General features: G+C 35.3%; 1 protein-coding gene across 3 annotated transcripts; it reads left to right on the top strand.

Moving 5' to 3' along the window:
* The first annotated feature begins 117,086 nt into the window (after window positions 1-117,086).
* LOC129037901 (protein eyes shut homolog) lies at window positions 117,087-476,637 on the top strand. 3 transcript variants are annotated; one of them, XM_063666298.1, is made up of 9 exons: window positions 117,087-117,310; window positions 223,856-223,980; window positions 232,591-232,706; window positions 259,156-259,348; window positions 260,626-262,239; window positions 428,315-428,505; window positions 433,929-434,020; window positions 475,311-475,461; window positions 476,535-476,637. In XM_063666298.1, the coding sequence occupies exons 3-9, from the start codon at window positions 232,659-232,661 to the stop codon at window positions 476,598-476,600; spliced, it is 2,355 nt and encodes a 784-aa protein (XP_063522368.1). In that variant the 5' UTR covers window positions 117,087-117,310; window positions 223,856-223,980; window positions 232,591-232,658; the 3' UTR covers window positions 476,601-476,637. The 3 variants fall into 3 exon arrangements, with proteins under 3 accessions (XP_063522368.1, XP_063522369.1, XP_063522370.1); XM_063666299.1 differs by lacking the exons at window positions 428,315-428,505; window positions 433,929-434,020; window positions 475,311-475,461; window positions 476,535-476,637 and adding exons at window positions 137,085-137,130; window positions 335,181-335,613 and having other exon boundaries at window positions 117,198-117,310; XM_063666300.1 differs by lacking the exons at window positions 428,315-428,505; window positions 433,929-434,020; window positions 475,311-475,461; window positions 476,535-476,637 and adding an exon at window positions 335,181-335,613 and having other exon boundaries at window positions 117,198-117,310.
* Window positions 476,638-576,716: the final 100,079 nt, after the last annotated feature.

Genomic DNA, 576,716 nt, shown 5'->3' with positions numbered 1-576,716 from the left:
GTATGTGTCCAATGTGTTCTCATCATTTAGCTCCCACTTACAAGTGAGAACATGCAATATTTGGTTTTCTGTTTCTGTGTTACTTTTCTAAAGTTAATGTCCTCCACTTCTATCCATGTCCCAGAAAAGGACATGATCTCATTCTTTTTTATGGCTGCATAGTATTCCATGGTGTATCCTTTATCCAGTTTATTATTCATGGACATTTAGGCTGAAGTTTAATCCATTTTAGCACCAACTCTAAGTCTACAATTTAATCTAAATAACATCAAATCAATAAGTCCCAAGTATTACCTAAGTCATCTAAATCAGGTATGAATGAAGCTCTGAGTATTTCATCTTGGGCAAAATTTCTCTCCATGTGTGAATCTTTGACTCTAGAACATAAGTTATTTTCTTCTGACATTTTATGGTGGGATAGGCATGGATGTCCTTATTTTCTTTAAAAAAATCATGAAACAAAGGAGCCACTGGCCTTCAACAAGCCCAGATGTCATCAAGGAAAACTCTATTGCCTCAAGTCATAGGAATAATTCTTTCTGGCTTGATGTTCAGAACTCTGAACCCTCTTTGGTGACTTCTGAGTCAGGTTCTTCACCTTCCCCATGCATGGCGGCAGCTCCATTTCATCTATGTGCAGTCGCTTCCATGTTATTTTCTCAAGTTTCTGCTCCACTCTAAATGCCAGACCTTGTTAAATAGGCTAATTGATATCTCATTTTAAATACTGCCAAACCACCACAATGTACACAAGTTTAAACTGCTGGGCTTTGAACTTAAAACAATTAATGATACACAAATTATCAACATATGCCAACTAGGAATCTTGAAGAAATTCCTAATATCCCTTGCATCTTCCCTACTGTATTAAATTTACAATAAAATTATGTTGGTTGTCATCTAGCTATTTCAAAATAAATCATGTCTATCTCTATACAGACTAGTTTTGTCTATCACAAAACTAGTCTAATATTCTATCTGATTGGTCTTCTTAATTACTTTTGAACTAATTTACCTTCATCTACATAGTAAATAGAATAATTTTATTCTCACAATTAATGTCTATTATGTTACCTTCATGCTTAAAAAACTTTAGTGACTTTTAATTGCTGTCTTTTCTCTCTCTCATCTACCTGTAACAAGTTCTGCCTACCTTTCCTATCTAATACTGTAACACTTTTTGAATAATTTTGAGTCTTCTAGCTGTTTAATTCCTCCTGCTGTCTTACTTCTCTTTCTAATATGTCTATGCTTATTTCTGAAAAGCTCCTTCTTTCCCTATCCACCTAATTAACTTCTCCTATATCTCATTTCAAGTTACTTCTTCAGGGAGGACCCTCTGAGATTATGGGGGTCATGTATTTTGGTTCACTGATCCCCAGCACTGAGTGCCTTACATGAAATGGAGTTTCTACAAATGCTGGACCAATGCCACAGAGTGAATAAACATGGATGAGAGATTACATATTATCTGTTTGACTTCAAAGGCTGGGGGAAATTATAAGGAAATAGATTTATAGTTAATATAGAAAGAACGTTCTAACATACACTCTTGTTTATAAATAAAATATGCATCCATAAGGGTCAAATATTTATCAGAACAATTAGTAATTTTTCTGTTTATGATGTGGCAAGTGAGTCTAAACATTAGCTCTTCTACTACTACCAACAATTGTTCATAGAAGACATAATTAATCTCAATTTTTTCAGATAAAATATCGGCTCCTGTAATAAGCAAAATTGTAGGAATGACTTCCATAAATATTGCCTTTGTGTAATCTTCTCCCTGTGAGTGTGAGTGAAACCTACTAATATGATGAGATATAACTCCCATGATTATATTAAATTATTATATAAAAAAGGGGCTCCTATGGCTGGGCCTAATCTAATCACATACCTTTTTTTTTTTTTAGCAGAAAATTTTGTCCAGCTGGTGAACATAAGGGGAAGTCTTTCTTTGATGGTATTAAAGATGGGGGGCACTACATGAGAAGGTGCACAGGTTGCCTCTAGCAACAAAGGGTGGCCTGTGATTAACACCCAACAAGGAAATGTGCATGTTCAATCTACCTGTAAGGAACTGGATTCTACCCACAATTTGAATGAGCTTGTAACAAATTCCTCCCCAGAGCCTCCAGACAAGATCTGTCTGGCCAACAACTAATTTTGGTCTGGTAAGACCCTAAGGAGAAAAAGAGTCAAGCCCACTTACATTTCTAATATATAAAACTGCGAGCTAATAAACTGATGGTGTTTAAGCTGCTAAATCTGCTTAGATATGCAGAAATAGAAATCTACTGAAGGATAAGTGACTCCCCGAATATTTTTTATCTAAAATATGACAACAGAAAGACTAAAGCCCAAGACATTTCTAGTTTCAAATATCATTTTTTTCACTCCATTACCTCTGACTATAATTCTAATAAAATCTACTTTTATTTATTTTAGTAGAATTGTCTTATATAACCAACTGGATATTTGTAAGAATCTCAGAGATTTTTAAAATTATATTAATTAAATTATAAATATAAAAACATAAGGTAAGTAAACATGAACATTCTGTAAAGCAGGCTAGTATTGTATTGGCTACATGAATGCTAATATATTTTCTCTTTAACATGTTTTTAAATGTATTGTGACCCAAGCTTGATGTCAAAATGCATTCAAATTGTATATATATTGCACTAGATGTGAACAACCATTGTTTTTTGATGGTAAATGAAAATAGAATAGTGTGGAGGGATTATTTAGGGATTATTTTAAAAGCTTCACTATCTTTATGCTCATCAATATGATTTGCAGTTCTGCCAGCATAAAAATATTAGGGTATTCAAACTGCATAATTCAAGTTGTTCAAAGATTTCATATGGGACTGATAACAGAAATTTCTCATCTGATAAATAACATTGAATAAATTGCCTAGGCACAGTCTGTGAGTTTTCATCTTCCTTTGGAACATTAAATATTAGTTATTGCCATAGGAAGAATTTAACATTAGATGGACTCATATTCTGATCCATGGTGGCAATCTCTAAATTTATCATTCTCTCCTACACTTGTTCTGTGTACTATTACTCAGACCATGCTATTTACACCAGCTGCATTCTCTTGTTCAGTACAACTAAGACATTTATCCTTCAGCTCATCCACCTGATCTGCTATATTGCCCTTCCCATTCTCATTGGAAACAAACTGTATGTCATAATTTTGTCTCCTGTGTGAGTTGATTGTTTGAAAACATCACCCATTCATTATCAATCTCTCTGTTCAATCCCTTAGCAATGCAGTTAACTGAAAACTTCCCCAGAAGTGCCTCTTGCTTTTCACTAGCTTTACTATAAAAGCAGTTTTAACTCCTATGCCTTTTTTCAAATTTCTGCATGATTGCTGTTTACCTACTCTGCAATTCAAGAGGAACTATTGAAATATATATAAACATTTGATTTTTAAATGACCAAAGCATAATCTTGTTATTAGAAATTATAAAAAAACATAATATTATTCTTAAAGACTGAAAAAAGAAAAAATTTGAAGGAAAGAGGAAAAGTTACATGAGTCAATCACTCAATTATCTATTGAAAGCTGTCGTAATCAAAATCATTTTCTCCACATGTATTAAAGAGAAAGAGATCAGCATTTGTTCAGGAACTAGGGCAGTAGACAGAGGGTTGTAATGAGCTCAGAATCTTATAAATAAATAATTCGACCCAATGTGGTAGCTATACAAACATATTTATAGGCAAATAAACTATCTATACTACTGTATTAGAAAAATATGCAAAAACAGAATGGCATACATATTCAGATTCAAAGGAAAATACATTGTCACAATTGGAGAAGGTAGGAAAGAAGCGCCCAAGATATTTCAAGTGTGGCATTTCCAATCAGCATTGATAGATGTAATTAGGGTTCCACTCTACAAATTGTTCACAGTGAGGGTAAGAAGGTAAACAAGAATCAAAGGGCCTTGCCTGTGATGAAGATTCATTTTTCCCTTGGGAAAAGGGAAAATAACTGGAATTTCTTTGGCAAAAAAACTATGTTTTTTTGTTTGTTTGTTTTAGAAAATAAATAAATGTGGTAGGGGTTAGTGTAAATCCAAAAAGGATATTGCTGACATGATGAGTCTTTTAAAAACACTGTTGGGTTGTAGTGAAATGGTGAGCTCAGGCAGTTGCCAGGGAAACTGAGATGGACTTACAAGACATTATTTTAGGAAAATTGGATATAGCATGTAAGAATTCATAGATTACTCAGACTTTTCTAAACTGTGCTGCTGAAAAGATAATTAAAGATGAGGATATGAGATATAAAATAATTATTATTAACTACTTAAGAGAATATTTGCTTACCATTATAGTCATTTAAGTGTAGTAACTATATTCACTAGGATTTTTATAAATTCATTTTTGATTGGCATTAACATTTATTCTGTATTAGTCAGGGTTCTTCAGAGAAATAGAACCCATAGGATACACACACACATACACATAATATACATATACATATACACAGAGAGGGAGAGAATGAGAGGAGAGAGAAGAGAGAGAGGGGAATTTTGTATTGCAGGGAATTATCTCCTGCAATTACAGAGGATGAGAAGCCTAGACCAGAACAGCAAGTGGCATAACTTGCAATCCAAGTCCAAGTCTCAAGGCAGGAGAAAATCAATGTTCCAGCTTTCAGACAGGCAGGTAGAATTCTCTTTGCCTTTTTGTTCTGTTCAGGCCTTCAATGTATTGGATGATGGGCATTCACATTGGGGAGGATAATATGCTTTACTCAGTTTACGGATTTGAATGATAGTCTCACCCAGAAACACCTTCACATACACACCCAGAAATAGTTGTTAACCAGATATTTAAACAGCCTGAGGTCCAGTCAAGTGAACACGTGCAATGATTAATTATGTGGCATTATTTTACTTTTTGAGTAAACTAATAAAAAACAATAATTTATTTCATAATAGTTGCATATAGATAATGAAATACTTCCCCTAAATTCACTGCATTACCACATCAAGCAATTCTTAATATAATGTATTTACCTTAATATTAAAATCAATGAGATTTTATATTGGGAAAATTATTCTTACTGAAATGTTAATTAACAATTGCTTTGAGAATATATAACAGATGGCTGAAAGTAAAGCTAAGAAATGGCTTTGTATGTCTTTTGAGAATAATATTATATTATCTATTCTATATCAACTATGATTTCAAACTATCACAGCTCCAATAAAACTAAATTTTTTCTTCTTATACTTGAGATAATTTAGACCCCATTTGTTTCTCTCCACCCCTTTTGCTAAACTCAAATTATCTAACCAAAAGCTACTAATGTGCCACCTCAATCTGGCTGCCTTTTATTTCTATTCTGTAACTAATAGAGCCTCAGTTTCCCATTACTCTTGAGAAGGTGAACAGTATTCAATTCTAGGAACAACCTGAACTATGATTGACCTTCACCAATCTGTAATCTCCCTGCAGAACATGCATTTTAAAGCTGTTCTTTCACATTGCAATGTTTTAATGAAAGGCTTGACATAATTATTTTGTTTTATGTTTTCCTTCCACAAAGCCCATTATTGGTAGGACAAGTTTTGACTTACTTTTCCAGTATTAATCAGAAATAAGAAATGTGGATTCTACTTTACTTTGGATAAACAGAGAGTTATTGAAAGTCTCTGAGCACGGAAATCGATTTACAGGAACTGCCTCTACAAGATGATTGATTTGAAAAATTTGGAAACATATGTTAAGTTGAAGAAAACAAAAGAAGAGTTTCTTAGATGATTTTAAATATAAATGAAGGCCTGGTCTGGACCTATGCCAGTGAAAACAGAAAGGAAAAAAGTTAGCTAAAGCAGCAGACTTATAAAAGTATTAGAAATTGAATTTACCTCTACAGTTTTGAGGCTGGGTAATTTACATAGGGAGGAAAGTTTAGAAAAGGAAGAGGGAAGTTTACTTTTTGAGTCAGGAGAATGAGATGTTGGTTAGAATGAGTCATGGAGAAAAACTTAAACTTAAAAGTAATAAAATCATATGGGATTTCAAGTAAGTCATCAAAAAGAGGATCTGACGCTTAGAAGAGAGAAATGACTTCAAATGAATTTTCGTGAGTTATCCGTATAGACAGGATGTGGAGTCAAGAAATTCCTGAAGCTGGGAGCAAAACAGGGAGAGAGAAAAGGCCTAGGAGTAGGCTAAAATGACAGAGAGAGAGAGAGAGATTTTTTTTTTGTTGGAAGAAACTTGAATAAAATCAATTACATTTCAACAAATCTAATGTGCTATCAATGATAGGATTCACCATTATTTTATGCACCATGGAAGATGAATAAAGATTCTAAGACTAAGATGTGTATATTAGAATCAAGGAATCTTAGTATGTTTAGGATACACAAAGGGGAAGATCCAAGAATGGATTCTAATTATATTTTTTTAATTTTATTTTTTAATTTTTTTTTAGATAAGCGCTTTCTCTGTCACCCAGGCAGGAGTGTAGTGGCACTATGTTGGCTCATTACAACCTCGGCCTCCCAGGCTCAAATGATCCTCACACCTCAGCTTCCTGAGTAGCTGGAACCACAGGTGCATACCACCATAATCGTCCAATTTTTAAATTTGTTTTGTAGGGACCAGGTCTTAATATATTGCCCAGGCTGGTCTCCAACTCATGGGCTCAGGCAATCCTCCCGCCTCTGCCTCCCAAAGTGCTGGGATTATAGGTGTGAGCCACCACACTAAAAGTTATTTGATTAGGTGTTTTATAAAGAACAATTTACAATGCTGAGTTGCATAGGGTAGGTGTCTGTGTGTAATGGCTAATGAGTAGATGGCTATAATATCAGTCATCTAAAAATTAATTGAGGTGGATGAGGCTGCAACTTTGATCTGAACATCACACCCAAATAATGGTTTTTGAAATTACCATGAAATAAAGTTGAGAGAAGGAAATATATTTAAATGCATTAATTTCCAAAGTGAAAATAATGTTAAATGATTATGTTAGTATAAAAGTCCAAAGTTGGAACAGGAACTCTACTCATCCATTTCCACTATTTGAATTTGTCCAAACGAAATAAATATCAGCTTCCCCTAAAGAGGGTTTCAAAAAGCTTGGTATCATTAGGAGAAAACCAAGAAACCTTATAATTCACTTAGAACTAGTAGGTGAAAGAAGGGTCTACAAAAATTTAAATATTGAAGAAATATGTTACCCATGGATAAGAGACAGATTTACTTGCTCAGAAAATCCTTAAAATATAATATTACCAGAAAAATGTTTCTGGAAGCAATATCTCATGATTGGTATACTTGGAAAATATTTTGAGAAATAATTCATTATTGAGTATCAAGCACTGAAACTATGCTTCTACTAAAAAACAAAAAACAAAAACAAAAAAACCCAACGGCATAAAAACTCTAAATTACATGGTTTTAGTCTCACTCATTTATCATAGTGCTGGGTGAGAAAGGCTATTTTGAGAAAAAAAGAAATTTAGAGAAACAATGATGATATACACAAAATTGCTTTATACTAATTTAAAATACTCACTTAATACAGACAGACCAAGTAACACCAGTGTATTAGTCCATTTTCATGCTGCTGATAAAGATATACCAGAGACTTGGGAGAAAAAGAGGTTTAATTGGACTTACAGTTCCACATGGTTGGGAAGGCCTCAGAATCATGGTGGGAGGTGAAAGGCACCTCTTACATGGCAGCAGCAAGAGAAAATGAGAAAGATGAAAAAGCAGAAACCCCTGAGAAAACCATCAAACCTTGTGAGATGTATTCACTACCACAAGAATAGTATGGCAGAAACCATCCCCATGATTCAATTATCTCCTACCGGGTCCCTCCCACAACATATGGGAATTATGGGAATTCAATTCAAGATGAGATTTGGGTGGGGACACACAGCCAAACAATATCATTCCACCCTGGACCCCTCCAAATCTCATGTCCTCACATTTCAAAATCAATCATGCCTTCCCAACAGTCTCCCAAAGTCGTAACTCATTTCAGCATTAACCAAAAAGTCCACAGTCCAAAGTCTCATCTGAAACAAGGCAAGTCCCTTCCACCTATGAGTCTGTAAAGTCAAAAGGAAGCTAGCTACTTCCTAGATACAATGAGGTTACAGGCATTGGGTAAAGACAGCTGTTCCAAATGGGAGAAATTGGCCAAAACAAAGGAGTTACATGGCCCATGCAAGTCCAAAATCCAGCGGGGCAGTAAAATTCTAAAGCTATAAAATGATCTCCTTTGACTCCATGTCTCACATCCAGGTCATGTGGATGCAAGAGATAGGTTCCCTTAGTCTTGGGCAGTTCTGTCCCTGTGGCTTTGTGGGGTATATCCCGCCTCTGGGCTGCTTTCACAGGCTGGCATTGAGTGTCTGAGGCTTTTCCAGGTGTACTGTGCAAGCTGTCAGTGGATCTACCATTCTGGGGTCTGGAGGACAGTGGCCTTCTTCTCACAGCTCTACTAGGTGGTGCCCCAGTATGGACTCAGTGTGGGGGGTCCAACCCCACATTTCCCTTCCACAATGCCCTAGCAGAGGTTCTCTCTGAGGGCCCTGTCACTGCAACAAGCTTTTCCCTGGGCATCCAGGCATTTCCATACATCTGCTGGACCAGATGCAACAGAGGGCACCAAGTCCCTAGGCTTCACACAGCATGGAGACCCTGGGCCCAGCCCATGAAAGCATTTTTTCCTTCTAGCATTCTGGGTCTGTGATGAGAGGGGCGGCCATGAGACCTATGACATGCCCTGGAGACAATTTCCCCATTGTCTTGGGGACTAACATTCTGCTCCTTGTTACTTATGCAAATTTTTTGCAGCCAGCTTGAATTTCTCCTCAAAAAATGGGGTTTTCTCTCTGCATCATCAGGCTGCAGATTTCCTGAACTTTTATACTCTGTTTCCCTTTTAAAACAGAGTGCTTTTAACAGCACCCAAGTCACTGCTTGAACGTTTTGCTGCTTAGAATTTTCTTCCATCAGATACTCTTAATCATCTCTCTCAAGTTCAAAGTTCCACAAATCTCTAGGGCAGGTCCAAAGTACCACCAGTCTCTTTGCTAAAATGTAACAAGAGTCACCTTTGCTGCAGTTGCCAACAAGTTCCTCATCTCCATCTGAGACCACCTCAGCCTGGACCTTAGCATTCATATTGCTATCACCATTTTTGTCAAAGCCATTCAACAAGTCTCTAGAAGATTCCAAACTTTCCTACATTTTTCTGTCTTCTCCTGAGCTCTCCAAATTGTTCCAACCTCTGCCTGAAAGCCAGTTCCAAAGTCGCTTCCACATTTTTGGGTATCTTTTCAGCAGTGCCCCACTCTACTGTTACCTCCCACAACATGTAGGAATTATGGGAGTACAATTCAAGATGAGATTTGGGTGGGGACTCAGAGACAAACAATATCAACCAGTATTATCAGCGATAACCTTACTGGAAATTTGGTTTAGCAGAAAAAAGAAAATAATGGCATACCAGATCAATCTCTTGTTTTTCTGTCACTTTGCTGGCCTAGACCAGGAAAAGTTGTTCCAGACCTTATGTAAATTATGTGCTCCTGACAAATTTATCTTCATGTAGTTCACTGTTAATTGTAAAACCAACACTATTAGCATTAATGCCCTGTATGTTAGTTTTACTGATAGAGAATAATAGGTAGTGCAAACACTGATGATATTTGGTGCCAAACATCATTAAAATCTCACTGAAGGTGAATTTTCAGTAGGTTTTCTAGTAGACGAAGCCATCTAATCCTGGAATTTATGAAGAAATTGGGCTCATTGACATTTCCATCACTTGCTTGATTTCCATGGTTTTAATAAAGGGCTGTGGAATTAGGATAATTGGGTATGAGAAGTTAATCTTGTTCTTTTGTAAAAGGTGTTTGACAGTGATGTGTTGGCGAATGATTAACAATCATTTATCTGACAGCAAACTAAAATCCCTGATTCATAGTTTTCTTTCTCACGTCCAAGGTGCACATATTTTGACTATAGCTGATATTAAACTACCAATGTGATAGTGCCAATTGTCTCCCAAAACCTTTGAACATTTTACAGTTGGCCATTGAGGCTGAGTGTTAACTGGACCCAGCATATCACTTCCTGTTGATGCATCAAAGCAATATAATTTAGTAGAAAAAGTTCTGGATTTTGGATTGGGAAAATTAGATACTTACCTTATCTTTACAATAGTCTTTTAAAATTTGTTGACCAAGAACTATTCTATTTCCTTTAGTCTTCCCAGCATCAACGACATTTCCTGGCACCTGAGATATTCACAAGAAGATGGTAGAAAGATAAATAACACAGATCTTATCTTCCTATTTTATATTCGGCATGAAAAATATTTCATGGTAATTTCACTTGCATATTAATAAAATAATACAGTAATAGAGTTAAATATTCTCTTAAATTTACCTTAACATTTATTGTAATTACATTTATTTGCATATTTAGGAAGCTAAAATTTAATAAGTGGTTCATAGATGTTTTGAACATGAACACGTGATTAAGTGTTGTTCTGCCCTTCATAGTGTTTATCTATGGACTGATTCTTTTCTCTTTCTATAGGTCTACATCATGCATTCTCAAAAGGTTTCTGGGATCTTACTATTTTTATGTATTAGACACAGGTACATAAAACATATATCTTTGGCTGTAAAATTTGATGATGAGGAGTGATTAGAAAAAAATATTTAAAAAGCTATGTACAGGGGCAATAAGAAAAAAATAAAGGTTGAAGAGCAGTGTCTTGATCAATGCTGTCTAATACAACTTTCTGTTATGATGGGTATAGTCTGCTGTGTGCTGTGTAGTTCTTTGTCTATTGAGCATTTGAAATGGCTAGTCTGACTAAATAACTGAATTTTAAATTCAATTTACTTTTAATTAAATTTAAGTATGTGTGTGCTGAAAACTGTAGTAGTGGACAACACGGTTCTAAATTCTAGTCATAAAGATCATATTTAATGGGGTAAGGTCAATTATAAAAAAGAAATCATTTAAGCAATCAGTTAACACTTGTTACCATCTACATTCTTTTTTCTTATAGTAAAATATTTGATACCAGTGGCTTTATGATTCTATACCCCATGGATTTACCTTTAGTTCTCAACGAACAATGAGGGTTCGGTGTTATCTACAACAAACGAATCATAAATTTGAGGGCTATCTATTAGTTTGGAAGTCCTCTGCCATCTTTCCCTTGGAATTTGAAAACATGTGGATGTGAAGGAATCTAAAATGTTCTCCTTCCATCACTTGGCCTGTTAGCTGGGAATCAACCCATTAATTCAAATGTAGAGAAGAAGAAATTCTCAAATCATATCTTTTATTATTAATTTTCATAACAAACTCTATTAGAATTGCAGAGCACTCAGAAATCATAGACTGCAAGTTACATTTTTATTATTTCACTTTTTATGGATTAATTTTATTGCACATGTTACAAATTGGGGCACCAGTTATCTTTACTTACCTCATTCCTAGATAATAATAATAGTGTGTGACCATTTTAAACACCATGACAATCTTATAGCAATAATATGTAAAGTAGATATGACTGCTTTATGGATGTGTTGTAGCAAAATTAAGTTCACATTAACTAATAAGTAGCAAAAGCAGAGTTCTTAATCAGGTTTATTTGACTCCATATTTGAGTTCATAACCACAACTATGTAGTGCTACACATCACGTGAGTAAAATTAAAGTGCCCTACTTAGAATGATCTTACATGTATGCATATGTCCATATGCACATGCTATAATCTGAATGTCCCCCAAAATTCATGTGTTAAAACTTAATCTCCATTTTGGTGATATTAAGAGGTGGGGATTTTGGGGGAAGTGATTAAATCATGAGGTCTCTGCCCTCATGAATGGATTAGTGCCTTATGAAAAGGCTGGAAGGTAGACCCTTCCTATTTGTCCTTCCATCCCTTCTATTATGTGAGAACACAGGGTTCCTCCCCTCTCTAGGATCCAGCAACAAGGCATCATCTTGAAAACAGAGCAGCATTTACCAGGCACCAAACCTGTCAGCACCTTGATCTTGGGCTTTATAGCCTCCAGAATTGGGATAAATAAATTTACTTTATGTAAAAATCAACTAGGCTCAAGTATATCGTTATAGCAGTACAAACAGGCTAAGACAGTATATATTAGGAGAAAAAAAAGGGAAAACTTGCCTCATAGTCTAAAATTTTAAACAAATTAAGTACAACTCTCTATGTTAAAAACTATTTCGTATCAGTGTCTTACTGCCAGCAACTTTTTAATAAGCTTATTTTCCCTGTAAATTTGTACTATAAAGGAACACTGCTATATAGAAGTAAAATGTATTAGAGTCACAGTACACAAAATCTGAAAGACCATGTAATGAAATTTTGGGTATTTTTGTTATAGTAAATTTTTAATAAAATTATTATGTAACTGGTTGGCTCTATAAAAATTATATGTGGAATTGATAATTATCTAATGACTAATGAAATTTATGTATCCAATCTAGCTTTTCAAAATGAAGTGATTGATTTTCATTGTATTTATAGTGAACTGCTCAAGCAAAAATTAATTCAATATGATTGCTTTGGATCAATGCAGCAGAAATAAGGGCAGATCTCAAAAGTATAGCAAAATGTTTTTAATTACAAGATGTTAATCATCAAGAATAATGACAGTATTTGTGTTATGAATAGAATATATAATTGGTAAGGCTTGAGAAGTAGGTAAAATTAAGCCTGCACCTTAAATTCTATATGTCATATATTTTTCTAAACTGTTTCTTAATATTGAACTCTCAATACAGATTACAATTTACCATGGAGCTGTAGCTCCTCCTAGTTGCTTAGGGCTCATATTTAAAATGCAAAAAATTGTATCATAGGTATTGAATCAACACTAACCAAGTCAAGCATTAAACAGAAATGTTGTAAGTGGAGCATGAGGAAACAAAGTGAATGAATTTCAGTTCTACAACTCCACAGGAAATTTATGGAAAGATAACGTCTACCAATTCTGATAGCATTTATTTAATGAAATAAAATCACATAAGCAGTAATTTGTTATACATTATCAAATAACAGCTCTGTGTGTGTATGCGTGCATGCGTGTGTGTGTGTGTGTGTGTGTGTGTAGAGAAACAGAAAGAGAGGAAGACTCAGTATATTATAGCCATATTGTTACATATCATTTAGTCTAACAAAACATCAAATTTCCAAATGAAAATGTTTAATGACAGAAATTTCAATCAGATCAGCAAAGCTGCAAATGCTGTGTGGACTGTTTTACTCTCATTTAACCAGCATCCCTAGGCAAAAGAATAGATAGAGAACCAGATGCCACTTGAAATGCTGGCCTTAGAAACTTCTGGTCCTGGGTTTTCAGACACAAGGAATTAATGTAAAAATGTACATCAGCATTAAGTTTGGCAAATATATCTTATCTTCTTGATCTGGTAAGTCAGTTCTCAATCTTTAGGTTCATCAGTTTAAATGTTATTTTAAAAAGAGAGTGGATGAGAAGGGGGAACCTATTATATCATCAGCTTGCTCAGAATTTCTTTTGACTGGAACCATTTCAGAAGAGTTAAAATCACAATGTCTTTATGTTTTCTCCTCTTTTTCAACCATTGATTTAACAGTGATGTGGGAATCACTTAATTCACGGTGTCAAAAAGACAGGATCCAAACTGTCATATTCTGAGAAAGCCGCATAAAGGTATTCTCAGATTTATGGTCTCAGAGGACACATTAGCTAAGAGCCTTTCTTTCCTGCAAAATAAAACCCATGAAATATGATAGAACACTACCAGCCTAAAAAAGAAAGGGAATACTTCAGTTTGAATGTTATAGTTAAAAAAAAAACCCTGCTAGGTTAAGCCTTAGTGCAGTTATTGATACAAGTAAATAGATTAGTAAATAAAAAATCACTAGTATTGTGGGTGAAAATTTAATTATTTCCATATTTGTTAAATAGTACAGGGTAAAGTAATATTTTTAGAAAATGGCATGAGTTGCAGACAAAAATTTAAGTGATATATGGATGGATAAAATGAAACAACAGTGCTTAATATAAAGTTTATATTTGATTTCTATGTTTATAAAATTATAATTTAAATTATATCAATATTCAATGGTTTCATGTGAATTTAAGTAAAGTATAAGATAATTCTGGTGACAGAATTGATAGTTAGCTATTTGAATTCTAAGCTATAGAATTATTTATTCATTCAGAAATTATAAAGTGTTTTGTACATGTGTTTGGCACAAAGATAAAGGATGAAGTCCTTACCTTCAAGGAGTGCCCACATTAGTGAAAGAATTGAACAGAAAAAAAAATGAGAGAGCAAAAGTGAGAAAGAGAAAGAATGTGGAGGGGGGAGGGTGAAAGAGATAAATTGTTTTAAAAAATTAAAGAAAATCTGTCTGATGCAGGGCCAGACATAATAAATCCCAAACATGCATAAATGTCTTTAAATTGCTCTCTAAAAGTCCAAGTCTACTGGAACAGATTCAGAGTCAAATCCCAAACTATGCTATATTTATGAAATACATATAAAACTAAATGGCACAGGAACACTAAAAATAAAAGACTAAGCAATAATACATCAATATAGTTGAACAAAAGAAGCAGAAATAGTAACATTACTGTAAGAATCACTGTGATTCTTTTAAAACAAATTGGTTATATATAAAGGACACAAAAATATTCGTTTTTTTTTAAAGTTTGTATAAGTTTAAGAGATATAAGTGCAGTTTTGTTATATGCATATATTGCAAGGTGGTGAAGTCTAGACTTTTAGTGTGGTCATCACTTGAATAGTGTATATTGTTCTCATTGCATAATTTCTTATCCCTCACTCTCCTCTCACTCTGCCACCCTTCCTAGTCTTCAATGTCTATTCTTTTTCAGATAGTTTGCTATTAGCATATAGAAATGCTACTGATTTTTTGTAAGTTGATTTTGTATCCTGCAGTATACTAAACTCATATGTTGGTTCCAAAAGTTTTTTGGTGGACTCTTTAGGATATATATATATCACATATATATATATGATATGTCATCTGAAAACAGGGGCAATTTGACTTACTCTTTTTTCATTTTGATGCTTTTTATTTCTTTGTCTTACCAAACTGCTCTGACCAGAACTGTCAGTACTATTTTGAATAGGAGTGGTGAAAGTGGACATCCTCATCTTGTTTCAGTTCTTAGGGGAAAGGATTTCAATTTTCCCCCCTTTCATATGTTGTTAACTATGGCTTTGTCATATATGGCCTTTATTTTGCTGAAGTGTGTTTCTTCTATGCCTAGCTTATTGAGGATTTTTATTAAGAAGAGATGTCAAATATCAATAAGTGCTTTTTAAGCATCTAGAGTCTAACCCATTAAAATATAATTTTCTCGTTAAAAACAATACATGTACAAGATAGAAAAATGGATATTGCAGATAAAACATAAAAAGTAAAGATTACAAAATGCCTACCACAAAAAGTGAACAATAACAATTTTATAGTGCTATAACATATTAAAGATGGATTTATTATTAGTTTTATGCAGTTCATAAGATTTGATCACATGAATTCTTATTTAGTAACAATATATTCTGGAAATCCCCCATGCCATTCATTAAATTTCCACAGCATTTTTATAATAACTGTCAAACTTTTCATCATAAGGATATACTATAATTAATGTGTCTCTAGTTTATACATTTATATATTTTCCAATTTCTCACTTTTTTTCAAACCACTGAAATAATCATCTTCCTAGGCACATTTCAAAAGTGGAATTTCACAGAAATGTGTGAAATTTATATTATATTTGTCTTTTATCACATTTGAAGAGATTATTTACAGCATTTCACTAAAATTGCTCTCTAAATTATGCCATTTTCTACATTTTGGCAAGTTTTTACAAATTGCAGACCAATCGAGATTGTAACCATGTGCTCATTTGACTGCATGCTCATTGCTACTGGATATTGCTATTTTCAATAGAAAATTTTTATCTTTTTTATGAAAAAAAATTTTGGTAAAAATTATGCTTCACTGTTTTAATATGCCTGTTACTGCCTGCTAGTGAGGTAAACAGTAGTGAGCTAAAATGCTCATTTGACATGAAAATTTTGCCTAGAAAAATATTTCCCTGCATAAATTGTCTACAGAGATAACCCCCAAAAATATATGTGTGTGTATGCATAAAGATCTTCATTAGTTATTTATATTGGTCAAATGTTGAAATAACCATTATTTTGAAAATAAATTATTGTATATATCTATTGGCTATATACAATATATATACAATATATATACATGGAAGAATACATTACCATATATTTATAGTGTGTGTATATATATATAAAATAAATTATAACATATTTATGATATATATTCCTCATAGAAGAATTTATATATTTTGCAATCATTAAAATGGTATGACTGAAGACCATGTCACCAAATGAAAAAAAATCATGACATGTTATAATTGTTTAAGTAATTATTTTTTTACATTGAGAAAGTGCCAATGTATGTATGTATGGAGGCATGTGGAAAAAATTAAAACATAAGTAATATATAAAATATTACGATTATGAGATTTGAGCGATTATTTTTGTTTGCTTTTATTCACTCAACTTAAAATATTTTAATATGTTTTTACAATAAAAATGGAGGAAGGGGAGGCATTTGACCATTAGCCCAAAAGAAGTAGAGATGTCTTTTATACATCACTTATTTTTTGTTGCTAATATCATCATCTTAATTTAGGCCTTACTGATTCACAACTGTACTGATAATACTACCACGTTACTGCACTCATTGTCTCTAGCCTTGGCACCTAGTTTTCAATGTTGTTTCATTCTATTTTTATAGAATAAAGTTTAAATTTGTTATAATATATGCACAGTTGATTCAAATGTTTAGCAGTGAATATTCTCATAATTGACTCCATGTGTTGAAACCCAGATCTATTAACCCAGTTTACAACAGCCTGATCTTCAAGAGGTTGTATATTATCCTGTGGCTATGTTTGCTATGTAAAATAAGGACACAACTGGTACCTAAGTCTGGTGTCATGCTTTTATCACCAGTGCTTACCCAGTACATAGGATTCAGTGAGTGTTGATAATAAAATAATTGTATTGTCATCTTGGTATTAAAATCTTGCCCCAAGTTTTTTTTAATTCTCAGCCATATTATGCTAATTAGTGACTGTATTATTCTATAACATTGTGAGGAATTGTCTGCTACACACACATATGCAGACACACACCACATACTTTCTCCTATCGTTTCAACATCTCCCTCAACGACAACCTCTATTGCCCTTCCTCATCCTTATTATGCACATGTTTCTAGTTCTCTAACACTCTGCTCAACCCCAAATTAATACTTAGGAAATACCTATCCAGTGCTGTGATGGAGAAAGCTAATAGTGCTCACGAGAGCTGAATATTAATTTTTATAAACTTTGTTAGTTTGTAGACATAATTTCCGGACATTGAAATAAAAAACATGGGAGTACTGCATCAGGGGAATTAAACTATGTTATAAATAAGCCCTTGCTTCCTGATTTTTTTTTCTTCCAAGAGCCAGTTAAACATTTACTAGTACAAAACTATAACTTAACATCTTTAAACTCCTTTTATTTCTGCATAACACACATTGGGCCACTCATTTTAAATCAGAAGTTGTTACTTCAAAACTTATTTTCGCTATTACTTGATATTGGACTGTCTCTCAATAGTACAACCGTCAGTTAGCCTTATCTATTTCCTGTGGTTAACATCAACTTAACAGGTTGGTTTATGCATAAATCAAATTAACAACTAAGAATTGTGTTTGTTAATCAAAACATACAATATAGAAAGTCCTGGAATTATCACTTAACATTTTATTTCATCTGGTCTTTAAAATTAAACATTATAGAGACTTAGTATTTTAAAAATGCCACTCTAGAAACAATACTCTTTTATCAAACTATGAATTAGGTGCAGCTTATAAGCCATTGCCTATACCTTTGAATAAATGAAATGTTATGCTATTGATTTAAGGATTAACGCAAGCACCTCCAATACGATGTTTTCTTAATTTTGGAAAATTAAATCTCAAATTAACTAGGTCACTGGATATTTTTAATCATGGATTTTTACTTCTATGACAAAATTGACTTAGTCTTTAAAGTGTGCTTCCTACTTAAGTAAACTATGGAATTAGCCATGTGGAGAACAGTAGACATTATATTAATTTCAAATTTTTCCATTTTTTCATGCAGCTCTGTATTAAAAATTGTAGCAACTAGAAATGAATTTACTATGAAGCTAATATGTTTAAACCTTAACCTCTTTACATAGAAGGGGTTGTTCTAACATATTGTGCCTTATTTTATATTTGTAATCATGAGCGTTTTTTAAATTAAAGAATACCTCCAAAATTTTGTAAGTTTCAGATCGCTTTTTGGTTCCGATAAAGAACATTTATTTTCCACTCTGAGTGTTCTGGCTCACAGCATGGTCTTAGTGACTGCTGGGTCTGCTTTGTTTTCCCAAAGGGTTTTTCTTGAATGCGTTCGATTGACTCATTGAACCTAAATCAATCTTTATGTCAGAATATGTCTGTGCCTAACCTGGAGGGGTTAAACAAAATCCTTAAATTTCATCAAGGCCCTGGTTTGGGGCCCATTCAAATGGAGAATTAAAATTAGAGTTTTTCATTGATCTCCAGTTACTTGGTAGAGTTGTCAGAAATAAGAGAAACATACATTGTAAAATGTCCCAAATTTTGTTCAAAGCCCCAGGATTCTGTAAAAGTGATTCCATTTGTCATCTTCTAATAACATAATTTTCGGCCATTCAATCTTACATTTTTTTAATTATAAAAGAAAGATTTCAGTGCTTATCATGTATTTTCCTTATATAGAAATATAATTTTAACTAATAATGGCAATTAAAGGCAGATTCATTCATTTCGAATTGTTACAAAATACAAAAAATTACAAGCTACTTTGATTCAAAAAATTTAAACATGAGCTCCCTGGTATGAGACACATTTTTATTCTTATATTTATCTTCAGAGGTAATAATACAATTATGTAATGATTGTTTTGACCTATGTATAACCTCATGTTCCTATGCCTCACTTGATCGCTCATGAAATCTGCATAGTCACAGGAGAAATGTTGGGGCTGCTAAGAAGGGTGAGCAACAGCAACACCCAATGGCTAGTTACTTAACATTTCACTACTTTTACACTAGTCATGCTGGTACATCCCACTGATTATCAGCCTTGTTTATCTGAAGCAAAATTGTCCTATAATTCACATTTTAAGCATAATTAAAATGTTTTCCTAGCTACACACAGGTTACCTAAAACCAAATGTTTTCACAAAATCATTATTCATTTAAAGAATTGTTTTCATGGCAAGCTGGTTTTCAATCCTACTCAGTGTAGTCCTACTGAAATACTTTACCATGTAAAGATTGTGATGTACATATAAGTGAAATAGTATTGTGGTATTGAAGTACAAGAAATAAGGTATGCATAATCAGAAACAGAGTTGTATGCATTAATGTTTATATGTAATAAGCCATAAAATTAGTCCTAATGATCTCAATTCTCATTCTTATGAGTTGGAATGGGGAATGTGGCAGGGTCTAATGGTTGGAGCTCAATGATGCACATAAGAATATTTGAGGCACTCATTTAGACAAGCTTAGAGCAATCATTTCTAAAGAATGTCCTTTGAACTAAAGAATGTCCTTTGAAATACTTAGATTGCAGTAACTTTGTGTAGACACATTTAATACTCACATTAGCCCTATGAGGTAGAAATCGTTATTGTATATGTGGTTAATAAGACTTCATTTGTAGCTTCATGAGATATAATGGATATCCAAAAACACTACATACATTCAATATATGCATCTTGACTAATTTTGACATATGCATATATCCATGATACTATCACCAAAATCAAGATAATAAACATATTCATCACCTCCCAAAATTTTCTCATATTCTTTTTTGTGTGTATGTGTTATTTATTTATTTTTTTGTGGTAAGAATATTTAACACGCAACCTATCCTAATACTCTAAAGTGAACAATACTATATTGGTAACTATAGGTACTATAGTTAATAGCTTATCTCTAGAAATTATTCATCTTGCATAAGTGAAATTTTATGCCATTGAACAACTACCCATTTTCTCCCACCCCCAGCCTCTAGAAACCACCATTCTACTATCTGTGTCTATAAGTTTGGTGACTAGATACCTCATACAGATAGAATCATGCAGTGTTTATTTTAATCATAACAGAACCTAGGAACTAAACAGTACTTAAAATAATGAGCTATTTTCTGCATTATATTAGCAAGGGTTAGAATCATTTGTTTGAAATAAAAGTTCCTGATTATATTAGTATTAATGTTAGTCGATAAATTATAGCCATGTACATGCATATGAATGTGTGAAGTTTATAAGTTTTGACAATATTTTAACATGTTAATCAGAGTTAATACACAGGGCCCTCAAATAATAAGTAATTATGTATTCATTAGAACAGAAGTCTGACTCATCTATAAACTGTTACTTCTATTGTCTAATATCTTTCATTTTTAATCAATCCTCATATGCCTGTTTGTACGTAGAGATATTCTGCATCTCTTCACCTCGAACAACTTCTCACTTTCCAAAGCTCTCAACATAGTTGCCTAATTAAACACATGCCTCATTTCACATACCTTTCTTGACTCACTCATTTAGAGTGATCTAAAAACAATGAATAACTAATATGAATCAGAATATTGTTTTTGCCTGTCTTAGCAATTTTGTGAAGGATATTTTGAATGTCTTCTTTAAAATTTTTTACAATGACATAGTAATTGTTTTTATAACTTTTACAATAAACTGTGAAGTCCTCTAACATCTGGCCTCATTCCTGTGGTAACAGAGTCTAAGAGAGAGAAGACTTCATTTAATTGTGGCCTGATATTGAAAAATTGCCCCCATTCTTTTCATAAAAGAGGTAGGAAAATATAAGGAGAAATAAGATTTAAATGAACATCATTATCATCATCATTTTCATCATCAAATATTTATTGATACTTGTCCTTTTCCAAACCTCTAAGGACTACTGTTATGAATTTTAAAAGCCTCTGTCCAAAGCTGGGATATTTATAGACAGGAAAATAAAGCATCAGTAAAAGTTCCTTGGAGAGCTTCTGAAAACAGATACAATATTCTAATAAATTCTTTCCAAACAATGAAAATATTAGCAAATGATTGTTAATCAAATGCTAAATCTATGCTGGTTTAATCCAGTATTTGATATATACTGCCAATATTTTTATTAATGATATATATTTTCCTAGTAACTACTTCATACACTTTCAACATTTTTTCTTAAGTTTTTTGACAAATAAATTTAAAAGTATTCCTATGGAAAAGATTACTTTCCAGGAAACTTTTTCATAGGTTAGGCTTCCCAAGAAAGAGACTGAAATTTACATGTAGGTGAGTTATCAGTGACTACTTTCAACAGCAATGCCTGTGATGGGAAAGAGAAGTAGGACTGGGAAAGGAAGATGTTGAGCTAAGATGTAGTTATAATAGAAGCTTCAGTTGATCCTTCCAGGAACTATGAAGTGGGGATGGCCCCTTCATAGTTGACCCATACTGAGTCGCCTTCACTCATTGCACAACAGAAGGGAAGCCAAAACTTGGGCAAGGCAGACCCCTTTGGCCAAGCAAAATTCAATTCCTGGGGAAGAATTGCACTTTGAACTTGGTAGGAAACTCCTCTATTTGTGGAATTGAGTGTTGCTGTTCTGAATGGGGACCTGGAATGCTCATTACTTTATCTATTATAGTCAACCCTTTGTGCTGCTCAGATATACCTGCTTTCTAAAATAAGTACACCTAATCTGGAAACAGACACCGAAAATTATAATTTGTCTCTTCCTGGGTAAATAGACAAGATCAATTTCAGGGATTACTGGGAAGAACTCCAATTTCTTTCACCAAAGTTGATCTTGGTACTGCATCTGATACATCTCTTCCTCCTCTCCTGTGCAACTTATATTACCCTCATCCTTGGCTAGAAAATATGCTGGCCTACTGGATTACCTGGTGAATTAATCTAGAAACTCATGCCTGAGAGTTAATCTCCTAGTAAGGCTATGACTTTTTTGTTTGTTCATGAATGACAGTGAAGACCCTGCTCAGCAGTTCACCTTAATGTCACATATTTTTATCCTTGTCCCTACTTTATAACAGCGTCCTACTTCCCCCCTCCCCATTATCAGCATCACTTACCCCTGTGTCTTAGTCCATTTGAGCTTCTATCACAAAATCCTGTAGACTGGGTAGCTTATAAATAACAGAAATGTATTTCTTATAGGTCTAGAGGCTGAGAAGTCCGAGATCAAGGTGGCAGCAGATTTGATGTCCAGTGAAAGTCATTTTCTGGTACATAGATTGTGCCTTCTAGCCATGTCCTCACATGGTGGAAGCTTCCCTTGGGCCTGTTTTAGAAGGGCACTAATTCCATTGATGAGGCCTCTGCCCTTATGACCTAATCACTTTAGGGGTTAGGATTTCAACATGTGAATTTGGGGGGAACACAAACGTTTCAGTCCATATCACAATAAGGAACTTCTTTCCTTGACTGATAGTTTCTTAGCACAAAGAGCCTACAACAACCATACATTTCAAAAAGGATTCTAGTGGTATTCTCTAGCACAAGGATCCCTCCCCTGGTAATCAGTGCCTCTAGATTCCTGAAGCCTATATTTTCAGGAATGCAAAGCACAAATTTCCCAATTGTTCACCAAGAAGGATGGCACATGGGTTCACTCACTTTTACCCCCTGGTTCCCAATTCCATATATTATACCTATTGGGAACAAAGCATCATATAATGATTATTGATATAGAGTGCATACTGCATTCTATAATATGGTGTTCCATATCCAAAAGCTCTCATCTCCGAACTGGCACCTCAGTTATACCTAGTAGTTTTTGGATGGTGTGCTACATCATGAAACCAACAGATCCATCGTTATCTGATTGCTACTATGCTTTGTTGTAAAGTAGCTTCCTTGGTCCAATGAGATGTTATGAGAGCTCTCATATTGATGGATCAACACTATATAAGCCCTTGAGTAGTAATGCTGGCCAAACATCTATTGGCAGGAGAAGCAAGAAAGGCTGACCATTAAGTGTGTAGCGGCTATGGTCTCTGTTCCTGGAAGATTGGATATCTGAGGGAAGCAGTACTTAACTAATTCTTGGGACATAGGAGCCCATACATTGGGTCCATGCACAGGCCCCCATATTTGCCACTCTAGCTACTCTATTCATGCCTATTGTACCACTATTGTGGTGGCTGATGCCAGAGAAGGACAGATGTTAAATGGCTGAGTTATTTCTGTATGGTTATTTAATGCCTCTTCTGCATTAACATGCATTGCAGAGAACTTCACACTTCATGCCCACTCCTATCAGTCCAATATATGCTTCTTTCTCATATTTCTCTGACCCAGATAGTCTCATATTTTACCTTCCAGTCCAGCCATGTCATTTGCCACTACCTATAACTCCATGCATATTCTTATCTTAGGCTATTTTCACCCAACGATTATGACCACATCATGGGACTGAAGATCTGCCCATCAGAAGAATTTCCCTTTTGCTTTATCTTCTTGGGTAACCTCTTAATAAGGCTTTAAGGAAGCAGCAGTCCGTTTCCAGTTTATACCCATATACCAAGTCAACCCATCCATGAACCAAGCTCAGACTTTTTTATTTTTCCTTCAGATGGCCACCAGGGAGGGCCCATACAGAAACAGTATGAACTTAGGATGAGCTTCTGTTGCGAAAGAAGTGCATAACTTAGGAGTGCAACTATCTGTGATCTCTGTCATACTCATACACAATTCCCGATGTACTACCTACTGTAGTTTGCTACTGGTCTTGCCAAATGCATTGGCAGTTCTGTCCACATGGATACTTGATGTTCCATGGTCAGGTGTTTCATCTCTACCACTACCCAGACATGCCAGATGCCATTTCTCAATTTCAGGATAATTCTCTGCTACATATGTTTTAGTTTTGGTCCAGAGCCTTAGTCTATGATTCTTCCTCTGGCACTACTATAAATTCTATGCATCATATTTTCCACTACATATATCTTTAATACCATAGAGGCTTCTAAGATATATGGCCCAAACAGCAAAATAGTTTGTACACTGCCTGAAACTGCTACAGAATTCCATTAATTTAGTCAAATCCATGTCTGTTATCTCTTTACATATTTCTCCTATCATATTATCTCTCCCTTTTACTTTAGGGATTCCAGTTGCAAGTCAGTTAGAACCTTTGATATTATTCTATATGTCTTAGAAGCTCTGTTCTGTTTTCTTACTCTTTTTACCTCCAGGTGTTTCCTTTTGATTAATTTATACTTGCTTCTCTTCAAGTTCATTGGTTCTTTCCTATGTCCAGTCCACTGATAAGCTCATTAAATTAATTCTTCATCTTGTATTATTTTCCTAGCATTGAAATTTGAATATTTTTATAGTTTCCATCTCTTTTGATATTCCTCATAGATTCAGTCATCTGTCCACCTTTTACGATATATTTTGAACTTATCAGTCATGTTTTAAATCATTATTTTAAATTCCTTCTCTGATAATTTCAACCTCTCTGTCAACTTTATTCTTATTCCATCCTTTTTTTGTTGTCTCTGGATTTTTTTGTACATCTCATAATTTTTGATTGACATACCTTTAAACACCATGGCTGCATGTTTGCCTAGATTATTCCTCATAGAATAGCATTTGCTGGACTGTGTATCTGGAAATCTTTTATATGATAGTTAAAATTGTTTTTAATTTAAATATTGTTCATAATAAGAAACCTTTACAAAACTCTCATTTTGCTTTTGGAGCTCTTATGATTTTTTAATTTTGTACTTCAAAATGGTTAGAAATATGAATTTGAATTTTTAAGATCACTGATTCTTAAGTCCATAAATTATGCAATTATTGTATGCCTGTATTAACTTGATTATGTCCTTTGTAAATATCATGCTATTATGTAAATTTTAGTCATTTTCAAAATTTTATCACAATTTAGATGTATTCAGTAGTAGTTAAGCCGACTATTTTGATCATTTACTACATGAAAAGTTTTGTATTTGGAATTTTCATGAAGTAAAAGTAAATAGGTATGATCCCTGTGCTCAAATAACTAGTAATAAAGTTGGAAGATAAGACAATAATTCAAATAAATAAACTCTAAGGAGACTCTGATAAATGATATTAGCTGATATGCATTGGGAGATATCAAAAAGAATATTTAAAATTAACTAGAATTTTGTAAGACCTCAAATAAAAAAACAGGTTGCTAACAGAGATGTGGAAATGACATTTCAGGCAGAACTATCAGGAGCTAACATGGATATGAGAAAATATAGAGAATGTTTAATTTTAAGCCAGTTTGATAAAAAGCAGCAGTCCTCAGCTATGATTTACCATCATCTAGAGAGATTTTTTAAAATATAGCTTTTCAGTCCTATTTCTCAGAGATTCAGATTTGGGATTTTGTATTTTTAAAAACTCCACAGTTGATTGTATTATTCAATCAGGTTTATAAACCAGGAGATGAGAGTATTTGATAATATCAGAGCAGCGACAAGAAAGGAAAGATTGGAACAGAGAATTTGGTTTTAGTCTAGGGAGACTACATTTATTTCTGGGGACAATGGAGAGTTCATAAAGTATGTTTTGAGGTTCTCATATGTGAAATGAAAAAAATTAAGAATCAGGAAAGTGATTCTGAAAAACTTGTCAAAACATGTAACGCTGACAGATGGGAAGAAGTTGGGTAAAAAGGGAATGAAGAGAAAGTAAGAAAAAAAAACACAGTCTGAAAAAAGACAGCTGATTGACATACATATACATAAAATCATATATTTATATAATAGGAACATATATAATTTCTATTATAATATTGTTGATGCACGAAAATGTTTTGCTAATGAAACCTCTCAGTTTATGAACTTTAATGGCTTGATTCTAAAAGGATTGTGTAATTTCCAATGTGAAAATATTCAATCTGGAGGCAGATGCTAAGTCAGACTAGTAAAGAGGATTTTTAAATAAGTGGGATCATAGGAAAAAACCTCAAATATCAGAGGTAACCTTCCAATCTGCTTAAAAAAGGAATTGCCTGCATTATGAATGAAATAAAAAACTTTAGAACCACAAACTGAAAATTATTTCCAACATAATCTATTGCTGTAGCTCCAAAGCAGGTAGGAGGGTAGGTGGAAAGAACAATATGTTAGACATAACAAAAAGAATGAAAAAAATTTATGATGGCTCTTCTTTTGTCAAATGAAGTCCATAATGAAATCATTAGATTTTGTGGAAATCATTAGATTTTGTGAAAATCATCTGCTATGCTGTGATTGAGGTGGCAGTGATGCATGCCAGGTCAAGGGAACTATGCAAGGAGTCTAGAACTCTGATTGACACATAAATATGCATTAGATAAATTAATGACCAGTAAGAAATATCTGGTATATAAGGCAACGTAGGCAAAAAACTGAGACTGAGACTTTAGCCAAGGCTTTGATCATGTCTAATAAATACTATTATTTCTTTTAGATGTGCTATGTCAAAGCATTGTTATCCTACGAAGATAAACAATCTTGTTGTTATAATAATCAGGTAGCATATGTATTGTTTTGTATGTATATATATATATGCACTTTATGAACATCTCTCTACTATGCTACAGTAGAGATATTTTGATTCATAGTTTACAGATGAATAACTTAGAGTTTGAATAGGTTGGTAATTATTTGTGGGAGATCATTGTGAACCAAAGTCCAAGACCCTCCACAACTGTGTGTCTTTTTTCACACATGAACATGTCTTTGCTTGAAGGTGGGAAGAAGCAGAGGTCCCATTAAATATTTCCCCTTGGCTGCACAGACAACTCTTTTAGTTATGCACCTCAGAGGCATCACCATCGCCTCATTGGATTCTGACTCTCACCTTTGCAAGGACTAACAGTTTTCCCCAGATTCTCAAGAACGGCTTTGTTCGTGGTTGGGAAGAGGCTGGGATTTCTGAGAAAATAACAGAAATCTGTAAAACAAAATACAAAAACATGCACACATAAACCCACACACATGTATATGACAAGGATTTATTTTTTAACAAATATTTGAATGTATGCAGTTTGAATGAGACAGACAAAATCTATGCCTTTATGAAGCTAAGCTTGTCATGGAGAAATACAGACAAAAAGAAAAAAGAGATGAATAAATCTTATGGAATGCTAGAAGGAGATTACTTGTTATAGGAAGGAAACATAAAACAGGATAATGGCAATTGTGGATTAAGACGAGAATGCGATTTTGTATTGTGTGGTTGAATAGTCCTCATTGAGATAGTGACATTTGAGTAAAAACCTGAAGAAGATGTAAACTGAAATATTTGGAAGAGATTTTTTGGAAAGGGAATAAAAGTACAAAGGTCTTTTAGGAACAGCATGCCTAAAACTTTTGAGAAAACATAATAAGGTCAATGTAAGTAAAGCAGACTAGTCAAGGGTGAGATTAAAATAAGATGAAGTTGGAAAGGTAAAAGGGACTTTGATATGTATGAATCTGAAGGACTGTAATGTTAAAAATGAGAATGGTTTATAGAGACCAAAATGTTCACATTGGCTAGTTATTCCATTCTTATCCTCTTTGGAGGCTACTTAGAAAGTCAAATTATAACCACAATTTTAATTAATGAATAAAACATTAGGAAAAAAGATCCTAAGATAATCTTGATAATGCTATCTCTAGCTAAACTGAGACATGTTTACCTTTTATGGAGAGAACATTTCAAAAACAGAGTGGAGTGTCTTTTGTCAAATCTCCTCATCTCCCAACATTGCTGGATGCATCCTGTCCCAAACTCTTTTAACACTTTCTGTCCCTGCCCCCACACTTTTGTTATAAATTGACCATCTATCTTTTTTTAACTGAAAATTTCAGCACTGACTCTGCCAGCATTCTACATAGTGATACAGAGACTTTTCATTTATCTTCCTAATTAGAATGGTGGTGTCTTTGGAACCACCCAAATCACTAATTAAATATAATGTGTTTGTGATATTTTTATCAAGAACCTGAAAGTAATAAAATGTTAAACATTTGCTAGGTTAAACCTTGGCTAGGTTGTTTTTGATGCATGCCTATACTCTATCATCCCAATAAACCTATGATGTACCAATAAGTAACCCTCATTTACAAGTGAGACGCTTGACTGATTATGCTTGTACTCAATTTTATTGTTACAAATATCTGCCCTTTCCTGGGGGAGAAACATTCTTTCCCATTCCATTTCTGTTGGACTTAGTCGTATAACTTGATTTGTAGGTGAAAGACTTAAGAGCCACCTGTATTTTATGTCATATGACCAAGCCCAACATGAAAGGGAAGTGTCTTTTTTCCTCTTAAACACAGATGTCAGTGTCCCAGATAGTGTATGCTTCATTAACATTGGTCTCAGAGTGAAGATAATGTAAAGAGGATCTGTAACTCACTCTAGTCATGGAGAGTGAGTGGGAAATAAAACTGTGTCATGAACCTCTGAAATTGAGTGTACCTGGCACATAGTAAGAGCCTCACATGTCAGCTATTTTCATTATTGTCTTCTTCATTGTAATAAGCTTATTACTTATCTTTATTCATAACTAGGTATTATGTATTGGCTACAAGAACCATGTTTTCCAATTGGTATCTACAGTATTACTCAGCATAGCAACTTATGCACATATTAGAGTAGCTGCAAGGTAGGTAATTTAAAGTAATGATCAGAAGCACAAGTCAGAGGAAACATGATTTAAATTCTTGTTTGCTGTTATGTCCTGTGTGACCTGGAAGTTTTACTTACACTCTGAATACTCACCAGTGAGTTAAGGTTAATGAGATCTGCCTGTCGGTTTGATGAGCATTAGCTAAGATAATGTGCAGGAAGCCTTAAGGGCGGGGCACACCTATAAGTGCTTAATCAATGCTAGTTTTTATTAGTAGTTGCTTGCTAGTAATGGATATAATGGGCAAAGAAATTATTCTAACAATTCTACAATGGTTCTGTGCTCTTTTCAGATATTTCAAACATACGAAACACAATCTTTCTTTCCATTAAGCTCTGCTTATTTTATTATCTAGGTGTTTTCTATCTGTAAATTATTACCTCCCTAACAACGTTTTTGGGTTAACAGGAAGTTTATTTTTTGGCTTGGTACCTCTAGTTGAGCATAGAGGTGGTTCCTGGTAGGTGCTTAAAAAATATTCGCTACTTGGCCTTTGAAAATCCCAGGAATTTAGCCAAAGTTAAATTTCATTTAGAAATCTCAGATAGCCCATTAATAGACTCACTAAAGCCAAATTTAGAAAACTTCAAACTCATTCTTAATTCTTGTAGGTAATAAGTGTTTCACTCTCAAAGACCATTACAAAAAAATTGTGAATTAGTATTCACAGTGACAACTTGATATAATTCATTACTTCACTAATATTCTCAACAAACATCACACTAAAAACAATCTCCTCAGTAGATTAAGCTTGTGCTTTGTTTTCATCATTCACATTAAATTAGTAATCTGAACATTCATAGACCTAAATATATTTAACCTTGAAATATATTTTCTTTTGCTACCAAATACCAAGTTATCATTATGAAGAGAGGTCTTCATTTCTTGGTGATGTTTACCATAATGAACAAACTTTTAAGAGTTTTGTATTTAAATGGTTTCATGTTTTGCCTTGTCTGTTCCAACACAGGCATCAATTGTGAAATAAATCTAGATGAATGCCTATCAGCACCCTGTCTCCATGACGGAGTTTGTATCGATGGCATCAATCATTATACCTGTGACTGCAAGAGTGGGTTTTTTGGAACACACTGTGAAACAAATGCAAATGATTGCCTTTCAAATCCTTGTCTACATGGAAGGTAGCTATTTTTATTTTTTTATTATTAGCTTTATGAAAGTATATTTAACTCACAATATTTAAGACTTAATGTCAAGGGAAAGTTGATAAAGATAATTTTAATTATGCTCTTTCATAAAACAAGAGCTAAGTACCTTTAAGATGACAGATGCTGCCAGTTTTAGCTAATGCAATGTACTGATACATTATCTCTGCCTTTCTTTTATTTCTGTTCATTAGCATAAAGTAATTTTCTATAAATGTGGATTAATTAGACTTTAATATACTTAAAGGTAACTGCTCATGGTAATAGAACGAGCAGGTAAGATGATGAGACATTCTATTATTTGCTCTATGGAGAGATAATACCACACAGTATTTAAAATGTTCCTAAGTAAACTGGTTCTTTCAGCCCTATGTGTATGAAAAGTATTTTATGACTCTATGAATCTGTATAATAACTGCTCTGATCATGGATAAAATATTGGTTAATACACATCTAGAGTGAACGTATTTCTAGGAGATGCAGGTGGCAAAGAAGAATGTATCACAGATGCATCATGCTGCTTGCTTCCGCGATAGTTTTCTTTTCTAATCCTGCCACCTACTTTGTAAGCAGGGAAGGGAGAAAGAAAGTTGGCAGCTCATTGCAATGCAGCCTGGCCATAGCTAACTTCAGTTTCTCACATAAGCCCTAGACATACTTTTTATCTTTTAAAACTGTTCATTCTTTTCATTGCCATGGGGAAAATGGCAAAAATGAAAATTGATCCGTTTTTTCAGTCCAGTCACCTTCAAGGATAAGAAACCCAGGAATAAACTCTGCTTTGTATTGCTCTTGGGAGTGCTTTTTTCACCTGAACTAGGAAAGAAAAGTTTAAATGGTGAAACTCCCTTGAAGTTATGCTTTAACATCTACTTATTTGAAAATGTAATTCTAATTCTGTGTTTCAGGTGCACAGAACTTATTAATGAATATCCATGTTCATGTGATGCAGATGGGACTAGCACACAATGTAAGATCAAAATTAATGTAAGTCTTATAATTTTATTAAAGTTATATGACAAAAATTTAATTTAAAAGAAAAATCAAATTGCTTGCTGTAGGTTTCAGAGTCATTTCTTCCACAGTTGTTGATGATTTAACTGTTCTCTCATCTTTCCTCTGTGTAATTCTTTGGCTGCTCCAAACAAAACTACAAATCATGGCTTTTTTTTCCCCACCTTTTCCTTCTTTGTCTCTTGTTGTTACAAAATTCCACGATTCCCCTCCCTCCCGCCGACCACCCCACCAAACTAAATCCTGGAAGTATCCATTATCAACAGTTGCTCAGATGGCTTAAATTTTACCATCTGTCTTGTCCTCCCTGGTCTTAGGAGACAGAGGTATCTGTGGATCTGTAGGGATGACATAGGATTCAATTAATTCATATATCACAAGGAGAATATAAATACTGGATGTATATATCAAGATGTGGGCAACACCTTTAATATTCTCAGGATATGTCTTTCAATCTTCAGGAGTCTCATGTGGTGTGATTTCCATATGGTGTTTTATATGGGATGCCTCATTTGTTGAAAAATGTTGGTTGACTGAGAATTGTGACTGTTCTTGGTGGATGAGAATCTTGTGAGCCTTTTGGAATACCGGGGAGTTCTTCCAAATCATTTTTGATTGACAATAACATGGTAAAGGGAGGAAGCATACAAACTAAAAGCCTTTGTCATTGTGAAACCATCGGTATTTTATTACATTCTTTGTGTCTCTCTCCCTCGTCAGTAAAACATAGCTATACCAGTTCTGACATCACAGGGTCATGTGTGAGAATGCACATGAAACACAGTAGCTATTCAGTAAGTGGCCCTTCCAGAGAGGGGTGATGGAGTAGTTAAATGCATTCATGGAGAACCAAGATTGAAACTCTATATTGCTACTTACCTACTGTGTGTTCTCAATTTACATTTATTTTGAAATTATGTTTTGACTATTCAATAAAAATAATCACAGTAACTACCTCAGGTTATTGCAAGAATTAAATGAGATAATGCATGTAAAACAATTAGCACATTTTCTGACACACAGTTTTAAAAAGCATAATTATCTGTTGATATTGTGTTTATTTTGTTCTGGATAGTGAAAGCTATTCTTGAGGTGGAAAAGGAAATGTAATAAATACATTCCCTGGCAGAGAATGAATGAACCATACGTCTTGTTTGCATTACCACAAATATTGCCTGAAGTAATCTCTAAAACCATATTTCTTGATAGTACAAATATCATATTCTTAGTTTTGAATTAAAATATCAGTAAATAGACATTTTTTGACATATGTATGTATATATGCATGCATACATATACACATACACAGCCAATATTATGAGAGCAATTCTTAAAATTCTACCTACGTGATTCTAGATTTTTTCCTAATATTGTTATTTTAACATAAGAGCAAACTCATTATACTCAGCGACTTTTTTTGTCTTAGAAGTATATCTTAGGAATCATTCCATTAAAATGCAAAGAGTCCTGATTCATTCTTTTTAATAGCTATAAAGTATTCCAAATAAACACTGAAGACCACACTTACCTGATGAGAGTATGAGCACACCGCTTACCTAGATCCTATTAAATGAAATCACTTTTTACAAAGTGTTGACTAATTTCATGAGGAAAATGTAATTTGTCATTATTTTAATTTATATTTTCCTAGGTTACTATCAAGATTGAACACCTTTCCATACTATTATTTGCCATTTGTAGTTCTTTGTGCCTTGCCTACTTATAGCCCTTTTACTTCTTGATTGCTTGCCCTTTACTTTTTGATTTGTATATCTTATTTTAAATTATAGATACAATCTACTAGGTTCTGAAAAAATGCAAATCTTTTATAGAGTCTGGACACTCTATGAATTGTGAGATTTTCCTATTTTTCTTTACCTTTTTCTTCCTAACTGGGCTTTGCTGCTCTCCAAAGAAATCCTTCCCACTGTAATATTTTAAATATATTTTTATATTCTCATATATAATTATAGAATTCATAATACTTTTAGTGCTTTAACTCATAATGAATATATTATGATTGATAAAAGCTAGGAATCTAACTTAATGGTTTCTTTTAAGTATAATCATTTTTTCCAAGAAATTTTATCAAAGGGTCTGTTAATTCTTTCTTGATTTGGAATGCTCCACTTTTCATATAATAGATTTCTATATATGGGTTAGTTTTTGGACTATTCTGTTTCCTTACTTTTTATCTCATTTGCACCAGTACTATCTAGAATAATTACAGTTTAATACATTTTTAAAAATTTCGTCATGTTTCACTAATACATTAAGTGTACTCTATATGTAATTTTGCTCATTCATTCTGTAAATATTAGATATTGAATGTCTATAAGAAATTGAGATATAATAATCATTAGATATATTTCCTACCTTACCAGCTCCTCATGGAAAGTGATCTACATCTCTCACTATCTTACTTACTAGCTGACCTATTTATTTTAACTCTCTCTATGGTGCAATGCTTAGATAACACACCCTGCAGGAGATTCATGAACTGTTTTTCAAGGCTAAAGAGGCAAGAGAAATGGAGAAAGATAGGCAGTACTAACTGAAAAGAGCACTCGGGTCAATATAGGGCAAGGTGTTACATGTGAACCTCCTTAGGAGTGGAAATAATATAGTTTATGTTAGGGCTGGATGGGCAACAACACAAGCAAAATTGCTGATTGTTAATATTGAGTGTCAACTTCATTGGACTGAAGGATGCAAAGTATTATTCCTGGGTGTGTCTGTGAGAGTATTGCCAAAGGAGATTAATATTTGAGTCAGTGAACTGGGAAAGACAGACCCACTCTCAATTTGAGTGGGCACAATCTAATCAGCTGCCAGCTCAGCTAGAATAAAGCAGCCAGAAGAACGTGGAAGAACTAGACTGGCTGAGTCTTCCGGCCTCCATTTTTCTCCCATGCCAGATGCTTCCTGCCCTCAAACATTTGACTCCAAGTTCTTCAGCTTTTGGACTCTCGGACCTTCCACCAGTGGTTTGTCAGGGGCTTTCGGGCCTTCAGCTGCAGACGGAAGGCTGCACTGTTGGCTTTCCTACTTTTAAGGTTTTGGGACTCGGACTGGCTTCCTTGATCCTCACCTTGCAGACGGCCTATTGTGGGACTTCACCTTGTGATAGTGTGAGTCAGTACTCCTTAATAAACTCCCTTTCATATATACTTCTATCCTATTCGTCTTGTTTCTCTAGAGAAACCTAATACACTTTGTTTTGTTTTTTGTCCAAGTGACAATTAGAAGGAAGCTTTAAAAAATAGAATTAGTGCTGGAGAAAAGCAAATGCATGCCTGGGGATAGAACATATGCCATGACTAGTGAAAAAAAATGTAATTTAAGTTCTGGATGTGCACACACAAACAGAAAAGAAAAGTGAGTAGGGCAGCATAGAAAGCAGATATTTTTCTTTCAAGTTTGATAAGACTTAGGAGGATGGCATGTATCCTTCTCATGCACCGTGTGTATGTACATGGAAGCAATATTATTTTTAAGATATCAAATTATAAATATATGTTATGTACTGAAATGGAAAAAACTAATTACAGAATTAAAAAATCATGACTTTCTCAGATGAAGTAGAAATAAGAGAATTTGTGCTTTAACTCATAGTGAATATATTGCTGTGAGCAGACTGAATATAAAGCAAGGACTCGTGTAAGTTCTCTAAATAAAAAGGAAAGAATTAAAGAACTGTGTATAAATAGCAAAGACATGGAATCAACATAGGTGACCATCAGTGGTGGATTGGATAAAGAAAATATGGTACATATACACCATGGAAAACTACAGAGTGATAAAAATGAGTCATGTCCTTCACAGCAACATGGATGCAGCTGGAGGCCATAAAACTAAGGTAATTAATGCAGGAACAGAAAAACAAATACCATATGTTCTCACTTATAAGTGGGAGCTAAACATTTAACACCTATGGAGATAAACATGGGAATAATAGACACTGTGGACTAGAAGAGAGTGGAGGAAGGGAGAGGAGAATGGTTAAAAAAACTGACCTATTGTATGCTATGCTCACTACCCAAGTGCAATACACCCATGTAACAAGGCTGCACACGTATCCCCCTGCATGTAAAAAACTGAGTACGCATACACAAGTGCATGTATTTGTGTTTCTCTGAGTGTGGACCATAATTTATGAGCTTTTTATTTAATATAATTTACATTTTGTCTGCCATGTATATCATGTATATTTTTCTATTTTTTGTTATTCTTTCATTAGTACATAGTGGATTCTGGCATTCAGAAAATTATTTTCATGTATCCAAATTTACTTGATTACAGAACTCTAAAGGTTCTGTGATTTTTGACAGGTTTAAAAGGGACTTATTTAACAAGTTCTTCTCATTCTTTTTATTTGAAATTAAATGATTGAACCATCAGAATGCTTTCCAGGAGAGGGTTTGAGTTGGAGTCCATTTCCCTCAACAAATTGTCAGCTTTTTCCTACAAATTATTTTAGAAAATATCGATATCCTTTAATTAGAAATGAATCTTTAAAATAAACAAGATCTTGCAAAATGGGAACATTCATTACACACACACAGAGTACCTTGCTTTTTCACTTAATCAATCATAGAAGATTATTCTACTTTATATATACTTTCTTCGTATTAATATTCTATTGGATGGAAATAACATATTTATTTTATTAGTATCCTTTTTTGGATATTTAAGATTTTTTAAGTCTATTGCTCTTTAAAATTCTTTCTGTGTTTTAGGTACAGAAGTTTGAGTTCATTCTAGCTATTTCATAGCAGAAAATAATCGGCACTACTTTTAAGACCTAAGACCCCCTCTTGCTCATTTCTTTGTGTGTGCCCTACCATACTTGTGTGTTTATTAGAAATATTTTCCTAAGTATTTCTTCTGGCAAAATGTGATTATTACTTATTGGTATATGTATTTTTTGTTTAAATAAATGCCATTATGTTTTCTAGGTATTTGTTCTCTAGCTATTCCACTATTTGCCCTCCTCCGTAAATCTTGAATCCCTAAGTTAGGGAAAGCCTATCACGACTCATGCAAAAGGGAGCCCAAACCTAGATCAGAAGAGCAAAACAAATAGGGATAAGAGAAGTTGCATTTCCTTTTCCAGACTCTTTTTACTACCAACAGCAACCACATGTCACTTACAATGCTACAGATTCCGTAGTTACCGCTAATCAAAGTTCTCAGGCTTTTGGATTGCCCAGTCCTGCAGCTTGCAAAGTAAAAGCCCATAGAATTAATGAGATTTTGAATATACACATTTAAAAACTCTGGACTACACTAGCAGTTTTTATTCAGAACTGGACAAAGTTAACGGAATTCTGTGAAGGTTAATAGGCCTTTGCAGAGGGAATGGTAGGGACTTAGTAGGTACCTTGTTCTGTTTCCACTCTTCAAATAGTAGTTCTCTCTGTATCTGTTTCCCTTTCTCCAAGATCTTAATTGAGGAAAGTATTCCACTACCCAAAACACCAATGCTAAAAAATAAAACGTGATGCCAAGAGAGAAATGTTATGGTAAAGATGACATTGGGTAACTTCCTTTTCTAGGCAGTTAAGAGATCATAGGACAACCCTGTGGATCTAAACCACATCCCTCAGAGAGAACACAACTAACTGAGTCAGTGAGATAACTGTCACATTTACTAGCCCAGTTAGTACTTTGCCCTGTCTAAGAATTTCACAATGAATATATCACTGCCCTGTTCCTTTCGTGCTCCTGTACATTTCCTGGCATAATATTTTCAGTACAAGTTGAATGAATATATCACTGGGGTCAAGCTCTCTTGTCTAGATTGCCCTGGTTTGCAGGATTCCTCTCAGCTTCCATCTCTTTCTCTAAATACTCAACCTTTTATATCTTTTATTTTCTGAAATTACTTTAGTGAACTCTTTGGGAAAGCACTTTATTATATTAAATAGAATATAGCAAAGCAATATAAGTGATGATGAACAAAAGGAAAGGCATCCTTTTAAATTTTTAAACCAGGAAAGATCAAGAACTTTAAATGACAATTTAATTTCCTCTAAAAAGAAATTGCCTTTGTATTTCCCATTAAGCTTTCTAATTAATTTAGTAAAAGATTCTTGAAACCCTGGAGACAGAACTTTTGGCAGTCTAAAAACTATCCCTATCTTCCCATGGGAGATACAATTCAATTAGTTTATGTAATGTTTTCTAATAAATCATTCTATACATATCTAGAAACAGAGCTAAGGGAGAAACATGTTTCCATGCCACTCCCTGTGGAATTCTGCATTTCTATTCCATAAATAAAACTACAATACCTACAGGATAGTCTACTATGTGCCCTTGGTTTTCTTAACAAGTTCACATTTTCAGCAAAGGTGGAACAAATATCATAGCATTTGTTTATAAAAACATACTTAGTTCTATCACTTGTGGGGGATGGGGGTGTACAAGATTACTATCTAAGTTCCAGGCATGACTGCAATATTATACTGAAGTGCACAATTCATTTCTAATTGAGGATGATGCTAATTAATCTCTCCGATAATTTTTAACATCATCTAATTTTCCAGTGGATACATGATATTAATGCAATGGCTTCCACAATAGTCTTGTCAGTATGAGTTTTTGTTTTTAACACTTTTTTAAAAAGTCACTAAATATTTATAAGCATAGGTGTCAATTAATGAATAATAATTCTAGAAAATTATCACTTTTCAAGGTAAAACGCTGAAGAAGTATTTTATGTTTGCATATGCAATTATCCTTGAGAATGTAAGAACTCAAGACCTAGAGTACAAAATGATTCAAGTTGGTTTAGGTTCATTAAGATATTATTTTTAGGTAAAACTCATTGAAAATAAACAGTTTTACTAATGATGTCATAACTTTCCATAAATTATTTCTCAGAATTGTGGGTGCAAATCTTTTCAGTTTACATTATGAAAAATAATGTCATACCATGTTTGTGGTACTATGACATGTGTTTTCCACAATGTAAGTATATATATAAACCCTAAACTGTAAACTTAAAAGCATATGGTATGATATGGTAGAAGCTAAATATACAGAGAAACATATTTCTTGTTCAAATTAAGTGCCAAAAGATTGAAATAGAGGCTGACTGAGCCCTTGGCCTTCAGAGTGGAGAAGAAAGAAAGATAATATTTACTGATCACATATGATGTTTAAGACACAGTGCCATTATTTTATTTAACTCTCTTAGCACACCATATGAGGTGGGTGATATTATCACCATTTTGCACATCCATGTAGTTACAATAAATAAAATACCATTTGTTGAATAAGTAAAATTATGAGAAATTTTAAAATATTTTTAAGCTTAAAAAGTAATACATATTATCCAGATTCCTCTAACTCTACAAGACATCTGCACTTCTGCAGCTATAGGTGTCAGAAATGCTGGACATACATTTGGACAAATGCATGGGAAAAAGTAGGTAATTAGAAGATTATGACTGGATTCAAACTTCAGCTATTACAGATGTTTTAGCTATTTTACATGTATATAAATGCATTGTGAAATGTTTGTTCTAAGTATGTGATTAAACCCAGAAATCCTTTGAAATTTAATGGAAGTACTATTAATCATTACCCTAGGAGAGCAGAGTTGAACTGGGGCTGTTTCCGGAAAACTGAGAGGTATGTTAGACACTAAGGGCCAGTGAATTCTGTTATCTGCGGAGGAAATTTGCTTTAGCACCATTATTGGGGGCAGGGGCAGTTCTCTGACATGGTACATGTTTTTATAAAGATTAATAATGATTTTATTTCTTGGTAAATCAGCAATAGAATATTTGACAGAGTCTTTCTGGTAATAAAAGGCAAAATACCACTTACTATCATAAACATATATTTCAATTAACAGAGGAACAAAATGTCAAACAAGTTTGCACATCAGTTTTTTAGATTATGTTTAAATAAAAATATAATTTTATTAAAATGGTCAGCCTTATACTAATAATCAAATTTGATTCTCTATTTCTTAATCTAGGACTGCACATCAATCCCTTGTATGAATGAAGGCTTCTGTCAGAAGTCAGCACATGGATTTACTTGCATTTGCCCACGTGGATACACTGGTGCATACTGTGAAAAAAGCATTGATAATTGTGCTGAGCCTGAATTTAATTCAGTCATCTGTCTTAATGGAGGGATTTGTGTTGATGGGCCTGGACACACTTTTGACTGCCGGTCAGTATTTATTTACCCACAAGTAAGTAAATATATATTTAGGAGAGCTTATAAACATCCCACTAGTAATGCACTCTGCAATGTAAATACTAAGTTTTCAAGTAAGATTTTATCTTTTATATATATATATATATATATATAAGCACAACTTAGAAAATAACAGTTACAAAATGGCATTGTTTCTATTTTCCAAATATCATATATTCACATAACTCCCATATTTTGCTTTCCCAGTTAAATCATCCGTCATTTTATAATTGTTTTATATCTCTTCTCCTTTCTCCAAGTGGGTTTTTATTCTTTTTCTCGAATATTTTATACCAAATGAATGATTTGTTAATATTTCACATTTATAGAATAATTCCTAGCCAGAGATTCATTTCTGTTACTACTATGCCTATCTCCTGAGATCTTAATAGGTTATAAAAATTTTATTTGAGTTATAAAAGCAAATTATTCTATCACTATATTTTTGAACCACTTCTTAAGGGTACAGTTTTTAACTTTTTAGGAGATGAATTTTTTTTCCTTTGTTATTTCTGATTATATAATATATCCAATGGATTGGTCATTTGAGAATTTAGTCACTATCTGTTCAACTTGTAAAATGATAACCGAACCCAGGTATTAAAAAATATACACACATACTTTACCTCCTTTCAGTCTCATTTGTGCTAGGCTGATGTTAAGTTAAAATTTGTGAACTGTATTTCTGTCATATATTTTAAATTACTGACAGGTTTATCATGTATATCTTGATATATAGTTATTTACTAGTAAAGTATACTTATCATTTCTATATTTTATTGTTTCTTTTTAAGACACTAATATATTCTGCCTTCTATACAATACTGTCACTTCCTTATTTTCTGTGTTCAATATCTAGGGCATGTTTTGCCTATTTATATATTTTGATATCTACTGTATTTTTTTATTTGGTGTATATCTCTAGTAAGACACACATAGATGCTAATTTCATATAAGTTCAAGAATATTAACTTACATTTAGCATAGGCAAACAATGTTTATTTATTATTATGACATAGATATTAATTACACATTGCCTAACATGACATTTTTGTTTGATATACACATGCATCAGACATGTGTGTGTACCTGTGTGTGTGTGTGTGTATTTTAAATCCTTCTTTCTCGTATCTTGTGTTTTGAACATACTTTCTGTTTATTGTACTTTTGTAGATTGATAAAATATAGTAAACATGTTTTTTATACAAATGGAAATTATATAAAACAAAATTATTAAAATGACCGCTACAAGGATTCTCAGGGTTATAACCTAATAATTGCCTGGACTAAGTCATTAATCATAAATTGGACATATATTTCAGATGGATACAGTGTTAAAAATCAGGATTCAATTCATGGAAATACATTTTGTTCAATAAAAAAATTGATTATCAAAATAAGTAAACATAAACCTAAAATGTGTATTTTTATAATCTGTTAGTATTTGTTAAATCAAGCATTGTAAGAGCTCTTAGTCCATTTAGTGTTGCTATAACAGAATAACAGAGATTAGAAAAGAGGTTTATTTGGCTTATGCTTCAAGTGGCTGAAAAGCCCAAGAGCATGGCATGGGCATCTGTTTGGCTTCTGATGAGGGTTTCATGCTGCACCATAGGATGGCAGAGATGTGAATGTGGAAGCTGGAATGCAAAAAGGACCAAATAGGAGAGGCACCCTTGCTTTCTGACACCCACTGTACCCAGAACTAATCTTTTCTTGAGAGAACAAATCCAGTCTCATGAGAAAGACTTTTATCTATTTTAAAGGTCTATTCACTGTGTACAGGCACCACCTCCCAACATTGCTGCACTAGGAATTAAGGTTCCAACATGAGTTTTGGTATGGACACCTAAACCATAGCAAGCTCCTTTATAAATATTCCTTTTAGGGAAAAGTTATCCACGGGCTAGCTAGGCTGATTTTTTTTTTTTTTAACGGCATGAAGCCTGTGGAATTCAGGCTGAAGATGCCTGCTTCTTTTCCTGGCATATTTCCCAGGGATAAGCATAGGCATTCATTATTGCTATAAAGTTATTCAAATTGTATTTAAATAGGAGTCATCTGTCTCCAAAATTATCATTGCTGATTCAATGTGTTTAAAAGCCCCTGAAGATCTGTCAATGGTAATGCCTTGGGATGTGCAGTTTCTATTGGGACTCCAGGCTACACTATGAGAAGTCAGAGCTGGTGCCAAGTCAACACAGTCCTTAGATAGTTTACTTACAAAAGAAAATTCATATTCTAGGATAGGAGGTAGTGCTTTTCAAGTTAAATTGTCAGATTTATTCATGGGTTAAGGGTTAATCCATAATATGTTTATGTAAAATCATAATAAAATTATTATTTGATATTTAAAGAAGAAAATTGAACTTATTGTTCTGAGTTCTATTTTGTGTTCTCTAAATTTAATCAAAAAGAATCATGTCACTCTTAAAAACCTGGTAGAATATTTTGTTGTTGTTATCTTTATACTACTTTTGCTTCAAAGTTTATGCCAATCAGAGTAAAAGTTAATGTCTTCATTCTTGTTGCTGGTTTGTTAATGCTAAGGTTTGTTTGACTTTAATTGGGAAAATTACTCAACTTTATAACTTTGCACCTTAAGGGTATTTATCCTGAGGTCTTACTTGCAAAGAAAACTATTTTATTAAATATTTCAGCCTTTAATGACCTGCAGAATATTCCATAGGCTTGCTCTTATAATTATTTTAGAATTATTTTTTCCAATTGAAATTTAATGCTGAATGACATTACACAAATAAACAAAAAAGATAAAGACTGTGCTACCCTTTAAAATTTCCTGTAATTTTTAAAATTGCCAACCTAAAATATTTTGTTGTGTTGTAAGATTCACATATTAATTTTAACTTGGTGAAATGTAAATTTCTTAGATCTTATCTTTGACTGAGGATGATATAGTAAGTGCTGTCAAGTTTGCTTTCATCTCCATCATTGCCAAAATTAAACCAAGGAATGGTCTATTTTCATGAATGCTATATGTTATAAATTCAGTTGATTCATTTCTTTCACAGAAGTTAACATGACTTTTATTTAATTAAAAACCATGTAGAAAAGATTTATTCCAATGACTGACATATAGAGAACTTATAATTTAATTCCCTTCTGTTTTTATTTCTGGAGTTTTAAGTGTTTATTCAAAATATGTGGTGTCATATGTTTCTGTTATTTATTTCTTCAAGTCAGGAGAATTTTTAAAATTATTCTATTTGTCTTATGCAGATTGATACTGAGTCACTCATTCTGCATTCTACTTTGGGTAGCAATATTGCTTACATATTGTATATTACACTTCTTAAAAATTTTCTTTGATGAAATTTTTTGCTTCCTTTTTTAAAATTTTCAACATTTTCACATTTATTATAGATTAAAGGACACATACACAGGTATGTTATAGGGGTAAATTACTTGATGCTGAGGCTTGAGATCCCAAAAATCCCATCACCCAGGCCATGAGTATAGCACCCAATAAGAGGTTCTTCAGCCCCTTTTCTCCCTTCTGCATCTAGTGATCCCCATTGTCTGTTGTTCCCACCTTTATGATCATGTGTATTCAATGTTTAGCTCCCACTTATATGGAGAACGTAGGGTGTTTGGTTTTCTGTTCTTGTGTTCGGTCATTTAGGATCATGGCTTCCAGCTCCACTCATGTTTCTGCAAAGGGCATAATTTCATTATTTTTTGTGGCTGCATAGTACTCTATGGTGTGGTGTATATGTACCACATTTTCTTTTTTCGATCCGCTGTTGATGGGCACGTAGGTTGATTCTATATCCTTGCTATTGTAACACCACTTAAAACTCTGTCCTTCATGTATTTCACTTTTTTCAGTTTTTATATTTTTGTTCCTTCTCACATTTTTATTTACTTCTCAAACTTTTATCCAGCTTTTCTGAAATTTTCGTATTTTATTCTCTTTTACTTTTCAATGAGCCTTAGTTTTTCATTATTTTCTTTCATCGTAAATGTAACGCCCACTTAAAAAGCCATATTATTATCTTCTGTTTACAGAGTAGTTTATTCCAAGAGTTTGATTTTTTTCAAAGTTCATATAGCTGAACTCATCTTTTTATTGTTACAAAATTAAGTTGACTCAGTGTGTCAGTTTCTAGCATTTTGTATCCCGGCTTTATTGATCTTCGTGGTTGTTACCTAGATATAGCAGAAGACCACTTTCATATCCTAACTCTATTTGCCAGACTCTTGTTTATTGAATTATTTCTGTATCTTTAAGACTATTTTAAATAAGGCGGAACCATTAAATGTCTGGGGAGAGGCAAGCATTAATGCACAGGAACACCCATGAAAGACTATTTTTACTGCATGTGTTGTGGTTGCCAGGGTCTAAGGGTCAAATTACTACACAAGTATGAGTCTATTTAAATATCTTCCTCTACTATTAAATTTTGAGTATTGGACCTCTCCAGGTCAGAGGCGTATCAGATTTATACTTTGTTCATTGCCGATTTTTCTCATATAAACATTTTATTATTTTAAATTATTTTAGAACTAAGACAATAGTACATAATTAAGATAGCTAGTATTCATTTAAAAAAATCTTCCTGATGCAGTAACTAAATTTTGAAAGATAGGTAGATTCTTTGTTTTCTGGCAAGGATAAATTTGTTATGGTAGTTAGCACAGATATCCACACAGAAGAGTTGTATTTTGATGAAGAAAGAAAAAAAATTACCAAGAAACCCAGATTAGATATAATTTTTTACACTTTGAGTTCAATGGTCTTGTCTAATGTTCTCAGGCACATTTAGAGACACTGAACCTGTTAGGAATTTATTTTCTATGCAACAGATTTGTAAATTTATAAGTTGATTTATATATGGACTCCTTTCAAAGCAAAATAAATCTCATGTTGTCTCAGTTAAATTATATATTTGATATATACAAATATAAAGCTAGTTATAAACCCATTATGTTTATTGCTGTTATATAACTATAAAAATGTTTTAAAGTTCAATGAAAACTATAAGCCTAATTGAATTGTTACCATAAAATGCTAATTTAATGTGATAAACTCTGATGTTGCTACCGTATGACATTGTCTATATCAGTGTCCGCTTGCTTCAGTGTGCCAGTTGAAAATATAATTCTTGAAAATATATAATTCTTCCAAAGCATGTTTTATACTGTAAATCCTTAGTGTGCTATATCGTAATCATAGGTAAGATTATTTAAACAGGAAGGGAAGGGAAGGAAAGGGAAGAAGGGAAGGGAAGGGAAGACGGGAAGGGAGGAAGGGAAGGGAAAGGAAGGGAAGAAGGGAAGAAGGGAAAGCAGGAAGGAAGGAGGGAGGGAGGAAGGAAGTAAGGGAAGGAGGGAGGGAGAAGGAAGGGAAGGAAGGACTTAAGCCTGACTGGAATGTGACTCTGGATAGTAAAATGAATGAACCACTGACATATAGTTAGTCTCCTTATTACTGTGAACAAATACATAGGCAGTATTGCTTTGCATACTGAAATAAAATAAAAGTTAACTATTTCGAGCAAAATAAGTTAGTATTTCTTTTAGATAAACAGTTACTTAGATGTTAGGTGTGTAGTAACATATCATTCTATAACCATACTTCAGGTGATTTATAGAGAAGTGAATGGACATTTTAAACACCTAAACTTATTTTTAGTAATGTATGTTTTAGGCAATCCAAACATTTAAGTGATTGACTTTATATTACTTAATGAAGAAATGCCAGTTTAATAATATGCACATCTGAAGTAGAGAAAAGTTACATGACAAATAATAGATAAGATTTTCAAAGTCTTTGCCATTCCCAAACTATATATGTTATTTAAAATAATTGAAAATATTTTTGTTCAGAAAATATAATACCTGATGATTTCATTTCTAGCTGTAAACTCAGTTGAGTTTTAGGGCTGAGGGAGATTATAGAGATTGCCTTAATCCTAGTTATTATACAGATGACAAGGCAAAGGCCTAAGGAGGTTTGTACTCTGTCAATCATCAAAGCTGAAGTCACAATCAGTGGGAAGGTCAATACCAGAATCCAATGCATTGCTCATTTATTTTTATTACAATATATTTTATTTGAAATATGAAATAATACAAAAGAAAAAAATATATATGGTAAAAAGAGAAGAAATATTTATAGTCAGATATCATGACTATTCTCCTTGCAGTTAGACATCTATTTTGTATTTTATTTCCTGATGCAAAGTTTAAAGACATTAATGACTTTGTTCACTGTAATAATGGCTGCTTTCAGAAATCCATAAGTATTTATTATTAACCATGTGTAACACTTTAATAGCATTTTAATGCATGTAAGTTTTATTAAACTATAAAAGCTATGTTGAAATTATACTAAAATTCAAATTAGACTCACACAGCAGAGGACTACAGAAATAAGCAAAAACATTATACATAACTTTTTAAATCTGTAGATTACACAGAATTTAGGAAATGATTTATGAAACAAAGCACTGAGACACAAAGATAGTTGGTTTGTTTTTAATATGTGAAACCCCGTTCCAGGCATTTTTTTTCTCCATAGTGCTCTCTGCCTTTGCCTTACCGAGTCCTCATCCATCCCCACAACTTTCCCACCCTCCAGCTCCAAATTTCCCTTTAATCTTATATAATTTTTTTTTCCCACACTTGATTCTCCTTGGTCATTATCTCCATATTTTTGAAGTGTTTCATATTCTTGCCCTTATTATTTACTTAAAGTTTATTACTCTTTCTACCTTGAACTGAGCATAATTAATTCACACTAATTATATGTTAAAAGATTAGTAAGCTTTAATATTTGATTTCTGACATTTTCAAGTTTCTTTTTAAAAAGATTGCAGGAAAATCAGTAAAAGTGAATTATTTTAAATTATATATTCTTAGGGACCACAATATCCTATAATATTGTTAAATAAAATATTTGAGATAAGTAATCCATACTGGTATCATATTGAGGAAGGACAGAAGCTATTTTCTTATATGCTTAGATAAAAAACTCCAAAATAAAGACTAAGAGAAGTTACGTAACTTATGATGGTTACAGGGTAGTGATATTGATTGTACAATAACCATTTTCAACTATCATTAATCAACTTAGCTTTAATTTAATTAGTTTTACAGCTTGGAAAACGATGTTGGTATTTTAACAGCTGTAGTTTAGGTGACATTTTATTAAATAGAGATTATATTTTCAAAAATAAAAGATGGAACATGTAATACTCTAAATTTGTGACTGTTACTTCACAACATGGAGAGATTCAAATTTAAAACATCAACCTATTTTGATTTTTTAATGTAAAGTATTCTTATCAGTAATTATGTCATAATTTTAAAATTATATTTTATCCATCAAATTAGTAGGCCTTTTCCTATATTCACATGTTAAGATTTTTTTTACAATTTCATCTGATAATAATGAAATCTTTTTCTGATGACCTCCTAAACTATCACAACCCTTATAATTGCTTACTACATATTTTTCTTTGTTCATGTTTTAAATAAAATTACTAGAATTTCGAATTTCCTTGGGATTTTTTTAAATTATGTATTTTTGTACTTTAGTTCTCCAAATCAGAATTTTTGCAATACTTACAGATATTTCAAATATTATTAACAAATTGAATCAATCTAAAATATAATTTTACTAAATAAATATTATTAAATAATAAATTAGAAATTATTAAAATTTTCATATTTCCAGCTTTTGCATAACTTTTGGAACTGATTTTGAATATAATACCTTACACACCTTTTCCTGTTTAGTCCTGTTATGATTTCTACTTTTCTTTGTCATTCCATAGATAAATAAATAAAAATATATTTTGAGTAGTGAGAATTTATTATAGTTTGCCTTTCAAAATACCTAGCAATAATTTATGATCAAATTATTATTTTTGAAAGGTAAATCTAGACTATTTTCTATATAAAATCAATGTCAGCTATACTAAATGTGATGGTAAACCACAGTTAGTGATCACATGTTCAATCAAAAATTTAAACGAGTAACAGAAAAAGCCTATGCATTCAATATAATAGATTTTATTCTATCAAACACAAATAGTGTTTGCTCAACAGCATCAAGTTCAATTTTAAAAATACATCTGTTTATTCCATTTGGGGATACAATTAAGGTTACTTTATTACCATATGTAGAAAATAAAATGAGACTACTCGTTTAATTCACCAAGTGAATTTACATTAGAGTATTTGATTTACACATAAAACTTACACTGAAAATTGGCAGTTGCTGTATTTTTTAGGCAACTAATTGATTTCAAAATAAGATTAAAATTTTAAAAATTTAATTTCATGGTTCATCTAATTATTTATTATATAACTTAATTCAGCAAATATTTCTTGGAAAACTATGTACAAAAAAAAAATTGCAGCTGGAATTTGAAAATTGAGAAATCATAGCTGTACCTATATTTCCTTCAGAAGTTCTTATAAATAGATTTTAGCAGAAGAAAATATGTATGTGATAAATTTTAATAGGATGATTGTGTCCATTCAAAATTACAAATTAGTTTTAGTCTCCAATCACAAATATGTGAATTTTTTATGTATATTAAAATATATTTGTGACTATTTCACAGAAAATATAAATACACAGATACATTCAAGTTCCTTTCCTTTGATGAAGTAGAAATAATTTTCTATGGTTTAAAACACCTTTATCAAACATACGTTGCTTTAGTATGTCATCAGATTCCAAAAGCCAAAGAGGAGCGTATACGATCCATAGGATCAAACATGACTAATTAATTACAATTCTGTATTTCTTGAAACCAAAAGGAAAAATGAAGGAAAAAAAAGTAGACAGTTTAACCATATTAAAGAGAGTTGTGGCACTAACAATTATGGATTTATGATAGTTTGTTTGGCATAATTACCAGATAGTTAATGAGTTTGGTGGTTTTCTGTGGCAAGACAAACAGTAAGAAATGGTTCACCATTTAAATTTTGGTAAGAATAAAAGTGAATTGTTATATGTCACACTTCTTTTAATTTACTAAACAGAGTGTGAAAAGAAGTAAATATTGATGTCCAGTTCTACTATCTTTACTATTAATTCCTATCAAAGTTAATCTTTAATAATACTAAACAAGTTATACCAAGTATACTGAATTTTCTAGAGAAAGAGTTCAAACTATTTTAACTGATAAATATCAAATGGCTGTCTCAATGCAAAATTTGATGCCTTTAATAAATAACAAGTTTATTGTAATAACTTACATACCTCCAGATAATTTTGATTGTAGGTGTGGCCCATCTGGACCAGCCACTGCAAAGACACTGGCTGCAGTAGGTGAGGCACAGCCAGGGTTACACTCCATGGAGCAGGCAGGAACCACGCCCCCTTCCAAGTTGGTTGGGTGAGAGCCCTACCCTCCCGGGCGCAGCTGCAGCCACCCAGCCATGGCTGTGAACCCAGGCATCCCTGTGCTCTGGGGGCCCTGGAAAGCCCACCCCATGGCCCCACAGTCTTGGAAGTGCCTGCTCTTGCTGCCTGGACTCTTCCCCACTCCTGGCACCTGCTCCAATTTTGGAGCAAGGTTGAGGCCAAGCCCAGGCACTGTCAGGACCGGCCAGGTGTGCCCATGCTTGGGGTGATGCTGACATGCCAGCCCTCTGCCGCCCTGGCCCCCTCCAGACTTTGGGCACTGACAAACGCAAGAAGGAGGCCAAGGGGATGCTGAGGGTAACTCCCTGTGGACCCGCAGACGCCCCTCCACAAGAACAGCCTGAGTGCCTTGGACAACATGATTGATGATGGTGGGAGGCAGACAGGCTCCTGGGCAGAAAGGGGTGAGTCCCCACTGATGCCTCACCTTCAAGCCAGGGAAGGCGTGAAGCATGGGGCCAGGCTGTCAGTTCTAGGTGGAGTCTACTGTGGGATTTAGAACTCATGGTGCTTTTTCCAGACCCAACCATGGCCAATCAGCACACATTTCCTCCCTTCTAAACCCATAAACCATCCACCCGCCACACACACCTTCAGTCCCCCTACTCAGCCAGACTCAGAGAGACATCTGGATGACCAGTTGTGGAAAGGAGCTACCCAGTTTGAGTCTCCTTGACTTGTAGGGTCAACCTGCCTATGAAAAGGAGCTACCCACTCCAGATTTCCTCTCTGCAGAGAGCTGGAAAGGAGCTACCCACTCTGGGTCTCCTGGGATAACCTGCCTGCAGAAAGCAACTACCCACTTCGGGCCTCCTAAGAGCTGTTCTACTGATCAATGAAGCTCCTTTCCAAGCTTCTGAGGACCACATGGCATCTCCAAGCTTCTGGGAACCACTGCATTCCCCTCGTCCAGATGTGGGTGCCTGCAGTGGGAGCTACGTGCAGTACCTCTGGTCCAGTTGTAGCCTTGCATGGAGCCGGCACCTGTGCCAGCACCTGGAGCTGCCCGTCTCACCACAGCAGCTGGTGTCTTCACAGCAGCCACTTCAGAGGGCTTGTGGCTGCCATCAGTTTAGCCAAATAATTGTGGCAAATCAGTCTAGTCTCAGCAGATTTTCACTAAGAGATAGATGATAAATGATAGATGATTAGACACATAGATAGATGATACATAAAATCTCTTTACATGAAGCAAATTGGCAAATAACTGATTTTAACCAGGGAACTCACTGGTAACCTTCATCTTGAGATAGTTGGTTATTAATTAATAGAGAATAAACAGAGAAGGGATGAGTTAAAAATAACTTATCTGCATATTTTAATTTTGCACTAACACTTTAGGTAAATTAGTAGTGTGAAAAGATGAAATATGAATGAAGAAGTATCAATTTAAAAGAATTTTATAAATTAGGATAATATAAAATTAAGTTTATTTTGTTTTTATTTTGGAGGCAGTTTGTTAGCCATCTTACAGTATTTATTTATAGGTCTGCTTCATTTGATAAGAGAAGATTAACAGGAAAGAGCAAAGGTACTGGAACATAAAGAATTACACACTCAAAAACCTTGTTTAGTTACCGTTTATGAAACTCAGAAATTTGTTATAACTCGGCCGGACGCGATGGCTCACTCCTGTAATCCCAGCACTTTAGGGAAGCCGAGGCGGATGGATCATGAGGTCAGGAGTTAGAGACCATCCTGGCTAACACAGAGGTGTTAGTCACAGAGGTGAAACCTCATCTCTACTAAAAATAAAAAAAATTAGCCAGGCATGGTGGTGGGCACCTGTAGTCCCAGCTACTCAGGAGGCTGAGGCAGGAGAACGGCGTGAACCCGGGAGGAGGAGCTTGCAGTGAGCCAAGATCGCGCTACTGCACTCCAGGCTGGGCGACAGATTGAGACTCCGTTTCAAAAAAAAAAAAAAAGAAATTTGTTATAACTCTCATAACAAATTAGTCTCCTCATTTATTCAATAGCATGGTCTACAGCCAACCTAATCAGAGTGTGGCAGGGGACTTCATGAGATAGGCAAAGATAAATTGGCAAAGATTAACTTGTTTGGAGAATCTCTCCTCAGCAACTAGTTAAGACGGGTATGGTACATTTCTTTCTACCATTTCCACTTCCTTCTTTCTCCTCATGAAGCCTGGCTTGCCAATTTATGTCATAGGTGATTATGAAATAATTAGAATAAAATTATCATATCATTTTGTCTTTTCTTTGTACTCTATTATCTCTTTGATATAATTCTGACACATCTATTAGTCTTTCACTTTAAATAAAAGAATTTTAATAAAATACATTAAAAAGGATTTAAAAACACATAATGGCCAAATAGCTATAGAATGTTCAATTAATCAACAAAGGTAGAAATTTACAGAGTCAGTTATCATCAACTCAGAGTATATAACAATTTCAACAGCTTTTTCTTCTTTTAAAAAATTACTGGGTATATACCCAAAGGTCTATAAATCATGCTGCTATAAAGACACATGCACACGTATGTTTATTGCGGCACTATTCACAATAGCAAAGACTTGGAACCAACCCAAATGTCCAACAATGATAGACTGGATTAAGAAAATGTGGCACATATACACCATGGAATACTATGCAGCCATAAAAAATGATGAGTTCATGTCCTTTGCAGGGACAGGGATGAAATTGGAAATCATCATTCTCAGTAAACTATCGCAAGGACAAAAAACCAAACACCGCATGTTCTCACTCATAGGTGGGAATTGAACAATGAGAACACATGGACACAGGAAGGGGAACATCACACTCTGGGGACTGTTGTGGGGTCGGGGGATGGGGGAGGGATAGCATTAGGAGATATACCTAATGCTAAATGACGAGTTGATGGGTGCAGCACACCAGCATGGCACAAGTATACATATGTAACTAACCTGCACATTGTGCACATGTACCCTAAAACTTAAAGTATAAGAATAATAAAATTTAAAAAAAAGTTGATACAAAAAATGTTAAATTATATGTAACTTTGGATGTGAAACATTCCACACCTTTTATAATCTGTACAGTAAATTATTTGAATGAATTGATAAGAATACATTTTTTCTGTGTATATAGTTTAGCAATTCTTCTTAGAATGATATGGTTTTTAATCTGTATTTGAGTTATCAGTGGTGAGAAAAATATAAACACTTATTTTTTCTTCAAAAGTGTATCTTTGTTAAATTAATTTTAGTGCTTAATGCTTGTCCTATATAAAAAAATTACATTTGCCTTCTGCAAATTTACATGTGCTATTTTTCAACTTATGACTGGCCCTAAAATGATGATTTTTTTAAAACATTCAGATGTTTTCTGTGTGTTGCCCTTTTGAAAGTAAGGATGTATTTCCCAGAACTATAAAGTTATAAAAATTGAAGTAGAATTAGTTAAAAGAAACAATTAAACTTCTCATTATTTAGAAAGACAGTTTATTCAGATGAGAGGGGCGTAAAAAATAGTAATTTTGAACACTAATAAGTACTTTATTGTGCTTAATGTGTGTTTCTATTATAGCAGATTAATCTGACTTGTGCAATTGTAGAAAAAATATTCAAAATTCGGATCCTTTTGTTCATTATTTTCAAAAATGTAACCCATGCTTGCAGCTAGGTTTTCAAATTTTAGCTACACTTCATAAGTCATATTCACACTGAAAACAAAAAAACTTTCTATCAGTATGATTATTTTTATTTTTTAAGTAAAAAAGTAAAAAAGCTAATGTCAGTGTATGGAATTATATGGTACTTTACTTTTCTGCTGTTAATGTTTTAATTTATAGGAAAGCCTGCTTATACAACTGTGTTAATGCAAAAACAGGACAGGAATCTAAAGAGTTAAATAAGCAGCAAGACTAAACTTTAAAAAAAAAAAGTTTCCTCTGGAAAAAAACATGGATTAAACTCTCTGATTATACTTTCCTCATGTAGGTGTGGAGATATTTGAATATGTGAAAAAAACTGCATATGTTTTCTTTTGGCTCTTATAACATTTTTGGTCGCTTCAATGATTTAAAAGAGATTTTCAGAAAGTTCTAACTCTTCCACAATAAAAGCCAGTGTCAGAATTTGATCTCTGCCTACCTGATTGAAGAGAATTAAACTTTAATGCCACATTCTGTAGTCTAGGTTGATAGTACTTTTTCATCAAAGACATTGGGCAGTAAAGAAATAAAAAAAATTGCTCATGCTTCTTATTGTCAGTGGAATTACTGTATCTCCACAGGTCAGGGCATCTGTACATTTGCAGCATACTTTAGTTCTTTAGTAATACCTTTTGTAGACCAATTTATATAGCTGAAAACTCTTCTTGCCTTCCAATTTTAAAAGCATGATTTTGATTTCTCTTTATCCATAAAAGTTTTCTAAGCTTCTCCCAAAATTTTTCAGTTCAGCAGAACTATAAACCTGATAGTGATATTTTGGAAGTTAAAAAGGATTATATTGTGAGTTGTGAGTTTTTTAACTTGAAAGATCAATGTATTTGTGTATTTGTGTGTGAGCATGTATATTATAGAGAGAAAAAGAAAGACAGTCAGAGAATATTATTAGTATTTCCCATTTCTGTAGAAATAGAAAGACATTCACTTTGCTTACTCTAAAGAAACTGCAGATTAATCTGTCCAATTCTACTTTATTTATATAGGTATTCAGATACTTAAATACGTGAAGAATTTTAAAACTATAAATGTTTTCTTTTGCCTCCTGTAACATTTTTTATTTGAGATAGGCAGATACAGACATAGGTATAAATGTGTTACTTATATATGTACTTATATGTATTATAGATAGACATAATATATATCATATATTCAGAATAGCACAGGTATAGATTGCATCATATATGGCCTACTCACTCTACATAGATCAATTTTTTAAATTAACTATTTACTTAATGAATATTTGTTAGATGCTTTCAACCTAACATATGCTAAAGGCATATTAATAAATTAGATAAATGTCTTAAATGAATAAGCTTACAATATTTTAATGAAGCCTGTAAACAAATGTAATAGAGTATATAAGAACAACACACTACAAATACATAAAGTATCAGTGAAAAAATAAAGATTAAACCTACTCTATTTTGAGAGATTGTGTAAGGCTTCAACAGGAGGTATGCTTTGACCTCAATCTCAAAGGATGAGCTTATCACATTGATATATTTGGTATCAAAGCATAAGAAAAAAATGGAAGTAAAGAAAGATGAGATTTGATGGATTACAAGGAACCATCATTTAAATTAAAAAAAGTAGTAGAGGTAAAACAAAATAGTATTTGTGGGGTACGATGGAGCCAGACCTTATAGAAACTTGTAAAAAATGCTTACTGAACTGATGAAATTGATTCTATAAACAATGAGAGAGGGTCCTTTCAAAGTCTGTAACTTTCAAAGTTTGTAAGTAAGGGAGTTAAATGGTCAAATTTGTATTTTAGAAAAATAATTTTTGGGAGAGATTTATCTGGTTAAAGAGACAAAGTGCCAAGTACTGCAATGATCACGGTGAGGGGAATGTGAGTCCAGCTAAAGCAGTATAATGGGAGAAGACAGGGTAGGATCCAGAGAATTTGGAAGGTAAAAATAAAATATTCTGCTATTGATTAAATGTGGGAGTAGAATGAAAAGTCTATTATGAATGCTTTATTTAGGCTGGGGTAATTATGTGGGTTCAAATGCAAAAATATCCTGAGCATTTATGCAATAATCATCATCTCCAGTTCAAGTGGGAAGAGAGTTACGGAAGGAAGGAGACTAAGGATCTCTTCCACTTGGACTGGAGACGATGAGTTCAACTCACCAGGAGTTATTAACTCAATGTTTTTTAAGCTAATGATGCAAAAACAAAACAAAACAAAACAAAACAAAGAAACAGGCAGAATGAATCTTCAAACCAGGTCTGTAGACCTAGGAACATAGTCAATTTTAGAATTAATATGCACAGAACTGCATGGATAACATGGCATCCGTCACATATGCTTGCTTTCTTTTTATCTTTATTTAGATTGATCTAATCACATTTCAAGAATTAAAAGCTTAATGTAACTTAAAACATATGGGAAGGACTCTGTAGATCCATAAATAGCTTATTTTTAAACATATTTTTTGGTATCTCCTAAGCTTCTTATATCCCTATGGATTAAAATTATTCACCAAGCCATTAATTATGTTTTAACATCTTTATGAAAAAGAAGATAAGGAACCTTGAAAATCTTGAGGGAGATATGAGTATGTAATTTTAGAATTTGTAAAATTAATAGTGGAATTGATGAATTAAAGACTTTTGTATCATTCCAAGTTAAACACTATGCAGGCATATGTAGGTGTGACAAAATTTCTCTCTGATTCCTTTAGAAAAAAAGTGATCTGCTTCTGAAAATGTTACTTAATATTTATTTGTTACTTTATATCAATACGATTATAAAGAATATAATGAAGAAAATAATGGTTTTAATATATGTATATATACCTTGGTTTATCCATAAAATTTATATAATATATGAGATATTAAATATCATCCTTAGTGTTTCATTTGAAAATCTAATAATTGGAGCAAGCAGGTGTTTCATGGGTATTGAGGAAGCTCTGAATGCCATCTGGCTTGTTGGCAACATAAATAGACAATTTGCATTTGTGGATTTAGAGATCTCACGAGTATATTGCTTATTTAAGATTTACATGGAGGATTAGGAGATTCAAGCACTTTTATCCAGGCACTGTAGTTTTAACCTATTTTAAATGTCTTATCAAAAGTATTTATGGGAAATAAAAACATATTTTTACATTGTGCACATGTACCCTAAAACTTAAAGTATAATTTAAAAAACCATATTTTTATAGCAACCTTTATTTTATAAGTATAATCCTAAACTCAGAAAAAATGGAGATAAGCTTTATTTGGCAATTGGTCAATCAGGTGAGATATAATATATGAGGTGTTAAATATACCCTTTTAATCATTTATTTTAAAACATAATCATAATATGCTTTGGGAAGACATCAATACTGGGAAAACTAAGGATTTCTCTGAAAATTCACCCATTTAATTTCAAACCTATAGGTCCATGGAAATGTATTTAGATAACAAACTGTTCAGGCATAAAGTGTCTGTGAACAATAATCTCACATCTCTGAACTGGGCACCTTCCCTGAAGGTCAATTTTTTTTTTCTTTGTCAATCCCTGCTGTGCCTTAAATGTTTAATTCTTCTGCCTTACCTCTTAAAGAGTACGGATATTCTTGCTATCATACTTATTTTTCTTTCTTTCCTCACATCTGATCCCATTACTTCTTTTCTTGGCCAATTATTTGCCGCCAAACTCTGCATAGCATATGTCACAACATTTGGTACTTTGAAGGTAGAACTGGCTGATATTGATTGACCCAATTAGAATTTGCTAGGCAGGAGCTGAACTTCATCAGATTTTTCTCCTTGTTTGAAATTCCACAGCATATTGGAGAAATGGATGTGTTTGTGACTACCATGGGAAGCACTCACAATGAAAATATAACTGATGTGAGTTTCCCTTCACCACCCCCCGGAGAAAAATATTCTACATTGCTTAATTTCTCTAAATTATCCCTAAGCCCCAAATTACAAGAATGGTGTAAAATTGACCTTCAGTAATATGTTTTGGCATCTCTCACACATCTTTGTGTCACACAAAAATACCTGAGGCTTAAATGGTGTCTAGGATATGCAAAAGAACAACTCTTCATTTTAATAGAAATGTTCATATTCAACTCCACATCATTAATTTGGGGAAAGTCAGTTCTGCTCTTTCTGGCTCAACGTACAGTACTTGACCAAATATGGAAGTTTGGATACCTCAGAATACAGCCTCTGTGTGTATCGGTCTGATATTTCTCCCTGTGGTTCTGCTATTTCTCCAGAAAAATTGGCAGAATTAGAAGCAGGTGTCCATTATTTTCAGAGCCTTAAACTCAACTATGTATCAAATAACTTGGGATTCACGCTAAAAATTTTTAAGTGGTTGATTGCCCTACTAAATCTCTAACTCCTGTCTCCTACTCCTGCAGGACTGTCTTATAGCCTCTCTCCTTAATGGGTTTTTAAAACACACTGCTAGTCTTTTCTTCCTGGAAGTAGTAGTAGAAAAGCAATTGGTCAGCTGTTTCTCTCCTTGCTATTTATTCTACAACCCCTTTCATCAGTAAACCTGTAAGTCTCTTAAACAATGGCCCATCCCAGTAGCTACATATAAATTTGGGGCACTAAAGGATTCCAGAGATAGTTTGCTTCCATGTAAAAAGCATAATCTTCTTTTGCGGGGCAAGTATCAATAAATTATTATGTGAGTTGGATATAGGCTGGATTTTCAGAAGCATTGTCTTCTTTCAGTACTGCCTCAATAACATCCAGATGTATGATTTTTATTTTGTTTCATGCGTAAGCAGTTTTTAATCAACTTAGTTTCAGCATAGGTTAGTGCTGTACTCCAAATCAGTAGTTACTTCTCAGCGTAGACTCATCCATGTACGCAAGTCCTGCAACTAGGTCAACACTCTTGTCTCAAAAGCATCTCGCTCCATTTCTGTAGATTGCTATCATTCTACAATGCATAAACCCTCAGTACACAACTGGATGAGGTCCTCACATATAGCAGATCTGAGCATGTGTGTGTTTGAAAAAAGTACCGCTCTGTTTATTTTTCTCCAAATCAAATTGAATCTAATCTAAAATTCTGTCACAGCTCACTAGCGGATACTAAATTCCAGCCACTGAGTTTACCTGCCCACTGAAGTTCATTAGAAGTGTCAAAAATTGTATTAAATCAAGAACAATTAGGAAACAATGTTCTGGTCATTCCAGATATTTCACCTATGTTTACATGGTCCCTTGAGAGTGAAACGTCATAAAGTTTGATGCCAATCCTGGGTGCAGAAATTAATCATGAAGAAGTTCATGACTTTGGTCCTCAGAATTCAATTCCGTGAAGTACCCAATAGCAGTCCTCAAAATTTGATGCTGCATAAAAATGTGGCATGATATGTAGAAACATAAAATAATCCTACTAAAAACAATTATAGGTATCTTCTCCGACCAAGAATGGTGTTCCTTCTCTTATACTCGGGATATCTACTTCCTCTCTATTTTCAACCACTCACTTCATCTTGCTTTTCTTCAATGATATTTTCTTGCTTTATCTACTTCTAGGAAACACAAATATCATGTATAATTTCAAAATAAAAGGCAATGTCTACTTCTTTTTTTTTCCTTTTTGAGACGGAGTTTCGCTCTTGTTACCCATGCTGGAGTGCAATGACGTGATCTCAGCTCACTGCAACCTCCACCTCCCTGGTTCTAGCGATTCTTCTGCCTCAGCCTTATGAGTAGCTGGGATTACAAACATCTGCCACCATGCCCAGCTAATTTTTGAAATTTTGGTAGAGACAGGGTTTCACCATATTGGACAGGGTGGTCTCGAACTCCTGACCTCAGGTAATCCACCTGCCTCGGCCTCCCAAAGTGCTGGGATTACAGGCGTGAGCCACTGCACCTGGCTGGCAATGTCTATTTCTATCTCTGTAGTATAAATGTCCAAGATACAGAAAAGAATAAATGCTTAGCATTGGGCAGTGTGCCTGTGTGTGGGTGGTTGGTGGGGTATAATAGAAGTCTGTATCTCAATTATGTATCCTGTGATTTTTTTTTTCAGAAAATCATAGTAATGGGAATTGATTATTTGAATTGTCCCATTTCAAGGAATAAAAACAATGACCACATATGGCAGGATTTTCTCCTTTTTAAAACCTGAATATGTACGTATATGCCACATTTTTAAATTCATTTGTTGATGAACACTGTATTAGTCCATTCTCATACTACTATAAAGACATACCAGAGACTGGGGAATTTATAAAGACAAGAAGTTTAATTGGCTCTGGTCAGGCTTCTGCTTCTGGGGAGCCCACAGGAAACTTACAATCATGGCAGAAGGCAAAGGAGAAGTAGGCACATCTTCACATGGTGGGCAGAAGAGAGAGTGAGAGAAGGGGGAGGTGCTCCACGCTTTCAAACAACCAGATCTTGTGAAAATTCTATCATGACAGCAAGAGAGAAGTCTGCCCCCATGATTCAGTCACCTCCCACCAAGCCCCTCCACCAACGTTGGGAATTACAATTCAATATGAGATTTTAGTGAGGACATAGAGCCAAACCATATCAGACATTTAGATTGTTTCCACAGCTTGGCTATTATGAATAATGCTGCAATGGACACGAAGGTAAAAAATTCTCTTTGAGATCCTAATTTCATTTCCTTTGTATAAATAGCCTGAAGTGGGATAGCTGCCATATGTTACAAGATGGATGAACTTTTGAGGACATTATGCTAAGTGAAATAAGCAAATCACAGAACAACAAATATTTTATGATTTCACTTATATTAGGTATCCAAAATAGTCAAACTTGTAGAAACAGAGAGTAGAATGGTTGATTAACCAGGGCCTGGGGCAAGGAAAAAATGGGGAGCTGCTGTTCAATGGGAATAAAGTTTTTGTTATGCAAAATAAATAAGTTCTAGAGATCCTGAAACATTGTACTTAGGGTTAAAAATATTGTGTTGTGTGCTTTAAAATCCTGGGCTGTATGCTTAAAAATTTGCTAAGAGAGTATATCTCATGTTAAATATTCTTACCACAAAACAAACAAAAAAAAACAGATGGAAAAATAATTGTTCATAAAGACATTTGTAAAACATTTTCTTAAAATTTCAACTTATGTAATAAAACAGATGAAGAAGAGGAAATTTAGTATAGTCCTTGGACATCAACTATGAACAATGATATTCACTGGAATATTTATTCCTGAAACTCAAGCCATTGAATTTGAAACCATAAATAAAAAAAAGTAGCTACGACATTTAATGTATTTTGATCAGGTCTAGCATGTGATCTAGTTACATCTGCAATAACAAATTTACAACCATGTATTAAAGCCACATTTAGGCAAAATTATCCAATATGCATTTGAGCATTTTTTTCATCTACTAACGGAACTCAATGTTTTTACATTCCCTACTATTACTTAAGATCCTCGACATTAGGGCATTCCTAAAGACTGCACAGTATTCTTCCTCCCAGGTCATACTTAATTTTTTACATTTTGTGAGACTTTAGCTATCAAATTCTTACATTTTTTATTTTCAACTATTTTATAGCATATAATTTACCCAAAACATGTAGTAGAAAATAGCTAAATTAGCTACAATTGGAATTAATTCATTTACACCAATAAATACAAAGCTTAAGCTATTTACATAGTTATTGAAAATATCCAGTAGAGAATCATTTCTTTTTGGACTCTTCATATTCCATCTGTTCTCATAACTAGTACTAGGAGGTGGCTTTATTTCTAAAGTCATACAGTGACAAGTAACAATGCAAATGTAGGAAGAGATTCTGACTCATTAATTAGCTAAATGACTTTCATACATTAGTTTTGAAATATGCATAAAAATTATGTTTCCATATAATTATGAATTTCTATATATGTTGGATATTTGGAAATATTCTTATAAAAAATCAGCCATAACAATTAAAGTCATAATTACTAAAGGTCTTCCCTTAATGTTACATCTAACACACACACATACACACACACACACATACACACACACACACGTGTCAAGATTGTATGCAATTAAAACAATTATGACTTTGACATTGTCAGAGACAGAAACAGAGAGACAGAAAGGGATCCTCCCTTATTTTTAAAGACCTCATTCTCTTCTTTCTGTTATATTTTTGCAGTCTTTTTGGTGACTATAAACATACAGCCTATTCTTTTCCTTTCACTTGTTTTTACTTACAAAAGCAAAGCAAAAAAGATTCCTGTTAGTTTCTTCCAGCAAATAAACTTTTTCTTAAAAAACAAATCTAGTGAGAAAATCAATGTGATGATAAATGATTTATTGGCTGTTTTTATAAGAATTTATTTGTTGTATCTTCCTCGTAAAAAAAAAGAACAAATCTAATGATATATTGCTTCCCACCACAAACTAGTTATAATGAATATTATTCATATTTCCCTAGCTTTTTGACATTTATATATATATCATACAACTTTAGAATCCCATCGCTTTCCTTGTAGTAGTCATTGGATGCTGGCTTGTTAGATACTTACTGAGCATCTGCTGTGCCATGTAGTATATCAGAAATTAAAATTAAATACAGGAAAAGACACAAGGATTATTTAAAGAGCTTGCAGTCTTAAAAAAAAAGAAAGGCTTACAGTCTTGAGGTTAGAGCACAGGAAGTGATGTACAGGGGAAGGAGAAAGAGAATTCAATACAACGTGATAATGATAACTTTGGGTAAATGGAAAGTATTATGTGAACATATTGTCTAACACAGAATCAGGAAGGGCACCTTGGTATGGGTTACAGCTAAACTATGATATTAAAAATATAAAGAAAGACATTATTTTAGTGGACGATTTGGTGGTTGGTAGTCCAGTATAAAAAAATTCTTGCATGTTTATAGACTTGTAAGTACATTAATTTTGATGGAGCATGTTAGCATGTGTGTGTATGACAGAAACGCTATGTGCATGCTTCACCCCATGTTCATGTTCCTCTGGTTAAGAAAGGCAGAAGGATGTATCATAAATTGAATGTAATCTAAGCACAAAGAGAGATGGCTGAGAATCAGGGTCTCAAGTGATTTGTGTGCATTACGAAGCAGTTTAGAAAATATTTCTAGGAATTAGAAAAATTGTTAAAAATCTTGTAAGGAGGAAAATAACAGTCATCTTTGTATTTTAGGAAGATAAATACATTTGTTTCAGTTGAAAATAGAAGTGGATAAGACTGGAATTGTGACTTAGGTCAAATACTATAGTGGCTTGACATTGTATAGTAGCATAGGGAATGGAGATGATTATTGGGCTGACTGGAGATATATTCCAGTGTTTGAATTGAATAAGTTGTTGAATAACTGGATGAGGGTGCTGAATGAGAGGTTGAAAATTGCAATCACTTTATTGAGGTGACTTACGGGTTTTGGGTTACAAGTAGCAGATTAAACACATCTTTACCACTACAAACTCCACAAACACTACAAAATAACTATTAAAATATTTATTAAAAACATAATTCCATATAGCAAAGAAGAGAAAAGGACAGGAAGTCACAAGAGAAAAGATGTTAATTAAGTGATTAAAAATGCACATTTGTAATTTAGTTTGCAGACAAGAGAAGTAAGCGACAATAGGGAAAGAAATTAAGAAGCAATGAAACTGCCATTGAATAATTCTTTAAAAGATGGAGAATTGGAGACGCTTGCTGCCTGTGAAGGCCAGGTTGTAGATGGAGCTGAAACGGGAAGTCACCTGAATATCAGTGTTAGAAGCATTTAGACCCCTGTATACACTCTCCATTCCAAGCACTGTTATCCCCTCTACCACGTCTCATGCAACAAACATACACATGAACACCTAAAAAGAATTTCAAAAAGTTTTTCTGGAAATGTTAAAATGGAAGGAATTTGCAATTTTGAACAATAGGCATCACCAGAGGTGGGAGTGCCATGTGGAAATTGGGGTTAATGGAGGTCTACGCACTGAGTGTTGAAGGTCCACACCTCTCTTCCTACTCAGCTGCCAGATCACAGTCACTCAAGCTTCTAATTTCCAGGCCGTAGGTAGGACAAGCTCCCCCACCTCAGGGAAAGAAAAATTAACAGTTGGAGGCATTACTGAAACAGCCGGATCCCTCCTTAGTCAACTTAATCTGTACCAGATCCTTAAAACTCTGTAAATGCCTAAATAACTTCCAATCTGATATTTAGTTCCTCATTCTTAAGTATGAGCAGACAGATAGGGATTGTTAGATCGCTGGATAAATCTCCTAACACTTAAAACAAACAAACAACCCCAGAAACATTGAAGAGGGAGAAATTGTAAGCAATGTAGGAAACAGAAAAAAAAAGCTTCAAAAATATAATTACTATACTCAGATAGACAAGCAGCATATTCACCCATTTAAAAACAACAGTTACAAAGGGGCGTGATGTAAAAAGGAAACCCAGATAACAGAAAAAGAGCTTCTCTAAACTGAGAAAATAGGAAAAACTAAAAATTAAAGAGAAAGCTTGAAATATAAAATTAAGCAGATTTCCCAGAAAGCAAATTCTCCCTCAAAGAAAAGCCACACAGAAGTAAAATGAGAAGATGAGACAATTAATAAAATATTTATACTTTTTATATATATTATAAAATGTTATATATGTATTATTATCTATAAATAATATATAGACATATTATTAGTTTACATCTGATTCTTAATATTTCAGAAAGAGATAACAGGAAAAAGGAAGTAAAAAGGAATAATTCATTATTGTTTCCTGAAACTAAAGTTCATTCATTTTTAGATTGTTAAGGGCTCAACAAAGCCCTGGAAAAAATCAGAGTAATGAGACCATTTCAAATTTTCAGAAAATATTTTCTGAGCATCTCAAGATAGAGAAAAAAACAAAGTTTTTAAAAACAATATGCAAAGGATAAGTAAAAATTCTCAAGTATAGTATCAAAAGTCATAAGTCAAGGGAACAATGCCTGCAAAACTTTAGGAAAAATGTCTTTCCAATTTTATACCACCCGAACAATCAATCATGTATAGGAATCAAATAATGAATCCAAAATATGGTAACTTATGTCAGGAGTTTTCTGAAAATGCAAGTGATAAAACTACTCTTTGAGCTAGACCTCTTATTGCCTAGCTGGCAATGAGGAATGCACTACTGAGCACACAGACTCTAGATTCTACCGGCACGAGGAAGTCATAAAATCATGCAACTTTCACTGGTGGTGAATTGGGATATATCAGTGAAAGAGGAATCCACTAACTGGTTTGATGTTGAAAAGTGTGAGGGAAATAGTAGCTTCAAGAGCAATTGGATTGCATGCTATTGCCAAACTCTATCGACCTCTAGAAAAAGGATAACAAAATACTAAGGGTGGTTAACAAGTAATTGAAAGCCAAGAGTGAAACTCAGCAAACTATCTTGGCAGCATATGAAAAGGGCCTCATCTCCTCAGAGTGAGGTCAGAGAAAGCTGAGTGCCAGCCCCAGGATTTATCACTAGAGTAGCTCCAAAGAAGGTTAAAATTCTAACCAAGGCACAGTCTGCTATGCCAAGGTCAGGTCCCCTGGGGAAGGAATAATTTTTTTAAAAACTCATGTTGAGAGACATTTAAGTTTTGAAGAAGGGTGTAAGATTTACAGATAACACCTGGACCAGATGCTCTGAGAGGTAAACCTGGACTGAGAATCAACATCAGTAATTAGAAATTACCTAATATGACCCAGTGGGGATCCCAGTATGGTGTCAAGAGAGATAGAATGAATGACATGAGAAAAAAGTAGAACCAGTGCCCTTGCCCTACATGTTGCTGGCAACATGACTGCCCCCGCATATCCCCACGTGTGTAGAACATCATGGTGCCCTGCATTTGCATATTAAAAGACTAGGGTGGGAGGGCCAGCTTTTTCGTGGGCTAGCTGAAGGACATGCCTGGTCAAACCAATCCCCTGAGCCCTATGCAAATCAGACACTGCCTCTTCCAACGTCTATATATACACCTGGCTGGTTTCCGCCACACTTGGGGTTCTGTCTCTCGGCTTTGGAGCGCCCACGCCTCTGTGTCTGTACAGGAGAGTTTCTTCCTTCTCCCTTCCTTCTTGCCCCTTTTTGCCTATTAAACCCTCTGCTTCTTAAAACCAAAAAAAAAAAAAAAAAAAAAAAAAAAGTAGAACCAGTAAAGACTACCAAGTCTAAAGGTCAAAGCTCAGTCTAGCTAAGCTACATGGGCTCATTGTAAAACCTGGGTTATATTCTGCTAGAATTTCTAAAACACTCCATTTTTCTCTCAGCCCATACTTTGCACAGTTACAATTATTTACTTAATTCTTTGCAGGATTTAGTGCCTTTATTCCCTACTTGACTATAAGATACACACAATAGGAATTCTTACTTTGTTGGTCATTGCCACACTGGCACATAGGAGGAAATTTAGAAGTATTTACTGACATTTTGAAAGATTCAGTTGGGTCTGGGTTAACCTGGATTTGCTATTCTTGACAGTTTTCCCTATCAGAAAATAAGATCTATGATGACAAGGACTTTATCTACTTTATTTAAATTTATACCACCAGCAACTAGCACAGTACATCATAAAAAATAGTGCTTGACAAATAATCAAAGTGCAACAAATATTTGTTGAATAAATAAGCTTGGTTTTGGCTATACTGGTAGCTATCAGGTTATGATACTATTACATGATGTTTATTGTCGAGATTGCAAATATGTTTCAGAAGGTGAAATGTGTTTATTTTGGGATCCTAAGAACAATCTCTTTGGATAAAGACAGAGTGTTTTCATGAGAATAAGGAAGCATGTGTTTAAGATGAGAAATTCTGACCTGGTGGTGCTCAATCTTTTTGTCTAACAAAGAGCTGTAGGAATTCTGAAATAAGAAAATTATGGCTGCTTTCAGAAAATGACCTTTTAATTTGTTCACATTTTCTCAAAGAAATGAAAAAGTTTTAGGGCAGCAAGATTTGGCTATTTTCATTTCAAATCAAGACTTAAAGACTGTGAGATTTAAACAAGATTGATTAGTACATACACATAAAAATGCTAGATAAAACATGTAAGGAAAATTTTAACACCTAACTAAGCTGGAAAGAAAGAAAGAAATCCCTAGGGCTAGAAATAAAAAGGAAATTAAAGATAGATTGTATATTTTAGCTGAAATGCTGGCAACTGAAGTAGTGACAGGCTTAAATATGCATTAGAACATTTTCTAGAAATTGCAGTTCAGGATTTATTTTTATTTGATTTTTTAGAAATGGAGGTGTTATGTTGCCCAGGTTGGCCTCATACTCCTGGGTTCAGGAGTTCCTCTCAGCTCAGTCTCCCAAGTAACTGAAACGGTAGGCACAAACCACCATGTCCAGCTTAGGACAGGATTTTAATGACTGTTACAGAAACAGAAGACATCTTGTGTTCTCCCAAGTCAGAGGGCAGAAAAGGGGCCCCGAATACAACTGATCTAAGGGTTGTAGAATCTGTGAACTGGAGACCTAGAGCCACTTTTCACGTCAGAACAAAGCAATACTAATATTAAGAGAACTTTCTATCCAACACAAGCAATAAGTGGAGGGGAAAAGAAACCCCGAGAATTTGAAAATGCCAGTCTGTGTGAAAAGTGGTTGATGGCTTGAATTTACACAGTCATTTGTTACAGAAATGCAAGCAAAAAACAAACAAACTACGACAACAACAAGCAGTAATATAAAAACTGATCTAAGACAGCTGAAACCTCTAGAATGAAATAATTTACTCAACAAGTAATTACTGAGGTTTATGATGTGCCAGGCTCTCTTCTGGTTCAGAGGACATTAACAATGAGTAAAGAAGTCAAAAAATCCTGCCCTCAGAGATCTTAAATTCCAGTAAAGGGGGAAGATAATAAGCAAGATAGCTAGCAAACCATATTACCTATTCACAGTGCAACAAAGTTTGTGTTTGTGACCAAATAAAAAGGTTTAAAAAATCTTAATAAAGCTTAACAAAATAAAAATCAAATTATACGGAATGGATCTTATATCATGGACATATATATAAAGTATATACAACTACTACACTAATAATCTAATTTAAAAATTAGGAAAAACAATTACTTTAAAGATAGTAGAAGGAAGGAAATTTAAAAAATAATGAATACAAATTTACTAGAAACAAAAAAAGAAAAGAAAGATAATTCAATAAAAATAGGTAAAACTCAAAAATATTGATTAGAAAGATATCACAAATAATATTAAGAATTATAAAAATAACTTAAGTGTTGGGATAGTTGATGTTAAACACATATAGTAATTATCACCAATTAAAAGCAAAGTTTATGGTAAGCTTCAAAATACGTACATAAACTCTGTAAGGTAATGAACATACCATATTATCCCCTCCAGATAATATTTAAAAGTAATATTTTGATTAAAGTTTTGTTAAATTTATCTCAAAGAAGACTTTCTGCCTCTAAAATAATTTTCAGTTTTGAGAATCATTGACTGAACTTGGGTTCCTAAAGCAGAATTGGGGTAAAGAAAGTTCGAATCTACTTTTGGAATATTTAATACTTTGGAATGTTAAAAAAATCTTTGGATGATTAAAGACTTTGAAATTTGCTGACAGTCTTTAAGTTCTCAAATGAAAGATAAAAGCTTTGGCTAAAAAATTATAGCCTTTTAAAAATTGTATTCATTGACTATACATGTGTATTTTTAAATGGTATAGCCATTGAAATATTGTTGAATTCTGATTTCCATCTTTATTTACATAGGACACATTTTACAATTTGTATTTATGTATCAGCACAATATGCATAATAATTTTAGATATGAAAAGCCACATAAGAGAACGTGAATATAGTTTTACATGACATTTCTTAAAATTAATTTCCCTTTAGCACATAATGAAGATATAAATTGAATACAGTAGAGTAGTTCCGCCTTCTCCATGGCAGTAAGACCGCTAGCAGATGACTGAATCCATGGATAGTACTGAAACCTAATTATATTATGTTTTTCTCCTATATGTATGTAGGATAAGGTTTAGTTCATAAATTAAGCACAGTAAGAGAATAACAATAATAGCTAGTAATGAAATAGGGCAATCATAATAATATTCTGTAATAAAGGTAAAATAAGGGTTACTTGGACACAAGCACTGTGATACCATGACAGTCAATCTGATGACCAAGATGGCTGCTATGTGACTAATAGGTGGGTAGTGCCTACGGTGTGGATACTGGACAAAAGGATGATTCACGTCCCAGACAGGACTAAACAGGGCAGTGCACGATTTCATCACACTACTAAGCATGGCATGCAACTTAAAAGTTATGAATTGTTTATTTCTGGATTTTTATTTAATATTTTGAGAAGATGGCTGACCATGGGTAATTTAAACTATGGAAAGCCAAGCTCCAGATAAGAAAGGACTACTGCAATGTACTTGAATTGTAAATACTAAAAATACAAGTGCCCTAAAATGAACCAGTGATAAATTACTTAATGGTGAACAGAAAATATATGTAATTGAGAACTGGCCTATTTTCATAACTTTACAACTGTTCTTTTACATATGGACTTTAATGGCACATTTATTTCATCTTGAGATTAATATAATCAGATGCATTGGTTAAAACATACTTATAAACTAGGAGATAGACCCAATAAACTTGAAATGAAGAAAAGTAATCATCCATCACCATCATATGCAGTTAAGTTTTTTAAAGAGAACAGTTTTTTAATGTGGAATGCACTTATCCTAGCTTAAAAATTAGAAGGAAAGAGTATATTGGTCTATTAAATATTATTTAAAGGAAAGCCTTACTTTAGTGTCAGTCCTTAAAAGATGGGCAGTATCTGAGAGATATTTCTGTGTTCATTTTGCAAGCTAAATCTCAATTAATATTCATGAAAATTTCATTGTTCCTGCTTCATGACCCTAAATAGGGTATTGATTATTTCTGCAAGTAAGCCTAAAGCAAGACACATTTGTTTCCTCTAAAATAGAGTTTCAATATTCTGGAAGGTTCACAGTGTGATTATCAATTGTAGACTGCAAATCTGCAATCTACATTGAATTGCATTTAAGAATTCTCTCAGATGACAAGTATGGGGCATAAACACAGATGATAATCTATTTTGTTTCTACAACATTCTTATTAAAACATATGATCTGCTAATAACTTATGAATACCAACCTTAGTGTTTCCAAGAGACATTGTAAACACTAAATCTTACAGACATTTAAAAGTGGGCAGTCAACAAGACAAAGCATCAGTTTTACTGGTGAAGAAATTGAGACCCAAAGAAGTTAAATGGCATAGCCAGGAAACAGATGACTAGATTTCCTGATATAATCAATTTCCTATCCACTGTGCCATATTTAGCATCTTCAACCATTTCATGTTTTATGAGATGAAACATAATATGCATTATGTTGGAAATTCAATTTTTCACACAGTAGTTAAACAGTTTTATAGGAGGCATTATTTTTATTTTTGCACACATTCCCTGATGACTTTGAAAATGAGGAAATTATTGGGGTAGTGGGGCTTGTAGCTTGTTCTCCAATGTATGAAAAAGAAAACCAGGATAAAATTGAAAACTTGATAGCAGTCATCAACCAACACAGAATATCGTAGTCAACATGATGCCCATGGGCTGAGGGTTATCCATATCTGGATTTGTTGTGTGGTCATGACCTCGTAAGTGTCATTTCTTTTCTTTTCTTTTTTTTTTTTTTTGAGACGGAGTCATGCTCTGTCGCCCAGGCTGGAGTGCAGTAGCGCAATCTGGGCTCACTGCAAGCTCCGCCTCCCGGGTTCACGCCATTCTCCTGCCTCAGCCTCCCAAAGTGCCGGGATTACAGGCGTGAGCCACCGCGCCCGGCCGTAAGTGTCATTTCATATATCTTATGGGAGGTTTGATTGATAAATAATCGTTAAACACAGTGAGCCTCAACCTTGTCTGCCTATTAGAATTACTGACGAATTTTCATACAAACTAGATACCTTAGTTCCTGTCCCCACAAATTCTGATTCAATAGGTCTGTGGTGGGGCTAACTTATCAGTATGAAAGACACATGCAATATTTGGGAAAGACCTATTCTAAAAAAAAGTTCATTATTTACCTGAAATTCACATTTAACTGGGTATCCTCTATTTTTATTTGCTAAATCTGGCAACTCTACCCTGCAGGCACTTCCTATCCTCTCCTGGTAAGAATTTGTCCCTGTGACAGAAAAGGATTCTAATACCTTGAGTCTTGAGTACCACCTCTGTCCCAGAATCAATAGAATTGATGAATATAAAACATATTAATTTTACAAATCAACTGTGGTGTAAAGAAATATAAACCTTATCCCCTTATTTTTATTTCTTAATTTCCCACATTAGACTGTTATTTGAGAAGCTTATATACACATTCATTCCTTTGCCTGTGAATTTATTCTTAGAAAATAATTCCAAGACACTGGTGAAAGGAAATAAAAAATGGTGAATTCCTCTATAGAATCATTTTTTTAAAGAATATTTTTGGCAAGAATTAATAATTATTTTATAAATTTCATGGTCTTCACTTGGGTCACAGGATTCCAGCTATCCCAGATGAATTCATTTATTTTTTGCCTTTCATTGCAGGTTTATTTTATTATTATTATGGATTAGGGGATATGTGTTCAAGTTTGTTACGTGGATATATTGCATGCATAATGGTGAGGTTTGGCTTCTAATGCATCCATTGCCCAGTAATGAATATTGTACCCAATAGATAATTGTTCAACCCTCAACCCCCTCCTTCCTTCTCCCCTTCTGGAGTCCCCAGTGTCTGTTATTTCCCCATCTTTAAGCCCATGTGTGCCCATTGTTTAGCTCTCACTTATAAGTGAGAACATGTAGTATTTGATTTTCTGTTTCTGAGTTATTTCGTTTAGATTAATGGCTCCATCCATAATTCTTTCTTCAGTAGTAATAATCCTGATGTTTAAAAATTCCATCTACCATTTTCTTTTCTTCAACCATTATATTTTTCATATGTCAAAAATCCACATTTAAATAAAATCTGATTTCAGCCTCTTATTACTAGTGTCTTCCTTTAGATACATAAGGCTAAATAACATGGTTATTTTTAATCCTTTGATTTAAAATCTGCTTCATTTAGTATATGTCATTTTTCCTTTATATTGGTGATCTCTCCCAGATATCTACTTATTTAGCTCATGTTCACATGGAGATATTAATCTCTAGTCTCTATGTTCAAAAATCACCAAAAACCAAGCCCTGGATTGTGTTCATTCTTGAGTTTAAGAAGAGATTAAGATGTTGTTATTTCATATCTTTTTGTAGTTAAGTATTGCATAAATCTAGAGAGCATCATTTATATAAGTTAGCATTTATGGTGGCCCTTGGAGAGAGGTGATCCCCAGGCAGGAGAGCACTAGTAATAACTAAACCAGTTCCAGCCTCTCCATTTTATCACTAATCTATCAAACAGCATTTTAAAATAATGTTTAATTTATAGATCTTATGTTTTTGAGCAGTTTTAGGTTTACAGAAATATTGAGTGAGAAGTGGGAAGAGTTTCTATAAACATACCTCTCCTTCTACCCCAGTTTCCTCTTTTATCAACATCTTGCATTCATGGGACACATTATAATTGATAAGCTAATTTTGGTATATTATTGTTAACTAAAGTCCATGTTTTACATTAGAGTTCATTTGCTGTGTTGTACGTTCAATAGGTGTAACTAATGTATAATGGCATGTATCCACCATTACAGAATTATACAGAATATTTTAACTGCCCTATAAATCTTATGCTTCCTCTATTCTTCCCTTCCCCTTACCCAACTCCTGGCAAATGCTGATCTTTTTATAGTCTCCATGGTGTTTTCTTTTCCAGAATGTCATATAATAAGAATCATACAGTATATAGACTTTTCAGATTGGCTTCCTCACTTAGCCATATGGGTCTAAGTGTCCTCCATGTCATTTTTGTGGTTAGGTAGCTCATTTTTCCATCCCTGAAACATATTCTATTGTATGGATATACTTCAGTTCATTTATTCATTCACCTACTGAAAAATATTTTAAATACTTCCAAGTTTTGGCAATTAGAAACAAACCTGCTATACATACTTGTGGCAGGTTTTTGAGTGTACACAAATTTTCAATTTACTTTGGTAAATTCCAAAGAGTGGATTATGTGGTAAGAATATGTTTAGTTTTGTAAGAAACTGCCAAACTGTCTTTCAAAGTGGTTGTATCATTTTTGCAATTTCACCAGAAATGATTGGGAGTTCCTGTTGCTCTGCATACTTGCCAGTATTTGGTGTTGTCAGTGTTTTGTGTTTTACCCATTCTAATAGGTGATGTAGTGATGTTTTAATTTGCAATTCTCTGATGACAAATAGCTTGGATAGCTACATATGCTTATTTGCCATCTGTACATCTTATTTGGTGAAGCATCTATTAGGATCTTTTGCACATAATGTAATTTTGTTGTTATTGTTGGGTTTTAAGAAATCGTGTGGATAGCTACATATGCTTATTTGCCATCTGTATATCTTATTTGGTGAAACATTTATTAGGATGTTTTGCTTGTGATGTAGTTTTATTGTTGTTGGTGGTGGTTTTTAAGAGTTTTTGTATATTTTGAATACCAGTTCATTATCACTTAATGTGTTTTGAAAATATGTTATCCCAGTTGCTGGCTTATCTGTCATTCTCTTGACCAAGCCACATTTTTTAGTGAGAGATTCATGTTTAAATTCTCAGAGAAAAGCAGCCAACGAACAAGAAGCTCACTTAGTTGTGTTCCATTATAGCTGGGTAGACCTGTGTGACCAAAGAAGAGAAGAAAATGCCCAAGGGCAGATTGTCTTCCCCTATTGTCTGCATAACCCTGATTGATATCTTGGGTTATTTTCATTTTAGACCACTAGTGCTTGGAGCCTAAGATTTTGCAGATTTTGTAGATTTCTTTGGATGCTGGACAAGCAACATTTTATTTAATACCTTGAAGCTCAATTCAAATGTGTCTCCTCTCCTTTTCTTTTCATGAGTATTCATATTCTCAACTTCAAAACAAGAGGTAAGATCACTACCAGAAGATTCAGACAATACCAGTCAAGGCAAGAAAAATTCTTCACCAATCATGAAGGCATTCGCTCCTAAGTTCTTCTGGCATCTGAGAGATATGTAAACACATGCTGGATTCTTGGCAGTAATGAAACCTTGGGTTATTTATCACTATCATATTACTTCTAACAATCCTTTTCTAAAAGCAATAGATTAAGTCAACTAGATAATTTAAAAGGGAAACATATCTTTGTTGTTTAATTGGGTTGGAATCTTATTGAAACTTAAGAATTATCCTTAAACATTCATATTCTTAATTAATATATCTATGATACTTTAATATTGTCTACTGGAATTGAATACGTACGCAACTCTTTGTTTTTATTAATTCCTTCAAAATGTTGAGATTATTTTCAAATTCGTGGCAATTTCCTCAGATTAAAATAGTGTGTTGTTGTTAGCATTTAGGATTACTGGAAAAAGTATAAAATAAATTCATGAAGGTTTTTATTTCTCCAGAATACCTTATATATGAACCAAAGATGACTATTTGCAAACATTTTATTACACACAGTTTATAGTGTTCATTACTTGCAACCTTTGTGGCAAAGCTTTTATTTAGAAGTAACAACTTTGCTGTGATCTCATTAGGAAACTAATCAATATATTAGCAATAAGGCAAGTATAAAACACATTAAGAAAAGCCCCAAACCCGTTCATTACTTCTTGGTCAGAGGGTGATATTTAAGGTACTATAAACACAGAAAAATAGGTGGACAGCCTTAAGTACCTTATGTTTTTTATCCTTTTAGATGCCATTTCTTTCTTTTGTTTATTTAACTTTATTGGATTCAACATTCCAACAGCATGTTCACCACCAAATTAGGGTCATTATTTATCAAGTGCTTTGAGAATCTAAGGTATAAAGAATAATACCTAAAATCATGTTAATATCTATAAACTAGAGTTCCCACTTAATACAGCAGTCTGCCTTGTCTATTTTATATCCCAATCTACTACATAATTAGATAACATCTGATATGGTTTAGCTGTGCCCCACCCAAATCTCATTTTGAATTGTAGTTCTTGAATGTAATTGAATCACGGGGGTTCCCCCCATCTTGTTCTCATGATAGTGAGTTAGTTATCATAAGATGTGATGGTTTAAAAAGGGGCTTTCCCCTTCACTGGGTTCTCGTTCTCTCTCCTGCTGTCCTGTGAAGAGGTGCCTTCTGCCATGATTGTAAGTTTCCTGAGGCCTCCACAGCCATGCCGAACTGCGAGTCAATTGAACCTCTTTCCTTTATAAATTTCCTAGTCTCAGGTATGTCCTTATAGCAGCGTGAGAATAGACTAATATAACATCAGAAATCTAGCAAAGATCCCAATGACAGGAATGTTCCTGTCTGACTTAGTAAGCTAATGAAGCATAGGAAAAACTTTCAGCAAGTGTCAACTATTTTAGTCTAAGATACCAACTGGACAGTGTGGCAAGTGTTATTCATTCCCTAAGCACCAAAAGCATTATTACTAATATAATTACATTTTTATTTGAAATATATGTGAAAGGCTAATGATGAGACATGTGATGTGCTCAGAAGAGTCCCACTTTAAATATAGTACACATAGATAGCCTTAATATTTCTGATAATTTCATATAACTACACACAAAGAGCAACAGTCAGCAAAAAAAAGGGAATAGAATTTTTCAAAGAATAGAAAGCCTTTCAGATAGCCAGAGAATATATTTAAATAGCATATAAAGGATTATATTTTTCCTATATATGTTTTTAAATGTGTCCTTATAAAATCTGCATTACAGTGAAAAATCTTTGTGTGGTGTTATAGATTGGCATAAACCCTGCAGTTCTGTCAGTATATCTTTTATGATGTAAATAGGATACCCTATAGCTATTTCCTGAGTAATTTAAAACTTATCCTGTGAAACTTCATAAGCCAGGGAAATAGGGAAAGCATATCTGGCCAGAAAAACAGGTTTGTTCGATCTCCTCAAGCAATGAATTTTTAAAAGATTTGCTTAAAACAACCGAGTATGTCGATTGGCAATATCAGTCCACATATGAGCTTTCAAATGTTCTCTTTCTAAGCCCAGGCAGCTGAGTGATTTGTATGATATTTGATTTTTAGTTTCTCTGCATCCTGTTTTGATTTAGTGCTTTCTGCATTTTTATAGACATCACCAATCCTGCAGCAGGTCCTGTTTGTCTGATACATTTTACAAGTTGATAATAGTAAAGGGTGTGTAGAGATAGAACCTGATATAGATGTGTTCTTTTGAAGCATCATCATTACTGAGAGATAAGTCTAAAGAGAAACAAAACACAAAACAACAAGCAGCTATATTTTAAAATTTTGATTCAACCAAAATTAGATATATTGTACTACCTTGATGTTTATCCCCTTTTCTACATATTTGTGATGTTTTGAATATTGAATAGGAATTCATGAAGATATTTCCAAATAAAAACAAAAATGATGTTGGAAATTTTTATAATAGATTGTAAATATTTGTCTTTCAAAAATACTGTGGTCCTGACTTCCAACTGCTACAGGTAGGATTACTCTGAAGAAGATTTTATGGCCTAGAGAAAAACATCAATATTTGGAGAACATGTATGACAGAAAAGAGGATTAACATGAAATATTTGATTTTTTTCCTGTAATCTCTTTCTTAGATTATATTTAACCTTCCCAACAATAATTTATTACATACATTTTTATGCCCATTTTATAAAAGAGAACACTGAAGCTCCTAAAATTTAATAACTTGCCCTGCGGTGGTTCAGTTTTAAGTGCCAAAGTTGGGGTTTGAACCAAGGTTTATCTTCTATCCTATTGCCTCAGGATAATTTTATTGAGGTAAAAGCATGTCAAAAATTAACTATATGAACAGCCTTTATGGGAGGCAAACAAGAAGTTACCTAATGGCTGGATGTGGCCTTGCAAGGATAAGCTGAAATCTATTTGGTTTAGAGGAGTTACTCAAGGTAGCAATGCAGACCACACTTGTTTTGTTTGTCTGTTTGTTGACTCACATTTTACTGATTTTTAGAAATAATTTGATTTGGAATGTCTTTAGACAGTCGTAAGGTTTTCAGCAGTTACCACCTCCTGCTGTTTTATCCCAGGAGAGTTTCACTTGTTTACATTATCTGTCATGGACATCTCTAGGCATTCGAGTTTGCACTCCCTATTTACAGGCTATTTACTTATCTGATAGGCACTAGAAATACCTTTCCCTAGTGACAAAAATGAGTCTGTAAGATAAACATGAAATAGTTGCAAATACAAATATTTTATAGCACTCTAATTTAGTGCCAGAAGAAAGAATTACATTTAAGCATGCCAAATATCAGAAAAAGGCAAGGTGTCAGATAAGGGGTCATAAATTTAGGAAAGGAGATAGTTACAGGGAAAGATGGGCCCAAAATTTAGTCTGAGAAAAGTAAATTTTACAGTGGGAAGTTTCAAACCAAGGTGGGGAATTTGGAGTCTATCTGATTGGCCAGATTAGGGCTGACTGAGACTTAAGAAGCAGGCACATGTTATCAGGAGATTCAATTTTAGGAACTGTAATTTATACATAACAGACTGAGGTTCAAGGACAGAAAATGAAGTCCTTGTACTGGCTATTAACTAACTTAAGCCAAAGATCCGCATGGGACCCATTACTGAATTGAGAAACTGGTGTATGGAGGTAAATGGTGAGCTAATGGTAAAATATACTCCACACTAAGCAGATGCATGGTGATAGCAGGTACCTTTATGCTTTTCCTTTTCTATGCAGGTCTAGGTGTGCTCCCAGATTGAGTGGAGATAAATCTGCAAGTCAGCGTTAAATAATACCAATCACAAGCCTTTGCAGTTACAACTATGGGCTTATCTTAACATTTTCCTGCTGTTTCCCCTTCTTTATTCCATAAAAGAAGAGGGATTATAAGGAAGGATAAGAGGAGACATCTTGAAAAATTATCTTCAGTTTCCCCAATCTCTCCCCAAAAATTAACCCTGGGAAAACTTCAGAAGTGCAACCAGGATCATGTGGGTAGAGTCTAGAGTTTTTGTGTATTTGGTGTTCTGTATTTTTATAAAACAAAATGCACAAATATGTGTAATAATGAAAGGTAATTCATAAGGGGTTTGACAGAAGTAAACAAAAATGCTCCAGTCTTACAGTAAAGACCTCATTATCTGGACATAGGATCTGGCAAAGTCTTCATGATGAAGATGCCAAAAGCAATTTCAACAAAAACAAAAGTTGACAAATGGGACCTAATTAAACTAAAGAGCTTCTGCACAGCAAAAGAAACAATCAACAGAGGAAACAGACAACCTACAGAATGGGAGAAAATATTTGAAAACTCGAAATGTGCAAGCAAAAAACAAACAACTGCATTACAAAGTGGGCAAAGGACATGAACAGACACTTTTCAAAAGATGACATACAGGTGCCCAACATACATATGAAAAAATACTCAACATCTCTAATCATTAGAGAAATGCAAATCAAAACCACAATGAGATACCATCTCACAACAGTCAGAAAGACTATTATTAAGGAGTCCAAAATAACAGGTTCTGGTGAGATTGTAGAGAAAATTTAATGCTTATACACCACTGGTGGGAATGTAATTTAGTTCACCCATTGTAGAATGCAGTCTGGCAATTTCTCAGAGAGCTTAAAACAGAATTAACATTCGATCCAGCAATCCCATTATTGGGTATATATCCAAAAGACTATAAATCATTCTACCATAAAGACACATGCACATGTATATTCATTGCAGCAATATTCACAGTAGCAAAAACATGGAACCAACCTGAGTGCTCATCACTGGTAGACTGAATTGAGAAAATGTACATATATACCATGGAATATTATGAAGCCATAAAAAAGAATGAGATCATGCACTTTGCAGCAACATGGATGGAGCTAGAAGCCATTATCCTAAGCAAACCAACTTAGGAACAGAAAACCAAATACCACATGTTCTCACTTATAAGTGGGGATTAAACATTGAGTACATATGAAAACAAAGAAGGAACCAACAGGCACCAGGGACTACTTGAGGGTGGAAAGTGTGAGTAGGGTGAGGATTGAAAAACTACCTATTGAGTACTATTCTGAAAACGTGGGTGAAGAAATAATCCGTACACCAAATCTTTGTGACATGCAAATTATCCATGTAACAAACCTGTCCAAATCCCCCTGAATTTAAAAGTGGAAAAGAAAAGTTGAGAAAGGATATGTCACTCTTCCTCTTTCTGTATCCACATAACCTAATGAACTATGCCATATCCATGTAGAAGAAGTTTGAGGAAACCTTCCTAGTTAGGACACAGGTATCCTGAGAAGAACTACATACCAACAGAGCAAAGATATATTTGCAACAACGTGGATGAAACTAAAAGACATAATGTTAAGTGAAATAACCCAGGCAAAGAAAGACAAATTTCACATGTTCTCACTTATTTGTGGGAGATAAAAATTAAAACAATTGAACTCATGGAGAGAGACAGTAGAACAATGATTGCCAAAGACTGGGAAGGGTAGTGGAGGAGGCAGAGTATGTAGGGATAGTTAATGGATACAAAAATATAGTTAGATAAAAGTAATAAGTTCTAGTATTGGATAGCACAACAGCATGGCTACAGTCAACAGTAGTTTATTGTAGATTTTAAAATAACTAAAAGACTATAATTGAATTGTCTGTAACACAAAGAAAGGATAAATACTTGAGGTGATGGATATCCCATTCACCCTGATGTGATTATTATGCATTGTATGCCTGTATTAAAATATCCCATGTACCCCATAAATGTATACAAAAACTATGTAACTACAAAAATTCAAAAGAAAAGCTGATACAGCTACTTACACAAATCAACAGATACTCATACTCAAAACTAATTAGACAACCATGTTCACAAACTTTTGAAAAACAACCAATATGGAAGATGAAGACCATGCTAAACAGGACAGCTGATATAGGAGAGAATGTATGAAAGTCTACCCCAAAATGGATTTCCTAAAAACAGATTAGTTATACCGGAAAACACCAACCATGTATTATTCTCAAAAAGATGAATAAAGATATATTTTTATAAAATTAATTGTTGGTCAAAAATAACAAGAAAATGCCAAAAAATAAAAAGAAAGAAGGATTCCATGTGAAAAACTACTAAATGAAACAGGATATTTCTTCTTATATTAACATTTTGAAAAACAATAAAGCAGTTTTTCAAACTGCTCTCTCTCATCTACACGAGAGATGAAAAAATGTTTAAAATACAATCAAATAGGAACTTCTCTCTGAATACAAAAGATAGATTAAAAACAATAAGAACACAGAATATTTGCATAATGCAGTGAGATGACTAGTTCTTACATTTAGAATATTTCATACAGCAGACAAAAAGGGAGCCTTCTTTTGAGACATGAATGAACTCAGAGCAAAATGACCATGTATGAAAGCACAACATAATCAATAAATTCTGTAAGGCAGAAGTCTTTTGGACCATATTTATTGAACACAAAACAATTTAAAAATGGAATTAACAACAAACTAAAATGAAAGCAGCTGACAGAATTCCTAAGATGAAAATGAAATCAAAACAGAAGTTATAAGCTCTTTAGGAATGAATTGCAATGAAGCCCTACATACTAAAAACTGTATGCAAAGTAGTACAAAGAAAAATGTGTAATGTGAAATGTATGCAGTAAACTTAATAGCAATTTATAATGGATAAATTAAAGCAAGTAAGCTAAAGAAAAATAAGAACAACAAATTAATTCCGAAATAAGTAGAGAGAGCATTCCTAAGTAAAATAGAAATCAAAATTAATATGAAATAATACAGAAACATCAACATATAAAGTAATGACAAAAGTGTAGATTTTATCAACAAAAACACAAGATAGTTATTTGAAAAGTCTCATAGGCAAATATTTGGCAATTCAGAAAGAGGAGAATCACAAATACTAGGAATAAGAAAGGGGATCTAGCTATAGATACATAAGAAATTTGAGACTAGAAATTAATACTATATACAAGAATATAGCAAAAGTTTGAGAAATTATATATATAGCATAGAAGGAAAAGTGAAGAATTTGAATAGTTGTTAAAGAGAATGAGATTATGGAATGAGAGACATCCTGGAATCAAAGGAATAGCAAGTTTCAGAAGAGGAATTGGCGCTTATCAGTGTTAAATATCAAGGAAATTTCAAACAGACAAGGGCTCAGTTAAAACAATTGTATTTGGCAATTTGGACTTGTTTGAATTGCAATATATTATATCCCTCTTGATCAAAAAAGTATTTATTCCTCATAATTATGAGTTTCTAAGAATGTACGAACTTCTGCTGTGCTGTAGAAGGAAGTAACCTACAAAGATGGGCTCTAATGTTACAGACTTCAATATTTTTAAAATGCTTTGTACAAACGAAACCTTCTGTTTGTAAATGCAAAAGCTCATTTGAGGTTCCTTTATGAATACTACTACTAATAATAATAATTCACCTAGAAATATGATGCATTTTAAAGAGCACTTTGACTGTGATTGTGATGTTGCATACCTTCAAAGTCTTTCTATACTCACCTACTGTAAAGCTGCACCTAGTTTTGACGATTGAGTTTAAAGGAAATTTAGTGAAACAGTGAACCTCAGAAGCACTGGCAACCATTATGGGTCAATATGTCTACAATTTCTATTAAAGTACACTGGTGAGTTAACCCATTTTCATATGGGATAAATCCTTTTGGAATTGTTTTTGAAACAATTAGTGATCACCACCACTACTCTGAGAATAGCTTTTTGTCTTTTCTGAATACAATTGTTTGAAATAATCATACCTATATAGCTTTCCATGTTCTTTTTATCCGCGGACAAAAAACAAATAGTATTTGATATAATTTCTTTAAAACAATAACTTTTCATTTCTTTACAAACTGTTTCTATTCCTGTTTGTATATACATATCCTTTCCACCTGAAATATGCTTGTATAATTCTTTTAAGGGGTAGTCAAAAGAAAGTATTAATAGGGACTGGTTTCAAAACAATCTCTCAAACTTCAGTGGTATGCTTTCCTACTTCTTGATAATAAGAAAACATTTCTAGAATTTACTAAGCAGTAAAACAAAGATTGAGAGACAAGCAATTTCTGTTGTTGAAGTCATTGTCAAACTTATGTAAAGGAATATAAGGATAGAAGTAAGAAAAATTATTTCTACCAACAATAATAAATGAATATTTATATTTATATATATTTACATCTATATGTGTGTGTGTGTATATATATATATATCTGAAGCAGAAACATATTTGAAAAGTGCATATAGTCTTGACAAAATCACTTTAGCTCTTCTTTAATACTTTTAGTTCCTTAAACTTGCTTTGCTCTCTCTTGATCTCCTTAACCTCCACCAATGCTAGTCCTTTAGCTTGACACCTTATTCTCATGTTCAGCTGGATACCTTCTTTCCATCTTTCCTACCTCAGTTTTTCATCTCCTTCAGGAAGAATTTCGTGGTTCTGTAAGATCAAGCTGGATACATTTTTTAGGTGATCCAATCATATCCTGCCCTTTTTAATCTTAGCATTTATAAAACAATGTTTAAATCACCTGGTTATTTATTTACTACATGTGTCTGTATTCACTAAACTGGCTATTACACAGGTGGGAACTATGTAGGCCAAATCCATCTGGACACCCATTTTTGTACTGCCCGTGAGCTAACAATAGTTATTACATAGCGTAATGGGAAAGCAATTTTAAATTTATGATTTAAAATTTTTAAACAAATAAGAATAATATTTAGTAATGTGAAAATTATATAAAATTATATAAAATTTAAACTTCAGTGTCTATAAATAAAGTTGTATTCAAATACAGCTGTGCTCATTTATTTCTGTCTTTCTGTGGCTGCTTTTGAGCTAGGACAACAGAGTTAGGCATTCTTTAGAGCAAAAATAATACTAAATACTCATTTACATAAGAACACACAGTTCAGCTGGTATCTGCAGAACATCTACAAACCTAAAAAGAAATGATTTAGGCCTGTAATAATAGAGTAAGACACACCTTCTTTAGTTGCTGTCCCATTACGCTATGTAGTTTTCATATAAGTATGATAAAAAAGTAATGTAGGTTCTTATTTTCTACCTGCAGAATTAGATCTATTTTTGTCTTAATATGAAAGTGACTAGCTGGCATTGGCTTGGAGTGTAGTAAACAAGCCACATGGTGACTCAAGGAAGCAACAGGATCTAGCTCCATTCATACACAATTGCCAACACTTTTCCTGCCAGCATCATCAATGTAAGATATGTAGGCTCTTCCTTGCCATGGCCCTACAAGTGTCTCATGATCTCCTGCTGCCTTCACAGACATGAATAATGGAAGGGTAGAAGATATGATTATAAACAGCCTGCCCTTTTTGTGATAAGGGATGATCTAGCAGTCAAGGCTTTGCTCATTGAGGTGGTTCATGGAAAACTGATTTTCCTTAAACTCCAAAACACATCATAAGAAAGCTTTGCTTCTGTACCTTTATCACCAAAGGGCTCATATTATGGTTGCAAATTCAGTTAAATATGTCTTTATCAATTTATCAGAGAGCTACCCTGAAGTGATAATAAAACTTTCTGATATGACCAGGGACACATTTAAGGGAAATGGTTCATCCTTTTATAGGGTGACCCCTATATAAAGAATTCCTTGCCAATAATTTTCTTTAAAGACCAAAAAAGTAATAGACTTTTCAGAAGGACTAAAGCATACCATCAGATTCTGATTCAACCATTTTAAATTTCTCATAAAATAGAATTCAATTTCATCACCCCTGTCCATCTTGTGTGAGTATTCCTCTTGCTAAATATATACATGAAGGCAATATTAAAAATCATTTTTATTATCATGGTTTTTATATTTTCTATTTCAAAAAAAGGAAATTTCTCAGTGTTCTATTTTATTTTTAATAAATACTTTGCAGAATTTTAATATGAATTTACAGTAGAATACTTTTAAGTATCTCTTATGATTATTCCGAAATATTCATATTGAAATACATGAATCAAACAGAATAGTTTAATACATTGCTATTTTGTTATTTTTCATTCTTCTATGTTAATTTAAATTTTATTTCACGTTAATATTTGGAATATTAGAATGCTCCAACTGATAATTTATTCATCAAATAATGCAATTTATCATACAAGAAATGCCAATCAAAATCACAATAAGGTATTATCTCACCCCAGTTAGGGTGGCTACTATCAAAAACACAAAAAAATACCAAATGATGCCAAGGATGCAAAAACGGGGAGCTCATACACCGCTTGTGGAAATGTAAACTAGTGTAGTCACTATGTAGAAAAATATGGAGGTTCCTCAAAAACTACGACTAGAACTAACATATGATCCAGCAATCCCACTATTGGGCATTTACCAAAAGGAAAAAAATCAGTATATCAAAGAGATTACCTGTACCCCATGTTTATTGCAGCACTATCCACAACAGCCAAGATATGAAATCAACCTAGGTGTCCAACAACAGATGAATGAATAAAGACAATGTGATATATATAAACAATTAAATACTATTTAGCCATACAAAAGAATGAAATTTTGTTATTTGTGTCAATATGGAAAGAACTGGAGGACATTATGTTAAGTGTAATAAGCCAGAAACAGAAAGTTCTCTATCTCATGTTCTCATTCATATATGAATGCAAAAAAAAAACTCATAAAAGTAAAAAATAGAAAAAGAAAAATAGAACAAAGAATACTAGAGGCTGGAAAGAGTATGGGGAAAGGGAAGATGGGGAGAGATTTGGTAAACGATACAAAATTACAGCTAGAAAAGAGGAATAAGTTTTAGCATTCTATAGCACTGCAGGGTGAATATAATTAGCAGTAATATCTTATATACTTTCAACTAGCTAGAGGAGGATTTAAAAGATTCCAATACAAAGACATAATAAATGTATGGGATGATGAATATGCTAATTATCCTGATGTGATCACTATATATTATATACATCAAAACATCACTGGTACACAATAAATATGTACGATGAGTACATGCCAATTGAAAATTAAATTCACTCATAAAAACTTATGTAAAAAGGAAAAAATACAATTTTACCTTTATTTGATTGTAGAGCAAAAAAATATATAGCTCATGTGAATATAAAGTGAGGATAACCCCAGTGATATCATCACAGATAAAATTTCAAACTGTTTGATTTGTCTTCAGAACTTTGAATGATCTGTAGACTTAAAATAATTGACTTCTTTTCAGTTTTTCTTTTACTGTACTGAACCTATGCTTTTTCACTATAAACAAATTATTCTTTTGCTCTCCTTAGCATTCTTTAAGGTAAGAAGTAACAAATTATCATCACAAAATAATAAAATACTCAAATTCTGTTCAAATGATTAAGTGTTAAGTATATATTAGACTTAGAAAATAATGAATACATTTCACTTTAAGTTTATCTGTGAAATCATCTTGTATTCGTTTCTCAGTGGAAGGGCACAGTGAACAAATATATATATATATATATTTTTTCTTTTTGAGATGGAGTTTCGCTCTGTCACCCAGGCTGGAGTGCAACGGCATGATCTTGGCTCACTGCAACCTCCGCCTCTCAGGTTCAAGTGATTCTCCTGCCTCAGCCTCCTGAGTACCTGGGATTATAGGAGCCCACCACCATGCCCATCTAATTTTTGTATTATTAGTAGAGACAGAGTTTCACCATATTGGTCAGGCTGGTCTCGAACTCCTGACCTCGTGATCTGCCCACCTCAGCCTCCCAAAGTGCTGGGATTACAGGTGTGAGCCACTGCATTTGGCCTTGTTGGATATATTTTCATAAAAATATAAATAAAGAAAGAATAAAGGAGAGAGAAAGAAAAAAGGAAAGGAGAGGAGAGGAGAAGGGCAGATCAGGGAAGGGAAGGGAGGGGGAGGCACCAGTGCAGTGGCTCATGCCTGTAATCTCAGCACTTTGGGAGGCTGAGGCAGGCGGATCTCCTGAGGTCAGGAGTTTAAGACCATCCTGGCCAATATGGTGAAACCCCACCTCTACTAAAAATACAAAGAGTTAGCTGGGCGTGATGGCATGATTTTAAAAAATATTATTTTACCAAAAAAAAGGGGGATTTCATTTTTTCCCATAGCCTAGCTAATATATTTGACCCTAATTACTTGAAAATAATGCCAACAGCTCAATGAAGAAAAGCTGAAGGTATGGTACTAAATATTTTCAGAATTTGTTAAATCTGAAATATACCTATTGATATGGTTTTTTGGCTCGGTATCCCTACCAGAATCTCATCTCATCCTTCCTTAGTATTGGAAGAGGGGCCAGGTGGGAGGTGACTGCATCATGGGGGCAGATTTCCTCCATGCTGTTCTCATGATAGTGAGTTCTCATGAGATCTGATAGTTTAAAGTGTGTGGCATTTCCTCCCTTGCTCTTTCTTTCTCTCCTGCCACCATGTGAAGAAGGTGCTTGCTTCACCTTTGCCTTGTAGCATGATTGTAAGTTTTCTGAGTCCTCCCAATCATGCTTCCTGTTATGCCTGAGGAACTGCGATTCCATGAAACTCTTTTCTTCATAAATTACCCAGCCTAGGTAGTTCTTTATTGTAGTGTGAAAATAGACTAATACAGAAAATTGGTACCAAAAGAATAGGGCACTGCTATAAAGATACCTGAAAATGTGGAAGTGACTTTGGAACTGGGGAACAGGCAGAGGCTGGAACAGTTTGGAGGGCTCAGAAGGAGACAGAAAGATGCAGGTAAGCTTGTAACTTCCTAGAGACTTGTGGCATGGCTTTGACCAAAATGGTGATAGTGATATGGACAATGAAGTCCAGACTGAGGTGTTCTCAGATGGAGATGAGGAACTTATTGGGAACTGGAGCAAAAGTCATTCTTGCTATGCTTTAGGAAAGAGACTGATGCCATTTTTCCCCTGCCTTAGAGATCTGTGGAACTTTGAACCTGAGAGAGATGATTCAGGGTATCTGGCAGAAGAAATTTCTAAGCAGCAAACCATTTAAGATTTGACTTGGCTGTTTCTAAGAGTATATGCTCATATGTGTGAACAAAGAGATTATCTGAAATTGGAACTTATATTTAAAAAGAAGGAAGGGCCAGGTGTGGTGGCTGACACCTATAATCCCAGCACTTTGGGAGGCCGAGGTAGGCGGTACACCTGAGGTCAGGAGTTCAAGACCAGCCTGACCAACATGGAGATACCATGTCTCTATTAAAATATAAAATTAGCTGGGCATGGTGGCACATGCCTGTAATCTCAGCTACTTGGGAGGCTGAGGCAGGAGAAACACTTGAACCCAGGAGGCAGAGGTTGCAGTGAGCCAAGATCATACCACTGCACTCCAGCCAGGGTGACAAGTGCAAAACTACGTCTAAACAAACAAACAAACAAACAAACAAAAAGGAAACAGTGCATAAAAGTTTGGAAAATATGCAGCCTGACAATGGAGTAGAAAAGAAAACCCCATTTCCTGGGGAGAAATTTAAGCCTGCTGTATAAATTTGCATAAGTAAAGATGGGCAAAATGTTAATAACCAACACAATAGGGAGAATGCCTCCAGGGCATTTCAGAGACATTCATGGCAGCCCCTCCCATCACAGGCCTGGAGGCCTAGGAGGGAAAATTGGTTTTGTGGGCTGGGCCCAGGGCCCCATTGCCCTGTGCTGCCATGAGACATGGCACCCTGCAGCACAGTTGCTTCAGCTTCAGCCACAGCTAAAAAGGGCCAACATACATCTCAGGCTGTGGCTTCAAAGGGTGCAAGCCCCAAGCCTTGGCAGCTTCCACTTGGTGATGGGCCTGCAGATACACAGAAGCTAAGAATTGAGGTTTTGGAACTCCTGCCTAGATTTCAGAAGATGTTTGGAAATGCCTGGATTTCTAGGCAGAAGTCAGCTGCAAAGCAGAGCCCTCAGGGAGAACATCTACTAGGGCAGTGCAGAAGAGAAATGTGTGCTTGGAGCCCCCACATAGTGTCCCCACTGAGCCATTGCCTAGTGGAGCTGTGAGAACAGGGCCACCATCCTCCGCACCCCAGAATGGTAGATCCACCAACAGCTTGCACAGTGTGCCTGGAAAAGCCTCAGGCCCTCAATGCCAGACCATGAAAGCAGTCAAGTGGAGCTGTACCCTGCAGAGCCACAGGGGAGGAGCTTCTCAAGGCCTTGGGAGACTACCTCTTGCATCGATGTGCCCTGGATGTGAGACATAGAGTCAGAGGGCATTATTTTGGTCCTTTAATATTTAATGATTGCCCAACTGGGTTTTGGACTTGCATGGGCCTGTAGCTCCTTTGTTTTGGCCAGTTTCTCCCTTTCAGATTGGGAGGATTTATCCAATTCATGTACCCTCACTGTATCTTGGAAGTAACTAACTTGTTTTTGATTTTATAGGCTCATAGGTGGAAGGGATTTGTCTTGTCTCAGATGAGACTTCGGATTTGGACTTTTGAGTTAATACTGGAATAAGTTAAGATTGGGGGACTGTTGGGATGGCTTGATTGTATTTTGAAATGTCAGGACATGAGATTTGGGAGGGGCCAGGGTTGGAATAATGTGTTTGGCTCTGTGTCCCCACCAAAATCTCAACTCCAATTTGGATTTTTAGTGTTGGGGAAAGGACTTGGTGGGAGGTGATTGGATCGTGAGGATTTGCCTCATGCTGTTTTTATGATAGTGAGTGAGTTCTCATGAGATCTCATGATTTAAAAGTGTGTGGCACATCTCCCCTTGCTCTGTCTCTCTCTCCAGCCACCATATGAAGAAGGAGCTTGCTTCCCTTTTGCCCTCTGCCATGATTGTAAGTTTCCTTAGTCCTCCCAGTCATGCTTCCTGTTAAGCCTGTAGAACAGTGAGTGAATTAAACTTCTTTTCTTCATGAAATACCCACTCTCAGTTAGTTCTTTTATAGCACAGCGAAAACAGACTGATACCCCCATAAAGATAGTTCCTTAAAATTTAACTTTATTGCTTTTGCATTTATTCCTGTGGTAATATTTAACATTATATCAAATATTTATATTTTTCCAAAATAAAAGAAGCACTGAAGGTTTGTTAAAGATGACCATGGCAAGCAATCCAGTACCCTGTTTTATATTGTGTTCATAATTCCCATTCAGAAAGTTTGGTTTTACAGCAAGTTACTTTCAATAACTTTATTAATATACTTGCACAGGGAATGTATTTCTACAGTGCCATTCCACAGAGTATTTTATGAAATAAATTCCATTTCAAAACTAGAGCAATCAAACCTAAAGTAAACTAGAGATAGATTTGCTAAAATCAATACACTATAAATGCCTGTTTTCTTTCAAGACAATAACATAGTGGTGTATAAAACAGTATAATCACTATTGCAAAGAAAAAGACCCAAATACCAAATACATTTTAAACACTTTCCTATTGATGAGGGGTGAGCACCATGGTTGTGAGTGTGTGTATGTGTGTTTGTGCATGTGTGTGTGTGTTTACATTCTCCAACATGATGTAAAAATACATCATAAATAGTTTTGGAACCATCTGCATATATGTGCTCTTCTCTGTGTGGAGAAAGCAAGAAATACAACAGAAAAAAAGAAAAGATGAATTTTTTGCAGAAATTAATCATTTCTTACTGTCAACAGAGGCAGAGGAATAAGACCTAATTTCCTATTACATCACTCTCATGTTGCTCTTCAGAGAAACATAACAAGCAACTGATATTAGCTCCAAGTTGGGTTTTCAGGGACTCCATGATTTGAGATCATACTCTAGCAGACGGCTGTGCAGGTAATCAGTGAATAGAATCCCTAATGAGTGAATAGTGCAGAAAAATATAGTAGTTAGCTTTTGCCTTCTGCAACTTGTTAAGTGAGGTTGTTCATTATTTTTTTTAGCAGTCAATCATGACAACCATTACAAAGTCATTTTTTAAATTATATTTTAATTTTTAATTGGCTATTAATTTTATATGGTCTATGGAGTACAATATGTTTAGTTACATGTATAAATTGTGGAATGATCAAATCAGCTAATTAACATGTATAACACCTCACATACTTATCATTTCTTTGTGGTAAGAACATTTAAAATCCACTGTTTTAACAATTTTGAAATATACAATACTATCATTCATTCATTATTATTAAATATAGTCACTTGGCTGTGCAGATCACCAAAAATATTTTCTCCTATCGAATTGAAACTTTATACCCTCAACCAATATTTCTCCTTTTCTCCCCCAAAAGGCAATTTTTATGTGTTCATATGTTATCTATAAATCATATTATACATGGGGAAAGTGATATTTTATACATCTATATATTATGTCCTATCTGTGCTTACCTTTTCTATTTGTTCTTTAGCCCTTGAAGAATTTAAAATAATACTAATCGGCCAGGTGTGGTGGCTCATGCCTGTAATCCCAGCACTTTGGGAGGCCGAGGTGGGCAGATCATGAGGTCAATAGATAGAAACCATCCTGGCCAACATGGTGAAACCCCATCTCTACTAAAAATACAAAAACTAGCTGGGCATGGTGGCATGTGCCAGTAGTCTCAGCTACTCAGGAGGCTGAGGGAGGAGAATTGCTTAAACCCGGGAGGCAGAGGTTGCACTCCAGCCTGGCCACAGAGTGAGACTCCATCTCACAAAAAAATAAGTAAAATAATACTAATCATAACAACATTAATACCATTTTTGCTGAGCACTTAATGTATACTTCAAATATACATTTTCTCTGGTCATCTTCACAAAAAGCTTGTGAGGACATAGGTCTTATCCATTGTTTACAGATGGCGAATCAAATGCAGAGAAACTGACTCAGTTTCTCAGGGAAGGAAAAGTTATAAGTAAATTCTAAGTGATAATCAGGATTCAGGATTGATCTTCAAACAGTCTGATTCTCTAAACTTGATTGAGAAAGTAAGTGTCTTTTAATCCCTCACTGCTCCACATAAATCTCTCCTGAGCCTTGAGTTTCCAATTTCCTGGAGAATATTGCAATGTCTTTAAGTTGTTAGGTCTCAATCCACTTGTGCAGATAGTTCTAACTGAATTCAAGTAGAGTTACGAAACCGCCAAATCCACTGATTGTAGAAAAATGTGACAGAAAAATGTTCAGTCACTTATTTGTTATTTAAAGCAATTTTTTAGTAAAAGTTATCAAAAAACATGCTTCTCCTACTTCCTTCCTGCTCCTTCTCCCAGAAAGTTACATCAAAGAGTTGGAGACAATGGCTAGGTTCTAAAGTGTCCTCAGTTCCTCACTGGTACCACCAGCCTCTTTCAGTATGTCTCATCTTACCAGTTCTCTGAGTCAGCCTCTGACTTTATAGGGTTCCCACCAAAGCATCCGTGCCCGGCTGAATGTCAACCCTCTCTCTTGGTCTTATGAATGCACTTTGCACTGGACCTGCTCATCACTTCCAAATGACAAGCTGCAATGAAAGACAGTGTTGATCCACTGATGAATATTCAAGACTGTCCTGCACAACAGCTTGTGTTTATAGGTCTTCTGGGAGGGCACACTGGCCTTCAGTTCTCAGCTTTCTTTGCCATGGCCATGATAAATATCTTGGCTCATGTAATTCCTCATAGCAACCTAAAGAAAAGGGGACTGGGTAGAAGCAGACCTCCTCGGACTCACTCTCTCTCTTTCTGCCTTAACCTAACTTGATGCCATTTCTACTCTATGGCAGCGTTACATCAGAAGCTATGATGTAGAAAGTATCAGCAGGATGACCAACCCTCCTGGAGTGTCTAGGACTGAGGGGTTTCTGGGACACAGAACTTACAGAGCTAAAACCAGGAACATATTAGTCAAACCTGGATAGCTGGTCACTCTATATACAAGATAATATCTGAAAATCCTCACCAGCCTAGAGTGTCAAAGAGAGGAGAAGATTTATGGCATGCAGAAGTTGTAAAGGAGAGTGGAAAAAGGAGAGTGGAAAAGTACAGATGCTGATAGGGGAAAGGTCAAAAAACTATAGAACCATTTGGGGTGAGAAGACAGAGGGCACTGTGGCCTGTATCAAACTATCCTTGTTTAGAAAGTTTGTACTCAGCATTCCAACAAGTGTAAAATATATTTTAAAAACATAATTGGCACCTTTAATGACAGTACACAAATGTAGGATTAGTATAGCAAAGGTAAATCCAGCAAAATGTATAGTGCATTTCTGTGCTGAAAACATTTTTTTTGCCTCAAATATTGTACAAAGGTGTAAATATTGTAATGAGACATTTTTGACCATTTTTATAGCATTAATACATATGGGTGTTATCCATGGTAGTAATAAGCAGTAATATGTTGTCTTGTTAGACACTATTCATTTTATAAAGTGAACTGTTAGTTTTTATTTTCAAAAATTTTTTGAAGGTTTTACTCTTTGCTAATTGTTAATATTTTCTCTTGATTGTTCTTAAAAATAATTCAAAAAGAGTGAATTCCTGCAATCATTTGTGGATTATTAGGTGATTAAATCCTCCTTTATTTTGATTTTAAATATATTTTTATCTGTATCTATGAAATATATGTAGAACTTCTAGTTCATTTTTAACCTCTCAATGTTAATTCTGCGTTTACAGTACAACTGATTACATGTTGAACTAAGAGCATAAGTGTAATTAAATTACTAGTTATATTTGCCTAAAAATTGGATAATTTTGCTTATACAGTTTGTTTTATATAGACACATTATTTTCATTAGAACAGTAGGCAAATTTACTACAGAATTACTTTCAAGTAAAATTATGTAAATAAAATTATATTTACAAATGCCTAAAAATAAGTTATTAATTGGACTTTGTACAAATAGACTAAGAGAAGTGGTGAGAAGTAGTGTATCATGTCACTAAATCCATGAGCTGATTAGTGATGAGTCTACAGTAATTAGTGATGATACTACAATAATTAGTGATGAGTCAAAAGGAATCTCTCGCTTGAAACAAGTATCACCTAGCCCCAAATCCTGTATCTCCCCGTCGTCTCATTACAGCTTAAGACTAATTTTCTTTTCTTTTCTTTTCTTTTTTTTTTTTTTTTTTGAGACGGAGTCCGGCTCTGTCGCCCAGGTTGGAGTGCAGTGGCGTGATCTCTGCTCACTGCAAGCTCCGCCTCCCGGGTTCACGCCATTCTCCTGCCTCAGCCTCCGGAGTAGCTGGGACTACAGGCGCCCACCATCACGTCTGGTTAATTTTTTTGCATTTTTAGTAGAGGCCGGGTTTCACCGCGTTAGCCAGGATGGTCTCTATCTCCTGACCTAGTGATCCGCCCACCTCGGCCTCCCAAGGTGCTGCGATTACAGGCATGAGCCACCGCGCCCAGCCAAGACTAATTTTCTACTATCATTGGTGATAGAGTTTTATCTTTTCTCCCTATCCAAATTGATTACTCTTTGCCCAAAGGGTAGACTCCTTATTTAATAAAACAAAAATAGACTTTAGCTCCATCTCCCATTATTCTTCTAGCTGGATGTTGATGAAAGAAAAGAAATCTGTTGTCAATAGAGACGTGGTGTGTACTGACTTTTTCTCATTCCAAACTGCAGTGGAGGGAATGATAAAACTGGGTTTGTGTCTTTAATTAGACGGAGAAGAGTAATTCCACTGGTGGATTTCTATAGGCACAATAATTGTAGCATGGACTGGATGCAAGTTCTGTTTCCTCAGTTTGCCACTGAGAGAGGATTGTTGTAAACTCTTTCCTTTGTAGAGTTGAGTCTAGTCATGTCTCTAATCAAAAAAAACCAAACACTCAAGTTCCAGGCTATCCAAGCAGTAGTAACCCAGTAGTGATAAATTTCAATTTTATTGACAAAATCCAATAATCCTCTTATATTTTGATATTGTCATTTGCCCCTACATTGTAATCAAGTTGTATTAGTCTGCTTTTAATCCAAGACACAGAAGTTTTAACTTATTTAGAGGAGAATATAGTGGCTAGTGAGGTAAATGGGAGAATGTCCAGGCTTCCAAAGGGGTTTTTCCCAGGATCCCTATCAATAAACTGTTGGAGCAAAGAACAAAGCACAAGACTGATACTCAACAAATAACTTGTGTATACTAGATGAGACATATCTGTGTTTGACGTGTTAAGAAATTAATCTTTTGGGCCGGGCACAGTGGCTCACGCCTGTAATCCCAGCACTTTGGGAGGCCGAGGCGGGCAGATCACGAGGTCACGCGATCAAGACCATCCTGACTAACACGGTGAAACCCCGTCTCTACTAAAAATACAAACAAAATTAGGCGGGCGCCTGTAGTCCCAGCTACTTGGGAGGCTGAGGCAGGAGAATGGCGTGAACCCGGAAGGCGAAGCTTGCAGTGAGCCGAGATCGCGCCACCGCACTCCAGCCTGGGCGACACAGCGAGACTCCGTCTCAAACAAACAAACAAGCAAAACACACACAGACACAAAAAAAACAAAAAAAATTAATCTTTTGTAGATGTAGCTGTGCAGTAAAAGAAAGAACAGAACAGGTGGAGTGAGAAGACATAAAACCCACTTATTTACTGATTGATAGAGTGGTATGATATTCATTCTGTCAGTTAGGGTATTGGGATAAAACCATTGGTTAAGAGGATGCACACATTTTAAATAATACAAATTAAGACGTGATAGCATAGTTTTTCTACCAAAATGTGTATTCTACTATTCACTCACACAGTCAAAACATACTTACGTATTTAATGTGGCACTCCTCAATATGCTGGAAATAAAAAAAAATGCATATCTTTTGCCACAAAATATTTAGTCTTTTGATAAAGAAAGTTATGGTAAGAGATAATTCCAAGGCAGTGCACTAAGTGTTATAATAGAAGTCTGAACAAGACGTGTGGGAGCAGTGAAGAAAATTAGTCAATTTTCCTGAGACAGTCAGGGAGAAATCAACAGGGCTAACTTTTCAGGTTGGAGAAGGACTCCTCTATGGGGAGATGATAAGGAAGCACATTTCTTACAGACAAAAAACATCAGGTCATAACAGAGTATGTCTTCCTTAGAAAACCGAATTTCAGCTATGTTTGAAATCTGAATAAGAAGAGGTAAGGATAGAAAAATATATTGAAGACAGGTAATAGAGCGCCTTCAATGTCACCCTAAGAATTTTTTATTTTATAAATCAGATATTAGTTTGGGGTCTGTATGTATATGTGAAGATCCATCTACCAAGTCTCAAAGAAGGGATATAAATGAGCCTAAGGCCAAAGTGACTCTATTACAATTGTCTTTCTCCCTAGAAAACTTCATCAGGGAGTATCACATCTGTTAAAAAAAAAAAAAAAAAAAAAAAAAAAAAAAAGCACTGATGCTTTGTATTTTTAAATTCAGAAAATTTTTTGACTTTGATTTGTTATTGTTATTTCAAAATTATCTGTTTCATGAGAAAATGTTCAGGGCTTTATTTCTACACTTATATATGATTCGTAACACGACAAAAGTTCATGTAAGAATATTTTATTGTGAACTTCATCTAAGATGTATTCTGTGCGAGTAAAAGGACACTCTGTAGTGGTTTTACATGTATAATGCTCCAATTTTAATAAGGTTCTGTTTTCAACTAAAATTAAAGACAAGTTGGAGATATATAATTGTCCTTGTCCTTTAAAACATGAAAGGTTATTTAAAACTTATAGATGTGATTATAAAAATGTCATAAATGTGCTAGATAAATCAGCACACTTTAAATTTGAGGAAATAATCTTATATATAAGGTATCTGAAACCAGGCTATAAGGCATTATGGCTTGAATTCTGCCACGGTCCCATTTCCATTCATATTCTATGTGCATCTAATGCTTAAAAAAGCAAGATCCTTATTCAAATAAAAGTCTCAGACTGAAAATGAGTAGATGCCTACAAACTTACGTTAAATGGAAAGTTAATGTTTTAATCATTTGGAGTTCAGTTTTTCTACTGCTGCAGGCTTTAAATATTGCCATAAAGTAAATATAAAATCCAAAAAGTTTCAAAATAACTATATGGAATTGGACTTTAAAACAAATTGTGAAACAAAATTTTCATATAAAATAACAAATATGAAATGTTGAATACCTAAAGAATTTTTGGGGTCAGTGTATACATGTATTATGATAGAATACACTCTTATATCTGTTTGGAGTAGAAAAATATTTAATAATTTGCTAATGATTTGCTAGAGAAGAATTTCAAATAGAACAAGTCTCAATGTAAGTGATTATTTTGATATGGGTTTGAATGTACTTTTATAAAATTTGTATTAACTTATAGATTCACAAAATGCATTTTACATAAATGAACTATAAATTTATTTTTCATTTTTTATAGATTTAAGGGTTACAAGTGCAGCTTTATTACACGGACATATTATACAGTAATGAAGTCTGGGCCTTGAGTGTAATAATCACCTGAATAGTGTATATTGTGCCCATTAGGCAATTTCTCATCCCTCACCTGCCTCACCCTCCCACTGTTGTGAGTTCCCAGTGTCTATTATTCCACTGTCTATGCCCCCGTGTACACATTATTTAGCTCCAACTTACAAGTGAGAACATGTAGTATTTGACATTCTGTTTATTAATTATGTTGCTTAGGATAATGCTCTCCCGTTCCATCCATGCTGCTGCAAAAGACATGATTTCTTTATTTTTCTGGCTGGATAGTATTCCGTGTGTGTGTGTGTGTGTGTGTATGTATGTTCTCAAGATTTCTTATTTTTGTCTACAATAGCTTTTGCTATTTAGGCTCTGTTTTGGTTCCATAAGAATTTCAGGACTTTCAATTCCATGAAAATAAATGATGGTATTTTGATAGGAATTACACTGAATCTATAGATTGCTTTGGGGTTTCTTCCAATCCATGAGCATGAGGTATTTTTCAATTTGCTTGTGTCACCTATAATTCCTTTCATCAGTGTTTTGTACTTTGTCTTGTAGAGATCTCTCACCTCCTTGGTTAAATGTATTCATAGAACATTTTCCATAGGTTTTTATAGGTATTATGAATGGAACTGAGATCTTGATTTGGTTCTCAACTTGTTTGTTATTGATGTATAGAAATGCTACTGACTTTTGTACGTTGATTTTTTATCCTGAAACTTTACTGATATCATTTATCAAATCTAGGAGTCTTCGGGAGTAATCTTTAGGGTTTCCTAGGTATAAGATCAGCTGTCAGTAAACAGAGCTAATTTGACTTCCTCGGTTCCAGTTTGGATATCTTTTATTTCTTTCTCTTGCCTGATTGATCTGGCAAAGACTTCCATTATTATGTTGAACAGTACTGATGAAAGTGGGAATCCTTGTCTTGCTCCAGTATCTTAGGGGGAATGTTTTTAACTTTTCTCCATTCAGTATGATGTTGGCTTTGCGATACATGGCTTTTATACTGTTGAGATAGCTTACTTCAAGCTTAGTTGTTGAGGGTTTTTAATCATAAAGGGATTCTGAATTTCATCAGATGCTTTTTATCAAATGTTAATGTATCGAATCACATTTATTGATTTGCATATGTTGAAGCATCTTTCCATAACTGGAATGAAACCCACTTGATTTTGGTGTATTCTTTATAATGTGCTATTGAAATTGGTTTACTAGCATTTTATTGAAGATTTTTGTATCTATATTCATCAGTGATATTGGTTTGTAGTTTTCTTTTTTTGTTGTGTACTTGTCTGGCAACAGTATCAGGCTGATACTTGCTTCATAGAACCAGTTGGGAGGAATCCCTCCTATTCAAATTTTTGGAACAGTTTCAGTAGGATCAGTCCAAATTCTCCTTGTATGTCTGGTGGCATTCAGTTGTGAATCTGACTGGTCCTGGGTTTTTCAGAGAGATGTTTAAATAACTAATTCTATTTCACTCCTTTTTATTGGTCTGTTTAAGATTTCTGTTTCTTCCTGGTTCAACATTGGGAAGTTGCATGTTTTCAGGAAATTATTCATTTCCTTTAGATTTTCTAGGTTGTGAATGTATAGCCATTTACAGTAGTCTCATGTATAGAAGTGTGATGATATGTTGTTAATTTTTGAACTTTGTATCTTTTTGATGTAAGCATGTAACACAATAAAAATACCCTCTTGGCACTGTTTTTGCTGTATCCAAGAAGTCTGAGTATGTTATGTTTCCATTTTCATTTTTTCAAGAAGAGTTTTAATTTCCAAATTAATTTCATCATGTACCCAAAGATCATTCAGGAATAGATGGTTTAATTTCCTTGTATTTGTATAGCTTTCAGAGTTCCTTTTGGAATTGATTTCTAGTTTTATTCCACTGAGGTTAAAAAAGATATTTGATGTGATTTTAATTTTTCCAAATTCATTGAGACTTATTTTGTGGCCTAAAATATGGTGTCTCTTGGGGAATGTTTTATGCACTCATAAGAAGATATATATTCTGTGATTGTTGGGTAGCATGTTCTGTAGACATCTGTTAGGTTCATTGGAATGGAGTGCATTTTGAGTTTAGTGTCTGTTTTATTTCAATGATCTATCTAGTGCTGTTAGTGGTGCTGAAGTACTTCAGTAGTATTGTATTGCTGACTATCTCTTTTATCTAGTAGGATTTGTTGTGTGAATCCGGGTGCTCTGGTGATGGGTGGATATATATTTAGAATTGTTTTACTTTTTATTAAATTGAACCCTGTATCATTATCTGATGACCTCTTTTGTCTTTTTTTTTTTTTTTTTTACTGTTTTTTGATATAAAGCCTATTCTATCTGATGTAAGTATAGCTACTCTTGTTCTCTTTTGGTTTCCATTGGCATATCTTTTTCCACCCCTTTACCTTGAGTCTGAAAATGTCTTTATCAGCTAAGTGTGTTTCTTGAAAGCAGCATTTGGCTGAACCCTGTTTTTGTTTTTTGGGTTTGTTGTTGTTGTTGCTGTTTTCCATTACACAAATCTCTATCTTTTAAGTGAACACTTGGTACATGTTCAAGGTTAATATTGATATGTGAGTCTGTTCCTGTCATAGTGTTAATTGTTACCTAGTTGCTTTGCAGTCTCAATTGTATACTTGTTTTATAAGACCTGTAAGTTATATACTTCTGTGTGTTTTTCTGATGGCAAGCATCACCCTTTTATCTCCATGTTTGAACTCCTTTGAGGATTTCTTGTAGGACCAGTCTAGTAGTGATGAATTTCCTTAGCATTTGTTTGTCTGAAAAAGACTATTTCTCCTTCATGTATTAAGCCTTGTTTAGCAGTATACAAAATGCATGTCTGATAGTTTTTTTTCTTTTAAGAGTGAACATAGGGCCACAGTCTCTTCTGGTTTATAGGGTTGTATGTTTCCAGGAATGTATCCATTTTCTCTAGGTTTTTAAGTTTGTGAGCATGCAGCTGTTCTAGTAGTCTTCGATGACCTCTGTATTCTGAGGTATCAATTGAGAAATCCACTTCATCTGATGAGATGTCCTTTAGAGGTGATTAGACACTTTTCTCTTGCTGCTTTTAGTATTTTTTTTCCTTCATGTTGACTTTGGATTGTCTAATAACTATATGTCTTGGTGAAATCCATCTTGCAATGTGTCTTCCTGGAGTTCTCTGAGCTTCTTGTATCTGGATATTTAAATATTTAGCAAGATGAAGGTAGTTTTCCTCAATAATTCCCTCAAATAGATAGTCCAACCTTTTTACTCTTCTTCTCCCTCAGGAATACCTGTGACTCATAAGATTGGACACTTTACATAATCACATATTTTTTGAATGCAGTGTTTATATTTTAATATTCTTCTTTATTTTTGTCTAACTGGTTTAATTCAAAAGATCTGTCTTCAAGCTCTGAAATTCTTTCTTCTGCTTGGTCTAGTCTGTTGTTAAGGCTTTCAACTATATTTTGTAATTCCTTCAATAATTTTTTCCTCTAAAAGTTATGTTTGTTTATTTTTTAAAAAGCTGTCTTTTCAGTGGATTTTTAATTCATATCCTGAGCCATTCTTTTTCTGATTTATTTGTGTTAGTTTTAACTTTCTCTTGGATCTCACTGAGTTTCTTTAAAATCATTATTTTGAATTCTTTATCCGGTATTTCAAAAATTTAATTTTGGTTAGGATCCATTGCTGAAGAGTTAGAGTAACCTTTGAGGGCTTGTAACATTGTTTGTTTGGTTGGTTGGTTGGTTGTTTTCATAGTTCCAGAATTGTTTATCTGTTTCTTCTCATCTGGAGAAACTCTCTCTTCTTATTTTTAATTTTTTTCTTAATGAGTTACATCCTTGAAGATGTGATTCTAATGTATGTTGTGCAGGGTTCTTTGGCTTTGGTTCTGGGTGCTTTAAATGGCAAAGATTCAGTATAAGTTCATTGGTTACAGATATCCTTGTGTGGTGGCTTTCTCAAATCCTGGTTGTAGTAGTGATGTCCTGGGAGAGTGAGCAGACTTGCTGCCACATATGGGGCTGTGATGGCAGAGGTCTTGGCAAGTTTATGTTGTTCCTCAAGTCTGAGCAGTCTTGTCAGCAGATTTTCTATTAGGTTGTGCAGTTCCACCTCCAGGCAAATAGGTGGTGTTTACAGATAGGAGCCAACAGTGGCTGAAAGAGATGGGTATACGAATGATCTTTGTTAACCATGAGAAACTCAGGTTCCTCAGGCAATGGGCTGGTCTGTGCTATGCCCTGTGGCCTTGTCTCTATGCTCAGCCCCAGAGTGGAGGACAAAGCTGCCTGGAGCTGGACCAGGCAGGTCCACCTACAGGTATCTCAAAGGCAGGTGCAAGCACAAGCTACAATGAGGAGTCCGGGGGCAGCCATTCAGCACCCAGAATTGTGCCCGGGCATGGAGTAGAGAAACCTCCACTCCTCCAAGTTCTCTGCATTGGAAGAAAGGGGTGACCTGGACTCCTAACCTAGAAGTGTAGTTGCTTCAAATGCCTGGAGATGTATCTAAGCGTGGAGTGGAAAGAGCACTGCTTCACCAACTCCTCTGCATGGGAGGGGTGGGGCAGCTTAAGTTCCAAAACCAGTGGAGTGAATGTGCCATATGCCTGGAAAAACTCCGCCCAGGCAAGGAGTGGAGAAACTACTGCTGCAACAAGGTCTTTGCATGGGAAGGGAGGGGCAACTCAAGCTCCTAATCCAGGTTAGCAGGTGTACCAAAAGCCAGGAGATATGCCGAGGCTTGTAGCATGAAAACTGCCACTGCATCAAGTTCTCTACACAGCAAAGGAGGGGCCTAAACTCCTAATCTAGAAGAATAGGTGCTCCAAGTGCCTCGAAATTTGTCAGTGTGGAGCAGAGACAGTGCTGCTGCACCAAGTTCTCCGCATGGGAAGGGAGGGGCAGCTCAGGGGGACTCCGCCCCCTCATGTACTGGGGCTCCTACTTTTCTCAGCCGAATGTCTCCATGCATGCTGATTGCCCACCTTCTCTTGTTTAAAATCTGAAGTGTCCTTTGCTTTTCAGTGAATTCCCATATAACTTCTATATACTCTCACAGTGTTAGTCTCTATGCATTATCTTGCTATTTCCAAGTGGATGAGATGCTCTAAAAGCCTCCAATCCAACATTGTAGAAGAAAAAAACCCTAAAATGTAAATTTAAATAACCTAGAAATTCTTCTTATGCTGCTATGCCTTATTTAAAACTGTAATTTTAAGCTGATCCACCCAGCTTTATGCAGATCACATTCAAATGTATAACCTTAGCTCGTATCTTTTCTTTTTTTTCTAAAGTAGTTTTCTTTGGATGACATATTATAGTAAAAAAAAATTATTTACCATTTAGCTTTTCTGTAATATTTCAGAAAAAGAAAGCTTTTTTTTTTTTTTTTTTTTACTTTTCCTCTTATTTGCTATAAAATTACTACTCTCAGTGCTCTAAACTCAAAGCCATGGTTTTATCTTTTTTCATTTATTCTTTATTCTCAGTCTAACTAATCCTATTACTTGTTAGATCTATGTCCAATAGAAGAATCTAGGAATTTATCATTTGACACCTGGGTAACAGAGAAGCTGACCTAAAGTACTTCTTTTGCTCTCTATTTTATTATAATTTTAGCTTTCAGCAAAATAGTCCCAAAATATAGCTTTAAAAATAACTAGATAATAAAGTATTAAATTACTTTGGAACCTTTTTCTAAGAGATATTATGTTCACACAAAAAGTGGAGTTTTCCAAAATAAACCAAGCAAAGATGAATTGCTTATATTCTGTAGTCAAATTAATCCCAAATGACAAAATAAAATATAATTTTATAATGAAACACATCTCTAATAAACTATTAGAAATTATGATACTTCTAATAATATTAGAAGATATAAGTAACGAATTACTATAAGGCATTCTATTGTTAGCAATATTAAAATATTTGCTATGATATATTACGTACTAGCCTCTAACTTCCTAAATGCCAGAGTTGTTACTCAAATATTAAAAATCAAAATGTGTATGGAAAAAATACACAATGGCACAGTGATTGTGACTGTGGACTCCAGAGTAGACAACCTGGGCTATCAATTCCTATTCATAGTTTCTAGTCCAGGTTGTTCAAATCTGCTTTAGTTTTTGATGGTATCTGTTCAACAGAATCAAATTTCTGCAGTCTGTTTTAAAGATTTCTATTTTCTAATTTAGCAAGACTTGCTAAACTGTTTTCTTTTAGAATAGTCGTTGAATTATTCAACCTGTAGAAGCAGCAGAACAAGTTCATATGGTTTTATGAATACTAAGAACCCAAGTATGTGACCTATACTTTGCAGTGTTTGTTTGACATGTGGTAAATTTTCAAATGTAACTAATTAACCACTTTTTGCTTATTTATGCCTTAAACAAGTGGGCCCTAATCCGACTCAACAAAAAAATCTAAGTAGTTCTAAAGTCCATGTTCTTTGATATTAGGAAGGCATAGGCTTTAAAAAAATTCTGAGTGTTGTAACAAGGTCTTAAATAAATCAGATATTATAGAAAGCATAGAGCTAGGTGATCAAATGGTGTACAAAATGTATAATCTACATCAGTAGTCTGTTATAATTTTTATTAATGTAATTGTATATCTCATTTTCATTTTGATAAGAACTAGGGTTTAATATACTTGCTCATAAAATCTCTTGTAAACCATATTTTTTAAATTATGAAATTACAATTTTCTAAATGCTTCCAAACCTGAATCTTTGGAGCAAAGTTAAATATGTGGCATTAGGCCAGGCATGGTGGCTCATGCCTGTCATCCCAGCACTTTGGGAGGCCAAGGCGGGTGGATCACCTGAGGTCAGGAGTTCGAGACCAGCCTGGCCAACATGGTGAAACCCCGTTTCTACTAAAAATACAAAAATTAGCTGGGCCTTGTGGTGTACCCCTGTAATCCCAGCTACTCAGGAGGCTGGGGCAAGGGAATTGCTTGAACCTGGGAGGTGGAGGTTGCAGTGAGCCGAGATCATGCCACTGCACTCCAGCCTGGGCAACAGAGTGAGACTCTGTCTCATAAAAAAAATAAAAAATTATTAAAAATTTTAAACAGTATGTGACATTATACATGCTATCATTCTTTTGCTCTTTTAGACTTTGATCTCCTCTTCCCAAGCCCACTTGGTTAATTACAATATATAGAAGCTTCAGATTCCACTGTGTTTTCTCAATCACTGTCTTCTCTAGCTCCATAGCATCCACAGATACCCTTCCTTCTGGGAACACAATGATAAATGAATTATTTTGAAAAAGCAAATTGAACTTTCTTTAGGTTAAGTGTCTGGAATGTAGATGATATTGAGCTATAAATGCCAATTAATGCTAATGCCTTAGATTCTCACAGGAGTACAAACCCTATTGTGAACTGTGCATGCAAAAGATGTAGGTTGCAGCTCCTTATGAGAATCTAATGCCCGCTCTGAGGTGTAATGAAACCGTTCCTGCTCACCCTGTCTGTGGAAAAATTGTATTCCATGAAACTGGTTGCTGGTGCCAAAAAAGGTTGGGGAGTGCTGCTCTATAACTTTCCAACTTGGAGTAGCTGGAATGCCAGCATCTTTGAAATGTGTTGATGTGTGTTTATTATTATGTTTATTGTATTTCCTGGTGAATCACATGTCTTTAAATATGTAGCACAAGAACAAAAGTTACCCTGAATAATGTTCTTGGCTTTGTAGGTATTACACAGTGCAATTTCACTGCTAATCCAATAGTTAGTGTGTAGAAATCTCTGTTCTCCACACCCTTAACTGTACTGTATTCTTGATGACATTTATTTGGGACTACCTTAGTTGGTATAAATGACAGATATTGGAAATAAATATGTGAAAAACATCAAAGAGAAATAACCAACAACTGACAAAGTGTATGTTCATCAGCAGGCGTAAAAACAGAATTTTAATTTAAGTGACAAATCCAATTATCCCACTCCCAATCATGTATTCCTTTTTTGAGAGACTTTGTAAAAGATAAAGAAGATCATTCTAATTCTGTGCACAAATCCTAAAGCAGAAGTATAAAGAACCAGAATTTTCAATGTAAATCCCTGAATGTGCTATGTCTTTCCCCTAGGTACACTAATGGCTCAGACAGATCAGAGAGAGAAATGAAGGAGCTATTAAGTGATTCTAGGGCTGGGCATGGTGGCTCATGCCTATAATCACAGCACTTTGGGAGGCTGAGGCGGGCAGATCTTGAGGTCAGGAGTTCAAGACCAGCTTGGCCAAAATGGTGAAACCTGGTCTCCACTAAAATACAAAAATTAGCTGGGCATGGTGGTGCGTGCCTGTAATCCCAGCTACTCTGGAGGCTGAGGCAAGAGAATTGCTTGAACCAGGACCTGGGAGGCGGAGGTTGCAGTGAATGGAGATCGCGCCACTGCATTCCAGCCTGGGCTACAGAGTGAGACTCTGTCTCAAAACAAAAACAAACAAACAAAAAAGATTCTGGGATTACAGAACTACAAGGTCAAAAATGATGCCAACATAAGGGTCACCAGAAAGAAAAATGCAGAGAAAAGATTTCAAATAAGCATTGGACTAATGGAATGACTATGGGAAAGCCTTCTCTGGAAATTAACGGTAGTTAAAAATTACTCTAGACCTAGATTATATAACCCATTGATCCTTACCAAAAATTACAAAGTAGTTTTACTTGCTTTTCATCATCCAGTTATAAGTTTACACTCACAAAAACTAACCTAAAAGTATGTTACTCTAATTGTTGTTCTACCCAGAGAATGGTTACAGATGGGTGGCCTGTAGAGTGGTTGTAGTGGTAGAAAATTTGTATTCCCCGAGCTGTTACTTTGAGGAAGACAGCTCCAGGCAGGAAAGCTTTTAGCAGCCAGAAATCTTCTGAGTACTCTTCTGTTTCCAATACCGTAGACCATAGCAGAATTAATCAGCCATAGCAAATTGAAATGATTATATTTTCCAAATTCTTATAATCATAAAATTGCATGTATATTTATGACTATGCCAAAGGGCATTGGACAACCTACAGGAGGATTTTGAGTATCAGGATTATTAGTGATGGATGAACTGACAAAGTTGCTTTATCCTTCACAAAAGCACATCAACCTATATAAAGTCTGTATGGAAATTGCTAAAAATAGACCTTGTGGTGGAGCCGATTCAAAATGCTTAAGAGGTATCAACATGAAATAACATGATGGATACTAGACATCCAGTGATTCCTAAATTCTTTATTCATGTTCTCCTATGACTTGTTTTGGTTTAAAAACCACATAAATGTATTACTCTAGTGTTATATTGTAAATGTTTAAAAATCATACTTTAGTCTATTTATGATGCTGTAACCGACTACCACAGATGTGTTTTTTTTTTTTTTTAATGAACATAAATGTATTGGCTAATGGTTCTGGAGGCTAGGAAGTCCAATATCAAGGGGCTAGCATCTGGCAAGGGTCTTCTTGCTACATTATCTCATGGCGAAGGGCAAAGAGAAGGCAAAGTAGGGGTGACAAACTCTTCTTTTCATAAGGAACTCATTCTTGAGATAATGAACCTTGACAATAGTATTAATTAATCCACTTATGAGGATGGAACCCTTATGGCCTAAACATCACTTAATAGTCCCACCTCTTAATATTGTTACAAGGGCAATTAAATTTCAACACAAGTTTTGGTTGAAACTCATGTTGAAATTTAATTGCCCTTGTAACAATATTCAACTTTTATTTCTCATACTTCTAAATTTTTATTTGGGGTATTTCTAGTCAAACCACAGCAATACTTCAAATAAAAATTTTAAAGTATGAGAAATAAAAGTTTCAATGTTTTCTTCTTATATCCCAGCAGCGCATGTTCTGCATTCCCTAAGGTACACTCTATCCTCTTTGGAGGCTACTATTCAAGGACTTCCTAAGGATATGTGTGATGCTTGCAATGAAATGGAATGAGATCAAACGTATAATATATATCCCTCTAATTTATTCAAGGGAATCAGATTTGATTCTTCTCTCCACTTAGAGCTGCTTTCAAATTTTATTCCAGATAAACAAAACAAAACAAAAGCTATAATGCTTGCCAATGGAGAACCTTTATAAGATTTCAAAAACCATATGAAATTTTCCCCTTCTGGATTTTTGGACATAGGGGTACCATTTTTCTGGATTACAGTGGCTAATAAGTTTTAAAATATTATTGCTTAAGTAACTGCTTATTTTTGTACATAGTGGTACCATTTTTCTGGATTACAGTGGCTAACAAGTTTTAAAATATTTTCGCTTAAGTAACTGTTTAATGAGTAAAGTATATTTTTGGAAGGTTATGAAAATATTTTGGAACCTTGATAGAGATGATGGTTATACAATATTGTGAAATACCAAATGCCACCGAATTTTACACTTCAAAATGGCTAAATTTTGTTAGATAAATTTCACTTTAATAAAATGGTTAAATATTCATTAACCAAATAAACTGCATTTTTTATTTCGCACATTTTAAATCACTATTCACCTACTAAGCCCATAAATGACTGCTGTTTTGTATATTGATATTTATATACTGACTTTTAAAATCCTGGTTTTTTAACATCTTATTAATAACATGTACTTTTATTACACATATCTCAGAGCAGTCATTGTGATGCTTAGAGAATTTTTTCAGAATTTTTTAGGAAAACTAAATTGAAGTATTTTTAGAAATGTTTCAAAGAAAAAAATGAAACAGTTTTCTTTTTGAAATTGTGTGAAAATGTTATCAAATATGATGAGTGCACTCTGTCTTCCCATTAGGACAAACAAGGGCCGTAGGGTGCATGACACACTGTTTCCACTCATGCTGCTTATGAGAGTTTTAGAGAAGTAAGAAAATATACATAGAAATTTTTTCATAACTGTTCCAGAAGTTTTAATAACAAACATCTATTTCAAATAATTTGGCAATACTGAGAAGAAAAATCTTTCCAGTATATCTGGAAATAATGTTTAAGGGCTTTTAGTGTGCAATTTTTGTTAATTTTTTTTTTTAGCAATTCACATAATTAAAGTGATTCTTTCTCTACTTTTTAAATTTAAAATAAATGTGCCTGAGATAAAAATTTCTCAATCATATTTTATTTCTTCTTAAAAGGGAATTGTTTTTTCAGTGTGTACACTCTAAAACTAGCATTACTTTTTATCTGCATGTATAATGTGCATGCATTTTGGTACACATACATGTTTTTAGTTCAAGTTTTACTAAATTAAAGTTTTAATAACTAATTTTGTTAACATAAATGCCAGATTGTTTAACTTTTAGTCTACTTCCATAAATTCTGATACTGGCTGCGTATAGACATTGAAACTGTACTATAGTTACCATATTGGCTGGGAACATGTGAGAGGAGTCTTAGAAAATGTCTAGAATAACCCAATATTGGGCAGGTGATAAGATGCCTTGATTGGGTCTCTTGAATATAGCCTCCAGAGATTCCATATTGGCTTAGAAGCACAAAACAAGCAGCATCTGCTTCTCACTCCAAGTCTTACCCAATTTGGGATTTAAGTCTCTTTTAACTGGAAAATTGAATTTATAGATTAGTGGTGTGGAGCCCCAGTGGTTTACGACTCATTTTCTGATTTCTTTACCAACCGGAATTGATTGAATAATGCTACTAGGTGATTTGCTTAAAAACTGTGTTGTTTCTAAAGCTCATTGAATGGCAAAGTATGCTTTTTTTAAATATTAGAAACATAAGATTCTTCATAATAGCTTAATTTGGGCCAAGATTGCCAATTAAGCCACATATTTCATCAATATTTTAATGCCATGTAAAGACATGAATGTAGAGAATGTATACCAAATTTTACAAACAGTCATCTATGCATTATAGAATTATTCTAGAAATAGAAAATGATATGATAGTATTCTCTATTTTAGAATAATGTAGCAATCACTAAAGTTTGATAGCCACTTATATTTCATCTACAGAAGAGCAGTACTTTGGTATCATTTCCCCCTTGTAAATTTGGTATTGTGCTTTGTTTCTTTTAAGTTAAGATTATCAATTATTTTCTGACACTTTCTGTAACAATTCTAAATATTCTAACCCTTATGTAATGTGATAGTATTTCCAATAAAATAAACAAAAAAATCAAGTAACTTCTCCAGAACTTTGGATATTTAAATCAATGAATTTATAACACTCTTACTTTTCACAAATATCCTAAGTTATTTCCATGCCGTTTGATCTCATGAGATGAAAAATCTCTTTTATTGTAAAATAACTACAAATACTTTGAAAAGCAGTCAGAACTGCTTTTCATGGACCATTCTGTGAAGATAACTTTCAAAATTATCAATAGTTAAGAATGCTCTTTACCATTAGAAAAAAAATTGAAAATTGACAGTAAATCCTTATTTACTATTTCTGTAACCAATAAAATTCATATGGAAGTTTGCCAAATATAGACTTTCATTTACATAATTGTAGCAATTATGTGGTTTGGCCAGACGTGAAATTAAAAGGCATTTTAGATTGGGCCTGGTGCCTTTTGTCTTTTGTCACCTACACATCATATTTATGAAATTACCCCATGGTTCTGTAGGCACTACCAGTAAGGTTCAAGAAAATTATAGACTTATTTCTATAAAATAAGTAAATCTTTAAAATGTACTTTTATAGCAGATATTAGTCTTATGCTGTAAACTTAGGTTTATCCCATTTGTTCATTTTATTTCTGCTTGAATGTCACCTCGGTTTCCATCTCATTTCACTAGAAGATAATTCAAATGAGGTCATTTTTAGATGTCTCCTCTGTCCTCAGACAAAGAAGTAAATCTTAGCAGAAAGCACAGTATGGGAGGAAAGAGACTAAATCCTTTAATCTTAAGTCTTCCATATTCATTACTAAATTTTCTTATTTGCAGTTAACCTAATTCCTTTATCACCGGTGATTTTGTGGCTTTCATACTTGCCTCGTAATGTGAGAAGCTTTGACAAAACTGAAAAACTGAATGAATGCACACCATTAAGCTCCCTGTGTGCATCATGGAGCCATTCCCTCTGAGGTCCTGAAACTCTCAGGGGAGTATTTCTTTCTTGTTGTTAAAATTGTCTTATTTAAATATGATTGACATGTAAACAGTTGTACACACTTAATGTTTACAACTCAATAAGCTTGAGAATAAGTATGCACCTGTGAAACCATCACTACCATCAAGGACATAACCACATCCATCACCTCCCAAAGTTTTCTACTGCCTCCTTTATTATTACTTGTGTGTATGTGAAGAACATTTAACACAAATTCTACTCTCTTGACCAGTTTTAAGTACAGTCAAACCTCATCATATTACACTTCAAGATAGTGAAGTATTTAGTAACCCTGTTTTGACCAATTTTATTGACACCATTTTTGCCACAGTAGGTGCTCATTTTGTGTTTCTGGGTCACTTTTTGGTAATTTTCACTATATTTTAAATTTTTTCATTGTCATTAAATCTGTTACAGTGATCTATGATTAGTGATCTTCGATGCTACTATTGTAATTGTTTTGAGTGGGCCATAAGCCACACCCATATAAGATGGTAAACAATCAGTAAATGTGTGTTCTGACTACTCCACAAACTCGCTCTTCTTTAGCTCTCTCCTCTCCTCAAATCTCTCTATTTGGTGAGACATAAAAATATTAAAATTAAGCCAATTAATAACCCTATATTGATATCTAAGTTTTTAGGTGAAAGAAAGAGTTACATGTCTCTCACTTTAACTCAAAAGCTAGAAATGACTAAGCCTAGTGAAGAAGGCATATGGAAAGTCAAGACAGGCTGAAATCTGGGCCTCTTGCACCAAATAGCCAGGTTTTGAATGCAAAGAAAAAAAATATTTGAAGAAAATTAAAAGTGGTACTCCAGTGAACATGGAAATAGTAAGAAACAGAAGCAGCCTTATTGCTCCTAGGAAGAAAGTTTTAGAGATCTGGATAGAAGATCAAACCAGGTATGACATTCTCTTTAGCCAAAACTCTAATCCAGAGCAAGACCCTGACTCTCTGTCTTCAATTCTGTGAAGGCTGAAAGAGGTGAGGAAGCTGCAGAAGAAAAATCTGAAGCCAGCAGTGGTTGCTTCATAATGTTTAATTTTTTAAAAAAGCTATTTCCATAACATGAAAGTACAAGGGGAAGGAGCAAGTGCTGATGTAGAAGTTGCAGAAAGTTATCTAGAAGATCTAGCTAACATAATTGATCAACCAAATAACAGATTTGCAATGTAGATAAAATAGCCTTTTTCTTAGAAGATGCCATCTAGGACATTCATAGATAGAGAGAATTCAGTGCCTGGCTTCAAAGCTTCAAAGGACAAGTTGCCTCTTGCTAGGGGCTGATGCAGCTAGTGACTTTTAGTTGAAGCCAATGCTAATTTACCATTCCAAAAATTGTTAAGGCCCTTAAGAATTATGTTAAATCTACTTTGCTTGTGCTCTATGAATGGAACAAAGCGTGGATGACAGCACATTTGTTTACAGATTGCTTACCGAATATGTTAAGTCCGTTTTTCAGACTTATTGAGCAGAAAAAAAAATTAAAAATATTACTGACGAGGTGCCTGGTCACCCAAGAGCTCTGATGGAGATGTACAAGAAGATTAACGTTCTCATACCTGCTAACGTAACTTCCCTTCTGCAGCCCATGGATCAAGGAGTAATTTTGACTTTCAAGTATTATTATTTAGGAAATACATTTCATAAGGCTGCAGCTGTCATAGGCAGTGATTTCTCTGATAGATCTAGACAAAGTCAATCAAAAAGCTTCTGAAAAGGATTCACCATTCTAGATGTCATTAAGAACATTCATGGCCGGGTGCGGTGGCTCACGCCTGTAATCCCAGCGCTTTGGGAGGCTGAGACGGGCAGATCATGAGGTCAGGAGATCGAGACCATCCTGGCTAACACGGTGAAACCCCATCTCTACTAAAAGTACAAAAAATTAGCCAGGCGTGGTGGCTGGTGCCTGTAGTCCCAGCTACTCAGGAGGCTGAGGCAGGAGAATGGTGTGAACCCGGGAGGCGGAGCTTGCAGTGAGCCAAGATCGCACCACTGCACTCCAGCCTGGGAGACAGAGTGAGACTCGGTAAAAAAAAAAAAAAAAAAAACAGTGGACATGTTCTTTCTGGACAGACTCTGGATTTTTAGCTGGATGTTCAAAGTTACTGTGCAATGACAGGCATGGACGATAATGTGTCTCATAGACATATGGGAAGTGACAACCAGAGTAGAGCCATCACCTTACTTTGTTCTGTGGTGTAGGTGCTCTATGGTCTCTCCTCTGCTTAATTATGCTAGAATATAGGTTTGCTGAGGCACAAAAATAAACTAAAATAAAGATTAGCATTACAAGTTATGGACACAGAAACTATTTTGCTCTGCTTCTATAGATCACCTATTCTCCAAGGTGAACATAATATATAAGTTTTTAATGAGTGTTTGAAATACAAGAAACTAATAATCATTTAACCATTATGTAGATTCCATGACCTAATACTGAAGTATAAACCAAAGATAATCATTCTCATTTTTTTTTATAATTTGAAAATAAGTAGAAACAATACGATAAAGTATTTCAAGATTTAGGAAATGTATTAGAACTGGTCATAACTGTATTTTATGTAAATTTATTGTAATTATGTAGATTGTGCTAGGGGTTCTGATGAGGAGGAGAAAGAATACTTTCTCTTCATACTTTAAATGCTTGAAGAAAGTAAGTTCCTAAGACTAGGAAAAGAAATCAGTAAGTTTTATTAGCAATTACCATTTAGTTACCTCTCCCTAGAAATACACCCCCTACCAGATTTTTGATTGGTTTGATTTTTTGCTAATGAGTTCTAGGAGTTTCTTATATGTTTTTATTATTAACACCTTAGCCTAATGTGTGTAACAACTATTAACATAAAATAAGAGTTTAAAAACATTATTTCCTATTCACTTATTTTCCTAATAACAGTATTGTTTACATTTCCCCTGCCCCTACAAAATGGATGGAGGAACCCTAATAGGGTTATTCTAGAACCCTAACATTTATGTAAATTACATTTTAAAATTTCTGAGAATTTGAAGGAATGTCAGTATTGTTTTAAGGTCCTTACAGAATTTTGTGGTAAATAGAAATTTTTAAATATTATTCAGGAAAGCAATCAAGGTTTTTATTCTAGGTGCTTCTGTTGTATAGAAAAGTAATGGTTCTGAATGGAATTACCTAGCAAAGAACAATAGGTACAACTGGGATATAGAGAAAATAAATTTGAATACTTTAGTACACATGCAATCTGTCTGATATGATTAGAGATTAAGATGCCTAAACAGATCTTTTTGGTAATAACATTTTGATACTAGCACCATAGAAACTGTTTTATATGTGGTCATGATCATTATTGCTAAACTTTAGTCTTTAAAGAAAAACCTGCAGTTTAACTCATAAAAATAATTATCTTCCTTGGTTGGTTATACACAGACAATTGTCCTTAGTTTTCACCTTTGTCTCTTGTTTAGATTTTAAACTACTATATTACAAGTTCCTCCAGTAAATGGCATCACAGCATGGTTTTAATTTCTTAATGGGAGTGAATAGTTTTAGTTTTCAAAAACAAAATAGTGATTATCATAAATTTACTGAGATGTGACTGAAATGATTGTTGCATGACTAACCCATCTACCTTGTAGGATGAAAAAGAGTATTTGATTGTCTGAGGCTATAGAGGTCCAGTTCAGTAGAGTGAAGAAAAGGACACTCTTGTACAAACAGGAAGAAAAAAGTACTGTTAAATTACTAGCCAGGCGTGGTGGCTCACGCCTGTAATCCCAGCACTTTGGGAGGCTGAAGTGGGCTGACCACCTAAGGTCAGGAGTTCGAGGCCAGCCTGGCCAACATGTTTAAAATTAAAAATACAAAAATTAGCGGGATGTGGTGGCAGGCATCTGTAATCCCAGCTACTCTGGAGCCTGAGGCAGGAGAATCTCTTGAACCTGGGAGGCGGAGGTTGCAGTGAGCCGAGACCATGCCATTGCACTCCATCCTAGGCAACAAGGGCAAAATTACATCTCAAAAAAAATTACTAAAATATGAGTCTTTTTCCTTTTTTGCATGGCCTTTCTCTCATCTTGTCATGATATTTTTAAAATTGCTACTATTGTTGTTTTAAATAAAGAAAAATTAAAATTTTCAAATATGAACAAAGACTAAACTGTTCATTTTCTATTGTGCAATGCCATTTCCTATACAAACATAAAGGCCTTTAACTTGAAAGTAGCATCACCAAAATTCCACAACACATATTTTATCCTGCATTAGTCTGTTTTTCACTGCCATAAAGGCTACCTAAGACTGAGTTACTTATAAAGAAAAGAGGTTTATTTGGCTCACAGTTCTGCAGGTTGTACAAGCATGGCACCAACATCTGCTCAACTTCTGTTAAAGCTTTTGGAAGCTTTTACTTATGGAGCAAGGTGAAGGAAGAACAGACCTGTCACACAAGGAAAGAGGAAGCAAGAAAGGTACCAGCCTCTTTTAAACAGTCAGACACATCCTAACTATTAGAGTGAGAACACATTCATTACTGTTGGGAGGGTACCAAGCCATTCATGAGGGATCCAGCCCCATCCAGCCCTTTCATGACCCAACAAATTCCCAGGCCCCATCTCCAACATTGGAGATCACATTTCAGTATAAGGTTTTGAGGGGACAAATATCTAAATTACATCAAATCCTTATCAGAATGGTGGAAATACTGCACAAGCTAACACAATTGTTTTTATTTCACTTCTCGATAGTACACATGCTACCAACCTCTATACCTTTAGCATAGTGATAAGCTAAAGAAAGACTATAAGGAAAAGGAACCATGGCTTTGAGCATCGATGGTTGGTTAATACAGAGGAGTAACACAAATAAAGGATATGGAGAGTTTTTCATTCATAATAGAACGTCATTGCATTATTTCCACAGTTAAAGCAAGTATTGCTCAAATGGAAACTGTGACCTCTCGAGGATGTCAGTGCTCCCCTTCCTTATCACAGTTACTCGATGGTTCATGCAACACTCTGACTTTGTAGTAGATCTGAGTCTTCCTGAACTCCTGCATGTTGTGGATCCACAAGAATTCTGTGTTCATAAGAAACTGGGCGTGATGTCTACAAAGGAAGCAGCTCTGCTCACTGGCGTGTTCCATTGTCCTTTCAGACCTATCAGACCTCACTTGCAAAACATACATTCCAAGATAAAAATATTAAAAATTTCAAGATGGTGACGGCAGAAAATGAAATTACACCAAGTGCCAAGCTTGTGATGCCATCCTTGTGGCTGAATCAGCTTTAGGAAAAGAGAAGTGAACATTTCCAGATTTTGCTTCAGAGAAATGTTTTGCGATAATCATTGGATAATGAATTACCATTGTTTTTCTCTACCAGGTTAAAGTGTGGTTGCATTTTGTTTAAAATGGACTATTATATAACATCATAAATTATATTTTACCCAGTAAAACTTGGTCTTTTACTAAAGCAGAATATACAGTTAAAAAAAGAAAACTGAATATTGAATTAGGAAAAGAAAAGAATACTGATATCAATGATATTTGATTAGGCTGTTTTGCTAAAGAAATGCATTTCACGATTTTTAAAGATGCACATCCAGAAACTTTTTATATCACAGTGGATTATTATAAGATTTCTATCACAAAAAATGATATTAGTCTTCATGCAGGTAATAAGCTATCAGACATACCTTTTATGTGCCTAGATTCAAAGGGATGAATACAAAATAGTACATTATATTGTTTCTTCACAATTTGGGTGACACACAATTTGAAACGCAAACTATACTAATATAAAATGAAAATACACAATGAAACATCATAAGGTAATATAAAATGATAAGTTGTATTCTTCTGTTTCCTAGAAAAGGACACGTCCCTCACATTCTTATACAATTTTTCTTTGTAGGAATTATTGTGAATTTTTATTTTATGTTTCTTTGTGTGATTACCTTATTCTCTGTCTTCTTCAATAGTAAGCTTCCCTTGTCTGATTTTGCTCACGCGTGTATAGTCCAGCCTTGACTCAGTGTCTGGCACAGTGGTGAGAACTGGCATATGCACTTAATAAACACTGCTAATTCAAAAATATAGAAATACCTCACGCAGGACTCATTTAGGAATAGAAATATAATGTTAAAAACAGGAAAATATTTGACTCACCAGGAAAGACTACAGAAAAGATAAAATAGTAACAATTATGAGAATGGGCCAAAGGGAGGAACAAGTTTGGGGAAGCTTTTGTAACCAATACTCTTTAATGATTCTAGGAAAAATACTTCAAAGTAGTTTTATTGTCATTGAGTCATAGATTTAGTGCAATACCACTAAAAGAGTAAAGACTGTTTTAAGAAATTAACATTTCAGTTATTTCTTCAACCACTCTTTAGAGAATTTTATTTTGAATATATCTAAAATATTCTAGGAAGTCAGTAGTTTCCTCATTGTTCGTTCAATACTGAAAAATAGAATTTTATTTTTAACTACATGATTTCTATTTATATGTAACGTATTTAAGTATCTCATTTTTATAAAAGGTAATATTCATAGAAGTTTCTTCAAACATGTAATGAAAAGGAAATGGAAAGAATAAATTCAAATATAGTGTGGAATGTTTCAAAATTGTTAAAATTTGAATTGTTATATTTTCAGTGAATTTACTGTGAATTTTTATTAACCAGTAGTATACGCTATCAGAAGAAAACCTTTGTAATAATATAGAAAGGGCTTGAGAATTTCAGTAACTAATTTTCAAGCATGCAACCAATTGCATATATTAGATTTAATTCATCTTTTATAGAACTGCAAGGACTAAGCTATCAGTTTGATTGTAACTGAAATATGTAACTCAAAAAAGCTCTATTTAAATTAATCTAATTATATGCTTATGTTTTCAGTTTCCCAATGTGATCATAGTTCTTTATTTTGTCTTTATTTCCATCCTCCATGAAATAGGAATTAGTATCTATTGGTTATTATATTATATACATTAGTAAATTGCTACCTAACAACTTCATCAATAGCCAAACTACATTTATGTCAAAAAATAAATAATTTTGTCAGACACTATCCATCAATTGTAATAATTGTAAATATTTCTCTTTTGATATTTCCCTAATACCATTAAGGTTTCAATAATATATTATTCAAATGTGTACAATCATTTTCCTTTCAGTTTAAGAAAGTGAAATCAAACTCAAATACTTTACTTGCCATGTAGTAGAAATACTTAAATAAGACAAAGTATAAGTTATACAATTTTTTTCAAATTTTGTGTTTTTTCTTCTCGTGGATATATTATTATCTGAAAGGAGTACATTCAGGCAATTTTCAGATCAGTTGTGTCACTAACCAAATTTAAATAAATAAGATAGTGCACAGGAGGCAGAAAAAAAGGTCAGAAAACTGGCCGGGCACGGTGGCTCACGCCTGTAATCCCAGCACTTTGGGAGGCCAAGGCAGGCGGATCACGAGGTCAGGAGATCGAGACCATCCTGGCTAACACGGTGAAACCCCGTCTCTACTAAAAATACAAAAAACTAGCCAGGCATGGTGGCAGGCGCCTGTAGTCTCAGCTACTCGGGAGGCTGAGGCAGGAGAATGGCGTGAACCCGGAAGACAGAGCTTGCAGTGAGCGGAGATTGCGCCACTGCACTCCAGCCTAGGCGACAGAGCATGACTCGGTCTCAAAAAAAAAAAAATAAAAAAGTCAGAAAACTTAACCTATACTGTACCATAAAGTAAGTCACTTAGACTAGACACTTCAGTCTTATAATATAGTGCGTATTATGTCTTAATCACCTCATTAACATATTTAGGTTTATATAAGCATACCTCTGTGCAACATACATTAGAGAGAAAGAACTAATAGAAAAATAATAGAATAATAAATACAGAATTCCTATTGTTCTGAAATCATAGTTAATGAGAATGTCACTATATACAAATACTCAAAACATATATTAAAATTAAGAAAAATCATAGTGGTCTTGATTTTGTTCTTTATTTCTGAGAGGGCACAGTAATACCCCTTCCTGTCCAGGTGAACATTTTCTCCAATCTCTACTCTTCCCCATGTGGACACATGTGTGAGCATATACACACTTTCTAGTGTAGTTTTAGGTAGAATTTATTTTTTCCTTGAGAGAGAACTTAGAGAAAATGGAGCAGAATGGCCTCAACTTTTACAAAAAATTGTAAATGGGTAACAGAAATACTTAGAAATAGTCATAAACAACTTACAACAGATTGTCTACACAAACCCCAAAATTTTTTATAAGGAGATTGATTTAACTTATTCTGATTTCTATGCTCTTATAGCAATATTTTCAGTGGAAAAAATCACATCAAAACACATGCAAACTAAAAATTGTGCCTATTGCATATGCCAGATATGTAGTTTTTCTCTCCAAACACAAATTGCTAAGGAATACTTCAAAGCTTCAAACAAAACTTAAAAAAATATAAAAACATGCTAGAAATATTTTTTCTATAGATAACTTACATGGATAATAAAAGGAATGTTTCTTGGAAGTAAAGGTTACAAAGTGCTTATTCGCTTTAGTCCTCAACAAAGTTTTTCTGAATTATATTATTTATTGAAAATAGAATTTCTCCATATGGCCAGCAGTAAATCTATTTTTTTGTTTGTTTCTACTTGTTTTTTTTTCCCTTAAAATATCTGCAATATGGGCAGAAGATTAGTGATTGGGTAAGCACCACAATATAATATTGTTACTAGGACTTGTCATCTAAGGGTTTCGTTTGTTTTATTGTTTTAAACATAATTGAAGGTATCATATTTTGTGGTATCTAAAAAATACTTCTTCATTTCTTTAAAAAATAAATTAATATAGCTTGCTCCCACCACCATGGGACTGCTCATCTACAGTTCAGAAAATTTAACCTATGAGGAGGATATGAGTGAGACTAAGTCAGGAGTCACCGAGAAGCAAGAAGGCCACGGTGATTGTTGCCATAAGCGTGCTGGCTACCATCTTTCTGGCTTTGTTTGCAGTCTTGGTGGTGGTTTGAGGGCAGCGCTACCGCTGGCCAGGAGACCTGCTGCAGCGCTATCAATCCAAGCCCATTATGAGTCTCTTGGGTGCCATGGAGACCCAATCTGAGCTCTCTGAGTTAGAACTAGATGAGGTCATCATCGCCAACTCTGGCATAGAGCCCATTCTGGAGAATGAAGACTGGATCTAGGAGGCCTTGGGTCTCATGTCCCACTGCATTGTCATCTTGAAGATTTGTCACACTTTGAGAGAAAAACTTGTTGCCATGACAACGGGCTCAGAGGCTGAGAAGACTTCAGCCACTGTCAGCAACATCATTGTGGTGGCCAAGTGGATCATCCCCAGAGTAGATGATGTTGTGAAATCAGTGTACCATCTGTTGAGCACCAAGCTCCTGGATGTGAGTACGACTGCCCTGCTCCTATCTGTCAGTCGTCAGGTGCTGGTAACCAGAAATGCCTGCCATCTGAACAGGGGCCCCAAAGCACTTGGAGGTGCTTTGAGAAGCAGCCTTGCCTTCTGAACCAGATAAGGGCCTCCCAGGCCCTAAAGCCTTCTTGCAGGAGCAGTTGGGAATTTATTGCCTGTAGGCCAGCAGCTAGTCATGAAAGCTAGCAAGAACGGCTTAGATGAGCCTTCCACTTTTTCCTGTAGAGTTAGTTGTTCTCCAGGGCTCAGGAATGTGCGCATAGCAAAGCAGGAGAGTCCTATCTGGTGATGTCATTGTTCAATTACAAATTGTGGCTGATGAGAGGCAGTCTAATGCCACAATTAGGGGATATGCCATTCATCATTTGCACAACACAGCACTGAAACTGATAGATGGTCAGCTTTATTTAGATTACCTAGTGTTTTCAAGAAAATTGTGCTACCATATAAGAAATCTAGAGGTTTCACATTAAACATCAGAATTTCTGGCTTCTCCTGAACAATCAGGTTTGGCAGTTGTGATTTGTGTTTTCAAACGAGAACAATCAGTTGGAGTTAAGTAGGGATTGCCTCTCTTGGCAAGACTGTACTCTTTTCTTGCCTGTTTCATTTATTTGTATTATCTGCCTGATCTCTGAGGCATCTGAGCCTGTCCTCTTATTTAGAGGTTTGGGTTTGAAGCTGAGCACTATAAAGTTTATTATTTCCTTTTATCCTTATGCCTACAATTTTACTATACACCACTAGGTATACAGTAAATTTATACTTATGAGTCCCTCAAAAAATAAGAATTCAAAAATAAAAATAAATTAGTATAATTCATATGAATTTTGTTTTTTATCTCTATCCTTTACTGTTTTTAAAATTTCTGCCATATCTAAAATGTTCATAAACAGACTATAGGGCAGACATTTGCAAAGGTGTATATGGAATGCAATTAATGAGCTAACAGGAATTTGGCAGTAGAAACACTAGTGTGTTAAAACATTTACAATTTTCTCGGCAATCCAGTCCAGGAGGTAATAACATCTTTTTTTTTTTTTAATACTTTAAGTTCTGGGATACATGTGCAGAACATGCAGGTTTGTTACATAGGTATACACGTGCCACGGTGGTTTAGTGCACCCAGCAACCCGTCACCAACATTAGGTATTTCTCCTAATGCTATCCCTCCCCTTGCCCCCCAGCCCCGACAGGCCCCAGTGTGTGATGTTCCTCTCCCTGTGTCCATGTGTTCTCATTTTTCAGCTCCCACTTATGAGTGAGAACATGTGGTGTTTGGTTTTCTGTTCCTGTGTTAGTTTGCTGAGGTTGATGGTTTCCAGCTTCATCCATGTCCCTACAAAGGACATGAACTCATCTTTTTTTATGGCTGCATAGTAATCCATGGTGTATATGTGCCATATTTTCTTTATACAGTCTAACATTGATGGGCATTTGATTTGGTTCCAAATATTTGCTATTGTGAACAGTGCTGCAATAAACATACGTGTGCATATGTCTTTTTAGTAGAATGATTTATAATCCTTTGGGTATATGCCCAGTAATGGGATTGCTGGATCAAATGGTATTTCTCGTTCTAGATCCTTCAGGAATCGCCACACTGTCTTCCACAACGTTTAAACTAATTTACATTCCCACCAACAGTGTAAAAGCATTCCTGTTTCTCCACATCCTCTCCAGCATCTGTTGTTTCCTGACGTTTTAATGAACACCATTCTAACTGGTGTGACATGGTATCTCATTGTGGTTTTCATTTGCATTTCTCTAATAACCAGTGAAGATGAACTTTTTTTCATATGTTTGTTGCCGGCATAAATTTCTTCTTTTGAGAAGTGTTTGTTCCTATCCTTTGCCCACTTTTTGATAGTGTTGTATTTTTCTTGTACATTTGTTTAAGTTCCTTGTAGATTCTGGATATTAGCCCTTTGTCAGATGGATTGCAAAAATGTTTTCCCATTCTGTAGGCTGCCTGTTCACTGTAATGATAGTTTTGTTTTGTTTTGTTTTGTTTTGTTTGTGTTTTTGGTTTTGTTTTTTGCTGTGCAGAAGCTCTTTAGTTTAATTAGATCCCATATGTCAATTGGGGCTTTTGTTGCAATTGCTTTTGGTGTTTTAGTCATGTAGTCTTTGCCCATGCCTATGTCCTGGATGGTATTGCCTAGGATTTCTTCCAGGGTTTTTATGGTTTTATGTATTACGTTTAAGTCTTTAATCTATCTTGAGTTAATTTTTGTATAAGGTATAAGGAAGGGGTCCAGTTTCAGTATGCTTTATTTTTAAAGAGAAAGTAAATAGTTATTTTGTTCATGTAAAAGATGAAGTTATTTGATAAAATCTATGATTTTCTTTTCTCCAAGATGAAATTGTAGTTGCCCTATGTTAAAAACAGGAAAGCATAAGTAAATGGACCCTAGACATTGAATTGCCTGCCCCAAATGAATCCTCGAATTTACATTAAGATCACATTTTGGAATTAATCTTAACAAGACTAAGAGTTTATAATATTACTAATATAAATAACATCAAATTTTCAGACAGTTTGCTCTTGTCACTATCATCTTTGTTATTGATACAGGCCGGGCATGGTGGCTCATGGCTGTAATCCAACACTTTGGGAGGCCGAGGCAGGCTGATCACTAGGTCGAGAGATGGAGACCATCCTGGCCAACATGGAGAAACCCCGTCTCTACTAAAAATATAAAAATTAGCTGGGCATGGTGGCACGTGCCTGTAGTCCTAGCTACTCGGTGGCTGAGGCAGGAAAATTGCTTGAACCTGGGAGGCTAAAGTTGCAGTGAGCCAAGATCGCGCCACTGCACTCCAGCCTGGTGAGAGAGTGGGATGCCCATCTCAAAAAAAATAAATAAGTAAAAGTAAAAGTTGTTTGTGCTCTTCTCCAAGTTATTCAGTCATGCAATCTCCTTATCCCATGTTGGCAAATATAGGTCATCTAGCACAAGTGCCTTTGTTTGCTATCTATCTTGTCATTTCAACATATCTAGGTGATCACAGCTTCCTTATGTCTTTAGAACTTATCTGTAACATTACTCTTTTTTCCTCCTGTCTCAGAGTAAGTTTGTTTCCTCTCTTTCCGTTTGCACAGAGTGTCATTCACAACTCAGCTGAGCCAAAGCTTTGTTTGAAATCAGTTAATAAGTCCCTCCCTTGCATTTTAGGGCTCTTGCTTCATTGATATTTCTCTTCTAATTGTAAATATATTTAGATCATTTATTCCTTTAAAGAAAAAAAGAATCAAAAATCTAAAAACGCTTCCGTTTTCTAATACCCCTTCAAGCTTCACTCTTAGTTTTTCCTTCCTTTCACCAATAACATTCCTAAGATTTTTCTATATTTGTAATTTTCCTTTTATATTTTCTCACTGGATGCTTTACTTTTCAAAATCTTCCATTATTAACGTCTTTACGTGCATAACAAAACTAAACTTTCACCTGTACAACTATTTTACCAGTTAAACCAATAGTTTCACAATTAAATAACTTTTAAAATTCTTTTTTCTCCTTGTGTATTGATGAAATGCTTTTATTCCTTGGTGTATCGGTCGTTTGTATCCATAATAACATTGTGTAAAAAAAAAATAAAAACTCATTGACATGTATTAGGTTGGTGCAAAAGTTATTGCGGTTTTTATCATTACTTTTAAGGACAAAAAACATGATTACTTTTACACCAAACTACTTACCAACCTGCTTGCCAATAAGCATCCATTTCTTACTCATCTATGGGTTGACATGAGTTCAGCTAATTTAGATTTGGCGCAATTAGGCTTGCTTTCTAGCTGTGAACTACGTTCACTTGTTTCTCATCCTTCTTAAAACTGAAGATAGCTGAGACATATTCTTTTTATGAAAAAAAGATCAAAGTGCTGGAGACCAAGTCAAATCATACAAGCACATTTCAAATTCTACTCACATAATTTCCACTATCATCTCATTAGAAAAAGCAAGTCACAGCCATGTTCAACATCAATTGGGTAGGGAATATATTCCTTTCACAGAAGGGGATAGAAAGTGAATACTTGTTAAGCAATAATATAATTTATCTCACTTGGGTTTCTTGATACTATGCAGCCTTAGTAGTGATAAGGATAGGAGGCAGGGAAATTCTGGGCAGAAGAGGGCAGGTCTTTGGCAAGGGTCCCACCCTCAAACTTGGAACCGTGGCCCAATGTGAGAACATGTATTCCTGTTTTCCCACTCGAATGCTGCCTTTTCCAAAACCACCTATGGCCCCCTCTGCCCCCCATCCTGTGCCCATAAAAACCCCAGGCTCCATCAGCAGAGAGCAGAGAAGAAGAGAAGCAACTGGATATCCAAGAGAAGCAGCTTGACTTCAAAGAGACAACTTGACAGCGTGGCTTCAGAGAGGAGTCTGGCCAAGGACTGCTGAACTCCAGGGGAGGATTGCCCTCCCACTCCATCTGCTTTCCAGCTCCCCTTCCCACAGAGAGCCACTTTCATCAGCAATAAAATATTCCACATTCACCACCCTCCAATTCGTTAGTAAGACCTGATTTTTCCTGGATGCCGAACAAGAGCTCAGGAGCCATGGGTGCAGACAATGAAGACTGTCACACTGACTCTTTGCCCTTGCTGGTGCAGAGCAACCACCACACGTGAAAAGGCAGGGGGCCAACTGAGCTGTTTAAGACTTAAGCTGTCCACAGATGGCAAAACTAAAAGAACACTGTAACATGGCTGGTCGCGGTGGCTCACACCTATAATCTCAGCACTCTGGGAAGCCAAGGCGGGCAGATCACAAGGTCAGGAGATCGAGACCATCCTGGCTAATGCGGTAAAACCCCATCTCTACTAAAAATACAAAAAAATTAGTCGGGCGTGGTGGCGGGCACCTGTAGTCCCAGCTACTCAGGAGGCTGAGGCAGGAGAACGGGGTGAACCCGGGAGGCAGAGCTTGCAGTGAGCCGAGATTTTGCCACTGCACTCCAGCCTGGGCGACAGAGCAAGACTCCATCTCAAAAATAAATAAATAAATAAATAAAAAGAAAAGAAATATTGAATTAGGTATTTAAAGCTATTAGTATTTATTAGTTTACATTTTTTTTTTTACACAGGTTTAAAACAAAACAAAAAAACACTGTAACGCACATCCTCTGGGGCTTCAGGGGTCATGGGTACTCCTCACTAGACACTGCCACAGGGCCCGCACAAAGTTTTGCTCCTGCCAATGCCCAAAAGCACTTTCCCTGGCTCCTGTACCTGTTCACCTACACTCCCCTCCTGCGAGGGGTGGAATGCAGTGAGACTGAGACAGGGGAGTCCACTCCTGATGCCCCGAAGAAGCAGCCAGCTAGTTCCAGTGCCCATGCATTCCAGTTTCCACCCGTGAAGGGGTCAGGGAAATTTCCTGCTTCAGTAGCGGTTTCAATTGTGTCTTCAAATAGAATTAGAAGTGATAATGTAGCTGACAGGAATCATGGTACATAGGTAGGTTGCTTTGGACAAAGTACTTATTAGGCTACTTTGTAAAGAAACAACTTATTCCTCTGAGTTATTTTACAAAATCTATGTCATCACCTTTGGTTCAATATCCATAAATGAAGTCCATACTATGTTCTAGGATTGGGTCATTGTCTAAACATTTTGTCATGAGATTGTGTGCTAAGATGTTGTTGGCTAAGAAGATTAATTAGGGTTTCTTTCTAAATATAAAAACAAGCCTCACCTTTACTTTTCACTATTTAATTCAACTGATATTTTTATCTTCACTCACAAGAAATTCAAGGATTTTTTTTCTGGAAAATAATTATATAGTTTACTACTTGTAACACATTTAAAGAGAAAAAAGTAGCTTCAATAACATGTGTTCCCTGAGGAACTGGTAGGTGATATGGCTGCTGTTTGATGATAGGTCAGTGCAGGAGAGTTGAGATTAATGAGTAAACTTGTAAACAGCTGGTAACCCGTGGTTTATATGTATGCAAAGAAATAAAACAAACTAAAAGTCTAATAAATTTTTTAAGTACCAGAATTCCATGCTTTGTGCAAGCGAGAAAACTGAAGGAAATGGTTATCTCTGAAAAAAAGCATAATTATGCAATGCAGAAATATGAGCATTGTCCCACCTCCAAGATAAAACTTTAAGAATTTAATACTTTTAATTCCTCAGTCTTATGAGTGGCTTCTTCTAAAGAGCGTATCGATAGCTTGATGAAAACAAGCTTCAAATTATTTATTTACATTTATTGGCAATTAAAAATTATATGTACAAAACATTACACTTATATTTTTGTGTCCATATTCCTCTGGAGAGACTTTCAGTAACATCAGTATGCCACCCATCACTTTGCTCACCATTTGGTGACAGGATTCATTGCATTTGCTAAAAAGTAAGATTACTGTAGTGCAAATTACGCATGCATGCTCAGTTGCAATTTTCCTCTGTGTGAGGTTCTTAAGTGCATGTTATTCATTGTTTATGAAATGTTTCATTTGTAAATCTGTTTTGAAAGCCTGAAATGGAACATTATGTTTCTATGGAGCCCTGTCTTATAGATTTTGTTTTCATTCTACAGGAATTATATTTTAAATATTATATCTGCTTTCGGCTATGTTTTCTTGCACACCCTTCTGTAAATCTTAATATATTACTATCACTCATGTGAAACAATCATTAACTCCATTGAATAGGGTTATAGGATTGAATTCTACAAAAGGACTTTTCTGGTTGGATTAGTCAGGGCTATATTCTTCTATTTATCATAGAATAAAAGTGTTCTTTACAAGAGCATTTCCAACTGAATCTCTTCTTTTTCTATCTGAACATTTTGGTAGAAATATACCATGACAGAACTTTAAACAATATAGTTTTATAATATCTATCTATAGTTAGCTACTAAGTCATGAGCCATGTTTATTTAAATAAGATACATAGATCATGTTTGCATATTTAAAAGATTAGAGAATTTTACTTGATTCAATAAATATTTATGAACTCCGTGCTAGGCAATGTGTGAAATATTGAGATTCAAGGATGAATTAGATATTCTCTGCCCTCCAGAATCTCATTTACATGCAGGCATGTAAATTGTTAATAGATATTCATCACACATCATAACATCCAAATAATTAGGATTTCTAGAAAAAGAGGTGACGTGGGGAAAAGAGTGCATAGAGCAAGGCTCATAAAAGAAGAGTGAGATTTGAATTGGGCCCTCGAGGGTTGGTTGAATTTCATTTGGCAGAGAAGAAGATGAAAGACAACTTATAAAGAAGGAAAAGAATGAGGGAGACAAAAGTATTGGATATTGTCAAGTCAACATACTTGGGAAGTATAGGGGTATTTTTGAACCTGTGACATTAAGTGTTCATTACAAATGGAACATGTTGAAACACTTTTGTTTACATTGCATAGCGATAAAGATTTGGGGTTTAATTTGTAGGCATTAGAGGGCCACCTAAATGTATCAGCAATGTAGCTACATGATTAATTTTGTTTTATGAGGAGAGCTCTCAGGAAATTGTAGGATGTAAAAACAGAAGAAGGAAAAAGCTTGATTAAACAGAAGAGGTTGATTAAACAGTTACTGAAGGTGAAATCAATAAGACATGGATATAAAATGAATGTTGAGGATGAGGTAGAATCAATGATAACTCCTGCTTCCTCTGTGCTGGAGGTCTTGGTGGATGGTGATGCTGTTTAGTTCTGAAATAAGACTTGGAGGAGTAAGTCAGAGGACACTTTAAAGTCAAAATGACAACAGTTATTTTTATTTGCTTGAATAGATGAGTTAAATTCAATATAGTATTCATAATAGGGCTAGGGCATATGAATATTTTGACTCTTATTTTAGAAGTACTTCATTTCTCTAGGAAGATAAATCAGTTGAGCTGATAATGCCTTAAATCATTGCTTCTCTGAGTCTGAGTAAATAAGTCAATAAGATATGATACTTTGGGGGATTAGCCCCTATTCTGATGGGTGGTAAGGGGTTGGGCTGGGAGCGCATGATAGGAAAATAACACAAAACATGAAACCCTCTCCTCAATGAGTGGAATGAATGAATGAATCAAATGTTATTTGATTACCCATTTCTACTATAATAACTTTCTGCTTGGATATAAGGAATTGTAGGACTTATTGGACTTATTGTCAAGAATATCGTGGTCCAAAGGGAACTATTAATATCCTACATATTACAAGCAACATCTATATTAGAGAGGATCTTAAATGTAAGATTTTCCCATCTTGTGACCAGAAATGGGTGGTTAGAGGGAAGAAGCATTCTGTTTTATCTCTTCTTTTACTTTCTTCTTTATTTATTAACCCTAATAAATATACACTTTTACATTTTTGTATTTTGGAGTTTTTGTTTGGTTCGTTTTTTCATTTTTGTAAGTTTCTAGTGTTGAAATTCTTAGTCAGCTTATTTGAGTGTACTAGAAAAGATTTTGAGATTAAGTTGTTCTTTCCATAATTTCTATAGCAAAATTTGAAGCCATCTTTTACAAATTATTTTTCTTAAAAGTGGTATATTACTTGTATTATTAGAATGTTATTTATTTGTTTTAATTTTGAAGTCATTATTGACTCACAAATGCTATTTTTTTAACCTTTATTAAATGGTTTCATCCTTTCAGTGCATATCAGATGATATATATAATACATAAAAATACTAAATTCATTTTGAAGTTATTCAGATACCTTTCTAAAGATTCTATAGTTTTCCCACTCAACATTAATGCTTTGTGTTAGCATGTGAAATTTCAAAATAAATCTGACTTCAGATGTAAACTATTCTTTACAGAAAAATAGGATTGTATGTTTTATGATGTTTGAGCAGCACATGGCTTTAGTGGTTTAAGGTGATAGCATATCAAACACATATTAGGCTAAGAGTCTGTGAAATATGAAGGCAGACATACTTCCATCTGCAGCATGGACTTTTTGCTTAACATTAAAAATCTACGTTAGTGATTTAACGTTGAAAGCTATCCAAAGCAGTTTCTTTTACAGCAATGTTCTGTCACCTGCTTGGCTAGCAAGCAAGGCAAAAGAAACTGTCAAAACTGCACATGCTTTGAGAGGCTGGCAGGCAAAAGAAATATAACACAACACTGCAGATTGGGTTTTCTGTAAGTGGCTCAGCCTGAACGGGTTAGAGAACTAGTGTATAACTGACTTTACCTACAATCGCTTAAATCAGCTCCTCAAGTTTACTATCAAATCAGCACTAAATATGTTCTCACTACAGCAGGGTCCTTGTATTAAATGTTAAAACAAAAAAAATAAAAACAACAATGATGATAACATTATGAGACATTAAGAGTCTCAAACAAATCCTCTGTGATTGATGTGTTAGCAGATGGATGCTGATAGAAGTGGGACCACCAGGAGGTTATGGTTAAGGAGAGTGTCAAGTAGTGGAACAGGGCTGTATCTGATGATAAGCACAGATCCAAGACTGCTGACCACTAGGCACAGTGCAGTGATTAGGCTAAAACTGCTGAGGCTACTCACCAGGAACATAGAGGTAACAGGGTGAGGCTGTGACAAAACCCATGGAAGATCCACAAACGATCACCTACAAATTTCCTCAGACTAATGAGGGAATGGCAAGCCATACCACACCTCCAGGCTTTCAGCGATGCTCACACAAGCATATAGCAACTCATTCTGCAGGACCATCTTCAAAGAGGAAGGATATTGATTTATAGAAAATGCTATTAGACATAAAGGATAATGATACATAGATCACGGATGCTGCATCAACATATGGAAGAGTTCTTGCATCAGCAAATAAAAGGGATCAATAATGTGAAGAGAGTGGGCATAAGATTTATTAGGAGGCTTTATTGCCTTGTGATTCATGAATCACTACAGATGGCAGTGATGTAGTATAATTTTCACAAATATGATGCAATAAAGATTATTAAAGCATCCTGCAGTGCCGTTTTTAGTTTCATCTATACACATAAAATATCTCTGAGAACTCTGTCCTTTACAAAAACAACATACAGACACTCTTCATTTCTAGTATTTTTTGCTACTGTTGGGTTTCTTCTGAAAGCATTTAGATATTTGTCTCATTTTCCTGTTGTAAATGCACATGTGACTGACAAGGATAATGATGGGGAATGTTTCACAGGTAAGGCTCATAAGTCATTATGGCAAAGTTGTTAAGAGCATGGACTACACAGGTGGAATGTCTGCCTTGATGTGTCCACTCTGCCCATATGCCTCACTGTGTGTTCTTAAACCAGTTTTTTTTTTTTCCTTAGGGCCTTTCTTTCCCCTCCTGAAATCTTCAATATGAAGCCATTATATTTTACCCTTTCCAAGTTTTAACATAAGGGGTTGCTGCTACAGATATACTGACCTAAAAGTATTAAGAATGTGAAAGACAAGTGTATTTTTAAGCTATACTTGAGAGTGTCCCTGTGATAACAATATGGAAGCCTAGCATAACATCAGGCGAATAACATAGTCACTTTTTGAAAGAAAAATAGGTAATCCTTTATATAACTTATTCATGTTCTAAAGAATCTATCACTTTTTAGATTTGTTTAGAAAATTATATCTTAAAACAATGGTAGTTACAAGATGTTAATGGCCAGGGAAATTCAAATACCTGTGTCAAAAAGAGACCTTGTTTTCTAGGATTATTTTAAGAAACAATGTTAATGAAATGTATTTCCTTTGTAGCTGTGAAAAAAATTAGTTTTACTTTAAGAGATGTTGTATATTTATGTAAAGTATAATAGCATTTAAATCTAGCCCTGTATTGTTCAAATGACCATTTTGAATGGATTCAGATGTGTTTCTGTTTTTTTTTTTCAAATAATTTACTGAAAATACTATTTTACAGGTGGTAGAATGTTGTCTTCCTTTGCTTTGTTTTCACATTATCCCTCCTCTTCTCTTTGTTTTATCAACTCTGCTAACACTACTGACCATTTCCCATACTCTGTTGCCTTGGGCTGTGTAAAATTAACTATGTATCAGCTGAGCACACATTCAGTTATATTTTTCTCATTTTTTACTGCCCAGGATTCTGATTTCTGAACTGTCAGATCCATCTTCTTTCTTGTCAAAATATCTTTTGACTTTATTATATACAGTCTCACCATCTGTCACACTGACAACCGTAATATATGCTATTTCTTTTAGACCATTTCCATCGTTAAAATTCTCTTTCCTTTCCTACCTAAATCAGATCCTTTTTCCCTGCATCACAAACTGAAATCTTCAACTATTGAGCTACTTCTATTCTACTATACTGTTTATTATGTTGAAACATTTACAGCCCAGTTGACAACACTTCAGCTTCTCTCTAAATCCATGATTTATTTTATTTCTGCAACATACATTACTCTGGAAACTGTGTAATGTTTGAATAAACTGACTGCATTTACTGTATTTAGACTCTAGGAAATCATCTTCATGAAATCAGTTTTGTTCCAAATATCATCTGGTTCCAACTGAAGCCCTACAAATGTAAGGCCTAGATGCAATGGAACTAAAATTCAAACTAACAATAAGCAAACTAAAACCAAGATTTCAATGTGGTGATTATACTGGCCAGTCATTATTCTATAAAAATGATTCTTAGTACTTTATACATTTTAGCTGAATAATCTCTAAAGTTCTCTTTTGGGCTTATCATGCTATTCTTGTTTCATAAACAGGAAAATTGATTTTCCCTCATTTTCAGAAAAACGACAGAGTAGAATAAATTAAAGGAAAGTCAAGTTATTCCTTGGCATATAAGTTTTTTTTAGAAAGGGGATTTGTTTTGTGTACTGATGTAAGAGTGCCCGACCTATTTGAGGCCATCAATAAATATTAGTTAAAAGATGGAATTAATGTTCTCAAAGAATAAATCTCATTTCCTGCTCTAGGACTTTCCACTTCCTCCACCAAAGATTCTTTTCTTGAAATACTCTTGAGGCTTTATCTCTCACCTCCTTTTTATTTGCTCAGATACTTTCTCAGCAAAGCATCTGACTCTGGCCACCATATTTAAAATTGCAGTTTCCTTTGGAACCTTCCTGCCCCTAGCCCCACTTTTCTGCCTTTTTTCACTCTCCTGTAGCACTATCATTAAGTGACATGTTATACTGTCCTTGTTTTATTATTTATTTACTTACTGCTCAGCTATCTTACTGAATTGTGAGATCCATAAAGACAGATATTTGTGTTAGCCTTTGTTGTTCCTGTTGTTGTTGTTTCTGGTCCTACTAAATCCCCAGGCCCAGAATAGGGCCTGGCACTTTGTAGACACTTGATAATTGGTTGTAGAATAAAAGTGTAAGTTGGAATATTTGGCTTAGAGAATATAAAAACACATTATTACTTTTTTTCAGTTTACAGAACACTAACTGGTTTTAGATCTCAAAACATGCTTAATAATATGACATGCTTATGATACATATTTTAGGCTTTCATAAAAAAATGCAGATGTTTGCACATTTAGAAAATTAAACACCAAAAGAGGCACCATAAATCATTTTGAAAAATAAGTGTCTAAATAGATAGGTAATTATATGGATGGATAGACTGATAAAGGGAAAGACTGGTGTGTGTGTGTGTTGTTTGTAGAACAACTGGAATAATATTGGAGGAGTCCAAAAACATAGTATTTTTGTTTTTTCCCCCTCACTAGTATAGTCTTCACCTGGAACCTTTCTTCCAGCCTATTGTCTCATTAATGAAGTTCTATCTACTCATGTCCTGAAGCAAAAAGAGACTCTAGGGGATGGAAAACTGCAAGAATATATGATTTAAGGGAAAAAGCTGGAATGCAACTGTTATAATTATTTAAGAAATTCTGTGTTCCATTAGAAATATATTTGTTTCTGGCTGTGGGAAGCAGAATGATGGCCCCTCCCAAAATGTCCAAATCCTAATACCAAGAACCTGTGAATATTCTACTTTACAGGGCACAGGGAAATTTACTTAAGGATTAAGTTAAGGATATTGAGATGGGGAGATTGTCCTGGATTATCTGGGTAGAACTGATGTAATCATAAGGACCCTCATAAGAAGGATGCAGGAAGGAAAAGGTGAGAGAAGGAGATGTGATGAAGGAAGCAGAGGTTAGAGAAGGATGTGAAGATGCTGCACTGCTGGCTTTGAAGAGGGAGGAAGGAGCTATAAGCTAACAGCTGCTGGCAGCCTGTAGAAGCTGGAAAAGGTGAGGAAGTAGATTCTATCTTAGCGCCTCCAGTAGTAGCCCTATGTCCTCTGATAAATTGACTTTACTCCAGTGAGACCCATTTTCAACTTCATACCTCCAGAACTGGGAGACAATAAATTTGTATTGTTTCAAGACACTAGTGTTTTAGTAATTTGTTATAGCAGTAATAGGACACTAACATATAGATTTAAACCTTTTATGGTCTTTCTAACGGCAAGACTTGGAGTTGACATACTATTTATTTATTTTTGAGATGGAGTCTCACTCTGTCACCCAGGCTGGAGTGCTGTGGCGTGATCTCGGCTCACTGCAGCCTCCACCTCCCAGGTACAAGAAATTCTCTTGCCTCAGCCTTCCGTTCTGGGACTACAGGCATGCGCACCATGCCTGGCTAATTTTTGTATTTTTAGTAGAGATGGGGTTTTCCCATGTTGGCCAGGCTGGTGGAGAACTCCTGACTTCCAGTGATTCACCTGCCTCAGCCTCCCGAAGTATATACAAATATTTAACGAAGTTTAGCGACATATAAAGAAAGACTGGCCCAAAACACATTTGTGAGGCAAATGGAGTTTGCCTGCAACATCTCTCCTTCTTGCCAAGGTTTCTCTCTCAGGAATTTTTCCTTTGTTCCTTTCATGCTGCTCTTAAGGTAGTAACTGATGATTGACTTGTTAACTTAAAAACTTAAAATAAAACATTTTTAGTTTAAAATGATATTTTTCCCAATAGCAATTTACTCTTCCCTTAATAAAAAATAGAAATATTTAATAGCAATAAAACTTACATTTTCTATTGTTCCCATAATAAATTACCCAAAAGTTCACACTTTAAAACATATCCCAGAACTCCGTAGATCAGAAGTATGGATGGACTTGTTTTGCTTCTCCATTTCAGGTTGGGAAAGGCCCAAATCAAGGTGTCAGCTAGCTAGGAAGAATCTGGTTCTAACCTCGTTGAGGTTAAGGGAAAAATCGAATTTCCTTTTCCTTGCTGACTGTTATCCTGGAGCCTGTCCGTAAAGACTCCTACATTCCCACATCACTTGCCCGCCTTCATCTTCAAGTCAGCAATGACTTGTCAAGAATTTCAGGCACATGTATACATATGTAACTAACCTGCACATTGTGCACATGTACCCTAAAATTTAAAGTATAATAATAATAATAATAATAAAAGGAATTTCAAATCTCACTGAATTTTCCTTCTGCTGCATCTTTCTGACTGCATCCTAAGAAAATCCTCTGCCTTTAAGAGTTCACGTACTTAGATTTGGGCCACCTGGGTCATCCAGGCTACTCTCTATTTGAATATCCAAAGTCTTAATTACATTGGCAAAGTCCACTTTTCTGTGTAACACAAATATTCACAAGTTCCAGAGATTAGTGTGTGGATACCTTCAGGGAGCTATTATACTGCTTATCACAATATCTAACATGTATTAAGTACTATGATATTGCATGGCATATACTAAATGTTCCACACATATTTTAATTTTGTCAACAGCTCTGAGATTGATTCTACTATTTTTAACCTTTTATAGGAGAGTACCGAAGAGGATCGTATTACCTGAACAAGTTTATAGATACAGTCAATTATGCTGTGTGGCATATGTATTCCTAAAATGTACTGTGCTATGCAAAATCACACAATGAAAAGCATGAATGTTAAGGTGGAGATGAGGTTAAGTGTACAACATTCAACAACTTCATAAGGGACACATTTGAAAAAATGATAAACTGATAAGGTCAAAAGTGCATTGCATATACATTAAGGAATTGATAAATATATAAAAAATACATGAAATATGTACTTTACCTTGAGAAAGATGTGAAGTTTGCCTTAGGGAGTGGTTATTGGAAAGTTTCAGCCTGCAAGTAATTGTGAAGTGGTGAAAGGAGGGTTATTTGAAATCAGGTGGAAAGCTGTAACTACGGGGTGGATGGGAGTGGCTCATAACCCATGTCATCAGCTAAGGCGGCTGGTAGATACTTGAGGAGTGTTTGTGCTTGCACTCTTGTGGATTCCTACATAGCTCAGTTCAGCTAAGTGCAGTTTTATGCATTCACCTAGTGTTCCTCAGGGATGAATTCATGCATAAGTAAACAGGAAATTCACACTATGCTTAAATTGTACCCTAATATATCCATTACGCTAGAATAAATTTGTTTTCAAAACAATTGTTATAGCAGAACTAACTGTAGTAAGAGGCAGAACAGCTCAGAGCAGGGTCATTTCATAATGTCTGAGCTTATTTTACACACACAAACATACACTCTTTCTTTCCTCTCTGCATTCATCAAAGAAAATGTGAAAAAGAGAATTTTGAGGAATTTCTATACTGAGAAATTTTAATATGTATCATAATCCTTCCTAAAGGCTTTTGAGGTAGTGACTCTCATAGTGTGGCCCAATAAATAAGCATTCTACCACAATTTCTGGCCTCCATCAACTTTGAACCTAAGTGTAAAGACCCATATACCTCTACATCACATGATGGAATTTTGAGAAAAGCCTCATAGCGTAGTATCGAAGGGTATGGACTTTGGTTTGATACACTCTTTTTGAAGTAAGCAGGAAAAACTCTATATTCCTTAAACTAGGGGTGCCAGTTCATGGCCTCTTAGGTACGAGTTCCTGGCCTGTTAGGCACTAGGCTGCACAGCAGGAGGTGATCAGTGAGCAAGCAAAGCTTCATCCGTATGTACAGTTGCTCCCTATCACTCACATTACCGCCCTGAGCTTTGCCTTCTGTCAGATCAGTAGCAGGATTAAATTCTGATAGGAGCCCAAACTCTATTGTGAACTGTGTGTGTGAGGGATCTAAGTTGCAAGCTCCTTATGATAACCTAATGCCTGATGATCTAAGGTGGAGCTGAGGCAGTGATACGAGCAATACGTCGATTGCTTGCAGACTCATATCAAATCCCTATTAGTGGCTGGCAAGCGACAAGCTACATCTGGTGGCAGGATTTAAGTCAGAATCTGGCACTTATTTTAGTCCACCTGTGGTCCACTCATTATTTTATTTACCACTTTCATCTATGCTTTTTTCTCACACTATGCACTTGTCTCAGTCACGGTTTTGGTAAACCCACAAGCAAACCCTAGCCAAAATGAGTAAAAAACAAACATTACTGGAAAACTTTGAAAAGGGGGAAGAGTCAATGATGAAATAGCAGAAGACTCTAAGACTGCCAACAAAAACCTGCATTTAAAATAAAATACCAAGAGTCCTACTTAAATCATGAGTTCATTGCTACAGGCGATTCACATTCTTCAAGCCCACTTTGTATATGTGGCAACCAGCTATCCAACAAAGGCATGAAACCTTCAAAACTGCTTCCCCAGTTGGAGACCAAGCAACCTGCATTAAAATACAAGCCTTTGGAGTTTTTCAAAAGAAAAAAAAATCAACATAAAGAACAGAAGCAATTATTGAAGACTACCACTTCATCAAATGTGTCTGCACTGAGCACAGCATTCTTAGTTGCTAACTGCATTGCTAAAGCCAAGAAGCTCTTTACTATTGGTGAAGAGTTTATCCTGCCTGTTGCTAAGGACATTTGTCATGAACTTCTCGGAGAGGCTGCAGTTCAAAAGGTGGCAATGTCTTCCTCTTTCAGCTAGAACCATAAGTAGACAAATTGGTGAAATGGCAGAGGATATTGAGGCACAATTGTTAGAGAGGATTAATGAATCACCATGGTATGCAATCCAGGTTGAGGAGTGTGCCAGTGTTGATAACAAGGCAACAATGCTTGTTTTGTGCAACATATTTTTCAAGAGGAGGTGCATGAACACGTTATGTGTGCTTTTGTTGCCAACCAATATTGCAATTGCAAAACTATTCAAGTCTTTGAATGATTACATGCCAGGAAAACTGAATTGGTTTTTGTGCTGAATATATGGATGGATGGAGCGGCTACCATGACTAGACTGCTTTCTGGTTTCACTACTTGGATCAAAGAGATTGCTTCTGAATGTGAGTTTGCACACTGTGTCATCCATAGAGAAATGCTGGCTAACTCAAAAATGTCACCTGAACTTAACCTTTTGCAGGATGTGATTAAAATTATCAACCACACTAAACTACACACCCTTAACTCACATGTCTCTTCATGCAGCTCTGTGAGGAGATGTAGGCAGAGCCCTTGTTTCTTCTTTTATCTGCAAAAGTTAGGTGACTTTCTAAAGGTAGATCACCGGCTAGAGCTTTGGAGTTACAAGAGCCACTCCAGAGATTTCTTTTAGAAAAACAGTCACCACTGGAAGCACAACTCAGTGGCACAGAATAGGTGACAAAACTTGCTTACTTGTGTGACATATTCAACCTGCTCAACAAACTCAAGCTGTGACGTCAGGGGCAAATGATAACTCTTCCAGTCGGCAGATAAAGTGGCTGCATTCAAAGCCAAATGGTAATTATGAGGGCAATAAGTGAGCATTGGGATTTTTGACATGTTTCAAACATTAGCAGAGATTTTGAAAGAGACTGAGCCAGGGTCTTCTTTCTCCCAGTTGGTACATCATCACCTATCTCAGCTTTCGAGCATCTGAGCATTACTTCCTAGCCACAGAAGACCCCCAAACTTGGAAGGAATGGATCTGCAGCCCATTTGTGAATAAGCCAGGTTAATCAACTTTGTCTGTGCTAGAAGAGGATCACCCTCTTGAGATCACAAATGATGGTGGCCTTAAAAGTATGTTTGAGACAACTTCAAATTTCCATACATTTCAGATTAAAGTCAAGGCAGAATATCCTGAGATTGCCACAAAAGCGCTGAGAAGCCTGCTTTCGTTTCCAACATGCTATCTTTGTGAAGCAGGGTTTTCTGCAGTGACAATAACTGAAAAGCAATTTTGGAGTAGACTGGACATCAGCAACACACTTCAGGTACCACTGTCTCCCATCACCCCCAGAAGGGACCATTTAGTTGCAGGAAAACAAACTCAAGGCTCCCACTGATTCTACATTATATTGAGTTCTATAATTATTTCATTATATATTACAATGTAATTGTAATAGAAATAAAATGCACAATAAATATAATGCACTTGAATCATCCCAAAAACCATATCTCACCCCCAGTCCATGGATAAATAATCTTCCACAGATCTGGTCCCTGGTGCCAAAAAAAACTGGGGACTGCTGCCTTAAACTGTTAATACAATTTGCTTTGGTCACCTACATATTAACACATCTAGAAAAAGGCAGGAGAGTTTGAGACTAGATGGACATTTTCAAGTGGCACTTTATACACAATCTAATTTTGTTCTCCTAGCAACTGGTAGAGGGGGTGGTCTCATCAGCCTATTTATTTTATAGATCATGAAAATGTGTTTTAGGCCGGGCACGGTGGCTCACGCCTGTAATCCCAGCACTTTGGGAGGCTGAGGCAGGCGGATCACGAGGTCAGGAGATCGAGACAATCCTGGCTAACAGGGTGAAACCCCGTCTCTACTAAAAAATACAAACAATTAGCCGGGCGTGGTGGCGGGCGCCTGTAGTCCCAGCTACTCTGGAGGCTGAGGCAGGAGAGTGGTATGAACCAGGGAGGCGGAGCTTGCAGTGAGCCGAGATTGCGCCACTGCACTCCAGCCTGGGCGACAGAGCCAGACTCCGTCTCAAAAAAAAAGAAAGAAAGAAAATGTGTTTCAAGTAAGTCAAATGGCTTTACTAATATCACACATGAGTCAACTGCCAGATGAAAATTTTAAAAACTTGTCTGTTGACAGTGAAATCTATTATGTCATATTGCCTTCTGCTAAAGCCGTGACTGAGTCAAAAAGGAAAGTTTTCCTCTCAATTATTCCTTATCTGGGAAAAGACACTTATTAGACTACTTCCTGTACTAGATTTTATCTTTTTTTCTCATCGTTATTAACATAATCACCCAGTTACTCAAGCCCAAAACAATGAGGTTTTCTTAGTATACTCCCTCATCCACTACATGCAATAATTTACTAGTCATTGTCTATTAAACATTTCTTGAATCTTTCCAAGTCTTTCCATTCATTTTACCACCATCACTGTAATGCAGACCACGTTGCCTCTCAAAGATCTCTACAATTTACTTCTTCAAATTCATCTTCTAAAATACCAACATATTTAGCTTGCTATTATAAAATTTGCAATAAATGAACACAATTAGTTCTCCGAAAATACATAGCTTTGTGACCCCTTGAAAACCAAAGAAACTAGAGGCTTATATATTGGAACATAACGCCTTCAGTAATACATTTTTATGCACATTTTCCCAAGGTTATTCGTTTCATGAAGCTTTGCCAAAGTGGGATAGTCCCCTTCCAGGAATTCAGTGGAATAAGAAATACAGGAAAGCCCTTCCTAATATATGAAGAAATTTCACAGAAAACATTATTTAACATATATATTGAGTGGCTGTTACATAGGTCTCATAGAGTCACTGAGAAATTCCAAGAAGTGTCATTTTTCAAGCTTGTTGACCTTACCTGAAACCAAGAACAAGTCTTGCCCTTCTGAAAACATGTGCACAAGATTTATAGGTAAATGGTTCTTTATTTCTAAGTCCCCTGTACTCCCTAGGGTGCCTGATGCAAGCTGTGCTGATGCCTTAAGGAGTCTATATTAGGTGAGTAATTCATTAACACCTAGACTTTTATAAACTTATGAAGGAAATATCTCCTTTTGAAAAAAAGGAGAGAATGGTATTCTTTTACTTCAAATCTGTTTTAAAAATGACATTTAAAGATCAAGCTGAGGACACAATTGAGAGTTTTCACGCTGACAGCCTCATGAAAGGAATCTTGAAAACAGTCACATTCCATGCTGAGACTATAGGTGACAGTTGTTCCAATCCAGACCAGCTTATGGTGGATTTGGAGAGGCAGGAGGTTCAAAGTAAGTATTTTCCCTGCTGCAGCTTTGGAAATCACATTCTGGAAACCAAAAGGGAATGCTGCTCAATGCTGCCGCATGTTTGAAGGAATATTTATTGCCTTGATTTTATATTTATTACCTATAACACTGGCATTTTAGGACATAAAGTTACTTTACAAAGTCATATTAGGTGCACTTATCTTAAAAATGCATTTCCCTTGGCTGTTTTGCACTTCAAAAGATGGATAGGGACCTGTGGGTGCTTGAACATTGTTTTGTTTGGTTTATGAATATTTTGACTCTGTCAGTGGTGTTGTGGATGATTTTAGAATGCCTTGTTCTAATAGTTGTTTTGATATGTGGCTTTATGAATTTGATCTTTGGAAGCAAACTGTGCTACACTCCATTGCCTTGGATAATTTGGCTCTCTTGTTGCATAGTTGTCTTCTGTTTTACCTTAGAGCATTTCAGTTTCTTTTGCAGGGCTTGGGTCCTGAAATGCCTCAGCCTTTCCATGCTTTGAGATAACTTGCCAGAGAAATGAACGCATTGCTTACTCAGGAAATTACTGCAATGGCACTAACTGGCATTAGTAATTAAGGGGTTGCTTTTGTGGTTTGCAAGTTTTTGGTACAAGAACATTTGCATAGTTGGTGCTACATTCTGACAAATATACACAATATTCAGAAATTCCAATGGGATCATTCACTGCTTCCAGAACATTAATTCCTCTGTTTTTGTTTCACTATTGTCTTAATTCTGGCCTTTAGCATTCCTTGATTGTGCAGGATCCTAATTTGTTGCTCAACATAAAGTTTCCATAATCCCCCAACTTCCTTCCTCCAGCTTCCTTGTCCTTTAACATCACCAGGATCCTCACAATCAAATCATTTTCACGTTGGTGCTAAAGCTATCTTTCTGAAGTAGATTAATCATGCTTCCACAAACACTCTTATCTCTTTAACCAAGACACTCTATGATGTATGCTTCACCTACCTTTTGTGCCTCATGTGCTACAGCTCGTATATATTCTATAGCTGAGAATGTTAAGGATGTTTCTTAGACTCACATTCACACAGTATTTTATTTCACACACACATTGCTACATGTCTTTTTCTGTTATGGAATTGATAGTAGCAGGAGGCAGCCAAATGCCTAGGCAGATAGGGGCAGGTACCTAGTGAAACCCCATCTCCAAGCTGAAGACACCTTAAAGCCTGAAAGCCAAGTTACGAGTCAACTCCTTGGACCAGATTGAGAACTTATCCTCCTGTTCGGTGCACTTTCCTCTGATTGATCCCCACCCTTCACCTATTCTACATATACCTACCCTTTCCTAATTGTGTCTCCACACTGTTGTGCCCAACTTTGAGTGGTGTCTTTGCTTTAACCATTTTTGCATACTCACAAACCAGTCAGAATGCACTCCCCATCCTGTGCCTATAAAGACCGCAGTCTCATTTGGTAGAGGAGGAGATGGCCTGACTTCGGGGAAGAGACAACCTGACTTCGGAGGGGCACAAGTCTGAAAAGGTTCTGAGAAATAGCATAGTGTATTTAGAATAGCATACTTAGAATATTTATATTTTTTCACCTACCTAGCTAATTTGAATTCATCCTTTAAAAATTATTTTATTCATTCATCACAGTAGTTGCTCAGTGCCAATCATACCCATGCTCCAAACTAAGATTATAAAAATGAATAAAATATAGTTAATTCCTTTAAACAACTAAGTCTTTCATGATAACCCCTCCTTTCCCTGACTCATCTAATCATAGACACAAAAGGAAATGTTTAGTCCAATCTCTTCTCCCAGTTCATTTTATTCTTATGCTATGTTATATATTGCATCATATCTGTGTATCTGAATATCTTCCTCAATAAATAGTATACTTTTGGATGAATATTTTATATTACCTTGTTTCTGTATAATTAAACTGGACAGAGTAAGAATGAACTGATTCATTATATTCTTTATATTTTCCGGTGATGCCTAAGACTATGCCAAACCCAGTGTTTCTTGGTTAATGCTCATGGTCATAGCAGACTAATTGGACCAGTTTTAATAGATTTTCATCTTGACATGCATGTAATGCATAAACTATTGAATTGCAATTCTTAGTGTTTTTTTCCTCTTATTAAAGAAAGTTAGTAACAAAATTCAACCCTGTACAAACTATTGTGGGTACACATATATGAGCCACATGTATAACACAGGGAGTTTAAAACAGAATGAAAGTGTCAGCTGTCTTAATACAAAGATATATGTTCTATCTTCTAAAAACAGGCATTTCTAGTTTTAACTTTTAAAATACAATGTTGCTTTCTGCTTGGAGCCTTTATTTTCTTGTCTTAAAGCCTTTATTTTCTTGTAAATCAAATATTGGTGCAATCAATTTTTGAGGTAAACAATGTCTTTTTAATTATTAGTAATGAGATGCCTAATTACAGTATTAACATCTAATTCATGTCTTGTCAAGATGAGACAACCTTGTCAGAAAACTGTATTTTCTACAGAAATCTCTGTAGCTCTGTCTTGCGGTACAGCATCTTTCTTTCAAGGCAATACTCTTTTTCTGTTCTTGGACATCAAGTCCACAGAATCCCTGTGTAACTTTCAGGTTTATTCGGGGTGGCAGCACCTATATCCTATATAATTTCATAAAGTGAAGACCAGGCTGCTGCTTTTGAACTATAAAATAAGTTGTCCTGACCATAATTCAAGCTATCTCCAACCTCCTGTGAGCATTTGCATAAATGTTCCACAAGAAAACATGGCAACATGAAGTAAATGGCAATCTGCCCCAATCATATTCTGGAGAGCACTCTTTGAGCAAGTGAACGTCTATTTAAGGTTACACAGTGTCTTTTTGTTACAGGAAGGAAGGTGGTGAGTATGAGTTGTCCAGGTACTTTGGTATTGTGAAAAGAATTGAACAAAACTGCACAAAGTAACAAAGGAAGGAAACACAGGAAGGAAGCAGCTAAAGCAGAGATTTATTAAAGTGAGAAAGCACTCCACAGGGTAGGAGTGGGCCAGAGCAAGCGGCTCAAGGGCCCAATTCCAGGTTTCTTGGTTTTCTGTACTCCTTGTGAGGTCCCTATTGGCTACCCTTTATCTGGATGAAGGATTTGGTCCGTGGCTAATGAAAGGCTGAGGTGAATTGGTGCCCTATGCAGGTGAAGGGATGGCCCATGCTTGGCACTCTCCTTTTCCACCGGAGATGTGGTAGAAGAGGAAGAGTTGTAATATTTTAAGAGTGGATATAGGGTTACTATGAACATGACAATACCTGCTATGAAATGCCATGTGGAAAACTGTCTACATAATGAGAAGACATGGATTTTATTGTGACCCTATTAATTCTTAGCTGCCCAACCTTAGACAAATTACTTAATTCTGTTTCTACAAATTGTCATTTATACAATGAGAATTTAATCATTAATAATCATGTCCCTATTTATAAGATATGTTTATTAGCATATTTTCTTGGTTTCTCCCCCTTTTCTAAAAGGGAATACTTACTTTTAGAAGTATATTTCCTGCAAAGTATTGTTTTCATATTTTAGAAAATTAATTTGAAGGACTATTTCTGTATATATCAAGTAAAAAACACAATTTGATCATAAGTCACACAGTAGATTCCAAGACCGTTAGCTGAAGAGCACCAGAAAAAAAACAGGTTAAAAATATTTTGAAAATGTGCCTAAAGAAAAAAATCACCAGTTTGCAGTTGCTCATGATTTATTAATTTTCATGCCACAAAGTTAAAATAAATGGTCCATCATATTAATGCATAGCTTACATTTTAATGAGAACAATGTGTTACCACATACTGCTCCTCTAGGACAACTTTTCATATGTGGCATCTAGCTCCTTCATACAATCTGACTTCTTATGTTGAATTTTAATGGACTATACAATTTACAGTCAATATTTTTGTTATTACCTTCATTGCTTCAGGAACACCTAGAAGTGATTATGGTAAATAATATTTTGACTTTCCTAACAGAGGTATACTTAGCAGCAAAGTTATTATTTAAAACAATTTGGTAGCCTATTGAATATAAATAATTAAAATATTTAAAACATGAGCAAATGTATAGATGTACAAAAGAATATAAACAGACAAAAAATATTATATAAAGAAGGTGTAATGTCATCTAACTGGATATAGAAAAATGCTCAATAAATGAACTCTATCAAATGTTATTTTTAAGCTTAGGGTAGTGATTTGGAAGACATGCCCTATGCAGTGTTTGATTACTGACAACATTGTGATGACTAATATCACTTTAATGATGTATCTCAATTGTAAGGATTTCACATTTTCAAATGAGATGGTATAAGTTATAAAAATATATATGCTTATTTGAAAAGATGAAATAGGAAACAAAGAAAATTCTAACACTCAAAGATAATTAGTGTACCCATTTGGTCATCATTTTTCCATACTTTTTTTTGAACATATTATATTTTCATCTGTATTTTCCATTGCATATAGATAATTTAGTACATTACTTACTGCTGTGCGTGTGTGTGTGTATGTGTGCATGTATGCCAGGCAATCATCCTTGCCCTATGCATTAATACAATATTCAAAATAAACACGATGTCAAAAACTGGGAAGGGTCTGCTATTTTATGTTTTTTGTAAGCTTACATGTTAGACTGCTAAAGTTTCATAAATTCTGGTAAGTTCTAAGAGATACTTGAGTCAGCAACAATGGACTTGATTTTTCATGGCACAGCAGGCATCACAACTTCACATTTGTTTTAGTTCTCCTTGTTTCCAGGACAATGCAGACAGTCCATATAGATGCTATACATGTAGTGAGTTTGCATCACAGTTGGAAAATCCAAGTTTAGGTAATCCCAATCTTTTATAGGAGATATACTAGCAAACTTGCCCAACCTTTGCCCTCGAGGGAGACTTTTTTTTTCCCCAAATAGCAAACAAATCTGTCATTTACCCTGAAGGAAGACAAACATCCTTGTGAAGATTGTCCAGTATAGTGACCCTGGGCACATGACATGCAGAAACATGAGAGACCCATGGAAAATTGTATCCCAACAAAGTGAGGTAGTTTTATCAAACCTGGGTAGATCAGACTTCCTTCCCCAGGAATTTGAAATTGGGAGTAAAAGGATTAAATTTGGAATTGAAAGTAAAAAGATTCGGGTCTGAATTATTTAATAAGAGAGGTAAACAAGCATTTTGCTTTATTAAAATAAGCTGAATATCAGAATAGGTTGCTTTGGATATAAAGTGTCATAAGGGTTTCCCTGTCATATGCAGTACTGCTAAATGCAGGTACATTTTTGCACAGATGCCTGATTAATTTTTTAAACCAACCAATTATTTAAGCTAGAAGAATTGTTGGGTCAACAAGTTATGACAGTACTCATTTTTTCAGGCCTGCATACATGTTACTCACATCTTATACTTACACTTGTTTACTTAATCTGCTGAAGACTAAATAGTTTATTAAGTGGTATGTCTTCATTTGTGTTTGTGTGGGCTCCCCCATGTTTATCCGGGGTATTTTGTGCTGTATATTTCTATTTTATATAATTTTATGCATTAAAACCCATGCAAATCCTCACTGTGATTTATATTCTGTATCACTTCATAGTCCCTTTCATACTTTTTTAAAAATAGGTGATTCAACTTCATGTTTTTTTTTTCTTTTTAAGGAAAGCTAAGCTGCTTTAACGAGATCTCATAATTATTTGACCTACATAATGTAGAGTTAGTTTTCTTTTTTGATTTCGGTAGGTTTTGTGTAACCAGTGGGGTTTGGTTACATAAATAAGTGGTGATTTCTGAGATTCTTCTGCATCCATCACCCAAGCAGTGTACACTGTACCCAATACCCAATGTGTAGTCTTTTTTTTTTTTTTTTTTTTTTTTTTTGAGACGAGTCTCGCTTTGTCGCCCAGGCTGGAGTGCAGTGGCACGATCTCGGCTCACTGCAAGGCCTCCTGGGTTCACGCCATTCTCCTGCCTCAGCCTCCCGAGTAGCTGGGACTACAGGCGCCCACCACCATGCCTGGCTAATTTTTTGTATTCTTAGTAGAGACGGGGTTTCACTGTGTTAGCCAGGATGGTCTCAATCTCCTGACCTTGTGATCTGCCCACCTCGGCCTCCCAAAGTGCTGGGATTACAGGCATGAGCCACCATGCCTGGCCCCCAATATGTAGTCTTTTATCCCTCACCCTATTGCCTCCCTTTCCCCCAAGTCCCCAAAGTCCATTGTATTATTCTTATGCCTTTGCATCCTCAGAGCTTAGCTCCCACTTATGAGTGAAAACATACAATGTTTGGTTTTCCATTCCTGAGTTAAATAATGGTCTTCAATTATATTCAGATTGCTGAAAATGCCATTATTTCCTCCCTTTTCATGGCTGAGTTGTATTCCATGACACATGTATGTATGTGTATGTGTGTGTCTGTATGCATATATATCTCACAATTTCTTTGTCCACTCATTGATTCATGGGCATTTGGTCTGATTCCATATTTTTCCAATTGCGAATTTTGCTACTCTAAACGTGTGTGCAAGTATCTTTTTTTGCATAAAGACTTCTTTTCCTCTGGATAAATACCCAGCAGTGGGGTTGCTGGATCAAATGGTAGTTCTACTTTTAGTTCTTTAAGGAATTTCCACATTGTTTTCCATAGTGGTTGTACTAGTCTGCATTCCCACCAGTGGTGTAAAAGTGTTGCCTTTTTACCACATCCCCACCAAGAAGTATTATTTTTTGATTTTTTTTAATTTTGGCCACTCTTGCAGGAGTAAGATGGTATTGTATTGTGGTTTTGATTTGCATTTTCCTGATCATTAATGATAATGAATGTTATTTTATATGTTTGTTGGCCATTTGTATATCTTCTTTAGAGAATTGTCTATTCGTGTCCTTAGCCCACTGTTTGATGGAATTGTTTGTTTTTTTTCTTGCTGATTTGTTTGAGTTTCTTGTAGAGTCTGAATATTAGTCTTTTGTCAGATGTATAGATTGTGAAGATTTTCTCCCACTCTGTGAGTTGTCTATTTAGTCTACTGATTATTTCTTTTGCAGTGCAGAGATTTTTAGTTTAATTAAGTCCCATATATTTATCTTTGTTTTAGTTGCGTTTGCTTTTGGGTACTTGGTCATGAAGTCTTTGACTAAGCCAGTGTCTAGAAAGGTTTTTCTGATGTTATCTTCTAGAATTGTTATGATGTTAGATCTTAAAGTCCTTGATCTATCGTGAATTTATTTTTGTATAAGGTGAGAGATGAGGATCCAGTTTCACTCATCTATATGTGGCTTGCCAATTATCCCATCACCATTGGTTGAATAGGGTGCCTTTTCCCCACTTAATGTTTTTGTTTGCTTTGTTGAAGATTAGTTGGCTGTAAGTATTTGGCTTTATTTCTGGGTTCTCTATTCTGTTCCCTTGATCTACGTGCTTATTTTTGTACCAGTGTCATGCTGTTTTGGTGACTATGGCCTTTTAGTATAGTTTGAGGTAAGGTAATGTGATGCCTCCAGATTTGTTCTTTTTGCTTAGTCTTGCTTTGGCTATGCAGGCTCTTTTTTGGTTCCATATGAGTTTTAGGATTCTTTCCTAGTTCTGTAAAAAATGATGGTGGTATTCTGATGGGCATTGCATTAATTTTGTAGATTGCTTTTGGCAGTATGGTCATTTTCACAATATTGATTCTGCCCATCCACGAGAATGGGATGTGTCTCTATTTGTTTGTGTTATCTATGATTTCCTTCAGCAGTATTTTGTAGTTTCCCTTGTAGACATTTTTCACCTCATTGGTTAGGTAAATTCCTAAGCATTTTATTATATTTTTTGACAGCTATTGTAAAACGGGTTGAGTTCTTAATTTGATTCTTAGCTTGGTTGCTGTTGGTGTATAGCAGAGCTACTGATTTGTGTACATTAATCTTTTATCCTGAAACTTTGCTGAATTTATTTATCCATTCTAGGAGCTATTTGGAGGCATCTTTAGGGTTTTCTAGGTAAACATTTGATCATATCACCAGCAAACAGCAACAGTTTGACTTCTTCTTTACCACCCTTTATTATTTTTTTTTTATCTTCTCTGATTGCTCTGTCTAGGACTTCCAGTACTATGTTTAATAGAAGTGATGAGAGTGGGCATCCTTGTCTTGTTCCAGTTTTCAATGGGAATGCTATTAACTTTTCCCCATTCAGTACTGTTTTGGCTGTGGATTTGTGATAGATGGTTTTATGGCATTAGAGTTAGATGTTTCTCTGTCTTTTCAATATTTGATGGTCATAAGACCTGCCCAGGTTTGTGGAACAGCTGTAACTTGTGAAGTCGTTCAATCATTGTACTTCCCTTCCCTCCAAGCTTTGCTTTATTTTCATGAAACATAGCTCCAAAATCCAGGAGGAGGAAATTGCAGGTGAGTCATAACCGCTATTTCACTTGCTAGCCTCAGATGTGAAGTTATATTCCATGGGACAACGTCATCACCTTCCCAAATCTACTTTCAGTGAGGGCTAGGAAATATAATCTAGATTGCTACTCATGTACCTTGCAACTAGATACAATTTTATTGCTGTATAAGAAAGATAAATGTAGCAATTATTTTATATATGTATATATATTTATATATAGTACATACATATAAATATATAGTATTATATTTATATTAGAATACTCATTAAAATTAAACAAAGTACAAATATAAATGGAACTATAATATGAATACATCTAAAATTTTTCCTGTTATATTTTTTACATGTTCCATTAGTGCAAACACATTTAACTCAATTGTCCGAATTCTTGTTTAGAATTTCATGCAAGTCCAGAATTTTGTTATTGCAAAATATTTTTCACTGAAGTTTTTTTTAAATCTCTTTCATATAAGGGTATGCAATTATTTCTGTAGGATTTACTATTAGATGTAGAACTGTCTAGTCAATTAAATACATTGTGAGACATATGGAACCACATTGAAAAACTGGTCTTCAAATAAATATGCACCAATGTGCATATTTTGTATTCAGCTCTGCGAAAGATAAAATAATAATGCCCTCATTATTTTCACCTCTCCCTTTTAACTGCCAACTAATTGATTTTGTTTTGAATTTTGGTAGAATAGTTATCCACATATACATACTTAAAATATGTTACTATTTTGATGGTTGCTTTTGTTTCACAATTTGTCATTTTTGTTCTTGTAATAATTATTACCACAGTTTGGGTGGTGAGATTATATATTTAAATGCATCAATATTCAATGAACTTTGACACTGAAAATTCCCTATTCATGAATGTTGTAATGAACCAAAGCGTCATCCACTTGGATTACTCCACACTGTCCTGGGAAATTAGCTGGACGTTGTGGTGCACACCTGTAGTCCCAGCTACTCGGGAGGCTGAGGCAGAAGAATCACTTGAACCCGGGAGGTGGAGGTTTCAGTGAGCCGAGATCATGCCACTGCACTACTCCAGCCTGGGTGACAGCCTGGGTGAGACACACACACACACACACACATATATATATATGTGTGTGTGTGTGTGTGTGTGTGTTTGTATGTGTATGCATATATTTAAGAAACCTCCAATATACATACATAAAAAATTAGCATTGCAGATAATTATTTGGGCACTATATTTCAATACAACAAGGATATTAATAAGATAACATTTAGCTATGTTTATATGTATCACCATCAATTAGACAAGAGGAATAAACACAATATTATGAACCTCATGCCACCTGCTCTGCCGTGAGTAATCGAGTTAATCAGGTCCTTTTTCTCTTACCTTGTCTTTTTTCTTCTGCCAATCTCCATAAAACCTTGAAATGCTTATGAGTTTACTCTTAGCTTGTGATTACAGCAAAATTTCTGAAGCTTCACAGTTCTTGAGAGTGTGAAAAAAATTGTTTAATCACATTATTATTTAACAATGTCTGTCACATTAACAGGTAATACAATGTTTTCTATTCTCCCCATGTTATCTATCAGTAAAAATTTTTCTTTTGTGACTTGCAAAGCATTGCTTTTAGCCATTAAGAATTTGTTCCACTCCAAAACACTTATTTCCCTTAGAATTAGTTAAACTTTAAATATTTCTGTATTGAAATGCTTAAACTTAGGGTTTTAAATATTTATGTCTGTATTCACAGTGCATAGTACAGAGTATAGCATTAAGTGTTCCATAAAAGTTTGCTAAATAAACAAATAAATAATGGATACCCTTTCTGATCTTGTATTCTTTTTATGGCACTTGATAGTATAAACTTGAATGAACCCAGAGATCAACAGAAAGCACTTTGAAAGCAGTTATTACACGGGAGAACTTACTAACAGATGTTATTTGAGGTGGTACATTTTTTCAGACCTGTTTAAATATCTCACATATCTGAATCTGATCTTGACAGTGTTCTGAATTGATTACATAAAGTACATAAATTTGTCAATTTATGTAAAATACAGATATATAAAAGCATTAATTTTAACGTCTATATTATACAGTTTTAAATTTTATTTTACATAGTTATATGTGTTTGTGCATGTGTGCATGTCTTCTTTGTCTTGGTCCTACATTGAGCATTTTGAATAAATACATTCTTGTCTTTTAACTTAGAAAACTGAGGCTGTATGATTGATACTGGTAGGCTCTGTTCTCTATTTCATCTATGTAGAAATGGTGTGAAACTTCTTTTTTTGTATTTGTAAAAATTTTCATTCTAGAGAAGTGTTTATTTCATAGACATGCTTTTCTTTTAAAATATGTAAAAATTGTGCAGTTGTGTTTGAAGCCCAATTCCCTTAAAAGATAGTGGCTACTTTATTCATATTTAGGTGAAGTTGAATGAAATGAGGTTTTTTGTTATTGAAAACCAATAAGAAAAAAAAGTCATTTTATGACTAATAGCACAAGGGTAAAATTTAGTGCATTTTATTTTAATAGTTAGCACATAATATGCACTCCATTCTCAAAATGATTATTGTAAATTGCAAAGCAAATTCAAAAAAATACCAGACTATTTTAAAGTTATTATATACTTCGGCTCTTTCAATTTTTGAGTTTATTTTTTTCAATTTATTTTTTATTTGAATAAATTTAAGGGCTGTGAGAGCAGCTTTGTTACATGGATATATTGTATAGTGAAGTCTGGGCTTTTACTGTACCCATTACCTGAATAACTTACATTGTACCTATTATGTAATTTCTCATCCCTCACCCCCCTCTAGCCCTTCTGAGACTCCAGTGTCTGTTATGGACACTTTATGTCCATACGTATACATTCTTTAGTTCACAATTTAAGTGAGAACCTGCAGTATTTGATTTTCTAAGTTGCTCTGCTTAAGATAAGGCCTCCAGTTCTATACATGTTGCTGCAAAAGACATGTTTTGACTCTTTTTTATGGCTAATATTCCACAGTATATGCATACTACATTTTCTGTATCCAGTAATTCATTGATAGACTCTTAGGTTGATTCCGTGCCTTTGGTATTAAAATACCAAAGGCATGTGAATAGTGCTGCAATAAACATACAAGTACAGATATCTTTTTATAATGATTTTTTTCCTTTTGGTAGCTTCTGCATATTAGTCTCTATTCAGCCGCATAGTATGCAAATAGTTTCTCCCATTCTGCAAGTTGTCTGTTGACCCTGTTGATTATTTTAGTTTCATTAAGTCTCATTTATCTATTTTCTTGTTGTTGCGTTTGCTTTTGAATTCTTTGCCTAGGCAAATATCCAAGATTTCTTTTACATTTTCTTTTAGTATTTTTATGGCTTCAAGTCTTACATTTAAACCTTTAATTAATCTTAAGTTAATTTTTGTACATAGTGAGAGATAAGGATCCAGTTGTGTTATTTGGCACATGGCAATCCAGTTTGGCCAGCACAATTTATTGAATAGGGTATCTTTTTCCAGTGTATGTTTTCATCAGCTTTGTCAAACATCAATGGACTATAGTCACATGACTTTATTTCTGGGTTCTTTATTCTGTTTCATTGATCTATAGGTCTAGATTTACACCAGGATCATGTTGTTTGGGTTACTATAGCCTTGTAGTATAATTTGAAGTCAACTAATGTGATGTCTCCAACTTTGTTCTTTTTGCTTAGAATTTCATTGGCTTACTCGGGCTCTGTTTTGGTTCTGTATGAATTTTAGAATTGTTTTTATTCTGTAAAATGTGATGATGATATTTTGAAAGGAATGTCATAAATCTGTACTTTGCTTTGGAGAGTGTGGCCATGTTAACAACATTAACTTTTCCAATCCATGATCATGGGATGTTTTTTTCATTTGTTTGAATCATCTATGATTTGTTTCATCAGTGTAATGTAATTTTCCTTATAGAGATCATTTCCCTCCAGGGTTAAATATGTTCCTAGTTACTTTAATATTTTAGTTGTCATAAACATAATTGACTTATTGATTTGTATCTCTTTGTCATCATTTGTATATAGAAATGCTACTGATATTTTTTGTTGATTTTCATCTGGGAACATTATTGAAGTCATGTATCAAATCTAGAAATCTTTTGCAGGAGTCTTTAGGCTTTTCTAGGTATAAGAATATATTGTCAACTAACAGATAATTTGACTTCCTCTTTTCCAATCTGGATGCCCTTTATTTCTTTCCATTGCCTGATTGCTCTGGCTAAGACTTCTAGTTCTATGGTGACTAGAAATGGTGAAAGTATGCATCTTTGTCTTGTTCCAGTTCTTAGGATAAATTCTTTAAACTTTTCTTCATTTAGTATGATGTGGGTTGTGGGTTTGCCTTATATGGCTTTTATTATTTTCAGGTATGTTATTTTGATGTCTGGTTTGTTGAGGGTTTATGTCATGAAGGGATACTCCATTTCATCAAATGCTTGTTCCGCATCTATTTAGATGATTATATGGTTCTAAATTTTAATTCCGTTTATGTCGTGAATCACATTTATTGATTTGTGTATATTGATCCATCCTTGCTTCCCTGGAATAAAACCCACTTGATTATGGTATATTATCTTTTTGATGTGCTGTTGGATTCAATTTACTAGTTTTTTGGTGAGGATTTTTACACCTATATTTATCAGAGATATGGGGGATTTTTGCATCTATATTTATCAGAGATATGGGTATGTAGTTTTGTTTGTTAGTGTTGTGTCCCTTTCCAGCCTTGACATCAGGGTGATACTAGGTTTGTAAAATGGGTTATGGAGGATTCCCTTTTCTTCGAATTTCTAGAAGAGTTTCTGGAGGCTTGGTACCAGTTTTTCTTTGTAGATTTGATAGAATTCATCTGTGAATTTGACTAGTCTTGGGATTTTTTGGTGGGGAGATTTTTAATTGCCAATTCAGTGTCATTACTTGTTATTGATCTATTCAGGATTTCTGTTTCTTCCTGCATAAATCTTGGGAGTTGTATCTTCCCAGAAATTTGTCTACTTTATTTAGGTTTTCTGATTTGTGGGTATATATAGTTGTTCACAGTAGTCTCTGATGATCCTTTGAATTTCTGTGGTATCAACTGTAAAGGAGACCCCTTTCTATTTCTCATTTAATTAACTTTTATTTTAAGTTTGGGGGTACATATGAATGTTTGTTACATAGATAAACTTGTGTAATGGGGATTTTTTGTACCAATTATTTTATCACCCAGGTATTCAGCCCAGTACCCAAGAGTTATCTTTTCTGCTCCGCTGTCTCCTCCCATGCTCCACCCTCAAGTAGACTCCCATGACTGTTGTTTCCTTCTTTGTGTTCATAAGTTATCATCATTTAATTCCCACTTGTAAGTAAGAACATGTGGTATTTGGTTTTCGGTTCCTGTGTTAGTTTGCTAAGCCCAATGAGCCTCCAGCTCCACCCATGTTCCCACAAAAGACATGATCTTGTTCTTTTCTTATGGCTGCATAATATTCTATGGTATATATGTACCACATTTTCTTTATCCAATCTGTCGTTGATGGGCATTTAAGTTGATTAATCTTTGCTTTTGTGAATAGAGCTGCAGTGAACATTCGTGTGCATGTGTCTTTATGGTAGAATGATTTATATTCATCTGGGCATATACCTAATAATGGGACTGCTGGGTTGAATCATAGTTCTGCTTTTAGCTCTTTGAGGAATCACCATACCATTTTCCACAATGGTTGAACTAATTTTAACTCCCACCAATAGTGTATAGGTATGTTCTTTTCTTGGCAACCTTGCCAGCATGTTATTTTGTGACTTTTTAATAATAGCTATTCTGACTGGTGTGAGATGGTATCTTCATGTGGTTTTGATTTGCATTTCTCTGATGATGATTGATATTGAGCTTTTTTTATATGCTTGTTTGCCACATGTTTATAATGTTTTGAAAAGAGTCTGTTCATGTCCTTTGCCTACTTTTTAATGAGATTGTTTTTCTCTTGTAAATTTAAGTTTCATATAGACGGTCAATATTAGACCTTTGTCAGATACATAGTTTCCAAATATTTTCTCCCATTCCATAGGTTGTCTATTTACTCCGTTTATAATTTCTGTTGCTGTGTAGAAGCCCTTAAATTTAATTAGATCCCACTTGTCCATTTTTGCTTTTGTTGTTAAATCTTCCCTCTTCTTTTCTTGGTTAGTCCAACTGATGGTCTATTAATTTTGTTTATTTTTAACAACAAATTTTTTATTTTGTTGAGCTCTTACATTTTATTCTCAATTTCCTTTAGTTCTCTTCTGATCTTGGTTATTCTTTTGTTCTAGTAGTTTTGGATTTTATTTGTTCCTATTTTTTTAGTTCATTGAGGTAATGGCAGGTTGTTAATTTGTAGTCTATTTCTTTGATGTAGGTATTTAATGCAATAAACTTCCCTCTTAGCACTGCTTTTGCTATATCCCAAAGGTTTTGGTACGTTTTATTTCCATTTTCAATTGTTTCAAAATGTTTAAAATTTTGCTTCTTAATTGTGTTGTTGACACAACAACAGTAGTATATTGTTTAATTTCCATGTATTTTTATAGTTTCAAGAGTTTCTCTTGGAAGTGATTTCTAGTTTTATACTGCTGTATTCCAAGAAGTTATTTAATCTAATTTTGCCTTTTTTGCTTTTTTTTTTTTTTTTTTAAGACAGAGTCTTGCTCTGTCATCAGGCTGGAGTGCAGGGGAGCAATCTCAGCTCACTGCAACCTCAGCCTCCCAGGTTCAAGTCATTATCCTGCCTCAGCTGCCTGAGTAGCTGGGACTACAGGTGCGTGCCACCATGCCTAGCTAATTTTTGTATTTTTAGTAGAGATGGGGTTTCACAGTGTCAGCCAGGTTGGTCTCAATCACTTGACCTCGTGATCCACCTGCCTCAGCCACCCAAAGTGCTGGGATTACAGGCATGAGCTACCGTGTCTGGCCTGCAATTTATTGAGACTGGTTTTGTTAACTAACATATGGCCTCTCTTGGAGAATGTTCCATGCACTGAGGACAATGCATATTCTGCTTTTGTAAAGTAGAATGTTCTGTAAATGTCTATTAGGTTTATTTGGTCTAAAGTCCAGTTTAAGTGTTAAGTGATTCTTTGTTGATTTCCTGTCTCAGTGACATGTCCAGTGCTATGAGTGGGTTATTGAAGTCACCCAATATGATTGCATTGCTGTCTCTCCCTTTCCTTGGGTCTAATAATATTTGTTTTACAAATGTGGGTTCTCCAGTTTGGGGTGCATATGTATTTTGGGTTGTTATATTGATCCCTTTATCATTATATAATGACCTTTTGGTCTTTTTTTACTGTTTTTAAGTCTGTTTTATCTGCTATAAGTATAGCTTCTTTTAGTTTTCATTTGTGTGGAATCTCTTTTTCTACTGCTCTACCTTCAATTTATAAATACTGTTACCAATAAGCTGAGTTTCTTGTAAGCAGCATGTAGTTGATTCATGTTTTTTTAAATCCACACTGCCAAATTATATTTTTAAGTGGAGCATTAAATCCAGTTATATTCAAGGTTAGTACTGACAGGATTTGTTCCTGTTGTAATGTTAAGCGTTATTTAGTTGCTTTGTAGAGTCTGTTTCTCTTTTTCCTATGTTTGTCTATGGTTTGATAGCATTTTGTCATGTTGCCATTTATCTTCCTCCTTTGTGTAATTGTTTTATATAACTTGTAAGTTTTATAATTTTGTGTTTTTATGATGGCTGGTATCAACTTTTTATTTCTATATTTAAAACACCTTTGAGCATTTCTTGTAGGACCAGTCTCATGGTGACGAATTTCCTTAGCATTTGCTTGTCTGCCCAACATATTATTTCTTCTTTTTTTTGTGAAGGTTATTCTGGCAGAATATATAGTTGACAGTTTTTTTCTTTAAGCACTTTGAAAATATAATTATTTCTGGCCAGTATGGCTTCTGCTGAGGAGTCTGCTGTTAGTCTGATGGGGTTTCCTTTGTAGGCGATGAGATGCTTTTCTCTTTCTGGTTTTAGAAATTTTTTTCCAACATATTGACTTTAGAGAGTCTAATGGCTACATGTCATGGTGAGGGCCTTCTTGCAATATACTTTGCTGGAATTTTGGGGGCCTCTTGTGTCTGGATGTCTAAATCTCATGCTAGACTAAGAAAGCTTTTTCTTAAATAGATTTTCCAGATATTTCATTTCTTCTCCCTCTGGAATACATATGATTCATATATTTAGTTTATTTCATGTAGTTCCATACTTCTCAAAGGCTTTGTTTATTCTTTAAAATTCTTTTTTCTTCATTTTGTCTCATTGGATAAAGTCAAAACACTTGTTTTCACATTCTGAGATTCTTTCTTGTGCTTGGTCTATTCTACTGGTGAAGCTTCCAAATGTATTTTGTAATTCTTTCAACAAATTTTTTATTTCCAGAAGTTTTGTTTATCTTTTAAAAAGATATCTATCTCTTTGGTACATTTCTCATTCATATCCTGAATTGATTTTCTGATTTCTTTGTATGGGTTTTCAGATTTATCTTGTATCTTTTTGAATATCTTTTAAATTAGCATTTTGAATTCTTTATCTGGCATTTTGAATATTTCTTTTTGGTTGGTATCCATTGCTACAGAAAACTGTGTTCCTTAGAGATGTAATAGTACCTTTAAAAAAATACTTCCAGTATTATGACATTGATTTATTTTCATGTGTGGGAAGAGTCACTTCTTATTTTTGTATTTACTTTTCATTGGGATGACACTTTTTTATGTGAGGCTGTGTCTATGATATATATTAAGTATGAGGTCAGGAATTCAAGACTAGCATGGCCAACATAGTGAAACCCCATTTCTACTAAAAATACAAAAATTAGCCGGGCATGGTGGTGCATGCCTGTAATCCCAGCTACTTGTGAGGCTGAGGCAGGAGAATCGCTTGAACCCGGGAAAATGAGGTTGCAGTGAGCCAAGATCATGCCACTGCACTCCAGCCTGGGCGACAGAGCTAGACTCCTTCTCACAAAAAAAAAAAAAAAAATTAAAAGAAAAAAAGTATGATTATTTGGCATTTCTTCTGGATGCATTCAGTGGTGTATACTCTGTATGATTTCCTTGGTTATAATTAGCCTTAGTGTGGTGGCTTCCTCAAATGCCAGTTGTAATAGCAGTGTACTGGCAGGATGAGTGAGCTGAAGGCCTTCTCAGTAGCTGGGGTGCAATGGGCAATGAAGGTAGCAGAAGATCACGCAAAGTGTGTCTCCTTTGCAAATGTTATGAACTGGTATCAGCAGATGTTGTAATGAGCTGTGCAAGTTGACCTCCAGGCAAGTAGGTTGTGCCTTCAGGTGGGAGTCAGCTGCATTGGTGGCAATAGGGCTTATGCTTGCCCTTTGTTAGCCATGAGAAGTACCTGAGTGTCCCAGGTTATGGGTTAGGCCCCGGAAGTCTCAGTGGTTCCAGTCCTATGCTCTGCCTCTAGGGTGGGTTGGATGGGGCTGAGATGGGCAATAGTGGGGACAAGTGACAGCCTTCCAAGTGGTTGGAAGGCAGTTCTCAGGCCCCTAGAATAATGTTCCATAGAAGAGTACAGCAACTACTGTTGAGCCAAAGATGCAGCATGGGGAAAGAGGGGAAGCTCAGGCTCCAGGGACTAGCAGGTGGTAGTGTAGCCTGCTTTACTCTCCTGCTCCTGACCCAGTGGGGCTGCCTCCCACAGCCTGACACTGGCAGCAAGAATGACCAGTTAGCCAAGTCACAAGCAGTTTGTCTTCAGACCATGAAACTGCACCAGGCCAAAACATTTGCTGCCTGGGTCAAAACTGCAGTTCTCAGGCTAAACTTCTCCTGATCCAGTCTCACAAAAGTGGGGACATCCAACTCCCATGTCCATCGCTGGAGCCTATGCTACATTTACCTCTCAGTTCTAGTTATGAAGGCTTCTTCCCAGCTTGAGACTACATCATAAATTCCCATCCAGTTAGTCTCCAAACCAGTGACTCCAGCCTGTGCTTGCTGGCAGGTTTCTGTGCAGTCAGCTATGAATTAAAGGATAAAGAATGGTCTTCTATTGGCATGTGGGTCTGGGAATGCATGCAGGGCACTTCCTAGTATCATTCCTCCTCACAGTCTCCTGATTGCTCCCCAGGTCAGACCCAGGGCTTAGCAGGGTCAAGAAGTTCCCCTGTGGCCTGAGTTGCCCAGCTTCTCAGTGGGAATGTGCATTGCAAAGGTATTCTTTCTCCTTCTCATGCATTGAGAATTTACTCTCAATCTTCTGCTGTACATGCCATGTGAGCTGTTGTCTGCCTTATTTTTAAAAGCATTCAATGGTTTTTTAACTTTTATGTTGTGAACCCATGTTCCTTCATGGATAAAAGTTCGTAATGTGAATCTCTATATACTGTTTTACTATTTACAGGTAAATAAGTCATGCTGGCAAAGCCTCTATTCCACCATCTTGGGGAAAAAAACCCAACAACGATTTATTTTTCAATTTTAATTTTCAGCTACTATCATTTAACTTTTGAGTTTGAACAGTAAATTTTGTAAAGAGAAAAAAATCAGAACAAGATTATCTCAATTGTTTTCTCCTTATTCATTGATGTGAACCTGTAAGATTTTTGAATAATAATTATATTCCTATTTAAGCCTTCTTATATTTTTTAAAAGATAGGATTGATTGCCTTTTAATCATTTCATCACTTAGGTATAAATGTAATACATATATGTGAACAAATATATGTATAATATGAGTATAATTCTTTAGTTTGATGTATGTTTGGAGGCTACTTCTCCCCCATCTAAGTCTTATTTTTTTAACTTCCATTTTTAATGAAGAGAATATCTTAATTTTTATAAAGTCTCCTTTATTGATTTTTTAAAAAAATTAATGGCTATGCTATTTGTGACCTAAGAACATTCCCAATCCTCAAGACATGAAGGCATTTTTATTGTCTTTTCCATTCAAAAATACATTCGGGTCTATTAATTTTGAATTCAATTTTACCTATGATGTGAGGATTCAAAATTCATTTTTTCCTTCATAGTGATACTTAGTTGTTTCATCACAATTTGGCAGAAAGCCTTTACATTCACTATTAAATTACTTTGGTATCCCTGTAAATGATGCTCAGTTGACCATTTAAGTGTAGGTTTATTTCTGAACTCCATTCTGTTGCAGTAATCTATGTGCATATCTTTATCACAATAGCTCATTTTCATTACAGTACTTTATAATAAATCATAAAATTAGCAAATGTGTATCCTCTAACGTTATTATAAATTTTTAGAAATATTTTGATTTTTCCAGATAAATTTTAGAATTTGCTTGCCAATTTCTATTTTTAAAAACATGATGAAATTAAGATCAAGACATTTTGACTGAATCAATTGGGAAGAGTTAAAATGAAAAAAATTAAGTCTTTCAATTAATGAACATGATAATATTTGAAATTTACCTGAATTTTTAAAAATTTCTGTCTGCATTATTCTATAGTTTCTAGAGTAGAACTAATGCACATTTTTCTTAAATTTATTCTTATTTGTGCTTTTTAAAAAAGATATTCCTATCAAGTCATAAACAATTTTCTTGACAGAATTAGGAAAAAAAAATTCTAAAATTCCTATGGAACCAAAAAAAAAAAAAAAAAAAAAAAAAAAGCCCAAGCAGCCAAAGCAATCCCAAGCAAAAATAACAAAGCCAGAGGCATCATACTCCTGAACTTCAAGCTGTACTACAGAGCAGCTGTAACCAAAACAGTTTGGTACTAGAACGAAAACAGACATATAGATCAACAGAAAAGAATAGAAAACTCAGAAATAAAGCCACCAACTCATCAACCATCTGACCTTCAATGAGGTAAACAAAAACAAGCAATGGAGAAAGGGCTCCTTATTCAATAAATGATGCTGGGATAACTGGATAGCCATATGTAGTAGACTGAAGCTGGATGCCTACCATTCAGCATATTCAAAAATTACCTCTGCTAATAGTTCTTTTAAATCATGAGTCAAAAATTATTTAAATGTAAGACCTCAAAATATAAAAATCCTGGAAGACAACCTAGAAAGTACTCTTCTGAACGTTAACCTTGGCAAAGAATTTTTGGCTAACTCTCCAAAAGCAACTGCAATGAAAACAAAAATATCTAGATAAGCGGGAGTGAATTAAACTAAAGAGCTTCTTCATAGCAGAAGAAACTGTCAGCAGTATAAACAGATAACCTACAGAATGGGAGAAGATGTTCACAAACTATCCATCTGACAAATGTCTTATATTCAGAATTTAACTAATAACCCCATTAAAAAATGAGCAGAGGACATGAACAGACACTTCTCCAAAGAAAGCATACAAGTGGCCTACAAACATAAGATAAAATGCTTAGCATCACTAAACATCAGAGAAATGCAAATCAAAACCACAGTGAGATATTACCTCACATTAGAATGGCTATTATTAAAATGTCAGAAAACAACAGATGCTAGTGAGGCTATGGAGAAAATGGAACACTTATATACTGGTGGTGAGAATATAAAATTAGTCCAGCCACTGTGGAAAGCAGTGTGGATATTTCTCAAAGAACATAAAGTAGAGCTACCATACAATCCAGCAATCTCATTACTGGGTGTATATCCACAAGAAAATAAATTGGTCTACCAAAAAGACACATGGACTCGTGTGTTTGTCACTGTGCTATTCACAAGAACAAAAACGTGAAATCAATCCATGTGCCCATCAATTATAGATTGGATAAAGAAAATGTGGTACATACACACTTGGAATACTATGCTCCCATAAAAAAGAATGAAATCATGTCCTTTGCAGCAACATGGATGGAGCTGGAGGCTATAACCAGAAGCAAATTAATGCAGAAACAGAAAATCAAATACTGCATGTTCTCACATAAAAGGGAGCTAAACATCGAACACACATTGACATAAATATGACAACAATAAACGCTGTAGGTTACTAGAGGATGGAGGAAGGTGGGAGGGCTAAAAAAATGACCTATAGGGTACTATGCTCACTACCTGGGTGACAGGATCCATACTCCAAAGCTCAGCAGCACATATTCCCATGTAAATCTGAACATGTAACTGCTGTATCTTAAAGAGAAGTTAAAATTGAAATTTTTAAAATTTATTTTCCAAAGTGTTTCTGTTGCATATAAAAATTCATTGACTATATGTACATATATACTATATTCTGAAAAATACTCCATTCATTAGTTATTATTAGCTGCTCTGTAGGTTCCATAAAACTTCTGTGAAGTCAATCTTGTTCTCTGTGTATAGAGCCATTTTTATTTCTTTTTGTCCAAACTTTGTGGTTTATACTGGCTAAGACTTGTAACATATTAAATAGAAGATGGAGAGTAGTCATCCATGCCCTGTTCCTGACCTTAAAGACTGCATATTTAATATTTCACTATTAAATCTAATGTTACATGCTTACTTTTTAATCATTGTCCTTTATTAGACTGAAATAGTTTATTTTTATTTGTAATTTGCTAATAGTTCTTTTAAATCATGAATGGATATTAAAATTTTCAAATGATTTTTAAAATTTATTGAGGTGACAATATATTTATATTTTCTTCTTTTAATATTATATATGCATGACTTTTACTTTTTATTATTTTTATTTATTTATTATTATTATACTTTCAGTTCTAGGGTACATGTGCACAACATGCAGGTTTGCTACATATGTATACATGTGCCATGCTGGTGTGCTGCACCCATTAATGCGTCATTTACATTAGGTATATCTCCTAATGCTATCCCTCCCCGCTCCCCCCACCCCAGGACAGGCCCCAGTGTGTGATGTTCTCCATCCTTTGTCCAAGTGTTCTCATTATTCAATTCCCACTTATGAGTGAGAACATGCAGTGTTTGGTTTTCTGTCCTTGCAAGAGTATGCTCAGAATGATGAATTCCAGCTTCATCCATGTCCCTACAAAGGACATAAACTCATCATTTTTTATGGCTGCATAGTACTCCATGGTGTATATGTGCCACATTTTCTTAATCCAGTTTATCATTGTTGGACATCTGGATTGGTTCCAAGTCTTTGCTATTGTGAATAGTGCCGCAATAAAGAAACACATGCCTGTGTCTTTATAGTAGCATGATTTATAATCCTTTGGGTATATAACCAATAATAGGATCTATGGGTCAAATAATATTTCTAGTTATAGATCCTTGAGGAATCCCCACACTGTCTTCCAAAATGAATGAACTAGTTTACAGTCCCACCAACAGTGTAAAAGTGTTCCTATTTCTCCACATCCTCTCCAGCACCTGTTGTTTCCTGACTTTTTAATGATAACCATTCTAACTGGTGTGAGATGGTATCTCATTATGGTTTTGATTTGCATTTCTCTGATGGCCAGTGATGATGAGCATTTTTCCATGTGTCTGTTGGCTGCATAAATGTCTTTTTTCGAGAAGTGTCTGTTCATATCCTTCACCCACTATTTGATGAGGTTGTTTGTTTTTTTCTTGTCAGTTTGTTGGAGTTCATTGTAGATTCTGTATATTAGCCCTTTGTCAGATGAGTAGGTTGCAAAAATTTTCTCCCATTCTGTAGGTTGCCTGTTCACTCTGATGGTAGTTTATTTTGCAGTGCAGAAGCTCTTTAGTTTAATTAGATCCCATTTGTCAATTTTGGCTTTTGTTGCCATTGCTTTTGGTGTTTTAGACATGAAGTCCTTGTCCATGCCTATGTCCTGAATGGTATTGCCTATGTTTTCTTCTAGGGTTTTTATGGTTTTAGGTCCAACATTTAAGTCTTTAATCCATCTGGAATTAATTTTTATATATGGTGTAAGGAAGGGATCCAGTTTCAGCTTTCTACATATGACTAGCCAGTTTTCCCAGCACCATTTATTAAATAGGGAATCCTTTCCTCATTTCTTGTTTTTATCAGGTTTGTCAAAGATCGGATGGTTGTAGATGTGTAGTATTATTTCTGAGGGCTCTGTTCTGTTCCATTGGTCGATATCTCTGTTTTGGTACCAGTACCATGCTGTTTTGGTTACTGCAGCCTTGTAGTATAGTTTAAAGTCAGGTAGCATGATGCCTCCAGCTTTGTTCTTTTGGTTTAGGATTATCTTGGCAATGCGGGCTCTTCTTTGGTTCCATATGAACTTTAAAGTAGTTTTTTTTTTTCCCCAGTTCTGTGAAGAAAGTCATTGGTAGCTTGATGGGGATGGCATTGAATGTATAAATTACCTTGGGCAGTATGGCCGTTTTCATGATATTGATTCTTCCTATCCGTGAGCATGGAATGTTCTTCCATTTGTTTGTGTCCTCTTTTATTTCACTGAGTAGTGGTTTTTAGTTCTCCTTGAAGAGGTCCTTCACATTCCGTGCAAGTTGGATTCCTAGGTATTTTATTCTCTTTGAAGCAATTGTGAATGGGAGTTCACTCATGATTTGGCTCTGTTTGTATGTTATATTGGTGTATAGGAATGCTTGTGATTTTTGCACATTGATTTTGTATCCTGAGACTTTGCTGAAGTTGCTTATCAGCTTAAGGAGATTTTGGGCTGAGATGATGGGGTTTTCTAAATATACAATCATGTCATCTGCAAACAGGGACAATTTGAATTCCTCTTTTCCTAATTGAATACCCTTTATTTCTTTCTCCTGCCTGATTGCCCTGACCAGAACTTCCAACACTATGTTGAATAGGAGTGGTGAGAGAGGGCATTCCTGTCTTGTGCCAGTTTTCAAAGAGAATGCTTCCAGTTTTTGCCCATTCAGTATGATATTGGCTGTGGGTTTGTCGTAATGGGAGATTTTAACACCCCACTGTCAACATCAGACATATCCACGAGACAGAAAGTTAACAAGGATATCCAGAAATTGAACTCAGCTCTGCACCAAGCGGACCAATAGACATCTCCAGAACTCTCCACCCCAAATCAACAGAATATACATTCTTCTCAGCACCACATCACACTTATTTCAAAATTGACCACATAGTTGGAAGTAAAACACTCCTCATCAAATGTAAAAGAACAGAAATTATAACAAACTGTCTCTCAGACCACAGTGCAATCAAACTAGAACTCAGGATTTAGAAACTCACTCAAAGCCGCTCAATTACATGGAAACTGAACAGCCTGCTCCTGAATGACTACTGGGTACATAACAAAATGAAGGCAGAAATAAAGATGTTCTTTGGAGCCAATGAGAACAAAGACACAACATACCAGAATCTCTGGGACACATTTAAAGCAGTGTGCAGAGGGAAATTTATAGCACTAAATGCCCACAAGAGAAATCAGGAAAGATCTAAAATTGACACCCTAACATCACAATTAAAAGAACTAGATAAGCAAGAGCAAACACTTTCAAAAGCTAGCAGAAGGCAAGAAATAACTAAGATCAGAGCAGAACTTAAAGGAAGAGACTGAAGGAGATAGAGACACAGAAAACCATTAAAAAATCAATGAATCCAGGAGCTGGTTTTCTGAAAAGAGCCACGAGATTGATAGACCACTAGCAAGACTAATAAAGAAGAAAAGAGAGAAGAATCAAATAGACACAATAAAAAATGATAAAGGGGATATCACCACTGATCCCACAAAGATACAAACTACCATCAGAGAATACTATAAACGCCTCTACACAAATAAACTAGAAAATCTAGAAGAAATTGATAAATTCCTGGACACATACACCCTGCAAAGACTAAACCAAGAAGAAAGTGAATCCCTGAACAGACCAATAAGAGACTCTGAAATTGAGGTAATAATTAAGAGCCTACCAACCAAAAAAAATTCCAGGACCAGATGGATTCACTGTGGAATTCTACCAGAGGTACAAAGAGGAGCTGGTACCATTCCTTCTGAAACTATTCCAATCAATAGAAAAAGAGGGAATCCTCCCTAACTCATTTTATGAGGCCAACATCATGCTGATAACAAAGCCTGGCAGAGACACAACCAAAAAAGAGAATTTTAGACCAATATCCCTGATGAACATCGATGCAAAAATCCTCAATAAAATACTGGCAAACCGAATCCAGCAGCATATCAAAAAGTTTATCCACTATCATCAAGTTGGCTTCACCCCGGGATGCAAGGCTGGTTCAACATACGCAAATCAATAAATGTAATCTGTCATATAAACAGAACCAATGACAAAAACCACATGATTATCTCAATAGATGCAGAAAAGGCCTTCGACAAAATTCAACAGCCCTTCATGCTAAAAACTCTCAATAAATTAGGTATTGATGCATGACTTTTAAACAATTTAAACTCTCATTCATTCTTCCATTGCATCTATTAATACAAATATGTTATGCTTGTAACATATTGCTTGATTTAATTTTCTAATATAATAATTTTTACAATCATGTTCATGAGAAATATTGGTTTGTAATCAATTTTCTTAAAATATATTTGTCAGATTTCAGTATCAGTGTTACTTTGGCCACTTAATGTTACTTGGAATGTGTTTCTTTCTCTCTAGTTTTTGAGACTTTATGTAGAATTAGCATTATTTCTACGTTAAATGTTTCAGAGAATATGCCAGTGAAACCAATTTCTTTAATACATATGAGGACTACTCTGGTTTTCTATTCAAATATTTCTCATTTAGGAAAATTGTGTTTTTCTAGGAATTAGTTTATCCAATTTTTCTAGGTTTTTAGAATAAAATTATCTATATATAATTTTATGTATGGAATCTTGCTCTGTTGCCCAGGCTGCAGTGCAGTGGTGCGATCTTGGCTCACTGCAAGCTCTGCTTCCTGGATTCACGTCATTCTCCTGCCTCAGCCTCCCGAGTAGCTGGGACTACAGGTGCCGGCCACCATGCCCGGCTAATTTTTTGTATTTTTAGTAGAGACGGGGTTTCACCGTGTTAGCCAGGATGGTCTCGATCCCCTGACCTCATGATCCTCCCGCCTCGGCCTTCCAAAGTGCTGGGATTACACGCGTGAGCCACCATGCTTGGACTATTATAATCATTTTAATGTTTATATAATTCTATTTCATTTATCATATTGGTAATGCTTGTTTTATTTCCTTTTTACTTCATCAGTATTTCCAGGCATTTATTTATTTCATTTATGTTTTCAAAAAATCAACATTTTTATTTATAAAAGGTTTCTCTTATTAGAAATTTAAATAATTTATTTGCTGATGTGTATTTACTTCCCTCTATTTTATTGAAATTTATCTTTTTATTTCTATCTTCTTACAGACAGAAATTTAGATCATTAAGTTTAAATTTTTCTTATTTTCTCATAATTGCTATTAAAGCTGTAATTTTTTCCCTAAGCACTGCTTTAACAGCTTCCTATTTTTTTTATGTTTTTATTGTTAAAAGTATTTTCTAATTTCTCTTGTTTTTTCATTTGGCTCTTGGGTGAGTTAGAAGTGCATTGTGTAATTTCCAAATATGTCTGACTTTTTTCCATACTTTATTTTTATTGCTTTCCATTGAGTTTATCATGGTCAGGGAACATACTCTATAAGATTTCAAACTCTTATAGTTACAGTATATATACGTATATATATATATATATATATATATATATATATGCTGAGATATATTCTGTAGCCCAGCATGTTATCACCCTTGGTTAATGATTCCAATGTAGTTGAAAAGATAGGGTATTTTGATTCAATTCTGAAAATATATAATGATTCAAATGTACTTGAAAAGATAGTGTATTCTGAAGTATCCTGTGTGTGGGTCTCATACAAGTAAATTTGTGTTGCTATAAAGGCATACCTGAAACTGAATAATTTATAAAGAAAAAAATGCCAGCAGCAGCTGAAGGTTCTGCTGGCTGGAAGCTTGAACTTCTAGCAAAAGCCTCAGGCTGTTTCCACTCATGGAGGAATGTGAAAGGGAGCCAGCATGTGCAGAGATCACATGGCAAGAGAGGAAGCAAGACAGAGACTGGAGGTGCCAGACTCTTAAACAACCAGCTCTCCTGGAAACTACAGAGTTGGAACTCACTCACCACCACCCCAAAACATTAGTCTATTCATAAGGGATCTACACCCATGACCCAAACACCTCCCATCAGATCCCAACTTCAACAATACGGATCCAATTTCAACATGAGATTTGGAGGAGACAAACATACAAATGATAGCAGTGGTTAATAATTTAATTCACACCTTCTGTATCATTAATAAGAATTTGAGATTTTTTAAAAAATCAAATATTTATAAAGAATCTTTGAAATGTCCAACTATAATTATTCTTTTAAGTATGTGCATATTTAGGATTAATATATTTTTCTGATAAATTGTTCCTTTTGCCATTATGAAATCCCCTTCTTTATCTCTGGTAATGTTTCCCATCTTGACTTTTTCTGTCTGATATTAATATAGTCAGGCCAAATTTCTTACACTTTTTGTTTCCACAACATACTGTTTTTCATCTTTTATCTTTGCTTTCAACATTTTATATTTAAAGTACATCTCTTATATTAGTCTGTAGTTGAGACTTATCTATTTGGAAAATTTCTACCTTTTATATGCAGTTATTAGTTTATTGCCATTTAATTTATTATAACAATTATATGGTTGGATTTGGGTTTATGATGTTATTAATTTTCTATTTATCCCATCTGGTATTGATAATTTGCTTCTTATTCTGTCTTCTTTTCAGTTAACTGAAAGTTTTTAATATCTTATTTTAATTTTTCTATTGACTATATCTTTATACATTCCATTTTTATTAATGCCCTTGTGATTGGATCTTTAATTTATTGCAGTCCACCTAGAATTAATATTGTAACACTTCCTATAAAATGTCAAAAACTTGTCATACTATATTTCTATATCCTTACCAGGCCATTATGTTATAGTGTAAATGTGTGTGTGTCCACTCATATACATATATCTCTCTCTCTCTATATATATATATTTTTTTTCCTATAATTATGTGTTGTAATTGTTGCTTTTAAAATTGTGTATTTTAAAAAAATAAGGAGAAAATATAAGACTTTACCTACAAATTTGCCATATCTGGTGCTCTTTATTCTTAGTTTTCAGTATAATTTCTCTTCAGTTGTGTTTTTTTTAGCATTTACTTTATTGCAGGTCCACTGAAATGAATTATTATTGAAACTCAAAGAAAATAAGAGGTTTGTATTCAGAAATATCTTTTTTTAGTTAGGTTTCATTTAAAAAAATATTTTTGATGGATAATATATTTCTGAGCTGACAGGTTTTATATTTCTGCTGTTGTTCATGGTAATTTGTTTGGCACTTTAAAGATATCATTTCATTGTCTTCCAGCCTACCTTTTTGTTTTCTCTGACCAGAAGTCAGATACCATTCATATAGTTATTCTCTTGTATAGAATACAAGATATTGTATTGCTTTTAAGATATTTTCTTTATCTCTTAAGATATGCATTGTAAGGCTTTGAAAGGAAGGTGAAGGTAAAAGAAAGAGTGAGAGAGTTGGCAGCTCAACAGCAACCCAGGTTTATTGAACAAAGACCTGTGGAGGGGGACACCAGCTAGTGCAGGAGCCTGCCTTCGCTTACAGACTGGGGCGGGGGAAGCTCTGGGCTTACTGTGAAATGGGGTGGGCAGCGAGGTTAGCTGCTGATAAGTAGGAATTTCCTGTGGTCAGGTGGTTAGGCCTGGGACTTGTCCAGGAGGACGTTTCTCATGGTCCCAACCCTAGTGGAATTTTCCACTCTCACCAAGGTCTGCACAATGGTGGGGTTTTACAAAGTGGAGCGACTTGAGCTAACATGCCTAAGTTGCAATTTTGACTTTGTATTAATTCTTTGGATTTGCTGAGCTTTTTGTGTGTAATTTGCACTTTTCACCACGTTTGGGAAAATGTCAGCCATTAATTACAATTTTCTGCCCTATTCTTTATCTCCTATCCTAGGACATCTAGACTCCATTTTATTTTCAAATTTGTTCTCTCCTGTATTTTCAGTACTTTGTAAATTACTGTTTATATGACTTCAATTTCACTGATAGTTTCTTTTGCCTTCTCTAATCCAATATTAAGCAAATTCAATAAATTTTTCATTTCAGATAATACAAATTTTAGTTTTAAAATGTTCATTTTGTGCTTTGTTTTAGTTTCTATTTATCCATGGGTGTTCCCCATCTGTTAATTCATGTGGCTCTAGCCTTTTTTTTTTTTTTTAACTCCTTGAATATATTGATATTGGCTCCTTTTAATTATTTCTCTGCTATCAGAACTGGCTAAAACATTTACGAGCTCAGTGCAAAATTAACATGTAGATCACATTTTCTTATTTCTTTCCATGTTTAAAAAAATGGATTGTGAATGATAGGCTATTGAGCCTTTGGATTCTTTTTATAAAGAATGTTGATTCTGCCTTTAGCAGACAGATGACGTGGAAGGACTAGTACTCTAAACTCTGCCTTCCCTAGAGTGTACAGCAGTTAAAGTCTCCGCTGGGCTCTCTCAGCCTTGCAGCTACTGCCTTCCTTCTATATCCTCATGCTCTCTCCTATACATGAACTATTTCTGTATTAGTTAAGGAGCTGGGTAAAGATTTTTCATAGGGGTGGCATGTATCCGAGTTACTGGCCGTGAATCCATACGCGTCAGGAAGCAACCTCAATTCTTGCCTTCTCAGAAGAAAGAATTCAACTGAGCAGCATAAGGCAGAAACAACAGAGCCAGGCAAGTTTCAGAGCAGGAGCGGAAGTTTATTTAAAAAGGTTCTTTAGAACAGGAAAAAAAGGAAGGTACGTTTGGAAGAAACCCAAGTGGGCATGTGAAGGCCAAGTGCGATGTTCAACCTTGATCCTAAGACCTCACAGACTGTCCTCTTTCTCAATATTACTCCCTTAGGGTGGGCTGCCTGCATGCAAAGTACCTTCCTTACCCTTGGGAGGTGAGAGCGCACAGTGTGTTTAGGAAGTTGTAGGCATGTCCCTGTGAGGCTTTCTTCACTTTTTCTGGTGAACTGCCCCTGGAAGGTCATACTCTGCCATTTTGTCTCTTAATGAACATGCCCAGGAAGTTGCCTCTCCCATCCAATTAACACTTTTGTGCAACAGTGTGGACCATCAGGAATTGGCCTCTCTCTGGTGCCACTGCCAGTGAATCACTTTTTGTTGTTGTTGTTGTTGTTTTTGTTGTTTTGAGATGGAGTCTCCCTCTGTCTCCCAGGTTGGAGTGCAGTGGCGCGATCTCGGCTCACTGCAAACTCCATCTCCCGGGTTCACGCCATTCTCCTACCTCAGCCTCCGGAGTAGCTGGGACTACAGGCGCCCGCCACCACGTCCAGCTAATGTTGTTTTTGTATTTTTAGTAGAGACGGGATTTCACCCTATTAGCCGGGATGGTCTCGATCTTCTTGAAGGGAAAATTAATGAATTTTATAAGTATAATAGCCAAGAAATTTATTCTTTTCCTTAAAGGCAGAATGTAATATAGCCCCACCCGGGGACCTGGGTTAAGAGAATATTAACTGCTTGTTTCTCCTCTGTGCCCAGAGAGGCTTATCTGTGTTCTATCATTTCACGTTCCTTGAGGCACGGTGGGTTCTTGCTTCCCTCCCTAGCGCAGCTGTTAAGTCACAAGGTTGATAAGCAAATGTTGCAAAAACATGTATTCTCAAGGATGTAAGACATGTGGTGTAACAAATGTAAAAGAATGATTAACTGCCTTTGTTCTAGCTTCTGCAAGTACTCTTCCTGTAGCACGTAACTCCCGCCACAAGCAGCTTAAAAGGTGATTGGACCCTAGTCTGACTGAGCCTGTGATCACCTTAATAATAAAGGGCTCTCCTTAACTCTGTTGGTCTCTCCTGTCTCTGATTGTCCCACAACATCCTGAGCTTGTGATCTGCCCGCCTCAGCCTCCCAAAATGTTGGGATTACAGGCATGAGCCACCGCGCCTGACCGTGAATCACTTTTAGCGAGGCCACGTGATCATTGCGGAACCATCACCTGACATTCCTAGTGGTCGAGGGAAGAGCCCTCTCCAGCCCCACTCATGCCTGTCTACCTACCTACCAAAATTGTAGCATGTTGAGCTACATCAAACAGCGGTTTCCTTTCTAGTATTTGCCCTAGTATTTCCCCGCCTCATCTTTTAGTTATTCTTTTAGTTATTGTCGCACTCTATTGAGCCAGTGAAATTGCAACTTTGTACTTGATCTCTAACAACCCAAGCACAAAAGGGCACAGGAGACCAGAAATTACCCTCAAGCAATAGTCATACAATAAAAAATTCTACTCACTAGGTGCAATTCTCTTCTTTCAAGGGTTGAATCTTCTTCAGTTTCTTCCTGTCTTTGGTCATGTTCTGGTGCCTTCAGTTATGTTTTTATATTTTCTCCAGATTTTTAAACACAGTAATTCTGAGATAAACTACTGTGCCAATAGCCAAAGTAGTAATTTGTGAGGCTAGTATTTGAGATATGTTTTAACACTTTCCTCCTGTCCCAGGCTCTTAGCTGCTTTTTTTCCCCGTTTCTCTCCAGTAAGCTAATTGGCCTAAGGATTATTTTGTTGCTCTGCTATATATACCAGCCTCCTCTTAAATACTTACCCCCAAAATTTTCTTTGTCATCAAGATTGCCTTTGGTTTTTCACTACCTCACGTTATGTTTTAAATAAAAATTAGTTTCTTGGAGAGGGTTTGGGAACTCAGTTTTATGGACTGTGTCTTCCCCGGGGCAAAATCTCTGAGTCACTCCTCCAGGCCTTGGGTGAGGTGAGAGCCTCTGGACTTCTCTGCATGTGAAACCCCCACAGTACAAGCAAGCTAGGGCTAAGGTAATCTGTCTCCACATATTCTTGGCCTGCTGAAACTAAGGTAAATATTCTGCCCTATGAGTTGGGGTTGGGTGTAGAAAAGGAAGCCGTAAACTCTTAGTCACACTAACCAGGATCTTAACCTCTGCAACTCAGCGTTTAAGCAGATAAATGCTGGTGGCCTTTGCATTTCCAGTGAAATACAATATCTATTGATTGGGAGTTGAGAAGAGAGTTAGCTTCATCTTCTCAGCCATATTCACTGAAAGTAGAGATTCCAACACAGTCAGCTGGAAGTTGTGGTTAATGGGTTGTAGTTCAAGTGTCACAGACTCTCAGCACTCATTTGAATTAGTACATTTTCTTAAACAAATGTTTCCTTATTTGTTGTATCCCTGCCTGTAGAACATAAAATGATCATTTTGGTATAGTTTTTACCAGTTATGGTTGTTTCATTGGGGATGGCATCAACAGGGCAGCTCATGCTGGCACTCTGGAGGTGGACCCCTCTCCACTTTACTACTAAGGCAGTCTGTTCCCATTGCTCTCTTAAGCTTTTCCTTTCTTCATCACTCACTTTGTGGCATACAAATAGTCTTTCCCAAACTCTCTTTATTTTATGTTTAAGGGACTATCTGTTTTATTTATGTAATAGGTTTTTTTCCATCATCTAGGTTTAAAATATAATTCCTTTATTTTAATGCAAAAAAAGAATTATTTTATTTTGACACATGTGGAACCTAATTTATTTTCCCTATGTAAAAATTTGGCCTGGGCAGTATGATACCTATCGTGGAAGAGATAAGAGTAAAGTTAGAAGTTATATAAAGGGAGAAAGTAACTTAAGACAAAGAGCTAATCTGTAGGATTAGCTTCTGGTAGAATAAAAAGGTTACAATACATGCATAAAATGTTCAGAAAAAGAAAGTAAATGTGTGTAGCATATGAAAATATGCTTATCTCACTCATAATAAAGAAAAAATAATTAAAATGGTATTAAAATATATTTTTAAAGTTATATCTCCAGCAAATAACCAAAATGATGACAACACACTCAGTTGTCAAAGCTGTAAACGCCCTCTCACACACTGCAGTTGGGTGTGAAGACTTATTTAATCATATCAAGGGAAATTTGGCCATGTTTTTAACATGATCACATTAAATAACCACTGACTCATAGTTCCACTTCCAGGACTCTATACTGAAAATACGGTTCTACAGATAGAATCAATATATGCATTAGACTTTTCCCAGCAGTATTACATATAATGGTAAGAGATTGGAAACAATCCAAATGACTACCAATAGTTGACTTGGTGGGAAAAAAATAAAGCTACATAAAGGTGTATTAAGGAGGTGTAAAAAGCACAAGAAAGATTATGGAGTACTTGAATAATCCTTAGGCTATATATATCCAAAAAGATAAAGTGACCAAGAAAAGCTATGCAGCCTTTTTTCTGAGGAATGAAGGGCAACACACACATATGCACATACACACTTACAAACATACCCAACAATACACTCATACATCCATAAAAAAAAGGACCATCAGAAAGATAAATCAGAAACTAATTAAAGAGGGAAATCTCTACAAGATGTGAGGTTGGGGTAGAGACTGCAGAGAAGAGGATAGAAATGAAAGTGTAACTTTTTAAAATACAGCTTTTTACAGATTATGAATATATAAACTTTAAATTATGTAAGTGTATAATGTATTGAACACATTTTAAAAAATCAAAGTGGTTTTTTTTTTGTTTTTTTTTGAGATGGAGTCTCTATCGCCAAGGCTGGAGTGCAGTGGCACAATCTTTGCTTATTGCAACCTCTGCCTCCCAGGTTCTAGGGATCCTTCTGCCTCAGCCTCCCGAGCAGCTGGGATTACAGGCACGTATCACCAAGCCCGGCTAATTGTTCTGTGTCTTTAGTGGAGACGGGGTTTCACCATGTTGGCCAGGCTGGTCTTGAACACCAGACCTCAACTGATCCACCCGCCTCGGCCTCCCAAAGTGCTGGGATGACAGGCGAGAGCCACTGTGCAGGCCTCAAAATGATGTTTGAATTGTGAAATTGGAAACAAACTAAACAAATAAACACAACTTGTATCAAGTTCATAGCAAAACTACAGAGTGAAAAAAAGATTTCGAATTATTTTTTGTTTCTGTTTTTAAGATGGAGTCTCGCTCTGTTGCCCAGGCTGGAGTGCAGTCGCCCTATCTTGGTTCACTGCAACCTCCGCCTCCTGGGTTCAAGTGATTCTCCTGTCTCAGCCTCCTAAGTAGCTGGGAATACAGGAACGTGCCACCATGCCCAGCTAATGTTTGTATTTTTAGTAGATATGGGGTTTCGCCTTGTTGGCCAGGCTGTTCTCAAACTCCGGACCTCAGGTGATCTGCCCACCTTGGCGTCCCACAGTGCTGGGATTATAGGTGTGAGCCACCGTGCCTGGAGTACTCTCAATGATTTTTAACACAGTATCCTTTTGTCACATCTCTACTAGCTTTTGAGTATCAAAAATAGTAAGTAAGTACAATATATTTTGAGGACAAAATGTAGCACATGTAAGCCAAACTCTTTTTGATACTCAAAAGCTAGTAGAGATGTGACAAAAGGACACAGGAGCCAGCCTGAATGGACTCAGTGGCCAAATATGACATAATGTGAGCATGAGAAAGAATAATGGGCATAAGCAAATATAAAACAGCAAGGGAGAAAAAATCCTGATTTCTTAGTGTTACTAAAAGAAAAAGAGGAAAAAGTTTTACTATCTTTGAAAATTACTATTACTTCAACTGCTTATTCTTTTATAGTCATTTTTTTTTACTTTTAAATTTTGTGTATACCTAGTAGGTATTTATCAACTCCTTGTTCTTAGCGTTAGTAATTAAAGGGAGATAATTATTTACCTTCCTTTTGAAGACAAATTGTAGTTCATATTGATTTGATGAGGTGAAAAAAGAAACCCCATTTTGTTATGTATGAAAATGACAGCATAGAAATTTTTTTAAATTTATAACTAAATGGTTGATTTTTACAGAACCCTCAGTGGATACTGAAACTTTTAGAAGAAATGTTTTATTTCATAAACCAACATAGTAAAAGTATCATTCACTGCATATTTTCTAATTGCAAAGAAAATTACCAAACTATAAAATAAAGTGATATGGAGGTCATCTTAAATGATCAGTCAAATTTAGCATTACTACCTGTAAGACACCCTGATATATTTGTCTTGATGTAATATTATATGAAAAGCTCATGAAAGGTGCTTACCGAAAGTGGCTAACATTATTTAATCTGGTCTTAGATCTAATTTCCAATTTGGCAGAAATACTGAGTTTAGAAAAACTGAGTTAGCAAATGGTGAAATCCATAATTTCAGATATTTAATAAAATAGCATTGTGTTTTTTAAAAAAATTAGTTGAGCTCCTTTAAATTAAGAGAGCGAGAGAACATTTCTAACAACCATATGAAACTTAATTGCATCCTGGTTAAAAAATAACACTAAACTGAAGGCAAAACAGTTATGAAATGCATTAAAGGAACAGTTGGGGAGATTGTGATAAGGCTTAGATAATAGCTAATACTCAATATTTATGATTAATATTGTTAGGTGTGATAATGGTCTAGGCAGCATGGAGAATGTTCTGATTATTAATAACAGATGGATGTTAGAGTATTTAAGGATAAAGTATCATCTGCTTTATTAAAGTGTCTTCCGCTTGTTTTGAAACAGTTCAAAAAGCATGCATCTGCACTTTAACATATAAAGTGGATGGAATGTTTATGTGCCTACTCAAAATTCATATGTTGAAATCCAAACTCCCAAGGTGACGGTATTAAGAGGTGGGACCTTTGGGAGATGATTAGGTCTTGAAAGCAGAGCCCTCATGAATGGAATTGGTGCTATGAAAGACCAGAGAGAGCTCCTGTCATCATGAGAGGTTACAGTGAAAAGAAGGCCATCTATGAAGAAGTGGGCCCTCACCAGACACTGAATCTGCTGACGCCTTGATCTTAGACTTCCCTGTCTCCAGATCTGTAATAAAAGAATTTCTATTATTCATAAGCCCCAGTCTATGGTGTTTTGTTATAGCAGCCCAAACAGACTAAGACGACATATACATACAAAATGTATGGCAAAATGTTAACAGTTATTGAATTTTGGTTGTAGGTTTACTGGTATGTATTGTACTATTTTTAAAATTTTTATGTATGTTGAAAATTATTTGTAATAACAATTATAAACAAATCAAAAGAATAAATTATTTTTAAAAATGAGGCCAGAAACATAGATAGTAAACTATCAATTTTTGAGTAACTATAATGCTCCTCTCTTCTTGCTCTCTCTCCCTCTTTCTTTCCCTCTCTCTCTCTCTATATATATAGATATATAGATATAGATATAGATATATTGGATATATATCTAGATATATTGGAAGCTTTTCTAGGGTACCACTGCATATGGAATTAATTACAGCTTTCTCTACCTATCTTGTAAGTACCTTACGTGCACTATGGTCTCTTAGAAAGTTACTTAACTACTTAATCCCTTAGTTACTGTTTGTAAAAGGGAATAAAAATATGAAACTCTTAGACATGTTGAGATTAAATGGCTCTCTCTCTCTCCCTCTCTCTATCTATATATAGATCTATCCATATATATAGATATATAGATCTATATATCTCTCTCTATCAATACATAGCAATATATATCTAGATATATAGATCTGTCCATAAATATAGATATATCTATCGATATATATATCTAGATATCGATAGATATATCTAGATATATATAGAGAGAGAGGGAGAGAGAGAGAGATTTAATCTTCTAAACATGTCTAAGAGTTTCATATTATTATTCCCTTTACAAATAGTAATTAAGGGATTAAGTAGTTAAGTAACTTTCTAAGAGACCATAGTGCAGGTAAAGTACTTACAGGATAGGTAGAGAAAGCTGTAATTAATTCCATATGCGGTGGTACCCTAGAAAAGTTTCCAATCACAGACCAGATGTGGTGGCTCATGCCTGTAATCTCAGCACTTTGGGAGGTCAAGGTGGGCGGATCATCTGAGGTAAAGTTCGAGATCAGCCTAGCCAACATGGTGAAACCGTCTCTACTAAAACATTAGCCAGGTATGGGGGTGGGCACCTGTAACCGCCCAGGTACTCTGGAGGCTGAGGCAGGAGAATTGCTTGAATCCAGGAGGTGGAGGTTGCAGTGAGCCAAGATTGCACCACTGCACTCCAGCAAGGGCAACAGAGCCAGACTCCATCTCAAAAAAAAAAAAAAGAAAAAAAAGGAAAAAAGGAAAAACGAAAAGAAAGGTTTGCAATCACAGGCATATGACCAGAATCTTTAGTTTAGGAAGATTTATTTTGCTATTGCATTTATTAAGAACTGAAGTCAGGGAAGACAGCTGTAAAATACTTAAGTAACATTACAGTGAACAGATGGTACATGATAGAAGATACCGAGTGTAGGAGTGTAAGGTGGGGAGCAAAAGCCTAAGACATTTTGAATGTACACTATACATGACTTGGAATCTGACTAAAATTTAAGATAGAAACAATGAGCCAAAAATGCTTAAAGCTTAACATTACTAAAATGTGGTACTGCCATTAATTAAAACTTGTATTAGAATTTGGGGGGATGGAAAACAAATTTTATGTTGGACATGTTGATTTGGGCAACAGTAGAAATAAAAGTGGGTTATTGACAATTTCAACATGATGTCAGGTCAGGGCTGGAGTGTCATAAACATTTGAGTCCCTGAAAATAAAGAAACCCTAATGGTAGAGCATATGGAAAAAGAGAGTTTGGCAAAAGTCTTTAAGCATTAAAACTTAGAATTTTTTTTCTCCAAGTAATTGGAGTATAACAAAGCCCCAAACGTAGAAATGTATGTGTATGTATATGTGTGTGTGTGTATATATATATGTGTGTGTGTGTATGCATATATGTGTGTGTATGTTAATGACAGAAAGGTTAGGGGCATAACAGATAAAAGAAAAGTATAGTTTTAAGAGGTTTCTATGCAGGCAAGAAAGCAACATAAGCCAAGGACTTTCTATTCCTTAGGCAATTAACAGTGTGTTGGTATATTAAAGATAATAGTAAATATGACAGCAGGAATTTGAGATAAAGTATATCCATCACTTCATAATTTTGAATCTTTCTCTGCTTTAAGAAACTCTTTGAACTGCCTCTTAGGGTTGCCAGCTGAGTATAGAAGACTTTCATTTTACTGACAGTAATTGTACTTTTCCTGTATAAGTAGAAATCCTGACTTATTAAATAAAGTTCTTAAATCCCTTCCTATCACATAAGAAAAAAAATGGACACACTTTACCAAATTGAAATATTAGTGAATAAAGTCTCAAAGAAATAGGGACATTTTGTCTTCTCAGAGCACCTATTGAACAACTCTCTACATGATGTATCAGCTGCCCTCTGCTAAAAAGGTCAAGCATTCCAAGGATATTTGTACTGCTTCTCTCCTCTGCCAATAAAAGAGATGGATAAATTTATGATAAGATCTATTCTCAGTAAAGAATAGATTTTAAATATTTATTGAAGTTCATAGGCCTCTATGCAACTTTTATAGGACATTTCTCTGTAACACTAGTCAAAAAATGTCATCTGCATATATATTTTTTATTAAGTTTTTTGGTTTTTCAAGTATGTGAACTGCTTCATTGTCTTTCTATTAGTTACATCTCAACACATTTGTTTAAATCTTTAAATTGTGGCATGGTTTAGAACACATATTGCATTCATTATTTGATTTACATGCTGATTTTATTTAAAACATAAATTTTTCTAATAGTGCAAAGTACAGGTTTCTATTTATTTAACTGTTACTTTTTCCTAATGTTGATTGTTTTTAGGTACCATAGTAGGCATCATTAAAACATTGTAAGAATGTGGTTTAGTTGTCTGTAGGTACTGTAGTAGGCATTAAAACCAGCATTGATATCAATGAGATAAAGATTGTCTCTTCTGATTATTTCTGAATTTAGCAGAAAATATCACATCCAGGAGAGGTTGATCATTTTTAAAGATCCTGAAGAGACAGCTTTATCATGAATAGTCTGGATAAGTATAAGATTAATTCATTCTAATTCTCAGCAAATGTATTTCCTTATTAGAGGCAAAATAACTAGATAGTGACTTTTAAAAGTTCTGTGGCTGTTGGCAGCAGTACATCAAAGTTTCAACTCATTTTGAAATTGTGGCACTAGGATATTTTATTAAGGGCAAAGAATGAGATAATATATTCAAATAGTAATTGAACATGTTGCTTCTTAGCATCTGTTCACATGATGAAGGAGTTAGTATTATCATAACTCAATTATACTGTGCTGTCCCTATGGTCAATATAAATAATGTTCATCTTCCATCTCATATATGTCTTATCAAAATAATTGTTACGGTTGCTTCTGTGTCCTGGATGTCTGTGCACTATTTCTCTATGTGAGGAGTGAGAAGATTCTAAAAGAGTCTATCAAGATAGTGAGGTATATACTAATATCCTGAATATGAAATTCTATGGCATTTTGTTTTTACAGAAATTATTAAAACAAATATTCCAACTTTTTCAATTATAAAAGAAAGGGTAAAATTGGTTCTAAATTTAAAATACATTCCTCAGTATAGCTTTAAGCAGAGCAAGACTAACTATAAAGACAGAAGTTATGCGGAAGTTGAAAAGGAATGTTTCTAAATTTTAATGTCCTATATCTGTAACTTTTTCCTAAATATGAATGCTTCCCTTTCAACAAGTTTTAGAATTCTGGCAATATTTCATTTCCCTGTGAGGGTTATAGGGTAGGAGTAGTAAGATAAATAGTTTGAGTCACTTATCTACTTTTTAGGCCTTGGTTCAAGTTTAACCAGAAAAGTTAAATTACTGTTTTTTCTAGCTGTCAGGAAGAGTCACAAAGAGAAATTTATTAGTTATAACTTCTGTCGATTGTGCAGTTACTGAATTCAAAAGACCAAGGCACATAAGCTTCAGGAAGCGATTTAGTTTAGTTACGTAAGGTCTCAGAAATCCAAATTGATAGCGGAAAGGGAATAATGAGAGAATAAAAGGGTTGAAATTATATATTTTGGAGGAATTTACATTAGTATGTGAGCAATACAATATCCCCATCATAGAGAGTAATAAAAAGTGAATGTCTCTCTGCTATTTCTTTTATGCCTCCCTTGAATATTTTAAAAGGCTTGAGGGAGGTTCAAATTCCATTATACCTAAATTAGAATCCTAGTCTAAGAAAAGAGGAAGAAAGTTTAGTTTTCAAAGTCATCAAGATATATAGAGTTCATGATGGGGGAAAACAGAGAACTCAGATTGTACGTACTTGTATCTAAACAAAGGTGTTGTGTTTTTCTGTGATAGGCTAATGCATTTGAGTCTTGGAACACTGCCGTTCTGTGGCTGCTGTTTCATTACCGCTGAGTAAGATGATTTGAGAAAAGGGCAGAGGCCAGGGAGTGGGTAATCAGAGACTAGGGCATCAGTTAAAAGGGAAAGGTTATTCAAAAGAAAAATCTCACAAGCTAAATATATATTTGAAAAGCCTCTGGAAGACACAGCTACGAAATGACTTTCCTTTAAAGGTATCTAGGTATGATCTAAAACCAGAATAATTCAGTAATAAAATGCCATATTCATTTTAATTTCTTCTAAGAATTCAATAAAATAATTGCGCCTTGAAGATACATAACTTCTTCTTGGTGGGTTTCCACATATTAATTTTTGTATGCAATTACAGTGAGGTGATCATAAATTATTTTTTTCTATCAACATACTTAATAATAATGCTTTTGGACATGTAGAAAATCATGTGCATATCAGGGGAAATGAATACTTTTCAAACACTGAGCAGGAATATATTAGTAGCCATATTCTTATGCGCTGAGTGTCTCCCTCTTCTAAAACTATGTTTTTTTTTTTAAAAAAATTCTATTATAATACACAACTGAGAAGCCTTAGGATAATGTTTGCAACAGAACTGTCAGATGTGTATTTGCTGTTATTTTCATCATTAAAATATATCATCAGTTTAGAGTGTCTTAAAAACAAAGTATAACCAGTTTGAAGCTCCTTCCTCATCCCTGAAATGACACACCAACATACTGTCTCAAAAAGATGGTTCTTAGCTCTTGGTCGGCTACAACAAAAACATAATACATGGGTGGCTTATAAACAACAGAAATTTGTTGCTCACAGTTCTGGAGTCTGGGAAGTCCAAGCTCAAGATGCCAACAGAGTCAAGGTCTGGTGAGGGCTCTCTCTATGGTTCTTAAATGGCTCCTGGCTGTGTTCCCACATGGTAGAACGAGCCAGCTGTCTCTCTGGGGTCTCTTTTATAAGGATACTGTTTCATTCATGAGGGCTCCACCCTCCTGACCTAATCATCTCCCAAAGGCTCCACCTTCTAATACCATCACATTGGGGACTGGGTTTCAATGTATGAATTTTGGGGAGACACAAACATTCAGACCATGGCAGATGGTCTGACCCTTTATCTTCCTTAACCCTCCTCCAGGTAAAGAAGTAGATAAATTTCTTCAGGGTTTTAGAACTTAAAAGTAGAATAAATTTGAGGAAGTGTTTCTAGCTTTGAGGGAATGGATGCAAAAAAAAGTACTTTCTTCCTCTGGGAGGAGGAAATAGTAGGTCTGGGAATGAATTTGAAGTCTTTCCAATACTGGGAGAAGAAATGGGTTCCAGCAGCAGAGTCTGGGACTCCACTTTTACTTATCATTTAGAATTGGAGGGTGGGGGAGGGAGGCTGCTGGTGAAGGAGAGGGTCTACTGTGAGTTACTAACCTTAATATACCTGAGGGAGTAACTCCTGAGGAAAAAAAATAGTATAAACCTGAGCTCCTGGGCAATGTAGAGCCTGGGAACAAAAGTATGGCATTCTCCATGAAATGTATTTGTGTCTTTGGCCATTTTTTGGCACTAGGACAACCAAGATTCTTAAATAAGCCCTTGTTAGCAGACGAAGGGTAGTTCCCAAAACAAGCAAAATTGCATTTTCCTGCTTCCTGGAAGCTGGGGACACAAAAGATCCTGACTGTGGTGTAGTGAAATACAGAAATGCAAAATGTCTCATACTCTATGTTTTGAAGTGTAAACAAATGGAGCTGTGTGAATGCAATAATAGTAAAGAAAAGGTCAAATGTAACATGGTTCTGCCTGTAGTTTTTCTAGTGCTATTAACCTTTTTTTCTTTTTCTTTTATTTATTTATTTATTTATTTATTTATTTTTGGCCACTTTGTATTGTCAAAGTAAAAAATGCACTGGACAAAGTTAATCACGCAATATAGACTTCGTTCAAGGCTGTTGAAATAGGGGAGAGGCTATAACTCAGTCTGAGCTCAACTCCTCTAAAACGAAGAGTGGATGATCTTTTAAAAATGACGGCAAGAAGGATCCATGAGTCATCTGTGTTTGTTAATTGGCTTTACCCTAAGGAAAAATAGACTTTCTTCATGACAGGAGGGAGTTTTACAACTTGGAGTAAGGTGCACACCAAAGTTAGGCTCCTACTTTCCCTTAGAGACTGGGAGATCAGGGCACTATCTCTATGATGATTATATTTCAAAAGGGTGGCTCCCGGATCATGGAGAAACTTAGTCCTAGGTTGTAAAGCTTATAAGAGTTTTTAAAAGATTTACATGTCAAAGGCTAGAAAGTTAAAAGTTCTCTATGGTAATGCTCTAAGAAAAGGAAGGTGAGGAGCCTAAACAACCTGTCTAATGTTAAGCTGAGAAGAATGTTAAGGCCTTTTTTGGTCAATATGCAAAATTAAGTACCACAAGGTTAAGAACATTTTGTGAATTTGACCATGTCAGTATAATTATCACTTTTTTCCTTCTACTGTCAAATTCTGATTTTAAAGTTGCCTTTCATTCCCACTCTCAACATTCTGAAAAGAACTAAAATCAAGAAAATGTCATTTTAAGAACAAATAAAAAACACATAGCTTTTATAAATCCTGAGGCCCAAGCAACCAAGGCTCTGCAGAGATTTGCACTTATTAAAGCACAGTCCATTGTACAAATAAAAATAAACGTAATCACTTAATTGTGTCTCTTAAGGAACATTAGAGAAAATTAATTTCATTATTCATGTAATCACTTCTCAAAGCCCCCTTTTCTCCCCAGTTCTCCCATTCAAAGAACTGGTCCAGGGCCCTTCAGTCACTGAATTCCACAAAACTCTTACACAAGCCCAAATCTGAGGGCATTTCTCTCTCTCTCTCTTCATCTTTCTCCCACTCTGCAAACCTATCTCTCTCTCTCTTTTTTGCATCAAAGGGTGAATATCAGTTTTTTTAGATAAAGATCAGAATCTGTACAGATCATATCCATTCAAGCCTCTTAAGTCTCTTTGCAACTCCTAGCATCTTAGACTAATCTGTAAAGTAATATAAGATTGTAATGTGGTCAATATCAAAATTTCTATTACAGTTGCTACTATTTTTAATCCTGTTTGGTAAGGATCAATTACTTATGTTTCAAACTGAAATAAGCCAACTTTTTTTGTTTTCTAAGAAACAAATGAGTATATAAAGGCCATGTTAAAATGCTATTTTTTACAGCAATATAGAAGATATTGTGAGGGTTCTTCTTTAATTTACTTCAGAGAAGAAATATTGGAAGATACAGGCAGAAGCTAAGAAGAAAGAAAAGCACATAGATAACTAACTACAATTGGCAAAACACATGATTTATTTAAACTAAATAAATTGGGAAAAATGATGGTCAGAGTGCCAGTCAGTGTCCACAAGAATTATGGTACTAGCGGCCGGGTGTGGTGGCTTATGCCTGTAATCCCAGCACTTTGGGAGGCCGAGGCGGGTGGATCACGAGGTCAGGAGATTGAGACCATCCTGGCCAACATGGTGAAACCCCGTCTCTACTTAAAAAAATACAAAAAATTAGCCAGGCGTGGTGGTGGGCACCTGTAGTCTCAGCTACTTGGGAGGCTGAGGCAGGAGAATGGTGTGAACCTGGGAGGCCGAGCTTGCAGTGAGCGGAGATTGCGTGACTGCACTCCAGCCCACTGCACTCCAGCCTGGGTGACAGAGCAAGACTCTGTCTCAAAAAAAAAAAAAAAAAGAATTATGGTACTAGCTGAAAGGCTGGGTGAGGGTAGTGCCATAAATAGGGAAATAAGACACTAAAAAAGGAGCAAATTGTGTCACCTAAAATAGGTGAAAGCAACAAATATGATAAACAGTTAGAGAAAATAGTTATTTTGACCTTTTCCAACGTCTACACCCCAGGGGACCTTTTTGTGAAGTATATTTTGAAGGTAATTCGCACTTTTCTGCATGTTTAAAACAACACAAAATGTAATTATGAAAGGTTTTGTTTTCATCTATTACTTCCAAAAGGTTTGTTTTATTTTGGTCATTAAACACTTGTTCTGTTAGTCCTTTTGTATGAAAGCATTAAAATAATTGATATCTTAACATGCAATTTATTAGTATTATTGTCTGTATTAACTATATTTGCTAGTTCCAGGTTGCTTTTGGTTTTTCAATATTTCCAAATATTCTATAGGTGACTTCAAGCAGTGGTTCCCACATTTTGAGCAGCAGTAACCTTATCTGAGAAGTTATTATAGATGCAAATTCTTACGCCCAGCTGTAGACTCACTGAATGAAAAACTCTGGGATGGGTAACATAAGCTGATTTTTAAGCCCTCCAGATGTTATGATGCATGCTAAAGTTTGAGACATTTGGCTTATAATACTTACCTGCAAATATTGGCTCAGTCTTTAGCTGAATACATGGAGTCCTTTCACTCCTCTACCTGCTTGTAGAGCATTTTTTATTATCATATATTTGCGTATGAATTTATTCATTTGTGATGGACAATAAAATGACCACAATGTATTTTCAATAATATTAAAAATCTTAAAAAAATATTTAAATTATCTTTCGAGTGTTTCTAATGTTTTGTGGGTGCTAGATCTCCCTTTATATGAAAATATAATATTCTGAATAAATGAAAGAAAACTACTACTCTTTAGAGAAATGTAACACGATAAACTAAGGGAATGAACTCAGAAACAAATTAAAAATAACAATATATGTTATTCATAAAATATATAAGGAAATAGCAAAAAAAAAAGTCATAAGTTCTCAAATGATCTTTTAAAATAACTATATAACAGAATGTCCTTCCCAGCAATCCATCCAAGATGTAAAAGAGATAATGATGCCATCTGTGCGTTGTGTCCAAAGCTGCAAGGAGGCACTGGGGCATCTGCTCTCTCCACCCACGATGTAACAAAATGGGATTCTGCCATCAGGACATCAGGGGAAGGCTCCATATATTTGGCATCTTTAAGAAATTAGGAGATCAAATAAATTAATTTTTATATGAAAAACTTAGATACCAATAAATGATGTTAATCATTTTAAGAGGAAATAATATATTTTATATTATTATATGTTATAAATATTATTAATTACTTTAAAAGTTCTCTGTGCTCTTACACATTTCATTAAGCAGAGAATCCTGAGTGAGGATATAGGGAAAGTTCTTGGTGTTCTTAAACATCAACTATGAAACTCCTCTTGATTTCTGTGATTCTTTTTGTGATGTCACAGTGAATAAGATGATTTGCTCCTTTCCCTAAATGCCATTGAACTGTAATAAAACTATTCTGGTCTGCCCATTGATCTCCAGGGGAGAAAATAAAACAAAAACACAAAAGTCTAGGAAAATGAAAGAATTGAGAAATATTTCAAACACTCTCAAAGGAGTCGACTGATCAGGATGAAATAAGAAAAAAATAATTCTTACATAGCCCATTAAATATATGGAATCAGGTTGTGAGGAGAAAGTAGGATAAACAGATTGGTTATTGGTAGGTTCCTTTTGAGATGTGTGTAGAGCATCCATGTGGAGATAACTAAGTGGCCACTGAAAATATAGATCTAGTTTAATGAGAGCAGTTAGGACTGGAAACACAAGTTAGTAGTCATCGTTATATCAGTTGTAAATAACATTGATTTCTGGTTGGTATTATTTAGCAATAATTTATTGAAAAGAAGACAACAGACATTGCAGCCCAATGAAACAGTAACATTTAAGAAGTGTGTGATTGAAGTTGACACAGTGAAAGTAAATAAACAAGTAGCCAAAGATTGCAATGGGAATGTCATAGGAACTAGGGGAGAATTAACTTCAAGGAGAGATTGATTTATTGCATTGATCCCAAAATGAAGTCAGGATTAGCAGAGTCTTGACTTTTGTAATCATTAGATTGGATGATTTTTGTTAGAGCAATTTAAACATTAGAGGTGAAAGATATGTTGTCATGAGTTGAGAAGTAAATGGGAAATTAAAAATCAAAGCAGTGAGTACAGGTTTTTTGTTTTGTTTTGTTTTTAACTTTTAGGTTTGGGGGTACACTTGAATGTTTGTTACATAGGTAAATTCACATCACAGTGATTTGCTGTACATATTATTTCATCAGCCAGGTATTAAGCTCAGTCCTTGATAGTTATTTTTCTGCTTCTCTCACTCTCCTCACTCTCCACACTTAGACCTCAGTGTCTGTTGTTCCCTTCTTTGTGTTCATATGTTTTTATTTAGCTCCAACATGTAAGTGAGAGCATGCAGTATTTGGTTTCCTGTTCCTGCATTAGTTTGCTAAGGATAACAGCCTCCAGCTCCATCCATGTTCCTGGGCCTCCAGCCACCCCCTCACTAGAGTACATATTATGTTGATGATGAAGGGAAAACAGCAAATTGAGTAATAGGTAGGAAAATCGGGCATTCTCTTTAGAATGGAGTGACAAATATATGCCATGTTCACAAATATGGAGGCCCAGCTTTGGAAAAGTAAGTAAGAGCATAGCTTTCTCAGAACAGTAGGAACTGAACTCAGTATGGAAAAAAGAAAAGCGGGAGGGGGTCTTGGAAGTGAAAACATGTGACAATTGGTTCAATTGAAGCATAGTATTAAGTGTGCTTTTTATACCAGTATAATAATTTCTAAATTTGTTTTAAATGTCTATATACAGATAATTTTCAGACCTATTAACTTAAGACATTTAAATATAATACAAATGCGCTTTTAGCATAACGATAATTTTGAAACATCCAAAAAACTTAGAATGACCATATTAATGGTGACTAGGGCTATTTCTCCAAGTTAAAATTTTATACAAAACCTGGAACCTAAAACATAGTCTAAACAAAAAAAGTCTATGAGCCAAGCAAGGCTAAATTTGATTTAGCCTATAATAGTTTGAAATCCAATTTTGGATAAATCCCTTACTCAAAGCACTTACAACAATTAAATTACGTTTTGCTTTTATCATTTCTACTTCACTCTTGCATTTTTTTCACAATTTGTTCCACATTACCTAAAAAGATTATTTTACTATTTTATTTAAAACACATATGTGAATTTACTAATTATTAAAAACCTCACATGCAGTATTTTATAAATGCTAGAACATTATTACAGTGGACAAAGTTTCAGGAAAAAAGCATTTCATTTATGAAAACTTTCAAAGTCTATATTATTTGTATCACAGTTGTATCATGTTTACACATTCCCACATATGTATATTTACAAAGATAAGACTTTTCGTGTGACTCTTTTCACACATATGCAGAAATATGCAAGAAATTGATGTACTCTATAGTAATAATAGATGTATATTAATATAGGTATAGATAATCACCTCATTTCATGTTGTGGTACTTGTCTTGGTCTGTTCAGGTTGCTATACAAAACACCTTAAACTGGACGGCTTGTAAACAACAAAAATTTATTTCTCATATTTATGGAGGATGAGAAGTCCAAGATCAAGATGCTAGAAGATTCATGTCTGATGGGGACCCATTTTCTAGTTCATAGATAGCCAGCTGTCTTCTTACTGTGTTCTCATGATGAAAAGGTCAAATGAGCTTCCTCTGGCCTCTTTGATAAGAATAATACTCCTATTCATTAGAGCAAAGCCCTCAGGACCTAATCATTTGGTAAAAGTCCCACCTCCCAATTAAACCCAGCCATGAAGGTTAAGATTTCAACATATGAATTTGGGGGCGGGTGAGGAGGTGGAAATAAACATTCAGCTCACTGCAGTATTTTTTAACTCTTTTGGCCAAATATCCCACTTCCTCTCTTTCCAGACATATCATATTGAGAGACAATATGATTTCCTAGGCCAACTAAGAATTCCTAAGCCTTGCTGGGAAGGTGACTGCATCCACCTTTAAACACGGAGCTTGTAACTCAGCTCACACCCAACCAATCAGGTAGCAAAGAGGGCTCACTAAAGCACCAATTAGGGCTAAAAACAGGAGGTAAAGAAATAGTTAAATCATCTATAATCTGAGAGCACAGGGGAAGGGACATGATTGGGATATAAACCCCAGCCATTAAGCCGCAGTGGGCAACCCCCTTTGGGTCCCCTCCCATTGTATGGGAGCTCTGTTTTCATTCTATTAAATCATGCAACTGCACACTCCTCTGGTCCGTGTTTGTTCCAGCTGGAGCTGAGCTATCACTCGCTGTCCACCACTACTGATCGCCGCGTTGCGGACCTGCCGCTTACTTCCACCCCTCCAGATCCGGCAGGGTGTCCGCTGCGCTTCTGATCCAGTAAGGAGCCTAATGCCACTCCCGATCGGGCTAGAGGCTTGCCATCGTTCCTGTGCGGCTAAGTGCCCAGGTTCATCCTAATCTAGCTGAACACTAGTCGCTGGGTTCCACGGTTCTCTTCCGTGACCCACGAATTCTAATAGAGCTATAACACTCACTGCATGGCCCAAGGTTCCATTCCTTGGAATCCGTGAGGCTGAGAGCCCCAGGTCTGAGAGCAAGAGGCTTGCCACCATCTTGGGAGCTCTGGGAGCAAAGACCCGCTGGTAACAGTATGACTGTACATCTAGCTTCCTTCTGTTTGGTTGACACAACATCAATATTTTTCACTAACGAAGTTGGCTAGAAGTAACGTGTTCCTCTGTGGGAAGAGCAATTAAATACTCATGAGAGAATTTGCAGGTTCACTTTTTTTGCTGATATGGACATTGGCAACGCATCATCAGCCAGGTCCAAAGAGAGGACAATGATCCAAGAATGTAGTTCTGGTGAACCTGTGATAGCTTTGTCTTATAAGCAAGAAATAAGCTTTTGTTACTTTAAGCCTCTGAGATTTGGGGATTATTTTTTCAAACAGCATAAGTTAGTCTACCATGACCAATTCACTTATCAACCTTTTGGAAAAGTTGTTAACTGACCAGTTAATGGTGTTACCAAATGAAGTGGTATCCAATTAAAGTTTTCCTTACTCAGACTTTCTTGAGACTTAATGAGAATAAAAACTGAGCAATTTTCCCTTATTACCAATGGTATATTTCATCAGAATATGGCTTTTTTTGTTTTACAAGTATACATAATTACTGTTGTCAGTGGATTTTGAATTTTTAGCACAATTGTTATCAAAATAACTAGTAACATTGGGAAGTCTAATTCTGTTATTTTTAGGAAAATCATCAATTCGCTAAGCTCTGATCTACTCTTAAAAATTTTTAAAAATCTAGCTCTCTTCAATAAAAAGCTATTTTCTTGAATCCATTCCTATTCAAAGATCTGCAACTTTATGTAATTTCTGACCTGACTATGCATAGATACTTGGTAGTTGTGTGTTTAGATATAAACAGTCTAGCCTCCTTTCAGAAAAGATCTAGAGCAGTAATTCTCAAAATGGGGTGGAGGTATATCAGAAGGATCTCAAGTCAGAATTCCTTGAGTCAGAATCCAAATCAATTATTTGCTAACTGCGTGATCTTGGGAAATTACTTAACCTTATTAACACACAATCATTCTCATTTATAAAACAAAAATAAGAGTAGGAACTATCTCAATATATTATTTAATTAAGACTAGAGAGCATTTGAAGAGTTGTGTATTCACTGGGAGTTTAATAAAGGCATTTGAGAATAATATTTGCTAGATTAGATGCATATCTGGTTGCTGTCCCATGGGACAATAAATTATAACTTTGGGATTATTTTTGTCTTCTGAATAGAAAGTATTTGCATCTCTACTGGACAAAATCTATAAGCAAACTAAATCTGGGACTTTTAAATGATAATTTTTTTATTATACTTTAAGTCTTAGGATACATGTGCACAACGTGCAGGTTAGTTACATATGTATACATGTGCCATGTTGGTATGCTGAACCCAGTAACTCGTCATTTAACATTAGGTATATCTCCTAATGCTATCCCTCCCCACTCCCCCCACCCCACAACAGGCCCCGGTGTGTGATGTTCCCCTTCCTGTGTCCATGTGTTCTCATTGTTCAATTCCCACCTATGAGTGAAAACATGCGGTGTTTGGTTTTTTCTCTTTGCGATAGTTTGCTGAGAATGATGGTTTCCAGCTTCATCCATGTCCCTCCAAAGGACATGAACTCATCCTTTTTTATGGCTGCATAGTATTCCATGGTGTATGCACCACATTTTCTTAATTGAGTCTATCATTGTTGCACATTTGGGTTGATTCCAAGTCTTTGCTATTGTGAATAGTGCCACAATAAACATACGTGTGCATGTGTCTTTATAGCAGCATGATTTATAATCCTTTGGGTATATACCCAGTAATGGGATGGCTGGGTCAAATGGTATTTCCAGTTCTACATCCCTGAGGAATCGCCACACTGACTTCCACAATGGTTGAACTAGTCTACAGTCCCACGAACAATGTAAAAGTGTTCCTATTTCTCCACATCCTCTCCAGCACCTGTTGTTTCCTGACTTTTTAATGATCACCATTCTAACTGGTGTGAGATGGTATCTCATTGTGGTTTTGATTTGCATTTCTCTAATGACCAGTGATGATGAGCATTTTTTCATGTGTCTTTTGGCTGCATAAATGTCTTCTTTTGAGAAGTGTCTGTTCATATCCTTCGCCCACTTTTTGATGGGGTTGTTTTTTTCTTGTCAGTTTGTTTGAGTTCATTGTAAATTCCAGATATTAGCCCTTTGTCAGATGAGTAGATTGCAAAAATTTTCTCCGATTCTGTAGGTTTCCTGTTCACTCTGATGGTAGTTTCTTTTTCTGTGCAGAAGCTCTTTAGTTTAATTAGATCCCATTTATCAATTTTGGCTTTTGTTTGTTTTAGACATGAAGTCCTTGCCCATGCCTATGTCCTGAATGGTATTGCCTAGGTTTTCTTCTAGGGTTTTTATGGTTTTAGGTCTAATGTTTAAGTCTTTAATCCATCTTGAATTAATTTTTGTGTAAGATGAAAGGAAGGGATCCAGTTTCAGCTTTCTCCATATGGCTAGCCAGTTTTCCCAGCACCATTTATTAAATAGGGAATCCTTTCCCCATTGCTTGTTTTTGTTAGGTTTGTCAAAGATCAGATGGTTGTAGACATGCAGCATTATTTCTGAGGGCTCTTTTCTGTTCCATTGGCCTATATCTCTGTTTTGGTACCAGTACCATGCTGTTTTGGTTACCATAGCCTTGTAGTATAGTTTGAAGTCAGGTAGTGTGATGCCTCCGGCTTTGTTCTTTTGGCCTAGGATTGTCTTGGAAATGTGGGCTCATTTTTGGTTCCATATGAACTTTAAAGTAGTTTTTTTCCAATTCTGTGAAGAAAGTCATTGGTAGCTTGTCGGGGGTGGCATTGAATCTATAAATTACCTTGGGCAGTATGGCCATTTTCACTATATTGATTCTTCCTACCCAGGAGCATGGAATGTTCTTCCATTTGTTTGTATCCTCTTTTATTTCATTGAGCAGTGGTTTGTAGTTCTGTTTGAAGCAGTCCTTCATGTTCCTTGTAAGTTGGATTCCTAGGTATTTTATTCTCTTTGAAGCAATTGTGAATGGGAGTTCACTCATGATTTGGCTCTCTGTTTGTCTGTTATTGGTATATAAGAATGCTTGTGATTTTTGCACATTGATTTTTGTATCCTGAGAATTTGCTGGAGTTGCGTATCAGCTCAAGGACATTTTGGGCTGAGACAATGGGGTTTTCTAGATATACAATCATGTCATCTGCAAACAGGGACAATTTGACTTCCTCTTTTCCTAATTGAATACCCTTTATTTCCTTCTCCTGCCTGATTGCCCTGGCCAGAAATTCCAACTCTATGTTGAATAGAAGTGGTGAGAGAGGGCATCCCTGTCTTGTGCCAGTTTTCAAAGGGAATGCTTCCAGTTTTTGCCTATTCAGTATGATGTTGGCTATGGGCTTGTCATAGATAGCTCTTATTATTTTGAGATACGTCCCATCAATACCTAATTTATTGAGAGTTTTTAGCCTGAAGGGTTGTTGAATTTTATCAAAGGCCTTTTCTGCATGTATTGAGATAATCATGTGGTTTTTGTTGTTGGTTCTGTTTATATGCTGGATTGCGTTTATTGATTTGTGTATGTTGAACCTGCCTTGCATCCCAGGGATGAAGCCCACTTGATCATGTTGGATAAGCTTTTTGATGTGCTGCTGGATTCGGTTTGCCAGTATTTTATTGAGGATTTTTTGCCTTGATGTTCATCAGGGATATTGTTCCAAAATTCTCTTTTTTTGTTGTGTCTCTGCCCGGCTTTGGTATCAGGATGATGCTGGCCTCATATAATGAGTTAGGGAGGATTCCCTCTTTTTCTATTGATTGGAATAGTTTCAGAAGGAATGATACCAGCTCCTCTTTGTACCTCTGGTAGAATTAGGCTGTGAATCCATCTGGTCCTGGACTTTTTTTGGTTGGTAACCTATTAATTATTGCCTCAATTTCAGAGCCTGTTATTGGTCTATTCAGAGATTCAACTTCTTCCTGGTTTAGTCTTGGGAGGGTGTATGTGTCGAGGAATTTATCCATTTCTTCTAGATTTTCTAGTTTATTTGCATAGAGGTGTTTATAGTATTCTCTGATGGTAGTTTGTCTATCTGTGGGATTGCTGGTGATATCCCCTTTATCATTTTTTATTGCATCTATTTGATTCTTCTCTCTTTTCTTTTTTATTAGTCTTGCTAGCGGTCTATCAATTTTGTTGATCTTTTCAAAAAAACAGCTCCTGGATTCATTGATTTTTTGAAGGTTTTTTTGTGTCTCTATTTCCTCCAGTTCTGCTCTGATCTTAGTTATTTCTTACCTTCTGCTAGCTTTTGAATGTGTTTGCTCTTGCTTATCTAGTTCCTTTAATTGTGATGTTAAGGTTTCAATTTTAAATCTTTCCTGTTTTCTCTTGTAGGAATTTAGTGCTATAAATTTCCCTCTACACACTGCTTTGAATGTGTCCCAGAGATTCTGGTATGTTGTGTCTTTGTTCTCGTTGGTTTCAAGGAACATCTTTATTTCTGCCTTCATTTTGTTATGTACCCAGTAGTCATTCAGGAGCAGGTTGTTCAGTTTCCATGTAGTTGAGCAGTTCTGAGTGAGTTTCTTAATCCTGAGTTCTAGTTTGATTGCACTGTGGTCTGAGAGACAGTTTGTTATAATTTCTGTTCTTTTACATTTGATGAGGAGTGCTTTACTTCCAACTATGTGGTCAATTTTTGAATAAGTGCAGGGTGGTGCTGAGAAGAATGTATATTCTGTTGATTTGGGGTGGAGAGTTCTGTAGATGTCTATTAGGTCCACTTGGTGCAGAGCTGAGTTCAAATCCTGGATATCCTTGTTACCTTTCTGTCTCGTTGATCTGTCTAATGTTGACACTGGGGTGACCCCCGAGTAGCCTAACTGGGAGGCACCCCCCAGTAGGGGCAGAGTGACACCTCACATGGCTGGGTACTCCTCTGAGACAAAACTTCCAGAGGAATGATCTGGTAGCAATATTTCCTGCTCACCAATATCCGCTCTTCTGCAGCCTCCGCTGCTGATACCCAGGCAAACAGGGTCTGGAGTGGACCTCCAGTAAACTCCAACAGACCTACAGCTGAGAGTCCTGACTGTTAGAAGGAAAACTAACAAACAGAAAGGACATCCACACCAAAACCCCATCTATACATCACCATCATCAAAGACCAAAGGCAGATAAATCCACAAAGATGGCGAAAAAACAGAGCAGAAAAACTGGAAACTCTAAAAATCAGAGCACCTCTCTTCCTCCAAAGGAACGCAGCTCCTCACCAGCAATGGAACAATGCTGGACGGGGAATGACTTTGACGAGTTGAGAGAAGAAGGCTTCAGACGATCAAACTACTCTGAGCTAAAGGAGGAAGTTCGAACCCGTGGCAAAGAAGTTAAAAACATTGAAAAAAAATTAGACAAATGGCTAACTAGAATAACCAATGCAGAGAAGTCCTTAAAGGACCTGATGGAGCTGAAAACCAAGGCAGGAGAACTACGTGATGAATGCACAAGACTCAGTAGCCGATTTGATAACTGGAAGAAAGGGTATCAGTGATGGAAGATCAAATGAATGAAATGAAGCGAGAAGAGAAGTTTTGAGGAAAAAGAATAAAAAGAAACGAACAAAGCCTTCAAGAAATATGGGACTATGTGAAAAGACCAAATCTACATCTGATTGGTGTACCTGAAGGTGATGGGGAGAATGGAACCAAGGTGGAAAACACTCTGCAGGATATTATCCAGGAGAATGTCCCCAATCTAGCAAGGCAGGCCAATATTCAAATTCAGGAAATACAGAGAATGCCACAAAGATACTCCTCGAGAAGAGCAACTCCAAGACACATAATTGTCAGATTCACCAATGTTGAAATGAAGGAAAAAATGTTAAGGGCAGCCAGAGAGAAAGGTCGGGTTACCCACAAAGGGAAGCCCATCGGACTAACAGTTGATCTCTCGGCAGAAACTCTACAAGCCAGAAGAGAGTGGGGGCCAATATTCAACATTCTTAAAGAAAAGAATTTTCAACCCAGAATTTCATATCCAGCCAAACTAAGCTTCATAAGTGAAGGAGAAATAAAATCCTTTAAAGACAAGCAAATGCTGAGAGATTTTGTCACCACCAGGCCTGCCCTAAAAGAGCTCCTGAAGGAAGCACTAAACATGGAAAGGAACAACTGGTACCAGCCACTGCAAAAACATGCCAAATTGTAAAGACCATCGAGGCTAGGAAGAAACTGCATCAACTAATGAGCAAAATAACCAGCTAACATCATAATGACAGGATCAAATTCACACATAACAATACTAACCTTAGATGTAAATGGGCTAAATGCTCCAATTAAAAGACACAGACTGGCAAATTGGGAACCCATCTCATGTGCAGAGACACACATAGGCTCAAAATAAAGGGATGGAGGAAGATCTACCAAGCAAATGGAAAACAAAAAAAGGCAGGAGTTGCAATCCTAGTCTCTGATAAAACAGACTTTAAACCAACAAAGATCCAAAGAGACAAAGAAGGCCATTACATAATGGTAAAGGGATCAATTCAACAAGAAGAGCTAACTATCCTAAATATATATGCACCCAATACAGGAGAACCCAGATTCATAAAGCAAGTCCTTAGAGACCTAGAAAGAGACTTAGACTCCCACACAATAATAATGGGAGACTGATAATCTTAATAGATGCAAATACCTTAGCTCACTCTGTCATGCTGTTGTCTAATGGGTAACTATCACACCTACTCCTCTCATCCTACACTTTCAACCTTTTACAGCCAATTTCCAGCAAACTGTATATTTATTTCTGAGCTTGTTTATTTCAGAAACTACTTTCATGCAAAGCAGAACAGAAATTCTGGGGAATTAACACCCTTCCCCTTTTCATCCTCCCAATCCAGGATACAGCCCCCAACAATTACTGATAGAAGTTTGGTTATACATACCTTAGCTTTCTTAGCCCATCAGGTGGGATAATTCTGAAGTGTGTGTTTTTTATGGTTGATCAGAGTTTCCTAGGCGAATAACCTCTAAGCACCCACTTTAATAGTTGATTTAATTTCATTTTCTACATTCTCTTTCGCCTACCAACTTACTCAACTTTAGGTGTGTTTTATATCTCCTAAAAAACTACTACTACTGAAACTTTTTGCTCAAGGTCTGTTTCTGGAGAATCCCGACTAAGGTATTCCTGTCTTGGAAAGGTTCCCAGGACCTACCATATTCTCCATCAATCAGTCAAGGCTGTAGGGTTAGTTGACTAAATATGTGCCTGAGTTAAGCCTGTTATTCAAGAATAATTGCTAATGCTCCCCTAACTCACTCTCAAAAGAACAGGTATGGGAAAATCTTCTTTCCCCACCTCCCACCAACCCACTCAATAAAGTTGTATCTCTCATTAGACACCATTGTAAAACATAGCAGCATTTATTTTTTCTTCTGTGATACAAATTTTTCTCTCTGTATTGGATTGTAATATCTACAAAGATCTTATCCATGGTGCTCATCACTGTATGAAACCTACAATACCTCATAACATAATAGGTAATTGACAAATACTACTTGAATGTTGTTCATAAAATAGAGAAAATAGAAGCAAACATAAAAGTGATGCTGTTAACTTTTCAAAGAGGTGAAGACAACCATAGACAATTTTCCATCACATGTATTTTTTGGTAAAATAAAAAGTAGACATATTATAAATTTACTTATTTTTAGGTGTTAACTCATAAAACAGTTAAGCAACAATGCTATTCTGATTGTTTTAAATTCCATCATCTACTTTTATTTTGATGTATGCATTCACTATACTATTCATTATGGACCATATGATATTTATTACTAAATAAAATAGGAGCTGTATGATAGAGACCAATAAGCCAATTTATTTGACAATAAGCCCTTTTTAAATAATTGCTCATCTGTATTATCATCTTATTATATATATAGAAAAATTGTCAGTAAGTCAGTCATATTTGTTCAGAACAGGTTGTGTAATGCATTTTTAGTATTGTATTGATGACCATTTTAAGGTATACAGCATGAGGTTGTAAGACATATATAGCAAAATAAACATTATCTTTATTGATATGTCTGTTTTCCTTTTTTTCTAATTACTATGTTAATTACTGTGAATGCTCCACAATGAAGGGCTAAAATGATAGATCTTAAGAAGACTCAAATATATAATATGCATTAGATATTTTTTATAAAATATTAATACATTTAGACACTTTGTAGGCATCGAAGATTGATATCCTGATAACATTATTAGACTTTGAGCAGAAAAAGATTCAAAAGCATATTTTAAAAATATGAAACCTACTTATTTTATCAAAATAAAAAATATTTCACAGTAAAATCAATCATCTCTCTTAATGCTGTTCAGCAAGGTCATTTCTTGTAGGTCTTAATGTAACAGAAAAGCATTTAGCTCAAAAAATTTCTGGCAGGTCTAAAGATGTTTGAATTTTATAGCTGTCCTTGATCACCTTTCTTGGAGTGGGGGTTAAGAGGAAGAGGGCTGCAGGTGAGCATTGATTAAATGAATGATAAGTTCTTTGATGGATCGATTTTTTTCACGTTTTTAATTTAGAAGGTAAAACTTTCTATCACAATTTAAGCTAAAAATTATGGCTGAGATAATAGAGGTCTGATTCCAGTGCAAGTTAAACAGGAAAAATTTGCTGCTCAAATGTCAAGACATCTTGTGGTCCAGGATGATTAAAACTAAACTGTTTGCTATATGAATCCCAAGGTGCAGCTATATCTCAGCTTTGGTGACATTTAGCCAGTGACTTTTCATAGCTTGTTAATAATGTATAGCTGTCCCTATATAAATTTGCAGTGACAGAAGTGGCCATTTGGGGTGGAGCAGTTAATGAGATTTATTCGCGACAGAAAATGCAGATTTGAAAATATTTCTAAAAAATCAGGATTGATGTCAAAAGAAATCATGTATTTAAAAGACAATAGCATCATAACATTTTTCAGGTGTTGTAACTAAAATCACAGAACTTTGTCAAGCAACGTTTGTTCTATTTTTAATCATTCTATACAGCGCAAGCCCCAGCTCCCTCTGCAACTCGGTCCTACTTATCTTGCCAAATCGGAAAACCTCACCTTACAAATCACTTCCTCAGAGGGCATTTTCTCACCTTTGACTTGGTTAGTTCCATATAATTCATGTTTCCCATTATAAGACTAACCATACATTTTTGTAATTGCTTGTTTGATGCCTGTCTTTCCCTCTAGACAACACTAGCATGTTTCTTAGCCAATTTTTGGATTTCAATGAATCCTTAAATGATTATTGAATGATCAGATCAACACTAGCAAGTAGAGATATGCATATTATTTGCAAAAGTGAGAGGTATCATTAATTTATTAGACAATGAATTGAAGTTTTATAAGAAAAATTCAGTGCATAGTCTATTAATATTAATCTCCCATTAGTTATTTTGCTCTAGTAGAAACAGAAAATTGCTGTTTCCAATAATGTCTGTTTCTAATATTTCAATTTAAAATCTGACATATACAAATAATGCACAAACTATAAAATGTCTTAAGGTAAATATGAAGAGATTGAATGCAGAAAAAGGAATATAGGAAAGGAAATGATTTTCAGGTTAGCAATTCATCTTGGTTTAACATCTTTATGAATATAAATAATCTCCAATGTTTGCTTATTTGAAGAGGGTTGTCTACTTTTTGTGATTATCAAATTTATTTGGCTATGGAAATAACACATATTATGAAAACTTCAAAAATTTAGAGGAGGCTAGGTGTGGTGGCTCATTCCTGTAATCCAAGCATTCTGGGAGGCAGAGGCGGGATGATCACTTAAGCCTAGGAGTTTGAGATCAGCCTTGGCAACATAGTAAGACCTCATCTCTACAAAAAATAATAAAAAAAATTAGCTGGGCATGGTGGTATGAGCCTGTGGTTTCAGCTACTCAGGAGGCTGAAGCAGGAGGATTGCTTGAGCCCAAAATGTTGAGGCTGCAGTGAGCCACGGTCACGCCACTGCCTTCCAGCCTGGGGAACAAGACCCTGTCTCAAAAAAATGAAAAGAAAAACAATTAAAAATTAAGATGAGCACAAAAAATATAGAAGAAATTAATGAACTGAAACATGTGAAATTGCCATGTTTATAGGTTAAATGTGGCCAAATATTAAAAATTGCATATTAACCCACCTAATATATTCCCAATAACTGAGATAGTCACTGTTAAATTTTGTTGCAATTCCGTCTACATGAACATAGAGGTATCTGTATTACTTTCCTGGCTGCCATAACAAAGTATCACAAACTGGGTGGTTTAAACAAAATAAAGTTATTGTTTCATAGTTTGATGCTAGTCTGAAATCAAGGTGTTATCAGGATTGATTTTTTGCTGGGAACTGTAAGGGAAAGCTCCTTTCCTCTCTAGTAGCTTCTGGTAGCATCAGGCATTCCTTGGCTTATAGATGGTGGTCTCCCTGTGTCCAGATAGTCTTCCCTTGGTGCATTTCTCTCCATTTAGCCCAATTTTCTGATTTTAATTAGGGATACCAGTCAGATTGGATTAGAGTCCACTCTAATAACCCCATCTTACCTTCATTGGCAAAGATCCTATTTCTAAATAAGTTTACATACGGGATACTGAGAATTAGGACTTCAAATATCCTTTTCTGAGAGACAGAATTCAACCCCTAATGAATAATATGCAATGCAAAACTGTGCAAATGTATGTAAAATGCACAAACACACACACAAATATGTACACACACACGGAATTTTATACATAGTTCTTACAAAGTTTGTAAATGGGCTTTGCAAACATGAGAGTTAATTGCTGTGTGTAGTATGTCATATTTTGCTTACCTGTTCTTTATTGCTGCATGTAGAGGAGGTTTCCATTTACTTGCTATCATAAATGACGATTTCACGAATATGGTATTAGTTTCATATTGCTGCATAACAAATTATCACTGATTTAGAAATATGAAACAACATAAATTTATTTTCTCACAGTTTTTGTAGACTAGAAGTTCAGGCATGGCGTGACTGGTTCTCTGTCCAGAGTCTCACTGGGCTAAAATCAGAGTGTTTATTGGGGTTGTAGTTTCTCTCTAGGCCTTAGGGTTTCCTTCCAAGCTCAATGGATGGTGGCAAAATTCATTTCCTTGTGGCTGTAGGACTGAGGTTTCCATTTTTCTGTCAGGTAGAAAATACTTTCAGCTCTTAGATGCGTCATTAGGTCCTTGCCCCCTTGTTCACAATACAAATTATTGCTTCCTTCTAGGCCAGCCAGAATGAATCTTTCTGCCCTTTCTGTGCCCCATCAGAGAAAATGCTGTTTTTAATGAGCTCACCTGATTAGATTAAGGCCCACTCCTGATTAATTTCTCTATTGCCATATAACTTGATCACAAAGTGACATTTCATAATATTAGTAGGCTTCATCTGTACTTAAGAGAAGATTATATACATGACTGTGGGTCACCTTAGAATTCTGCCTACTAAAAATCATCTCATTGGTTCATCTTTGTGTTTTGGGGAATAACTGTCCTAAAATAAGTTCTTGACAGGGAAATTTCTCCCTCAAAGTAAATGCAAATTTTTGTAAGCTTTTAAAACCTGTTGTTAAAGTCTAATTTTCACTTCCACCAGTACACTTGGAGTGCCTGTATGCCAGTGCATGCCAGTTAACAGAACTTTCTCTCAACATTAAACAAAACAGCAAAATCTTTTGATAAGCAATATGATAAAGAGTGGTATCTTACTTTATGTAACTATAGATTATTAAAATTATAAATAAGAGAAAACATTGAATTAGGTTTATTGTTCACTAATATGTCTTTCTTTATGTTCATATTCATTTTGTTCTAATTTTCTATTCTCATCGATATATAAAATCTCTTATAACAATATTGAACTTTTCTCTGATATGTATTTTATGATTATTTTTTTCCTTTTTTTGAGATGGAGTCTCGCTCTGTCACCAGGCTGGAGTGCAGTGGCGCGGTCTCGGCTAACAGCAACCTCTGCCTGCTGGGTTCAAGCGATTCTCCTGCCTCAGCCTCCCAGAGTGCTGGGATTACAGGCGTGAGCCACCATGCCTGGCCTTTATGAATATTTTTACAAGTTTGTTTTTTGCCTTGTATTTTTACTTCCTCATTTATTTTACTTTATTATCTTTCATATTCTCTCTCTCCCTCTCTCTCTCTGATTATTCCCATGAATCTACTCTCTAATCTAATGGCTTATTTTTAGGTACTTTGGAAAAAACAAAAGCAAACATAATTTTTGAACTGCACATATATACAGATACATTCTCAATATGAGGCATTCAAGTCATATAGAACTATAGACTATAATATTTCTTAAAATAACATGTTTCTCCTGGTAACTATTTAGTCTTTTTTCCAGAGTAATTACAATTAATAGAGTGATATGTAACCATTCTATCCTTTCTGTAAGCATTTATCTATCTATAATATTCATGTGGACTTTTTTTTTGAGTTAGAAAGACATTGAAACCAATTTTTAAGTTACTGGCTTTTTTTAGTTAACCATATTGGGGGATCTGTCTACACAAATAGTTAAATTGGCTCCTTCATGATAACAATATAATATTTCATAATATGGGTAAATCATAACTCATTAAGGAGTTGTCAGACAATAAGGTTGTATTTATTCTTCTATTAGTCAAACAATAAACGTGAAGATACATTTTTATATTTTATTATTTTTAATATGTTGCTGTGGTATTTTTGTAATTTCTTCACGATTTTCAAAGATATGTTTATAATTTATTTAGTGGGTACATGTGCTTATCTGAATTATTTTAATATCAGGTTACTCTAGGTTTGTAAGTAGATGTGAAAAACACCTTTTTTCTATGTTCTGAGACAGTTTATACAACATGAATTTACATATTTCTTAAAATTTTTGTAGAACACATGATACTAGAGCTCAGGCTTGGTGACTGTAGGAGTCAAAATTTTTACTATCTTCTGTGACAATTTGTGCTTCCCAATTTTCCACGTTTCCTTAAAACAATATTGTAAGTTTATATTTTCTTTGAAAAAGCATTCACTTAGTATAGGTTTACAAGCATACTGCTGTATAAAGTTAAATTCTTCTATGAATCGTTCATTTAATCCACATTTTCACCAGCTCATCTTTCATGTAATTAATGTTATTTATTTCTTTGTGGGGTTTCTCTTTGTTTTTAGTCACACTGGCTAAAAGTTTTCTACTCATTGTTCAAGGGATAAATACAACAACTAAAAATCTAGGTTTTGTTAAGTATTTTTGAATTAACGTTAAATTAATGTGTTACCACTTTTATTAATATAATTTTAATTCTTATTTTATTTATTTTGTAGCTACTTATGTTAAAGATTTAGTTTACTTAATTTTTAATATTTTCTAATATATGCATTAAAAACTTTGAATTTTCTCTGAGAATGTTTGATTAAACCAGAGTTTTTGCTATGTAGTAGTTGCATGGCTATATATCTAGATTATGATTTAAATTTATATTTTCTCTTTATCTCATTAACTTCTTAACAGTATTTTCTAAAATTCCCAATGAAAATATTTCTGTTAGCTGTGAAATTTTGTTAGATATCAAATTGTATTAAATTTTGATTTTAAAATTTGTTCTAAATGATTTCTGGTTCGAGGGAATTATTAAAATTTCTTTGAGGCTTAAAAACTGGTTAATTTCTGTGAGTAGTCCATGATACCATCACAAAATATATTCTATGTTTCTTTGGCCCATGGTTCTAGATATATATTTATCAGATCAAATTTCTTAATCATGTATTATAAACGTTAAATATCCTAATTTTTTGTTCACTGTTCCATCACTTTCTGAAAGAAAGATACTCAAATTTTTCTCTTGGACATTGATTTGTCATGTCTTTGAGATATTTGTCAGATAAATTAGTGATGGTAAAATAGAAAACAAAGCAAACAAAAATGAGAAGCAATTATGATTTCTATAAAAAGAAAGCAGTTGGCTGGGCATGGTGGCTCACACCTGTAATCCCAGCACTTTGGGAGGCCGAGGCAGGCGGAACATGAGGCCAGGAGTTGAAGACCATCCTGACCAACATTGTGAAACCCCATCTCTACTAAAGTTTCTACTACTAGCCAGGTGTAGTGGCGGGCGCCTGTAGTCCCAGCTACTCAGGAGGCTGAGGGGCAGGAGAATCGCTTGAACCCCGGAAGGCGGAGGTTGCAGTGAGCTGAGATCGTGCCACTGCACCCCAGCCTGGGCGACAGAGCAAGACTACATCTCCAAAAAAAAAAAAAAAGGCAATTATAGAAATATATGGAGACCTAATATTATATGTGAACCATATTATTAACGTTACAAGTATGGATTTAACAAATATGCTTATAACTCAAAATTAAAATTATTGTGGCAAAATCTGGAATGTTGAGTGTGTTGCGTGGAAAAGTTTTATGATGATAAAGTGTCTTTTTTCATTAAATTTTATTATAACTTCAAACGTAACAGGAAAATTACAGTAAGAGCAAAAAAAATGCTTGTATACTCTTCATCTGGACTCATCAATTCTTAACTGTTAGATCTGCTAAATCATTCTTTCTATTTTCCTTTCTTTCTGTATATATAAGATAGTGCAAAATATACACATACACACACAAGTGCATACAAATTTTTCCTGAACCATGAGAGAAAATGTGCAGACATTCAGAGCCTTACCCCGAAATAATTCAGCATTTCCTAAGAATATTCAATTATATAACCTTGGTAAATTATGACAATTAAGATATTAAACTCCATGTAAAATTATTTGCTAATCCACAAACTTTACTGAAATTTCATAAATTATCTCAATAAAATTATTTTTAGCTATTCCTCCATTTCTACTTTTCCCCCTCCAGAATCCATTCCTAAATTATAGTTAGTAGTTGTACCTTCTGAACGGTTCATCAGTCTATCTTTCTTTTATGACCTTTACTTTTTGATGATTATAAATCGTTTACCTTGTAATTTTGCCTCAATTTTGGTTTATCTGACATTTCCACATGATTTGACTCAGATTATGCACTCTTAGAAGTACTGTGTTAATTTATTATCAATCAGTTTTTTAAGTGCCCTTAAGCCATTGTACTCTTTAACCTATAGATTGTAGTGGTTTTAGACCATATTCCCAAATTATATGATATTTCTCTTACCAAGAAGTTATGTCTATGACACTCTCTTAAACACAGACAGAATTTTATGATCATCTCAACCAATAGAGACAGAAATAATAGAGTAGAAATACTTTCATTGGTAGGTTGGAAAACAGTTTATAGCTTCCACCAGTTTCTCTTGATGTTCTTTTTCTGGGAGTCTATGGCTGTCACACAAGCAGTGTGGTTACCTCGAGGCCATGACAAACAGAAACTAGTAAGACCAGGGGGAGGGCAAGGAGCTTAGCTGTTTCTGCCCCTAGTTTTTAGTCTTTTCAGTCCAAATACCAGGTAGGTGAGATAACATCAGTGCCAGCCATCATAAGGCTGTGAGTGTATGAGAGACCACACCACCTAGCTGGATCCAGTGAACACAAGATTTGTATGCAAAATACATGATTAATTAATCAACCATTTAAGCATAACTGGCTCTACAATGGTTATAATTATCCTGTAATTTACAGGGCGATTGGCATGACCACATCAATTATTAGTAGGCAAATGTCAGGAAATTAGATATTTTTTCTTACAGAAGCATGTTTTTTCCTTAAAACCATTTATTTATTCATGAAGGCACTCATGCATTCTATAAACCCTTATGACCACCAACTGGAGGTTAAATAAGCAAAATGTTTCCTATCTATAAGGAGTCGGTTGAAAAATTTTGCCAATAAAAATAACAAATGCCGTTTGAAGTAAAGCCTCTGGTAAAGAAAAAAGTTTGAAGAATACTAGTGTTTTTTTTTCTTTATTTAACTGAGTTTTAATATAATTTATCCTGTAATTTTCTGACTATAACAATATCTGTTCATTATCAGAATATTTTTAAAGGATTGCACAAATAAAAAATGTTAGCCATAATCTTGCCACAAAGTGGTAATCATTGGTATAGTGCCATAAAGCATCTTTTCTTTGTAGTAATTTATACACATAGAAAATCTGTACATAGCTATTTGTTTATTTGTTTATAAAGTTGTTGAGCATTCTTCATGAACATAATGAACAATCCCAAAACAAAGTTACCTGTATTAAGATAATTTTATCTTGTAGAGTTTAAATAACTTCTAGAAATTCAGTATAACCAGCTCTGTCTCTCTCAATATGTGTGTGTGTGTTAAAAACTTCCTTTCATATGAGAATGTTCTTTTTTTGCATTAATTTTGACCTTTCTCAGTATTACTGTTGTTTGTAGTCATTTTTGTTTAGAAATTCTTTTGTCAGGATGTACTTTAGTAAAATTTGGTACATAAAAATAGGCATGATATGAAGAATTTTCAAGTGATGTAATTTACATTTTTATATGAAATGTTTTCAGACATACAGTTACTTCAGTATTAAATTATGTAAATATTACTTCTTGAAGTAGAATATGTCTCACAGTTACATGGTAAGTGGTTTCTTTTATAAGTTGAAAAATTAGAAAAAAATCAACTTTACATCTTTATTAGCATCATCTTTGACATTCCATTCACTACCCTTTCTTCACCTTTATTAAAATGCCTTACAAATATTTGTCATAACTGTCACAAAGAAGTATAAACTAGGTAACACTCCAAGAGCTCATCACATATTAATAGTATTATTATGCTTATGAGGAATAATGCAACTCAGCATTTATAAAGAATTTTCTTTTTTTTTTTTTTTGAGACGGAGTCTCGCTCTGTCACCCAGGCTGGAGTGCAGTGGCGCAATCTCAGCTCACTGCAAGCTCCACCTCCCGGGTTCACGCCATTCTCCTGCCTCAGCCTCCCGAGTAGCTGGGACTACAGGTGCCCGCCACCATGCCCGGCTAATTTTTTTTTTGTATTTTTAGTAGAGACGGGGTTTCACCGTGTTAGCTAGGATGGTCTCGATCTCCTCACCTCGTGATCTGCCCGCCTCGGCCTCCCAAAGTGCTGGGATTACAGGAGTGAGTCACCGTGCCCGGCCTATAAAGAATTTTCTTATAAATATCTCAAGCTTCATAAATATCTGAAAGCAGACAATCATGTACTTATAATATGAGAATATTTGGGAAAAGAAGGTTAAATGTCTCTTTAAATTACCATTATATGAGTCAGAATCATATGTCTAGAGAAATGAAATCTTCATAATGAATCCAATGTATGATTCACTTTTGATTTTTTCCCTTTCTCATGCATTTTACTAAAGTTGATCATGTATATTCGTTATTCTTTATTGACAGCCCATCCACAACTCAAAATAGATTTTAGGGTTGTAAATACGATATATGTCTCTATGCCTCAACTGAAGTAACAGGGCAGACATGATGCTTCCATGACTGGGTTGGAAAATGCCTTGTAGCCCTTGCCAGTTTCTCTTGATTCTCTTTTTTCTGGGAGTCTATAGCTGTTACACAAGAAGGGCAGGTACCCTGAGAATTTAGGATCCCCAAATGATTTTTACTTCCTAGGATAGTTTTTCAATATTAATATTTCAAACTTGTTAACTGTAACTTTCTAATATCTTAATACATTGTCTATTTTAGCAGAAACATTAAAAGATTTTAAAATATACTTTTGTGATAAGAATAGCAAGCTGTATTTCTTTTAGAGTATTTAAGCAAATGGAGACAGATTAACCTTAGTCATCTCAACATTATGCCTTTTGCACTATTAATAATGTAAATTTAATTATTCAGTAAAAACAATCATAGCAATAAAAGAGAATTAAAAAAAGAGAATTAAAAAATCACTAGTATTTAAGGACCCTTATTTTTGATAGCATTCTAATAAGTTTATTTTTTCATTTATTATTACACTTATTATTTACTTCATCTTTAAAAAGACCTATGATTTTGGTTCTAATCCAAATATTATAGATGAAAAAGCTTATGGATATTTATAGATGAAAAGCATCTGTCATTTACCAAGGTCACATATCTAATTCTCAGTGACCTTACTCATCTCCGTGCCATCTGATGTCAAGAACTTTAAAACTCTGACTCTTAATATTCCACACCCTTACTATTTCATACTGCTGTTTCTTGGTTTCTGTTAAATTAGAAAATGGTCTTCTGGTGAATTTCCCATGAAGTCAATTTCAGATCCATGATTACATACAAGACTGATGTTCCCAGAGAGGATTCAATATTATAATTTGTCTAAAATCGTTCTACTTTAAGTTGTTTAAGTACCTCATTGAAATATTAATGTTTCTGTTTTATTTGTTGATTCAAACACAAGACTGCTCCAGTGTCTGATTTTCAATGTTTCATTGCTCGGAAAATGATGTGTTCATTTCAATCTCCCAATTGCTTAGTGTTCAGCCTGGATTTTAGCAGTGAGATATACCTAAAACTTTCTATTAGTCTGGTGGCAAAGAGAAATGGTAAACAGTATTTAGTTTTCCAAAGAAATTTAGCTACTTCTTAAAGGCTAGTTGATGTAAAATAATATTCTGATGAATGAATTGGTAAGTGATTATTTCTAGTTGTTTACTCACTAAATGTGATTAGAGATTTAAAAAACAATAAAATACAGAAAATAACTACTAATAAAAGAGTTCAGGAAGCTGACATGCTGATGCTGCATCCTGTAGGCTCATATAGAAATCTCTCCCATCCAGTAAATGTGCATCTTTTTTATTCAGAGCTGCCTGGCACAGGTAAATGATTGCACTAACTCTGAGAATATGACATGAGCTATATTTAGCAATTGCAGTGTAAGAGAACCCAGACCGTTATTTTAACTGCATTGAAATATACATTTATATCAATTCAGGTAGGCTGAAATCAGGAATTGGTTTGCAAATGTATTTTTCCATGCATATATAATTTCCTTGCTCATCATCTTTTCATATCATAATGTTCTACTACTTCTCTGGATATTAGTGTATTTAAAATGGTTAAATATAAGTATAAATCTCCAGAATGTATTAGCTTTGTAATAATTCTTATGAATATAGTTTATATCTCCAGAGAGTATGCATTCCTAAAAGCACATTGCAGGTTAAAATTAAAATTCATACATTCTCATCATGATTCAGCCTCACAATAGAAATAATCTCCTATCTTAATTCCTCTTACTCTTGGTTCTTACCCTCTTCACTCCATCCCAATTCTTTTAAATCCTAAGATGACAAAAATGCTGTTTTAATACTGTCAACTGCAAGTAAAAAAAAAATTAACTCTGCCTAATTAAATCATATATAGAATTTTTATAGCTCATAAAACTGGGATGCTCCATTATGATGCTAATTTCAAGCACAGCTGGATCCAGGAATGACTCATCCAGAAATTATTTATCTTTTGACTCTGCTCCCCTGTATGTAATGACTTTATTGAAAGGTAGATTGTATACATATGGTGGGAAAAATTGCTGCTGGTAACCTTCACTGTATCTTAGGATACAATTCAAAAGAAAAATCAGGTCATATAAGAAAATTTAATTGATACCACTTGAGTAAAATTCTCACTTCCAAAGCAAACAAAATTATAGGAAATATATTAACTAGCTTTTTGGATTAAACAGCTTAGATCACTTCAGTGCCTTAGAGAATGTGTTAGTCCACTCTCACGCTGCTGATAAAACCTACCCAAGACTGGGCAATTTACAAAAGAAAGAGGTTTAATGGACTTATAGTTCCACATGGCTGGAGAGGCCACACAATCATCGTGGAAGGCAAGGAGGAGCAAGTCATGTCTTCCGTGGATGGCAGCAGGCAAAGAAAGAGCTTGTGCAAGGAAACTCTCCCTTATAAAACCATCATATCTAGTGAGACTTATTCACTGTCATGAGAAAGCAGGAGAAAGACCCACACCCATAATTCAGTTACCAGCCACTGGGTCCCTCCCATGACATGTGGGAATTGTGGGAGTTACAATTCAAGATGAGATTTGGGTGGGGACACAGCCAAACCATATCAGGGGATATGTGGTGGGAAATCACTGTTAACACCACACACTTCCCTACACCTACTCTCACCCCCAACTCTGCCCAGGACCACATGGGATTTCCTTAGAGGAAAAGATGCCAAGCATCCAAAGAGCATAGACCTTTTATGCATAGGATGATCATACATACCACTTTGTCTGAAATTCTTTTTGTTTATTCATGTTTTTGGCCCAGGACAATTAACAGTAAGACTTACTTTAAACCTCCAAAGTATGGGGTTGGTGTAAAATTAATTGCAGTTTTGCCATTAAAGTGATGACAAAACCACAATTACTTTTGCACTGACCTGATATCTAAATTTAGATGCAAATTATACACTCTGTGGATAAAAGCACATGTCTTCTCTCCCTAAGAAAGGAAGTGGGTGCATTTGGACCAACTAAGAGGAGTCAAAAAGTCGTCTTTTCTTAAGTGTTTTTTTTTTTTTTTTTTTTGGGGATGGAGTTTCACTCTTGTTGCCCAGGCTGGAGTGCAATGGCGTGATCTCGGCTCACCACAATCTCTGCTTCCCAGGTTCAAGCGATTCTCCGGCCTCAGCCCCTCAAGTAGCTGGGATTACAGGCATGTGCCACCACACCTGGCTAATTTTGTATTTTTAGTAGAGACGGGGTTTCTCCATGTTGGTCATGCTGGTCTCGAACTCTTGACCTCACGTCATCTGCCTGCCTCAGCCTCCCAAAGTGCTGGGATTACAGGCATGAGCCACCGCACCTGGCCCAGTACTATCTATTAATAAAGGAAGGGGTGCACATTTCTTCTATCCTCTCAATGTAGAGAAGGGTTTTAGAGAGAATGAAAATAATAGATACATAGGTTTTGTTGTTGTTGTTTGTTTGCTTTTTAGTAATGCATTAGCTGGACAAGTCTTATCTCTCTGGCAGGAACCCTGGCTACTCAAAAATTGAATGTAAGTTTTCCTCACAGGCAGCATTTCATTTATGATTTCTCCAAAGAAGAGGAAAATTATGTATGTTGAAATAAATAATGTGGACAAAATGCTATGGAGACAAAGAGCACAGCACAGAAAGAGCTATGCTATATCTCTCATCTTCATTCACATTAGGATAACCTTATATGCTAGGGGAAGAAAAGAATATATCAATTGTAAGTATAGGAAAATATGTGTATACCACCATGGAGAAATACAGAGAATAATATATAATGGCACATTAAATCTCAGCTACCATAATTTTTCAAATATCATATTTCTATGTGATATTCTGAAATCCAGTTCTGAAAACTGGTAATTATAAAAAATTGTTTATTAAGATGAATGTTAAATATAAATTATGAATGAAATTTGAAACACAAATGTTATAAATCAAGATGCTTTTGACTTTAAGTAACCACCAGAACAACAAACTGACTAATGGACAAACAATACAGATTTATTTTTTTTCCCAAAATCAGAAACCTAGGAGTTGGTGATTCCAGATTTCTTTCAGCAGCTTGATGATGCCATGGAGGAGCCAGAATCTTTCTGTCTTCGTGTGATTTCCAGTCTAACTACATTGTTCTTTTTGTGGACATAGTGATAGGAACAGCTGTCTCATCCTTACACCAGCAGTCCCCAACCTTTTTGGCACCAGGGACTGGTTTTGTGGAAGACAATTTTTTCACATATGGGAGGAGGGAGTAGTCGTTTGGGGATAAAACTGTTCCACCTCAGATCATCAGGCATTAGATTCACATAAGGAGTACGCAACCTAATTCCCTGCATATGAGGTTCACAATAGGGTTCACACTCCTGTGAGAATTCAGTGCGGCTGCTGGTGTGACAGGAGACAGAGCTCAGGAGGTAACGCTCCCTTACCCACTGCTCACCTCCTCCTGTGCAGCCCAGTTCCTAACAGGCCATGGACCTGTACCAGTCCCCAGCCTGGGTGTTGGGGACCTCTGCCTTACACAGTAAATTTTTTTAAGTATGAAAGGAAAACTGATAGTGAAATCAGTTTTTATCTCAAAGTGAACTTCACTCCCAACCACAATGTCTCTGTGAAAGACAGAGAGAGAGCAAGAGATTCCCTTCTGATGCTATTTTGATGCATGGAACCCATTCATTGATTTGGTCTTCTTACTGTACCATACAATCTGTACCATGTAAAGTTGGCAAACTATTATAAGCATGATATGGTTTGGCTGTGTCCACACCCAAATCTCATCTTGATTTCCCACACGTTGTAGGAGGGACTTGGTGAGAGGCAATTGAATTATGGTGGAGGTTCTTTCCTGCACTACTCTGGTGATAGTGAATGAGTCTCTCAAGATCTGATGATTTTCAAAAGGGGAGTTGCCCTGCGCAAACTCTCTCTTTGCCTGCTGCCATCTGTGCAAGAAGGGACTTGCTCCTCCTTGCCTTCTGCTATGATTGTGAGGCTACCCCAGCCACGTGGAACTGTAAGTCCAATTAAACCTCTTTCTTTTGTAAATTGCCCAGTCTTGGGTACGTCATTATCAACAGAACGAAAATGGACTAATACCAAGTAGTTCTATTGTGAAGATATAGCTTTGGAGTTAAAAACAAATTCTGCCTGCCCTACCTGGTTAGGCAGACTTTCATTTCAACTGAACATTTTGTATAAAGTAGAAATGTCATGTCATTAATGAATGAGAGGATCCAGAAGTCCTAAGCCTCTTGAATAAGGCAGCTGACCTTAGATTCTGAGCTTCATGTTCCAATGGCATTTATCTAAAATGAGACACTAAATGTGTTTAGTGGTTACAAAGAACAAGAAGAGAATACAAAGCTATTTTTGTTTTGTTTTCGTCATGAAGCTTAAGAATGTTTTTATTTAATACTTTGCATTAATTTTAATCTTTAGTGTAAGGGCCTCCCATGCAATGCCTTTTCACAAAAAGCTGCAAAAGGCTTTTTAATTTATAGAATGTTTCAAGGTTTGTATATTAAGAAATGGGAAAAATTTGTATAATGCTTAAACTGAGCACGATTTTAAAAGCCACAAATTGATGAAAAAAGAGATGTATATTTATATATAATACTCATACTTAAAAACAGAAACGTTCATGAAGTTTCTGAAAATTGATTTTGTAATTTTCTAAGACCTGCTTTAAGGTTTTAGGATGTGTCTGAATGTCCAGCTTTACCTAGAAATTCCTGCCTTTATTTTTTTTTTTCTGTGAATGTATTCCTATAATTTTTCTTCTGGTTGTGAGGGAAATGTTATGACATAAATGTTGTCCCTTACAAATTCATATGTTAAAATCGTAAACCTGTAGTAACTCAGAATGTGATTGTATTTGGAGACAGGTCTCTTAAAGAGATAATTAAGGTAAAATGAGGTCATGAAGGTGGGCCTCAATCCAACATGGCTGGTGTCCTTATAAAAAAGAGAAAATGGGGACACAAACATGCATGGAGGGAAGACCATGCAAAGACACAGGGAGGAGACATTCTCCCACAAGTCAAGGAGAGGACTTCAGATGACACCAATCCTGTCATCCTGCCCACACATGGATCTTGGACATCTGGCCTCCAGAACTGTGAGAAAATGAATTTATGTTGTTCAAGCCACTTATCTGTGGTGCTTTCTTATGGCAACCCTGAAAATCTACTAGAGGGGGCAGGGAGGTAAACAAGGAAAGAATTTACTAAAGCAACCAAGGAACTTTTAAACACATTAAGTGGTTAAAGACAAAATGAGTGGCTTGAATATGTTGGTAATTGGTAACATTAGAACAGCATTTGGTAGTGAAGTAGAAACATCAGCACCATGTTCTTAACACCCTCAAAAATCCCAGAGGAAAAGATAAATATTCAGAGAAAATTGCTTGAAAATGACTGCATTTTAATATTTTGAGGCCATGGCTTTAAACCCTCCACTACAAAGTATATGTGAGATGGATGTGTCAGGGAGGATTTTGTTGTCCCAGGGTGAAGATAGTCTAAAAAGAACAGAGGCAAGATGTCTTGCTCATTCTAGAACTCTCCCAAATAATGAAAAAGACACGTTAAAAATGAAAAGAAAATGAAAAATGGACTGAACTAAGACAGGAGCTTTATGTTGTGGAGGTAACTAGATGAATGACAATTCACAGATCTTAATAATTATCATTACAACATTATACATTTACTTTAATAATCACTTAATTTATTAATTTGTGTATTCTATTGCAAACACAATTCATATTCTCACTATTTTAGATATAATAGAGAGTCTAGTCATAGCTTCTTTAGAAAGGAACAATGTATCTACCTATAACTAAACACTTTCTGAAATAAGCTGATTCTGTTTAAAGTTTAGTTCTGTCCCTGCCTCAGAAGGTCAAACATTCTTCCCAACATTTATATACAAAGTTCAAAGTAGTCTGCCTGTGTTTAAAATTGTTTTTTCATAAAATAAAGAATTTAAAAAATATCATATAGTTGTATTCTCAGAATGCACTCCTATACATTTTTGAACTGTCAGTTCAGGACAGTGGGTTGCTCTGAAATGCTCAGAGTATCCTTAAGGTCAGTATATTTGAATTGTGTTGAGTTTGGTCCATCAGGGTGCCTGGTGGAGTTGTATTCATTTTCTTTTTTAAAAAAGGTGATCTAGAAATAGCATGCTACTGTAAAAAAAGAACAAAAAAATTTTATTTTTTTCTTTAAAAAAATTTTTCGATTTTGCCAAATCACTTCTCACCTGAAGGAATGATTTCTTTTTTCTTTTTTACCATAAACTTTTATTTTATGTGTGGTACATGTGCAGGTTTGTTACATAGGTAAACATGTGTCATGGTGGTTTGCTGCACAGATCAACCCATGACCTAGGTATTAAGCCCAGCATCCATCAGCTGTTCTTCCTGATGCTCTCCCTCTCCCAGCTCCCTCCCCACACTGACAAGCCCCAGTGTGTGTTGTTCCTCCTTACATGTCCATGTTGTCTCATCATTCAGCTCGCACTTATAAGTAAGAACATGTGATGTTTGGTTTTCTGTTCCTGCACTAGTTTGCTGAGTATAATGGCTTCTGGTTTCATCCATGTCCCTGTAAGGGACAAGATCTCATTCCTTTTTATGAATTATAGTATTCCATGGTGTATGTGTATCACATTTTCTTTATCCAGTCTATCATTGATGAGCATTTAGGTTGATTCCATGTCTTTGCTACTGTGATTGGTGCTACAATGGACATATGCGTGCATGTATCTTTATAATAGAATGATTTATATTCATTTGGGTATATACCCAGTAATGAGCTTGCTGGGTCAAATGATATTTCTGCTTCTAGATCTTTGGGGAATTGCCGCACTGTCTTCAACAATTGTTATACTAATTTACAGTCCTACCAACAGTGTAAAAAGTGTTCTTCTTTCTCTGCAACCTCGCCAGCATCTGTTGTTTCTTGACTTTATAAGTTGCCACTCTGAATGGTGTGAGATGGTATCTCATTGTGGTTTTGATTTGCATTTCCCTATTGATCAGTGATGTTGAGCTTTTTTTCATGTTTGTTGGCTGCATGAAAAAAGACACTTCTTTTGAGAAGTGTCTGTTCATGTTCTTTGGCTACTTTTTAATGGGATTGTTCATGTTTTTCTTGTAAATTTGTTGAAGTTCCTTGTAGACTCTGGGTATTAGACCTTTGTCAGATGGATAAATTGCAAAAATTTTCCCCATTCTTTAGGTTATCTGTTCAATCTGATGACAGACATGTTTTTTTCTTCTGCGAAGAAGCTCTTTAGTTCAAAATAGGTTCCATTTGTCAATTTTTGCTTTTGTTGCAATTGCTCTTGGTGTTTTTGTAGTGAAATCCTTGCCCATGCCTATGTCCTAAATGGCATTGCCTAGATTTTCTTCTAGGGTTTTTATAGTTTTGAGTTTTATGTTTAAGTTTTTAATCCATCTTGAGTTAATTTTTGTGTAAGGTGTAAGGAAGTGTCTCAGTTCCAACTTTCTGCATATGGCTAGCCAGTTTTCCCAGCCCCATTTATTAAATAGAGAATCTTTTTACCATTGCTTGTTTTTGTCAGGTTTGTCAAAGATCAGCTGGTTGTAGGTCTGCAGTCTTATTCCTGAGTTCTCTATTCTGTTCCATTGGTCTATGTGTCTGTTTTCATGCCAGTACCATGTTATTTTGGTTACTATATTCTTTGTAGTATAGTTTGAAGTCTGGTAGTGTGATGCCTACAGCTTTGTTCTTTTTAGTTAGGATTGATTGTCTTGGCTATATGGGCTCTTTTATTGTTCCATATGAATTTTAAAGTAGTTTTTTTTTCTTAAATTATGTAAAGAATGTCAATGGTAGTTTAATGGGAATAGCATCGAATCTATAAATTACTTTGGGCAATATGGCCATTTTCACGATAGTGATACTTCCTATCCATGAGCATGCAATGTTTTTCCATTTGTTTGTGTCTTCTCTGATTTCCTTGAACAGTAGTTTGTAGTTCTCCTTGAAAAGGTCCTTCACTTCCTTTGTTAGTTGTATTCCTAGGTATGTTATTTTCTTTGTAGCAATTGTGAATGGGCTGTCATTCATAATTTGACTTTCTGCATCCCTGTTGTTGGTGTATAGGAATGCTAGAGATTTTGCACACTTATTTTCAAAGCTGTTCATAGGTCCAGGGGAGGTCAGCATGTTTGGAATTATTGGTGTGTCCTTGTGAGGTAATATATCTAGAGATAGTAAGTTATCCAGAGTGGACAGAGGGTTTTCCTGTTGAAACATTTGGAGTGGCCCAGGTTCTACACACATCTGCTTGTCCTAAACCTCATGTTGACCTCCCTGAAGCCATCCTTGAGGAAAGCTTCTATGACTCTCACTTGCTTCTGCTGAAAAATCACACTTCAGTTACCATAGCATATCTTTCCCTGCCTGGCTGGTTTGTCCTTTAAAGAAATCCAGTGGGAGGAAGACTCTGCCCCTCTGCTGCTTCACCTCCACCCCATTCCAGCTTCCTCACCTGCACTCATCTGCCTCACTACCTTGGGGAGCATAAGATTGGCCTTACAGGTAGCCTGCCCCAGCATGGATTCTAACCAACCCATTTTGTCTTCACTTTTCCCCTCCGCAGACTGCCCTGGGTTTTTGCTCTAAAGTAGTATGGTTTATTGCCAAGGCCCACTTACCACTAAGGACTCACCAGCTGCCCTTTTCTGTCTCTGGCCAGAGCTCAGGCACCACCACTCAGTGACCTTGAGAAATAAGTTACATGTAAAGTGCTTAGCATGAATGACCACTCCTCAAATGGCAGAAACTATCTACCAGTGTCCTCTATATGTGTAAAACTCTTAAATTCCTTCATCTAGACTTAACTGGGCCCAATTTTAGGTTATCTGCAGATGATTATGAATTCATGATTGAAAGAATCTTTTAGAAACCATGTTATTTGAACCCTGGGAACACAGTTAAAACTATGACCAGATAAAACTAAGGAAAACTTAGTGTTCTATATAAAATTTTGTCATAAATAGTATTTTTATTAGATAAGCAAATAAATCTCTACTCTAGCTTTTTATAATATTGTTTAGAAAGCTTATTGAATTACTTAGGTAAAAGAAAAAATAGGGCACAAATGTACAGTTAGAAGAAGTAAAATCTTGTGTTTGATAGATTAGTAGGGTTATTGTAGCTGACAAAATCTGTCACACATTTCAAAATAGCTAGAAGAAAATAATTTGAATGTTCCTAGCATTAAAAAAAGATAAATATTTAAGATGGTGGATATCCCAATTACTTTCATTTGATCTTTATAGATTAGATGAATGTGTCAAAATGTCACATGTACCCCCAAAATATGCACATCTATTATGTATTAATAAAAAAAGAAAATATTTTGTGTCACACTTACTTCACAGCTATAAGTTTTATAGAGTTAGTGGCATGTTATTATACTTCTTCAGGATAAATATGACTCTACTATGTCAATCAGTATCTACAATTGGGGCTTGTACTTGTTTTCTCTTCATTCAGTTCTCTAATAACATCTCAAATTAGAACGATCATCAGGAAATGTTTCATAAGTAAGTGGAGGTAAGAATAGTTGATCAGTATTTTTAAATGCTTAGTAGAATCATAGATCTTCTAAAAAGAGACCAATTATCTGGATATACGTAATCCTAAAATAATTTAAGATCATTACAATAAGAAAATGGCAAAAGGCTTGACACTTCGCAAGTATTATAAAACGGTGGTTAAATTTAATTTTTTGGTGTTAGAGCTGTTGCAAAACCAAATTAGTTGTCTTGTGAAGTTGTGTGTTTCTTGACACTGGAAGGGTCCTGAAAAATCCAAATAATTACTTCTTGAATGTGCTTTTTGGAAAATTTCAGCACTAGAAAATGTGGACATTCAAACGAAGTAAAAATTTAAAAAGATTTTATCAGAAACCACTTTTATACCTGAGTACATGAGTGGATCAGGATTTGGACTGACTCTTCCTATGGGGAACACTATGTTTTCAGTGAAAGCTAAAATTGTTCCTGTCAACAGAATTCTTTTTAATTTAAACTCAGAGGAGATACAGGGCTGCACTTACTGGTAGACTCAAAATATTATATGTCTTAGATTGTGTTTTGAGGATTTTCAAGTGTATATAAATGACCCTGAAAAGTGCATAGTACATAGCTATAAAAGGTAACTACCATTAACATTATAATATTTGTTTATAATATTTGCTGTCTTGACTAGATCAATTTAATATAAATTTGCAAACTTTCTTAATAATTGAGAATTTTGCCTTGAGAAGAGATTTCTGATCACAGTGGAGTAATGTAGAAATGGTGATAGATTGAGGTAAGTTTCATTGTCCAGGTTGGTTCTGGCCATTTGCTTGTTATCTTTTAAAAATAATCTCCTTAATAAAAATCTAATTTCTTTTATATTGAATGTTCTTAAAAGTGGAATATAAAAGAAAAAAATTATATTAACCAAAGTTCTCAGTATAGTTTGAATTTATTAAATTCCCTTCTTCATTTTTTCTTAGGTGTTTTTTAACATATGAGATAGGTTGGGGCTCCTCACATGGCATGTGGAGCAGTTGTTTTTAACGCTTTTCATCTCATCCCAGCTGTGTTGGACAGTTCCCAAGTATATTGACTATACCACACTTCAATATTTTGTACTTTTGTGCCTTAGGGCTCTTTTTTTTTTGGAAGCTAGGGTATCTTACTGAGTATACACACAAGATAGCCACTTATAAATCAGCCCAGAAGTTTGCCCCTATTAGCCTACTAGCTACCCATGGCTAGTAGGGAATAAGAATCAGTGAATAATTGCTTTGTTCATCAGTCATTCCGAGGTAGTTTCTGATTTGTCTTCTTTACAGATTTTTCAATTAGTCCTCATTTTGTACATAATTATGTATTGCATATAACAATTTACCCTCAAAATTCTGTTGCTTAAACAACAAGCATTTAGGCCAGGTGCGGTGGCTCACACCTGTAATCCCAACACTTTGGGAGGCCAAGGCAGGCGGATCACGAGTTGAAGAGATCGAGATCATCCTGGCCAACATGGGTAAACCCTGTGTTTACTAAAAATACAAAAATTAGCTGGGCTTGGTGGCGCACACCTGTAGTCCTAGTTACTTGGGAGGCTGAGGCAGGAGAATTGCTTGAACTCGGGAGGCGGAGGTTGCAGTGAGTCGAGATCACACCACTGCTCTCCAGCCTGGGCGTCAGAGCAAGACTCTATCTCAAAACAAACAAACAAACAAACAAACAAACACAAGAATTTATTATCTCGCCATTTCTGTGAGTCAAGAATTTAGGAGCAGCTTATCTGGGTGGTGCTGGCTTAGTATTTTTCAGGAGGTTGCACACAAGATGCCAGCTGGATTACAATCATATAAAGACCCACATGGGGTTGAAAGATCCCCTTCTATATTTACTTATTGGCTCTATTGGTCAAGGCTCCAGTTCTTTTCCACATTGGCCTCTTTATAGTGATACATGAGTGTCTTTATGATAGAGCGTCTAGCTTGCCTGCACAAGAGATCCAAGCAGATTAGGAGGAAGCCAACTTTCCAATGATGGGGGTTGGGAGGGAGCTTAGACTTCATTTTTTTTTGTGCTGAGAAAAGTATGAAAGAATGTGAAAACTACTGCAGTCAGACTGAGTCCCAGTTACTCAATGTGACAAACTACTAAATAATGCATTCTTATTTGACTTTTCTTTTTCCCTGTTTTGTTCTTTCCACTCCTTCATTTCTGCTTACTTGGATCACCTTCTAAATAAACAACCTGCACCCAGCTCTGTCTTAATTTCTGCATATGGATCATTTCAAATTAATGAAGTTTAAATACTGTCAATATCAATATATAAAGCAATATTTTACTAACAACTAATATGAAATAATATCATCTATAAAAAGGAACTACTTTGAGTTTCATTCATTCATAACTACTGAGACAGGTGTAGTTAATGTCCTTTTTGCCTAAATCTTTGTATATGTCTACATACAATTTCAACAGTTATTTAGACAATATTCTAGTTTTTAAAGTGGTTTCAGGAAACTTTGGTTTATGTTACAATAATTGGTAAGAATAACTCCTCTTAATCTGTATGCATAATTGATAGTGATAATAGAATTACTTGGGATAAAAGTAAAAATGTTAAATTAAAATGACCTTCAAGATACATAATATAAACAACACTAAAGTTACTTATTTTATAATTCAATTTGGATTATGCTTTATGCAGTTTGACTATAATAAAATTAAATTACACATTTGAAAATACATATAATAATTAGATTACAATCTATCACAATCTCTGCAACAAAGCAATGAAATGAGTTTAAAATACCTGTATTTTTAAAAATTTAGAGCATATAATGTGATCAATTGAACAGTAATCAAAATACTGAAGTGAGAAGCAGTACAATATTGAACTCATAATCAAGACCATTCTGGTCAGATCATTGGCTTTGCCTATTCACTGTATATCCCCTACTTATCAACCTGATGCTCCTGTTGTGTTTCCCAGAAACATAGTAGTTTACAATATCATCTATAAAATTAACATTTTTAAAAAAAAATAAGTCAAATTTGTAAGTCCATGGCCATTCATCTGAAGGATGAATATAAATAGAAATATGTGAATTCCTATGACCTAGATGACAATTTCTGATCCAGTTAGATATTCTGGTGTATCATCCAGGACAGAGAAGAGGTCAGGACACAGGGATAAGTGAAGTGTAAAATGGTTTGGTTTGGTTTGGTTTATGGTTATTCCTCAGAACTATAGTTTCTTATGTAAAAACAAGGCAAAAATTCTAAACCGTCAAAATTTTTGGCTGCAGTACAGGTAAATAAACAAAATTAAGCAGAAGTAATATCTGAGGTGTGTAGACTTCTAACTGGAGGCTTCCTATTCATGATTAAGTATGATCAGTTACTGATAGGGTACTATTCAGAGAGATATATACTTACAGTTTTTGCATATTTTAAGAAAATAAGTTATGTGTAGTTGTGGTCACTAATTATTAAAAAAGAAGATAAATCACAGAAAAGAACGATGGTGATTCTGAAATTTTATGAAGTCATTTACATATCTGATACTTTTCAGCTATTCTAACTGGAGAATTCTTGGCTTCAGTGAAGTTTATAAATAAACACTCAGCTTCTGCGCATTTAGAGTTAATGTTTTAAAGTTGATGCTTTGCAGATATAAAAAGTCATGTTATAACATTGTTCCTTCCTTGACAATTATTAAACTACATCCTATCAATTATATTATCAAAGCCCAGCAAATGGGCTATTAGAAATTATAAATGTAATATAAATAGAATATAAATTTAATTATTTTTAAATGTAGATATTTCAAAGGCAAATAAGAATTTAGTGAGTGTATGTAACTTGAATTAAGTCCCATTTAAATTAAAAACTTCAGTTGTATGATACCAGACACATTTGTTTAATAAACAAATAAAGCCAGAATTGCTTTGTTATGTGCCTCATAGTTTATCTTAATAAATGAACCAAGTGCTGTTTTTGGAGTGGTAAAATCTATAAAACTCCAATGGACAAGACCAACAGGAGACATGGGCTCTGCATTATCGTTAAGGAACAGAAACAAATGAAGAAAATAATGGAAAATAAATACTACGATGTTGGGCTTAATAAATGTGAGATAAAAGCAGCTGTATCAAAGGAAAAGTATCAGCAACAATAGTGAGGGCCTAAAGGAGGATTTTCAGGAAGGTCTTGGGTAATAAGTGGTGACTAGCAGAATGGTTATGGGAAGGTATCCAGGCTAGGTGGTTATCCAAACAGCTGCAAACCGTACAAAATAATTTCATTATCTGCAACAACAGGTTGTAAGACAGTACTTTCCAATTTGAAGAATCATTTGAGAGTGGCTCCTGTCACCTGTTAATAGCAGTTAAACTACATCTTTTGTATCAATAAGCTAAATGGAGGCATGATGTTGGGTCCCTCTAATGTTAAGTTCTGAGTTATCATTTTTAACAATTGCTTTCATTGTTATATTTTTAGTTGCTATGCTGCAAAATCAACTTGTGTTTTATGCCTCTCCTCCTAGTATTGCAGAGCAATTCTTATGTTAAAAGCCCAGTGTGACAGTGTCATTATGTACTAGTGTTTAACAGTTTTTAGTAAATGCTTTTGTATAAACAAGTTGGGTAAGTAATTTCAATCCATCAGACATTCTATTAAAATGCTTATAAAGTGAATAAATATGTATGGGATAAAACTGCTTATAATACCAATATAAGTAGCACAATTTCCCCATGTTATAAATTTTAACAGATCATTGTGTAAATATTTTTGTGAAACATAGGGTTATAAATTGTTATGCACTTCTATTTTATAAGCGTTTTCAAAATCTTTCCTCCATTCAAGCTAAGAATGTAAACATCACATAACCTTGAAGGAATGAAGAGTAAAAGTTTAACATTAAAAGTTTAAAATCGAAATCATAGACCCTTTGCAAATAACAAGAAGATGACTGCATTAACACACCCTGAAATTAGCAAGTGGAGTTCATTCCAGGAAAATCAAACCTTAGCATTCATAAAACATTCAGTATAATTCACTATATTAACACGTGATCAAGAAAAATACACATGACTGTATCAATCGTTATCATATCATATATCATTTAATCAATATGATTATATATCAACAGATAAGTAAAACCATATAATGATCTTAATGGATGCACAAAAATCACTTGACAAAACTTAATTTCCACTCATAAAAACTGTCAAAAAAACTAAGAATAGGCCAGGTGCGGTGGCTCACACCTGTAATCCCAGCACTTTGGGACACCAAGGCAGGCAGATCACGAGGTCAGGAGATCAAGACCATCCTGAACAACATGGTGAAATCCCATCTCTACTAAAAATACAAAATAAAATACCTGGGTGTGGTGGTGTGCGCCCCTAGTCCCAGCTACTCGGGAAGCTGAGGCAGGGGAATCGCTTGAACCCGGGTGGCAGAGTTTGCAGTGAGCCGAGATCGTGCCACTGGACTCCAGCCTGGTAACAGAGAGAGACTCCATCTCAAAAACAAAAACAAAAATAAAAAACAAAAACATCTAAGAATAAAAGGTAACCTCCTTAACCTAATAAAGGCTACATTTTAAAAACCTATAGCTAACATCATTCTTAATGATGAAAACTAAACCGTTTCTCCTTCAGATTTGATACAGGCAAGCATTTCCTCTCACAACACTGCTATTTAATATCCTACTAGAAGTCCTACTGAGTGCAATAAGACAAGGCAAAGAAATAAAAGGTATGCAGATTGAACAGGAAGAAACAGAACCGTCTTTACCTACAGATGCAATCATTATCTTTGTAGAAGATAATTTTCTCTATAGAAAACCCTCTACTATTTTTGAAAAAAGCTCTAGGACATGATAAGCTAGTGTAACAAGGTTTGCAGGATATAAGATCATCATGCTGAAGTCAATTGCTTTCCAGTAATGAACACTGGAATATTGGAAAGAAGAAACACAAAACAAATATACCACTTAGAACAGTAAACAAAAATGAAGCATTTAGGTATAAATCTAATAAAATGTTTATGATATCTCTATGTAGAAAACTATAAAACATCAGTGAAAGAAATCAAAGAAGATATGTGTAACTGAATATTTCTTAACATAAATTGAAAAACTCAATATTGTTAAGATATTGTTTCTTATAACTTGATTTATAGATTCAAAGCCATTTCACTCAAAATTCCAGAAAAGATTTTAAAAATATATATGAAGAAATTATTTCAAATTATTTATATAGGCACTTCTCCTTTAAAGAGGTGTGCATGACTCCTCATCTGTTAAGCGTGGGATGTGCAAAGCAACTTCCCTCTAAAGGGTAATGCTGATATAATGTGATGAGAGCCTTTTCTATGATGTCTTTCTCCCGGAAACCTGTAACACCAGTGTAACCATGGGAATAATATTAAACAAACCTAAATTGAGCTATAGTTTACAAAATACTTGACCAATGCTCTTCAAAACAGTTGAAGTCATCAAAAACAAGGAAGTGTGAGAAAATATTACAGTGTAAAGGAGCCTAAGGAGATATGCAACTAAATGGAATGTGGTATTCTGAATAGGATTCTTGAACAGAAACAAAAGGCATTAGATAAAAGCTAAGGAAACTGCAATAATACATAGACTTTAGTTAGTAATAATGTAGTAATATTGTGTCACTAGTTGTGACGAACATACCATGTGAATGTAAGATGTTAACAATAAAGGAAACTGGATACTTAGTCTATGAGAACATTCTGTGCTACCCTTGCAACTTTTCTGTTATCCTTAAAATTATCACAAAATACAAATTATATTAAAATTTTTTTAAACTATCCCCTTTAAAAAATCTTTATTAGGTAAGTAGTTTTTTTTCCTTTGCAATGAAAATTAAAATAAATGTTAATATTGTTCATAGGTAAGAACATAGACAAATGGACATTTTAGAAAACTCTGCCAAGAATACAAATTGATAATGTGACTGGGCAACATAGCATGACCCATTTTGTATAATGGAGACAGAGAAAATGTCCATTTTATATAATGAACACACACAAAAAAATTAGGCAGGTGTGATGGTGCACACCACCTGTAGTCCTGTGTGGGAGGCTGAGGTGTGAGGATTACTTTGAGTTTTATATTACAGTGAGCTATAATCGGGCCACTGCATTGCACTCCAGCCTGGGTAACAGAGAAAGAACCTGTCTCAAAAATAAATAAATTAAATATATTGATAATGCATTTTTGAAGAACAATTTATGATAGTCAAGGAAAGACAATGAACACTTCGATTATTGACAAAATGAGCCCTGAGTTTATTTTGCATATAAGTTTATTTTGCATATAAACGTAAACCACTAGTGATGAATTCCTCTCAAAAAAAAAAAAAAAAACACTGCTGTGGGTTTCTTTTTGCTACGAAGATGGGGAGGTTCACTGTGGCAGTGGGAATTCAATACTGAAGATTTCATCTTGACAGTGCAAAATCGGACCATCCATAAATCCACACAAAGTTAAAGCAACTCTTTCTTTCTTTTTTTGTTTGTTTGTTTTTGTTTTTGAGACTGAATCTCGCACTGTCGCCCAAGCTGGAGTGCAGTGGCGCGATCTCCACTCACTGCAAGCTCCACCTCCCAGGTTCACGCCCTTCTCCTGCCTCAGCCTCCTGAGTAGCTGGGACTGCAGGCGCCTGCCACCACGCCCAGCTAATTTTTTGTATTTTTTAGTATAGATGGGGTTTCACCGTGTTAGTCAGAATGGTCTCGATCTCCTGACCTCATGATCCACCCTCCTCGGCCTCCCAAAATGCTGGGATTACAGGCGTGAGCCACCGCGCCCGGCCCTAAAGCAAGTCTTATTGTTTGTTGGTCTAGAAAGTCTTCAGCTAGGTAAGGATCTAGCACAGTGGAGTTACTGACATTCTGGATGGTCTAAAATTCATAGTTACCTAGCTTCAGCTGGGTAGACCAAGTTGCAGTGAAAAACAGAACTTAATTTTTATATCACCTAAGCAACTGTGTATCCAAGTAAAACAGTGGCTAAATTTGGCTAGCTGATTAGTACAGACCAATAAATTCTACTTTTGCAAATTTGCTAGTCTTGTGACTTTGGTAAAGTTATATATTGTGAATAAGTTTTCAGTAAATATTAGCTGTGGTAAAACTTATGATCCAATACTGTATAATGATCTAATTTCTATTTATTTAATTTATCCTTTTTCATCAGCATCACCCCAGACTGTGCTCTCCCACATTATATTTCAGCCATTCAGAACTACTTGCAATTTCTGGATTAACTCACACTCTTTTCTTATTCTTGCCCTTGTGTATACTCTGCCATGATAAAAATACATTTCTCTATATGCTGATTATAGCATTTATTATATAATTGTGTCAGCTACTTGTCTATTTTCCCAACTGGGCTCAGTGCTTCTTGAAGGCAGATGCAGAGTTTTACTTTTGTTTGTATTCTTAGCATTCATAAATAAAATACCTGCAGGTTGTAGGCACTCGACAAATCTGTATCTATAGCTATGGACATTGCACTTTAATCAATATTGTGGATCCTCCATCAGTTCTTGAAGCATAGTTTAACTTCTGACATCTAAATGGTTTATATTAAAGCATCCCTACAAAATAAGAGGAAGTACAATCATCTCTGACCTATTGACTCTTTCCATATCTATTCTTCCAATTACGGAGCATACTTTTCATGACATGCCCCCAATTTCTCCATTTTAAGAGTCTCCTTGAGAACTCTGTTTTCTTTCTTTTCAAACAGTTCACTTGTATTTAAGCAGATACATGCAATAATATAATCTCTGTATTAGTTTCCTAGGAATGACATAACAAATTACCACAAACTTGTTAGCTTAAGATAACAGAAATTTATTTGTTCATAGCTGTGGAGACCAGAAGTCCAACTAAAGTGTCAGCAAGGCCATGTTCCCTCTGAAAACTCTAGGAGAAAATCTTATCTTTCCTCTTCCAGCTTCTAGAGGCTCTGGGTGTTCCTTGACTTAGGGCTGCATAATGTCAATCTTTACGTGCATGTTCACGTGGCCTTCTCCCCTATGGGTCTCTATCTTCTGTGCTTGTAAGAACACTTATCACTGGATTTAGAGCCCACTGAGTTAATCCAGAATGACCTCATCTCAAGATACTTAATTAAATCTGCAAAGATCCGATTTCCAAATAAATTCACATTCACAGATATTTAGTGTTAAGTATTAGACATACTGTTTTGGGGCCACAATTCAACTCATTGTCATCCCAAGGAAGGCTCCCAGCTACATGTTGTTGGAGCTCTGAAAATACGTTTGAATGATGGAATCCCAAGATGAAAAGTGATAGTGCTCATGTGTATAATATATACAAATATCTTTTTCATTTTTTTTCCTTAGATGTCTTCCTGGATTTTCTGGTCAATTTTGTGAAATTAATATAAATGAATGCTCTTCATCACCATGTCTACATGGTGCAGACTGTGAAGATCATATCAATGGATATGTTTGCAAATGCCAGCCAGGTAATTATTTAGAAAATAATAAGCATACTGCATATATAATAATATATATGTTTATGTAAATGTATATGTACATGTATGTATAATACAATTTTGACAATCCACTCCACTAATACTGTTGTTGACTATTAATCAAGTTTTAAGCAATGATCATTCTTCAAAAACATGAAATGAATGTTGTATGATACTAGAAAGCAAACGCTTAGGCTATCATCAGGAAATCTTAATGTTTAGAGTGTAATACCTTATTGATGGATTTCCTAAACATATGTAAACCTCATACTTCCGATCTTTGTATCAATTATGCCTGGCACACAGCAAGTACTTTATCAATGTTAGCTCTTATTAGTATTGACATTATTATTTCTTCCAACAATTGTCAGCACAGAGATGGACAAGCTGAATAAACTTGTTTTCTTCAAGGAATAATTGCTGCTATTGTCTAAATATTTGTGTCTCCCTGAAATTAATGTGTTGAACCCTAATCAACAATACGGTAGTATTAAGAGGTGGGACTTTGGAAGATGATTAGGTCATGAGAGTAATGCCCTTGTGAATGGGATTAGTGCTTTTATAAAGTAGACCCTAGAGAGCTAGCTGGCCCCTTCCACAATGTGAGGACACAGCCAGAAGGCAACATCTAAGAACCAAGAAGCAGGCTCTCCACAGACACAGGATCTGTCATCAACTTGTTCTTGTACCCTGCAGCTTCCAGAACTGTGAGAAATAAATTTCTGTTTTCTGTAAGCTACCCAGTTTATGGTATTTTTGTTGTAGCAGTCTTGAATGGATTAAGAAAACTGCTCATTAAAAATTGATCTTTTTGGCCATCTCTACCTTTGATCATATTCCTTTAGGTCTATATTGATATAAGTGATTGTTGTTCACGCATTTTTTTCTTCTTTTTTCTTTAGTTCTCTAACTTCAGATTTGTTGCTCTTTTCCTACATCTTCTGCCACTCATCTTATTTTCAACATTCAGTTAACCCAAAAGGGATGTTCAATGCCTAAATTTCCTTGAGCAGCAGTAATTTCTCAGGAATATATGTAGGGGATATTTCTGGTCACTTAAAAAAAGTTATTGAGCCAGTCATGATAGTAGCGTGCCTATAGTTCCAACTATTTGGGGGGCTGAGGTGAGAGGATTACTTGAGCCCAGGAGATGGAGGCTGAGATGTGCTTTGAGTGTATCTGTGGATAGCCACTGAACTCCAGCTTGGGAAACATAGCAGGACTTGATGTCTTAGAAAAAAAAAATCCTTATTTACCTACCTCACAGAAGACTTCAGAAAGCCTATGGAAACTCTAGGGTTCTGGGCTTCTGGTTATTGGGTCCACTATGGAAATAATAGCCATGAGAGTATTAGGACTAATATGATTTATATGAAGTCATACAAACTAGTGAATACCTATCAACTGAGTGTCACCCACATACTATTTAGAAGTTAAACATCACTCATAGACCTACTCTGTTTTTTGAACATTCATTACTAGTACTAGATTTTATTTGGTCACATAGAACATCTGGAGAACATTGTACTTCCCTTTTGAAATAGCCACCTGTACATAAAACTGGAACTCTTGTAGGTAAAATAAGTAGAATAAAATTACAGTTTTCTTATATAAGAAATGAATACCATTTCAAACATTTTGCCTCTTACAAGCAAAAAATATCTTTATTGTGCCCACAAACACTTAATACTCTATGGTAGCTAGCATAAACAATAAATTCTACAGAAACAGTTAAGTAAAATACCCATATAAATTTTGTTTATCATAACAATAGGTATCTTGTAACTACTAGATTCATTTTCTGTTTCATGTTAATAAATATCTTACAGGTGCTAGATTAGTTTTGTTGCTTTAAGTTGATTCCACTACTCTGGATTCATTTGCAAGCATGAGGACATTTTTAAGCTGTTGAATCATTCAGGCTGCTTTTCAGATCCCTGTTGGGAAGCAGAAGACCTCAAAATGATACCCATCTGTATTGCTAGGCGTTATTCAAAATCTGCTGATACCTTTGACTTAAGAGTTACTTACACTCTTCACAATTTAGTTATGGGAGTGAAAACTAAGTGACAAATGAAAAAGTCAAATTTTTGGAAAATGCTATTGACACGTCCCCAACACTCCTGTCTCTGCTCCAGCCATAGCTCTTTATCATGCCAATCCATCCTCCCTTTAAAGTTATTTAAGGAATAATCTTGCTCCTGCAGATTACTCTTCACCCCTTTCTCATTTTCTTCATGGGCATAGTTTGCCATGGTTTCAGGGCGTTTTTATTCCCACAGTAAAATTAACTCTCTTGTGTACAATTTTATAGCTTTGGTAAATGCATAAAGTTGTGTAACCACCCTCACAGTAAGGCAATTAACCACCATCCTCCAAACTTTTCTTTTGCTGTCCCTTTGTAATTAACTCTTTACCCCCAAAAGGAACTGATTTTGATAGAATACTAATTTTTCTCTATAATTTTTATTGAAAATTCTACCTTTTTTGAGCACTTCTTGCTCCTGTATATTAATTTTATATTTCGAAGATCAAATGTGTGAGTTCTTGGGCATGTATGTGCTTAGGAAATAATAATGATATCAGTATTACTGCATAGACACCATGTTATTTTAGATGTATTAACTAATTAAGTTTTCATAACGTCGAGAAAAGGGCATCTCATTTTACCTATCTAATTTTTCTAATAAGGAAACAGAGTCCCAGAACCACTGGGTAATGTCCCACAACATGTTAGTGGCAAAGCTAAGATTCATACCTAAGAAGTCTGCACTGACACTTGTGCATTCATCATCTCTCATATTCCCCCAAAATGTTATCTTGGTGAAGAGAAACTCCCCATAAAGTTTCAGTCATGCAAGATGAATACATTCTAGAGATCTGTACAATATCATGCCTATAGTTAATACTAGTGTATTACACAGTTAAACGTGTTAAATGGTGAGAGCTCATGTTAAATGTGCTTACTACAGTAAAAGATTGAATTGACCAATCATTAAAAAACAAAGGCCTTCCCCAATAAAATCAATCAGTGTGGTTCAGCTTGGTCTAGATGTTAGCAATTCTAAACACTGTGAGAATTCTCAGGAAGTCTCCTACCCAAATCTGTTTTTCTCTTTAAAAGGTTCCATTAGAAAAATATAAAACTTTTCACTCTTCTGAGTAGTTTACAACAATTTGTTTTCTCCTAAATGCCATAGAAAAACACAAAGGCTGATTCATTTCATTTACACATGTCCACCTCTCTGTCATTCATTTTTAAAAAGCCTTAAATAATTTTGATAATTCTTTCCTAGGCATTGATCTCAGTCATGACATTATCCTTATCTTATACAGCTCCATGTAGAAAACTACACTGAGTGTTCTTCTGTCTTTAAATTGGTTAAACACTATAAATCATTGCCATTTTCTTCAGTTGTGGAAATCTTTCTTACATTCATATTATGTTGCTAATTATCAAAATACTCTTGTCTTTATCTAACAACAACTCCATGGTTGTCACCCTGGGTAACTCCTCCTCTATGCTAAAAGGTTTTATCTCTTTTCTTCCTTCCCTCTTCATTTTAGTACAAACAGAGCTGCATGAATCCTGCAACAATCTGAACAGAACACAGTTTGAAAAACTAAATACTGGTTTCCCCAGCAGACATTCTGCAAAACACACTGAAATTTAAACCGGATATAAGTGGGTTAGAAGACATTGTAAATGTTGTTTATTTTTGTATCACCAAATCCTAGTAGAGAGTTTATATCATAATTGGTCCTTGGGGAGTGTTCAGCACATATTGAAAAAGTACAATTCATTTATGATGGCCAACGTTGTCCAGTCATGACAGGGCCATGGTAAGCATAAATCCCTCCACCATCTCTAGGCAGAAAAATTATATAAATATGCCACTTCCTCCAAGCCAACAAGGTATAATACTTGACAAGTGGAGGGCAGGTTAGATTTCAGACCTCACTCATCCTCTTTGCATGAATTCTTTGTGCAAGAAACAACCTGAACATCATTTAGGACAGTCCTAATCACAGAGTTCATCCTGTACCTATATAGGGAATTAAATGGGTTTTTGAGCTCATTTCCAATGGAGTATCAATATAGGTATTCAGATGTTTTTTATAGAAATAGAACCACACTTAGTATGTTTTTAGCCAAAAATAGTACCATGTATAGTGTTATCTAACAATGTAGAACACCCAGTAAGTGATATCAGAGCTATCCCATGAAGAGCAAATTGAAAGTGATAGGGAACAGTTTGTGTACCACAAATTCACTCAGAGTTGTTCTCAATCCCTGGGACAGTCACTGTGCCCAGATACTTTTTATACCCAGCAGGGGTGCAATGGTGTTTATATTGCTGGTGATGCAAACTTCAAATGCATAGTTTGCTCTTAAAGTAGTATTGTTCATTTTGTAGCAGAGATGCTGCACTAACCTTGGGGCAAGAAAACAGAGAAACAAACATAGATAATATCTGCCACCAGTAGCCACAATTATTGTCAGTGATGAGGCAGCTGCATTTAGAACAAAAGAGATACAGAATAATCTTTTTTTAAATCAAGATCCATGAAAAGTAAAGAAATCCTTATTATGAGATAAAAGAGTGTATACTATTGTATTTTCATGAAGATGTACATGTAAATGTTTTCTACATATTCTAGAGTTAGACTAAGAAGAGAAAATAATTTTATGTTATCCAATTACTAAATAATATATTAACTGGTTAGACAAAATTATTTTAGGTTTAGGTTTATTTTTATTTTATATTCATAACATCAGATAGAAATCACTATGGGTGGAGAGGGAAAATGAAATGAAAATAAGATATATAAATCTTAGAAGTAGTGACATTTATTTTCATTCATAAACTCAAAGTATTATAACTGTAATGTTATAGAATGGTAATATTAAAACTGGTCAATATTTCTAGCTGAATATATCAATGTATTTAAAGATTTGGTTTAGTCTTCAACTTAAGATCACTCTAGTTTTAGGCTGGGTGGGTTGGCTCCCTTGAGCCCAGGAGTTTAAGGTTGCAGTGAACTGTGATCATGCCACTACACTCCAGCCTGGGTGACAAAGCAAGTTTGTCTCTAAAAAAAAATTAGTAAAAATTTACTCTAATTTTATTGCAATGTGTCACCTAAAGTTGTCTTTATTTTGCACCACAATTATTTTCAATCATTTATTCCTTATGCGCTTACTTATTTTATATTATGTGTCAGACATTAGGTTAATACTATTAGTTTAACACCATAATAATTTGATTACTTTTCCTAGATTGCTAATGACAATTTTTGGTTTTTGTTTTCAGTTACCAAACTATTTTCTGAATATTTGGTTACCTTATTAAGAATGAACATAAAACCTACATAAGATTCAAAAGAAAATATATTTTGTTTCTGAACATTAAAAAATATCCAATAAATATTTACTTGCCTGATTTATATTTTCTTATTCTGGTCTCATTTCTTACCATTACCTTGTCCCACACCAGAATAAGTGCCTATTCATCTTACGTGTTTCTTCATACTAATGGGTATGATTGAGGCTCAGTATCCACTCCCATGTAGTATGGTTTCTTGTACTGCAGAGGCAAGAGTATTGACAACTACAGTTTCCAGACTCCCTCAAAACTGGAGTTGCAAGTATAATTGAGTTCCGCCAATAAGAAACATACCTAAAATCTGAAGGCTCTGATGGAGACCATTTCTGGGTGTCTTAGCAGATTCTTCTGGTAAAAAAAAGTCATGGAACTATGTGGATCTTTGCAGCAGACCTCACTGTAGAGTCACTATTTCAGTGCGTAGGTGCATTGAAATGGCAGCTGCCTGGTAATCAACCTTCCTTGGATTAGCACAATGGGCTCTTAAACTCAAAAATCCTAAGAGTGCTTTTATATTTCTCATCTTCCTGATCCTGACTGAGGGGACGTCTCCCAGAAAGTCATACCTGTGGCTCTTGGTGTTACTCCTACAGCTTTCCTTCCTTCTGATAATTTTGTAAGCATCTAATTCCATTATTCAGGTGCATTTTGCTTAAATAACTAGAGTGATTTCTGTTTCTTGTAATGAATCTTGACTAACTTATTTTCTATCCTTGTTTGTTGTCTTTGACCAACACAGCCTTAATGTTTTTCTCAGTTTGACTAGGCTTTAGACAGACCTCTTCCTGACTATAGGGCCTGATCTCCCTTTTCATAGAGCATTTACTTTAGAAAACTTGTAGTTGTAAATTATTTCTCTGTCTCTTTGAGATGTAAATCTTCTCCCAGGCTGTTTCCCAAGGACCTGGGAGTCATTCCTTCAAAAATGTAATCCTGTACTCCGGGGGCTGAGGTGAGAGGATTGCTTGAACCCAGGAGGTTGAGGCTGCAGTGACGTGTGATCACACCCCTGCACTCCAGCCTGGGCACCAGTGTGAGACCCTGTCTCAAAAACAAAACAAAACAAAATGAAACAACAAAAACAACAACAATGAAAGACAAAACAAAACAAAATGTAACCCTGGAACGAGACAAATAGTGCCCCTATTTCCCAGTCTCTTTGGGAGAGTAGAAGAAGTCTAACTTCAGTAAGAGACAGTTAGCAAGTACAGGTGGCCTATTGAAATTGACCAAATTCCCACCCACCCAAACATCCCCCTGGTACTTTTCCGTTAGCTCACCTGGCCTTTAAAAATGTTCGTACTCCCATTTCTTTTAGTGGGGTTGAGTACAAGCTCTCTACTCTATTGTAAAAATCTGTCTCCTATTGCAGTACTCTTCAATGAAGTCTTCTTTGTCTGTATAACTGGCCCAGTGCAATTTTTCTTTTATACTTCCCATCTTATGGTTTAAAGCTTTATCATGTTCTTCACAGTATGAGAAGGAAAGGAAAACTATGTCATTTTAATTGCTTAAAATATATTTTGAAATATTAGATCAGAAGAGGATACAATATATAAAAAATATAAAATACACTGTAATAAATGTGTATAACTACCATGTGTTCTGAGAAATAGAATATTAGCAATAATTCTCGCCACCTCTATATCCCTCCAGGAACATCCCAGTCCCTGAAGTAACTATTCTGAATTTTATATCAGCATTCCTTTAGTATTTGTTAGAGTTTTATTATATATGTATGCATCTCTAAGCAATGTTATAAGTTTCATATGCATTCAAATTTTATAAGAGCAGTTATCAGGGTGTATTTTTATGCAGTATGTTTTTATGCTCAATAATATGTGAGACTCAACTATGTTTGTGAGACTCAACAAAGTCATACTGGCTTTTTATAAACCCTGTGAAGATGTTTTTTTCCATATCACCTTTTATAGCCTCCTTAGTAGAGATCCCTGCAGAATCAGCTCAGCACATGAAAGAGCATTGCAAAGTGGAAAGAGTCTTGGATGAAGATTTATAAACTTAGTCTCTTGGAAGCTATTTCTAAGTTTGATGTGGACATTGCCATGTCTTTTAGACTCAGGCCCTATTTGTTTCTTATAATGAAGTGTTTCAATAAATCATTTCTAAGTACCTCAAAATATGTATTTAATTGTTTTGTTACAATTTATCAGGGAAGAACAATCAGAATATCTTCCTAAGTATAAACAATAATTAAATTTTACATTTCCCAACAGCCAGGGTTCAGATTAAATGCTATTGGACAATACATAGAAAAATAAAGAAAAGTTAAAATGTTGTAATTAGAGTAAGCATAGTCAGTGAGCAGTGACAGCTGCCTGTAAAGACCCATTGTCCCTATGTAGAAGGGTATACTTAGGTTAACATTGATGTTGTGGCTAGCATGTTAGGCATATTAAGATTCATTAGAAGTAATTATCTGATAGGAAAGAATCAATGGTTTCAAAAAATGTTCCTAATATCTATCCAGTAAATCATAGCTGAGATATTAGCTTATGGAGTACTTAGCAATGTTGGTTGATAGGTTGATGATGGAAATAATAAAATGTTTGACTAGCAAAAGCCAAACAAAATACATACAATCAAACTGTGTTTTGGTCTGGAAAATTTTAGATTGTCATGTTTAATGAGAATTCTTACAGCCAATGGCCAAATGTACATAGACACAATACTTAAATTCTATAGAACCACAGTATAACAAATACTAAGTGTAAAATACTAACTGTAATACTACAAGTATTACAAAAAACATTGTATATCTAGATATCTATAGTAGGTGCTTTCCTCTGAATTTAAGGTTCATATTAAGGGAAGTATTAAGTGTCTTTATTCTATTGCTTTCCATGTATTTATTCCAAAGTAAAATAAGTAAAGACATTTGAATATGTAATGTTGAATGGCACCACGGATAAGAGTTGAGACATATCATACATGTACTCACTTTCATTTATACTTAACTATGTGATTTTAGAGCAAATTATTTATTTTCTCTGAGTTTAATTTTCTCATGAGCTAAATAGAGATAGAATAAGAGCTACCTGATAAATTGATCATGAAGATACGCTGAGGTAATTTGTATAAAACATCTAGCATAATTATTTCAAATAGTAAAAGCCAGTAAATATAAGCTATTAGCATAACTGTTTTTATTATCGTTAAAAATTGCATATCTGCTTTGTAATTTGTTGAACAGGATGGTCTGGACACCACTGTGAGAAGGAGCTTGAGTGCATTCCCAACTCATGTGTTCATGAACTCTGCATGGAGAATGAACCTGGCTCCACATGTTTATGCACACCTGGATTTATGGTAAAGATTACTGGTGGTCGTGGTTGTAATAATTTTTTATTCTCTTTGATACACAGTAAATAGTAGAAAATTATATGGTGAAAAATAAGATCGGAGTAGTTAATCTTCAGTGCATCTCTCCTTCTCTGTCTGTGCACGCTACACTTTTCTCAGCATTCCTCTTTCCCTTCTTGTCCATGCATCACTTGCACCCTCAGTCCTTTCTTTCAGAAGAAAAACATTCTGATAAATTGATCCACACCAGGGTGCAAGTGACTTAATGTATTGGCCTTTAATGTCTTAATGCATTTGGAAGGAGGATGCCAGTGGAGGAATTACTTAATACTGTCAAGGTCTTGGCGGAACTTTTATTTTGCCCAAGGACGTAGTACTACTTCCAGGGTTGGGCTCAGCATATTGTATGTCCGAGGAGGACGAATCTGCTTCCTCAGCAAGTTTGAGCTGGCCTGAACTCCATTAGCCCTAGAAATGACTTTCCTTGGTAAAAATGTCTCTATTAAAAAATAGCATTTGACCACAGTCTTTTATTAAAACTGACCGCAGCCCATGAACATAGTGAAAAAACAGCAATTGGTAAGAATGTGTTATCAGAAATTTTAAATGTATATTTATAAATATCATTATTAGACCAGCCTTCACTGAGATTAAGGCTAAATAATTAGAGACGGGGTATAGTCAGGTGACTAGAGTCAGTGCAAGAATAAAGAATCATACTTCAAGCATCTGGCCAGTGTGGATAAAAGATGAACAAGTGTGAAGGGAAGTGTAAATGGAGCTAGAAACTCCTTCTCAGAAGTGAAAGATCAGAAAGGAAAAACCAGAACCAAGAGTCTCTAGACGAGGTTAAGGAATTACATAGAAAAAAATAATCAATAACTGTCACGGAACACAAGATTTTGAAAAATCAATTGTAGAAGGACCTGGGCTTAAGTCCAATGCTGTTTCCTCTTAAAGGATATTCCCAGGGCTCATCTGTTTTGGAGGGATATGAATGAGCTCAAACAGATATCTTCCTTTCTCTGAGAATTCTCTAATTTTGGATTTGCGCTAGGAAAAAGATTTTCTCTTACTGCTCTAAAAGTGATAGATCTTTGGAGAAAAATATCAGATGCTCTGATACTTAAATTGGAAGTTAGTTGGTACCAAGAAGTTATTTTTCTGACACCTCAGATTATACCAATAATGTCTTCCTCAAAGAGTCAGTATAAAGAGCAAAATACTGAGATGTGTCTTTTCTTTAACTGTATCTTCTGCCAGTGCAGCCTTAGATATGTAGAAATCTAAATAACTTAGAAAATCAATGCTTATTTTATATATGATGTTTTCATAAAAACAAATAATTTACTACCAAATATCTACAAAATTTCCTGAAATAGTTAATCTCCTGGTATATGTTCTTTCACATGTGAAATATGAATCTATTAATATTTGAGCTCTTTCTTTAATAAAAAAATCAAATCTGAAGGATAAATACATTAGTACATGTTAGAAATAGAAACATCCCAGAAAATATAGTTTTATAAGACCACATGTCTACTAAATAGGAGAAAATGTTATAGACATAATGCATTTACATTTTAGTAAGGCATTTACTAAATTAATTTCAAATGGATATTTTGCAACCATTCTCTAAGTACTTGAAAGCTGAAACTAAATTTAAAAACTTGTCATAGCAAGAGATAATGTTTGTGTGAATTGCTACAATGAGATAAGGGAGATTCAGCTTTTGCTAATGCATTAGTTATACTTTAAAATGAGTAGCTAAAGATAGGGGAAATTCAGTTTATTGAAAAAGAATTTTAACATTGAAATGTTATTCATGCCAATGCTATAGCAGTATGTATTTACTCTAAATTAGATATTTCTAAGAAATATACTTTTGAAAATCACATGCAAATTATTAATTGGAATAGAAAAGAAAATAATCTGCTGAATTATCAGAAAATCAAATATTCAAAATATTTGATAAAATATTTGTAGCAAGTTAAATTTGTAAATATTGAAATAAAATATTGAATGGATACAGGTATGGAAAATGCATAAAAACATTCGAAAATCACTTTTTAGGTTTATTTTTCCCTCCCCCACTAATCTTGAGTGCAAATGGGATATTAAAAGAATAAAAATCACTATCATGGGAATATGTGAAACTTCATGGGTACTTCATTCACAGGAAGATATCAAACTTGAGAGAGTCTTAAGAATAAAGCAGTTATAAGAATTAGAAAAAAGGTAAATTGATTTGCATTAGTACTAAAAATAAAGTGTGTACAGAGTGTAGGTGAACATGAAAACAGTGTCCATAACAGAGAGTTGACAATGTACGGGGGGTAAGTCATGGCATTCTAGCACTAGAATAGATGGGAAGAGACTAAACATCGCATCAGTTATCACATTCTGTTGGAATGTTTGCTCATTTCTCTGTCAACTCTGAAACACTGTAAACTCCTGAAGGACAAAGATAACGTTGAACGTTACAGTATTCCTAAGAGCACAGAGCACAGTATAGGCGGTCACTAATTTACAATTATTCGACTTTATGATTTTATGAGAGTGACATACATTCAGTAGAAATGGTATTTTGAACATCCCTACAACCATTCTGTTTTTACTTTTAGCACGGCATTCAATAAGTTACATGATCTATTCAATGCTGTAGTATAAAATAGGTGTGGGGTTGAATGATTTTGCCCAAGCTGTCGGCTAATGTAAGTGGACTGAGCAAATTTAAGGTAGACTAGGCCAAACTATGATGTTCAGTAGATTAGGTGTATTAAATGCATTTTCCACTTACAACATTTTCAGCTTTTGATGGGTTTATTGTAATGTAACCCCATCATAAGTCGAGGAGCATCTGTACATGTGTTTTCATTTTGGTCATCATTGTTAAGGTTGTTTTATTAGTGCTCAAATAGCATATTAGTCACAGCTGTTTTAAATTCCCAGTCTGATAATTACGGACTCCCTGCCATACCTGAGTCTGACTTCAATGCTTACTCTGTCTCTGCTATTTTTTTGGCTTTTAGTGTGTCTTTTAATTTTATATTTAAAGACATGATGCATTGAGTAACAAGAACTCAGATAAATAGGCCTGTAGCATAACATTTTATGTTTATCTGGCTAGGAGTCAGGCTGTGTTTGCTATGCTATAGCCATAGGTGTCAGAGGTTAAAATTTCCTCTTATATTTTTATTTTCATCTTGCCTGTTGTATTTTGGTTTCCTTAGAAAATTCTTCTTAAAGAAGTGTGAGGTGTGGAGTTCTTTCAGTTGTAATCTCCAGTTGTTATAAAAGATCCCTGTTGATATGGCAGTAAGGTGTGGGGAGAGGGTAGGCCTTTAACAGTCCTATGATTAGGTCTCAGTCTTGGTGATTCTGTGCCTCTGGGCTGTGACCTTCAAATGTGCTTCTCTGTACCCCATTCCCTTAGGTGAGACAGAAAAGCTACAGAAGGCTGGAGTTGGGTATTTCCCTTCCCACAGGTCAATTAAGCTCTGGTAAAATAGTTTCACTTGAGGACAAGCCTTGTTAAGAGGAGCAGGATGCTCTGGGAGTCTTCAAAATGGCTATTCTCTCCTCTCCATGCTGGAAGCATGACGGGATTTTTCTCCAAACCTCACTGTGAGAACTCTGTAGTATTTTTGAACGTAAAGTTCATTACAGTGTGGGATATTCCCTAAGAGTGGGCTCCCCTGTAGTTTCTAACTAACTCTCAAGCTCGTACACACTGAGCCTCCAGCATTTCATCAATTACAGTTTGTTTTTCTACCCTGGTTTTGGCTCCAGCAGAGGTTTCTGCTTCTGAATTTCTGCTCTGGTAAGCTATGATTATTTGTACCTGCCTGACTGTCTCTCCAATGTTTGCGGGCAGAAGTTTTCCTTTAATGGGAAATGATCTCAATTTTCTTAAAAATCTAAGAAGAGTTGATTTTTGGTTTGTTCAGCTTTTCTCTTATTGTGTAGATGGGAATGATGACTTCCAAATTCTCTATACGCCAGACCAAAACCCAGAATTTTGTGATTGTTTTAGAATGAAAGGACCTATGAATATATTTATTAAGAAAACATGAATGGATTTTCTTTCATTCATGTAATTCAATGTGTCTTTTAAAAAAAGGATTTTATTGTTCTAATTAGGCTTCTCAGGTATCTCAACTTGAATGGTTGTCCTGTTTTTCAGAGTCACTAGAAGCCTTTATGGGATTGTTCAAAAGTCATTAATTTGGCAATCAGATTCTCCATTAACATGTAAAAAATTAAAAATTAAAAATTGTCTTGCATGTGTACTCTAATTACACCAGCTGATACAGTAGCACATGCAATCTGTGTAAAGAACATTCAAATAATTCAAATAATTGAAATATGTTTGTATTGAATTTTTAATTGAACATGAAACAACAAAGCATAATTCAAAGCAATAAGGCTTTTACCTAACAATTTGTAGCAATTCTTTTCACATTAAATCCTTTTATGTTCACCTGAACTTCCCTCTAACATCTTTCTTCTCAGAGATCTTCAGAAAAATGGCACTTTTTTTCCAGATTCCTTTTATTTAAGCTACTTTAAAAGTTTCACTACTTAGGTCATCATAAAAAAATGTTAATTCAGCTACATATTTACAGGATTAGATAGGATTAATATTACTACAATTATTCATGTTTAATGATGAAGAGTGATGTGGGAGGTAAATAGTCACTGCTGGATAGGGAGATGGGAAGCTGTTTTTTTCTTTATTTCTAAGAATTAATTTTTTGAAGATAACATTAAAAGTCTGAACTCTCAGGTTTTTCTTAATGTTTAGAGCTATGACAATCTCTGACAAGCTGATAATTAGTGAAGATTATTCGTTTAAGCAGATCTAATTACAAAAGTGATTCCAAACAAGATTAAAGTACTTACATCATTTTGAAATTCAACTATTCTGTAAAAGAATTTAAATGACAGAATACAATTTCTGAATGTCCTATACTTGCTTAAGAATTCAAGAAAAATGATCATTCTGTTTTTCATTTGATCAGAACTGCTCATTTCTTCCTCAGTAAATGAAATTCTGCCAAACAAGATTGATCTCCATGCATTAACCGATGAGTGTCTATTGGTCAGGCTTATTGTGTTTTGTAAATGATAGAGTCGACGAAAGTGTTAATTACAGCCCTTAAATTAAAACACAGATATTTATATAGTGTGGAAGCTGTACTTGTATTAAAATGAGGAAAAAATGGAGAAACTATTTTCTGAAAAAAAAAAAAAAGGGTTCTGAGTTCTACAGAAGGACAGCCTATTTGCGGTATTAAGTTTTTAAATGTCATCTTCATTAGTTGATGCAGTTTCTTCCTAGCCTCAATGGTCTTTACAATTTGGCATGATTTTGCAGTGGCTGGTACCGGTTGTTCCTTTCCATGTTTAGTGCTTCCTTCAGGAGCTCTTTTAGGGCAGGCCTGGTGGTGACAAAATCTCTCAGCATTTGCTTGTCTTTAAAGGATTTTATTTCTCCTTCACTTGTGAAGCTTAGTTTGGCTGGATATGAAATTCTGGGTTGAAAATTCTTTTCTTTAAGAATGTTGAATATTGACCCCCACTCTCTTCTGGCTTGTAGAGTTTCTGCCGAGAGATCAGCTGTTAGTCTGATGGGCTTCCGTTTGTGGGTAACCCTACCTTTCTCTCTGGCTGCCCTTAACATTTTTTCCTTCATTTCAACTTTGGTGAATCTGACAATTATGTGTCTTGGAGTTGCTCTTCTCGAGGAGTATCTTTGTGGCGTTCTCTGTATTTCCTGAATTTGAATGTTGGCCTGCCTTGCTAGATTGGGGACGTTCTCCTGGATAATATCCTGCAGAGTGTTTTCCAACTTGGTTCCATTCTCCCCATCACTTTTCAGGTACACCAATGAGATGTAGATTTGGTCTTTTCACATAGTCCCATATTTCTTGGAGGCTTTGTTCGTTTCTTTTTATTCTTTTTTCTCTAAACTTCCCTTCTCGCTTCATTTCATTCATTTCATCTTCCATCACTGATACCCGTTCTTCCAGTTGATCGCATCGGCTCCTGAGGCCTCTGCATTCTTCACGTAGTTCTCGAGCCTTGGGTTTCAGCTCCATCAGCTCCTTTAAGCACTTCTCTGTATTGGTTATTCTAGTTATACATTCGTCTAAATTTTTTTCAAAGTTTTTAACTTCTTTGCCTTTGGTTTGAATTTCCTCCTGTAGCTCGGAGTAGTTTGATCATCTGAAGCCTTCTTCTCTCAACTCGTCAAAGTCATTCTCTGTCCAGCTTTGTTCCGTTGCTGGTGAGGAACTGTGTTCCTTTGGAGGAGGAGAGGCACTCTGCTTTTTAGAGTTTCCAGTTTTTCTTCTCTGTTTTTTCCCCATCTTTGTGGTTTTGTCTACTTTTGGCCTTTGATGATGGTGATGTACAGATGGGTTTTTGGTGTGGATGTCCTTTCTGTTTGTTAGTTTTCCTTCTAACAGACAGGACCCTCAGCTGTAGGTCTGTTGGAGTTTGCTAGAGGTTCACTCCAGACCCTGTTTGCCTGGGTAACAGCAGCGGTGGCTGCAGAACAGTAGATTTTCGTGAACCATGAATGCTGCTGTCTGATCGTTCCTCTGGAAGTTTTGTCTCAGAGGAGTACCCGGCTGTGTGAGGTGTCAGTCTGCCCCTACTGGGGGGTGCCTCCCAGTTAGGCTGCTCGGGGGTCAGGGGTCAGGGACCCACTTGAGGAGCAGTCTGCCCATTCTCAGATCTCCAGCTGCGTGCTGGGAGAACCACTGCTCTCTTCAAAGCTGTCAGAGAGGGACATTTAAGTCTGCAGAGGTTACTGCTGTCTTTTTGTTTGTCTGTGCCCTGCCCCCAGAGGTGGAGCCTACAGAGGCAGGCAGGCCTCCTTGAGCTGTGGTGGGGTCCACCTAGTTCGAGCTTCCCAGCTGCTTTGTTTACCTAAGCAAGCCTGGGCAATGGCGGGCGCCCCTCCCCCAGCCTCGCTGCAGCCTTGCAGTTTGATCTCAGACTGCTGTGCTAGCAATCAGCGAGACTCCGTGGGCATAGGACCCTCTGAGCCAGGTGCGGGATATAATCTCCTGGTGCGCCGTTTTTTAAGCCCGTTGGAAAAGCGCAGTATTAGGGTGGGAGTGACCCGATTTTCCAGTTGCTGTCTGTCACCCCTTTCTTTGACTAGGAAAGAGAACTCCCTGACCCCTTGCGCTTCCCGAGTGAGGCAATGCCTCGCCCTGCTTCAGCTCGCGCACGGTGCACTGCACCCACTGTCCTGCGCCCACTGTCTGGCACTCCCTAGTGAGATGAACCTGGTACCTCAGACGGAAATGCAGAAATCACCCGTCTTCTGCGTCGCTCATGCTGAGAGCTGTAGACCGGAGCTGTTCCTATTCGGCCATCTTGGCTAAGTCAAAAAACTTAAATGTCATTTTCAAAATAAACCTAACACAGAAGACACCAGTATAGCAAGACAGACAAACATTTTGATGTATGTCTATGTTTCTGGTCTTTATTTTCCCATGTGATAAAGCCATCAATATTATTAATAAATATTTACCAAGTATTTTCTGTGTTTGAGATGACTTGTTCTACTAAAAAATATTTATTATCTCTTAATAGGAAATAAAGCAAAGATGCAATTTTAGACAAACTCATAATTCTCTTTTAAATAGATATTTTTGTGGTTTTGACATTTATCCTTATTTGAATTCAAGTAATTTGTATTTTAGATCAGTCAAAACACATCCTTTGGATACTCACTAAAACAATGTATTTGGAAAACTTATAAAGAAATACATATACACTAGTCTTACATTCAAATTAAGGAAAAGAGTACAGGCTCACATCCTCTTGCAATGCACTAAAAAAAATCAATAATGCTCTTATTTGGGTGAAATTTGATACTTTGCTCTAATATATGTTGAGCACCATTTTTTGCAGATCCTTATAATAATATGAAAATCAATTAGTTTCAGTTTGTTATCCAAAGAGAACATTCAGCTGTATGGAAGAGACAAATAATGTGTGGGATAATAAGGAAGTCAGCATTGGGTACAAAATGCAGGAAACTGTATGATGAGGGAAATAAAAGCATTAGCTAGGACACTTATTTGGTAGTAATATTAAAAAATAATAAAGCAATTGGCGAACTCTGAGTAAAGTAGTTGTTAGAAAAGATTTCTCAATGGACAAAAGATAATGGCTTCCTCCTAAGGATTAGAAAGGTATCTCTAAAAGCGCTGAAACTTAATCTGCACCACATAGTGGAAGTCCACCCTGAGGGTTTGCTCAGTACTGCTAATGAGAATGCTAAATATAAAATAGCCATAAGAAATAAGGCTCAGTCTGCTTCTCAGGATGAGTTTTACCACAAACAACAAAAAAATACACAAAAAATGTATTTTCCTCTCCCCAGATCAGTTAGGCACTGGTAACAGAGAGCCAAGATCCTAGCTTTTATGAAATCTACCACCTAACAAGCAGAGGATGCATGGGGGAAGAAACAAAATTATTGTGTTTATTTATTTGTTAATTTGTTTATGAGCAGTAATGAGTGCTATGGGGAAGAAAAAGATGGAGGGATTTGTGTTCTGAGCATTTCTAAGCAACACAGTGACAGTATTTTGTAATGCAAGGTATGTGAGGGTTTTGGAGGAGGAAATTGTGCAAACTAGAATAAAAACATAAATATTAATGAAAAGAGGAAGTTTTCTGTATTAAGTAAGTATAATGTAGAATGAAAAATGTAGTTTAATATTTTCAGAAGTAGAATATTTAAAATAAGTTGCCTTACATTTTATTATGGCACAACTGTGATGTACAATTTAAATGTCTTACAACTTGCTGGTTGCAGTGGCTCATGCCTGTAACCCCAGCACTTTGGGGAGCCAAGGCGGGTGGATCACTTGAGGTCAGAAGTTTGAGATCAGCCTGGCCAACATGGTGAAACCCTGTTTCTACTAAAAATACAAAAATTAGCCAGGCGTGGTAGTGGCTGTCTGTAATCCCAACTACTGGAGAGGCCAATGCACAAGGATCGCTTGAACTGGGGATTCGGAGCTGGCAGTGAGCCAAGATCTTGCCACTGCGCTCCAGCCTGGGCGACAGAGTGAGACTCAAAAAAAAAAAAAAAAAAATTCTTACAACAGTAGTGTTTATTGGTAAATGGAGTATGGTAAAATAATGACCACCTCATAGACCTATGTAGATATTAAAGATAATGAATGCCCACCTTTCATCTTTATGCATCAGATTTTTGCTTAATGTGGCTGGTGGAAGAATGTATTTGGTAGAAACCCAGAATATATTTAATGTCATATATTGACTCAAAAAAGTAATGGCTTAACATTTTAGACTTCAATTAGATGGAAAATTCTCTGAGCCTGTTTCTTCACTTATAGCATGAACATGTGGATGAATTAAAATCTTGGCCATATTGAAGATAACATTGTTAACCCATTGGAGAGCTGGGCACAGAATTTTAAATGCCCATACTTACAGACTGGTAGATCAGTTTTCTTTCCTCTATGCCGTAAATCTTATCCATTTATTTTTAAGATAGATAACTAAATGCAATATCCATTTATTTTTAAGATAAATAACAATATATAATGTGTGTGTATGTATATATATATATATATATAGATATATCTATATAGATATATATAGATATATCTAGATATATAGAGATATATATAGATATATATAGATATATATCTAGATATATATAGATATATATCTAGATATATATAGAGATATATATATAGATATATATAGATTAGATATATATATAGATATATATATAGATATATATATAGATATATATATATAGATATATATATATAGATATATTTAGACAAGGTCTTTCTCTGCTGCCAAGCCTGGAGTGCAGTGACATGATCATAGCTCACTGCAGCCTCAAACTTCTGGGCTCAAATGGTTCTCCTGCCTCAACCTACAGAGTAGCTGGAACTACAGACATGTGTCCCCACAACCAGCTAACTTTTTATAACATTTTTTGTAGAGATGAGGTCTCACTATATTGCCAGGCTTGTCTGAAACTTCTGGCCTCAAGCACCCGTCCTGCTTCAGCCTCCCAAAATGCTGGGATTATAGGCATGAGCTACCGTGTCTGTACAAAGATATTATTAAGCTACTCTCTAAAATAAAAACAGATTGGATTCCAAAATCCATTCTGAAGTCCTACAACTTTGCCATAGCCTACAAGGCTGTGTGCAGTTTGGCCCCTTCCTGATAACTTCTCTAGCCTCACTTCCTCCTGATCTTCTAACTCTGTACTGTAGCCCCCTATTTAGGCTTCAGTTTCTCAAATATTCCCTTCAAAATTCTGGCTGTGTGTCTTTGCACGTGCTACACTTTAACTAGAATGATCTCCAATCCTTCTTGCCCACTATTCCAATTCTACTCATCTTTCAGGTTTTAGCATATGTCCCTCTTTTTCAGGTAAACCTCATAATACTGCCACAACATGTGCTTAGGTAACTTTTTTTTTTCTTAAACTATTTTCTGGAAGAGCTTCAGGTACACAGAAAAAGTGAGCAGAAAATACAGACAGTTCTCATATATCCCTCCCTACACACATGCACAGGCTCCCTCACTATCAACATCCCATGACAGAGTGGTACATTTGTTACAATCAATAAATCTATATTGCACCATTATCACCCAAAGTCTGTAGTTCACATTAGACTTCACTCTTGGTCTTGTACATTCTTTGGGTCTGAACAAATGCATAATGACATGTAACCACCATTATAGATACAGAATAGTAACAATGCCCTAAAAATCCTCTGTGATCCCCCTGTGAATTCCTCTGTCCCCTCCATCTCTGGCAATCATTGATCTTTTCAGGGTCTTCATAGTTTTGCATTTGTAAGGATGCCGTATAGTTGAAGTAATACAGTATATAGCCCTTTTAGATTGGCTTCTTTCACTTAATAATGGGGATTTAATATCCTTCCAGGATTTTTTCATGGCATGAGGGCCCCTGTCAGGGCTGAATAATGTTCCATTGTCCAGATGTACCATGGTTTATCCGTTCAACCTACTAAAGTTTTTCTTGATTGTTTTCAAGTTTTGACAATCATGAAAAAGGCTGTTATAAATATTCTTGTGGAGTTTTTTGTGTGAACATGTTTTCAATTCGTTTGCTATACATCGAGGCACACACTCACTGGATTATATAGTAATAGTGTGTTTACTTAGAAACTGCCCAAATGTTTTCTAAAACTTTTGTACCATTTTGCATTCCCACAAGAAATTAGGCGCATTTTATAATTTGTCTTCATAGCAATTACTCAAATTGTAATTCATCAATTATTTTTGTGGCTATATATTTATTGTTTGACCAACTACTCTCACCCCCCTTCCTCTCCTTCTCTATTCCCTTCTCCCTCTCTGGTCTGCTTTTCTCCTCTTCAACAAGTTCCGTAAAACAGGAACTGTGCACATATTACCTACTTCTGTTCTCCAGGCAGATACAACATAGTAGATTCTAAATAAAATTTTGTTGATTATTATACATGAACAAAAACATGAATGGATTACAATTATTGTGGTGTTAATCACAACTAAGCACAAGAATTTGTGGAACAGTCTGTTGCATGCAATATCATACACTGTTAAAGATATAATGCATTGTTTTCTACAATAATATTTAGAGTGATTTAAAATATCACTTGAGCCATAAGCTTCCATTAAAATGTTATTATTTATGAAGGAAGCCTAACTATTTGCCAGGCTAAATGTCTTGGATACTTTACCCTATTGAATGATTAAAACAATTTTGCGATTTAAGAATCATTATTTATTCCTATGGTGATGATGAGGAAACAGGCTCAGAAATATTGGACACTTATTCATAGATAGCAAATGTTAGAATGTAGTTTGTCCAGTGAATCCAAACCCTATATCCATGGGCACTATGTCAGAAAGTTTTCACTCTGCAACCAAAATACAGTTCTAGATCTTTTCACTCTGAGCCATGCTTATATTTCTTTTGGTGAGCAAAGACTACATTAGCTTATATAAAGATTAGCTTATATATTCTGTTATGGCCTGAGTGTTTGTATCTCCCTCACCCAAATTCAAATGTTGAAGTTTTAACCCCTAAGACTATGGTATTACAATGTAGGGCTTTTGGGAGGTGATTCAGTCATGAGGGTGGAGTACTCATGATTGGGATGAGTGCTCTTATAAAAAAGCTGCAGATAACTAGATAGTTAGTCCCTTCCAGCCTATGAGGACATAGCTAGAAGGCACCATCTGTGAGAAAGCCCAGACACTAAACATCCCTCAGCTGGTACTTCCCAGCCTCCTGATCTATGAGAAATAAATTTCTGTTATTTGTAAGTCAACCAGCTTATGGTATCTTTTGTTACAGTAGCCTGAACAGACTAAGACATAGTTCCTTCATTTTTTTTTTTTTTTTACTAAAACTTCTCTTCTTCACATGGTTCTTACATGATAACAAATGGAACTGTGCATTTTACACCTCCTAGCTTATTCTATAAATAATTAAATTCTGGCAAGGCAGTGGGAGAAAATATAACTTGCATCTATTGCATTTTTGATGGTAAAAACCAATCTCTGTTTCTCTGCTTTTTCTGGCATTGCCACTGAGAAACGGCAGGGTTTTATACTTCTCTTTTGGCTTAGGAGTCTTTTTTTTATTCATACAGAAACCACCTGCTTTAAGCTTTTCCCCCCTTAATTAAAAATAAATGAAACTATGAAAAGAGTCAATGTGTAGGAAAGAAGACCTGTTGATTGTTGCTCTCCATGCAGCTCAGGGATACTGACGTACAGCACAGCATATCTTGCTTGCTGCTTTTGATATACTTTGGATGTTAGATGGTGTCCTTGTATGATAGTGTTTGATTTGGTTTTGCCTTATTTTCTGTAACTGTTTTCATGTCATTTGCACTTGAATTCCCAAGTAAGGAGAGGGCTGTGTGCACATTCCCAGAGTTTGAAGATTAGCTTCAAAGACATTCTAACTATAAGGCTGACTCACTTCAATCTGAAAGGAGAAAGAAAATATGTATTGCCACAGTATGTTGTAGAAAATGAGAGAGGCTTGAAAGTGTTCAGAAGACATTGTTCTTAATGTTCTAAAATGAAGATGCCAACTTTATGTTTCTAATGATAAATTAGTTAAAGATAAGTATAAAATGATCAGTGTATTCATTGGTGTGTGACAACTGTGGCTGTTTGGGTTGGTATAGAATAATACTCCATGGGAGAAATGGATAAACAAATGATAATATATTAACTAATATGTGTTGATAGAGGTATAAACACAAGATGCTATGGATGGCAAAATAAAGGTATGCGGTCCAAATTTGTTTGCTCAGATTGGCTCAAGTAATAGTCCCTATAGGAGGTCAAGTGTACCAAGTCTGCTTGAATATAAGGAGACATTGTTCTGGGGAGAACAGGTAGGAAAGCTTGCAAGTTACTTTCAAGGAGTGTGAATGGAAAGATGTAAGTTATGCTATTTTTTAAATATCCTTTATGACACATATTTTAGCACTTAATATGTGTATATTATCGAACTTAGATTCTAACAACTATTTAAGATTTTTTATCCAAATAAACTCAAATTTGTAGAGAAGAGATACAACATGCAAAAAAACAATTATAACACAGAAAAGAAATGGGTAAGCAGCATAAAATGTAAACACATAACATTATACAGATTCAGAGAATGAGGACATTATTTCCAATGGAGGAATGTAAGATGTTTCATGAAATAAATGTCTTTTCTCAGGAGCAGTCAGTTGAACATTGTGTGACTTAAGAAAAGCTTCTCTAAATGGTGTAGATATTTGGTGGTAAGAAAAAGAAAGTTTTAAATTTCTACTTGCCAGTTCTCAAAAATCAATTATTGGGATCCTCACATTGATGACCCACTAATTTACCTATAGTGTCTGCTATTCCACGCATTCTTACCAAAATAGTAGGAAAGATCAAACAATTTGACTTCTGAAATGTTTCATGGCTCTTTTACTTGTACATACTCAGGGTTCTGTATCAGATATCAGTTTCTAGGACTGGTGAGTCATAAACAGTGGTCTCAGGGAAATCTTTCAGGTATTTGATTTCAATTAGGTGAGAATTTAGAAAAAAAAAATTCAGAGGATGCTATTGACAGCAGGACCGCAGAGTTTTAGTTATGTTATATATAACTATATATATTAGTCACACTGATAATTTGCACCTGTAGTAATTATGTGTTATTAAATTGTTCTGATATGACGACTGACACAGAGTAATCTCTTGATTTTACTATTTGGAGTTAAATACAAAGTACTTAAATTTAAATTAAAAACAATTGTATTTCCAATATGAACTTGGCCATAACCAAGCATATAACTTTAACATTCAAACTTTTTTTGCTTTTAAAACTCAATATCTACAAATGTAGTTAGTGTATAGAAGGCAATTGGCACTTCTTTGATTAGGATCATGGATATCGAAAATAATTGACATGTAATTAAACTTAATCATTGTGAAAAGTTGAGAAAATCCCATATATTTAAAATTTGGGGGTAACCTAAATAAGTTTCTCACCATGTTTTCAATAAGAAAAATCAATATTCAATAAGAAATGGCTGGTGATATTGTGTGCTAGATTAAATTGTTTTACTTTTTTCCAAGAAGAGTGGTAAGCCAGTGATGACTTTTTGAACTGAGGAATCACCTGGTCAGACTTTTATTTTGAAAGATAACTCTGGCATATAGTTGTTACATAGACAATGTGCTTTTGAGACCTTGCCTCTAAAACAATGCATCTTGACCTCTTGCCTCATCAACTTTCTGCAGCAATATTTGTTGCCTGAGCATCTGTCTCTAGTATTAACCTTGACTTCTCCCTGAGCGATGCTTTCCATTTCCCTTCTTATTGCACCTTCTTTTGGATAGACTAGAAACAAAAGTGAGATTCAGTGCATTCCTTAGGATCCTTATTCCTGAATTCTTTAGTCCGCTAGAAGATCTCCTTGCAGATTAAAATTACACAGCAAATCAATGAACTTGTGCTTTCAAAAGCATTGCCATTGAAGCAAATCCCCTGAAGTTCTGATAGCCAAATTCAATAAGGAAAAATAAAACTATCCTTAAAGTTTTCACTACCAATTATCAGACACCAGGGAAGAAGTGACTATTTCATGTTTATATTGTTGTCACCCCATAAAACTTAGATGGATCTTGTGTGCTTCTACTCTGTGGAAAATTTCACAAATTCTTGATGTTCTTCAGACTTCATACAAATTTATAAAGTTATGGACCTATAGCTTTTATTCATGGTCTTTGATTTTATTCTCCTCTTTAACCTTGAGAAAGATGAAGACTGATTTGAATTAACAATTAATTGACTGACATACTTGAAAATGTTTTGAAAAGTTTGGGCCATACATTGTTATGTTATCAGACAGAAAACATCATTATCATCCTCCCCTAGGAAAAGACATTTTAAACTTTCATGACAGGATATTGTGGATAAGCTAGGAAAATAAATAAAACAATGTTACATTGCAGTGTCCCAGGCAATGACTCTCAGGAACCATTATAGATGAATTATTCTAAACTGAGAGAAAGAGACAGAGATACAGAGAGCGAAGCACATAAATTTGATGCAACATGTTCCACCCAAAAATAAAAAAAAAGAGAGAGAAATAATGCAGATTAGGGGAATGAGAATTCCTGTTGTGTGTTGTCAAGTTGTCATAAGGGAAGAAAAGAATACCAGCATTATATATATTCTTGAGAGCTTGGCCACCTTTTTGGTAGATGCTTGAGGCAGAGAACACACACACACAGACACACACACACACACACACACACACACACACACACACACAGAGGTATTCATTTACTTTAGTACTACACACAGCCTAAGCAGAGGGATAATTCATGTGATCTGTAGTACTATCTATATAATCCGTTAAGATAGACTCTGTACGGAGGACATGCGTAGATCACACTTACTTCTTCAGATCTGACCACTGACTCACCTCCACAGAACCAGTTTGAATGATGACCATCTACTTCTGGGAGCCCTATCACATATAGAAAACTACATGAAGGGGCTTTCCTTTCTGGAGTCTTAGATAACATCTTTTTTAGATCACAGGGTTTATATGAGGCTGTATAAGATTTTGATAAACAGCCTGCAGGGTTTGGAAATCTAAGAAAGACTTCACCAGACTCCTCTAAAATTCTGAATGATTTCCTGTCTAATGGATTTTTTCAACAAGGGCGAAGTTCTGTGTGCTCTTGGGAGGCAACAGAGGTTTTCTAGGCACTTTGGGATCTCCTGATCTCTAATTTCACTCTTTCCGCTTCAACTCATTATGTATCAGTCTCAGTGAAACAAAATCTCTGTGGGGTTATGCTCTTGAAATGAAGAAGAAAAAGGAAGAGGAGCAGCAGTAGGATAAGAAAGAAGAGAAGGAGGATAGAGTAGAAGTCGGGGAAAGAGGAGGAAACAGAAGAAAAGAAAAAGAAAAGCTAAATGGAACTAATTATTTTGTCCTGTGAGCACTTTTTTCCTATAAATCTTTCCTGGTTTAAAATAGTTATCCCAAAAAGGGCCAGAGCTACCAGGTAGGGCAGCGTTTGAACCTGGAGGCACTATCTTGTGGAAGATTAGCATCCATGATATTACATATTCTAATGTCCTAGCCTTGTATAGCTCATCAGGAAGTCCACCCAACACAATTGCCAACAAAGAGGCAATAGGACCTATTCTTCTACCAGCTTGCATTTTTCCTCTAGTGACTTGCTAAGCAACCAGAAAAACTCACCCAGGGCTCTGTTTTTATTAGTCCCTAAAGCCTAGGAGCTACCTGACACATGTTTAAGTAGGGTGGTTGTAAATGGCTTTGAGATTACTTAGTTTTCCAATTGCTAAATTTTCAAATAATTTACCACTTATTTTGAGCTCGTGTTTGGCAGCATTAAACATTTCTTAATGAAAGATCTTGGAAAAGGGGGAAAATGTTTCTTGATGCATGTTTAAATGGGATAGTGGTAAATGGCTTTGAGCTTACTTAGTTTTCAAATTGCTAAATTTTCAAATAATTTACCAATTCTTTTGAGCTCATCTTCAGCAGCATTAAGCATTTCTTAATGATAGACCTTGGGAAAAGGGGAAAATGTTTCTTAAGTGTAGAGGACACAGAGAAAGAGTGTAATAGTGCTAATTACACTTCCATTTCATCTGTCATCTCTGGTTTCAGGACAGACTATTCACATGATGTGGCCCTTATTTCTCAGACTAAGGTTGATGACTCTTGTAGCTCAAGACTGGTGCCTATTGAACTCTCATATTTGGTTGGTTGTTTTTCTTGTAATATAACGGCATCTAAAGGGCCATCCTGTGTTTCAAATTTTAATTAAACAAGTTATGGGTAAAAATACTTACATTTTGCTTGCTCAACTCTCTAACCTAATTTATAGAGGCAATTTTGTAAATATAATTTTATATTCATTCAACAAACACTAATTGGTTAGCAGCATACAAATAGTGTGCTGAATACAATGCAGGATAGAATGGAGATAGGCTGCTACCTAGTGACATTTACAGTGTACCAGGAATGACATATAAATCAAGGCAATAGAAAAATAAAATATAATTCAAACTGTATTTAGTAGTCAGAAGGAAAAGAAAAAGTTATTGTGATAGAAAAATAATGTAGATAGTAGAAAAGTTTTCTCTAAGGAAGGGACCTTTAAGTTATAACCTGTGGGATAAAAAGAAATAATCCAAAGGAAGAGTGAGGGTATGGATGTGCTGTCAGATGTATCAGCATAAACAAGGGTCAAGGGCAGGAAAAGATCTTGTCCTGTATGGGACAGTAAAGAGTGGATAATGGGAGTTGAGCACAGTAACTATGGTGGGGGCAAAAGTACAGAAGTGCCTGTAGAAGTAAACAGGGTCAGGTTAGGTTGAGAGTCAGAAAAATAGTAATTAGTTTGAATTTTATTCAAGTGCAATTGACATACATACTAACAAGCTTTTTCAAAAGGGAAATGATGTGATCTTATTCAGGTTCTTAAAATATCCCTATTCTTCCATAAAGAAAGATCTAGAAGGAGGTTAAAAGTGGGAGTGAAGAAACCAGCTAGGCTCTAACAATTATTATGTAAAAGATAATGATGGTTTGATATTTGTGACAAAGCAAATTCAGAGAAAAGGCTGGATTTGAAATGTGTTATAAAAGAAAAATTAGCAAGACATTGTACTGAGTAGATGTGTGAGATAGGAGATAATGAAAAATCAGGGAGGACTTCAGCAATAGAGTAATGATAATAAATTTCCTGTGATGGGACAGGTGGTTGGAGGAACATGTTAGAATGGAGGGACTGAATCAGCAGTTCAATACTGTACATGTTATGTTTAAGGTACCCATGAGATATTTAAATAATGATTCTAAATAAGCAATTGGTTATATAAAAATGTATTTCAGAGAAGTGTGAAGTAGAGATATAATTTTGGGACTCATCAATATATGATATCTTTATAGCCTTTTTGAATATATGACAATGCTTCTGGGGAGAATGGAGAAAGAAAAAAGTTGAATACTAAGCCATGATAAATTCCAAACTAGAGGCTACAAAGAGAAGGATCCAGCAGAGGAGATTGATAATGAATAGGAGAAAGAGGTAGAAGGTTAGAGAGAAACCAAGTTTTTTAGAAGGTGGTAGTTAAGTATGTAGATGATTTGAATAAGATGAAGATCAAAAACTGTGCTTTGTATTTAACAGCACAATAGGATTTCTGGAATTTCACTATAATAGTCCTAGTGGCAAGAAGACATGAAAGCTAGATTAGAGTGGCTTGAGGAAAGAATGAAAAGTTTAGATGATTTAATGAATATTCCCTTCAATACATTTATCTACAAAAAGGAAAAAGAAATATGTATGTACTTAGATAAATGTGTGTTTTCAATATGTTTCTCTTAGTTTTTTCCAATAAATGTTTACTGACCATCAAGTACATCAGTATGTGCCAGCCATCATATTAACCCCGGCTATTCAGTGGAAAATGTAACATAGTCCCCTGCCTAGGGGCACTGGTAGTATGCTGGAAAAGACATATAAATCAATTTAGCATAACAACAGGAATGCCATTAAAAACTATAATTATTATCATGAACCCTACATATTGATTTTGTATGGAAAAATCTTTTTAAAAACCTAGAAACTAAAATATTTATCTAGCCCAGTAACATAGCACAAACATATCTCAGTATTACATGTTTTGGAGCAAACTATTCTTAACATTTGATATTTGATTATTACTAGAGTTTTTTATTATTACGGGTAAATGATATCTTCAGAATATTATTCTCACTTTCTGGTTGCCACCTACTTTGCCTTTTGTCTCCCAATCAAGTTAGATAACCACATAGAGAAATATCCTATGTATCTTTTATAGAACACTGAATCTGTTAATATTTTAATGAGGAAAACAGAAACCATTTCTAACACTTAAATAATAGAGAGAATTGGATATACAGGTGAAAAAAAAGAGAGCTGAAAATAACCAGAGGTTAGTGAGGTAAACAGAGGTCAGCAATGGCATGAAACCATTCAAAGTAGGCTGGAAAGACACAGGGAAGAGGAACAAGTCACCTGAAGGATGCTGGATTTTTTCTGTATTATGTACTCCTTATTTCACGTAGAAAATAAGGATAAGCCACAACATTTTATCTTCAAATGTTACTGTCAATAAAGTGGAATATACTAACAGTCCACTGGATTGTAAAGTCATTGAGATAATAGAAAATGTTTTGCCCAGATCTTAAAACATGGTTTGTGATGATTAAATTTAATTGGCAGTGATGTTTGTTAAGTAGACTGTCAGAGTACAAGATTGTTTTAGCTTTATTACCTAAAATAATCAACTTTAGCATAGAAATATTGGTAACAGATCTTGACGATGTTTCATATATCAAAAGTATAGTATAGTGGTTTGAAGTGTGGGTTCTGGAGCCTCACTTCTTAGGTAAAAATCTTTGCTCTGCCATTTTCTAGCTCTATTACCAGAAAATTAGGCAGGACTATGGGATAACACAGCTTTTCTTTAAACCATTCTTTATTTTATTGAAACTATTAATAATTCTGCTTCAAGAGAGACTCATATTTTCAACTTGTTACATATCTGGTAGCCAATAAGCTTCTCAAATTTAATGTATTTAAACAGAAATTGTGATCTATCTGCCAATCTGTAACTGGTCTTCTATAATTTAGTAAATTTGCTTGTCTTCTTTAATCTTTATTTCTATTTTATTGATAGGAATACAAATTTACAAATCATTCACTAAACTTTTTATTCTCACCCCATACATCTAGTCCATCGGCATGTATTATAGGCTCTGCCTTCCACATATACCCTGAATACAAACTTTACTCAATATATCCACCATTTCCACTCTAGGTCAGTCTAATTATTTCCCTTTCCTGGATCATTGCCTGCTTCCCAAATATACCTTAGCTTCCATTCTTTCCCTGAATCCAAACTCCATTGAGGGTCTATTATCTACAGTAAGCTTTTTATGATATCAATAAGATCAGAATTTTCTTATTTCAAATATTCCAATGGCTTCCCATAATTCTCAGAATCAATTCCAAATTCAACAACAAACAAATAAAGAAGCCACATTATCTGGTTTCTAATCACCTCTGTGACCTCATTTCTACCTGCACGGCCTTCCCTTATTCTCTTTAACTGTCCATCTTGCTTTTGCATAAACATATTAAGCATTTTCCTGCCCGCAGGCCTTTGCGCTGCCGTTCTTTTCGCCTTTGATACTCTTTCCTAAAATACTCACATTAATTTATATCCCTGTTCAGAGAGGACTTCCCTGGCCACTGCCTCCAAAACAGCCCTTGCTGTTTTTCCTTATTATGTATTTTAGGATATTTTGTCTTAAAATCACTTATCACTAATTGATATTAATTAATTAATTCAAATTTCTTTCCTAAAATACAAAGTATATAATGGAGAAACTTTGCCTATCTTGTTGACCAGTTCATTTCCAACAATTACCACAGTCACTGGCACTTAGATATTGATCAATAAACATTTGTTGAGTGAAGACATAGAGGGCTATACAATGTCCACGTGAAAGCAGATGACCATATTCTCATAAAGCTCTAATTCAGAAGATCTTGTTTGCATATTTTTTCTCAAATATAGATTCAGAAAGAAAATAATTTTGTACGTCATGATGTTTCATAGAAATTACTATATCATCTTGGTACCTATTAAGTTTTTGTTTGTTTGGTTGTTTTTGAGACAGAGTCTCGCACTGTCTCCCAGGCTGGAGTGCAGTGGGCGATCTCGGCTCACTGCAAACTCCGCCTCCTGGGTTCACGCCATTCTCCTGCCTCAGCCTCCTGAGTAGCTGCGACTACAGACACCCGCCACCAAGCCCAGCTAATTTTTTTGTATTTTTAGTAGAGACGGGGTTTCACCGTGTTAGCCAGGATGGTCTCGATCTCCTGACCTCATGATCCGCCCACCTTGGCCTCCCAAAGTGCTGGGATTACAGGCGTGAGCCACCACGCCTGGCCCCTTCTCTTTTTTCTTAATTTACATGCATTCTGTATCCATTATGGTAAGGGATCCTGTTGACCCTGTGTTTTTGTTTGCTGTGGATATTTTTCCATTTAATGTTTAAGTTTTTATACACTGACACTTTATAGTTCTTTTGTTCTTTTATTTTTAGTTGACACATATTAATTGTACATATTTATGGAATACATAGTAATATTTCAATGTGTGTATTCGTTGTGTAGTGATAAAATCAGGGTAATTAGCATAATATTGAAGATATCTTTTTTGTGTTGTGAACATTAAAATTCTCTTTTAGCTTTTAAAAAATTTGTATCAAATTAAGGGTTACAAGTGCGATTTTGTTACATGACTATATGGCATAGTGACGAAATCTGGGATTTTAGTATATCCATTACTCCAGTAACAGACATTGTACCCGCAAGTAATTTCTCATTATTTACTCGCCATGTCCTCCCCCACCCTTTTAAGTCTCCAGTTTTTATTTTTCCCCACTCTATGTCCATATGTACACGTTATTTAGCTCCCACTTGTAACTGAGAACATGTGGGTATTTGTCTTTCTGTGTCTGGGTTGTTTCACATTGGAAAATGACCTCCAGTTCCATCCACATTGCTACAAAACACCTGATTTAATTCTTTTTATGGCTGAATAGTATTCCATTGTGTATATATACCACCATTTTCTTGATCCAGCCTTCACTAACAGGGGAATTCCACATCTTTGCTATTGTGAATGGTGCTGTGATAAACATATAAATACATGTATCTTTTTGATATAATGATTTATTTTCCTTTGGCTGTATACCCAGTAGTGGGACTGCTGAATTGAAAGGTAGTTCTATTTTTAGTTCTTTGAGAAATCTCCATACTGTTTTCCGTAGAGGTTGTCCTAGTTTACATTCCTACCAGAAGCATATAAGGGTTCTTTTTTGTCTTTTTAATGATAGCCATTCTAACTAATGTAAGATGATATCTCATTGCAGTTTTAATTGGCCTTTCTCTGATGATTAGTGACCTTGAGCAGCTTTTCATATGTTTCTTGGCCATTTGTATGTCTTCTTTTGAAAAAAATGCCTATTCATGCCCTTTGTCCACTTTTTTTGATGGGGTCATATTTTTTATTGTTGTTGAGTTGTTTGAGTTCCTTGTAAAATTTTAAATATTAGTTCCCTGTTGGATGCATTGTGTGAAAACATTTTCTCTCATTTTGCAGGTTATCTATTCACTCTGTCGATTGTTTCCTTTTCTACGCAGAAGCTCCTTAGTTTAACTCAATTACATTTGTCTATTTTTGTTTTTGTTTCTTGTGCTTTTGAGATCATACTCATAAAAATCTTCGCCTATACCAATGTCCTGAGGCATTTACTCTGTTTTCTTCTAGTAGTTTTATAGCTTGGGTTCTTATGCTTAAGTCTGTAATCAATTTTGAGTTGATTTTTGTATATGGTGAGAGATAGGAGTCTAGTTTTATTTTTCTTCATATGAATATCCAGTTTTCCCTGCACTATTTATTGAAGATAGCATTCTTTCTCTAACGTTTGGTATCTCTATCAAAAATCAGCTAGTTGTAAATATGTGAATATATCTTTCTTCTCTATTCTGTTCCATTGGTCTATGTGTCTGTTTTCCTACCAATGCCATGCTGTTTTAAGTTACTATAGCTTCATAGTATAATTTAAAGTCAGAGACTATGATGCCTCCAGCTTTGTTCTTTTTACTTAGGATTGCTTTGGCTATTCAGAATCTTTTGTGATTCCATATAAATTTAGAGTTGTTTTTCCTATCTCTCTGAAAAATATCATTGGTCTTTTGATAGAGATTTATTTGAATCTGTAGATTGCTTTGAGTAGCATGGTCATTCATAAAGTTTGAATATTTGACCCTGCTCAAATCTCATGTTAAATTGCAATCCCCAGTGCTGGAGTTGTGGCTTGGGGGGAGGAATTTGGGTCATGGAGGTGGATCCCTCATCACTTTCTGCTGGTGTCACAGTAGTTGGTGAGTTCCTGTGAGATCTGGTTATTTTAAAGTGTGTGTCCCCTACCCATCCCCTCCCCGGCTCTCTCTCTCTCTCTCTATCTTTGTTGCTCCTGCTTTTGTCATGTGATGTGCCTACTCCCTCTTTGTCTTCTGTTATGACTGTAAACTATCTGAGGCTTTCTTAGAAGCCAAGCAGATGCCAGCACCATGCTTCCTCTAAAGCCTGCAGAACTGAGAGCCAATTAAACCTATTTTCTTTATGAAATACCCAGTCTCAGGTATTTCTTTATAGCAATGCAGAATGGTTTAATACAGTCATTTAAATAATATTAATTCTTCTGCTCCATAAGCATGGGATGTCTTTCCCTTCATTTGTATCCTCTTCAATGTCTTTCATCAGTGTTTTGTAGTTTTCCTTGCAAAGATTTTTCCCCTCCTTGGTTAAATTTATTCCTATGTATTTCTTTTGTGTGGCTATTGTGACTGGGATTGCAGTTTTAATTTCTTTTTCAAATAGTTCATTATTGGCGTATGGAAACTGCTAAATTTTGTATGTTGATTTTTTTATTCTACAATTTCACTGAATTTGTCCATCAGCTCTAAGAGATTTTGTGGTGGAGTCTTTAGGTTTTTCTATATATAAGATTATGTCTCCTGCAAAGAGGGTCAATTTGACTTCCTTTTTTCTAATTTTAATGCTCTTTGTTTCTCTCTCGTTCCTAATTGCTCTTGTTGGCACTTCCAGGACAATGGTGAATAACAATGGTGAAAGTGGGCATCGTGTCTTATTACAGTTCTTAGAGGAAAGGGTTTCATCTTTTGCCCATTTAGTATGATTTCAGGTGTGGGTTTGTCATTTGTGACCTTCATTATGTTAAGGTATTTTTTTAATGCCAAAGTTGTTGAGAGTTTTTATCATGAAGTGATGTTCAATTTTATCAAATTAATTTCTGCATCTATTGAGATATTTATATAGATTTTGTCCTTGATATTGTTGATTGATATATCACATTTATTGATTTACATATGTTGAAACATCCTTGCATGCCTGGGATAAATCCCACTTGATCATAGTGTATTATTTTTTGATGTGTTGTTGTATTCAGTTTGCTAGTGTTTTGGGGAGAACTTTTGCATTTAGGTTCATCAATGATAGTTGCCTGTGGATTTTTTTTATGTTCTTGTCTAGTTTTGGTGTCAGGGTAATGCTGGCCTCATAGAATGAATAAGGAAGAATTTCCTCCTCTTCAATGTTTTGTAATAGCTTGAGAAGAATTGGTGTTAGTTCTTTTCTTTTTTTATTTTGTTTTCATATATTTTTTTAATTTTATTATTATTATACTTCAAGTTTTAGGGTACATGTGCACAACGTGCAGGTTAGTTACATATGTATACATGTGCCATGTTGGTGTGCTGCACCCATTAACTGGTCATTTAGCATTAGGTATATCTCCTAATGCTATCCCTCCCCTCTTCCCCCACCCCACAACAGTCCCCGGTGTGTGATGTTCCCCTTCCTGTGTCCACATGTTCTCATTGTTCAATTCCCACCCATGAGTGAGAACATGCAGTGTTTGGTTTTTTTGTCCTTGCGATAGTTTGCTGAGAATGATGGTTTCCAGCTTCATCCATGTCCCTACAAAGGACATGAACTCATCATTTTTGATGGCTGCATAGTATTCCATGGTGTATATGTGCCACATTTTCTTAATCCAGTCTATCATTGTTGGACATTTGGGTTGCGAACTAGAAATACCATTTGACCCAGGCATCCCATTACTGGGTATATACCCAAAGGATTATAAATCATGCTGCTATAAAGACATGCACACGTATGTTTATTGTGGCACTATTCATAATAGCAAAGACTTGGTGTTAGTTCTTTTCTAAAAGTATGATCAATTTCAGCAGTAAAGCCATCTGGTCCTGGGCTTTTCTTTGTTGAGAAAAGCAGTTATCTAACATCAGGAATCATCTGACATTTATACAAAATTTTGGTGTGAGTTGAAAGTGACTAGAGAATATGGAACTGTGAAACAACCACCACCCACATCTGAAACAAGACTTAAGTGTTCTGCAAATTAGATGTAATCTTTAACAAATATTAGAACACTAAAGCAGGGATGCCTATTAGGTATGTCTTTATTATTAGGAAATAGACATGTATTATTATTTTAAAATCATTTTGAAATATTATTTTCTTACAAATAAAAATGATTCATATAGTATAACTTGTTTTTAACTCTACATTTATAAACGTATCTCTCTGGTCCATTTATACTTATTTATATATTATCGCAATTTTCATTCACAGTTTCTTCATGTGAAAGGTATTTTATAGGATATGGTAGAAATAGCCTTTTCATGTCAAACTAAAACATATAAAGATCATTCCTACTGCAAGCCAATACAAACTAAAATAATTTGCAAATCACAAGAATATGTTTTCAAATTTTCTGTTGCAGATACTGCATTTTACATTAGCTTCCAACTAAATTTGACTTTTAGAGCAGAAAAGTTTTATAATTTGTAATGTGACTTCTTTTTTATATCCACATTACTTACCATACAGTACAAATTCTTCATTGGAAAACTATATTCTCAAAAGTAAAAATAGTATTTTGACTTAAAATTAAAGGAATTAAGAATAAATTTGGGCATTCAACTGTGCATATCTCAAATTGAAAGGATTGAGTCCATTTTGAAATATGGGTAAAATTTACTATGGAGATTTAATTTTCAAGTAAAATATTTTATTTGAGCTATCCAATAAGTCTATGAAAATGCAAATGGATCTCAAAGCAAACTTTAAAATTTCTCTCAGGAACAAAGAAACTGAGCTTAATTTAATTACTGTAATCGTCATTTGCAGACCTGCTCCACTGGGCTTCTTTGTGGTGATGAAATAAGAAGAATTACCTGTTTAACTCCCATCTTTCAAAGAACAGATCCCATTTCCACACAGACATACACAGTTCCCCCTTCTGAGACTTTGGTCAGCAGCTTTCCATCTATAAAGGCTACTAGAATACCAGCCATAATGGACACTTATCCAGTTGATCAAGGTAAGTAGAAGTGAGTAAGATATTAAGAAGTTTGAGTTTGAAAAAGTTGTGTAGTAAAAGCATATTTTCTGAATTATTAAAATCTTTTTTTCTGAGATACATGATTTTTAGGGGTGTAAAATTAAGCACTATTGGTTCTGTCTCCTGTTTTAAGTTTTGTTTTAAGCAATGTTGTTTGCTAATACTATTTCTGTATCATTAAAAAAATGTAAATTAACAGTTTTTATTCCACTGTGTAAATTTTAATAGACAACTGGACCTCAATCCCAGCACATTTTGTTTTAAAAGGTCCTTGTGCTACTTGCATCAATGTGTCTTTACTTCATATTCTCTGAGCCATTAAGGTAAATTTATATTCCTATCAAATTATTTGACTAACACTCAGATAAAAGATATGTGCTTATTTTCCTATTGTGAATTATTTTAACAACTTCAGGCTGTTTTTTACATGTCCAAATATTTAACTTTCTAAACCAAGTGATGTCATATTATAAACAGTACATTGTATATTAAATTCCAAATTTACTCTTCATGTAGCCAATGCCACTTCGGATAATCAGGGTAAGAATTGTAGCCCTTAGCAAGGAATTCTTTAAGAAAAAATAATTTTGAAGGCTATTGGGTATTCTAAGTAGAAATGTACCTTGTCTATTTTTCATCTATGTAATTTCTATTCTTTTAAAAAATTAAGTTGAAATATAGTGTTATCTAATATAAACAGAACATTTTGCCTATTGAGGAAGTAAAACAGTATTTCTAACATTTCTAGCCTGATAAGTCAAACATTCATTGGTTGTGTCAATGACAAGGAGTTGTAATTTTTCATGTTTTATTATTCAAAGGAATCATTTAGTTGGGAATATGTCAATTCTGTGTAATGCCATTTGTTCTGACTTTAGCCCTCCCATGGAGTGTAAATAATAGGAATCTTTGCATTTATGCAGTTTGTGAAATCATTAAACTCCTCATGTACTTTTATTAGAAATGCGATTTACAGAACCATATTTGTCTACATATAATGGATGTAAGGTGGCAGTGCAATTTGCCTGAGATTTATCCCAGTGCCAAAGTGGTTCGTTTCTGATTCATTTTTCTAATCTTTTTGGCTTTTTTCCTTTTTGTGGGTCCAAAACAGACAGGCATTGTCAAGCATGACATTCTCCCAACCACTGGTTTGGCAGCGTTAAGAATTAGCACACCCTTGGAAAGCTACTTACTCGAAGAACTGATTGTCACTAGAGAGCTTTCAGCAAAACACGGTCTTCTTTCTTCCGCAGATGTTTCCTCTTCTCGATTCCTGAATTTTGGTATTCATGACCCAGCACAAATTGTCCAGGACAAAACATCGGTATCACATATGCCTATTCGAACTTCAGCAGCCACACTAGGTTTCTTTTTTCCTGATAGGAGAGCAAGGACCCCATTTATCATGTCTTCCGTTATGTCAGATTTTATTTTTCCTACACAATCTTTATTATTTGAGAACTATCAGACTGTTGCTTCATCTGCTACCCCAACGACTTCAGTAATTAGAAGCATTCCAGGGGCTGATATTGAGCTAAACAGGCAGTCATTACTCTCCCGTGGATTCCTGCTTACAGCTGCCTCCATAAGTGCAACTCCAGTTGTCTCTAGGGGGGCTCAAGAGGATATTGAAGAATATTCAGCTGATTCTTTAATTTCAAGAAGAGAGCACTGGAGATTGCTGAGCCCCTCGATGTCTCCCATTTTTCCTGCTAAGATAATTATATCTAAACAGGTAACCATCTTAAACTCATCAGCTCTGCACCGGTTCGGTACAAAAGCCTTCAATCCCAGTGAATATCAGGCTATTACTGAAGCTTCAAGCAACCAGAGACTCACAAACATCAAATCACAGGCTGCTGATTCTTTAAGAGAATTAAGCCAAACATGTGCAACATGTTCTATGACTGAAATAAAATCCTCTCGTGAATTCTCAGATCAAGTTTTGCATAGCAAACAGTCCCACTTTTATGAGACATTCTGGATGAACTCAGCGATATTAGCCAGCTGGTGTGCACTAATGGGAGCTCAAACTATCACTTCTGGGCATTCATTTTCTTCTGCTACTGAAATAACACCATCAGTGGCATTCACAGAAGTGCCATCTTTATTTCCTTCTAAAAAGAGTGCAAAAAGAACAATTTTATCCTCATCCTTGGAAGAATCCATTACCCTATCAAGTAATTTGGATGTTAATTTATGTTTGGATAAGACTTGTTTATCCATTGTCCCCTCACAAACTATCTCTTCAGACTTGATGAATTCTGATTTGACTTCAAAAATGACTACTGATGAACTGTCAGTATCAGCAAACATTTTAAAACTATTGAAAATAAGACAATATGGCATAACTATGGGCCCCACTGAGGTACTAAATCAAGACAGCTTATTGGACATGGAAAAAAGTAAAGGATCTCATACACCGTTCAAACTTCACCCAAGTGATAGTTCTCTGGATTTTGAGTTAAACTTACAAATTTATCCGGATGTTACTTTAAAGACATATTCAGAAATTACACATGCAAATGACTTCAAAAATACTCTGCCACCATTGACAGGCTCAGTGCCTGATTTTTCAGAAGTCACCACCAATGTTGCATTTTATACAGTTTCAGCAACTCCAGCACTTTCAATACAGACGTCTTCCTCCATGTCTGTAATTAGGCCAGATTGGCCATATTTTACAGATTATATGACCTCTCTTAAAAAAGAAGTCAAGACTTCTTCAGAATGGTCCAAATGGGAACTTCAGCCTAGTGTGCAATATCAGGAATTTCCCTCTGCAAGCTGGCATCTTCCCTTCACTAGATCTCTTACTTTGTCTTCACTGGAATCCATTCTGGCACCTCAACAGCTGACGATTTCTGGTGAGTTTTTCAGTTTTTGTTCAGTAAACTTTTAGAAATGAGTTTCTTTTCTACAGAGAAGAAAGAGCCTGTCATGGTCACCGGGTGCTCTAAACAGCCTCATTGTAATCAGGGCAGCAGCCAGTTCAATGGAGAAGGCACCTGCTGTTGTACCTGACACAGATGGTTATTCTTTATGCACTGCCACAAAGGCTACCAGATCAATACAGTAGTAGGTTGGAGACAGCTATACTGCTGGCAAGCAATCAGAAACTGAACTAGTTCAATTTATTACAACAGATCTCTCAAAGTTTAGAAATAACTTATTATTCTCATTTCTTGAAATAGCTTCTTTGTCAAGTTGAACACAATATAACATACTCTTTCTAACGGTATCTTCAGTGGTAGCATTTTTTTTAATATGGGAAAGAGGAAATCACTGGAACTTTCTTGAGATTTCCTATCCTCTATGGCATGGTATATCATTTTTAAATTTAAAGTTTTGTGTTTCATTTTATATAATTCAGAATATAAGTTAATTTCGTGTATTTTATTTAACAAAAGCACTATGCAAAAATTGAAGGAGATAATATCTGTGAATTTGAATTCAGAGCCTTGATATATTAATGATAAGCCAGTTTTCTTAGATAACAGTTCTTACTTTAAAGCGTATTTGAAATCACTAATCTCCTCTTGTAATTGCTATCAAATTGGTAAGGATGTAAAAAGGAAAAAGGTTAAAGAATTGTGTTTACCAGAAAGAGAAGATTTTTCATTATTTAAAGAAGTTCTATCTTGTGGAATTTATAAGTGTTACTTTGTGGCAGTGAAATTAATTTTTCCTTCGACGATAAACTTATAGTGGTTTGTGTCTGTGTATGTATGGTTGTGTGTTTTTGCTTCATATATTACCCTAATGTTTAAAAGGCTTTAGGTGTATAATTTATGGCTGAAAATTCAGTAACATGAAAGAACAAGTCATTCTATTTGGTATGTTCAATATGATATAATTTTGTCTACAAAATTTCTTAAAACCATGATAAAATTAATTACAAATTTAAATGTGGTATTCTCCTTGTACTTTTACAGGCTGATAGCTTGTGGTTTAGCTGTTGTAACTCACATAGAATGCCTAATACATCATTTCTCACATATAAGGTTCTTGGTAAATGTAGCAGAGTTAAAATGTCTCTCAAACAATTCATCCCATAGCCACCTCTTGGAAATAATCAGGACACAAATTCTTCATTATTAGTAAATAAAACCTTAAATTTGGTCTTTTAAAACATAATCTTGCTACTTTTCACTTTTCCCTTTCTTCATTCCCATTGCAACTATTCTTTGATTATTTTGACCTCACCTACATCTCCTAATCTCCTTCCAGTTTTTCTTGCCTTTCTAGTCATTTAGTCATTATAACAAATCATTTGCAAGGCATTTGTTGACATTTTCCAATATGTTCATCCACCGTGTTGATCAGAGTCACATCAGCGAATTAACACTCTAATTGGGTATTTGGGGAGAGTTCAATACGGTAATTACTTATTAAAACGTGGGTAGAGTTTAAGGAAAACTAAGGATCTCACAGTCCTCAAGAGACCAATAACAGCAAAACATAGTTACCAGCATTGGGCCTAAAGAGACAGAGGTAAGAGAAGGACCAGAACCTAAAACGGAAAGCTTCTAGGTTACAGAAGGTGTGGCCTTTGGAAGTAGGACACAGGTAATCCAATAAGAACAGACAGGGAGGAGACTAGAAAATACTAGACAACCCCTTTCCTGTTGGCGTCTAGTCTTCTGCAGGTGCTTCTTATTAACCAAAGCTGTTCAGTAGCTGGAGGCTAAAACCAGTCCTTTGAATTGATCTCCCGTGTTTAGAGGGTAGAATAAACAAGGGTGGAAAGAAGATCAGGAAAAGCACATGTTGATGTATTAGAGTCCTACATTTGTCAATTTCAATCTTGTATTTTGTCAAAATTCATAATAATGGCTTATTCCACTAAAATTCTTATGGAATTCCTCACCTAGGCTCTTAATTCTTCTAGGCAATCCTAATTAATTTTGAATTGGCTTCCTAAAATTTTCATCACAGTGATTATTTGAATTTTTTTCTGATCTTTCTTAGCATGAATATGATAACCATCTTATTTGTTTAGCAAATGAACTTATTTCTAACTTCTCAACTGACAAATACCATCTAGTCTAATTAGTCTTCTTTCTAGACTCCATCTTAAAATTATCTGGCAATGAAGGAAAGGAAAATACAAAAACTTGGTGATACAATTGTTCCAGAGCCTTGTGTTTAGAAGCTTATTCCTTATCCATGGAATTACTTTTACACCTTGTCAAAAATCAATCAATGGTATACATGCGGGTCAACTTCTGGAGTCTTAGTTTTTTTTCAATTAATCCATATGTCTTTCTTTTACCCAATTCCAAACTGTCTTGGTTACTATAGCATTTTCTACTTTTAAAATTGTTTTACACAATTTAGATGCAGATGTTGTCATAGTAGTCATTGTTTGGTATCCATGAAAGATTGGGTTCCAGGAATGTGCAGATATCTAAAATGATAGCCAGCACCAAGTTAAACAACTAGGCATTACATAAATATGATTTCTGTGTTGTTCACTCTTGTACAGCTAATATCTGACACTAAGTGGCATTAAAATAGCTGCTTAATAGTGGTTGTATCCTCTTTTATTTCCTTGAGCAGTGGTTTGTAGTTCTCCTTGAAGAGGTCTTTCACATCCCTTGTAAGTTGGATTCCTAGGTATTTTATTCTCTTTGAAGCAATTGTGAATGGGAGTTCACTCATGATTTGGCTCTCTGTTTGTCTGTTATTGATGTATAAGAATGCTTGTGATTTTTGCACATTGATTTTGTATCCTGAGACTTTGCTGAAGTTGCTTATCAGCTTAAGGAGATTTTGGGCTGAGACAATGGGGTTTTCTAGATATACAATCATGTCATCTGCAAACAGGGACAATTTGACTTCCTCTTTTCCTAATTGAATACCCTTGATTTCCTTCTCCTGCCTAATTGCCCTGGCCAGAACTTCCAACACTATGTTGAATAGAAGTGGCGAGAGAGGGCATCCCTGTCTTGTGCCAGTTTTCAAAGGGAATGCTTCCAGTTTTTGCCCATTCAGTATGATATTGGCTGTGGGTTTGTCATAAATAGCTCTTATTATTTTGAGATACGTCCCATCAATTCCTAATTTATTGAGAGTTTTTAGCATGAAGAGTTGTTGAATTTTGTCAAAGGCCTTTTCTGCATCTATTGAGATAATCATGTGGTTTTTGTCTTTGGTTCTGTTTATATGCTGGATTACATTTATTGATTTGCGTATATTGAACCAGCCTTGCATCCCAGGGATGAAGCCCACTTGATCATGGTGGATAAGCTTTTTGATGTGCTGCTGGATTCTGTTTGCCAGTATTTTATTGAGGATTTTAAGAAATGGGGAAAGGATTCCCTATTTAATAAATGGTGCTGGGAAAACTGGCTAGCCATATGTAGAAAGCTGAAACTGGATCCCTTCCTTACACCTTATACAAAAATCAATTCAAGATGGATTAAAGACTTAAATGTTAGACCTAAAACCATAAAAACCCTAGAAGAAAACCTAGGCAATACCATTCAGGACATAGGCATGGGCAAGGACTTCATGTCTAAAACACCAAAAGCAATGGCAACAAAAGCCAAAATTGACAAATGGGATCTAATTAAACTAAAGAGCTTCTGCACAGCAAAGGAAACTACCATCAGAGTGAACAGGCAACCTACAAAATGGGAGAAAATTTTCGCAACCTACTCATCTGACAAAGGGCTAATATCCAGAATCTACAATGAACTCCAACAAATTTACAAGAAAAAAACAAACAACCCCATCAAAAAGTGGGCGAAGGACATGAACAGACACTTCTCAAAAGAAGACATTTATGCAGCCAAAAGACACATGAAAAAATGCTCACCATCACTGGCCATCAGAGAAATGCAAATCAAAACCACAATGAGATACCATCTCACACCAGTTAGAATGGCGATCATTAAAAAGTCAGGAAACAACAGGTGCTGGAGAGGATGTGGAGAAATAGGAACACTTTTACACTGTTGGTGGGACTGTAAACTAGTTCAACCCTTGTGGAAGTCAGTGTGGCGATTCCTCAGGGATCTAGAACTAGAAATTCCATTCGACCCAGCCATCCCATTACTGGGTATATACCCAAAGGACTATAAATCATGCTGCTATAAAGACACATGCACACGTATGTTTATTGCCGCATTATTCACAATAGCAAAGACTTGGAACCAACCCAAATGTCCAACAATGATAGACTGGATTAAGAAAATGTGGCACATCTACACCATGGAATACTATGCAGCCATAAGAAATGATGAGTTCATGTCCTTTGTAGGGACATGGATGAAATTGGAAATCATCATTCTCAGTAAACTATCGCAAGAACAAAAAACCAAACACCGCATATTCTCACTCATAGGTGGGAATTGAACAATGAGAACAAATGGACACAGGAAGGGGAACATCACACTTCAGGGACTGTTGTGGGTTGGGGGTAGGGGGGAGGGATAACATTGGGAGATATACCTAATGCTAGATGACGAGTTGGTGGGTGCAGTGCACCAGCATGGCACATGTATACATATGTAACTTACCTGCACATTGGGCACATGTACCATAAAACCTAAAGTATAATAATAACAATAATAATAATTACAATAAAAGAAAAAAAAAAAAAAAAAAAAAAAAAAAAAAAAAATAGTGGTTGTATAAAGTCATTAAAACATATTACTGGAAATGATCTTTATAAAAACTCTGGTCTAATCTCTTCATGTAGAGAAATGATATAATAGGCCATAGTCTAATGTTCTACAATGCAAAAATCTTTTTTTAAATTTTATTTTATTTTATTATTATTATACTTTAAGTTTTAGGGTACATGTGCACAGTGTGCAGGTTAGTTACATATGTATACATGTGCCATGCTGGTGTGCTGCACCCATTAACTCGTCATGTAGCATTAGGTATATCTCCTAATGCTATCCCTCCACCCTCCCCCAACCCCACAACAGTCCCCAGAGTGTGATGTTCCCCTTCCTGTGTCCATGTGTTCTCATTGTTCAATTCCCACCTATGAGTGAGAATATGTGGTGTTTGGTTTTTTGTTCTTGTGATAGTTTACTGAGAATGATGATTTCCAATTTCATCCATGTCCCTACAAAGGACATGAACGCATCATTTTTGATGGCTGCATAGTATTCCATGGTATATATGTGCCACATTTTCTTAATCCAGTCTATCATTGTTGGACATTTGGGTTGGTTCCAAGTCTTTGCTATTGTGAATAGTGCCGCAATCAACATACGTGTGCATGTGTCTTCATAGCAGCATGATTTATAGTCCTTTGGGTATATACCCAGTAATGGGATGGCTGGGTCAAATGGTATTTCTAGTTCTAGATCCCTGAGGAATCGCCACACTGACTTCCACAATGGTTGAACTAGTTTACAGTCCCACCAACAGTGTAAAAGTGTTCCTATTTCTCCACATCCTCTCCAGCACCTGTTGTTTCCTGACTTTTTAATGATTGCCACTGTAACTGCTGTGAGATGGTATCTCACTCATTGTGATTTTGATTTGCATTTCTCTGAGGACCAGTGATGGTGAGCATTTTTTCATGTGTTTTTTGGCTGCATAAATGTCTTCTTTTGAGAAGTGTCTGTTTATATCCTTCACCCACTTTTTGATGGGGTTGTTTGGTTTTTCTGGTCAATTTGTTTGAGTTCATTGTAGATTCTGGATATTAGCCCTTTGTCAGATGAGTAGGTTGTGAAAATTTTCTCCCATTCTGTAGGTTGCCTGTTCACTCTGATGGTAGTTTCTTTTGCTGTGCAGAAGCTCTTTAGTTTAATTATATCCCATTTGTCAATTTTGGCTTTCGTTGCCATTGCTTTTGGTGTTTTAGACATGAAGTCCTTGCCCATGCCGATGCCCTGAATGGTAATGCCTAGGTTTTCTTCTGGGGTTTTTATGGTTTTAGGTCTAACATTTAAGTCTCTAATCCATCTTGAATTAATTTTTGTATAAGGTGTAAGGAAGGGATCCAGTTTCAGCTTTCTACATATGGCTAGCCAGTTTTCCCAGCACCACTTATTAAATAGGGAATCCTTTCCCCATTGCTTGTTTTTCTCAGGTTTGTCAAAGATCAGATAGTTGTAGATATGCGGCATTATTTCTGAGGGCTCTGTTTTGTTCCATTGATCTATATCTCTGTTTTGGTACCAGTACCATGCTCTTTTGGTTACTGTAGCCTTGTAGTATAGTTTGAAGTCAGGTAGCGTGATGCCTCCAGCTTTGTTCTTTTGGCTTAGGATTGACTTGGCGATGCGAGCTCTTTTTTGGTTCCATATGAACTTTAAAGTAGTTTTTTCCAATTCTGTGAAGAAAGTCATTGGTAGCTTGATGGGGATGGCATTGAATCTATAAATTACCTTGGGCAGTATGGCCATTTTCACGATATTGATTCTTCCTACCCATGAGCATGGAATGTTCTTCCATTTGTCTGTATTCTCTTTTATTTCCTTGAGCAGTGGTTTGTAGTTCTCCTTGAAGTGGTCCTTCACTTCCCTTGTAAGTTGGATTCCTAGGTGTTTTATTCTCTTTGAAGCAATTGTGAATGGGAGTTCACTCATGATTTGGCTCTCTGTTTGTCTGTTATTGATGTATAAGAATGCTTGTGATTTTTGCACATTGATTTTGTATCCTGAGACTTTGCTGAAGTTGCTTATCAGCTTAAGGAGATTTTGGGCTGAGACAATGGAGTTTTCTAGATATACAATCATGTCATCTGCAAACAGGGACAATTTGACTTCCTCTATTCCTAGTTGAATACCCTTTATTTCCTTCTCCTGCCTCATTGCCCTGGCAGGATCTTCCAATATTATGTTGAATAGGAGTAGTGAGAGAGGGCATCCCTGTCTTGTGCCAGTTTTCAAAGGGAATGCTTCCAGTTTTTGCCCATTCAGTATGATATTGGCTGTGGGTTTGTCATAGATAGCTGTTATGATTTTGAGATACGTCCCATCAGTACCTAATTTATTGAGAGTTTTTAGCATGAAGCGTTGTTGAATTTTGTCCAAGGCCTTTTCTGCATCTATTGACATAATCATGTGGTTTTTGTCTTTGGTTCTGTTTATGTGCTGGATTACATTTATTGATTTGCATATATTGAACCAGCCTTGCATCCCAGGGATGAAGCCCACTTGATCATGGTGGATAAGCTTTTTGATGTGCTGCTGGATTCAGTTTGCCAGTATTTTATTGAGGATTTTTGCATCAATGTTCATCAAGGATATTGGTCTAAAAATTCTCTTTTTTGGTTGTGTCTCTGCCCAGCTTTGGTATCAGGATGATGCTGGCCTCATAAAATGAGTTAGGGAGGATTCCCTCTCTTTCTATTGATTGGAATAGTTTCAGAAGGAATGGTACCAGTTCCTCCTTGTACCTCTGGTAGAATTCGGCTGTGAATCCATCTGGTCCTGGACTCTTTTTGGTTGGTAAGCTATTGATTATTGCCACAATTTCAGATCCTGTTATTGGTCTATTCAGAGATTCAACTTCTTCCTGGTTTAGTCTTGGGAGGGTGTATGTGTCGAGGAATTTATCCGTTTCTTCCAGATTTTCTAGTTTATTTGCGTAGAGGTGTTTGTAGTATTCTCTGATGGTAGTTTGTATTTCTGTGGGATCGGTGGTGATATCCCCTTTATCATTTTTTATTGCATCTATTTGATTCTTCTCTCTTTTCTTCTTTATTAGTCTTGCTAGAGGTCTATCAATTTTGTTGATCCTTTCAAAAAACCAGCTCCTGGATTCATTAATTTTTTGAAGGGTTTTTTGTGTCTCTATTTCCTTCAATTCTGCTCTGATTTTAGTTATTTCTTGCCTTCTGCTAGGTTTTGAATGTGTTTGCTCTTGCTTTTCTTGTTCTTTTAATTGTGATGTTAGGGTGTCAATTTTGGATCTTTCCTGCTTTCTCTTGTGGGCATTTAGTGCTATAAATTTCCCTCTACACACTGCTTTGAATGTGTCTCAGAGATTCTGGTATGTTGTGTCTTTGTTCTCGTTGGTTTCAAAGAACATCTTTATTTCTGCCTTCATTTCGTTATGTACCCAGTAGTCATTCAGGAGCAGGTTGTTCAGTTGCCATGTAGTTGAGCGTTTTTGAGTGAGTCTTAATCCTGAGTTCTAGTTTGATTGCACTGTGGTCTGAGAAACAGTGCAAAAATCTTGAAAGATTAAGCTATTATTTATAACTGTTTTTACACATAATGGTTTCCATGACACTGCCAAAATATAGAAGAAATGTGTAACTGATGAAGGGAGATGTTTGCTTCCAAAGTGGACCACTGAATGCTATCATTTCCACTATATGTGGTATTTCCATAATAGAAAAGTAGCTAAGGTAGCAAGCCTATAATTTTAGAGTCTCTTGCTGCTGGTGAATTTCTCACTTTGTATTGGACCACTAGAAAAAAAAATGACACTCTGAGCAACCTCTTGCGATTAACAAAGTGAGGCATCATGGAGCCACCTCTATCAACATGATTCTTTGAGTTTTGTGTACTTTTTGAAGTGCATGATTGCTGGCCCTGTAGTATGGCGACAGCTCTATTAAATTGAATCAAAGTGCTTTTCTCTGACGTCTTCGAAACTGGATGACTTTGTGTGATTTGATTTAACATACAAAGGAAATAAAATTTAAGAGAAAAAGGGAACATATTCTAGCAATTTCTCATTCTTTTCCTACAGCAATATAACTCTATTTTTTTCTACTAGTTATTTGGGAAGGATATAAGAAAGAGCAATCAGAGCTTCATGAGCCAAATATTCTCAAATAGCAATGGATAGGAAAAATAGAGTGTTTGAGTTATGTTTATTCCATTTTTAGTTGTAAAATTCTAAATTTAAAAATGTACACTGCAGATAAAATTCTAATAAATGGCAAAGGGGCATTTCCTCCAAGAATAAAAAGGATAAGTCAAGGTAAGATATTTAATAATATAATTTACTGCATCATTAAACAAAAAGACTTTAACACTTAATTGATAGTTTATTAAATGTGTTCATTTTATCTCTTGTTTTTTCTTTCTGAAAAGATTTACATCTTCAAATCTTTTTGGCATCTATTAATATTTCCTAATCATACCAATATAGAAATAGCTCACAATAATATTCAGTGTCTTAATGCTGAAACAGAAGAGATAGTTTCATTAAACACATTAATAGTTCAAAATGCCTTATGTATACATGTACACATATTTCTTACTCATAATTTAGAAAATATGGAAAAAATGCATTAAGCGTCTTAGTCTATTTGTGCTGCTATTACAAAATACCACAGAATGGGGATTTATTTCTCAGTTTTGGAGACTGGTAAGTTCTAGATCAAGGTGCCAGCAAGTTCAATGAGTGTCTGGCGAAGAATGTTTCCTCATGTATGGTGCATTCTAGGTGTCCTCATGTGGAAGAAATGTCAAAAGGGCTGAACTCACCCCATCAAGCACTGTTATCAGACACTAATTACATCCAGAAGAGAGAATACTTCATGGTCTAATCACCTCTTAACGACCCTACTTTTTAATACTGCAGCACTGGTGATTGAGCTTCAACATGAATTTTAGAGTAGACATAAATATCCAAATCATAGCATTAAGCAACAAAAAATTCAAACTACTGCTTATTAAAACCATACAGAACAGTTTAAAAGGTAAAATTTACTAACCATAGAAGTATATAAATGGACACGTGGTATCTTAATTTGAGCACTCAGAAATGTAGGCTTTTAATGTTACATACAGTATTTGAAAAGTATAAAGGAATTCCAAACAAGGCCAAATAAGATAATACTTAGAACTTATACTATTTTAAAGTGCAAAAGTATAACCAAGAAAGTGTTGAATAGAAAGGGCAATAAGAGAATGTGTATGTTTTTGTAACACATAAAAACTGTAGTTAAAATATTATATTGCTCCAGACAACACCGATAAAAGGAAATAGAATAGAAAGTCTAGATATACATGCTATATATAAAACTACATCCAAGGGGTGATTGTGAGTCCATAGAGAAAGATTATTTACTGAATTCTGTTGATGCATTGTTTCATTTTGAAAACTCGTTCTCTATGTTTCAGGCCAAAATAAATTGTATTAGGAATAACCACATAAAATTGCAAAACAAAACATTCAATGATCTGAATAAAAGTTTCAACATTTATTTTAGATACAGTGGGTATGTGTACAGGTTTGTTACATGGTGTATTGTGTGATGCTGAGGTTTAAGGTACAGATCCCATCATCCAAATAGTGAGCATAGTATCCAATATGTAGGTATTTCAACCCCTACCTGCTCCCTCCCCAACTTCTACTAGTCCAAAGTGTCTGCTGGTCCTATGTTTATGCCCATAGGTACTCACTGTTTAGGTCCTACTTACACATGAGAACATGTAGTATTTGGTTTCCTATTCTTGTGTTAATTCACTTAGGATAATGACCTCAAGCTGTATCCATATTGCTGCAAAGGACATGATTTTGTTCTTTTTATGGCTATGTAGTATTCAATGATGTATATGCACCACCTTTTATACAGTCCATCATTGACTGGCACCTGGGTTGGTTCTGTGTCTTTGCTGTTATGAATAGTGGAGTGATGAACATACAAATGTATGTGTCTTTTTAGTAAAACTATTTTATTTTGAGTATATATCCAGTAACGATATTGCTGGGTCAAATAATAGTATTTATTTAATCTCAAAATTGAAAATTTTTAACTGTGAAAGCAAAATTAGAAAATTATAAATTAAGTGTTGATAGTGAGTACATTTTATAGTACATTAAGTAAAAGTAATACCTTTCTAAGCCAAAAAATGATCTTAAGCATTGTTAAAGAAAACATATGCAGCCATGTTTTACCTTACAAGACAGACATATGATTATTAAGTGTTCTTTTAAATTGATGGCAAAATGCTGACCACTAGAACAGTAAAACAATTTGCCAATAAAAACTATATGCAGTAAAATATATTCAAAAATTATTAAGAGCAACTCAGAGTATCAAATTCAAAATGTGATACAAATTTTAACTACCTATTTGTTAGTCTTTTTTTTTCCAATTGTAATGGTCTGAATTAGGAAAGTCACAGTGGAGGCACTCTATTGGTGGGAGAGAAAGTTGGCACCATCTTTCTGGAGGATTATTTGCTAATAAAAATTTTAAAAGCATTAAAATATAATTTCAATTTTAGAAAATTATTACTGATACAATAAAAATTATATTAAAATTTTAAAAAATTGGAAAGCAACTATTATTGTAATATGGTAGCTTTATTAAATATTGACATGGAAAATTGCTTATCTCATCCTATAGAAAAAAATGTAAAACCATGTATACAACCTATTTCTAAATACATGTATACATGCACACCACACATATGCAACCTAATTCTTCCAGAACCTTAATATTGTTTTTAATATTTACTTTTATTTTCTACATGCTTTACACATTACTATATACTTTTTATCAGAACAAAATATGTTTTTGCAAATATGTGTTTTATTGAGATATTAAGAATATTTCAAAAAGCATATTTGATCATTTTATTCATGTTAGATTAAAATAAACTACAAGAATTTTGAGAAATATATTCATGTAGAAAATTATTGTAAGTCATAGCATTATAATAGTTAACAGGAAATCAATTGAGAAAAGTATAATATATATCTTGCATGGAACACAGAGATATATTTTATGTCCAAACATGACATCTACATATTTTTAATGAAATTATTATGTTTATGTTAAAATCATTAATCACATTTCTACAGCATTCTTTACGTTTTAGTGAAATTAGAAGAAAAATTGAGTGGAATTAATCACATTTTTGTTTTTTTGAGGCAGAATCTCATTCTTGTTGCCCAGGCTGGAGTGTGATGGTGCAATCTCAGCTCACTGCAACCTCTGCCTCCCGGGTTCAAGCGATTCTCCTGCCTCAGCCTCCTGAGTAGCTGGGATAACAGGCATCTGTCACCACGCCTGGCTAATGTTGTATTTTTAGTGGAGATGGGGTTTCTCCATGTTGGTCAAGCTGGTCTTGAACTCCTAACCTCAGGTGGTCTGCCCACCTTGGCCTCCCAAAGTATTGGGATAACAGGCGTGAGCTACTGTGCCTGGCCTAATCACATCATTTTATTCAATATTCAAGTGTTCATTGATGGTCTACTTCGTGACAGGCACCAGCCACCATTATGATTGTTTGTTTGTTTGCCTGCTTGCTTATTTGGGCACTGAAGTGTTGAAATATGAGCTGTAACTCTTTAACACAACATCTTTTTTCTTTTCTACCTATTTTGAATCGTATATTTATATCCCAGGGTTTTTTTGAATAATGTTTATATCCCAGGGTTTTCAAACTCCTCATTCCTATATTTACATTTTATAAACCAGCAAATAGGGAAAAAGTTTTCCTTCTGATTAAAACTATGAAACACCAAAGAAGATGTCCAACCTACAAGTAAAATGTAGACACTTCCAGCCATACCTCTCCAAGTTACCTTACTACATTAAAAGTCACCCAGAACCCTTTTCCTGTGGCCAAGGAAGTATTTGCATGGAAGACAGAATCTTTTGTAACAATATATAATGTCACTTTTGTTCTAACTTACTTAAAATATATACAATTAACCTCATTTGGAACTAACCCAGCAATGAATGCTGCTGGTTTTCCTACAGGGCCAACTGTATCTGCTGAAACCCAACACGCAGGAGCAATAAGATCAGAAGTAAAATCCTGGCATTTTCTTTCCTGTACATCTGCTAGCACCTTCCTAACAAATGAAAGCCCCATGCTTTTGTGTTGTGCTAGTTTGTAGTATTCCAGAGCATTCATTATTTGCATTTCATTCCCACTAGTCACTGCATGGAATAGTGTTATTGACATTCTATAGAGAATACAGTAGAGTGATTGTGACAGTTCAATAATACAAACTTTTTTGTGCATTCTACAGTTCTTTGGTTTTGAAATACTTTCATTTTCATTGCTGAATACCCATCTCAGTGGTACATGACCTTGGAAAAACAGCAAGCAAAAAAAAAAAGACCAAGAATTGGCAAACTATAGCCTGCAGGCCAAATCTTACCCATTCCTTGTTTTTGGAAAGACAATTTTACTGGAACACAGCTATAACTATACCAATTCATGTACATCAGCAGTCCCCGAAATTTCTGGCACTCATGGAAGACAGTTTTTCCACGGGGGGCTAGGGGATGGTTTTGGGATGAAACTGCTCTACTTCAGATCACCAGGCATTAGTCAGATTCTCATCAGAAGCATGAAACCTAGATCCCTCACATGTGCAGTTCACAACGGGGTTCACCTCCAATGAGAATCTAATGTGGCTGTTGATCTGATAGGAGGCTCACCTCCTGCTATGCAGCCCAGTTCCTAACAGGCCACAGACAGGTACCAATCCATGGCCCAGGGGTTGGAGACCACTGGTTTACATATTATCTATGACTAATTTCGTACAATGACAACAAAGTTGAATAGTTGTGACAGAGGTTGTGTCATACATAGCAAGCCCAGAATACTTACTATGTTGTTCTTTATAGGAAAACTTGCCAGCATCTGATATAATGATATGGGTAAATTTTGACAATTCTCAGTTTGGTTTATTTTACTTTTCTGGCCAAGTTTTTAGTATCAGCCATAAATGGACTCAGAAAAGTTCAGATTTCAGACCTACTTTATCCTATTGTTCTATCTCAAGTCACAATGCCCCTGTCTTCTCTACCACTCTGATGGCGCCCTATCATAAAGACATAGACAGTGGTAGACACCCATTATCTGTCCTTCGTGAAGCCCTCAGATCTGTCCAGTGTTGGCTTCAGGGGTGTGTGACCTCAGAAGGACTTCACTCTTGGTGGAGCCACAGTATGTAATAGCTCAGTGAGACTCGAGTACAACGTAAGGGCATTATACAAGCCACTGGCTTCAGTGTTTCCACTGTTGTGGTAAGAATAACATGCACGTATGAACCATGAAGTATGAATTATGTAATTTTGATGTTTAAATGTTAAATTATCTTATATTTATCATTAAAGCTGGCATTACGCAACATAAAGATAAATGGTAGTGTTTATGCCAATATTTGAAAATTTTTCTTACATGGAATGATATTAAACAGCAAATAAAATACCATAAAATGATTAAAGACCATAAAACAAAGGAAAAACTTTATATCTAATTACCTGTAACAGTACATTTTCCCTACTTTTTTGAACAAATGGTCCTGATTTTCATTTTCAACTCAGCCCAGAACATTTTGTATGTAGCTTGGTCCATGGTGCCACTATTTTGTAATTTCCTTCCCTTCTCTGCCACCGCAGTTTTATGCACAGTCTCCTCTTCACATGCTGACCGCTTAAATGTTAGAATCCTCCAACGTTTGCTCTTAGATGTTTCCCATCACTCTTTCTCCCTTCCTCCTCTCTTTCCACTCGTCTTTAATTCTTTAGTCAATTCTTATTCCTTTATTCCACAATTTGTCTTTGCACTTTCACTCATAGCTTCAAATATCTGCAGAGATATATACTCTTTTATTTTGTACTATTTATTGTGTTTCACCTATAAGTCTCTCAATACTTTAAACTTGAGATAAAATTGTTATCTTCCCAACACCAAAAATCTTCATCTCTCTCCCTACTCATATTTCCTTTTCCCTGATTCATTTCTCATATGAAATTTACATCCATCTGGATTTCTAAACTTCAGGGTAAACTTTATCAAAAATACTATGAATTATATTTAGGAATTCTCTCATTCAGCTTTTTATGTCTGTTTATTACAACTCCAGTTTTGGCTCTTATGATCTCTCTTGAACTAATGCAGTTCTCTCTAAATGGACAATTTCTAGTCTCTAGTCTTTCTATTCTGCCTTCCACATTATTTTCAGAGGTTTAAAAATAATATACACATATACATATTATTTTCTTTCCTCTATTTTAAAAGTTACAAGAGTTATTCTTTTTTATGAGAAAAAGTTTAAAATACTAAGCATTCCAACTAGTATATTCAACCTTGATTGCATCATCTAAAGTCATTCTCTACCACTCATTTCTAACCTGTTTTATGATTCACCATTCCTCAGTCCTGTCATACAGTTGCACAGCTCTGCACTTTACAGTTCATAGTCCCTTCTCATGAATGCCCTTTATTGCCCAGTCTATTAGAATTCCTGTCCTAAGACCCAATTCAAATGTCACTGCCTATTGGAAGACTTCTGTGAAAAAAACCTTGAAGATTTAATTTTTCCCTTTATCCTTGCTCCCATAGAATATTGTGCATAACTCAATGTCACCTTGACTTTGGTCATCTGTTGTTTATGTTAGCTTCTCTCAGCAGTATTTGGGCTTTTTCAGGAGGAGTTATATGTTAATAGACATAATACTTTATTCAAAGCTTTGCTGTAAGAATGGAGATCCCAGAAAAGGCTGTAAGTCATCTATCTTAAAAATTGCCACAAAGACTTATCAACTTAATATAGGTTAAGAAGGCTTAGCTATGAAAGCTTCTATGAACAGAGCAACATAAGCTATGAAAATGTCGAAGTCTAGGAATGGAAAACACCCTGGGACTTAAAAAAATAAATAAATATAATGTGACTGGTTCCTAAGGAAGAAGTTGGGTGGCTCAATATACAGTAATCCCAATAAATTATCAACTTAGTGATGGCTAAGAGTAACTTTGAACAGGTCAATGATTTGATACCACAAGACTCCAGGCAGCTAGTGAGACTGTAAAGGTAAGATATCATGGCTTGTTTCAAAGTAACCAGCCAGTATAGTGCTTGATTCCAGATGTCCAGAAAGCAGGATTCATGTAGGAAAGAGCTGCCTGTTCTTGAGCAAAGATTCAGTACAGCAGAATTTCAGGACTTAGTATCAGTTCTACACTGAGAATATGAATGAGAATGGGCATTTTCATGTTCTAAGCAGAGGATCTAAGCCAATAACCCTGTCTGTGACCTGGTCCAGTGATAATAAGGCTTGTGGAAGACATTTATAAGGAGGAAATGGTTGGACCAAGAAACAACACAGATACTCAGTGGGCGTCTCTAGAAATCATTGAAATGAGAACAAAAATTCCTGGTTTCAAGGATAATTATAATAGTAACTGGCATTTATTTAATACCTGCTTCATACATGAGAATGGTCTGGGGTTGAAGATTTGGTCTCTATACAACTTTCCAGATGATACAAAGGCAAAGACTATCTTTGCTCAGGTTCCAGTGAGTTGGCATTGGAATTTGAGTATGTGAAATCCAGATATCATGGATTTTTTCCTTCCAATATACTGTTCAAGGAAGGAAGTGAGGTTCTGCTTATCATTTTTGTCCTTCAGGCCTTCATTGACTTTCCTGCTAGGGCAGATCTTAGCTGGGTCTTCTACTGAAGAGCGTCTCTCACTCCAGGTATTGAGAAAGGCCAGAGCAGAATTGATTAAAGCAAGGGAGCAGGGATCAAAACTGGAATAAAGACCTGAGACACATTCTTTTGCCCATGGGTAGGACCAACATACCTAATTCTGCTAATGAGGAGAAGAACTTGCTTCTCCACAGACTTTTTAAATTCTATTTACTAATGTCAGTCACTTGTACATAGAAAATTAATGAAAAGATATTTCTGTTGCCTCCCAAATCTATTTATACTTGAAGCGTGTGGTGCAGTATGACAAGTTGTCACTTTAATAGGCATCAATCAGCAATATTTTGAGATGGTACATAATGTCAGTAGTTAAGATATTATTTAAACCCCTCAACAGTGTTATCACCTAAGTGTAATAGTGATTACCATAAAATATATTCTTCCATAATAACCATGTTTCACTTGGCAGCATATTTTATTGTGAATATACTATGTCCTGGACTCCATAGTTAGTGATACGCTGCTAAACAAGAAAACAAGACAGAAATTTTCTGCCCTCTGGAGCTTAACTTCTAGTGGAGAGAGACAGATAATAAACACTAAGCATAAAACACACACACACACACACACACACACACACACACACACACACACACAGAGAGAGAAAGAGAGAAAAAGAGAATGTGATAAAAGAAAAAGTAGAAGTAGAGCAAGTGTGGGGTGTCACAAGTTCTGGGTTGAAGAGTGAGTGACAACACTGTTACATTCTACCATCAGGATTGATCTCTTTGAGGAAGACAACTTGAAGAGGATGAGAGCTAGCTGTATAGCTATAGGAGGGAAGAATAGCCCACAGAGCAAATAGCTAGTACTGTGTTAAGGTAGGCTTGTATTGACATTTTCTAGGCTCATCAGGGGTGACAGTGTGGATGAGCAGGCAAGCAAGGTAGAGACTTGCGGAGGATGAAGTCACATATATAATGGGGGAGAGGAGTACAATTAGATTCCAATAATTTTAGGCAATTTTAAGACCTTGTTTTGTATTCTGAGTGGAAATAGACTTATTCCAGGGGTTTAAGCAGAAAAGTGAAATTATCTGAGTGCCCACTCTGGCTATACTATAGAGAACAGATCAGTGTGTGAGGTTTGGGCAGGAATACAGGAAGGGAGAATAGTTAAGAGGCTAATGCCCTAATCCAGGCTAGAAATGGCCATGGCTCAGTCTAGTCTGTCAGCATGAAAGCTTGAGAAATGGTCAGATTCTGGATATGTTTTGAAGGTTGAGTCAATGGAATTTTCTGATGCATTGGATTATTTTTGTTTTGATAATTTTATGAAGCAGAGAGAAGCATCTTAAGCCACCCTCCAAGGACAAATAAAGGAAAATAATGCAAACCAATTTTTAGACACACTACAGGTAGGCTTATCAGAAATTTTTATCAGCTATAAAACTGTCTCTAACAACAGCTCTATTATAATGTGAAACTCTGATAAGTTTATAATGACATTCCTTATTACAACCCTGAGGCACAGAAAGAACCTCTGATTTCTGCATCTGCCAAGGGTTAATAAGTATGTTGATTCTAAAATATATGTTTAGTGTTGTGCATCTATACTCATTCTTGGAAATTGATTTGTATCTTCACGTTGAATTGAGGAACTCTACTTAACTATAATATTTAATAACATAAGCTATGAATGCCCTGATCATAGTGATTTTTAACTAAAATACTCTATGCATATGTCTGTGTGTGTGAGTGTGTGTGTGTAGTGTGCATTTTTATGTAACAAAGTCAAAATGGAGTGGAAAGACAAATATAATTTGAACGATTGAGAGAGAGAGCAGAGGTAATAATTAGAAAATACAGAACCATAAAAGAAAATATTTAAAGAGGATGGTGGATGTTGAAGACATGACATTTGATTATATTTCCTCTAAGTGTTTTAATTGTGACACCAATGCTGGAATAGTGAATATATTTTGATGAACAATGTAACATATTAGTCTTCTAGGTCTGCCATAATAAAATCCCAGAAACTGATTGTCTCAAAACAGCAGAGATTTATTATCTCACAATTCTGGAGTCTAGTTGTACTAAAGCAAAGTATCAGCAGGGTCATGCTTCCTCAGAAACCTACAGGGGAGAATCCCTCCGTGCCCCCTCCTAGCTTCCTTGGTGGTGGTCAAGCTTTGATGTTTCTTGACTTGCAGCTGCATCACTCCAATGTCTGCCTCTCGTCACATGTATTCTCCCGTGTGTCTTCACATCATCTTTTTAGAAGAACACCAGTCGTAATGGATTCAGTCTCAATCTCACCTTAACTAATTACATCTCTAATAACTCTATTTATAAATAACATCAGATTCTGAGTTATTGGAGGTTGAGACTTTAACATGTCACTGGGGGAGTATCACCCAATCCATTTTAAAAAGCTACAATACTAAATTAGCTTTCTTAGAGATTATTGTTTCCTCCTAATGGCAAATTAAGCACAAGGCTGATACATCATGAAAAACAATTGCTTATATTCTTCATAATTTAGTAATTTTCTTAAATAAGACACTATTTTTAAATAAAACTATTTTGTTTGAAAGCTTAAAAGAAATATGAGATTTTTGTGATTCACACAAAAATTTCATGAATAAATACACATAGCACCATAGATGTATTGATATTCTTTAGTCTTCTAAGGACCCTTCCCCATAAATATCTAAGTGGGAACAAGTGAACAAAGACATTCTCAACATGTTCATTTGGTATTTTTCCCCCTCTGGCCCTGGACAGACATTATTTTTAAAATTTTAAGTATATTAACCTGTCTTAATCTCAATTTTCTCATCTGAAAAATATTTAGGACTTCTAAAGTCACTTCACTTCTTTAACATTCTAAAAACCCGGGGTTGGGCATATATTCATTACAAATGAGTCTCATTCTCTGAAAAGATGGATTGTGGAAGTTACTTCCAAAGAACAAGTAGGAAATGCACTGATCACCAAGTCACAATGTTGCTTACGTGATTTTGGCAAAATCTCACTGTTCTCAGATCACTTATTACAGGTTTTTCACTGGCTAGTCAAGGATGATGTAAATGCTACCACACTAAAGCAAATGTTAGCTCAAAGTCGTTATGCATTTTCCAAAATTTTTAAAGGCCTTCAGTTGTTCAATTTCAATGCCTGGTAATATGACAGAAGCTTGGAAGGTGAATAAATCCCAGAATTTCCATTCTATAACTTACTAGCTCTTTGTCTTTAGAAAAGTTCTATGACATAGCCTCAGTTTGCTCATCTATAATATAGGGCTACCACTAATTTTGTGCAGTCATTTTGAGGATTATATGAATTTATCTATATAAATTGCTGTCACAGTGCCACCTAAATGTTAGCCTGTCCCCAAACTTTCAGTTTTTAAATTTAATTCCGTATACTCTCTTTAGTTTATAAACTACTGTCACAACTCATTTACTACCTGTCTAGTTCCTTAAGCTTAGAGTACTTGAAACCTAAACTTGGTGCTTGTCCTGAATTTTATTACTATGTACCATACCTTTGACTTCTTCACTTACTGCTGACTAATTTACCATATTCTGACATTTGATTTCTAAACATGGTCACATTCTTGCCTCTGTTGTTGTTCTGTGTACCTGACCATACTTTTGCCAGGGGCTTCCAATGCTTCTCTAGATCTTATTAATTGCTATTTATAAGTTTTAATGTTTCACTAGCTCGCTGATGCTCTGAGGCAGTTCTCACCACCTTCCCTGGACTCCTTGCTTCTGCCATGAAGCTGTCTCTCCCTTCATAAGAGCCTTACTCCTCATCCTGCTTTAACAACTTGAGGTTATGCAATATCTAACTCCTCCTTTCTATGTTTTCAATTCTAAGAAACTTCAAGTGTAGAAACCACATTAACTTTTGTATTCCAATAATGTCTTCTTTTTTTAATAACATGCTCTTTATTTTCCCTTTTCTTTGAAAATTTCATGTTTTACTTTCTAAAAAGGATTTTAATTCTGAAGAAACAAGACATGAAAATTCAATCCATATTTTCATGTGGATAAAATTCCGTGTATAATTTGGAAACATCAGATGATAAGAATAACTCTTTTGATTTAAGATTATGACTAGGTGCTATACTTTTCTGTTTGATTTTCAATCACACACTTATTCTGGGTGAAGTTTCCCGAAGTAGTTTACCATTTTGGTTACACATTGGATACATTTTTATCTTCTCTATGTACTTTCTCTCTTCTTTTGATACTAGTGCCTCTATCACTCGCTAAACAGCCTGACCAGCTTTCTGTAATAGAAGGAAATAAAGTTGTATTTTATCATTTTGACAGCTGAAATCAATAAAGCACAATTGTGTTCTTTTAGATCATTTAATATTTATACCTGAAGGCATGTAAGTATCATTGTGTATACTTGAAAAATGCTTCGTTTTTAAAAACAACAGGGGCTGTAAATGAAATTACATATTTTTCATCAACTGGCTGAAGAAATGTACTTATTTTATTAACCCCACAGGAATTATGCCCCCAGTTTTATGTTTGGTTGAACTTTAGAAACATAAGAAATGAATATATCAGTTTTTGTTTATTTTTGTTTTAACTGTGAGCATTTTATTAGGACTGGTACTTCTCCCTCAAGGTTTTTCTTTGTTGCCAGCTGAATCCCATTAATTGACTCAGGTAGCTTTGGAGCAAATCTTCTTATCCTGAGACTCTATGATTTATGCATTCCATGCTTATCAATATTACATGGGGAAGTGGTTTGTTCTTTTATTCAACCACAGCTTAACTGAAAGTCTTTTTTTAACTAATTGATTTTTTTTAATAGTTTAAATTCTAGGATACAGGTGCAGAATGTACAGGTTTATTACATAGGTATACATGTGCCATGGCGGTTTGCTGCAACAATCAACCTGTCATCTACATTAGGTATTTCTCCTAATGCTATCCCTCTCCTTGCCCCCACCCACCAACAGGCCCTGGTGTGTGATGTTCCTCTCCCTGTGTCCCTGTGTTCCCATTGTTCAACTCCCACTTATGAGTGAGAACATGTGGTGTTTGGTTTTCCGTTCCTGTGTTAGTTTGCTGAGAACGATGGTTTCCAGCTTCATCCATGTCCCTGCAAAGGACATGAACTCATCCTTTTTTATGGCTGCATAATATTCCGTGGTATATATGTGCCACATTTTCTTTATCCAGTCTATCATTGATGGGCATTTGGGTTGGTTTCAAGTCTTTGCTATTGTGAATAGTCCTGCAGTGAACATACATGTGCATGTGTCTTTATAGTAGAATTATTTATAATCCTTTGAGTATATAACCAGTAATGGGATTGCTGGGTCAAATGGTATTTCTGGTTCTAGATCCTTGAGGAATTGCCACACTGTCTTCCCCAATGATTGAACTAATTTACATTCCCACCAACAGTGTAAAAGCATTCCTGTTTCTCCACAACTTTGCCAGCATCTGTTGTTTCCTGACTTTTTAATGATCACCATTCTAACTGGCATGAGATGGTATCTCATTGTGGTTTTGATTTGCATTCCTCTAATGACCACTGATGATTAGCTTTTTTTTCATATGTTTGTTGCCTGCATAAATGTCTTCTTTTGAGAAGTGTCTGCTCATATCCTTTGCCCACTTTTTGACGGGGTTGTTTTTTTCTTGTAAATTTGTTTAAGTTTCTTGTAGACCCTGAATTTTAGCCTTTTGTCAGATGGATCGAATGCAAAACTTCTCCCATTCTATAGGTTGCCTGTTCACTCTGATGATAGTTTCTTTTGCTGTGCTGAAGCTCTTTAGTTTAATTAGATCCCATTTGCAAATTTTGGCTTTTGTTGCCATTGTTTTTGGTGTTTTAGTCATGAAGTCTTTGCCCATACCTATGTGCTGAATGGTATTGATTGCCTAGGTTTTCTTCTAGGGTTTTTATGGCTTTAGGACTTATGTTTAAGTCTTTAATCCATTTTGAGTAAATTTTTGTATAAGGTGTAAGGAAAGGATCCAGTTTCAGATTTCTGCTTATGGCTAGCCAATTTTCCCAATACCATTTATTAAATAGGGAATCCTTTCCCCATTGCTTGTTTTTGTCAGGTTTGTCAAAGAACAGATGGTTGTAGATGTGTGGTGTTATTGCTGAGGCCTCTATTCTGTTCCATTTGTCTGTATGTCTGTTTTGGTGCCAGTCCCATGCTGTTTTGGTAATGGTAGCCTTGTAGCATAGCTTGAAGTCAGGTAGTGTGATGCCTCCAGCTTTGTTCATTTTTCTTAGGATTGTCTTGGCTATACAGGCTCTTTTTTGGTTCCATATGAAATTTAAAGTAGTTTTTCTTTCTAATTTTGTAAACAAAGTCAACAGTAGCTTTACAGGGACAGCATTGAATCTATAAATTACTTTGGGCAGTATGGCCATTTTCACAATATTTATTCTTCCTATCTATGAGCATGGAAGGTTTTTCCATTTGTTTACATCCTGTCTTATTTCCTTGAGCAGTGGTTTGTACTTCTCCTTGAAGAGGTCCTTCACATCCCTTGTAAGTTGGATTCCTAGGTATTTTATTATCTTTGTAGCAGTTGTGAATGGGAGTTCACTCATGATTTGGCTCTCTGTGTGTTATTGGTGTATAGGAATTCTTGGGATTTTTGCACATTGATTTTTTATCCTGAGTATTTGCCAAAGTTGCTTATCAGCTTAAGGAGATTTGGGGCTGCGACGATGGGGTTTTCTAAATATACAATCATGTCATCTGCAAACAGAGAAAATTTGACTTCCTCTCTTCCTATTCGAATGCCCTTTATTTCTTTCTCTTGCCTGATTGCCCTGGCCGGAACTTGGTGAGGGAGGGCATCTTTGTCTTTTACTGGTTTTCAAAGGGAATGCGTCCAGCTTTTGCCCATTCACTATGATATTGGCTGTGGGTTTGTCATAAATAGCTCTTATTATTTTGAGATATGTTCCATCAATACCTAGTTTATTGAGAGTTTTTACCATGAAGTGGTGTTGAATTTTATCGTAGGTCTTTTCTTCATCTAGTTAAATAATCATATGGTTTTTGTCATTGGTTCTGTTTATGTGATGGATTATGTTTTTTGATTTGCGTATGTTGAACCAGCCTTGCATCCCAGGGATGAAGCCGACTTGATCATGGTGGATAAGCTTTTTGATGTGCTGCTGGATTCAGTTTACCAGTATTTTATTGAGGATTTTTGCATTGATGTTCATCAGGGATATTGGCCTGAAATTTTTTTGTTGTTGTTGTGTCTCTGCCAGATTTCGATATCAGGATGATGCTGGTCTCATAATATGAGTTAGGGAGGAGTCCCTCTTTTTCTATTGTTTGCAATAGTTTCAGAAGGAATGGCACCAGCTCTTCTTTGAACCTCTGGTAGAATTTAGCTGTGAATTGATCTGATCCTGGGCATTTTTTGGTTGGTAGGCTATTAATTACTGCCTCTATTTCAGAACTTGTTATTGGTCTATTCAGGGATTTGACTTCTTCCTGGTTTAGTCTTGGGAAGGTGTATGTGTCCTGAAATTTATCCCTTTCTTCTAGATTTTATACTTTATTTGCATAGAGATGTTTATAGAATTCTCTGATGGTAGTTTGTATTTCTGTGGGATCAGTGGTGATATCCCCTTTACTATTTTTTGTTGTGTCTATTTGATTCTTCTCTCTTTTCTTCTTTATTAGTCTGGCTAGTGATCTATCTATTTTGTTAATATTTTCAAAAAAACAGCTCCTGGATTCATTGATTTTTTGAAAGGTTTTTTGTGTCTCAAATTCCTTCAGTTCTGCTCTGATCTTAGTTATTTCTTGTCTTCTGCTGGTTTTTGAATTTGTTTGCTCTTACTTCTCTAGTTCTTTTAATTGTGATGTTAGGGTATTGATTTTAGATCTTTCCTGCTTTCTCCTGTGGCCATTTAGTGCTATAAATTTCCCTCTACACACTAAGGAGTGTCCCAGAGATGCTGGTACATTGTGTCTTTGTTCTCATTGGTTTCAAATAACTTCCTTATTTCTGCCTTAATTCTGTTATTTAACCAGTAGTCATTCAGGAGCAATTTGTTCAGTTTCCATGTAGTTGTGTGGTTTTGAGTGAGTTTCTTAATCCTGAGTTCTAATTTGATTGCACTGTGGTCTGAGAGACTGTTATGATATTCATTGTTTTCCATTTGCTGAAGAGTGTTTTACTTCCAATTATGCGGTCAATTTTAGGATAAGTGTGATGTGGGGGTTAGAAGAATGTATATTCCGTTGATTTGGGGTGGAGAGTTCTGTAGATGTCTATTAGGTCTGCTTGGTCCAGAGCTGAGTTCAAGTCATGAATATCCTTGTTAATTTTCTGTCTTGTTGATCTCATATTTCCATTGGGGTGTTAAAATCTCCCACTATTATTGTATGGGAGTCTAAGTCTCTTTGTAGGTCTCTAAGAACTTGCTTTATGGATCTGGTGCTCCTGTATTGGGTATATACATATATTTCGCATAGTTAGCTCTTCTAGTTGCATTGATCCCTTTAGCATGACATAATGCCCTTATTTATCTTTTTTGATCTTTGTTGGTTTAAAGTCTATTTTATCAGAGATTAGGATTGCAATCCCTGCTTTTTTTTTTTTTTTTTTTTTGCTGTCCATTTGCTTGGTAAGTGTTTCTCCATCTCTTTATTTTGAGCCTATACACGTGAGACAGGTCTCCTGAATACAGCGCACACATGGGTCTTCACTCTTTATCCAGTTTTCCAGTCTGTATCTTTTAATTGAGGCATTTAGCTCATTTACATTTAAGGTTAATATTGTTATGTGTGAATTTGATCCTGTCATTATGATGCTAGCTGGTTATTTTGCCTGTTAGTTGATGCAGTTTCTTCATAGTGTCAGTGGGCTTTACAATTTGGTATGTTTTTGCAGTGGCTGGTAACAGTTGTTCCTTTCTATATTTAGCACTTCCTTCAGGAGCTCTGGTAAGGCAGGCCTGGGGGTGACAAAATCTCTCAGCATATGCTTGTCTGTAAAGGATTTTATTTCTCCTTCGCTTGTGAAGCTTAGTTTGGCTGGATATGAAATTCTGGGTTGAAATTATTTTCTTTAAGAATGTTGAATATTGGCCCCCACTCTCTTCCGGCTTGTAGGGTTTCTGCAGAGATATCCACTGTTAGTCTGATGGGCTTCCCTTATGGGGTAACACAAGCTTTCTCTCTGGCTGATCTTAACATTTTTTCCTTCATTTCATCCTTGGGAAATTTGAGGATTATGAGTCTTGAGGTTGCTCTTCTCAAGGAGTATCTTTGTGCTGTTCTCTGTATTTCCTGAATTTGAATGTTGGACTATCTTGCCAGGGGAAGTTCTCCTGGATAATATCCTGAAGAGGGTTTTCCATTCTCTTGGCTCCATTCTCCCCCTCACTTTCAGGTACACCAGTCAAACGAAGGTTTGGTCCTTTCACATAGTTCCATATTTCTTGGAGGCTTTGTCTGTTCCTTTTCATTCTTTTTTTTTTTTTTCTTTTTGCAATGGAGTCTCACTCTGTTGCCCAGACTGGAGTGCAGTGGCATGATCTCAGCTCACTGCAAGCTCCGCCTCCCGGGTTCACACAATTCTCCTGCCTCAGCCTCCCGAGTAGCTGGGACCACAGGCGCCCACCACCACGCCTTGCTAATTTTTTGTATTTTTAGTGGAGAGTGGGTTTCACCGTGTTAGCCAGGATGGTCTCGATCTCCTGACCTTGTGACCCACCCACCTCGGCCTCCCAAAGTGCTGGGATTACAGGCGTGAGCCACTGCACCTGGCTCCTTTTCATTCTTTTTCTTCTAATCTTGTCTTCATTCTTTATTTCATTAAGTTGTTCTTCAATCTCGGATATCCTTTCTTCTGCTTGATCGATTCGGCTATTGGTACTTGTGTATGCTTCATGAAGTTCTTCTGCTGTGTTTTTCAGCTCCATTAGGTCATTTATGTTCCTCTCTAAACTGGTTATTCTAATTAGCAATCCCTCTAACCTTTTTTCAAGGTTCTTAGCTTCCTTTCATTGGGTTAGAACATGCTCCTTTAGCTCGGAAGAGTTTGTTATTACCCACCTTCTGAAGGCTACTTCTGTCAATTCATCTAAGTCGTTCTCCGTCAGTTTTGTGACCTTTCTGGCAAGGAGTTGTGATCCTTTGGAGGAGAAGAGGAGTTCTGGTTTTTGGATTTTCAGCCTTTTTTTGCTGGTTTTTTTCCCCCCATCTTTGTGGATTTGTCTACCTTTGGTCTTTGATGCTGGTGACCTTTGGATGGGGTTTCTGTGTGGACGTCCTTTTTGTTGATGTTGATGCTATTCCTTTCTGTTAGTTAGTTTTCCTTCTCACATTCAGTTCCCTCTGCTGCATGTCTGCTGGAGTTTGCTGGAGGTCCACGCCAGACCCTCTTTGCCTAGGTATCACCAGCGGAGGCTGCAGAACAGCAAAGATTGCTGCCTGTTCCTTCATCTGGAAGCTTCGTCCAAAGGGGCACCCGCCAGATGCCAGCTGGAGCTCTCTTGTATGAGGTGTCTGTCGACCCCTGCTGGGAGGTGTCTCCCAGTCAGGAGTCACTGGGGTCAGGGACCCACTTGAGGAGGCAGTGTGACCCTAACAGAGCTCACGTGCTGTGCTGGGAGATTCGCTTCTGTCTTCAGAGTCAGCAGGCAGGAACATTTAAGTCTGCTGAAGCTGCCCACAGCCACCCCTTCCCTTAGGTGCTCTGTCCCAGAGAGATGGGAATTTTATCTGTAAGTCGCTGACTGGGGCTGCTGCCTGTCTTTCAGAGACGTGCTGCCCAGAGAGAGAAGCTGTATTTTAAACTATTACATTTGACTAGGGAAAGGCCTTGGCACTATGCTCACTGATTTTTCTCATCCCTTTAGATGCTAATTTCTGGTCTCTTCTTCATGTTCATCTTCCTTCACTAGCTCTGTTTCCTAGGCCTTCTTCTCCATCATGGGTCTTACTTTCCTCAGCTCACATTTCTCAGCTATATGCTTTCCATTCTTATCAGTTTTCTGTTGGGTCTGCTCTTTTCTGGTGGCTTTTTCCAAACCCCATAGTTTCCTCACATAATTATGATGATAATGTGTCTGGAATTGGTGGGTTCTTGGTCTCACTGACTTCAAGAATGAAGCCACGGACCTTCGCGGTGAGTGTTACAGCTCTTAAGGTGGCGTGTCTGGAGGTCGTTCCTTCTGATGTTCGGATGTGTTTGGAATTTCTTCCTTCTGGTGGGTTCGTAGTCTCGCTGGCTCAGGAGTGAAGCTGCAGTCCTTCGTAGTGAGTGTTACAGCTCTTAAGGCAGTGCATCTGGAGTTGTTCCTTCCTCCCGGTGGGCTTGTGGTCTCCCTGGCTTCGGGAGTGAAGCTGCAGATCTTCCCGGTGAGTGTTACAGCTCATAAAAGCAGTGTGGACCCAAAGAGTGAGCAGTAGCAAGACTTATTGCAAAGAGTGAAAGAACAAAGCTTCCACAGTGTGGAAGGGGACCTGAGCGGGTTGCCACTGCTGGCTTGGGCAGCCTGCTTTTATTCTCTTATCTGGCCCCACCCACGTCCTGCTGATTGGTAGAGCCGAGTGGTCTGTTTTGACAGGGTGCTGACGGGTGCGTTTACAATCCCTGAGCTAGACACAAAGGTTCTCCACCTCCCCATCAGATTAGTTAGATACAGAGTATGGACACAAAAGTTCTCCAAGGCCCCACCAGAGCAGCTAGATACAGAGTGTCGATTGGTGCACTCACAAACCCTGAGCTAGACACAGGGGGCTGATTGGTGTGTTTACAAACCTTGAGCTAGATACAGAGTGCTGATTGGTATATTTACAATCCCTGAGCTAGACATAAAGATTTTCCACGTCCCCACCAGACTCAGGAGCCCAGCTGGCTTTACCCAGTGGATCCCGCACTGGGGCTGCAGGTGGAGCTGCCTGCCAGTCCCGCGCCATGCGCTTGCACTCCTCAGCCCTTGGGTGGTCAATGGGACTGGGCGCTGCGGAGCAGGGTGTAGCACTCGTCAGGGAGGCTGGGGCCGCACAGGAGCCCACGGGGTCGGGGGGGCTCAGGCATGGCGGACTGCAGGTGCCGAGCCCTGCCCCACAGGGAGGCAGCTAAGGCCCGGTGAGAAATCAAGCGCAGCGCCGGTGAGCTGGCACTGCTGGGGGACCCAGTACACCCTCCGCAGCCACTGTCCCGGGTGCTAAGTCCCTCATTGCCCGCAGCCGGCAGGGCTGGCCGGCTGCTCCGAGTTGGGGGCCCGCCAAGCCCACGCCCACACGGAACTCCAGCTGGCCCCCAAGCACCTCACGCAGCCCCGGTTCCCACTCGCGCCTCTCCCTCCATACCTCCCTGCAAGCTGAGGGAGCTAGCTCCGGCCTTGGCCAGCCCAGAAAGGGCCTCCCACAGTGCAGCGGTGGGCTGAAGGGCTCCTCAAGTGCTGCCAAAGTGGGAGCCCAGGCAGAGGAGGCACCAAGAGCGAGTGAGGGCTGTGAGGACTGCCAGCACGCTGTCACCACTCAGTAAGTGTTCAGTTGAAGACTTAAGGCTAATTCTATGCAGATTTCTGGAGATCTCTGCAACTCACTTTTCTCTGGTACTGTACACAGAAAATTCTATTTATTTTGGCCTTCCTGAATTCTCAAATCTATCTTCTCTTCTCATGGAGAATGCCATGTTCCATTTGTGTTCCCACAATCTGTGCAGAAGACCAGAGTCTTTCTCCAGACAATATGATGGGATAATCAAAGAGTTCACTGTCATTTCTAGTCTGTTGTCCAAAATGTAAAACCCTTGTTTTAGTTGTACTGGTCAGTTTTCTAGTTGTTTAGAGCAGAAGGTTAAATCTGGTCTCCGTTATAACATTATGGCTGGAAAAGGAAGATAATTTATTTTTTATTGCTCTTAAGATACCGCTTTTGTAAATTACATTTTTATGCAAAATTCTTACCATATGTTATAATTTTCTTTATAATTCTTAACTAAATTCTAGTTTTTAGAGATAGTTTTCCAAATAAATCACTTGAGATTTCTTTCATATATCACTCTTCAGACAGCTTTTTCTTCTACTTCCGTTTTTCTTAGGTGTAAACATATTGTGCTACCAAGTTATTCCTTCATTCTTTCCAGTATTGCATTATGTTTATTTTCTTATTTAACTCTCCTTTCACTGGACAGTGAATTTCTTGCAAAAGGATACAATTCTTATATTTATTTGTGTGTGTGATATATAATACCCAGCTTGACACCTAGAATGTCTTCAACAACTATTTGTTTAATACACATTAAGTAATCAAATAGATAAATTAATGGCAAGAAACCCATTATTTTCAATACAGAGAATTAAATTTACACTTAGAGAGTGTGAGTTTAACAGATAGATGTTTATTATTGAATCGTGTTGACTTTATATAATGTATTATACTAAATTTTGTTTTGATGTATACTCTCACTCTGTATTGAGAGATGTTGACAAATAGTGGTTTCTAAAATGTGTTATTGCATTTTTGGTAGGAATTTTTTTTTTCTTTTAGTCCTAGCTTAAAAAAATAAGGGTTACACTGAAGTGTATTTTTAAAAATATCTTGAAAGATTGGAATTAAGGTCGGGTGGAGTGGCTCATGCCTGTAATCCCAGCATTTTGGGATGCTGAAGCAGATGGATCACCTGAGGTCAGGAGTTCAAGACCAGCCTGGCCAACATGGTGAAACCCTGTCTCTATTAAAAATTCAAAACATTAGCTGGGCATGGTGGTGGACACCTGTAATCCCAGCTGCTTGGGAGGCTGAGGCAGGAGAATCACGTGAACCCTGGAGGTGGAGGCTGCAGTGAGCCAAAATCATGGCACTACATTCCAGTCTGGGCAATAGAGTGAGACTCTGTCTTAAAAATATATATATATATATTAGAATCAAATTGGTGTCATCCTTAATCATGCACAGGATCAAATGCTTTGTAATTTCCCTACATGTTTTCTTCTAATACATGATTTTAATCGAGTATTAAATACTTCTCACCAACTTCAAGCCTTAGGTGGACTGGTATAAAGCATAAAATATGTGTAAATAGCCAATTTAAATAATATATTCCATTGTTAAATATTAGATAAATGTGTAGTGCCTAGGACATATCCCCTGCACTGCTGTAGTAAGAAATGCGAATTAAGTGCCCATTCTTATCAATTCTGCATTTTATCCAGATTTGCTGAAGTAAACATTGCTTATTATTAACATCAATGATGATACTGATGATAATTTTGATGATGACAATAAGAGTAACTACCATTTATTTCGCGATTTTTACCAGCAGAGGCACTGTTAGTTTATAAACTTTCTCAGAATCATGCACCTAGTCACTGTCAAATAAGGTTTTAAATACATGTCTGCTCCCAGGGTGTCAATTTTTCTTTCCTGTATAGAAGAAAGAATACAGAGAGATAGTATACTTTGTTCCATTTGTTTGTCTACAGTTTATTAGTGAGATAAGGTAAACTAAACCACTATCTCATCAGAGAATAATTGTGCATAAATCTTCTTTCCTCCTCATATAGAATATGATAATGAAAAAGCACCTATAGCTTGAAAAGAGATAAAAATTTTTGAAATAATATAGAAAGCCATGTATTTAGGATTTCTCTTACATTTGTGAAACCAGATTTCTTACACACACACAGCTATATATACATTGCACTAATTTGTACTTTGAATGCTTGGTGTTTTTTTTTTTTAATTTGTATGATTTCTTTTTCTTTTCTTCCCAATTTTACTGAGGTATAATTTTAAAGAATTGTATCTATTTAAGGTATATAATGTTATGTTGTGATATACATATACAATAAAATGATTACCACAATTAAGCAAATTAATATATCCATCACTGTGTATAGTTACCTTTTATATGCATATTTGTGGTAACAACAGGTAAGTTATACACTCTTAGCAAATTTCAAGTATACAATACAGTATTATCAACTATAACCATCATGCCATGTATTAGATCTTTTGAACTTATTTAATCTACACAACTCAAACTTTATATCATTTGACCAGCATCTCCCCATTTTCCCCTACCTCCCAGCTTGTGGCAACCACCATTCTATTTTCTGTTTCTATGAGTTCAATTTTTTTATACTATACATGTAAGTGAAATCATATGGTTTTGTCTGTGTCTATTATTCTGCTTTATACTGTCCTCCAAGTTAATCCATGTTGTCAAAATGGCAGTATTTTCTCTTTTTAAAAAACGAATATTCCATTATGTACCACATTTTCTTCATTCATCTGTAAATGGATATTATTACCTCACATCGTATAAAAATCAACTCAAAATGAATTTAAGACTTAAATGTAAGATCTGAAACTGTGAAACTACTAGCAAATAAACGGAAAAAATAAAAACTTCTGACTTTGGTCTGGATAGTGATATTTCTTGGATATGGCATCAAAAAACACAAGCAACAAAAGCAAAAATAGATGAGATTGCATGAAATGAAACTGAAAATAGACAAATGGGATTACATAAAACTAAAACGTTTCTGCACAGAAAAGGAAGCCTTCAATAAAGAGACAATCTAGGGAATGGGAGAAAATAACTGCAAACCACACATCTGATAAGAAGATAACATCCAAAATACATAAGATACTCAAACAAATCAACAGAAAAAAATTTACAAAAAGGATCTGAATACACATTTTTCAAAAGAAGACATACAAATGGCAACAGGTGTATAAAAAATGTTCAACATACTAAAATAAGGTAGTATATACATCAAAACCAAAGTAAGTTATCACCACACACCTGTTTGAATGGTTATTGAAAAGACAATCCGTCATCTACATTAGGTATTTCTCCTAATGCTATCCCTCCCCTAGCCCCCGACCCCCACCCCAACCTACAGGCCCCAGTGTGTGATGTTTCCCTCCCTGTGTCCATGTGTTCTCATTTTTCAATACCCACTTATGAGTGAGAACGTGTGGTGTTTGGTTTTCTGTTCCTGTGTCAGTTTGCTGAGAATGATGGTTTCCAGCACATGTATACCTATGTAACAAACCTGTACATTCCGCACATATATTCCAGACTAAAGTATGATTTTAAAAAGGCTGGGCACGGTGGCTCACACCTGTAATCCCAGCACTTTGGGAGGTGGAGGTGGACGGATCACGAGGTCAAGAGATGGAGACCATCCTGGCTAACATGGTGAAACCCCGTCTCCATTAAAAATAATAATAAAAAAATAGCTGGGCGTGGTGGTGTGCGCCTGTAGTCCCAACTACTTGGGAGGCTGAGGCAGGAGAATTGCTTGAACCTGGGAGGCGGAGGTTGCAGTGAGCCGAGATCACGCCACTGCACTCCAACCTGGCGACAGAGGGAAACTCCGTCTCAAAAAAAAAAAAAAAAAAAAAAAAAGAAAAGGACAAAAGGTACGTGTTGATGAGGATATGGAGAAAAGGAAACCCTTGCACACTGTTGGTAGAAATGTAAATTGGTACAGCCATTATGACCAACAGTATGGAGGTTCCTCAAAAACTTAAAAATAGCATTACTATGTGATCCAGCAATCCCACTAGTGGGTATATGTCCAAAAGAAATGAAATCAGTGTGTTAAACAGCTATTTACCCATGCTCATTGCAACATTATTCACAATAGCTAAGATATGACATTTGTTTCTTTGAAAGCAGGATGAACTAAATGTTGAATCCATATTGAGATAATAAATGTAATACTTCTGATAATTTTAAAATATTTATAAGAAATAAATGGAAAATTATAAATTTTAAAAATAAAAACTGGTAGATATTTTTGGTTTTCTAAGATTTAAATTTTACTTTGAGAATATTTTATTCCTTTTTTTATTCTGATGTATAATACCTTGTACATTCATTTTATAATCTATGTAGTTAATATTTGACATTACTTGTGACTGTTTGATTAGTCTATGAATATTTCATTAGACTATCAATTCCTTGAGAAAAGAGACTATGTCTTTTTTATTCCCACGTATGGTAGCCTTGATGCTCAGCAAAAGTGTATAGTCGATATTTCATAAGATTTGTTGAATAAATGAGTTAATTACAATGATGGCTTATATAACATGCAATTTGACAAGTATTTTTAGACATCAGGATCTGGTTCAGATTTAGTAGACATAATAAGTACTCTCTGTGCATCAATTATAATAATAAGATTGTGAGAATCACTTTAAATTCTTAAGTCAAATTTGGTCTCAGAATTTTGAATACATGAGATTTCTCTATACAGCTTAATTATTAATGATTATATTCGTGTTTGTTTGAAAAGGCTCTCTGATGTTCTTTAAAGACCAAGAATTCTTTTTCATCTGCTTCAAAAAAGAAAAAATAGAAAGAACGCTGTAAACTAGTTCTCTGAATCACAGAAAAAATATTGAATGTCAGAACTTTAGACTATGCATCTTTAATGAGCTCTAAGTCCAGAGAAAATATGTTTCAGTAATAACCCAGAAAATGTGAGAACTTAGATGGTCATTGACCTTTTCTAGCCAACCAAATTAGGCATTTTGATTATATAAATTATTAATTTCATCTCTAAAACTATGTACCTACTTCAATATCTATTTCCAATTTACTATTGTTTTACTATTAATGAATGTACTTAAAGTTAAAATATTTGCATTATTCACAACCATTAAGTCAATTATTAATGCATTTGCATATTGTATGAATTTATTGTCAGAATACTGAGTTTTACCATTGACAGTTATGCAATTTATTGAGAATAATTCATTTGTCTGCAGCCAAACGAAAATCATTCATCTATGAAAATCCAGTTAATAGCTACTCAGAAAAGTATCTGGCAGAAAGAAAGACATAGTAAATATTGTTTTAAATGAAAGAATGTGAATTATATACTAAAAATTGTGTTATCGTATTATTAATACTGATATTAATTATTAAACAGCATAAACATAGAAAATATTAAAGATAAAAGTTTAGAATTAATCTATAACAATCTTCTAATTTTTTCAGATGAAAAATCTTAAATCTTCCCAGTTCAGATCTCTTTCTCTCTCTAATAAATTAGGGGCAGAGGAAAAATTACAGTAAAAATGGGATAATTGCTTTCCTCTAAGCCAGATACAGGATAATTCCACTCAACTATCATTAAATGAGAAAACCAATTTTTTTCCATAATAGGAGTATTATTGATTATTTAAAAATTAATGGGTTTCCACATATTCTTGAATACTTTTAAACTTTAGATTCTATAATCTGTAGACTCAGTCTATTATTTTTCCTCTAAGCTTCTATTTAAAAACTTACTTTCCACTGAATTAAATATATGAACATTTTTACTAAGTAGATTGAACAAAATATTGGCCATAAAAATATTTTTGTAGACTTATAGGAAACATCAGATTTGACTAATAACATATTTTAGAAATTTCAGAATTAATAAGGAAAAGAATAAGATAATGATAAATATCAAAAGTGAAGAAGAGCTTAATCCTAAAAAAAAAATCCTGGTGATGAATAGAATTCTGCTAATAAATGTAGTCTCTAAGAAGGCCTGATACTTTGAAGTCGTTCAATTAATATTGTTTTGAATAAAAGAACAAATAAGAATGTGTTTCCATTGGTCTATGTGTCTGTTTTTGCACTAGTACCATGCTGTTTTGATTACTGTTGCCTTGTAGTATAAAGTCAGGTAATATAATGCTTCCAGTTTTGTTCTTTTTGCTTAGGATTGGAGCTCTTTTTTTTTGGTTCCATGTGAATTTTATAATAGTTTTGTGAAAAATGCCATTGGTAGTTTGATAGTCATAGTATTAAATCTGTAAATTGCTTTGGGTACTATAGCCAATTTAATAGTTTTGTGAAGAATGCCATTGGTAGTTTGATAGTCATAGTATTACATATGTAAATTGCATTGGGTAGTATAGCCATTTTAATGATATTGATTCTTACTATCCATGAGCATGGGAGGTTTTTCCATTTGTGTCTTCTCAGATTTTTTTGAACAGCCTTTTGTAATTCTCATTGTAAACAGAGATCTTTCATCTCCCTGGTTTGCTGTATTCCCAGGTATTTTATTCCTTTTGTGCCAATTGTGAATGGGATTGCCTTTCTGATATGGTTCTTGGTTTGTCTGTTGTTGGTGTACAGGAATGCTAATGACTTTTGTACATCGATTTTGTATCCTGCAACTTTTCTGAAGTTGCTTATCAGTTCAATGAGCTTTTCGGTCGAGACTGTGGGGTTTTCTAGATATAGAATCATGTTGTCTGCAAACATAGATAGTTTGACTTTCTCTTTTCCTATTTGGATTCCTTTTATTTCTTTCTCTTGCCTTATTTTTCTGGCTAGGACTTTCAATACTATGTTGAATAGAAGTGGTAGGAGAGGGCATTTTTGTGCTGGCTTTCAAGGGGAATGTTTCCAGCTTTTGCCCATTCAGTATATATAATGTTGGCTGTGGGTTTGTCATAGATGACTCTTATTATTTTGAAGTATATTCCTCCAATACCTGATTTATTGAAAGTTTTTAACATTTAGGGATGTTGGATTTCTGCATCTGTTAAGATAATCATGTGGTTTTTGTCTTTAGTTCTGTTTACATGATGAATCACATTTATTGATTTGTGTATGTTGAACCAACCTTGCATCCCAGGGATGAAGCCTACTTGATCATGTTGAATTAACTTTTTGATGTGCTTCTAGATTTGGTTTTCAAGTATTTTTTAAGGATACTTGCATCAATGTGCATCAAAAATATTGGCCTGAAGTTTTCTTTTTTTGTTGTGTCTCTGCCAGGTTTTGTTATTTCTTATTCGTCTCAGACTATGCTATTCTTTTATCGTCTGCACTTATCTTATTAGTACAAATACTCTCATATCTCTAGTTTAGACAAAGTTTGGAGAAATCAGACACTCCCTTCACTGAGCCTATTTTTATATAACAAACTATTTTTTTGAGGAAAATTTTTGTTATCGGTAAATATAATGAGGCATTTCATGAAATTATGTAGGACACTGTGTACTTACCTATGTATTTCAGAGGGCTGGCCTTCAGGTATGTTTTTGAAGTCTGATGAATTAGGCATAATAGTGAGATGGTTTTCTATATTTTATGAACCTTGTTTTTTCCATGGGAAATTGAGAGAATAAGGGAATTGAAAGTGTATATTTGAGAAAATCATTTGAATTCATACATAATGGAATTTTTCTTTAAAGCCAGTGTTTTCTTTAAGAAAAACACCTAACTTATAATTATTGTGAAAACTAATTCAGATTAACTATAATAGATGCAAAAGAAAATAAGGCCAATGTATGTAATCTTGGCAGAGAAGAAAATTTTTGTATGCACAAGTAAAAATTATAAAGCCTAAGATTTCTACAATTGACCATAAAAAATAAATTTCTACACATCATAAGGATTAGTCATAAAGTTAAATTTAACATAAAGTAAAACTAGGAAAATATAATTTAACATATATGTAAAAAATTAATATATTTTGGTATGAACTATAAAAATGATGAAAAATATCTTACCAAATGAAAATAATGGAATAAGATAAAGAAATACAAGAACAATGATGTACACAAATTTTATGCTAACTTTTCATAATTTTTCTTGAAGTAAAAGGATAGATTATGAGTGGTATGTGAATGTTCTCACTTATAAGTGGGAGCTAGATGACGAAAACACATGGACTCAAAGAGGAGAACAACACACACTGGGTCCCACCTGAGGGTAGAGGGTACGAGGAGGAAGGGGAGCAGAAAAAAATAACTCTTGGGTTCTAGGCTTAATACCTGGGTGATGAAATAATCTGTACAACAAATCCCTGTGACATGAGTTTACCTATATAACAAACCTGCACATATACCCCTGGAATGGAATGAAAATTTTTTTTTAAAAAAAGAATAGTATATAAAATGTGTATGCATTTTCAAAAATTCTAAGTTGTTTAATCTTTATGTAATACAATTGTGTCTAAATTTTTAACAAAGAATTGATATTACTCTTGAAATACTGCATTCTTTTTAATGATAGTTACAAAATACTCTTCAAACATACATCATATAGGAAAACATTAGGGAAATATATGAATTTGTTTAATGGATATATATCAACAATCGCCACAAAAAAATGTAACTTTGTATTGATTTTTATCAGCTATTTAACATATAAATAAATAATTGACATTGCAACAAGAAATGCTGCAGTACTTAATGCTAATCAAGAAGCGTTATGACATGTTAAAGTGGAAGGATCCCTTGAGACCAGGACTTCAAAACTGCAGTGAGCTATGATCCTTCCGCTGCACTCCAGCCTGGGCAACAGAGCAAGACTAGGTCTCTAAAAGCGCACACGCACACACACACACACACACAAACACAGAAGGAAAGAAAAGAAAATGTTAATAGTTTTTGGTCATTACAAATGTTAAGGTAGATAACTAATAATGACTTTAGGAAGAAAGATTATTACATTTATTTTTTAGACAAAAGGTTTGTAAAAATTGGGGAATAACATGAACAGAATTATGGAGATTAGACCATATCATAATTCTAATTTTTGTGAAAATTTTTCGTACTGGAAATTATAAGATCAAACAAACAAAAATCTTTAAAAACTGCATGTAACTATTAGTTAACAAGTTATATTGTGAGACACTCTTATCTTTCTTCCTTAGTCAAAGACACACTGCATTAACCTGCAAAAACTTTGAAACTGCCTTGTCATGTGATCATAGAGTGGTTTCAAAAAAGATGAAATAGCAACAAGGCCATGTTAAAAAAGAGCCCTTGAAAAAGTGACACCTTAACACTGAACTCTACAGAAAACAATATCAACATACTAACAGCTAATTTTCCTTGCAGGGAAATTATTTTTAGGAACTTCCTAAAAAGTTCCCAAACTTATGATCCTTGTGAGTGTATACTGTTTATTACATGATGTCTGCTGTAAAGAGCCTCCTTATTTTTCTTCAGAAAGATGCTGCAATTGGTGTATATACAATAAAAGCTGGCCTGGAAATGGGAATTCTGAAATAACCTTTTTATCTCGAAATCTAATTACTTTGTGTTTTGTTGTTGTTGTTGTTGTTCTGTTCTGTTTTACTTTGTTTTCTTTTGTTTTACCATATCTCTATAGGAAAATTTATCAACCTCAGAACTATTGACATTTTGGGGTGAAGAGTTCTTGGTTGTGTGGCCCATCCTATGCATTGTAATGTTTAGCAGAGCAACTGGCCTTTTGCTCTAGATGCCAGTAGCATGTTTTTCTTCCTCCACTAGAATTATGCCAAAGAACAATGTGTACAGATGTTGCCAAATTTCCCCTGGAGGGCCAAAATCGCCCCTGACTGAAAATTACTCTACAGCAAGAGTATAAGAATATTTTTAAGAAATGGTTTTGTAAAGCAGAATGCTCATGATTAAAATATTATAAAAATATTTAGTCCAAGCAACAATCTTAAGCTGAAGTATAGAAATACATATTTAGAAAATATTTTATTCAACCAACATCCAATTTTAGTTTTCAGGGTTGCATCTCTTAAATTCTATCATTGCCATCACCCAAATCTTTAAGTTCAAAAGTTAAAGAGAATTGTTTCCTTTTGTCCTATACTATTAAAAAGAAAGGGCACTTTTCTCTTTTTAAGTTAGTTGAAAGTGTCTGTAGTATCACAAATGTTCCTATGGTGCCTATATGAGCAGTGCAGAGGCTGACAGGTCTGTAAAAGAACAGATAGTAAGTGTTTTAGGATTTGCAAACCAGAATGTTTCTGTTGAAACTACTCAGTTCTGACGTTGTAGTATGAAAGCAGCCATGGACAGTACAAAAATAAATGAATCTGATTGTGTTCCGACAAAACTTTATTGACAGAGATTGGAAGCAGGCTAGATTTAGCCCATAGGCCATTGTTTGCTGACCCCTCTAATAAATTACTGCTTCTTTCCTATAATGTCAAATTTATATAATTTACCGTTAAGCTTTTAGTAATAAAGTTAATACATTTTTATATTTGTCCATATATCACTGTGGTTTATTTTATGAAGGTGATTATAATTTGCTCTGTTTTTAACCTTTTTAAAAATATATTTCTAGAGTGACTAGACCATACAACATTATTGTAATTGAAAATAACCAACACCATTACTTTAAAGAAAAGCAAAAAGAATCTTACTTGGGAAATAAGATTGACAATTCAGTAATTTTCTCTTAGAATATCAAAAATAACATGTTTTGGAGAATGAAGTAGTTTTCATATATTTTAACATTGAAAAGAACCAAATAAATCTTGAATGGAGTTTAAAAAGATACAAATATGCCCAGTCACCAAACTTGGAATCACAAATTTTCCAAGCTTTCCTAAACTCATCCTGAGATCTTGATATTCATTTATTTAAAAAAATGTGTGTGTGTGTGTGTGTGTGTGTGTGTGTCTTCCAAATCTTGCTTCTGGTATCAACTTCACTGCTTCTATTTGTATTTCTCTTCTAGGCAGACTGAATTCTTTAGGAGTTCTTTTAGAAAGATCCATTTGATAATAAAATTGTTTTATATACTTAAAAAGTATTGTTATTTTTCTACTTATTGTCAGCTTAGTTGAACAAATAATTGCATATTGTAGTTACTTTTTCTCTTAACTTAGAAAATGTTCCTTTTCTAAATAACATTAATGTAAAATTGTCAATATTACCTCTCTTTGTTAACAGTCATATTGAAAAATGTATTTTTATTCTTCAGGTTCTGCTATTTTACTACAGTGATTCTTTTTATCTATTTAGTTTTAATTGTCCTTGGTTTTCAGTGATAACAGGCCAATATGAAGATCTATGTCTCCAATTCTGAAAAGGTTTTGTAAATTTTACTTCAAATATTTCTTCTTCCTCACCTCTGTTTCACAGCTGCCTATTCTTGTTCCTCAGTGCCTTGTTCTTGTTTCATGGATATTATTTCCTCCTTTATCTTCCTGAGAAGTTTTTTAAAATTAAGTTTATTGAGATATAATTTTATACAGTAAAATTCAACCCTTGTATGTATATAATTTGATTAATTTAGATAGATGTATTAGTTTACATATAATCAAAATATAGAATATGTCCAGTTTCTGAAAAAGTTCCCTCATGCCTTTTTGTAGTCAATAACCCCCACTCAAACTCTGGACCCTCAGAAACCACTGGTAGTATTTTTATCCTGATAGACTTTTCTCTCCTCAAATATCATGTACATGGGACTATACACTACAGACCCTCTGTGTCTAGCTTCTTTCACTTATCACATTGCTTCTGAGAATTATCTTTACTGCTGCATGTACCCATAGTTCATTCATTTTGATTGTTAAATAATATTCTATTGTCTGAATATACCTTAATTTTTAATCTATTCTCCACAGAATAAAAATTCAGTTTCAGTTCTTATCAATTTTGAATAACATTGTTATATACATTTATGCACATGTCTCTGTGAAGACAAATATTTTTATTTATCATGAGTAAATACAAAAGTAAAATTTATCAGTTGTTGGTAAGTGTATGTTTGAATACAAAAGAAACTTCTAAACTTCTAAATTGTCTTCCAAAATGACTGTACCATTGCATTCCCACTAGCATTATGTGAGAGTTCTGGCTTCTCTACATCCTTGTCAGAACTTTTTATTGTCTGTTTTTGTTCTTTTAATTTTTGCTATTCTAGTGGTGTTTTCAGTATTATTGTAGATTTTACTTTTCAGCAGTTTTTAATGTCTGCTTTTGTTCTTGATTTAATTTTTGCTATCCTTGTGGTGTGTACAGTATTTTAGATTTCACTTTTCAAAAGAAATGATATATAATAGGTGTACATATTTTCAATATACATGTGATAATTTAATACCTTCATGTAATGTGTGATTTAAATGTTCCTAGCATATCCCAATTACCCTGATTTGATCATTTTCATTATTATAATAATAACTTTGACTATCTTTTCACGTGCATATTTGCCATCTGTATTTCCTTTTTGTACATTTTTTTTAAATTTATTTTTTATATTACATTTTGTTTATATTTTGTTATATTTTGTTTATATTTTGTTGTGTGCAATATGATATATTTTGAAATATTTCTACATTGTGGAATGGCTTAGTCAAGATAATTAACACATGCATTACCTCACTTTTTTTGTGGTAATAACACTCAAAATAATCTCTCTTAGCAATTTTCAAGAATACAATGCGTTAACTATAGTCGCCGTGTCATACATTAGGTCTCTTTATTTCTTCCACATGATTAAAATTTGGTATCCTTTGTGCAACATCTCCTCACTTCTCCACCCCCCCATTAATTCCCTGATAACCACCTTTCTCCTCTCTACCCCTTCAAAGATTCAAAATATAAGTAAAACTGTGTGATATTTGACTTTCTGTGCCTAATTTCACTTAACATAGTGTCCTCCAGGTTCATACATGTTGTAGGAAATAATAGGATTTCCCTTCTTTATAAGTGGTGTGTGTTTATAATAGATATACATGTTTATATGACTGTTTATCCATTCATCTGTTAATGGACACCTAGGTTGATTCCATATCTTGTCTATTTTGAATAGTGTTGCAGTAAACATGAAAGGAAAGATATCTTTTTGACGTACTGATTTCCTTTCCTTTGGATATATACTTTGTAGAGGGATTGCTGGAGCGTATGGTAGTGCTATTTTTAATTTTTTGAGGAATTTCCATATTTTTATAATGCCTATAATTGTTCACATTCTCATTAATAATGTCCAAGGATTCCCTATTCTCCACATTCTCTCCAACACTTGCTACTTTTTTTCTTTTTGATAGTAGCCATTCTAACAGCTGTGAGGAGCTGAGGAGTGGTTTTAATTTTCATTTTTCTGAAGAGTAGTGGCATTAAACATTTTTTCATATATTGTCCATTTGTATGTCTTCTTTTGAGAAATGTCTATTCAGATCTTTCCCATTTTTTGATTGGGTCATTTGTTTCCTTACTGTTAAATTATTCAAGTTCTTTATGCATTTTCAATAATAATCTCTTATTAAATATATGATTTGCAGATATTTTTTCCTATTCCACAGGTTGTTTCTTCACTCAATTGATTGTTTCCTTGGCTTACATTTATGTTTATGTTTCTAAAAGTCACTTGTATATTAACTATGCAAGGTCTTTTGTTTTTTAGGGTTGGAATTATCTACTTATTAATAATTATCTACTTATTAATAATTATCTAATTTGTCATTGTTATTCAGCATTTTTAGTGTAAGCTAGATATAATTATGCCCCTTCTTCTATACCTAATTGACTTGTTTCTTCACCCCAGGAGACACATATCCTTTTTCTTCAAATTGAAAATGAAACAAATTGGAATACTATCAGCATTTTCCACTTTATACATTTTAGTATTTAGAGTTATTTCTAGGGTATAGCAGAAAATGCAATGGCATTACAACTTCAATTCATAAGTAGGGTGTTGTTTTATTTAGCTAAGATGAAAATAAGAAGCCAGGGACTATAGCCATTTGAAAGTTGAATTTTTCACCTTGTCTGATGCAAAAAAGCACTAAGCACCTTTCAATATATGCTAATTAAATTGAACCTACAAACATTTTTCAGGAATAAAATAAAAAGTCCAGCATGTGATTCCCTTTGGATGCCATTTCATAATCTTATCAAAGAAAATATTTTAAAAGTGAGTTTATTTTATAATATATCTGTATAAGATAATTGTAAGAAGGCAATGAAAAGAAGTGACACAAGCACTGGCTTGAAGTCTTATAGTAAGAAATAAGAAATAGAAATAAATACATACAGTATATGTATGGGAAAAATTATTAGGAATGTGGAAATGATACTATTTTGCCAATTATTTCTTCATAGTTGGAGAATACATTTTCTTTGGCGTATCTACATTTTTCTGAAATTTTAAATGACCAATTACAAAGCTGTAATTTTCTTTTTTAAAAGAACCCCCATTAAAGAATCCAAGACCTATGAGTGCTTTGTTGACACAGAGTTAACTCAGGATACTGGAAATTATTTCAACAAAGGCACCTTATGCTATTTAAAGCAATTACTTGCTTGTTGCTATAGTGATTGCTAGAGGAGTATGCACATTTGCCTTGTAACTGCCTATGGGTCAAACAAAAGTCACAGATGTTCTTGATTTTCATTTCTAAAACTGTTAAAGCAAGCTTTTCACTAATAATTCTCAGATACAAATGTGCTACAAGCCTGTGGAGTATAAAGGATGGGCCTTCTATGCTTGAAGTAGGTAGTAACCTCCATATTGCATTGCATACTGTAAACAGAAAGCTTTAAAGAAGGGATATAATCCTGTCAGTGTAAAAATAAATTTGATGTAAGATATTAATAAGTGATGAAAAGGAAAACTAAAATCGCTTACTATGCTCGTGATAATTAAGTATATTGCTGGCTAATTTCTTTTAATGCTTTATATTTTGTTGACAAAAAGAGTCAAACTCTGTAAAATATTTGGAAATTTATTCTGAGCAAAATACAAGTGACCTTGGCCCCATGACACAGCTCCATGAGATCCTGAGAACATGTGCCCAAGGTGGGCTACAGCTTGGTTTTGTACATTTTAGGGAGACATAAGACATCAATCAATACATGCAAGATGTACATTGATTGAATCTGTACAGAAAGTCGGGACAACTTGAAGTGGGTAGGGAGGGAACTTGCGGGTCATAGCTGAATGCAAAGATTTTCTTTTTCTTTTTTTTTGTGGGGGGCAGGGGGGAATGGAGTCTCACCCTGTCACCCAGGCTGGAGTGCAATGGCGCGATCTCTGCTCACAGCAACCTCTGCCTCCCTAGTTCAAGCGATGCTCCTGTCTCAGCCTCCCAAGTAGCTGGGATTACAGGCGTGTGCCACCATGTCTGGCTCATTTTTTTATCTTTAGTAGAGATGTGTGGGGGAGGGTTTCACCATGTTGGCCAGGCTGTCCTCGAACTCCTGACCTCGTGATCTGTCAGCTTCGGCCTCCCAAAGTCCTGGGACTACAGGTGTGAGCCACCTTGCCAGGCCAAATTCAAAGATTTTCTAATTGACAATTAGTTGAAAGAGTGCATCTAAAGATCAGGAATCAACAGAAGGGAGTGTCTGGGTTAAGATCAGGGGTTGTAGAGACCCGGGTTCTTATGCAGATGAAGGCTCCAGGTAGCAGGTTTCAGAGAGAAGACATTGTAAATGTTTCTTGTCAAACTTTAACAGGAGCCAGACTCTTTGTTACTTCTGTCCGGATCAGTAAAAACACCTGGAAAGGGAAAAGGATTCTCTACAGAATGTAGATTTTCCTCGACAAGAGACAGCTTTGCAGGGCCATTTCAAAATATGTCAAATAAATATATTTGGGAGTAAAATATTAATACTTCAATTTCTTTCAGAACCTGCTGTCATGTAGGTATCTTATTGCTACAAAGAGTCTGTTCTGTCCGTCTTAAGGTTTCTGTTTTAATGTTAATGCTGGCCAGTTGTGCCCAAATTAATCCAACAGGAGGGAAGTGTAATGAGGCATGTCTGACCACCTATTCCTATCATGGCCCGAACTAGGGTTTCTGGTTTACTTTAGAATGTACTTGGCTGATGGCCGTGTGCAGTGGCTCATGCCTGTAATCCCAGCGCTTTGGGAGGCCGAGGTGGGTGAATCACGTGAGGTCAGGAGTTTGAGACCAGCCTGCCCAATATGGCGAAACCCTGTCTCTACTAAAAATACAAAAATCAGCTGGGCGTGGTGGTGGGTGCTTGTGGTCCCTAGTACTCAGGGATAGCTTGAACCCAGGAGGCAGAGGTTGCAGTGAGTCAAGATTGCACTACTGCACTCTAGCCTGGGCAACACAGCAGGACTCCATCTCAAAAAAAAAAAGAAAGAAAGAATGCACTTGGCTGAGATGAGGGGTCTATTCAGTTTATTGGGGGTGCTTTGAATTTTATTTTTGGTTTACAGTTTCCAGATTATTTTTCTGAATTGATTTGACACCCAGGTAGTAAGAATAGGCAAAGTGATCAGATGTGCAACAACAGCTACTAAGTGTCCTCAAATCAAAGACTCCTTCTGCCCCTCACTTGTACAATTGGTTGTTGGATTCCTCTGACATTTAAAAAGGTACTCTCCAAACCTTTATTTTTTATTCACCTAAAATCAGATAAATTTTAATAAACTTATTAGGAAGTTACTGCATATATATATGTATATATATATGTATATACATGTATATATGGTATATACATGTATATACACATTTATGTGTATATATGTATATGTATACATGTGTATACGTGTATATATGTATGTGCATGTATTTGTGTGTATATATGTGTGCGTATATATATATAATTCATATGTTATTTTCCAAATTCAAAATATATTTGTAATTGCCTAAAAATAGAAAAAGTGTGATGCTACTATAGATAGGCTTTTCTGCTGAGCACTTGAGGAATTTCTGTTTCTGGCCAGTTCAAGTAATTACTATTAGAATTAAAAGCAATATTAAAAACAAAGATTTATCCTTGAAGAGGTCCTTCATGTCACTTGTAAGTTGGATTCCTAGGTATTTTATTCTCTTTGAAGCAATTGTGAATGGGAGTTCACTCATGATTTGGCCGTCTGTTTTTCTGTTATTGCTGTATAAGAATGCTTGAGATTTTTGCACATTGATTTTGTATTCTGAGACTTTGCTGAAGTTGCCTATCAGCCTAAGGAGATTTTGGGCTGAGATGATGGGGTTTTCTAGATATACAATCATGTCATCTGCAAACAGGGACAATGTGACTTCCTCTTTTCCTAATTGAATACTCTTTATTTCCTTCTTCTGCCTGATTGCCCTAGCTAGAACTTCCAACACTATGTTGAATAAGAGTGGTGAGAGAGGGCATCTCTGTCTTATGCCAGTTTTCAAAGGGAATTCTTCCAGTTTTTGCCCATTCAGTATGATATTGGCTGTGGGTTTGTCATAGATAGCTAAATGCAAATCAAAACCACAATGAGATACCATCTCACACCAGTTAGAATGGCAATCATTAAAAAGTCAGGAAACAACAGGTGCTGGAGAGGATGTGGAGAAATAGGAACACTTTTACACTGTTGGTGGGACTGTAAACTAGTTCTACCATTGTGGAAGTCAATGTGGCGATTCCTCAGGGATCTAGAACTAGAAATACCATTTGACCCAGCAATCCCATTACTGGGTATATGCCTAAAGGATTATAAATCATGCTGCTATAAAGACACATGCACACGTATGTTTATTGGGGCACTATTCACAACAGCAAAGACTTGGAACCAACCCAAATGTCCAACAATGATAGACTCGATTAAGAAAATGTGGCACATGTACACCATGGATACTATGCAGCCATAAAAAAGGATGAGTTCATGTCCTTTGTAGGGACATGGATGAAGCTGGAAACCATCATTCTCAGCAAACTATCACAAGGACAAAACACCAAACACTGCATGTTCTCACTCATATGTGGGAATTGAACAATGAGAACACATGGACACAGGAAGGGGAACATCACACACTGGGGCCTGTTGTGGGGTGGGGAGAGGGAGAGGGATAGCCTTAGGAGATATACCTAATGTTAAATGACAAGTTAATGGGTGCAGCACACCAACATGGCACATGTATACATATGTAACTAACCTGCACGTTATGCACATGTACCGTAAAACTTAAAGTATGAAAAAAAAAAAAGATTTCATGTGCTGTAGGAAGGCATAAGGAGTGTATATTCGATATTTCCTGTTTTTTATTTGAAATCACATGAAGGGTCAGCTACGTCTGAAAAGCTTTATTTTTCATTAATTTAACCATAAAACCAGAAGAGAAGGAAATAAAAATTTATGAGTGGGCAGGAGAAGTTTATCCCAGAATATAAAAAGGTATATAACTGTTGTAGAAAGAATTGGCCATATCATTGATTAGCATTGCTTTTCCATAGCCATGTCACAGTTAATCTTCCTCCTATGGAGGTGGATGGAAGGGGTGCTTATTATTAAAATTGTGATAGAAAAGAAATGTGACACAAAAATCCACTAAAAATTGAGAAACATGACATGGACAAATTCTAAAATATTAGTTGCATTCTTTTACAAATAATTATAGCAGTACCATTGGCATCTTCCAGGAACATGTCAGTTTTTGTTTCTTTACTTGAGATACTTGGCTTATGATACGGCAAGGCAGAGTGAAGGTCAGGTTTTATGTATTGAGTGGATGAGTATCTATGTGTGAGAATCTGCTTTGAGGGAATATTTATTATCATGGGTATCCCCAAACTAAGTGTAATGCTGTTTCTGCCTTTGGAGGATAGTTTTTGTAGCTATTGAGTACCTAGTACTTAGAAGAAAGAACTGAATTTGATAAAATGAATAAGGTGATTTGAGTGCTTCTCAAATCAAACATGCCATACCTTGTAGAGTAATGATCATATATTAAGAAGGCTGACCACTGTAGATGTTATTCCTTGGATCCCACATTACCTGAATTCCAGCTGAGTCAGCCTCTAGAGATGGGAAAGATTTGGGAGGAGGGAGCTCAGATGTTTCTCCTCTTACTCTGCCTTAGCAGCTATTCTTTTTTTTTTTTTTTTTAAAGTTTTAGGGTGCATGTGCACCACGTGCAGGTTTGTTACATACGTATACATGTGCCATGTTGCTGTACTGCACACATCAACTCATCATTTAACATTAGGTACAACTCCTAATGCTATCCTTCCCCCGTCCCCCCACCCCACAACAGGCCCCAGTATGTGATGTTCCCCTTCCTGTGTCCATGTATTCTCATTGTTCAATTCCCACCTATGAGTGAGAACATGCAGTGTTTGGTTTTTTGTCCTTGCGATAGTTTGCTGAGAATGATGGTTTCCAGCTTCATCCATGTCCCTACAAAGGACATGAACTCATCCTTTTTTATGGCTGCATAGTATTCCATGGTGTATATGTGCCACATTTTCTTAATTGAGTCTATCATTGTTGGACATTTGGGTTGGTTCCAAGTCTTTGCTATTGTGAATAGTGCCCCAATAAACATATGTGTGCATGTGTCTTTATAGCAGAATGATTTATAATCCTTTGGGTATGTACCCAGTAATGGGATGGCTGGGTCAAATGGTATTTCCAGTTCTAGATCCCTTAGGAATTGCCACACTGACTTCCACAATGGTTGAAGTTGTTTACAGTCCTACTGAGAGGTGACAGCGTGCTGGCAGCCCTCACAGCCCTCGCTCACTCTTGGCGCCTCCTCTGCCTTGGCTCCCACTTTGGTGGCACTTGAGGAGCCCTTCAGCCCGCCGCTGCACAGTGGGAGCCCCTTCCAGGGCTGGCTGAGGCCGGAGCCAGCTCCCTCAGCTTGCGGGGAGGTGTGGAGGGACCAGCATGGGCGGGAACCAGGGCTGCACGTGGCACTTGCGGGCCAGCGCGAGTTCTGGGTTGGCATGGGCTCGGCGGGTCCCGCACTTGGAGTGGCCAGCTGGCCCTGCCAACCCTGGGCAGTGAGGGGCTTAGCACCTGGGCCAGCAGCTGCTGTGCTCGACTTCTTGCCAGGCCTTAGCTGCCTCTCTGCGGGGCAGGTCTTGGGACCTGCAGCCCGCCATGCCTGAGCCTCTCCCCTGCCGTGCGCTCCTGCGCGGCCCGAGCCTCCCTGACGAGCGCTGCCCCCTGCTCCACAGCGCCCAATCCCATCAGCCACCCAAGGGCTGAGGAGTGTGGGTGCATAGCATGGGACTGGCAGGCAGCTCCACCTGCGGACCCGGTAGGGGATCCACTGGGTGAAGCCAGCTGGGCTCCTGAGTCTGGTGGGGCCTTGGAGAACCTTTATGTCTAGCTAAGGGATTGTAAATACACCAATTGGCACTCTGTATCTAGATCAAGGTTTGTAAATACACCAATCAGCACCCTGTGTCTAGCTCAGGGTTTGTGAATGCACCAATCGACACTCTGTATCTACCTACTCTGGTGGGGACTTGGAGAACCTTTATGTCTAGCTAAGGGATTGTAAATACACCAATCGGCACTCTGTATCTAGCTCAAGGTTTGTAAACACACCAATCAGCACCCTGTGTCTAGCTCAGGGTTTGTGAATGCACCAATCGACACTCTGTATCTACCTACTCTGGTGGGGACTTGGAGAACCTTTATGTCTAGCTAACGGATTGTAAATACACCAATCGGCACTCTGTATCTAGCTCAAGGTTTGTAAACACACCAATCAGCACCCTCTGTCTAGCTCAGGGTTTCTGAATGCACCAATCAACACTCTGTATCTAGCTACTTTGGTGGGGACTTGGAGAACCTTTGTGTCCTTACTCTGTATCTACCTAATCTAGTGGGGACGTGGAGAGCTTTTGTGTCTAGCTCAGGGATTGTAAATGCTCCAATCAGCACCCTGTCAAAAAGACCAATCAGCTCTCTGTAAAATGGAGCAATCAGCAGGATGTAGGTGGGGCCAGATAAGAGAATAAAAGCAGGCTGCCCAAGCCAGCAGTGGCAACACACTCGGGTCCCCTTCCACACTGTGGAAGCTTTGTTCTTTCGCTCTTTGCAATAAATCTTGCTGCTGCTCACTCTTTGGGTCCACACTGCCTTTATGAGCTATAACACTCACCGCAAAAGTCTGCAGCTTCACTCCAGAAGCCAGCGAGACCATGAACCCACTGGGAGGAAGGAACAACTCCAGATGCACTGCCTTAAGAGCTGTAACACTCACTGCGAAGGTATGCAGCTTCACTCCTGAGCCAGCGAGACCACGAACCCACCAGAAGGAAGAAACTCCGAACATGTCCGAACATCAGAGGGAACAAACTCCAGACATGCCGCCTTTAAGAACTGTAACACTCACCGCGAGGGTCTGTGGCTTCATTCTTGAAGTCAGTGAGACCAAGAACCCACCAATTCTGGACACACCACCAACAGTGTAAGTGTTCCTATTTCTCCACATCCTCTCCAGCACCTGTTGTTTCCTGACTTTTTAATGATTGCCATTCTAACTGGTGTGAGATGGTATCTCATTGTGGTTTTGATTTGCATTTCTCTGATGGCCAGTGATAATGAGCATTTTTTCATGTGTCTGTTGGCTGCATGAATGTCTTCTTTTGAAAAGTGTCTGTTCATATCCTTCGCTCACTTTTTGATGGGGTTGTTTGGTTTTTTATTGTAAATTTGTTGGAGTTCATTGTAGATTCTGGATATTAGCCCTTTGTCAGATGAGTAGATTGCAAAAATTTTCTCCCATTCCTTAGGTTGTCTGTTCACTCTGATGGTAGTTTCTTTTGCTGTGCAGAAGCTCTTTAGTTTAATTAGATCCCATTTGTCAATTTTGGCTTTTCTTGCCATTGCTTTTGGTGTTTTAGACATGAAATCCTTTCCCATGCCTATGTCCTGAATGGTAATGCCTAGGTTTTCTTCTAGGGTTTCTATGGCTTTAGGTCTAACATTTAAGTCTCTAATCCATCTTGAATTAATTTTTGTATAAGGTATAAGTAACAGATCCAGTTTCAGCTTTCTGCATATGGCTAGCCAGTTTTCCCAGTACCATTTATTAAATAGGGAATCATTTCCCCATTTTTTGTTTTTGTTAGGTTTGTCAAAGATCAGATGGTTTTAGATATGCAGCATTATTTCTGAGGGCTCTGTTCGGTTCCATTGGTCTATATCTCTGTTTTGGTACCAGTACCATGCTGTTTTGGTTACTGTAGCCTTGTAGTGTAGTTTGAAGTCAGGTAGTGTGATGCCTCCAGGTTTATTCTTTTGGCTTAGGATTGACTTGGCAATGTGGGCTCTTTTTTGGTTCCATATGAACTTTAAAGTAGTTTTTTCCAATTCTGTGAAGAAAGTCATTGGTAGCTTGATGGGGATGGCATTGGATCTATAGATTACCTCGGGCAGTATGGCCATTTTCATGATGTTGATTCTTCCTACCCATGAGCATGGCATGTTCTTCCATTTGTTTGTATCCTCTTTTATTTCATTGAGCAGTGGTTTGTAGTTCTCTTTGAAGAGGTCCTTCACGTCCCTTGTAAGTTGGATTCCTAGGTATTTTATTCTCTTTGAAGCAATTGTGAATGGGAGTTCACTCATGATTTGGCTCTCTGTTTGTCTGTTGTTGGTGTATAAGAATGCTTGTGATTTTTGCACATTGATTTTGTATCCTGAGACTTTGCTGAAGTTGCCTATCAGCTTAAGAAGATTTTGGGCTGAGATGATGGGGTTTTCTAGATATACAATCATGTCATCTGCAAACAGGGACATTTTGACTTCCTCTTTTCCTAATTGAATACCTTTTATTTCCTTCTCCTGTCTGATTGCCGTGGCTAGAACTTCCAACACTATGTTTAGTAGGAGTGGTAAGAGAGGGCATCCCTGTCTTGTGCCAGTTTTCAAAGGGAATGCTTCCAGTTTTTGTCCATTCAGTATGATATTGGCTGTGGGTTTGTCATAGGTAGCTCTTATTATTTTGAGATATGTCCCATCAATACCTAATTTGTTGAGAGTTTTTAGCATGAAGGGTTGTTGAATTTTGTCAAAGGCCTTTTCTGCATCTATTGACATAATCATATGGTTTTTCTTGTTGGTTCTGTTTATATGCTGGATTATGTTTATTGATTTTCATATATTGAACCAGCCTTGCATCCCAGGGATGAAGCCCACTTGATCATGGTGGATAAGCTTTTTGATGTGCTGCTGGATTCAGTTTGCCAGTATTTTATTGAGGATTTTTGCATTGATATTCATCAGGGATATTGGTCTAAAATTCTCTTTTTTTGTTGTGTGTCTGCCAGGCGTTGGTATCAGGATGATGCTGGCCTCATATAATGAGTTAGGGAGGATTCCCTCTCTTTCTATTGATTGGAATAGTTTCAGAAGAAATGGTACCAGCTCCTCCTTGTATCTCTGGTAGAATTTGGCTGTGAAACCATCTGGTCCTGGACTTTTTTTGGTTGGTAAGCTATTAATTATTGCCTCAATTTCAGAACCTGTTATTGGTCTATTCAGAGATTCAACTTCTTCCTGGTTTAGTCTTGGGAGGGTGTATGTGTCAAGGAATTTATCTGTTTCTTCTAGATTTTCTAGTTTATTTGCATAGAGGTGTTTATAGTATTCTCCGATGGTAGTTTGTATTTCTGTGTGAATGGTGGTGATATCCCCTTTATCATTTTTTATTGTGTCTATTTGATTCTTCTCTCTTTTCTTCTTTATTAGTCTTTCTAGCGGTCTATCAATTTTGTTGATCTTTTCAAAAAACCAGCTGCTGGTTTCATTGATTTTTTGAAGGGTATTCTTAAAGTAACTACATGTCCTCCATGTGTCCAACTCCAGCTTCTGTTCAGGGACTGGTGCTGCTTCAAATGACACCACAATTTTCTTTTCTCTCTCCAGTCTAGGAGGGCTAGATGGTTTCCTGCAGTTCCTAATATCTAGGTTCCTTTACTGTGTTCTGATTGGTCCTCAGCTCCTTCTTTACCATCTTAACCAAATCTTTGATCTGAATTCACTTAATTGCAATACTTTCTTTCCCTGGTTGTGCCTTGACTGAAACAAAGTGCAACTACATATACTATTATACCTATTTCTGTGAACTTATTCCAAATTGTATTCTCTTAGCGAGTGTACAGGTTAAAAAGAAAAATTGTCAAATCTAGTAGAAGGCTGTGGTTTTGTCTCAGAAACCCAAATGGCAGTAAGCTGCAAGAATTATAGGGACTGGTGAACCCTCCAAAACAACTCAACCTATTAAGTGATTGGAGTTATTTTAAAACCCGTTTTGTAGATAATAATTCCTAAGAGATATGTTTTATACATCCAACATATTCTTTCTATGAATAAGAAATTAAATAATCTGAAACTCTGTATGTGATTATGTGCTTATCAAGGAAAATGTAGCATTTTAGAGCAGGGCGTATAAAGTTTGAATACTAAACCTACAACTTTCTCTTTGTGATACCTTAGATCTCTTAGCCTCTCTAGACTTTAGTTTTCATATGAATGTAAGAGGGATAATCCTCACAAGTTTCTATGATATGCCTGTTATTATTCACACATCACAGGATAGGAAACTGATAAATTATTTTCTTCTCTGGACCTCAAAGTCCAATAACTAGTGTGTAAGTGAGATGGATTTTAAGTCTCCAAAATTCTTGATTACAAATGTTTATTTGCAAATAGTGTTTGGTAAAGTTGATTGGTGCTCTGTGTTAATACAGCTAGATTGTATTGTAGTAATTTTACTAGCAAACATTTTGTGATAGAGCCTTTAAGCCATTTTCAGAGGTGGCAACATTTTAAATAAATTAGAATCTAAATTTATAATACCATAACTATCATTTGAATTTTGAATTTTAAGAAAAATTTTAGATCCAAAGAAAATTTGTCCCATTATATTTTTTCTATAAATAAAATCATTATAAATCTAGGAAAAAAGCCAATTTCTTTAACTGTAATATAGGCAAACCTGTCAGAAATAAATAATCCACTAAGATAATTTGCCTGCATTTTAATACTGTTTGTTAAAGTCTGTTTTTCCATAATTTGAACATTATTTCATGATTCTTTTCTAATCTCTGGTGATTTAGATTATCCTAAGCAGTCAAAGGGGAATACGAAACTTAAGCTCCAGGTATTGTGGTAACTTATAATTCTCCTTTGAAACTTAAAGCTATAAATTAATGGCAATAAAAAATAATAAATTACCTGTTCTTTGTGGTGATGTGTCAGGTGGTGGACTTTAAAGGACAAGGACCAGTGAAAGCCAACATCTACTCAACCATGGAAATTATATGACTCAATTATAAAGCTATAACAGCATTTCCTTTTGAACTAAGACATCAATTTCCTAGGACATTGAGGCACTTGTACCTAATGCGTTTATTTGTGGTATACAATTGCAAATTCAAGGGTTTCTTGGTAAAATTAAAAATAAGAAATGAAACAGAAATCTTGCATTAGAACCTCTTTTAAAATGTGACAGTAGAAGCACTCTCAAAGTAATTGCTCTGTAGTTCCTATTATCACATGCCTCCTTAAAAATATAGATGCTAACTTTCCTTTCATGAAGGATGCTCATCTAGCCTATTTGTTAGGTGTCTGATGTGCTTGAATAGTCCACATCAGACAATTAATTATTAATTTTTGGTCATTTTATATATGTTATTTTATAATCATACTGTATTCATCTTAAATGTAAAATTGAGCATTGCTTTAATCTCAATTTTGGAATGGCAAAGGGGACAAGGCTCAAAAACATACTTTCACAATCACTGTAGACCAAATAAGTTAACAAGAATATCTGGCAATAAATCTTAGGTGCCCAAAATTCCCACTAAACTATATGTCTCCTCTATCCAAAAGCTTTATATTCAGGTAAATGCTAGAGTTTTTGTCTTAGCTAATAAACAATATAATTGAGAGGTTTTTCCTCCCTAAGGGAAGAAGTATATAAACTATGTATGCTAGTAATAATAGAACTTCTAAATAGGCAGAATAAATTGGTAAGCATGAAACAGAGTTCTCAGGTACATTTTGTTAGATGATGTTTACATAGATTAAGTCATAATGGTCACTGTGACAGCAATATTAATATAATATAAATAAAAAATGTATTTGAATGAAACAGCTATTTTTCTTTCTTGATGGAAAACTGAACATGTTGATTTGCTCATCAAAATTCAGAGGTGGACTATTTTATTATTTTTGACAACTAATATTCAGAGCTTTCTGATTTCTATTTATCTTTGCATTTTAGCAGAGTTCAGGTTAAAAAATAATATATATCATACAGATAAAAAGTAATGACACTTTTTAAAATGGTGTGTGACTAAATAAATATAAATGATGAACCACATTTTTAAATGCAAAGGTCTTTCTTTCTGAGAGCACTTCCTCATTTAATATCTTGTTTCTGAGTGTATAAAATGAAAGCAAGATAGTTCTCTAGATAATATGTAAAACTTTATAACTACAAAACATTTCCATTGTACGACCATCTTTCATTCTCACAAATCTATGCAAAGTAGGAAATGCAGGCATTTTTAATCCCCATTTACAAATATAGAAATGATGACTCAGTAGGATGAAGTAAGCCACATGGTAATAAATAGCAGACATGGAAAAAGAACCTTTTCTGAAATATCAATGGATTAGGAAGGTGAATAGCAAAGTTGAAAGAATAGCAAATACGGAAGGGAAGGGAAAATATACTTTGGTAATATGTGAAGAAAGAATAGAAAACATGGTATGTTTGAGGCTTCTGAAAAAAAAATGAAACAGAGAGGAAGGAATTCCTAATTGACAAATCAGAAATATAAGTTAAGAGCACAGTAGTGGTGGCATAGAGTTTGGAGAGGTAGATGACCACTCTTTTCTCTAAGCAAATAAGTAGGAGAAAAAGGTAGATTTAGAAAAATCTCAAGATTATCATTTTGACTGGCTAAGCACATTTTTTAAAGGCTGCTGGGACTATAATAGGAATAATGAAAATAGATATCTTTCTTGAAAACGAGGTATTTCTAAATACAAAACAGAGCTGCCCTTGAGTACAGGTGCCATGAAAACTATAAAGATAACTTAATAAGAGACCTGGCCTGACCCCTCCAGAGCCAGCTCAGGCCAGTCATTGATGGAGTGGAGATCATAGCCTTAGTCAAGGCCAGAATCTGTAAGATTTATTAAAGCTTGATCGATGGGCAAAACTAATTCTGTGTTTAAGCATTTTCAATTTGCAAGAAATCAAGAGAACTCAGGATTATTCCAATGAATGCAAATATATTGGAAAGACACATGGGAAAGTAAAGAAAAATTAACAGCCATGGAGCAACAGGTGAGTTTCAAGGTCAGTGCAGCTTTGGGAATAATTTTCATAGTAGAAGGCATCTCTTGATTCTCTGCTTTCCTGTTAATTCTCTTTGTATCATATTCACTTCCCAAATCAGAAGATATTATTGCCATAGCACATTGCCATGTAATATAAAATTGTCATGTCAGGACACTTCCATTAGGTATTAGAAGAACCTGTAGGCTGGGCATGATGGCTCATGCCTGTAATCCCAGCACTTTGGGAGGCCGAGGCGTGTGGGTCACCTGAGGTAACGAGTTCGAGACCAGCCTGGCCAACATGGCGAAACCCCGTATCTACTAAAAATACAAAAAGTTACCTGGGTGTGGTGGTGCATGCCTGTGATCCCAGCTACTCAGGAGGCTGAGGCTGGTGAATTGCTTGAACCCGGGAAGCAGAGGTTGCAGTGAGCCAAGGTTGTGCCACTGCACTCCAGCCTGGGTGACAGACCTAGACTCCATCACAAAAAAAAAAAAAAAAAAAAAGGAAAAATCTGTACTTGGACCTCAGCATCAATTTCTATTGGCTTTATCATGTGAGGGTGGGGCTACAAAGCACAATAGATTATGTATAAATAATCACCTTACATTGCTTCTCTGAACAGGTGGCTGTTAGCATGGTTTCCTCAAGAGAAAACTTTGAGATTGGCAGTGTGAAGATGGGACCCGTAGGTCCTGCTAACTTTCTTTTCCTTAGTTTGGTGAGCTCCTTGAGCAGAGTCAAGCCAAAAAAGGATGTAAGACAGAAGCTGGAATCTGGGATTGAGGTTGCAATAGAAATTCTCCCCACAGGATTTAAAGTTGCTTCCTCAGCTGCAGGCAGCTGACAGCAGCTTTTTTATCTGGAAAAGATTTTGCCTGATATTTTCTCAGACTCCGGAAAATCATTCAACTTGTCAGTGAAGCTGAAAAGACAGGCTCTTTGATATGTAGCAGCAGCTTGGAAATGTTTCCTCTCTTCTCAGCTGTCAGGGTAGGAGGAAACTTTTCAACAGATATCACAAAAGGTATTTCAGGACACAATTATTTTAGAAGTTTCAGACAAAATTGCTTCCAAGGCCAAAGACATTATTAGAATCTGAACTGTCTAGGAAATTGAAGGGCATCAGAAGCAATGGGCACTTTTTGCTCACCTGTCCTACTAGTGTGAATGAGGACATACATGTTAGTTGGAAAGAAAGTATAGTAGATAGCAAAAACTCAATATGTTTTATTAATATCTTATGTGTCAATTCAAATCAAATGGCAGTGGTTTCTTAGAGGTCACCCTGGAGAAAAATACCTATATCCTTGCATGGCAAAGGGTGCTTACAAACCAGTGGCATCAGCATCACCTTGGGCTCATCCCAGACCCAGTAAATAAGATTCCATTTTTTTGTTTTGTTTTTCTGGCTTCTTTAAGACAGGGTCTCACTCAGTTGCCCAAGCTGGAGTGCAGTGGTACAATCATCTCTGCAGCCTCAACCTCCCGGGCTCAGGCTATCCTCCCACCTCAGCCTCCCGAGTAACTAGGCCTACAGATGTGCACTGCCACACCCAGATGATTTTTTTATTTTATTTTTATTTTTCTAGAGACAGGGTATTGTTATGTTTCCCAGGCTGGCATAAACTGTTCTCAAGTGATCCTCCTACCTGGGCCTCCCAAAATGCTCATATTACAGACAGGAGCCTTTACCCCACTAAGAGTCTACTTTTAAAACCTGTGGTAAAATACATATAACACAAAATTTACTAACTTAATTTTTAAGTGTGAAGTTCTGTAGTGTTAAGTATATTCACATTGTCATGAAGCCACTCTCCAAAACTTTCTCATCTTGCAAAATTGAAAATCTATACCCATTAAACAACAACTGCAACATGCACAGAACTTGAGGACATTATGCTAAATGAAATAAGCCAGTCACAAAAGACAATTACTGTATGATTCCACATTTGTATGACAGTCTGTGTTTTAACAAGATTCTCAGGTGATTCATTTGAACACAAGAGCACTAATTTAGAGCACATCTGGGCTCAGCGGGGATGAGCATCATAAAAGGTTAGCAGCACAATTACTAGATATGTTATTCCTGGTGGAGTAGAAAGAACATGGATTTTGAGTTCAAATGGATCTGTTTTATAATCCTAGTTCTACGCTTACTAGCCATTTGATAATGGGAATTTCTTTAAGTTGTCTAAGCCTCATTTAAAAAATCTGTAATATGGTCATAATTAAAACCCATTATAGATTTTTTTATCATAGTTAAAGGAGATGCATGCTGAGCATTTATTGCAGTCCTTGGACACAATAAGCACACTTAGTAAATAATTTATTAGTATTGTTATCTGGGTGAAAAACACTATCACCACTGGTCTTTCAAATGTATTCTGTACTATAGCAGGATAATGAGTCCTTGAAATTTATAAAATCTTGACCTAATAGAAGGAACAATCTCAAATAAGCATACAGAATATTATTTAAGGGCATAGATATTATGAAAAGCAAAAACACTATACGGTTTTGAATAACCTTGAAAGCCATCTTTATAAAAGACTAAATATACATACGTTACCAATTACAGAATTTGCGTATTTCTGGCTCCAGAAAGAAAATACCAATGATCAATTCAGAAATCAAAGTTATTAAAAGTTATTCAACTTTAGTTATCAATAGATATTAAGCAATATATTTTTCTCCTAATGAATTATGAACTAATTTGTCTAAATCATTTATTCCTGGAAACAAAAATTTGATAACCATTAGGTATTACATCAACATACCTCAAGCTAAAATAAAACCTTGGTTCCCTTAGACCATATTACCATGAGCACCAGCCAAAATCTTTATCTTTTACTGCATCCTCATAAATCTGATGCTGGATAATATTCTTCTGCCAAAAATTTCCTGAACAATTTTTTAATGCATCCTAGCTATACACTTAGTAGCTTGTTTAATCATGACGTCTATGGTATAGACCTGACACTAAATGTCTTACCTTATGTAGCTAAAGCGAATATTTTAGTTAGCCAGAATTGTGCCTGGGATCTCTTACCCAGTGAAAAATCTATTCCTCAAACATGTAATGAAAATATGTTCTCATTCATCGTTAGCTCAACTCCTATTTGATTTCTAAACATTCTTTTAAAAATATTACCCCAGAGTTTGTTGCAATGGAAAGTCAAGAACAAAACAATAAGTCTATCACAAATAGGAAGTTTCATTTAAGAGGGTTAAGAAGAAGAAATGAAAGGTAAAATAACAAAATTGTTAGAAAAACTTAGGGACAACCGAGTACTCATCATGAAGTCTCTAAAAAATACTCAGGTGTACCCTACAAGAGAGATTATGCGTTAAGTGGAAGTCTAATAAGTAACTTTGAGCAGCTATAAAAGGCAAAGTTAAATATTAGAGTGATAAATTTTGAGAGAAAAGCCATATGAATAAAAATATATGTCTTACTGTCAAAGAAATAGGAATCAACAAAATTGACTTTTTAAAAAGTCAGAATATATTGATTTATCCATGTGTTAAACAAAATAAATTTTACAAAGAGACACATACATTTAGCTCTAATACATAAACAAATGTATATTAATTGAGAGAAAAAAGATTCTTGGACAAAGTGGTCTATTAAAAATCATATAATCTGATTGGCTGAAGATTTATACTTATTTAAAAAATAGATATTTTTATGTATGTAAAGAAATAAATATAATTATATATATATATATATTTTGTTAATAAGTACAGGTCTTCAACTAAGGACATTGCATGATATTTACATTATAAGCCAAATGGTAAATGCTATTTCTCTCTCTTTTACTAAATTTTCTTTTCTATTTGTAGAGATTCTTATAACTATATGAATGATTCCATTCACTTTTCAAGCAAGTAGGATGTAGCCCTATGCATTACCCAAATTTGAGGAAGAAAATATAAAGATTAATTTGGAAAAAGGGTAGACTTTTAAAATGAAAAATCAATGCATATGTTGGTGATATGCAGACATTTCAAAATGTCACAGTTATTTATTTTGCTACTCCAATGCACTGACTCAACTCAAGCTGAGGTTCAATGTTGAACCATGTAATAGAGAGTACCTATAATTGTCATAATGTTGTGAAGTTACCATCACTGAATAAATGACTTATTCTGGAATTCCTGCTGACAGTTAAGGTGAATGATCTCTGTTACATAGTTTATTAGGAAGGTCTTTTTTATTTTCCCGTTTTGTTCCATTTGTTTTACTTGTTTTTTTCCTTACATTTGTTTTCCCGAAGCAGGTAAGAGGACTTCAGATAAAAGAAGTTTATTCATACAGAATAATAAATTATTTATCATTAGTTCATATAGTTTTTTATCAAAAAGATATGAATGAAAATATACCCTTTAATTTGCTTTTTCATATGATTTTTGACATATTTATATAAAAATAGATGCTAAAATTATGCTTAATAACATATAGTTGATATATGGTATTAGAAAACAAACTTTTTAAAAATTTGTATTCTCATCAGAGTCTAATAAAACAATGAATTAAAAATAAAACTACGTCTTGAAGTAAGTTGTAAAATGATTAATATAATAATGCAAGTCTTAATCTAAGGTTAAGATGATATTTTATATCAATGTTCTTGAACTTAATATTGACATTTAAATAAGTTAAAATGACAAAAAATGGTTAACTACTTAAGATAGCATACTCCCTTAAAAGCTACAGAAAAATCATTTTAATCCATCAATGTTTTAATGGATTTAATTGAATTTTTTTCTTTTTTTTTTATTTTGAGACAGGGTCTGGCTCTGTTGCCCAAGCTGAAGAGCAGCGGGCACAATCATGGCTCACTGCAGCCTCGACCTCCCAGGCTCAACATTCCACCTACCTCAGCCTCCCACGTAGCTGGGAGTACAGGCACACACCACCACACTGGCTGATTTTTTTTTTTTTTTTGGTAGAAACAAGGTCTCACTATGTTGCCCAAGATGTTCTCAAACTCCTGGGCTCAAGCAATCCTCCCGCTTCAGCCTCCCAAACTGCTGTGATTATAGGCGTGAGCCACTGTGCCTGGCTGATTTTAATTTTGTGATTGTGGACCCAAGGTTATTTTTGGTATAACAACTTAGTATCCCAAATACATGTTATTCTGTTCTTTAACTTGAGTTACTTAATGCCTGGTTTGACATAATACGATTTGTTCATTTATGATTTCATGATTATTTCAGGAGTGTATTAATCAGAAGGTAAGAGAAACAGTAGTATTCTAAGGCCTTAAAGTCAAATTTAAAAAATTCTTATTCTCAGACTTAAAAAGAATTTTTGTTCAATATTGGTCAAAGAATATTCCAAGACAATTTGGGAGTTGGTGAGTTTAGGGTGCAAAGAAAGGGAGACTAAAAATGCCAACTCCCATAATGGTTGGGAAGGCAAGATAATCAATGGTCAGATGCAAGCATAAAACTAAGTAGAATCAGCTGCATCTCAAACTAAGACAATGAACGAGGACAGTCAAGACCAAAGAGGAAGTTTAGTAGATACACCCAAAAAGGAGATTCATTGAGAAAAATATAGCTGTTATGTGTATGTGTGTGTATGTGTGTGTGCATGCACCTTTGTGTGGAAATTGGATGTCTGGAAAGGCCTGAACAGTCATATTGTTATGTCAGTTTGCCAATATCACTAGCTCACTATCGGCTAATTCCCTGATGACTGTCCATTGAAAAAAAAAAAAGATGGTGTTAAATTCCTCAGAATGTGTTGAATTAAGCAATGTATTGAGAGAAAATTTTGTTGTATCAGAATTAGGTCTAACAAAGTTGCAAAATAATTAATTGGAACAGCCAAATTTTAGTATTAGTTGATAAAATCAGATGAAAAACTATTTTAAGGCCAAAGATTAGAAGTCAAATGAAAAGAGAAAAAGAAGAGCAATAATGACAAGAAAGTACATAATCATCAGAGAAGCAGAATGAAAGCAAAAGGGAAAAAGAAAAATACAGAAAAAAATAAAATCTAAGATTTTTGGCTTAGTTTGGCTTATTTATTGAATGATTAATGTAAACTGAAAGATCTTATTGAGAAACAAGATTTCTTCTTGCTGAGGCAATGCTATTATTTTATTCATTTGTTCGTTTCACATAGAACAGATTATATTTATGTTCTCTGATAACAGACTCATTTTAGAAAATTTGGTAAAGAAAACCAAGAAAAGTAAAAATTCAAATTAAAAAAAAACTTTAGTAGCTAATTTAAATGCCTTGAAACCAAAACAAGAAAGAAGAAAATAAATATGGTCATCATGCAATTTGTATGCATTCAATTTTTATTTTTAATATTATTTTTATAATTTAAATAAAATGTAGAGATCTAAGGGTTTAGGTTTGATGATTTTTGACAATTTTATATGCCCATTTACACAAAAAGCAAAATACAAAATGTTCCCATTATAGCAAAATTCTCTTGTCCACTTTTCTAATTAACCCACCCCTGCCCCAACAACTTCATGATTTCTAATACCATAGATTAGTTTTGTATATTCTTACCTCTCTTTGTCCTCTTGTCATGTATTTTACTTCTGCATGTAACATAAACCCTATAATACATTGTTATGTTTGCTTTAACCAATCAACCATCTTTAAAATTATGTTAAATACATATGCATATGCATGTGCATATGTAGTTATGTTTGTGTATATATGTGTTATGGAAAATGTCCTTTAAGTTTAATGATATATTTACTTTTTTGGGTTCTTAGTTTTTTCTGGAGTTCTGGATTTTTGTCTGATACAATTTTACATTAGCTTAAACAAGTATTTTTAGTAATTTTTATATTATAAATATGCTGAAGACAAATTATCTCAGCTTTTCTTCTGCCTAAAAAGTGTTATTTCTTCTTTCTTTTTGAAAAACATAGATATAGGTAAAGAATCCTTAACAGAGTTTTTCCTAGCATTTTAAAGATTTCGTTCCAGTGTCTCCTAGCCCCAATGTTTCTTAAGTCAATTGTCATTCTTATCATTGGTGTCAAGATGTGATTTATCAACCCTGCTGCTTTTATTTTTTCTGTTTTTCTTTGCTTCTAAGCAGTTTGATTTTAATGTACATAGATGATTGATTCTTTGACTTTATCTTGTTTGTAGTTTGCTGGCTTCTCAGAACTATAGATTTATGCTTTTCATCAATTTTAGAAAATGATCACTACATACTTCTTCAAGTAGTTCTTTTGTTCCACTCTTTTTTACTTCTCCATCTCTAGCTGTAATTATGTGTGAGAAGCTATTTGTCATTATTTTACAGATATCATATGCTCTGATCTTTTTAAATAAGTTTTCTCTTTATGTTGATTTAGACGATTACTGTGGAAAGCCTTCAGATTCACTTATCTTCTCCGTGGATTTTCATCTTTAAACCCTTCAAATACATTCTTCATTTCTAATATGAATTGTTTTAAGTTTCTAGCTTGTCTATCAGAATTAATTTTATAGTTTCAATCTCTGTTGACATACCTTGTCTTTGCACATATTGTCCCCTTTTTTTCTTTAGATCTTTTAGCATAGTACTCACAGTTATTTGAGAATCCCTATAAGATGATTCCAGCAACTGAATCCAAAATAGGGGGTTGCTCCAACTGACTGTTTCTTCTTTAGACCATGGGTCATATTTTATTGTCTCTTCAAGAGACTCATAATTTTTTATTATATGTTGAACATTGTGTGTGAAAGAATCACAAACATTGTAGTAAACAAAATTTTCTCCTTAGAATATTTAATTTAATTTAATTAATTTATTTATTTTTGAGATGGAGTCTCACTCTGTCACCCAGGCTGGAGTGCAGTGGCGCAATGTCAGCTCACTGCAAGCTCCACCTCCCAGGTTCACGCCATTCTCCTGCCTCAGCCTCCCGAGTAGCTGGGACTACAGGCGCCCACCACCACGCCCGGCTAATTTTTTGTATTTTTAGTAGAGACAGGGTTTCACCATGTTAGCCAGGATGGTCTCGATCTCCTGACCTCGTGATTTGCCCGCCTCGGCCTCCCAAAGTGCTGGGATTACAGGCGTGAGCCACCGCGCCCAGCCTAGAATATTTCAAATGTTTCCTGTAATTTTCCTAGTTTGCCAAACTGAGGGAACCTGATTCAACCTAATCTGCAAGTAGAATGGTTCTCAGTTTTGTTGCAATTTCGAGTCAATTGATCACAGCTTTCAAGTATTTTGAGAATGAGATTATGATGTCTTCAGCAAGACTTGGGATCTGAGCAAGATTAAAATCACATTTTTTTTATATTTTGCAGATAGCTGTCAGCTTTCCAAACTCGAGAACATCATTCTCTGCTTTGTAGCCTGGGTGATGACTTTGTGGGTTACTGGAAAATTTTATTGCTGTCTAGTTCTCCCAGACTTTCTGAACCTCAAGAGATATTTGCCTGTCCTGAAGCCTGTTTCTAAACTTTGGACAGCTGCTGGAGACAATTGCATAAAAACCCTGGTTGCCTGGTAGAATTATCTTACCTGTCTTGCTTTATGCCCACCTATTTGAGACTGCAGCAATGGATGCAATAAAGGCCCAGAGGACTTGAAAGAATTTTTTTCAACCCACTGGTGTGACTCCAGACTCTATACTTTCAGTGTGCTCAATGAAGGCCCATGGGAAAGAGTTTCCAATGGGTAGACTTACACCATAGCAAGGGTGCCTTGATATTCTAATCCACCACAGTCCCTGCATGAATATTTCTGAATGTATTAAAATTTTAATTGTTAGTTTAAAATTTAATTTTATTGGCCAGACGTTGTGGCTCATGCCTGTAATCTCAGTACTTTGGGAGGCTGAGGCGGGCGGATCAGGAGATCAGGAGATCAAGACCATCCTGGCTAACACGGTGAAACCCTGTATCTACTAAAAATACAAAAAAAAAAAAAAAAAAAAATTAGCTGGGGGTGGTGGCGGGCACCTGCAGTCCCAGATATTCAGGAGGCTGAGGCAGGAGAATGGCGTGAACACTGGAGGCGGAGCTTGCAGTGAGCCGAGATCGCACCACTGCACTCCAGCATGGGCAACAGAGCGAGACTCCATCTCAAAAAAAAAAAAAAATCAATTTTTCATCAATTTTATTAATACATAACACAATATATCCCAGGCGTACTACAAAATCCTCTCTTTCCTGTTTCTCTGCCAGGGATAATAGGAACCATTAGCTAATTGACTTCTTTGCGCTGGTAACTTTTATATTTTGTTGTTATTCTTAGGAGGGAGTAATGGTCCTTTAGGACTTTCTCTATCCTAAGTTATATTTTTCTTTTAATTTTACCTATTAAGAAAGTGGTACACTATATTTAAAAATATGAGATCTGTCTCATGTAAAACAGTTTCTGGTTCCTCTTGTTTCTTGACTACTTTAGGTAAGTTCTTGCTCTATAGCATGAGAACTCAATTTCTTTTGAAATTGCCCTTAATCACAAAATAGTGTGGCAATCTCTCCAATTTTACCGGCATATCAAAGGTTGTAGGTGGGGTGTCAGAAGAACCGGAAAGTGGCGGAGATTGTTCAGAAAATGAATATAAGTAGAATAAATTTCTTGTGACAAATTGTGGATTAATTAGATTTGGAAAGGATGTACTCACGTTTAGCTTTTGGAGTCTGTGTGCTGTAATTCTGCTTGATTTTGAAGAAAATTTTTTAAAAAGTTACCAAATGATTATTTTAATGAGACAATTTTAGACTCCTTCCTCCCTAGCCAGGTGATGTTTTTCAAGATTATTAGAAGCTTAACAATAAAGAGTTGTTATATCCCTAGTAGCTTGTCACTAGAAGGGTAAAAAACAGCCAAACACAAAAACAAAGTCATTAGTTAATATTTTTATATCAAGTGATGCTTTTTAACTTAGAAAAATAAAGAAAACCTCATAATAATATCATGTTATAAATCTCCAAGTTATTAAATCAATCCTATAATTGTAAAATTGGTAAAATTATTGCATATATGTTTATTTTCTAATTTTATTATTTCTGGAAAATATTTGTTACCACACAAAATTTTAATATATTTCATAACTCTAGGAACACATGTCCTGCAGATATAAACATGTAAGAGTATCTGTCTGGAAAGAGGAATAGAGAAACAAAGATATTTTATTAGACTTATATTAACATCTACTCTTTTCACTTACTAAGTCTCTTGTTCATTAAATATTTAATGAAAATCCTAGATATTTTAGTACTTTTAAATTATTATCTAAGTGTCTGAAACAAGCATTTGGCTAAACTTTTAAAAAATAATGGTTTACTTATTTTACTTATCAGTGGTAGATAATTATACTGAAGCAGCCACTTTACTAAAAATCACTATACTAAAAAGACTGTTTTGCATATGACTTAAGTAAAATAAATACTAGAATTTAGTTCAACATTAAACATGGACTGCATATGAAAATGACTGGGACAATTAAGGTTGAATACTTCTTGCTTCTCCTCATCAATAGGAGAAATACCCATGCACAAATTTCAAGTGACCAGCCACTCTGTAGCTGGCTTTCTACTTACAGAATCTTTTTCTTCACTAACATTGGATTCTGAGTTTCCATCTCAATTCTTTCTGCTGGAATTTATTTCTCCATCTTCATTTCATACATTTCAAAACTTTATTTATAGTACTTAACGTGTTCTGCTTGGCACAATCAGCAAGTCCGCAAACTTATTTTCTGCTTTAGATTTATAAGCTCCTTGACAGCTGAGCTCTAGTATTCCTTTTCTTAAATTTTATTTTAACAAAAACTCATATAGCACTGATAATACATCAAGCAGTGTTCTAAATGCTTTGCAGTCATTCATTTTAATTACCAAAACAATCTCATAAAATACGTACTATAATTATATTCATAAGAAAAGCATCATTCATCTTTTAATTCTTATAGTAGGTGGCACATAAGAGATGTCCATTAAATGTTGAACTGGACTTCAGTCATTTACTTAATGAAAAAGCATTTATTTAATGTCAGTGTTCTTGGGACTCCACTAGAGTATACGGATTAAAAAGATGATTAATCTAGTTCTCATCTTCACAATTAAGTCTGGGAGAATGGTACAAATGGGATAATGACCACTTTCACTAGAGAGAGGAATATATCAAGATATGATCAAGAATGAAGATTGTGTATGAATTGGTATATCATAATAAACAGATATTCAACAGACTGCTAATAGGATATCAAGCATTTTAACCAAAGAAGAAAAAGAGAGCTGTGACATACTTGGAGAACTACAAAGTTTGTTGAGGCCAGGCCATTGAATGATGTACATGAGTAGGACACAAAGAGTTAGGCATGGATTACTTTGTTCAGAGCCTTCTTTGTACATATAAAGCATGTCAGATTTAATCCTGACCTAATTTTTCCAAAATGTGCCCTAGGGAACACTGGTTCTGTGTAGTGTTTTATGGGAGGATACATAAATTTGAACAAAAATATAAACCTTTTTAGGATCTAATAGATTCAAAAAACTCTGTATACCATTGTTATGTCTTGCTCTAGGAAAGAGAAAACATATTCCCATTGTAATATAAGAAACTTATTTATTGTTTATCACAAATTTCCATATCTTTTTGATGATAGAACAACTTTTCAATAGAACAGATTTGATAAAGCAGCGTTGTAAGATTTTCACCAAATCTGTAACATGACCAGACTATTATCCTAGAAGGCTCTGTACACTGGCAATACACAAATGGGCTGAAGAAGACAAAAGGAGGCTGGTAGCAGCTGTTTCCTCATTAAATTACCCAGGAGTAATTAGAGTTGCTGAGGGCTGACTAAGGTGGCTGAGATTGGTGGGAGGAGACGTTTTTAAGACAGTGTTCAAAGTGAAAGCACTTGGTACTAAATAAGTAATGGGAATAGAAAAATCAGATTTTTGACATGAATGACTAGTTCAATGTTTGACATAAATTAAAAGATTCAAAGCAAAACACATTCTAGGAGAGAAATAATGGTTAAATGTTGCCATATGAATTTGAATCCACATGGAACATCTGGACAGAGCCTCCTACTAGGCTACTGGCTCTAAAGAAGTGGGTGAGGTCATGAGGGAGAAAAAGAATAGAAGAACCCTGGAATTGAGAGCCATAAAGGAGACTATGTAATAAGAGATTGTAACAGAAAAGGGGATAAAGGAACATGCAGGGATGCAGAAGTGAAAAGAGGACTGAGAAGTCCCTGGTAGATAAATGATATAGGGGAGGAGATTCTGGGAGGAATAAAACAAGAATACCTGTCAATGCATGAAGGAGAGTGGTAAAAGTGAAAACCTGGAGGAACATGAAATATACAGCAATCAATTTTCAAACTTTGGAAAAATGTATTCCAGATTATTTCTTAGAGTCATTCAAATTACTGACATGTTGTACTTGAATTCATATTTTGCCATATGACCCAATTTTCTACAGATCCTGGGACAGTGGTTCTGTGAGTCTATGTATACTTATATCCATATATATGTGATATACTTATATATAGAAATCTGTCTTGTGTAATGATGCTCCAAATGAAATAATTCTCAATTTTTAAGCAAACGGAATGTTTTTCTCTAAATGATAACTTTTAAGTAAATTGGTACTCTCCCGTGATTTCTCTTTTTCCCTTGTCTTTACATTTAAAATTTTCAAAAATTTCTATATTTTCTATTGGAGCTATAGGTAAAATGTTGTATAACAAAAAACATATACTTTGGGTTTCCTTTAAATTTTATTTTTTATTTATGGTTCCTTATTAAATATCATATGTAAAATAAGATGTGCTTACTATATGTTATTTTTGTATGTAGGAAATATTAAAATAATAAACAAAAGTTTCTTTCTTAATTTACCCTAAGCATTTATTTCAGTCATATTTCAATTGAATTGTAGCCATAGTTCAAAAACATTGCTTTGTTTTAGCGAAAGAAAAACACCTTGTTTACCTAAGATATCAAGATATCAAGGATAGTCGTGTGAAAACAAAGTGTTTCAGAATGTATATGGTCAGGGAAATAAGAATGCCTCTGAAATCCTACTGGTAGGACTGCTAAAAACCCATATATTTTTATTTGCAAAAGTTGACATGCAGGCATTGTCTTTTTTCATTAAAAGCATTGCATGTAAAGGAACAGAAGAAGGCCCCTAGGCCTGGCATATCAACTTCGATTTTGTTTTACTCATTTCTATTTTTCTATTCCTGTTTTGGTTGTTATTTAAAACAGACAATAGAACTTTGGCCATATATTAAGCCCAGGAGCTCTCATTAAATATGTTTCTGTTTCAAATTTGAAAACATTTGTTGACTGTGGAAATATTCAGTAAATCTCTATATTTAGCTTTGAATTTGTTGTAGTTATTTCCTTTTAATCTAGGTATTTCTATTTATCTCCTGCAAAAGGCTTCAAAATTTCACCAGAAAGAAATGTTTTAAGAATTTTTTTCTTTACTCAAAGGATTACTCAATATTCTAAAACTGTGATCCACAGTATGGAATCTGCTCTCTGTGCTCTGTTTTGTATAGATGGTAGTCTAAAATATAACCTGTTGGATCACTTAGAATTTAACAGTACATAAGTCAACACAATTATGTAGCTCAGTATTGGCCTTGCTTTAAGAAGAATCTTTACTAATAAATAGTGGCACAAAAGTCTGGATTCTGGGAAACATGGCTCCAAGTCTCAGTTAGGCCATTAAATACTGATTATATGTCATTTAATTCCTTCAATTGATTTAGAAACCTAAACAGAAGAATGGAAATGTCAATAATATCCATTGCCTTCACATCGCACTCCTAATCTACTTTCTCTTTATCCCTATTTCCAAAGATGATCAGGCAGTGTGGTAAAATTTCAGAAGTGATGAATTTCAGAAAACAAAATTTAAAAACTATAAAAATGTAGGCATATTGTATACATACATAATAATGTAATAGAGATGGTACAACCTATATTAAATGGTCAATATGTAACAATTTGGTCATAATCTATATTTTAAGTCTGGAAAAAATATAATTTTTTAAAATGAATAAATTAGGTCTATTTAATTTTAAAAAATTGTTTTAAATTAAACTTTTTTACTTTGAGATAATTGTGATTCACACGCAATTGTAAGAGATGATACAGAGATTCAACATAGTCTTTAACCAATTTCCCCCAGTGGTAATATTATGCAGTACTATAGTAGAATGTCAGCCAGTATATTGACATTGATAAAGCTAATAAAGAAAACATTCCTATCACCACAAGGTTCCCTCCTGTTGACCTTTCATAGTCACAATCATTTTCCTCCCACCCCTAGCTCTCTCCTTAAACCCTGGCAATCACTATTCTGTTCTCAATTTCTATAATTGTATAATTTCAAAAACAGTATATAAATGGAATTATACAATATGTAACCTTTTAGGATTTGCTTTTTTCACTTAGCATAATTTTCTGAATATTTATCTAGGTTATTACTTGTATTAATAGTTTGTTCCATTTTTTTGTTGAGTAATAGTCTACAGATGATATTAGAGGGGTTTTTTTTCCAGTATTTTTTTGCTATTACAAATAAAACTACCATAAAGATTTGTGTACAGGTTGTTGTGTGAACACAAATTTTCATTTCTCTGGGTTTGAATGCCTAGGAGTACAATTTCTGGATCATGTAGTAGTTGCATGGTTGGTTTTTTAAGAAATTGGCAAACTGTTTTACAGAGTGACTGTACCTGTTTACATGACTGTACCTGTTTATATACCAGAAGTGTATGACTGATCTAATTTCCCTGCATCCTCATCAGTCTTTGGTGTTGTCACTGTTTTTTATTTTTATTTTTATTTTTAAACTTTTAATTTAGGTTCAGGAGTACACTTGCAGGTTTGTTGTATAGGTAAACTCGTATCACAGGGGATTGCTATGCAGATTATTTCGTCACCCAGGTACTAAGCCCAGTACCAAGTACTTATTTTTTCTGATCCTCTCCTTCCTCCCACCCTCCACCCTCAAGTAGTCCCCAGTGTCTATTGCCCCCCTTTTGTGTCTATCACTTCTCATTATTTAGCTCCCATTTATAAGTGAGAACATGGGGTATTTGGTTTTCTGTCCCTGCGTTAGTTTGCTAAGGATAACGGCCTCCAGCACCATCCATGTTCCCATAAAGGCATGATTTCATTCTTTTTAATGGCTGAATGGTATTCCATTGTGTATATGTACCATGTATTCTTTATCCAGTCTGTCACTGATGGGCATTTCGGTTGATTTCATGTCTTGCTCTTGTGAATAGTGCTGCGATGAACATTTGCGTGCATGTGCCCTCATGGTGGAATGATTTAGATTCCTTTGGGTATATACCCAACAATGAAATTTCTGGATCCAATAGTTGTTCTGCTTTTAGCTCTTTGAGGAATTGCCATACTGCTTTCCACAATAGTTGAACTAATTTATACTCCCACCAACAGTATGTGAGTTCCCTTTACTTCACAACCTCACCAGCGTCTGTTGTTTTTTGACTTTTTATTAATAGCATTCTGACTGCTGTGAGACGATATCTCATAGTGGTTTTGATATGCACTTCTCTAATAATTGGGGGTATTGAGTTTTTCTTCATATGCTTGTTGGCCATGTGTATGTCTTCTTTTGAAAAGTGTCTGTTTATGTGTTTTGCCCACTTTTAAGTGGTGGTACCATAATAGACCCACAGACCAATGGAACAGAATAGAGAGCCCCAAAATAAGGCCACACACTTGCAACCATCTGATCTTTGGCAAAGCTGACAAAAGCAAGCAATGAGGAAAGGACTCCCTATTCAATAAATGGTGATAGGATAACTGGCCAGCCATATGCAGAAGATTGAAACTAGACCCCTTACCATATACAAAAATCAACACAAGATGGATTAAAACTTAAATGGAAAACCCCAAACTATAAAAACCCTAGAAGACAACCTAGGCAGTACTATTCTGGACATAGGAACAGACAAAAATTTCATGACAAAGATGCCAAGTGCAATTGCAACAAATGCAAAAATTGACAAATGGGATCTAATTAAACTTAAGAACTTACACACAGCAAAAGAAACTATCTACAGAGGAAATAGACAACCTACAGAAAGAAAATATTTGCAAACTATGCCCCTGTCAAAGTTATCATATCCAGCATCTATAAGGAATTTAAACAAATTTATAAGACATTTTAATTTTTATCTTAAAGTTTTTAACTTTGAATGGATTTTAAGTTTATAGCTGAATTCAAACATGTGGAATTATTTTACAAACATTTTATATGTAAAAATTAAGATCATTATGGCAAAAAAATATATATATCAAAGAATATTCGTTCTGTGTGCATATGGACAAAAGCATGTATTTCTTATCTACAAATTGAAAGAAGATAAGTTATTAGCATTGGTTATGGTGATATCTCAGAGAGTTAAGCTGTTAATATGTGTGATCTTTAGCTCCATATTTATTTCAGCATGTTTCCTGGATGATAAGTAAAAAGTACAAAAATACAAAATGTAAAACCATAGATTGGAAAATCAGAAATTATAAATACTAAAAGGAGAAATAACCAAACAATTATTCAATCATCGAAATCTCTTATTTATATAGATAAAATTTCAATTTCAGTATTTTGGCCAAACTTTTTAAATGGATGGTTTTTCTAAAGATTTCAGATGGGAGGAAGAAGGAAGTGCTTTGATTGAACATGACAAATATCAAGTAGAAGAATCTTACCACCATTTTAAACCTGAATTTTGGATACTCATCATTCAGGGAGTTCCACTTGGCCTATTCAAATCGTCTCTTCATTTTCCTGAGTACTTTCTTTCTTTATTATCTTTTATCACACCCATTCCTCTCTCAAGAAGCAAAAAAATTTTCGTCCTCCTGTTTTAACACAGAATAGCTTATGTCCTCCTTACTAAAACCTTGGAACTAGAAAACTTTTACCACTTGGGGGTTGTGTCTTCCATTCCAAGTATTTATCAAGGGATTTTACTAAATATACAGTATCTTGCTTCAAGGGAAATGTAGAAATTTCCTGATTTGTTAATAATTGTGTATGTGAGTAGTAATAAATGAATAAAAATCCTACAGTCACATGGCTTTATGGATAGTTATTTGAATCTAAGTATTCATTTCAGAAACTCTAATCAAATTGAAAAAAATAAACACAAAGTGAAAATGGGATTTAATCAGGTAAAAAGTGTGAATGAAGTAGAAAGTGGACATAAATGAAACAAACTGGCTGACTAGACTACATCGTCAAAAGTTATTCTTACTTGTATTCTTTATTTTTAATTCTCTGAGCATATTAGTTTTAATCAATCAGCTTCTACGAAGACCAAAGCCACGAGTAGCAAAACAAGAGCTTTCATGCCAAGAAGATTTAGTTGTAAGCTCAAATAGCTCTGTTTAAATGCTAAAACTGTTAACCATTTCACCTGTAGGGGAAAAAAAAAAAAAAACCAGCTCATAAACCTTAACTAAAATGACATATCAACCCTTGGCATTTTTTTCTTTTGAAAAGACAAAAGAAAATGAAACAAAAAAATGTCTTCTAGTTTCAAATATGTAATTAATCATCCAGATATTCTTTTGATCACCCAAATAACTGAGCTATTTTCTTTTCATCTTTAACTGTGCACTTCACATTGCTGTCACCTGGAGAACTTGGCATTCGGATACACTTAATGATATTTTGTACTTTCCTTTGACATCTGTTTTATTTACAAATTGTGCTTTACATTTTTAACCTTCAGCGATCAAGTATATTTGAAAACAAAAAGACCTGAATATGTGAAGAAAACAGTAATTCAGGTCAGAGTCAGTCAGAGCTACATAGTGTAGATGAGAGCTATTACTGGGGGCCATACACTTCCTGCTCAGTCTTGCCCCCTGATTCCCCAATTTCATATGCTTGAGAGATTTCAGGAGGCCTTGGGATTATCAGGAAATTATTTATCAAACTGGTTTCACAAAAGACCATACAGATACATTCAATTTGTTTTCAAACACCACCTAGGATTCCCTTCATCCAACAAACTTACTTACTCTGGATGCAGGTTGGACTTTGAGAATTTCTTCCTACCCCACTCCACTGCCCCTTTAAGTCTGAGTTTATGTTCTTTTCTACATTCCAACACTAGTTAGAGGTGGTGAGTAAGAACTTGGTATGGCTTATGCAATTCATAATTCCCTGAGTGATAAGCATGTTTCATATATGCTTCTATATGTGATATATGGTGATATCTGCCCTAAAAAATACATAAAATGAAACTGTTTCAAAACTTCATATAATAAGCATTACCAACTGAAATTGAACACTTGTTTTTGTGTAGCACAAGAAAAGCACCCCATACTTCAATTTATGTTCCCAATTTTTTAGTTTGTACATTTAACACATCAATGGCAGCACCTCATCTTCAAATATCTTCTTAAAGTCTTCCTTTAGATACAACGTTCTGTTGTCCCAGAGATAAAGGACTGCTTACTGTCCACATATGAAAAATGTGTATTTATATGTTTATTCATTCATGGACTCTCAGTAAACACTTGACTGTTTCTCATTGCAAATAAGTGTGAATTATAAGACCATACTTCTGAGTAGTTGTATCTTGTCACTCCTTGTGCTCAGAGCCTGAGAGACTGAAAAATAGTCAAAGCTCTCATTATACGCTGCATGGATAAGTGAACAAGTGATTGAATCAGTATGACTCCTGACTTCAAGAGCAACATAATAGCAGTAAAATAGTAAAATACATCACTACAAAAAAAGTCATAAGGGAAAAGGGACAAAATAAGAAGTGCCAAATTAGTTGTGCTGCATTATTGGTTGGGAACTTGGAATCATTGTCACCCTTTTCAAGAACCTTTCTTTGAGTTTTCTGCCCTTTGTGGTTCTGTGTTAGAGTCTGTCAATGAGGCACTTGTGCAGTTCGGAAGGCAGAATAGAAGGAGCAGCTGTTAATTCTTGCAGCTTCAAGCATATCTATGGGCAAGCTCCTTGAATCATCCACTTGATTGCTCTAAGTAGCTGAGATAGCAAGATGGTGCTTCTTAAGAATTACTTCTGTTGGCGTTGCAGAGTGAAATAATCTGTGGTAGCCCCTCATGAGTCATAAAATTCACAGTGACTTCTGGGCAAGCTTTTGAAACCCACCAGATGCAGCTGAGATACCTGACTTTCACTTCTCCATCACTTCCATGATACATTCAATTTTTCTGATAAACTAAATTAAATTTGGCTTAAATCTGCCTCTGTACATAGCATACATAGCAAACTGTAACCTAACCTAATATGTAAGCAAACTGCAACTTAAGAGTGAATTCTTGTAACAAGTAACAAAGTCTAGGCCAACCATAGCATCTTAGCTTTAAGTCAGTCACAGGCTGAAAACTACTCAGATACATTCAGATAAGGCAAATGTTGAGCTGTAACCAATCAGGCTATTCCTGTATGTCACTTCCTTTTCTGTCAATAAATATTGCCTGTCCGCATTGCTGGATGAGGGTCTCTGATCCTTTAATGGTTTCGGGAACTTTCTGATTCATGAATTGTATCTCTGCTCAAATAACTTGGCTAAGTTAATTTGTTAAAGTTTTTCTTTTAATACCCATAATTCCTGGGATTGGACTCTTTCTTACCTGGTGGCTTCTCTTTTCCTGATCAAATCCTGACTGATACACCAGAGTTCTGAGAGTTTTAAGTTCCAAGAAATGATACTGAAGTCAATAATTTTGTATGTGCTATGAAGTTTACAGTACCCCATAGCAAAGCTAAGTGGTTCACTGGACAAGTAAAAATTTCAGGGAAAAAAATTTTAAAATGTTGTACTAAATCTTTTCTCCTGGCTCAATGTGCATATCCATTCTCTCACCCACTAGAATGAAATAGAATTTTTTTTTGTCATTCTCAAGTCATAAAAATGTTCTGAAGTAAATTTATCCTCTACAGTGTTAATTCATTAATATTTATATCCAACTCAATATTATAATCAAAATGCAAACCCCACTCAAAATCAAGTTCCCCCTTCTGTAGCTCAGGCCCCCTACAGAGAAGAAGTCTATAATGGGAAAGAATGCTTGGCTGGATTATTTTATTTTTGTTTACCTAGTGTTACCTGATCTCTGGCCCTTCTATAGTTGGTAATAGTAGAAAAACAGTTAATATGACAGAAAAATGTCTTACTTTACAGACATAACTCTGAAGTGTGTTTCTGACTCATTTGTGATGAGACAAAGCTGACTCATAGGAGCATTTTCGTGGTTTCTTAAGGAACATTCCCTCCTCCATTAGTGAGTCTCACCAGCAGTTCTCAAAATGGGTGGAGAACACCCTAGCCAGCTGACAACCTCCACACAGAAGTCTGCAGATACTCTTTGATAGGGTCTCATTAACCCTGCAAGTGAACCACTGAACCTCTTAGCCAGGATCTACGACAGCACAAACCTGTTTCTCCTCCTTTCTCTCTGTTTTAGAGTTTCCTATTGGGTCCAGAAGAATCACATAATGTTGGACCATGCTTCTGTTAGAAGTACAGTTTATTGCTAAATTCAACCCTCTTTTCATTTTGCATATGGTAATAGTTTCAGTCACTGTTTCTTACCCTTTATGTTTCTAGATGTGAGTTAGACATTTATCCACCCTTTCATAAAAATTCCAACAGATACAGGAAACACAGTGAATGGTTTTTTGACATCCCTTCCTCCCCAGTTTGGTTTGCTATGGGGATGGAACACCATCCCTCTTTCATAGTTTAAGGTACTCACAGAACACAGACAATACTCTCCAAAGATATTCTTCAAGTTTCAAACTCCTGTGGTCTCTCTGATGTTAACCTTTTCACATCCTCTAGTTGGTGGGTGGACAAGGAGCACAAAACTTGTTTATAGCCACCGTTTTTCCAAAGCCTTCAAAAGTCATTGAGTTCTTTCCTCTGTTTTCTAAAGATAATTGACAGCTATTTTGAGGGATCTCAGCTAAAAGTGAGGTACACGAAGTCACAGGTACACATAAAGGCATTTAAAAGCCCACTAGGATTTCTTTCCTCTTTATCTCTTTACCAAGGAAAATGTGTTTTCTCCTCTTCATTCAACATTTATGCTTCTGTGTGATTTGTGTATCCTCAAATTAGGAGCAGGCAAATTTCTATATCAAAGACTTACAATGACTTACACAAAACAATCCTCTGTCCCTTTTTTCCTTAAGAAACTCCCAGCACCACTCATAGAAAAGCATTTTATTGATGGATGTTGGCCACTCGTAATCCCTCGCAGGTGCCATTCTCCTGGTCTTTTCTACTCTTCTAAAGGTGAGCCACTCTTTCTCATCTCCTGGAGGATGAGAGCATTTTCCTTAGCCTTGTCCTACTACTACTATTGCTCACTCAAACACCTACCCAGTATCATAGCCTCTTATCACAGCAACCTTCCTGGAGGCTCTGCATTCAGGATTTAATAACTAAAGTACATGTGCTTCAGTTCTCTAGCTGCTTCTGGTTTTATTTTCTCCACAGTAAAATTTGTTCTTATTCCCTGTAGTAGTCCGTTCTCACACTGCTAAAAAAGACATACTGGAGATTGGGTGATTTATAAAGGAAAGAGGTTTAATTGATTCACAGTTCAGCATGCCTGGGGACGCCTCAGGAAACTTACAATTATGGCAAAAAGGGAAGCAAACACATCTTTCTTCACATGGCAGCAGCAAGGCGAAGAATGAGTTCCCTGAGAAGGGGGAAGCCCCTTATAAAACCATCAGAGCTCATTAGAACTTACCATCACAAGAACAGGATGGGGGAAACCGCTCACATGATTCAATTATCTCTACCTCTTTCCTCCCATGACATGTGGAGATTATGGGAGCTACAATTCAAGATGAGATTTCGGTGGGGACGCAGCCAAACCATATCATCCCCGTCAGGTCAATAGCGACTTTAGGTCACATTTAAATGTGATTATCAACTAAAGATTGTTTTTAAGGATAAAATATACTTTGTTTATAATTATATGTTAAAGGGGGAAACTCAGCTTACAAGAGAGTTCTTCAGCAGTACATATACATACCATACATTTCAACTTACGGTATGAAATCAGACATAGAGTATGCATGAGAAAGCAGAAAATGTCATGAGTAGCATCCATTAAGATCCAGCCCGGTCTAGATTACATGATGGAGACCAGCCATAGGATAAAAGGGTACAGAAGGAGTCTGAACTAGTCTGAAGTTTTTATTAGTAGGTAAGGTGTTATGTTTTGTTTCTGTTTTTTACATCCAAAATCAACTGGGTCTATTTCTTAGACTGCAGAGAGAATGAGAGAGAGGTTTAATAATTTCTTTAAGAATTTGTCACTTTGTTACACTGACAGCATCAAAAATTTGGACAATGTTTTTAAACTGTTAAACATCAGCTTTCCAGCACATATGGTAGATTGTAAATAGCATGTAAATGTTTGAAATGAGGCCAGCCTTGTAGGGCACTTTTGCATCTTTGCTTCCGTTAATGAAATGGCTAGATTACAAAGAAAAGGCAAGTAACCTTTGGAGGACACCTGAATGAAACATAGGCAACATCAGCTGGAAAAGAGCAAAGGGCTAAATGTGCTTTGCCAAGTAAGTTATTTTCATGTTTGCCACATAAAAAGAAACAAAAATTTAATATGAGTTGGTTTATAGATACTTTTCTGGGGAAGTTTTGAGGTGCTCCAATAATGTGTACATGTACAGTTCTATTATTAGAAGAACATGTGTGCTAGAGTATACTAGTAAAAGTAATTTTTTTATTTTCTATTCTGAGAGCCCTTTAAGTTTCAACATGAGAAGTAATTAATCAGAGGCTTTCACATGCCTCACACAAACATGAAGATCCTTTCTCTTGGCAAGATAAATGGAAGGAAGCATTCCTAACTGAGCTCTCCACTTTGCCCTTGTTCTGCTACCTAGGCTCTTGTCTTCTTGTTCTCCAACAAATCTTGATGTTTTTAATCTTTTTTGCCAACTGGAAAATTGTGCTGATTGATATGCTTGTAGTTTGGTTACTGAAGTCTCAATTACTGCCAAACCATTTTTTATTTTCTACCCTACCCAGTTATTGCCATACATTTTTACTTCCCACAGGTATGGCTTTACTACCCACTGCCTATTGCTTATTTACCAAAATCTTCCCAAAATTCTCTCCTGGCAAATTATCCTACAGTGTACAGTTACACATCCCTCAAGCTGTCTGCCTCTGTGCCAACACAGACATCTTTGTTCTGGTACTCACTAGAAATCTGGGTGCCTTATTTTGGGTATCTAATTTGTGAGGTTCTATTCATAATTATTTGGCCCTGTCTGCTCATTACTAAACCCAGAAAAACTATTCTTGTACTATATTACTTAGACCAGGATAACTCTAAATTAATGACTTTCAAGATATGACAGTATATAATCTTATAAATGAGTAAGTGAATATTTTTAATATTTCTCCAATAAACCTGAAAGAGTATTTTTTCACAGATATTTATGCTGTGCTAGTATTAAGAGATATCTTTAACAAAGCATGACTTTGCCATCAACATAGATTGATATTTGCAATTACATATATTTATATAATATACTTTTGTATAGAGTTCCAAATAAGTTTTGATATTTAACCCTATGTTTTTTCTACAGTTAAATTAAAAACATGTTTTTCTACATTACTTTGGAGCTAGATCTCATATCAAAGTAAAATATAAAATTACTGAAATTAAATAGTTCATAGAAAAAAACAAATTTTATTAGACTAAACATCTATGAAACCATTTTAATTTTCCATTTAACCAGTTACAAATGTGAATATGTTTATTTCCCTCAGTGCTCTACTGTAACAGAATCTAGGACTGTAACTGTGCAGAGAAAAGGGTTTAGGACTGTGGAGGTCTGCCATTCTAGGACTGACTCAACTTCAGACTCAACTTCAAGTGAAGTACGTAATTTTAAGATGATTCATTATTTGTTTACCCATTACACAGTTCTGTTTGTAGGTAGACAGCTCAATCAATTGTGTGATTTAAAAAAAATATTATTTTGAAAAATTTATTTAACTTTTATTTTAAGTTCAGTGGTACGAGTGCAGATTTGTTACATGGGTAAACTTGTGTCATAGCTGTTTTTTGTAGAGATTATTTCATCCTCCAGGTATTAAGCCTGGTGCCCGTTAGTTACTTTTCCTGGTCCTCTCCCTCCTTCCACCTTCCACCCTCCAAAAATGGTCCAATGTGTGTTGTTCCCCCATAGCTGTTTTTTGTAGAGATTATTTCATCCTACAGGTATTAAGCCTGGTACTCGTTAGTTACTTTTTCCTGGTTCTCTCCCTCCTCTCACCTTCCACCCTCCAAAAATGGTCCAGTGTGCGTTGTTCCCCTTTATGTGTCCATGAGTTGTCTTTGATCTTCAATACTTGATTTAATGTTTAGAGATTCATTTAGTAACATGGAAAGTATAAATTCAGAATGTTTGATGTAATTATTATAAATTAATTACAGCTTAGGTGACTTTTAAAAGCTGGAATTTAAAGCACATATATGAATGGGAAAACCTAGTTAATATACAATAAAATTATATGGGAATTACTTAAAGTTAGGCTATAAATGTAAATTACATTCTTATTAGCATATAAAACTCAGTATTGCTGTTCTCAAGATATTTGGGTATTGTCATAAAGCATAGTTACAGCCAGAGTTAAGGTTGTTTTTTTTTTAAATAACAACAGGATTATTTCTTTTATGCCTTTATTTTAAAAATGTATTAATTTCTTTAAAAAATTATATTAAGTGGAAATTTGGTAATTAGCATTATCAGCATTGCCTAAAGATTTTGTCACAAACATAATGACATGTAGATACACATATACAAATATATATATGTATCTCATGCAACATGTACATACCAATAAAAATTGATCAATATATTAATATCAACTTTTAAACTTTTTCCACTTGATAATCACATAAATTAGGGTCTATTTCCATTTAAAAATACCAAAATGACTAAAACAGAAAAATTGAGATCGTAAGGTTTTAATAGTACTAACATTTAATGGCAGGTGTCCATAATATTTTTTTAGCAAAAAATAAGAAAAAATAAATAACTTACTTAAAATTAAATAGATATTTACAAATTAAATCATAATCATTATGACACTTAAAGCCTTCCTATTTACTTACTTTTACAAATAAATCTGTAGACTTAGTCAAGATATTTTCTTATTCTTACAGAAAGTAAGGTTATATTTTACTAATCAATTGAGAAGCACAAAATTATTCTTAAATCATATAACATGTAAAAAATACTGTGTTTTGCCTATATTATTACAAAATGCACAGTCAAAATACATTATGCTCACTAATCACTAGTTTACACAAATTTGCTATCAAATTTTATTTTCAAGGTACAAGTAACTGAACTACTAGTAGAAAATCAATAGTGGAAGTCATAGTTGAGCTATAAATTCTGTAGACCTGTGTGGAAAATAAATTCAACAAAAAAATTATGACAATAGAGAAAAATTGCATAAATACAATTATAAGACAGAAGAGTCTTACACGTTTATAATGTGCAAGGCGAAATTTGTGACACTCAGATATTTGTGATACTGCTTTGCTTTTGTGAATAAAAATTTCCACCCTTATGCTTTTCTTACTCATCTTTGTTCCCTTTTCTACTTTTCTGGTCCTCCCACCTCTTTAATGCAGTCAATATATCCTGAGTTTGAATTTCAAATTCTCTTCTCTCTGTAGCCCTTCCTTTGACAATTATGATGCTATATTAGTCAGGGTTAGGTTGAACCTGACTTGGTAAACAGTTGCTCACAGAATACGGCTCACAGGAGGAGTCCTGAAGAATCTGTTTTTTGCAAGAATACCTAGATAAAGGCAAAACCTTGACAAGAGAAAAGTAACTGGGGATGTCATTACTCCCCTTATCACAGCTGGACACAGGTGGACATTGTAGTTGCTATTAATAATTTCTCAAACCTTATGCCTTTGTAGTGTTCCATTAAAATATAAAGTCTTCTGCTGGATTATTCAAATGGCCATGCTTAGGTCACAAGGCCATGGCCCAGCCGTCCAGAATACATAAAGGGAAAGTGTTTGTTCTTTTAACATCGATGGAACCATGTAGTCTCCAAATTTTCAATCTGTCTGTTATTGTTTTCTCCTGCAATTCCTAATTAGCACTGAAATTCATTATCCTACACTGATAACTAATATCCTAATGATTTCTATCTTCTGACATCTTGATATTCACTCACACTTGGTTTTACATATTTAATTAACATTCACCTGAGGTAGGTCTAGGGCACATAATCATAAATCATAATTACATAAATTATGTCCTGGCCAGAGAGACGATCACAATCAATAGGGGAGCTCAGACAATGAGCCATTCTCATTAGACACACAATGTCTAATCAGAGACATAGTGCGATATCAATGCAGATGAAGAATGATTCAATGAAGGATATATTAAAAGGCATCGTAATTATTTCTACATTATTGACCCCCTACTTGACCTCACTGCCTCCGGTGCATTCATGCTACACTTTCTTGTAAGAATGTTCTTTCCATAGTACAGCAGTAGTCATACTACTTTCTGTTCTAAGATCTTAACTCTTCCTGTTTTACAAAGATAGAATGAAATCTATAGTCTTTCTCATTAGATCTAAAGTTCCACGAGATTGGGCCACCATTGACCATTATAATTTTTCTTCATGTTTTATTTATTTATTTATTTATTTATTTATTTATTATTATTATACTTTAGGTTTTAGGGTACATGTGCGCAATGTGCAGGTTAGTTACATATGTACACATGTGCCATGCTGGTGCACTGCACCCGCTAACTGGTCATCTAGCATTAGGTGTGTCTCCTAATGCTATCCCTCCCCCCTCCCCCCACCCCACGACAGTCCCCAGAGTGTGATGTTCCCCTTCCTGTGTCCATGTGTTCTCATTGTTCAATTCCCACCTATGAGTGAGAATATGCGGTGTTTGGTTTTTTGTTCTTGCGATAGTTTACTGAGAATGATGACTTCTAATTTCATCCATGTCCCTCCAAAGGACATGAACTCATCCTTTTTTATGGCTGCATAGTATTCCATGGTGTATCTGTGCCACATTTTCTTAATCCAGTCTATCATTGTTGGACATTTGGGTTGGTTCCAAGTCTTTGCTATTGTGAATAATGCCACAATAAACATATGTGTGCATGTGTCTTTATAGCAGCATGATTTATAGTCCTTTGGGTATATACCCAGTAATGGGATGGCTGGGTCAAATGGTATTTCTAGTTCTAGATCCCTGAGGAATCGCCACACTGACTTCCACAAGGGTTGAACTAGTTTACAGTCCCACCAACAGTGTAAAAGTGTTCCTATTTCTCCACATCCTCTCCAGCACCTGTTGTTTCCTGACTTTTTAATGATTGCCATTCTAACTGGTATGAGATGGTATCTCATTGTGGTTTTGATTTGCATTTCTCTGATGGCCAGTGATGATGAGCATTTTTTCATGTGTGTTTTGGCTGCATAAATATCTTCTTTTGAGAAGTGTCTGTTCATGTCCTTCACCCACTTTTTGATGGAGTTGCTTGTTTTTTTCCTGTAAATTTGTTTGAGTTCATTGTAGATTCTGGATATTAGCCCTTTGTCAGATGAGTAGGTTGCAAAAATTTTCTCTCATTTTGTAGGTTGCCTGTTCACTCTGATGGTAGTTTCCTTTGCTGTGCAGAAGCTCTTTAGTTTAATTAGATCCCATTTGTCAATTTTGGCTTTTGTTGCCATTGCTTTTGGTGTTTTAGACATGAAGTCCTTGCCCATGCCTATGTCCTGAATGGTAATGCCTAGGTTTTCTTCTAGGGTTTTTATGGTTTTAGGTCTAATGTTTAAGTCTTTAATCCATCTTGAATTGATTTTTGTATAAGGTGTAAGGAAGGGGTCCAGTTTCAGCTTTCTACATATGGCTAGCCAGTTTTCCCAGCACCATTTATTAAATAGGGAATCCTTTCCCCATTGCTTGTTTTTGTCAGGTTTGTCAAAGATCAGATAGTTGTAGATATGCGGCGTTATTTCTGAGGGCTCTGTTCTGTTCCATTGATCTATATCTCTGTTTTGGTACCAGTACCATGCTGTTTTGGTTACTGTAGCCTTGTAGTATAGTTTGAAGTCAGGTAGTGTGATGCCTCCAGCTTTGTTCTTTTGGCTTAGGATTGACTTGGTGATGCGGGCTCTTTTTTGGTTCCATATGAACTTTAAAGTAGTTTTTTCCAATTCTGTGAAGAAAGTCATTGGTTGCTTGATGAGGCTGGCATTGAATCTATAAATTACCTTGGGAAGGATGGCCATTTTCACAACCTTGATTCTTCCTACCCATGAGCATGGAATGTTCTTCCATTTGTTTGTATCCTCTTTTATTTCCTTGAGCAGTGGTTTGTAGTTCTCCTTGAAGAGGTCCTTCACATCCCTTGTAAGTTGGATTCCTAGGTATTTTATTCTCTTTGAAGCAATTGTGAATGGGAGTTCACTCATGATTTGGCTCTCTGTTTGTCTGTTATTGATGTATAAGAATGCTTGTGATTTTTGTACATTGATTTTGTATCCTGAGACTTTGCTGAAGTTGCTTATCAGCTTAAGGAGATTTTGGGCTGAAACAATGGGGTTTTCTAGATATACAATCATGTCATCTGCAAACAGGGACAATTTGACTTCCTCTTTTCCTAATTGAATACCCTTGATTTCCTTCTCCTGCCTAATTGCCCTGGCCAGAACTTCCAACACTATGTTGAATAGAAGTGGTGAGAGAGGGCATCCCTGTCTTATGCCAGTTTTCAAAGGGAATGCTTCCAGTTTTTGCCCATTCAGTATGATATTGGCTGTGGGTTTGTCATAGATAGCTCTTATTATTGTGAGATACATCCCATCAATACCTAATTTATTGAGAGTTTTTAGCATGAAGGGTTGTTGAATTTTGTCAAAGGCCTTTTCTGCATCTATTGAGATAATCATGTGGTTTTTGTCTTTGGTTCTGTTTATATGCTGGATTACATTTATTGATTTGCATATATTGAACCAGCCTTGCATCCCAGGGATGAAGCCCACTTGATCATGGTGGATAAGCTTTTTGATGTGCTGCTGGATTCTGTTTGCCAGTATTTTATTGAGGATTTTTGCATCAATGTTCATCAAGGATATTGGTCTAAAATTCTCTTTTTTGGTTGTGTCTCTGCCCGTCTTTGGTATCAGGATGATGCTGGCCTCATAAAATGAGTTAGGGAGGATTCCCTCTTTTTCTATTAATTGGAATAGTTTCAGAAGGAAAGGTACCAGCTCCTCCTTGTACCTCTGGTAGAATTCTGCTGTGAATCTATCTGGTCCTGGACTCTTTTTGGTTGGTAAGCTGTTGATTATTGCCACAATTTCAGAGCCTGTTATTGGTCTATTCAGAGATTCAACTTCTTCCTGATTTAGTCTTGGGAGAGTGTATGTGTAGAGGAATTTATCCATTTCTTCTGGATTTTCTAGTTTATTTGCGTAGAGGTGTTTGTAGTATTCTCTGATGGTAGTTTGTATTTCTGTGGGATCGGTGGTGATATCCCCTTTATCATTTTTTATTGCATCTATTTGATTCTTCTCCCTTTTTTTCTTTATTAGTCTTGCTAGTGGTCTATCAATTTTGTTGATCCTTTCAAAAAACCAGCTCCTGGATTCATTAATTTTTTGAAGGGTTTTTTGTGTCTCTATTTCCTTCAGTTCTGCTCTGATTTTAGTTATTTCTTGCCTTCTGCTAGGTTTTGAATGTGTTTGCTCTTGCTTTTCTAGTTCTTTTAATTGTGATGTTAGGGTGTCAATTTTGGATCTTTTCTGCTTTCTCTTGTGGGCATTTAGTGCTATAAATGTCCCTCTACACACTGCTTTGAATGCATCACAGAGATTCTTGTATGTTGTGTCTTGGTTCTCGTTGGTTTCAAAGAACATCTTTATTTCTGCCTTCATTTCGTTATGTACCCAGTATTTCATATCCAGCCAAACTAAGCTTCATAAGTGAAGGAGAAATAAAATAGTTTACAGAAATGCAAATGCTGAGAGATTTTGTCACCACCAGGCCTGCCCTAAAAGAGCTCCTGAAAAAGCAGTAAACATGGAAAGGAACAACCGGCACCAGCCGCTGCAAAATCATGCCAAAATGTAAAGACCATCGAGACTAGGAAAAGACTGCATCAACTAACGAGCAAAATAACCAGCTACATAATAATGACAGGATCAGATTCACACATAACAATATTAACTTTAAATGTCAATGGACTAAATGCTCCAATTAAAAGACACAGACTGGCAAATTGGATAAAGAGTCAAGACCCATCAGTGTGCTGTATTCAGGAAACCCATCTCACATGCAGAGACATGCATAGGCTCAAAATAAAAGGACGGAGGAAGATCTACCAAGCAAATGGAAAACAAAAAAAGGCAGGGGTTACAATCCTAGTCTCTGATAAAACAGACTTTAAACCAACAAAGATCAAAAGAGACAAAGAAGGCCATTACATAATGGTAAAGGGATGAATTCAACAAGAAGAGCTAACTATCCTAAATATATATGCACCCAATACAAGAGTACCCAGATTCATAAAGCAAGTCCTGAGTGACCTACAAAGAGACTTAGACTCCCACACATTAATAATGGGAGACTTTAACACCCCACTGTCAACATTAGACGGATCAACGAGACAGAAAGTCAACAAGGATACCCAGGAATTGAACTCAGCTCTGCACCAAGTGGACCTAATAGACATCTACAGAACTCTCCACCCCAAATCAACAGAATATACATTTTTTTCAGCACCACACCACACCTATTCCAAAATTGACCATATACTTGGAAGTAAAGCACTCCTCATCAAATGTAAAAGAACAGAAATTATAACAAACTATCTCTCAGATCACAGTGCAATCAAGCTAGAACTTAGGATTAAGAATCTCACTCCAAACCGCTCAACTACATGAAAACTGAACAACCTGCTCCTGAATGACTACTGGGTAATTTTTCTTCATGTTAATCAAAATTGTTTTCCTCCAGGCCAGGCACACCAAAATTTTACACTAATTATAACATTCACTGAGTTAATACATTTACTCACATTTTGCACTCTATATCTCTCTTAATTGTTCCTGTAAAAATTCTATAAATATTGATACTTCAAATGTTCCTGATGATTTAAAGTCGCTCTTGCTTGCCTTGGCATGAGGAATTTTCTTAGTGTTATCCATTAGCTACCCATTATCCATTACCCATTTAGCACTTAATCACTTGTTGTAGGGACAGTAAAATATTTTCTATTTCCTGTTCAAGGTCTCATGCAGTTAATAGATACTACAAGTTTATAGGTCTCAGAATTCAAAAGTAAATTAATACTTTTCTCTCTGCTTAACATACTAGTTTATCGTTTCATATTTTTTCATAGAATGTCAGTTTAAAGCATAAAAGTAAACTGTCCAATGAACAGCAACAGGGTTTTTTGAAAAAGAAAAACAGTATGTTTAACAATGACGCTTCTGCCAATTTATAAATTTTGTGAGTAAGGGACACAGCATCTCACATATAGCTAATCCATTTTTAATTCAATTATGTACTGTTTTATGAATTTTAAATTATCTATTATGAAAATGTCTACCTAGCTATTTTATAATTAAATTAAATTGAATTACCTGATAAATTTAAGATTCATAAGAACCTGGTAGTAAATCTGTATCAAACTGTTTATATAGAAGTATAAGTAGAAAAAATGTACTATGTATGGATACTTGGGTCAATCCTACTTAATTTTTTTTTTTCCTTTAAGTAAAATCAATGCAACACAGTAGTAGGAATTATATATTCATTGCTTTTTCAAACTCTCTTTATTTTTCAGAAAAAAAATTAAAAATAAAACAATGTGCAAGTATAAAGATGGAGAGTACATAAAACAGAGCATTTTATTATTTTTTTAGAATCATCTTACACCTGACTTTGGAAAATGTTGAACACTAAAAACCATTGTGTTCTAAAAAATTGTACAGGCTGTAAATTTAAGCTCTTCACATTTCCTTACTTCTGTGTTTACTATTTCATCTAGGAAAATCACCTGTGCTTTGTTTTCTTCTCTTTTAATCTCTTTTATTATTTATTCTTCCTATTATGAGGTGTCATATCTTTCATTTCTTTCTTTGCCTTTTTTTCCCACTTTCCTCAAATAACGCAGATTAATTATATTGTAATCTTCAACTCTCTTTCCCAAGGCTGATTTTCTCTTCTCTCTTTATTAATCTCTGCCTTCCTCACCTTAATCCATGGCAGTATAGATGGCCCCCTCCCCCTTCCCCTGGGCCATCAGGGTACAGGACTTTCTGTGATGAAGATTACCGTCTTCATTGTCAAAATAAGTGCTGTTTCCTCATCCTCATTTTGCTTAACCCTACTATAGTATTTATTGCCTACCTATGAAATAGATTGCCTATTTTGGCTGGTACTATTCTTTCCACATCTCCTCCTGTCTCTTTCAACATGATTTGTTGGTGATGCTTTGCAGTGACGCTTCTCCTACATAAGGAAATATATTCTAACTCTTTAGAATTTTATTATAAATACAGGTCTTCATTAACCAGTGGAACCCAACTCTGGGTAATTTATTAAATGTACAAACGTATCACATGTACACACATATGTATGTGTATATGTGTGTATATATGCATGTATGTATGTGTGCATAAATGTGTATATATACACATGCACATATAATTAAAAGGAGTATTTATTCAGAAGGATATTGAGGGAAAAAGCTGAAGAGGTTTCAGAACGGACAAGGTACAGAAAAGTCAAGAACAATTAGCAGGAACTATTGATGGTGTCTTCAGATACTGCCATTCCCATGAGCCTCTTCCAAATATTTCTTGATTTATATGTTCTTTACCTAAAGATGCACATTTTAGGAAGCTAGCATCTGATTTTCGAAACTAAGTTCAGGAGAAGTGACACATTTTAACACCCCCCCAAAATTTAGTATCTAATGGCTAAATCACACAAACAAAATTCAGATGGTTTTAAGAGAAAAGGAGAAATAGACACTGGATAGGCAGGAATAGCAGCCATTCATGGTATGTGCCTTTCTTTGTTCTCTCAGAAAACACCCTGTCTCTGAGAGGATGTACAGAAGGAGCAAAGTCAGGGAGACTAACTAAAGCAGTGTTCGTGTTCTGGAATCACTGGGACCCAGAGTCGCGTACATCCTTCCATCTCTACTCAGTGGCACAACATAAATGCGGCTAAACCACACGGTGATAGTATCTTAATGGATATTCATTTATTAGGTACCACACTAAATGCATTCAATTGAAGCCTCAAGAACACAGTTTATTTCCCAGATCTTTTTGATTGTATACTGCTCTTTGTCCTAAATCATCTTGCGATTTCCTCCTAAGGGACATATTAACAGATAAGTAAGGAAGCAAACAAACTATTTTTAATATGAAGAATTCCTCCATTTGGATCATATATTCAACTTATATAAATGTGAATATAAACATATATATATCTCATATATATATATATATATGTAGAGAGAGAGTTGTGGTGACCTTCTCTTCAGGGTCAACTACACTGCAACCTTAACTGGATGAAGCAAATAGTGTTATATAAACAATTATCATTGGTTTTAGTGATTTTTTTTATTTATAAAGAAATCTTTGCCTGCTATATAATATAGTTCAGATCTTCGAAATCAACCACCAATTTCTCCCATCTTTGCTATTCAGAATTAGGAAAGGGCATAGGAGGAGAGAAGGACAGAACAGATGAAGCTGAAGCTCCACCCAAGGAAGGATGGGGTCTGGATCTTTGAAGTGTGGCCCCAGGTGGGAAGCCAAGTGGCTGTTGGGATACAAAGACTATCAACTCTGTGGAATTGTCTCAGGCATTACTGGAGAGAAACAGTGCAGGTGCTAACATATTCTAGAGATAATGTTTACTGGTTTCTTTCTGCTAACACATATGTGAGAGATACACTGATTCTCTAACTACATGACTAAGGAAAAATCGAAAATCTGATTAATTTTCCACCTGATTTTACCAAGTAGTTAACCAATATTTTGGGATTATACAAGTGTACATATTTAAATTTTAAATATAATTAAGACTTTAAAACAAAATTTACAGCAATTCATTTTTTGTGCAGTGCACTAATAGTCAACTTTTAAATCACATTTTATACAGAGGTATTTTTGATTTTTTAAAGATAGTTGTGTTTTTAATAAAGTCTGCATTTTTAAGTATTGTACAATCTCTTGATGTAGCTTTATCTTCTTAAGGCAGAAGTTAAATGCATTCATGAATAATTTCTTACAATTTTAAAGAGCTGCATATATCATATAAGAAACAAAATTTTTAGCATGACATTAAAAAAACAATGTGGGATAGTATTAAAAGTTTTTAGAAAAAAGGAACTAAAAATATTTTCAACATTTTTGCTAATAATTTTAATCTTTCATATCACTTCATAAATATTCATGATAAAGTACACATTCATTATTTCCAAAAGCAATATAGCTGCTGAAAATTAATTATGAACATTTACACCAAAAATAGCCTGTCCATGAAATTTCATTCAGATGTTGTATCATTTTATGATATTCTACCTTTTGTGTTTTTTTAGATCTAAATAATTTGAGTTTATTTGTCTCCTCCACTTTTTCTTAAAGCAGCCTGTAAACTATCACTACCAGTATGCAATCATTTGCTGCTAGACTAAATTTCCTACTGAGTAGATTTGAATATGCATTATGGCATTTGTGAGAACAAAATAATAAAATCAATATAAAAGAGATTGATTCCCAATATTTATTGTAAGAAATAATTCCCTCACTAAAATTTGTGTGGGAGAAAGGAATTAACATACAACCATCTTCATGAATTGGCTTAGTTCTTGCCTATGTTGCTCCAAAAGTAGCACTAACAAAAGTTTGCAATTATATTTTTCTTTTCCTTTCTATACTGCACGTTATTGAAAATATCACACACATAATTGTTGCCATTCTAAAACAGAACAAAAGCCATCTGTTCATGATTATTTTGTATGATAGAGAGTTGCTCCTAAGAAAGACTCAGCCCCCTTGATATATATAACAGAAAAATACTCTTTCACTACAGGGAAATTACCACACACCAAACCATATCCATTAGTGTGTACCCTGTAGAATTGAAATTGATTATTATTTTAATGTAGCAATGACGGCAGTCTGTACATTTTCCTAGCCACATCAATTCCATTGAATACATTTGAAGTTTGTTCTCACAAAGACCATGAGCAAAGGAAGAACTAAGGACAATTACATGACACACTTTAAGGAACATCTAATTTCACAGAAGCAATGGTGGAGTAGGTGCGAGGAATTCTGTCAGTAGCCACAGAGAGCTTTAGGAGTCTCTAACCTCAGACTACATATCAAGAGATCATCTACTACACTGTCAGGCAGACAAGTCGTAAAGAAGCAATTACTGCCGAGATAAAATTTGACTGTTTCAGCAAATACAGTGCCTTCAAACTTTACACAGCCTGGAAAACATTTTTAAATATAAAATTTAAAGATGAAGGAATAGCCATAATGCCTTTTAAAAGTATTAAAATAGGGACTTGTCACAGCTCTGTGTTTGTAAAATTGTAATTTTTGTAATTTAAAATTACAATTTAAAACTAACATTTTTCTTCTTTCAAAATATGTGAACAAGAAGTTCCATCCTCTTTTAGTAAGAGGAGGTAGAGATAATTTACATAGCAGACACAGGAGAAATAATATTTTGTTGATCTTTTTAACGAAGTTAGCAAAAACCTGCCTAAAGAATAACCCAGAAAAAGATACTAGCTCTGGCTAAAAGCATAAACATAAGTAGCTGAGGTCACAGTCTTTAACCTAATGATACAGTAAGGAAATTAGCTCCATTTCTTCGAAGATCAGTTTGAATCATGCTAAAACTGATGAGACCAAAGGTTGCTGGAGAGCTTAGGTAGCAATTGGCAAGTGATACTTAACATTGGTGATCACTTAAGCTTTAATGTACTGTAATGTAATTCACATAAACCAAAGCTCTTTGGAGTCCTCAATAATTTTTAAGAGCATAGGAGAGTCCTGAGACCAACAAGACTGAAAACCACTATAAGCCTAAGATAACAAATGCAACAGGCACTTGAGTCCAAGCCCAATGATAATAACAATAATAATAATACTTAGAAAAGCAGAACTCATGCCAGTCATGTGGATATCATTTCTTCTTAGTCATATGATCTTAGGGCTTGAAGAAAAATTAGAGCTCATTCTTAAACAATTCATTTTAAGGTTGGAGAAGCAGACCCAGAATACAAACAACTGCATATTTAACATTGTGAAAAGAACCCATAATTCTTGACCCTAGGGCAATACTGTTTGAGTTACTCTATGTGGCTTTATTTGGAATTTATATTTATATTTTATTTAGCTTTAAAGGGACATTATTTTCCTGTTTTGATCAATACAGAATAACTGAAAGCAACAAGACCAAATTTCTTATTTGTTGGAACATTTCTTTAGTGTATATATAGATAGTTTTTTGGCCACATGCCTGCTACTTTCTTTGTTTAAACAAATGTTTTAGAAGAAGCAATAGAACACTTGATTGTTATTATATTCCAGTTTCATTGTTTCCTAATACTTGTATCTCTGCTAACGTGAAAATATACAAACATTCACAATGTCAGACACCCAAACTACCAAAGTAGTAGAAAGCATAATCTCATCAACTTCAGTAAAATTATAGAACCCCTTGTTGTTCCACTCAGGAACCGTCTCAAGTGTCAAAGCCCTTGGTATTGCTTTGTCACTTTACTTGAAAAAGTGTACTTGCCTGTGAGTCCATTCTTTCTGACCTCTTTATTTGTGGTATTAGCTTGTCATTTTTTGAAAGAAAGTAAAACTAAACAAAGAGAGCTTATTGTCATGGAAGCCAAACCCTAAGAGAATTCCTTAGAGAATTAACCAGTGGAATTTTTAAATAAATGTGGGGATGAAGAGTGTGGGATCTCTTCCTCCCTCCAAATTTCCAAATATTTGTTTTTCCCGACTTGAGAGATTCTTATGCCTTTAAAATTGTTTAGTTCTAGCTTTAGCCAGTTGATTCTTATTATATATCTAGGAACCAAGATGCATTCATTTAAAAAACAACAATATAATGCAGTCTCTTATTATGGTTGTCATTTGAAATAAACTTCATTCCCTCTTCAGCTTTCAAAAGATGCCTTATATGATGAATAGCCCCTTCTATGTTATGTTATGCCTATATAAGGAATGGACAATTTTTAAAACTACCTACGAGGTTTTATAAATATTGTTGAGTTATTTAAATTATTGCTTCATCCTGATTATATAACAGAGCCATGAAGACTTCATTTTCTTCTCTCATCCTCTTTTAAACAGGTAGTCTGCTTAAGCAGCAATTTTATATCCTTGCGATAGTTTGCTGAGAATGTTGGTTTGCAGCTTCATCCATGTCCCTACAAAGGACATGAAGTTGTGCACATGTACCCTAGAACTTAAAGTATAACAATAAAAAAAATTTTTATATTATTTCTACTATTAAAAAATCCTTTAGAGGTTGATTTATTTTCAAATATATTTTGATAACAAGATGATGGTTGTCAGTACTATGTTACCACAAAAATGTTTAATTTAATCGAACTTTTTGTGATAACATTTGCAGTATCAGATTTTTATAAAATTCTAAAGATTTTTCATATTCCAGTGATAGAACTAAGTCTTAACTGACTTAATAACTAATAGACCAACTGTGAATTCAGCCTTTCACTTGTTATGTGAAGCAAGGTAGAGAGCACAAGAAAAGAAGGCAATGTTCTTGTTGAATTTCCACGCTATTTTTTGTTTATTTCCCATGCTGTGTTCAGGTTTCTCAGGTTTACAAGGAAGGAGATATTTTTAAACGTACTAACAAAATTATAAGATAAAATCTGTGGAACAATCAACAAATTATAATACTATATTCCTAACTCTCATATTTGCAGAAATTAAATGAATGGGTTCTTGTTTGCTATACACAAATAGCAAACATATATTTATTATATATATATAAATGTATATATATAATGTGTGTATATAGATATAATGTATATATAGTAGTTTTTGGACCACACTCATGTTACTTTAGATATAGACTAGATATATATACTACATAGATATACATATATCTATATATATATAGTATAGATAGATATATATATCTAGTATATATATACACTATACCTATATCTAGTGTGTATATATATACACACACATACTAGATATATATATACTATATATATATCTAGTATATATACACTATATGTATATATCTAGTATATATATACATATACACTCGATATCTACTATATATATCTAGTATATGTATCATATTTCATTAGTACGCTTATTCAGATAGAGACAAGAAGGAAGTTAGAGCATGGTGGGGTATCGTTTTGCTTCTATCTGCTACTCCAATTTCAGTCCATGTTCTAGAATACTTTGGCCCCTCTCTTCATCATTTGTTGAGGAGCATGAGAAAAATGGAATACTATTTTTTTCAGCTTCCACTTCATTGTCCATGTTAATATTTGTTCCTCCACAAGGACAGGTACAATTAGTGAGATCCTGGTATTCATTGCCCTCCATTCCTTTATGATACAGGTCAATGCTTACATGTGCCATACACTCTTGTTTTTTTTTTTCAGTTCCTCCTATACTTGACAATCTTCAGATAAAACAGCCCTTGTGCTTTCAGTCTCTAGGCAAGAAGACTTCCTGAACAAGCCATCCTCTTGGACAGTTTGTACAGCAGAGGTGAGATGAGGTTAGGCATTTTCCAGCCTCTCTACCTTCAACTTGAAGGTAAATGGAATGCAGTTAGCCTGGTTATAGTGAATTAAAGGTGGTAGGTCAAAGACATGACTGTGATCTTCAATAGTGCTATCTAGCTTTGTCAGGAAACTAGTACCATAATAGAACCAATACTTGGATGCCTTTTTGTCTCCTAAGGTTCAAACCAGGGTTAAAAATACAACAGAATATAAGAGAAATACATGATTGGATTCCCAACATCCAGCAGCAAGCAAATAACCAAGTTAGAGAGAAAAACAATTACCATGTGTGTTTTCCCATATAATCAGTTATATTTTAAGTTACAATGAGGTGATTTAGAAGTCCAATCTATGCAAATGTATATGTGTCCATTATATTTTGAAACCTATCATAATTAGAAATTGTTTCACTCAGCAAATCTGACAGCATGAATATTTCTCTTTGACTATAAAACGTGAATAACCAACAGTACAAATATTTCCAATCCATATCAATTTTTCCTAGTAAACATTTTGATGTATTAAATAACATTCTGAATGCATTGATTCTTAGACTATCTTAACATTTATAGAAAGAAAATAGGAATCTTTCTTTCCAATATGCAGTCTTATTAAGGCTCCTTTAGTTAACTCATGCTGTGTGTTAGAAAGCCTAATCACTGTGAGATTTAACAAAACGAAGTCAACACACTTGTTCTCCTATGTGGTCTGAATTACATTAAATGGGCTTCTAGTAAATTATTACTTATCAGACACAGAAATCATTGTAGATCAGATGTTTCAGAGCTTTCACATCACCAGTCTAGAAAATAGAAAATCAACACTAACTTCTTCATGTAAGGGTTAGGTAGGTAAATGGAGAACATTTTTGGGACAAATTTGGGGGTTGTTCATGTGTGTCTGGATCTGTAGTGCTAAACCATGGGGCTTTAGAAAGCTAGTGTTTGGTTTTGTGACTTTAAACATATACAAGATTCTGTCACCAAAACATCTCCCCTGTGTGATTTCAGCCTCATAAAAATACTTTGGAAATAAAGATTAATCATAGACAAAATATGGCAAATTCTTACTTTGTCAAAAATGAGACCAATTCAGTAATAAAATAATTAAAAGTATCATGACGTTGTCCATTCTATTTCAAAACATTGAAAAATTTACATTAAGAAAATAGAATTAATTGAAAATTAAAAATAATATATGACAGAAGCCCTTGATAATTATAATCTATAAATTTTATATATATATATATACGTACATATTTTATTTTTACTTACTAAAACTGGAGGACTAGGCCGGGCGGGGTGGCTCACGCCTACGATCCCAGCACTTTGGGAGGCCGAGGCGGGCGGATCACGAGGTCAGTAGATCCAGACCATCCTGGCTAACACGGTGAAACCCCGTCTTTACTAAAAATATAATAAAACTAGCCGGGCGAGGTGGCAGGCGCCTGTAGTCCCAGCTACTGGGGAGAGTGAGGCAGGAGAATGGCGTGGACCCGGGAAGTGGAGCTTGCAGTGAGCTGAGATCGCGCCACTGCACTCCAGCCTGGGTGACAGAGCGAGACTCCATCTCAAAAAGAACAAACAAACAAACAAAAACAACTGAAACTGGAGGGAGGACTACTTTAGTATTTATTAGGTAAGGCAGTTTTCTTTTTTTTTTTTTTTTTTAAGACACAGCCTCGCTTTGTCACCCAGGCTGAAGTGCTGCGGCGCGATCTGAGCTCACTACAAGCTCCGCCTCCCGGGTTCACGCCATTCTCCTGCCTCAGCCTCCCCAGTAGCTGGGACTACAGGCACTTGCCACCACACCCGACTAATTTGTATTTTTAGTAGAGACGGGGTTTCACCGTGTTAGCCAGGATGGTCTCTATCTCCTGACCTCGTGATACGCCTGCCTCGGCCTCCCAAAGTGCTGGGATTGCATGTGTGGGCCACCGTGCTCCGCCTAGGTAAGGCAGTTTTAAATTAGTTAAACGTAGGAAGTTAAGCTACTTTGAACTGATCCTTTGACAAGACATTCACTTCTCAGCAGAGTGCTATGAGGGACTAACAAATTATTAAATTTTATTGTGCTAAAACTAAAGTGAGTTTCAAATGTGAATAACAAAAATTTGTCCCATCCAAAGCATAAGTGTACATGTTTCTTCCTTTAATGTTAGATTAGAACTCACTCAGTGTTATCATTAAGCTATCACATTTAGGAAATACTTGCTCTTCAAACCAAACGTTTTTTTAAAAATTTAACTTTTTCAGCCAAGTTTAATTCAGGATAGATGAATAGTGGGCATAGAGTGGTAAAATATATGTCTCTTTCATAATGAAAATATTAATTTGACAGTAAATTTACTGACTGTGTTAAATGCAATGTCCCATAACCAGAATTTCTATAATTCACTTACATCAGTTTTAAAATACAATTTTATACAGTATACTGTATTGGGATACTTTTATATACATTTTTTCAATTTTCATAATTCTATGAAAGAATAATTTCTGTCTAACAGATGAGGAAGTAAGATTTTCAGGAGATTGCATGACTTTCCCAATTATACTGTGAATGAGTTGCGAAGGTGATGTTGAAAGGACCACAATTCCTGATTTAAAAGCTGTCACTTATTTCAACCTGCCATAGGCTCCTGCATAGCTATGATTCTCAAGCATATCAGCATATTGAGGTGCCTTCAACAATGCCAAATAACACTTTAGGTTATTATTGTTTCTATTGTACCAACAAGCAAGTTCAGATCATAAGTGTTGATAATTGAAGTTTTTACGTGATTATAGTTCATGGTGCAGACTGAATTGTCCATAGATTACCTTTAATATTTAGATTCTTAAAGTTGGGAAGAAATCCCAGAAGGTTAAAGAGTTTAATTGATATGTATATCCTTTTTTTAAAAGCTGCATTTAGAGAATTTCCCTGTACATGACAACTCAATGCTTTTATATTTCTGAAACCACAAAAAAATAAAAAGACAAGTGGACATAACAAGGAGAATGGATTTTGCCATTGCAGTCTTCCAAAATAAGACTGACAGCCCGCCTGAGTGGGCTGCAGGCCTCCTCTAGGGGGCGCATCATTGAGGGTGAGCCTGTGGCTGTGAGCATCTTTTAAGGTCATTTCCATGTGAATAGGCCTGAAATACATAAGCGGTGTTAACCTAAATGTTTTCAAATAAATATGGGTTCATTTACACTCAACATATTTCCAAAACATATTTGAGGTGGCCTATGATAAAAGCTACAAAAGAGTTAACATCAATATAATTGAAACAAAATAAAATCCATAAAAAGGAAGAAGCATGCATGCCAACTGTGAGGAACACATATAATTATTGCATAGCTCTGAATTTCCTAGCCTTCAGGAAAAGGAAAAAGTTATGGGAATGTCAATATCCAAAAGAGGAATCAATGGTAAAATATATCTGAACTCCAACATTATTCTGTATCTCTACCCTTAGACTCTTGTAGCAGCCTCATAACTAAGCATTCGACTCAACAGATAGTAATTAAGCATATGCTATTTGTTTGAATCTGTTCTACATCCTGGTAATACAGGAATTTTCAAAGCACAATAACAGTCTATTCCATTAAGAAATTCACAAGCAGTTCATCTCATAAATCTGACCGTGTTGTTCACCTTAAATTTAAGTTCATTATGGACCCTTCTTTGTCCACAGAGTAAAACTTACTGTGGAGCTTAGCATCCCAAGTTTTTTACGACCTACCCTGAGAGATCCTTTTCAACCTCAGCTCCTGCTAGTGTTTCTTACTAGCCACATGGAACTTCTCTCTCTTAACTGCACATACCTTTACTCACTGTTTACTTTTCACATCTGTGCTGTTGCCAAAGCTCTAATATCTGTCCCTAAGGCCCTTTCCTGTTCTTCTACATACAAATATTTACTTATGATGAAACACCTTGCCAAATGCCACTTATTGCTGTAGACTTCTTCCTGAGTCTCCAGTCTTCCCTGGCTCCTCATAGCACCCGCTTTTCCTATATCTTTTTGTGACTTGACAGTGAATTTTCTGACAGCAGTAGTGAATATCAAGCATCCAGAACAGACTCTGGCCCCCATGGTAGTCGGCCAGTATTTCTCTGATAAATAAATGAACAAAGAATGAGCAGTGACTCTTCAACAAAAGTATTTTTTCTTCATGGTAAATTCTAGCAAAAAATTGTCAGATGGGTTCTTATATTTGGGCCATTCATCATCATAACAGAAATGTCATTGGTAAGTTTTCCTAAAATGTTAGGGTGATTTTCAAATATCCTAATTTTATAAAAGCCCTCTAAAACTTGAGGGAATAATTATAAAAGCAAGGATGATGATCATTCTGAGGGCCGAGATAATGAATTTCAAGAATGTACCATTTCAGAGATCTAATTAGCTATAAGGCTAGAACTCAATGTATCAGGAGGAAGGGATGGATGTCAAGGCCCTTCTTTTAGTCTCCTCTCACACTGTTATAGGAAACTACTTGAGACTGTGTAATTTATGAAGAAAATAGGTTTAGTTGACTCACAGATCCACAGGCTGTACAGAAACATCACTGGGAGCCCTCAGGAAACATACAATCATTGTGGAAGGTGAAGGCGAAGCAAGTCACATCTTACCGTGGTGGAGCAGGAGAGAGAGAGAGCCAAGGGAGATGTGCCACACACTTTTAAACCATCAGATCTTGTAAGAACTCACTGACTATCATGAGTACAGCAAGGGAGAAATCTTCCCCCAGGGTCCAATTACCTCCCACCAGGCCCCTCCCCTGATATGTAGGGATTACAATTTGATATGATATTTACGTGTGGACACAGAGCCAAACCTTATCAGCCCTCAACTTCCTCTCTTAAATATTACTGAGTTTTTGATGGTTCAGAGTCAAGGCCATTCTCTAGGTTGTGGGACTTTCTGGCATTAGTACCCCATGCTGCTGTTTCAGGACAAATGTTTGGGTAGCCAAACTATCAGTTTGGACACTGCATTACAAGAGTTAGGGAGCAGAATCTGTAGATTTGACCTCAGATACCTGCCTAGGGGAGTTACCTATAAACCCATGAAACCCTTCCTGAGAAATTATTGTTAACAATCACCAGAAAACTTTAATTCCATGGAAGAAGTTTTAAAAAAGCTTAAAAACAAGATTTTTTTCAAAAAGCATCATCACATTTACCTAAGAATAGGTAACCTTTGATTCAGATCCCCCAGAGTTTTATAACATAAAACTCTGAAAGGATGATTTGACTTGGATTTTTTTTTCCTTCAAATCAAGCCAGCTTCCTCAGCAATAGAAAATACATCCCAAGGACTCTCTGTCTTTGAACTGGCTAGTGTACCTGCCAGGAGAATTTAACTGCCAAATGTTTCCATAGATATGTGAAGAAACTGGCTTACTTTGTAAAACGATTTCATATTGACTATTAAATTAAGTAAAACATATAAAAAAAGAAAATTGCAAATTTTGAGAGAATGTGTATGTTGTGTCTTGACAGACAGAAATAACTGAATTTTTAAAGCTCATGCTAATAAAATAACATCACTGCTCTAAAGGAGATAGCTATGGCAACATATTTTGGCAAGAGGAAGGAAGTTAAGCTCATCTAAAAACTATCAGTTCATTAAGAACTTGCATTGCTGATAAGGGGCTAAAATAGCTCAGACTTATGCCACGAGAAACTATGCTTTGATGTGCTATAAGAGTATTCCTGGCTACCACTGTTCTTGAAATAATTTTAAATTCCTATGATGTACAAATATCAGACATCTATTTTAAACAGATTTAATTTTAAACAATATAATTTTTTATTGTTTCAAATACTGTTGGTGGATGGATTTATGTTAGTTTTCCTGCAGGAGTCCAGCACAAGATTAAAAAAATAAAAAAAAGAACTGTCAATAGCAGAGAAAAACAAATAAAATGAATTTATTCCTTATGTAAAAGTTAAATGTGTACTTTTTAAAAGGAAAATATATAAATAGAAAAAGATTATTTTGAAAATGAGCTCATTGCTAACATAGAATAAATTGATGATTAACCTTAAAAAAACACCAGCCTCCGGCTGGGCGCAGTGGCTCATGCCTGTAATCCCAGCACTTTCGGGAGGCCGAGGCGGGCGGATCATGAGATCAGGAGATCAAGACCATCCTGGCTAACACAGTGAAACCTCGTCTCTACTAAAAGTACAAAAAATTAGCCGGGCATCCTAGCTACTTGGGAGGCCGAGGCAGGAGAATGACTTGAACCTGGGAGGCGGAGCTTGCAGTGAGCCGAGATCGTGCCACTGAGCTCCAGCCTGGGCGACAGAGCGAGACTCCGTCAAAAACAAAAAACAAAAAACAAAAAACCAAAAAAAAAAAAACCCACCAGCCTGCTGTCTGGTTCTGCCATTTCTTTTAAACCTTCAGTCTTGTCACTCATTCTTATATACCCACCCCCACTATAAGGGAGCCATTAACCCAAATATAAAAGAAACACAAATGTAATAATTACAGCTACTGCTTGTATGGCACTGCTATAAGTACTTAGCATGCATTTACTCATTTGACATTTATGACAGCCCTATGAGAGATCGGTGTTATCACTACTCTGTAAATGAGGCAATTGAGGCACAATGATTAAGTAATTTGCCCAAGTTCCAGAACTAGTGCATGCAGGAGCCACTCTGGCACCCTGACAGTCTGGTGCCAATGTCCTCATGGTCATACATGGTGGAGGTGAGGTCCCTGTTAGACTTTTGCTTTCTTATCCATTTATGCCAGGGAAGCTCACTTGCCCATTTTTGATAATGTTGAGTCACTGCACACATACGCCTGGAAAACCCAGGCCTTTGCATTTATCCTCATAATCTTCTCATTAGTGACTAATGATACTTATCTGGTTTTACTTCCTTAAAATTTGTCAAAACTTCTTTTATCCAAAGTTTGGGTATCTCTGAGTAGCAGCTTGAAGCAAGAAACCCTAGGTCATGGGCTATTCCTTCTTTCCCAAAATGGCATCTTCAGTTAATAGGTACTCACTTTCCCTGATTAATATTTTAATCTTTTTTTAATGAGGATGTTCTCAGAACCTTGTTTTATTTTCAATGATCAGAGATATATAGATACATGTATATGTGTATGTAACATACATAGATATTTAAAACTGCATCACAGAAAGAAGCCATAACATTTTTTGTTTCTGCTTTTTATGTTGAATCTATCCTAATGATTTTTTTTTTATATTTTCAGATATCATTACTTTAGTATTTGACAGCTCAAAATACCACAAGGTAAATGGAATAGACATTTGTTCTCTTGTTTCATTTATGCTGAATACTGTTTATAGAAAAGACAATACGCCCTGTGCTATTCCTTTTTTTTCCTTAGGAAATAATGTACTTAATCATAGGATATCAATGACTGGGTTTTTCTAAATTCCCAAGCAATGAAATTAGTAAATAAAAAGTTTTAAAAAACCCAGAATTTAAGATGGGGAAGAGGAATTCTAGATTTCTTAAAAAAAGAAAAAAAAAAAAAAACTCTCCCAAAATAATGACAAGTAGAATGTACCTAAACAACTCAAATAAAAAGAAATTGTGCCAATGTCAATCTGTTATTTTAGCAAACCTAATAAGTAAATTGGAGCTCTGCACAGTTAACATAATCAATGTTATGCAATCAATAATGAAAACAGGAAAAACACTGACTAAACCTTGCCATGGTCAATTTAGTCCCATCATCTTGACACAATCACATTGGTTTTCTAAAACAGTTTTCTTCCTGATGGATGCTCTGAGAACATAAAATAATCCATTTAAGGCTCTGTGGTAACAATTTACTACACTCTGCATTTGAATTTAAAATGTTTATGCATCTTCCACTAATTCATTTCTAGGAGGACTTACTTGGTGAGACATAATAAACTAGGGTTAATCAGTATAATTAACACAATTTCCTTTTGATATGCATGTTGAAGACATTTTAAACACCATTGGTATTTAATTGACACAATTTTGCCATACCTACACAATTTTTTTTTCTCAGAAATGCACATTGTTTGAATGTGTGATTTAGCCTTTTAAAATGAGGAAATTTGATGACTGAATGTTAGTTTAAATGCAGCTTTATATTTATATTATGGATGTTGTGTACCTGGAGCAAACATAAAATTGTTGTTCCTAGGAACTTGTCTAAGAGCAAACAGATATGTACCATGAAGCAGGAAAATTATGGTCCTTTAAAATTAATAAAATATTGCCTTTTTTATAAACTGTATTCAAAATAAGTAAAACAAGAGAATGGATGTCTATTCCGTTTACCTTGTGGTATTTTGAGCTGTTAAATACTAAAATAAAGATACCTGAAAAGATTTAAAAAAAATAACTGGATCTGTACACAGGATATTCTGGGGCAGGGGAGGGAATCTGAAAAAAATGATTACATTTAGCTAACAGTTCTATTTAGTTATTTTTTATCATTTTATTCAATTTATTTTCATCATAACAAATTTTTATACCCCATATAAATTTGTTTCCTTCACTTGATTTTTAAGCCCTCTTTATCAAAAACAGAGTGTTACTTGTCTACTTGCAGTAATGTCCACATCAAAAGTTACCTTGCAGTAGACCAAAATGACTATTTCTGGTATCATTATAACTTTCCAAAGCCCTCTTCAATGAGCACAGCATTTCAGAGTTAAGCAGAAATGATCAAACTATAAGAAATAGCACATTATCTCATTTACTGAGGAGCAGGGATTTGTTTATCTTATTAACATAACGTTGTTATGTTACAGTTCTCAAAATCAGAGACATGAACATTTTGATAAGGGGAAGCAACTAAGGAACTATAAAGCACTCTGAGGCCAGGTGGATTTGCAGGAGGTACTAAGAGCTTTAAGTACAAAGAAGAAAGCAGCCTAAAAAAAGACAGAAAAGAGGTGGGATATGAGCAGATCATTCTGGCTTGTCCAAAAAATAAAAAAATAATTAAGCCAGGACACACTAAAACAGTGCAAAAGTCTCACTCCTGAATTTCTTTAGTACACTAAATTGCACAGGCATGCCATAGCAGCAAGACTCCAAAAGTCTAGATTTAAAACAAATGAAAACAAAATCAGGCCCAGACAGTTGTTGACAACCACAGTATGCTTTACAAGCAGAAAAGCTGATTAGCAGTTTCTAGTTAGCCAGGGGAATTTTCTGTTCAGTTGAATTAATATATGAAAAACCAAGAGACATAAAATAACATGACACAGTCTCTGTGTTTGGAGAGCAGATTTGGTGGGAGGAGTTTTGGGAAATAAAGTTAGCTATACATATAATCACCAGATTTTAAATGTCCTTATCTTCTGTCCTTATTTTGATGGTTCATAATGAGATACCATCTCACGCCAGTTAGAATGGTGACCATTAAAACATCCAGAAACAACAGATACTGGCAAAGAAATACGAATGCTTTTACATTGTTGGTGGGAGTGTAAATTAGTTCAACCATTGTGGAAGACAGTGTGGTGATTCCTCAAGGATCTAGAACCAGAAATACCATTTCACCCAACAATCTTATTACTGGGTATACACCCAAAGGATTATAAATCATTCTACTATAAAGACACATGCACACATGTTTATTGCAGCATGATTTATGATTGCAAGACTTGGAACCAACCCAATGCACAGCAATGATAGACTGGATAAAGAAAATTTGGCACATATACACATGGAATACTATGCAGCCATAAAAAAGAATGAGTTTATGTCCTTTGCAGGGACATGGATGAAGCTGGAAACCATCATCCTCAGCAAACTAACACAAGAACCAAACACCACATGTTCTCACTTATAAGTGGGAGTTGAACAATGAGAACACATGGACACAGGGAGGGGAACATCACACACCAGGACCTGTTGGTGGGTGGGGGCAAAGGAGAGGGAGGGCATTAGGACAAATACCTAAGGCATGTGGGGCCTAAAACCTAGATGACGGGTTGATGGGTGCAGCAAACTACCATGGCACATGTTTACCTATGTAACAAACCTGCAGGTTCTGCACATGTATCCCAGAACTTAAGTTAAAAAAAAAAATGAGTATGTAAGAGCTAAAAGAGGTAGAGTAGATGTGACTTGTTTATACTACACTGACTATTTGGCATGAAGGAATCAATCTATATACCAGTAGATAAGAGCAGAAGATTCTTCGGTTCAAAAATTGTTTTCAGGACCTATTAGCTTTGTTACCTTCGCTAAGCTATTTGATTTTCTGTACTTCCCTGTTCTCATCTACAAAATTGTATAATAATAATTTAGTAACTCTCTTATAGGGTATTGTGAGCATTAAACAAGTTAAATATATAAATCACTTAGAGCAATAAATAACTTACAGGATACTAACAATAGCTATTTATATGAAATATACTGACTGATGCTCTTAGAGAAGAGATTGTAGAAAACTTCCACAAATCAAAATAGAGAATGAAAGTGTCTAAATAAAGTGAGTCTGGTTTTAATACACTTTATCATTCACTCTAACTATACCCAAGATGGAAGTTTGAAAACTTGGTGTGTTTGGTTTTCCTTACCCTTCACTCCATCTATACCCAGACTCTAAATAAACTCACTTCCCAGTGCCCTTGCCTGTATGCATGTCATTATTTTTGTTTACCCAGGCTCAAAAATTTACAATGGCTCTGATTCATTTTTCTTCTTCCTTCCTTTTGTCAAGATAGTTACCAAGATTTATTATTTCTGAGAACAAATAATCAAAACAGCATCATTAATCACTCTTTTATATTCACATTTCCAAATCTCAATCCGGGTTGTTATTGTAACATGCATAGGTTAATGGGATACCTTCCGAATTGGTTTGCCCGTGAATCTGTCACACTCACTCATGAGATTTTACATATACATCAGTTTAGTATATCACCCCTCTGCCTACACTTTTCAGTATAATCTACTTCTAATACGTCTTCCCCTATACTTTTCTTCTATTTTATCAATTATGTCCCCTACCCTTTTGCTAATCGTGCTCTTGTCAGTGGGTTTCTTTTTCTTGCAATCACACTGTGCCCATCTGCTTCTGGGCTCATGTTCATTTACTTGCCTGGAATGCATTATGAAATTCTTCAACCATGTAAGATATCCAAATTCTGTCTATTCTTCTAGAGTCAGATCATCAACTAAATGTTTAAGGATAATTATGTATTTTGAATGCAGAATGCTTCTTTTAAATTGGCTTGAGCAAAGATTACAGTCAGAGCCCTTCTTGACTATGCAAGGCCTCAGCCTTCTGAGTTTGCAAAGCAGTCACAGATAAAATTTTGTATTCTGTTGTACACTATGTGCAAGTAAAATAACTTTGTAGAATGTGTGCTCCCAAAACAAATAGTATTTTGGAAGTCTTTTATACTTGCATTGTGTCTGTTACTACATCTGCTATGGTTTCTGGCAAATAGTAGTAGGTCTTCAATATATATTTAATTGAACTGGGATTTGAGGCATTACTCGGAATTTAGTGGAAGTGAAGAAGAATGATAAAATCACAATATTAGGCATAATAAAATAATTCACTTCCATTAATTCATTATTTTTATACTATGGTATAAATCCTTTACAATATACAACAAACAGGAGACAACTAAATTATGTGAACAACTTTATAATTTGTAAAATAGAGAATCCAATCCAAGACAAAAATATAAACTTGTTGCTTTTGGAACTAAAAATTTGAAACTAATAATCACGTGGCATAATTTTAAAAGAAAATGATTAGCATCCGCAAAGTTTAAAGAATGTATTTGTCATGCAAGTTTATAACATTTAACATTATAATTTATCTGAAAACAGTAACAAAAAGAATAATAGATATCTAAAATGGTTTCTGAATAATTTTCAAAGATAATACCAAAAGAAAATATGTAATGGATGGCAAAATGGAGGGAGAAACAAGACTGAACTCTACTTAAGAAGAAAGATATACTTAGAATTAATATCTGCTTATATAATAGAATGAGACAATGACAGTAAAAAATATAAAATGACTTTGACACAGAGACATTCTTCTTATCAGTGGAATGAAGAAAAGAAAATTAAGTCAGAGCCCTTGTGCCTTAAAAATTAACTACTAGGTTTACAGTATAAACAAGCAAGGCCACTATTCATTTGCAGACAACTAAATGAAAGTCAAGAGAAACATGGTAGTTTTGTTGGATTTTTCATCACTAAACTATAATCCAGTTGTAATTTTTAATTCAAAAGAGATAACTTGCTAATTGTGCAACTTTCTCAATATTAAGCAAATCAAAATTTCCCACTTAATATTCAGTATTTATAAATATTCCATGGTATCAGGTTAAGAAAGCAAAGAATTAATCAGAAATTCCCTCTCTATTTAAATAATGTATATTTTCCTAGCTGTGGACACCCTAGCCTCAAAGCCCCTATTTTATTCACCTTTGCATATCTTGATTAAAATGAGTGTTAAATAAATGAGTACATGAATTCATATTAAATAATGAAAGTAAATGTTGCCTCTTCTAGAAGGAAAAATATGTTAAGAAGAGTAAATTTTTAAAATACAGCACTTTTATATGTGTTTTTTGGGGTAATATGTTTTCAAAACAATGATTGAAGAGAAAATAAAAATCTGATATCATTTAATACTCAGAAAATATATTATTAAATCTTCCAATGGAAATTTAATTAAGTTCATTGAAATGACAGATGTATTTAGAATTGTTTATTAATTAAAACTAGAGAATCATTAGTGATTCATGGCATACAAAATAAAAAGAAAAATACAAATAACAAAAGGATAGTTAAGAGAAATAAAAGGTTTAACATCTTACTCTATTTATGTCTTGTCTACATTGCTCATTTTGATTTGTTCAAATTGACTCCATCCGTTACACTGTTGCCCCAACAAAAGCCATCAGGCAGTTATACAAAGTAAGAAAGGAATGCTGAAGCCACCAAGCACAGCAGACGTCTAATTTGCTCAATTTCTCATTAAGTTTTTTTCTATTGGTATCATTCATTTAAGAGTTATTCTGGTCTGGAATGCCCTTTAGCTTCCATTTCATTCTATCCAAATCATTTTGATTCTTTAAGCCCTAATTCAAGAACCAACTTTCCTGGCTATTGAAGGACAGGTGATTCCAAGTTATTGTCATCTTCCAAGTCCAAGTTGAGATCTTCACTTAGGATATGACTTTAGGATATGTGACTTAAAAAGCATATAGGATATGACTAAAAAGCCTATATAACAAGAAGCTAGTTGCTGAGTTGTTGTCTGACGTGACTCTTGGCTCCGTGGATATTGCATTCCAACCAACATGTATATAGTAATATCCATGGATATCACATTCCCACCAACATGTATGTATCACATATGGCCAACTCTAGCCCCAACCAGGGTGAGTAGGGCAATCTGTTCTTTATTATCCTAGCATTAAAATAATATAAAAATTTATTCAGTCTACTGAGAGAAGTAGGCTTGGCTACTTCTGCTACCTTTCATGTGATAATAATAACCTTACATATGATAGTAATTATAAATCACAGGAATTTATCAGTTTTTAAGTAGTAACAGAATAATCAACAGTAGTACCTATTTATAATAATCAATAGTGGTGATTATTGTATTATCATATAGATATTTATAATAATCAACAGTGGTACCTTAGATATTTACACATTTACCTAAGCTATCGAGAAGCTTCTGCATACATTGATCATATTTGAGGCTTATAACTCTTCTGTAAGAAACTGTATTTCATAGACTGCAAAATGGGCCCAGAGAAGCCAAAGAATATAACATTCATGAGGTATAAAATGGTTCCGGAATTTAAGGTCACATATTCCAATGTTAAGAGTAGTGGTTTTTTCAATCCACTGTTACACCAAGTGGAACTACAAATATGAAAAGACCAAAAGTTCCATGCAGAACCAAGCCATTGTCTGAGACAGGTGTGTGCATTTACTCAGTCACTCACTCATTAATCCATTGAACTAATAACAGTTTATTTGGATGTCATTACGTGCTAAGTGTGAGATAAAGGAGTAGATATTAGGAACTTGTAGAATGGCAGAAATAAAGAATAGTGAGAGAAACAAAAAATTGTATGCAGTATATGAAGAGTACAGTCCTGGGTGCAATACATTTTGCCTGGAAAATCAGGAAAGATGCCTCAGAGAAAGTAGGTGGTGAAAGTCTGAGAATATATCTAAGGTATTTGGACTTTATTCTATAGAAAGTAATGAACTCATTAAATTATAATAATCTAAGTGCCATAATCAGATTGCATTAAAAATAACTTTAGCTGCTCTGTGGAGAATGGTTTGAGGACAAATGAAATCAGACCCAAGAGACCAGATGAGAGGCCATTTCCCCCTCTTGAGACAATGAGGATAGGATGGACAGAAATATATTCAGTTCAGAAGTTGAATTTTACACATACAATGCAGGAAATCATCCTTGTGATGTGTGTTTTTCTAGCACTGTGTGAATAAAACAATTATCCAAATCTACTGTGTTCTAGTGAAGATACTGTTGGCCATGTAGCTCACAAAATAAGCTGAAATAATACCTTCCTTCAGGACTCCTTAGTCCCTTTGACAATTGGAGTTCCTGTATATCCTGGTCCCAAGTATGGGACCCATGTATTGGGGAGAAGACGGTTCTGAAAAGAATGAAAAATCTACTTTCATGCCAGTACCTCTTGGCAGTTCTTAATCGAGGAGAAATAGTAAACTTAAGTGTAAGGAGAAGGGGAGTTATTCCAGTCACCCCTGTTGTGATGTTGAGTCCAGTCTGAATGTTGAGACCTAACTCAGTAAAGATAGGCGCATGTATACATGTGTAACAAACCTGCACGTTGTGCACATGTATGCTAGAACTTAAAGTATAATTTTAAAAAAAAAAGAATACAATGGAATACAGAACTTGGCCTCGTAAATCATTTTACAAAAGGGAGGAGAACATTCTTAGAAACTGAAGGGGACCTATTGATATAGAAAGACTGCAAGAGGTTAGAAAGATTCTGAAAATTGATCATCTATATGTAAAGTTCTTAATAACGTTTCCTTTTAATGAACCATTCATTGTTCCATTTAGCCAAATGTTCTACATTTCTATCATAAAGTGACTTTTTCTTTTTGTTTATTTGCAATTTAGTCAATACTTTGGCTTTTGCCTGTTCTTATTTCTAATCCTGCCTCCCTTTTCTAGATGTGAGCAGATTTTCCCTTTTTATGGGCTCTGGAAAGTCTTGCTAGATGATTTCTTATATTTAATCATTTTGATTTGCAGCTCTGCTATTTGGTTTTTATATTCCTTCTTGTTTAGAGTCATGTCTGCTGTAGTTTGCTGCTTTATTAGCTGTTTATTATTATGTAATAAAGGCTTCTGAATCAGAAATAAAAATTATAAATGAAAAGAAAGAAATGTCTCTCCTACTTTTTTTCCTCAATGCTCCAGTTATTTTTCTAGGCATAGATGAATTAACATGGCAAAATATTTTTAATAGGAATTACAACTTAAGATTGCTCCAGGTGTTCTAGTTTACTCATATTTTGTGTTCAGTCTCCTTTCAATGCTTTTGAATTTGCTTGCATTATGACATTAGCAGATGGAAGAAGAAATTCTCTCCATTTCACCATTGTATCTTTAGCCTCTAGAACTGTGCTTAAAGCAGAGAAGGCACTGACTGAAACATTCAATTTGACCCAGAGTAGTCTCTCCTTTTACTGTATCTCTGCTAAATGCTATCTGTATTAATTTATTTGCTTCTCTCTACATTACTTCCTCATGTCTATCATCACTTTAACCACCTGATGGATTCCCATTCCATTTTTAATCCTCCATTCCAGCTGTCGATCTCTGAAGTAACTCCCTGGGTAGAGTTAATTATTCTTCCCTACACACCCAGCATCTTGTATATTCTTCAAACTAATATTTAAGAAGGTTAATTACATAATTCCTTGTATTTGTCATGATTAAAATCCAGAATCTTTTGGTGGGTGGGGGGGCAACATCCAAATTAGGACACTCTCGTTCAAGACAAAGGCTAAATAGAAAAAAAAAAAAAAAAAAAAAAAAAAAAAAAAAAAAACCAGGACCAGCATGAACTGGGACTTCAGATGGCTCCATATGTAAGCAAAGAGGCATATTTTAATCTGTGTCAAAATTGCCTAGCATAGTTCTGGGCATACAACAGGTTCTTAAAAATGACTATGAAACAAAAATGTCTACAAAAATGAAACAAAAATGTCTACAAAAATGTCTACAAAATAAGCTGAAATAATACCTCAGGTATTTTTGTAGACATTTTTGTTTCATTTTTGTAGACATTTTTGTTTCATAGTCATTTTTAAGCTGAGACTTAAAAATTATTCAATACTCAGCAGAAATCATGAGAATTTGGTTATGAATACATGGACTTCAGGCATTGATCCTATTTAATTATATTTATGAACTTTTGACAATTTACCTTTCACATTTCCCACTTTCTCATTTCTGATGTAGCAATTACATACTCTTTTATGTAACTAATAAATTGATCTATTATTGAAAAAAGATATAGGTTATATGCATAGTACAATAAGTAATATAAAAATATTAGCAGTCTTCAAATGTCAAAGTTAACAATTTTCTGGGTGTTGCTTGTTTTCTCTTGGTTATAGCATTCTCATAAAATAAGGGTGCTGTACATTCCAGGCTTGAAGTTCTATGATTAAAATCTCTTGGCATTAAAGGGATTAATATATGTAAAGTGTTTAGAACAAGGAACAGCACATGTTATGTAAGTGTATGCTTAATGATTAAGTATTAATGTTTATCTTATTTTCTTGCATTATGACATTAACAGAGAGAATAATAATTTACTTTTACAAGAAACCTGCAGTACAAAGTCACCTTTATAACATAGCTTATAAGAGTTTAAGGGTATAAGCTCTGCTTGTGAGTTATGTCTTTGAAACACTATATGTGTTGTCTCAAGCAATATATTTTAGCACTCTCTGTGCCTCAGTTTACTCATCTGCAAAGAGAGGACAATGGTACTTATTTTATAAGATAGTTTATGAATATTACATTAGCCATTAAAGTTGAGACCATAAAAAGTGTCTAGACCAGTACTGGCACAAAGAAATGTAAATAAATATTTTCTGTTATCTATTATTTGCATAAAGTTTAAATAAAAATTTCAAATATTTTCTTAGTATTCTCTGGGTTCAGTCAAAATATTTCTGAAAATTTGAAAATGTCTATTAGAATTGAAACTTGCCTGATACTCAAGGAGATAATAATTTGAAACATCTAATTTCTATCAAGTAAATATATATTTTGAGGAGTTTAAAGATTTTTTTTTCTAGGATAAGATTGTCAGGAATATTCCATAGTTAAATAAGGAGTTGTGGTTTATTTTGTTACTTTTCATTTTAGGGTAACAAAGCTTTATGTGCAAACATAATAGTTTTTCTAAATTTAGGTTTAACATTTACATTGCTTTGTAAGCTTGTGAATATAGTTGTCTCCAAACAATTACATAGATCCCATTAAAAGCTCTTCATATTGGATGATATTCTTCTTATTATTATTATCCACCCCATCCTTTTCCTCCAAATATTAGTTAATGTTGGTCATTTCAACCTAATAAATAATTAGTTCATCGGTAGGATAAATTACTGGGTTTCTGTAGACTTTATGCAATTTTTAAGACTTAAAATTTTCTGTTGATTTTAGTGTTTGTGGTATTGATGTATTTAAAGTTTTCCTTTTTTTAATAGTTCTACCACATAATATGCATGATTAAAACAAAAAAGTGCGGTTTTATGCATAGTAAAAACTGATGCTTTATATAGAAGTTTTAAAATACATTTTTATTCTTCCAAGCACTTTCCATTTGTCTGTGGTTAATGCTAATCTCAGTCCCCAATATTTTAGTCATTAATATACTGAAAAAAATTTAAAAAGTTCTTTTGCTTTTTCAATATTTATAAATCTGTCATTTGTCTAGCTACTTCATTTCTTGTAATACTACACATTTTATTGCACTGCGTTGAATTTTAAAAGGCCTTATATTATTATTCCTTGTAATCTGACTGGAAGCATTCACATCTTGATTTGAATGCTGGAAAGATACACATACCACACACCAGAGGTTTCTGTCATCATTAATCACAAAGAAATTAAAAGCATAAATATTTGGACTCTGAGTTATAAGAATTTGCCTCTGTTATCGATGATAAAAATTGCTTTTAATGTTTATTGTAAAGTATTGATTTGTATGACAAAATTAAACAGACATTACCTTCTGTCTTTTAAACACGATGACATATTTTATAACTAGTCACTAAAAGAAAATATTTTACTTGAGGAAATCTTATAAAACATATGGTATTGTGCTTGGTATATGGTAGATGCTCAATATTTATTAACTGTTGACCATTCATTTTCAGTTTTAGTGTATTATATTGTTATTTGGGGCAATAGTCTTATGTGGCCCAGGTTCCCTACATTGCAATTCAGTCTGAACCCTAGATTTCCACTTTCATGAAAAGGAAGGATACCGATTGTTCACTTCTTAATTCACAATTTCAATTCATGCTATAGAGAGACAGAGTTTTTTAAATGAATAAACATTCTAATCATTAATAAAATTCACTGAGAACTAAATTAGTTCTGACATTAATTGCTTTGCTGGATGACTGCCTTTTCAGACTGTGCCAAAGTGTGCTTGAGTCACTATCATTATGTTATTCATTTGTGAGGACTCTTCATGAAGCATGTGTCCTCTAAAGATTAATCATGAATTCAGAAAGGAGACAACCTTTGTAAAGGGCTCCACAATATGTAACCAGAAGTATATAAAAATATGTAATGTTAGATGCCAACTCCTTAACATTTTAATGAGGAAACAAATGGTTCATGTTATGCCTTTTGATGAAGTACGTTATTTTAAAAAAATCAGAATGTCAATTTATTTAATGTCAATATTCTATCAGTCTAAGCTGATACAAGAAACATTGCATTAACAAGTACCTAAAACAAAAATAAGAAATTAGTAGATTTTATATTAAAACTGAAGATTTTATATTAAAATTTAAATTTTAATATAAAATCTATAGTAGATTTTTATATTTCCAATATTGGCATACTTTTTTCTATTTTGAATAAATAGTAAATGGATTTATTTACATCTTGAAAATATTATGCATATTGATATGTACACTTAACACACCACAAGTACACATGTGTATACAAAGAAGAAAAACTCAATTGCCTGACCACTAGAGACTAGTGTTTTATAAATTTGAATTTGAAAGCCCCTTAACCACAGTTAAAATCCACTTAGCAAAAAGTATTTTGAAGTTAGATTTTATATTTCTATGGTCTACGTACAATGATACATTATAAATTTCAGTAAAACCTGTGAACATATTTTCTTACATTGCAAGTTCTCTAATCTCTAATAAATCTATAAAAAAGCAGTATGTGAGCACTGAAAACTAAAGAACAGAAAGCTAGGTTCTTCACAGTTCTTTTGTCTTTCTCTGAGACAGCATTTTTTCATCATTCTTCTCCAACTAAAGCATTACCATAACATAATGAAAAATGTGCTCTACTGTGCTAAGAAACAAAGTATCAGATCATATAGAAATAGATTTAATAATATCAAATAATTCCTAAAGGTTTACTATGTGCCTGGCACCATACAAATCACTTTACGAGTATTAACTTGTTACTTTTCCTAACAACTCTGGATGTTATTCTCCTATTACAAAGAAGCACAGAAAGGTTGAATATTAGAAGCATATTTCTAAAGCCTATATACTTTTCCATGGATACGATGACAAAGGGTTGTAACTTTAGCATGCTATGTACATGTTGCCTCTGCTACGTTTACTTTTCACTGAAGAATATTTAAGCAGATAATTTGTTTTAATTAATTCATGTGTACTCTATTTTATTTTTATTGTAAACATAATTAGTCTTCTTTGTTCTAAAGTTATTTATACATGAGAATTTTCCCAGACTTTGTTTTGAAATCATTTCTTGGCCAATTATCTATTTTGCAATTGCATATGGCAGTGTCTTATAAATAATAAATACTGAAAACTCATCTCTTTTATTTCATTTTAACAATAGTCTATTACAACAAAGTAAAGTAGGTGTCCCATAGTGCCAACCACAATAGCACTTTGTAAACAATTACATCTGTTTTTGATTTTATGAGCACTTTCCAGGTAAAAGGAGAGAATCTGCCAGTGAGCACACAATTGTATGATTGTTATACCTGGGGTGATTCTGAAGTCCAAGTTTGGCTGAGCCAAGCAATTACACTTGCTATTATATTTGCTTGACTTCCTACCTCTAGCTTGGAATTTGGCCAAATTAAGGGTATGTGAAAATTCTTCTGGTGAATTTATTAATATTGAATTATCAGAAGAGATTATTTTTAAAAAAATTGTGTTACCTAAAAATCTTCCATTCTTTTTCAAAAATAGGTCAAAACAACTTAACAGTTTCATGTATTTAAAACCAAATTTAATCAAGTATGAACTACACAAATAATTGGGTTGAACTTACAGATAACATGGATAATTAAATGTAGAAAATCTCATGTTGTCATTCAGTGGTTTGAGACATTTTGTTCAACTGGGATCTGGGTTCATGTATGACATTAGATTTAAGTTCTGTAAAATTTATTCTACAAAAACAGAGGTATGACTAATTGGTCATATCCCTTGAGGCCTAGAACTACTTTTATATTTCTATTGGTTTTGACTTCTAGCACTTACACATAGTAAATACTCAAATAATATGTATTGATATAAATTAAAAAATATTATGCTTTAGGTACACCTTTACAATCTAGTACAGAGGCATATTGTACAGTTTAAAAAATAATATATGTAAATACTCACTAGAAACTACACATAAAATTTATAAAACTGTGAAATTATTGATAGTATCCCACATTTAATATATCCTTATAGTTTTAAAATAAATGAAAAAGATAAGGATTAATATCAGTTTTTTATCTTCTTTTAGTTCTAAAATATTTATATTGACACTTCACTGATAATTTTTTTAGGACATAAGCAATATTTTAATATACATTTTAAATGGATATTAATTCCCAATTGCTTATTTTATTGCTGCTGTACTAAGGAAAAGACCTAAATAGATGAGATATGGTTTTAGTTTTCTATGGTATTATATTTCTGAAAAGTGCATATATCATTACCATTTTTCAGCTGTTTTTTGTTTCTTTCTCTTTTTGTTCTATTTCTATATGATTTCAGGTTAAGAATAATGTATAAGCAGTTTATACATTAACAAACATTTTGGCAATGACAAACTGTCATATAACGTGGTGCCTGTAATAAGATTCTCTCTTTCTAAGATTTTCTTCAAAAATGTTATGTCTGCTTAGCATGAAAAAGCACTCCAAACTGTCTCTCTTGATTAAGTGCCAATAAATCTCTATAAATCAGTTTACACACAAATGCTAAATGATTTTTTTAATGAGCCAATGTTTAGAAAACCTTATCTTTGCATTCCTTTTTACCTGTACTATAATGATGGAGTATGAGGAAAAAACCTTGGACCAATGTTCTGAAATTCTGAACTAGAATAATTATCCTAGCTATGTCATTTATTATAGTGAACTGTATTTTCTAGTGTATTAACTGTAAAAAATAATAAATTAGTGTAAATTGTAACAGAATGGCTGTAGGCTTTGAAGATTCCACTTCCTAGGAATATGGTTACCTCCTTCCCTAGTTATCTCTCTTAAAAGCCTTCCAACGTTCATTAAGCCTGGATGATTTATGTGAAGGCAGCCACAGACTGAATTAGATTACCCTTTAGGGTTCCTTGGGGATTCATGATTCTATATTATTCTGCGTTGACTTTTGGTTTATTCCAGAATTGATCATGTGGAACACATGGATAGTTTTCCTTAGAAACAGATCCAGGGATAGCTTCTGATTGAAGTTTATATTTTTAACATACAGACTGCATGTCTGCTGCTCTGCCAATATGCAAGCAATTAATCAACTGTAATAATTGTGCCCCTGTCTGCTTAACAGTAAATATGTTAAATCAATAATTTTGACAATGAGTTCTATACACCATGATGATTGTAAAACTAATAAAATGCTACCTCTTTAAAAATAACCTATTATTCAAAATCCCTTGAATTCTTTTGGATTTTGTTAGTGCATCATAGCTGTTGATCTCTTGTTATCTGACAGATACTCTGGAGCAAGTTGTAAGACAATGCAAGATACTGTAAGATACTTTGTTTCTCACAGAGGATATTTTTTAAAACTAAAATATTATGGAATTGATTGTGATATGTCATTTCACAAAGCCACAGAAATAACTGTATTCTCGCTTTACTTTGAGCCAATTTAAGCATAACTTTCCATGTCACAAAACAGTCTAAGTTCCAGGAATTAAGTATTTAACCTTTTTATTTCTAATATTACAAGCCCTGTAATCACAGAATTTTGAGATTCTCTGTAACTAGGTTTAATCACATTTGATTACAATAAAAGGTTACAGTGGAAAAACAATACTTTTTAAATAGCTATTACTTCTTTAAAACCAGCATATAATTTCCTTTGTCTATTTTCTCTTGGGTTCTTTCTGAGTCTGCTATTATCTTTAAATATAAATCCTTAGTATTTATATAATCAAAATATAGAAATATGAATATTTGTTGACTAATAAATTAATGAATAGTAAACATTGGCAGTAGTCTACTTCAATAACCCTTAGGCCCAATAATTAATACATATTTACCTTTGGATTCATTATATGAAATTCAGTCCATCTGAAGTGCTTTATTTGGGAGGAATTTACTAATAGCATCCTCAACTGAGTATATGACATGTTTCATTTGGTGGTTAGCAATCTTGGGGCTCAGAACTAATCTTCTATAATCATTGAGAGGATTTTCTAAGTGAAATGATTATAGAAAACTAGGAAATGTTCTCTAGATTTCTGCTAGAGCCTAGGAATCAGGACATTGAGTGGGTGTTAGGTTTGGAAAGGGGAAAGACACACTGAAGGGTGATTTTTTCACCACCTCAGTTTGGATCAATGAATAGTTAAACAAGGAGTTGTTGCCTATTGAGCAAAAACATAAATAAATACATAGTCAGTCCACGGCCACATACTGCCTATGGAAACTTCTCTTAACATCCTCAGATTTCTTTCAGTTGGAGAATTATCCTCAATGCAGTCTTAAACTGAAGCTTCTGTTGTTTTTCAAGTTTTGGCCTCCTAATGGCTTAGAGAAAACCCAATCTTCTGTAATGGGCTACTAAATACATTGTCTTTTCTCAATCCTAAAGGGTTCTCTAACATTTCCCTGTTCTTCTCTTCCTTTCTACAGGCCAATTCAGCAAGTGCTTAGCAATTTAACCTGCTCCTTAAGCTGGACCCTTATTTCTAACACAGTAGAGGCAGCACTTTCTTTCCTTGGTCTCAACCCTTTCTTTCCTTTCTTGGGGCCACTTTGTGGCCCAGATATTTGTTTTATCTTTCATATTCCTAAATCAGTAAGCTCTGAGTCTGACACAAGCATCTACTATTCAATCAAGTATTTATTCCCTTCACATTTTTGTTTGAAAATCATATCTAGTGGATACCTCTTATTAGAATAGCATTTAACTCGGGCCAGGCCTTGGCTTGTCCTGCCTGGCTTTCTTTCCCTTCCTCAGAGCCCTAATTCCATAAATGTCCTTGAAAATGTGTTGTATTTCTTACCTTTGATATCTTTGCAACTCATTTACTCTTTGGAGAGTTTTATGGCCCTTAATCCTGAGGACAAGTCCCATGAATTTTCCTTGGTCCTAAGTACCCAGTGGAATTTGGGGTACTTAATATAACACTGCCTTGGTCTAAGCACAGATGATTTAAAAGTAAATCTTAACTAGAGCTTCCACAGGAATAATTCATCTTATAATTTAAAGTAACAACTGTTATGCTACTCACGAATGCTAAATGCCAGTACGGATACCATCCTTTTCCTATATCATATGTTAGCCTCAGCCATGACTGTGTAAGAAAAACCTAAGTAGTTCAATGTCAAGCCATAGCTGCCTATACCTAAGGCCAACCAAACCAGTTAAAGCGTTGGAGTGGGCCCTTCATTCCAACTTGCAAGTGCATGATTGTGCTTTCTGACATGCATGAGCAGCATTTTTACTAAAGCTTGCAACGGCTACTTTTTTTTTTTTTTTTTTTTTTTTTTTTTGCTCTTATGCCCTTTGCTGAGGTGCAGTCTTTGCAGAACCCCATAACTTTGCTGAATCAACATAATCTGACTTTGTTTAGGAGGCTTGTACACAGCCAGTATTGGGTGAAGGCATTCATGGTCTGACTGCTTAAAGTAGGTAAGGCCTTCATGCCACTCCCTTAAGATACAGGAAGGTGGCCCATCTGTAAACAGGAACACCATAAACTGATGTGTCCTAACATGCTGAAAATCCTGTGTGATTTTCACTCAAAGTCTAAAGACACATTAAAAAGTCAATTGAAGAACATCTAATTGCTCAATTTAGCATCTGCCAACTGCCAAGATCAAAATTATTTTTCCCCATATTAAAACTTAATGCCCTCCTACAAAAGTGTTTGAAACACTAGCTGAGTTCATAAAAAGCCTCTGCAAGATTGTAATCTATGTCTGTGTGTCATGAATAAGACAATACATGTTAGAATTTTAGAAAGCACACAATAAACAGCACCTCCCTTCCCTATTAAAGTCTGAAATAAAATAAATCATAGATAAGTAGTGATTTATGGCTTAGGAATATGAGAGATCAAAATATCACCTTTATTATTAATGAAGCTAACACTAGAATGTAGCTTGCATCTGAGAGCAAATGACTTGCTAAATATCTATCCAGGGAAACAGACTTACCTGGTTATTGGCACTAGATTGGGGCAGGCTTCCCTATTCAGAAACAGAGCCTGCCTTTTCAAAACTATGAAGAAGCAGAGAGTAATTTAATTCCTGGGGATCACCAGAGAGAAAGAGGTAGGAAAAGGAGGTGTATTCTAATTCTGAAATTACAAATCAGTTAAATAATTTCCTCTTCCCTAGTGAGAAGTGAGAGAGAAGCTTGAGCTAAGGAAGAATTTAAAAGAACTCCTTTCACATGAAAGAAGCCACTGATGTTGGGAATATAGAATTCTTCAGCACCTCCAACGTTACCCAGTTTTTAATTCTCTTGACCTGATATCCTCAGCCACATTTTTGTTTAACCATAGGGTTTAAGTGTTTTACTCCTTGAAGGGCAGACAGCAGGGAAGTCTTACCCTCATTTCATAGAACTTTGCACATACTTTTTGGTAAATAAAATTTTATTGGAACATGGTTATGCCGATTTATTATATTTACACATTGTCCATGGCTTTTCACACTACAGAGGTAGAGCTTAATATTTGTGTTAGAACCCCATAACCCACAAAGCCTGAAATATTTACTATCTGGCTGTTTACAGAAAAAAAAATTGTTATTCTCTGTCCTAGACACAGGAAACATAACTTGATCATATTCAGGTCAGCTCTAGTGGCCAACAGTAAATCTTGATAAATTTGTTGATAGAATAGTTCAGTGATCCCACTCATTGTTTAATAAAGGAGGTCAGTGGATGCTGCCACTGCTATGGCTTTTATTTCTAATTTAGAACCTATGAAAACACTTTATTTGAGGAAGTAGCAAGAAGTTCATTGAGGAGGTAACATAGAAAAAATATACGTAGTTATCTGCAGGTAAAAAAGTTGTTAGCTACTGTTTGCAACACTTTTTGTAAGATGTTAGTTCCCACCAGATGCAAATTGTAAGCATAAAGAATTTTTCTTAAATCTTTGTGCTAAAATACAATTTCTGTGTTGTCATATCAATAATAAGACAGTGATAACAATATCAACAACCATAATACAATAATAGTTCTCCATTACACTGATAAAACATTTGCTATATGTCATACAACATTCTTTCTTCAAAAATCTGTGAGATAGAAACTACGCCCATTAAACTGATGAGTAAACTGAGGCACATAGAACTTAAGTACTTTTGTCATATCAATAAAAATGGCAGAGCCATATTTGAAAAAAATAAGCTATCTTCTTAAAAAGTAAATCCCTGGCTAACTTACACATATATAGGCAAAGTATTTTGAAATGAATCATATATGGTGGCCAATGCTACTTAATTATAAATAAACTGATATATGGATAATGCATATTTGAGTCCCCAACATCCACTCCCCAGTGGCTGCAGAAGCCAAAATATTGACCCTATTCCCCTTGTAAGTGAGTGGATCAGGAATGGACAGGCTAAGTTACCTTAGACCAATGAAGTAGAAAAAGCCCCATTGCTAGTACCTTCTAAGAAAAAAAGCAATTTATTTTTTGTTTCATTGAATAAGAGCTAAAAAATATAATTCTGATTATTTCTAGCAGTCACTGATTGAGTTAACCTCAGGATAAATGTGCTATGGAAAGAGACTTGGTAACATTAGAATAGGGCTGAGTTAACCAAACCTGAGCTCACCTTACCTCCGTTGTCCTAGGTGAATATATGCATTAACTTACTTTTAACATGCTGTTTGAGTTTCTTTTTTGGTATTAGTAGCTGAAATGTCCTGACTAATAAAACATTAAATCAGACTTAAATCCTTAAATGTAGAGAACAGATATTAAGCACTTTGTCTAACTGTTATTACTTTGCACAAAGTAGGTATCTTAAAATAGCTTGGAATTTTGAGCTCATACACTGAAAATACACTGGAATGAACACTTGGCTTGAGTAGATCTGGGTTCTTATTTTGACCTGCTATGTAACACTGAGATTCTTTGATCAAATTAATTCAGGCCTCTCAGCCTGTTTTCTCTTTGAAGATGAGAAATTTAAATATGTTCTCTGAGTTTGTTTCAGGACTAACATTCTATGACATGAGTTCGAGCTGAATTTATACTAAATTTCATATTAATCTCTAAAAGAGGTTTTCTTTAAATCTCATGTCAATTAATTCACCTGTGTGTGTGTGTATATACATGTGTGTGTGTGTGAGAGAGAGAGAAAGCAAAAAGAATTTTTTTTGCTTTGAATTTCAAAGAAATTCAAAATGATCACCTTTCTTCAATTAATAGAGGCTTTTTGAAAAAGAAAAAAAAATTTCTACATTTTTTTCACTCTGAAACAGAGTTAACTGTATCACCTTGGATACACCCAGAGATATTCTGGGAAGAGTGTGTACTATTTTATCATTCTGAAAATGCTTTTTCTATGCTCTCTAATTTTATATATTATATATATATATATATATATATATATATACACACACATACACATAAGAGATGTATATATACAAACACATGTGATTATATGTAATCATATATATATATCATATATATGATTTTTTGGCTGTTTGCATTCTGAATAAAGAGAAAGCTGTGAGTTTTCAGTGGCTTTTTATAATAATGACAAAAATAAACAGCACATTAAATACATTCAGAACCAAAATAAGTCATATTTAAGGAAAACTGTTCACCTGAAATATTGGAATTTTTCAAAAACTATAATTGTGAAAAGAGAAAGGATAATAGATATCAAGGTTATTTGTGAAAATGTGGTATATTCTGACTTTAATTTGAACCAATACCTGAAAAAAAAGTCTTGGAAAAGTCTGATGACAATAATCAGTGTAACTACAACACAACTTGAATGAATACATATTTTTCTGTTTAACCTGGTGTCCAGCAAATTAAAATGTATGTTGTAGCTTATAGTTGAGAATTTATGCAACAGCGGTAGGATAAGTGCCAGCCAAATTAACAAGTTGATTGTGTAAGCGACAAACCTCATTTTAGCTAAACTGCATTTGACAAATTACATGACATTCTGCCTGGTAAATTTGAGATTTATAATGTTTACTGCTATCAACAATAATGAAACAGCAGAGAATTTCAATATCTGACATTTAATCTGCACATTTTAGTTTGCTTCTTTCTAATCAATGCTTAATTCTGGAATATATTTTATGTTTTGTTACCCCTTTGGCTGCAAACTTTGATGTAGTCTTATCAACATTAGCTGAACTGTAACATCGCATAAAGATTAACTTTTTCTTCACTCTACTCATTTTTAAGGATGAGAATTACTGTGGGGAAAATATATTTTAAAGTTTACAAGAGTATCCACAATTAAATTGTTTGCAAGTTGAGATAAAATTTGGTAGTGCATCTTTTAAATCATATTAGCTATCCATTGGTATGATTGATATATGGTAATGGAGTTGTTTAATGACAGATTTAAAGATAAAGAATTGATATTTACTGTAACTCCTGGAGGTGTACATATGAATGGTTCACACCTATAAGAAATAAAATTTCCAGCTTCCATGTATAAGATATCAGACTTCAAAAAATCTTCAATGAGTATTACATGAGTTACGAGTGGTATTTAATAGACCACTACAATTGGAGAGAGTGAATGAAATAACATCTTTATATAGGGTTAAAACAATTACTGCTTGCTTGAAAAATCTTGCCCATGATTTCTGCATGTGTATATGTGAGGCATAGCAATGGACTCTTGAGACTGATTTTCACACCAATCTGAATGCTCATTTGGAATGCTGCATTTCAAACTCCCACTTTGGTGACAATAGACTTGCTCTATTTTTATTGTTGTTGCTCCAATATTTTCAGAACTCTCTAAGGCTCTCAACAGTCAATTCATTCACTTTGTGCAAAGTAAGAAAATGAAAAAAATAAACTTTATTGTATTATGCCATGGAGATTTGGGTGTTTTTTGCTACTCCAGTTTAACCTAGCCTATCCTGATAAATTCGGCATTTACAGAAATAATTCAGTATCTAATAGCATGTCAGTACAGCTGTTTAAAAGTGTTGAGAAGTAGTTTAATCTTCTGGCTTAAAAGGCTTTAAATTATCTCTAAATATAGGAATAGTACTGTAGACTGAGGCAAGGTTAAACTTCAGGAACAAAAAAAGTGGCCTCATATTTGGAGAAAAAAGGATTTAAAACAAAGAGCCATGCATTTATAGTTCAGGGAATGATGCATTGCCCAGTGTGACAGACAAGAGTAACTTGTCCAGTGCAGTTGGCATTTACAGTAAGAGATTGGTGGGAGTTGGTAATAATGGGCAGTAGTGTAAAGTAAATGGCAAAATTAGAAAGTGACATTCTTTGAAAGGTCTTGAATGTTCTGCTAAATAGTTTGAATTTTATGGAGCAGGCAATATTATGGAGTAGTAAAGTGACATAACCAAAACTCTTAAGGGGAAAGTAATTCTGCAATGTGAAGAATTCTAGGAGAGGACTGGGTCTTGATGTCGGTTAACAGGTTTTTGCCATAGTTCAGACAACAGCTAATGAGAGCCATATGTTATTAGAAAGACATAAAGAACCGTAATGCTAATCTCTTGATAATTAATTCAAAGCACTTTTTACTATACCACGTTACCTAAAGATTAACTTTCATTATATTTTTTACTATGTTGATGATTTTGATAGTATAAGAAAAATGTTAAACATTGTTATTTCTCTACACAATATATGACATTGAATAAACTTCTGGGAATACCTTATCTTGACAATTACATTACTATCTAACAAGGTTGCCTTCAGCTAGTTTACATATACAGAGGATAAACTGTATATTCTTTTATTATTCTAAAACCCTGAAAAAATAGACTATTCCAATGAAATTACCTTGATACCTTTCTGTCCTTATAAATTCATAAGAAAATTATTTTTAAATTAAGATAAAATCAATTACTATTATTATACTATAGATTATTTTTAAATAATAGAGTTAAACAGATAAAATACATATATTCTCAAGGCCATAGTTTACCCATATTAAATTGGGATTGCATTGTTGCCTACTTCATAAGATTATTATGGATATTAAATAAAATAATATTTATAAAGCACTTGAATTATCTGACACAGCGTAGACTATGTAAATATTAGTATTATTAATATTTTTACTATATCAGCCATCAGATAGAAGTAACAGACAAAAATAGAAGTAAAAAAATGAAGTGACAAATGGGTCACTTAATATTATGACAAAATTATGACAAATACTGTCAATAATGTGTTTTCTTTTGCAGAGCTTTTAAATATAGAAATAATTTTAAAATTTAAAAACATTTAAACATTAAAATTGTCTATTTTTTCCATCCATTCAACTGATTTTAGTAAGCATCTATTATGTACATTATTCAAGTTTCTGAGCCGGAAAGACATAGAAACACAGTTCTAGCCCCTAAAATTTTACATTCAAATGGGGGAAAAGCCATTTTTAAAAGTAAATGTGATTGAAAACATATTAATAAAATTTCATGCAAAAGGTAATAAGAATATAGCTAATCAGAGCACTTAAACACCTTTTTTAATAGATGGTAGGGTTTTACAGAGAAATGCAGTATCTGTGTTGAATTTTGATGTAAAACTCAGTATATTAAGGACACAATGGTGGAAAACTTTCTACAGAAGTAGAAGGGATGCACACAAGCACATAAGAGCAAGTTCATAATAATGGTACATAGTGCTTTTGCTGGGAGTGAGATGAATGGTAATGACAGGAATAAAAATCAGAGGTCTATTTTACAGATAACAAAACTGAGATGGAAAGACTATGGATTGTGTGACCAATTGAGCCAACAAATATGAGGGTGCTGATTTCAACACAAATATTTTCTGAAATATTTTTGATGTTCTACATTGCTTTAATTTTGAAATATTTTTTTTCAAACCACATATTTTTAAACATGAAACACATGTTTCCTTTTGAAGCAATATCTCAGTAGAGTAGTGTTTCTCAGCTGGCTCATTGGCCCCTATTTATCTTGAAATATTTCTAAAACACTTATGAATAATACCATGGTTTACCATCATTTCTAGTGAAAAGTATGGATAAATTATAAGCAGACGATTGGAGATACATCTCCTTTGACACAACAGCAGTGAATAAAAGGGCGGCCGTGGGTCAGGAGGTGATCAGCAATGGGCCACGTGGAAAGAAAAGGAAGCATACTTCCAATTCCATTTATACATCAGACATCAGACAGGATGAGGCAGAGGGCAAATTATTTACTGTCTACAGCACAAAACATGAGCTTGAAGTGAGTATATCAAAATCTGTCTTCCAATTATAAAATTCTATAAAGTTAAGACTTCCAAAATAAATAACACTACAAGGTGATGGGGAGGGGATTTTAAATAAAATATGAGTTATGTCCCTATACTCAAGTAGCTTATTCTCCAACAGGTTAAACAGTACATATGTATTGGTATTAGCAAAATGAAGGATGCAAGTGCAGCATTAAATCCGTAGGTGGTGGAAAGAGAAGAAAACATTCTTTTTCATTGGAGAATCAAAAACAAAGTCACTGAAGAGAAATGATGTGTAGAACCCTTGAAGGGAAAGCATAATTCACATTGAAAAAACTGTGGGGGCTGGTGTGAGGGCCTTGGTGAGTCATTGGTTGGGGGCTGTCTTGAAAATTGGTTGAAAATGACAGGGAAGATAATCTTCTTTCTTTTTGTCATATTAGAGAATCATATTCCTACATTCCACTAAATGAATTCCTCTGTATTTTATAATAGTAAAATATGGCTACTTGGTAGATATAACATGTGCATTTCATAAAACTATAACCTCCCTAAACAACATCAAGTCGATGAGAAACTGAATGGTGTCATTTGCACAGTATTATGTAAGATGTTTGGGCTAAATATTAATTTTTAGCTTGAGGTATACTTTTTATTGACAAATCAGAAAATTTATACAAGTGTTAGAAAATATGCTTGTGTGTTCCCTTATGGCATATTTATATATCTTTGAAGGAAAGAAATTATTTTAAATTGACATTGGCTTGTATCACTTTGGCAATAATAATGAATACAGAGCCAAATGACTAACATAATTGGCCCTTCTGAGATGAAAAGAGCAGTGGGGAACCAAAATGATCACTTTTCTTCAATTAATAGAGGCTTTTTGAAAAAGAAAAAAAATATTTTCTATATTTTTTTCACTCCGCACCACAGTTAACTGTATCACCTTGGATACACCCAGAGATATTCTGGGGAGAGTTTGTACTATTTTATCATTCTGAAAGTGCTTTTTCTATGCTCTCTAAATCTGGAAGCAGAGAAACAGGTATCTTACTTCAAAAAATAATATTAATACATCGCTTCTTTTTATGTTATTTATTCACATGTTAATGTAGCAGACCTTCAGGGAGCATCTGAAATGTGACTCATACTACAGAAGCATGCAATATAAAGACAGACATGAGAGTAGTTAGCAACAAGTAAAGGTACCAGGGACAGGATGGCAGTATGCACAGATGGCAGTGAGGAGGAATTAACTATTGGTGTCCAAGATTGTTAATTAAAAGCTCCCTGGGCTGAATGGCCTAATGATTTTCTTTTTTAAAAAATAGAAAAGTCAGAACAAACCTGAGAACAGTGGCTTACACCTGTAATCCTAGCACTTTAGGAGGCCAAGGCAGGAAGATCGCTTGAGGACAGTAGTTTCAGACCAGCTTAGACAACATAGCAAGACCCGATTTCTACAAAAGTTATTTCAAAAAAATAACTGAGCATGCTGGCATGTACCTGTAGCCTTAGCTACTCGGGAGGCTGAGGTGGGAAGATAGCTTGAGCCCAGGAGTTTGAGGTTACAGTGAGCTATGAACATGCTACTGCACTCCAGCCCCTGGGCAATAGAGACCTTGTCTCTTAAAAAATATCACAACAGTAATGTTTTAATAAAACAATCATACAAATTAAATGATGCTTTTTATTCCTTTTACCATTTCAAAAAAGAGGAAGTTAAGGCTTTGGGTGTTTAAGTGACTTTTTTAATAGAGCAAGAATTGGGCCAAGGACACAATCATGATGATATTTACCTGATATGAAGTGTTTACTATGTGCCAGGAACTGTGTTAAGTACTTGGTATTTTTTCTTTTCATTTAATATTCAGAGCAAACTATGAAGTAGAACCTATTTGTGGAGTATAATGTGAGGCAGAAATACAGTGTATGATACCACATGAGAAAACTTGTCAAATTAAGGAGAGACATTGGGAAAGAGTTATAAGAACTTGTGAACATAAAAATATCTTTAGTAATTCAAACTTGATAGTATTCTGCTGACTTAATTATAATGTAAAATAAAACAGAAAGATATTTGTAAATTTATGTTTTCTCACCTATATTTCCCATTGGCCATTGCCTCATGGCCAAGAGACCCAGGAGAATTGGCTCAGCTTCAAAGAAAATGTGGCTGTCCATTTTCCTGAATGATGTGTTTCCTCTCCTTTACTGTAGCCAAAAAGAGGAACATAAGTGAAAAGTACAACTGAAACAACACAAATGCTATATCATTTGGTAGTTGAGGAAACTGAAGGTTCAGTAAATTACCCAAAGCCTCTCAGGTTAGCAAATTGAACCTAGGCTTTCTGACTACAAAGATTGTTTAACAAATATACTGTATTGTTCTTCTTGAGTACTTACCATGCTACATCTTAACAAAGACTTTCTTCTGATGCAGGTTTGTGAAACAATCTATTGTACATGAAAATTTACCATGTCAAATCAATTCTGATGAACTAGTAATTCACCATGGCCATCAATATTAATAGCAGAAAGTGAAAAGTTATGATCTGTCGTGCCTGTCATCTTGAGTATGCAAATTTATAATTAATAAGCTTCTGGGATGCCAAAAGGACTTAAGAGTTGTTTTTAAAATGTTCTTTCATATTCATTCTATAATTCTAAGCAATAATCTTTATGAACAAAGAAAAATAAATAAAGGTTGAGTTTATGCTAGTAGAAAATATATGTGCTATTTCCTAGTCACCCTATTTCTAAAACAGGGAAATAACCCCCTATGGTATCACATATGTGTAATTTCATTATACTTTAATCATAGGCAAATATCATTAAAGATTTATGCTAGCCTTAGTTTAACAAGTTATAAATTTATATGTAGAAGTCACTGAAACATCTGTGTCTGATAATGAACAAAAATAAGTTTATTATAGCTCACTACAGTGGATTAAAAACACCACATTGACAGAATATAAGCAATGTCACAGAGGAGAAAGTTAGAAATAAGATATTTACCGGGCTCTGGAGGGAAGGTTCAAATGATCAAAGAAGAGGGCCTTTTAGGTTGGGGAACTAAAAATGGACAAAAATGGGGATATAAGAATTTATAATTAATGAGCATAATTAAGGTTTTAAAGCAACTGTTGATAAGTAAAATTTTGACCAGTTGAGCAAATAATTGTTTCTTGATAAGAATATCTTGAAACAAAAGGTGAAGTTATTTATTGGTTTAGTCTTATTTTTCCAGCACAAAATTTTTCTGAAACCAATAACTAAGTCATGTTCCCATAGGCGGTCTACAGTCTTATCTAAAATCATGTTGACAACAGATGACACTATGTGAGACCCATTCTGGCTGGTGATCCATGAGTCCCAAAGTGGGAGTCCCAGAGATCTTTGCTTCTAGTTGTGCCCATTTGTAGCACTGATTACATAATTAATGGCTTCTATCATTCTAACATCTATCAAAAGGTAATGGAAACACATTTTTAATTTGGAAATAGACACATGGTCTTTTATTTACCATTTTTGTTGAAATTTAACTGACATAATTGTATTTATCATTTACTAATATTTACTTTGTAAGTGGCATTAAGATTTCCATGTTGTTGCTGTAATCATAAACTCCAGAAAGGTCATATTAGCAAATTTTTCATTCATTAGTCTTTAAGTGTGTCAGTTGGTACTGACTGCAGGCTGACTTTTGAATACCAATTACCATTATTTCTATTTATTCATATTAAAGTATTTACTTGTAATAATGTTTTGTGTGCTACATCATTGAGTAAATATTTCACATTAAGATAAATGCTGTAAAATTAGTATGCCACTAAATTTGCTATACTCTTTAACCTAATAAAGAACACCGCATGATTGTTACTGATTAAACTTAGACTTTTATATTTCAACTCATAATGTTACCAAATACATAAAGTTATAAGAAAGCAACTATCCCCAGAGTTTTATAAAATTACACATATATCTTCCTCTTTTATTTCAGAAACTTCTCATTTTCTTCTAAATCTTCATTGGTTGCCTAATAAGTTGACTAATAAATGCTGGATAGTAACTATTATAAACATATTTTTTTCATCAAAATAAATGAAAGATCAAAGCTGAAAATTAGTAATTTCTTATGGCAAAATTGCAGGCTAAATATTACAATTTTAACTCACTTTAGTTTGTAAAAATACAGTCTTTCATCTTTCATGGGATAACGAAGTGTTTTTAGTTGAATCTCCTCACAAAGGTATGCTTTACAACTGAGGAATAGTATGTGTGGGATTATTAAAGGATGTCATTACAGTGATTTTTAGCTGCTTCTTCCTCTAACTTCTTTGTATTATGTCTCATCTAAGCACACCTAAGTATTATTTTTTATGAATAAGTGTCAGGGTGTAAATTGGTATTTGAGAAATACTTTCTCTCTATTTTTGATGTGCCTATATCATATTTAAATTCCTTCTATTGAGGTAATACATCGTTTTTCTAAATTTTATAGGTGAAATATTTACATGGTTTCTTAAATTCCTCATTAAATTGATGAGCAAACAGACTTAAAGTTATATTTTGTGTTTCTCAGAAAAGTAAAACCTGAGTGTGATATTCTGAAGGTGGCCAAATATGTATCTTTCAAGTCAAAATGAGGGGGAAACAGTTGGTTTTTTAAACACCCCAAATCTATTAACCAAATTTGATTGTGTATTTTTCTTCTGATCTCCATTCTTATTACCACACTTCTCCCATGTTGACTTCTGAAATAAATCAATCTGTAATGGGCCACGTGAAGAACAGTCTCAAATAATTGGGAGAGCTGACCCATAGAGGCTCCTTCTCACCTCTAACAAACAAAATGATAAAAATGGCAGTGACAGCAGCAGGACCATATCTACTTGGCCTGCATTAGCAAGATCACCAGATGTGAAGGCTTATGGACACCTAGAATCTTGCAGCTGTATTTGACTTGTATTTTAATTTAGTCTTTCCATTTCCTTTTTATAGTACATTTTTGTGTAGTAATCCACAGTACATTTCCAGAATTACTATAAAGCAAACAGGAAATCTCTGATATTGTAATGCATGTACACAATGTGTAGTGATCAAATGAAGGTATTTAAGATATCTATCACCTCAAATTTTTTTTTGTGTTGGGAACATTTCAGTTTTCGCTTCTAGCTATTATGAAATATAAAATAAGTTGTTAACTACAGTCACCCTACTGTGCTATTGAAGACTAGAACTTATGTCTTCTATCTAATTTTATGTTTGTACATATTAGTCAAGTCTCTTCATCTCCCCCATCAAAGAGTGTGATGCTTCCAGCTTTGTTCTTTTTGCTCAATATTGCTTTGGTTATTTAGAGTCTTGTGATTCCATACAAATTCTAGCATTGCTGTTTTCTAGTTCTGTGAAGAATGTCATTGGTATTGTGATACAGATTGCATTGACTTTGTAGATTGCTTTTGGAAGTATGTTCTTTTAAAAAATATTAATTCTTCTGATCCATGAGCATTGAGTATCCTTTCATTTGCTTGTGGCCCCTTCAATTTATTTCATCAGTGTTTTGTTGTTTCCCTTATAGAGGTCTTTTAACTCCTTTGTTAAATTTATTCCTAGGTATTTTTGTAGCTATTGTGAATGGGATTATTTTCATGATTAATTTTTCAGCTTCTTTGTTGTTGGTATATAGAAACACTATTGATTTTTGTATATTGATTTTGTGTCTGGGCTTTACTGAATTTTTTAAATCAATTCTAAGTGTCTTTTGGCCTAGTCTTTAGGCTTTTCTCTATATAGGATTATATCACCTGCAAACAGAGACAATTTGATTCCTCTTTTCTAATCTTGATGGCTTTTATTTTTTGTTCTTGCCTGATTGCTCTACCTAAAATTCCAATACTATGTTAAATAAGAGTAAGGAACGTGGGCATACTTTTCTTGTGGATATAATATTCTCGACCTGCAGAATTTTTTTCTTTTAGTACTTAAATTTATCCTCCCAGTCTCTCCTATCCTTATGTGACTTGATGCCTTTTTCTCTTTCTGTTTATACAATTCTCCCTTTGTCTTTGACTTTTGACAGTATGACAATAATGTCCCTTGGAAGAAGGCTTTTTTGGGTTGAGTCTATTTGGGGATCCTTCTGCTTTTTGTGTATGGATGTCTATGTCTCTTGGAAGCCTTGGGAAGTTTTAAGCTATAATTTTGTTAAATAGGTTTTCTATGCCTTTGTCCAACTCATCTCCTTCTAAAATTCTCAAAATTCAAATATTTGTTCTCTTTATGGTGTCCCATATGTCCTGTTGGCTTTTTTTATTCTTAAGTATTCATTTTTTTCTTTGTTTTTGTCAATGTTAGCATAAAATACTTATCTTCAAGTTTGGAAATTTTTTCTTCTGCTTAATCTAGTCCAAGTTTGTCCAACTTGCAGCCCATGGGCCATATGCAGCCCTGGATGGCTTAGGATGTGGCCCAACAGTAATTTGTAAGCTTTCTTAAAACATTATGAGACTTTTTGCATTTTTTTTAGCTCATTAGCTATAGTTAGTGTATTTTATGTGTGGCTCAAGACAATTCTTCTTCTTCCAGTGTAACCCAGGGCAAAAGATTGCACACTGCTGATCTAGTCTGTGGTTGAAGATCTCAATTGTATTTTTCATTTCATTCAATGAGTCATTCAATTCTAGAATTTCTATTTAGTTATTTTTAAATAATGTCTATTTTGTTTTTTAATTTCTCATTCAGATTATCAACTGTTTTCCTGAGTGTTTTTGTATTGTTTATCTGTATTCTGTGGTACCTCACAATTTCTTTAATATCACTATTTCTAATTATTTTTCCAGAATTTCCTAGTGTAGGGTCCAGCCCCACAGGGTCCATGGTTTTTTCGCTGTGTGCGGAGACAAGAGAGCATAGAAATAAAGACACAAGACAAAGAGAGAAAAGACAGCTGGGCCCGGGGGACCACTACCACCAAGACGCGGAGACCAGTAGTGGCCCCGAATGCCAGGCTGCGCTTATATTTATTGGATACAAGACAAAGGGGCAGGATAAGGAGTATGAGCCATCTCCAATGATAGGTAAGGTCACGTGGGTCACGTGTCCACTGGACAAGGGGCCCTTCCCTGCCTGGTAGCCAAGGCAGAGACAGAGAGGGAGAGAGACAGCTTATGCCATTATTTTTGCATATCAGAGACTTCTAGCACTTTCACTAATTTTGCTACTGTTAGCTAAAAGGCAGAGCCAGGTGTACAGGATGGAACGTGAAGGCAGACTAGGAGCATGACCACTGAAGCACAGCATCACAGGGAGACGGTTAGGCCTCTGGATAACTGTGGGTGGGCCTGACATGGCCCTCCACAGGAGGTGGAGGAGTAGAGTCTTCTCTAAACTCCCCCAGGGAAAGGGAGACTCCCTTTCCCGGTCCGCTAAGTAGCGGGTGTTTTTCCTTGACACTAACGCTATTGCTAGACCACAGTCCGCTTGGCAACGGGCGTCTTCCCAGATGCTGGTGTCACCGCTAGACCAAGGAGCCCTCTGGTGGCCCTGTCTGGGCATAACAGAAGGCTCACACTTGTCTTCTGGTCACTTCTCACTATGTCCCCTCAGCTCCTATCTCTATATGGCCTGGCTTTTCCTCGGTTATGATTATAGAGCGAGGATTATTATAACATTGGAATAAAGAGTAAGTACTACTAACTAATGATTAATTATATTCATATATAATCATATCTAAGATCTATATCTGGTATAACTATTCTTGTTTTATATTTTATTATACTGGAACAGCTCGTGCCCTCAGTCTCTTGCTTCGGCACCTGGGTGGCTTGCTGCCCACATCCTAGTTTTATTATTAGAGTTGCTTAGTAGATAATTAGAAAAATGCAAATCAAAATCACAATAAGATACCACCTCACACCAGTCAAAATGGCTGTTATTAAAAAGTCAAAAAATAACAGATGCTTGCGAGGTTGCAGAGAAAAAAGAAAACTTATACACTGCTGTTGAGAATGTAAATTATTTGAACCCATTGTGGAAACCAGTTTGGCAATTTCTCAAAGAACTTAAAACAGAATTACCATTCAACCCAGAAATCCCAACATTGGGTATATACCCAAAGGAGTATAAATCATCCTACCAAAAAGACACATGCACATGTGTGTTCACTGCAGCACTAGTCACAATAGCAAAGACATAGCCCATCAATGGCAGACTGGATAAAGAAAGCATGATATGTATACACGACGGAATACTACACAGCCATGAAAAAATGAGGTAATGCCCTTTACAGCAACAAAGATGAAATTGGAAGCCATTATTCTAAGCAAACTAACTCGGGAACAGAAAACCAAATACCACATGTTCTCCCTTATAAGTGGGAGCTAAACATTGAGTACATTTGGACACAAAGAAAGGAACAGCAGACACCAGGACCTACTTGAAGGTGGAGGGTGGGAGGAGGGTGAGGATCAAAAAATACATATTGGGTAGTATGTTTTATTACCTGTGTGATCAAATAATCTGTACACCAAATTCCTGTGACATGCAATTTACCTATACAACAAACTTGCACACGTACCCCTGAACATAAAATAAAAGCTTTAAAAAGGGAGAGAATTATTTTGTTCCTTTGGAGTTGTCATAATATTTTGGTTTCTCATATCGGTGTATCAGTGTAAAGACACAAGAGACACGAAACAGTCACTTCTTCCAATTGTTTGGACTGGTGTTCATAAGGAAAGACATTTCCCAAAAATGTATTTATGATGTTGTTCAGGAAATGTTGATTCTAAATGGACACAGTAATGTAATCTTCGTGTGAGTTCTTTAGCTGTAATCAGTGGCAGTGGTGTCAGTTCCTCAGTAGCTTAGGCTGTGTTTATTACTGGAGGCTGTGACAAGGCTTTGTTGGGAACAAGGATGCCAGGCAGTCCAGTCCTTGGACACCAGTAATGATGGCAACAAGCTAGATGTGCTGGTCTTTGGGCCACTGGTGGTGGTGTGGGCAGTGGTATTGATGGGTCTGGGCAGGCTGGTTCTTGGGTCTCCAGACAGCTTGCTTGGGTGCTGGCAGTGGCAGTGGTGGGTTGAGTGCATGAATTAGTCCCTTGACCCCCAAGTAGTATACATGTTGTTAATGGTAGTAGCAGATGCCGGCCAACCCTGAAGCCCCTGAGTGGCACATACAGGTTCCAGCAGTGGCATTAACAGGCTGGACAGGCCAATCCCCAAACCTCTTGAGTGGCATATGCAGATGGGTGCCAGCAGTGGCAGTGGCAAGCTGAGTAGGCTGATCCCTGGGTCCCCAAAATGTGCATGCAGGTGCCAGCTGTGGGTGGAGTGGGCACTTCCTTATTCCTCTGGATGATACTTCCATATATTGGTAGCAGTGTGCAGAGCAGGCCTATGGCTAGGTCCCCAATAATGTACACAAGCAGTAGTGGTGGGAAAGCAGGCTCATTCTCATGTACCCAGAATTTGTGCATGGATGTCTTCAGTGGTGGTAATAAGTGGGGTGGTCCTTCCCTCAGGTTCCTCCAGATGTTGTGCACAGATGCCAGCTGTAGCAGGAAGAGCTGATCAATCTCCAGGCCCTAATTCTTCTTTTTGATCACCTCATTAGAATTTACCATGTTGATGAATATTTCATGCTTCCTAGTACATATAAGCAAGAGTTTCTTCAGGATATAAGCATACAAGTGGACTTGCTAGATCATAGAGGGTAAAAAAATTAAATTTTTCTTAACTATGTCAAATCAGTTTTTCAAATGCCATCATCTATTTCTAGCCCTACTGACATTATATAACTGTTCTAGCTATTTTAAAATCTTGGAAACACCTGGAATTTTCAGACTGTAAAATTTTTGCCAATAAGGTGGTTATTTAAAAAAAAATCTTAATCAGAGTAATTGCATTCCCTGAATACTAATAAATATCAGCATTTTGTCCCATGTTATTAGAAATTTGCATTTTCTCTTTTGAGAAGAGTTTTTGTAAGACTTTTACACATTTATTTGACTGGATTAATTGCTTTTTTCTTATTAGACTATTGAAGTTTTAGTTTGTCTGTTTGCAGTGAACTTTGGATACCTATCTTCTGTCAGTTATAAGTTATACAAATGTCTTTTTGCTGCTTCTGACTTTTCTTTCCTTTTTATACTTTAGTGTCTTCAGATTAACAGATATTTTCAGAATTTTAAATTAAATATATTAAATGATACAAATTGTATATATCTATCACGTGCAACATAATATTTTGAAATATCTATAAATTGTAAAATGGCTAAATCAAGCCAATCAATATATACATCATCTCACATACATATCAATTTTTGTGGTAGTAGCACTTAAAATGTACACTCTTTGCAATTTTCAAGAATGTATTAATATATTATTATTAACTAGAGTCACCATTTTGTACAACAGATATCTTTAACTTACTCCTTCTAATTGACATTGTATATCCTTTGACCAACATCTTCTCAACCTCCTCCCAAATCCCTGCTAACCAACATTCTACTCTCTGTTTCTTATGAGTTCAACATGTTTAGATTCCACAAATAAGTAAGATCATGTGGGATTTGTCTTTCTGGGCCTGGCTTATTCACTTTACATTGTGCTCCCCAGCTTCATCTTTTGTCTTGCAAATGACAGGGGTTCTTCCTTTTTTAAGGCTGAATAGTATTCCATTTTGTATATATGCTACACTTTCTTTATCCATTCATCTGTTGATGGACATTTAGATTGATTTTATAAATATCTATTACAAATAATGCTGCAATAAACATGGAGGTGCAGATATCTTTTTTGACATATTCATTTCACTACCTTTGATGTATACCCAGGAGTGGGATTGCTAGATTATATTATAGTGCTATTTTTTATTTTCTTGAAGAACCTAATACCATTTTCCATAATGGCTGTTCTAATTCATATCCCTATCAACAATGTTCAAGTGTCCCCTTTTGCCACATCTTATTGAATACTTGTTATCTTTCATCTTTTAGATAATAACCATTCTAACAGGCATGAGATAGTATTTCATTGTGGTTTCAATTTATGTTTTTCTACTGATTAGTGATCTTGAGTATTCTTTTCATATACTGTTGGCCATTTGTCTTCTTTTAAGAAGAGTCTATTCATGCCCTTTATTCATTTTTAGAGTTGGAATATTTGTTTTCTTGCTACTGAGTTTTTTCAGTTTCCTAAATATTTTAGATATTAATCTCTGAACAGATGTATGGTTTCCAAATATTTTCTCCAATTCTGCAGGTTGTTTCTTCAAGGTGGTAATTATTTCCTGGGCTATGTGGAAGATTTTTACTTTGACGTGATCTCATTTGTCTATTTTTTTTTTCACTTTTTTGGCCTATGCTTTTGGTTCACATCCAAAAAAATCTTTTCTCAGACCAATGTCATGAACTTCTTCCTCAATGTTTTCTTCAACTAATTTTACAGTTTCGGGTCTTACATTTAAGTGTTTAATCTTTTCAGTTTATTTAATTACATGGTGTGATGTAAAGGTTTAATTTTATTAGTCTGCATGTGGATAACCACTTTCCTCAACACCATTTATAAAAGATATCATTCTTTCCTTGACATCTTTGCCAAAATTCATTGACCTTAAATGCATATATTTGTTTCTGGACTCTCTGTTCTGTTCTCTTGGACTGTGTGTCTGTTTTACGTCAGTACTATGCTGTCTTGATTATTATAGCTCGGTAGTAGATTTTGAAATCAAGTAGTGTGCTGCCTCCAGCTTTGTTCTTTTTGCTGAAGCTTGCTTTGGCTATCCAGGATTTTTCTTGTGGCTCCACACAAAATTTTTAATTTTTTTTTCTGTTTTTGTAAAGAATGTCATTGAGATTTTGACAGGGATTGCATAGAATCTGTAGATCACTTTGGGTAGTATGAACATTTAAACAATGTTTACTCTTCAAACATATGAAGAAAGGATATCGTTTTCTTTATTTGTGTTTCTTCAGTTTATTTCATCAATGTTGTTTTGTTTTCAATGTACAGGTCTTTTATCTCTTTTATTAAATTTACTCCTAAGTATTTTACTTATTTATTTTGGTATTCATTTATTTATTTTGTAACAAGATTTGTTCTCTTGAATTATTTTTCATTTTATTTTTAAATGATAAACATTGCTAGTTCTTTAAAGATTTGTTTTCCAGATTTAATAAAACATTTTAATTTTTATCTTAAGATAGCTGTAGTTTATATTTGGTTGAAAAAGCATATATTTGTGAACCAAGATGAAATATTTTTTCTCTCTAGAATTCAGAAAGTGTTAATACTTTGTATTTTTATAACAATGTAGTTATTTGTGTAAGTTCAATAATAATCTGTTCTCTTTATAACAGAACATAGTAGGAAACATTTGTTATATCACCCAGTTATCTTGACTTCTTTTTTGTATAGTCTGTTGTTAGTATATAGAGACATTACCAATTTTTGTTGATTTAGTATTTTGCAACTTTGCTGAATTTGTTTGTTAGTTCTAATGGTCTTTTTAGTAGAGTCTTTAGTGTTTCCATATATAAGATTATGTTGCTTGTAAACAGGGACAATTTAACAATTTCTTTTTCAATTTGGCTGCCTTTTATCCTTTTTTCTTTGCTAATTACTTTGGCTTGGACCTCCAGGATTATGTTAAATATAAAGCACTCGTCTTGTTCCTGATCTAAGAAATGTGAATGTTAGAGCTTATAACTTTTCACATTCTGATATTAGCTGTAGGTTTATCATCTATAGCTTATTTTTCTTTGAGATGCATTCCTTCTATACCTAATTTGCTGAGAGTTTTTTATCACGAAGGAATGTTGAATCTTGTCAAATGATTTTTCTGCTTCTGTTGAGATGATCACATGATTTTCGTCCTTCATTCTGTTAATATAATGTATCACAATTATAGATTTGGGTAGGTTGAACTATCCTTGTATCCCTGGGATAAATCCCACTTGTTCATGGAAAACAATGATTTTAATGTGTTGTTCAATTTTGATTTGCTAGTATTTTGTTGAGAAGTATATACGAGTATCTTATGTTTCAAGGATGTTGGTCTGTAATTTTCTCTTTTTGTTGTGACCTTATCTGGCTTTGATATAAGGATAATGGGATAATGCTAGCTTCATGCAATGAATTTGAAAGTATTCCCTCCTCTTTAATATTTTGGGAGAGTTTGATAAGAATTGGTATTAGCTCATTAATTTTTTGGTAGAAGTTAGCAGTGAAGCCATCAGCGGGGATTTTGTTTGATAAGAAACACATTATTACTGATTCAGTCTTCTTATTTGCTATCTCTTATGATCCTTTATATTTCTGTGGTATTATTTGTAATGTCTTCATTTTTGATTTTATTTATTTGACTCTACATTCATAGTGACATGCTTATAGAGTGAAGCATAATATCTTCTTGCGCTCTTATATTTTCCACTAAGTTATGCATCTCATTGCATTATTTTCACTTTTCCCTAACTTTCAAAATTTGAAAATTTAAAATATCAAATATTCAAAGTCTCTCATTGGCTTTACAATATTATATAAGGTACTGAAAATTATTATCAAGGCAATTCTAGAATGTAAGGATCAGCCTGAAGGCAGCAAAGGCTTAACTAATATTTGTATATTTAGATGAAAAGTAGTTCAATATATCATAATGTAGAATGTTTCCCTAGACGGATAGCTGACTACAGGCCTAGCATTTGTTGATAAACTTATATTTTTAACAAACCAAAGGTCAGAATTGTAATATAATCCTGATATGGGAGGCAGAGTCCGCACATATTTTGGATGTACCTTTAAGATTAAAGCTGAGAGGCCGGGCGTGGTGGCTCATGCCTGTAATCCCAGCACTTTGGGAGGCCTAGGTGGGCAGATCACCAGGTCAGGAGATCAAGACCATCCTGGCTAACACGGTGAAACCCCATCTCTACTAAAAAAATCCAAAAAAATAATTAGCCGGGCGTGGTGGCGGGCGCCTGTACTCCCAGCTACTTGGGAGGCTGAGGCAGGAGAATGGCGTGAACCTGGGAGGCGGAGCTTGCAGTGAGCCTGAGATCTCACCACTGCACTCCAGTTTGGGCAAGAGGGTGAGACTCCGTCTCAGAAAAAAAAAAAAAAAAAAGATTAAAGCTGAGAATAAGCTATACTTGAAAGCAGTTCCGTAGAGAAGTAGAAAATAATTTTGATAGCTTTTTAAATGAAAGATATAAAATAATTAAAATTAGCATTCCAGTTGAAGATAATGAATTAATTTACATAGATTTACATGTACTCCCTCCTGAAATCCCGCAAATAATTAGTAAAATATTTGTTAAAGCTAGCAACCCACTAGAATAAGACAGGAGGAGAAAACAGACAAAATCTTGGAAGCTAAAAAACAATTAAACAAGTATTAACAGACTTAGGAGATCTGAGAATTTGGAAACTGAAATTGGCAGTAAGAAAAGTGGAGAAGCATGATGATTTATAGCACAGCATCCACAAAACCCTCAGGAAGTGGCGACACTAGATAACTAGAAGGATGAGTAAAAGTGGATTAAAAACTCCACTGGTTAAATGTTTTCAAGCTGATACATTTTTCACCAAACCATCTATGTGCTGACATATCCAGCAGTCTTTGAATAAAATCACACTAATTTTTAACCTTAATATGTCAGAGAATTCTGCATAACCCACTGAGCCCAGTGAGATGTACAAGGACATCCAGATGACAAGAAGCTTCAAATTTGTACAAGATATTTTCTTAATTAAATGCTGTTTTTATTTCTCATTTTGATTGCAATTTGTTCTCTAAGCATTATGTCATCCAAGTTAAATTAAATTTAGTCAATACATCTGTATCTTACACAACTTTAAAATTAAAAGGATTTAAGTTACACATTGAAATTATTTCTCAATAAAATTGTGAATTAGGTTTTTTATAACAGGACAAATAGAAATATTAAGTGCTTGTTACAGTTTTGAGAAACTCTAATAATTAGCAAACACATTTTAAAGCATTTTATACACAAATTGTTACTTCTTAAATGTTTTATTTTCTGTCCATTCCTTTACAAGTATAATATAGATAAGTAATATAAAATATCTGTAAGTTTCTAGAAGGGAATTTATTGCTTTTTTTAATAAAAACAACTTAGCCTTTTTATTCAATAGTATAAGCCAGGTGCGGGCTATAATCTCCTGGGGCACCGTTTCCTAAGCCCGTTGGAAAAGCACAGTATTCGGGTGGGAGTGGCCAGATTTTCCAGGTGCCATCTGTCACCCCTGGAAAGGGAACTCCCTGACCCCTTGCGCTTCCCGAGTGAGGCAATGCCTCGCCCGTGCTTCGGCTGACGCACGGTGCACTCACCCACTGACCTGCGCCCACTGTCTGGCACTCCCTAGTGAGATGAACAGGGTACCTCAGATGGAAATGCAGAAATCACCCGTCTTCTGCGTCGCTCACGCTGGGAGCCGTAGACCGGAGCTGTTCCTATTCGGCCATCTTGGCTCCTCCTCCCAAAATAAAATTAATTTTCAAAATATGTGTCCTGAAAACAAAAACTTGCCAAAATTATCATTTTGAAAATATTTTAAAATGACAATTTTTATATAGACATATTATTATATTGTTTCCAAAATTTACACAACTATAAAGTAATGAGTCCACAAACTAGGTCTTCTGAGTAAATATCCACTCTTCCTACTGTTAAAATCATTGCTCTCGATCAGCTTTCAGTAATATAAATGTACGTGTCTGTTAAACCACTGGAATTTCCACAGTCACTGGAGTATAAAGAAAATAAGGCAAAATATTTTTTAAATGTGTCTAAAGAACACAAAATCTATATTTAATGTACTTGTTCCTCAATCTTCCATTAATGCCACCACCAGACTGTTGCCATATATAAACCTCTGCTAGTCATTTCTCCTAAACCTGTCCTCCCTGACTGCTCATCTCCATGTTGGGAACTGCAGTTTTTTGGCTTGTAAACCTTCCTCCTGCATCTCACAATCAATCAGTCAATCAGTCAATCAATCCTCTCTCATTTCCTTTCTCCACAATATAATCCAGGAGGAGTAATGGTTTGAAAGAATGTCACATAATGCAAATAATTGAGAAAAAATCATATTTATGTGGTTAATGCCTTAACTTATTTTAATCATAGACTTTTAGATAACCAAAAGGCATACTAAAATGTTAGTGGTCAATAAGCCTTCTTAGAGTTTTCAACAAGCAGCTATTCTCAATATAAATCTTCCTTACATGAAACTTCCAACCTCCAACATTACCTGAGGGGAAATGTTCACCTGCAGGAAGCACTCCCATCAATGGGAATCATATTAAGGACTGCCCTGTGTTTCTGCATTATTTTTATGTGTGTCTATGCACAATATAATATTACATGTACTTTTTTATTTGCATAGTCTTTGTCTGTATACCTATATCCCCAAATTTTGAGAAGAATGAATATTTTTTTCTGTACCTTCCTCTGAAGCCAGCTGCTGGTTAATAGTAGAAATCAGTGCTGAATTTTTAACAATGTTGAAAAATCAGATGAAGAGTTGAAAATTACATTTGATTAAAAGCTGATTGCTAGAAATAAGGCAAAATATAAAAAAATCACTATCAACACCTCTACTCCTCCTCTTAACTATCAGAAAACCTGAACATTAAGAAGAATTAAAGCTGATGATTTCCAAGACAGCTTGAGGAGGACCATTAGACCATAGGCATTTCTGAAGCAAAGTGATAGATTGTGAAATAAAATACATGTTAGAAAGATGCTACATTAGATCCCATTTGTCAATTTTGGCTTTTGTTGACATTGCTTTTGGTGTTTTAGACATGAAGTCCTTGCCCATGCCTATGTACTGAATGGTAATGCCTAGGTTTTCTTCTAGGGTTTTTATGGTTTTAGGTCTAACATTTAAGTCTTTAATCCATCTTGAATTGATTTTTGTATAAGGTGTAAGGAAGGGATCCAGTTTCAGCTTTCTACATATGGCTAGCCAGTTTTCCCAACACCATTTATTAAATAGGGAATCCTTTCCCCATTTCTTGTTTTTGTCAGGTTTGTCAAAGATCGGATAGTTGTAGATATGTGGCATTATTTCTGAGGGCTCTGTTCTGTTCCATTGATCTATATCTCTGTTTTGGTACCAGTACCATGCTGTTTTGGTTACTGTAGCTTTGTAGTATAGTTTGAAGTCAGGTAGTGTGATGCCTCCAGCTTTGTTCTTTTGGCTTAGGATTGACTTGGTGATGCAGGCTCTTTTTTGGTTCCATATGAACTTTAAAGTAGTTTTTTCCAATTCTGTGAAGAAAGTCATTGGTAGCTTGATGGGGATGGCATTGAATCTGTAAATTACCTTGGGAAGGATGGCCATTTTCACGATATTGATTCTTCCTACCCATGAGCATGGAATGTTCTTCCATTTGTTTGTATCCTCTTTTATTTCCTTGAGCAGTGGTTTGTAGTAAACTAAAGAGCTTCTGCACAGCAAAGGAAACTACCATCAGAGTGAACAGGCAACCTACAAAATGGGAGAAAATTTTCGCAACCTACTCATCTGACAAAGGGCTAATATCCAGAATCTACAATGAACTCCAACAAATTTACAAGAAAAAAACATACAACCCATCAACAAGTGGGCAAAGGACATGAACAGACACTTCTCAAAAAAAGACATTTATGCAGCCAAAAAACACATGAAAAAATGCTCACCATCACTGGCCATCAGAGAAATGCAAATCAAAACCACAATGAGATACCATCTCACACCAGTTAGAATGGCAATCATTAAAAAGTCAGGAAACAACAGGTGCTGGAGAGGATGTGGAGAAATAGGAACACTTTTACACTGTTGGTGGGACTGTAAAGTAGTTCAACCCTTGTGGAAGTCAGTGTGGCAATTCCTCAGGGATCTAGAACTAGAAATTCCATTCGACCCAGCCATCCCATTACTGGGTATATACCCAAAGGACTATAAATCATGCTGCTATAAAGACACATGCACACATATATTTATTGCGGCATTATTCACAATAGCAAAGACTTGGAACCAACCCAAATGTCCAACAATGATAGACTGGATTAAGAAAATGTGGCACATATACACCATGGAATACTATGCAGCCATAAAAAGGATGAGTTCATGTCCTTTGTAGGGACATGGATGAAATTGGAAATCATCATTCTCAGTAAACTATCGCAAGAACAAAAAACCAAACACCACATATTCTCACTCATAGGTGGGAATTGAACAATGAGAACACATGGACACAGGAAGGGGAACATCACACTTCGGGGACTGTTGTGGGGTGGGGGGAGAGGGGAGGGATAGCATTGGGAGATATACCTAATGCTAGATGACGAGTTAGTGGGTGCAGCGCACCAGCGTGGCACATGTATACTTATGTAACTTACCTGCACATTGCGCACATGTACCATAAAACCTAAAGTATAATAATAATAATAATAATAAAACAAAAAAAAAGAAAAAAAAAAGAAAGATGCTACATTAGTAAATACAAAGACTGTATGATTCTGTCTCATCATATATGAGTAAAGAATTGTTCACTTTTTTAAGCATAAGGAATCTATGTGACTCTCTAAACATTGCTTCAAACAAGCAGCAACATATCAGGAAAATTAGGAATGAGATTTTCCAATGTGTGTTAATTGTAACATACATTAATTATTTGATTATGTTGCATATGGGAATAGTACTGAGAGTAGCATTTGTATTTTGTTTCACTGGAGATTAAACAAACAACACACATCAGTGATCAACTTTTAGATCTTGTTAAGTCCTTAATTTTCAAATGTATTATGGATAATCATTATAGCATAAATCCAATGGCTTCTGAAGGCTATATAATATAACATAACTACTTAATATTTATCCACATTTTGTGCCATAGTGTATTATAATTATGCCCATTGAGATGACAATGTTTCTCATTCAATATATTTTTAAAAAACATTTTGTCATCACCAGTCTTCTAATTAGAAAATGGAATCTGTTGAAATTGTAAGAAAAAATAATAATATAGGGACCTCGCATTGAAACAATGAGCTCCATCCAAAATTTGAATAAAAGTCATTGAGGAAAGAGTCCTGGCACAACAGAAAAATCCCGAGTCACTAGTTTTTGGGGTTTTGTCTTTTTTTTTTTTTCTGGATATTACTTGGTCAGGAGATGTGATGTTAATATTGAGTGTCAACTTGATTGGATTGAAGGATGCCAAGTATTGTTCTTGGGTGTGTCTATGAGAGTATTGCTAAAGGAAATTAACATTTGAGTCAGTGGACTGTGAGAGACAGACCCACCCTCAATCTGGGTGGGCACTATCTAATCAGCTGTCAGTGCAGCTAGAATAAATCAGGCAGAAGAAAGTGGAATGAACAGACTTGCTCAGTCTTCAGCATTCATCTTTTTCCCATGCTGGCTGCTTCCTGCCCTCAAACATCAGACTCAGCTCTTGGATTCTTGGACTTACACCAGTGATTTTCCAGGGGCTCTCGGGCCTTCAGCCACAGACTGCAGGCTGCACTGTCAGCTTCCCTACTTTTGAGGTTTGGGGACTCAGACTGGCTTCCTTGCTGCTCAGCTTGCAGATGGCCTATTGTGGTACTTCACCTTGTGATAGTGTGAGTTAATTCTCCTAATAAAATCCCCTTCAAATATAAGTATATCCCATTAGTTCTCTCTCTTTAGAGAACACTAATACAAGAGATGAAAGGTTTAAGAAAAAATAAGGATTCCCCAGTGTTCTCATACTCTCATTTAACTGCAGAAATACATTTTTCTCATCACATTACCTTTTAAATACCGCATAGACTTCCAGCCTATTTATGAAACCCTATAGAGCCTATGATATTCTTTACATATTCAACAACAGAAGAAGGAAAAGGAAAAAGATTATACAAGTCATCTCAAAGATTAAACATAAGTTAATTTTAAATTATTATGAAGTCGCTATGAGTTTAATGGTTACTTACAAATTATTTTATAAAGACATAATTCTCAAAACCTAGCTTACGATACATTTTGGAACTCACTGATAAGTGGAGCAGTGTTTATACATTCACTAATACTTATTGTTATACCACTCTCTCAATGTGGAATTCATATAAGGAACCACATTGGACGTCTTAGAAATGAGTATTTTTAAAGTATTGCAAAGACTGTTTTTAACATAATGGAACAGTCTGTTCTCACAGGATAAAACTGGTGTTAAGAAACATGTGCCTTGATGAATGAAGCCCATTTCTAAGTTCCATGATTTTGAACAAATTACCTTCACAAGCCTCGGTTATTTAGCATAAAAAATATAGGGATCAGAGGATTTCCATGGAGGGGTGGGACAAGATGGTAGAGTAGTACTTTCCATAAGTTTTTACTAATATTTTTAGTAACCTGGAGAAATATGCAAATATCCCATTGAAAAATCAGATTCAATCCAAATAAGACTATCAAAAGATATAATCATATTCTCAAAAAATCAGAGATAATAAGAGGATGCTAAGAGCATCAAAAGAAAAGAAGCAAATAAAATATAAGGGAGTTTCAACATGCCTAGCTGCAGACTTTGCAGCCAAAACCTTATGTGCCAGGAGATTGTGGAATGATAGAGTCAAAGTGCTGAAGAAAAAGAAAAAAAAAAACACAAACTATTAACAAAGATTATCTTACGCGTCAAAGCCATCCTTCAGAAATAAAGGAGAAATAGACTTTTCTAACACACAAAGCCCGAGGGAGTTTATCACCACCAGACTTGTTTTAGATGAAATGCTAAAGATAGTTCTTCAAACTAAAAAAAAGGTACTAAGCAACACAAAAACATTTAGAAGTATAAAACTGACTAGTATCAGTAAGTATACAGTCAAATTCAGAATATTGTAATACTGTAAGTGTGGTATGTAAATCACATATATCTGTAGTCTAACGGTTTGAAAAACTATCAAAAATAATAGGTACAATAATTTCTGAAGGTATATGTAATTTAAGAAAATGTAACTTGTGACATCATGAATTTACAATGTTGGGCGTAAATGGAGACAAAGTGTAGAGTTTTCTTTTTTCTGATTATAGTTACATTGTCATTCATTAAAATAATCTATTATAACTACAAAACTTTTTTATATAATAAGCCCCATGGTAACCACAAAGCAAAATCCTGTAGATAACCACACACACACAAAATAAAAAGCGACAAGAAAGGATTTACAGTAAAGCTAGAAAACTGCAGTTATAAGTCCTTATCTATCAATAGTTACCTTGAATGTAAATGGAGTAAATTCTCCAGTCAAAAACGTAGCATGACAAATGCGGGGGAGAAAAAAGACCCAACTACGTGCTGCCTATAAGAGACTAATTTCACTTGTAAGGACCCATGGATTGAAAATGAAGAACTGAAAAAAGATATTTCAGAAAAATGGAAACCAAAAGAAAGAGTAGCTATACATATTTCAGATAAAATGGATTTTAATTCAAAAATGACTTTAAAAAGACAAAGGAGGTCACTGTATTATGATAAAGTGGTCAATTCAACAAGAGGATATAACAATATATTCAGCAAGCATCAGAGGATCTAAACACATAAAGAACATATCAATAGATATGAAGGGAGAGAGAGACTGCAATATGATAATAGTAGGCAATTTCAGTGCCTCACTTTTAGCAATGAACAGATTATCCAATCATAAAATCAGAAAAGGATCATGAAACTTAAAATGTATTCTAGAGCAAATGGACCTAAAGACACATATACAGAAAATTTTATTTAACATCTGCAGAGTACACATTTTTTCAACTAAACATAAAACATTCTCTAGGATAGATCATATATAAGACCACAAAAAGTCTTAAAACTGTAAGAAGACTGCAATCCTATCAAGTATCATTTTTGACCATGATGGTATAAAATGTGAAATCAGTAACAAAAGAAATATTGGAAAATTAACAAATACATACAAATTAACATGCTTCTAAACAACTAAGGAGTTAATAAATAAATTGAAAGAAGTTTAAAATGTTCTTAAGACAAACAAAAATGAAAACACAGCATACAAAAACCTATGGGTTACCTCAAAAGCAGTTCTAAGGGGTAAGTTTATAGCAATAAACACCTACCTCAAAAAAGGTCATAATAACATTGGCTTTACACACTTTTCAGACTGAAGTTAGAATGAATTAGGTAATGTATGTAAAAGTGCTATGTAAAGAGTAAAGGACAATGTAACATGCATTATTCTTATAAGTAAAATTTATAACCTTAACAATTAAGCAGTTAAAAATCTGAGCTGTTTTTTTAATAATGGGAAATGAGAGCCTTTTATGTACCACAGTGGAATCCTTAGGGCTCCTTCCAGATCTATTTAATATGGTAATGCCATGTGCTTCAGACTTTTCCAAATATATGCCTCAGAAAAATTTAGAGCACATGCCTGCAAAAAAACCCCACTTTATAAATGAAATTTTGTTGCAATTACTTTCTATTTTATTACAAGAAAATGTTTTCTTCCCTAAATACAAACTGGAGCAAATTCTAATATCTAGTGTTATTGTAGCCATGGTATTGATGAAAAAATTGAAAGATTCAAGGAGGTTAAAAGATTTCTCCAACATCCCATATATGTAATTGATAAAGTACATAATTAAACTCAAGAGGCCTAGCTAAAATTGACCTGTTGTAACTACAGGCTTATGATAAATTTTACCCTAGTTTTATGGGTAAAGGTAAGGAAAGCGGAGAAGTGAAAGGACTTCACAAAGTAAAGTACCAAATTATTATTAAAACTAAGTCTTCTTGAAGTCAGTCCTTTTCAACTATAACATTCTGATTCTTAATCAATACATTAAATGAAACCTTTTGTAGTTAGTTTAGGATGTTGTGAAATCCACAATTTTGTTGTTTGACATGGAATTTGAGTATGGGTCAACTAAAACTCGTACAGAAATTTATGTTACCAAATTTTTTTAAAGAAGCTAAATAAAACTTTGGTATGAAAATCAGAAAAGGTATAATGAACAATGAAAATTCAAAGGCAATGTCAGTCATCAACATAGATGCAAATATCCTAAGTATAAATTATTAAAAATGAAATTCATGTGTGTACATACCATCAGAACAGTTGATTTATTCCTGGGATAAAATAATGGGTTAATATTAAAATACCAAAGTTGTTCACAATATAATCATATCAGTAAGTGAACAAACATAATTAATGTTAAATTCTGTCAAAATTTCTGGCAAACTAAGAATAGAAGGAAAGTTTTTTAATGAGTTAAAGCGTTTTACTTATAAAAGAACTGAAAACTTCATGTCCTTTGCAGGGAAATGGATGAAGGTAGAAACCATCATTCTCAGTAAAATAACACAGGAACACAAAACCAAACACCACATGTTCTCACTCATAAGTGGGATTTGAAAAATGAGAACACATAGACACAGAGAAGGGAACATCACACACCAGAGCCTGTCGGGAGGGTGGGGGATGAGGGGAGGGAGTGCATTAGGACAAACACCTAATGCATGCAGGGCTTAAAACCTAGACAATGGGTTGATAAGTGCAGGAAACCACCATGGCACATGTCAACCTATGTAACATACCTGCATGTTCAGCACATAGATCCCAGAGCTTAAAATAAAATAAAATAATAATAATAATAAAACGCAAGAACAGAAAACTTTAAACTCAAATGTGAAAGCTTAAAAGCCTTACATGAAAAATCAAAACAAGAAAAGAAATCTTATTGTCATTATTTCAGTTCAGGGTTGTTTCTGAAGGTTCTAGGCAGGGAATAAACTAGTAAACTATTTTAAGAATTAGAAACAAAAGAAAGGTCTCATTATTCACAGATGATATAGTATTATTAAAAATAAAAGTGTTTGGGTGTGGTGGCTCATGCCTGCCTATAATCGTAACACTTTGTGAGGCAGAGGAGGGAGGATTGCCTGAGTCCAAGAGTTCAACATCAGCCTGGGTAACATAGCGAGATCCTGTCTCCACACACACAAAAATAAATAAATAGAAGTAGAACAGTTCGACAAGGTTGCTTAATATGTAAATGAATTGAATGTCTATGCATCAATATAATGAGTTAAATATATGTTATAAAATATATTAAAATGGCAACAAATTAATAAGATTTCTATAAGTTAACTTGAGAAAGTAAGCACATGCTCTTTATGAGATGAATTATGAAACTACATTAAAAATGTCGTAGAAGCCATCATATAAGGGAGACATCTACCACATCCACATACAAGAAGATAAAATATCACAAGGATATAAATTAGAGTTATCCCTACATATCTCTTTGTGGTGGGCATTGGTTCCAAAACTCCCGCACACACCAATACCAAAATCTGTGGATACTTAAGTAATACAGTTGGCACTACACAAATCCAGTAGAACCCCCACATATGGAAAGTGTCCCCCACACAACCCTACATATAGATTTCTTATACCACAAGTATACATGTTGTATTTTTGTTTGGCATTTTGTCGTAGATACAGAAGCCACCAATTGGGAGTACAGAATGTATTTATTGAAAAAAAAAACTAGCATTTAAGTGGACCTGCACAGATCAAATTCATATTGTTCAAGGGTCAAGTGTACTTATACATTTTCTGTAAAATCAATGGAATTCACATTAATTTCTAATGAGTTTTTATGCAACTTAATAGGATGCTTGCATATGTAGCTAATTTCAGTATTTATATAAAAGGGCACAGGGCAAAAATAAAGCAACACAACCCTGAAGAAGAACAATATGCAGAACTTGACCTATCCTATACAAAATCTCATCATAAAACCAATTAACTCTGTGTTTGATTGGCTGAGGGTTGACAATCTGTCAAATGGAATAGGATAATGAGCCCAGAAACAGATTCAGGTACATGGAAGAACACTGCCTCACAGAGCCAATAATACAGAAGAATAAAGGAAGGATGATTGTTTTGTATGTTATCCTAGAATAATTGGTACTCTACATTGCAAGGCCAAAGGCAGGGGTGGAAGGATTCTATACTGAGTGAATACTAAACAGTTTTGTCATAGCCAACTGGTAACAAATTCTTTTTAAATTATTATTATACTTTAAGTTTTAGGGTACATGTGCACAACGTGCAGGTTTGTTACATATGTATACATGTGCCATGTTGGTGTGCTGCACCCATTAACTCGTCATTTAGCATTAGGTATATCTCTTAATGCTGTCCCTCCCCACTCCCCCCACCCCACAACAGGCCCCGGTGTGTGATGTTCCCCTTCCTGTGTCCATGTGTTCTCATTGTTCAATTCCCACCGATGAGTGAGAACATGCGGTGTTTGGTTTTTTGTCCTTGCAGTAGTTTGCTGAGAATGATGGTTTCCAGCTTCATCCACGTCCCTCCAAAGGACATGAACTCATCCTTTTTTATGGCTGCATAGTATTCCGTGGTGTATATGTGCCACATTTTCTTAATCCGGTCTATCATTGTTGGACATTTAGGTTGGTTCCAAGTCTTTGGTATTGTGAATAGTGCCACAATAAACATACGTGTGCATGTGTCTTTATAGCAGCATGATTTATAATCCTTTGGGTATATACCCAGTATAATGGGATGGCAGGGTCAAATGGTATTTCTAGTTCTAGATCCCTGAGGAATCGGCACACCGACTTCCACAAGGGTTGAACTAGTTTACCGTCCCACCAACAGTGTAAAAGTGTTCCTATTTCTCCACATTCTCTCCAGCACCTGTTGTTTCCTGACTTTTTAATGATCGCCATTCTAACTGGTATGAGATGGTATCTCATTGTAGTTTTGATTTGCATTTCTCTGATGGCCAGTGATGATGTGCATTTTTCTCATGTGTTTTTTGGCTGCATAAATGTCTTCTTTTGAGAAATGTCTGTTCATATCCTTCACCCACTTTTTGATGGGGTTGTTTGTTTTTTTCTTGTAAATTTGTTTGAGTTCATTGTAGATTCTGGATATTAGCCCTTTGTCAGATGAGTAGGTTGTAAAAATTTTCTCCCATTCTGTAGGTTGCCTGTTCACTCTGACAGTGGTTTCTTTTGCTGTGCAGAAGCCCTTTAGTTTAATTAGATCCCATTTGTCAATTTTGGCTTTTGTTGCCATTGCTTTTGGTGTTTTAGACATGAAGTCCTTGCCCATGCCTATGTACTGAATGGTATTGCCTAGGTTTTCTTCTAGGGTTTTTAATGTTTTAGGTCTAACATTTAAGTATTTAATCCATCTTGAATTAATTTTTGTATAAGGTGTAAGGAAGGGATCTAGTTTCAGCTTTCTACATATGGCTAGCCAGTTTTCCCAGCACCATTTATTAAATAGGGAATCCTTTCCCCATTGCTTGTTTTTGTCAGGTTTGTCAAAGATCAGATAGTTGTAGATATGTGGCATTATTTCTGAGGGCTCTGTTCTGTTCCATTGATCTATATCTCTGTTTGGTACCAGTACCATGTTGTTTTGGTTACTGTAGCCTTGTAGTATAGTTTGAAGTCAGGTAGTGTGATGCCTCCAGCTTTGTTCTTTTGCCTTAGCATTGACTTGCCAATGCGGGCTCTTTTTTGGTTCCATATGAATTTTAAAGTAGTTTTTTCCAATTCTGTGAAGAAAGTCATTGGTAGCTTGTTGGGGATGGCATTGAATCTATAAATTACCTTGGGCAGTATGGCCATTTTCAGGATATTGATTCTTCCTACTCATGAGCATGGAATGTTCTTCCATTTGTTTGTATCCTCTTTTATTTCATTGAGCAGTGGTTTGTAGTTCTCCTTGAAGAGGTCCTTCACATCCCTTGTAAGTTGGATTCCTAGATGTTTTATTCTCTTTGAAGCAATTGTGAATGGGAGTTCACTCATGATTTGGCTCTCTGTTTGTCTGTTATTGGCGTATAAGAATCCTTTGATTTTTGCACATTGATTTTGTATCCTGAGACTTTACTGAAGTTGCTTATCAGCTTAAGGAGATTTTGGGCTGAGACGATGGGGTTTTCTAGATATACAATCATGTCATCTGCAAATAGGGACAATTTGACTTCCTCTTTTCCTAATTGAATGCCCTATATTTCCTTCTCCTGCCTGACTGCCCTGGCCAGAACTTCCAACACTATGTTGAATAGGAGTGGTGAGAGAGGGCATCCCTGTCTTGTGCCAGTTTTCAAAGAGAATGCTTCTAGTTTTTGTCCATTCAGTATGATATTGTCTGTGGGTTTGTCATAGATAGCTGTTATGACTTTGAGATACGTCCCATCAATACCTAATTTATTGAGAGTTTTTAGCATGAAGCATTGTTGAATTTTGTCAAAGGCCTTTTCTGCATCTATTGAGATAATCATGTGGGTTTTTGTCTTTGGTTCTGTTTATATGCTGGATTACATTTATTGATTTGCATATGTTGCACCAGCCTTGCATCCCAGGGATGAAGCCCACTTGATCATAGTGGATAAGCTTTTTGATGTGTTGCTGGATTCGGTTTGCCAGTATTTTATTGAGGATTTTTGTGTCAATGTTCATCAAGGATATTGGTCTAAAATTCTCTTTTTTGGTTGTGTCTCTGCCAGACTTTGGTATCAGGATGATGCTGGCCTCATAAAATGAGTTAGGGAAGATTCCCTCTTTTTCTACTGATTGGAATAGTTTCAGAAGGAATGTTACCAGCTCCTGTTTGTACCTCTGGTAGAATTCGGCTGTGAATCCATCTGGTCCTGGACTTTTTTTGGTTGGTAGGTTATTAATTATTGCCTCAATTTCAGAGCCTGTTATTGGTCTATTCAGAGATTCAACTTCTTCCTGGTTTAGTCTTGGGAGAGTGTATATGTTGAGGAATTTATCCATTTCTTCTAGATTTTCTAGTTTATTTGCATAGAGGTGTTTACGGTATTCTCTGATGGTAGTTTGTATTTCTGTGGGATCGGTGGTGATATCTCCTTTGTCATTTTTCATTCGTCTCTTTGATTCTTCTCTCTTTTCGTCTTTATTAGTCTTGTTAGCAGTCTATCAATTTTGTTGATCTTTTAAAAAAAACCAGCTCCTGGATTCATTGATTTTTTGAAGGTTTTTTTGGGTCTCTATTTCTTTCAGTTCTGCTCTGATCTTAGTTATTTCTTGCCTTCTGCTAGCTTTTGAATGTGTTTGCTCTTGCGTCTCTAGTTCTTGTAATTGTGATGTTAGGGTGCCAATTTTAGATCCTTCCTGCTTTCTCTTGTGGGCATTTAGTGATATAAATTTCCCTCTACACACTGCTTTGAATGTGTCCCAGAGATTCTGGTACGTTGTGTCTTTGTTCTTGTTGGTTTCAAAGAACATCTTTATTTCTGCCTTCATTTTGTTATGTACCCAGTAGTCATTCAGGAGCAGGTTGTTCAGTTTCCATGTAGTTGAGCAGTTTTGAGTGAGTTTCTTAATCCCGAGTTCTAGTTTGATTGCAGCGTGGTCTGAGAGACAGTTTGTTATAATTTCTGTTCTTTTACATTTGATGAAGAGTGCTTTACTTCCAAGTATGTGGTCAATTTTGGAATAGGTGTGGTGTGGTGCTGAAAAAAAAGTATATTCTGTTGATTTGGAGTGGAGAGTTCTGTAGATGTCTATGAGGTCCACTTGGTGCAGAGCTGAGTTCAATTCCTGGATATCCTTGTTAACTTTCTGTCTTGTTGGTCTGTCTAATGTTGACAGTGGGGTGTTAAAGTCTCCCATTATTATTGTGTGGGAGTGTAAGTCTCTTTGTAAGTCACTCAGGACTTGCTTTATGAATCTGGGTGCTCCTGTATTGGTTGCATATATATTTAGGATAGTTAGCTCTTCTTGTTGAATTGATCCCTTTACCATTGTGTAATGGCCTCCTTTGTCTCTTTTGATCTTTGCTGGTTTAAAGTCTGTTTTATCCGAGACTAGGATTGCAACCCCTGTCTTTTTTTGTTTCCATTTGCTTGGTAGATATTCCTCCATCCCTTTATTTTGAACCTATGCGTGTCTCTGCACGTGAGATGGGTTTCCTGAATACAGCACACTGATGGGTCTTGACTCTTTATCCAATTTGCCAGTCTGTGCCTTTTAATTGGAGCATTTAGCCCATTTACATTTAAGGTTAGTATTGTTATGTGTGAATTTGATCCTGTCATTATGATGTTAGCTGGTTATTTTGCTCTTTAGTTGATGCAGTTTCTTCCTAGCCTTGATGGTCTTTACAATTTGGCATGTTTTTGCAGTGGCTGGTACCGGTTGTTCCTTTCCATGTTTAGTGCTTCCTTCAGGAGCTCTTTTAGGGCAGGCCTGGTGGTGACAAAATCTCTCAGCATTTGCTTTTCTGTAAGTATTTTATTTCTCCTTCACTTATGAAGCTTATTTTGGCTGGATATGAAATTCTGGGTTGAAAATTCTTTTCTTTAAGAATGTTGAATATTGGCCCCCACTCTCTTGTGGCTTGTAGAGTTTCTGCCGAGAGATCAGCTGTTAGTCTGATGGGCTTCCCTTTATGGGTAGCTCGACCTTTCTCTCTGGCTGCCCTTAACATTTTTTCCTTCATTTCAACTTTGGGGAATCTGACAATTTTGTGTCTTGGAGTTGCTCTTCTTGGAGTATCTTTGTGGCGTTCTCTGTATTTCCTGAATTTGAATATTGGTCTGCCTTGCTAGATTGGGGAATTTCTCCTGGATAATATCCTGCAGAGTGTTTTCCAACTTGGTTCCATTCTCCGTGTCACTTTCAGGTACACCAATTAGACATAGATTTGGTCTTTTCACATAGTCCCATATTTCTTGGAGGCTTTGTTCATTTCTTTTTATTCTTTTTTCTCTAAACTTCTCTTCATGCTTCATTTCATTTATTTCATCTTCCGTCACTGATACCCTTTCTTACAGTTGATCACATTGGTTACTGAGGATTGTGCATTTGTCATGTAGTTCTCGTGCCATGGTTTTCAGCTCCATCAGGTCCTTTAAGGACTTCTCTGCACTGATTATTCTAGTTATCCATTCGTCTAATTTTTTTCAAAGTTTTTAACTTCTTTGCCATTGATTCGAACTTCCTCCTTTAGCTCAGAGTAGTTTGATCTTCTGAAGCCTTCTTCTCTCAGCTCGTCAAAGTCATTCTCCGTCCAGCTTTGTTCCATTGCTGGTGAGGAGCTGCATTCCTTTGGAGGAGGAGAGGTGCTCTGATTTTTAGAGTTTCCAGTTTTTCTGCTCTGTTTTTTCTCCATCTTTGTGGTTTTATCTACCTTTGGTCTTTGATGATGGTGACATACAGGTGGAGTTTTGGTGTGGATGTCCTTTCTGTTTGTTAGTTTTCCTTCTAACCGTCAGGACCCTCAGCTACATGTCTGTTGGAGTTTACTGGAGGTCCACTCCAGACCCTTTGCCTGGGTATCAGCAGCGGAGGCTGCAGAACCGTGGATATTGGTGAACTGCAAATGCTGCTGCCTGATCGTTCTTCTGGAAGTTTTGTCTCAGAGGAGTACCCGGCCATGTGAGGTGTCAGTCCACCCCTACTGGGGGATGCCTCCCAGTTAGGCTACTTGGGGGTCAGGGACCCACTTGAGGAGGCAGTCTGCCCATTCTCAGATCTCAAGCTGCGTGCTGGGAGAACCACTACTCTCTTCAAAGCTGTCAGACAGGGACATTTAAGTCTGCAGAGGTTATTGCTGTCTTTTTGTTTGATCTGTGCCCTGCCCCCAGAGGTGGAGCCTACAGAGGCAGTCAGGCCTCCTTGAGCTGTGGTGGGCTCCACCCAGTTCGAGCTTCCCTGCCGCTTTGTTTACCTACTCATGCCTGAGCAATGGCGGGCGCCCCTCTCCCAGCCTGGCTGCCACCTTGCAGTTTGATCTCAGACTGCTGTGCTAGCAATGAGTGAGGCTCTGTGTGCATAGGACCCTCCGAGCCAGGTGCAGGATATAATCTCCTGGTGTGCCATTTGATAAGCCCGCTGGAAAAGAACAGTATTAGGGTGGGAGTGACCCGATTTTCCAGGTGCCATCTGTCACCCCTTTGTTTGACTAGGAAAGGGAATTCCCTGACCCATTGCGCTTCCTGGGTGAGGTGATGAGGTGATGCCTTGCCCTGCTTCGGCTCACACACGGTGCACTGCACCCACTGTCCTGCACCCACTGTCCGGCACTTATGTTTTTAAGCAGGGGAGTGGCATGATTTGATTTTTATTTTAGGAAGTTACTTCCTATCCTTATGGATTGCTATTAAATAATTTTTTTCCCTAATCAATCTCCGTTTCATGGTGAAGAGAAATATTATGATTATAGATGTTTTGCTTCCCTTCAAAAAGATCATTGATTGCTTTCAGTAAAAAAATTTTTTCAACTACTTGACTAATCCTCCTGGACATTTCCTTGCAATAATCTATTTCATATAATCTGCCACTACTTATATATTTCCTTTAGCCACATTGAGGAGTTTCTGCAAATCTTGAACTCTGTAGTCTAGCTTTTAATTTCAGTATTATTGATTGTTTTGTAAACTTTTTTTGGCATTTTATGATTAATACTTGCTTTAAAATATACTTTATATAAATTAGTGACATGATCAATGTACTAATGAACCTGTGGAAACCTATTAAAGAAACTAATATTTCCTAACTTATTTTGAAACATTTTCATATAATATAAATCTTTACATTGCCAGGAAAAAAAATCAGAATTTCAAGAAGCATATGTAAAGCTTCCAATAAAACCTATCATATAGTAAATAAATAAATGCTAATTTTCCTACTTTATCCTGCTCTGTTAGTGGGTATTAAGCTAATTGGGATGAGCTAAAATGGATTATGTAAAGTTGGATTTTAAGGTGAATTAGACACAATTTGTAGAACACAGAAATTTAAAGTATTAAATATGCAGAGATTTTGTAATGATAAAATTCAAACTCTTCTTTACAGAAATAACACAAAGAGACACAAGTTATAGACAGTATCTGTGGGTAATACACAGTTGCTGATCTGCTTACTATTAAAATCAAGAATCAAGATGTGATACAGGTTTCTTAATAAACAGCATAGTAAACCTTTCAATATTGATTATATTTAAGTGTCATACATAAAGTTTTTTCTCAAATTAATACTTCACTTAACAGAAAAAATCGCAAATGTACATGAGCACTCCCCTCCACCCACACATATATTATAAATTTCCATTATTATTTCTTAGATATTGCTTTCAAGAAACCTGGAGAAAGGGATAATTTTACATTTTGGTTGCAAAATATTTTCTAACATTTATCTAATGATATATACTGCGGAGAGCAATACATAATTATTTCTTTGGGCAGTTACTCATGGATTATACTATATTGGTAATAACTACCAGATATGGGACAAAATCATATATATCTTTACTTAAGCTACCCGATCACTACAGAGTAATTATCAAACTATCAATTTTATAGAAAGTCCTAGTATTCAATTATTCTCTCATAATATTCCAACTTTCACATTTAATCTTGTTTATAGAAACACTAACTATAAAAAAGACTTGGTTCTTAAAAATTGGTATAGAATTTCATGTTCTGCTAACCAAAACAAAACAAAAAAAATGAAAAATGCCCCAAACTAAGATTCCTTTACACTTTAAAAAAATATATATTTGTTTTATTAAAAGGAATATGTGGTGTTGGAGTAAATATTCGTAATTAATCTGAGAGAAATATTATACTCATTTGGTTTATTTTCTATATATACACACATATACTTCAGAGTTTCTATTATTCATTTCTTCTAAAATACATGTATTCTATTATTTTTCTAGTCAATTAAAAAAACTCTCTTTGTTGCAGTAGAGAGGGAAGGGTCATTGATTCCTGATTTTTCTCTTACACAGCTTTTAAGTTTTCCTTATTCTCATGCAATGGGAGTGACTATTAGTATGCACTGAAAACTTAAATAATTACGTGTGAAAAAAAAAACTGGCAACTAGCAACTACCCACCTAGCAACAACCATGTTTCAAGTAAATTTTTAAATGGCTAGACTCATTCTTAAACTCCATATGAGTTTCTAGAAATAAAGGCAAGAGCTACTGCATATAAAGAGAAACAGGCAGGAAGTCGAAGATGAAAGTTAATATCTTTAGCTTGGACATGTGATTGTGCATCTTAGGTCTTTAATCTGACAATCAGATACAAGCCAGGAAATAATTCATGAATCTGGAGAAATACTGGAATTAGATGTTGAGGTTTTCCTCCTAACAGAATACCAGTTTTGCCCATTATGAACCCTGGTCCATAGCTCTCTGTGGGAGCTGAACCCGTCCTCATCTCCAACAGAGGGCTTATTGGTCACCCAGTTCTAGCCAGTTAACTTCTAGGAAAGGTTCTCTTTAACTTGAGAAAGTTATTTCTTCTTATTATTACAGAAGAACAGTTTTGGAAACGGAGTGACTGGCCATCACATTGGAATCATGTGAAAAGCAAGTCTCATATTAAAACTCAGCCTGTGAATATCAGAGTGGAGAGACAGACGTAATCTAGGTATTTTATGAGAAATCAGTTAAGCTTTTCCATAAACATACATCCATCTGAAAACCCATCCTATTCTTGAACTTCCTTTTATTTAACCTATTTCATTTCTTTATTGCTGAAACTATTTGGAATTAGAATTTCTGGTTATTTGTACCAAAAGCATACAAAATTATAGGTATAATCATAATATAAATCCATACAATTCAGATAAAGATTCTTCTATTTAGGAAGGTAAAAACTTAAGTGCAGAAGTTTATTATTTAATTCTAGACAATAAAAATATATAGAATTATTATTTTACTTTAGCCCATCATTACTGAAAATAATCTCAGTATTTATGCTTTCTTCACAAAGCTATTCTGTGCTTGCTATAATCATTATTCTCATCTGTTTAAAATTTTTGCTGAGGGAAGTGTAAAATAAAATCTGTACTTATATATTTAAATAGAAAACACCACAAATATGATTGAAAACACTATGCAAAATATCTTCCTGACTTTTAAAAGTCTATATTTAACTATAAATTTCCAAGCACATTTAAACAAAAGCAATTATATTTTCTATTAGATAGTGTGTTAGTCTGTTTTGTATTGCTATCAAGAAATACCTGAGGCTGGGTAATTTATAAAAGAAAGAGGTTTAATTGGTTCATGGTTCAGCAGGCTGTACCAGCATAGCACCAACATCTGCTCAGCTTCTGGTGATGCCCTCAGGAATCATGGTGGAGGTGAAGTGGGAGGCAGGGTATCACATGGCAAGAGCGGAAACGAGAGAGAAAGGAAGTACCACACTCTTTTAAACAGCCATATCTCATGTGAACTCAGAGTGAGAACTCGCTCATTACTGTGAGGATGGCACCAAGCCATTCATGAAGGATCAGCCCCAATGATCCAAACACCTTCCACTTGGCTCCACCTTCAACATTGGGGATTACATTTCAATGTGGGATTTGGAGGCGATAAACATCCAAGCTGTAGTATGTGCTTTCAGATGCTTAACAGAATCATGTATCGTGCTAGGTTCTTGGAATAGAATGATAAATCCAGCATACTCTCAAGTACTTTACAATTGAATGCATATATGAGTTTCCATACAAATAATTAGTCACATAATGAAAAAGCCACTGAATTTTTTAAAATTTAGTCTATAAAATACATATCTTAATAATATTAAGGAGTTTTTGAGTTTGTTATTGTCAGTTAGGTGATATGTTTCTTTCTAAAAGCTATAAAATAATATGAAAAGACTTCAAAATGTTGTGAAAAATGGTATTAGATAAAAATTTTAAAAATAAGCTTTATTTCTCAACATAAAACTCATCAAGGTCAACACACTTTTACAAGCAATGATACCAACAATTTAGTCCATCTCTAAGGAAATGAGTGTCCTGGGACTTTACCCATGTCAATGTAGCCTTTTTACTTTATTAACTGAAGAAAAATAAAGATTAGAAAACAAAAAGAAGTCAGAAAGAGGCAAATCAGAACTATAAGGTGGATGCCTAATTATTTTCTATTGAAAATATCACAAATTACCCCTAATTTCCTGAGAGGAATAAGCAGGAGCATTGTCATGGTGGAGTAGTACTCTCTGGTGAAGCTTTCATGGGCATGTTTCTGCTAAAGCTTTGACTAACTTTCTTAAAACACTGTAATAACAGGGACATGTTATCCTTCTTTGGCCCTCCAGAAAGTCAAAAAGAAAAATGTCTTGAGCGTCCCCCAGAAATCTTTTTTAATGACTCTATTAGTCCGTTTTCATGCTGCTGATAAGATCATAACTGAGACTGGGCAGTTTACAAAAGAAAGAGTATTATTGGACTTACAGTTCCACATGGCTGGGGAGGCCTCATAATCATGGCCGAAGACAAGGAGCAAGTCGCATATTATGTAGATGGCAGCAGGCAAAGAGAGAGATTGTGCAGAGAAACTCTTGTTTTTAAAACTATCAGATCTTGGAAGACCCATTCATAATCACAAGAACAGCACGGGAAAGACCTGCCCCCATGATTCAATCATCTCTCACCAGGTTCCTCCTACAACAGGTGAGAATTATGGGAGCTACAAGATGAGATTTGGGTGAGGACACAGAGCCAAATCTTATCATTTCACACCTGGCCCCTCCCAAAACTCGTATCTTCACATTTCAAAACCAATTGTGCCTTCCCAATAGTTCCCCAAAGTCTCAACTCATTTGAGCATTAACTCAAAAGTCCACAGTCCAAAGACTCACCTGAGACAAGGCAAGTCCCTCCCCACTATGAGCCTGTAAAAGCAAAAGCAAGTTAACTCTTTCCTAGATACAATGGGGCTACAGGCATTAGGTATATACATCCATTCCAAATGGGAAAACTTGGCCAAAACCAAGTGGCTACAGGTCCCATGCAAGTCCGAAATCCAGCAGGGCAGTCAAATTTTAAAGCTCCAAAATGATCTCCTTTGTCTCCATGTCTTACATCCAAGTCACACTGATGCAAGAAGTGGGTTCCCATTGTCTTGGGCAGCTCCACAACTGTGGCTTTGCAAGGTACAGCCTCCCTCCTGGCTGCCTTCGTGGGCTGGTGTTGAGTGTCTGTGGCTTTTCCAGGTGCACAGTGCAAGCTGTCAGTGGATCTACCATTCTGAGGTCTGGAGAATGGTGGTCCTCTTCTCACAACTCCACTAGGCGGTGCCCCAGCAGGGACTCTGTGTCGGGGCTCCCACCCAACATTTCCCTTCTGCACTGCCCTAGCAGAAGTTCTCCGTGAGGACCTTGCCCCTATAGCAAACTTCTGCCTGGGCATCCAGATGTTTCCATATATCTTCTGAAATCTAGGCGGAGGTTCCCAAACCTCAATTCTTGACTTCTGTGCACCCGCAGGCTCAACACCACATGGAAGCTTCCAAGGCTTGGGGCTTCCACTCTCTGAAGCAACAGCTCAAGCCTTGGCCCCTTTTAGTCATGGCTGGAATAGTTAGAACATAGGACATCAAATCCCTAGGCTGCACACAGCGGAGAGACCCTTAGCCTGGCCCACAAAACCACATTTTCCTTCTAGGCCTCCAGGCCTGTAATGAGAGGGGCTGCCATGAAGACCTCTGACATGCCTTGGAGATATTTTCCCCATTATCTTGGGGGATTAACATTCAGCTTCTCATTACTTATGCAAATATCAACAGCAGGCTTTAATTTCTCCTCAGAAAATGGGATTTTCTTTTCTATCTCATTGTCAGGGTGCAAATTTTCTGAACTTTTATGCTCTGCTTCACTTATAAAACTGAATGCCTTTAACAGCACCCAAGTCACCTCTTAAATGTTTTGCTGCTTAGAAATTTTTTCTGCCAGATATCCTAAATCATGTTCCTCAAGTGCAAAGTTCTACAATTCTCTGGGGCATGGGCAAAATACCTCCAGCCTGTTTTCTAAAACATAACAAGAGTCACCTTTGCTCCAGTTCCCAACAAGTTCCTCATCTCTGTCTTAGACCACCTTAGCCTGGATTTCATTGTCCATATCATTATCAGCATTTTGGTCAAAGCCATTCAACAAGTCTCTAGGGAATTTCAAACTTTCCCACATTTTCCTGTCTTCTTCTGAGCCCTCCAAACTGTTCCAACCTCTGCCTGTTGCCCACTTCCAAAGTCAATTCCACATTTTCAGGTATCTTTTCAGCAGTGCCCACTCTACTGGTACCAATTTACTGCATTCATCTGTTTTCGTGCTGCTGATAAAAACATACCTGAGACTGGGCAATTTACAAAAGAAAGAGATTTATTGGACTTACAGTTCCACATGGCTGGAGAGGCCTCATAATCATGGTGGAAGGCAAGGAGGAGCAAGTCACATCTTACATGTATGGCAGCAGGCAGAGATAGCTTGTGCAGGGCAACTCTTGTTTTTAAAATCATCAGATCTCATGAGACCCATTCACTATTGCAAGAACAGCATGGGAAAAACATTCAATCATATCCCACTGGGTCCCTCCCACAATACATGGGAATTGTGGGAGCTACAAAATGAGATTTGGGTGGGGACACAGAGCCAAACCATATCAATGATGTTTGACCTTAACTGGTCCACTTTTGCTCTGACTGGACCAATTCCACCTCTTGATAGCCATTCCTTTGATTGTGCTTTGTGTTCAATATCATACTAGTGGAGCCATGTTTCATCTCCTGTTACAACTCTTCAAAGATGTACTTCAAGATCTTGTTCTTATTTGTTTAAAATTTCAATTGAAAGCTCTGTTCTTGTCTACAGCTGATCTGGGCACAACAGTTTTGACATCCCCTGAGTGGAAAGTTTGCTCAACTTTAATTTTTCATTCAGAGTTGTGTAACCTGAACCAGTTGAGATGTCAATAGTGTTGGCTATTGTTTTTATTGTTAATTATTGGTCCTCTTCAGTTAGGACATGAATATGATTAATTTTTCCCTTGAAAATTGATATGGATGGTCAGTCACTAAGGACTTCATCTTAAACCTAGTCTTGTCCCTTCTTAAAACAAGTTTTTCACTTGTAAACTGTGAATTTCTTTGGGGCATTGTCCACATAATTTTTTTGTAAAGCATCAATGATTTTACCATTCTTTCACCCAAGCATCATCGTAAATTTGGTGTTTGTTCTTGCTTCAATTTTAGCAGAATTCGTGTTCCGATAGGGGCTGTTTTCAAACAGATGTCTTATGCTTCTTGGTAACTCAAATATATTTGTTCAGACATGTCATGATGAGTGAAATTCATCTATAGTTTTTAAATAATACATATTTTATGTGAACTTTTTGAAGACCCCCTGTATGTAATAGATTTTTTTTAATTTCATCAATATTGGGTATAATCTTGTTGTAATGTTTTTGAAAACATTTTATGCTCTTTCACAATTTGAATTTTAAATCAAACTGATACATGACTTTATTCTCAATTTGTTAAAATAAATGCCTGAAATCTTTAAAACAATTTCTTGTTGTTTAAAATGTTATTGTATTATGCTTTTAACATCACCATTGAAACGCTACATGGGGAAAAAAAATATGTCCCTATCATTTAACAACTGAAAAAATTAGAATGTCAAAATTGAAAGGACGTTGTTATTTTTTCAGTCATTAATTTGTGCTTCACTAATGAAGTCAGTCCTTGATTAAACACACACACAAACACACACACATATACACATGCTTTTATGTCTATAAAGTGCAAATGTTTCCTGGCACTATTTTGAACCTTCTTATTTCCAGTGAAAAAAATTAATTTGAGGCTTAGCTGGTTATTTCTTTAGAAATTGTTACAAGTTTCAAATTGTAGCAAAATGAGTAATTCTAAAGCTTCATTAAAAATTCCAAATAAAGACAGCACACATAGGATATAAAATTTCTTGAAGTTTTAAAGTACAGATTCAAAAATGAATATTATCCTATGATAGCAAACTAAAACTCACATGGTTTTATAAATAATATTTTCTAGTAGTTATAAATAATACATAATTCGAAAGTTTTAAATGAGAAAGAAAGCTTGTGTTGGGGAGGTCATGAGAATAGCAAAAGAAGAAAGGAACTGGAAGAAAAGTGATATTCAAATCCATTGTTTCAGGAATCATTAGCCAAGAACAATCTAGTATTTATCAAGCAAAAAAAAATGATTTAATAATAATATAAAGTAGTTAACAACTTATTCAAAAATAAGATAACTTGGTTTTATTAATCACATATTTATAAATTTAAGAAATTTAACTGTGGAGTATTTTGCTCAAAGTATCTTCATTTTTTTCTGAAAATCTACAGCTAATTAGAATATCATTCAGAAGGTGAGAGTTGTTAAGAAACTCATATAATTTAGAGTGTTAATACAAAAGGTTAACAACTTCTATGCCTCTCAATAATCTCTAGCATTCCCTCACAAACCTCCCAAATCAAATTATTAACAATATTAATCATAATTTGTATCAATACCTTATATAAAGAAGAAATAAGTACATATTTAGAAAATGTGCCCTTTTCTGTTAACCTGTAACATAAAATCTAAATAAAAGCAGTGTTGAAGAGTAGTCATCTTGATTTCCTTGCCTTACAATGAGATTTTATCATGAAGCCATCAAATACAAAGAAATCATGACAAAACTGCTATGACTATTCCAAAGGAAAGAAGTGCCTGGGCTTGAAAGAGGCAGGAAAGAGATGTACGAGCCATTAGAGAAAACATATGCTATGTTAATAATGTGAAACCTAGGTACTGAATATTTATTTCAACCTAAATTGTATTTTCTTTCTGACTCCACAGATTTCAGTTGTGTTCGTTATTATGGAGATTCCTATCTAGAATTTCAGAATGTGGTTTTAAATCCACAAAATAACATCTCCCTAGAATTTCAGACCTTCAGCTCCTATGGACTTCTGCTGTATGTCAAGCAAGACTCAAATTTAGTAGATGGATTTTTTATTCAATTGTTTATTGAAAATGGTACTTTAAAGGTAAGTTATTCAGTTCACTTAATTTTTAAAAAATTACAAAGTTGTTCTAATTACGTGCTTCATTGGTTATTTTCAAAATAAAATTTAAACTTAACTCTATATTTTATACTCACCACCAGGATGTCTCTTCCTCTACTTTTATAATTTCTCTCTACATATATATGAACCAACAACAACCAAGTATTTTTAAGCAAAAAAACTGATTTGATAATAATATAAGGTGGTTAACAACTTATTCAAAAAATAAGCTAACTGGATTTCATTAATCACATATTTATAAATTTAAAAAATATAATTGTCAGAGTATTTTGCTCAAAAGGTCTCTACTTTTTTCTGGAAAATATACCTAATTAGAATATCATTCAGAAGGCAAGAGAGTGTTGTTAAGAAGCTCATATACTTTACAGAGAAAAATTTACACTAATACTGATAGATCAGTTTATAGATATTTAGATATTAATATTTCAAACAGTACATGATTTGAATTAACATTCATTGTCTTTTTTTCTCCTTATTTTCATCTTTTCCTCTACTTCTTTATTGACCAGCTTCCCAATTTCTTAATTTCCCAATGATAATAATTGTTACCATTTTTATAACCTTAAGGGCGGGTAGAATCTGGGAAACCCTAGGGAATCCCAAGATTTTTTTAGAGGATCCTCAAGAGAAAACCTGTTTTTGTAAGTTTTCTGCAGGTAAGGGGTGTTATTTGCCTTATTCACTTTTACTCTCATAAGTGTATAGTGGAGTTTTCCAGAGGCTATATGACATGCAATGATATCCTTGCTCTAATCGCTAATGTATCATTTTATTACGTATTTTTGTATTTTAAAAATGTCTGTTGTAATTTTTAGCAATGTAAATATTGATAGACACAACTCAGTGAACAAAAACTCCTTGGGGTTCTCAATAAATGTTAAGAATGCAAAGAGACTGTGAGATCAAAAAGTTTGAGATTGCTGACTTTGCACTTGGTAAGTGTTATAAGAACCTTTCAAAAGTCCAAGATTATGCAGCTAATAACATTTTGAAACCGACTTCATTTGAAAGTGCATGCTCTTTTCCCAACATCATTCTACCTTAACCAATTGTCTCTTAATCCAGTCTATCATTGTTGGACATTTTTTATAGGGACATAGATGAAATTGGAAATCGTCATTCTTAGTAAACTATCGCAAGGACAGAAAAACCAAACACCACATGTTCTCACTCATAGGTGGGAATTGAACAATGAGAACACATGGACACAGGAAGGGGAACATCACACTCTGGGGACTGTTGTGGGGTGGGGGGAGGGGGGAGGGATAGCATTAGGAGATATACTTAATGCTAAATGACAAGTTACTGGGTGCAGCACACCAGCATGGCACATGTATACATATGTAACTAACCTGCACATTGTGCACATGTACCCTAAAACTTAAAGTATAATAATAATAAAATAAAAAATAAAAAAATAAAATAAAATAAAAACAAATTGTCTCATATCCCTGCTCTGAATACCTGGTTTAGGGAACTCAACCCAATCATCATTGCAATAACTCAGCCCAATAAATAAGGTAATTAACTCGTATAATTCTAATATATGAAATATAATAACAGCATTTGGCATAACATTTCTTTTATGATGTGATTTAAGTGTATATGTTGTGAATTTCCATGAAAGGATGAGTTATACCTTATTATTTAAACAGGCAAATTCCCTTAGTTTGATTTTCTTTAAATGCTCATGTTTCTGAAGTAATATAATACATATACACATAGCACCATGGCACTCCAGCCTGGGAGATGGAGCCAAAAGAAAAAAGAAAAAAAAGCTAGCCTTCATAGCCTTCATATATAATTATGTCCCAGGTATAATTCTGTGTGTTCTACTTTGATTGATTTATTTGCCCATTTATAATATTTACTTCACAATATTCATTCATTTATCAATTTAAACCACACAAAAATTTGTATTACCCCATTTTACAAGTGAGTAGATTTTAGCACAAAGCTCACGTGACGTCTCAAAACTTTTTTTTTTTTTTTTTTTTTTCTTATGAACTACTGTTTTTCTTTTTTTTTTTTTTCTTGTATTATTATTATTATTATTATCATTATTATACTTTAGGTTTTATGGTACATGTGCGCAATGTGCAGGTAAGTTACATATGTATACATGTGCCATGCTGGTGCGCTGCACCCACCAACTTGTCATCTAGCATTAGGTATATCTCCCAATGCTATCCCTCCCCCCTCCCCCCACCCCACAACAGTCCCCAAAGTGTGATGTTCCCCTTCCTGTGTCCATGTGTTCTCATTGTTCAATTCCCACCTATGAGTGAGAATATGCGGTGTTTGGTTTTTTGTTCTTGCGATAGTTTACTGAGAATGATGATTTCCAGTTTCATCCATGTCCCTACAAAGGACGTGAACTCATCATTTTTTATGGCTGCATAGTATTCCATGGTGTATATGTGCCACATTTTCTTAATCCAGTCTATCATTGCTGGACATTTGGGTTGGTTCCAAGTCTTTGCTATTGTGAATAATGCAGCAATAAACATACGTGTGCATGTGTCTTTATAGCAGCATGATTTATAGTCCTTTGGGTATATACCCAGTAATGGGATGGCTGGGTCGAATGGAATTTCTAGTTCTAGATCCCTGAGGAATCGCCACACTGACTTCCACAAGGGTTGAACTAGTTTACAGTCCCACCAACAGTGTAAAAGTGTTCCTATTTCTCCACATCCTCTCCAGCACCTGTTGTTTCCTGACTTTTTAATGATTGCCATTCTAACTGGTGTGAGATGGTATCTCATTGTGGTTTTGATTTGCATTTCTCTGATGGCCAGTGATGATGAGCATTTTTTCATGTGTTTTTTGGCTGCATAAATGTCTTCTTTTGAGAAGTGTCTGTTCATGTCCTTTGCCCACTTTTTGATGGGGTTGTTTGTTTTTTTCTTGTAAATTTGTTGGAGTTCATTGTAGATTCTGGATATTAGCCCTTTGTCAGATGAGTAGGTTGCGAAAATTTTCTCCCATTTTGTAGGTTGCCTGTTCACTCTGATGGTAGTTTCCTTTGCTGTGCAGAAGCTCTTTAGTTTAATTAGATCCCATTTGTCAATTTTGGCTTTTGTTGCCATTGCTTTTGGTGTTTTAGACATGAAGTCCTTGCCCATGCCTATGTCCTGAATGGTAATGCCTAGGTTTTCTTCTAGGGTTTTTATGGTTTTAGGTCTAACATTTAAGTCTTTAATCCATCTTGAATTGATTTTTGTATAAGGTGTAAGGAAGGGATCCAGTTTCAGCTTTCTACATATGGCTAGCCAGTTTTCCCAGCACCATTTATTAAATAGGGAATCCTTTCCCCATTTCTTGTTTTTGTCAGGTTTGTCAAAGATCAGATACTTGTAGATATTTGGCATTATTTCTGACGGCTCTGTTCTGTTCCATTGATCTATATCTCTGTTTTGGTACCAGTACCATGCTGTTTTGGTTACTGTAGCCTTGTAGTATATTTTGAAGTCAGGTAGTGTGATGCCTCCAGCTTTGTTCTTTTGGCTTAGGATTGACTTGGCGATGCGGGCTCTTTTTTGGTTCCATATGAACTTTAAAGTAGTTTTTTCCAATTCTGTGAAGAAAGTCATTGGTAGCTTGATGGGGATGGCATTGAATCTGTAAATTACCTTGGGAAAGATGGCCATTTTCATGATATTGATTCTTCCTACCCATGAGCATGGAATGTTCTTCCATTTGTTTGTATCCTCTTTTATTTCCTTGAGCAGTGGTTTGTAGTTCTCATTGAAGAGGTCTTTCACATCCCTTGTAAGTTTGATTCCTAGGTATTTTATTCTCTTTGAAGCAATTGTGAATGGGAGTTCACTCATGATTTGGCTCTCTGTTTGTCTGTTATTGATGTATAAGAATGCTTGTGATTTTTGCACATTGATTTTGTATCCTGAGACTTTGCTGAAGTTGCTTATCAGCTTAAGGAGATTTTGGGCTGAGACAATGGGGTTTTCTAGATATACTATCATGTCATCTGCAAACAAGGACAATTTGACTTCCTCTTTTCCTAATTGAATACCCTTGATTTCCTTCTCCTGCCTAATTGCCCTGGCCAGAACTTCCAACACTATGTTGAATAGAAGACGTCTCAAAACTTCTAAGTAACAGAGCTGGGATTTGAACTCTGATCATCTAGCTGAAAAGTAAATGATCTTAAATTTTCTTAAGATGGAGACTGACAAATTATTACAATTAAGTAAATGATAGTAATTATTATAGACTTGTAAGTATATATCCTTTCTTTTTCATAAAACCAAAGGGAAAGAAATTCTATACCTCTCTTCACTAATTAGTTTTATGGTTCCTAAATATCTTCGTTTAACCTATTGTGAATTAATTTTTTCCCATTTGATAGGGAAAGCAGTGGCTATCCATTAGTCTTAATGATACATTATTTCATAAAATATTTTCACCTACAATCCTACAAGTCTCCAGTAATTCCTCCTAATGGGCTTCTTATTGGAGTTTTTAAAGTGAACTGACAATAAATAATCTTATAAAGGAAAGGAGTCTTTTGCAATGGCCAAATATCATAAAAAGTTAAAATATATAGCATTATCTTTATCTTTGGACTATATGTGAGAGGATTTGGGTATATCAACTTAAATACAGCTAGGGTCACAAGTTATGAAACACAATGCAAGTGAGTTTCTTAACACATGTGGGTTATAGATCACTTTTAGATACAATAAAAATATTAAAGCCCCTCTCTGGGAAAGAATAGACACAATATAATCCATATACATGTAGAAACATGCTTGCTAAGAAGCTTAATAAGCCACTGTAGCACATCCATGGATTTTCTGGGGATACTTGGTTAATCATACCTGATATAGACATGATTTTTCCTCTCTAGATCATAACTTAGTTGCCATTAGCAGTAATTCTACAAATGAACCCAGACACCCTGACATCTCAAAAAGCTTGGAATGAATGGTTAGTTTTCACAATCTTGAAGTTTGCCTTCCTGTGACATTAATATTGTCCTCTAGATTGTATTAACCATTCTTTGCCTTGCTCAATTGCTGTTATGTAAGGAAAATTCCTAAAATACTTGCTTTCTGCTAGTAGAGGATGTTGCCTTTCTCAATCATGTTCCTCAGAATACTGGAAAAGAATCTAGATGTGTATGTGTACACATGTATGCATGTGTATTTATATCTATATAATACTCATATATTTGTGTGTATTAAATCTAGGACATATTAGTTGTAAACCTTCAGTTATCACTTCTCTTTAAGTTTCAAACTTCATGTCTCTCCAAAGCGATGTAAAATATATTGATAAATTATAAAGTCCAGTGCAAATATAAGGTATTAATTTCATGCTGAAAAACTGTTTGAGGACAAACTTTTTTCCCCCAACAGTACCACTTTTACTGTCCTGGTGAAGCAAAATTTAAAAGCATTAATACTACTATTAGAGTGGACGATGGGCAAAAGTATACACTGCTTATCAGGTAAGATAATTATTTCTTTTCCACTTAATCTCATTAAGTAGCAAAGGCTGTTCCTCATAATATTGTCCTTGTCATTTCAAAACTGAGGTTATACTGATTAGTATTAACATGTGCATGTGTATGAATTAATGTTTGTCAAGCTTTTCTATACATTCTAAAAAATGTACTGAGAAAAGAATATTGTAGGGATTACATTATCAATGAACTCACATAAGGAGATTTACAAAAGATCCATAAAAGCCTCATATTTTTCTCATATGGCAGTTGTAACAAATCAACTAAACTGGTAATTTCTTTTGATGAACAAAGTAAATTATATTCAGTGTAGAAAATGTGGCACTTCCAGAAAAGCATAAAGAAGGAAATTAAAATGGCCCACCACAATCCAGATTGAGTAATTAAGGTATATTATTAATATTTTCAAAAGCTATGTTTGAAGGTGACCCTATCCCCAAATGCTCATGAACATCTGAAATAAATCAGTTTGCCAATCTGATAAGTAAACTTTTCCTTTTTCTTATTTGATTTTTAGTAAATTTTAATTTTTAATATAGATGTAATGCTTTTTTGTTACGTGCCTTGCCTCCCTCCACCTTTTTTATTTCTTTGAGTGATGCTGAAAACACATACCACAGCCATAAGCTGGTATGTAGATTAAATTATTTTCTGGCAATAGATTATTTAGTAAAAGGAAATATCTGTTTAAAGCCAATAAAAAGGAAAAAAAAAAAAAAAAAAAAAAAAGAAGTCCTAAACAGAGACTGGGAAAAAAGTTAAAGGAGAGGTTTTAAGGAAGTTCTATCTTCCTCAGGCCAGAACTACCCAAATTCTATTATCTAGAATACAGATTCTTACAAATTATTGACCAAAATATAATGTATCATCAAATAAATTGAGGAAAGCCTACCTCATATCTACCTCCCACCTAGAATACTCAAAATGAACATGAACATTTTAAGAACTCTGAGATGCTATTTACTAATTTGTATTTTTTTCTTTTTTTCTTAATGCTTAGTGTCACTATACTTAAAAGTGCCATGACACAGACACACATTTAATATCTTTCTTCATCATTTTAATCTCCTAAATAACAAATATTGGGGGCAGTACACTTTGGAAAATGCCATCTCAGTCGAGGTAATAATTTCCCTGGGCAGGGATGACCATCATCTGTAGGGGAGCAAGTGCATGAGCCTTGGGTGGCAGTAAGAATCAAATCATGAAAGACGTAGAAGGGCTCCTGAATAAAGCAAAATGACAGATTGGTATCATGAAGAGACAGAGGGAAAACCCACAGAAGCTGTTCTGGCTTCAGGCATGGTTGAAAAAGAGTAAAAAAATACATTTTACAAAAATCATAATTATAGTTTCTTCAACAGGAATTTATATCAAGTACTAATTTTATTGCATATATGAATCTATTCCTATAAACAATTATAATTATCTACATTTTTCAGATGCAAAACTGAGAGACAGGGAGATTAAGTACAGATAATGACATAACTAGAAAATGACACAATCTCAAGGCTGCTTTCACTCCAAAATCTGTAAGTGTGAAGCTACAGGTCCCATGAACTGTGCTAGAGAAATGTAATATGAATTGAATTCCTGTTTTCCCCGATCAGGAAAGAACTGCTGTATGTTCAAGATCAGGTAAAGATAAGAGTTATAAATGATGTGTCCAGTAAAAATACTAGCAGAAGAAACAACAATATTAATTAACACACACTAAACAATTAACATGTACCATATGCTTTACACATGCATAACTACATCTAATCATCATAAAACTTACAATGCCTATTTTACTAGGATGCTTGGCTGCCATAACAGAGTGCCAGACAAGGTGGCTCAAACAACAGAAATTAATTTTCTCACTATTCTACAGGCAATTTAATCTCACAATTGCAATTTAGTCTCACAATTCTGAGATCAAAATGACAACAGATTTGATTTCTTTTGAGGTCTCCTTTTGCTTGTAGATGGCTGTATTCTCCCTGTTTTCATATCATCTACCCTTTGTTAAGTGTCTATCTTCTAATTTCCTCTTGTAATAAGATCACCAGACACATTGGATTAAAGCCTACCCTAATGACCTCATTTTAGCTTATTACTTCTTTGAAGACCCTATTTCCAAATATAGTCACATTCTCAGGTACTGATGGCTAGGGCATCAACATATGAATTTTGAGTGAAACACAATTCAGCCCATAGCAGTCATTTTGCATATTTGAAAGCTGAGACTCATAGAAGCTGGACAACTTTCTCTATTACATTTCTAGTCAGTAAGGGAGCAAGATTAGAATCCAGATATCCTGCACCTTGACCTGATCATTGTTTCTACTAAACACGGACAGTCTGTATTTTTAAAGTAACAAAACACTAGTCTTCTTTAAAAGAAACATTAAATGTATAAGATTTTTTAAATCCCAGGAATACATATTTTTCACTATCCTTATTACAAAATGTCACTTTTAAGAATACTTAACCAAAAAATCACTTTCTTTTATGTTATATGACTATAATTTTGTTTCAATTTACGTACACCATTGCTTTTTATTTTTATCAAAAATTAGTTGATATCCTGTCTATATCTGATCTAAATAATCTAAACTCAGAAATATTTCTTCTCAGGTTTTTGGTTTGTCTGAAGTAATAAAAAATTTATAGAAATATATTTTGTCCATGATTATCATCTTTAAAGTACAGGAGTGAAGCTCCATTAATTTTATTTTTCAGTATCTTTAAAATATAGTCCTGGGGAAAAAAATTCAAAAACATGAATTATGAATTGAACACAATTCATGAATGTTGCAGCTAAAATTTTTTGACCATTTACATATTCTTATAAGTAAAAGTAAGTGGTGTGCACACAATTCACCCCCATTTTACCCTCTTTTATTTTGTTATTGTTGAAATATGACTTTCTTCTTGAATATGAATATAGGAGAAAGGTCTTGCCTTACATACTGTTATAGAACTGGGAAGAAAAAGGACAGCAAAATTGTGCTAGGCCCATGATGAAGATCTATCTCGGAAAAAGCAAAACAAATATGCTCTATGAAAAAGTAACCTGGCTCATTATTTTTGAGAACAAGGAAAGACAAGTTGTTCTGCAGAGCAGGATGGCCCTTTTGAAAAAGAAAGGTGTGATTGCTTAAAATAACAAAAGCAGGAAGGAAAATATGGAGTGCTTAAAATCAGGTGAAATATACTTTGGCATAATAAAGATACTAAAAGCACACATACTAAAAATTATTTTAGTGAGAAATTAACTATAGCTGGTGCTCATATTTTAATGAAAGGGACAGTCAAAATGGGACAAAGCAGTAAAGTTAGAATGCAGAAAAATAGCATAGAGTATGTCATGAAGCAAAATGCAAATGGGTAAGCATTTGTCACTCCACTATTGAACACCACCAGGTAGAACATTAAGGTAGAAGGTGCTGCTGAGAAGCTGAAGATAGTGGCTCATGTATTTTCTGTAAAGCACAAATATGAGAGTCTGATGTTATATTTTATTCATGTCTGTTGGTATAGTTATAATAATTATGCATGTGTATTGTATTAAGTTATTAATATACTATATACTACTTATAATCATTGCATATATTATACTATAATATATATTACATTCTAATTATATACTAAAACATAATTATATTAATAGAATAATTGAGTTTGCCTTTAATAACAGGTGTATTATGGGTTTCTTTCCCATTTAAAGTCACCGCTTAACTTCTACCTTGTCCTTGAAGAAGGTTAGAATTTGGGATTAGAAGAAAGTTAGGCTTTTCTGACCTCCTAAACTATGGGATTTTAGATTTTTCTAAATATCTACCAATTAAAAATACTGCCATTAATTTTAAAAAATTATTTGTTGTCTTATATTTAAGACAACAATATCCTAATTTGAGTCAATATCTTAATTTGTAAGTAATTCACAAACACTCTGTCAGTTCTAAAACTGTCTCATGGAGAATTTATTGGTTTGGCCCTTTGGCAGCAGGTGGTTCCTATTCAACAAACTCTGCAAAACCAAATGACCCAGAGCAAATGAGAACATCTTTAATTATCCTTGAGATAATAATTTACCAGCTATGTTTATGTACAGTCATCCACATGCATTGGATACAATAAATCATTGCATTAGACATGCAATAAATTACAAAGCATTTTGAAAAAGGGCATATGATTTATATAAACAGTAAATGACATGACACTTTAGAAGACTGACATGTACCAATGAAATCCACACATTGGCAGATATTTTCTCAAGTGATATAGAACCAGATACAAAGCCTGAATGTCGTTATATTAATTTGTTAGATGATAATAGGAGAATGGTGTTCCTTAATTAAGTACTGGTATCAAAAGAAGAGAGGAAGGTAATAATTTGAGATCATTTAGGTAGGAAGGAATGAGAATCGGGTATGAAAATGCAGTGGTAGTCAGGTTGTATATGTCATCAAATGCCACAGAAAGAACTGTGAACTACATCATATGCAATAGAGTCTTACTGGAGGATATTTAAGTAAGAGATCAGATAAATAATCAAAGGAGTACTCACTGTCCTTAATAGGGTAGGCTAATCTACAGTACACAATAGACTCTCAATGTCTGGGCTTCTCCAGATCTGCTCTACAGCTCATTTCCCATTTCTTTCTGCGCTGGTCCTCTGAGATTTACCTGTGTGGATTAAATTAGTGGGCTCTTTTATGGATTAAATTGGGTTTTCACAAAATGTATGCATTGAAGTGTTAACCCTCAGCAGCTCAGAATGTGTGCTTATTTAGCTACAGAATCATTACAGAGGTAATCACATTAAAATGAATTCATTAGGGTGGGCCTTAACAAAATATAATTGGTGTTTTTATAAAAAGAGAAAATCTGGACATAGAGAGAGACCCATACAGAAGGTAGACACCATGAAGACAGAAGACAGCCACCTTCAAGCCAAGGAGAAAGGTCTAGAACAGATTCTTTCTTCATATCAAAAAAATAGGGAGGCAGGAGGGTAAAGCCTGAATGTGTATTCCTTTGACCTTGTGTTGTGTCCCATGGGTTGGTTCTTTCCCTAAAGTCAAGGTCTTTGCTCCTGGCAAATGGCCCTCTACTCTGTTCTGATAACTCCTCTCTTCCTCTAGTCTTTCGATGTAGAGGTAGTGTCAGAGTAACTATGTTGTGGTCCTGGCATTCTGTACGATCCTTTGTGGCTTTTCTACTCTCTGACCACATCTTTGTGAAAAGTTCATTTATTTAACCTTACTCAAATTATATATTTGAAGTGTTCCATGTATATTTTGCTGAGAAAATGAATTCTCCACCAGTCAGCATGGTGAAGGACTGGTGAAAGGTTTAATGGGGCAGGACTAGAAGTGGCAAATCCCACCCCTTTCTGCATTCTGTTGGCTAGAGATTAGTCACATGGAGACACTTCATGACAAGGGAAGCTGGAAAAGGTTTTCTAGCTTTGCACCCATGAGGAAGAGTACATCAGCTAAAACAATGTGGAATAAACAAGATGAGAATTATTTCTATAAGGGAAAATATAACTGTCTACCTTTAGGATAAAAACAAAAAATCAGTAAACACAATTTATAACACTTGGTAGTTGAATTTGAACCAAAGTGCTCATATTTCTTTTAATCTTGGTTTTAAGTGGTTTATTGCATTGCTTACAAAACATGTACTGATATATACGCTATTTATCTATTAAATAATTATAACTTCATCAAAATGCACACCATGTCAGATTACATGTTTTAAATAATTGCTTCTTTCTACTATCTATTAAACTACTCCGGGATTTACCCAGCATACTGGCGCATGATGCCTAGGAATGAAAAATCGTTTCATCATCACATCATATACCTTCTTATGTGTTTGAGTGGTAGAAAATATTATAAAAATGCAGCAAATTGTGCATTCAAAACACAGAGCAGTCTGAAAGAAACCACTAATTTTAGTAACAATTGGAACAAAGACAATGGAAACATTATCACTAGTGTAAGCATCCAAGTTTTGCACTTCATTTGGAAGAAATTAAGAATGAAACCAAGAACAGGACATGTATCAATTAGAGCAGGAACACTGGCTCAGAGTGCTGGAAAATCAGTGAAGTGGAAACAAACAAAAATTAGCTATTTAACCACTTTCCAAAAAATAAAAAATTTGTTTCTAATGAAATGTGTACATTATCCCATTAATCTTTTAATTAACCCCTGTCAGTAGTGTCAAGAAAAACATGACCATGGAATACTGATTTTACTTTAACTTGAACAAAATAAAAAATGAACAATTGATTTTCATTGTAAGTGATAATTATTCATCCAAGGAAATGTTCCTGTTACATAAACCTATTTTTCTCTTCCTTTCCAAGTGGTATATATTCCTTTAACACAAAAGATAGAGTAGGAATGAAATTTCATCATGTAACTTGGGAAAAGAGGATTTTAAAATGTAACCTACATAGGCCAGTTAATTAGAATAGAAATTAACCATGTTTAAGTTTTTCTTTGAGACAGTGTCTCAAAAAAGAATCCTGCTCCATCACCCAGGCTGGAGTGCAGTGGTGCTACCTTGGCTCACTGCAACCTCCACCTCTGTGGTTTAAGCGATTCTCCTTCCTCAGCCTCCCGAGTAGATGGGATTACAGGTGCCTGCCACCACGCCCAGCTAATTTTTCTATTTTTAGTAGAGACAGAGTTTCACCATGCTGGCCAGCCTGGTCTCGAACTCCTGACCTCAAGTGATCCACCTGCCTTGGCCTCCCAAAGTTCTGGGATTACAGGCCTGAGCCACTGCACCTGGCCTGTAATTTTTAATTCAATTTATTCCAGTGCTCTGATAAATTGGTTACCAATTACCTTTTAGGGGCTATTTTTAAACACAAAATAATTTAAAAAGTAGGACATTTCCCATCATTTTACTTGAAAACATATTACCTATTATAAAATTACCAAAATTAACAAAATATACTGCTATTATTAATACTGTTAGTCAAATCAGAGGAGCATAGAGTAATTTTGTTTTTACTTGATACATCCATTTAACATCAGAGTTTTGGGGGTCTTTTCTCTTGAAAAAGATATTTGTTATTATTCTATGGAAGTTCAGCTGAAATTACGCAGCTGATGTCAGTCTATAAGTTGTCTGGACCGCAAGAGTTTTGAGAATATTTTTGGTTGGATGTTGATCAAAAAGGGCAGATGTTACCAAAAGAAGCACATAGCAGCTGCATTTATGTGGAATTACTGGGAAGCTATTGTACCCAGACATTTTATCATATATCTGGGATATAAAAATTCAAAGTATATGCAAGTCAAAGGCCTGAGTCTTATTCTTTCAGCAAAAATAATTTCAAAATATATTTTGAAAGCACTTTTTAAAACAAGATAATAACATAGGCTAGAAATAGACAATATCATAAAGTATAATTGGCTTCTTTCTGCCAAATGCATGCTTTTAGTAAGAACTGGATAACGGCAATTTAGTGACATTTACTGAGCCATACAAATGTATGCCCTTTAGAGGCTCAACAACTTATGGAAACAAAGATTAGCATATCATAAGTATAGGCTTCAACAGGTATCCACTGATTACTCATGTCCTTTCATTTTACCTGAAATATGTCGTGTTTTTGATGATGTTTTTTACTCTAACCTGATAAGAGAGGTTCTAGTATAAATGATCTACAGTTAAAATTTCTACTTAAATCTTTCTGCTGCATATGATTCACTTGACTCAGCTGTAATTCTAGCTTGCCTCATTTTTCTCTTATCTTTGCCAGGAGGTCAACTGTCTCCTATGCTAATACAAACATTTTGAAAACAAACTGAAAGTGGATAGTTTATAATTTTAGTATTTCATATAAGAAAACAGAGATGAAAAAATATCCTTGCTAAAAAATAAAACAAGGTTATATTAACCACATTTTTAGAAAACCTTCCTGTGAGATATTTCAGTGTAAATATAAAAATAAAGATTATGGTTATCTTATTAAGAGAAACTTGCAATATTGAAGGCAATTGTTGAATGATAAATTTTAATTCTCATTAACTTGTATTATGATCCAGTTGAGTGCATTTTGAAATGCTAGATACATAATACTTTGAATTTAAGTCTTTAAAATGTTTCTTGTAGATCACCATAGTGTAATTAGTTTACTGAATCAATAAATGTCAGAAAATTCAAATGTTGAAAGTCAGTTGTGTTATGGGAGGTAAACTCACTTTTGAGAAACATTCAGAATAATCATTGTTTCAGAAAATTAATACTTAATTCAAGTCATTTTACAAATACTATCAAATTCCTTTCAGTTTGAAAAGAACATATCCTACTTCATTAAGTGTTACTTCTTAAGTTTTTTCTATTAATGAAAAGTTATTTTGTGAAAAGGAATTCTGAAGTATACATAATAGTTGCTTTCATGTGCTTTCTCATTCTATGTTCATTTAGATGACTTCAGAATCAAAAGTCAAGCCTATATTTGCTTCCTTCAGTTGTGTATTATCAGGGTTACAATACCTAATATATTTTTGTTTACATCAAATCTTCTCAAAAAGGATAGTCAAATATATTTTTGTTATACGGCCTTTTTAAATATATAATGAGAGCATATTGAAGGTAGCAAGCTTCAAGTTAAATCAATACAACAATAGGAAAGTTAAGTTTCAAAGCATTCTAATTAGGAAGTATGGAACACTTCCAAAAGGGTCTTCACAGTTAATTGACTAGAGCCCACATGGAATAATGCAGTCTGTATATCATTTAGCTTATATACATCAGTATCTCCCCAAGTTGACATTCTCTATAGTTGTTGGTTACCTGCTGCTTTGGTGTACTCTCTGTTATGACCTTGCAGGTTGCTTTAATTGTTAAAGCCTCATTGATCACTGAATGTCAATAAAAATGAATACATTAAGTCCATATCCACAGATTCTCTAGCAGAATACTTCTAGGAACCACTGAAATGTAAATTCCTAGATAATCCTGTCAGATGTATTTATTTTTTAAGGGAACTAATCATTAATGACTAATGATCATGCTAACTGCAATAAAACACAATGCTAATGAAATTTGCCCAAATTTAAGCTAAAAGAAAAATTGATCTAGTTATTTTTCACTTGATAGCCAAAAAGCTGAGAAACAATGATCTAGTTTTTTTTTTTAGAAAAAGCTTTGCAAGATTTTCATATCATTTGAAACAATGCAATAATATTATGCAAAATGGTTCCCATACACAATTGACTAAAAAATAACTAGAAATAGTGATTCTATAATTACCAGAAACATAATAATTCTAAAAAAGTCAAAGAGTTCAGCATAGCTGGAGACTTCCATTTGAAAACTGTGGATAATCATGGCATGATAAGTTGCTTATAGAAGAAGTTTAGAACAGAATGGTCACATATCTGAAGGACAGGGTTTAAGAGAAATAGTTTATCCCTCTTGCTACTGGGAGGATTTGACCCAATTCTGTCCAAAGCCAATCCCTCTGCCAAGCACTAGACTCCATCCTTTTTCACATTTTCAAGGACTTCTCTTCTTCAGGATCACCTTTATTTTCTTGTATTATCCATCTTTTTCCCTCTGCTGAACAATTTCCAAAAAAGGGGGAAAAAAAAGGCTTTAAAATTTCTCAGCTGCAACACAGCACCTCTCGAGATCTTATATTACTTTGATTCTGTTCCTCTTCAAAGTCAACACGTCAAAAGTTTGCCACACATGAGATTTTGATTTTGTTACCTGTTCTTTACTATTCAGTCCTATCCAATCTGGTATCCATGTTCCCACAACTGACACAGCTTTTGTTACTGTCACCTGTGAGTAGAGAATTTTATCATTCAAACTGATAAATATTTAAAAAAGAGTGTTGTTAGTTATGACTCTGGGACAACATGTACAAACAGAAACTATTCTAAGCAGTGTGAGACAATGGTCACTCTATACGACCTTCATGTTGACAAAGCCAATTTTCTGTCTCCATTGTACTAAGCATTTTAGTGAATACACTCTATCTTCTTGAAGTAATTTTCTATGTCTGCTTCAAAAAGAGTAAGTTGTTGGTGTTTCTCCTATCTCAGTGACCAATTATTTTTTCTCTTTTTATGCCTGTTCCAGCATGGAACTTTCTTATGAATTCTAGACTCATCTATCTAAACACCTACCTAATATTTTCTCTTATATGCCTCATCTGTATCTTAAATTTAACATATCCAAAATACAATTCCTGGTCTCCTACTCCTAACATCGCTTCTCTACTTTCCATTCCTTCCTTTCTTCCCCATTCACACATCCCTCCATGGCCTTTCCTGTCTTAGCAAATAACACTATTGTCTACCTATATAATGAAAGTCATTTTTTACTCATCAGTTTGCTCTTTATATTCAAGCCTTTTCAGAAGGTCCTTTTCAACATTTCATCTTACATCTACTTATTTTTTCTCTGTCACCTCTGAAACCATTCTGGTCAAAGCTTCCTTTGTTTTTTTTTTTTTTTTTTTGAGATGGAGTTTTACTCTTGTTGCCCAGGCTGGAGTGCAATGGTGTGATCTCAGCTCACTACAACCTCCGACTCCCAGGTTCAAGCGATTCTCCTGCCTCAGCCTCCCAAGTACCTGGGATTACAGGCAGACACCACCACACCCGGCTAATTTTGGATTTTTAGTAGAGATGGGGTTTTGCCACGTGGGCCAGTCTGGTCTCAAACTCCTGACCTTGGGTGATCCTCCCGCCTCGGCCTCCCAAAGTGCTGGGATTACAGGCGTGAGCCACCACACCTGGCTGCTTCCATCATTTTTTTTTTATTTGGGCTCTTGCAGTTCTCTCTTGCCTGCTTCTCAACATTGTAGCCACTACGGCCAGGGTGTTTTTTTAAAAAAACATATTACGTCAAATCACTTCTCTGTTTGAAGGTTCTTCATTGGCTTACTTGTACTCTGAAAATAAAATCCAAACTTCTTGTCATTGCCAACAAGACCCTGCATGGTTGTGTTCCTGCCCGTGTTCCTCGACCTCACCCAATACCTGACTTCCTCCCTCTCACACGCTCCATTCATTTTGACATCCATTACTTCTAGGACTCTCTGAAATGCTTTTTATCCCAGAGCCCTTAATCTCACTGCTTCTTCCAACTGGAATAATGTGTAGTTTTCAGTATTTTTCTCTTCTGTTCCCACATTGGTTCCGTGTGGCCTCCTCCTCCTCCTTCAAATTTTAGGTTAAAAGTCATCTCTAGAGGTAAACCCTCCTTAACTGTTCTGTCTAAAATTTTTCCTCTCAAGTTATCTGTTATAGCACCTACTTTCATTTTATATTTACTTGTTTTACTCATTGATTTTCTATATTCCTAACCAGACTGTAAGCTTCATGTGTTCAGGGATTTCTCTGTCTTCTTCCCGGTTGAATACACCCCTAGCACCTAGCGTGTAACTGGGGCATAACTTGTTGATTAATAAATAAATATTAAATAATGAATGAAAGTCACGGATGAAACTTGATTTCAGATTGAAAGGTGGGCAGGTGTTGGAGAGGAGAGAAAATTAGCACAGGAAGAAATGCAATCTTAGAGTGAGCCACGTCTGTTGTCTTAAAAATACGCAGGGTTTGCAGTGAAATAAAGCAGATGCAATTTGGTGCAGCCATAAAAATCAGAAGTTCTGTTTCAGTAGGGTCGCTAGGCTGTCTAACTACTTAGACTTAGTCACAAATATTTTTTTCTCCAGAGTTGCATGAAATTATTTGCATGCTCACAATAACCTGGGTAAAAATCTGGTACATCATAGATATTGAATAAAATATTGATAATAAGATATCAGTGTTTTAAATGAGTCCTCCTCCTTTCTCAAATATCTTAAAATATTTTCTGTTTTTAAACAGATGCCTATGAAGTTTACTGGATGTTTTATATTTGTATTCATATTTTATGTAGGTTGTAAACTGTCAAAAATATGAAAACAGGGTTGATTTAGCTGAGTTATCACTGCTGTGGTTATTTTAAATAGATAAAATCATTAACTCAACTTTTGAGTCAAACTTTATATCATAATATTTTATAGTTGAATATGTTAATTATTGAAGAACTTACTAAAATGGAAAGTTAATTTTATTCAAATGGTTGAAAATTTTAGGATAGCATTTAAAAGGGAATGCAAAATGAAAGGTTAAGTGCTAAAATAAACATTTTCTTCCAAGAAATGTTAGCATTTAAAATAATCAAAAGTGATTGTGTTCATATTAACTTTATTTACAAGCGACTTAAGTAATGTGACCCATTCAGAATTATATAAACCTTGCCATTGGTGATCTCATTGGCAACTCTAAAGAATTTTTTTCCCCCATAATGGAGTCTTGCTCTGTCACCCAGGCTGGAATGCAGTGGCATGATCTCGACTCACTGCAACTTCTGCCTTCTGAGTTCAAGCAATTCTCCTGCCTCCACCTCCTGAGTAGCTGGGATTACAGGCACATGCCACCACACCTGGCTAATTTTTGTATTCTTAGTAGAGTCAGGGTTTCACCATGTTAGCTAGGCTGGTCTGGAACTCTTGACCTTGTGATCTGCCTGCCTTGGCCAAGAATTTGCTTTCTTAACATATCTGTGAAAGGAAAGCGATTCCTCTGTTGGTATTATATCACCTCAAGAGGCATGATGATTCTATAATGTTAGGAAACACTACCTACTACATGTCTGTCAGTAATTAGAACTAATTAGAATCATTGTGTATATTTCAATTTGAATATACTAAACTTATAGTTAAAATGTTTAGCTGTCTGAATTTGAAATGGACATTGATTTTACAACTAGGAAATTAAATTGCTTAATGGTCTAGGTTTGATGGTTTCAAATTAATCTGTATAGCATGTGACATCTTACTTGAAATGAAAGTGGTTATACAATTGAATTGACTTCCTTTCCAATCAGTTTTCATATCAATAATTGTTAATCCATGAAGAGAAAATACTCTAAAATTAAAATTTGAGTACTTTGAGCGTGAAAACTTCGCTTATTCTTTTTTATATTCTCAAGATCTAACAAAATGCTTTGCAGAAAAATCAGTAAATCCTTACTGAGTGATTGATTGAATGAATGAATAAATGAATTAAATATTTACAAAATAGGCATTCAACATTTTCAAAACAAAATTATCTAAAAGAAAAACCAAAAAATAAAAAAGAAAGTATTTTATGTGCCTATAGTCCTAATAGACATGTATTACATTTTAAAAGACAGTTATAAAATGTTATCTATATAAAATGAACTATTTATTATGCACATTATTATTCTGAAGGAAAAATCTACACTACAAATGAAAGTAATGAATACTCTCAGATACACTTGTAAGGTGACAGGAATATTAAACCAAGTGGTAGCACAAGATGAACATAGACATTATGCTCATAATAATTAACCTCTCACTCCATCATTCTAAGAACAATTAAGACCAAATGTATTAATAGGTTCTATTACACTAATGTGGTAATAATAATCATGTGAAGATTACTTCTGAGACTCTTCTAATAAAAAAAGCAAAACAGGATTCAAAGATAACACTAAGAAAATATTTTTATACTCAACCTATTGAGGCTTCACAACAAAAATTCCATGTTTCCTCCCTGAGGCATCCCAGCCATTCCAATTGACCAAATACCGTAAGGTTTTAAGGTACGAAGGTCCTCAGCAGATTTAGAATAGCAATATGACCTAACAACCCTTGTCCACCATTGCCCTTATTTCTTGCTACAAAGTAGAACATACATGCTTATCCATATTCCAAGAGGGATAGGCCCTTGGCTTGTCTGTATCCCTTTCAGCACTGCACAGATGCCCCACCCTTATTTGCCTAATGGAATGAGGCAATTGAGTGACTGTTCTCAAAACAAAGAAGGTAACATGTTTCGAGTAACATGAAATCTTCCCTTCAATGGGCACCCTTTAAATGTCTTTATTGGAAAAAAAAAAAGTCGTCTGTCTGTCATCTATCTATCTATCTATCTATCTATCTATCTATCTATCTGTCAATCATCTAGCTCAGCACTATTGACATTGGGGCTAGCTAGATAATTATTTGTTGTAAGATGCTGTCCTTTGTATTGTAGGATGTTTAGCTGCAACTCTGGATTCTACCCCTTCCCTCATTTGGGAGGAGCCAAAATCATTCCATTTGTTGTGAAATGTTTCTGGACGGGGAGGATGGAGAGGGAAAAAATCACAATCCCTGTTTGAGAACCACTAATCTACACACACACACACACACACACACACACACCCCAAACAAAAAAATGCGCTCTCTCTCTCGCTCTCTCTTTCTCTCTTCTTCCCTCCCTCCCTGAAATATTTGAAAACACTAATCAGCAGTTTCCAAGTTATTACAAAAGATTGGTAATTATTTTTATTTTTGTATCCTAGTTTTGAGAAAGAGAAAAAGAGCAAGCTGTTAATCTGTGCATTTTGATTTTTTAGAAGAGTAAATAGCATATTGATTGTGTTTAGCATTTAGGAAGTGGATTATCTTTAAATGATTCATGAGCCAAAGATAAATTGTTACTTGTCAGCCTGACCTTACTAGAAGAATGTATTTAATTAAAAAAAATTCCCTAGACATGAAAGACAAAATTAACATATATTTCTGCTTGAGAATTTAAGAGTTATGCTAATGAGAAATGACATCATCCTAAATTGCCCTCCCCTTCAACCATAGCCACTGATATGGTTTGGCTTTGTCCCCACCCAAATCTCATCTTGAATTGTGGTTCTCATAATCCCCACGTTCATGGGAGGGAGCCAGTAGGAGGTGATTGAATCACAGGGATAGTTTCTTCCAAGCTATTTTTATGATATTAAGTTCTCATGAGATCTGAGGGGTTTTTTAAGGGGCTTCCCCTTTTGCACTGCTCTCATTCTTCTCCTTCCTGCTGCCATGTGAAGAAGGACATGTTTACTTCCCCTCCCACCATGATTTTAAGTTTCCTGTGGCCTCCCCAGCCATGCTGAACTGTGAGTCAATTAAACCTCTTTCACTTATAAATACCCAGTCTCAGGTATGTCTTTATTAGCAGTGTGAGAATGGACTAATACAGTATATTGGTACCACAGAGAGTGAGGTGCTGCTGTAAAGATACCTGAAAATGTGGAAGTGACTTTGAAACTGAGTAACAGGGAGAGGGTGAAATAGTTTGGAGGGTTCAGAAGAAGAAAGGAAAATGTGGGAAAGTTTGGAACTTCCTAGAGTTGAATGGCTTTGACCAAAATGCTGATGGTGAAATGGACAAGGAAGTCCAGGGTGAGGTGGTCTCAGATGAAGATGAAGAACTTATTGGGAACTGGAATAAAGGTGATTCTTGCTATTCCTTATCAAGGAGACTGGCAGCATTTTGTCCCTACCCAAGAGATCTGTGGAACTTTGAATATGAGAGAGATGATTTAGGGTATCTGGCAGAAGAAATTTCTAAGTGGCAAGGCATTCAAGAGGAAGCAGGGCATAAAAGTTTGAAAAATTTGCAGCCTGACGATGCAGACTTTGATGCCCAAAGTCACAAGGTACAGCTCTGGCTGTGGCTTCAGAGGGTGTAAGCTCCAAATCTTGGCAGTTTCCATTTGGTGTTGAGCCTGTGGATGCACAGAAGTTAATAGAAAACAAAAACCCATTTTCTGGGGAGAAATTCAAGCCTACTACAGAAATTTGCATAAGTAACAAGTTGCTGAATGTTAATCACCAAGACAATGGGGAAAATATCTCCAGGGCATGTCAGAGACCTTCACAGCAGTTCCTCCCAACACAGGCCCAGAGACCTAAGAGGAAAATATGGTTCATAGGCCAGGCCCAGGCTCCTCCAGCTGTGTGCAGCTTAGGGAATTGGTGCCTTGCATTCCAGCCACTGTAGCGGTGGCTCAAAGTCACAAGGTACAGCTCTGGCTGTGGCTTCAGAGGGTTTAAGCCCCAGGTCTTGGCAGTTTCCACATGGTGTTGAGCCTGTGGATGCACAGAAGTCAAGAACTGAGGTTTGGGGAGCTCTGCCTAGATTTCAGAGGTATGAAATCTAGGTGTGAAATCTTTCATACCTCTGCCAGGTATGGAAATGCCTGGATGTCTAGGCAGAAGTTTGCTTCAGGGGCAGAGCCCTCATGGAGAACCTCTGCTAGGGCAGTGCAGAAGGGAAATGTGGGGTCAAAGACCCCACACAGAATCCCCACTTGGGCACTGCCTAGTGGCGCTGTGAGAAGAAAAACACTGTCCTCCAGACCCCAGAATGGTAGACCCACCAACATGCACAGTGTGCCTGGAAAAGCTACAGACATTCAAACCCAGCCCCTGAAAGCAGCCAGGAGGGGGTGCTGTACCCTGTAAAGCCACAGGGGTAGTGCTGCCCAAGGCTGTGGGAGCTCACCTCTTGCATCAGTGTGACTCAGATGTGAGACATGGCTTCAAAGGAGATCATTTCAGAACTTTAAGGTTTAATGACTGCCCTGTTGGATTTTGGACTTTGTTCTGGTTGGCCAATTTCTCCCAGTTGGAGCAAGTGTATTTACCCAGTCCCTTTACCCCCATTTTATCTAGGAAGTAACTAACTTGCTTTTGATTTTATAGGCTCATAGGCAGAAGCAACTTGCCTTGTCTCAGATGAGACTTTGGATTTGGACTTTTAGGTTAATGCTGGAATGAACTAAGATTTTGAGGGACTGTTGGAAAGGCATAATTGAATTTTGAAATGTGAGGACATGAGATTTGGGAGGAGCCCGGGATAGAATGATATGATTTGGCTGTGTCCTCACCCAAATCTCATCTTAAATTGTAGTTCCCATAATTCTCGTATGGTGGGGGGAACCCCATGGGAGGTAATTAAATCATGGAGGTGGTTTCCCTCATACTATTCTCATGATAGCCATGCTAAACTGTGAGTCAATTAAACTTTTTTCCTTTATAAATTACCCAGTCTTGGGTATCTCTTTATTAGCAGCATGAGAATGGACTAATATAGCTACTTATAATAGTCTATAGAGAGGATTTGTGGGGAACTAGCCAGGATGAAATTTTGAGGAACTCAGATGGGAGCCATAGCGAATATTTAAATTGTAGTCAGAGTCAGGGCTGTTCTATTTGATCTTGCATTTTTCCAGTTCAGCTGACACCCTGGCACCCCCACACTACTCCAGACATTTATGGAAGCAGAAACCTGATGACCATTAACCACCGTTCACAAAGCATCCTTAATACCACAGCATACCTCACCTTTTCTCAGGGACTGTGTGATCAAATCACAATATAAATCTAACTTGAAACCAAAGTGGGGAATAGAGTGGAGGAGCGTGACTCTGGTGAAACTTACTCTTTTTTTTCCATGGGACAGAACCTTCCCTCAATTATAGTCATATATTCCAATTGCAGCATACAGGAATCTCTGCCAATAACTCAGGTATGCAAGACATATAATTTTATTTTCTACATCTCAACTTAATTTACATTTCTAGTCCCTATTCTGATGAGCTAACAGAAAATCAATTTCAGTCAATGAGAGTTTCCTTCTCTGTCCCTGTGATTTTATCACAGTGCCAAGGCATAGATGGTGCAGGTAATCACATAGATATTAATGTGATCTGATCACACCGGTCTCTGGTGAAATAGACCTATTTTGCCTGGTTTTCTCATTCGAACACACAGAGGGCAGAACACAGGAAACACTCCTTTAGACTTAAAGGCAAGAAGAAACTCACTTTAGTGCTTTCTGCCCTATAAGAAATAGCATAGAACTGGTTATTAGAAAATAAAAAGGTTATGATTTTCAAAAATATTACTCTGAAGCTTCTTAAGACACATACTTTAATATGTATCAAGTGTACTCAATCATGAAGAACTAAATAGCCATACCACAACTTTGCAGAGAGTTTTTTTTTTTTAATAAGGTGTTGCGTAGATAGCTACAGTATGAAATAATTAAAGGATAGCCTCTTCCGTTTGAGGCCTGGATTGGAGATAATAGGAAGAGTTGGGTAGGGAACTATTAGCCCCACCCTGTGGTTTCCCTGTCTCCCCTAGAATTTCTCTTATGTCATCACTCTGGAATCTAAACAATGATATAAAAACATTTTTGAAAAACATTGTTGTGTTATAAATATTTTAATTTAAATAATATTAGTAGCAAGACTGTAGGCCAGGTGCAGTGGCTCATGCCTGTAATCCTAGCATTTTGGGAGGCCAAGGCAGGTGGATCACTTGAGGTCTGGAGTTCAAGACTAGCCTGGCCTATATGGTGAAACCCATCTCCACTAAAGACACAGAACAATTAGCCAGGCTTGGTGGTGTGCACCTGTAGTGCCAGCTACTTGGGAGACTGAGGCAGAAGAATCGCTTGAACCCAGGAGGCCGAGGTTGCAGTGAGCCAAGATTGCGCCACTGCACTCCAGCCTGGGCAACACAGTGAGATGCTGTCAAAAAAAAAAAAAAAAAACACAATGCTTACATGTAAGAATATGCAATATTTGCTAGAGTTTGAAAACTAGATTTTTAAAATATTATTCCTGAAATAATAACTAGTATGCAACTAAATAAAAAAAATTCTTCCTGAATGTCACTTCTTTATAATTGTCAGAAATTTGTCATTATTCAATGCAATCTAATTCACCACCAACAAAATGTATCTAAATGGCCTATTTTGATAAGGTATAAATGGTTTTCACTTTTTTTTTAAGAGAGGAAGTAAAGCATACCAATTAAAACAAGTTTCTGGAAACAAGCAAATTAAAAGCAAATTCTAGCACTGCTACCCATTGTAAACCCCTGTACCTGTTACCAAACAACTCAGAACCTTAAATCTCTCATTTGCTAAATGCAGGTAATAATAATACCTGCTGCAGAGGGTAATTGTGCATATAGTATAAGGTACTACATATGCCTTGCATATAGAAAGTGCTCAATAAATGTTTGTAATTGTTTTTACTCTTGAGCATTTTAAAATTACAAATATATGTGTATAGCTTTTCATTGTAATGTATAAAAGCTCTAATTATCATACCACTGTGTCCAGGAACATGAAGTAATGGTTCAGTCAACATTATGTCATTATTATTGCAGTACCGTACAATGTTGTCGTGAAAAGAATGAGTTCTTGAGTTGGACAACCAGAGTTCTACTACCACCATCACTTGCTGTGCAGTTTGGGTCAAGTCCCACAACTTCTCAGTTTTACTGGGTTTATTGAGGATCAAAAAAGCTAAAATAGGTGAAACCATTTAGTATCACTTAATAAATGTTAGCTAATGAGATTGTTATTAGGTTATCAACATTGATATTTTTTGTTATATATCATTATCTTTTACCTAAGGACAGCCATATTATGCTGGGTAATATTTGGAAAATTTACCCAAGTGCCTGGATAGAACTTAGAAAATTTTACTAAGATGTACCACTAATGTCTCAAAAAAGTTCAAAATAAAGATGCAGAAATAAAGTTAAACCTCCAATTTCTTAGCACTCAGCTATGGTGAGTGCTAAATATTAAGTATTTATAAGCTTTGCCTAATGAATAAATGAATGAATTAAGTGTGAATAAATGAGTTAATATAAGGAAGACAAAACAAACCAGAGGAAAAGAAAAAAAAAAAAAAGACCTAACGGCTTATAAAGAACTCATAAAACTCATGCAGAGATGCATCCACATACACTAAAATATGGAATAATTTTAATAAGCTCAGAAATTGAGTGGTTTACTGCTGCTCTTGTTAATTTGGCATAAGTTCAGCTGCCATAGATCAGAGACTAGAAAATGAAGATTTGATAACACTAGGATGAGAATTACTTTAAGCATCAGAATTTTATATCTGAGTTTAGGTTCTTATTCCTTTTGATTATAAATGTAGAAAAAGGGATTTGACTTTGAAAGTACTTGCTAAGGAATGATCATACAAGCAAAAACACAAATTCCAGGAACTGAGCCAAGCTATGATTTCTTCTGTCCCTGGAGTGCTTTATTTAAGGAAACCATTGATTTCTGCCACTACTCTGAAGAAATTCATGTGTGAAGGTGGCCAAAAAATCTGCCTCCAATTCAGTTTTCTAGGATCCTTTCCAAGGAGAGATCAACTTCTTTTGGAATAGCACATGAGCAGCTTTGCTGAAAGTAGCCTTTTATACATTAAGCTCAGTTTTTGTCCAATATGTTAAAAAGGAAAGACAAAACTCTCTGTGATAGTTTCTATAAAGCTTAGAAACTTCAGCTTGTTTTATTTTAATATTTAGGAGAAAGACAAATACTACTATAATCAAATGAAATTTTTCCAAACGGAATGTCAACAGCTTACCATTTGCCTGAGGCTTATTTGAGAGCATTTCCTTATGAGATGCTAAAGTACAATTAAAAACATCTAGCTTTATGCCTTATGATTTGAAGAACACTGCAAAATCACTAGCAATTTTTATTAATGAGTAAACATACTTTCAAAATAGGTCAATAAAAAATCCCACACTTCACAGCTTAAAATAATGGAACTTGTGAACTCCTCCCAGTAACTGAAGCATTTACTCTTAATGCATATGGACAGAACATTGTACCCTCAGAATGGGCCTCAGACTCATTCATAACACATCCAAGAGCAATGTGATACAGGCAGAGCATGCTTGATGTTCTCACCAAGAGTAATTCTCTATTAGGACGGAGAGAACGTAAACCATGATGATGTTTAGTCTCAAATAAACATGGCCAGTGATGCCATGACTGAGAAGCTACATAGATGCAGTTTGAATAAAACATTTATTGTTTTTTAGAGCATCACAAAAAGCAGAATTGAAAATACAGGGGTGCCATGTGACCTTGTGGAACTTGTGCTTTCTGTGTCCAAAGACATAAGGCCTATATGTTCTTGTTTGAAAAGAATTTACCTATAGTTACATGAAAAACACCTGTGTGGCTCTCAGTGTACTTCAAACACCATCAAGGCTGACACCAGATACTAAAGGTGCTGCAATCCATTTAGTGTAGTTGTTGGTTGGCAACAACCAGAATCTTTTCTTCGCCAGTGTGGTTCTTCTGGTCACATATTGCCTATTGTTTGTGTTCATACAACTATTGTGTTTGTTGCATTTTTGCACTGGATTTTATATCAAAGTCATCTGTAATTTTATTAGAAAACTAAAGAGTGAGAGATAGACATATTCATCCTCTCCAAATCCTACTTTATTTCAAAGGTAATTACCTATACATTTTCAAGAGTTTCTGCTATATTTCAATATTCATACTTCCAAGTAAAAAGTATGTTTTACTATTTTTATGCATTCATTTCCAAAATTATCAGACTTTTTGTTATGAAGAATGAGGATTTGCCTATCTTACATCAACTCTGATTGTTTTGCTTGATCATCCCCAAAATTAGGTCCATTGTTTGAAAAGCAATGGGCAAAGTATAAACCATTATAAATGGCATATGCTGATGTTTGGCACAGCCAAGTATTATACTACAGTGAGCTTTCCTTTTCTTACAACCTCACCACCCTCTACCCAGTAAATAATGTCCTTGTTTATTATTTGCATAATTTTATTATGATTATCTTTTTTTAACTCTTCATGAGATTTACTTTATGGTTCCTAGCGATGAAACTTCGCTTTGCTATTCTATGTTTGGCCAAATGGTTACTGAATGTCTTATTTTCTCTTTCTAACTTTGTTTCATTTGTCTGATATAAAATGCTGGAACATAGTATATATTAGCTTTTTGAATCAAGGTTGCCTGGAAAGTGACAATCTTGCCACATCTTTTTGTATATCTGTTCTACCCTCAAACTTAATTTTACACAGATTTATACACAGAACATGAACCATTTCCCTCCGAATTTTGAAGGCATGGCTCCATTGATTTCTAGCATCCTGCGTTCCTATGAAATATCTAATAACTTTCAGATATTTATTTGTATATGATATGTTTTAATTTCTCTTCATTTCTCAGGAAACTTTTAAGGTTTCTTCTCTATTTTTAGTCTCCTGAAATTTCACAAAGTTGTACAATCTTACTCCATTTTGGCTGCTATAACAAAATGCTATGAACTGGGTAGCTTATAAATAACAGAAAATGAATTGTCACAGCTCTGGAGGCTAGGAAGTACATGTTCTAGGGACCAGCTGATTCAGTCATTGGTAAGGGCAGAATTCCTGGTTCATAGATGACGCCTTCTCATAGTGTCCTTACGTGGTGGAAAAGGTGAATGGTGTCTCTCAGACTTTTCTTCTAAAGGCACTAATCTTTTTCATGAGGAATCTGCCTCCGTGACCTAACCACCTCTCAAACACATCACATCCTAATACCATCAACTTGGGCGTTAGAATTTCAACATATGAATTTGGGAAGACACAAATATTTAGACCATAGCATGTACTTAGTGTTTTTCTTTTATCTTTCACTCTGCTGGATTCCCATAAGCCTTTGTGGCATGGTACAGCGGTACTAGTCTCTTAGTCCCTTAAATTCTTTCATTGATTTTCTATATTTTTACCTTTTGTCCTAACCTTTAGAATATTTTCTTTACTTTGTGTTCTTCCTGATACTGTTTTTTTTTGGGGGGAGAGGTTTTTTTTGGGGGGTTTGTTGTTGTTGTTGTTGTTTGGACAAGAATAACCTTCTGTTTTCTCCCTGAGGATGTTATTCAATTACAGTTTTTTGAAGATTTTGTCTGTTCTCTGATGTATTAATCGTGGTCCCAGCCGGAGACAAATACATTTATACTCAAAGGGCTTAAACAGAGTTTAATGAAAAGATAATTTATAGATGTTTGGACATTGGCAACGGAAGCATCAGGAGACTAATGATGGCTGAGAAGCCATTACCAACTGCAGGCCTGAGAAGGAGAAAGTATGACCATAGCCTAGATCTTGGAGCTGTGTAGATGGCACTATCTGACAGGAGTTTGGAGGATGGAGAATCAGAACCACTGCCAAAACTATGGCAGAGTAGAGGGGATAAATATCTAATCTCCTTTAAGGGAGAGTGGAGAATATACGGCTGCACAAGGTGAGAAAGGGGAATTTACTTGCCCTGAACATAAGCTTCAACTAGTATCCATAGTTTTAATCCTGCTCCTTGCAGCCTGTATAGGAGTTTGGCCTTTTAGCAGTTTTGTGGAATCAGCTGGCTCTCTTCTACTAGTATCCTCCTCCACAGGCATGAATCATAAATTCTGCTAAATTAGTTAGCACTTCTCCATCCAAAATTTTGTCTCTTTATTTTTTTTTAACTTTACCATCCACTTATATACACGTGCATTTTCTATATCTTTGTGAATTTTTAGTTTGTTTTATTCATAGTAAAGAAAAAGAAAGTTGAATCTCACGAAGGAGAGGTGATAGAAGATAATAGTACATGTCTGATTCTTAATCTTTAAACAGAACTAGTAATACAATTAACTTTTGAGATAATATCCATTTGTGATGTAGTGGCCATGCTAATTTCCACCAGAAGAATACAGTACATGCTTCACAGCTGACACACTTGAGGGTCCTCAGGAAAAGAGAGAAAAAAAATTTTTTAAATGAGGATATTACTAGACATCAACTTCTACTATTTTTGAAAAACAAATTTGCCATTATTAACACCCTCAGCATCTCAAATGCCTTCTCCTTTTCTTCTATACTTATGCATCTTCCTATATATCTCTACCAACCCCACTATTCATCTGATATAATTAGGTAGACACAGTATTAGATAAATAAATACTAACAAAGACCTTTCAAGATCTCCTCAGTCTAAATCGCCTGAGTCCTCATTCTTCATTATTTGGGGACAATTGTTTTAAATAGGCTATTCAAATTTTTTCTTTAAAACTTCTTATACTAGTTTGTCAAAGAATGATTATTTTTTGTGTGCTTTTAGGAAAATTTACCAAAATATTATTGGTTGCAAAATATAAAACAAATATAAAATATTCTGTGGATATTAGAAAATTATGTATATTATGTTTATAGGCAAAATTTTGATATATAGATTTTAATTACATTTTATTGGCCATATTTTTCAAATGTTCCATATTATTTATTTTTTCAGTTTATTTCATAATCTAGTAATGATGTATTAAATTTCTAGGCTATATTTGGGTATCAATTCATACCTCTTGAATTCATAACAGATTTTATTAATACACATTTATCATTTTATATATACTTGTATATATATACATATATGAATGCATATATAAACATATATACATATATACATGTATATATTACATACATATATACAAATATACATATATGCAAACATATATGTGTATCTCATATATGTGTATATTCATATAAGTATACATATTCATATACATTCATATTCATATACATATTCATATACACATATATGTGTATATTCATATACGTGTATGTATATATATGTGTATGTATATATATTTGATACATGTGTATGTACATATATTTGATACAAAGTCTCAATTTGTCACCAAGACTAGGGTGCAGTGGCACAATCATAGCTCACTGCAGCCTCAAACTCCTAGGCTCAAGGAGTCCTCCCAAATCAGCCTCTCAAATAGGTAGGACTACAAGTGCAAGCCACCGCACCTGGCTAGTTTTGAAATAAATTTTTGTATATTAGTAGGATCTCACTAGGTTGTCCAGGCTGGTCTGGAACTCCTGGCCTCAAGTGATCATCCTGCCTCAGCCTCACAAAGTGCTGAGATTACAAGTTTGAGCCATGCCACTCAGCCTATTTTATATATTTAAACTGCTTTGTGACTTTTATAAATGTATGAGCCTAATTGTCTTATTTTCTGTTTTGAATTTTGATTGCTACTGAATGCTAATGCTTGACCTGATTTTTTGGATTCCATTTGTATGATCTAACTTTGCCAGCTCACCTCTGAGTCGTTGGTTCTCACATGTGTCTTTTATTTAATTCTCCAAATTTGAGAGACTTTAACCTAATTTCAATAATTTGTGTTCTGCTTGTTACTGTTTTATGTTTTATGGATTGTCAAGATTTTTCTCCTATATGGTGTTATATGATGCTGTATTGTAATCATTTTCTCACTAACTTCTAATATAAACCATTATTTTATAATTTGTGAATGGTCAGGTTAATTTTTATATAAAATCTTCAATATATCATTAAATAGCTGTCTTACTTAAAAATAGAACTGTGGCTTTTCAACATCCCTTTAAGCAAGATTCAGTGTTTCTCTCCTGATTATCCCCACACATACACTTTGTAATGTGTAAAATCATTCATATTGAGCTTCTAAAGACTTAAAACAGTCCACATTTTCTTAAAAGCTGATTAAACCTTATGCTGGTAGTTAAAACCAAGATTAAAATAAAGATTACTACCCAACTAAAAATGTTGAATATCCAAAATTCTAATGTTTTTCACTCAGCATAAATGTTACAGATTTTGTCTGAGGAAAGAAAGTGTCCTTGAACAGTGCACAGAAAGTTTATCATCATAGTAGGTGAAAGTACATAGACACACAGTAAAAACCAATACATACACATCAGGGTGACCACGTAATATTTCAGTCAAGCCAGTGTTCTGGCTAGAGTCGATGTGTTTTATTTGTCATATTACTCTAAAAGACAAAGACAGAATTTTTCATGTTTTATGAAAATATTATAAACACGCTTTCCTCACAAATACATACACACAACAATGAATTGGGCTTCTTAGATTTAAATATGACTGTGAAAGAAAGAAAGAATGGCATTTGGAACCAGATAATAAAAAAAATTTAGTTTTCATTTAAATCCAACTAAGATTGTCTTTCAATGGCAGTGATTATTAGCCATCTTTTCCCCTTAGAGACAGTTTCAGTTCTTGCTTCAGTGGAAGTAAAAGGCTCATTGGACGTGAAGTTTCCCAATAGTGACAAGATAGCAATGAGACTCATTTTCAATTAGTAAAGCCTTGAAACTAGGTATAATAAAAATCATATTCAGTCTCAGATACTATTTTGAGGATTCACTCTCATTCCATGTTAAGAAAATATAATAAATCAGATTTTATTTTTAACTTGAGTTTCTGCAGAACAGAATCTGACTGTTGGATGCAAAGATAAAATGTTAGCCAGGACCCCAAAATGTTGTGTTAATTCACAGACTCATGGGTCCTGCCTGGTTAAATGCCCTGAATCTCTTTTTTTTCTGCACTAACACAGTCCTATTAAATCTTAAGAGTCCATGAATGCCCTAATTTTTACAATTATAAATGCCCCAAGAGTAACTCATCTGTGTTCCCCTCTACGGATAAGAATCACTAGTTACTCTTAAAGGTAGTGCTGGATTTTTTAAACGCAGGCTATATAAAAACTTACCCCTAAATAAATGAATTTGTTTTCCCTCCTTTTGTCTCCCAAATAAATCCTCACTAAGAGCACTTTCATAGTACATGTCTTTAAAAAAATTTAGATTTATCAAAATGTGCATAAACGTACTTGAGACCCTATAGACCTATCAACGTAAATTGATATATCAACAAATTACTATAGTGTGTGTTACTAGCTTCCCTGAACAAAAACCATGTATCTCTTGCCTTTACTCAGGTTTCACTTTGCTTTCTACTTTCTGAAACAAGCCAATGCACACAAAATAATGAGCATTTTTTCAGATTCTAATAATCAACATATAAAATTGGTGAAGTTAGTTCAACCAAAGCCTCATGACCAGTGGCATGGTCTATTTGTGGCCATGTCTTGGTAAGAATTGCTTCGCATTTTGCTAGATTAAACTTCCAGCTCTTTGAATGGAAAGAAAAGGAAAAAAAACTGTGTTGTGCTCTCAAGGATCACCTTTTTCTATGTAGAAGCTCTTTAGTTTAATTTGGTCCCACTTGTCAATTTTTGTTTTGGTTGCAATTGCTTTTGGAGTCTGGCATGCCTGGTGACTTCTCAAAGAACTTAAAACAGAACTACCATTCAACCCAACAATCCCATTGCTGGGTATATACCTAATGGAATATAAATCGTTCTGCTATAAAAACACATGCAGTCATATGTGCATTGCAGTACTTTTTACAATAGAAAAGATATGGAATCAACCTAGATGCCCATAAATAGTGGACTGGATAAAGAAAGTGTGGTGCATATACACCATGGAATACTATGCAGCCATAAAAGGGAATGAAATCACATCCTTTTCAGTAACATAGATGCAGCTGGAGGCCATAATCCTAAGCAAATTAAAGTAAGAACAGAAAACCAAATACAACATGTTCTCACTTATAAATGAGAGCTAAACAATGAGTACACTTGGAAACAAAAAGAACAATAAGCACAGGGCCTACTTGAAGGTTGAGAATGGGAAGAGGGTGTGAAGAATGAAAATCTTCCTGTTGGTTTGTATGATTATTACCTGGGTGACAAAGTCATTTGTACACCAAACCCCAGCAACATACAGTTTGCCCACGTAACAAGCCTGCACATGTATGCCCTGAACATAGCAAAAATCACAATTACTTTTGCACCAACCTAATACAAGTTGGAAGAAAAAACAAAAGAGTCATATTGACTGTGGTATAATTTCAGAGTTTACCAATTTTCTGTACCCTACAGACACTACAGAAGTTTGCTTTTTGTATCTCTTCTCACAGGAGAAGGAATATATTCTATATTGTATTTTTTTCTCACAGAAATACACGTTATGCAGGGCTTTCTAGAAAAGACAAACTCAGTTTTAGGAGAATACCCTGTCTTGGGATTCATACTATCCCTGTACCCCAGCTGGGGCTCAAGTCTTGGAATCATTACTTTCCCAGATATACATCTCCTTTAAGCATTCAGATTTTTTAAATTGTGGAAATATATGTACCAGCGTACTTAAAAATATTTGGTCACAGAATTGTCCTTCATGTTGTTCTTAGGCATCCTCTCTTCCTCCTCAGGTGATTGGAGTGAGGCTGAGCTGCATAGTGTGACTTAATGTTTTTCTTTCTCTTACGCAGCAGTCACAATCACATTTATATTGTATATCTAAAGGTCTTACAGGCCTTGAACTATAAAGCATTATGTTTCAAACACATAGTAATGAGAAAACATTTCAGTTAACTCATTATTTATTCTCCATTTTCTCTTCCATTAAACCATTCCTTCTCCAAAGGTTTAGAGCAGAATAAGGAGAAATAATACTCCGAAGATAATTTATGGTAAACCTCTGTTATGTATTCCCTTTAAAAAAAAAAATAATGTGTGTGGCTGGACGCCGTGGCTCATGCCTGTAATCCCAGCACTTGAAGAGGTGGGTCGATCACCTGAGGTCAGGAGTTTGAGACCAGCCTGGCCAACATAGTGAAACCCCGTCTCTACTAAAAATACAAAAAATTAGCTGGGCATGGTGGTGGGCATCTGTAATCTCAGCTACTCGAGAGGCTGAGGCAGGAGAATCACTTGAACCCAGGAGGCGGAAGTTGCAGTGAGCCAAGATCACACCATTGCACTCCAGCATGGGCAACAAGAGCAAAACTCCACCTCAAAAATAATAATGATAATAATGTGTGCATACATACACATATATGTACATATATATGCTAATACCATATAGTTATATTTTAAATTGTATGTATCTAATTCTTAAAATAGCATATAAAACATTCCTTGAAAACAATTTACATTTGTATAGTACTGAATCTGGCTTAATATCGCCTGTGAGGAATTAGAAGCCCCACTTCTTTCATTAGCATCAAATATACCAAGATATTCCAGCACCTCTGTTTTGCCATAAATGGTGTTATCTTCCATATTAATTGATGAACCCTTTTTCTTCCTTTTTTAAATTATACTTTAAGTTCTGGGGTACATGTGTAGAATGTGCAGGTTTGTTACATAGGTATACATGTGCCATGGTGGTTTGTTGCACCCATCAACCCGTCATCTACACTAGGTATTTCTCCTAATGCTATCCCTCACCCAGCCCCCCACCCCATGACAGGCCCCAGTGTGTGATGATCCCCTCCCTGTGTCCATGTGATCTCATTTTTAAACTCCCACTTATGAGTGAGAACATGCAGTGTTTGGTTTTCTGTTCATGCGTTAGTTTGCTGAGAATGATGGTTTCCTGCTTCATCCATGTCCCTGCAAAGGACATGAACTCATCCTTTTTTATGGCTGCATAGTATTCCATGGTGTATATGTGCCACATTTTCTTTATCCATTCCATCATTGATGGGCATTTGGGTTGGTTCCAAGTGTTTACATTGTGAACAGTGCCGCAGTGAACATATGTGTGCATGTGTCTTTATAGTAGAATGATTTATTATCCTTTGGGTATATACCCAGTAATGGGACGGCTGGGTCAATTTTCTAGTTCTAGATCCTTAAGGAATTGCCACACTGTCTTCCACAATGGTTGAACTAATTTATACTCCTACCAACAGTGTAAAAGCATTCCTATTTCTCCACATCCTCTCCAGCATCTGTTGTTTCCTGACTTGTTAATGATCACCATTCTAACTGGCATGAGATGGTATCTCAGTGCAGATTTGATTTGCATTTCTCTAATGACCAATGACGAGCATTTTTTCATGTTAGTTGGCTGCATAAATGTCTTTTTTTGAGAAGTGTCTGTTCATATCCTTTGCTCACTTTTTGATGGGAGTTTTTTTTCTTGTAAATGTGTGTAAGTTCTTTGTAGATTCTGGATATTAGCCCTTTGTCAGATGGATGGATTGCAAAAATTTTCTCCCATTCTGTAGGAGGCCTGTTCACTCTGATGATAGTTTCTTTTGCTGTGCAGAAGCTCTTTAGTTTAGTTAGATCCTATTTGTCAATTTTAGCTTGTGTTGCCTTTGCTTTTGGTGTTTTAGTCATGAAGTCTTTGCCCATGCCTATGTCCTGAATGATACTGCCTAGGTTTTCTTCTAGGGTTTTTATGGTTTTAGGTTTTACATTTAAGTCTTTAATCCATCTTGAGTTAATTTTTGTATAAGGTGTAAGGAAGGGATCCAGTTTCAGCTTTCTGCATATGGCTAGCCAGTTTTCCCAATACCATTTATTAAATAGGGAATCATTTCCTTATTGCTTGTTTTTGTCAGATTTGTCAAAGATCAAATTGTTGTAGATGTGTGGTGGTATTTCTGAGGCCTCTGTTATGTTCCGTTGGTCTATGTATATCTGTTTTGCTACCAGTACCATGCTGTTTTGGTTACTGTGAACTTGTAGTATAGTTTGAAGTCAGGTAGTGTGATGTCTCCAGCTTTATTCTTTTGGCTTCACATTGCCTTGGCTATGTGGGATTTTTTTTTGGTTCCATGTGAAATTTAAAGTAGTTTTTTCCAATTCTGTAAAGAAAGTCAATGGTAGCTTGATGGGGATAGCATTGAAATTATAAATTACTTTTCACGATATTGCTTCTTCCTATTCATGAGCATGGAATGTTTTTCCATTTGTTTGTTTCCTCTCTTGTTTCCTTCAGCATTGGTTTGTAGTTCTCCCTTGAGGTCCTTCACATCCTTGTAAGTTTGATTCCTAGATATTTTATTCTCTTTGTAGCAATTGTGAAAGGGAGTTCACCTATGATTTGGCTCTCTGTCTGTTATTGGTGTATAGGAATGCTTGCGATTTTTGCACATTGATTTTGTATCCTGATACTTTGCTGAAGTTGCTTATCAGCTTAAGGAGATTTTGGGCTGAGACGATGGCGTTTTCTAAATATACAATCACGTCATCTGCAAACAGAGACAATTTGACTTCCGCTTTTGCTAATTGAATATACTTTATTTCTTTCTCTTGCCTGATTGCTGGGCCAGAACTTCTAATACTATATTGAATAGGAGTGGTAAGAGAAGGCATCCTTGTCTTGTACCGGTTTTCAAAGGGAATACCTCCAGTTTTTGCCCATTCAGTATGATATTGGCTGTGGGTTTGTCATAAATAGCTCCAAACCAGAACAACACAAACTCCCTTTAAGAAGAAAATTAACATCCACTGAACACCTAACTTTGTTCTAATTTCCCAAGTCTCCTATTTGACAATGAAAGGATGGGTTAATTAAGATATACATTTTTAGCAATAAATTTAGATATGTCACTTCATGGATGTGAAAACAGAATGTGACACTGGGGCCTGTTGGGGGAATAGTCGGGGAGAGCATCAGGAAAAATAGCTAATGCATGCTGGGCTTAATACCTAGGTGATGTGTTGATAGGTGCAGCAAACCACCATGGCACACGTTTACGTATGTAACAAATCTGCACACCCTGCACAGGTACCCCAGAACTTTAAAATAAATAAAATAAAATAAATAAGAGTGTTTAAAAAAAGTTAAGTGGCCTTGACTTTTTCTCTAATCCCATTTTCCCCATCAATGTTCCCACACGTGGTATGATTCTACATCAATTCTTCAGGATTTATTTCAACTCATGCCTTCTTACCTTCTGCCCCCAAGAACTTTTGTATATACTGTTCCCTCTGCCTAGCACACTCTTACCTAATTCTGCCAGTCCACTGATTCTTATTTATTATTTAGACTCCAACTCAAATCTCACTTCCTTTGGAGTGTGTTCCCTCACATTTCAAATTAAATCAGTCCCCAGCCCCATTAAGCATCGTGATATTTGATGCATATTGTCCTCTCCCTTGAGATTTGAATTACAAAAGAAGGGCCCTAATGCTGTTTTGTTAATCTTGCATCCAGTGTGGACTGTCTTGCCTGACACGTGGTAGTATTTTAAAATACCTATCTGAGAAATAAAAAGTAAAAGTCTGCTAGATAATAAATGGTAAAGCTGGGATTTGAAATGGAGCCTTTCTTACCCCAAAGACCAGGCTTTCCTTATTTCCTCTTAAAAGCGCACGCGCGCACACACACACTCACACACACACACACAGAAACATACACACTCTATGTTACAATTTAGAAAAAGGACTAGGGAACAAAAATAATTTACGTGTTTCTGAAATGAAATTCAGGTGAATCAACAGCATATATGGCTTCAAGTGAGTATGCCTCATTGTCTCTTTTATCCCTCATGTGTTACAGCAAAGTAAACTAAAAGCTCTAGTGACGTTGTTGAAGGCTAATAGATTTTATGAGTTTTTGTGAATATGCAACTAGATTGAGCTAAAAATGCCCAACTATAATATTGAGCTTTGTCAAACTTAATTATGTGACTAATCTGACTAGGGATTTACTTCCCAATTTTATATAATTAAATAGCCATCACTCTTGAAACTGTAATAGGCTAACCACCCCCAGCACAGAATATAAGAAATACACTTTCAAGGTAAGCCCTACACAAACTCCCAACATCTCAGCCACTCAACGGGCTGATTTTTGGATTCATGAACAAAAAACTGGATTTTCCTCTGAAAAAATCCAGTTTCTCAGAGGAAAATTGCATTACACAAGTCATTTTGAAGGTGTCTTTTGATCTTCCCTTTATTTCTCTAAATAAGCAGTCTTGCTTTATCACCTCTACTTCTGGTGTTTTCTTGAATTGTTCTTGCTGATCTGAGGAAGGCTTGGAGGCGTTCACAACATGGCCCAATATTCTCTTCAGGATTGCCCATGATAGGAAGAAAAGTATCTAACAAATTAAATTTAAAAATTGCTTTGAGGGCCGGGCACAGTAGCTCACGCCTGTAATCCCAGCACTTTGGGAAGCTGAGGCAGGCAGATCACAAGGTCAGGAGTTCGAGACCAGCCTGGCCAATAGGGTGAAACCCCATGTCTATTAAAAATACAAACAAATTAGCCGGGCGTAGTGCCACATGCCTGTAATCCCAGCTGCTCGGGAGGCTGAGGCAGGAGAATTGCTTGAACCCAGGAGGCGGAGGTTGCAGTGAGCCAATATTGCACCACTGCACTACACCCTGGGTGACAGAGCGAGACTCCATCTCAGAAAAAAAAAAAAAATTACTTTTTTTTTTTAATCCTTTTAATAGTTAAGAAAAATAAAATTTCAAAGACATATTTTGTGAATATTCATAAATTGTCAAGTACCATATTTTTAAATATTTTTACACAATTTTGCCAAATAATATAAAATATAAATGTATGCTAAATTAACCTAGTTCTCTTGGTGTTTTCTTTTTATAAAGTCTATATTTTATCTCAAGAGAATATTACTAGATGTGGCTTAATTGCTTATAATGATAACGATAATTGGATATATTGTTCTTGATTAAATTTTCAGTGATCTTAGTATTTAATAATCTAATGTCAATTATTTTATTATTGAGTATTGTTCTACAGCTCCTGAAATATAATATAATTAGAATCACAATGATTAATGTGGAGTATTAACCATATCACTGATAATTAATCTCAATCACAAATGCAAAAACATATTTTAAAATCTATTCAGTGGAAAGATCTGAAGTTCTAGCAGTCCTTTCAGAAGAATCATAACACGATATGGAAATATTTTTTGTCCCACGTACAAACACAAAAGGAAAAAGAAAGTCTATCTACACAGTTCTTAAGATTATGTACCCTAAAAGAAAAAAATCAACCAGAATAATCCTTACTTTAGAATTTGCCAGAGAACAATTGAATTGCATATTTTTAATTTTGAATTCAAAATTTTTAGCTAATCTTTGTTCAATTGCCCATCAGTGTTAGGAAATCTGACTAGTGCTCAATGAATGCAAACAGTTACTTTGCCAGTGGGAAGCCCCATGGGCAAACGAATGATCTGATCCTAACATAAAGACCAGAAGCAATCTGTGGTCGAAGGAGGTGCCATTTAAGCACCTGGCAACTTGATGGCTTCCTGCGAATGAAAAGGTCACTACCTTAGAAACACATTTATTTAGGATAGAAGGGAATATTTGGTACATTTCTAGGAACACAATTGTTCCTATCAACTAAAACTCAAAAATTTATTTTCTAAGTCCTTAGTCAAAAGCCTAAGTTTTATTAAGAAATCAAAGATGGATAAATCATAACTCTGCCAATTGAGAGGTTATTTTTTTACTGGAGAAACAAAACATAAATATCATACAATCACATAAAAGGAGAAAGCAATATGTAATTGAATGCAAAAATGAGTGGCACACTTTAATGGTGTTAGACATTAAAGAGATCACTAAGATTGCAAATATTAGAAACTTTTTAGGTAATAGGTGGATCTTAGATAAAGTCTTAATTATAAGTAATATATCAGTTGGTAAAATAAAAATCTTGGCAAGTGGGGAAACAGGATTCAGCAAAGGGCCAGAAGAATTCATAGACAAGTGGACATGTTAAGATAACTAAGAGACTGACAAGTACAGCATAAAATTTCTGTTGTTGAGCTGTCATAGATATAGATAACCAAATAAGAAAAGCCTAAACTGGAAACGTGGGGGCTTGAATTCCAAATGAACGTGTTTAGACTTAATTCTTTTGGCAATAGTCTACCATTCAAAGTTTTAAGTGAGGAAGTTCATTTTAAGTTTTTCAGAGATATGACAAGATATAGTGGAATCTGGGGACAGTTCCATGTCACCTGTGGAAATTACTTGAATAAATATTATGAGAATTGAATAAGTCTCCCTAACAGAAATATCCACTATATCTGTTTAACTCCCTTTAAAAATCCATTTGTAGTTGGAGTTTAATAAGTATTTTTAAGCTAATGAATATATTTTATATTCACTTAAATATAAAATATCTGTAGATATATGGGGTAATTTGATAAGATAAAAATATTGCCCCAAAAATCACATGTACCCCATAAATATGTACAACTATCATGTATCAATAAAAAAGTGTGTCTTCATCAAAAATCTAAGTTGATGCTTATAATTTTTATTTATATTTGTGTGAATGGCCAACTTACAGGCCTGAATCTTTCTTAAAAGGGTACATTTGCTTTTATTTCATACTAATTTTTTTATATTTTTATGACTGGTAGAATCAATTTTTTAATGCAAATATGATAAACAACAAAGTAGACACACACATACTCAGGTTTTATAGGAAGGTTTATTGCTTTCAGTTAAGAACAATTTTGTTAAGCTTAAGGTTTGAGTCAGTAATTTCTGAAGGTTGACCATCGTAATGCTCAAAGATGATCAGATGAGAGAGTTGATTTCCAACATGATGGAATTTTGCTATTTTCTGCCTTTTTAAATATTTATCTACAGAATTTGCCTGTTTCATCTATCCCCTCAGTCTTTGCTAACACCTGTGCAAGTTTAGAACTTGCTGTGTAATGTTGCAGTAGCTATGTGAATAATATCACAGTAGGTCACCCTCATCTCTATGGTGTTCAGCAGTTACTTGACCTTTCCAGGCATCTACTCTGAATACATAAACTTAATGGATAGAATTTATGGCTCACTAAATTTTTCTTCCATATTCTACTTAGTGGAGAGTAGTTAGTGATTACTAATATGTCAGTCCAAATGACAAACCTGAACAATCACTGTAAGTTTGGAAGAACAATTAAAGGTAGTTCAAACACCAGTGGTCCTCAAGACAGTTTTACATACAATTATGCAAAAAAGAAAAACTATTCTGCTCATTTGACCTTTAAAGCACCCTCAGTGCTGATTTTAGAAAAAGCATTTAAAGAGCCTTGATGGAAAAAATTTACACTGCATGGTGAGCTAAGCAAACTGTTCATCAGCAAATGCTAAACAATAATGTTATAGGACTGTTTTTCTACATTCAGTCAATTCATGTTAGATTCAATCGAGCACAATCAGCACAAGATTGCCTCTGCTCTAATAAGCCTAAGGGGAAAGATACGACTGCTGTTAAAAAGTGTGCCTCTTGAATAAAATAACAAGCTGCTAGATGAAATATTAGAATTGCATCTATGGCAAAGAAAACCTGATGGCCTACGTAGTTACAATGGAGGCGTGCTTACCTTTCATCTTCCTGCAACACAACTGCCAGCTCTCTGAATATATGTATGAGAAACGATGATGTGCCATCCTTGTATTCATTTACAATGGGTAATTTATTTCAGATAAGATAATAACTTTGAAAACAAGAATAACCATGAAGAATTTTAAGTATGAAAGAAAAATTCCCATACTTATCCAAAGGTGAAAACCTGCACAATTATTATATAGATAATAGTATTCCCGATGGTGAAGCTGACTACCTTCTGTGACAATGAATAGAAACTCTCTAAAATAATAAAAATCCTAAGTTTCAAGGAAAAACCACAAATGCAATATATCTATAAATAATTTCCCCCATGATATATTAACTTTTCCCCAAAATCCTTTTTCTTCTGTTCATTTATTTATTTCAAAAATCATAGCAATTCTCTAGCTTAGAGTTGATAGTCAAAGGCTAATCACCTGATCCATTGCTGTTCTGCAGAAAATCTTGAGGAACTGAATTCCATGCAGCTAATACTATTTGAGAGAGACATGAATTGAGATTTTAACAGAAACTATTATCAGGACCAGCTCCAATTAAAAAGTCAAATTTTATACTCCATCAGCACTAATACAGCTTCAAATAAGAAAATATAAGAGATATTTTTGTACAATGAGTCAAAAATTCAGTCATCTTGATACTCTTCATACTCCAGGTACCAAAATTTCAGTCAGGGTCTTACCAGGGAAACAGAACTAACAGAAAACTTATATTAAAAAAATTATTTCAAGGAATTGGCTTATGTAATTGTAGGTTTTAGATGAACAGGTACAAAGTTTGCAGAGCAGGTCAGCAATTTGATGATAAATCATTAAAATTGCTTATAATTTGATTCAATAATTCACCTCTAGTGAATAAATTCTCCTTATGAGAAAATAACTAAATAAGGGTGAGATGACTTCCCAAGTATTAATTACTACATAAATGTGGTGTGATTCTATAATTTCAAAAAATAAACTAAATAGCCAATAATGGGATTCACTTAAATAGTGATATAGTCATATAAGAGAAAATAGTGAAAACCAGAAAATAAATCCAGATATATAGTTATTGACCTATATTTTAGGTCAATTGATATAATAATTGATATAATTATAAAAGCCAAATGTGGATGTTGGGTAAATTTGTTTATTTTTATGAAATTTTATAATGAGCTTATATTGCTTGTATAGTAAGGAAAGAAAACATAGAGTTCATATAGTTTTATGTTAGTCTTTCAGTTGTCATAATCAAAGATCAAATAAATATATTTGATATCTTAATGTGTTTCATTTATAAGAAATGAGTTCATTAGCAAAGTGTTAGTGAATAATTATTGTTGCTATTTTAATATCATAAAACAGTACAAACTCTTTTTCCAAACATTAAATTTTAGAGAATTATTAAAGCAATTGTGCTTTTTTATTTTTATCATTTAATGAATAGCTTCCTGGAAGCTATATTCTCCCTCAGATATTTTTAACAGTTTAATTGTAAGAAGTCATTAACCCAGAAAGCTTCTAGTTTGCTTCTAAATACAGAATCCAAGAATATCCAGTGGTTTCTAAAAATGTTGAACCATTTTTTCTCTCATATTCTTAACATAGGGAATATCATTGATATTTTCAAAAAATTGTCAAAGCTTTCTTTATCAAAGCCCCAAAGTTGGCTGCATGACCATACCTGGTCTTAGGTCTATGAGGTTTATATCATGATATAGATAGGAGGATTTGAAGAATATGTGTAAATATTTTCTCAAGAAGAAAAAAGGTGCAAACATCATAGACATGATTTCACTGTTTTATTATATTTATTGTAAATGTATTATAAACCTGCATAAATGTGTTTGAATGTCTGTATATTTGTGGTATGTGTGTGTATGTGGATAAATGTGTTTGAATGTGTGTATATTTGTGTGTGTGTGTGTGTAAAACCTGACAATATTCACATATCAAGAACACTTCACCAAACAACAGACTTTCCAGTGTCATGAAAATATCATTAAAATTGACCATATGCTGGGCAATGCAGCCTGAGTCAACATACTTCAAAGAATTAAAAGAGAATAGTTTAAAGGATTGACCTGTTTAATCCATCTCCTTCCGTCTCCTAACGCGTGTTCAAGTTTCTTACTGAAAGAGGATCATTTACAGGATTGACCTATTTAATCCCTCTCCTTCTGTCTCCTAACGTGTTCAAGTTTAAAACTTGCTGTGTGATAATGTGGTAAGCATGCAAATAATACCAATGTAGGTCAGCCACAACTTTATGGTGTTCAGCAGTTACTTGGCCTTTCCTGGCATCTACCTTCAATACCTATTATTAAATACCTATAAAATTATTAAAAGTTTAAAGATAATATTTTCTGGACAATCTCAATTTGAGCTAAAATTAGAATATTTAAAAATGACCAGAAAAATACCTGTGTATTTGTGAATTTGACAATGCAATTCTAAATACCACTGAGGTCAAAGAAAACAATCACAAAGGAAATTAGAAAATATTTTGAACAGATAATAATGAAAAATAGAACTTGTTGAATATGGTTAGATTGATGTTTAGAAAAAATTTTCTATCCTGAAAGCGCATGTTAGATTAAAAACCTTAGAAACAAAAGAGTAAATTAAGCACAGAGAAAGTTAAAGGAAGGAAATCATAAAGAGCAGAAGTCAATGAAATAGAAAACAGAGAATGGAGAATATCAACAATGCCGAAAGTGTGTTCTTTGAAATTTTCTGCTTTCTACCAACATTGATTTACAAAACAAAATTAGAAAGACACAATTAGCCAAATACCATACCAAAAAATGGCAGACGTGGGAGTTCCAAAACTAATACCAATATAACAAAAGGAAATTATGAAACATTTTTGCCAATAACTTTGAAATTTTAGATTAAAAAATCCTAGAAAAAATACAGTGTGACAAAATAGACATGATCATAGATAATTTATATCAACTAAATACATGTAATCCATATGTATCATCTCCACAAAGAAAACACAAAGAAAATTTCAGGCCCAGTAGGCTACACTAGTGAATTCTATCGTACATAAAAGGTAGATATAACATAAATGTAACACAAACTTTCTGAATGTGAGGACAGCATAGCCTTGATACTAAAATTTTACCAGAGCAGTACATGGATTGAAATTGAAAAGTCTATCCCTTATTAACTGTATGTAAAAATTCCTTAATAGATGGAAAAGTAAATCCAGTGTTATATAAGAAAGCCATATATCATAACCAAGTTAAACTTACTCCAAGAATACACCCAAACTTTTGAAAACCAGCAAACATAATTCATCACACATAAGAAAGAAAAGAAAGGGATATTTAATTATCTCAATTAAAAAAACTGAGCAAAGTAAGATAATTTGCTATACAAAATATCAATACTTATAAGGCATTAGCATTAGGCAGTATCAGTATCAGGCAGTGTAATATTGACACAAAGGTAGAACTACGAACCAATAAAAGAGAGAGAGCCCAGGAACACACACACACACACACACCTGTGTGTGCACACACGCGTGCACACACACAGCCAAAACAATGTTAAGGGGGAAAAAATGAAGTAGGAGGGCTTACTCTACTGTGTATTAAATACTGTATTTTTAGAGTAAGTCTTAAGACATTGATATATTGGTACAAAGATAGAAAAATTGACCAGTAGAACAGAAAAGAGTCTAGAAACAGACCTACATACATATGGACATGATTTACGACAGAAGCAATACTGCAGAACAGTGGAGAATGGATAGTTTTCTTCCACTCATGTTACTGAGTCAATTGGATTTCCATAGAGAAAAGATAAAAACTGATACATACTTGGGACTATATAAAAACCAATCTCAGGTGGATTGTAGATCTAAATGTCAATAGTAAAATATATTTTCAAAAATGGAGTAAGTCAGGAACAACAACAACAAAATACTAATTATTAAGGAAAAGATTGATCAATTGGTATAAATTAAGATAAAAAACTTCTGATTATTAAAAAACACCATTAAAAAACTAAAACAGTAAGATACCAAAAGTAAAAAGAAAATCCTTGCAAAATATATAACCAGTAGAGCACATATACTGAACATAGAACTCTAAGTACCTTTTTGTTAAATGCTCAACAGAAATGCACATTTCTATACATCAAACAATACATACAAGCATGTCTATAGCAGCACTATTCATAGCTCAACAATTTAAAATTTCACAGTATACCAACATTAGAATAATTTGTGAAGTATCTGGCTATATACCTTGAAAATAAATAAACTATTCAATTCAAAAATATATATCTGAAAAACATAATGTTGAATGAGGATAGAAGAGTTGTGAGAGTATGTGTGTGCGTGTGTGTCCGTGCATGTGTGTGCATGCTTGTGTATGTTGTAGTGGAGTCATCTAGGTAGTAATTTTGTGCCTTTTGTCCCAGGTAGTGGTTACTTGACTATGTTCACACTATATTTCATAGAGCTTTATCCTTTACTCTCTTTATTATGTATGCCATAATTCAATATAAATATACGAAAACCAGAATGTCACATATTCATGGAACAGAATGGCATTGATTGTTGGATGCTATGTAGGTGTCTTTTATAATATGTGTACTATTATTTTGAAAAGGATTATGATAAAGCTTACTTGCTTGGTTAATAGATAAATTGAATAGATAGTGCATCTACCAACTTTTTCTATAAGGGTTAGATAGTAAATATTTTTGGCCTTTTGGGACTTAAAGTTTTGTTTCAATTATTCAATTCTGTTATGAAAAAACCCATAGACTATATGTAAAGAAACATATGGCTGTGTGCCAATTAAACTTTATTTACTTAGAGATGGCAGGCAAGATTTGGCCTAGGATATAGTTTGTCAATCTCTGGATTAAACAATTAGTTAAACATATGGCTAGAGTAAATGACACACGCATATCTACATGTTAAAGTATTGACAAAGTATTTTGTCTTTTTCATCTTTCTAAAAGAATGGGCATATGGAAATTATTACTGTGATCTTCCTAATTAAGTTATATTTGATTTATTCATTTGTTAATTTTTCTGTGCTTTGCTTATTGGTATAATTTATATTTCTACAACTAATTACTGTCTGCAATATATCTGTTTTCCACCTAAGTATATATTGTACACTGTATGACTGCATTGAAATTTGATTCTTTTTAATATTTTTCACTCATACAGAAAATTTAACAATGTAAAAAGCTAAAATGGAATATTGTAATCCATCATTGTTTCAGTTACAATTGAGAAAGATCTGCTTATCAGGATTTATTTATTTCATTAGTTGATTGCTATAATTTGTTGTTTTGTCAAACTGTAACTTTGTATTTATGTACTTAAAGCATTAAGGATTTCTAATTTATAACAGATTAATCTACTTCTGACTTTGTTTTATTGTGAAATAATCTACTTAAATTATTCTTTTGATAAAAGCTTAATTAATTTGTCAGATAAATGTTTATATGACTCATACTAAAACCATACATTTCTTTCTTAAATGGTTACAGGCAAGAACTGTATCCATGTAAAGCTGAGCTGACTATTTTAGGGAGGAATACACAAACATGTGAATCTATCAGTCATGTACTTGGAAAACCCCTGCCAAAATCAGGATCTGTCTTTATTGGTGGATTTCCAGACCTTCATGGGAAAATCCAGGTATTTCTACAGATGTTTTAAAATATTAATTATGTCATCATATTGAAAAATGAAAAAGAAAAACTTTAGAAATATTTTCTGGCTAGTGGGGCCATCTGCATGGTTTCAAAAAAGTTTTTGAGTGATTCTACTAACATATATATTTTTATCTATCATACCAAAGTATAATAGAAGTTTACTGTTCTCGTTAAAAAATTGCTCCAATGTCAGTCTGTTTTTCCATCTTATGGCTATAGTATGTGTATTACATTTCTTAATACTATTTAGCATGTGTGATTTGTCCACTAAGATAGTGATTTTCACTGGATATTTCAATGGATTCACTTAATAACACAACAAAAATATAGTTTGAGAAAAGGAATTGGAAGACCACCCCCAGTCTCTGTTTTGTGTGAGATTACCAAAATGTGAGAATGTTTATTACAGAGTTTTGCACACATGCCAGCCCACTGTCTAAATTTCCATTTAGATAATTAGCTTATTGTCTTCATTATTAAGCTATATTTTAGGAAAATAGCTTGAAAGCTGACTTAAATGCTATTATTTGGTTCCATTTTATGTTGCTGCAGCAAATTGCTTTAAAAATTTAAGGTTGTTTGTTAAGTATACCAGTAGCTTATTACATTTATTAATCTTTTCCCTTATTATATTTACCATTGCATTTTACCTATTTGAACATACTATGTTTATATTATTGGAAATATAAAATGCTATTGTTTCAAAGTCCCACAAATAGTGTAAATTGATATACGTACATCTACTTACTGTAAATATCATGACTCCATAGCATACAAGATAAAATAAAACAAAAATAGACATAAAAACAAAATTCACAAGCATATTTGATGTGATAAATATGACTTTAATGAAATAAGATAATTCTGTATCTGTAAGCATGCAGAGATTTAGATTCAGATTTACTCCATTAGCAGTAAATTTATTGATCATTAAACAGATATTTGTGACTTTTTCTATAACATTAATGTGCTTCATTGACTTTTTCGTAAATGAAACCATTCTAAAAGTTCCATGATAGTAAAAAATATGTTTTGTTTACTTTTTTATACACCAAGGCAAGGACAGTTCCTGTCACATTGTTGGAGCTCAATGAACAGCTTTTAAATAGAGGCCTCAGTTAAAGAATGGATGAAACATAAATAAAACCTTTCATAATTTACATTTGTCCTCTTATTTCATAACTATATTTTTTCCCAAATAAAATATAAATTTTAATATAGAACTAAATTTAATTGAGTATACATTAATTAAGTGTAATTTCTCAAGACTAAATTAGCTACCCCTGAATATAAATATAGCTGAGCATTTACTTTATTATAAATATAAACGTGCAGAAGCAATACAGAAAAATAGAAAAAGATGTCTTCTGACCTCCCTGAAGAAGTAGAGGAGTTGTAATTAGAGATTTGAAGAAATATCAAGTGTCTTCCTGGTAAATAATATGTAGGCTGTCATTGTAGACAGAGACAATATTACATATACACAGGCTTAGGTAATGGAAGGGTCTGAGGAAGGGGGAGGTGGAGTAGACATAATTTATTATTATGGAGACACGGGGTTTGATATGAAGTGAGCAGAAAGAAGACTTGATTTTGGATAGGTGAGTGGGAGCCAGAGAAATAATTAATCCTATGTAAAATGCAAAATAGTATATATTTACATATTGCTGCCATATACATATACTATACATTACATACTTCTTAAATGGGGGAGCCATTTAAAAAGTTTGAGTAGGAATTGTCATCATGCTATGTTCACTCTGATAGTAACCGAAGTGTACAACTGGAGGGGTTAGGACTACATCATAAGAAATGGCAAAGTCAGGTTTATTCAGAATAATTAAACAAAAAAGGTATTTTGGCAATAAGGGTGGGAGAGTAATTATGAATGCTATTGAACTTAAAAATAATTATTAGCAAAAAATATATAGAAAATTTGGAATTTTAATGACCAGGTTGGCTTATGTAACCATAGAATTTATAATCCCATTCTCAAAATGGGGAATGAATCTAGGATTATTTATAGGGAAAATGGCAGGTTTATCATTGCATTTGAGTTGCTGATATGGTTTGGCTGTGTCCCTACCTAAATCTCACCTTGAGTTTTAATAATCTCCATGTGTCAAGGGTGGGGCAAGGTGGAGATAATTGAATCATGAGGGTAGTTTCCCCCACACTGTTCTCCTAGTAGTGAATAAATCTCAGGATATCTGATGGTTTTGTAAATGGGGGCTGTCCTGCACAAGCTCTTGCCTGATGCCATATAAGACGTGACTTTGCTCCACATTTGCCTTCCACTGTGATTGTGAGGCCTCACCAGCTGTGTGGAACTGTGAGTCAATTAAACCTCTTTCCTTTATCAATTACCCAGTCTCAAGTATGTCTTTATTAGCAATGTGAGAACAGACTAATACAGTTGCTTTGGGGCAAAAATGATTTTCAAATATTTAACAACTGGCTTGCCATCACCGCTAATCCATCAGTCCTTTGTGTGTGTTCCTGCTGAATATCATTCCTGTTAGTGGAATGTTGTGATGCACAAGTCATTTGAAATATGGGCCTTCGGTTCACAAAAGATCATTAACATATGGCTGTGGGAGTCTGCACAGGAGATAGTGGAAGCCATAATAACTGATTGAATTGATTATGAGGATTAAAATAAAAGAAGGCTGAGAACTGGGAATCAGCAATCAAGAACTAGGCTAAGAAAGAGGTACACGCCAAATTAGTTAAGGAATAGAGAGGCTGGCAGTAGACAAAGGAAAAAAAAGTCACAAGAAACAAAGATGGAAAAAGAAGCATCTGTTGAACACCAATGTTACAAAAGGTCACCCACCAGTATCTGGAGAAAACTGTCAACAAAAATCAAATTGTAATATTCTGAGGAAGAATAAATGAACTGGAAGAAGCAACAGAGTGGTTTTAGGTTATTTTTCTAGAAGCTTGTTAATAAGTCAGAGAGGTTGTTATGTAGGGGAGGACAGAGTTTTGAAATTTCAGAAAGATGATGATAATAATTGACTATATTTCTAAAGACTTTTTCTCCTAAAACCTTGTCTGAAACATTGGCTTTTACTAAAGGATTATCTCACTAAAAAACTTGACATTCATCCTGTGAGGTAAGGGAACCGGACATTTGTTATAATCAAACTTGGAGGAACATTCAGTATTTGGACCAATAAACTTACCTTGAAATTAAAAAGGCAGCCAGCTAAGCAGGTTTTCCCTCCTTGTTAAATATGCTGTAGTTGAAAGATTTTATGTCAGCCCCTCATCGATTTTTTTATTCCTTTTTTATACTGTTACAGTGTCACAGTAACTATGTGTGTGTGTGTGTGTGTGTGTGTGCTAGAATACGTATGTGAGACATACACTTGTATTGCTATATACCAGATGACTGATACAAACTGTAAAACGTTATCTAGATGATAATACTTAAAGAGAACTCATACGATGAATCAGAAAAAGAAAGATACGAAATTCAGCCTTCTGAATATGTTTCTGGGCAATGCAACTCCTCTGAATATCTAAGTATCATGCAGGCTCTATCTAATCATTGTGTTCTGATTAAGAACTGTTTAAGCACAGTGGGCTGTTAGTGCTCAGAAAATTAAAAACAACAGGTTTGTAATATAAAACACTAAGGAAAAGAACTATAGTTGATTCCTCGAGCCAAAAAGTGTTAAGTTACATTTATGCTCTCACCTCTAAGTTTCCAATAATGTCTTTCTGAACTGGCCAGAGCCCCTCCACATGATAAGAGTCCCTAATCCAATGTGTATGTGCTGACAGGTTGTTTAATGCTTCCTTTAACAAAATCACCCAGAGCTCAGTATGTGAGAAGAGAATGAAACAGACACTTTCAATTTTGTGCCTGGGGTGTGAAAAACTCTGCTTCCCCTGATGACCATAAATGAGGATAACTTTCAAGGTCTGAGAGTAAATGCCTTCTCTCTGGTGGTGGAAAAACACTTTCCTTGGTAGTGCTTTAATTGCTTACACTTTTCAGTGCATGGACTCTTGCTTTCGGGTCCAAGTTAGTTAAGGACACCAAACCTTAATTCCTAGTAAATGCAGATGTTACCAGCTATTCTCTTTGCTAAGTATGAGAGGAAATAAAATAATTATGGAAAGAAATAAATATTGTTAATCAATTAGACTTGTTTTTTATATACGCAGAAGTTGATACTATAAGTTCTAGAAAGATGCTACCTTTTTTTCAGATGCAAGTAAGTCACTAGGATTGAAAACACATGTGTGATTGCATGTACTATTATATTTGACTGGAATTTTTGAAGAATTAGTGACTGACTCCAAAAATCTAAACATTATCTTAATTTTCAAATTAATTTATAATTTCAACATAGTAAAGAAGTTTAATAATTTAATTTTTTTTAATTTCTAGTGAATCCATTTAGAAATAGGGACACTGGTAAAGCAAATAAGTGTTATGCACTTCATGTATGTTCAAGACATTGACTTACAAAGTCAATAATTAGTTTGCTACATTCACTTTTATAAAAAGGCCTGTCAATCATTAGCCATCAAAATCCTTTAGCCAAAATAAATTACTATTAAATGTCTAAAACATAAAAACAGGATTCTCTTTAAGGACTGACTTGTGAGAGATTCCTGAAGAACAAGTGAAAAAAGAAACCACTTCAGTTATCTGTAGAAAATTTGGGTTGCTTATATTACTTGTCCCAGCTTATCAAGTTAGAGACATTATATGTATCTAATGGCACCTCACTAAATGTGTTTATGATGTTCTGCAAAAGGATGCTTGTCAACCTTTTTGAGCTCTTCAAAGACACTTGTCTAATGGACACAAAATAATTAGAAAAAATTAAAACACACCATTGAAGAAATCAAGAAAGGTAACAACATTCAACACTTTTGGGTTTTGTAAATTACACGGATAAAAGTTAATCATTACCCTGTCCTCATTTTCTGTCCAACAATGTGTAAAAAGAGAATCACTGCACAACAAATAAAAGTCTCTTAAATAGCCATTTATAGGGGTCCACTTACTGGTGAAAATAAACCCAAACCTCTGATAAACATAAGCAAAGTAATAGAGACATCAAGGTTTCACTGCCATGTTTTATGACCCATTGCTCCCTCTAGAGATTATGTGGTAAATGATTCATTCATTCACCCATCTGCTTATTCTACTGGACTACCATTTGGACTTGGGCATCTGGTGTCTATTCTGCTGAGAGCACTGAATCACAAGTCAAGACATTATCAGATGCAGACTCATCCAATAAGAATTATTTCTCATTCCTTGCACGTATAAAAATCACTTTCAATTTACAATTTATTCCTACATGAGGACCCACCTTGTTTTTTGTTTGTTTGTTTGTTTTGAGACAGGTTCTCACTTTTGTCACCCAGGCTGAAGAGCACTGGTGCAATCTCAGCTCACTGCAGCCTCGACCTCCTGGGCTCAAACAATCTTCCCACCTCAGCCCCCCTAGTAGCTGGGACTACAGGCATGTACCACCATACCCTGCTATTTGAATTTAATTTAATTTTTATTTTTTGTAGATATGGGGTTTCTCTGTGTTTCCCAGGCTTGTCTCAAACTCCTGAGCTCAAGTGATCCGTCCACCTCAGCCTCCCAAATAGCTAGGATTACAAGCATGAGCCACCGTGCCCAGCCAGGCCTTGCCTTTCTTAGTGAGACAATAATACACCATGGATTGGACTCCACTCCCTGAAGCAGCAGAAACTGGCTCCTATCCAACAGAAGGAAACCTCTTTTCCCACCACTCCACTTTTTCCCACCCACCACTCTTTCCATTTTTTACTCTGATGCATCTTTTTTTCAGCTCTGCATCTATGTATTCCTGTTCTTATAAAACTCTTGAGTGTCAGTAGTCCAGAAGGGCCTGTCCCTGGATCTGTCTCCACTCAAGATTCTCTCTTAATCTGTGTGTTTTCAGCATCCTTTGGACCTCTGTTTGTTCTCTCCATTTGTGTGTGCTTCTAGTTTGAAACGGTCTCCATTCATTTGATCATAGTTTCTTCTATTCAAGAACTCTCTGGTTTAGATGTACCACTGTATTTATATCATCCTAATTATTTAATCTAATTAGAAAATGCAGAAATAAATTATACATTTGCACATGTAAACCTATGAAGATGTGAGAGGGAGATGTCAAGCATCAGCCTCAGATTTCTGGATTAAGCAACTAAATGGAGGTGAGGGTCATCACTAAGATGGGGAAGATTGAGAAGAAAATATTTAGAGGAGAATAACAAGATAATTAGTTTGGACACTTTTAAGTTTGAGGTGTTTCTGAGGCTTGTAGGGAAGGTTACCAAGTTAACACTTACATTCATGATTCAGGAAGTTCTCAGGCTATAGTATTTAAATACGTGAGGCCAGATGACATAACCTCAGGAGAGAGTGAAGAGAATGAGATAGGAAGGCCCAGAACAAAGTCCTGAGGAAATCTGACATTTAATAAGAAAGTCATTCAATATCAGGCAGAAAAATAGGCAGAGGGGCAAGGGCACAGCCGAGAAAATGTATTATCATTAAAGCCAGAAGAACAAAGTTTCGAGAAGGAGGGGCTGTTCAATCTTGCTGCAGTGAAGTCTAGCAAGAATAAGGGCTAAAACTTAAACTAAAAATGAAAAAACAAAATAGAATAAGGGCTGAAAGGCATCCACTGGATTCTTTGATATGGATATTATTAATACACTTATAAAAGAAATGACCACCTCTATTGAAGCCCATGATGATGAGTAAAGGAACACCATCTGTATTCTTTTAAGAACTAATGCTTTGCCCTGACAAAAGGGGGATATTTTAGATGAATTTGCTTACTTAACTGATAAGTATGTAAATTGCAACTGCAGGGAAAAGTTTAATACGTATATAGTTTTTCTAAATCTGCATTAAAAAGCCATCTGGCATCACTTAAAAAGTTGAAGATGTACATATCCAAAACAACAAAATTTTCCTGTTTAGGTGAAATTCTTTGATGTATATATAAGGAGACATGGTACTGGAATGTTCATAACAAAAGTCTTTGTAATATAAAAAGTAAAAACAACAATAACGTCCACTTACAGTAGTATGTATACTGTATATACAAAAAAAATATGCAGTAGTGAAAATCAGTGATCCTAACCTGTACACATCAACATGAATACATCTCAAAAAAATAACGTGGAAGAGAAAAAAAGAAAGTCATAAACAAATATCCCCATTATATAAATTTCCCAAATAGGAGAACCTAAACAGTATGTAATCTCTGATATATTTTTGTGTGTATGTGTGTGTGTGCATATATATCTTTGGTAGATGAAAAAGAAATAAAGGACTAGAAAACTCAGAAATCAGTACAGGGATAACTACGTAAGAATGGAGAAGAGATCAAAGAGTAGTTTTTAAGGCTCAAAGCAGGTATCACCATTGCTCATAATGCCTTATACTAACTAGGTAGAGAGTACATGCATGTTTATTTTATCACTAATCTTTAAAATACTCATATCCATTATATATTTGTATGCATATACACCTGTGGGTGTTATACATGTAATATCTATGTTGTAATCTTTTTTTTTTTTTTCTGAGATGGAGTCTTGCTCTGTCACCCAGGCTGGAGTGCAGCGGCACGATCTCGGCTCACTGCAACCTCCACCTCCCGGGTTCAAGCAATTCTCCTGCCTCAGCCTCCCGAGTGGCTCGGATTACAGGCACCCGCCAACACTCCTGGCTAATTTTTCTATTTTTAGTAGAGATGGGTTTCGCCATATTTGCAAGGCTGGTCTCGAACTCCTGACTTCATGATCCACCTGCCTCAGCCTCCCAAAGTGCTGGGATTATAGGCGTAAGCCACCCTGCTCGGCTATAATCTTTATTTTTTAAAGTGCCTGTATTATAACAATCCGTGCTAAAATTATTTGGTGTATAGCAATTTAATTTTACCAGATTCATACCAATAATTACATTAAGTTAAATATTCTAACTTCAATTTTATGACTTTGTAGACTTGTTTCTATTTAGCTTGTCAAATTGTTTTGGTTTTATAATTTTGTGAGGCAATAAATATGAGAAAATTGTATCTAAGTTTATATTTCACATAAAGTGTATAAAATAGTAATATTTTACTAAATTTAGTAGTAAGGGAATACTGAAGATTTCTGAAACTTATTTTTCTGTGAAAAATGTCTGTACATCATGAGCAATATCAGTATTGAGTTTGAAAAGTGATGAAGCTATAAATGAAAAGAAACCAGATAGAGGGCCAAGTAGTTTCCTACAGCTATTATACATGAGGCGATTATTGAAATCCCAAACACAAATTAACACATTTACATTTGTTTTTACAAGTTGTTGTTTCAAGCATATAGTTACTAAGCATGCTTCATAGCCTTTTGGTACTCAAGCCAAACTCTTTACCCTCAAAGAGAATGATGTCTATAATGTAATGCTCTGTAACTCTGCCTGGAATAAAAAAAAAAAAATTGAAGTTGCAAATAAGCAAATATTGCTACATGGGGAAAATCTATATTTTAATAAATTTATATTCTTTTCCCAGACACAATTTGAGTTGATAGAAAAAATACCAGGCTTGAAACAAGGACACCTGATTTTTAGTCATGCCTCTGCCAAAAAATAATGAGTTTTGTGACATTGTTAACCATTACTTGAAATCTCTTTCCCCTAAGCTACTCTTCCATAAATGATGAAGTTGGACTATGTTATTTTTTTAAGTTTATTCCAGTTCAAGATGATTCTATGCATATATATGTAGGCATATGTACATATATATGTCACATACCATTTCCTCAGCATATAAATTGCACAGACATTCTTTGTATTAAGATATTATCTCAGTCACAAATTCTATTGTGTTCCGCTCACCTAGGATCACCTCCCTTTCATGGGATATCCCTGAGGACACTTCTTGAGAGACTCCCATCTGGTGTTCCTTCTGTTCTGCTTAAATTTTCACTTAATTCTAAAAGATCTCAAAGGCTTTTCATTTTAAAACTAACAAAAACAAATCAACAAAACCATACAATAACACATCTCAGGTCTATAGTTTAAACTACGAAATAAATTTTCAGAAGAAAATAGAGACAAATGAATATATATTCACTTTTTTCTATGTTAATAGATTTATCAAATCAAAGTCCATCAATATTCCCTTGCAAGTGGTTAGGGAAAAATGGGTAAAGTAAAACAAGAAGTAATCTGGTTTATGTTAGTTAGGGAATTCTAGTAATATAGATCACAATTTAAAAACCCTGTGTAATTTTGCAGTGTGGTCTACGTAACTCAACAGCAAGTAAAATAAAATCAATTTTTGGCTTAAGTGCTTTGGGGCTATTAATTTGGGAGATAGTTTTCTAGTGAAATTTAAGGACTTAAGGCTAATTTAGCTAAAGGCTATAGAACAGAATCCCCAGGTGAATGATCTTACATAAGAAAATCATAATGTAAAATTTAAGGAGGCCGAGAACTGAAAAAAATATGTGAAGCATGAATTTAGAGAATTTTCAGCATAATCCATAAAGATAAAATAAAGTACTTTGTAAAGTCAATTGTAAAATATTACATATGCTTTATCAGTAACTACACTGCTCCTTCAAAGACAGAAACTGAACAGTATCTAGTTACAGGGCATGATATGACAAAACTAGCTTTCTGATAATTAAAAACCAATCCTTTTAGTGCTAAGACTTTGTCAACTTAAGGTTTTTGAAATATGCTCCATTTTCTCCATGACATGCAATACTGCTTTCTTATGAAGTCAGTAATATCACTACAAGTGCTAATTCAAAAGGGCCAGTAGAGATGTGGGATTAAGAATTGTAGATCTGGAGTTGGAATCCTAGCTCCCTCAATTCATTTCCATAGTGCCTTGGGCAAGCCACTTACCCTTGCTTGGGCTTTTTCTTTACCTGCAAAATAGAGAGTCTACCTTCTTAAGGTTTAAGGAAGAATGATTAAGATATTGCATATTAAACATTTAATAACTGTTATCCTTTACTATTAAAGTTCCCCCCCAGCATTGATATTTCATTCTACTCTGTGCTAATCAAACATAAAAAAAAATTTTGATCTTTGTTGGTTTAAAGTCTGTTTTATCAGAGACTAGGATTGCAACCCCTGCCTTTTTTCGTTTTCCATTTGCTTGGTAGATCTTCCTCCATCCTTTTATTTTGAGCCTATGTGTGTCTCTGCACGTGAGATGGGTTTCCTGAATACAGCACACTGATGGGTCTTGAGTCTTTATCCAATTTGCCAGTCTGTGTCTTTTAATTGGAGCATTTAGTCCATTTACATTTAAAGTTAATATTGTTATGTGTGAATTTGATCCTGTCATTATGATGTTAGCTGGATATTTTGCTCGTTAGTTGATGCAGTCTCTTCCTAGTCTCGATGTTCTTTACATTTCGGTATGATTTTGCAGTGGCTGGTACCGGTTGTGCCTTTCCATGTTTAGCGCTTCCTTCAGGAGCTCTTTTAGGGCAGGCACAAGACAGGGATGCCCTCTCTCACCACTTCTATTCAACATAGTGTTGGAAGTTCTGGCCAGGGCAATTAGGCAGGAGAAGGAAATCAAGGGTATTCAATTAGGAAAAGAGGAAGTCAAATTGTCCCTGTTTGCAGATGACATGATAGTATATCTAGAACACACCATTGTCTCAGCCCAAAATCTCCTTAAGCTGATAAGCAACTTCAGCAAAGTCTCAGGATACAAAATCAATGTGCAAAAATCACAAGCATTCTTATACATCAATAACAGACAAACAGAGAGCCAAATCATGAGTGAACTCCCATTCACAATTGCTTCAAAGAGAATAAAATACCTAGGAATCCAACTTACAAGGGATGTGAAAGACCTCTTCAAGGAGAACTACAAACCACTGCTCAAGGAAATAAAAGAGGATACAAACAAATGGAAGAACATTCCATGCTCATGAGTAGGAAGAATCAATATCATGAAAATGGCCATCCTTCCCAAGGTAATTTACAGATTCAATGCCATCCCCATCAAGCTACCAATGACTTTCTTCACAGAATTGGAAAAAACTACTTTAAAGTTCATATGGAACCAAAAAAGAGCCCGCATTGCCAAGTCAATCCTAAGCCAAAAGAACAAAGCTGGAGGCATCACACTACCTGACTTCAAACTATACTACAAGGCTACAGTAACCAAAACAGCATGGTACTGGTACCAAAACAGAGATATAGATCAATGGAACAGAACAGAGCCGTCAGAACTAATGCCACATATCTACAAGTATCTGATCTTTGACAAACCTGACAAAAACAAGATATGGGGAAAGGATTCCCTATTTAATAAATGGTGCTGGGAAAACTGGGTAGCCATATGTAGAAAGCTGAAACTGGATCCCTTCCTTACACCTTATACAAAAATCAATTCAAGATGGATTAAAGACTTAAATGTTAGACCTAAAACCATAAAAACCCTATAAGAAAACCTAGGCATTACCATTCAGGACATAGGCATGGGCAAGGACTTCATGTCTAAAACACCAAAAGCAATGGCAACAAAAGCCAAAATTGACAAATGGGATCTAATTAAACTCAAGAGCTTCTGCACAGCAAAAGAAACTACCATCAGAGTGAACAGGCAACCTACAAAATGGGAGAAAATTTTCACAACCTACTCATCTGACAAAGGGCTAATATCCAGAATCTACAATGAACTCCAACAAATTTACAAGAAAAAAACAAACAACCCCATCAAAAAGTGGGCGAAGGACATGAACAGACACTTCTCAAAAGAAGACATTTATGCAGCCAAAAAACACATGAAAAAATGCTCACCATCACTGGCCATCAGAGAAATGTAAATCAAAACCACAATGAGATACCATCTCACACCAGTTAGAATGTCAATCATTAAAAAGTCAGGAAACAACAGGTGCTGGAGAGGATGTGGAGAAATAGGAACACTTTTACACTGTTGGTGGGACTGTAAACTAGTTCAACCCTTGTGGAAGTCAGTGTGGCGATTCCTCAGGGATCTAGAACTAGAAATTCCATTCGACCCAGCCATCCCATTACTGGGTATATACCCAAAGGACTATAAATCATGCTGCTATAAAGACACATGCACACGTATGTTTATTGCGGCATTATTCACAATAGCAAAGACTTGGAACCAACCCAAATGTCCAACAATGATAGACTGGATTAAGAAAATGTGGCACATATACACCATGGAATACTATGCAGCCATAAAAAATGATGAGTTCACGTCCTTTGTAGGGACATGGATGAAATTGGAAATCATCATTCTCAGTAAACTATCACAAGAACAAAAAACCAAACACCGCATATTCTCACTCATAGGTGGGAATTGAACAATGAGAACACATGGACACAGGAAGGGGAACATCACACTCTGGGGACTGTTGTGGGGTGGGGGGAGGGGGGAGGGATAGCATTGGGAGATATACCTAATGCTAGATGACGAGTTGGTGGGTGCAGCGCACCAGCATGGCACATGTATACATATGTAACTTACCTGCACATTGCGCACATGTACCATAAAACCTAAAGTATAATAATAATAATAATAATAATAAAAGAAAGAAAAAAAAAAAAATTTTGAAGTTATTTCTAGTCCTATATACTCCATTCTGGAAATGAAAGTTTAGAAATTGACTGTGATGCATAAATAGAAGCTCCTGTTATGAAGCATTTGATCCTAGTTCATATGCTAAATATTAATAATTTTTTAAATATTTAGTTTAAAAATAATTATCATTTTGGTTTTCTAAAATACTCACCATGTTTTATTTTTATATTACTTAGAAAAACAGACTAATGAATATTCAGCCTGCTGGTATTCAAGATAGTGTAACTTGTCAACTCTTCTAGAATAAGAAAACAAACATTATTTTCATACTTCCATGAAATCTTGTTCTTCACTGTCACTGATGTTGTCTGTTAACCGTTCCTCAGGCTTTGACACTATATCCATTAATCTTTATTATTAAAGGGAGGAAACACATCATGTATACAACATTAAAGGACATTCATGCACTCATTCAACAAGTAAGCAAGCATTCTGGAGCATGTAGCTGTTTTTGTTTGTTTGTTTGGCTAGGGTCAACTGTAAGTTCATTACAAATATTAGCTCATTTAATCCTTACAACAACGCAGTAGATGCGTACTTACCCATATTTTACAGCTGAGGAAATTGAAGCACAGCAAGAACAAGTAATTTGTTCAAGCTTATACAACTAGGCAGTGATGGTATGAGGATCTGAACCCAGTCAGCATAGCTCCAGGATCTACTTTATTGTAAATCTCACTTGCTTTGGTTATTAGACCGCAATGGAGAGATCGGGTCTGATGTTTCAACCATGTAAGATCATTTTGGAAGATCATTTGTTCATTAAAAAAAAATCAAAAACACAACTTTACAAAATGACTTTATAAAATTATTGTCCTTCTAATAGTAGTTAATAGTTATTAAGCACATTCCCTTTGGTAAATACTCTTATAATTACTTCACATTTACTGTCTCAATGTTTTAAGTAACTCTTTGCAGTAAGTAATATTAGTATCTCCATTTCACAGATAAGGGAATTGAGGCACAGAGAGGCTGAATGGCCTGACTTTAGTTACACAGTCATTGAACACAAGGGCCAAAATTCAAACCCACACTTTTAAAACATACGTTATACTGCCTCACTACAAATAACAAAGTCAAACACCTTTTACCCAAACCATTGTTTTGGGTCTACTTTGAGTGACTTTTAATGCAATGTTTGTTTTAAACAAAGTTTTAAAAGCATTTAGTATTATAACAAATTTTAAAATCCTAATATGTTTCTTTGGATTCACTATGGACGCTCCTTTTGAATCAGTTCATATTCTGAAAAAGATCTTAATTCATTAGTATGCTTTTTTTCAATGAGATAAGAGCCGACAAAAATACATGAGAAATTCATTCATTTATTAATCCAACAAATCTATCTATCTATCTATCTATCTAATCTATTCATCCAGCTAGAGAGTATCCACTATGTGCCAGGCATTATTCTGTGTTGGGGATTCACTGGTGAATAATCTCCATCTTCCTGGATCTTATGCATTAATGAAAATATTCACAAAGCCTTTCTCTGCCTTCTCAGGGTAAGTGTTTTAAGGTGAGGTAGTGGGTGTAGTCAAGGATATCAGCCAGGTTTCTGTTCTGGGTTGATTATGTAGCTGAGGAAACCTACCCTGAGATAGAAAATATAGGAAAGGAAGCAAGTCAATGAGAAAAGATGATAAGTTCATTTTTAAAAAATTAAATTTTATTATGTATATTTGAGGCTTGTTGTAAGCCTCAAATGACAAATCTACTTTTGTACCAATTAGTCTAAAGTGCCTGTGGGAAAATCAGGTTGAGATTTCCCTGAGACAATGACTTCATCCCAGAGGCGATGTCTGATGGGTTAGCTGTAGGGGAAGCAATGAGAGGGAATGCGATTATCCTAGAGAGAGTGCAGAATTCTAAAGCCACCTCTCAGAAAACAAAATAGCTCAGGCCCCTCACATACCTTGTAGAAATTGTTGGAATTTTCAGTATGTATGGAGCAGGGAAGTTTCTAAGATATTATGTCACTGACTTATTTCAGATTCTTCAGCCTCCTTTTATTCCAGTTTGCTAACGCTAATTTTTTCCCCAGTCCTTCATTTGCCTGGGTATTTATCCTCAGGGTTGTAGTTCCATGTAGTTGTCCCCAGACCCCATTTTGTCTGTATCTTTGGTGTGAGTTCTTGTCTCTTACCTAGAAGACTATCTCTAATTGCCCCCAGGAAGCTCCTGTTGTCCTGTCCTCCAATTCCTCAAGGAAGGTTTCCCTGACAATGAAGTCTGAGTTAACTTCCCCTAAACAGGATTCCACAGAAACCTGTAGATTTGTGTCTATTCTAGCAAATATTATCTTATTTTTACTGCAATCATCACTTTGTCTTCTGTCCTCTTCCACTATGATACATACTCTCTGAAATGATAGATCTTTCTTATTTTGCTTTTTAATCTCCATGGTTTATATCTGCCTCTAGAAGGACTCACAATTTTTTACTGAATAGCAGGATATTGAATATAATTTTATTTTTGGTTTGTATTAATTTCAACGGAATAGAATTTAGTTTGCATTAGGCTCGCTGGTAAAAATGAAAGAAAACACAATTGTTCACAAAAGGATACTCTTGCATTGATTTAGTATCATTTCTGTCGTTTGAGATTGTGTATCATAGAGCCTTATACAGAATGTATCATTTTTTAAACTTTCAAATATATCTTTGCTTTTATCTGTCTCCTTTCCTTTGTCCTTCTCTAAAAAACCTATTAATACAAAGTGGAGAAAATAATCTATAATAATCAAACCTCTTCTGTACTCCTCATTCCTACTACCATTGGCCAGAATTCCCTCTTTTTACAAACTGTCTTGAGTCAATTTGACTCTTCAGCTGTCTTCAAGTTTTTTGTAAGCACCTGAAGACTCTGGTAGGTAGATAGTATCTGCCATGTCTCCTACCCCACACCCTCACCTGCATGTGGTATATTACAAAGAAAGCAAGCCTAGGTTAAACTCTGTCCAACATGCAAACATATTAGCCGAGAGGCATAAAATAGTTAATACCACCCTTTCATTTAGTCTGGAAAATTCTCACACTGTCCTTAAGCTCTTTAACTCATGTTTTCAATGAAGAGTTAATTTTGAGGCTAACATATGACATTCTGATGGCAGCAATAGCAAATCAGCATTGCGATATAGTCAAGTGACAGCTTCTGTAAAGTGGATGAAAAAAATGACAAATGAGGTTGCATACCAAAAGTCATTCTTTGCTTGCCATACATATTCTTATACTTAATTGGAAAATCTTTCTAAATGACCACAGGATTGGAAAATACTTATTCATATACTAATTAACAAAATATATTTTGTATTTTCATAAGGACATCTGAAGTATTAAGTAACCAATTTTTAAGTGTTAATTTCTGATTAAGATATTTATTTATTTCTTTGTAATGAATTAACTCCAAAACCTTAGTACTTAAAAATAACAGATATAATTTATTTCCTCACAGTTCTGCAATTTTGCTAAGAGTTAGTGAAGAGAACTCTTTTTTGCTCCACTTGGAATCTTTTAGGAATGAAATGTCCAAAATGACCTTTTCATTTACGTGTCTCAGCAAAGACAGTTGGAAAAGAAGACTGACTAGACTGCTGGCTCTCTCCCTCTCCCTCTCTCTGTCTCTCTCTCTCATTCTCTCCATAGTACCTTTCTGTATGCTTAGCTGGGACTACTTTACCGTTTGGCAGCTTCAGGGTACTAGATTTCTCCCAAACATAAAAGCATAATATAAGATGGGAGACGAGCAGCAGCTCTTGTATGCCACTCTCACGGAGAGGAAACAAAAGGGCCAGTGAACACTGGCCCTCTAAGGCTGATCATCTGAGAAACTAGTTGGGATCAATTAAAGCAGAAGGGGAACACAGGAAGCAGAGAAGAGCAAAGCTGGGCACCCACCTATCTGGCCTCAGTGTGGAGCTAGGAAAACCTCTCCAACATGGGAAAGGGTGAATAAGTGAGAGTGCCCAGAGGCATTCATGCTCTCCACAGGGACCTGTGCAAGACTGGGATAGGCAGAATCCCCCAGCTCCCCTGCACCCACCGCACACCCACCAGCCTTCTAGACTAAAGCAGAGAACCACTTGGATGTTATGCAGAGGTAATTCTCAAGTCCAACAGGACCTCTACAAGCCTTGGGCCACAAAGCCTGCCAGCAATGGTGCCATAGACCCAATAGAGGCCATAGTTGTGGTGCCTCGGATTAGACTGCTCTAACCCCCAGGCCCTGACCCCCACACCACTCATTCCCGACCCCCGACACCTCCACCCTCCCATACCCCCCACCAACCCTACCAAAGGGGATTTGGCACCAGCTTTCAGCCCAGTGGTCTCCCTTCACCCTGAACTGAGCCAGCCACTTTACCTGCCCCGCCACTAGTAGCCAGGTAGGCAATGCTTGCTAGAGTTTCCAGCCAAGTGGTCCTGCTTCTGTGTGAACTCAACTGGAGAGTGCAGCTAGAAGCACCTGGCAGGGCAGGCATCCCCACACACCCCAGCTGCTGATAGCCAGGCAGGTAATGCCTATTAGCACTTCTGACCCTGTGGTACTTCTTTTGTGAAAACTCAGCTGGAGAGCATGGCTTCTATTGTCCCAGGAAACATGGAAAGCAGGGTGCATGACCCACCCACCTCCACTGATAGCCAAGTGGGAAAAGCCTTCTAGAGCTTCTGGTCCAACGGTCCTGCTTCTATGGGAACTTAGCTGGCAGGCATAGATTTCTTTTGTCCCTGGAGGAACCCAGATGCTCTACCCACCGCTCCTGCTGATAGCCAGGTGAGCCATACCTGCTAGAGCTTCTGGCTCAGCAGTCCTACTTCTTCCTGAATTTGCCAAGGAGCACAGCTTCCTGTTGCCCGGGAAATACCCGGATGGCAGGGCAGGCAACTCCACCCACACCAACGTCTCCTTGCTAGACAGGCTACACCCACTAGAGCTTCCAACCCCGTGGTCCCAATTCCACCTAAACTCCGCATGCAGGCACAATCCTCTGTTTCACATGAAGCACACAGACAGCAGTTTAGGGCCAACTTGACAATACAGATTGTCTGCCAACAGCAGCCCCTGCCTGAAGGAGCCTGGTGGGCCAGAACAAAAGAAATGTGGGCATGGAGACAATAATCAGAGAGGGCTCCCCCAAGACCCAGGAGTGGACTAGAAGTGAAGCCATTCAACCAAGCACACCTGTACCATAATCAACCCCTCAAAGAAGAAAACAACAACAACAATAAAATCCATCCAAAGGACAGCAACTTCAAAGATTGAAAGAACATAATCCACACAAATAAGGGAAAAACAGCACAATAACTCTGGAAACTCAAAAAGCCAGAGTGTCTTCTTACCTCCAAATAACCACAATAGCTCCCTAGCAATGGTTCTCAACCAAGCTAAAATGGCTGAAATGTCAGAAATAGAATTAAGAATATGGATAGGAATAAAGATTATCAACATACAGGAGAGAGTCAAAACCCAATCAAATCTAAGGATTACAATAAAACAATATGGGAGCTGGTAGACAAAATGGCCATTATAAGAAAGAACCAACTGATCTTATGGAGAAGAAAAACACACTAGAAAAATTTCATAATGCAATCACAAGTATTAACAGTAGAATTGACCAAGCTGAGGAAACAATCTCAGAGTTTAAATACTGGCTCTCCAAAATAAATTAGTCAGACAAAAATAAAGGAAAAACAATAAAGAATGAACAAAATCTTTGACAAATATGGGGTTATGTAAAGAGACCAAATCTGTAACTCATTTGTGTCCCTGAAAAAGAGGGTTAAAAGCCAAGCAACTTGGATATCACATTTCAGGATATCATCCATGAAAATTTCCCCAACCTTACTAGAGAGGTCAACATTCAAATCAAAATGCAGAGAACCCCTGCACAATACTACACCATCCCCAAGAAGACCACCCCCAAGACACAGAGTCATCAGATTCTCCAATGTGGAGATGAAAGAGAAAATGTTAAAGGCAGCTAGAGAGTAGGGGCAGGTTACCCACAGAGGATAAACTGTCAGACTAACAGCAGACTTGTCAGCAGAAACCCTACAAACCAGAAGAGATTGGGGGCATATATTCAGCATTCTTAAAGAAAATAATTTTCTTTTTTTTTTTTTCTTCTTTTTTTTTTTTTTTAAATTTTTACTTTTTGTTTGTTTGTTTTTTGTTTTTTTTATTTATTTTTTTCTTTATTATTATTATTATTATTATTATTATACTTTAGGTTTTATGGTACATGTGCACAATGTGCAGGTAAGTTACATATGTATACATGTGCCATGCTGGTGCGCTGCACCCACCAACTCGTCATCTAGCATTAGGTATATCTCCCAATGCTATCCCTCCCCCCTCCCCCCACCCCACAACAGTCCCCGAAGTGTGATGTTCCCCTTCCTGTGTCCATGTGTTCTCATTGTTCAATTCCCACCTATGAGTGAGAATATGCGGTGTTTGGTTTTTTGTTCTTGCGATAGTTTACTGAGAATGATGATTTCCAATTTCATCCATGTCCCTACAAAGGACATGAACTCATCATTTTTTATGGCTGCATAGTATTCCATGGTGTATATGTGCCACATTTTCTTAATCCAGTCTATCATTGTTGGACATTTGGGCTGGTTCCAAGTCTTTGCTATTGTGAATAATGCCGCAATAAACATACGTGTGCATGTGTCTTTATAGCAGCATGATTTATAGTCCTTTGGGTATATACCCAGTAATGGGATGGCTGGGTCGAATGGTATTTCTAGTTCTAGATCCCTGAGGAATCGCCACACTGACTTCCACAAGGGTTGAACTAGTTTACAGTCCCACCAACAGTGTAAAAGTGTTCCTATTTCTCCACATCCTCTCCAGCACCTGTTGTTTCCTGACTTTTTAATGATTGCCATTCTAACTGGTGTGAGATGGTATCTCATTGTGGTTTTGATTTGCATTTCTCTGATGGCCAGTGATGGTGAGCATTTTTTCATGTGTTTTTTGGCTGCATAAATGTCTTCTTTTGAGAAGTGTCTGTTCATGTCCTTTGCCCACTTTTTGATGGGGTTGTTTGTTTTTTTCTTGTAAATTTGTTGGAGTTCATTGTAGATTCTGGATATTAGCCCTTTGTCAGATGAGTAGGTTGCGAAAATTTTCTCCCATTTTGTAGGTTGCCTGTTCAATCTGATGGTAGTTTCCTTTGCTGTGCAGAAGCTCTTTAGTTTAATTAGATCCCATTTGTCAATTTTGGCTTTTGTTGCCATTGCTTTTGGTGTTTTAGACATGAAGTCCTTGCCCATGCCTATGTCCTGAATGGTAATGCCTAGGTTTTCTTCTAGGGTTTTTATGGTTTTAGGTCTAACATGTAAGTCTTTAATCCATCTTGAATTGATTTTTGTATAAGGTGTAAGGAAGGGATCCAGTTTCAGCTTTCTACATATGGCTACCCAGTTTTCCCAGCACCATTTATTAAATAGGGAATCCTTTCCCCATTTCTTGTTTTTGTCAGGTTTGTCAAAGATCAGATACTTGTAGATATGTGGCATTATTTCTGAGGGCTCTGTTCTGTTCCATTGATCTATATCTCTGTTTTGGTACCAGTACCATGCTGTTTTGGTTACTGTAGCCTTGTAGTATAGTTTGAAGTCAGGTAGTGTGATGCCTCCAGCTTTGTTCTTTTGGCTTAGGATTGACTTGGCGATGCGGGCTCTTTTTTGGTTCCATATGAACTTTAAAGTAGTTTTTTCCAATTCTGTGAAGAAAGTCATTGGTAGCTTGATGGGGATGGCATTGAATCTGTAAATTACCTTGGGAAGGATGGCCATTTTCATGATATTGATTCTTCCTACCCATGAGCATGGAATGTTCTTCCATTTGTTTGTATCCTCTTTTATTTCCTTGAGCAGTGGTTTGTAGTTCTCCTTGAAGAGGTCTTTCACATCCTTTGTAAGTTGGATTCCTAGGTATTTTATTCTCTTTGAAGCAATTGTGAATGGGAGTTCACTCATGATTTGGCTCTCTGTTTGTCTGTTATTGATGTATAAGAATGCTTGTGATTTTTGCACATTGATTTTGTATCCTGAGACTTTGCTGAAGTTGCTTATCAGCTTAAGGAGATTTTGGGCTGAGACAATGGGGTTTTCTAGATATACTATCATGTCATCTGCAAACAGGGACAATTTGACTTCCTCTTTTCCTAATTGAATACCCTTTATTTCCTTCTCCTGCCTAATTGCCCTGGCCAGAACCTCCAACACTATGTTGAATAGAAGTGGTGAGAGAGGGCATCCCTGTCTTGTGCCAGTTTTCAAAGGGAATGCTTCCAGTTTTTGCCCATTCAGTATGATATTGGCTGTGGGTTTGTCATAAATAGCTCTTATTATTTTGAGATACGTCCCATCAATTCCTAATTTATTGAGAGTTTTTAGCATGAAGGGTTGTTGAATTTTGTCAAAGGCCTTTTCTGCATCTATTGAGATAATCATGTGGTTTTTGTCTTTGGTTCTGTTTATATGCTGGATTACATTTATTGATTTGCGTATATTGAACCAGCCTTGCATCCCAGGGATGAAGCCCACTTGATCATGGTGGATAAGCTTTTTGATGTGCTGCTGGATTCTGTTTGCCAGTATTTTATTGAGGAGTTTTGCATCAATGTTCATCAAGGATATTGGTCTAAAATTCTCTTTTTTTGTTGTGTCTCTGCCAGGCTTTGGTATCAGGATGATGCTGGCCTCATAAAATGAGTTAGGGAGGATTCCCTCTTTTTCTATTGATTGGAATCGTTTCAGAAGGAATGGTACCAGCCCCTCCTTGTATCTCTGGTAGAATTCGGCTGTGAACCCATCTGGTCCTGGACTTTTTTTGGTTGGTAAGCTATTGATTATTGCCACAATTTCAGCTCCTGTTATTGGTCTATTCAGAGATTCAACTTCTTCCTGATTTAGTCTTGGGAGGGTGTATGTGTTGAAGAATTTATCCATTTCTTCTAGATTTTCTAGTTTATTTGCATAGAGGTGTTTGTAATATTCTCTGATGGTAGTTTGTATTTCTGTGGGATCAGTGGTGATATCCCCTTTATCATTTTTTATTGCATCTATTTGATTCTTCTCTCTTTTTTTCTTTATTAATCTTGCTAGCGGTCTATCAATTTTGTTGATCCTTTCAAAAAACCAGCTCCTAGATTCATTTATTTTTTGAAGGGTTTTTTGTGTCTCTATTTCCTTCAGTTCTGCTCTGATTTTAGTTATTTCTTGCCTTCTGCTAGCTTTTGAATGTGTTTGCTCTTGCTTTTCTAGTTCTTTTAATTGTGATGTTAGGGTGTCAATTTTGGATCTTTCCTGCTTTCTCTTGTGGGCATTTAGTGCTATAAATTTCCCTCTACACACTGCTTTGAATGCATCCCAGAGATTCTGGTATGTTGTGTCTTGGTTCTCGTTGGTTTCAAAGAACATCTTTATTTCTGCCTTCATTTCGTTATGTACCCAGTAGTCATTCAGGAGCAGGTTGTTCAGTTTCCACGTAGTTGAGCGGTTTTGAGTGAGATTCTTAATCCTGAGTTCTAGCTTGATTGCACTGTGATCTGAGAGACAGTTTGTTACAATTTCTGTTCTTTTACATTTATTGAGGAGAGCTTTACTTCCAAGTATATGGTCAATTTTGGAATAGGTGTGGTGTGGTGCTGAAAAAAATGTATATTCTGTTGATTTGGGGTGGAGAGTTCTGTAGATGTCTATTAGGTCCGCTTGGTGCAGAGCTGAGTTCAATTCCTGGGTATCCTTGTTGACTTTCTGTCTCGTTGATCTGTCTAATGTTGACAGTGGGGTGTTAAAGTCTCCCATTATTAATGTGTGGGAGTCTAAGTCTCTTTGTAGGTCACTCAGGACTTGCTTTATGAATCTGGGTGCTCCTGTATTGGGTGCATATATATTTAGGATAGTTAGCTCTTCTTGTTGAATTAATCCCTTTACCATTATGTAATGGCCTTCTTTGTCTCCTTTGATCTTTGTTGGTTTAAAGTCTGTTTTATCAGAGACTAGGATTGCAACCCCTGCCTTTTTTTGTTTTCCATTTGCTTGGTAGATCTTCCTCCATCCTTTTATTTTGAGCCTATGTGTGTCTCTGCACGTGAGATGGGTTTCCTGAATAGAGCACACTGATGGGTCTTGAGTCTTTATCCAATTTGCCAGTCTGTGTCTTTTAATTGGAGCATTTAGTCCATTTACATTTAAAGTTAATATTGTTATGTGTGAATCTGATCCTGTCATTATGATGTTAGCTGGTTATTTTGCTCGTTAGTTGATGCAGTCTCTTCCTAGTCTCGATGGTCTTCATACATTTCGGTATGATTTTGCAGTGGCTGGTACCGGTTGTGCCTTTCCATGTTTAGCGCTTCCTTCAGGAGCTCTTTTAGGGCAGGCCTGGTGGTGACAAAATCTCTCAGAATTTGCTTGTCTGTAAAGTGTTTTATTTCTCCTTCACTTATGAAGCTTAGTTTGGCAGGATATGAAATTCTGGGTTGAAAATTCTTTTCTTTAAGAATGTTGAATATTGGCCCCCACTCTCTTCTGGCTTGTAGGGTTTCTGCCGAGAGATCCGCTGTTAGTCTGATGGGCTTCCCTTTGGTGGTAACCCGACCTTTCTCTCTGGCTGCCCTTAACATTTTTTCCTTCATTTCAACTTTGGGGAATCTGACAATTATGTGTCTTGGAGTTGCGCTTCTCGAGGAGTATCTTTGTGGCGTTCTCTGTATTTTCTGAATCTGAATGTTGGCCTGCCTTGCTAGATTGGGGAAGTTCTCCTGGATAATATCCTGCAGAGTGTTTTCCAACTTGGTTCCATTCTCCCCATCACTTTCAGGTACACCAATCAGACGTAGATTTGGTCTTTTCACATAGTCCCACATTTCTTGGAGGCTTTGCTCGTTTCTTTTTATTCTTTTTTCTCTAAACTTCCCTTCTCGCTTCATTTCATTCATTTCATCTTCCAGGGCTGATACCCTTTCTTCCATTTGATCGCATCGGCTCCTGAGGCTTCTGCATTCTTCACGTAGTTCTCGAGCCTTGGTTTTCAGCTCCATCAGTTCCTTTAAGCACTTCTCTGTATTGGTTATTCTAGTTATACATTCTTCTAAATTTTTTTCAAAGTTTTCAACTTCTTTGCCTTTGGTTTGAATATCCTCCCGTAGCTCGGAGTAATTTGATCGTCTGAAGCCTTCTTCTCTCAGCTCGTCAAAGTCATTCTCCGTCCAGCTTTGTTCCGTTGCTGGTGAGGAACTGCGTTCCTTTGGAGGAGGCGAGGTACTCTGGTTTTTAGAGTTTCCAGTTTTTCTGCTCTGTTTTTTCCCCATCTTTGTGGTTTTATCTACTTTTGGTCTTTGATGATGGTGATGTACAGATGGGTTTTTGGTGTGGATGTCCTTTCTGTTAGTTTTCCTTCTAACAGACAGAACCCTCAGCTGCAGGTCTGTTGGAGTACCTGGCCAGCCGTGTGAGGTGTCAGTCTGCCCCTGCTGGGGGGTGCCTCCCAGTTAGGCTGCTCGGGGGTCAGGGGTCAGGGACCCACTTGAGGAGGCAGTCAGCCCGTTCTCAGATCTCCAGCTGCGTGCTGGGAGAACCACTGCTCTCCTCACAGCTGTCAGATAGGGACATTTAAGTCTGCAGAGGTTACTGCTGTCTTTTTGTTTGTCTGTGCCCTGCCCCCAGAGGTGGAGCCTACAGAGGCAGGCAGGCCTCCTTGAGCTGTGGTGGGCTCCACCCAGTTCAAGCTTCCAGGCTGCTTTGTTTACCTAAGGGAGCCTGGGCAATGGCGGGCGCCCCTCCCCCAGCCTCGCTGCCGACTTGCTGTTTGATCTCAGACTGCTGTGCTAGCAATCAGCGAGACTCCGTGGGCGTAGGACCCTCTGAGCCAGGTGCGGGCTATACTCTCCTGGGGCACCATTTCCTAAGCCCATCGGAAAAGCACAGTATTCGGGTGGGAGTGGCCCGATTTTCCAGGTGCCGTCTGTCACCCCTGGAAGGGGAACTCCCTGACCCCTTGCGCTTCCCGAGTGAGGCAATGCCTCGCCCCTGCTTCGGCTGGCGCACGGTGCGCTCACCCACTAACCTGCGCCCACTGTCTGGCACTCCCTAGTGAGATGAACACGGTACCTCAGATGGAAATGCAGAAATCACCCGTCTTCTGCGTCGCTCGCGCTGGGAGCTGTAGACCGGAGCTGTTCCTATTCGGCCATCTTGGCTCCTCCCCCCAAGAAAATAATTTTCAACCAAGGATTTCATATTCAGCCAAACTAAACTTCGTAAGCAAAGGAGAAATGAGACCCTTTTCAGCCAATCAAATGCTAAGAGAATTTGTTACCACCAGACCTACCTTACAAAAAGTCCTGAAGGGAGGGCTAAATATGGAAAGGAAAGACCGTTCCTGGCCACTACAAAAAAAATAAATAAATACAAAACACAAGTACACAGACCAGTGATGCTATAAAGCAGCCACACAAACAAGTCTGCATAATAACCAGCTAACAACAGGATGAAAAGATCAAATCTGCACGTGTCAATACTAGCCTTGAAAGTAAACAGTCTAAATGCTTCAGTTAAAAGGCACAGAGTGGAAGGTTAAAGAAGCAAAACCCAATGTTTTTCTGTCTTCAGGAGACCAATCTCACATGCAGTGACACCCATAGGCTCAAATAAAAGGGATGGAGAAAAACCTACCATGCAAATGGAAAACAAAAAGTCAAGGGTTGCTCTTTTAATTTTAGACAAAACATATTTTAAACCAACAAGGATTAAAAAAAAAAGACAAAGAAGGGCATTTACACAATGGTAAAGGTCTAATTCAACTAGAAGACCTAACTGTCCTAAAAAAATATGCACCCAACACAGGAGCATTCAGATTCATAGATCAAGCTCTTAGAGACCTAAAAAGAGACTTAGATGACCACAGAATAATAGTGGAAGACTTCAACACCCCATTGACAGTATTAGACAGATCATCAAGGCAGAAAATTAACAAAGATATTTGGGATCTCAATTCAACTTGACCAAATAGACCTAATAAACATACTATAGAACTCTCCTCCCAATACCAACAGAATATGCCGTCTTCTGATCTGCATATGTCACATACTCTAAAATTACCCACACAATCAGGCATAAAACAATTCTCAATTAATTTCTAAAAACCCAAAATTGTTCCAACCATGCTCTCAGAATATGGCACAATAAAAATAGAAACCAATGCAAAAAAACCCCATAAAATTACGTAGAAATCAAACAACCTGCTCCTGAATGACTTCTGGGTAAATAAAAAAATAAGTCAAAAATTAAGAAATTCTTTGAAACTAATGGAAAAACAATACAACATTCCAGAATCTCTGGGATACATCCAAAGCAGTGTTCCAAGGGCAACTTATAGCACTAAACATTTACATCAAAAAGTTAGGAAGATCTCAAATAAACAACCTAACATCACAATTAGAGGAACTAGAAAAACAAGAGAAAACCAACCCCAAGCCTAGCAGAAGACAAGAAATAACCCAAATCATAGCTAAATTGAAGGAAAGTAAGATTCAAAAAACCATAAAGGATCAATGAATTCAGGAGCTTACTCTTTGAAAGAATTAATATGATAGATAGACTGCTAGCTAGACTAATGAAGAAAAACAGAAGATCCAAATAAACACAATCAGAAATGACAAAGGGGACATTGCCACTGAACCCACAGAAATACAAAAAACCATCAGAGACTATTATGAACACTTCTATGCATGCGAGCTAGACAACATAGTAGAAATGGAAAAATTCCTGGAAACATACAACCACACAAGATTGAACTGAGAAGAGATTGAATCCCTGAACAGACCAATAACAAGTTCTAAAATGGAATCATTAATAAAAATCCTACAAACTAGAAATAACCCAGGACCAGATGAGTTTACAGCCAAATTCTACCAGATGTATAAGGAAGAGCTGGTACTATTAATACTGAAACCATTCCAAAAAAATGAGGAGGGGGGATTTCTTCCTAACTCATTCTATGGGGCCAAAATCATCTTGATGCCAAAACCTGGAAGAGACACAACATAAAAATAAAACTTTGGCCAATATCCTTGATGAACATAGATGCAAAAATTCTAAACAAAACACTAGCAAACCAAATTCAGCAGCACATCAAAAACTAATCCACCATGATCAAGTAGTCTCTGTCCCTGGAATGCAAGGTTGGTTTAGCATACACAAATCAATAAATGTGATTCACCACATAAACAGAATTAAAAATAACCACATGGACATCACAATAGATAATTAAAAGGTTTTCAATAAAATCCACATCCCTTCATGTTAAAAACCCTCAACAAACTAGGCATTTGAAGGACAATACTTCAAAATAATAAGAGCCATCTATGACAAATACATAGTATCATACTGAATGGGCTAAAGCTGGAAATAATCCCCTTGAAAACTGGCACAAGACAAGGATGCCCTCTCTCACCACTCCTATTCAGTAGTACTGGAATTCCTAGCCAAAGCAATTAGGCAAGAGAAAGAAATAAATCACATCCAAATAGGAAGAGAGGAAGTCAAACTATCCCTGTTTGCAGACACTATGATTCTATACCAAGAAAACTCCATAGTCTCTGCCCCAAAGCTCCCTGACCTTATAAAACAACTTTGGCAAAGTTTTAGGATATAAAATCAGTGTACAAAAATCAGTAGCAGTCCTATACAACAACAATATCCAAGCTGAAATCCAAATCAAGAATGCAATCCCATTCACAATAGCCACAAAAAGAATAAAATACCTGGGAATACAGCTCTACAATAGAGCTTTAGGGCAAAGGCTATGGGATTTTCTTGGTATAGAATCCTATTGTCTGCAAACAGGGATATCGTGGCTATTTTATTTGTGGCTGTTTTGATCAATGTTCTGTAATTTTCACTGTAGAGGTGAAAGACTTCTAAATGAGAATTACCAATCATTGCTCAAAGAAACCAAGGATGACAGAAACAAATGAAAACCCATTCCATGCTCATGGATAGGAAGAATCAATATTGTGAAAGTGGTCATACTGCCTAAAGTAATTTACAGATTAAATGCTATTCCCATTCAACTACCAGTGACATTCTTCAAAGAATTAGAAAAAACTTTTAAAATTCATGTGGAACCAAAAAAGAGCCTGAATAGCCAAGGCAATGCTAAGCAAAAGACCAAAGCTGAAGTGATCACATTACCAGACTATACTACAAGGCTATAATAACAAAAACAAGATGGCAGTTGTATAAAAATAGACACATAGAACAATGGAACAAAATTGTGAGCCCAGAAATAATGCTGTACACCTATAACTATCTGATTGACAAAACTGACATAAACAATAGGGAAAGGACTCCCTATTTGATAAATGGTGCTGGAATAACTATTTGACAAATGGTTCTGGAATAGCCATATGCAGAAGATTGGAACTAGACCCTTTCCTTATACCATATACAAAAATTAACTCAAGGTGGATAAAAGACTTAAGTGTAGCCCTCAAACTATAAAATTCCTGGAAGATAACCTAGGAAATACCATTCTCAACATAGGACCTGGTAAGGATTTCATGATGCAGACACCAAGAGCAGTTGCATCAAAAACAAAAGCTGACAAATGGGACCTAATTAAGCTAAAGAGCTCCTGCACAGCAATGGAAATATCAACAAAGTAAACCAACAAACTACAGAATGAGGGAAAATATTTGAAAACTATGCATACGGCAAAGGTCTAGTATCCAGAATCTATAAGAAATTTGAACAAATTTACAAGCAAAAACAACCCCATTTAAAAATGGGCAAAGGACAGAACAAACAGTTTTCAAAAGAAGACACACAGATGGGCAACAAACATATGAAAAATGCTCAAAATCACTAATCATTAGAGAAATGCAAATCAAAACCACAATGAGATTCAGTCTCACACCAGTCAGAATGGCTACTATTAAAAAGTCAAAAAATAACATGCTGGCAAGGCTACAGAGAAAAGAGAATACTTATATACTGCTGGTGACAATGCAAATTAGTTGGCAATTTCTCAACGAACTTAAAACAATTACCATTCGACAAGCAATCCCATTATTGGATTCCTAGAAGAATATAAATCATTCTAACCTAAAGACACATTCACATATATGTTTATCACAGCACTATTCACAAAGAGCAAGGCAAAGACATGGAATCAAAGTAAGTGCCTATCAATGGTAGACTGGATTAAAAATATGTGGTACATATACAGCACAAAAGAAGTCATAAATAAGAATGCTATCATGTCCTTTGAAGCAACATGGATGGAGCAGGAGGCCATTATTGTGAACAAACTAACTCAGGAACAGAAAGCCAAACACCACATGTTTTCACTTACAAGTGAGAACTAAACTTTGAGCACCTGTGGACACAGAAGAGAACAACAGACACCAAGACCTACTTGAAGGCGGAGGGTGGCAGGAGGTTGAGGATCGAAAAACTACCTATTGGATACTATGATTATTACCTGGGTGATGAAATAATCTGTACACCAAACCCCCACCACACACAATTTACCTGTATAACAAACATGCATATGTATGCCTGAACCTAAAATAAAAGTTAAACAAAAGTAGAAGGTGTCAGGCTCCTTGTGTCTAGGCTCAAATATTCCAGAATGCTGCATTCAGTTGGTCAAAGTTTGCACAGGACAAACCCAGATTCAAGATGAGTGGCACAAGATCTAACCTTAAAGAAGTAATGCCATGGTCACATTGTGGAAGAGCTGTGGGAAGGGAGCCTCAGGGTAGCTCCCCAGGCTGCCGTTGCATAAGTACAGCTCTTCAATGCAGCTGCTCTGAATTCAATGACATATGCAATATAGAACACATTATCGCATCCCCATAGACCCCATTCACAATGTGAACAGATCAAAGATAACAGCCATAAATATTTTCTTTCTGAAATCCAACTAGGTGTTTATCACCAGTTCCTATTTTAGAAACTTTACTATATGCCCTGGGAGTGGCTCTTAGACACACTCTCTGGTATCTGTGTTCCATCCTCCCTCTCTTTCCAAAAACACTGAATTAAGTTGTAACTGAATAGCTTTCTTTAATAAGTTGAAGGATAGGAGAGCAGAAGTCTCTATGTTTTGACCCATCTCTGGCCATTGTATTACAAATATATATAATTTTTTAAATTGTGGGTTTCCTTACTATTAGATAAGTGGTTCATACCCTTAGACAAAAGCCACACTTATGAATCTCCTTAAGACACATTTCTTTCTATTTTGGGCTTGGATCAGTGCCCATGAGATTCTCATGAGCCATTTTGCTAGGAAGAGAGGATCTATACAGCATACTTAATATATTCATATGACCATTTCTTCAGCAGAGACTGTTTAGGAAATGCCACCTTAAATCTTTCTGAGGTTTCAAAAAAGTTAAACCTTTGTTTTGGTATTTATTATGAGGCTAAATTTGGTGAAATCACTTGGGATTCTGTACACTTGCGATTCAGAACAAAAAATTGTTCTGTAACTATTTTTTACTTTGATAATCTTTTCTATTTTTTTAAGCAAGAATGAGGATGAGAAACAGTTTATTTTCAAATCTGTCATGTCCAGGCTCCTTTATATTGCACTAAATTCTTCTTAAATGCTGAACATTCTTTCCACATCTCATTCCTTCTAAACTTTGTCATAATCAACTAAAAGAACTTTGTCATGATCAATGAAAAGAGATGCAACTAAAAACAGTAAGCACTTTCAAGAGCCTAGAAATCTTCCTACTCAGATCACAAGATCACTAGGTTTTCTTTCTATTGTCCACATTGCCACAGGTATTAATTTTGCTAATTTTTTTTCTGCCAGTAGATCACTCAGGATCCCTGTTCTGTGGCCTTCAATAGCAACCTCATCCTGTTCTTGCAACCTTTGCTAACAGCCTCCTTGAGAATCTTAAAATCTCTGCCCAATACCTGGTCCCCAAAATAAGGCAATATGCTTTACTCTTTTGTTCAAACATCATACCACTCTTAGATAGCCATTTATTTTCTGTACATAAAATAAATTGTTTGCAAATGACATAAAATACAAATTTTTAAAATGTTAGTGTGTTAAAGCAATAGATAAAATTTATTTGCTTACAGTTCAGCCATTTGGTTGGTCTAGTGAGGATCTCTCTCTCTCTCTCTCTCTTTCTCACCTATTGCCAGTCCATATGGCTAGCTTGACATTTTTATTGTAAAACATGACCATCTCAACTTTCTTGGACTTCCTACATGGTGGCTCCCTTTTTGGAGCACAAAAGCAGACACTGCCAGGCCTTCTTAATTTCTAAGCTCCTGAAATATCACTATTTGGGGAGTCCTAAAATGTTACCTCTGTTACTTTCATAATGCTGTCACTGAGTTAACCAATATTAAAGGGAAAGAAAACTTCACTTCTTAATGTCAGAAGAGCAAATTCAACCCGAAAAAATTAATGTAGGATAAAGATAAGGTTGCAAACTTAGTTATGTGATCTACAAAACCTTAAAATATTAACCAAATATTCCTAAGGTATAGATGAAAAGTAATTCAGGCACATACATCCATTTTGCTATTTATACTAACATATTTTCAAATTACAAACAATATAATTATCTGAACTCCGTTCTAGTTAGTGCCTCTGCAGATTACAGTGGTCCTTCCTTTTCTACAGTTTCAAATTCCATGGCTTTAGTTACCTGTGTACAACCACAGTCCAAATATATTACAGTATTTTGAGAGGAAGAGAGAGAGATGACATTTGTGTAATTCTTAATAGAGTATATTGTTATAATTGTTCTATTTTATACTTGACTATTATTAATATTTTATTGTGTCTAATTTATAAATTAAACTTTATCATAGGTGTATATGTATGCAAAAAGGTATACACTGTATAAGGTTCAATATTATTCTCAGTTCACCATATCACCCGTGAATAAGGGGGGACTACTGTACAAATGAATTGCCCTTTATTTGGAGTGGCACACTCTCAGTGCAGAGATGTCAAAGACTGCTGGTTGTAACTTTCCTGTGAGTGTCCATGGCTGCTCTTATACGCTGTCTTACTCCCATAAAAGTGGCCTAATTTTCCAGAGCTTCAGAGGCACATCTAAGAGTGATGGAGGGGCTGAGACATAGCTTGCCCTATGGTGATGTTCCAGTTGATAGTCCCCCTCTCTCCTCTCTAAGAGCTCTCTTGAGTCTCTGCTGACACAGCTTCAAACTACAGAGATGTGTGTCACCCACGTGTTGCCAATTATTTCTGCTGTATATGTAGCCTACCACTCACTTCCCTCCTTTTGCTCTATTTCTTCTGTATTCCTGCTTTTTTCTCTCATTTTCTAGCCAGTAGCTGATTCTTCTATTGCCATTGCTCATGTTCCTTAGGTTATTGTAACTATTTCCAGTTGAAAATAATCTTTTGTGTGTCATTATTTTTTATTTCTTTCTTTGATCATTTTAATCACTTCCTAACTTTACCATCATGTTTACTTTTCCTTGATATTCTTCTGAATGGTTGAATTTATGTCTGAACACAAGTAAATTGAATGATACTCGAAGAGTAAAAAAAAAAAACTTATAAGAACAATAAAAACTCCATTTAAAAATAGTCATCTTTTACTAATTATACAGGTTATTTTTATTTTTATAGATTTAGGGGTACAAGTGCTGTTGTGTTACATGAATATATTGTGCAGTAATGAAGTCTGAGCATTTAGTGTACCTATCACTGAAATAGTGTACATTGTACACAATAGGAAGTATTTCATCCCTCACCCCACTCCCACCCACCCACCTTTTAAAGTTTCCAATGTCTATTACTCTACTCTAATTGTATAGTTTTCTTTAAAATGTAAAAGCAGGTAAACATTCTTCAATATAAATTCCAAGAACCACTTAATTTGGGTTAATTAGATTAATTTTTCTAATAATTAGATACATTTTAAAGGTAGAAAAGCCTTTAAAACATGTTACTGCAGCCTGAGATTTATTCACCATTAGCAGGGAAGAGAAAGGGAAATAAATTTTTATCTGTTTTGAGTACCACATTTGTTATTTTCCTATGTTTAAGCAAGAATCTTTTTCACAAAAATAAGCAAATGTTTATTGTTATTTTGCATGTATGCTATATTCATAATGTTCTTGAATTTGGGGTTTAAATAATTAGAAATACATACAAAATTTTAGTTGAAAGTCAGCTTAGAGATCATAGAGTTTAAATTGATTCTATATTTTAGAAATTGATTCTAAAAATTTAGAAATTGATTCTGAAATATAAAATTGATTCTATATTTTAGAAAACTAAGAGTAAAATAACTGAACTAAGTTTACACAGCTACTAAGAACGGAAATATAAGAAACAAAGTCAGCCATAGCCAAGATAGTAATAAGTCTGTTTCTTGGTCTTTATGGGGAATTTTTTATGGAATTACTTGGTCCCTAGATTTTTGTTGGCCAAAAATTTGTAAAGGAAACAGGAAAAAGCCTGGAGACTAAATTTCTATGGATAAGAAATAATCAACTGTAAAGGGAAAAAAACTGAAATGTTGAAGATGATAGGTAAGGGATGCATGATGTGTGTCATAAAAAGCTGAAGGCAAGACAGGGTAGAGAGATGAAAGAAGCTCTGGGCCAGCTATTAAAAATGTTGGGTTTATGGAGAGGAAAGAATGTATAAATATACATCTTAGAAAATCTTGTTGTATGACTACACTTATTCTGCCTCCCTTTGGTCTTTATAAATCTTCAGTAGATATACTGTACATTTTAATATTATTTTGATGTTGTTCGCATTTATTTTTGCTGTGATCAAATTAAATGTAAGAAATGAGAAAGATTGTTTAATAAGTTATAGTTAGTTCAAGACATTTTGCATAAATTGTGTTGCACTTCTGACACACTATTTGGTAGGCTGACGATGATTTTGCGTAGCTTTTAATGAAATAATAGTCAACGTGTATTGATGACATGTTCAGAGCCAGAAGGCCTGTTAAGCACATTACAGAAAAACAAGTAACTTACTTATCGCAGCTCTAAGTGGCAGAATCTGTTACTATTTCCATTTAAAAACAAAGAAATTAAACTAATGTCAGAAATATTAAATAATATGTCTAAGTCACAGTTAATAGGTTGCACAGGGGAAAAACGTGATCAAGACATGAAAACATTCATTAATGAAGTCACCACCAAGTCCCTGCCACTCAAGCATGCCTCTCAGCTTAACATCAGTGTGCATTTTAACTGATCACATCAATACCAAAGTCTAAATCCACTTTATTTTTTTGCCAACTGTCCGATGTTGAAACACAGGGCAAATCGTATGCAAATTGTTTATAAAGTAAAAAATGTATATCTTACAAAAGATAAAGGATTTCTCAGTGTTGATGAAATTGACATTGAAAACCACTTGATTATATGCAGAATCACAAATAAATGAGAATATTGCAGGATTATATCAGTTAAGAATTGAAGAAAAGGAAGTCTAGCCCACATACACCTGTGGTCCCAGCTCTTCTGGAGGTTAAGGTGGGAGGATTGCTTGTGCCTGGGAGACCAAGGCTGCAGTAGTGAGCCATGATCACACACTGCACACAAAAAAAGAGAAAAATGAAAGAAAATGAAACAGAAAAAGAAGGAAAGAAGGAAAAAGAAAGAAAAGAAAGAAAGAGAAAGAAAGAAAATTGACAAGGATAGTGACAGGATAGGCACTTTAAAAGAGAATGACGTAAATTTTAACAGGTTAAATGAAGCTCTGGATAAAACTGATGAAGCCTTAGAGCGGCTTTATAATAATAACCTAACTTGTGACACTACCGTTGAAGTAAAAATCAAAGTAAATATGTTATTTCATACTATTTTATAGTTTTAGTAAAGGGTTATGTCCTCTCACACTGACACTGCCAAAAATAAAGAAAAGAAAAACCTCAGAAATAATACATTCCTGATTCATTCTTGGTCTATTCTAATAATTAAAGAATAATTATATTTTCTGTAATTTGTTGAATATAAACTATAAAATCAGAACCTTGTATCTTGAGATAATATCATGAGAAAATACTTCTGCATATTTACTATGAAATTTTTGTGACATTTGTGAATAGATTGTTTCCAAGTGGTCTTGTCCGAATACCAGTTATTCTTAGCTTCTTTATTAGCAACCTCTACTTTTGGAAAGAAAGAAGTCTTCAACATCATTAGGAAAAATTATTTAGACCCTTTCTTTTTTGTCACTTAAATAACTATTATGCCTGTGGAAGGTATACTCTAGTGTTTTAAACATTATTTTATGAATTTCTATTAAAATTAGAGTATATGATCTAGAAATGTGTTCCTATACTCACGTTTAGTTATTTTCCATACAGATTTTGTTGCTTCCACAAATTATTTTTCTGTGTCTTACTGTTGTCATTTCTACTTATTATCTGAAGGCAAGCAGTTGATGTTGAAGATGTTGAAGCTGAAGCTTTTGTATAAAATTATGAGGAGATAAATGGCAGCACCAACTCCTACAAAAATATTCTTGAAGGTTTCTTCCAGGCTATTTGATATCATCTCTCTAAACTTAATGTTCAAACAATCCCATATAAACAAAATTAAAAATTTTTCTGGAAAAATTTGACTAAACAATCTAAAGCTATCAGGCAATATAAAAATTCAACTTACTCCAAATGCAAGAAAGCAAAGATGCTTCTGAGGAAATGCTTAAATGACATAATAATAGCATGGCCTATTTCTAAATGTCATTTCCATGTATACATCCAACTTACATTTAAAATAACAGTTGCCTTAATCAAGAGTGGAGAAAAATGAAAATATCTAACTCTCGCATTTGAAACAATGATGAGTACAATTATATGTGTATGTAAGTGTGTATGTGTTGTGTCCTAAATTATAAGCAACTTTGAATTAAAAAAATGCAATTGTTAAAACAATACTTTTGTGATCATATTTTCCTCAAACCCAAGAGAAGATCTTCTTATTTGTGTTAGGTTTGTGAAAATTTGTTTTGAAAGATAGTTGCTTTTATTACAGCAACAATACAACTAGAATATTTAATTAAAATTATCAAAAATGAGCCTGATTGTAGACTAAAAAATATTAATACTATTTTAAAGTGATATTTGTATCATATGGACTATATTATCTTCTTCTTCAAATTAAGCTGCATTGTGAATGCTTCCCTGGCCCCTCAGTCACAATCCATCTTTTCCTTATTCGTATTCCCGTAACATTGTTTACACATTCCTTTAGTAGTTATCATATCGCTCTGCAGTCAGTTTACTTGTCCATGAATTTTCGGACAGCACTTTGCTGGGAACACTCATGAAATTTTATTTTCATTTCTATCCACAGGATTTTGGACAGGGCCTTGCACATAGCAGGCACACAAAAAAACATATTTTCTGATTAAATCATAAAGAAAAGTTTTATCTAAAAATGTATTCTTATACTTCTTAGCACAGTGATGTGATAATCAAAATATATAATTCCATATTCTTTGGAGCAAAATTTTCCAGGAAGAGTCACTTTTTGGGTGCACTATTATGTTAAAAATAAAACAAACCTACAGCATGTTTGTTTCTCCCTGAGACTGATTTTCCTTAGGTTTTCAAGGAAAAACACTTCTGGGTCTCTTTGCTGCAAAAGGGCTGGATCAGCTAAGCTTCTTTTTTGTTTGCTTGTTTGTTGTACATCTGAGAGCCCACAAGGAATAGGAGCATGCTAACATATTGCATTGAAAAGTTAAGTCCCTTAAAATCTGTCTTTCTTTAAGAAATGGTTACTTTCTCTGACATTCACTAACCTAGCTAGTACATTTTATGAAGTAACAGGAATATTGGTGTTCTGTTTAGCATTCAGCAGGCCCAATTGCATGTAGAAATAGAGCTGTGGCTTTATGACTATGCTGCATATATATTTTGTAATAACACAAGTTAAAAGAAGAGAGAGAGAAACAAATTTTTCCTCTAAAGTTTCATATTGGGCTTCCTGAAACTGAAACTGCTATCTCGTAATTGAATTTCCAAAAATTTTAACCTGACAAAAAAATGTATTCACAGCTGAGAAAAATAACAAGGACTACCTCTCCCTCTCATATGTTACTTCCAGGTCAGGAATAGCACCAAGTCTAGTGTACCAAGAAGGTCTAGCCCAAGAGGTAGGTCATGATAATGACGTGGCGGCACACAAGAAGGCCGAGTAACTTCTCAGCTAGTGTAGAGCATCTCCAGTGATGGCCTGTGTTCCCTTCTTTAGTTTAGGGGTGTAGCGTGCCCCTCCAAATATCACAACATGAGGTCAGAGTGTGGAAAAATATGTGAAGTTGGAATTTTCATAGAATGGTCTAAATATATACAATCAGGTGATTGTGAAAGACAAATTGAAGATCTGTTTCCTCTAGTGGTTAGTTTCCTCATGTCCGTTTTTGGGATAGTATTTACATTACAATTAGAATAATGAGAATAAAAGTTCCTGCTAAGAGAACGTAAATGTGTACAATAAATGTGTTCACATATTTAGTGTTTTGGTTTTTCTTTGTAAAGTGATAAAGATCTTTTGACCCCTATTCAGAGAATTGCCCATATTATGAAGAAACTTGAAACCATTTGAGGAAGTAGAGCTTCAGAGAGTTACAATTTTCCAAATAGCAACCGGATTGGTATATGGAAAAGAGATGAGACTTGCTTTACATGGTGTTAAAAAGCAGAATGAGGACTATTATAGACTGAATGTGTCCCTCAAAATTCATATGTCCAAGCCCTAACCCCCAATGTGACTGTATTTGGAAATGGGGACGTGATCAATGTTCAGTGAGGTGAAAGGATGGGGCCCTAATCCAATAGGGTTGTTGCCCTTATAAGAAGAGAAAGAAGCTAGAGATCTCTATCTCCTTCAACGATTTGAGGACACAGTGAGAAAGAGGCCATCTGCAAGCCAGGAAGAGGATTCTTGCCAGAAACCGATGACTGGCACCTCAATCTGAATTTCTAGCTTCCAGAACTCTGATTGAGCAAATATTCTGTTGTTGAAGCCACCCAGTCTATGGCCTTTTGTTACAGATGCCGAAGAACTGAGATAAGGACTAACGAGGTGGTTATAGGAAGATATATTTTATTGTAAAGTATGAATGTATTTCAGAGTCTAAGAACAAACGACATACTTCAAGTGGTACAGAATTTTCCATAACTAAAGAAATCTATACATAGGCCAGCAAACCATTTTACAGGGAGTTTATCAAAGCTATTCAAATATGAGAAGTATTTAAATTGGGTTAATGGTTCCCAAACATTGATTAATAAACAAGTGCATTCTCATTATTCTTGGGTAAAATAAGAATTTTTCTTTCAATTTCATAAATTTATTTAAAAATTGGAACATTTTAAATCTTATGTTATCTTTTCTATTTTTTTGGCAACAGAATATTCTTTACTTAAAACCATAATACAAGCATATGAGAGTTGTTAATGCTCTTGTTGAGAAAAATAATAAGTGGACAACCTAACATAAGTCTTCTTAATATTTTTTGATATTTGAATTGTCTGTGATATCTGCATGTCTAGAAGAAAGGGATAAGAGGACCGTTATTTTCTCTTAAATGCCTGAAACTTTTAAATTCTCCCTCTTTATGCCCAGTAATATAGGAAAAATAGGATATTGTATGAAAGAGAAACCCATGTATAAATTTCTCTTTGATGACAAAATTATGGATGATCTTGATCCTGCAAGACACTAGACTCACCTGGCCACTGATTGTAGCAACTTCCCAGTTAGTATTTGATATTTCTTCTGCTTTGACATATGCTGCTGTCTATCCTATTACTGCTTTGCCTACTCTCAACTATGAATTTCTCCAGTTTCCATTTTCTGGCATTGAATTCTTGGCATATTTTAGATACTGTCTCAACTCAACATGACCCCAGATTATTCCTATCTGCATGTATATTTGCCATACGCCATAAACTGTGTGACTTGGTTTTTGGAATAGACCCTGAAGAATGAGGAGAGCCAACTTCCAATAGTCCAGCAAAGGCACTGCAATCCTCATTCATGGCTAACATAGAAATGATGGGAAAGGTTTTCATCCTGAGATCTGAGGGTGGCTAGTTTGGCAGTGGAGATGGAATATTCTTGTACTGGAAGACCCCACATGAAGCTACTCAGACCACACTCCTTGGGAAGGAATTGCATCCCAAATACCTGTAGGTACCAGAGCACTTTGGTGATGTATTGCAGCTGCTCTCTTTTTATGTGCAATTCAGCACTATATTGTCCACCAAGTTTTGCCACTTTGAAGCAGGTTTAACCGACCAGGAAGAGCTCTGAAGTATCATAACTTTCTGGCACCCTCTGGTGAAAGAGCCTCTCAGATGCTATTTTGACAGTCTCTGTCAAGTTGCAAGCATTGATGCACAAACACCCATGGACACAGATTGGCAAAGGGACCAGGAATAGACACCACCTGGGCAAATGAAACAAGTTTAGCTTTTCTAAATGGCACAGAAATAATTCAGTACAGACAGGATATTCAATCAGGAATTCAGCATCATTATCCAATAACAGGAGACATATCCATTTTAGTCACCAAAAGACATGGCTCCCATCAAACCTTCTGGAAATTTCCCTTATTTCTTCAGTCACAGCTCCATATACTTGAATGCAAGCTGTAAAGAACACAGCCTTGCTTGAATAACTAATGGAAAATGCTCTTCCTTGATTAGGTTTACTTAATCAGTCTTGACATTAGACTACATCAGCAGTGAAAAAAACACCGTTCTTGGGCCAAATCTGACCTGCCACCTGTTTACAAGTTAAAGTTTTGTTGCAACACAGCCACCACACTTTTTAATGTATTGTCTTGTGCTGCTTCACACTACAGGGGCATATTTGAGTAGTTGAGACAGAGACCAAGTGGCCCTCAAAACCCAGAACTTGCTCTCTGTCCCTTTATGGAAAAAGTTTCCTGACCTCAGTATTACATAACTAGAATCAGAACACTTAGGCCTGAACCACTTTGCTTCCTTTCCCAACAGCCTTTCAAAATTTCATTCACACACATCCCTTTGTGTAATGCTTCGAAAGTAGAAAAAGGGTAAGTTAGCCAGATATGTCTGAGAGTTGAGAAACATCCTCCACATTTTTGCCAGAGCCTTGAAAAAAATATTTTGAAGTAGTAGCAAAGAAGGATAGGCAATTTCTTTGTAACCCTTTCAGATGAAAAATAAAAATATCACTGGTCATCTATCAAATCAATTTATTTGGCAGTAGAATTTGTGGTTTCTTAAAGTCGAAATAAGACAAGAGGCCACTCATACATAGACACAGTTGTTGTTGTTTACTTTATGTGGTATTTTATGATGTTCTCTAAAAGAAGGTCATTGACAATTGTCTATATAATTCTGTCATAAGAAACAAATGACCAGAGTCTGAATTCATATTATCTTCACTTCCATTTTTGATGTAGTTTTTTTCACTACATATCTTAATTATTTTGTTTTGATTCCAGTTACTTAATGTCACCCACTTATTAATTGTCCAAAGAGAACCACTGAATAAATGCAAATTGATTCTGTCCCCAGAAATAGATGTTGACTAATTCAAGTTTAATGAGCCTCAAAATAGCATTTTAAGTATATTTTTATTTTTTATAGTCTTTAATCGTATCTGTCTTTAGGGCTTGGATTTACAAATGCTAAAGAACTATTCTGGGCTAATTAAGCTTGCTCACCTGACAGGTTTTCCACAGCTCACCAGATTCTCTGCTGAGGGCGATAGCACCCATAGTTACAATAGGAAAGAAAAAAAGGAGATTATGTTGAAACAGATTTTGACAATTTGGAGACAATTCCATCCTCAAGAATTGCTCTACATAACAATGTCGCATATTTCTTCAAAACTGTGTGTATTTGGCAAACACTGGATAATTGTGTCATCTTTATACCAGAACCTGAAGCCTGTGCTGAGACGCCTCCTCTCTGATCAATGAATTCTTCCAATGGATAAAGATGTGCAAAGGCCTGATAATTAAAAGAGCAGGAAAATGTAAAATGTTATTGTGTTACTAAGCCCAGACTAAGAATATTTATTTAGATTGTTTTGAATTATGATTTAAATATTCAGAAATATAATTATTCTACACATGATTAAACACATTCTCCTAAAGTATAAACTGCTTCAGGGGGAAGAGGCTAAGTAATTTTGGAGGCTGTGCCAGCTCTTATGGGACACCAATGTGGCATTTAATTTTCTAAAGAAATAAATTACTAGAGTAAATAGCATTCAAATGGCAAGCCAGTTTTTCCAATACTGTGTATTGAACAGGTTGTCTTTTCCCTAGTGTATGTTCTCAGCACGCCTTATCAAAACATCTCATATACCCCATAAATATACACACCTACTATGGACCCACATACAAGAAAAAATATAAAAAAGTATAAAAACATAAATGGCAAGTCAGCAAGTGCGATGGAATACAAATGAAACAGTAATTCCAAGCCCCCCACATGTAATTTTTAAAAATTGTATAATTTATATTTAAATAATATAAATAAAAAGACATGTTGTAATGTTGTCCTTGAGCTCAAACTTTGCTTTTCTGTTACTGCTTTTGCAGAAAGGGAAAACTTATTGGCAAGTGGTCAGGAGTAAATGAGATAATGCACATAACGATTTGCAAAGTGCCTGGCATCTTAAAGTTTCTGATCAAATATTAACATCTTCCCAGATTCCCTGAGCTGAAAATCTCCTTACCTTTCATAGAACTTCTGAAGCTCATCTCTTGTGGACCTCTCCTGTGGCACTTGCCACTTGCTAATTATACGAGTGTTATTTGTTAACTCTGCTAGGGAGAGCTCTGCCTGATTGATTCATCTTTGTATCCCTTTCATATCATCTGTCTTGTGCACAGGAGACACTCCTCAGTAAATATTTGAATTAAAGTTTGAATTGATTAATGGATACCCAAAACAATAAGTTAGCATCTCCCAGGAAATAAAATACTCAGGAAAGCGGTTTTAGACTTATTTAGAAGCTTCTGCAACTCTGTTGAGAACTTGGATTTGGAGCAAATAATCTGGGCTTCAGTTTCAATTTAACAGTTAGTATTGGAGTATTGCATGCATGGAAAAGTCAATGAATACAAATACCCACACAATGATTCTTTCATACACAGTAAAAATTAGCACAAAAAGTGTGTGTGTTATGAATTATGTGAAAGTACTCTGAGTTTTTAAATGTTATCTCAATTCTCACAAGAACCCTGTGAGGTAGATGATTTATTATTCCCATTTTACTAATGAGGAAACTAAGGGACCTGAAAGTCACATAGCTAAGCAGCAGGATAAGAAGTTAAGCCTAGGCAGCTGACTCAAACTCCAAGCTCTTAACTAATTTGTACAAAAAACTCTGTTTTCCCAAGTGTATTATACACACAATTGGGAAATTATGAGATAACTGTAGGCAGCACATGGACAATTTTTTATTTTTTTAATTCTGTATTGATTTTAGTGTGCATTGATATAGCATGCACATCAACTTATTATTTCATGAGTATTTTTACTTAGTGAAAGACTAGATAGGGTAATTGTTTTGGTCTTGAGTTGTTTTAAAGAAACATATGAAGTAAAGATTAATATAGGAGGTATTCAGCTACAGAAACAATTGTAAGGCAGTTGCCTGAAGATTAAGAATCCATATTAAGGAATATCTTGAAAAGGGGCTCCTACATTTCAGCTGATAGGAATATATTTCTTCCTTCTCTGATATATTAAATAAATAACCAAAGGATTTGATAACTATGTAATACACATAATTATAATTAAGCATTGCATTATACATATACGGTATTATTTGTATCATTATATGTCATATATTCATACATATGCACATTTTAATAGAATTTAGTAATGAAAATAACAACTTTAATGACCCATTACACATATTTCTTAAAGAAAGTTCCAAACTAATCTACATAGTATGCAGAAACAACTAATTTACTGGGAAATTTCAGAATAGCAATTTTCTATTACATCTCAAATGAAGGAAAAAATAGAATACCACATGAAAATGAGAAAATCATGGCTATTTTTCCAGATGCTTATATCATGTATCGTGGATTGTGAAAGCAGAAAGAAAACACTTAACATTCTTTTTTTATGGATGAGGAAACAAACTGTGAAGTTAAGCTTCTGTCTTCACTTTTACTTACCTACCTACAGAATCACTAGCATATAGGATTAGAACATATATGTCCTATATAAAAATTAACACTTTAAAGTTAGCAAAAAGGAATGATCAATAGTGGTGATGATGCTTGTGGGAGTAATTTTTTGGCTTTGCAGAAATAATCACTTTGGAACTTATTTTAAAATTAGGGTATCTGTTAACAAAAAATTAAGATTGTGTTTATATTTTCCAGAAAAGAGTATGTAATTCTTTATATTTGACATCTCTGCCAAAGTTTGCTCAAATAAATCAGGGATTGTGATCTGTAATACTCTATCGTGTTACCTTTTGGTTTTCAGAAGCAAACCTCTGAACTCTATAATTTTGGTTGTTTTGGGTGAGCATCTAGTGCTTTTAGGCTGTTTTGAGTGACTGTTTTCTGCCACCAACAAGAGCAGTGTTCAGGCAAGCCTTTGCCAGTGTCATTACTGCAGCTAACCCCCGGTGGCTCACAGTGCCAGTTGCTGTTCTTTGTATTTACAAATTTACTTCTAATAAACCATATTTTCTGGCAGCCCCAGCACAGATATTTCCCTTACCTCATCAGGCTGGAAAATCTAGACTGTAGGCAACAATGAACCCACTTGGCAGGGCCAACTTCCTATCTGCCAGTCTCAGGTACCCTCAGTCTTCCTTCACGCTTTCTTCCCGGTAGCGGTGTCCCCCAAGCCCAATATCCCTGCACTTTTATTAACTTCTTTCCATCAGTTCTTGTTCTCAGGAAAGCAATCAAAGCAATTCTAGCAAGTTGTTAAATGTTTGATAATTTAATATGCTTCCTCTCCCAGGAATAGTTACACTTCAATGACCTAAACGCCTTTATCCATAAGGATAAATTACAGAGGGTGAGATTTCTGGCATCAACAAACCCAGAGGGAAAAATTTCTGTTTGCTTTTGAGATTTTCCTAATGCCCTTGAAATTACACCAGGTCTGCTTCAACCAAGCAATGGGAAGATCTCTTAAGTTGACCATATTACCATTTATGCACAGAATTTTCAAATGCCTAATCTAGAAGATGCACAGGTAATGATGGAGAAATAAATTTTTAAAAACTAAAATATTTTAGTGCTCACAGGATTGCTACAGGACTCAAACGAGGTATAATGTTTAACTCCTAGTGCATTTGGACTGAAAGTCATAAACTTTCCTATTTGCAACTGAGTTTTACAGACTACTATTCAGAAAGACTTCTGAATACCACCAATATATTGAATACCACCAATTTAATATTACATAGCATTGATTTTTAAAATAAATGCCAGGAATAAAGCAGGAAATAGGGAAATCTGTGTTCCTATATTCAAGAAGCACCTAGTCATATTGCATTATAATTATTTTGTGTATGTAGGGGGAGGTATTCTCTTCCTTATACTGGTAACCACTTTAGGGCAGGGATATGACTTCTTCAGCCATCTGTCTATAGCCCATAGCACAATTTCTAGTGAATATAAGACCCAACAAATAGCTGTTGAATGAATTATAGAGAAATGTCACTGCAGAACCTAGGTAAAAACCATTACAATGAACTGTATAATTAGATGAAATTAACAATTTTGGAAGGAGTTGAGCAAGAAGATAAGGTTGATGGAGAGAAAATTACAAAATTAACAATAAAATTATATTTTCCCAAGGGGCAAAAACAATTATTACTCTTCAAATAATTATAATTCTGTACCTTTTTCTTCCATATAGATATAAGAACAGGAATTTAAAAATGAGTAAGCAAGTATGTTAGTGTTGAATTCATTTTTCCATCCCATGTATTTTAAGTTATTAAATCACTCATTCAACCAACTTGTCAACAGATATTTATGAAGGACTTGCTATATACCATCACTGAGTTGGATGCAGGGTAAGATGAAAAGACAGGCATACATTTGTGATTAAAAACATTGGTGACTTTGACAAAGGTTTCATAGGTTGGTGGGGAGAGAAGCAACCCTAGAAAACAATAGAGATAGTGAATGAAGCAGGATTTCTCAAGATTTGCTCATAAGTTGATGAATGATGTAGATACTAGTGAACATGTATGGAACACTTAAGGGCCAGGTATAGTTCTAAAATATTTTGTGTATATTAACTATTAGAATCCCATAGTAAATGGGAACTAGGTACTATATTGTTATTCTCATTTTACAGATAAAGAGCAACCAAAATAATAGAGTTCAGAGGTTTCTTTGAGATAATTTTAGGCAGCACATGGACAAATTTTTATTTTCTTTTTTTAATTCTGTATTTATTTTAGTGTGCATTGATATAACATGCACATTAACTCATTATTTCATAAGTATTTTTGCTTATCGAAAGATTGGAATGGGTAGTGGTGTTGGTCCTGGGTTGTTTCAAAGAAACATGTGAAGTAAAGATTAATATAGGAGGTATTCAGCTACAGCAACAATTGCAAGGCAGTTTGTGAATGACTGAGGTTTAAAAATTCATATTAAGGAATATCTTCAAAAAAGGGATCCTACATTTTAGCTCATAGGAATGTATTATTTCCTTCCCTGATATAGTAAATAACCAAAAGATTTGATAACTATGTATGCACATAATTACAACTAAGCATGGCATTATATATACATGGTATTATTTGTATCATTATATGTCATATATACGCCAATTTTAACAGAGTTTGGTAATAAAAATAACACCTTTAATGACTGCTTTTCAGAAGGAAAATATCAGTGCTTTTGTTCCCCTAGAAATCCTCAATCATCTGATGAATTATTTATAGACTTGCTTTCTATTTGTTTTAAATGACCTTGTAGTCCACTGAAACAAATATTAATGTTTTATCTTTGTATATAGATACTTTCAATTTACTAGAAATTATTCTGCTCTCAGGTCTCTTCTTAAATGATCATGATAGATGATAAATGGAAGCTGTCTATAGGTGGATAGTCATATTTACAACTATATGTTGTATCTATAGATAGATACAAATACAAATATGATACAAGTAGATAGATGATTGATAGATGGATGGATAGATAGAGGCATAATATAACTATGTAATTCAAGGGAGACAGAAATTCTAGAAATCTCTGAATACTACTTGGTTTAGCCGACCTCTGTCAGAATAATTCTTTCCATGTTTGCTACATTTAAATAGACAAAAATAAAACTTGCACAGACTGAAATAAGACTAAAAGAATCACAGAATACTAAGTTCAGTATTCTTTTTCTTAGTTAACTTAAAATTCAAGTAGATTGTTATACCAGTATCTCAATCTTCACTCAATTTGTTATTGTGTGGAAAACTGAATTTCCTAGATGTATTAATCCATTCTCACGCTACTATGAAGAAATACCTGAGGCTGGGTAATTTATTTAAAAAAAAAAAAAAGAGGTTTAATTGACTCACAGTTCCACATGGCTGGGGAGGCTGCAGGAAACTTACAATCATCTCGGAAGGTGAAGCAAACACATCCTTCTACACATGGCAGCAGGAGACAAGTGCCAAGTGAAGTGGGGAAAAGCCCCTTATAAAACCATCAGATATCATGAGAACTCATTCACCATTACAAGAACAGCATGGGGGACACGGCCCCGTGATCTAATCACCTCCCACGAGGTCCCTCCCACAACATGTTGGGAATTACAATTTGGATTAAAATTCAAGATGAGATTTGCATGGGGACACAGAGCCAAACCATATCACTGGGTTTCAACACACCGAATCAACCTGTATACAGACAAATGTGGCATTTGAGGATGTAAGTATTTTCCCAGAATAATTCCAGAGCTTTACAGTGAATCCTTCTAACTTACAGACTTATTTCTCCTTTCAACTATTTCCTTGTCACTTCCAAAACAGATAACGAGAGACTTGAGAGGGATAGTGTAGGCAGATGTGTGACATGCCAGAGCAGAGTGGGGTTGAGATCAGCCTCTTATGCCCAGATCCATATATCTGGCTCTCTCCTTATGTTTTCAAAGCCTGGGAAAATGCTATCAAAATTATTTGAAAGAACTGGATAGTGGGTTAACAAGGAATTACTGTTAACTCTGGAATATAGAGGAATGTTTGTGAATTAATTCATTAATTTTAACATTCAGAATTAGGTAAAATAAACTTTTTTTAAGCAAGGGCTTGTCATAGTTATCATTCTTAAAGTCTTTACCTTTTTTCAGATTTATCTAAAATATTCTAAAAAATATTTATTTTTCTAAAATTGTTCAATCTATATTCCAACATTATAGATGTGGATCTGAAGTAATACGATGATCTGCAGAATATTATGTATGACAAAAAATGTTATCATTATTAGACTCTCAGTAGAGACACTTCTGTAGAATTGCCGAAATGACTTCTTTTCTGACACACCTAATACAGAATCTAGAGTTACAAGAATCCTGGAAGACAAGTTGGTTACTGGTGTCAACACACTGGAATCTCCTTTATTTCTAAACACATTTTGTATTTAGTGAACTATCATTAGCAAAATAATAAATAAATAAATATAAAAATCTGAAGCATTTGACTTAAAATTCCATTTATTTTTATTGCTGACTTCTTCAAGTAGCCATTTCAAAATGGGGAAAAAAAACTACATATTTCACTCTTGTAGTTCAAGGCAAAGACAAGATCTACCTTTTGTTATATTATGCTCTAGCAATAAATATTGTTATTGAGTGATTATTTTAGAAATCATTCAACTATCAATAGGGCATTAACATATTGCAGACAGTTTAAGTTTTCTTGAAGAGTTTCTTTGCTTTGAGATTTTTAAATTGAAAAACAAAACTAAAAACACTTTAAATAACATTCCTTTATTTTTAATAATCAAAGGAGAATTTTCAACTTAAAAATACGCACTTTGTTTCAAATATAAGATTCTATTTATTTTATAGAATCATTAACTCTTACCTAGTATTGAACAATATCATAGACTAAATTTTTATTTTAGCTGGCATTTTCCTAATTGTTCAGGCTGAAAACAAGTATTATTTTATTTTTTGCATCTTAATTTATGGTTTAGTTTTCATAAGGTGCTACTTTCAATAAATAATACATTCATGATAAAATCATATAGGAATTGATATAATTAGCACCTCTTTAAATTTCAACACTTGGAATGGTACCAGATTTGTGATCCCAAAAAAATACATTGCAAGTCTCAAAATTTCTAAGCTTTACAGAATGAGTTGGGAAACTTCTTCTGTCTATTCTTTAACTGACTGACAAGGTTATCAGTGATTGACACACTTTTTCTTTAGCGCAAACCTAACTGCATAGCTTATTCAATAAGATGGGGTCTAATGGTCTAAATTTTCTCTCAGAACAATGTAATTTGACTGCAGGTTTTAATAGGAGTTTAAATAAATAAGAGTTTAGTCAAAGCTTTTATTTTATCTCTAAAATACATATTATATATCATTTGTATTAAAATATAAATTAATTTATATGTAATTAATCAAAGAATATGGATAGCAAGATAATGACATTGCTTACACATTTTATTATTTAGTTTATAGTAATACATTGCTTTTCAAAGTTTTCTTGTAATACTACAATACAGTTATTCTTCTACCAAAACTGAGTGTATATTCTAATAATTTGCTGATGTTGATGAAAAGACTTTGTTCTAATTTTAATGTCATTTTTATATAATTTTAAGATCAAAAGCAAACAAGACATGGAATACTGTATTCAGTCTCCATGTTGAAACATTATGGTTATGTAATGATCCATAATAATATTCAAAGTCCTAATAAAAACACTGGGTAAAACTACAGGATGTAAGGAATCTTCAATAAGCATCACTTGTAATATTCAAACAACTCAATAATGCCAAATGGCATTATTGGTAAAAGGATGGTAGATAAGACTGTAAAGATTCTCAGTATAGGGAAGTAAGGAAGAGCATGATGTCTGCTGTCAATAGCCTGAAATTGAGTCTAGCGCTGCCATGTCATGTCTTAGGTTTGTGACTTTGAAAAAATACCCTATTTTCTAAAATACATAGGAACTGCAAAGATTTGAAAGATCCCTCCTTTCCCAAATAAGTTTAGAACCAGCTGAAGAACATTTGCAAGGCACCAGAGAAATGAAAATACTTTTGTCAGTTTTGTTATTGATAATTCTCAGTTAGAGTTGTGGATTTAGATCTTCAACTAGTGGGCTTCTGAATACTTTACCACAGAATGAAACATTCAACTCAGCCAGGCACAGTGTTTGGCAACTTCAGAGAGAGTTCCTCAACACATATCTGAAAGTTGACTTCCATGGGAGTGGCTGACTTCTCATAATAAAGAAAAAGATGGTAGTTTCTTTTGCTGTGCAGAAGCTCTTTAGTTTAATTAGATCCCATTTGTCAATTTTGGCTTTTGTTGCCATTGCTTTTGGTGTTTTCGACATGAAGTCCTTGCCCATGCCTATGTCCTGAATGGCAATGCCTAGGTTTTCTTCTAGGGTTTTTATGGTTTTAGGTCTAATGTTTAAGTCTTTAATCCATCTCGAATTAATTTTTGTATAAGGTGTAAGAAAGGGATCCAGTTTCAGCTTTCTACATATGGCTAGCCAGTTTTCCCAGCACCATTTATTAAATAGGGAATCCTTTCCCCATTGCTTGTTTTTCTCAGGTTTGTCAAAGATCAGATAGTTGTAGATATGCGGCCTACTCATCTGACAAAGGGCTAATATCCAGAATCTACAATGAACTCAAACAAATTTACAAGAAAAAAACAAACAACCCCATCAAAAAGTGGGCGAAGGACATGAACAGACACTTCTCAAAAGAAGACATTTATACAGCCAAAAAACACATGAAAAAATGCTCACCACCACTGGCCATCAGAGAAATACAAATCAAAACCACAATGAGATACCATCTCACATCAGTTAGAATGGCAATCACTAAAAAGTCAGGAAACGACAGGTGCTGGAGAGGATGTGGAGAAATAGGAACACTTTTACACTGTTGGTGGAACTGTAAACTAGTTCAGCCCTTGTGGAAGTCAGTGTGGCGATTCCTCAGGGATCTAGAACTAGAAATACCATTTGATTCAGCCATCCCATTACTGGGTATATACCCAAAGGACTATAAATCATGCTGCTATAAAGACACATGCACACGTATGTTTATTGAGGCACTATTCACAATAGCAAAGACTTGGAAGCAACCCAAATGTCCAACAATGATAGACTGGATTAAGAAAATGTGGCACATATACACCATGGAATACTATGCAACCATAAATAAATGATGAGTTCATGTCCTTTGTAGGGACATGGATGAAATTGGAAATCATCATTCTCAGTAAACTATTGCAAGAACAAAAAACCAAACACCGCATATTCTCACTCATAGGTGGGAATTGAACAATGAGAACACATGGACACAGGAAGGGGAACATCACACTCTTGGGACTGTTGTGGGGTTGGGGGAGGGGGGAGGGATAGCTTTAGGAGATATACCTAATGCTAAATGATGAGTTAATGGGTGCAGCACACCAGCATGGCACATGTATACATATGTAACAAACCTGCACATTGTGCACATGTACCATAAAACTTAAAGTATAATAATAATAAAACTTAAAAAAAATAATAATAATAAAGAGAAAGAAAGAAGAACTGAGCTCAGCTTGCATAATGCTTTCTTCCGAACAGGAACTGATATGGAAAAAAAATCCAAAATTATCTCTTTGCTTGAAGACCTTACATATATAAATATGATGCTAGAGAAATGCATGGTCTTCTCAGAATAGCAGTAGTATAAATAGTAAACAATAAATAGAAAATAGTAAACAGAATCAATGGTCTACATAATAAATTTATCATGAGAAACAAATGAGAAGTGCATAATAGTGCTCAATAGTTATTAGTTGGTATGTTTAAAATTATTGCTGTTAGTATTAAAATAATTTCTCAATGAGTTCTTTTAGCAAGCCAGAATTGTTTTGTTGGGCTACTTCAGTGGTTATAGATGTGGGAAGAAAAAATTTTAAATATTGAAATATAAACACAAGATCTCATTTAACAAAATGTTAAAAGATTTATCTTTAATACAAAAATGTGTATCTTCATCTGTGAGTAGAGGTTGATAGAGTAAAATTCTACCCAGAAATAAGGTGAATTTTTTTGAGTTGAGGCCGAAATTGTGCAAGGTGAGAGTGAAGGAGAAGTGCTATAAAGAAGATAGCACGACACAGTTGAGTTGAGTTTCCAGGTATTAGGAAAGGGGTAGATAAGGAAAAGACAAATAAACACATTTAAAATATAAGGCGAAATGGAGATTTTGAAAAACTAGGGCATTTTAAACCAATGTGCTGGAGCTGGAGAACTGCTTGGGATGTCATGATGCCAAGAAAGAAGCAAAGTAAACACCAGTGGAAATCATGTTGGAGTGCCTATAGTAAGAGTTGTTTTTTTAATTTTTTTTGCATATCTTCAAACATATGCATAAGTAGATAGAGTAGTATGACAAACCCACTACAGCCATCTGCCAGCTTCAACAAATATAAAAATGCAGCCAAATTTATTTCATGTAATACATCATATGTATACTACACCCTCCATCTTTAGATTTTTGGAAACGTACCTCAAAGATCAGAATATTTTATCTGTAAATATTCTATATACATTTCTATAAGCTAAGAAGTCCTCAAAATGTATAACCTCAATTGCATTAGCCTATGTAAGAATTATTAATAATTTATTAATATCATATATCTAGTTAGTTTCACAATTTTGGCTGTCATAACCTTGTTTTTCAAAGAGTTTGTTTAAATCAAACCAAATAAATTGAACCAAATAAGGTATATATATTGTAATTAATTAATATACTTCTCAAGTATCATTTGATCTATAGGCTCTTTCTCTGTTTTATTATTTGAGCAAAAATTTTTTTGAAGAAACTAGTGCCTTCATACTGTAGAGTTTCCATTTTCTTTTTTTCCTACATGAAAGATTAGATATTTCTCCAAGAATGTGATGTGAAATAGTTTTTAGAGATTATAAATGGAATCTAGATCTGCTTATTGCTACTGTATTATTATTTTAGGCTTTTTTAGTAGTCAAAGCTAAAAAAGTTTTTGTTGGTTTTATGACAAAATATATCAAGAGCTTATAGTGATACACATAATCAAAATTGAGAAGTGTAGGTTTTTTCATTAATTTCCTTCCAGACATGCCAATGACAATATTATAATTATGTATTTCATATTTCTCACAATCAATGGAAGTCTCCACTAGAGTAACTGCATCATTAGTACCCACATCTATTGACTGAAAATGGTTTAATAATTTGGGTGGTTCTTTCTGTCCTTAAGAACCCACTAGAGATGTGTGCCCAAATTACTATATTTTTAAATCATTGGAATAGACATTTTATGTCTTTTTGTGCCAGCAATGAATGACACGGGATCGTTTATTTTACTTCTGATTTTTACATTTTAAATTTTATTTCATTCTATAACTATGCTATAATTATACTATATACAATATTTTTACATAGTTTTAAATGCAAATCCATATCTAAAGATCTGTTTTAAGAAATCTAGTTTCTATTGTAACGTCCACCCATTTCCCTCCTCCTCTTATAAGTAACCATATTTTATGGTTTACTCATTTGTTGTTAAATATCAACAACACATGCAAGCACACATATTCCTCTGTTATTAAATAATAGCACATTCTGTATACTTTTATTCATTTTGCTTTTCTTAGTTATGAGTGTATCATGGTGATCATTCTGTTGCAGATTGAGTTCTATGGAAAGGAGACACTGACATAGAGATAAACAGGCAAGTGGTTAGAGAGTGCTTTTGAAACACCATCTGTGAAAGAGAAGGGAAAAGAAGGAAGCAGGATTGGGTAGAGGGAATAGTTGGGATGACATGCAGTCATTTTTTAAAAAATTTCAGCTTTTATTTTAGATACAATAAATAGGGGGTAAATGTGAGAATTAAGATTGTTACATGGGTGTAGGGGAGCCAGGTAGTGAACATAGTACCCAATAGGTAGTTTTTCCACCCATGTACTCCTCTCATCCTCCTCCCTCTAGTAGTCCACAGTGTCTGTTGTTCTCATATTTATGTCCATGGGTGCTCAATGCTTAACTCCCACTTATAGGTGAGAACATGAGTATTTGGCTTTGTGTTCTATCATTAATTCATTTAGGTTTATGGCCTCCAGCCATATCCATGCTGCTGCGAAGGACATGATTTCATTCTTTTTTATGGCTGTGTAATATTCCATGGTCTATATGTACAGCATTTTCTTTATCCAATCCACCATTAATGGGCACTTAGATTGATTTAATGTCTTTGCTATTGTGACTAGCATCACAATGAACATATGATTCAATGTGTCTTTTCGGTATAATGACTATATTCCTTTGGATATATGGGCAGTAATGGGATTGCTGGGTTGAATGGTAGCTCTAAGTTCTCTGAGAAATCTCCAAACTGCTTTGGGGTGGGGTGGTTGAACCATCCCCACCAACAGTGTATAATCATTCCCTTTTCTCTGCAGCCTTGCCAGCATGTGTTGTTTTCGATTTTTTATAATTGGCATTCTGAACAGTGTGAGATGGTATCTCATTGTGGTTTGGATTTGGATTTGTGTTTCTCTGATGATTAGTGATAATGAGCATTTTTTTCAGATGTTTGTTGGCCATTTATGTCTTCTTTTAAGAAGTGTCTGTTCATGTCTTTTGCCCATATTTTAATGGTGTTATTTGACTATTGCCTGTTGATTTCTTTAGGTTACTTATAGATTCTGGATATTAGACCATTGTCAGATGCATAGTTTGTAAATATTTTCTCCCATTCTGTAGGCTGTCTGTTTACTTTGTTGATCATTTTGTTTGTCATGCAGAAGCTCTTTAGTATAATTAGGCCTCACTTGTCAGTTTTTGGTTTTGTTGCAATTGCTTTTGGGGACTTGGCCATAAATTCGTTGCCAAGGTTAATGTCCAGAAGGATATTTACAGTTTTCTTCTAGGATTTTTGTAGTTTCAGGTCTTATATTTAAATCTTTAATCCATTTTGACTAATTCTTGTGTACAGCGAAAGGTAAGGGTCCGGTTTCATTCTCTGTACATGGCTAGCCAGTTTTCCCAGCACCATCTATTGAATATGGAGATCTTTCTCCATTGCTCATTTTTGTTGGCCTTGTTAAAAATCAGATCATTGTAGGTGTGAAGCTTTATTCATGAGTTTTCTATTCTTTTCCATTGGTCTTTGTGTCTGTTTTTGTACTAGTGTCATGCTGTTTTGTTTACTATAGCCTCATAATACAGTTTGAAGTCAGGTAGTGTGATGCCTCTGGCTTCATTTTTTTGCTTAGAATTGATTTGGCTATTTGGCCTCTTTTTTGGTTCTATATGAATTTTAGAATACTCTTTTTCTTTCTTTTTTTTTTTTTTACACACACACTTTTTTACTTCTAAACTTTCAGAGGATAGGGCTCTTTCATATACTTCTACAAGGCTGAAAAATAGGCAAAACCTATCTAAATTGTTAAATGTGCATATGTTTTTATTTGTATGCTCATTTAACCATTTTTTCATAGATTATTGGGGTACAAGTGATATTTGATGAGACAAGTAAGTTCTTTAGTGGTGATTTGTGAGATTTTGGTGGACCCACAACCCGAGAAGTATACACTGAACCCAACTTGTAGTCTTGTATTCCTTGCCCCCCTCCTTCCCTTTTCCCCAAGTCCCCAAAGTCCACTGTATCATTCTTATGCCTTTGTGTCCTCACAGTTTAGTTCCCACTTATCAGTGAGAACATATGATGTTTGGTTTTCCATTCCTGAGTTACTTCACTTAAAATAATAGACTCCAATCTCATCCAGGTTGCTGCAAATGCCATAATTCATTCCTTTTTATGGCTGAGTAGTATTCCATCTAATTGTGCTGCAATAAACATGCATGTGCAAGTATCTCTTTTGTATAATGGCTTCTTTTCCTCTGGGCAGATACCCAGTAGTGGGATTGCTGGATCAAATGGTAGTTCTACTTTTAGTTCTTTAAAGAATGTCCACACTGTTTTCCATAGTGGCTGTACTAGTTTACATTCCCACCAGCAGTGTGTAGAAGTGTTCCCTGATCATCACATCACTCCAACATCCACTGCTTTTTGAATGTTTTTATTATGACCATACTTGCAGGAGTAAGGTGATACCACATTGTGGTTTTAATTTGCATTACCCTGATCATTAGTGATGTTGAGTATTTTTTCATGTTTGCTGGCCATTTATATATCTTCTTTTGAGAATTGTCTGTTTATGTCCTTAACCCACTTTTGATGAGATTGCTTTTTTTTTTTTTTTCTTACTGATGTGTTTGAGTTCATTGTAGATTCTGGATATTAGTCCTTTGTCAGATATATACATTGTGAAGATTTTCTCCCACTCTATGGGTTGTCTGTTTACTCTGATGACTGTTCCTTTTGCAAAAGCTCTTTAGTTTAATTAAGTCCCAACTATTTATCTTTGTTTTTATTGCATTTGCTTTTAGGTACTTGATCATTAAATTCTTGCTTAAGCCAATGTCTAGAAGGGTTTTTCCAATGTTGTCTTCTAGAATTTTTATAGTTTCAGGTCTTAGATTTAAGTCTTTAATCCATCTTGAGTTGATTTTTGTATAATGTGGGAGATGAGGATCCAGTTTCATTCTCCTATATGTGGCTAGCCAATGATCTCAGCACCATTTGTTAAAAAGGGTGTCGTTTCCCCGCTTTATGTTTTTGTTTGCTTTGTTGAAGATCAGTTGGCTGTAAGTATTTGAGTTTACTTTTGGGTTCTCTATTCTGTTCCATTGGTCTATGTGCCTATGTTTATACTAGTACCATGCTGTTTTGCTGAGTATGGCCTTGTAGTATAGTTTGAATCAGGTAGTCTGATGCCTCCAGATTTGTTATTTTCCCTAAGTCTTGCTTTGGCTATGTGGGCTCTTTTTAGGTTCCATGTGAATTTTAGAATTGTTTTTTCAAATTATATAAAGAATGATGGTGGTATTTTGATGGAGATTGCATTGAATTTGTAGATTGCCTTTAGCAGTATGGTCATTTCCACAATATTGATTCTACTCTACCCATCCATGAGCATGGGATGCATTTCCATTTGTTTGTGTTGTCTATGATTTCTTTCAGTAGTGTTTGGTAGTTTTCCTTGTAGAGGTTTTTCACCTCCTTGGTTAGGTATATTCTTAAGTTTTTTTTTTTTTTTTCAGCTATTGTAAAAGGGGTAGAGTTCTTGATTTGATTCTTTGCTTGGTTGCTGTTGGTGTATAACAGAGCTACTGATTCATGTAAACTAATCTTGTATCCAGAAACTTTGCTGAATTCTTCATCAGTTCTAGTCTAGGAGCTTTCTGGAGGAGTCTTTAGGGTTTTCGAGGTAAAGGATCATATTGCTAGCAAACAGTGACAGTTTGACTTCCTCTTTACCTATTTGAATGCCCTTTATTTCTTTCTCTTGTCTGATTGCTATGCCTAAAACTTTCAGTACTATGTTGAAGAGGAGAGGTGAGAGTTGGTATCCTTGTCTTGTTCCAGTTCTCAGAGAGAATGTTTTCAACTTTTCCCCATCCAGTATTATGTTGACTGTGGGTTTGTCATAAATGGCTTTTATTACACTAAGGTATGTCCCTTGTATGCTGATTTTGCTGAGAGTTTTAATCATAAAGTGATGCTGAATTTTGCCAAATGCTTTTTCTGCATCTATTGAGATGATCATGTGATGTTTCTTTTTAATCCCATGTATATGGTGTATCACATTTATTGACTTGTGTATGTTAAACCACCCCTGCATCCCTTGTATGAAACCCACTTGATCATGGTGGATTATCTTTTTGGATTCAGTTAGCGAGTATTTTGTTAAGGATTTTAGTATCTGTATTCATCAGGGATATTGGTCTGTAGTTTTCTTTTTTGGTTATGTCCTTTCCTGGTTTTGGGAATAAGATGATGCTGGCTTCATGGAATGAATTAGGGAGGGTTCCCTCTTTTCTATCTTGTGAAATAGTGTTAAAAGGATTGTTACCAATGCTTCTTTGAATGTCTGGTAGGATTCTGCTCTGAATCCATCTTGTCCTGGAATTTTTTTGTTGATAATTTTTTAATTACCACCTCAATCTCATTATTTGTTATTGGTCTGTGCAGGGTATGTAATTCTTCCTGATTTAAGCTAGGAGCATTGTATTTTTCCAGGAATTAATCCATCTCTTCTAGGTTTTCTAGTTTATATGCATAAAGGTGTTCCTAGTAGCCTTGAATGATCTTTTGTATTTCAGTGGTGTCTGTTGTAATATCTCCCATTTCTTTTCTTAATGAGGTTATTTGAAGTTTCCCTCTACTTTTCTTGGTTAATCTTGCTAATGGTCTATTAATTGTATTTATCTTTTCAAAGAACCAGCTTTTCGTTTCATTTATCTTTTGTATTTTTGTTGTTGTTGTTTCAATTTCATTTAGTTCTGCCCTGATCTTTGTTATATCCTTTCTTCTGCTGGCTTTGGATTTGGTTTGTTGTTGTTTCTCTAGTTCCTTGAGGTGTGACCTTAGAATGTCAGTTTGTGCTCTTTCAGCCTTTTTGATGTAGGTGTTTAGGGCTATGAACTTTCCTCTTAGCACTGCCTTTGCTGTATTGCAGAGGTTTGGGTAGGCTGTGTCATTATTGTCGTTCAGTTTGAAGAACTTTTAAATTTCCGTCTTGTCTTCGTTTTTGACCCAGTGTTCATTCAGAATCAGGTTATTTAATTTCCATGTATTTGCATAGTTTCAAAAGTTCCTTTCAGAGTTCATTTCCAGTTTTATTCCACTGTGATCTGAGAGAGTGCTTGATATAATTTCAATTTTCTTAAATTTGTTGAGGCTCATTTTATGACCTATCATATGCTCTACCTTGGAGAAAGTTCCATGTGCTATTGAATAGAATGTGTATTCTTTGGTTGTTGAATAAAATGTTCTGTATATATCTATTAAGTCCATTTGTTCTAAGGTATAATTTAAATCCATTGTTTCTTTGTTGACTTTCTGTCTTGATGACCTGTCTAGGGCTGTCAGTGGAGTGTTTAAGTCCCCCACAATTATTGTGCTGCTGTCTATCTCTTTTCTTAGACCTATTAGTAATTGTTTTATAAATTTGGGAGCTCCAGTGTTAGGTGCATATATGTTAAGGATTGTGATATTTTCCTGTTGGACAAGGCCCTTTATATACTGTCCCTCTTTGTCTCTTTTAACTGCTGTTGCTTTAAAGTTTGTTTTGTCTGTTATAAGAATAGCTACTCTGCTGGCTTTTGGGGTCTATTTGCATGAAATTCCTTTTCCTACACCTTTAAGTTTATGTGAGTCCTTATGTGTTTGGTGAGTCTCCTGAAGGCAGCAGGTAGTTGGTCGGTGAGTTCTATCCCTTCTGCAGTTCTGCATCTTTTAAGTGGAGCATTTAGGCCATTTACACTCAATGTTAGTATTGAGATGTGAGGTACCTTTGCATTCATCCTGCTGTTTGTTGCCTGTGTACCTTTTTATTTTCTGTTTAACTCGTATTCTCATTTTATATGTCCTGTGTGATTTATGCTTTAAAGAGCTTCTATTTTGATGTGTTTCCAGGATTTGTTTCAAGACATAGAGCTCCTTTTAGCAGTTCTTGTAGTGGTGGCTTGGCAGTGGTGAATTCTCTCCTCATTTGTTTGTCTGAAAAATACTGTATTGTTCCTTCATACATGATACTTAGTTTTGCTGGACACAAAAATTATTGGCTGATAATCATTTTGTTTGAAGAAACTGAAGATAGGGCCCCAATCCATTCTAGGTTGTAGAGTTTCTGCTGAGAAATCTGCTGTTAATCTGATAGGTTTTTCCTTTATAGGTCACCTGGTGCTTTTGTCTCACAGCTCTTAAGATTCTTTCCTTTGTCTTAACTTTGGATAACCTGATTGTTGCAGGACAATCGAAGATTGGAGAGACTGAAAAAGGTTCAGGAGAATTTATTAAAGTGATAACTGGCACAGCCGGACATACGTCCAGAAAGTCTGAGCCCCGAACAAAGGGCTTTTCCTACTTTTAAACATCTTAAGGCGGGAACTACATGAGGCAGGAAGCAAGTAACAGAAGCAAGAAACAAAGGTATTACAACATTTCTTTACATCTTGAGAGAAATATGTCTTGCAACCAAAACTTTTCAGTCTTGTGACCCTGCAGGAGCGCTAGGGAGGTAAGCAGGAACTCGCTGGGCCTGTAATAAACTTTGAGGAATGTGGAGTTGGTGAGTATAGACAAGGTCCACTGACCACAGAGAGAAGATAGGCTGTTAATATTCTCTTTTAACTTGAGTGTAAGTAGGCGGGGGCGGGGGCGGGGGGGTGTCACAGTTTGCAGCAACTTTATGAAGATTTTAAAATTTCTGTTACTACTACTAGTAGGTTATAGTTGATTTCATTAATTCCTTCTTTATTCCCCCCTTTGTGCTCGACAAAAATGTAGATTAGTAAAGAGCACTACAGTTAGCTATTTCTTCTTGAGTGGGTACATACTCATCTTGGGATACCAGTTGGTACTTGTGCAGAACCATTATTCGGGTAGTGATATGTCTGTCTACTATTGCTTCTATGGTGGATTAGATGCTTCTGATGAGAAATGGCAGGAGTCAGGGAACCATTAGGCATTCACCTATTATGGCCACAAAGCCTATTATTAAAGTTTTAAGCCTCTAAACCATGAAAACCATCCTCCAAAGAGTGAACTCGGGTTCCAGCCAGACCACATCTGGACCGGAACATGAGCTAACTTCTGCTTCCTGGCAGTGATTTCCATGACAGCTTTTCCATTGTCATCAGTTTGTAAGCAGCAATTCATTGAATTAAGTTTTCCACACACTCTTCCTTCTGAAGCTAAAAGATAATCCAGTGCTAACCTGTTCTGATAAATAACTTCTCTCCTCTGGGTTGCCTGTATGGCTAGCAAGTCTAAGGCTCGGGCTGTTTCATTGACTATAATCTCCAGAACTGCTTGCAACCTTGTGATGTGGTTTAACGTATAAACAGGCATACAGCATCCTCATGACCCATCTTGTGCCCAGCTGGCCAGTCCATAGTATTTGATAATTCTTTCAGGGGGCCATTCATTATCTTTCCAGCTCCCTATTTCAATGTCCTTTTTAATGTTAGTATTTATTTTTTCCACAGTACTTATTTTTGTAAACACATTTCTTCTGATTCTTTTTCCACCTTCATCATAGCCCAGATAGCTTAGATCTTCCCCTTTCTGCAGTGGGAGTAGGAAAAAGGATGGCCTCATTGTTCCTAATACACATGCCCCTGTCCATTTGTCAGGTAGTAATTGATAAGCCTTTGTTCCACAGATCCAGTATAACCCTGCAGGTGCTCTCCAAACAGCTGGAGCATCTAATTGGTACTATGATTGATTTAATGTTGGGAACAGCAAGAAGGGATTATAGTCTGACACAGAGGAATTGTCTATAAAGCTTTTCCATTGTGTTATTTCCTTGGATTCTTCAAAATATTGTTGACCTAGGCAAGTTGTTTCCCCTACCTGGTTCTGAAAGGCCTTACCCCAAAAGGCGATACAGTATTTTCTGATGATGGGGTTCCTCAATAGCTAAACACTTGGATTTGCACTGAATTTTGTAGCAAGTTCAGGCAAGGTAAAATTGTCTTGTGGCATCAATTCTTTGGCTTCCCAGGGCCATTGACCTCCCAGATTAGCACCTCCACATACATAACATGAAGTAACTCCTAAATTGTTAGCAATATTTTTGGCTAGCTGGGTAAACACATTTTCAACTGATATAGGAGGAATTTGAATTTTTGATACTTCAGGATTAAAGTGTTCATTGAAAGATTTATAAAACCTAAACTGTTGCATCGGGCTAACTTAAACTTGGGTCCTTTGGGTTTTCTTCGTGATGACCAGAGGAATACCAAGTCCTAGGAGAACTCCTGCCTGATGAAAGGTTAGTAGCCCTTTATCCATTTTAGTCCAGAAAGGCATATTTGGCTTTAGTATTGTCAGATTGAGTGGGTTGCATGCTCCAGTTGTGCACCCTATCTTCACTTCTTGGCTGGCAAACAGAGCAACCCTTCCTGTGTATAGTTGCTGATTAAATTTATCATGGTCCACTGATTATCACAATCAGGGCATTCTTTTTTGGACTCTTCTATTATGGCCTTGGTGGCTCTGCTGCTGACTCTTTCTTGTCCTAGAGTTTTACGGATGGTCCCAATATTATTTAGTTTACTGGGATGTGCAGCTTGGCAGCAATCAAAATATATGGAGATAGGCCCTTTATGTGAGTAAGGGAATACTTCCATTTTGTTTACAAGTTTGCCAACCCCAGTTTCTGTGGGGTTTGTATATGATGGCATGAGGGGTTCGCCAATTTGGACTTCAAACCAGAAGTCATAGGGCAAGAACTCTGGTCATAACATTCTTGGGGCTGCCTGTTTCCTGGATCACAGACTGAGTAACTAGTCTGGTTATAGACACAAGTTCCTGTATGAGTCCCTGTATACTCATAGTAGGTCTGGTATAACAGCGTTTTAGTCACACCTTTTCTAGACCAGGCTTCTATTATACAGTGATGACGGTCATCCTAGTCCCCTTTTATAACCATAGGTGAAAGTATAAATGGCTTCAGTATTACTAATATGATTAAACTTATACTATGCATGAGCACCCTTCTCGGCAACAAGTTTGGCAACATTTGCAAAGATAACATGACAGTAAAATAATCAGTACAAGTAAGAGTATAACTATGCTTGTAAATTCAATCCACATTTACTTATCTATCGTTGATTTCCTTAGGCTTCGGCCATGTGTAGACTAGTCAGCTTCCAGTTGTGTGACTAGAGCAGGGCTTGATGTTTCCTTAAGCTTCAGCTGTGCGTGGACCGACCAGCCTCCAGTGTGGATGGAGCAGGGCAGTTGTCCTTGTCAGTAGTGGCTTGGTCTCACCACAGGATCAGCCGTGTTGGGTGGTCTGGGTTTTATTGACTGGTCCACTGGTCCTGAGTTGTGGTCGCTACTGGTTTCAGCTGGCTATGATGAACCCAAAGTGTGATACCTGCAACTTTAACAGCAGTGGGGTAGACAAGATCACAATATGGGGACCATCCAATAAAGGCCCTAAGGTGGTTGGGTTCCATCATTTGACCCAGACAGAGTCTCCAGGTTGGAAGGGATATACTGCATCTGTGAGACTAACAGGTATTCTTTTCCTTACCCACCCTTGTATTTACTGCATGGTCTCACTTAAGGCTTGCATTTGCCTTCTTAAGGTTAATTCCCCAATTTCTTTTAAAACCCCTTTTATCTGAATTATGATTGAGGGTGGTCGGCCGAACACTATCTCATAGGGTGAATACCCGGTTAATTTAGTAGGGGTGCACCTGACATGGAGAAGGACCATGGGCAGCACCTGATCTCACCTTAGATGAGTTTCTTGACAAAACTTCTTTAACAGCTGTTTGAGTATCCAGTCCATTCTTTCAACTTTTCCAGAACTCTGTAGGTGATAAGCTGTATGCAGTTTCCATTTGATTTTTAACATCTGTGTTAGCTGTTGTACTATCTCTACCACAAACACTGGGCCATTGTCTGATCCTAATGTTAGAGTCAGTCAAAACCTAGGAATAATGTCCTTAAGTAAGATCTTGGTTACTTCCTGAGCTTTCTCTGTCCTGGTGGGAAATGCCTCGACCCACTCTGAGAAAGTGAAGACAAACACTAGCATGTACCAGTAGCCTCTGGCCCGAGGCAGCTCGGTAAAGTCCACAAGCAGGTTTTCACACAGTGTAGCTCCAGTTTCTTGAATCCCTGGAGGCCGTATTGGCCCCTGCCATGGATTGTTTTGGGCACAAGTTAAACATTGCTCACAAATGGCTTGAGCGATGGCAGTTAGGTGCAGCACATAGAAATGCTGTCCTACAAGAGTCTCTAATGCAGTTTTTCCCATATGCATTCCTTGATGAAACTGTTTTATGAACTGGGAAGCTATTGGACGGTGAGCCTCCCATCTGAGAACTTCCACCAACCTCCTTTCTGGTAACTTCCACTCTCCTGCTCAAATGCCTTTTCATTAGAGGAGTAGTTAGGGGGTTCTGTTAGGGGAAGCTCCAGTAAGGGCATGGTAAGGGTTTCCTCTTCCTTCTTAGTTACCTCTGTCATTGCAGCTCTTTTGGCTTCTCTGTCGCCTTTCTGTTTCCTCTAGCCTTGTCACCCTCTCCTGTTTGATCCCCTTTGCAATAGATGACTGCTACTTCTTTTGGAGCCCATACAGCTTCTAAGAGCTGCTCTATTTCCTTTTCATTTTTGATTTCCTTTCCTTCAGTAGTTAATAATCCTCTTTCCTTATATATAGCTCCATGGGCATGCAAATGGCAAAAACATACCTTGAGTCAGTATAGATGCTTACTGACTTTCCTTTGGCCAAGAGCAACGTTCTAGTGAGAGCTATTAGCTCAGCTCTTTGGGCCGAAGTTCTGACCAGCAGAGGGCAGGCTTTGGCTACTGAATTCAGTGTTACCACTGCATATCCAGCCCGTCTGACACCTTCAGATATGAAGCTGCTTTCATCAGTAAAGTATTCAACATCTAGGTATTTTAAGGGCTCGTCCTTTAAGTCTTTTTAGCTTGAGAAAACCTCATCCACTGTTTCCACACAACAGTGATACCCTGGGCCACGCAATGGGGGCTTTCCATGCTCCACCCACTGTATTGGCAGCAGTATGGCTGGATTTAGATTATTCACAGTCTCTAAGGTTATGTAGGGGTTTTCACAAAAAAAGTCCTTGATATCTTAACATCCTAGGGTTAGAAAGCCAGCGATGGCCCCTCTGCTCCATCAGGGTGATGACCGTGTGGGGCATGCAAATTATTAACCTTTGTCCAAATGTGAGCTTGTTAGCATCTTGCGCTAACAGGGCAGTGGCTGCCAATGCCATCCCATAGCCACCAAGTCTAGTCACTTGAATAAATATGCCACGGGTTGATATCATGACCCTAGTTTTTGTACCAAGACTCCTGTAGCTATTCCTTTTCTTTCATGGACATACAGGTAAAAAGGCCTTGTCATGTCTGGCAGTCCCAATGCTGGGACCTGGATCAAAGCCTTCTTGATTTCTTTGAAGGCTGTGTCCTGCTCTTTTCCCCACAGGAGGGGTTCTTTCCCCCCTCCCTTTGGTAGTCTCATACAATGGTTTTGCTGAGTAATTTGGAATCCAAATGTGAGACAAACCAACTGCCCCTAAAAACTCCCACACTTGTTGTCCACTGCCAGGTTGAGGAATGCCACACACAGTCTCTTTTCACTCATGTCTGAGCTCACGCTGCCCTTGAGAGATGTTAAAGCCAAGATGCCTTGCTCTTTGGCCACAGATTTGTGCCTTTTCCTTAGACACCTTATAGCCAGCCTCCCACAGAACACAAAGGAAGATTTCTGTGCCTTGAAAGCACTCTTCTTTTGTGGGTGCAGCCAACAAGTAATCATCTATGTACTGCAGCAGGACACGGTGGTCACTTGGTGGCATGAAAGCCTTCAGGTCTGGGGTAGTGCTTCCTTGAAAATGGTTGGGGAGTTTTTCAATCCTTGGCAGAGTCTGGTCCAAGTATACTGTGATAAGCCCCACTCAAAGGCAAAGATGTTTTCAGGAGCTAGTTGGATGCAGAAGAATGCATCCTTTATGTATAAGCATATAAACCAAGTGCCGTCAGCAGGAATTAACCCAAGCATTGTATATGGGTTGGACACAATGGCATATAATGTAGCTGCAACCTTATTTACTGCCCACAAATCCTGTACTGGCTGGTAATCTCCAGGGGGCTTTAACACTGGTAGCAATGGAGTGTTCCAAGAAGAGGCACATCTTTCTATTATCCCAAATTTAAAGAACTGGTCTATATGCTTTGTAATCCCATGGATGGCTTCTGCTGGAATGGGATCATGATGGATTCGCACTGGGTAAGTGCCCCACAGCAGTTCCACTACTACGGGTGCCTGATTTATGGCTAGCCCAGGGGGATTGTCTCCCACCCAGACCCCTGGCAGCTTGAGAAATAATTCCTTATACATTGCCTCATTTTTCCACTGGCAAAATGCATCTTTACAAATTTTGGATCTCTCATAAAGTCTCCATTCCTCTGTTGTTGGGACAGTAAGCATCATTATGATGGCTTTTCTTTGACCTAGGTTTAGAACATGTCCCTTCTAGTGTAAAGGAGATTTGTGCTTGCAATTTCTGGAGCAAGTCTCTTCCTAACAAGGGCACCGGACAATTTGGCAAATATAAAAATTCATGTTGGACTTCCTGTCCTCCAATTACACATATTTTAGATTTGAAGTAAGGCCTCTTTTCTGTTATTCCTGTAGCTCCAATTATATTGACATAATTTTTAGACAATAGCCAAATTGCTTGATTTACTACCGAATGCTCCACACCAGTATCGACCATAAAGTCCATTTTCCAGCCTCTTACCTCCATTGAGACCATAGGCTCCTCGGGGCCTAATGAAATGGAGCCTGGTCTGTCTCAGTCCTCATAATAATAATAGATTCCTGCCAGTCCGATTAAATCCATGTCTGACTTCTGAATCCCTTGACCAGCAGTAGGGGGTTCTGGCCAGCCATTTTGTCCCTGACTGTTGCCTTTATCCTTTTCTCTTTCTGGGCATTCATTCTTCAGTGTCCCATCTGCTTGCATCTCACACATTGATCTCTCTCAGGCCTAGGTCGGCTCTTGTCCTGGCTTAGCTACCTAGTTTTGCCTAGCTTGTCCTGTAACAGACCATGACCACAACCACATCCTCTCACAAAACCAGTTTCTTTTCCAACTAAGGCTGCCACCAGCAAGTCTGCCTTTTCCTTAGCTCTGTGTCTAGCTTCTCTCTTGGCCTCCTCATCCCAATTTACAAATACATTAGTAGCCAACTAGATAACCTGGGTTATCTAGGTACCTTCAAAACCTTCTAACTTCTGAAGCTTTCGCTTTATGTCTCCTTGTGCCTGGCTTACAAATGCCACATTAAGCATAAACTGATTACCTGCAGCCTCTGGGTCAAATGGTGTATAAAGCTGGTAAGCCTCACAGAGCCTCTCATAAAATTCACTGGACTTTCATCTGGCTTCTGGCAGACCTCTGAGGCTTTTCCAATATTGGTGGCCTTCTTCCCTCCAGCCTTTATTCCATTTAGGAGTGCTTCTCGATACCACTTCAAGCTTTGTAGCCCTTGAGCCTGGTTAGGGTCCCAGCCTGTGTCAGCCTCTGTTGGGAGTGCTTGTTGTGCATACTGCCTGATATATCCTGTAACTGCAGGTGCATTGTTCTCCAGCCACTGGAAGGCGGCTTGTATAACTCTATGGGGCTCTTCTATATTAAATAATGACTGAAGAAGTTGTTTGCAATCAGCCCAGGTAGGATTGTGAATTAGGAAATTGACTGCATTAGATCTATAAGAGCTTGAGTTTTCCCTGTATAAAAGGGAGTATGTTGTCTCCAATTTAAGAGATCAGTAGTAGAGAAGGGCTGATAAACAAAGAGCCATTCCCCCCCGACTTGGACTTCATTCTGTGCATTCAAATAAATTTGTTCCCATGTTCCTCGGAGGGGGATCTGCATTGCTCGGGCATGGCCTGACCTAAGGCGGCTGACCTCATCCCCCTGGATTTGCTCCCTTGGCTTTTCAGGCAAGAGCTCAGGCTCCTCTCTGCATGGTGTTGCCTGAGGGGTGCTTTCTTCTGAGTCTGCACCTCTGGAGGCAGCCAGGGCAGCTTCCTGTCTAAGCCTTGCCAGGGATGGATAAATTGGTGCATAGAGGGGTGGACTTTCTAACTCTTCAGGTGGGGCCTGTAGGACAGGTTTTTTCTGCTTTTCCTGTGAATTCTTTTCTTTTACTCATGCCTTGCAATCTCTTTCTATGGTTCCTGGTTTTTATCTGGGCCATTAGAGTCTTACAGTAGGTCTCAAAGCAGGCCTGCAGCCACTTAGGGTGGTTTTGAATTATACTTAGCCAGGAGTCAATATGTGGAAACCGATCTGGGTGCCCAGGCTGTTCTCCAACCCCGGTGACTACCCAGAACACTAGGCCAATTATTTCCCTGTCTATTGTCCCTTCGGCCACCCTCCCTACATTAAAAGATGGCCAGTCTATCTCACAAAGGGTCCTCAGTTTCTGTGGAGTTAGCATAACCCAATAATCACCATTAAAACCTTTCTTAAAGTTTTTCAGCGTGCACCCCAGTGGAGTAGGCTTTGATACTTTTCCTCCCATTTCCTCCCTTGCGAGGTGCTTTCACTCTCACTTTCACTCTTGGATCCACCAGACTGGGTCCTATTATGGGAGGTTCAAACACTGCTTAGCCAGGAGTGTGCCTTAATTCCTGTCACAGCTAGCTGCAGCTGTGGAGCTGGTCCTATGGGCCGTATACAGTGTCCTAGGTCTGGTTTTCCCCACATTCACCTCAGAGCACATAGTCCACACTAAGAGATCTGTGCCTCCCCACATCACGCCCCATGATGGTCTCTCCTGAGACTATCTCTTTCACACACTTTCACACACCTCCCCCTGTCCCTGAAATGGTTTTCCTTTCTGACTCGCGGGCCCCATCTGCATCTGGTGTCAGTTAGGGTGTGAATTTTGTCTGAGTCAACGGGCTTCTCCCAGTGTTCCCAACCCCCTCGGGTTGGACTAGTCATCATGCCCTGGGATGTGATCAGGCTCCCTTTCTGTCTTTATGGGATGGGTCTTGCCTTAGGGCCCAAATCTTACTGTGGTTCGGATGTCTGCACACGCTGCTCCCGTGACCATCCTGCAACCCTTTCTACTGGTTCCATTTGTACTGTTGGGGGAAGGCTCCAGAATGCAGGAGGGCCATTCTCCTTCCAGGCTGAAACTCTCCTGGCAGTGCCAAGGACCCCAAGTCTCCTGCATCCTGGAGCTCTAGCCCACAGGTAAAGGAGACAGAAAATCTGCCATCTCCAATCCCAGATGGTCCCCCAGAAATGGTACAGGACAATCAAAGACTGGAGAGACCAAAAAAGGTTCAGGAGAGTTTATTAAATTAAGATGATAACTGGCTCAGCCAGACATTTGTCCAGAAAGTCTGAGCCCCAAACAAAAGGCTTTTCCTACTTTTAAACATCTTAAGGCAGCAACTACATGAGATGGGAAGCAAGTTACAGAAGGAAGAAACAAAGGCAGCATTACAACATTTCTTACATCTTGAGAGAAACATGTCTTGTGACCTAAACTTATTGGTCTTGTGACCCTGCAGGCATGCTAGGGAGGTAAGCAGTTTATTACGCTGGTAATAAACTTTGAGGAATGTGGAGTTTGGGAGTATAGATGAGGTCCACTGACCACAGAGAGAAGACAGATTGTTAATATTCTCTTTTAACTTGAGTGTAAGTGGGGTGAGGGGTCACACTTTGCAGAAACTTTAAGAGGATTTTTAAATTTCTATTACTACTACTATTAGGTTATAGTTGATTTCATTAATTCCTTCTTCATGATGACAATATGCCTAGGCAATGAGCTTTTTATGATGAATTTTCCAGGTGTTCCTTGTGCTTCTTGTATTTGGATGTCTAGGTCTCTAACAAGGCCAGGGAAGTTTTCCTTAATTATTCCCCCAAATATGTTTTCCAAACTTTTAGATTTCTCTTCTTCCTCAGGAATACTGATTATTCTTAGGTTTGGTCATTTAATATAATCCCAGACTTTTTGGACACTTTTCATGTTTTCTTATTTTTTTCTTTGTCTTTTTTAGATTTAGTGCAAAGACCTTGTCTTCAAGCTCTGAATTTCTTTATTCTACTTGTTCAATTATATTGCTGAGACTTTCCAGAGAATTTTGCATTTTTGTAAGTGTGTCCAGTGTTTCCTGAAGGTTTGTTTTTCCTTTATGCTATCTATTTCCCTGAATATTTCTCCCTTCACTTCTTGTATTGTTTTTTGGATTTCCTTGCACTGGGCTTCACCTTTCTCTGGTGCCTCCCTGATTAGCTTAATAACTAACCTCCTGAATTCTTTTTCAGGTAAATCAGAGATTTCTTCTTAGGTTGGAACTATTTCTGGTGAACTAGTGAAACTTTTGGGGGAGTGTTAAAGAGCCTTGTTTTGTCATATTACCAGAGTTGGTTATCTAGTTCCTTTTCATTTGGGTAGGCTCTGTCAGAGGAAAGGTCTAGGGCTAAAGGCTGTTGTTCAGATTCTTTTGTCCCACAGGGTGTTCCCTTGATGCAGTTCTCTCCCCCTTTTCCTATGAATGTGGCTTTCTGTGAGCCAAGATGCAATGATTGTTATCTCTCTTCTGGATCTAGCTACACAGCAAGCCTACCTGGCTCCAGGGGGTTGTCTGCACAGAGTCCTGTGATATTAACCATCTGTGGTCTCTCAGCTGTGGATACCAGCACAGTATTTGAGATATCTCCAGGGTCCTGCAGGAGCCGTCCACTTCCTTCAGAGGGTCTGTGGGTCTTCTTGGGATTCCTGGTTTGTTCTTCTAGAATAGCTTTTTTCTAATGTTGTGAAGAATGACTTTGGTAGTTCGATAGAAATAACATCAAATCTTTAAGTTTCTTTGGGTAATATGGCAATTTCAATGATATTAATTCCTCCAACCCATGAGCATGGAACATTTTTCCATTTATTTGTGTCATCTCTGATTTCTTTCGGCAGTGTTTTGTAGTTCAATTTGTATGGTCTTTCACCTATTTGGTTAGCTGTATTCCTAGATATTTCATTTTCTTTGTGGTTACTGTAAACAAGATTGCATTCTTGATTTGACTCTCAGCCTGGATGTTATTGATATATAGAAATACACTGATTTTTATACATTGATTTTGTATCCTGAAATCTTGCTAAAATTATGTATCATGTCCAGTAGCCTTTTGGTAGAGTCTTTATGGTTTTCTAAATATACAGTCCCATCACAGTGGAGAAAGATCGTTTGACTTATTTTCCTATTTTGGATGCATTTAATTTATTTCTGTTGCCTGATTACTGTGGCTGGAACTTCCCAGTACTATTGAATGGGGTGATGTGAGGGGCATCCTTGTCTTTTTCAAGTTCTCAAGGGGAAAGCTTTTGCCCATTCAGTATATTGTTGGCTATGAAATTGTCATAAATGGCTCATATTCCAAGGTATGTTTCTTCAATGCCTAGTTTGTTGAAGGTTTTTATCATGAAGGCATGTTGGCTTTTATTAGAAACTTTTTTATGCATCTGTCACAATGATTATATGATTTTTGCTTTTAATTCTGTTTATGCAGTGAATCACATTTATTGATTTGCATATGTTGAACCAACTTTGCATTCCAAAAATAAAGCCTACTTCATCATGGTGAATTAACTTTTTGATGTGCTACTGGATTCAGTTTGTTAGTATTTTGTTAAGAATTCTTGCTTCTATGTTCATCAGGGATATTGGCCTGAAGTTTTCATTCTTTGTCATGTCTTTGCCAGATTTTGGTATTAGGCTGATGCTGGTTTGCTAGAATGACTTAGGGAGGAGTCCCAAAGGCTCTGAACAATCCCATGTCAAGTTTGTAGCTGGACTGACCATTAAGAGCTGTCAAAAGTTAGGGTGATCGGTTCAGGCTGTTATTGTCCCTTTTTGACCCATTGTTAAATGTAAACTGCCCCCAGAAAACGGGAGTAAACTTAGATTATCCCACATTTGTGGGCTAAAGTAATTCCCAAAGAATGTTCAAATGTAAAGTCAACTTGCCAGCATCATTTCCAATAGTGAAAGGAGGGTGAAAATCCTTTACTCCTAGAGGGAGATCTAGATGGATACCACAGCATCTACTGTACACTCCATATGTCCATTATGGACGTATTTCTACTCCAATTCACAGCATGTAGTTGTGCAGCATTTTATTTGGGTAAGATCTTGTAGATGGACATTTAGGATGTTTTCAATTAAAGGTAGTTTTGATGTATTGATTTCCCAAAATCAGTGTGAAGAATTAGCCCCTAGCTACTAGCTCCCTCCTCAAGATTTATACTGAAGTAGTTATACTTCAGTATAGTCGGGAAACATGAACCCAAATATATCACACAAATGTATAAAGAAAATGTATTGGATGACTCATAATTCTCAAAATAAATGCAAATATGTCTACACACAAATCTGTACATGAAACATCACAGCAGGACTATTCATACTAGCCAAAAAATGGAAACAACCCAAAGGTGAATCAAGTGATGTATAGATAAAATATGATATATCCATGCAGTAGAATGTTATTCAGCAATAAAAAGGGGTGAAATACTGATACATGTTACAACATAGAGAAATGTTAAGAAAATTATATTAAATTAAAGAAGTCAATCACATAGGATGTGTAACATGTCCACAATAGGTAAATCTATGAGGATAGAATGTAATATTAGTAATTCCCTAGCATTGAAGAAATAATACAGACAAACTACTAACAGGTAAGGTGTTTCTTTTGGGGGTGACAAATTATTCTAAAATTAATTGTAGTAATGGTTGAATAACTCTGTGAACATATGAAAACCCTAAATTGTATTTTTAAATAGATAAATTATATATGATATGTGAAGTTTACCTCAATAAAGCTGTTAAACAATAAAGAAATCATGGGAAATTAGTATACAAATAGCTGCATTGAAATGATGTGTGTGAATGTCTGAGGATGGGGTAGGTGCTGTAGAGATTGTGCTGTGGAAAAGAGCATGTCTGTTCTTGCTGAGAGAGTAAACTGGAGAGAAACAGACAAAATTCTGCTCAGGCTTTTCTAGTGCCATTGTCCAGAGACATTCTTTGCCAGTTTCTGCAGTGAAGAAATAATAACCAACAAAAACACTGATGCAAATATCCATGGAATAAACTTTCGGCTGCTTTGAATCCTTGCTGACCTGAAAACTTTAGAAACATAGCTTAAAATGTAGTCCTGTAATTTTGTCATTCCAATCCTCCAGAGAAAATGATTATTTGCTCCCGAGTTTCAATACTTCACCTCAACGACAAAACTTATAGAAGTTCCTGTTCAGCTTCTGCAAATTTCATCTGCCACTTGTAAATTCAAAATATAAGAGGAAATGTCAAGATCAACACTTTATACTTTCCTTCTCTCTGAGGTATTGGCCCCTCAAGTCCTTGCGTCCATGGTAGTTCCCTATAGCCTGTAAATATAATTTTATATGAATAATATCTAGTCATATTAATAAGAGATTTGGTCTCCAACAAGTTACTGTGCTGTTATCAGAAACAGAAATCTATCAGTCTATTTCCTTTTTTTTTTTAAACTGAACTTTATCTGGGTTTCTACTAACATGATATTGCACCAACACCTAGCCCCACAGATGCTATATGGTGATTTTGTTTGAATTAGAAAAAGTAAACCCTCTAGGTTTACAGATTTTTTAAAGCACACATTTTCTGAGCAGACAGCTTGGGGAAAAAATGTGGATTAACTTTCAGACTCTACTCCACTTTATCAGCTAGACTTTCTTTGTCAATGAACAATTTGCATAACCATATATGGTGACCCTGTGCTTACTACAGAGTATGTGCTTAGTAAATAGTTGTTAAATCCATGTATAAATTTTATATTTGTATGGGGAATTTGACTTAACCTATTTTCTATTTTACTTCTACATGTAGACTGTATCCACTTGAACCACATAAATATTACAAAGTGCATACGACTTGGTGAATATATCAAAGTAAAATAAAATTGATTTAAGTATCACCAAATTTTATGAACTAAAATATTCCTATATTTATATAGTTGTTTTGTCACTAAGTTACTAAAGTCCCACATTTAAGATATTTATAGACTAACATGTGATAGTTGGCCTTATAGACAACAAATAATTACCATCCAATTTTTTCTTAGTCTATATAACAACTAAACATCAGAAACACTACATTAACATCCAAGTTCATCCGTATGGCCTTAGAATCAGCACTTCCTACCAATTTCTCTCTTTTTCTTGATCTATTATTTTCCAAGGTCCCAAGCCTTGGAATGATTTATGAGAAACTAATAAGTACTTAGTAGGCATTTAATAAATATTCATAGCATGGAATATCCTTCTTTATTTTTCTCTTTTCTCCTTTATGGCCCATGTGTAATTTATCAAAGTCATTAATTTACTCACCACAATATCACTCACATTCTTTCTACCTTTAGCTTGTGGCTAAAAAAGTATAGGACTAAATTACATCAGCCTTATATTATTTATTAGCTTTCAAATACTCCAGTCATTTTGAAGCTGGTACTAATGAAATTTGATCATATTATCAATGAATATACCAATAAATGAATAAACTAAATCTGAGTAACATATAGAATTCAGTTTAGAGTAGATTCACCATAGGAGAGCAATAAAGTAAATTTTAAACATGATAGTGGAGAGACTGTAAATGTTTAAAAGATTAAAATTAATAAGTATTCATAGTACTTGAATAACAAAAAGAGGGATTTATATCTGTAAAGTTTGGTAATCATTGAAGCATAAACGCTAAGCCAAGTAAAAATGTGTTAAATTTAAAAGGTAATACACAAAAATATGAACATATTACTTAGAAACTTGAAAGTCAATAACAGGATAAGTTTATGAAATAGTATGAAAATTTTTTGAGTAGGGAATCAGGGTAATAGTAAGCGTTTGGTACTGGAAACTGTTTATTCCATTATTATAAGCCATGTGGAATTTTTCATTTAAAAATAGCATATTTATTTTATGTTACAAGCCAAGTAGAATTTATTTTTTAAAAAGCATATAGGTTTTTTGGCCATGAATGAGTAATTGCTACTACAATATCTTATTTACATGAATAATTGGAATATAGGGAAAAATCTGGAAGAATACAAAATAAAGTAATAATACAATGTCCAAAATTCAATAAACATGATTGAATATGGAAAAAATTTGTGGGAAACTGTGGCCAATATTCAGGATAAAAATGACTCAAAGAAAACCAGTAAGGAAAGAAATCATAGAGATTATATGATTAGCATAAAATACTTTAAAATTGTTATTATCAATTTGTCTAAGGACTGAAAGAAAAATAGGAGAAAAATGGAAACTAAAAAATAAGAATCTAGTATAGAAATAACAAAAAGTCAACTAATAAAGTGAAACAAGTAGAACATCTAAAGATAAAAATATGATACCTCAACTATGTTTGTTTAACAATATATTACACACTGCAGAATAAAAGACCATTAAACTTGACAGGAGTAGAAACTATGCTGAAAGAAAGATATAAAAGGGTGGGGAAAAAATGAGCAGAGATTCAACAACCTATAGACTCAATGACCTAAACAGATAAAAATTGCAAGTAATTGGAGTTCCAAAAGATGGAGAGATAAACAAGAACAGAATAACTATTTGAAGAAATAATAACAAAATTGTCCAGAATTGAAGAAAAATATCAAACAATACATCTAATAATCTTAATAAAACCTAATAAAAAAATGTATCACTGACTTCTCATCTCAAACAATGCAAAGCAGAAGACAGTGGAACAATATCTTTTAAGTGCTGACTTTAAAAAACAAAAAACTCTTCAACACAGAACTCCAAATCCAACAAAAAATGTTACTCAAAATAGTATGAATTAATGACATTTTTAGGCCAAAAAATAACCTAAGGGAATGTGCTTTAGTTAGATCTATATTATAAGATGTGTTAAAGGAAGCTCTTCAGGTGTCAGGAAAATGACACCAAGTAATAACTTGGAACTGCAAGGCAAATTAAGAGTGCCAGGTGGGGATGAGGCACAATGATGAGGAAAACTGAGAAAATAATACATCACAACATCAGCAGCAGCAGGGAAGAAAGGTGTTGTGGCAGCTTAACTGGAATATTCTCTGTAATTTAAGGGGAAATCTCTGTCTTTCTGTCTATCTATCTGTCTATCTATCTGTCCATCCATCTATCCATCCATCCATCCATCCATCCATCCATCCATGCATCCATCTATCTGAGATTGCCTGTATTTACACACAGACACACACACACATACACGCACACACATATCTTCAGAAATTTTTCTCTCATAAAAGGTTTAGCCTAATTTAAGGTATAGTTTTTCAATAGAAGCTTTGTTTTAAAAAAATCTGATGCAGAAAGCCAATATCAAGAGCACGTACAAGTAAAATTGTTCCTTAGTAACATGGGAGCAGAAGCCCTATTCACAGTTGTTCTCCTCCTGCTAAACGAAGTTCTTTCAGAAAACATAAGTTCCTCAGATAACACAGGATGAAAACCATTGATTTAATCAATTGGTATTGCTAGCTTTAAGAATTTCAATTTTTTTACATTTCTAAAACTTTTACCAAATTACTAATAAGATAGGTAGCTAAAAAGATATATTTCAAAAACAAATAAATAATAAATCTACGATAAAGATGAAACTATTAAAGTTGTTTTTGTAATACCAATTGACTATTTCTTAATTGATTCCAAACCAACTTTATTGGTTTTCAAAGTACACTAATCTAAAAAGTCACTTAAATTGGGCTAAATCAGTTAAATCAGTCACAGTAGACAGCAAAGACTACCATTAAAAAACAGAAGTGGCAATAACAACATAAAGAGAAAGGACTTTACTGATTCAAAAGTAAAAAGAAAGGTTAATACGTACAAAAATATAATTAGATACAATGAATAAGATCTAGTATTTGATAGTACAACAGGGTGACTATAAGTCAGCAATAATTGGTTGTATCTTTTAGATTAACTGAAGGAGTAAAATTGGAATGCTCATAAAACAAAGAAATGATGATTGGTTGAGGTGCTAGATACCCCATTTACCCTAACGTGATCATTACACATTGTAAGTCTGTATCAAAATATCTCACATACCCCACAAATATCTATACCTACTATATATCTATAAAATAAATAATAATTTTTTAAATAAAAAATCACACACATACAAAAATAGATTTTAAAATAAGTTTTAAAATAAATAAATAAAAATAAAAATGTGTTTGGGAAAGGCATTTCAACTCCAAAAAAATTGTTTCTAAATAGCAGGTTAACCAATAATTTAGATATTCTTCAAGTAATTGTGTCTAATATGTCAAGAGGATAAAAACATGAAAACTTCTCATACTTTCATGTATTTTCATAGCATCAAATGGTTAGATACATGATTTTAAAAAATCATGATGTGTTTGTTTTCAAAATTGTTCAGTTGTAAATCTGGAATATTGTATACAGCTGTCTATATTATCACATCAAATGCCCTCTGTCTAAACTTTTTGTAACTACTATTGATTATTAATATGGAAACTGCTTATACAGTATGGATAATCCACTGAATTCAACTTTCTTTAAAGGAATGAGAGCTAAAGCCATCAAATGCCAGAGAGAGAGAATTAAATAGTGTTATACTAATAGGGAGGTAGAATAAAAGGTAATATATTGAAGATATATTTAGAAATGTAAGACAACATGTTTGAAATGAAAAAAGTGAGAATTCTGGGTGTTTTTTATTACGATCTAAGTTCTGGAGTAATGTACAGAGCAAGCAAATTTGTTACATAGGTATACACATGCCATGGTGCTTTGCTTCACCCATCAACCCATCATCAACTTTAGATATTTCTCCCAATGCTATTCCTCCCCTAGGCCCCCACCCCCTGAGAAGCCCTGGTGTGTGATATTCCCCTCTCTGTATCCATGTGTTCTCATTGTTCAACTCCCACTTATGAGTGAGGACATGCAGTGTTTGGTTTTCTGTTCTTGTGTCAGTTTGCTGAGAATGAGAGTTTCCAGCTTCATCCATGTCCCTACAAAAGCCATGAACTCATCCTTTTCATGGCTGCATAGTATTCCATGGTTTATATGTGCCACATTTTCTTTATCCAGTCTATCATTCATGGGCATTTGGGTTGGTTCCAAGTCTTTGCTATTGTGAACAGTGCCACAATAAACATACGTTTGCATGTGTGTTTATAGTAGAATTATTTATAACCCTTTGGTTATATACCCAGTAATGGGATTGCTGGGTCAAATGGTATATCTAGTTCTAGATCCTTGAGGAATTGCCACACTGTCTTCCACAATGGTTGAACTAATTTACACTCCTACCAACAGTGTAAAAGCGTTCCTATTTTTTCACATCCTCTCCAGCATCTGTTGTTTCCTGACGTTTTAATGATCACAGTTCTAACTGACGTGAGACAGTATCTCATTGTGATTTTGATTTGCATTTCTCTAATGACCAGTGAGGATGAGCTTTTTTTTTCATCCATTTCGTGGCTGCATAAAAGTTTTCTTTGGAGAATTGTCTGTTCATATCCTGTGCCTACTTTTTGATGGGTTTTTTTTTTTCTTGTAAATTTAAGTTCTTTGTAGATTCAATGTTAGCCCTTTGTCAGATGGATAGATTTTAAAAAATTTTCTCCCATTCTGATGATAGTTTCTTTTGCTGTGCAGAAGCTCTTTAGTTTAATTAGATTTCATTTGTCTATTTTGGCTTTTGTTGCCATTGCTTTTGGTGTTTTAGTAGTGAAGTCTTTGCTGTGCCTATGTCCTGAATGGTATTACCTAGATTTTCTTCTACAGTTTCTTGGTTTTAGATCTTAAACTTGTCTTTAATCCATCTTGAGTTAATTTTTATATAAGGTGTAAGGAGGGGATCCAGTTTCACCTTCCTGCATATGGGCAGGCAGTTTTCCCAACACCATTTATTAAATAGGGAATCCTTTCCCCATTGCTTGTTTTTGTCAGGTTTGTCAAAGATCAGATGGTTGTAGATGTGTGGTGGTATCTCTGAGGTCTCTGTTCTGTTCCATTGGTCTATATATCTGTTTTGGTACCAGTACCATGCTGTTTGTGTTACTGTAGCCTTGTAGTATAGTTTGAAGTCATGTAGCATGATGCCTCCAGTTTTGTTCTTTTTGCTTAAGATTGTCTAGGCTATGCGGCATCTTTTTTGGTTCCATATGAAATTTAAAGTAGTTTTTTTCCAATTCTGTGAAGAAAATCAATGGTAGCTTAATGGGGATAGAATTGAATCTATAAATTACTCTGGGCAGTATGGCCATTTTAGGATACTGATTCTTCCTATCCTTGAGCATGAAATGTTTTTCCATTTGTTTGTGTCCTCTCTTATTTCCTTGAGCCATGTTTGGTAGTTCACCTTGAAGAGGTCCTTCACTTCCCTTGTAAGTTGTATTCCTAGGTATTTTATTCTCTTTGTAGCAGTTGTGAATGGGAGTTCAGTCATGATTTGGCTATTTGTCTGTTATTAGTGTATAGGAATGCTTGTGATTTTTGCACACTGATATTGCATCCTGAGACTTTGCTGAAGTTGTTTATCAGCTTCTGGAAATTTTGGGCTGAGATGATGGGGTTTTCTAAATGTTCAATCATATCATCTGCAAACAGAGACAATTTGACTCCCTCTTTTCCTAAATGAATACCCTGTATTTCTTTATCTTGCCTCATTGCCCTGGCCAGAAGTTCCAATACTACGTTGAATAGGTGTGGTGAGAGAGGGCATCCTTGTCTTGTGCCAGTTCTCAAAGGAAATGTTTCCAGTTTTTGCCCATTCAGTATGATATTGGCTGTAAGTGTGTCATTAATAGCTCTTATTATTTTGAGATACTTTCCATCAGTACCTAGTTTATTGAGAGTTTTCAGCATGAAGGGCTGTTGAATATTTTTGAAGACATTTTCTGCATCTATTGAGATAATCATGTGGTTTTTGTCATTGGTTTTGTTTATGTGATGGACTACACTTATTGATTGGTGTATGTTGAACCAGCCTTGCATCCCAGGGATGCAGCCAACTTGATCGTGGTAGATAAGCTTTTTGATGTGTGGCTGGATTCGGTTTGCCAGCATTTTATTGAGGATTTTCTCATCGATGTTCATAAGGGATATTGGCCTGAAATATTCTTTTTGTATATGTGTCTCTGCCAGGTTTTGGTATCAGGATGATTCTGTCCTCATAAAATGAGTTAGGGAGGTTTCCCTTCTTTTCCACTGTTTGGAATAGTTTCAGAAGGAATGATATCAGCTCCTCTTTGTACCTCTCGTAGAATTTGGCTGTGAATCCATCTGGTCCGGGATGTTTTTGGTTGGTAGGCTATTAATTACTACCTCAATTTCAGAACTTATTATTCAGGGATTTGACTTCTTCCTCGTTTATTCTTAGGAGCGTGTATGTGTCCAGAAATTTATTCATTTCTTCTAGATTTTCTAGTTTATTTGTGTAGAGGCGTTTATAGTATTCTCTGATGGTAGTTTGTATTTCTGTGAAATCGGTGGTGATATCCCCTTTATCATTTTTTATTGTGTCTATTTGATTCTTCTCTCTTTTCTTCTTTATTAGTCTGGCTAGTGGTGTATCTAGTTTGTTGATCTTTTCAAAAAACTAGCTCCTGAATTCATTGATTTTTTGAAGGGGTTTTCATGTTTCTATTTCCTTCAGTTCTGCTCTGATCTTAGTTATTTCTTGTCTTCTGCTAGCTTTTGAATGTGTTTGCTCTTGCTTCTCTAGTTCTTTTAATTGTGATATTAGGCTGTCAATTTTAGATCTTTCCTACTTTCTCCTGTGGGCATTTAGTGCTATAAATTTCCCTCTACACACTGCTTTAAACGTGTCCCAGAGATTCTGTTATATCTTTGTTCTCATTGGTTTCAAAGAATATCTTTATTTGTGCCTTAATTTTGTTATTTACCCAGTAGTCACTCAGGAGCAAGTTGTACAGTTTCCTTTAGTTGTGCAGTTTTTAGTGTGTTTCTTAATCCTGAGTTGTAATTTGATTGCACCATGGTTTGAGAGACTGTTATGATTTTTGTTCTTTTGCATTTGCTAAGGAGTGTTTTACTTCCAATTATATGGTCAATTTTAGAATAAGTGTGATGTGGTTCTTATTAATTTTCTGTCTCATTCATCTAATATTGACAGTGGGGTGTTAAAGTCTCCCACTATTATTATATGGGAGTCTAAGTCTCTTTGTAGGTCTCTAAGAACTTGCTTTATAAATCTGGGTGCTCCTGTATTGGTTGCATATATATTTAGGATAGTTAGCTCTTCCTGTTGCATTAATCCCTTTACCATTATGTAATGCCCTTCTTTGTTTCTTTGGATCTTTGTTGGTTTGAAGTCTATTTTATCAGAAACTAGGATTGCAATCCCTGCTTTTTTTTTTTTTTGCTTTCCATTTATTTAGTAAATCTTCCCACATCCCTTTATTTTGAGCCTGTGTTTGTCTCTGCACATGAAATGGATCTCTTGAATACAGCACACCAAATGGTCTTGACTCTTTATCCAAATTGCCAGTCTGTGTCTTTTAATTGGGGCATTTAGCCCATTTACATTTAAGGTTAATGTTGTTCTGTGTGAATTTGATCCTGTCATTATGATGCTTGCTGGTTATTTTGCCCGTTAGTTGATGCAGTTTCTTCATAGTGTCAATGGTCTTCACATTTTGGTATGTTTTTGCAGTGGCTGGTACCGGTTGTTCCTTTCCATGTTTAGTGCTTCCTTCAGGAGCTGTTGTGTGGCAAGCTTGGTGGTGACAAAATCTCTCAGCATTTGCTTGTCTGTAATGAATTTTATTTCTCCTTCACTTATGAAGCTTAGGTTGGCTGGATATTAAATTCTCGATTGAAAATTCTTTTCTTTAAGAATGTTGAATATTGGCCTTCGCTCTCTTCTGGCTTGTAGGGTTTCTGCCGAGAGATCCATCATTATTCTGATGGGCTTCCCTTTGTGGGTAACCTGACCTTTCTCTCTGGCCGCCCTTAACATTTTTTCCTTCATTTCAACCTTGGTGAATCTTACAATTATGTGTCTTGGGGTTGCTCTTCTCAAGGAGTATCTTTGTGGTGTTCACTGTTTTTCCTGAATTTGAATGTTGGTCCATCTTGTTAGGTTGGGGAAGTTTTCCTGGATAATATCCTGCAGAGTGTTTTCCAATTTGGTTCCATTCTCCCCATCATTTTCAGGTACAAAAATCAAACCTAGATTTGGTATTTTCACATAGTCCCATATTTCCTGGAGACTGTTCATTTCTTTTCATTCTTTTTTCTCTAATCGTGTCTTCTTGCTTTATTTCATTGAGTTGATCTTCAATCTCTGATATCCTTTCTTCTGCTTGATCGATTTGGCTGTTGAAACTTGTGTATGCTTCACGAAGTTTTCTTGCTGTGTTTTTCAGCTCCATCAGGTCATTTATGTTCTTCTCTAAACTGGTTATTCTAGTTAGCAATTCGTTTAACCTGTTTTTAAGGTTCTTAGCTTCCTTGCATTGTGTTAGGACATGCTCCTTTAGCTCAGAGAAGTTTGTTATTACCTACTTTCTGAAGCCTACTACTTTCAATTCATCAAATTCATTATTCATCCAGTTTTGTTCCCTTGCTGCAAGGCGTTGTGATCCTTTGGAGAAGAGGCATTCTGGTTTTTGGAATTTTCAGCCCTTTTGCGCTGGTTTCTCCCCATCTTCGTGGATTTATCTGCCTTTGGTCTTTGATGTTGGTGACCTTCAGATGGGGTCTCTTAGTGGACGTCCTTTTTGTTGATGTTGATGTTATTACTTTCTGTTTGTTAGTTTTCTTTGTAACAGTCAGTCCCCTCTGCTACTGGTCTGCTGGAGTTTGCTGGAGGTCTACTCCAGATCCTGTTTTCCTTGGTATCACCAGCAGAGGCTGCAGAACAGCAAAGATTTCTGTCTGTTCCTTCCCCTGGAAGCTTCGTCCCAGAGGGGAACCAGCCAGATGCCAGCCAGAGCTCTCCTATATGAGATGTCTGTCAGCCCCTACTGGGAGGTGTCTCCTAGTCAGGATACACAGGGGTCAGGGACCCACTTGAGGAGGCAATCTGTCCCTTAGCAGAGCTCAAACGATGTGCTGGGAGATTTGCTTCTCTCTTTAGAGTAGTCAGTCAGGGATATTTAAGCCTGCTAAAGCTGCCCCCTCATCCACCCTTTCTCCTAGTTGCTCTGTCCCAGGGAGATGGGGATTTTATCTATGAGTCCCTGACTGGGGCTGATACCATTTGTTCAGAGATGCCCTGCCCAGAGAGGAGGAATCTAGAGATGCAGTCTGGCCACAGCACCCTTGCTGAGCTGCAGTGGGCTCCACACAGTTCCAACTTACCAGTGGCTTTGTTTACACTGTGAGGGTAAAACCACCTACTCAAGCCTCAGTAATGGCCGATGCCCCTCCCCCCACCAAGCTCGAGCATCCTAGGTCGACCTCAGATGGCTGTGCTGGCAGAAAAAATTTCAGGCCACTGGATCTTAGCTTGCTGGGCTCCATTGGGGTGGGATCTGCTGAGCCAGAGCACTTGGCTCCCTGGTTTCAGCCCCCTTTGCAGGGGAGTGAATGGTTCCTTCTCGCTGGCATTCCAGGTGCCACTGGGGTATGAAAAAAAAAAAAAAAACTTCTGCAGCTAGCTCGGTGTCTTCCCCAAAAGGCTGCCCAGTTTTGTGCTTGAAACCCAGGGCCCTGGTAACATAGGCACCAGAGGGAGTCTCCTGGTCTGCCGGTTGTGAAGACTGTGGGAAAAGCACAATATCTAAGCCGAGTGAACCGTTCCTCCCAATATAGTCTCTTACGGCTTCCCTTGGCTAGGGGAGGGAAATCTCCTGACCACTTGTGCTTCCCGGGTGAGCCGACACCCCAACCTGCATTGGCTTGCTGTGGGCTGTACCCACTGTCCAACCAGTCCCAATGAGATGAACTAGGTACCTCATTTGGAAATGCAGAAACCACCTGCCTTCTGCATTGATCTTGCTGGGAGCTGCACACCAGAGCTGTTCCTATTCAGCCATCTTGCCAGCAAGCTCAAGAATTCTGTTTTTATTATTAATGCTTAGTACCATGAATTATATTCCTAGTGCTATGATTTGGCATACTACATTGCCATTTTACATTGTTTAGAAATAACCAGGAGTTATTTGTCCTGGATTAATAATAAGAACTATATTTGAGAAATCACAGCAGCACATGTGACTACAATTTTTTTTTAATGAAGATACCATGCAATGGTACCATTCTTATAGTCTAATGCAGATAATTATTTCTTGTCTTTAATCTATTATATATATTTTACATTACAAATTGTCATATGAATTGTGTATGTTTGTTTCCCTTCTATTACTTTTAAGACTCCTGTACCAGAAACCTAATTAACCTGATTATTATAAACACAAATTCAAGGAAAAAAGGTTTCCCAACACTAGAAATGATCTAAAAACCATGTGCTTTAGAGTTTAGTATTAAGGCTCCGTATTTGAGTTCAGGTTTCACTTATGTTTTACAAAATGAAATGTTAATATATACGTTATTATTTTTTAATAAATTATTTTTATTTTAAAAACTAAATACATTAAATAAAAACCAAAAACAGTATCTACTATCAACTATCACCATTATAAAAACAAGAACCTTTGAAATAAATGAAGATTGGATAAATTTAGCCTTACAGAAAATTTGTTCTTTTGATTTTTAACTTTGAGTTTTTAAATTATACTTTATATAAATGATAAATTCAACGTGGTTCCAGCACTTAAAGTACACAAAAAAAATTCAGTCCAGTCTTCCCATTTTGGTCACTCATATGCTCAGTTCCCTTTTTCTCTCTCTCTCTTTTTTTTACCTTTTAAAGTATGTTTTTTTTTTAACTTTTATTTTAAGTTCAGGAGAACATGTGCAGGTTTGTTTATAGGTAAACTGGTGTCCTGGGGGTTTGTTGTACAGATTATTTCATCATTCAGGTATTAAGCCTAGTACATATTAGTTACTTTTCCTCATCCTCTCCCTTCTCCCACCCTCTATCCTCCAATAGGCAATAGACCTAGTGCATGTTGTTCACCTCTATGTATCCAGCTATTCTCATCCTTTAGCTTCCACTTCTAAGTGAGAACATGTGGTATTTGATTTTCTTTTTCTGTATTAGTTTCCTAAGGATAATGGCCTCCAGCTCCATCCATGTCCCTGAAATAGACATGTTTTTGTTCTTTTTTACGGCTGTGTAGTATTCCATTGTGTCTATATACCACATTTTCTTTATCCAATCTATTATTGGTGGGTATTTTGGTTGATTCCATGTCTTTGCTATTGTGAATAGTGTTGCAGTGAACATAAATGTGCATGGTCTTTATTATAGAATGATTTATATTCCTTTGGGTATGTACCCAGTGATGGGATTGCTGGGTCGAATGGTATTTCAGTCTTTAAGTCTTTGAGGAATTGCTACATTGCCATCCATGATGGCTGGACTAATTTACACACCCACCAATGGTGTATAAGCATTCCTTTTTCTCCACAACCTTGCCAGCATCTGTTATTGTTTTTTGTTTCTGTCTTTTTTTTTTTTTTTTTTTTTTTTTACTTTTAATAATGGCCATTTGGACTGGTGTGAGATGGTATCTCATTGTGGTTTTGATTTGCATTTAATTATTGATGTTGAGCTTTTTTTTTTTTTTATGGAGTCTTGCTCTGTCACCAGGCTGGAGGGCAGTGGCATGATCTTGGTTCACTGCAACCTCCGCCTCCAAGGTTTAAGCAATTCTCTTGCCACAACCTCCTGAGTAGCTGGGACTACAGGTGTGCACCACCATGCCCAGCTAAGTTTTGTATTTTTAGTTGAGACAGGGTTTCACCATGTTGGCCAGGATGGTCTTGATCTCTTGACCTCGTGATCCACGTGCCTCGGCCTCCAAAAGTGCTGGGATTACAGCCATGAGCTACTGTGTGTGGCTGAGCTTTTTTTTTTTTTACATGATTTCTGGCCACGTGTCTGTCTTCTTTTGAAAAGTGTCTGTTCATGTCCTTTGCTCACATTTTTATAAGGTTGTTTGTATACTTAAAGTGAAAAAAAAGTGGGAATTTATTTGGAAGCTAAATAACTATTCCGAACAGTACTGCAAAAAGATAATGTGTGATAGAACTAGAAAGTGGTCAGTCTATTAAAACATAAGAAATAAAGAAATTTTGAATTTACTCAAATGTAAAGGCTAATGGCTGGGAAATTTTTTCTTGCCATTTTTCAAAGCCCAAGGTGAATAAATTAATATGCATTTTTAATTCATCATGTGTGAATGAAATTGAATTATAGAATTCTGAGAAGTATCTCAATAGAGTAATCATAGAGTCATTTCCTTTATAGACCATTTTTCATAGCTCTCTAGTGTGTTTATATTAATTTAAACATTATCAGTTTCTCCTTTTTTTAATCCCTATGAATAAGAAGGATCTTAACAGAGAAAAATATGTACTGCAATGTAAACATACTTTTATGCCATTGCTGAGCTATGTCAGATTTAAGTTTGAACATTCACTATCATTATAATCAAAAGCATTTTTGTAAGACCATTTTATTTTTTTAATAGTAAACTATAATATTTCAGGAGACATAGTCATAAACTTTATTTTTAAGTTTAAAAAACTAAGTATATAACTGCAGTAAAAATAAGAATTAAATCTAAAAATTAAAAACATTAATAAAGCTAGAGAAACTTTAACAATGACAAATCAGTACTTTCCCAACTGCAGCATATAAAAGCCAAATGCTTCTGTTAAATAGTTTCTTTGGAATTTACTTGACTTGCTTGTAAACTTACTGTGTGAAATATTGTTTTATTTTCTAGTTCAGTCATTTTTGACATTTGACAGAGTATTACCAGGTGAGAGTCTTTGCAGTACATTTGAGCCTATAGCAAACTTTCAAAGGTTCTAAACTATGATTTAAAAAGTGAAATATATTAATCCTGAAATTTCTAAACAAGTCAAAGGCCTTATTCTATTATTTATAATATATTCAATAAGATACAAAGTCTTGAGATGCAAATAGTGTATAATTTTAATTCAAAAATTAAGATAACTAATATATTTTTCAGTGTGTAAGTTTAATGGTTTCTCTGGTCATAATTTGGTTCACCTAAGCTTGAAATTTTTAGTAATATTAAGAGCTTATCAGAGGACAGAACCTGAATGAATGCTCATTTCTAACTATTAAATTCTGAGCTGTATTCACTTTTACTTTCTCTTTTTCTCATAAATATACATTTAGATACACATGTAATTACTAGTATAATATTGTATGCTCATGATGATTAGGTTATTTTTGTTCACCAAATTGAATGTTCTTCAATGTACTTCTCTTCTTGTTCTTGGACCCTTAGCATCTTTTTGTTATCATTTTTCCCTAACTTATTCCTAAGGAGGACAGGCTGCAGAAACAAAAGGCATGTAAAATATATCACAAATCTTTATAGATTACTTTGTTAGCTTTGGTCCCTAGAAGAGCAATTCTTCTTAACGTTTTGATATCTGCAGATAGGGCAAGGTAATTAATGTCTGAGAGAAAAAACTGCAAGAAACAGGCCAAAGATGGAAAAATGTAGTGCCTTGATGGGAAGGATGAGTGTATTAGCTTTTCTTCCATTTTTTATTGATAATTTACTGTAATTATGTAATTTTTTCTTTAAGTATTAGTGACTATGTAATCTATACAGTACTAAGATATATAGGCATGAGTAACTTTTGATGAATAAGGTGACATTCTTTCCTACTAATTTTTAAAATAAATTTTATTGTATATATTTAAGGTTTGGGCCACATGATGTTATGAGATACATATGGGTAGTAAAATAGTAACTATAGTGAAGCAAATTAACATCCATTATCACATATAGTTACGCATTTTTCATCTGTGTATAGCAAGAGCAGCTAAAATCTATTCATTCACCAAAAGTCCCAAATACAATGCAATCTTTTTAACTATAATCCTCATGTTATACATTAGGTCTGTAGATTTGTTTATTCTAAATATCTGATGCTTTGTATCTCTTGACCTAAATCTGCCCATTTTCTCCCCACACACAGCCTCAGACCTAGGCTTTATAACCACAGATTTGGTCTCTATTTCTGTGTATTTGAGTTCATTTTGTTAGAGTCTACCTATAAGTGAGATAATCACATATGTTTGTGTCTAACTTATTTCACTTAGCATAATATCTTTCAGTTTCATCCAGGTTGTAACAAATGGCAAGATTTCCTTCTTTTATAAGGTTGAATAGCATTGTGTTTGTGTGTACACAAACATAATTTCTTTATAATTATGCCCATGTTCATTGCAGCATTATTCGTAATAGCCAAGATATGGAAAAATCCTATTACTTTTTGGATTGATATTTATGAAAATATTTGAATTACTGTACTATAAATAAGTTGAATAAATCAAATCAGCCTCCAAATCCAGTTGCACACCCTGACCAGTTTGAAGCAAGAATAATATATTCAAGAAAATCATTTAAATTCTCTCTACCCCTCTCTCTCTCTCTCTCTCTCTCTCTCTCTCTCTCTCTCTCTCAGATGCCTGTACCAGTCAAGAATTTTACTGGCTGCATAGAAGTTATAGAAATAAATAACTGGAGATCTTTCATTCCATCCAAGGCAGTGAAAAACTATCACATTAACAATTGCAGGTAAAATAGCAGTAGTGATTTTTCAAATAACTTGTTCAAATAACCACACCAAAAGGTATCATTTCCAATTGAAATAATCTAATCAAGGCTGCACTATATTTCCTTCCTTTGTTTTTGCTTCACATTCCTACATTCTACTTCACTCTTTTACATATTATTGAATTTTTAAGTTATATCCCAATTAAGATGGGCCATTACTTATAAAGGGTATCTTTTTTGTGCTATATAAAATATACCATCCTACAAATAATGAATCACAATCAGAAAACATCCTCTATCAGAGTTAGTTTAAAAATGAAGCATGCTGACAAGCATGCCTGTGTTATATTGTGTGGAGTGCTAAAATACATTCTTTTTCCAAATTATCACTCTCAAAAAGTGTCCCTGTTCTTCAATTTCCATTATTGGAGACGTAGTTCTTTCAGACTGTGCTTCTGGCTACAGAAATCTCCAAACATGGCTTTGAATTGGGTGAACTAAAGAGATAACACATTTGAGACAATATTAGTCATTCATGCATTGGTAAGAAGTGGTTAAAGTTTTGCTTCTTCCCTGTTAGTATTAAGAGGGAACTCAGACAATTAAAATGACCCTTTATAAAAGGGGTTATTTTGGGAGTATTATGGTAAATTGGAAAAGCAGAAGTAAGATAGCATGGTGAGGTGGGTTATTTGATCACAGGAAAGCATAAAAGCTCACATCTTAATCAATGTAAGGTCGTTCCTCATGCAAGCCCAGAGGAGCTCTAGCCATCTAGAGTTTTGGACCCTCTTTTCCTTTAGAAGCCCTGTAGGATGACTTGTGCCTCACAATTTTGATTTGCATTTCCCTAATTATTAATGTTATTGAGCATCTTTTCATGTATATATTGGATATTTGTATATCTTCTCTTGAGACATTTCTATTTGATTTTTTGTCCATTTTCTAATTGGATTGTTTCTTTGTTGTTTAGTCTTAGGAGTTCTCTATATATTCTGAATATTAATCCCTTATCAGATATATGATTTGCAAGTCTTTTCTTCCATTCTGAGTTGTCTTTTTACTCTGTTAATAATATCTATTGATGCACAATTTTTTTTTTTTTAGTTTTCATGAAGTCTAATGTCTGTTTTATCTTTTATTGCCTGTGCATTTGGTATCATATCATATCCAAGAAATAACTGCCAAATTCTATGTTGTGAGCCTTTTTCCCTATGTTTTCTACTAAGAGCTTTAAAGTTTAAGCTTTTTAATCCATTTTTAGTTAATTATTGTATATGGGGTTAGGTAAGGGTCCAACTATTTGGGTCATTCTGTTGTATGTGGATATCCAGTTTCTCCAACACCATATGTTCACAAGACTAGACCATTCTTTTCCCATTGAATGTATGTGGCACCCTTGTCAAAAATCATATATGTAAGCATTTATTTCTGGGCTTCTCATTCTACTCCATTAGTCAATATGTTGGTCTTTATGGCAATACAAAAAGGTTTTAATTACAAAGGTAGCATTGTAATTAAGTTTTGAAACAGTAAGTGTGAGACCACCAGTCTTGTTATTTTTCAAGATTGTTTTGTATGTTCAGAGTACATTGAGATTCTACATGAATTTTAAGGTGGATTCTTTTTTTTATTTCTGCAAAGAAAAAAAATCACTGGGATTTTGCTGGGGATTGCACTGAATCTGTATATCTTTTTTTTCCAATTCATAAACATGAGATGTGATTCCATTTATTTATGTCTTTATTTCTTTCAGCAATGTTTAGTAGTTTCCATTGTAGAAGACATACACTGCTTTGGTTAAGTCAACCAAAAGTAAACTGCATTTCTACACACTAAGCATGAGCAATCTGAAAAAGTAATTACAAAATCAATTTTATTTACAATATCATCAACTAAGTTCAATTAATTGAGTCTTCTTTTTATTTTCCTTAATCCATCTAACTAAAGATTTGTCAATTTTGTTGAATTTTTCAAACAACCAACTTTGTTATCATCAATGTCATCTCTACTTTGGGTTTAGCTTGTTCTTTCTTCTTTTTTAGCTTATTAAGTTTGAGTTAACTTGTTGAATTTGAGATCTTTCTTATTTTTTAACACAAGCATTTATGGCTATGAATTTCCCCCTTAGCACTGCTTTCACTGCATCTCATACATTTTGGTGTGTGTTGTATTTTCATTTTTATTTGTCTCTATTTTCTACTTTCCATTATAATTTATTCCTTGATCCTTTGGTTGTTAAAAAGAATGTTGTTTAGTTTCCACAAATTTATAAATTTTCTGGTTTTACTTCTGTTATCGATTTTCAACTTTAACCATTGTGATCAGAAAAGATAATTTATATGACATATGTCCTTCCATCTATTGAGATTTAATTTATGGCCTAACATATAGTCTATCCTGGAAAATGTTCCACATGCTTTTAAGAATGTGTATGCTGTTGTTGTTGCATAGTATGTTCTGTGTATGTCTGTTAGATCTAGTTGGTTTATTGTGTTAAGTCCTCTATTTCCTTACTTATCTTTACATGGTTGCTCTATTAATTATTGAGTGGCTATTTAATTCTCCACTATTATTGTACAATTGTCTATTTCTACCTTAAATTCTGTCTTTTTTGCTTCATATATTTTATAATCTGTAATCAGCTGTCTAAGTGTTTATATGCCAGGTCTGTCCCACAGACCTGACCCAGTGACAGATGAAAGATGTACAGGGACACAGATATTTTGCCTGTCAGTGTGGCTAAGGGGCTCTGCTGCCAGAGTCTGCAGCATCAGCCTCAAAAGCTGGCGAAGTTCGCATTTATTTAGTGCATATTAAATGACAAAGGTCTCCAGTAAACACCACTGGAGGGTAATTAACATTGCCACATTGCCAAACCCCTGAGTAGAGAGCAATCATTCACCCATGATGATCAAAGTTGGTCTTAGGACCACATGTGTAAACAAGCTATTTAGATAAACTCCCTTGCATTCCTTTGTATGTACTTTAAGCTATTAACTCAAGGTAAGAGGATTAGGCTGCCTTCAGCCATAACCCTATCCTGAGGCTTTTACAAAACCTACCGACCTTCTAATAAGATTTGTGTCTATTTTACAAATTTTCCCACCACCCTGACTGAACTCTTATATCTCCCCCTTTTCTGTTATTTTGCATCAGGCTTTGTTGATTGAAGAGTACAGATGTGTGTAGCAACAGGCCCATCAGGCGTGCTGGTCACTGCTCGTATTCCAGCTTTGAATCCTAGAATTAGTAAATAACATAAGACAAACATGAGTATTATTAGCAATATTCTTTTCCAATCAAGGAGTGACCTGTAGTGTTACTTGGCACTTTAGTTCCATGTGTGCTGTTACTAAGGAACCCCACTGGGGGTATGATAATCTCTCTTGGCCAAGCAGTTGCAATGTTAGAAGCAGGAAGTTGGTGTTTAAGTGTAGCAGGTACCACATGCAGGCAGAGTGAGAGAATTTTAAAAAGGTTAATAAAGCATAGCAAGGAACACGTTATCTGGAGTGAATGATGTGTATGTCTAGAGCAGGATTTGTTCAGCCTCTTGAGTTGTCTTTTTCAGCATCCCCCAGGTAATGTCCGGGGCTGCGGGTCTTGTAGGATCCTTTTCTTCATTTCTGGTACTGGGTTGGGTCCTAGCCATGCCATGGTATGGTTTGATGCGTTGTGCTGGAATTCAAAGAGGACCTGAGGGGGTGTGAACACAAGCATATCCCCTTTCTCATGTTAGCAATTCGTTTGTACTGCACCATTCATTATTGTTTACATCTTTCCATAAAACTGCAGGTTTTATGTCTTGAGAGGTTTTAGCAAAGTGCTTTTCCATAGCTGATTGAAATTTATCTAAATTTTAAAAATTAAGGGTAAATAAGGCTTGTGCTACTAGTGTTGCAGGGTCCTTACTCATACTTCCCCTTTTTTGAGCATATTTTTAAGGATGGAGTGGGCACATTCTATGGCCTGTCCTTGGGGGTTATTTGAGATGCTTATGGAATGTTGGATATTCCACGTGTGACAAAATTGTTGAAATTGTGAGCTGGACCATTATCAGTTTCAATTTTTGTGGGCTACCCCATAAATGCAAAAGTTAAAAGAAGATGTTTAATGACATATCAGGTGGACTCTCCTGGAAGAGCATGTGCACTAAGTTTCCAAATTTAGGGATGTGTGTAACATCTGTTTGCCATAACTGATTAGAGGACTAGAACCCTCTAGGGTTAACACCTGTTGAAAGAGGGGATGTGCCTGTGAGCTGGCAATCTGGGCATTGCAGGATTCTTTGTTTAGCTAGTCTCTGGGTAAGTTGAAATTGTTTAGATAAGTTAAGTTTCTCCAGTTTTGGTGGAAGAATTGATGTGATTGGGTGGCTTGGTCAAGCAGTGATGTCACAACCTGAAGGTCTGGTTGATCATTGCCATAAGCCAATGAGCCAGACAGTGAGCTGTGGGCTCAAGCTCAAATGTGTGTAATAAAAATAGGATGTGTACATTGATTTAGCAATTGCTGAAGTCAGAGAAAAAGTGCACACAGGGTGGGCTTTAGAGTGGTCTTAATTAGGGCTGTCTCAAGATTTTGCAGTAAATAAACAGAGTAAGCAGAGTCGCTAACGATATTGATGGGCTGAGCAGAAAAAGTCTCCAAAGCCAATATTAAGGCCCCAACCTCAGCTTTTTGAGTGCTAGTAAACCCAGAACGAGGGAGGAAATTATGTGGTCTCCACCAAATGGCCACTTTTCCATGTTTACCAGAACCATCAGTAAACGTGTTAAAGCGTTAGGTATAGGGGAGTGAACTATTTTTGTAGGTAACATCACAGAAGTACCAGATAAGAACGGAAGGGGTTTATCAGCAGGAAGGGCAAGATCTATATGGCCTGCGTAATCAGAAAGGGCTATTTGCAGATCTATAGATAATGGCAATACTGCTTCAAATTGCTTTTTACTTAAAGGAATCCTGATGATAATCAGGATCATAACCTAGCAACTGATTGCATTGTCTGCGGCCTGAATATATTACTTTACTGATTATAGGGAAAGAGTGTTTTAGTTCTGGTATGTGAGCAAAAAACCCATTCTAGAAAGCATAGTACTGGGGCCATCTGTCCTATTAACCCTGTAGGGGAGTGTTTAGTGGGAAAAATAAACAACTGAATTAAATAACCTGGGTCTATGCAATCTCGTTGCCTGTGAGAAATGGTTTGTTCTGTTTCCTTGATTTTCCTTTTTGCCACAGGAGTTAAATACCTGGGAGAATCCAGGGCTTAACTGCCCTTTAAGAGAGAAAACAGATTTTGCAACCTATCAGTAGGTAGGCCCAAGGTGGGCCGAAGCCAGTTAATATTGCCTAGTAAATTCTGATAATCATTTAAGGTATGTAAGTTGCTAGTATTTAATTTAACCTTTTGAGGTCTTACTGACCAGGAAGTTAGTATGTACCAAAGATATTTCCAAGGAGAAGACATCTGTAATTTTTCAGGCACAATCATTAAATCTCTTAACTGTGTATTCTTTATGACAGAGGTATCTAACTTTGAAAGTACTGGCTCTGTTGGGGCTGCTAGTAAAACATTATCCATAAAATGAATAACCTTGCAATCAGAAAATTCTTTTCTACTAGAGAGCAAATCTTGATTTACATGATACTGACACATGGTAGTACAGTTTAGCATCCCTTGAGGACACACTTTTTCATGAAATCAGCAAGTTGGCTTTTCATTATTGATAGCTGGTATTGTAAATGCAAATCTTTCTCTGTCCTGTTCTGCTAGTGGAATGGTATAAAAGCAGTCAATAAGGATTGTAGGCCAGTCTTGAGGAATCACTGCGGTGGAGGGAAGGCCCTGTTGAAGGGGCCCTATAGGTTGCAAATTAGCATTAATAGCATGTAGGTCATGCAAAACCTTCATTTACCAGACTTTTTGGGAATGACAAAAATGGGCGAACTCCAGGGGCTGTTTGATGGTTCCATATGGCTGGCTTTTAATTGCTCCTCAACTAATTCATGGGCTCTTTTTAATTTCTCTCCATTTGGCGATTACTGTTTTGCTTAAATTGAATTTGGAGTCATGTTAGGAGTAAGGGAGAAATAACAACAGTGGCCATTATCAGAAAGAGGTCTTTTAAATTCTTCAATTTTACTTATATCTTGCAGAGAATTATACTCTGGGATGTCGCTTGTATACAAGAAACACATGAAATTTTGCCATGGGCTGCCCACGGAGCTAGAGGGCAGCAGTGTTGCACTTGCCTAGGCACTGCTTTTTGTCTGTGTTGCTTCTGCCTCCTGCTGCCAGGCGGCTGCTGCCAGCTGGCCCCTGTCGGCCTGGGGTGTCATGAGCTTCCCCACCACTGAGCTTTTTCTTCCACCCATCACAAGCTTGGCCACATGGCTCCAGCCTCTAATGCCTTTTCTTATTTTTTTTATAAGCATTAAAATAAGTGGGTTTATATACCTGATTGCCTTGTTGATCTTGCATTACTAGGCAGGCTAAGAACTCCCCTTCTAATGCCACTTGCCTAAGGTAGGGTCCCATAACTAGGGTATCCCTTGTCTTTTTTCCAATTTATTAGAGGAGGGGGCTCAAGCAAACCTCCATTTCCTCTTTGTTATTCTGGCCCAGTGATAGCGTGTCTGAGGGACAAGGAGGTGGTAAGGTAGGTAACAGTTCTTCTTCCTTCCCCTTTTTAGGCTCTTCTGTGTATAATGGGACCAGAGCCAACCTCACTAAAGCCCATAGTGTTAGAGATGATACTGGGACCCATTGCTGATGATGTTGTTTAAGATTTCTCCACACTTGTTCCCAGAGCTCTATGTTTAGCATACCTTGTTCTGAAAACCATTGGTTATGGAATACAACAGTTTGCATTAAGTCCCTTAATTGAGCCTGTGAAACTGAGGCTCCACTAGCTTTAAGCAGCTGTTTCAATACTTTTAGGTACTGTTTCTGTTGAGCTGATAACCGTTGTCCCATGATGAAACCCTAGCCTGAACAATCCCTGCGAACCTGGGAATCCCAAGCAGGCACCAATGACTTGCTGACTGCACAGTCCTTTTCACCTCCATTTTCAAGGGTTCCATCACAATCACCAGTCCGTTGCAGCATTCCTCACATGAGGCACCACCTGCTGGGGTCTGACCCACAGACCTAGGCTGCACAATGGATTAATAATGTACTGAGACACTGATATTCAGTGAAAGAGTAGGCCAGGGGGCCGTGCCAATCACAGAGTTGTAGCAGCCGCACGTGCACCCTGACTAGCTGGCTCTGCAGGCATTTATTCAGCACAGATTTAATGACAAAGGCTTTGAGTTAACACACCTTTGGGTAATTAATCTGGTCGCCCTCTCCCAGAGAGATCAGTTCTGCGAATGATTAAAGGTTGGTCTTAGGACTACATGAGTAAACAAGCTATGTAGACAAACTCCCTTACATTCATTTGTACCTACTTTAAGCTATTAACTCAGGGTAAGAGGATTAGGCTGCCTTCACCCATAACCCTATCCTTAGGCTTTTGCAAAACCTTCTGGCCTTCCAAGAAGGTTTGTGTCTATTTTACAATTTTTCCCACCACCCTGACTGAACTCTTACATTTATATATGTTATATCTTCTTGCTGTATTGAGCCTTTCATTAACATATAGTGTCCTTCTTTGGTTTTAACATTTTTTAATTTAAAGTCTATTTTGTCTGATATTAAGCTAGCAACCCCTAATCTCTTTTGGTTACTATTTGTATATAATATTTTTTCCATCCTTTCAGTTTTAATCTATTTAATATTTGTGGTTTCAGATCTAAAGCAAATCTTTGTTAGAGAGGGTATAGTTGAATCAAGTGTTTTTATCCATTCTGCAGGTTTCTGTTTTTTGATTCAAGAGTACAATCACTTATAATTAAAATAAATGCTAAGAAGCGATTTACTTCTGCTATTTTGTGATTTGTTTTCCTTATTCTTTATAGTTTTTGCCTCTCATTTTTTACATTACCATCTTTTTGTGTTTAGTTTATCTTTTATAGTGAAGTATTTAAAATTTTTTCTAGTTTTATTTTGTATATAGCTATTTTCTTTGTGGTTACCATGCAATTAACAGCCTAGAGTCATTAACGCTCTAAGTTGAGTTTATAACAAATTAAAACTCTACTCCTTTAACAGCTCTGTTCCCACTCCTTTTGATTGTTGATGGCACAAAATTACATCTTTATACATAACATCTTTATAAATTGTGTGCCCCCCGAAAACTGGTAATTTTTGAAATGCATCAGTCTTTTAAATTATTTAGAAAACAAAATATAATGTTATAAACCAAAGTTATAATGCTATTAGAATAATTTTAATGTATTAATCTCTTTAATTATTTAGAAAACAATTATTAGAAATTATTATAAAACAAAAAGTGCATTATAAGCCATTTAACTTTAATAATTGCCTATTAATTTACTCTTATTTCTTCATTCAACATACGGTTACTGTCTACGGTCTTTCATTTCACACTGCAGGATTCCCCTTGAGCATTTCTAGCAAGGAAGGTCCAGTGTTAACAAACTTTCTTAGCTTTTGTTTATCTGGGAATGTCTTAATTTCTACCTATTTTTTTTTTTTTTTTTTTTTTGAGACAGAATCTTGCTCTGTTGCCAAGGCTGGAGTGCAGTGGCACTATCTTGGCTCACTGCAACCTCTGCCTCCTGGGTTCAAGTGATTCCACTGCCTCAGCCTCCTAAGTAGCTGGGATTACAGGCACACACAACCACACTTGGCTAATTTTTGTATTTTTAGTAGAGATGGTGTTTCACAATGTTGGCCAGGCTAGTCTCAAGCACCTGACCTCAGGTGATACACCTGCCTCGGCCTCCCAGAGTGCTGGAATTACAGGCGTGAGCCATTACACCCAGCTCCACCTAACTTCTGAAAGGACTGTTTTGTCAAATATAGAATTATTGGTTTATGGAGTTGTTTTCTTTCAGCGTTTTGAATATTTTGAACTTTTGCCTTCTAGCTTGTAAAATTACTGATGAGAAATCTAATAATTTTACTGAGATCCTTGTATGTGAAAAGTCATTTTCTTTTGCTGCTTTTAAGATTTTCACTTCGTCTTTAGTTTTCAAAAGTCTGGTTTTAATATGTATCCATGTAGCTCTGAGGTTGTTGTTTTACAGGGAGTTTCTTAAAGACTTCTCAAGTCTTTTATAAACCCTTTCCTGGGCATGGATGGCCATTTTTAAATTTTCCTCATATATGCAGTTATTTTTGAATGTTCCAATCTTTAATGGCTAGCTTCCAAAAGTGTGAAAAGAGACAAACAATGAGGAGAAAAATAGTTCAAGGTGGTGGGGAGTAACAACAATGGGGGGGAAGTGCGACAATGACCACCATCTATTTCACTGATCATCAGCTCTATTATCAGAAGCAGTAATCAGTGATCAAAGCACAGATGTCTAATATGTGAAGAAGAGGATCCTTTCTGTCCACCATGGCCCTCACAAGCTGTGTGCAGACTGCACCAGAAACATGCACACAACTGCCTGCCACATGACTAAGAAGTGGGACGTGTGTGCATGCTACTGTTTTAAGAGCTGAAACTGACTAAAATTAATCACAATTTAATTTAGAAGCCTTCACCTGGAAGGCTGTAAACCTTCAGTAGACTTCACTATTTCAAAATAGTTACATCAAAAATATTCCAGGCCAGGTGCGGTGGCTCACACCTGTAATCCCAGCACTTTGGGAGGCCCAGGCAGTTGGATCACGAGGTCAGGAGTTCAATACCAGTCTGGTCAATGTGGTGAAACCCCGTCTCTACTAAAAATGGAAAAATTAGCCTGGCGTGGTTGCACACACCTGTAGTCCCAGCTACTTGGGAGGCTGAGGCAGGAGAATTGCTTGAACCCAAGAGGCAGAGGGTGCAGTGAGCCAAGATCACACCACTGCACTCCAGCCTGGATGACAGAGTGAGATTCTGTCTCAAAAAAAAAAAAAAAAAAAAAATATATATATATATATATATATATATATATATATATATCTCCTGCCAGTACAATTGTTGTCTAGGTGGGGAGATAGGTTTCTAGTGCTCCCTACTCTGCCTTATTTCCTTTATTAATTCTTATAAAATGATAAACTCATATGTTACCATGAATGATATAGCATAGCATGTTTTATGAAAAAGTTTTACTTTTCCAAAACAAATAAAAGTAATGATAAGAATGGCACTGTTATATGTATCAGCAAACATATTTAATACCTGCTTTAATAAATACAGCTGGATTCTCATATGTGCTTCTGCATTCAGTCTGTCCTATAATTATTTTGCTGAAGTAGTTGGAGAAATTCTGGCCTCCCAACACATATATATTTTGAAAAGATAGAAGAGTTTTAATAGACTTTTCAAATAATTTAGAGTACCCCTCTTGGATATTATGCCAAAATTTGATAACTAATAAATTGTTAAAGGTGAGTTGAAAAGTGGAAGGTAAAACCCAATCAATGGGCATTTTATACTCAATTAAATTAACATTCATTGCTCTATCTTGCATTTTGAATGGATCTTTTACTCATGCACAATTTTTTGCTGCCAAAATATTGGTCTCTTGAGTTATTCAGCTCTACCAAATGTCAACATTTATCTTTATAAAATATTTAAAAATAGTATTTGTTAATATCCCCTCCAGTCTCATCAGAAAAGTTTTTTAAGTATTATATAGTTGTCATTCTGACCATGGTGGATGACTTACCCAAAATTCGGAAATATGCTTGAAAGTTCGAATTGTAACATTGGCAACAAATGCTGTTAGCTGTTTTCTTTGGAGTGGCAGACCCATTTTCTTTTTTTTTTTTGGAGACAGAGTCTCGCTCAGTCAGCCAGGCTGCAGTGCAGTGGCGTGATCTCGGCTCACTGCAAGCTCCGCCTTCCCGGTTCACACTATTCTTCTGCCTCAGCCTCCTGAGTAGCTGGGACTACAGGCACCTGCCACTATGCCCGGCTAATTTTTTTTATGTTTTTAGTAGAGACGGGGTTTCACCGTGTTAGCCAGGGTGGTCTTGATCTCCTGACCTCGTGATCCGCCCGCTTCGGCCTCCTAAAGTGCTGGGATTACAGGCGTGAGCCACTGTGCCCAGCCAGACCCATTTTCTTTTTGAGAAAATGTCTACCCAATACCCAAGAATGCATAACCATAGCTTGAATATTAGTTATTCTTTCATGTAAAACTGTGTTCTACAAAAATTAGCAGCTAGTTGGTCTTACACATCAAAAATGACTCATGCTTCTCCTTGAGGCAATCATCTTACTCCAGCATACAGCAGAAATACCTTATGCATACACATTATTAAAAAGGCATGTAATTCATAACTTATATTTGAATAAAGTTAGTGTTACCACTGTTTCAAGTACAATCTTAATTTTTTAAATTAAAGTGATAATACTATATCTAGTACAGGTGGTGCCACTATTTGTATCATACTAAGCCATCAGTAGTTTTATCCACTATTATCTTTGACTATCAGTGCAACTATAACCACAGTGAAAAAGTCAAATAACATTTAAATAACCCCCGGATGACACTATGAGAATTGAAGCTCTCCACTAATTTGTCTGGTGGCTCTGTTTACTTGATTATTACAGCAAGGCTCATCTGGACAGATGGTCCTTGGAAGACTACATGTGATGCAGGATTTTATTACAGGGAATGTAGTCTTACCTTACCATTTTATATTAATTATATCACTGAGGTTCTGTTATTGAGAAGCTAAAAGTCCTACTCACATGAAGGAAGTAAGGTGACTATCACCACAAATTATAAATCTCTTGCCTGATGCTCAGTGCCACATTTTTTAAATTTACCAAAATACTTAAATTTTTAGAATAGCATGATCTATTTCCTCACCTCTTCTTTGCAGTCAGCTTTATGCTGATATAAGAAAATCTAGCAATAGTTCTTAACATAGCATTGACAGAGAAACTGATTCACCAATTTGGTATTTTGGTTTTTGTTTATTTGGTGATGGGGATTGTTATTTGGTTTTATGTTTGCTTGAATCATTTTACCAAGGTTTTTTCCAACAGTAAAATTGACACTAATTGTATCTGTGTATATGACAAATACTTTCACCCTTGGATTAACTCTTATAGCATTTTCTATCTGTATTTTATAGTCACCTACATTTGTTTCACCTGTGTTCTTAATAATTAGGTAGCATATACCTCAGGCACAAAAATTTTATTATCACATATTTGTTTATGTCTCATGCCTAAAATATGAAAGATTGATTTCTCATTCAGGCAGAATAGACAGGTATCAATGTAGTACGATATTAAGAACAGCTAAATCAGTTATTCTACCTCTAGTTTCTTCCCCACAGAAGCACTCACGTGTAATCTAATGACTCTCTGAATAGCCTTATAGTAGAATGTTGCAAAGCAGAGAAATGGATGTTTAAAAAGGTAATAAATAAAATGGAATAGTAATACTTATAAGTCAGAGAAAAGAATAAAATACATCTCTATGCATCAATATGGATAATTTTAAAAAATACTTTGTTAAAAAAAGTAACTACAAGAAACATAGCATTTACATACACCTTTAAAGCTACCTTATATCCAAACACCATCTTGCCCTTTATTACACATTCTCAAATTTTTCCATATAAGGATAACGACTCTGGACTAAATGGTATGTTACCCTGCCATCCTCTTTTAAATAATTACCATTCCTGAAGGAATGTGTTGTTATAATAGGCAGAAGTATTTTCATAGAAGGAAATGATTCAGAAACCAAAGATAGCACCAGAGATCATTTTCCACTTTTATCCACCCCCACATATCATCTCAAAATATCATTAATATCACTAAATTGGACATTATTTGCTTTTCAAAAGGGAGTAAGTTATAAAGCATATAACATGTTTTTATACATTTGTGGTAAGTATCTAGAAACCCTACTTTTAAGCAAACATTCATTTTAAATGTTTGTACACATACATGTATTTGGCTACTCTTTAAATAATAGCAATAAAGTGACCAGTTTTGTGAAATCATAATTTCCCAAAATGAATCGAGCCTTTATTCCCTGTGCAAATTCTGTCCTTTCCATTTCACGAGGGAATTTAAGATTAAATGCATAGTTTTTGTTATAGCCTCTGCTTACATTTTTAAGGTAAAGTGACATATTGATATCATTAACAGTCTGATTCTAAAGCTTAGAACCGATCATATAGAACTGTAAAGAAGAACAATGACACTGGAACCATACACTGAATAGTGGTTGTATTACTTATTTCCTATGTGACTTCATAGTTTCCTCATCTATAAATGGTGATGATAACAATAATACTGACCACAGAGTATTTCATGATTGGATGTATATTTTTTTAAATCCTCAGAATGGGGCCAAATACATAGCATATATGTTATCATTTCTAGTTATTGTTATTGTACTTGTTGTTTGTCATTTGTTTCTTCTCAACCTAAAAGTCAACGTAGTCCCTTTTCCTGAATTTTTCCAAAAAGCAACTAACACAAAATTTGGTTGGGGAGGGGTCACGAAGAAGAGGTCAGATATTTCAGAAAACAGCACAACAAAACAAAGATGTAAATATAAATATATATTAGCTATCCTCGATCTTAGAAATACCTTGACTACTCTTACCTCAAATCTTAAAGATCTGCTCTTGGATTCAGTCCCAATCTTATTCTAACTTCTGTGCCCTCCCTATAATCTGTTCTCAACTCATTATTCCAGAAACCCGTAACCCCTTGCTCTCTAGCAACTCTATTTTCTTTTATCATATGAAGAACAATTAACTTTCATAATATTATTGTTTAAACTTTTGGACCATGCCCCAGGACTAGTATTTTTGCTATCAAATGTATTTCACAAACTAAAGGCTATTCCCAAAAGTAATTTAAGGTGTTTCTTCTTGTTACAGAGATTTAATTACAACACATGGTTAATATGCTGCAACTCCAGAAAG

Source organism: Pongo pygmaeus, chromosome 5 (genome assembly GCF_028885625.2).
Source record: "Pongo pygmaeus isolate AG05252 chromosome 5, NHGRI_mPonPyg2-v2.0_pri, whole genome shotgun sequence".
NCBI lineage: Eukaryota > Metazoa > Chordata > Mammalia > Primates > Hominidae > Pongo > Pongo pygmaeus.
This window is presented reverse-complemented; position numbering and strand designations above follow the sequence as displayed.

Excerpts from the sequence above, each read along its gene's own strand:
- LOC129037901 (XM_063666298.1), top strand. The coding sequence starts at position 232,659 with ATGGAGAATGAACCTGGCTCCACATGTTTATGCACACCTGGATTTATG. Across the intron at positions 428,506-433,928 it reads TTGAAAATGGTACTTTAAAG|TACCACTTTTACTGTCCTGG; the intron begins GTAAGTTATTCA and ends TTCCCCCAACAG. Across the intron at positions 475,462-476,534 it reads ACCTTCATGGGAAAATCCAG|GCAAGGACAGTTCCTGTCAC; the intron begins GTATTTCTACAG and ends TTATACACCAAG.